We start from the raw sequence: 576,716 nt of genomic DNA, 5'->3' as shown, positions 1-576,716 counted from the left end.
GGAAAACTTCCCAATTCTTATAAAGGAACAGACATAGCTTTAATATATAAAACATTACAAAAAAAGAATAAAGCTGGAGAATAATTTTATCTATTAATGAAAAAATGAAAACCTAAATAAAATACTAGAAAAAGTAATACAACCAACTGAAGCTAATGTTACAAAAGTGAATTTGCTTCACCACAAGAGAAAAATCATAGAATCTTCTCCATTGACATGCAAAGGCATCTGAACATTTAATGTGCATGCTTAATAACAAATAAATAGGTAATTTCTTAATATACCACAACAAATATTCAATGATCAATATTGAAAAAAGTTTCTTTGAAATGAGCTAACAGAGAAGAATGTCTATCATAATCTCATTTAAAATTGTGAGGGCTATACTGGCAGACTTTACTAGAAAAGATGAAATGAAACTAGATTTCCACTTTCAACCAAGAAATATAATGAAAAATTGACCCTTGCTGTCTTGTGGAAGACATACGCTAGGATTATCCCAATGAGTCATGTCTTTGTATACTTTTCTTCACTCAAGTGCAGGCTTGAGATGTAATCTGCTTCTAGTCAAGAGAATATGACAAAGGTGAAGAGATTCTGTAGACAGAACAAAAGTCCCAAATCAGCTGATTCAAAGCTACTCAAAAAGGATCCTGTCCTGACTGGGCCTCACTCTAAAAATCTGCCCTAGACATAGTTGCCATTTTGTAAGGGGTGCAAGGAAATATAGGTGGCTTCTGATAACTGTGACAAGGCCCTGGGTAAGAGTTGACAAGAAAACGGAGACCTCAGACCTAGAGCCACAAGGAGCTTGAGTTCTGTTAAGAGACACAAGAGCTTAGAAGAGGACGCCAAGGCTCAGGAAAGAGTTCAGTTCCACCAACACTCTGATTTCAGGCTTACGAGACCCTGATGAGAGGACCCAATTATGCTACGCCTGGTCTTCTGATCTATGGAAACTGCAAGATAGTGTGTGTGTGTTGTTTTAAGCCACTTAGTTTGTGGCAATTTAATACACATGCAAGAAATGAATAAACAGAAACTTCCATTAAATAGGGTTGGAAGACCAGAAAGGGGAGCTCTCAGGCCCTGTGACAACAGCAGAGCCCGACAAGAAGAAGACTGCTCTTCTTTCCTGGTAAGGACTCAGCCAAGGAAAAGTCCTAGACTCTTTGTTTACTTCTGATAAAGCCTTAAAGCAAGGCTCAAAAGGTTTTTTTTTACCGGTTTTTATTAACATAACTGCGTCCCAAAACAAAATGCAAAATGATTTTAAGGCACACAACAAAAGTCAGCAATCAACAACAATAACAACAAAACCCACAACATCAAAAACACAATAACTGGTATCCAGTAAAAGAAAATTACCAGATAGGTAAAAGAAGAAAACGTAAAATATACTCCATAATTAGGAGAAAAAATATCAGTAATAGAAACCAGCTATGAAATAACAGAGATGGAAGATCAGGCACACAGACAGGCAGGTACTGAAACAGCTGTTGTACATATGCTGTGTTCGTTCAAGGAAGCAGAGGAAAACATGAGCACAATGAGTGAAATGAAAGATGTTTTAAGACACAATGCAATCTCTATAAATAAAAAATATGATCACTGAAATGCCTATACTGAATTAGGCAGTGCAGGAAATCCATATAATTTTTCAGGTCTAACCACAGGCCATTATGGAGACAAACCACATTGGGAAAACTGCCCTTCCCCCACCAGACTTGGGCATATTCGTTTCTGAACAGAGTTGAGGTCAAGGACTCAATTGGCTGGCCGTGCTGTTTGCATATCTCCATTCCTAGTCCAGGTACTTTCATTCTTAGATATCTTTATCTGGGGCCTTGAGCAGAGGTCTTCAAGTACTTCTGCTCAGTCCTCCTTTCAGGTCAGGGGAGAGATTGGGCCTTAAGGACAGAAGGAAACATGGAAGACATTTCACCCTTTACTCCAGTACCCAGTCCTTCTCCACCTCTAGCCCTTCCCCCTTGCCTTCTTTTCTACCCCAGTGAACACAAAATTGCCTAGGCCTTTTGTTGTCTGTGTTGCATGGGGAGGTGGGGGTGTAGGTCAACAGTGAGAAAACAAGTCTGCACTGATCCAATCCACTTTAACCTCCAAGAGGTGTATTCTATGGAAGATAATGAACAGAAATGGAAACTTTCTCTGGTTTATCCTCTTGCTTACACCATTACAGTAAGTGTTGAAGGCTTAACTCTTATTTTGGGCTAGTTGCTTTCATGAGCTACTCCAACACTTGTAGCTAAGATCAGCTCTCTTCCAGCTCAGCAGAGTTCCTAACAGCACAGAAATAAAAAAAACTGAAAAATAGTGAAAAATATCTATGACCTATGAAAAAATATCATACAGTTTAACACCATATAATTGGCAACCCAGAAAAAGGAGTAGAGGATGGCATGCAGGAAAAAAAAAAAACTAAACTAAAAATAATAGCCCAGGTTTTCTAAATTTTGAATAAAATTATAAATCCACAGATCCAAAAAGCTTGAGTCCCAAAAAATTTTGTAAAGGAAGATATAAATTATCATTTGTAAATAATATGATTTTATACTTAAACATTTGATGAAAATGTATTTTAACAACATAACCCAGTAACATTACAGTAATGTTACACAATTAAAAATTAATAGCCATATATTTGGAATAAAAAATTTTTTACAGTAGTAAAAAAAAATAACAAAAATATCTAGAAATAATACATGTAAGATTTTGCAAAACCTAACTTCTGAAAGTGAGGAAATAAATATTTATTTATTCTAAATATATACCTTATTATTCTACAGAATATTCTTGAATAAAAAAATCTCAATTATAAAGTAATGCCAATTTTCTCTAAATGAAGTCCAATGAAATACCAAAATAATTTTAAGTTGATAAGAGAAGATTACCAAATTTCAAAAAAGATATGGAACACATGGGGAAAAAGTAAGACTAGTTCTATTATTGCATAAAGCCATATGAATTAAAAAACAATTTCATATTGAGACATAAACATACAGTTAGAAATGGAGATTTTAAAAAATAGACATAAATAATTAGTATGTGGCAAATAAGGCATTTCCAGTCAGTGGAGCAAATATTGATCAATAAATGGTCTCAAGGCAGTGTAAAAACTCTTAAAGTTTGAGGGGAATGGCTATAAAATAAGCTGGATCTTTTCCATGTTCCTTCTTCCTGTGAGAATTCCAGAAGAGTCAAAGATTTAACTGGGAAAAAATATCTTCTAAAATTTTTTTAAAGATTAAAAAAATAATCTTGAGCATGAAGTTCTTTCTAAACATGACTGCAAACATTAGACTATGAAAGAATTAATTTGATCACCTAAAATTCTTAGTGCATGTATAAAATGAATATTATAAACATAAAACATGCCTCTGTGTTTTGTAAAATGCATGTATTCACAAAAAGAATGATAGAGTTTTATAATATATTAAAAAGTTCAAACATCAATAAAAATACTAGTAAACAATGGGAAATAAAGTACTTAAACAGGTACCATATTCCTTAAATTTATACATATATATGTATATATATCACCATATGCCTTAAATTTTTAAAAATATCTTTAAAAACTCTTTGTAAATTAGTAAATTTCAGATTAACAAAATTATTCAACAATAACCAGCACAATGGCTGAGAGTCATTCTTATAAAGTAATTTATTTTCTAAGTACAATAGAATTTTGTTTTTTGACAACTGAGTAACTATAGGTTTAAATATGAGTTATTTGGAAAGCCCACTATACATGTGATTTATAATCTGAAATTTTAGTTTGAATCAATTACACTGAGCCTAGCTATCTACACAGGATTTACAACTTTTATTTTGATTCATTGATTACTAATTTATTTAGCTTACGCAGTAACTTAATAGTGGGATAAAACTACATGAAATGTGTGTGTGTTTTTGTATAAGCTATTGCCAGTGATACAGAAGAAATCTAAGAAGCTACAACTGGGCAATTTGATTTTTAAAAATCAAGAAGAGGAATTTCTTTAGTTTTACTGCCTAAACAAACAGTATGTGAAAGGACAGAACTATCTGACCATTTTCCCCTGACTCCATATAAGGTCTTGGCTAAGAACTTTTCCATGTCCTTATGCTACACATAGCATTGTCTACTCAAATTTGGGGGATTCGCAAATGTTTTGAATTCATCTTTAGCACTTAATTTTTTGTCCCTCCTGTATCAGGCACTGTTTCACTTCTTGGTTCTCTGAAGTTTGTTCAGTGCTTTGTTCAGCTGCCTATAGAGTTCATGCCTGTGAGGAAAGCACCAGGCTTTTCCTTACATAGTTTGAGAATCATCCGATGGAAGCAACAGAGTATCTCCCTGGAATCAATTGTCTACAAGTTTAGATGTTCGATGAAAATACCAGTGCAGAAAGATTGCCAAACATGTGATTAAAAGACTTGCTATCTTAAGGCACTCTTTTATACATAACAATTTAGCAAGAACAAATTCGGAATGACCCAGTGCTGCCGTAGCTACAGTCCGGCGAGCTGTACCTACCAACCACTTTACTACGGCACTGTGATGACTTCAGCCCGAGCAGTGTGAAGAATGTAGCTGCGCAAGGTAAAATTATTTGATGCATGACAATAACATTACTGAGCATTTATGTACTGAGTAAAAATGAAAACAAGTTTATGAATAAAGGTACTCATGGTAGTATTACTTACACTATTTTTTTAAAAGCTAGAAATAATCTAAGGAGATGAGTCCATAATCATAGAACCTCAATATAACATTGTATAAGCCTCTTAACATAGAAATATTTATTTTGAAATATTAAAAAAGAAAAAGCATACATAATGGTATTGACCACAGCTCATTAAAAAACTGAGGCATCTCCAGGATCAAAATGTGTACTTAGCTTTACTCTCAGAGTAAATATATACGGCACCTCAATATATAAGAGTTGGTATATTAAGCAATACTTATTATGAAGAAAAATATCTTACAAATTGGATACAGATTAGACAGAAAGATATAGTCAACCTATTTTGTCTCCATTTTATTGCTGTGATTTAGTGCTTTGGAGAGGTACTACTGTTGAAGGTCTACCTTGGGGATGAAATACACTTCACTTACTTCTTACAGCTGTAAGAAGTAGACTGTAAGATTAGATAGCTTCACAGACCACTGATAACATAATTCCATCTTCACCTTCATATTAGTTTAAGTGCGCCAAGTAGCAAAAACAGTCTATACATATCACCTGAACTAACATTGTTACTGAATATGAAAATTGAAATCTGTATTCAGATAAATTTGGATCCAAATACGTTTTACCAAATAAATGATTTTTCACAAGGAATCCTCAGGTTTTCCTTAAAAGGCAAACAGCTAATGCGTTTATCATTAATTCATTGGGGGAAATTTGATTTAAACAAATTTTAAACTGAACTTTTACTCCATATGTTACAATATACCTGTGCCAGGAAGTAGTTTGAATTACTCCAAATCATGCAACTGGTCATTTTTCTGTTCAAGCTCAACAAGTTTATTAATAATTTCTTCTTAATAGTGTGTTTGCTCTTAGGCAACAAATAATGACAAGAATTCTGCGCTACTTCTTCAACAGGTATCCTCAGGGCTGAATCTGTGATTTACATTTTAGTCTTTATTCTCTGGCCTCTCAAGTATAATTTGCTCTTTAGAAGAAAAATTCTTCCTGTTCCTCATGGGCCAGTGTCTCATAAAACCCCGTATCAGAGGAAATCTGTGACCCACCACGGTCTGGCCTTAGATCAACCTCAACACACCTAACAGCTACTCTTTCACCTTCATCCTCACCAGAGCAGGGCTGCCACAGAGTCTCCCATGAGTGAGGCAGCAGAGAAATCCAGATCCGACTTTTTAGCTGGAAAATATGTGCCTCAGCCTCTTAGCTGCTTGTTACAGAGGCACAGATGCCACCCTGAAAGCTTAACAGAAGGTGGGAAACTTTATTTTAAAGCTTCATCTGTGCAGGAAAACAAAGAAAGAAGACACAACCCTTAGTTTATTAAGTTTGTTTATTAAACTAAGCAGAGTGGTGAAGGGCCGAGTTAAAAATCCTCCTAGAAGTTTGCATTGTATTCTATTTACCAATTATTTATAGGTTGTTCATTAAATGGACATGTCATTCAGTTGCTAAGTCGTGTCGGACCCTTCTGCAACCCCACGGATTGCAGCCCACCAGGTTCCTCCTTCATAGGATTCCCCCGGCAACAATATTGGAGTGGCTGCATTTCCTTCTCCAAAAGGAGCATGGACTCACAGATTTAGGAAAGATGGTCTCCATTTAACTTATTAGGTCTGAATTACCAATATAATAATATTTTATTACCTATCTTCTAGTAGAATAAATTCAATTTTTCTTATTTAACTCTACCTCCACTTTATATATATATATATATATATGTATATCAGCCATTGAATTATAGTCAAAAGGCTTGTGCAAACACTTTTTCACTGCTCTTCTGAAAATTATTAAATGTGTAGGTAAACTATACAGTAAATATTTGTTTTTGATGGAAAATGGTATGATGCTTATGCCTAATGATTATGAATTTTAATTTTTAGTGTAAACGTCACAATATTCTGCCTATATCAACATTTTTGTGTTTGACATTTTAGCAATGATGTGTATGGAATGAGTAGTTGGGTGAGAAGGGCATCTGCCTGGCCAGATGCGTCAGATAAACTCATTTTGGCCATAAATAAATGGAATAAAATTTTCACAACTGGATCATCTCACCTTTTAACCAGCTATGAAATCTCTAAAGTAATAATGTACAGGCTAGCATATTTATTCCATGTATTTTATTGAGTATCTGCTCTATGGTAGACACTGAATATGATCAAGATTTTGAAAGACCACATTCCTTTCCCAATGAAGCCAAGAGAGTCTAGTGGGTGGGCCTAAGAAAATCTGCCAAATAATCATGAAACTACAGTATCAATGGCAATGTGATAGAACTAGGTACAGTCTCCCAGAGGATTATAGTGAACAGTCATTCATTGCTTCAGATAAGTTAGGAACTTACCGTCCCCCCATGTCTATGATATTTGTTTCTGGATAATAAATAGAGATGCTTACATGTGACCTAAGGAGGAGATAAGTATTTCACAGAGGATACAATTTATGCAAAAGCAGAGAGACAAGAAGAGCCACATGTGGTCTGAATGTTCACAGTGGCCTGAGTGCAAAGTCCCTCTGTGGGTATGATGAGAGGTGAGGTTCTTTCACAAAAGGTTAATAATTATAGCCTTACACATCATATCCAGAGAAGGCAATGGCACCCCACCCCAGTACTCTTGCCTGGAAAATTTCATGGATGAAGGAGCCTGGTGGGCTGCAGTCCATGGGGTCGCTAAGAGTCAGACACAACTGAGCGGCTTCCTTTTCACTTTTCACTTTCATGCATTGGAGAAGGAAATGGCAACCCACTCCAGTGTTCTTGCCTGGAGAATCCCAGGGACGGGGGAGCCTGGTGGGCTGCCGTCTATGGGGTCGCACAGAGTCAGACACGACTGAAGTGACTTAGCAGCAGCACACATCATATCAAAGAAATTAAATTCATCTTGCAGAGGAATCTACAGGTTTGGAGAATCAATGAACAGACCCCTTTTCGAAATGTGTTCAGAAGACTGGAGAAAGAGTATGAGAGTGGGCTAACTCAGGAAATGAACCAAGAGTTAATACTTGTCAGGATTCCAACAAATGGCATACTCAACCTAGGATAAACCAGGAAGGGTGTGCACGAGGAATAACTTCAAAGGCATGGGCAGAGCATAGGGGCATCAGGAAGGATGATGCATGAAACAAGCACTTTGAGCAGAAGGATGAGGAGAATGAAAGGTTATAGGAACCTGGACAAAGAGTTATGCAAAGTGGCTGGTTTGAAAAGGAGCATTGACCTGTTGTCACAACACAGGCATCCTTAAAGACATGGAAGGAACCAGGAGATTCAAAACCCGCAATCTCATTCTTCCCCAACTCTAATCTCCTGCTAAGGCTTTCTATAGCCAAACCCAACTGAAACTAGGGGGCATAGCCTCCTTGGGCACAAGGCCAGTAGAGAAGGCAAGGAAGTGGCTCTTTGGACCACTTTGGCCACGAACAATATCCAATATTGTAGTGATACTAATTTAATAACATAAGCAAAAGTCATGGGAATAAAGAAGATGGTAGCATTTGAAAAATATACAAAAAGCATAGTAACCAGGATGTGACCTAATGGTACCAAGCAAAGACAAATAATAGTCAAATATGACTAAGACTTCTAGTTTGGATACCTGAGGAGATGTAAGTGATGGTGTTAGTGATGTAGTTCCACACACCTTGTTACTCCTGCTGATTTGGACTATTTCACTCCTAATTCTAGACTATTACTCTCCCATTTTCTTTAGGCTCATCCTCTTTTAAAATTCATACTAGTAATCCAACTATAACTCTTCTTGTTCTATAATGTAGTAATGCTAGTGACCTCCCAGTCACTCCTGTGGGTCACTGAACTCTGAGTTCTAGCCTGCACTTAAATCTGCATGGATTAGACTCATCAACAACTAAATCTAATATCAGCTATTCCATCTCTGGATGATACCTGGATCATGGAATCATCCTGTACTTTTGTAGTTTAAAAGTAAAGTAAAAGTTTGTAGAAATTAATTATATCCTCTTAATTACATCTAAGAAATATTGTACAGAGCTAACTGACAATCTCTTCCAGTCCTTTCCTTGTATATGTCTTACATATTTGTATAAATACATTAATTAAAGTATGTACATGATAACATTGGTATCTCAGAGGAAAGATAATTTTTTTCTTTTTTGCTTATCAAGGTTAGGCTTCACAAAGAATGTCAGTGTAATACATAACTCAAACACTGAAAGATTACAAGTCTGCTAGTTTCACAAAAAGCAAAAGGGTCTTCTATGAAGAGAACATTATGATCAATCATATAAAGGTATAAATACCATGTATAGTAGGAATTGGAAATAGTTCATTGCTAGATAGGATGATAAAGTGAGAGATGACAGAATCTTAAGGTAGAAACAGTGAGGAAATTTTATATTAGGTAAATACTACTTTATAAGGGATACCAGAATAGTATATCAGGAAAAATAACTTACATTATCAATTGAATGAATTCAATAATAGATTTTTAATAAGATCTGTAATTGCCATTAATATATAGAGAGCTGTATATAACAGTAGCGTTTAGGAACATGATCTTATCTACTGTATTTTTTCAGCTCATAGGCTGGGTGGTTTGAAAACTGAAATTTATTTTCTCAAAGTTCTGGAGATTGGAAAGTCCAAGAAAAAGGTTTTGGCAGGATTTGGCTCCTGGTGAGGGTCCTCTTCCTGGCTTGTAAATAGATAAACTTTGGGTGGCTTTTCCTCTGAGCATGAACAAAGACAGCAAGAGCGAACTCTCTAGTGTCTTTTCTTATAAGGACACTAATCCACTGGGATCAGGATCCCAGCTTTATTATCCTATTCAACCTTAATTATTTACTTGAAGCCACATTGGAAGTTAGGGCTTCAACGTTTGGATTTAGGAGGAACACATTCAGTCCATGACTTTTCACTCCAACCCCCAAATTGATGTTTTTCTCTCAAGCAAAAAAACCCATTCATTCCATCCCAACAGCCTTAAAAGTCTTATTCCTGCATCAACTGTAAAATCTAAGGTCCAAAGTGTCATCTAAATATCATCTATATCCAGTAGGGTGAGAGTCCCAATGTAATTTAACTTGAGGTGAATTGCCTTTCAGCTGTGAATCTGTAAAGACCAGGCAAGTTGTATGCTTCCAAGATACAATCACAGGACGGACAGGCACATGGTGGACAGTCTCATTCCAAAAGGGAAAGCTAAGGAAAAAAATGGGATGATAGATCCCAACCAAGTTGAAAACCTAGCTAAGGTGAATTCCATCAGATCTTAAGGCACCAGAATATTCCTCTGGCTTGATGTTCTGCTCTCCAGACCCACTGCGGGGGCCACATCACCCCCTTGGCCATGAAGCAGCTCTGCCCTAGTAACACTGGGCCAAGTCCTTGCCCTGAGGCACTCAATATAGCCCCACTACTTGAAATGAAGGACCCAGCCTTGTCCCCACGACCTGGAGGAAGTGGTGCGGGCAGTAGCCTTAAGATCTCTCAGTCCCCTTTGCATCATTCTTTTTCTTGAAGGATAAAGCATGTTTAAAGCTGAAGAGCTCTACAGTCTCAGCCAGTAGACTCAGTCTACAGCCTTTTCTTTGAGTATGTACAGAGAATGTGAGCTCTGATGTCTGTTTTTCAAAGGACACTGATCCTATCAGATCAGGCCCTATCTTTATGACCTCATTTATCTTCATTTCCTCACTCTAAATACAGCCAGACTGCAGGTAGGAGCTTCAACATTTGAATTTGGGGGATACGCAACCAGTCCATATGTCTTTCTATATCTAACCTATTGAAATAGTGAAGACAATCATTCTACAAAAACAACCAGCCACTTAATCGAATACATCAGCCAATCCTGTCAAATACTAAACCTGCCTGTCAGGTTTACTAAATGCAAAGTTTACTTTTTATTGTCTACAATCAAAGCATATAGAGTTGATTTTCAAATTTCTTGCATTCTTTTTTGCACAGTCAGTTGAATTGTAAATGCCTTTGTTATTTTAGTCAAAAAATTTCCTTAGCAGATGTCCACAACAGATTGTGTAAATTGAGACCACTGATAGGTGCCTGCTATTGAGCAGAGGAGTGCTGCTCTTCCTAAAGAATTTGCCAGACCAGACAGCCGCTGAATGAGTCCATTATGAACAGTTTAAACCTCTAAAGTGCTGAGCAACACTAACAGCCCTAAAACTTATAGCATATAGTCTTACAAATAATTAGAGTTTTATAAAATGCAAGAATAGTTTTCATTTCTTTGTACCAGAATCACTGAATTTCAAATCAGACACATAACATCACTACTACATTATCCTCATCTCATAGATTTAACTATGGAGTGCTGTGGGTTATTCATCTTGCATTTCTCACTATAAATTCACAAAACTTACTTGAATGAAAAATGTGTTGTCTACTACAGTCTAGTCATTCTGTCTTGCAAGCCAAGCATAGCATTTAATGCCAAATACGAAGCTCTGATTGGAGCTCAGTGTAGCTTCAACATCAGCTTCTAGTTTATCCAGATGGAGCTAGTTTCACCCAATGTGTCATTTTTACATTAAATGAACCATTTCACCATTAAGTGCCAAAGGAAAATGAACTTGCTTTTATTCCTTTGTGAATGAATTGATGCTCTCCATGATGCATTAAAAAAGTGTGTAGAAAAATTGAGGGGGATCAGGATCAAGATATCACTTTCCGAGAATATTCTAATGTGTCATTGTGGAGAATAATTTCTTACATTTTAGTTTTGTTTTTTTTTTTCCTATTTTTGTTTATCTAGTACAGTAACTTCCTGAAATTGACCATAAAACATCATGGTGGCTTTTTTTTTTTTTTTTTTAGTTAAATTAGAATAACTGAGCACAATTTCTCCTTTCAGGAGTTCACACAGTCTCTCCCCTGGTGGAGATTCTGGAGTTCAGAAGTGTGGGTTAGTGATTAATGATCATCCAGGAAGTACTTCTAATCACTGCTAATGAGGCCTCCATGCCTCTTTCGGAGCACCTTAATCACACCACTGTCAACTTTACACTTGTCTCACCATTAAATAAAGCTCTTCAGGGCAGGAATATGTCCTATACACCTTTACATTCCTAGATAGGGCCTAGGGTATTTATTAGAACATAGTGAAGAGCAAACATATTTAATTTTAAGAACCAGTATTTAAAACTGTTCAACAACACTTTCTTCCAAATTAAACAGACCTAGATTTGAGGAACAACCACCACTGGATAGCTGTGTGATCCTCGGCAAACGTAGGCAACATCTTTGTTTTCATTTCTGCCATGATTCCCCTTCTTTCTGTTGCGGAGCCCTAAGTTTTTCCCTCCTATGGGAGAAAAAGGATATTCATCAGGTGGTCTGACACCACCCCCGTGTGGGAAGATGGTCACAGACCCAGGCTAACTAACCTGTACTGGTATCCAAAACAGATGCATCATCCAGACTTTTCCAGTTAAGCCTGGGGCTTCTTAAAGCTATGGTGGAAGAGAGAGCCTCTTATCAAAAGACAAAACTAAAACAATTCAGTAACAAGATTGCTGTCCTTTATTCCAGGGAAAATGATCCATAGATTGGGAGTACAACACCTCACAAGCTGGAGAATTCTGTTCCCAAGGGATTTGGGGCAAGAGTGAGTGTCACCAAGAGTTAAACGAGGCAACATCGAAACAGGGCCTGGCTTGGCCAGGAGTTTGGGGATCTTCTTCTAAGGCAACAGGTCCTATTTTCTATAGCGAGGGAAGCTAAGCTAAATTAGAAGATTGTGTTTGGTGTATGTTAGGATTTCTTGACCACTGTTTCCCGTTAGTACAGGCTGACATTGGTTTAGAGCGGTGATATGGACCAGGCCACTGAGGCACCCTCCATTTTGTGGTCACAAGAACCAACTTGATCATTCTTTTCAGCAAGGAGTTAGCAGAAAGGGTGAGGCAGAGATAGCATATACAGCTGTCCCCCCCAAAGTAATGATATAGAAATAACACAGGTCTTGACACCATTATTTGAACTCCATAAATACAGACCTTGCCTGGATCTATCTCTAGAACTTTCAGCTATGCAAGTCAATAAAATCCATTTAAAAAAGAAAGCACTAGATCTGACATTTATAATTGAAAAAATCCTAATTCATCAAGTTTTTAAAACTCTTAAAGATACAGTGTCCACATGTATAAAAGGGGGGTAATACAAAATTTACACTTGGAGTAAGAAATCTTAATAATACAATATAAAATTATACATTATATATTCATAAACATAATAGCCAATACTTTTAAAGCTCTATTTTCCAGATGTGTCTGAAATGCTTTACACATATTAACACACTAATCCACTTGACAATCCTTTGAGTTAGGTCTTTTGCAGATGAAAAAATTTAAAGAACTGATTTACAGCCCTAGAGCTTTTAAATGGTAAGGGTGGGGATTTAAGCCTTAACAGAGTCTATGCTGTTAATCACTGTGCCACATTGTCCCTGGACAACATTTACAAAGCCCAGTGCTTTTCACAAAGTAAGGATTTCACAGGCTTATTACCGTTGCTCTATTTTGTAGGTGTCCAGTGAATACTTCATTTCTACAGCCACTGTTGCACCTTCCCACAGCTGATGTTACTTTAAAGCAATGCTTCTTAGTTAGAGCTTGGCATCCAAATCACCCTCAAAGCTTGTTGAAGCTCTGACTGCAGGACCTACCCGGAGAGCTTCTGATTCCAAGTAATTAGCAGTTTTAATCAATGTTATGTGTTGCTGCAGCAGCTGATCCACCCACCACCACCTATATCCTTTGAGACCCACTGCTGCAAAGTTTCCTTGCAGACTTTCGTGTTGATTGTTTCCAGGAAGAGGAGGGATTTGGGGAGATAGTTCCTCTCATAACTAAGGGGAACACATTTTAGTACTTGAAGGATTTAAGCAGGTTCCTAAAGTCTCCTAAATAACTGAATCCCAAAAGTTTCACAGGGAGCTGCAGTAAGCATGTGTGTATAAAATACCAAACATGAGGTCAGAGTTCATGCAATAAAAGAAGCAATATTATTCAATAGCAATTAAGGGTTTTGGGGGCATTTTTGTTTGCAGAACAGGACTCCAGTTCTTAAAAAAAAAAAAGAAAAAGACTTACTTATTTTTTTCCCACTAGGATATTCCTCTGGAAACAGTATAATGCACATAACTCATATAATCTAGCTAAGGACGTCTTAAAAACACATTCCATATCCTAGGAAATTCTCATTCCAAATTTCAATAAATGTATCAGAATTTATATCTGTATTTTATTTGATATCTGTGCTTTCTGAATTTCTCAGTTCCACTTTATATCCTCCAGTTTCGTTTTGGCTTTAACCCAAATGTGAGACTCAGTCTGTTTTCCTTAGATTGACCAAAACCAAACAGAAACAGTCACACAAATGTATGTATGGACCTGAGCAAAGACTGAAAGAGAAAACTCTGCATTTTAACCAAAGAATTTGTTTACCAGTTTCCCACTGACTATCAGACTCTCTTCAACACGACGAAATCAAATGTCCACTCTCATTACTTGTGTGTGTTAGTCTCTTAGTCATGGCCAACTCTTTGGGGCCCCAAGGACAGTAGCCCTCAGCTAGACTCCTCTGTCCACGGAATTCTCCAGGCAAGAATACTGGAGTGGGTTGCCATTTCCTTATCCAGGGGATCTTCCTGGCCCACAGATCAAACCTGGGTCTCCCGCACTGCAGGAAGATTCTTTACCATCTGAAGTGAAGTGAAGTCACTCAGTCCTGTCCGACTCTTTGTGACCCCATGGACTGTAGCCTACCGGGCTCCTCCGTCCATGGGATTTTCCAGGCAAGAGTACTGGAATGGGTTGCCATTTCCTTCTCCAGAGGATCTTCCCGACCCAGGGACTGAACCTGGGTCTCCTGCATTGTAGGCAGATGCTTTACCGTCTGAGCCTTACCATCTGAGCCACCAGGAAAGCCTGCTTTCATTACTTAAACAATTTCTATTTTCTTTTCTCCCATTCTGAGACAGAAACAGGCAAATTAAGAGAATGAAAAAGGATGAAGGAGGTGAAATAAGGGCAAATTCTCATTCTCTTATGCAGCTTTTTGGTACGACACTAAAACTTCTTTAATGGGAACTTCAACTTGAATTCCCAAATAATGGGTATTACTAACAGCACATCAGCTTAAATTCATGCAAAGATACAAATGACTACACCTGTATGCCCAGACTTTACAGCACTATAAACAGAAAAAATCTAGCCACATAAATAGCCCCAAATTCCTCTTTTGACACCACGCTGCACAGTAGGACCTCCCGTTCTACGAACTGCACAGTTTTGCAATGATTCACGAGACTTCCCCAAAGTGAAAATAATGTCCACGCCAAGAAAGAGCACCTTCTGAGAACTCTTTTTTTCCAACATTGCTGTCCCACACATCTCTCAAATACTCAGTTCTCGGAACATAAGGGGAGTCGAGGGGGCTCACGTAGAAGGCAGGTTCGCCTCTCATTAAACACTAAGCCAGCTGTTATCACCTGAGCACCAAAGTAACAGCGCTGTTCTCAGAAAGCCTCAGGGAAACAACGACCATATAGTCTGCCCTAATACTTCTTTTTTGTTTAAATTTATTTATTTTTAATTGGAGGACAACTGCTTGACAGTATTGTGTTGGTTTCTGCCATAGATAGGGTGGGAGGTGGAAAGGAAGTTAAAAAGGGAGGAGAAACACCTGTACCTGCAACTGATTCACGTTGATATATGCCCTAATACTTTATCTTACAGAGTGAGCCCCAGTGGGAAGAGAGAAGAAATGAGACACACTGCTCTAGGAAACTGCAAGCTGTACCCACACATCTCCTAACTCTGAGCAACAGAGCAGCTTCTGTGGGCAGCGTTACATTCCTCAGGAGTGCACCAGTGGGAAAAACCAACACCACTAGACTCCCTGCAGGACAGTGTTTCTCACACGTGTCTATAGAGTAAAGTTACCTGAAGGGCTTTTAGCAAATACTAGTGCCCTGAGAACAAGACCAATTAAATCAGAGTATCTGGAAGTGGGAGCAGGCCTGAGATTTTGTTGTTTGGCTTTTAAAATTTCTCTTAGCATCTGCATCCATGATCTCAGGATGCTATAACAAAACACCACGGTCAAACTAGCTTAAACAACAAAGCTTTCTTACCATTCAGGAGGTCGAGAAGTACGAGATAAACCTGCCAGCAAGGACGTTTCCTTCAGAAACGTCTCAGCTTGCGAGTGGCTGCCATCTTGCCTTGTGCACACGTGACCTCTCTGCACGCGGCGGGCAGGGAGGAGGCGCTCGGGTATCTCTCTTCAGGCGGGCGTGCCTGCGTGCTGCTCAGCTGCTAAGGCATGTCAGAGCCCTTTGCGATCCGACGGACTGTAGCCCACCAGGATCCTCTGTCCATGGAATTTTTCCAGCAAGAATACTGGAGAATAATGGTCTCCTGCTCTGGCAGGCGGACTCTTTACCATTAAGCCTCCACGGAAGCCCTTTCATGAGCACAGCTATCCAATTATGAGGGACCGGCCGTGGGACTTCATCTAACCCTAATTACCTCGCAAAGACTCAGCTCCGAATACCACCACATTTGAGAGAGAAAGCTTCAACATATGAATTTGGAAGGAAAACACCCATTCAGGTCGTCACAGCTTCCCAGGTGATTCCAATATGCTGCTAGAATAAAATGACTCTGGTAGGGATGTCAAGCCAACTATTGAATTGTTACATGTTTTTAAGTCTTCTTTGGCCCCTCAAAACATGCAATACAAAGATTCACCTGAGGAAGGTACTTCACACATATTTGCTAAATAAATGAATTGTGCCATATAAAGCAGAGGCCTTACAATATTCTTGGCATGGCTTTACTACTTAATGAAAATCACTAGCATAGAATTTTGACTCTTACTCTGGGCTTCTCTACTTTCACTACCTAATTTCCAAAAAGATAATTTTACATCACTATGACCATAAATAGAAACATCAAACAAAATTGTCAGCCTTGTAAAAGGCAAATTTAGTGTTTGGAGAAATCATGACATTTATACACAGGTCGACAGTTACATGATTCACAGATCAGTGAAAAACAAATTTCAAAATCATGCTCTCATTCTTGAGTGGTCCAAGAAATATCACATAAACATCACATAGACCACAATTGTTACATCAAGAGAGGAAAAGTATCCATAACCATTATTTCTCAAATGAGAATTTTTTTGATATATATAAAATTAGAGTTGGCTTTTAGTGTATCAGAGGTTTCTTGAATTGTTTCTAAACACCATGATTGAGTGATGATATATTTTAAATCCTGTCCACTAAGTAACTAGGGATGGCTTAGTGTGTCTCTCAGTCATATACGGGAGGCTCATAAGATGTCTGATACTCTTTCCTGAGTCTGGCAATGCTGTGGTGAAGTGACAGCAAAAGTCAGGTACTTTATAAACCCAGTATTTTGGTTCCTGGTTTTAAATAATTTCTGCTGCAAAATATTACCGTCCTCCAATTAAAAAAAAAAGAGAGAAAACTATTAAAAGCTTTGGATATGAATTTAAGCATTATTTTTAGCTTCCTAAAAGCTAATATATTGTTTTAATAAACTCTTCCTACTACTGAATGCCACTATAAAGAATTATCTGCCATTGTTCACTTGTTCAAAAGAATGTATTAACATTTATTACCACAGATGTCCTCATTAATATTTTATAGAATGGCTGGCACAGAAAGTGGCATTAAATCTCTGAGATGCTGCTGTCTTGTTTATTCTATGCCTTACTTGAATTTTGAAGCCACAGTACACGATCAAAGTTTGTAGGTGACTCCACTGAATTTTAGACAAATTCAGACAACAGTCACTTTTTAATTTATTGTTACCTTCCCCCTTCTAAATATAAAATATGTTAATCAGTAAGGAGATAACAATATTTGAGCTTCAGCAAAAATAGATAAGTAATTATTAATCTTTTAAAAGAACCCTTGCATACGGATCCTCCCTATGTTAAACCCTGTTGGCATTGTGGAAGTTTAGCAAAACTTCTTCCCCACTGTGTGTCTCTACTATAGAGCAACACTTTCCAAGAGAAAGTTCTGTGATGATGAAACGTCCTGTGTCTGCTGCACAGAGGGTTATGAGAGCCACTCTGCACATGTAGCTTGGAGCATTTGAAATCTGCCTACTGAGACTTTGGAGCTAAATTTTGAATTGTATTCTTTAACTATTTGCAGCAGTAAGACTGGTCCTAGAGATTATCATACTAAGTGAAGTAAGTCAGAAAGATAAGACAAATAGGACATCATACCCACTTATATGCAGAATCTTAAGAAAATGGTTCAAATAAACTTACTTAGAAAAGAGAAATGGACTGACAGACTTAGAAAACAAACTTGTGGTCACCTAAGGTGAAAGGTAGGGGGAGAGAGAAATCTGAAGAGTTTGGGATTAACATATACACACGACTATATATAAAATAGGTAACCAAAAAGGACTTACTGTAAAGCACAGGAAATTCTACTTAATATTCTGTAATAACACAAATAGGAAAAGGATTTGAAAAAGAATATATATATACATATATGATTCAATTATATATAACTGAATCATTTTACTTTATACCTGAAACACAACATTATAAATCAACTATAGCCCAATAAAAATAATTAATTTAAATCTACATTTAAATAATCACATGTGGCTTAGGGCTATAAAATGGGACAGGCTGGCTATAGAAGTTAAAAAACTAAGAATTCATTTTCTCTGTATCTCTTTACAGTTGAGTGTGGCCATGTGTCACAGTTATGATTAATGAGACTGTATCTCAGAGTGTAGTCATGAGAGCAGAACCATTTGACATATAATAACAGTAATGATATAATGATAATAATAATAAAATGATGATGATGATGATAATGGTGATACGCAATTGTTGGAAGGGCTGAGTATCCTAATTTACAAGCTAGGAATTTATTCTACAGCAAGAAACAGCTTTCAGGAAACCTATAAAGGAGGGCATTATTATCAATGGAATAGATCTGCCTTTGAAAAAATGACAATGATTCCTTCTGAATCTCAAATAGGAAGAATTCAAATAATGAAGAGATGAATCTTCCATTTCCAGAATCCTTTTCAATGACAATTTTCTGTTTCTATTTTGGACCTGCTTATGTTAGGTTTGTTGTTGTTGTTATTATTATTTCTCCTGCTGCTATTATCTTTCTCCCTGAAATACTACCTTAGTGCACCGTCACTGGCTACATTGTAACAGGAAGGAAATAACTAGCTAATGATATTCAATAAGTGAATTCTCTAGATTACTCTACTTTTAGGGTCATAACTAATCTCTCAAAGTAATAAATTCAATTAGAAAAGTTGAATGTTGGCTTATTAGAAGAACATAACATTCTTTGAGTTTGTTCTGAGAAATAAGACATTCAGACATAGCTGAACATCTTTAAATAATGTTTCAAGGGCATTAGGCTTTGAAAGAGGCAATAGGTATGGACAGTCAATGACCAAGTGGATAATTTAGGACATTGTCATTTTCCTGATTAGAAATGTTTGATGGTTGCCCTTTGACTAAAAAGATAAATCCTGAATTTCAAAACATGTGCATCAATATGTCCTTAAATTGTCCACAGCATCTCCTTTTCCTGTCTCTTCACCATTAAAAGAAAATGTCCCATGCTCCCATGTTTCCCTGCCTTACACTTCCTTTAGCTTGATTCTTTTTCTGCCCTTCTGTTTAGGGCAGAACTCTAAGAGGCTCCTTACTGTCCCCTATCTATTACCACTTCTATCTCAGTGTCTTATGTTTAATACCATTTTCCCCTTCTCTACCCCTGAAATCTATGTCCTAAGACAGCATGGAAAGTTTTGTTAATCTCTTCTATAAAATAATGTTTGGCATGTGATGCATGTTCAAGAAATGTTTGATCAATTACTTTGTCTATTACCTTACACCAGAATAGGCTCCAGTTAAAAACTAAAATAAAAAAAACTTAGCGGACTCATTCCTTCTAGACAACCAAAGCTTTATTCCTAGGTTAAGTTATATGCTTATCACAGGTCATGGTTCTGTTCCATGTCATTTTCATTCTGAGGGAACAGGTCCTAGGCTTAAGGAACAGCTTATCTGAGACATTGCTGATTTCAGGTGAGAGCCAGTGTAGAGAAACTAGACCCTCACAATGGTTCTTAAAACTTCTTCTAGAAAGCGGTTCTTTCACTCATAGTTCATTAGCCAAAGCAAGTCATACAGGAAATCCACAGGATGAAAATATAAAATGTTTTTATAGGAAAGGAAAAAACATTTTTAATCATAATACAGTTTAATACAATTACCCATAATAACCCCAAATTGTTAATCACTTAACATATATCAAGCATAGTGCTAAATATTGTACTTTATTATTGTACTATTACTCTTCAGAAGAAACTTGAGGCCCCCTAGAAGTCAAACACAACTTAGCAACTAAACAACAGCAACAACAAAAAGAGGTCAAGTAATTTGTCAGGTCACACAGCTATAAATGGCAGAGCCTAGTGGCAAAGATAGTTTAATCTGAAGACTAAACATTTGAGGCTTTGTATTGCTTCCCAGGTGGCTCAATGGCAAAGAATCCACTTGCCAATGCAGGAGCCACAGGAGACATGGGTTCGATCCCTGGGGCATGAAGATCCCCTGGAAGAGGAAATGGCAAACCACTCCAGTATTCTTGCCTGGAGAATCCCATAGACAGAGGAGCCTGGTGGGCTACAGTCCATGGAGTCTCAAAGAGTGGGAATGATTGCATTGCTTCCCCATAAAAATTAATAAATAAATATAATTCTCAAGAAAAAGAGCAGAACTAAGAGCAGCAGTCTGCCTGTTTAAATCATGGTTTTTATGACTAACTAGATGATAAATTAGGACTTCCCTGGTGACTCAGATGGTAAAGAATCTGCCTGCAATGCAGGTGAGCTCAGTTCGATCCCTGGGTTGGGAAGATCCCCTAGAGAAGGAAATGGCAACCTATTCTAGTATTCCTGCCTGGAGAACTCCATGGATAGAGGAAAATGGTGTGCTACAGTCCAAGGGGTCACAAAGAGTTGGACACAACTAAGTGACTAACACTTACATAGATGATAAAGCCCAGGTTCTGATACAGCTTTTCACACATTTTTATCCAGGGTAGTGGATCTCAGTCAGGGCTAATTTTGTCACTACTGGCAAGGGGTGGGCTGTTGCTACTGCCATCCACTGGGTAGAGGCTGGGGAATCTGGAAAACATTCTGCAATACACAGAACAGCCGCACAACCAAAACACCATTTGGCCCAAGATGTCAAGAGTGCCAAGGCTGAGAAACCTTGGTGTAGGGTACAGATAAAAATATGGGTCACCTTGGGATATGAAAAACTTTATTCTTCGAGTAAATAATTATAGAAAGTCATTTTCTGCCTTGATTAGAAGCTTATTAATTTGTCCTTCATATCAATGTAAACAACCCCTAAATTTTTGTGTTCACATTTTTCTATAAACTATCCGCGATTGAATTAGAAGCAATTCAAGCTCAGTACAAGTTCAAAACGAAGAGATCATTCAGCAGGAATGTGACATTTGGAGGAAAGGCTTAGAGTACCACAGAATGGGGTGGCCAGTCAAGCAGCAGACGAGGCAGAGCTGCTGAGAGGTCAGTTGGCTCCTGGAATTTAATCACTTTGGATATAGTCTAGTGACATTTTCCCTCTCCTGGTCTCACAAATTGCACTTTATGTTAATTGGCTAATGGCTCAAGTGTTTTAGTAACAAAAATTCAAATAAATAATCAGTTCCATCAATGTCCATTTGTCGTCCTCTTTTGAACAAGAGTAACTTAAATTTTCATAGCATTGGCAGTATTATTTCCTTATTACATTAGACTCATTTTCTTATTTATGATATACCACTTGGATATTTCTAAAATTTTTCACATTACTGCAAAGTTTAAAAGAGCGTTTTCTAAGGTATTTTATGGCACATCTAGGCCTTATAAATATCTTCACCAATTTTGCAATTTATATTCTGATCTTTCTCTCATTTATTTTTATTTACTCATCAAATGAGTCAAGGGGTATCGTTAGATAATGACAAAATTAAGAACAAGTTTTAAATAGTGCTGCAAGTGTTTTTACATGGTGACAGGAGTTGAAGAATCAAGTAGTCAATATTGAATCAATGTCCAAAATCCTTACCTGGCATGTTGTTCATACAAACAAAATTGATCTGTTTATGCAGGGCAGCTATAGTGAGGTATTGAGAAAACACACTAGTACAAGGGTTGTCAAGTTTTTTTCTATAGAGGACAGAATTTTTTTCAGACTTTTGGGTTTTATGCAGCTACTTAACTCAGCCATTGTAGCACAGAAGTAGTCATAGACACATGCAAATAAATGAGGCTAGCTGTGTTCCCATCAGTTCAGTTCAGCTGTTCAGTCCTGTCCAATCTTTGCAATGCCATGGACTGCAGCACACCAGGCCTCCTTGTCCGTCATCAACTCCCAGAGTTTACTCAAACTCATGTCCATCGAGTCAGTGATGCCCTCTAACCATCTCATCCTCTGATGTCGCCTTCTCCTCCCACCTTCAATCTTTCCCAGCATCAGGGTCTTTTCCAATGAGTCAGCTCTTCGCATCAGGTGGCCAAAATACTGAAGTTTCAGCTTCAGCATCAGTCCTTCCAATGAGTATTCAGGACTGATTTCCTTTACGATGGACTGGTTGGATCTCCTTGCAGTCCAATGGACTCTCAAGAGTCTTCTCCAACACCACAGTTCAAAAGCATCAATTCTCCAGCACTCAGCTTTCTTTATAGTCCAACTCTCACATCCATACATGACCACTGGAAAAACCATAGCCTTGACTAGATGGACCTTTGTTGGCAAAGTAATGTCTCTGCTTTTTAATATGGTGTCTCGGTTGGTCACAACTTTTCTTCCAAAGAGCAAGTGTCTTTTAGTTTCATGGCAGCAGTCACCATCTGCAATAATTTTAGAGCTCCCCAAAATAAAGTCTGTCACTGTTTCCATTGCTTCACCATGTATTTGCTGTGAAATGATGGGACTGGATGCCATGATGTTAGTTTTCTGAATGTTGAGTTTTAATCCAACTTTTTCACTCTCCTCTTTAAATTTCATCAAGAGCCTCCTTAGTTCCTCTTCACTTTCTGCCATAAGGATGGTGTCATCTGCCTATCTGAAGTTATCGATATTTCTCTCAGCAATCTTGATTCTACCTTGTGCTTCTTCCAGCCCAGCGTTTCTCATGATGTACTCTGCATACAAGTTAAATAAGCAGGGTGACAATATACAGCCTTGACGTACTCCTTTTCCTATTTGGAACCAGTCTGTTGTTCCATGTCCAGTTCTAACTGTTGCTTCTTGACCTGCATACAGATTTCTCAGGAGGCAGGTCAGGTGGTCTGGTATTCCCATCTCTGCAAGAATTTTCCACAATTTGTTGTGATCCACACAGTCAAAGGCTTTGGCATAGTCAACAAAGCAGAAGTAGATGTTTTTCTGGAACTCTCTTGCTTTTTCAATGATCCAACAGATGTTGGCAATTTGATCTCTGGATCCTCTGCCTTTTCTAAAACCAGCTTGAACATCTGGAAGTTCATGGTTCATGTACTGTTGAAGCCTGGCTTGGAGAATTTTGAGCATTACTTTGCTAGTGTGTGAGATGAGTACAGTTGTGCAGTAGTTTGAACATTTTTTGGCATCGTCTTTTTTTGGGATTGGAATGAACACTGACCTTTTCCAGTCCTGTGGCCACTGCTGAGTTTTTCAAATTTGCTGGCATATTGAGTGCAGCACTTTCACAGCATCATCTTTCAGGATTTGAAATAGCTTAAGTGGAATTCCATCACCTCCACTACCGTTGTTCGAAGTGATGCTTCCTAGGGCCCATTTGACTTTCCATTCCAGGATGTATGGCTCTAGATGAGTGATCACACCATCGTGGTTATCTGGGTCATGGAGATCTTTTTTGTATATTTCTGTGTATTGTTGCCACCTCTTCTTAGTATCTTCTGCTTCTGTTAGGTCCATACCGTTTCTGTCCTTTATTGTGCTCATCTTTGCATGAAATGTTCCCTTGGTATCTGTCATTTTCTTGAAGAGATCTCTAATCCTTCCAATCTATTGTTATCCTCTATTTCTTTGCATTGATCACTCAGGAAGGTTTTCTTATCTCTCCTTGCTATTCTTTGGAATTCTGCATTCAAGTGGGTATATCTTTCCTTTTCTCCTTGCCTTAAGCTTCTCTTCTTTTCATAGCTATTTGTAAGGCCTCCTCAGACAACCATTTTGCCTTTTGCAGTTCTTTTTCTTAAAACAAGAACCAAAAAACACTGGTTGGTAGAAATTGCTCTGTGAGAAATACTGAGAAACTTTCCTCTGATAAAATCATACATATAATACAAGCTCTCTAGGAAGGTAGTCAAATCTCTCTACTGTCTGACCCAAACTCTATTTTCAGTTTTTTCTTTCTCCTATGTCTCTTTGCATACCTCAGGTGCTAAGTCACTTTAGTTGTGTCCGACTCTTTGGGACCCCAGAGACTGTATGTAGCCCACCAGGCTCCTCTGTCCATGGGGTTTTCCAGACAATAATACTGCAGTGGGTTGCCATTTCCTTCTCCAGGTGATCTTCCCACCCCAGGGATGGAACCGTCATTTCATGTCTCCTGCATTGGCAGGTAGATTCTTTACCGCTAGCACCACCTGGGAAGCATACCTTATTAGCAACCTCAATAAACCATTCTCTGATCCCTATGAAATTTATTAATTTCATACCTGTTTTTCCTACCTCCCTTAATATTTATCATTATTCCATTGTAAAATCTTGCTGTCTAAGTGATGCTTAATACTGGAGGATGATCCTGTCATTGTTTGTCATTAACCCTGTCAAGTAGTTTTATGCATCTAACACTGGAGAGTCATGGAAAAAGAATGGAATTTGGGGCTGGACATATATAGGTTTGAATCTCAGCTTTGCCACTTATAAGTTTTATGACTTTGTGCAAAATACTTTTCCTTTTTGAAGTTAATTTTTTTCCGTCTGCAACACTGAATAATTAACGCCTGCATAGAAGTATGGTGGTTAGGAATAAATTAAATAATTCAATGTGGCAAATTGAACAATTCAATGAGATAGTGAATACAGGTGTTTAGGGAAAGTCAGGTGTACCCCCCTTCCTCCCACTTCTATGGTGGCATAATTATAAAATTAAATAAATAAATAAAATGTTTCTTAATAAACATTTACTTATGTTTATAGGAGAGTCACTCAATAAAATGTACCTATTCTTATTGAACATACTTAAGGTAGTAAGGTAGAGAAAATAAAAGGCCAGGGCAATGAAACAGAAAAGAGATTTTTTTTTAATATACAGACCTAAACACCTAGGGGAATTAGATAATTAGATTAATGGTAATTGTGGCATATCAGAATTTTAAGTACAGGGCTTCCGTGGTGACTCAGTGGTAAGAATCCACCTACCAATGCAGGAGACACAGGTTTAATCCCTGGTCGGGGATGATCACAAAAGCTGCAGGGTAATTAAGCCCATGCACCACAACTACTGAAGCCTGCATGCCCTACAGCCCGTGTTCCACACAAGAGAAGCCCCCTCAGTGAGAAGTCCACGTACTGCAACTCTAGACCCTACTAGTGGCAACTAGAGAAAAACCCACATAGCAAAAGACCCAGCACAGCCATAAATAAATAAATGTTTCAAAAATGTATCATTCAGTGAGTGGTGTGAAAACTACTGCAAATTGGAACAAACAATCAAAAAAGATGTTTCCAATAGCACAAGGGAGTAAACATTTAAAAAAATGAAGTTATAGGGATGAAGGATAAGGATAAGGGATAGTTAAGGAATTTGGAATGGACATGTACATGTTGCTATATTTAAAATGGATAGCCAAAAAGGACTTACTGTGGAACTCAGCTTAATGTTACATGGCAGCCTGGATGGGAGGGGAGTTTGGGAGTGAACATGCATATATTGTTGAGTCCCTTCACTGGTCACCTGAAACTATCACAACATTCTTTTTTTTTTTTTTTTTTCTTTTTTTTTTATCACAACATTCTTAATCAACTATATCCCAATATGAAATAAAATGCTTAAAAGATTTTAAAAAACTAACAAATAAAAGCTAGATTACTAGATACATAAGGTTATGCTTAAAAAGCTGCTTTACTCAAAATTATTATGAATATGTATTTCTGCTTATTATTCATAATAAAAATAGAAAAATTGGAAATTATAGGGGGAAATGAGGCTATTAAAATAAATGAAGAAAGTGTGAGTGAATCTAGTTACAATACTAGCACACAGAAAGGTTTTCTGAGTAGCTTTAACTAAAGGATTGAAAAATTTGATCTTATAAAATGAAAAACAAAATTTCTGGAAGATAATAGATTTCACAACCAAAATTGAAAAAATAATATTTAATAACAAAAATCATTTTATGTATATAACCAAATAAAATTTTCTTAACTTTTAAAGAACTTATGCAAATCAATAAGAAAAAATGAACAAACCAAGTTCTTAAAAAAGCAAGGCATTTTTTTCAAAAAATACAAATAACAATACATTGTATGTAAAAAATGCTCTATTTCAGTATCAATGGAAAAATGCAAATTATGAAAAAGTATTCGTTCCTTGGTGAAATCACTCAGTCGTGCCCAATTCTTTTTGACCCCATGGACTGTATAGTCCATGGAATTCTCCAGGCCAGAATACTGAAATGCATAGCCTTTCCCATCTCCAGCCTTTCCCAACCCAGGGATTGAACCCAGGTCTCCCACATTGCAGCAGATTCTTTACCAGCTGAGCCACAAGGGAAGCCCTTGTGAAAAAATATATTATTCTGCTATGACACTATCAAAATTTAAAATAGTTTGATTTTTCCAGTAGTGGCCAGGGTGTGGATAAATGGTCTGTCGCATACTTTGTTGTAGGGATATAAATTGCTCTATTGTTTCTGGAGGACAATTTCACAACATCTATCAAAGTTTAAAATACAAATACCTTTAGCCCATTGCTTGAAATTTAATCTATTAATATCCTTACAAAAGCCTGTCAAAATTTATGTACAAGGATATTCAGTACAGAAATTTTTGTAAGAGCCAAATGCCAAAAACAAACAAAATGCTGTTTATCAGAAGAGGACAGATTAATATATTACAGTGTATGTATATGATGGTACACTCTACCATATGATAAATAATAAAATATTGATATATGTTCTAGTGTAAACAGATCTCTAAGATGCATGTTAGTGGAAAAAAGAAAGATACAGAATTATATATTAAGATCATTTTTGTGAAAGTAAATTCAAAACTACTTATGTGTATGTGAATAAATATATATTTTGGTGAGGGAAAGGAATCATGTTGTTTTCGTTCAGTCACTAAGTCGTGAATGACTCTTTTTGTGACCCAATGGACTGTAGGCCACCAGGCTCCTCCATCCATGGATTTCTCAGGCAGGGATACCGGAGTGGGTTGCCATTTCCTCCTCCAGGGGATCTTCCCTACCCAGGGACTGAACGCTCACCTCCTGCATTGCAGGGGATTCTTTACTGCTGAACCACCAGGGAGCCCAAAGAAAGCATAAGAAGCTGTTAATAGTGGGTGTTTTGAGGTGAGGAACCTGTAGTAAGCGTTTTGCAGTTTCCTAAAGAACATAATTTTCTAACATAATTTTACATTACTTGTCATAGGAGTCAATAGGGTAAGGATATGGTACTTGAAAGTTACTGAGAGTAGATCTTAAGCATTCTCACCATCAAAAAAAAAAGTTAAGTTTGTGAGGTGTAGAATGTGTTCATTATATTAACCTTGGTAATCATTGCATAATATATATATATATGTGTATTAACTTATCACATTGTATACTTTTTGTCATTTATACCCAATTATTACCCAGTGATAAAAAATAAAATGGTAAGAATTTGGGCTCCTTTATATATTCTTCTGTAGTTTGAAAAAAAGACACACACACATGTTTTTAAAGATTAAGCTAGTCTCAAGAAAATTGTTTCCAAGGAGAGTATGTGGTTTGTATCAGAGTGTGTTAAATACAAGGTAGATAAAGAGAGAACAAGATGTCAAACTCCAAGAAAATGATCATTTAACAACTCACTTGATATTTTAGTTTTTTGGTCAGTTTTTCTCCTCTCAACAACCATTTCTTAAAATATTTATGAGCTCCTGAATGTATTTTGTTGAGGAATTACTAGTTCTACGTTCTCTCTATATTTTTTTTTCATTTTTGTTCAATTTTGTAGGACTCCATTGAAGAAATGTAGTCTTTTATTCTTTACATTTGCTTATTTATATTTATTCCATGTTTTCTCCCAGAAGCATTTAAGGCAAGATTCAAGTGTATACATGGTCAACACCATAATGGGAAGAGTAGAAATAACCTGTTCACTGATGTGTACAGTATATTTTAACCAATAAATGGTTTAGGTAGTTTAAACCATCAGGTCGGTACTGTGACTAGAGACAGAGTCCCAAAAGTGCATATTGCAAATCTAACTACATTTCATACATGTAATCAACACTGCTTTCAAAATATTTTTAAAAGGCCAGATGTATAGCTTGTTGTAATGTTGCAAGATGCTGGTGAAAATTATAGGGCAGATTCAGCCCTACTTATACTTTTCCTTGGTGCTGGTCCAAACTATTGTACCTCTCTTGTCACTTTTTTTTTCCCCACTTCCCACATCAGCTTTCCTAAAGGCCATTATATTTCTTAAAATCTTTATATTAACATCGGTTACATTTTTTCTCAGAAAATGGACAGTCTTCTATTAAGGGAACTTAAAATGGGGTAGAATGGGGAAGGATAGATGAAGTCTATGTGAAGTTTAAATTATTAATTAAAAATGTAACTTTGATTCAGTATGCTAGAAAAATCTTTTTGTAATAGAAATTATTTTCCAAGACTTCAAATTTTTTCTCTAACAGTTGTATCCCATTTCCAAATTTCCTTTAATCAAGAAAACTCCTTTCACTGTTATAAAAGTTTCACTCATGATTTCATTTTCTTTGTTGCACTTGAAAATTGAAAGTTATAAAGCTATAACCTTAAGATACATTGATGCTGTCAAACTGAAGGCCATGTAATTTATTCTCTGCATTCTTCCATGGTTTTTAGCATGTCAAGGATGACTAGTCACTTTCATTAAGCACTATGACTTGGGTATGAAAATCCAAAGATATTGCAGGGCTTGTCAAAATAGCTTAGCTCATTTAGCATCTTCTGCGCCATTTATTTTAAAGTTTAAGAAGTAGAAGTTCATTTCAGTTTAGTCGCTCAGTCATGTACAACTCTTTTTGCGACCCCATGGATTGCAGCATGCCAGGCCTCTCTGTCCATCACCAACTCCTGGAGCTTACTCAAACTCATGTCCACGAGCAGATGCATTCCACCATCTCATTCTCTGATGTCCCCTTCTCCTGCCTTCAATCTTTCCCAGCATCAGGGTCTTTTCCAAGGAGTCATCTATTCACATCAGATGGCCAAAGTATTCGAGTTTCAGCTTCAGCATCAGTCCTTCCAATGAGTATTCAGGATTGATTTCCTTTACGATGGACTGGTTGGATCTCCTTGCAGTCCAAGGGACTCTCAAGTGTCTCCTCCAACACAATAGCTCAAAAGCATCAATTCTTCAGCACTCAGCTTTCTTTATTGTCCAACTCTCACATCCATATATGACCACTGGAAAAACCATAGCCTTGACTAGATGGACCTTTGTTGGCAAAGTAATGTCTCTGCTTTTTAATATGGTGTCTATGTTGGTCATAACTATTCTTCCAAGGAGCAAGCGTCTTTTAGTTTTGTGGTTGCAATCACCATCTGCAGTGATTTTAGAGACCCTCAAAATAAAGTCTGTCACTGTTTCCATTGTTTCCCCATCTATTTGCCATGAAATGATGGGACCGGATGCCATGATATTAGTTTTCTGAATGTTGAGTTTTAATCCAACTTTTTCACTCTCCTCTTTAAATTTCAAGAGGCTCCTTAGTTCTTCTTCGCTTTCTGCCATAGGGTGGTATCATTTGCATATCTGAGGTTATTGATATTTCTCTCAGCAATCTTGATTCTACCTTGTGCTTCATCCAGCCCAGCATTTCACACAATGTACTCTGTATATAAGTTAAATAAGCAGGGTGACAATATATAGCCTTGACGTACTCCTTTTCCTATTTGGAACCAGTCTGTTGTTCCATGTCCAGTTCTAACTGTTGCTTCTTGACCTGCATACAGATTTCTCAGGAGGCAGGTCAGGTGGTCTGGTATTCCCATCTCTGCAAGAATTTTCCACAATTTGTTGTGATCCACACTATTAAAGGCTTTGGCATAGTCAACAAAGCAGAAGTAGATGTTTTTCTGGAACTCTCTTGCTTTTTCAATGATCCAACAGATGTTGGCAATTTGATCTCTGGATCCTCTGCCTTTTCTAAAACCAGCTTGAACATCTGGAAGTTCATGGTTCATGTATTGTTGAAGCCTGGCTTGGAGAATTTTGAGCATTACTTCGCTAGCATGTGAGATGAGTACAGTTGTGCAGTAGTTTGAACATTTTTTGGCATCGTCTTTTTTTGGGATTGGAATGAACACTGACCTTTTCCAGTCCTGTGGCCACTGCTGAGTTTTTCAAATTTGCTGGCATATTGAGTGCAGCACTTTCACAGCATCATCTTTCAGGATTTGAAATAGCTTAAGAGAATTCCATCACCTCCACTACCGTTGTTCGAAGTGATGCTTCCTAGGGCCCACTTGACTCTCCATTCCAGGATGTATGGCTCTAGGTGAGTGATCACACCATCGTGGTTATCTGGGTCATGGAGATCTTTTTTGTATGTTTCTTTTTTTTTTTAATTTTTTTTCTTTTTTGTATATTTCTGTGTATTGTTGCCACCTCTTCTTAATATCTTCTGCCTCTGTTAGGTCCATACCATTTCTGTCCTTTATTGTGCTCATCTTTGCATGAAATATTCCCTTGGTATCTGTCATTTTCTTGAAGAGATCTCTAGTCTTTCCTATTCTATTGTTTTCCTGTTTCTTTGCATTGATCACTGAGGAAGGCTTTCTTATCTCTCCTTGCTATTCTTTGGAACTCTGCATTCAAATGGGTATATCTTTCCTTTTCTCCTTGCCTTAAGCTTCTCTTCTTTTCATAGCTATTTGTAAAGCCTCCTCAGACAATCATTTTGCCTTTTTGCATTTCTTTTTCTTGGGGATGATCTTGATCACTGCCTCCTGTACAATGTCATGAACCTCCGTCCATGGTTCTTCAGGCACTCTGTCTATCATATCTAATCCCTTGAATCTATTTCTCACTTCCACTGTATAATCATAAGGGATTTGATTTAGGTCATACCTGAATGGGCTAGTGGGTGAATTTAACTCAGATGACCATTATATCTACTACTGTGGGCAAGAATCCCTTAGAAGAAATGGAGTAGCCCTCATAGTCAACAAAAGAGTACAACAAATGCAGTCCAAGTCTATGGCCCGACCAGTGATGCTGAAGAAGCTGAAGTTGAATGGTTCTGTAAGACCTGCAAGACCTTTTAGAACTAACACTACAAAAAGGTGTCCTTTTCATTATAAGAGTTCATCCCCACGATATGGTTTCCATACAATATATTTACATCAAGTTTCCAGGACTAAACATTTCTTTTCAGCCATATATGTAGTTAACTGCATATTTTTGTGAAAACAAATGGACTTTGACCAATGATTACTGTTTTCTTAACATTTATATTACTAGTTAAAAATCTAATTAATATTTCAGTCAGTCTTATTCAGTAAGTTAAAAAATGGTTGAGAGAATGCATAGTATGTGGGGTAAGAAAGTGCAGGTGGAGGAACGCCTTATTATTTTTTAAAATCAGGGATACTGGTGTCAGGGACATTACAAAAGCACTGGAAAGGTGAACATTCAAAGACAAAAGTTAATTTAATATACTAAGCAATCCATCACTGCAAATTGTTAAATGTAATTATCTGTTAGGTGAAGCAGGTTTTCATTAGTGTATCAAAGCAAGTTCATTTCTAAGGAATGGAACGCTAGTGATAAATAGAAAATACAAAGAGGAAATACAAAAGAGGAAATCTTTCACAATGTCCTGGATATAAATATACACTTCTGATTTTATACGTATGTGTGTTCTATATGGATGAATGACTTTCATATTCATCACCAATATAATAAAAAATGACATCAGGTTAATCACTAAGGCTACAGTCATACTTCCTGGCCTTACAGGTCAGCTTTACTATCTGTGGCTTGTGGACTTCAGTTTGTTACTTCACCTACCCCTCAGTTTCCCCAGATCATAAGGTTGTTACTGGGAAGATATAATAAGCACTTGCAGCTGGGAATGTAACATTGTAAGCACTCAATAAATATTAGTAAAGCATGTCTCAAAAAAGTGTATCATGATTGGCTGATGGACTGCTTCATTTCTTGATTCTCCAAATTTTTTATCTACTGAGGCAGATAAGTATTAGCTGAAGTAGGTTAGGTGATTGAGTGAAGTAGACTAAGTATTGGGTTTTAAAGCAAGAATGAGAGAAAGATGTCAGCTCTGCTGGAAGTGCTCAGTTGTTAGTAGAGGAAGTAGAAACATAAGTGTGCCAAAACTTTCCAAACAATGTGACTTACGTTAATAGAGAACTTTTACAAAATATTAAGGAATATACAAAAGCCTGCAAGAGTTAAAGAAAACTTAATACAGAGGTGATATTTTAAGCTGAGTGAGTCTTACAGGGAAGGCAGAAGTTTTCAATGGAGAAAAGAAAGGAATCCAGAGTGAAGGAAGAAGCAGCATGTGTACATTGTTTTCAAGGACGTGTTGACACTAGTTTTCAAGGACATGTTGACAGGAGTAGGAAAAGGAAAGCAGCTTTGACTCAGCGGGCAGCTGAGAAGCCTGGGTCATCTTGAGAGTCATCATGGTACTCTTGTGGATCAAATTAATTTGCATGCAAAACTCCAAACTTTTATACAGAGTTTCTTATGCACCAAACGCTAAGTATTTTGCTTTCAATCCCCACAACTCTATGAGGTTAGTACTGTTGTTGTCATTCCATTTTTACAAATAAGAACAACAAACATAATTATGTTCAATTACTGTTCTGACAACACACAAATATTGTAGTGAACAGTAGAGCTGGGTCCTGAGCTGGGTCACCTGACTCCATGCCTACAGTAATATGATGCTCATATAGTCGTACTTTCTCAACAAAAGCTTGGTTGGATATTTTAAAAACTTTATATCTTTGAAGATATTCATTTTTACATGTAAGGATATAGGAAAGAAAGTAATGGTTAGGTCATTTAAAAAAAAACATCAATTTTATAACTTCCATTTCAGAAAAACTAGTTATTTTCTAGAATTATTTATAATTCTGCATAATGACCTATATGATTGACTTGCTTACTTTTTATGCTGTTCTCATAAATATCTTGATATTTCACAAAAGAAGATGAGATTTCAGAAATTGTACCCAAAATTAATTATAATGATGAACTTATTATTAAGACTACCAATAATACATTTCATCACAAAATATTTAATAAAATGGGATTTATAGTCAGCAAAATACCAACACCACTGTGAAATGTCGTAAAATATTAGCAAGTGACATGGATATCTATCCTTTTCCTTTCTTAATATGAAGGACTTCACACAAGCAAAAGCAAATACCCAAAACAATCAAGTTAATTAAGCTTCACGTGCTAGACTCCACTTTTTTCTCTCTCCAAAATAAATACTAAAGTGGACTGACCACCTTAGTCTTCTCTTCTATAACAACTTCCTAAAAATTTTTCTGTCTTGGTAATAATTTAATTTCCCTGCTGTTCTCCCCCTATTCCAGATTGCTGGGCTTTAATAGAAAATATTAGAGAAGTAGGCAGGTAGGACTTCCCTGGTGGCTGAGTGGTAAAGAATCTGTCTGCCAATGCAAGAGACACGGGTTTGATCCCTCATCTGGGAAGATCCCACATACTCCAGAGCAACTCGGCCTGAGCGCCACAACTATTATCCTGTTCTCTAGAGCCTGGGAATTGCAACTACCGAAGCCATGTGCCGCAACTACTGAAGTCGCCCTAGAGCCTGTCCTCTGCGACATGAGAAGGCACTGCAATGAACAGCCCACTCAGGGCAGCTAGAGAGCAGCCCCTGCTTATGCAACTACGGAAAAGCCCAAGTAGGATCAAAGACCCAGCAGAGCCAAAAATCAAATAAAGAAAGAAAATTTATAAAGAAAAAAAGTATTCAGGTAGGGATCACTACAAATGGTGTGGGCTACAGCCTCTCCCGGAGCCTCTATGCAACACTGCCTGGTGAGTTTAGATTTTCCATCTTTTTTAAAGCTGTTTCTCACTGACGTTATTTTCTTCTCTTATTTCTTAAGTCCCACCATCTCTCCTCCCACCATCAGAATTCCTGACCAAGAAAATAAGAAGCAAGAAGCTTTGCAATTTCCAATCACTTACCTACAAATTCTCATTCATCCAAAGCCATCCCTGCCTCCGCGGGTGCAGCACTGGTCTCTGCCCCAGGGGTCCACGGACCATTTTCTCTGGCATGAGCAAGTTTCCTGCCCTGTTCTCCAGGCTCTGTGGTTCACCCTTCACTCTGCCTTCTGTGTCCACTTGTAATACCTGGGCACAATCCCCATGATGGTCCACTTCTCTTCATCATCAAAGAGGTGTGTGTGAATCAGATTTCTTTCCTTTCTTCTGCCCTGTGCATTTAGAATCTTTATCATCAGCATATAAAGGTGAATTCGAGGATAAGCTATTCTGTAAGAAAAGATCAGAGTAATCAGAAGAAATTATAAGAGAGGAAATTATGTCACATGTGACATCCCTCCCCCCATAATTTAAAGGGAAAGCATTTAAGAAATACAATTTTCTAAAGAAGATCCTAATTCAAATAGAAGCAATACAATTTTTATAGAAATCTAAAATTTGGAATTATGATTATGTGGGCATTGGAACAGAGTCATTTAAATGTCATCTCTGTAAGACAAGGATCTAGTTATATATTTATACTAAAGGATACCTACTCCTTTTTCACCCAAGGCTTGATTATAAAACTTTTCTTAATTTCTCTGGTACTTTGTGAGTACATTTTTAGTAAAAACTATGCAGTGAGTTTCATTTACTTACATTTGAAAGAGGCCTAACTACTAGCATGTGACGTGGACACAGAAGAAAAATTAGGGGCAAGGGAAAAACAGTAAGTACAAGAAAAGCTGCTCAGTATCATTAGTCATTAGGGAAATGCAAATTAAAACCAAAAAGAAATGTTATTATACACCCACTAGAATATCAAATATTTAAAAATTGGAAAATACTAAGTATTGGTAAGAATATGAAGTAATCGGAAATTTCCTATATTGCTTGTGGGAGCAGAAAATTGCACAGCCACTCTAGAAGATGGTTCTGCAATTTCTTGTAAAGTTAAACATACCCTTAGTGTGTAATTGAGCAATTTAACTCCTAACTACTTATCCGGGAGAAATGAAAGCACATGCACAACCAAAACCTGCACACTTGTATTCATAATAACCCCAAACTGCAGACAACTAAATGCCCATCAGTAGGTGAATACAATGAACTCCTGATATATGTAAAGAACAATAATGTGATATCGTCATGCTAGGCGAAAGAAGCCATATACAAAAGTATACATGCTGTATCATTTCACTTATTTGAAAGTTTAGAAAAGGCAAATTACCTCAGAAAGCAAGTGACCATTTGCACTAGAAAACAATGAATTAACTTCCAAAGATAAAAAAGTAACTTTCTATGGCAATGGAAATGTCCTATGTCTTGATTGTGATAGTGATTACATGACAATATATATTTGTCCAAAACTCACCAATCTGTCTACTTAGCTAGATTTTTTGCAGGTGACTTCTTCCTCAGTAAAGGAAAAAATAGGAAAAGAAAAATGGGAGCGCAATTAAGTTATGTCTTTGGATTAACTGCCTAAGATGTACTTGCTAGCTTTGCATCATTCCATCATGAAAATAATTAAAAGATTCACTTGTAGGTGTCTGTGGTTATGTCTTAGTACTTCCAACAACACTTAGTAAAGTCACATTAAACATTGTGATTATTAAATAAAAATCCCACAAATTAAGACTAAGATAATTTTTTTTCCTTTCAACTGGTACAGATAGATATCCTACCTTATGTTGTATTGATAAAACTGTTTATCAAGTTATTTGTTAACCAGAATTTTTTCTTTTTATTGATAATGTTCTAACTAGCTCATAAACTCTAAAAGGAGTTCTAAAGGGAATAACAAATCTACCTTTTGGTCTGCATCTGGGAAGGGTAATTTCACAGTTAAGTAGGGAATCCTGGAAAGTTATATGATTTTCATTGATCTCTACCCAATATGTTTATTTTTTTATTAATGAGAATTCTCATTATCAAACATAAAGAGAAACAAGTCTAGGTTTTTCAGTGAAACCCAAGTATTACCACCAGAATAAGATGACCAAATAATTGTCTCAAAGGCAGTTTAAATGAGATCAGAAGTTAATGCTTTTATGAATTGCATATTTGCCAAGATAATTTCAAAACGTTCCTATGATTTCTAAGCATTTTCCTTTAGAGAACATTCTTGGATGAAAATCTAGTTTTTCTGTAACTGAAATTGCTGAGTACCACCTGTAATATAAGACTTTATAAATATTCTATCCTGATTCCTCAAAAGATTTAGTTGAAATTTTACCTATGATGACAGATGGGATAAGGACGACAGGGCAACAGTCTACTCTGCGCATATTCTGAACAGAATGGATTTATGTTCCTATTTTCTACCAAGGACAGAAGATGCTAGGCTTCTATCATAAATCTATTTACATTTGCTGCTGAATGTCTGAGTAGATTTGAAAGAGTCATTCTGTTTCAAAATAGGAAAAACATGGGATGCTGAAAGAATGTTATCAGTGGTGTTTTAGCAGATGCTTAAAAGCCAACTCTCTGAAAAAAAGAAAGCAGAAACACAAAACCCAACCCTAATTTGTAGCATTTGCTGATATTCTTGATGTAAATACTCCTAACATTTGCAATTTCAAGTCACCAGTGTCATGTCAAATGGTTTACAAATTCCTAAAACACCAATGCTTGTGACAGCCACTACATGCTGACCTCAGAATATAAGTGAATTAAACATTGAAATTTATTTTTAGCAATGAGTTTTAAGTTCATCAATGACCTGCTCAAAGAAGAATGACAGTTCCCCTGTAAAGTGAAAGTAGAAAATGAGCTTTAGCCCTCACCATACCAAAGAGATGTTACTTTATTATTGCTTTAACATAGAAGAAAAAATACAAATAATCTTTGGGAAAATGGTGCAAAGTATCTCCTTTTTTATATGGTAGATTGTTTTGGGTATGGTCTTTCTGTAAGTACCTATTTACTTTGAGATCCACATTTAGAAAAATAAATCATGGAATTTAGGAAGTGGATGGAAACAGTCTTTAAGGTGATTGCAGTAGTACATGATTTCTCAGATTAACATCATAATAGTGTGCCAAGTGATCAGAATAATTCTTATCTACAGACAATGCCAGAAGTAAAAGGAAGTTAGTATTCAACTATATCTCTCAAAATGTACTCAATGCATATAAAATTACTATTTATAACACATTTTTAAAATTCCTGTAAATCAAAAGGAAAACACAAGATACCCATTGGAGAGAAAAAGTTCCAATCATATAATCAGAAAGTTTTCATAAGGCAAATCCTTATTATCATTATTTTACACATAGAAACTGAAATACAGAGAGGTTAAATGATCTGTCTAAGGTCACACAGTTGGTCAGTTGGTGGAGCCAGGACTCAATCCAAAGTCCATGCTTTTTGCCGTTAATGCCCATTTGACACAGCATCTGAACAAATGACGCTTTCAAATTGTGGTGCTAGAGAAGACTCTTGAGAGTCCCGTGGACAGCAAGAAGATCAAACCAGTCAATCCTAAAGGAAATCAACCCTGAATATTCATTGGAAGGACTGATGCTGAAGCTGAAGCTCCGATACTCTAGCCACCTGATATGAAAAGCTTACTCATTAGAAAAGAACCTGATGCTGGGGAAGATTGAAGGCCAGAGGAGAAGCGGGCAGCAGCGGATGAGATGGTTGGATAATATCACTGACTTAAAGGATACAAATTTGAGCAAACTCTAGGAGACAGTGGAGGACAGAGGAGCCTGGCATTTGCAGTCTTTGGGGTTGCAAATGGTCAAAACAACGTAGCAACTGAACGACAACAACTGAACAATATCCCTTTAACATTTATGATTTAGGATCAACTATGCATCAGTGGTTAGCAGAAGAGACTTGTTCACATTTCCTCAAGTAATCTGGGAATATTAAAAACGGAAACAGTATTTTGCAGCTAAATCTCATTGGGACCTAGAAAACACTACATACCCGATTTTCAGGGAAGAGACAAGAAGTGCTACAGCCACACCGCATCAGAAGCAAGACCATTCTGAATTAATGCAACTTTGACTTTCTCATGATCTTCTTGCCACGTCTCGAGAAAAAGCTCATTGATTTCTAAAACTGTATTCTAGAACCAGTTTGACCCCACTTGCACAAAATGCAGAAAAAGAAATTCTGCTGAAGCCAGTCATTAACATTGTCCCATATAAGCAGAGCTGTGGGCCAAGTTATCTTCGTAAAAGACACTGATTATTAAGGAGAGGGAGGGAGTGGGAGAAATTAGGGCTTCAAGGTTGGTAACTAGAGGGATGTGAGTGTCATTCACCACAAGAAAAAGTACAGGAGAATGATAGGATGATGATTTCAGTGTTGGGAGACCTGAGTTTTAGGGCCCACAAAATACACAGGAGGGGCTACTCATTAGCAAGACAAACTTAATGGCCCACAGGTCAGGTGAGTCCCTTAGACAGGGACTCATCAGTGTTCTTGTCATGGTTAAATTAGGACGTCTCTTAGTCATATGATAACTTAGTCTCAAATCCCTCCTTCTTATTTTCTTTTTAAAGCTGTGTTTTAATTAAATATTTAAATTCAATCCCAATGCATTTTGGGGGTGAAGTTTTAATTAAAAGTCAGTACACTGTGGTTTTCTCATGTAAATTTGTAGCTTGAAGCCTACCTGGCAAATAAAGAAAGGATAAAACAGAAAATGTCTTTGAGGTAAACTCAGCAGAACCATAGATGCAGTTCCTCTGAGTACTGCTGCATTGAAAATCCCTCCAGAGATAGGAAAAAAAAACCATTTCTGTCTGCAAAGCTGCACATTCCCTAAACTATAGTCTTTTGAAGCAATCATTAACATCTGCATCCTCAGTGTATAGTGTTTTATGGCCTCACTGTATGTGACAACATTAAACATCGTTAAAAAGGGTAATTAGAATAAAAATGGAAAGTTCTATATATCTTTTGAAATACATCAGATATAGTTTGTCCTTGAAGCAGAAAAAGGGCATAGTAATGAAGTTAGCTTTTCTCCCTTCTAAAATATGTACATGGATAGAATAAAGAAGTCTCTACATTGCTAAAACACACAATTAATAACTCACTTAAAAATGCTAAAAACATGAAAGGTCAGTGCTTTATAAAATCCTTAATTGAAAGAATTTTTTTTAAGTACTTTTATTTACTTATTAATTTATTTTTGGCTGCCCTGGGTCTTTGTGGCTGCGCGTGCTTTTCCCTTGCTGCAGAGAGCGAGGGCTCCTCTCTAGCTGCGGTGCCTGGACTTCTCATTGCGGTGGCTTCTCTTGTTGCAGAGCATGGGCTCTAGGGTGTGCGGGCTTCAGCAGCTGCAGAATATGGGATCAATAGTTGTGCCTTCTGGGCTCTAGAACACAGGGTCAATGGTTGTGGAGCTCAGGCTTAGCTGCTCTGTGGCATGTTCAATCTCCTTAGATCAGGGATCAAACCCATGTCTCCTGCAGTGGCAGATGGGATTCTTTACCACTGAGCTACCAGGGAAGCCCGAAAGAATGTTTTTAAGGTGATGATTACCTTAGCAAAAGAAAAGATACCCAATTCCATAGAGAGAATGATTGAAAATTATAAAGTCAAATATTTAGTAACAATTGTTTCACTATACATTCTCCTCCAGAACTATTAACTGGGAAGCAAATAATATTTTTTTTAATAGTTTAAAATAATAAATTCATTTTCTAAATGGTCTCTAGTAAATTTTCCTATCAAGTAACTAACTATATACTAAATAGTGTAAGAGTTTCATAGGGATATTGAATATGAAATATAAATTTTGGGGAAATGGTTATCACCTGTGACTCAACTGAATATAAAGTGATCCCTCTACTCCAGCAATGGGAGATGGAGGTTTAATTAAAAAGATCATTCTTATTTTGATCAGGATAAATGTATGCTTTAGCTTTGAGTTTAGGGAGAGCTTAACTGGTACATGTTGATTACGCTCGGGGCTTGATTTCAACTGCATGCTCTAAACAACCTCCACTAAAAAACTACTACACAGTTAAATGCATGCACTATTTATAAATAGCTTTTTATAAAATACTTAAAAATGTATTATAAAAATTAAATTTTAATTACTTTTAATTAAATTTTAATGCTTGTAAACATTAAAGATCCCATAAAAAAATTAAATATATTTCTGATAAATAGGCTAGTTATTGTGAGAAATACTGCCAAAATGGTTCAAATATGCACGTTAGAGACAATTTGGGGGCTTCCCTGGTGGCTCAGTGGTAAAGAATCTGCCTGCAATGCAGGAGATTTGGGTTTGATTCCTGGGTCAGGAAGATCCCCTGGAGAAGGAAATAGCAACCCATTCCAGTATCCTTGCCTGGGAAATCCCATGGACAGAGGAGTTTGCCAGGCTACAGTCCATGGGGTTACAAAAGAGTTGGACACAATTTAGCGCCTAAACAATAACAGAGATGACTAATTCTCTAAGGTATTTGGAGAGTCAAAGCCGTGATTTCCATTAAGAATTAATTTACATTCTGCTTCAGGAAACAAGATGTCTTTCACTTCTCCATCATTCAGTGTTAAGTACTTATTCACAATTTTAGCCCCAAGCCTCTATGGGGACTAAGGAGCAGGCACCAGAAAAGATTGACAAGGCTAAATTGAAAGATGGACAAAGTCCTGCCTTAGAAACTTTTTTTTTTAGCACCGAATTTAAATTTGTAACCAGCATCATATTTTTATATCAGTGAAATAAAATTTATATATTATGGCAAGACAAGAAACATTGGAACAAACTTTTCTCTGCCCCTTTGGGTCTCGTCTCTGCTCTCTAGTGTGTATTGTGTATTGTTTATTTGCATTAATCAGACCTCCTTAGGAGATAACAGTCCTTCTCAGTCTTGTAAAGATGTCCCACTACTGCCTTTGTGCAGATCTGGATTGTATTAACTATCACTATGTCATTGACAGCAACCCTATGTCTCAGAACTTATATATATATAACTGTGCTTTGACCTCAGAGCTTTCTTTAAAAAAAATTGTATTAAGATATAGATTTAGGTGTATAGCAAAGTAATTCAGTTATATATACACATATGTTATATATGTTAGGTTTGTATAGTATATTAGATTCTTCTCCATTAGATTATTACAAGATACTGAATATAGTCCCTTGTGCCATACAGTAGGTCCTTGTCTATTTATTTTATATATAATAGTGTATATCTGTTAATCCCAAAATCTGAATTTATCCATCCCACCTTTTTCCCTTTAGTAACTTTAGGTTTTTCTATGTCTGTGAGTCTATTTCTGCTTTGTAAATAAGTTCATTTGTATCTTTTTTTAGATTCCACATATAAGTGAAACCATATATTTGTCTTTCTCTGTCTGACTACCTCATTCAGTATGATAATCTCTTGGTCTATCCATATTGCTGCAAATGGCATTATCTTCCCTATGGCTGAATAATAGTCCACTTCATGTAAGTACCACATCTTTATCCATTCCTTTGTCAATGGACATTTATGTTGCTTCCATGTCTTGGCTAAGTATTTGTAAATAGTACTTCTACATACATTGAGGTACATATGCCTCTTCAAATTCTAGTTTTCTCCAGATATATACCCAGAAGTGGGATCTCTGGATCATATGGTAATTTCAGTTTTTTGTTTTTTTTTTAAGGAAACTATGAAAAAAGGTGAAAGTGTTAGTCACTCGGTCATGTCTGACTCTTTGTGATCTCATGGACTGTAATCTGCTAGGCTTCTCTGTCCATGGAATTCTTCAGGCAAGAATACTGGAGTGGATAGCCATTCCCTTCTCCAGGGGATCTTCCTGACCCAGGGATCGAACCCAGGTCTCCTGAATTGCAAGTGGATTCTTTACTGTCTGAGCCAGCAGGGAGCCCAGGGAACCTCTATACTGTTCACCATAGTGGCTGCAACAATTTGCATTCTCACCAACAGTGTAGAAAGGTGCCCTTTTTTCCATACCCTCTCCAGCATCTACTACTTGTAGACTTTTTGCTGATGGCCATTCTAAATGCTTTGAAGAGGTATCTCATTGTAGCTTTCACTTGCATTTCTCTAGTAATTAGTATGTTGAGGATCTTGCATGTTGCCTATAGGCCATCTGTATGTCTCCTTTGGGAAAATGTCTACTTAGGTCTTCTACTCACTTTTTGATTGGATTGTTTTTTTTTTTTATATTGAACTGTGTAAGTTGTTCATATATTTTGGAAATTAAGCCCCTGTTGGTTGTATCATTTGCAAGTATTTTCTCCCATTCTGTAAGTTGTCTTTTTGTTTTGTTCATTGTTTCTTTTGCTGTGCAAAACTTTTAAGTTTATTTCTATACACTAAAAATGAAATATCAGAAAGAAAGCTGAAGGAAACAATCCTATTTACTATTGCATGAAAAAGAATAAAATACCTAGAGCTAAACCTACCTAAGGAGGCAAAAGACCTGTACTCCAAAAACTAGAAGATGCTGATAATAGAAATTGAAGCCCACACACAGATGGAAAGATTAAACCATGTTCTTGAATAGGAAGAATCAATACTGTTAAAATGACCATATGATCCAAGGCAGTCTATAGATTCAATGCAATCCCTATCAAATTACCAAAACCATTTTTCACAGAACTAGAACAAATAACTTAAAAATTTGTATAGAAACATGAAAGACCCTGAATGATCTTGAGACAGAAAAATAGAGCTGGAGGAATTGGGCTCCTTGACTTCAGACTATACTACAAGGTTACAGTCATGAAAACAGTATGAAACTGGCACAAAAGCGAACACATAGATCAATGGAACAGAATAGAAAGCCCATAAATAAAACTACACACTTATGGTCAATTAATCTGTGACTAAGGAGGCTAGAATATGCAATGGAGAAAACTTATTGAAGTTCAATAAGTTGTGCTGGGAAAACTGGACAGCTACATGCAAAAAAATGAAAGTAGAATATTCTCTAACAGCATATACAAAAATAAACTAAAAACATATTAAAGACCTAAATGTGCCATGCCAAGTAGCTTCAGTCATTTCCAACTCTTTGCAACCCCATGGACTGTAGCTCATCAGGCTCCTCTGTCCGTGGGATTCTCCAGGCAAGAATACTGGAGTGGGTTACCATTTCCTTCTCCAGGGGTACTTCCCAATGCAGGGATTGAACACAATCTGCATTGCAGGCAGATTCTTTACCATCTGAGCCACCAAGAGATAACCCTCAAGTTGGCTTGAATAAAATTTTCCATTCCTTTCTTCAAACTACTGATTAAACTTTTTCATTGACAATATAAAAACCACCTTGAAGGTTAAAGAATAAAAAAGAAATTTAAATTTTAACATTCTTTCAGAAGAAGCCCTTAAACACACCTGCTTGATGCATGTTGGTACTATAGAAATCTTGGTTTCAATGAAGAAAATTTGCAAAGATCCTTAAAAGGCTTCCTTTTAGAAATCCAGATGGAGCCTAGCCATTTGGTTGATGATCGGGGGCTGCACTTCCTGGTATGATTTCATTGTTACTAATGAGTATCTCTGTCTTTGGTGTGCCTTTCAGACATTCCATGGAGACTTGTTTATTCAACATGTGGACCAAAGACCAATAGTTTTGAGAATCACTTAAAAACTTGTTAGAAATGCAAAATCTAAGGCCCCACTCAAGGCCTAATGGATAAGAATCTTCATATTTAACAAGATCTCTAGGTGATTTATTTGCACTGAGAGGCACTGTTTTAAGCTCTTGGGGGGCTCACCAGCTACCTCCTTCTCATTGCCCTTTCTCTTTGAAATCAACTATTTCTGAAAGTATCACTTCACTCCTCTACTAAAATTACTGAGTTCCAGTTTCCCTTCTGTGTGTGTGGGTTTTTTAAAATTATTTATTTTTTTGCTATTGCTACTCAATGGTTTTCTCTGGTTGTGGCAAGCGTGGGCTACTCATCACTGTGGTGTGTGTGCCTCTCACTGAAGTGGCTTCTCCTATTGTGGAGCACAAGCTCTAGAGAGTGGATTAAGTAGTTGTCTTGCATGGACGTGGTTGCCTCTTGGCATGTGGGAACTTCTTAGCCCAGGAAGTGGATTGGAAGGCAGATTCTTAACCACTGGACCACCAGGGAAGCCCCTTTCGGTGTTTTAAAATTCTCCTTCTAAGCTGCTGTGTTTAAGTTTCTTCTCCTGGGGAGTAGGAAGGATGATATCAAGGTACCTTGGAAGGGGGTAAAATGATCTTGGGTTCCTTGGACTCTCAAGTTCCAATTAATGTTTTTTCTCAAGTATCTATAATAGTAAACATATCTTGGACTTTGAGAATTATTTTCCTTCTGAAACCCCCAGCTTGTTTATATTAGACAGGATATTCCCATCTTGCACATAACTTAGACCCTATTTTACTAAAAGAGAATTTCCACCTGACCCTACCCCCAAAAATGTAAGAGACATGGGTTTGAATCCTGGGTCAGGAATATCCCTTGGAGGAGGGCATGGCAATCCACTCCAAAGAGGAGTCTTTGGAAGGAGTGGTTACTTACATGATGAGTTTCTTCAAATGCTTCCTTTTCTGGCATGTTTCTTCCAGTTTCGTCATGTTAAACTGTAGAAAAGTCCTCTTGAATACAGTAACCTGTAATTATGAAAACAAATTGAGTTTTAATGACTTACTGCCTAAGAGAAATCTGATACTGACCATTCAAAATGGCAGCTCATTAGGAGAATGAGAGCAAGTTTGTATTGCTTATTGCATACTTCAGTGTTCACTGAAGTTCTTAGGGCAGGATATCAGAAGCAGAGTGTGCCTTTGGATTGGCTAATTTCTTAAAAGGAGAATGTATGGAAGTGAGGTGAGATGCTAAGGGAAGAAAAATTGTCACGAGAGTCGTTAGACACTGTGCAGGTGTGATCTCAAAATTGATGAAGAGGTAATTCTCTCAGGAAGATGGAGAAGAAAGGCAATTAAACTAAAATGTTACATTTTTCACAGATTAAAATTTCTCTTTTGCAATTATTTTTTGTATGAATTATACTTCAACAAAACTTTCAAAAGCACAAGACAAAATACCAAATGAAAAGGCACCTTGCCCTCAACAACTAAAAGCTTTGTTAAATCAGTTCTATCCCTGTACTATGTGTTTGTGAAAACAACCTGTTTTCACATAGCTGAAATATTTCAGAATAGGAAGATAGCTATATAAATCCTTCATTTAATGGATATGAAAAAGAGAAATAAAGTTTCTATTGACTATTGTGAATCCATTTGTTTATTCTTTCCTTTGTACACCAATGACTACAAGTTAGTATTCATAATGCCCAGCTCTGAGTTTACCATGGTGTGCAGCAAAAACAGACGCAGCCTGTGTTTTCCTGTAACATCAATTCATGGGTGAGACACACACAAGTCAGATAGTCATACAACTGGATGTATAATCACAAACTGTGACAATGCTGCATTTTACTGGATCCCTGTGATACGGGAAAACAGCATTGGTTAAAGAAATCCTTGACTCCATCGTCTAGGAAACTGCTTACTGCAGAGAACCATACTTCCTCAGATGATTCTGGTAAGATTCACGGATGTACTCCAGTGTTTACCCACATCAAAGCCAACTATCAGTTAGTCAGATCAGTCGCTCAGTTGTGTCCGACTCTTTGCGATCCCATGGACCACAGCACGCCAGGCCTCCCTGCCCATTACCAACTTCTGGAGTCTACCCAAACCCATGTCCATCGAGTCGGTGATGCCATCCAACCATCCAATGCTCCAAATTCCTATTCTTTGCCTCAGAAATGATTAGCTGAACTGCTTGTCTCCACTGATGAGTGGGAACAAAGTGATTGTTAAACCTTGTTTCAGCTTCTCTTCTTCCTTCATGCACCTGAACTTTGACCCATTGTCAGCCTCATGCAGCATACGACATGTCTTAAGTATACATTGGCCTCAAGGCAAACATTCTTTGATGTGCTATCCAACCAAGTCACCTTTCCACTCTGCTTCCCCACACTGCTTCTTTCCAGCCTTGTCTCTTACAAGGGTGCTAAATTGCTTCAATTCACGTCCTACTCTTTGAGACCCTAAGGACTGTGGCCTGCCAGGCTCTTCTGTCCCTGGGGCTCTCCAGGCAAGAATACTGAAGTGGGTTGCCCTGCCCTCCTCCAAGGGATCTTCCCAACCCAGGGATCAAATCCACGTCTCTTATGTCTCCTGCAGGTGGGTTCTTTACCACTAGTGCCACCTGGGAAGCCCTGTTTCCTCTTCATTGTAAAACAAAGACCCTTTTGGCTTAACCCTGGAGAAGCTAGGCTTCAACAGTATGTGAACTGAGAACTTCCAGAGGTAGAAACTGGATTTAGAAAAGGCAGAGGAACCAGAGATCAAATTACCAACATCCGCTGGATCACAGAAGAAGGAAAGGAATTTCAGAAAAACATCTACTCTGCTTCACTGACTATGCTAAAGCCTTTGACTGCCTGAAAGTGAAAGTGCTAGTCCTTCAGTCAGGTCTGACTCTTCGTGACCCCATGGACTATAGCCCACCAGGCTCCTCTGTCCATGGAATTTTCCAGGCAAGGATACTGGAGTGGATTGCCATTCCCTTCTCCAGGGGATCTTCCTGACCCAGGGATTGAAACTGGGTCTCCTGCAATCCAGGTGAATTCTTTACCCTTTGAGCCACCAGTGACTGCGTGGATCACAACAAACACCTGTAGAAAATTCTTAAAAACATGGGAATACCAGATCATGCTACCTGCCTGCTGCAAAACCTGCATGCAGGTCAAGAAGCAATAGTTAGAATTGGACATGGAACAACAGACTGGTTCAAAATTGGAAAAGGAGTATGACAAGGCTGTATGCTGTCACCCTGTCTACTTAACTTCTATGTAGAGTACATAACGCAAAACGCTGGGCTGGATGAAGCACAAACTGGAATCAAGATTTCCAGAAGAAATATCAATAACCCCAGATATGCAGATGACACCACCCTTATGGCACAAAGTGAAGAAGAACTAAAGAGCCTCTTGATGAAAGTGAAAGAGGAGAGTGAAAAAGCCAGCTTAAAACTCACTATTAAAAAACTAAGATCATGGCATCCAGTCCCATCACTTCATGGCAAATAGCTAGAGAAAAAGTGGAAAAAGTGGAAACAGTGACAGATTTTATTTTCTAGGGCTTCAGAATCACTGCAAACAGTGACTGCAGCCATGAAATTAAAAGATGCTTACTCTTTGGAAGAAAAGCAAGGAGAAACCTGGACAGTGTATTAAAAAGTAAAAACAACACTTTGCCAACAAAGGTCCACACAGTCAAAGCTATTTCCAGTGGTACAGCTTTTCCCAGTAGTCATGTATGGATGTGAGAGTTGGACCATAAAGAAGGATGACTGTCAAAGAATAGATACTTTTAAACAATGGTGCTGGCAAAGACTCCTGAGAGTCCCTTGGACTGTAAGGAGATCCAACCAGTCAATCCTAAAGGAAATCTACCTTGAATATTTATTGCAAGGACTGATGCTGAAGCTGAAGCTCCGATACTCTGGCCACCTGATGTGAAGAACTGACTCACTGGAAAAGACCCTGATGCTGGGAATGATTGAGGGCAGTAGGAGAAGGGGATGACAGAGGATGAGATGGTTGGATGGCATCACCGACTCAATGGACATGAGTTTGAGCAAACTCAGGAGATAGTGAAGGACAGGAAAGCCTGGTGTGCTGCAGTCCATGGGGTTACAAAGAGTCGGACATGACTTAGTGACTGAACAACAACATGTTATATATTAGCCATTCATTGTTGAGTAAACTCCATTGTATTATTTTGGCACAGTCCAACTGAAATGTATCCAGTTTTTTGTTATGAATAAAGATGCTATGAACATTTTTTTCTTGGCCATGATGCATAGCTTGCACAGTCTTAGTTCCCAACCAGAGACTGAATTAAACCTGGATCACTGCAATAAAAGCAGAGTCTTAACCGCTAGACTGCCAGAGAATTCCCTGAACAGTTTTGCATAAGACTTTTTGTGAATGTCTTTGCTTGTGGGCTATAGGTTAAAACTAGGTTAATTACTATTACTATGTAAGAATTAGCCAGAGCATTTTTAAAGTAGCCATGACATGGATTATCACAATGGTGTTGTCACTCACCCAGAGCCAGACATTCTGGAGTATGAAGTCAAGTGGGCTTTGGGAAGCACTGCTGCCAATGAAGTTAGTGGAGGTGATGGAATTCCAGCAGAGCTATTTAAAAATCCTAAAAATTATGCTGTTAAAGTGCTGTACTCAATATGTCCACAAATTTGGGAAACCCAGCAGGTTGCCACAGGACTGGAAAATGTCAATCCTTATCCCAGTTCCCAAGAAGGGCAGTATTAAAACCATTGGATGTTTGCTTCTTGGCAGGAAAGCTATGACAAACCTAGACAGTGTGTTAAAAAGCAAAGACATCACTTTGCCAACAAAGGTCCATATAGTCAAGGCTGTGGTCTTCCCAGTGGCTGTGTACAGATGTGAGAGCTGGACCATAAAGAAAGCAAGCACTGAAGAATGAATGCTTTTGAACTGTGGTACTGGAGAAGACTCTTGAGAGTCCCTTGGACAGCAAGGAGATCCAACCAGTCAATCTCAAAGGAAATCAACCATGAATGTTCATTGGGAGGACTGATGCTGAAGCTGAAGCTCCAATACTTTGGCCACCTGATGTGAAGAGCCGACTCCTTGGAAAAGACCCTGATGCTCGGAAAGATTGAAGGCAGAGGGAGAAGAGGGTGACAGAGGATGAGATGGTTGGATGACATCACCAATTCAATGGATGTGAACTTGGGAAAACCCTGAGAGATGGTGAAGGACAGGGAAGCCTGGGATGCTATAGTGGATGGGGTCTCGAAGAGTTGGACACAACTTGGTAACTGAATGACAGCAAGAATAACACCATTTTAATACTCCCACCAATACTGAATGAGTTTGTGCTGTTCCACACCCTGTCAGCATTTGTTAAGTCACTTTTAAAAATTTTAGCCTCTCAAGTAGGTCCACCCATATTTAATTTAAACAAAAATTATACAAATTTACTTTTTCGTTTCCTATTTAATTTTTCCATTACTTACGTGTGCCTCTTATATTTCTATTTCTAAAATCTTCCTTAAGTAGGCTTGGAAATAATACCACCATGTATTAATATATAGGCAAAATGTACCTTATTTGTATAAAAATGAGACTTTGTAAATTACAGAAAACAACACTTCTGTATAGACACAACGGAATCTTCAATTTATCTCTTTGGAAAGGAAATTAGGATTCTTGCTCTCAACCAGAATCCTTTCCAAAGCAACACTGATAAGTAGGCATGTATATTTCACACCACCACCACCAAAACAAGATTACCTACTTTACATGGCAACCCATTCCATGTTTTGATGTTCATGTGTAGTTGTTGAACAACTCCAATGTGATTTTAAGCTTTTATGATCAAAGGTTGGTGGATGTAAGACTTTATATGTAAAGTAGTAATTTTTAAAATTTGTCATTGTTCAGTTGCTCAGTCATGTCCAACTCTTTGTGACCCCAGGGACTGCAGCATGCCAGGCTTCCCTCTCCTTCACTATCTTCTGAGTTAGCTCAAACTCATGTCCATCGAGTTGAGGATGCCATCCAAAGATCTTATCCTCTGTCACCCCCTTCTCTTTCTGCCCTCAATCTTCCCCAGGATCAGGGTCTTTTCCAATGAGCCAGCTCTTTGCATCAGGTGGCCAAATTATTGGCACTTCAGCTTCAGCATCAGTCCTTCCAATGAACACTCACAGTTGATTTTCTTTACGATTGACTAGTTTGATCTCCCTGTTGTCTAATGAACCCTCAAGAGTCCAGCACCACAGTTCAAAAGTATCAATTCTTTGGCATTCATCTTTCTTTATGGTCCAACTCTCACATCTGTGCATGACTGCTGGGAAAAAACCATAGCTTTGACTATATGGATCTTTGTCAGCAAAGTTTTAAAAATTTAACACTTTTTAAAATATTTACTATCATAGAATAACAATGTCCATTAAATAAGAAGAACATAATTTAGCTTTCTGAGACAAGAGTGTTATTTCCTAATATCCTTTTCTGTTTACCATGCCTAGCATGTTAAATATTTTTAAATTAAAAATAATTTAAATTATTTTTATATTTTAATTTTTTATAATTTTTTAAATATTTTTTTATAATTTTTATTTTATAATTTAAACTCCCACTAAAATGGGAGTGCCCTTCTAGTTGTTAGGTGACTTGCTGCCCAATTTTTGAATCTTTGAAAAAAAGCCAATTAGTTTTTCTGAAAAAAGAAGAAAATCCTGAAATGCCAGTGCCTTGCTTATTAATGTTGTACTCTTTGCAGATAAAAAGTATATTAAAATGCATTTGGTATGACTTGTCCTGTGTTCTGTCAACATATTTATAACAGCAGAGTTAAAGTCTTTTTCTGGGAAGTCTAACATCTGAGCTTCCTCAGGTATACCTTCTTTTGGCTGCTGTTTTTTGTGTGTCTTTTTTTCCTTCTGTTGTATGGACCACACTCTTCCGATTCTTTAGATATCTAAAGTTTTTGTGATACTGAAATAAAATAATGCTTCACATCTGGAAATTAGATCCCCCTGTCCCCGCTCAGGTTTGTCATTTTGCTATTTCTTCTTGTTGTCATTGTTTTTACTTTTCCTTAGAAAATGTCCAGTATTAATTCTTTAAAGTCTATATTCTTTGTCATGTATGGCCACTGAAATTTCCGTTATTAGCTTAGTGTTCAAGGAATGACTGAACAAGAGTCCCTTAAATGATTTGAATGAGTAAATCCCTCCAACATTTGTCAAGGGTGTGTGTGTGTGTGTGTGTGTAGGTATGTTTCTAATGCTTCAGCAAACAATTTACAACTGCTCCTTAGTCTTCACTTCCAGTCACGCAGAGCCCTCAAGGTCAGCCAGAGGGGAGAGACTAGACCCTTTTGGGTCTTTCTTGGTCATACACACAGCCCCAGCTGTGCATGTGGACAGAGAAATTTCCAGGAACAAGTCAGTCTTTCACAGCCCCTAGGCACTTCCAAGTTCTCAGTTTTTACTTAAAGATTTTTTGGTCAGTGTCTCATTAGCCCCAACCTGCAATGCTGCTTCAGGTAGTTCCAATGTTTAACAATTGCCACTGGTTGTTTTCTGCCAATGTCCTGGGGTTAGTGCTGTTCAGCAGAGGGATCTCAGAGTTGGCTCAAATGAAAACAAGCCCTGAAAACGGAGCTGTTTAGCAAGCCACCAGAGATGTCAACAGTGACAATTTTGAGGGAATTGGGGCTTTGAGACCTTCCCAACCTTATGGGTTTGCTTCTTCTAAGGCTTGTGAGGCCACTGATTTTCACAATTATTGTAGCTTTTCATTTTCAAGCTTACCACAGAGGAAGGGAGAAACGATGGGACTGGGCCACACTGAATGCTGTAAAACTCACCGTTCCTACTAAGTTTCAACTCTTTTTCTTGAATAAACAGTCCTCAGCTTGTTGCATAAATTTAATTAATTTCCAGAATTCTGATAATGTTTATTTTTGACAGTTTTGGCCAGTGTTCTCACTGTTCTGATGGAAGAGTAGATTTTTCTGGAGCTCTTAATTTGCCATTCCAGAAGATAACCCTCTCACTTGCAAATATCATGATTACAAGTTGAAAAATACTACCATCTCATGACATTAACAAATCAATTTACATTCTTCTGAATGATCTTCCAGTCCTCACTCATATGAATGCATTTACTTAAGTGTAATAATATCAAACTTTGGTCTTTAGAAAAAAAAAAAGTAGCAGTCATGAACATTCTGTGTTCTAAACTTGCATCCTGTATTATAGACATCTTAGAATTTCAACACTCCTTTACTTCTCAGATTGTCTCCAATTGCTTGATACTGGAAAAAAAAATCTGAGGTATTATTTTTGTGTATATAACATATTTCTTACTCTGGATATTTCTGCTATGAAAAATTCCCGGGAAGCTGAATCAGCAAATCAAGCGATTCTTCTTTAACTTTTTAAAATTACAACATATTGTACAAGTCAGGACTGTGTCAATAGTTATTTATTATTATATCTTTCCTATTTTAGTTTTTGCCTGGGTGCTTGTCATGTAAATATCTCTCATATCTTTTAATTTTATGAAGTTAAAAGACACATCAATTACAATTTCTTTGTTGTACATGTCATATGCATTCATACATCTTATCTATTTTTACTTTTTGTAACATTTAATAATATGACCACTAGGATTAAGCTAATTGAAATGTTTTACACTATTTAAACTAAAATAATGTTTACTAACATACATCTATATTAAAAACTTCACTCAGTAATTGTAATGTCCTTAAGACAATGTTTCTAAAACTTTATTTTAGTTATTGTTCAATTGAGAAATCTTGTTCAATTGCAGATTGTGAATCAGCAGATCTGGAGTAGAGCCAAGAGTCTGCTACTCTAATAAGTTCTGCAGGCTGTGGACCACGCTTTAAATAATAAGATGTTAGGATACTCGTCTGCATTTGTATTACAGACCAGACCTTTAAGAGGATGAATTTGGTCACGTCACTTGTTTTGGTCATGGTCTAATCTTGTCTTGGAAATCTTCACCTTTGTTGTGGAAATACACTGAAATTAGGACCCAAACAGGGAAGAGACATTAACAATGATTCCTGATGTGTCCTCGTGGATTAGATATCCTCACTACTCAGCTTCTTATACTGCTAAAGACAGCATTCTTTACTTTTTCCCATCTCTCTGCTCACCAGTAGCCTATTTTAGAAACCATCACAGTTGAAAGCTAGAAAAAAAAACTTTCCTGTTGTTCACTGATAGTTAAATTGTGTCAAGAATATAAACTGTTTCAAAGAATAATATATTTTAGTATTAGCATTTACTTTTCTGATTTTTAAACTTATAATTGAAACTGGGATCACAGCATGCTCCCAGGAGGTACTTGCCTCAGAACAGAAGATAGTGTTTACACTTCCAAAGCCTTTATATATGCTGATCACCTTCTATTCTTTTCTTAAAAAGGAATGCAGAGGTGGCTATTTATATTTAGTAAATGGATTAAAAACATAAAGTACATTTATCAGGATGTTAATTATCAATAGGATTTAGAATAATAGTTTATTCACTGTTTAATTTCTGAACCATTACATTAGAATTCTTTTTAATGGAACTAAATATTATTTGAATTAGATTAAATAATTTCATTTTTAGTTAAAAACTAATTAACTGCTTTGTATGGCTGAGTAATACAAAGTAAACATTGCAGTATTAAGTAGGTCACATAAATCCATTTCTAAATAAACCACAAGAACCTCATAACCACCACATTGGATACTGAAGGTCTAAAAAGAGAACATCCAGAAATAGGGTATTCTAAAGGTTAGACTAAACTAAGTATGGAACAGATAAGACAAAATTAGTCTCCTAAAATTTCCTAGGATGTCTCAAAATTTTGTGATCTTTATCTTAAAGTAGTCCTAAACTGATGACCTTCTACACATGGCAGAAGCAAATGAGGGAAGTTATCTTATTTACAATATTATAGGCTTCAAATGATTTCTATAAATAAATGTTTAGGTACAATGGGGCTTTCCTTGTAGCTCAGCTAGTAAAGAATCTGCCTGCAATCCGGGTTCAATTCCTGGGTCAGGAAGAACCGCTGGAGAAGAGAATGGCTAACCACTCCAGGATTCCGGCCTGGAGAATTCCATGGATTATGTAGTCCATGGGGTCACAAACAGTCAGATACGACTGAACGGATTTCACTTTAATTTTTCATTTTAGGTACAATACCAAAACAGAAAAAAAAAAAGAAAAATTCAAAGATAATTAGGCAGAAAAAAAATAAGTAGATCTCAGGAGTGAAAAACGGCAAAAAATAAAAATAGCAGCAGTACCACAAACAGCCCTTCAAATGCTCAAGATACTGGGATTATCATATTCAAATTAAACAATCATGTCAAATATATTTAAAGAAGCAACAGACAGGCTTGAAGATATCTGCTGGAGACAGGAAAGTAACCAAAGTGACACAGAATTATTTAAAATGAACCAGAAACTTATGGGAATAAAAATAAACAAATATTTTTGAATATTTTTTTAACTTTTTTTTTAAAATTTGAGGGAGGAGATCAAGACGGTAGAGTAGAAGGACATGGAACTCTCCTCCCACCACAAATACATTAAAAATACATCTACCTGTAAGATAATTCTCACTGAAAACTAACTGGCAACTAGCAGAAAGACTCTTGAACAAACAAGGCTGTAAGAAAGACCCCCAGAGACTCAGGCAGGAAGGGAGGAGAAGAGATGCAGCTGGGTCCTGAGTCCCGGCCGGCGATTCCCGCACGCTCCCGGTGCGGGTCGCACCCTGAGCCGTGAGCCCGCCTCAGCCCTGCCCGCTTCACAGCACCGTTCCTCGCCCAGGCGAGGGCGCCCGCGGCCGGGGAGAGCTCGTGGCCTGTTGGTGGATCCGTCTCTTAAGGTGAAAACAAAAACAAACTAGACAATGTTCATCACAGCACTGTTTATAATAGCCAGGACATGGAAGCAACCTAGATGCCCATCAGCAGATGAATGGATAAGGAAGCTGTGGTACATATACACCATGGAATATTACTCAGCCGTTAAAAAGAATTCATTTGAACCAGTCCTAATGAGATGGATGAAACTGGAGCCCCTTATACAGAGTGAAGTAAGCCAGAAAGATAAAGAACATTACAGCATACTAATGCATATATATGGAATTTAGAAAGATGGTAACGATAACCCTATATGCAAAACAGAAAAAGAGACACAGAAATACAGAACAGACTTTTGAACTCTGTGGGAGAATGTGAGGGTGGGATATTTCAAAAGAACAGCATGTATACTATCTATGGTGAAACAGATCCCCAGCCCAGGTGGGATGCATGAGACAAGTGCTCAGGCCTGGTGCACTGGGAAGACCCAGAGGAATCGGGTGGAGAGGGAGGTGGGAGGGGGGATCGGGATGGGGAATACGTGTAAATCTATGGCTGATTCATATCAATGTATGACAAAACCCACTGAAATGTTGTGAAGTAATTAGCCTCCAACTAATAAAAAATTAAAAAAAAAACAAAAACAAAAAACAAACTAGAAAACCAAGCAGGGCTTCCCTAGTGAGTCAGCGGTTAAGAGTCCACCGGCCAATGCAGGAAACGCGGGTTCAAGTCCTGGTCCAGGAAGATCTTGCTTCCGAGCAACTAAGCGCGTGCCACAATTACTGAGCGCGCACCGGACTGCTGAAGCCTGGGAGCTCTGCGGGCCACGTTCTGCAACGTGAGACACCACCTCAACCAGAAGCCTCCACTGGGCCACAGCTGGAGAACACACAGCCACGGCAACAAAGACACAGCACAGCTAAAGAAAATCTTTTTAATTGAAAAAAAGAAACAGAAGCAAAAATAAATAATTAAACTGAAAAGCTTTTACACGGCAATGAAACCATCAATTAAAAAAAAAAGATAACTTACTGAATAGGAGGAAATATTTGCAAATGATAAAACCAATTAGGGGTTAATATCCGAAATATATGAGAAGCTCATACATCTCTATGTTAAAGAAAACCTAATTATAAATTAGCTAAAGACATGAATAGATGTTTTTCCAAAGGAGATACAGAGATTGCCTACAGACACATGAAAGAATGCTCAACATCATTAACCATCCAAGAAATGCAAAAGAAAACCAGAAGAAAATATCATCTCACACCTGTCAAGACAGCTATCATCAAAAGACTACAAATAACAAATGTTCCAAAAATGTGGAGAAAGGGAACTCAAGTACACTCTTGTTGAGAATGCAAGTTGGTGCAGCCACTATGAAAAGCAGTGTAGAGTTTCCTCTGAATACTGAGACAAAAAAAAAAAAACCCCAAAAAACTACGACATGATTAAGCAATTCCATTTTTTATTATATACTGAAGAAAATAAAAACAAGAATTTGAAAAAAACACATGCCCAACAAAGATCATAGCGGCTTTATATACAACAGACAGTACATGGAAACAAATTAAGAATCCATCAAACGATGAACGGATAAAGAAGACGTTAGATACACACACATACACACACACAGAGGTATATTACAATTACATAAAAATGGATGAAATTTTCCCACTAAAAGAAACATAAATGACCTAGAGATAAACACAGTAAGTGAAGTAAGTCAACAACAGAAAGACAAATACCATATGATAGAACTGACATGTGAAAAATAAAAATTGATACAAATGAACTACCTTTGCAAAACAGAAAGAGACCCACAGATTTAGAAAACAGGCTTAGGGTGACCAACAGAGAAAGGGGGACAGGATATTAAGTACGGAGTTTGCAACTAACAAATACACATGAGTATACCTAACCTAGGTAATAAACAAGGACCTACTGTAAACCACTGGAAAAACCTATTCAATATAGGAATTCAATATAGGAATAAGCTACATGAAAAATAGTAGATGTGTGTCTCCTATAAATAAATCAAGCTGCTATACACCTAAAAAGAAAAAAAACCAAAACCAGACAAAAACCTAAAACGAATATAATCCAAAAAAAGTATACTCCAATATAATATAAAATTGAAGTTAACAATAAAATTAAAACAAACAAACAACAACATAAAGAATGCCTACAATAATTCTTCCTGCAGAGGAAACCCAGGCATTTCATATTCTGGAGACTAATCAGACTTGCTTCCCAAGGCAGGACTGCCATGGAGCTGAGGGACTGGGCAGGTCGTGCCATTTACAGGCTCCCCAGGACCTGCAGTGCCGGGTCCCCACTGAAAGGGCAACAATCACTCCAGGATGATTCAGGACCTACAGCAGTTAAACCAAGCATAATGCACCCAAAGGATGGTCACCTGGTCCCAAGGACTCCTGATGTTGGGGGTCCCATCTCCAGGCTCATCCTAAAACTCACTGAACCTGTGGTGGAAAGAAACTTCAGGACATCATTGGCAGGTCTCGGACTTGATAGAAGGGTGTACTTTAAGGGGGAAGAAGGAATGAGCCGAAAGATCTCGAGTGTCTGTTCTCTCACCCTTCACCCTCATTTAAAATCCTGGAGAACTGTCACCAAGGTTCAGATTACCCAACACCCTGAGTGGGTGAAGAAAGTCTGCCACCTAGTGGACATATTTGAGAACTACAACTTAGAAACCAGCGCCTAGGGGAATTTACTATTCCCAAACTCAGTTCAGTTCAGTTGCTCAGTCCTGTCCGACTCCTTGCGACCCCATGGACTGCAGCACACCAGGCCTCCCTGTCTTATCACCAACTCCCCGAGTTTACTCAAACTCATGTCCATTGAGTCGGTGATGCCATCCAACCATCACATTCTCTGTCGTCCCCTTCTCCTCCCGCCTTCCATCTTTCTCAGCATCAGGGTCTTTTCAAATGAGTCAGTTCTTTGCATCAGGTGGCCAAAGTATTGGAGCTTCAGCTTCAGCATCAGTCCTTCTAATGAATATTCAGGACTGATTTCTTTTAGGATTGACTGGTTGGATCTCCTTGCAGTCCAAGGGACTCTCAAGAGTCTTCTCCAACAGCAGAATTCAAAAGCATCAATTCTTCCACACTCAGCAGAGGGGATGCAAATGATACATGCCCTGAAGGAATGTTCTGTGAGTAGGTAATCCAAACAACATTGAGTAAATGGCACACATTAGGGAAGCCACCAGAAAAGGTAAACTTGACCAAAAAAAGTATAAAAAATAAAATAAAAAAGGATACACAGAAAGCAGTATCTCTTTCAAACAAAAACAGACTAATTGATTTCTAAAGCAAATTTTGGTGATCAGAAAAGAAATCTGCTTGACTGACAAGACAAATTACAAAATGAGAGTTCCAACAAGCTCAAATAGCTACAGCTGACAACAGGAAGAACCTCCTGTAAACCACAGGAAACTCTAGTCACTATGCTACTATTTAATATGGAGTAAAATCTGAAAGACATTCAGGTTGAATAAATATACCTGAATTCGGCTATTTTATGCCTAAAAGTAATGCAACACTTTTAATCACTGGAGAACAATATAATGTAAACGTTAGGTGAAAACAGACAAAAAAAGAGAGATTCCACCCAGAAAAGTTGGCCAAGAAAAAAGACCCTTTTCTGATTCCTGCAGAACTAGAAGTCTATTTTTCCTACACAAGACTGGCATGAGGCTCAGGAACCTGGCCAAGATATGCCCACATAAGGCCCCATGGCATCGACAGTGCCTGGTCCCCTCTGCATGTGGGACAACGTGCCCAGGAGCAGTGGGTCACGAACAACTCGAGACATACAAACATAAACAAAACCGTTCAGGAAGCCACCCCGAAAAGGGAACCTTCACACACTTGCTTACAATGAAAAAAAGAAAAAGGACACTCTGAAAGGTGTACCTCTTTTAAACAAAAGCAGACTTCCTGATGTATGCAGCAATTTCAAGGTAACCAGAAAAAAATCTGTTTGACTGTCAAGACCGCTTAAGTGGTGATATCGCCATACATACTCAAACAGCCACCACAGACTCAGGAAGGACCGCCTGTAAACCACAGGAAAGTTGAGTCTCTCTAGTACTATTCTAGGCGGAATCAAATCTGAAAGATACTCCAGGTTGACCACATATAACTGAATGTAGCTATGTTACACCTACAAGAAATAAAACAATTTAATCACTGGAGGACCGTATAATTGAAAAACGAGGTGAAAGCTCCGGGGCGGGGGGGGGGGGGGGGGGTGGCGGTGGAGAGGCATTTTCGCCTAAAAATTGGGCAAGGAAATCCAAGCCTTTGGGATCCCTGTAGGCTTAGAAGCCTATTTTTCCTAGACAGGACTGGCATGGCGTTGAGGATGCTGGTCAGGATATGCCCGCTTAAGGCCCCATGGCATCGACAGTGCCTGGTCCCCTCTGCGTGGGGGACAAAGGCCCAGCATCAGTGGGTCACCAACAAGTAGAGGCATGCAAATCTAAACAAAAACCAGGGTTTAACTGGCACTGATCAGAGAGGCCAGGTGAAATATGTCTACACTGAAGAATTCTCAGAGTGGAGTGGGAGAATGGGACACCTGAGTGGAGTTCAGGGCACTGGACTTGGGCCCGGCTTGTGAGACCACGACGGTTATTCTGTAGGAATCGAAACCGACTGGAACATAGGATCACTGCATACTAAGTTTGAAGAAAAATTCGGAATAAACCATAGTCGGAACAGACACACAGACTCCAGCCTTCTGTGCGGAAGCTATTCCAATTGTCGAAACCGGAAACCACCGGAATATCCACGGGGGGATGAAATTCGGGAAAAATCGTGCTATACATCAAGAATCTTGTGATCCATGGAAAGGAAAGGAATATTGATCCCAGCAGCCACTTGATTTCACTTGGACCAGGTCATATGAGAGGACATCAATCAGGCAGAGAAAGAAAGCAATACATGAAGTCATCACTGAGAGGCGGAACCTAACATTTGGTACACATAAAATACACCCTTCAAACAGAAACAGACCCACCGAGAGAGAAATCAAATTCGCGGTGACCACGGAGGACATCGGGTTGGGAATGAGGATAAATGAGGAGGCTGGGTGGACATGCACACGCCTGTACCCGAAGGACCGAATCCACAAACCTGTCAACCTTGGGGGCCTCTGCTCAGCACAGTACATGTCTGCGTGGGGAGAGAATCTAAAAAACACCAAAGATTCACCCATAGTACTGAATCAGGCTGCTGCACACCTAAACAAGCCGAAAATCGTGAAATAACTGGCGATCAATAGAATCCCAATAGTGGGTTAAAGGACAAAAAGAGAAAGAAAAAAGAAGAATGGAGACCGCCTGGATAAACCTGGCCCAAGGATATCCGAGATGATACCCATCCATGGGAAAGGGGCAGCCTTGTTTCGCTAGACAGAACTGGTCTGGGCCAGAGAATGTGCCACCTAAGAAGGTCCCAGGAGATGTGGAGGGCGGCTGGGCGGGTGACCTCTCCCCAGCCTTGGGGCGGAACTCAGGCAGCCACTAACGCTTATGGCACCCAGGGATCGCGGATGCTTAACGACCTAAGACCTGGAAGAGTCACCGGGTCTCGAGGACTTTTTCTCTTAGGGGTCCCACCTTGAGCCACCTACTTGAGCCTCAGTGAACTTAAGACCGAAAGAAACCCCTGGGCACTTTTGCCACGGCCGGGATTGATCGGTAGTGGTGCTTTTTTGACCCAAAACACACAGCGGCGCAGAGCACTTCAGGGGGCTGTCCTCCCACCATCCACTCTGATTTCCAACGCAGGAAGGCGACTGGCTCCGTGTCTGCATCTCCTGGGGTTGGCAGCGTGGTTGAAGAACTGCTGCCATCTTGTGGCCACTGTTGGGAACTACAACTTGGAAAGCCCTGTTGGGGCCATTCCCGAGTCCCAAAGTCTGTGAAGATTTAAATAATTATTTTTGTGTCCTGAAGTTTTGAGCTGCTGATATGTAGTCTAAAAAACATTCAGTAATCAAATCTGTTTGAGGAAGGCACCCTAAAATGGTAAACTTTACACACAGTCCTTTTCAAAAAAGAAAAAAATTAAGACAGAATTATGTATCTCTTTCAAACTAAAACAGACTGACAGATCTACAAATAAAATTCATGCTGACTAGAAAAGTCATCTACTTGAGTGCAAAGGCAGATAGGGGATTGGATTTCCATACACAGTCAAATAGCTACAATAGACAATCAAGAAGGACCACAGGAAACGCTAGTCACTATAGTACTTGTATATGGGTTAACCCATGTATAAGGCGTTAAGAATCTGAAAAATACTCCAGATTTACTACTTATAACTAAATCCAGCTATTTTAATGCCTAAGAGAAATACAACAAGTTGAAGTCATCGTGGACAATATCATTGAAAAACTAGATGAAAGAGGAGAAAAAAAAGAAATAAAGCAATTTTGCTATACTAAACCTTGGCTAAGGAAATCCATGCTTTTCTGATGGAGACCTGGAAGCTTAAGTGAGTCCTGTAGACTTAGAAGCCCATCTTTCTTAGACAAGAATGTCTTGGGTTTGGGGAAGCTGGGCACGATTATGCCTGCAAGTATATTCTCATGGGATGGACAGTGCATGGGGACAACATCCCCAGGATCAGTGCATCACTAACAAGTAAAAACATGCAAATCTAAACAAAATCCAGGTATTAATTGTCACCAATCAGAGAGGCCACAGGAAATCTGTCTATGATGAAGAATTCCAAGAGTGAGTGTGGGAAAATGTGAATTCTGACTCCGTGTTCAAGGCACTGGAAATTGGTCACAGTGTGTATGAGACCACTATGGGTATCCTGCAGGACACGAAATGGACAGGTACATATAGTCTGCGCATCCCAAGTGTGAGGCTATTTTTAGAGAAAACTACTGTTGGAAAAGGCATGAACTCCAACCTTTGCTGCAGCCTTAATTACACTCACTAAGACACACCAGACTGTCCATGGTGGGAAGTATTGAGGAAACGTTGTCAAGATAAAGAATCTTCTGGGCCGGGGAAGGAATGAAACAGTGACACTTGCAGCATGACCGCACGTGCAGATGGTCACACACAAGGCCTTACATCAGGCAGAGAAAAACAAATACCCAGGATGATCACTGATAAGTAGAAACTAAATATGGTACCAGTGAAGTACATCTTTCAGACGAGAGACTCACTGAATTAGAAACTAAATTCATGGTGAGCACAAAATAAATCCGGTTGGGTTCCGCACAAATTGTTGACATGCACACATATACCTGGAATACCTAACAAGAAGGACCTCCTGTAAACCACAGGAAACTCAACACAGTGCCATTTTAACTGGGAAAAAAAAATCTAAAAAATACTACCTGTTGTCTCCATATAAGTGAATGAAGCTGCTATATACCAAAAAAAAAAAAAAAAAAAAAAAGGTAAAAAATCCAAATTGCTGAGATAACTATAGTCCAGTATATAAAAAAAATGTTGCCATCCCTGGCAACTGAGCTGCCTTGTCTCCTTAGTCAGGACTCTCATGGGGTTGAGGGACCTTGGCAAGATATTTTATCAAAGAGATCCCATGGGACCCTTTGGGCCTGGAACCCTCCGGACAGGTGACAATCTCCGAGGGATCAATGGGAAAGTCTGGGAGCTAATAAAGCCTAGTGCACCCGAGGATTCTGGTTCCTCAATGCCCTAAGATCTCTGAAACGTCTTCTAGTCTTTAGGGCTTTTGGTGCTAAGTGACCCACCTCAGGCCTCCTCATTTGACTCACTGAACCTATGACTCAAAGAAACCACTGGACATCTTTTGCACACCTTGGCCTTACCAGTAGTATATTTTTAAAGGGAAAACACATAAAGGTCCAAAAGACTTCGGGGGGCTGTTCTCCATGGTCCACTCTTGTTTACAACGCAGGAAGGGGCTTGTCTGCAGGGCCTTGTCTCCCTGCAATAGGAGAGGAGGTTTTGGAAATGCTGCCCCCGTGTGGAAATATGTGGGAACTACAACTGGGAAACCAGTGTCTAGGTGCATTTCCCATTCAGAAAGGCTGTGAAAATGTAGTTTGTACCTGAGCTTTAAGAATGTCCTGCGGTATCTATCTATAATTGAAACAAAAGTCACTAAAGGGCACGGTTTTGAGAAGCCACCTACAAATCACAAGATTCACATACCGTTGTTTTTTTTTTTTTAAAAATGGACACAGAAATGTTCTTAAGGTTGCTTAGCAGCAAAAGGGAAAATGTTTGTTGCTCAGCTGTCCGACTCTTTGCTACCCCATGGACGGTAGCCCGCCAAGCTCCTCTGTCCATGGAATTCTCCAGGTAAGAATACTGGAGTGGGTAGCCTTTCCCTTCTCCAGAAGATCTTCCCGACCCAGGGTTTGAACTCAGGTCTTCTACATTTCATGCGGATTGTTTACTGTCTGAAAGTGAAAGTGAAGTCGCTCAGTTGTGTCCGACTCTTTGCGACCCCATGGGCTGTAGCCTACCATGCTCCTCCATCCATGGGATTTTCCAGGCAAGAGTACTGGAGTGGGTTGCCATTTATTGTCTGAACTACCAGAGAAATGCAAATCTAAACAAGAACCATGTATTCCTGGGCACTGATCAGAGAGGCCATGATAAAAATGCCTAGAAAGAAAATTACAGGAGAGGATGTGGACAAAAAAGGAATCCAAGCAAGCTATTTGGGGCACTGGGAATTGGTAGCACATACTATGAGAACACTATGGAGTTTCCTTAAAAAACTGAAAATAGAGCTATGTATGATCCAGACATCCTGCCTTTGGGTATATATTCAAATAAAACCATGGTTGGAAAAGTCACATGGGCGCCAGTCTTCACTGTGGCCCTATTTGTAATAGCCATAATAGGCAAGCAGCACAATATCCATGGCTGGATTCATTTTGGAGACATGTATATAAAGGGCATATTACTCAGCCACAAAAATAATGAAATAATGACATTTGCAGCCCTATGAATTCACTTGCTGATGATCATACTAATTGAAGTAGAGCAGTATAGAAAGATATAACGTAAGACATCAATGATAGGTGGAAACTAAAATTTGGTACAAATGAACTCCATTTTTCAAATAGATTTCAAAAAATGAATTTATGGTGATTAGAAAAGAAAGGTAGGTGGGTGTCTGGAGAAATTAGGAGTTTTGGATCAACATACATAGGCTATTATATATAATACATAATCAAGAATGCCCTATTGCAAACTATAGAAAACACAACTCAACACTGTAATAACCTGTAGGGGGAAAGAATCTGAAAAAAACAGTAGAAATATGTCTCCATATACCTGAATCAATCTTCTGTAATCCTAGAACAAACAAAACACCATAAAACAACTCTGCTGCTGCTAAGTCACCTTGGTTGTGTCCGACTCTGTGCGACCCCATAGACGGCAGCCCACCAGGCTCCTCTGTCCCTGGGATTCTCCAGGCAAGAATACTGGCGTGGGTTGCCATTTCCTTCTCCAATGCATGCATGCGTGCTAAGTCACTTCGGTCGTGTCTGACTCTGTGTGACCCCATGGACAGCAGCCCACCAGGCTCCTCTGTCCACGGAATTCTCTAGACAAGAATACTGGAGTGGGTTGCTATTTCCTTCTCCAAAACAACTCTAGTTGAATATAATTTTAAAATGAAGTTAAATTACATGAAAAAAAAAAGGAATGCCTACTCTATTCTTCTTGGGCCATAGAAACTCACGCTTGTTCACATCCTTGGAGCCTGAACAGCTTTATTTTCCAAGGCAGGACTGGTATGGTGCTGAGGGAGCAGGGCAGGATATGCCAGCAAATGAGCTCCCATTGGACCTGTAGGTGCCTATTCCCCTCTGGATCACTGACAGTCTCCAGGATCATTCGGGATCTCTGGCAGCAAAACCAAGCACAGTACACCCAAGGATGGTGGACCCTCTAGGCCCAGAGAGCTCTGAATAGTCACCTGGTGCCTATGACTCCTGGGACCCCCAGCTCCACCTCCATTAGACTCATTGTACCTATGGCCAAAAGCACCCTCAGGACATTGGCAGTCTTTGGACTTGTTGAGAGGGTGTCCTTTTATGGGTAAGAAGTAAAAAGACACAAGATCTGGGGTATATATTCTACCACAGTCCATTCTCCTTTACTAGCCAGGAACAGGACTTTCACAAAGGCTCTGGTTACCCCAGGGGTGGGAAGTGGGGTTGAAAAAATTCTTCCACTTTGTGGACATTTTCTGGAACTACAACTTGAAAACTAGTTCCTTGGACTATTTCCTATTTACAAGGCCTGTAGGGATGTAAAAGACACCTTAAATACCCTGGGAGTAGGTAGTTGAAACAGAATTCATTAAAGGGCACATTTTCAAGGAGCAACCTGCAAAAGGTAAAATTCACACACACTATTTAAAAAAATAAAAGACATTGAAAGATGCTTGGGGTCACTTAGCAGTAGAGAAATGCAAATTGAAACAATGACGTGTTACTTGTCACTAGCTGAAAGGCCACCATAAGAAAGCCTACAAAGGGTGGGAGGGGGGATCGGGATGGGGAATACGTGTGGATCTATGGCTGATTCGTGTCAATGTATGACAAGGCCCACTGAAATGTTGTGAAGTGATTGGCCTCCAACTAATAAAAAATTTAAAAAAAAAAAAAAAAAAAGAAAGCCTACAAAGAAAAACTGCAGGAGAGTATGTGGATAAAAAGAACCTTCACTTGATTTTTGTGGGACTGTGTATTGGTATACAGTATATTGGTATACTGGTAAGAGCCACTATAAGAACACTATGGAAGTTTCTTAAGAAAGTAAAAATAGAGCTACCATCTGATCCGGCCATCCCACTCTTGGGTGCATCCAGAGAAAACCACAGTTGGTTAAGACAAAGGACCCCAAGTTTCACTTTAGCACTGTTTACAATAGCCAAAACAGGGAAACACCAAACTGTCCATGGTCAGATGCAGAAATGGTACATATATAGAAGGGAACATTACTCTGCGATAAAAACAAATGAAATAATGTCATTTGCAACCACTGAAGTCCACTTGCAGATGAACATACCTCGTGAAGTAGATCAGGTAGAGAAAGACAGTGTCATAACAAATCACTGATATAAGGAAACTAAAAATTACTACAAATGAACTACATTTTTCAAACAGAAACAGACTCATAGATTTAGAAAATAAGCTCATCATGACTATAGAGGAAATGTTGGTGGGTGTTGGAATAATTTAGGAGGTTTGGATTAACATATACACAATCAGGTGTATAAAACAGATAATCAACAAGGACTTGCTATAAAGTATAGGAAACCCTACTCAACAGAGGAATAACAAATACGGGAAAATAATCTGAAAACTAATAGATATATATCTACATATAACTGAATCAATGTGCTGTTTGTGTAAAACGTACACAATGTCGTACCATAAATGAAGTATATTGTAATATACACTAAAGATTAAGTTTTTAAAATGCCTATCTATTTTCCTTCTGTCTTGGCTGTCGTCCCTGGAGCCTGAGTCTCCTCAGTTCCCAAGGCAGGACTCTTACGGGGCTGAGGGAGCTCGGAAGGAAGTGCCAGTAAATGAGCCGCCCTGGGACTCTGAGTGCCCGCTCCCCTCTGAAAGGGGGCTGCTAAGTTGCTTTAATCACGTCTGACTCTTTGTGACCCTGTGGACGGCAGCCCACCAGGCTTGCAATCTCCATATCCAGGCGAACCTCCAGTAGCTAACCCAAGCCTATGCACCCACAGGACGGTGGACTTTCTGGTCCTGAAGGGCTCTGAAAAGGAACCCGGCCTCCATGTTTCTCGGTGCTTGGGTTCCTTCCCCTACTTTGAGCTGCCCTACACAGGGACAACGTCGCCTTCAGAGAGCCGCAGAGGACAGAGACAACAGCAGAGGGACCCGCAGGAACCGTGATTTGCTCGGGATTAGGCGGTCAAGTGTCATGCAGAAGAAATGGGACAGAAGCCCTGGCGTATTTGTGTGGCGCTCCAGTCTCCTCACAGCTCAGGAACACGCCTTTCCCTGAGGCTGTTTGTCACAGTAAGCAGAGAGGGGCTGAAGAAATGCTGCCTCCTTGTGGCTGTTTCCCAAACTACAACTTTAAAACCAGGGCCTGTGAGTGTGTTCCGTTGCTTCACTCCTAGCCAACTCTTTGCGACCCTGTAGACTGTAGCCTGCTGGGCTCCTCTGTCCATGGGATCCTCCAGGCAAGAACACTAGAGTGGGTTCCCATGCCCTCCTCCAGGGTACCGTCCTAACACAGAGATCAAACCCCGGTCTTCTGCCTTATAGGCGGATTCTCTACCGCCGAGCCACCCCGGAAGCCCCTTAAAACCATTGCTAACAGGTAAATGACACCTGTTCTCAAGAAATGGCCTGGGGTAGGCAGTCGAATAAGAATTCAAAACAAGCTAGGTTTTCAAGAAGCCAATTTTAACAGGTAAATTTTACTTACACCTTTTTTTTTGAAAAGCACATGAAATGAGATTCAATATCACTCATTATTGTTGTTTTGGTTTAGTCGCTAAGTTGTGTCCAACTCTTTGTGACCCCATGAACTGCAGCATGCCAGGCTTTCCTGTCCTTCACTGTCTCCCACAATTTGCTCAAACTCATGTCCATTGAGTTGGTGATGCCATCCAAACATCTCATCCTCTGTCGCCCCCTTCTCCTCCTGCCCTTAATCTTTCCTGGCATCAGGGTCTTTTCCAATGAATCAGCTCTTCACATTAGGTGGCCAAAGTATTGGAGCTTCAGCACGAGTCTTTCCAGTGAATATTCAGGGTTGATTACATTTCGGATTGACATCTTCTTGCAGTCCAAGGGATTCTTAAGAGTCTTTTCCAGCACCATAATTCAAAAGCACCAATTGGTGCTCAGCCTTCTTTATGATCCAACTCTCACATCCCTACATGTTTACTCATTATTAGAGAAATGCAAATCAACACTACAATAAGGCACCACCTCTCATTCATCAGAATGACCATCAAAAGTCCACACACAAAAATGGTGGAAGGGGTGTGGAGAAAAGGGAAACCTCTCACATGACTGGTTGAATTGTAAATCGTTAAGAGTCACTGTGGAGAACAGCATAGAGGTTCTTTAAAAACCTAAAGGATCTAGTTTAAACCATATGATCTGGCAATCCCACTCCTGGGCATATACATGGAGAAAACAATAACTGGAAAACACACATGAACCCCAACATTGATTGCAGCACTACTGACAAAATCCAAGTAATGGAAACAACAATATCTGCCAACAGGTGAATGGATATAGATGATGTGGTACATATATACAATGGAATATTATTTAGGTATAAAACAGATAAAATTGTGCCACCTTCAGCAAAGCAGGTGATTCTAGAAGATATGCTGAGTCAAAGAAGTTAGCAGAGACACAACACTCTATGTTATCACTGATATATGGAATCTAAAAATAAAAGAAATGAATGTACCTAACAAAACAAACAGACTCACAGCTATAGAAAAGAAACTAGTGGTTACCAGTGGGAATACACAGATGAAACCACCCTTATGGCCCAAAGCGAAGAACTAAAGAGCCTCTTGATGAAAGTGACCGAGGAGAGTGAAAAAGTTGGCTTAAAGCTCAGCATTCAGAAAACTAAGATCATGGCATGTGGTCCTATCACTTCATGGCAAACAGATGGGGAAACAACGGAAACAGTGACAGACTTTATTGGGGGGGGGGCTCCAAAATCACTGCAGACAGTGACTGCAGCCATGAAATTAAAAGATGCTTGCTCCTTGGAAGAAGAGTTATGACCAACCTAGACAGCATATTAAAAAGCAGAAACATTACTTTACCAACAAACGTCTGTTTAGTCAAAGCTATGGTTTTTCCAGTAGTCATGTATGGATGTGAGAGTTGGACTATAAAGAAAGCTGAGTGCCGAAGAATTGATGCTTTTGTTTTTTGGTTTTTTCTTCTTTTTTTTGAATTGATGCTTTTGAACTGTGGTGTTGGAGAAGACTCTTGAGAGTCCCTTGGACTGCAAGGAGATCCAAGCAGTCCATCCTAAGGGAAATCAGTCCTGAATATTCTTTGAAAGGACCGATGCTGAAACTCCAATACTTTGGCCACCTGACGTGAAGAACTGACTCATTTGAAAAGACCCTGATGCTGGGAAAGATTGAAGGCAGAAGGAGAAGGGGACGACAGAGGGTGAGATGGTTGGGTGGCATCACTGACTTGATGGACATGAGTTTGAGTAATCTCCAGGAGGTGGTGATGGACAGGGAGGCCTGGTGTGCTGCGGTCCATGGGAGTCGCAGAGAGTTAGACATGACTGAGCGACTGAACTGAACTTAACTGAAACCTAAAATATTGAGTCTATGTTATGTACCTGAAAATAACACAATATTGTAAACCAACTATATTTCAGTTAAACAAACAAATAAGCAAAATTTCATACTTTTGTTTAATAACAGATCAGACATAGCTAAAGAGAAAATCAGTGAAATAAAATTTATATCAGAGTTAAATATTCAGAGTTTAGTACAGACACATGAGGGCCTCCCTGTGGCTCGGCTGGTAAAGAATCTGCCTGCAATGAGGGAGACCCGGGTTTGATTCCTGGGTTGGGAAGATCCGGAGGAGGGAAAGGCTACTCACTCCAATATTCTGGCCTGGAGAATTCCATGGACTGTTTAGTCCATTGGGTCACAAAGAGTCGGACACGACTGAGCGACTTTCACTTCACAGACACAAGAATGAAAATACAAAAAAGCAGGGAAGTGATATAGAGGATATAAGGAGAAAATATGCATTTAATTAGAGTCTCAGAAGGAAAAAACAATAGAATAGAATTAGTCAATATTTAAATTATAACAGCTGAGAGTTTTCCAGTACTGATGATAGACAAACTCACAATATCAAGTAGCAAAAAATTCCAAATCCAGGTAATGAAAGGAATTCTATATCTAGACACATCATGAAAAAATTGGAAAAAAAAATAGAAAATCCTTAAAGCTACTAGACTAGAAATGACAGATGACTTTCAAAGGAGCATCTGTTAAAGAGAAAGCGAAGCTATTTATGGAAAAAGAAATGAGATCTTGAACACATACAGAGCACCCAGTCTTTGAATGAAAGAACATGTATTCTGCTGTCTCAAAAAGAATAACATGGTCATAGTTGAAGGCATGTTTATAGATTCATGGGGGTGGTGAGAAAGTTCCCATCAATGAAGTATAAGTCAGAAAGTAGAAGACTAGAAAATACTTAGTAGGATTGTAAGCAGTAATGGGAAACTGTGGGAAAGTGGTGTATTAGATTACAACTATCACTTGAGTAAAGCAGATCCCTGGATTACAGAAGATTTGAGATATTCTTGCAGTGGAGTGGAGCAAATGACAGGAGGCAGGAAGCTGGTTGAACTGGTAAATGCCAATCTTGATGCATTTTGGAGTACGTTCATTTTCTTCAGCAACTTCCACAAATCCTTAGGGAGGGGAACCTCGTAAAATATCATGCTACTCACAATCAGAATTTCTGGAGCTCTGTTTCCAGAAAAACATTTAATTCATTTGTTATTTCACAGACTGGTTGAATACAAGATCTCTAGTTTACATGTGTAAGTAAATATATACACAGGAATGCAGGCTATATTCTCTGTACTCTCACTCATTAATTTCAGACCCCTGTCTATATGGACATAGATCTGCTCTATAACATTGTCTTTCCTATGCCTGAAGAAAGTCAGAAAGTTTTACCATGTTTCTTTTCAGATTCATCTTTACTGTAAAGTTGTGGAGAAGCTCAAAGGCTATGTGTCTGCATGTTAAGCTGCTTCCGTCATGTCCAACTCTTCGCAACCCTATGGACTGAGCCCGCCAGCTCCTCTGTCCGTGGGATTCTCCAAGCAAGAATACAGGAGAGGGTTGCCATGCCTTCCTCCAGGGGCTCTTTCCCACCCAGGGATCAAACCCGTGTCTCATGTCTCCTGCCTCGGCAGGCAGGTACTTTACCACTAGTGCCACTTGGGAAGCCCTTAAAGGCTATAAAAAAGGCTCAAAGGCCATTTCTTGGGCATCATTTTACTTACTTTCTTTTGTGAAAAGGCAAAAGTCAAACACATTAGAATATCTGAATTAATCTATTGATATTATCACTAGTTTGAAAAAATAAGTTTTTTATGAGCCTGTATTCTAATTACAGCTCGTATTTGAACAGCTGGGCAAACAGTTCTTAGCAGGATAAGAAAAAAGAGATAAAGGATAATTAATCACTGAAAAAATGGTATATAAATATGTCCAATGAAAGCAATGGTGGCAGTTTTTACATCCTAATGGAGGATGTAAAGCAAATGTAATGTTACTGTAATTAGCCTTGAGTTGCCAAGGAAGAGAACCTTTTGATATATGATGTAGTTCCAATCGGGGACTAGACTGAATTGTTACAAATCCAATAACCCTCAAGGTAAAATAGGGCTTCCCTAGTGACAGTAAAGAAGCTGCCTGCAATGCAGGAGACCTGGGTTCAATCCCTGGGTCAGGAAGATCCCCTGGAGAAGGGAATGGCAACCCATTCCAGTATTCTTGCCTGGAGGATCCCATGGACTGAGGAGCCTGGCGGGCTCCAGTCCAGTGGTTGCAGAGTTGGATGCAACTAACACTTTCAAGGTAAAATATCACTTAACGATCAGTAACCAAGTTTTCCCCAAGTTACTTTTTTTTTTATTATTGTGATATTTAGATTTTTGCTGAACATTCAGCTCATATACACATTTAGAGTTGTTCACAACTCCCTGGTGTCTTCCTATGGGTTGTAAAACAATATGTTTGTTACTCTGCACAGAGTAGCTCATCAATAATTAATACATTTCAGGGCTGGATGGAGTTATTATTTCAGTCTTTTATTCACTGTTGCATTTCCAGCATTTAGATCAGTGTCAGACCATTTAGACATGTAATAAATATTACTTGAATTAAATTATTATGTGCAGTTTAGTCATATAAAGAACTTAGAGACAAAGTTCGGAGCATAAAGATTTTAAAAGATCTTTACCTAAAATTGGAATAAAAATGACTGCTTTTTTCTATATTATTATTTGTATCTATGTAGTAGTATTCTCTCTACATAATCCCTATATTATACAGTTTAGTGTGGCTCGTAGGAAACCTTATTTGTCACTATGTCCAAGACTTGTCCTCAGTTTTTAAAGACTTTTAAAATTAAGTTTTGCCAGGTAATTAGATTTGGAGGTTGACGCATTGTAGCCAAATTCTCACAGAAGTGTGTGTGTGTATGTATGTGTCTGGGTGTGCACTGTATTTGATGTATCATTTACAATAAATATAACTGTTAAAAGGAGCTTCATAATTTTTGAATGGGGAATAAAGGTATTTTCATGTTGATTTCTGCTTGATGAGTATTGAATTTAAATTAGGGTGTCACTTTTGCTATGTTAATAGATAATTGTATCCAACCAAAGTATCTTGAGTCATCATTTCCTTTTAAAGGGAAAATAAAACAATTGTCTGAGCAACAGAAGCAAGAATAAGTCTAGAATAATTAGCTAATCTCTTTTGTTTCTAATTCCTGTTGGTCAGCAAATGATACTGATGCTGAAGCCCCAATACTTTGACCACCTGATGCGAAGAACTGACTCATTGGAAAGACCATGATTCTGGGAAAGACTGAGGGCAGGAGGAGAAGGGGATGACAGAGGATGAGATGGTTGGATGGCATCACCGACTGGATGGACATGACTTTGACCAAGCTCTGGAAGTTGGTGATGGACAGGGAGGCCTGGTGTGCTACAGTTCATGGGGTCACAAAGAGTCAGACATAACGGAGCAACTGCACTGAACTGAACTGATAGTGAGTTCAGTGAAATCAGGTCAGAAATAATACCTTATATTCACAAAACATGGTATATTTTACAAAGCGTTTATACAAACATTACCTCGATTTAGCTATTTGTCCAAATCTTCTTGACTAGGATTAACTCAGTTTTATACTTGTGTCACTGAGGCTGAGAGATTAGGTCATAGTTAGTAAAAAGAAAATGTGAAGAAGTCCCAGGGCTGTTGTTGATCATTTTCTGCATGTTAAGATGAATGCCATGGACAGTAAAGTTGAAAGACAATGTCTTTCACATAGAATTAGAATGCATTTATAATAAAGTAGGAGTTTAGAAAATTGCCCGACGTTAGTGGCTCAGACAGTGAGAATGGTATAAAGCAAAATTGCAATAGGAATGTAATGGAGATAAAAACTCAATCACTTTTCTAAAGATTGTTATTTTTGAAGCTACACAAAATGAACTTTAAAGTATCAAATTAAGCTTAAGGATAACAGTTCTTAAAAGTCATGTCATATATATATTTGTTCTTTGAACCTTAAAATGTCCTTTATCTATTTCAACTGAACTTAAATATTCTTTGATGCTGTAGCTGAATTAATGGGCATTCAAATTTTGCCACCTCCTTTTGTGATTTTTCTTACTCATATTCTAAACATAATTTTCTTTTGACCTTTTATTTATGAAATAAATATCCAGCATGAACTTTGGAAAATGAGTTTGGGTTCAATTCATATTCATCAACTAGATCATACTTTTATTGGTGCTAGGGATTTTTGTTTTTCTCACAATTTGTGAGTGAATGCTATCATAGAATATTATTCAAGACATTGACAAGAAGATGAAAATACTATGAGACTATTCAAGAGCATTTCAGAGCTAAGTATCATTGTTATAATTCAGATCTAAATTGTCCCAAATTCTGCCTCAGAAAAGTAATCATTCCCTAATGTTCTAAATGTAATAATTCCCCAAATAGGACATTAATTTATATGATAATTTTATAAATCTTTCATGAGGCAAGTCTTCCCTCTCAAAAAATAATTCCTGAATATGTTTCCAATTTGAGTAAAAGTTTCAAGTCTCTGTAAAAACACTTGAGTTGAAATCTAATAAAAGAATATTAATGCATCAGAGAGTTTCTGAATATTTTTTATTTCCCTTGATTCTGACTTATACTTCTAGTATAAATACTATGAATAATTCAAAGGGTTAGAATTTTTAATAGTATTTTATATCTCAGAATATAATTATCTATTATTAATAATTTGTTGCTTACCAAAGTCTATCTAGTCCAGTATTGTTTTATTTTAATTTCTTACATAAATTGACATAAGAATAATTATTACAGAATAAAGAATTTTACAGGCAACAACTGAAAGTGGACTTGGCCAAGGACTCTTGAGTACTGAACACCAGTCCCACTAGATCATTACTTATTAGTGAATAAAACCCTGGGAATAATTCAGTTCCCCACTAAAATAAATTGTCTATATCTATATATAGATACAGATTTAGATATAAAGAGGTATGGATATATGAATATGTATATCTCAAAAAGCTTATATCTCATAGATTTGTTGTAAAGACATCTGAGATAATATATCTGAAGCACCCAGAATATTCTAGGCAGTTAATAAATGCTTGTTTTAAAATAGCAAATATAATAGCTAATCTTTATTAGATGTTTAAAATGTGCCTGGCCCTAGAGACAGAGTGATGAAACAAACAGTCAAAATAGTTCACCTCTAGGAGTTTATATCTAGTAGGGAGTAGAATCACTCAGATCATCTATTTAAATCCTCTTTATTGTTTTACCTGGTTATTATCTGTCTAAGCTAAGCTAAGTCACTTCAGTCGTGTCCAACTCTGTGCAACCCCATAGACGGCAGCCCACCAGACTCCTCCGTCCCTGGGATTCTCTAGGCAAGAACACTGGAGTGGGTTGCCATTGCCTTCTCCAATGCATGAAAGTGAAAGTGAAAGTGAAGTAGCTCAGTCGTGTCCGAGATAATTGGAGAAGGCAATGGCACCCCACTCCAGTACTCTTGCCTGGAAAATCCCATGGATGGAGGAGCCTAGTAGGCTGCAGTCCATGGGGTCGCTAAGAGTCGGACACGACTGGGCAACTTCACTTTCAGTTTTCACTTTCCTTCATTGGAGAAGGAAATGGCAACCCACTCCAGTGTTCTTGCCTGGAGAGTCCCAGGGACAGGGGAGTCTGGTGGGCTGCCGTCTATGGGGTTGCACAGAGTCGGACACGACTGAAGTGACTTAGCTTAGCTTAGACAGATAATAACCAGGTAAAACAATAAAGAGGATTTAAATAGATGATCTGAGTGATTCTTCTATAACATATAGAAATGATGGAAGAAATGCTGATAGAAGAAATGCTGAAGACAGGCGAGAACTGAAAGCATTTCTAAGGAGATACCATTTGTCTAGAAACTGAAAAAGTAAAAAGTAGACTACACAAAGAGCTTGCATGAAGACCAAAATGTATTTAGCTAGCGTGAGTAACCAAAAGCCAGTTCGTTTAGTTGCTCAGTCATGTCTGACTCTTTGTGACCCCATGGACTGTAGCCCTCAAGGCTCCTCTGTCCACGGGATTTCCCAGGCAAGAATCCTGGAGTGGGTTGTCATTTTCTCCTCCAGTGGATCTTCCTGAGCCGGGGATCGAAACTGCATCTCCTGCATTGCAGGTGAATTCTTTACACTGAGCCACCGGGGAAGCCCCCCAAAGCCAGTTTGACTCAAGTGTTGCGAATAAGGGATTGTTTTACAAGATGAGATCTGAGGGAAAGGCAGGAGCCAAGTCACACATATTGTGGTAAATTATAATAAGGAAGCTGGGTTTTATTATTATTCTAGACTGTTTGGATGGAGAAGGTAATGGCACCCCACTCCAGTACTCTTGCCTGGAAAATCCCATGGATGGAGGAGCCTGGTAGGCTGTAGTCCATGGGGTCGCACAGAGTCGGACACGACTGAAGCGACTTAGCAGCAGCAGCAGCAGACTGTTTGGAAGCCACTGAGGGTTTCTAAGTAGGAGAGGTATTGTGATCAGAATTTGAGTTTACTCTGAGTGCTGTGTGAAGAACGAAATGTAAGGAGGTAAGAGGGGAAGCAGGAGATCAGCCTGGTATTATTTTAAGTTGTCCTGGTAAAATATGATGCTTGTTTGAATTAGAACACCGTCAGTAAAGACAGAATAACCAAATGGATTCCAGGTACATTTTGTTTTGTTTTTGTTCGTTGTTTTTGCAATGCTGTATTTATTTATTTTTAATTAATTAACTTATTTGGCTATGTCAGGTCTTAGCTGTACATGTGAGATCTAGTTCCCCCACCAGAGACTGAACTGCAGCCTCCCGAATACAAGCATGGGGTTTAGCCACTGGACCACCAGGGAAGTCCCTCCAGGTACATTTTGGCTATAGAGCAACACGAACTGCTGATAAATTAGCTGTCGGGGAGGGAGGTTGAGAAAAAGAGAGGAAACAAGAATGGCTTACATATTTGTGGCTTGCACCACTGCATGATTGATGGCTCCATTCCTTAAGATAGAGGGTCACTGGAGGAGAAGAGATGGGAGAATTTTAGAGCTTTTTTAGCATCAACTAAGTCTGAGATGTCCACAAAGGATTCAAATGGAGATGTCAAGGAAGACATGCCGTGTAGAGCGCGAGAGTCTGGGTTAAGAATTTAAATGTGCGATTCATTAACATGTAGATGTTATTTAAAGCAGCAGGACTAGATACATTTACCTAGAGAGAGACTAAAAAACTTTTTGTTACTGATATAATACAGTGTATTGTGATTTCATACAATACTGTAGTAATGTAAACTCAACTACTTCCAGAGCTTAACTGGGAGGGTGGGAGGTACTGGACAGAAAACAAAACATGAAATTATGAGAAGAAGTAGTTGCTGGTTGAACTAACAGAAAACAATTGGTTTGCCAAATAAGATTCACTAAAATTAAGTATCTTACTATTAAGCTTCATATAAACAATGAAGAAGAATGGGGAAAGCAGAATTTGTTCTGGTATCCAGAATATAGGTCCTCAGCTTCTTCCTTCATGTCAGATCTGCCTTTCAGCTGAGAGTAATAGGTGAGCAGTCTGAGCAAGTTGTACTGGTGACCTCACACAACAGGAAGCATGTAAGGCCATGAAATATACCCATTTGTGTAACTGCATGGTTATTTAGTTTATATAACATTCTCTAGGAAGCTATGCCTTACAAAGTCATAGACTGAAGCTTATTCTGCCAAAAGTCATCATTAGATAAGGATTTTATGTCTAGGATACAATACTGATTTGATCATTAGTCAAGTATTAGCATATTCACATTGACTTTAGACAAAACCATCTGAGATCTTTCTTTTCTGATAACATCTCCTACATACCCCCAGTAAAGAAAGATAAACAGACCATAGGCTAATGGCTCAACTCTTTCCTTCCCAGTGGTATCTTCAGGAAAGAAGGTACGACCATGGGAATGGATGATACAGGTGAGACAGAGGGCCGTGTTTTTGGGGAGAGGGCAAACATATGAAGGAATGAGGAGGATAGAGTGCTGGCTTTGTCATTCATGTGACTGAGGTCATGGGGAATTATGCGAGAAGCAGGATTAAAGTGAAAGAGTACAGTAAGGGTCTTTCATTAATAAAAGGATGACTGGCAGGTTGAAAAATGGTAAAATTAAGGAGGTTAAGGAAAATTTGGGAATGTAGATGATAGGGACAGATTATGAAGCAGAAGCATGGGTTGGAATATCTGGCTAGTTCTTCCTTGTCAGGAGGGTATTTAATACTCTTACATTTTGATAGGATTAGTCTTGAGATCCTCTTAAAAGGCCAGTGATCCATTTTGGTTTTGTCCCTAGATGGGGAAACAATGGAAACAGTGATAGAGTTTATTTTCTCGGGCTCCAAAATCACTGCAGATGGTGACTGCACTCATGAAATTAAAAGATGCTTGCTTCTTGGAAGAAAAGCTCTGACAAACCTAGACAGTGTACTAAAAAGCAGAGATGTTATTTTGCCAACAAAGGTCTGTATAGTCAAAGTCATGTTTTTTCCAGTAGTCACGTATGGGTGGGAGAATTGGACCATAAAGAAGGCTGAGCACCAAAGAATTGACACTTGAACTGTGGTGTTGGAGAAGACTCTTGAGAGGCCCTTGGACTCAAGGAGATCAAATCAGTCAATCCTGGAGGGAATCAACCCTGAATATTCATTGGAAGGACTGATGCTGAAGCTGAAGCTCCAGTACTTTGGCCACCTAATGCAAAAAGCCACCTCATTAGAAAAGAACTTGATGCTGGGAAAGAGTGAAGGTGGGAGGAGAAGGGGACAGCAGAGGATGAGATGGTTGGATGGTATCACTGACTCAATGGACATCAGTTTGGGCAAGCTCCAGGAGATGGTGAAGGACAGGGAAGCCTTGCATGCTGCTGGCCATCGGGTTGCAAATAGTCACACAGGACTGAGCAATTGAACAACAATAGCAACAACAAGGGCCTTGAGGCAACTTAACTCTGCTTCTACTACATTGAGTTTAAATAATGAGCTTAAGATAAAAGAAAACTACTATTTAACATTTCATGTGGGTTTGGTTTTTTGTTTGTTTCTTTTCATAACATTTGTGTTTACTCTAAAATCTCACTTAAAGGTGATGAATTTTTAGTTGTTTTCTAAAAAATATTTGTGAAGTTTCATTTACTAATTCAATTAACACAATGGGTCAAAAATTATAAAATACTCTTATAATACTTTGTTTAGAAATTACATTAGAGTTTGAAATGCATTCTTTTTAATTAGAAAGAACTCACTTATGAAAATATCAGAAGCTGAAAGCCAGTCAAAAATAAATCTGGTTAATAAAATATAAAATCAAAGTGAATGATACTGTTTATAAGGGGGAAAAATGTGACTGTATCAGGGACACTTTAAAAAGAGATGGTGAAGATAATTCAAAAAGATATACTTCAAAAATATTTTTAGAAATTATAATATTAAAATAAATGTTTGGCAAATTAAGGAGGAAAAAAGTTAAAGTGTTAGTTGCTTAGTTGTGTCCTACTCTTTGTGACCCCATGGTATGTAGCCCATCAGGTTTCTCTGTCCACAGAATTTTCCAGACAAGAATGCTGGAGTGGGTTGCCATTCTTTTCTCCAGGGGATCTTCCTGACCCAGGGATGCAACCTGGTCTCCTGAATTGCAGGTGGATTCTTTACCATCTGAGCCAATATGTATTTAAATAGAAAACTTCTAGAATTTGTTAAAACAAACATGGACATTAATTTAATGCATGAAGCATGAATGATGTCCCCAAATCTGTAATTATTTTTACAATCTCAAATTTTAATCTGGTTAACACTCAAGTGGTTCTTAGGAGCAGTGGGCTGGTCAGCTTACCACACTTCCATATATTTGTTTGGTAAGGATAAAACAAGCCCACATGGCTTCATACGTCCACTTTTAAGGACACAACAGGCAGCATAAACTTCTGCTCCCCTTGGTTCCCTTCTCAGTTCTCATCATCCCTTCCAGGCAATGCAGAGGTAGGCAAAGGTAGATTCTATCCTCATGGTAGACTGTGTGACAGGGAATAACCTTGAGACTTAGGAGGTCCTGATCTTGTGTAGGGGCTACCAGCAGACCTGCATCTGTCTCCTACTTTCTGAAGGGGGACATTATTTTCAATACACTGGATGGTCTCTAGGGAGGGAGACTTTTATCTTTGTTACCCAGAGATGTAAGCCAGCCTGGTGCCTGCTTTGGAGCAGTTTCCCAAACATCCCTGAAAGAAGCTGCCCATGCTTTCTGCTCAGCAAAGCTGCACAGAGACCAGAATCAGCTCCCACACACCTATGAGGAAGATTTTAAAAGAAGGCATAGCTGGTGCTTAAAATAGTCCAGGTTAGAGTAACCAGTACTCTTGCCTGGAAAATCCCATGGACGGAGGAGCCTGGTAGGCTGTGGCCCATGGGGTCTCGAAGAGTTGGACATGACTGAACGACTTCACTTTAACTTTTCACTTTCATGCATTGGAGAAGGAAATGGCAACCCACTCCAGTGTTCTAGCCTGGAGAATCCCAGGGATGGGGGAGCCTGGTGGGCTGCCGTCTATGGGATCACACAGAGTCAGACACGACTGAAGTGACTTAGCAGCAGCAGAGTATCTCAAACTACTTCAACTTTAAAATTTATTACACATCTAGTGCTGTTTAAAAACCATGTTCCAGTCCCAAATGAAAACAAATAAAACATGACAAAAACACTAGAATAAAAGGAGTGCTATTGCTTTAAATTATTGCTGGATATACAGTAATTTAATCTTTCTAACATTGTCAGAAAATGACTCATTCCCCTTCAGTGAGTTTTCCAAAAATTAAAAATGAATGCTTCAAGAATAAAATATTTCTAGACATTTCTCAAAATTTAGATTATTTTAGTTTCCTGTTCTCTTAATATTTAGCAAAACTGGGGCTTGAAGTTTCCCATAGTTTTAGGCTCATAAACTTCTAAGTGTATGAAAATAAATGAGGTAAGTTTCAGAGACCTTATAAGGCCTTTGTGCCATCTCCTTGGATGTTTAGAGTTTTTTTCCATAAATTCCTGGATTTGATAGTGGCTTACAGAGGGCTGAGTTTGCCTCTTTACCTGAATAGCTCTTGCCAGATGTCATATTCCCTTACTGTTTTTAAACACTAAGACTCATCAGTATCTACTTAAAAGACCCAAGAAGCTGTTTAATTCACGGAGAATGGCCAGCAGCCACACTGAATGCCCACAGAGAGCACCCAGAAGCTCAGAGATTAACGTAGAATTACTTATTCAGGAAGTTAGGTCTGCTGCAGACTAATCTGAGCAATACCACACCCTCTCACAGGTCTTTTAAGCTAGCCTCTACTATCACAGGCAATAGAAGACTTAAGATTACTTTGTTTTTTATTTTTAATTTTTAAAAATTCTTAAAAAAATTTTTTTTAAGTGGAGTATAATTACTTTACAATGCTATGTTAGTTTCTGCTGTAGAACAACATGAATCAACTATAAGTTCGTACATTCTCTCTCTCTTGAGCCTTCCTGCCACCCCCTCGTCCCACCTCTCTAGGCTAGCACAGAGCTGAGATCCCTGGGCTATATAGCAGCTTCCCACTAGTTACCTAGTTTACACATAGCAGTATACATATGTTGCTACTCCTCAATTCATCCCACCCTCTCCTTCCCGCTCTGTGTCCACAAGATCATCCTCTTCACCTGCATGTCTATTCATGCCCTGCAAATAGGTTCACCAGTACTGGTTTCTCTAGAATCCATATATATACATGCGTGCATGCCTGCTAAGTCTCTCCAGTCATGTCCGACTCTGTGAGACACCATGGACTGTAGCCCACCAGGCTCCTCTGTCCATGGGATTCTCCAGGTAAAAATACTGGAGTGGGTTGCCATGCCCTCCTTCAGGGGAGCTTTCCAACCCAGGCTTCAAATCCGCATCTCGTGCATTGCAGGCAGATTTTGGCCGCTGAGCCACTGATGAAGCATACATATGCAGTAATATACAATATTTGTTTTTCTCTTTCTGACTCACTTCACTCTGTATGACAGACTAGGTTCATCCACATTGCTACAAAGGACCCGATTTCATTTCATTCTATGGCTGAGTAACATTCCATTGTATATATGTACCACAACTTCTTTATCCATTCATCCTCAGTGGACCTCTAGGTTGCTTCCACACCCTACCTATTGTAGATAGTATTGCAATGAACATTGGGGTTTATGTGTCTTTTTGAATTATGGTTTTCTCAGGGTGTATACGCAGTAGTGGGATGGCTGGGTCAAACGGTAGTTTTATTCCTAGTTTCTTAAGGAACCTTCATACTGTTCTTCATAGTAGTTGTATCAATTTACATTTCCACCAACAGTGCAAGAGGGTTCCCTTTTCTCCACATTCTCTTTAGCATTTATTTACATATTTTTTCCTTTCATTTAATTTATAGATTTTTTTGATGATAGCCATTCTGATTGATATGAGGTTATGATTACTTTTAAAAATAACATCTATTATCTTTTTTCTTGTGTAAAGATGCATTGTAACAGATTTGAAAATTAAAAGAATAAGGAAAAAAATGAAATATCCACCCATAATCCTATTACCCATATAGCACCATTGTTCACATTTTGGCTTAGTTTCCACGATAGGGTTTCCTCTTTTTCTCTTTGTAAGTATCTGTGGATCTAACACTGTTGACATAAAGCTCATGTTTTGCATCCCATCTATCTCTTTTTTTCATTTATGATATCATTACCATTTTCCCGTGTCAACATTTTTAAGTCATTTTCGCTTCCTGAACTTTCTCTCCATTTCTGTTTTTAAATCCTTTTCTTTCCTGGTCATCCTCCTAACCCAGGTCGAATTGACAACCTCCTTGTGTTCCCCGGTCTCCTGCACACAGGAGAGTGTTTGGTCAGAGCACTCAGGACACTTCACTTTGCTATTTCTGATCTCTGCTGTTAGATGGTATACCTTCTGAAGTCAAGATCAAGGTCCTTCACTGTTATATCACACACATTTTACATGAAGGGAGTAGAAGATCACTGAAAGTTTGTTGAATGAATGTAGAATTGATAACCATTGTTTCAAAATCAGTTCAAATATCATCTTTTCACAATAATTGCCTCCATGGCAAAATACTGTCTCCCTTTTGGGGACTTCTGTATCATTTTTCTTTTCATGGTAACTGCTATTTATTTATGTATTTTTTTCTTATGAAAATAAAAGCTTCTTGAGGGTAGAGCTATCTTTAAGGTCACAGCTCTCTTTTCAGGGAAGGGTAGAAAATCTACATACAGGAAATTATCAAGTATTTGAAATGAATCAGGAGGACATGACCTATTGAATTAAATCCTGCCTATGAAAATCAGTAATTTGAACATATTAATTTCATTATAAATGAATATTTTCTCAAATGAGGATATCTAGAGGGGAAAAAAAGCCATAAAATAAACAGCACCATTTAAAATTTCTATATGAGAAGATTTTCATAAAGATTTCTGGTATAATACTTATATAATATATTCAAAACTTATATATCTAGAGAAAATATTGTTCCTTGCATGCATGCATGCTAAGTCGCTTCAGTTGTGTCCAACTCTGTGTGACCCCATAGATGGTAGCCCACCAGGCTCCTCCGTCCACAGGAATCTCCTTAGTATCTTATTTTGTCATTGCCAAACATGTCAACAATACATATTTTTTGTGAGTGATTGTGATGTCATGTCTGTTTATGTATTTTAAGAAACTCTAGATCATTCTTCAAAAATCACTTTTCCAAGACTCTTTCATGACTACTTAGGTTTCCTTTCTTTTTCTTTCTCTCTTCTTTTTAAAAAAATTATTTTTAATATTTATTATTTGGCTGCATTGGGTCTTCATTGCAGCGTGTGGGATCTATAGTTGCAGCATGTGGAATCTAGTTCCCTGACCAGGGATTGAACCCAGACTCCCTGCATGGGAAGTGCGGATCCTTAGCCACTGGACCACCAGGGAAGTCCTCTCCTTCTCTCTTTTTATATAGTCAAAGCAAAGGTATTATTTTTGCCAGATTTTTAGAATTTATCCACTTAAAGATAAGTGTAAGTTTATGCCAGATTGTGTGATTTTCTCTCTTGTTCTACAAATGCACATTTTTGAACCTGTAATATAAATATTATGATTCATAAAAACTGAAAAAATATGGCACTCTTTTGACCTGTTCTGCTCCTTTTTCTAAAAATAACTCATATTTATTACCTTTTCTTATTGAAATTTTAATATCTGGGTATTACAGTAGTAAAACTGTTCACTACATATGCAATGGGTGATATTGTTATGTTAACTGCCTACTTTATATTACAGTTATACATAATTTTGACATCCATAAAGGTGATTGAATATCATAATAATGTTTAAAGCAGTTATACCATTTTTCAGTTTTATTTCAGGTAACAGAATATTTTGTTTCAGGCATGTGATAACCATAGTATTTGAATATCTAGTTCTATATATGGCATTCAGGCTGTCCTCTGCCAATAAAAATGTCCTTGAACTAGAAATTGAGGTTTTTCAATCCAGTTTCACTATTACATCAGAAGGCATTTGAATGTAAGCAAGTTTTTATTCTAAATCCAGTTACTTTCTCTCTAATACTCCCCTCAAATACTCGATAACTATTTCCTGAACATCTGCTATATTCAAAACGCTGTGAACAAAGGGTTTAAAGTACAGACTCTAACAGAACAGCAGTGTCAAAGTATAATTTTCAAGAAGTTAAATATATAACTTTCATATGAACATAAAGTGAGCACATGTCAAATATTTAATTCACTAACGAATGATAGAACTTGCATGATGGTAAGGATAGTTCAAAAAGAATTAGAAAGAAGGAAGTATTCAGAGTAGCTAAAGAAAATGAATGCTTAAATAAGATTACTTATTTGGGTAGAAACCTGGTTAATGTCCTACAGGGCAATAAAACTGCATTGGTATAGGACAAGCATCATATAAGTCTACCAGTTATGACTATCCTTACAGAGTTGTAAATTATCTAAACCAACAGTAAAATAGCAAGTTCAACAAAGGCACATACTCTAAGAAATCAGATAATCCTTGGTTTGGCCAGATAATGCTCAGCAAAAACACCGAAAGAAAACACAGCAATTTCTTTACCTTATTTATAAGTTTTGGATAGCTTTCTTAGTCAGAGGAAAGAGAGATCAGTAACTCGGATTAAAATATGATCAGTATTCAGCACAGGCAGGAGTAAGTTACTATCAAATTACAGTAAAACAGTACCAACAAGGGACGGTAGGACGAGAGTAAAGGTATTTTCAAGGAAGATGCTGAAATGCTAAGAACAATTTTCTTGAGATCTGAAAAACAGGTAACAAGGCAGTAAAGGATCCTTCAGGAATAGAAACAGATTCATTGATATTCTGTCTTTGATTCTTGAATGGCTAATGTGTGTTGCATATGAGACGGAAAGAAAAAAAAAAACCAAACAGGTAAAAAAGAAACTATTCTGAGTAATGAGCATATGCAGGGGTGGGAAGCAGACTTTTTTTTTAATAGAAAGATTAATCCGACTCAGAAAGTCCGGAGCAAATAGAAAACAAAGAACAAAGCCTTCATATTAGGAGGAATGCTCCTAGTATCTTGGGAAAGACAATCGACTGGGGAACAATTTTGAACCTCATGACCACATATTACTTTGCCATTTTCATAAAGTAATAGTGCTGGTACTACTTATGATTAACTTCTCTTGTCATGGTTTCCCCACGGGAACAGCTATTACAGTTTGATGGCTTGACTGTAGATTCCACAGGGGCATTTTATCATATATACAAATGTGCTTGGTAACAGACCAACAAAAATTCATCATCTGACTCTACTGTAAGACAGGAGAATGCTTAACCCCATTTTACACTTTCCTTTTCAATCATAAACCCTGAAATAACCATTGACATCATTACATTTTTGTTTGATTATATTTAAATCACTATAATTTATGTTATTTTCAAATTCATATTTTTTTAAGCCTTTTTTCTAACGTAAGAAAAAAAACTTTGTTGAAATTCTTGCTATGCCAATTTTTGGCAAAAAACCCCTGATAATTAATAATGTAAAGTTCTTTGGTTTCAAATATCTCTCATTATCTTTTAGCCTAGGACTTTAGAAAACCAGGCAAAAAAAAATGTTAAAACATATATAGTCACATGATTGGATAAAACTATATACATTTATAATGGTAGCTTTTGTAAAATTATGCATAATCATCATACATTTTATATAACAGAGTCCTTAGAGATCATTTTCAAATCCATTTTGATTAAAGATGTGACTTTAATATTTAGTCTTGCCAAAAATGAACATATCTACAAAACAGAAACAGACACACAGACATAAAGAACAAATTTGTGGTTGCCAAGAAGCGGAGGAGGTAGGGGAGGGAAGGAGCTGGAATCTGGGATTAGAAGATGCAAACTAATATATATAGGATAGATAAACAACAAATCCTACTATATAGCACAAGGAACTATAGTCAGTATACTGTGATTCACCATAATGGAAAAGAATTTGTAAAAAGAATATATGCATGGATAACTGAAACACTTTGCTGTTCGGTGGAAATTAACACAACAGTTTAAATCAACTATACGTCAGTAAAATATAAAAATAAAAAATTAAAAAATAATTAGTCTTGCTTGTTTAGAAAATCATCTATGATCTTATTTGTGTATATTTTTCCTTCTCATTTGTTTTCCAAGCTTTGCTATCTATTATGATAGCTTTGCTCTCTCTCTATTATAGCTTATTTCTTATGAGAAAGAGAAACATGGCCTCTGACAGCTAGAAGCTGCTCTTGAACCATCAGTTAGACCTGGGTCTTGTTAGCTGCTGATCTCGTGTCTTGGTATTCTTCTGCTGATTATAAACAATTTTATAGGACGCCAATCAGACAATGACAAAGATGTCACTAACATATGTTACTATAATGGATGAACACAAAATAAGACCATTCCATACATATGTCTAAACACAGATAAAAACATGAACATAATCAAAAGGACAAAAATGAGCAAATATCCTCCTTTTCTGGGTAACATGAATAAGTGCTGCTTCTATACTGATCAGAATTTTAGCCACTTTCTACTCTTCTGTCATTCCAGATAAGATTCATTAAAATACCTATAGCAGACCCACTCCAAAATGGCCCAGTTATCCTACCTTCTAGTTCTTACCGTTATGTATTTCTTCTCTTGAATGTAGGCAGAATCCCTAACTTTTGTTTAGCCCATGTAATATGGTAAAGATATGAGATTTTATTTCCATGATTACATTTTAAAGATGGTAAAAATCCCCATCTTGCCAGCAGACTCTATTTACTACCTGTCTCTGCTGACTTTGATGAAGTAAGTCACCATATGGAGAAGCCTGCATTGCACAACTAAGGTGGCCTCCAGTTGACAACCAGTAAGGAACTGAGGCTCTCAAGTATCAGTCAATTCAGTCATTCAGCGTGTCCGACTCTTTGCGACCCCATGGACTGTAGCATGCCAGGCTTCCCTGTCCATCACCAACTCCTGGAGCTTGGGCAAACTCATGTCCATTGAGTCAGTGATGCCATCCAACCATTTCATCCTCTGTCACCCCCTTTCTCCTGCCTTCAATCTTTTCCAGTATCAGGGTCTTTTCTAATGAATCAGTTCTTAGCATCAGGTGCCCGAAGTATTGGAGTTTCAGCTTCAGCATCAGCCCTTCCAATAAGTATTCAGGACTGATTTCCCTTAGGATGGACTGGTTGGCTCTCCTTGCAGTCTAAGGGACTCTCAAGAGTCTTCTCCAACACCACAGTTCAAAAGCATCAATTCTTTCGCGCTCAGGTCTCTTTATAGTCCAACTCTCACATCCATACATGGCTACTGGAAAAACCATAGCTTTGACTAGACAGACCTTTGTTGGCAAAGTAATGTCACTGCTTTTTAATAGGCTGTCTAGGTTGGTCATAGGTTTTCTTTCAAGGAGTAAGTGTCTTTTAATTTCATGGCTTCAGTCACCATCTGCAATGATTTTGGAGCCAAGAAAATAAAGTCTGTCATTGTTTCCATTGGTACCCCATCTATTTGCCATGAAGTAATGGGACTAGATGCCATGATCTTTGTTTTCTGAATGTTGAGTTTTAAGCCAGCTTTTTAACTTGCCTCTTTCAACTTCATCAAGAGGCTCTTTAGTTCTTCTTCTCTTTCTTCCATAAGGATGGTGTCCTCTGTGTATCTGAGATTATTGATTTTTCTCCCAGCAATCTTGATTCGAACTTGTGCTTCATCCAGCCCAGCATTTTGCATGATGTACTCTGCATATAAGTTAAATAAGCAGGGTGACAATTATACAGCCTTAACACACTCCCTTCCCCGATTTGGAACAAGTCTGTTGTTCCATGTCCATGTTCTAACTGTTGCTTCTTGACCTGCATACAGATTTCTCAGGAGGCAGGTCAGGTGGTCTGGTATTCCCATCTCTTGAAAAATTTTGCACAATTTGTTGTGATCCACACAGTCAATGGCATTGGCATAGTCAGTAAAGCAGAGGTAGATGTTTTTCTGGAATTCTCTTGCTTTCTCTATCATCCAAAGGATGTTGGCAATGTCTGTGGCTAGAGCCCTGACTCACAGAATAATGAGACAAATGTGTGTTGTTTTCAGCTATTAAATTTGTAGCCATCTGTTATTCAGCATTAGCTAGCTAATACAATAGCCAGTTGTAGAACTGCCTCCAATTCATGACAACATTCAATCCATAGCAAAGATCCACTTCCTCCAAGCTGTCCTGAATCACCTAATATAAGCCCCAAGTTTGTAATTGGGGCTTGCATTCCAAACTCATTCTCACTGAAACATACCCACAATTCTCCCTAGTGTGCATTTTTCCCTGTTGCAAAGATTACCACCCTCCCCAAATTTGTTCAACCACAGATGTATTTGTGGTGGTCTTGGCCTATTGAGCACTGACACTGTCCTCTTTCTTTCACTATTGAGCTGTTTTTATCAGCGGACCATTAACCTGCCAAAGACCAACAGAGGCACTTACTGATTAAAATGAAACCAAGTTTATTTGTCCTACTGCAGAACCCCTGCTTGATAGAATCTTAGTACTATTGTAAAGTGAAAAATTTAGGGGAAGAAATTTATAAGGTTTTAGGGCCTTGGTTACGTGATTTTAAAGTGGCTCTTGCAAGATGAAGAACTTTTTGGGACTTGGTTGAGTTTATGGCATAGTAATTTTGGATTGATACATACAAAAAGACACAGCTCTTAAAATGAGCCTTGAACAAAGCTTTTTGTTTTGATAATTATGCCATTTTAATTTATCCTTTGTTATCTTTTAGGAGCAAATATTTCCAGGATCTAATATCTAAATTGCATTTACTTGTCCTCAGTATTATTCAGCACAGGGGCAAGGAATTAAATAGGTTTCAGATTTTCAAATCATTCTGTCATGATCCCTGCTGCTAGTTGAAGGTAATGATGCACTTAACAGGACTGTCAAATTTCACTTTTAACACAGATTCAATCTGTTCTCTTGCTAAAGAGGATTGACCTAACCCTAGTTACCCTGTATTTAACTTGTATTTACATCTCTTTCCACTTCTCTCATTTCCTACTTTTATCATAGGGTCCTACGAAAATGTAGCAGGTGAAAACACAAAGGAAAAGTTCTTAATCTGTTCTTTTTTTGGGCAGGATCTTGGTCTCAAGATCTTGGTCTCAAGATCTGAGTTGTGAGGACACTTCTCCCTGGGCAGAGCATGCATGTCCTGTTTCTTTTGAGGAATACTATTAAAAATCCTTCCCAGGGGTAGCATTTTAAAGAATTACCATTTAACAGCCTTACATCCTCTATCCTATGGTTATACTTAACATTTTCTCATATTGAAATAACAGCCTATTTGACAATGTGGGACATTTCCTACCAATTAAAATCTCCTTTTTAAAAAAATTCTAAACAAGACTAAAAATCTTTCAATATGCATTGTCTTGTGATAATGTGTCAAAGTTATGTCCTCTTAATAGCAAACCAGTGTGGCCTTCATTCAAGGCAAGATCTCTTCTTTCTGTTCTACAGCTTTCAGTTTTACCAAGGCCCTATCTGCCTCTCCTTTGGAACTTTTCTTTTCCACTTGTTGACCAAACATAGAAAGGCAGTTTCTTCCCTTCCTAGTCTAATCAGGAAAGTAAGTGCAAGCATATAAAGTGTAATCAATATATCTTGATTATGGGGACAATGCAAAATATCAAAGTAACTTGAGATTTATATTGACCATTGGTTTAAGGCACAGTAAATGCCAAGAACAGACACATGCAGCGTAAGTCACAAATTTGAAGCAATCCACTACTTTAATTCAATGCCAACCCAGCAATTAAACCCGCATCCTCTGTATTGCAGGTGGATTCCTTCCCTCTGAACCACTGGAGAATCATCATAGGTATACAATAAATAGTTGATTCATTTCAAGTCAACAAGTCAAGTAAATTCAAAAGATATGATTATGTGCCTATTACATGCCAGTCACTTTTATAGGTGCTTGTGATATATCAGTGGCGGGGGGAAGAGATCCGTGCCTCGTGGAGATTACATTTCTAATAGGTGGAGCTAGACCAAAAAAAATACATATAATAATAAAACATGTAGCTTGATAGAAGGCAATAAGAACTATTGTCAGAGAAAACAAGAGCTTGACAGTAGTTAAAACAGTAAAAACAGATTTTATTCAGAAACTATTGTAATTGAAGAAAAGAAAATCCCTCACTATAAATCCAGCTACAATTCCGAGTACTGCAAGGAAAGTGGGAATTTATAGCCAAGTAGTGGGGCGTAAGGGCCAGTGGATGGCAAATTACAAAAAGGAAATATCAGGGATAAAGGGGGATTTCTGGCTAAACCAACTTGACAGGATTCTTGCTGAAGGCAGGCCATGGATGTCAGATATAATCTGGGGGATGGTAGAAGATAAGGAATTTGATCAGATATTGAGGGTAATCAGTTATTGATGGTAGAGTATTCTTGCTAAACTGTCTTAGCAGGATTCTTGATAAAATTGGGCTCTTAAGGAAATAGGGCCTGGTTAAAAAAGGGCTCACGTGAGTCTGCTTTGTTTTCTTTTAGTTTTTGGCTGCATCACATGGCTTATAGGATCTTAGATCCCTGACTAGGGATTGAACCTGTGCTCCTTGCAGTGGAAGTATGAAGTCTCAACCAGTGGACTGCCAGGGAATTCCCTGGAAGAGCCTGTTTCAAGTTTCATCAAGGAGGGAGTCTTTGTCAGTATGTAAAACGAAGACCGTAGAGAAAGGTAAGAGGAAGGAGGTGCTGGGAGGGAACAGGAGGGAAGATGTTCCTGTATTAAAATGGCCAGCCATCTATAAGAAGATAGAATTCGCCAAACTGTATCTTCTGCTTTAGCTCCTCTCTGAAGCACCTAGATAACAGTATCTGCTGCACATTCCCTGGGTTATTTTATAGGTGTGAAACCCTGCTCCTCCCCCACCCCCCACCAGATGGAAGATGTGAACTATGTGATGACCATCAGCCCATAGCCCCTAGGCCTTTTGGTACCCAAGAATTGATAGTGTTAGCCCTTGAGACACTGCCTTGTTACCTCACCATCCATCAATCAGAGACTTGTGCACGAGCTGACCACGTCCTATGACACCTTTCCTTCACCTGGCTTTTTAAAATGCTTTACCGAAACCCTTCTAGGAAGTTGGGGGCAGGAGCCACCCATCTCCTTGTATGGTTCTGCAATAAATTTTTCCCTGGTCCCAGCTCCAATCTTTCAGTTTGTTTGATTTCACCGTGAGTTGGACACATGAACTTATGTTTGGTGACAAAGTCGTATCTCATAAGAGAGTTTTTTGTCAGAAGAAACAGCCAGAAAAATGTTTAAGGATAATTCCCAGCATGTTAGAAAACTTGCAAGGAAGCCAGTGTGGCTTCAGCAGAGGAGAGAGGAGAGGAAGCAGTAATAGAAGTGATTTCTTCACTTGTTTGCTTCTAGAGTTAATAACTTATCTGATCAAATTTTTCTATTTAAAAATTCACTTCCATGAATAACAATAGCCACATGAATATATGAATTATTTTGATATTTCTTATTCTTCATAGTAATGCTAAGATAAATGGCATTTATATTATCAAACATGTTATTCCATGATAAATGGATCTTATTAGGAGTTATAAAAGATAAACGGACAAGATCCAATTATATGCTGCTTATGAGAGACTCACTTCACTTTTAAGGACACACACAGACTGAAAGTGAAGGGATGAAAAAAGGTTCTCCACCCGAGAGACCAAACAAAAACTGAGGTAGTGTATTTATAAAAGAAAAGATAGACTTTAAGACGAAGACTAATAAGAGACAATGAAGGTCATTATATATTTAAAATGGCAAAAGGGTCAATCCAACAAGAGGATGTAACATTTGTAAATATTTATGTACCCTAAAAGGAGCAACTAAATATATAATATTAATGAACCAAAGGGGAAAAGGACAGCAATACATTAATAGTAGGGGACTTCAATACCACATTTTCATTAGCAGATAGATATATAATATCCAAACAGAAAATCAACAAGGAAACATTATACTTAAATAACATGTTAGACCAGATGGACTTAACATACATGTACACACTATTCCATCCAAAAACAACAGAATACTCATACTTCTAATTTACACATGGAACAGTCTCTAGTATAGATTATGTATTGGGCCACAAAACACATTTTAAAGAATTTAAGAAGGTTGAAATTGTATCAGGCATCTTTCCCAATAGTAATGATATGAAATTAGAAATCAACTACAAGAAGAGAACTGGAAAATTCACAAATATCACAAAACACATTTTAAAGAATTTAAGAAGGTTGAAATCGTTATCAGGCATCTTTCCTAATAGTAATGATATGAAACTAGAAATCAACTACAAAGAGAGAACTGGAAAATTCACAAATATGTGGAGACTAATGAGAATGGTACCGAACAACCAGTGAGTCAAAAAGAAATAAAAAAATATTTTGAGACAAGTGAAAGTGGAACTACAATATACCAAAAACTTACTGGAAGCAGCAGTAGCAGTTTAAGAGGGAAATTTATAAGGATAAACACCTACATGAAGAAAAAAGACAATCTCAAGCAAACAACCTAACTTTGCATCTCAAGGAACTTGAAAAAGGAGAAACTAAGACAAAAGTTAGTATAAGGAAGAAAATAACACAGATCAGATAGAAATAAATAAAACAGACTAAAAAGACAACAGAAAAGATCATTGAAACGAAGAGTTGGTTCTTTGAAAAGATAAGGAAAATAGACCTTTCACCAGACTCATGAGGAAGAAAGAGGATTCAAATAAATAACATCAGAAATGAAAGAGAAGATGTTACAATTGATGCTAAAGAGATACAAAGTCTTATAGGAGACTACTACAAAAATTATATGCCAACAAATTGGACAGTCTAGAAGAAATGGATAAATTCCTAGAAACTTACAACCTACTAAGACTGGTTGATGAATTAATAGAAAATCTGAGCAGACCAATTATTAGGAAGGAGATTGAATCAATAGTCAAACACCACTCCCAAAACAGAAGTCCACACCCAGATGGTTTCACTGGTGAATTCTACCAAATATTTAAAGAAAAATTAATACCAACCTTTCTCTTACCAAAAAGATGAGAGGAGACAACACTTCCAAACTCATTCTATGACACCAGGATTACTCTGATACTAAAGCCAGATAAGGACTCTAAAAGGAAAGAAATTTACAGGCCAACATCCCTGATGAATATGGATATATATATAAATGTTTCATATGGGGCCCTTATTTATTTACTTAAACACATTTTCTTTCTTTCTTCATTCATTCATTTATTTGGCTGCACGGGGTCTTGGCTGCAGCACAGGGAATCTTTGATCTTCCCTGCAGCATGTGGGATCTTTAGATGAGACAGGTGGGACCTCTAGTTGGGGCACTCTCTTAGTTGCAGCATGTGGGATCTAGTTCCCTGACCAGGGATGGAATCCTGGCCTCTTGCATTGGGAGTGCAATATCTTGGACACTGGACCACCAGAGAAATCCTGGGCACTTATGATGAAAGCTGCTACCAGTATTAAAAAAAAAGAAGAAATTAATTTTGAAAAATCCAGTTTCAGAGTAAACGTTAAATAGATAAATTACCAAGTTCTAAAAGTAAAGTTCAAGGCAATGAAAAACATCCTGAGACCCCATCCTACTGCTCCCATTATAGAATCTCCCTTAATGTTAGCTAGTTCCAGATTTAGGTAAAGTTTTTCTGGTGATTAGTGCCATCTAGTGGCATCTCTTGGTATAGCACACAAAAGTTTTAAAACTAGATGTATCATCTTAATATCATTTGTCAAACCAGTATAAAAGGAACAGAAATTACAGATGCATTGGCAACACATAATAATTAATTAAACCACTTAAAGCTTATTACAATATTCCAAAGATAATAGGATATTTTTCCTCTAAGCAATTTTAATCCAGGTAGGTTTTGGGACTGTCAAGGAATCTAAGAAGGTTATATCACCACCTTGAGGCAGAACAACTAGAGCAAAAAAAGTGTTTTGAAAAAATGCAAAAATGAAAATCCTGATATCTGACATCTAGGATGAGAGAGATCTGAATACACAGAGCACTATAAACATTTTAGCCATAAGGGAAAATATCCTGGTAGCTGTTGTCCCTAGACTTTAGTACTTTGGTAATGTTGAAGTTTCAGGGGGGTAAGTTGGTGAGGTGAAATATTACATGCTTTTAAAGAGTTGAGATCAGTTATTTTGTAAGCTATTTTATTATTACCATATAATGTTTGAATTGTTAATAATTTATATGTATCACTAACATATACAATAGAATTTTTAACACTTTAAAATTGATAAAGCATTTTATATCCATTTTACTATACTGTGTAGCATAAATTTCACTTGGATATTTCTGTAACAGAGCACAAAATAAATTCTCCACATATTTGTTTTTTTTAACAATAAAATGAAAAAAGCATTCACCTCTTTATCATCTGCCCAAATCCTCAAAATCATGGTGAAAGTAGTACTGAAGAACCTGAATGGACATTTTAATTTTAGAATCTTGATTTTAAAATCCTGAGGTAAAAGAGGCCGTGCTGAAAATAGGTGATTTTAAGCATCTTTATAAGCAGAGCAGTTAAACTATCAGTCAGTGGTTTTTAAACTTATTTAACAGTAAAAAAATCAAAAGAGACAATTTACTCAGTCCCCATTTTAGACTCATGGAATTAGAATTTTCAGGTTAGGACTCTGAAAAATTATTTTTTATAAAAATGTACTCCCTAGAGATTACTATCCTGCTACCCCATGAAACATAGCTGTAATTCAAGTATAAAACCTAATTAACATAAATCCACATATCTATGGACACCTTATCTTTGACAAAGGAGGCAAGGATATACAATGGAAAAAAGACAACCTCTTTAACAAGTGGTGCTGGGAAAACTGGTCAACCACTTGTAAAAGAATGAAACTAGAACACTCTCTAACACCATACACAAAAATAAACTCAAAATGGATTAAAGATCTAAATGTAAGACCAGAGACTATAAAACTCCTAGAGGAGAACATAGGCAAAACACTCTCTGACATAAATCACAGCAAGATCCTCTATGACCCACCTCCCAGAATATTGGAAATAAAAGCAAAACTAAACAAATGGGACCTAATGAAACTTAAAAGCTTTTGCACAACAAAGGAAACTATAAGCAAGGTGAAAAGACAGCCCTCAGACTGGGAGAAAATAATAGCAAATGAAGCAACAGACAAAGGATTAATCTCAAAAATATACAAGCAGCTCCTGTAGCTCAATTCCAGAAAAATAAATGACCCAATCAAAAAATGGGCCAAAGAACTAAACAGAGATTTTTCCAAAGAAGACATACAGATGGCTAACAAACACATGAAAAGATGCTCAACATCACTCATTATCAGAAAATGCAAATCAAAACCTCAATGAGGTACCATTACACGCCAGTCAGGATGGCTGCTACCCAAAAGTCTACAAGCAATAAATGCTGGAGAGGGTGTGGAGAAAAGGGAACCCTCTTACACTGTTGGTGGGAATGCAAACTAGTATAGCCACTATGGAAAACAGTGTGGAGATTTCTTAAAAAACTGGAAATAGAACTGCCATATGACCCAGCAATCCCACTTCTGGGCATATACACCGAGGAAACCAGAACTGAAAGAGACACGTGTACCCCAATGTTCATTGCAGCACTGTTTATAATAGCCAGGACATGGAAGCAACCTAGATGCCCATCAGCAGATGAATGGATAAGGAAGCTGTGGTACATATACACCGTGGAATATTACTCAGCCATTAAAAAGAATTCATTTGAATCAATTCTAATGAGATGGATGAAACTGGAGCCCATTATACAGAGTGAAGTAAGCCAGAAAGATAAACACCAATACAGTATACTAATGCATATATATGGAATTTAGAAAGATGGTAATGATAACCTTATATGCAAGACAGAAAAAGAGACACAGATGTATAGAACAGACTTTTGGACTCTATGGGAGAAGGCGAGGGTGGGATGTTTAGAGAGACCAGCATCGAAACATGTATATTATCAAGTGTGAAACAGATCGCCAGTCCAGGTTGGATGCATGAGACAAGTGCTCAGGGCTGGTGCACTGGGAAGACCCAGAGGGATGGGATGGGGAGGGAGGTGGGAGGGGGGGTTCAGGATGGGGAAGACATGTAAATCCATGGCTGATTCATGTCAATGTATGGCAAAAACCACTACAATATTGTAAAGTAATTAGCCTCCAACTAATAAAAATAATTGGGAAAAAACCCAATTAATATAAGACACAGCATTAAAAGATCAGATAAGTAAAAATCCCTGTTGATCTAAAGTGTTGGTTCTTGTATCTGCAGAGGATAACAGTAAGTGTATTTAAGCAATGACTAAGCCAAAGTCTTTCATTGTGTGGATCACAACAGACTGTGGAAAATTCTTCAAGAGATGGGAATACCAGACCACCTGACCTGTCTCCTGAGAAATCTGTATGCAGGTCAAGAAGCAACAGTTAGCACTGGACATGGAACAACAGACTGATTCCAAATAGGGAAAGGAGTACGTCAAGGCTATATATTGTCACCCAGCTTATTTAAGTTATGTGCAGAGTACATCATGAGAAATGCTGGACTGGATGAAGCACAAGCTGGAGTCAAGATTGCTGGGAGAAATATCAATAACTTCAGATGTGCAGATGATACCACACTTAATGGCAGAAAGCAAAGAAGAACTAAAGAGCCTCTTGATGAAAGTGAAAGGGGAGAGTGAACAAGTTGGCTTAAAGCTCAACATTTGGAAAACTAAGATCACGGCATCCGGTCCCATCACTTCATGGGAAATAGATGTGGAAACAATGGAAATAGTGACAGACTTCATTTTTGGGGCTACAAAATCACTGCAGATGGTGACTGAAGCCATGAAATTAAAAGAAGCTTGCTCCTTGCAAGAAAAGTTATGACCAACTTAGACAGCCTATTAATAAGCAGTGACATGACTTTGCCAACAAAGGTCTGTCTAGTCAAAGCTATGGTTTTTCTAGTAGTCATGTATGGATGTGAGAGTTGGACTATAAAGAAAGCTGAGTGCCGAAGAATTGATGCTTTTGAACTGTGGTGTTAGAAAAGACTCTTGAGATTCCCTTGGACAGCAAGGAGATCCAGCCAGTCCATCCTTAAGGAAATCAGTCCTGAATATTCATTGGAAGGGCTGATGCTGAAGCTGAAACTCCAATATTTTGGCCACCTGAGGTGAAGAACTGACTCATTTGAAAAGAGTGGGAAAGATTGAAGGTGAGAGGAGAAGGGGATGACAGAGGATGAGATGGTTGGATGTCATCACCAACTCAATAGACATGAGTTTGAGTAAGCTCCATGAGTTGGTGATGGACAGGGAAGCCTGGCATGCTGCAGTCCTTGGGGTCTCAGAGTCGGACATGAATGAATGACAGGACAGTGAGCATTGAGTCATTGTATGTAAAACACCTCACATGGTGCCTGGCACAAAATAAGGCCTTAGATAGTGTTAGCTGTTATAACTGCATTTTATCATCATTATCACAGAGTGATTTCTATTCTTATAATTTATGTATCATTTAAGACAATTCAAATAATAGTGAAGAAAGAGAAATTCATTCACAATAGATATCTAATTTCTACAGTTATTAGAGCTGTACAGAAATTAAACTGTGAAACAAAAATAAGCTGCACTCATACTTTTTATAAAGCTTGAACACTTGAATTTTTTTTTTTACTCCAAAGTGTTAGACTACCACCTTCTGGCAGAAGGACTGTATAGCAAACAACCGTTTACCAGCTCCTACCTTAGTCATCACGGAGTAAAAAATCATTTGTAAGAGTGAGGAAGCACGTGTAATTCTACAAATATTCCTCAATAAATGTAAGTATGTGAATGCATAAATGAACAAACAAGCAAACTCATCCTTAAACATAAAAGTAAAATTGAGAAACACAATTCTCACTTGAAAACTGCAAATCTTTTAGAGATAGGAAGCTGCCAACTTACTGTCTTGTCAGATGTTCAAGTCGTGCTGGACCCAGAGAGCGACGTGAAGAGCCAAAAATCGAGCTTTGAAGAGTCAGCGATGTCATGGCACTGGGTGTCCGGTCCAGGTTAGAGGCAGCTCCCGCCATATCTCAGATAACTCACTGTAGGTAGGACAGTCGGCAACTGTGTCAGCCAATTGATGCTCACCATAGCACGTCTGCAGATAGGTATGTTATACACAGAAGGGACATTCCTGAAACCCTAAGTATGTTTTTAAAATCCTCTTACAAAAATATTTCAGAGTAATTTGACATGGAATCCCATCTTTCTGGGGCTTCCCAGGTGGCACTAGTGGTAAAGAACCCACCTACAAATACAGGAGATGCGGGTTTGATCCCTGGGTCAAGAAGATTCCCTGGAGAAGGGCATGGCAACTCACTCCAGTATTCCTTCCTGGAGAACCCCATGGACAGAGGAGCCTGGCGGGCTACAGTCTATAGGGTCACATAGAATCAGACATGACTGAAGCGACTTAGCATGCATGCACACCTATCTTTCTACCTCCCTTTCCCATCTTGACCATTTTCAAAATGATGGGATGATTGATTTAGAATGTCAGCACAACTTTCGTAAGATTTTATTTATTTAGATTATTTCACTTTTGCTGTTTGAAATGAATGTTCAAAAAATCAAACATTTATCTAATCTTCCACAAATGTGAAACATATCACAATTTATTTCTCCTCTGACAATTTTTACCAGCTCAAGTGTAGCTTCTACTGCTTAGTGACTTTTTCTGACTAGATGAAATTAATTTTAAAAAGCCATTTTGTGTAAAATAAGCAATTGCTTGTAAGATCAGCATTTTCCTATTTTTTTCTTTAGTGAAAATTCTCTGAGCTCACCTTGACATTTCCTACTTAATTTTCACCCACTGTTATCCAATTATCACTCTGTTAACATATATACCCAATAATGGCTTCCTTAATTTACTTTAGCATGCTAATAATTAACTGAACATTACTAATGAATGTAGGGATGAGGAAGGGAACATTTGCTAATATAAATTTCTGAATTTAGAGACCCATGATAGTTCACAGAGTAACATAATTATAAAAAAGTTTTTCATTAAAAAATGCATCTTAAAAAGTAAAATACAAGAAGATTAAACCTAGTAAGAACATGGAAAAGGAAATACTGTATAGTATAGGGTATTATATTCAATATCTTATAATAACCTATAATGGAAAAGAATCTGAAAAAGAACATATGTATTATGTTCTTTTATAAATATATATAAAACAATATTAATATATGTATATATAAAACCAAACCATTCTGCTTTACACCTGAAACTAATACAACATTGTAAATTAACTATACTTCTATAAAAAATAGAAGTATATTACAGACATTAAAAATAACATGAAAGGCTCCTAGCTTTTATATTTGGTTATGTGATGATACAAGACTTCAGGGCTTCCCTGGTGGCTCAGTGGTACATAATTCACTTGCCAATGCAGGAGACGTGGGTGCAATTCCTGGGTTGGGAAGATCCCCTGGAAGAGGAAATGGCAACCCACTGCAGTATTCTTGCCTGGGAAATCCCGTGGACAGAAGAACCTGGTGGGCCACAGTCCATGGGGTCACAAAAGAGTCAGACAGGACTTAGCGACTCTTCATGACAACAACAAGGCTTCAACAAAGCTTATTACTCAGTAATAATGCGTAAGCCACCCACGTATATTGCTCAAGTTGTACCTTAGAAATGTGGTCTTTAGTGAGCTTCTCAGATAAGCAGCAGAAAAAAAAAAAATGTTATGGGATCAATTCAGTGCATAAGTAGCAACTGTGAGGAGATTTAGAGATAGGAGAGGTTACTTTTGAGAGTAGTATCACCGCCTGCTACTAACTCATCTCTTCTTGAGAATCACAACTTAACACAGTGTGACCCCTCTCATTGTCTAGAAATTCCCTCATTCTTGCCTGTATTGACAGCCTCTTACCTGGTTACTGTTAGTCACTCAGTCATGTCTGATTCTTTGTGACCCCATGGACTGTAGCCCACCAAGCTCCTCTGTCCATGGTGTTCTCCAGGCAAGAATACTGGAGTGTGTAACCATTCCCTTCTCCAGGGGATCTTCCTGACCCAGGGATCAAACTCAGGTCTCCTGCATTGTAGGCAGATTCTTTACCATTTGAGTCACAAAGGAAGCCTCTGCTTACTGAAATAGGGATGAAAAACTGTTGTTTCCTCTACCTTTGTAAGTTCTTGACTGAGACTCCTCTGACAAGAGACAGGTTGACAAGAGAAAAGCCTACAAATTGGGACTTCTCTAGTGGTCCAATGGTTAAGAATCCACTTACCAGTGCAGGGGATGTGGGTTCAATTCCTGGCTGGGGAACTGTGATCTTGTATGCAGTAGGGCCGCTAAGCCAGCACACCACAACTACCTAGCCCAAACGCCCCAGCTAGAGGGGAGCCCGCACACTGCAAGGAAGATCTCGCATGCCACCACTGAGACCTGACGCAGCCAAATAACTTTTTTTTTTAAAACAAACCTTAAAAAAAAAAGTATGCAAATTTGTCTATTGTAAGTTTCATGTGACTCTGGAAACGTCACAAGGAAATGAAAACCTGAAGAAGTAGTTAAACCTGAAAGTGTTTAGATGAAAACCTGAAAGTGTTTGGTTAGAAGTAGAGAGGAAAGTCTTGTAAAAATATGAGAGGACAAACAGGAGTATGAGTTGAACATGGTAAATTAGGGGAAAAAGCAAAGCCTGTTCAGTTTAATTTCTCTTGACATCCTGGAGACTAGAATGGACCTTTCCTCTAGGTATCGAAAGGGCACCCCCTCACATCAGGGTCTTATCATCTCCTTCAGGGGAAGGTCAGAGAGGCCCTTCTACACATGCTATTTCTCTGATTTCTTCAGCTTAAAATATTCGGTATGCCCTGGGGTCATATTTGGGGTTAGCTTGTGCTGAATCCCATCAATAGTTTCAGATAGTTTCATAACAAAATGGCATTTAATTGGCAGCTCTAATTTCCAAAAGTAAATTGTTCTCCACACTTCTTCAAGGACACTGAGGATGTGATTTGAGATGAAATCTACAGGGTGATTATTAGGCGGGCAAAGAGAAAAGCTTTGGCAAATGCTGTGTGGGTAACGTGGAGACAAGGGTGATCTGAGATACTGCAAAGTCAGCGTGGCTGCAGCAGAGAAAAGGAGGGGACAGTGATGAGAGAAGAGGTGAGGCAGGGACCCAGCTGCATCAGCCTTTGTACGGTCCTTCCTAAAAGCAATGGAAGCTCTGTTTTTATTATTTTTTCTAAGATTATTTTTTAATTAATTAATTTTTATTAAAGGATAATTGCTTTACAGAATTTTGTTGTTTCCTGTCAAACCTCAGCAGGAATCAGCCATAGGTATACACATATCCCCTCCCTTTTGAACCTCCCTCCCATCTCCCTCCCCACCGCCCCCCAGGTTTATACACAGCCCCGGTTTGAGTTTCCTGAGCCATGCAGCAAATTCCCGTTGGCTATCTATTTTACATATGGTAATGTAAGTTTCCATGTTACTCTTTCCATACCTCTCACCCTCTCCTCCCCACTCCCCACGTCCATAAGTCTATTCTCTATGTCTGTTTCTCCATTGTTGACCTGTAAGTAAATTCTTCAGTACCATTTTCTAGATTCTATATATATGTGTTAGAATACGGTATTTATCTTTCTCTTTCTGACTCACTTTACTCTGTATAATAGGTTCTAAGTTCATCCACCTCATTAGAACTGAGTCAAATGTGTTCCTTTTCTGAATAATATTCCATTGTGTATGTGTACCACAACTTCTTTTATCCATTCATCTGTCGATGGACATCTAGGTGGCTTCCATGTTCTAGCTATTCTAAATAGTGTTGCAGTGAACAATGGGATACTTGTGTCTCTTTCAATTTTGGTTTCCTCAGGGTATATACTTAGAAGTAGAATTGCCGGGTCATATGGTGGTTTTATTCCTAGTTTTTTAAGGAATCTCCATGCCATTTCCATAGTGGCTGTTTCAATTTACATCCCCACCAACAGTGCAAGAGTGTTCCCTTTTCTCCACACCCTCTCCAGCATTTATTGTTTGTAGACTTTTCGATGAGGGCCATTCTGACCAGTATAAGGTGATATATATTGTAGTTTTGATTTGCATTTCTCTAATAATGAGCAATGTTGAGTATCTTTTTATGTGTTTGTTGGTCATCTGTGTGTCTTCTTCAGAGAAATGTCTGTTTTGCTCTTTTTCCCACTTTTTGTTTCGGTTGCTTGTTTTTCTGGTATTGAGTTGTATGAGCCGCTTGTATATTTTGGAAATAAATCCTTTGGCAGTTGTTTCATTTGCTATTGTTTTCTCCCATTATGAGGGTTGTCTTTTCACCTTGCTTATAGTTTCCTTTGCTGTGCAAAAGCTTTTAAGTTTAATAAGGTCCCAATTGTTTACTTTCGTTTTTATTTCCATTACTCTAGGAGGTGGGTCATAGAGGATCTTGCTTTGATTTATGTCATCGAGTGTTCTGCCTATGTTTTCCTCTAAGAGTTTTATAGTTTCTGGTCCTACATTTAGGTCTTTAACCTATTTTGAGTTTATCTTTGTGTTTGGTGTACTTCCCTGGTGGCTCAGACAGTAAAGCATCTGCCGACAACGCAGGAGACCCGGGTTTGATCCCTGGGTTGGGATGATCTCCTGGAGAAGGAAATGGCAACCCACTTCAGTATTCTTGTCTGCAAAATCCAATGGACAGAGGAGCCTGGTAGGCTACAGTCCATGGCATCGCAAAGAGTTGGATATGACTGAGCGACTTCACTTTCACTTTTGTGTATGGCATTAGGAAGTGTTCTAATTTAATTCTTTTACATGTAGCTGTCCAGTTTTCCCAGCACCATTTATTGAAGAGGCTGTCTTTGCCCCATTGCATATTCTTGCCTCCTTTGTCAAAAATAAGGTACCCATAGGTGTATGGGTTTATTTCTGGGCTCTCGATCTTGTTCCATTGGTCTATATTTCTGTTTCTGTGCCAGTACCATACTGTTGTGATGATTGTAGCTTTGTAGTATAACCTGAAGTCAGGAAGCTTGATTCCTCCAGCTCCATTCTTCTTTCTCAAGACTGCTTGGGTATTCAGGGTCTTTTGTGTTTCCATATGAATTGTGAAATGTTTTGTTCTAGTTCTGTGAAAAATGCCATTGGTCATTTGATAGGGATTGCATTGAATCTGTAGATTGCATTTGGTAGTATAGTCCTTTTCACAATATTGACTCTTCCTACGCAGGAACATGGAATATCCCTCCATGTGTTTATGTTATCTTTGATTTCTTTCATTAGTGTCTTACAATTTTCTGTGTACAGATCTTTCATCTCCTTAGGTAAGTTTATTCCTAGGTACTTATTTCTTTTTGTTGCAATGGTGAATGGGATTGATTCCTTAATTGCTCTGATTTTTCATTGTTAGTATATAGAAATGCAAGTGATTTCTGTGTATTGATTTGGTATCCTGTGACTTTGCTAAATTCACTGATTAGCTTTAGTAATTTTCTGATACTATGTTTAGGATTTTCTATGTACAGTATCATGTCATCTGTGAACAATGAGAGCTTTACTTCTTTTCTGACCTGGATTCCTTTTATTTCTTTTCCTTCTCTGACTAGCTGTAGCTAGGACTTCCAAAACTATGTTGAATAATAGTGGTGAAAGTGGACACCTTTGTCTTGTTCCTGATCTTAGGGGGAATGCTTTCAGTTTTTCACCATTGAGAATAATGTTTGCTGTAGGCTTATCATCTATGGCCTTTACTGAGGTAGGTTCCTTCTATGCCCATTTTTTGAGGAGTCTTAATCATAAATAGGTGCTGAATTTTGTCAAATGCTTTTTCTGCATCTATTGAGATGATCATTTGGTTTCTATCTTTCAGTTTGTTAATATGGTGTATCACATTGATTGATTTCCATATATTGAAGAATCCCTGCATCCCTGGAATAAACCCAACTTGATCATGGTATATGAGCTTTTTTGATGTGTTGCTGAATTCTGTTTGCTAAAATTTTGTTGAGGATTTTTGCATCTATGTTCATCAGTGATATTGGCCTGTAGTTTTCTTTTTTTGTGTTGTCTTTGTCTGGTTTTGGTATCAGGGTAATGGTGGGCTCGTAGAATGAATTTGGAAGTGTTCCTTCCTCTGCAATTTTTTTGAAAGTTTTAGAATGATAGGCATTAGCTCTTCTCTAAATGTTTGATAGAATTCTCCTGTGAAGCTATCTGGTCCTGGGCTTTTGTTTTTTGGGAGATTTTTGATCACAGCTTCAATTTCAGTGCTTGTAATTGAGTTGATCATAATTTCTATTTCTTCCTGGTTCAGTCTTGGAAGATTGAACTTTTCTAAGAATCTGTCCATTTCTTCCAGGTTATATATTTTGTTGCATATAGTTGTTCATAATAGTCTCTTATAATCCTTTGTATTCCTGCATTGTCTGTTGTAACCTTTCCTCTTTCATTTCTAATTTTGTTGATTTGATTCTTCTCTCTTTTTTTCTTGATGAGTCTGGCTAAAGGCTTGTCAATTTTGTTTATCTTCTCAAAGAGCCAGCTTTTAGTTTTAGTAATCTTTACTATTGTTTCTTTCATTTCTTTTTCATCTATTTTTGCTCAGATCTTTATGATTTCTTTCCTTCTACTAATTTTGGTTTTTTTTTTCTTCTTCTTTTTCCAGTTGCTTTAGGTGTAAAGTTAGGTTGTCTATTCGATGTTTTTCTTATTTCTTGAGGTAGGACTGTATTGCAATAAGCGTCCCTCTTAGGATGGCTTTCACTGCATCCCATAGGTTTTGAGTTGTCATGTTTTCATTGTCGTTTGTTTCTAGAAATTTTTTTATTTCCATTTTGATTTCTTCAGTAACCTGTTGGTTATTTAGAAATGTGTTGTTTAATCTCCATGTATTTGTTCCTTACAGTTTTCTTCTTGTAATTGATATCTAGTCTCATAGTGTTGTGGTCAGAGAAGATGCTTGATATGATTTCAATTTTCTTAAATTTACTGAAGTTTGATTTGTGACCCAAGATGTGGTCTATCCTGAAGAATGCTCCATGTGCATTTGAAAAAAAGATGTATTTTTCTGCATGTGGATGGAATGTCCTGAAGATATCAATGAGATCCACCTCATTTAATGTATCACTTAAGACTTGTGTTTCCTTATTAATTTCCTGTTTTGATGATCTGTCCACTGGTGTGAGTGGGGTATTAAAGTCTCCTACTATTATTGTGTTATGGTCAATTCTAAGATTATTTTTTAATGTGGACTATTTTTAAAGTCTTTATTGAATTTTGTTACAATATTTCTTCTGTTTTATGGGTGTTTTTTTTTTTTTTTTTTGGCCATGAGGTATATGGGATCTTAGCTCCCCAACCAGGGGTTGGAATCACACCCCTGCTTCCCTTGTAGCTCAGTATGTAAAGAATCTGCCTGCAGTGCAGGAAACCTGGGTTCGATCCCTGGGTTGGGAAGATCCTCTGGAGAAGGAAATGGCAACCCACTCTGGCATTCTTGCCTGGAAAATCTCATGGACAGAGGAGCCTGGTGGGCTGCAGTCCCTGTGGTTGCAGAGTTGGGCAGGACTGGGCAACTAACACTTACTTACTGACTTAAATTAGTAGGCAAAGATTTTTGTTTGTTTTGGGGAACCTCCGTACTGTTTTCCACAGTGCCTATACAGATTTACATTCCTATCAACCCTCTAGTAGAGTTCCCTTGTAGAACTATGACAAACCTAGGCAGCATATTAAAAAGCAGAGACATTACTTTGCCAACAAAGGTCCATCTAGTCAAAGCTATGTTTTTTCCAGTAGTCATGTATGGATGTGTGAGTTGGACTATAAAGAAGGCTGAGCACTGAAGAATTGATGCTTTTGAACTGTGGTGTTGGAGAAGACTCTTGAGAGTGCCTTGGACTGCAGGGAGATCCAACCAGTCCATCCTAAAGGAGATCAGTCCTGGGTGTTCATTGGAAGGACTGATGCTGAAGCTGAAGCGTAAATACTTCAGCTACCTAATGTGAAGAACTGACTCATTGGAAAAGACCCTGACACTGGGAAAGACTGAGGGCAGGAGGAGAAGGGGACGACAGAGGATGAGATGGTTGGATGGCATCACTGACTCTGTGGACATGAGTTTGAGCAAGCTCTGGGAGTTGGTGATGGACAGGGAAGCCTGGCATGCTGCAGTCCATGGGATCACAAAGAGTAGGATATGACTGAGCAACTGAACTGAACTGAACTTAAGCTACCATATGATCCAGCAATCCCACTCCTGGACATATATCCAGAGAAAACTGTAATTCAAAAAGACACATGTATGCCAACCTTCAGTGCAGCACTATTTACAGTAGCCACAACAGGGAAGCAACTTAAATGTCTACTGACAGAGAAGACATGGCACATATATTCAATGGAATATTACTCGGCCATACAAAGAGCAAAATAATGCTATTTGTAGCACCATGAATGGACCTAGAGATTATTATATCATGTGATATCACATATGTTGAATCTAAAAAAAATGGTACATATGAGCTTATTTACAAAAGAGAGAGTCACGGATGTAGAAAACAATCTTATGGTTACCAGATAGCAAAGAGAGGGAGAGATACATTGGGAGATTGGGATTTACATATAAACAATACTGTGTATAAAATAGATAACTAATAAGGACCTACTGTATAGCACAGGGAACTCTACTCACTACTCTGTAATGACCTAAATGGGAAAAGGATCTAAAAAAGAATGGCTATAGGTATAAGCATAATTGATTCACTTCACAGCAGAAACTAATACAACATTGTATATCAACTATACTCCAATAAAAATTAAAAAAATAAACAATGGAAAATGATTGGATCTTAACTTTAGGGAGGAATTGATGAGAGTTTCCTTCCAGGTAAAAGTTTTTCTTCAGGTTGTTCCTTCAACTGCAGCCCATCCCCAGTTGTTTTTCCTCCAAAATTCATTGCTCAGAGGGAAGGTGACCAATGAACTGGGTGAATAGGCTTATTAGGATTAGCTAGACCAAACTGATTCACTTTTCTAAGAATTTAAACTAATTAAAAATAATATTCCAACTATTAGAATGGAATAGGAGAAGCTATCATGGTGGTTGAGGATCTATCCTGAGAAACCATTAATTAGTTATGAGATTCATAAAATTATTATAGATTTTTATTTGGAAATAAAATTAAGTAGTCTTATAATTTTTAAGTCATCTATAGGGATGGCCTCTTAAATTTATCAGCAGACATGCTACCGTTTTATTTAATATCTGAAGCCACAGATTTTTGTCTATTCTAAAACAGCAAAAATATTCAATATGAGTAAATACTTCTACTCTGTGAGGTTTGTACTCTTTTTTCCTTCCCCCCATACACTGACAAACTTCCTGCTCTAATAAACAAATGTGAATTTCAGGAACACAGTGAAGGATTTAGGTGTGTCAGATCTGTATTTTGGAAACTCACTATTTGGTATTCTGAACACTCCAGTTCTAATGAGTGGAGACAGGATGTTTCCCACCACCAAGCAGTTTTCTGAACGCCAACTGGGTGTCCTACACTTCAGCTCAATTCTGATACGACATACCTGGAAGTAGCACCAGATTCCACAGGCTATGGGGTCAGTTCAACCACACTGCATGGCCACCAACAGGCCCACACCTCATCTCTCGCTCTCTCTTGCTCTCTCTCTCACACACACACACACACACACACACTTCAGATGAATCACAAGCCCAGGTTATCATCTGTGCTTCTCACTGATTGGCCATAGATCAACAAACAATTTCAATGACCCCCTCCTTGGTTTGAGGTTAATTTGTTTTAGTGGTTCACAGAGCTCAGAGAAACTTTTTACTTATTCAGTTGTGAGTTGACTATAAAAGAGTATGATTCAGAAATAGCCAGATAAAAGAGAGTCCCAGGACAAGGTATGGGAAAGGGCATGGAGCTTCCCTGCCCTCTTTGGGTGAGACACTGTCCCCAGATCTCCACGTGTTCACCAACCTGAAAGCTCTTGGAAATTGTCCTTTCTGAGTTTTTATGGAGGCTTTGTGACATGATTGATTAAAGCACTAGCCACTGATGGCTGAACTCAATCACCAGTCCTATCCTTTCTCCTGACGTTGGAGGCTGAAGGGTGGAGGGAGGAAAGTGAAAGTTCCAACCTTCTAATCAGCCTTCATAAACACACAAACGATAACGTATTAAGGACATCACTCAGTTCAGTTCAGTTCAGTCGCTCAGTCGTGTCCGACTCTTTGTGACCCCATGAATCGCAGCACGCCAGGCCTCGCTGTCCATCACCAACTCCCGGAGTTTACTCAAACTCATGTGCATCGAGTCGGTGATGCCATCCAGCCATCTCATCCTCTGTTGTCCCCTTCTCCTTCTGCCCCCTATCCCTCCCAGCATCAGGGTCTTTTCTAACGAGTCAACTCTTCACATGAGGTGGCCAAAGTATTGGAGTTTCAGCTTCAGCATCAGTCCTTCCAATGAACACCCAGGACTGATCTCCTTTACAATGGACTGGTTGGATCTCCTTGCAGTCCAAGGGACTCTCAAGAGTCTTCTCCAACACCACAGTTCAAAAGCATCAATTTTTCGGCGCTCAGCTTTCTTCACAGTCCAACTCTCACATCCATACATGACTACTGGAAAAATCATAGCCTTGACCAGACGGACCTTTGTTGGCAAGGTATGGGAAAGGGCGTGGAGCTTCCCTGCCCTCTTTGGGTGAGACACTGTCCCTGCTTTTTAATATGATATCTAGGTTGGTGATAACTTTCCTTCCAAGGAGTAAGCGTCTTTTAATTTCATGGCTGCAATCACCATCTGCAGTGATTTTGGAGCCCCAAAAAATAAAGTCTGACACTGCTTCCACTGTTTCCCCATCTATTTCCCATGAGATGATAGGACCAGATGCCATGATCTTAGTTTTCTGAATGTTAAGCTTTAAGCCAATTTTTTCACTCTCCTCTTTCACTTTCATCAACAGGCTTTTTAGTTCCTCTTCATTAGAAAGACAAATTCCATTGAGATAAATTTTAACTGTTTGCCATCTCTGCCTCCTGGTAATCTTAGTGTCTTTTGCATAAACTGTGTTCAAGTGAGAGAATGCAATTTTAATAATAAATCACAGAATTGGATGGTGTTGGCAACCTGGGAAAAAAAAAAAAAAACAGTTTCCCCAAGAAGCAGCCAGAAGGGTTCCCTCCAAACAGGACACAAGAATCTTTGCTGGGGAATTTGAGCAGCCCCAGAGGAAAGCTCTAAATATGCCAACACCAGGATTTCCACTAGGAAATGTTCCAGCCAAATGTATAGGCCAAAGTTGAAGAGCCCAGCTCCCAGAGCTTCCATTTGGGTTCTTAATGTACCATTCTTAAATGTGAGCAAAAACATAAGCAAAAAAACAGGTAGGAAAAAAGAAAGAAAATGTGATTTAAGTAGAGAGAAGGAAAAAAAATCATTAAAATAGCATAAATATCATTGGAGCAAAAAGAAGTTATTGTGTTCATAAACTAAAATGAATGCTTTGAAAAAGTAACATTCAAAGACTTAAAGAGAGATTTTTACAATTGAAAATATAAGAGCAGAAATGAAAAATTGAAAACAAGACTTGGAATATAGTTAGCAATTCTCCCTTGTATGTGTGTTCTTAGTCACTCAGTCATGTCTGACTCTTTGCCACCCTATGATCTTCCTGACCCAAGAATTGAACTGGGGTCTCCAGCATTGCAGGCAGATTCTTTACTAGTTGAGCTACCAGGGAAACCCAGCAATTTTCTCATAAATTAGGGCTCAAAAGTCAATAAATTGGAAATGCGGGGCGGGGGTGGGGGAGCAGTTAAAGAGAGCTGAAAAAATTTTCCAAGAAGAAAAGTGCATAGAGAGGATAAAATCATGAATAAAACAATTTTCAAAAAATGAGCAAATCTAGAGAATATGAGTTCCCACTCAAAAGAGCTTCACACTTAGAGTGCCTAACATAATGGACAGAAACAGTCAATCAAAGTACATTCCTGGGAAATGAGAGGAATATTGACAAGGGGGAAGCTAGGTTTCAAAGACAAGATCAAGAATTTGAATGATTTTAGTCATTTCTGAGCCTAGAAGACAGTGGAGAAATATCTTAACAATTTTGAAAGGCACTATTTCTAATCTAGTATTCTATATGTTACCAAACTATTAAGTGCAAAGATGATAGAATAAGAGAATATTCACAGTGCAAATTCTCAAAAAAGGTTCCACATGCGAAGCTTTTTTAGCAATATGTCAGAAGATATACTCCCACCCAAGCAGGAGGCAAAGAAATAAACACTTTCTTCACCCCAAACAGAAGATGGGATCCAGGAGAAAGGAGATCCTACAAAAGAGAGGTAAAGGGAATTAATGTGATAGTGAAGAGTGTCCAGAACCAGAGGTGGTCATGGAGAGGAATCAGTTCAGATTGTAGCAAGTTGGAAGATCCCAGGAAAGTTATTTTTTAGTAAGAAGAGAAAAGAAGTTTATTATAAAACAGAAGGAGCAATTGGGGTTAAATTAGTGAAGACTATATAAATGAATAAATAGAACTCGAAAGAGATAAAATATTAGCTCAAAGTTAAAATGTACAAAAACAAAAAGTTACCCAAAGAGTCCGTCCACAATGCAGGAGACCTGGGTTTGATCCCTGGGTTGGGAAGATCCCCTAGAGAAGGGAAAGGCTACCCACTCCAGTATTCTTGCCTGGAGAATTCCATGGACAAAGGAGCCTGACATGCTAGAGTCCATGGGGTCATGAAGAGTTGGACACAACTAAGGAACTTTCATAGTATGCTGGATTCAGTCCTAAAAAACAAAACAAAATTTCACTTTTGCTAAATTGAAAGGATGTGTGTTTTTGTGTGTGTTAAGTGTAGAGAAAAGATATGTCCTTATCTTTCCAAAAAGGGACTCAACAGATAATTTCAGTGAGAAAATGTGGAAAGTAGAAACATGAATAAAACATGTTACATGGAGATGCAGAGGTATATTCCAAAATATCAAATTGAAAAATTCCAAGTGGTTGCCACTTGGAAGCAGAAAGTGGGATGGTTGAAGCTTATTGTGCCAATCTTTTTGTAAATAGCAATCTCAAATAAAGGTAGGAAAGGAAAAGGAAGTAAAAATAGAAGAATTGGAGACTATAACAGAACAAAATGCTGTGCCTTTTTCTATGGCTTGAATATGTAGAAACAAAGTTATATCATATTTGTAAATAGAAGACTTTAAAAATTCAATATATACATAAAGAAATAATGCAAGCCCCACTGGCCTAGCCAACCTAGGTGAAGCTTCACCTAGGTTAAGGAGCTAAGTATCCTCACCCAGCTATACTGAAGATACTAGTGGCAGCCTTTGGACAAGTGTTAGGAGGGAGACAAACCTTCCTGTTGCTTTAGATTCATCATTATAGGATCATACTTCTTTTCCTTTTACAAATATGCTAAAGATACAGGAATTTTCTCCTACTGCTGTAAATACTACTCTCCTCTTTTTGCCTTTCACATGACAGTGACATGTTTTCCAATGATCACAGTGATTTGTGTACTTGAATAGGTACTTTTACTTACTTGCCTGATTCTGTTCATGATGCTTCTTTTTAAAATTAGATTAGTTTTCTCATTTGAGGGGAATTTTCATATTCTCTACACTTCACTCTTTTGGGAATATCAAGTATCAGAAAATTACAGTCTTCCTATTTTATTGTAGACATGGGCTTTGGAACATGACTAGACAGATTGAAAATATTAGCTCTGCCATGCAGTAACTGTGCAACTCTGCTCAGATTTGTTGTCTTTCTGAGTTTCAGGTTCCTCATTCTAAAATGGCAATTATAATGCCTACATTGTAGGAGTTTTGCAAAGATAATAATTTGTATAGCATACTAAGTACTCAAATGATTACTATTGCTATTGCTTTAGGTTATCTGGGAAAGGAAAACAAATATATCTTATTATATCCAAATTTTCTAAAAGATATTTCAAATTGATGTAGGTTGTGTTCTTTTTTCTGACATAAGATACAGTGGAATAGTATTTGGGGTGTCCTTATTGAACTGCAAACAGCCTATTTCCTGTTTTCCATGGAACTCCTTTGGGGATGTTTTAGGACAGCCTGAGTGGCATATTGGTGATGTTAAAGGGTATGAAGTATTGATTTTGAATTACATTAAATGCAGTTTTCTTTAAATAGGGGACTTCCTGCCCCCATGCCTTCTAGGTACACTCCTTGCATAAAGACAAAAATCTCCACAAAATATTGAGAGATAGAAGTGGGGAAGGGTCCATTTGTAAGGGATGATTACATCTTTTACCTGTGTAACTACATGTAAATGAAGAGAAAACTAAAGCTCCTTAAATGTAGATTTTGCTATTAAGGATAAATGATGCAAGCAGAAAGCTGAAGACCCTAAGCTATCAGAAAAATCTAAGTCTCATTAGTCGTTTAAGAAATAAATCACAAATAGATCACAATAAAAAGGTTCTCATCTCTGAGAGACGAGCATACACAGTGAGCATGCACTTTGAGCATCTTCTCCATTAGCAAGAGCATCACTGATGAACAAGTTCTTGGTGCACTCAGTATAACCATTGATCATACATCCTTAACCGAGGCTGTGGGGCTCCAGCAGAGGGCATGATTCACAAAGCCTGCAGCAGGGGAAGTTTTCTCTGTTATATCTATTTATTCATTTGTCTATCTATCTACCCTTCGATATACTTGTCTATCCATCTAACAATCTATTGTCTATCCATCTATCTAGAGATGGGTCTGAAATTTCTAGCTCCCCTCCCTTTTGCAGTGAGTTCAGTCTGGCAGTTGGCAATGCAAGCAAATATCACATACTTCATGCTTTTTACCCTGGAAGATGGCAGGGAGAAACAGGATGCGGGCTTTCCACAGAGAGATTAATTATTGAATTAAGTGTTTTAAAATATTTACTGAAAAATGATTCTCTTGTTAAATTCTTTTTCTTTAAAATACTTGGATATGTTTCTTCCTTTATGGATATGAGCTGCCTTATTGAGTCCAGAATGTTTAGGGGGGGAAATCAATTTTTTTAATGCCAAATTAGCGATCTATCTTAGGAAGGAAAAGTGACTGCAGTGAGAAAGCACCCAGAGCTTGATAAGAGTTCTTAATAATGAATTCTAAACACCACTCACACACACACACACACACACAAACCCAATCACTGAATAATAATTAGCTTTGCTTCTCAGGCAAGTATCTTAAAATATATATGTTGTACTTTAAAAATATTCTCGATGTCAAAATAGTCAAGGAAGGTGAGGAAACTGGAGAAGGAATGGAGGGACTAATGTCCATCAGCAGGATTTCTTTATCTCCTCAAAATCTCCTGACCTCAGAGCAGTTTCCATACAAATGTCCCTCTGTGGGTGAGGTCAGCCCACCCCCTCTCCCCCACCGAACATCCAGGTTCAAGTGAGGCTAAATGTCATGATGACTGGAAGAAGAATGTCCCTGTTAGCTCTCTCTCACTTTCTGACTCAAGATCCCACCTTTTGGTTTTGCTGTTTCTGAAAAAGATGGGTTTGAGTTTTCGGCTTTACCTTTTATTTGGCCCTTAGCCCTGAATCAGTCCTGTTGTATTAATACATAGGAGGCTGCAGATATCAGCTCAGGTTGGATAACATATAACATATTGAAGGCAAATGATACTTTTAATAGTGAGTTTTGACAATGCTATTAATGATAGTGATGAAAAGCAACAGTGTGCAAACAGAAAAAGGAACAAAAATAAAGGAAAAATACATGAATAGAAAGGTCACTAGGCTAGATGTGTTTCAACTGAGGTCCTAGATCTTAATTTAAAAAAAAATCCATCTCAACTAATTTTGGGTTGCACCTCACAGGGCTGTAACTCCTGTACTTGCCCAGCTTTAAGACTGAAGAAAGAGCTCAGAGTTTGTAACAGAGACGTCTGTTACATCTACCTTTAAAGCAGCGGTCCCCAACCTTTTTGGCAGCAGGGACTGGTTTTGCAGAAGACAATTTTACCATGGAAGCGGGTCGGGGGATAGTTTCGAGATGACTCAAGCATACTGTATTTAATGTATACCTTGTTTCTCTTACTATTACATCAGCTCCTCCTCAGATCATCAGGCATTAGATCCTAGAGGTTGGGGACCTCTGGTTTAAGGGATGGGGGAGCTCATTAGTCTGAAACAGGGTCCGAGAGCTACATCCCACCATATGCAACCCAGGACATGGCGGCAGTGTTCTTCCCTGCAGGGGCAGGGGGAAGAGGAGAATGCCCGTCATAGGGGAGCTTAAGTCAGGAGGGCCCATTAGGGAAGGCAGCAGTGTGATAAGAAACTGCTGATTTGATAATCCTTACCACCTGTTGGAGAAGACTCTTGAGAGTCCCTTGGACTGCAAGGAGATCCAACCAGTCCATCCTAAAGGAGATCAGTCCTGGGTGTTCAGTGGAAGGACTGATGCTGAAGCTGAAACTCCAATACTTTGGCCACCTCATGCGAAGAGTTGACTCATTGGAAAAGACCCTGATGCCGGGAGGGATGGGGGCAGAAGGAGAAGGGGACGACAGAGGATGAGATGGCTGAACGGCATCACTGACTCGATGGGCATGAGTTTGAGGAAACTCCGGGAGTTGGTGGTGGACAGAGAGGCCTGGCGTGCTGCAATTCATGGGGTCGCAAAGAATCGGACACGACTGAGCGACTGAACTGAACTGAACCACCTGTTTGATAAGGGCAGTTGCTAGCTGGAGCCTGAGGCAAGCATGTAGAAGGTCAGGCTCCTGAGTAAGGTGTAGGGGAAGCAGGCACTGGTCAAACAGAGGGTACAGAGAGCTAGAGCACAGCTGTCTGTGTGGCCTGACCACAGTTATGTATCCGAATGAATCTAGGTCCTGGGACTTTACATTTACCTTGGCAGCAGATACGCCTTCACTTTCCATTTTATGAGAGTACCAAACAGTTGCAGAGGCAGTGACTCAGCATTCCTTTGAAGAGTGTACTACAGAGAAATTTTAAGCTCTGCTAAAAGTCTGCTGCACCATCATTAAAAGCCAGCATTAAAATTCAGGGACCAACAGCATGTTTACACCAGGCTCAAACATTCTTTTTCATTCCTTTAAAAGAACATCAAGGACTTCCCTGGTGGTGCACTAGAAAAGAATCTGCCTGACAGTGCAGGGGATGTGGTCTCTGCTTGTTTACTTAGCCTACCCTCAGCTGGTCCAAGATTCTCTCAGAACTGTTCTGTGGTCTAAGGCTCTCTTCCTTCCCCAGCCTTCCTTTTCTTCTCTGTCTTCATTATTGTCAGCCTTTCATCTCAACCTGAAGGCTTTCCCTGCCTGCTTCTCCTCCCTATTGCCTTATGCTTCACAGGAAACACCCCAAATCCCTGGCACATCTGGTCTTGCCCGAGGGTCTACACCAGATATCTTCTTCTTGGAAGACCCAAAGTGACACAAAGTGTACACAATGTGCTGTGAGGGCACAGTGGAGAGAGGTGGTTTGGGGTTGGCAAGTGAGACCTCATCTTGAGTGAAGTGCAAGGCAAAGAAGATATGAAAGTGTTAGTCGCTCAGTTGTATCCAAGTCTTTGCCACCCCATGAACTGTAGCACCTACCAGACTCCTCTGTCCCTGGGATTTTCTAAGCAAGAATACTGGAGTGGGTTGCCATTTCTTTCTCCAAGGGATCGAACTTGGATCTCCTGCATTGCAGGCAGATTCTCTACCATGCGAGCCACCACAGTCCTTGCAATCAAGTGGTAGCCAAACTGCTGATGACTTCATGAGTGGCGACCCAGGAAGATGTCCCTATGGAGAGGACTGTCCTTGCTGGTCTAATGATTAAGGCATTTTAAACAACTGTTTAGTACTAAATTAAACTGAGGCCTTATAGAAGGACAATGGTAAATTGAGGGCAGTTAACAAATAATTTAAGTGTGACAGTTGGAGGACTGCTAAGGTAGTCTATGTAGAAGCCTTTGTTTCTTGCTTTGGAAGGGCAGATGCAGTAGGAGAGTTGACCCAGATTTTGTATTTAGAACTGCAGAGCTCCAAGAGATGTTTAAAAGTGCAGCAGAGACAGTACTGATACCCTAAGGTCAGAGCAGTGGTTGGGAAAAGGTGAACCCTGGAAATGCGGACTGAGATGGCCTTAATGTTCCTCTCACCTTAATTAAGCTTTAGATAGACTTCTTCCTGTCTCTAAGCTCCTGAACTCTCTTTCTTTGGAACATTCACTTTAGAAAATGTGTAATTATACATTTTTTGCCCTTTTCAGATGTAAATCCTTTTAAAAACCTCTTGACTGCTTTACAATTCAGGAAGGTCTTTCTGGGATGACCTGGGAGCCATCCTTTTCAAATCTAATCATCAGGAAAGCTAGTACATCATTCCCCAGGCTCTGTGGGAGGGTAGGAACCGAAGCTCCAAAGGCACCAATTATACAGATGGCCTAATAACAGAGAAAAACACATGTGAAATCAGGAATAACTCAATGTGCTAGACACATCCTACTGGTCAACCTGTGCCCCTGACATCCTCCAGCATGCTTCCATAGCTCACCCTAGAGCTTGAAAACCCTCCTACCATTTGTTTCCATAGAGTTGATGTTAGACCGAGTTCTGGCCCCTCTTCTCTATTTCAATAGCCCTGAACAAAGTCTTCTTGTGCAACTTTTTGTTTTAACAACATCCCTGAGAAGAGTAGCTCTTCAGGTCCCTCTGACCCTGGGGACTGGCCAGGGGAAGGAGGCTTCCCCCCTTATTAAGGAGCTAGCACTTCTCCTGTAGGAAAAGGCTGCAAGACAATAGGTGCCCTTCTCCAGAGTTTCCTTCTCCCTATCCTGGCTACAAGGGTGCTGATTATGATTAAATTCTAGCACCATCTAATGAGAGACATGGTGAACTTGATAAGGAAGGAATGAGATTATGCACTGAGGAAGCTTTCAGTGGTAGCCAAGGGAATGCCCAGAGGGCAAGGTTTTGAGGGTGTTTGATCAGGGGCCAGAATTAAGAACTGAACAAAAGCAATATATTGACTTGGCAGCATTTTCCTGGAACATTTGATTTTACACCTGGGTAAGGGCCCCAGAAAAAGGAACACCACTAAGAGTAACTCTTAGAAGCTAAGAATAAGATGATTCACGCTGAACCAAGTGCAAATGCCTCTATTGCCTGACAGGTTGTAGAGGAAGAAGATGATGACTCAGGAATGTGGGCCTGATGGAATTTTTATGAGGTCAGAAGGCCCAATAGAGAATCCCAGCATTTAGAGGAATGCAGCATTCAGCAGGGCAGTCAGGAATGCATTGGTAGGGGTACAAGCATCCATGAGAAGTTCAGTGACAGCTCATCCCAGAGGGACAGAGCAGAAACTAGGAGGAGCGCTCACAGAGCTAGTCTGATCAGTAACCATGAGGATGACAAGCCCTGAAGTAACTGAGTCTAGGGGGCGATGCTTAACTGCCAGAAACAAGGGGTCCATAGAACTGGGGTCATAGACAAAAGGGACTGGACCTTCAGGGAGTTATGGAGATTGCCAGTAAAACATGACACCAGCAGACGCAAAATAGATAGCCAAGAAGTGTGCTGTTTGACATCTATGATCAGAAGCAGGATAGAATGGAGGAACAGGAAGCTGAGGCCTATTATCTCAATAAAAACACAATTCTCTGCTCAGTTCTCAAACCTAAAACAATCCTGAGATCCAGAACTTTCTGACCGAAGAGATGACCATGTGCAGAGGAGGAACAAGTCTGTGCCACCACAGAAGGTATACTCTGTTCTGAGTCCCTTAATCCTCCCCCAAAGAGACTTATAGTCATTTACTCATGTGATTTAATGTACTGGGGAGAGGGAAACAACCAGAGGACTCTACGACACAGAGTCTGAGTTGACACTGATACTAGGAGACTCAGTGTATCATCATGGTCCTCCAGTAACGGGAATCACAGGAGTCATGGACTAAATGGAATCCTGCTAAAGTCTGGTTCAGAGTGGATCCACGGTGACAACAGACATAACTGGCTGTCATTTCTCTGCCTCCAAATATATAACTGAGTTGCAAGTTGGAGGCTGGAGTGTTCTTCATTTTGAATCCTTGAATTTATTGGAAAGACCAAGTGGAAGACTCCAAAATTATTTCCTTCTCCCTCCTCCCAGCCAAGATAGTAAATCAAAGCATCCCTGGAGAATAGGAAGTGATAGTGGAAATTAGCATCACATTAGGGAGCTAAAGGATGCCTGACCCTAACTTCTTTATTCTGGCCCTCAGAGAAAATGAATGGATTGTGGAGAATGACTGTAGCCTACTGTAAACTGAGGCAAGTAACAGCTCTGGTCATGGTTGCTATGCTACATGTGGTATTATTGATAAATGCTGACCAATAAGGATTCAGGTGCATGGTACACAGACATGGGTTTTGCAAATGTACTTTAAAAAAATCTTTGTTTTGATCAGAAAAGATCAGAGAAAAGCTGCATTTGTGTGGAATAGACAAAAATATTTACTTATAGTTTTCCCCCAGGATTACATTAACTCTCCCACTTTGTCATAATATATTCAAAAGGAATCTAAATCATTTGGACATGTCACAGATTACCGCGTTATTGGATTGATGCAATTACATTGATGAAAAACTGGTAGCTAGTACATTGGAGGCCTTGTTAACACACATTTTTAAAGAACAGCTGTTTTTGTCAAGCATTCAGTGGTCTAGTGATCAGGGATATTTGTAATATCCCCTGAAGGGTAAAAGACAAAATTACTAATTCCTGTAGTAGAGAAGAAACCACAACACATGGTAGGACTCTGGGGGGTTTGGCTAGAAAACATTGTGCACATAGAAATACTGCTACAGCCCTTAAGTCCAGTGATATGGAAGGCTTCCAGTTTTTTGAATAAAGTCCCAGAGTAGAAAAGGGTTCTCAAGCAGAAGAAGGTTCTGCTGCAGGCTATGGTACCAGTGGTCCTACTACTTGGGCCGTATCATCTAACAGGTTCTATAGTGTTAGAAGTGTCAGTGGTGAGAAAAGATGGAATCCAAGTTTACAGCAAACCCTAGTGAGAGAATCCTAATGCCTACTACTGGGCTTCTGGAACAAGACCATGTCATCTGCAGTGGAGAATTCCACTTCATTAGAGAGTCATCTTCTGGCATGATACTTGGCCAAGGGGCACCAAGTGGGAATTGCCCATTATGAGTTGAGCTATTTTAGACCCACAACATCATAAAGCAGAAGGCTCAGCAGTGTCCATCTTAAGTCAGAAAAGATGCATTTGAGATTGAAATTAAGAGCATGGGCAAACTGCATGAGCGGGTGGCCTGGACTCTATGTCTTTCACTAGTGCCCCTTTGTAGATGAATTTTCTATGAGCAACTGGAAAAAGGAGGAAAAGGCCTAAGTTTGATTTCTGAATGGGTAGGCTCAGTAGAGGTATGCAAACTGAATCTGGATAAATGTGGGGATGGCAGTGTTTCTTGATAATAGTGGAGACAGAAAAATCTTCCCAGTGGGTGGAGGGGCAAATGGAGAATATGATCACCTGTTCTTTGTAGAAGTAGAACTGACCTTAAGGGAGAATACATGTTTATTTCTGTACATGTTTATTTCTGTACATGTATTCTGTATGGCCTAGTAGAACGGTCAGGGGTATGAAAGGAAAAGACCAGAAGATCAGAGACGAGAAGTTCTGGGATCGCTGTGAATGGATACATGGGAGTTGGCTGTTGCAAGTGTAATGTTTGAATATGTTAATGCCTAACAGAAAGCATCCACCAAAGAGGCACTGAACAATGAATTAGACAAATGATTTGGCCAACTGACAGTGGTCCCTTTGTCAGTGACCCGTCTAGAACTGGCTTTTAGGGCACATGAATGGAAGAGCCACAGTCCCCACACTGGTATTTCTTGATCATGAGCAGGGATTAAATAATGTTTATGCTCACTGCTTTGTCTTTTAATTGCCCTATTTTAATTTAATGTCTTTTAATTTGTCTTTCTATTGTGCTTAAAATCCAGAAACAAAGAATTATAATAATTATACAAACAAGTCATGAGGTTTACAAGGAAATTACCAATACCAAAATTATGTAGCAAGATAGGATTTGATGAGAAACACAGTAAATTCCACAGAGAGGGAGTTCTTACTTTACTAATTACACCTATTTAGATTCAGATATTGACTCAGACTGCATAAAAATCTTTTAAAATGTGGCTGCTGCTGCTGCTGCTGCTAAGTCACTTCAGTCGTGTCTGACTCTGTGCGACCCCATAGACGGCAGCCCATCAGGCTCCCCCTTCCCTGGGATTCTCCAGGCAAGAACACTGGAGTGGCTTGCCATTTTCTTCTCCAGTGCATGAAAGTGAAAAGTGAAAGTGAAGTCGCTCAGTGGTATCCAACTCTTAGCGACCCTGTGGACTGCAGCCTACAAGGCTCCTCTGTCCATGGGAGTTTCCTGGCAAGAGTACTGGAGTGGGCTGCCATTGCCTTCTCCGTAAAATGTGGCTAATAATAGTGATTTTGGGAGCGGGATTTACATAAAATGGGAGCAAGTGAATCAGCAGAAAGGTTTTGTTTAAAATGCAATTGTGTTCTCAATTTAGTTACATCCAAGGGGAACCTTGTGGATTATGTATCATTCAACCCTTTACTCAGGGAAAATAAGGCTTTGAGAAAGGATACAGTATCATGGCACCAATTAGTGATAAAACTATGGTTAGAATCCAGCTATTCTGAAAGTGCAGTGTTTTTCCACTAAGTCATATAGTCTCCTGTATTTAGAATAATGTTACTTGAAAATATTGTGGTTATGTACATAAAATTCATATTCCTTGAAATAACTGCTCTCTTAATCTGTCTTAATGAAGGCCCTGAGGAAGTCCTGCATTTGTTTCATTCAAAAGAAGAATTAAAAATACAGCTTGAGAAAATGGTGATAATACTTTGTACAAAAAGTAATAACAGGTTGAAAATTCTCCAAATTATGAACTTACCCCAGTTATTTTCTTACATATTTAATGCTAAACATTTTTTTCAAAATGTAAATAATGTATTCTACCCTTGAACACTCTTTTTTGATGATCATGCACCGTCTTGAGATTGTAGATTTTTCAATCCTAAACTTAATATTTCAGTTAAAATTTTAATTTGCTTTTGGTCAGTTTAATGACAATAGCTCACTTTCAGGATTATTTCCATTGCAGATTCTCAACTTCAGATTATTTCTGGAGCATTAGCCAATCAGCATTTTACATTGATTTTTTTAAAACTTTTTTTTTTTCTTTCTCAGATTCATCAATGCAAGTATTTTCATCACTGAGGTGATAATTGGAGATCACAGGGTGACAAAAGTTTATCTGAGAATAATTTTCTCCTTCTCTATTACAAATTCAATAGTTTTTTAAAACAGATTTTTTTATTATGCAAAACATATTTCGTGTAAGAGTGAGCATTTGTAAGAAAAAAGGTCTACTTGTCTAAGATTTGACTGAATGCTAGAACCAGAAAGTCTAACATAAAGCCAAGAAGATTTAAATGATTTTCTCCCTCTCCTATTCTTTAAAATACTGACATTCATGAAAGTCTTTTACTGTTATATCAACACCATCCTGGGTCAAAGTGCTTTCTCCTTCTTGCTTTCCGCACCACAACTTCTGACAAGCCATCCCCTCATTCCTAACCCTCCTCATTTTAAAGTCTGAGAGGGGCGTAGTTCTCTATCAGGGTTTCTCCTTCAGTCCACCTGGTATTTTTCTGTTCTCTTTCCAGAGAAAAGGAAAGCGTGTCTGAGTGTGTGTCTATGTGTGTTTCTGTGTATGTATGTGTGCCTGTGTGCATGTATGTGGCTGTGTGCCTGTGTGCATGTATCTCTGTGTGTCTATGTGTTTCTGTATGTCTGTGTGTGCCTATGTCTGTCTGTATGTCTGTTTGCATGTGTGTCTGTCTGTATGTGCACTTGCATGTATATCTGTGTGCAAGTGTGTGACTGTGTATATCTTTGTGTGTCTGTGTATATATATGTGCATGTGTATTTCTGTGTGTGTGTGTGTGTGTATAGGGTTTGGGGGGTGAGTGAGAAGTAAGTAGGTAACCAAAATGGCCTAAACATTTCATCCATCTCCATCTAGCTTTAGACAGGCTTCTTCTGTCTCTAACTTCCCTTGTAGCTCAGACGGTAAAGCATCTGCCTGCAATGTGAGAGACCTGGGTTCAATCCCTGGGTCAGGAAGATCCCCTTGAGAAGGAAATGGCAACCCACTCCAGTACTCTAGCCTGGAAAATTCCATGGACAGAGGAGCCTGGTAGGCTACAGTCCATGGGGTCTCCAAGAGTCAGACACCACGGAGCGACTTCACTTTCACCTTTCTGTCTCTAGGCCCCTGACTTCCCTTTCCTTAGAGCTTACTTTAATTTTAATTTCTTTTTTAAAAAAATTTTAATTTCTTAATATAATCTTGATATATAAAAATACATATTTAATGGATAAGATTCAATGAGTTTGGACATATACAAATATGGAAACCATCACAAAAATCAAAATAATAAACATAATTCATTGCCTCCAAAATTTCCTCATGTCTCCCTTTTCAGGAGATAATACCTAACATGAACTTTACCCACTCATATTTTCAAGTGCACAATTCAGTATCATTAAGTGTAGGTACTACACTGTACAGCAGATTTCTAGAATTTACTCATCTTGCACAACTGAAATTTTATACCAATAGAATAACAATTCCCTGTGCAAGTGGGGGAACCAGACAAAAAGTATTTGCCATAGTTCAAGTATGAGAGAGAACCAGAAAAACAACAGGATGAATTTTTTTCAATGACCTGATTTTGAGGGAAAGATAATAAGAAAAGATGCTGTCAAGGATGTTGTCCATTTTCTTGGTATGCTTTGGCAATAGGAACCACTGCAAAGTTTCAGAAGGGACATGTTACAGTCAGATACAGATTTTAGAAAGGTCTCAGATGACTGTGCAGGGATCCATTTGAAGGAGAGGAGGTGGAAAACTATAAAGATGCCGCGATGGGAATCCAAATAAGAGGTGATAGGGTTTAATGAGGCATAACTGCATTAAATATTCTAAGCAGCAATAATTCATTTAGTCTGCAAGTCACCTATTAAAAAGAAGTAACTCAGTAGTGTATGACTTTCCTTTAAATATATACAGCAGATATGAGTAGTCCCTTTAAGGGAATATTGGAACCACTCAAAAGCTCTAATCAATTGACAATAATAACTTCTTGAATTTCAGAGGTAGAATAGAAAATTAAATTCTCCAGTTCAAGAGAATAAAGCTGGCCCCCACATAGGCAACTTTTCTTCATTGAAAGCAGAAATGTCATCTGAACCTTATGAGGTCAGTTTGAGCTTGATAAAGTATTACACAGGGAATGAAGGAAAATTGGTCAATTTTGAAAGTAATCAGTTATTATCTCTGGTTCAGCTATATTTTAAAAAACTTTTATGTGCAATTCTGTATGTTTTGAATAAAATGGTAATCTCTTATTTTTGAAACATTCTTTGAAGTATAGAAACTAAAATATGTTTAGAAATATATTATTTGCAAAATTTTCAATTGATAAATAAAAGGCAGAATCAGATATTGCCCTGCTGGAATAATAATACTTATTTTAGAAGCATCATTATTACCAAATCAGAATTTATGGCAGCTCATGCAGTCTGATTCTGATACCATATAAATCTCTTTCCAGCTCTTTACAGATGTAAGCTATGCTTGGGAAATACAGTTTCTCAGTATTTTTGAAATAAGCAATGTGTTTTCACAATACTTGTTTACAATATTCCCTTAGCCTTAACACTTAGTCTCTCAGTTCAACTAGCAAATTCTATTCCCCTTCGAAGGCTTTACTCATGGGCCCCTAAGATTTCTCTTATTTTCCTAGGAAGAATTATTCTTAATTTTTTACATGTTTCTTTTCCCCAATCCAAATGTCTTTCATTTTTCTTCCCTCCTTAACAACTATACCTTCTAATGTCTGGCATTTCAAGTCAACTTGCCTGAGACCTGCAGTTCCTTGCACGTCTGTTTTTTGTCTAATTCATCTAATTAAATATACAGTGTCTATTCTCTTACAAATAAGCCAAGTCAAGGCTGAGGAAAGCTGTATGGCAAGGAAGTTTGGTGTCACTACGGGTTGTCACTAAGCTCAAAAGAACCCTCAATATAATACTTCTTCCTTCTCTCCCTGCCTACTTCCTCTATCACTCATTTCCAGGACTATATTAAACGTCATTTAATCTTCAAATATTTAACCTCTATTCCTTTCCTCTTCACTCTTAAGCAGATAACCTCATATCTTCACTGAGAAAAACACAGGCATCAGGAGGAAACGCCACCACTTCCTATCAAACTTTCAATCTGTCTACTTCTGTACTAATGATCTCTTTTGCTTTAGTTTCATTAGGGTAGTAGTTTTAAACTTTGGCTCCACATTGATAATAGCATCTGGGGAGTTTTCAGAAAATACTTCTGCCTAGGCTCAAACACCAGAGATGGTGGTTTAAATAGTCTGGGTTGGAGCTTGACTATGTTTTTGAAATCTCTTCAGATGATTCTAATGTAGTTAGGGTTGGGAACCAATCTCTAAAAATGTTTAGATTCTATCTTCTCGAATCTACTCTGAATATACTCTATCTTCTCTGAATATATACAAATTCATTCACTCCTTCTTTTCTATATGTAGAGGGAGTGTAGAGAATCACCCCCTTTCCTCTTAAAAATGAAACCAAATTGACCAGCTAACCAACCAAGCAACTTAAGAAAATTTCTCTGTCATACCTGTGGTGAGGAGTTTTCTGTATCAGCTTAGCTAGGCTGTGGCAGCCAGTTACATCCAAACATGACTGGGCACATTTCTGTGATGGCATTCTGTAGAGATAGTTAACATCTCTACACAGCTGACTCTAATTAATGTGATTATCTTCAATTACCTGAGTAAGCTGATTTCATCAGCTGAAAGTCTGAAAAACTTCTCAAAACCTTAGGCTCCAAAATGGAGAAATTCTACCTGTGGTCTGCAGTGTCCATTTTCATCCAAGAGTTTCCAGCCTACGCTTGATACAATCCAGAGGTCTAAAAAGAATTAAATATTAAAAAAAAAAAAAAACCAAACACACACACACACACAAACCACACCTAATTCAGGACTTCTCTGGTGGTCCAGGGGTTAAGAATTTGCTTGCCAATGCAGGGGACACAGGTTCAATCCCTGGTTTGGGAAGATTCCACGAGTTACAGAGCCACTAAGCCCAGTTGCCACAACCTGTGCCCTAGTGAGCACGTGCTCTAGAGTCTGTCCATGAGAGCTGCAGCTACTGAAGCCCGCGCTCCTAGAGCCCGCATTCTGTGATAGGAGAAGCCACTGAAATGAGAAGCCTGCAAATCACAACAAAAAGGAGCTCTCGCTCGCATCAGCTAGAGAAAGCCCATGCACAGCCACAAAGATCCAGGACAGCCATACATAAATAAACAAGCAAGCAAACAAACTGGTTCTGCCCCATCATTCCACTCAAATGGCCTACACATGTTGTAATTAACCTTGTTTTGCAAACACATTTTCCAAGTGGCTATTCAATTGACACATGCTTGGGAAGTTCAGGCTTTGTTTTTTACAGCTCTGCTTTGCCTACTGTCTTAGATATGAAGTGTCCATTCCTGCATGAGTAGCCTTGTCTCAGTATTATGTTCAGTTGTTGAATTTATAAATCCACATGTTGGATTCTATCAAATGTTTTCTACCATCTTATGATTTTACACTAATGTAACTCATTTTCCAATATGAAATAATCTTGCATAACTGGGATAATTGAACAAGGTCATGTCTATCACGTTTATACATTGCTAGACTGGGTTTGTTAAGTTTTGACTTTTGATACTGAAAGAGCCTCTTAATGTAAGTGAGACGTGAGTGAAAAAGTTGGCTTAAAACTCAGCATTCAGAAAATGAAGATCATGGCATCTGGTCCCATCACTTCATGGCAAATAGATGGGGAAACAATGGAAACAGTGAGAGACTTTATTTTGGGGGGGCTCCAAAATCACTGCAGATGGTGACTGCAGCCATGAAATTGAAAGATGCTTGCTCCTTGGAAGAAAAGCTATAACCATCCTAGACAGTACATTAAAAAGCAGAGACATTACTTTGCCAACAAAGGTCCACCTAGTCAAAGCTATGGTTTTTCCAGTGGTCATGTATGGATGTGAGAGTTGGACAATAAAGAAAGCTGAGTGCTGAAGAATTGATGCTTTTGAACTGTGGTATTGGAGAAGACTCTTGAGAGTCCCTTGGACTGCAAGGAGATCCAACCAGTCCATCCTAAAGGAGATCAGTCTTGAGTATTCGTTGGAAGAGGACTGATACTGAAGCTGAAACTCCAATACTTTGGCCACCTGATGTGAAGAACTGACTCATTAGAAAAGACCCTGATGCTAGGAAAGATTGAAGGCTGGAGGAGAAGGGGACAACAGAGGATGAGATGGTTGGATGGCATCACTAACTCGATGGATGAGTTTGAGTAAGTTTCAGGAGTTGGTGATGGACAAGGAGGCCTGGTATGCTGCAGTCCATGGGGTCGCAAAGAGTGGGACAGGACTGAACAACTGAACTGAACTGATTGGCATTTATGTTAATTTCTTGTACCTGAAAATGGCAATTTGGCTTTACATCTTTTTTTTTTTTTTACATCTCTTTTAATTGCCATAGGCTTGTTAATTTTGTTGATCTTTTCAAAGCATCAAATTGTTGGGAAGTCATTTTTTACTGTATAATTAACATAAATATTCCTTAATTTTTACAAATAAGATATAATATTAAATAAAATTTAAAATAAAATTAGAATAAAAGTTTATTTGGAGTTAGTTGAACAGAAAAATTTCAACATTTTTCAATTATAATTCTACTGTTACTTTTAATAGTGAACTATTTTAGCTGAATTTTCTACAAAATTTGTAGACTATAGATTTTCAGCTCTTAAAAGCCTAGATAATGAATAGTCAAAAAGTCAAACTCATTAACCATTTATCTAATTATAATCTTTTAGATTTGAAATTATTTTCAAAAAATGTTCCAAGATATATTTCATCCAAGAATACTCAAGTTTACCATAAACATATTATATACTACTCTTGATTTAGTGAAAGGTTGAGAAAGATAGCACATTAGATAAAAGTTGATCAATCAACTGGATGCATTCCAAAATTTAATTATTTTTATAGAGATAAATAGGAAGAAAAATAAAAGTAAAAATTCAAGTTCAGTAGATTTCCTATAATGTTTTAAGGTTAAAGAAATGATATAAAATGTCCTTGCCATAGAAAGAAAGTTATCAAATATGTAAGTCCACTCAAAGAAGGACCCACTGGCTCAAAAGGGCAAATTTAAAGCTTAATAAGAGTAATAAGTTCAATGAATTAAAATGTATCAAATATGTTAAAAGTTCAATTTCTTGATCTGGGTGGTTGTTTTAAGAGTGTCTGATATAGTAATTTATTAAGTTATATGTTTAATTCTGTTCCTGTATTTGTGCTGTTTAAAACTTACTTTTTAAACTGAGTGAATGTACTCATCATATAATTTTCAGAAAAAATATTCCAAAAAGTTCTACTTCTATGTTATGTATCAATTTATCAAATTGATAAACACAGGCAGCCAAAGTTGATATTTTCAATATTTATTAGTAAGGCTGAGGCCACAGCCTTTATACAGCACAGTTTGCATAAGTTATCAAGATACATCTTGTATACAATCACCAAACCAAGACATATTTTTACATAAAGTAAAACTCAAGACAGATTTACAAGCATTTCTATACAATTCTCATGTATTTCAGTTCAACTTATATAACCTTTAGCCCAAGAATTTTTGTTGGTTCATTAGATTTTTGAGAGATTGGGTAGAACAGAAAAAAGAACACATTAGCAAATCACCAACACGGCATGCAACATGTAGTTAGAAACAAGACGTATCTCCAAGTACTCTATTTTTTATTTTGAAACCAATTTTATTAGGTTTTTATCTTTTCAGACAAGAAACTTATTTCCTTTAACATCAGATGTGTTTTTGTTAGGATATCGGCACACACATTAATTGGTAGTGGGAGCACCTGAGCACATCACCAACAAATATACATACACAATCAAACGAGAATCATATTCACATGCTGAATGCCACAGGGAATTAATATTTCAACTTCGTCTAGTATACCAAATGGATAGTTATGTACAGGATAACGAATTAAGAAAATGCTCTCAATCTACCTATCAGAGAAGGAATCATTTGATTAAATGATTTTTATTTAAAGGGAGTCTTTAATAATAACAACAACATGGAACATACAGAAAACATCAATGTGTCATATTCAATGAGAATATCTGTTTCACTCATTCATTCTTGTGTCATGTCAAAGGCAAGTTATTATTAAAGAGACAGCTCATAATTATTCATTGAGCTTTCTTTTACTTCCAGCTCAAGCTCAAACAGAGGGAAAATCACTCTGTCACACATAGAGTTATAAACACATACATAGCTGTAGTTGGCTGCTTTTGGAATATTAGACATTGTAGCAATGAAAATAAGTTTTTAAAAATATTGTTAGTTATGATTTAAATAATAAAGTAAAAAAATACTATAAACATCTTTATGATATCTTAATGAAATGAAACACTGATCAAATCATTTCTAATAAATTGGGCACAATATAGTATATAATTTCATTTTACTTTACATCACCACCAACCTAGTTCACTACCTCTATCACCATGATCATCACAACCATTCCTATAATAAGAATCAGTATCAGCTGGTTACCAGCTATAATATTCCCACAGTATGACTATTTTAATGTGTGCGATCCACAAAATTAAATCCACTGATATGCTGAAAATATGCATTTATTAATGTGATTAATTACAATATAGGCAACATTAAGGAGCAAAGACAATCACTTCCCCTTAGTCTTGGATACTCTTCTTTTAAACTGAAATGATAAATAAAGAGTTCAGAGTCACCAAAAGTCTCCTTAACCTTAAGTAAAACAGGGAAACACAAACTTAGTATTATCTACGTCTGTAATGACCATTCTAGACATCCCTGTCTTGTGTGAAAATTCACTCTGTGCTTTTGCTTCACAGCTAAAGGTTTCTTGGGGACCAAATTTTAAACCAAGAAGCAACTTGTGTCTTATGACTTAATGAAATTGTGGGAAAAATTAAGATGCTCTTCAAGCTATAAGTGCTGTAACTGGACTGATCACATGTTATTTAGAGATTACAAACTTTGTCTCTATTAGGATAAAAAAAGCTAATCCCAATAAAATAAATGAAATAAAAAGTGGAAAATCATGTGCTGTGATATATACAAAAAAAGTAAAAAACACCGAGCCCTATTTGCAATTAAAAAAGAAACAGTTTTGTTGTAAGAAGGGTAATCAATATCAGAAGAAATGCATTTGTATAAGGTTCAGTGTTGCATAGAATAATTCCAGTACAATGTAGGTGTTTGGTCAGCTGCAAACTTGGCACACTTGGCAGGATCTTACACTCTCTGAAGAGGGATGCTGGTGCACAAAAAGAAGCCCTGTCATGAACTCTCCTGATTGGCCTGGCCACATCACCAGTTCTGGAATAGAGGGGCACCTGTCATGGTAAGACTCCTCCTCTCTCATGTCAAATAGCTACCAAGGTATGATCTTTGTTTTGGTGGCACCTCCTTTTGTGTATTTTAACAGAAATGGCAACTGTAATGAAGTGAGCTAACTGGTCATGAAGCTCTCACGCACACTTCTGGGTTAAGTGGCTGCAGGAGAGGACCCGTGGGAGCGAGAGTCTCCTTTGAAGGACGAACAATAGAGCCTTTTTATGTCAGAAGGAGATCTTCCTGAACCCTTTCCTTCCCCAATTATGTGATGACTATAAGCTCCCTAAAGTGCTAAATTCTGCTGGAAATATCCATGGCAACCATCAGCAGATCTACTTGTCTCTAAAAATAAAATTCTAGCAATATCAAATCCTTTGTGATCCTCTCACCACATGCTCATTTCATAGCAATAATCAATGATAAAATTGCATTGTCAGGGGAGGGAGATTACAAAGTAGGGGGAAGAAAAGTGACCGTTACCTTTTCTAGACTGGAAAGGAGTACATTTATATATCTCCATGAATATAATAAAGATATGTGACATGGGGTTTATTATAAATTACTTAATTTTTAATGTCTTAAATTTAATCAATTTCTCTCAGATTTCAAGTATGTTTTTCTTTAAAAATGAGAAAATCCAATATCTGACCAATATGTTTGCAGAAAATTTCTCTAATTCCACTAAAACCTCACCCTTGAATAAGAAGCAGCTTTTAAACTCAGAATTCACAGAGAATCAATTTATTTTTGTGGGTTTGGGAATAGGATAAGATCAGTATAATTTATTTCATTTATGATAACCCAATTTATAAATCATTTTTATTAAGTTTTTAACCTTTAAATTTTTTTTTAAACCTTTTTTGGTTAAATCAAAGTTTATATACGTTCATATTTTAAGAAAAAATTGGTTTTGGAGTTAATATACTGCTTTTATCCATGTCTTTGCTTGCTGTTGGTTTTGAAGATGCTTTTTCACATACAAAATTGGGGAAAAAACTGCATAATGCCTATTCCTCTCTTATGTGTATAAAACTATATTTGGAAATGTGCTTTCATCTTTTCTCATAGATCACTTAGTTTGATCATCCCAACATCCCATTAGGAAGGTTAGGAATATGTAATTATATTTTCCCACAAATAAGAAAACTGAGGAAAATTGAGTTTAAGTGACATGTGCACGGTGACAGTTAGTGGCAGAACCAAGGCCAGAGGCCAGGCTTTGAATCCCAGCTGAGTTCATCTCCTCCAAGTCCATGTAACTTCCTTGTTCATGTTGTTGGTTGATGGGGAAGAGGATGTTTCATTTTAATGACTTAGACATTGCTCATTTTATTCTATATTATTAAAGTAGCTCCAAGAACACTTTCACCTTAATATAACATTGATTTTTCACATATTTTCCCAACACTGTGATACTATCAATAAAGTAGGAAAATAGAGCACTAGAGAGAACTCGAATTTGGTGTCAGGGTTTTCATTTTACAATCAATTAACATAGTAAGGGAAAAAGAAACTGTGGAAGAGCAGGAAATGACACCAATTTAATTAATCAATGTCACAGATTAGTATGAGTTGTTTGCCAGAGGAAGAACTTTCTCTCTGTGCATTTATTACTTCAGAGAAAGAAAATATGTGGGATCGTACATTGATTTGCAACTTCACAAAGCACAAGTTATCATGCTTCCTAGAACATATCAATTTAATCTAGGTCCTTTGGTATGTAGATTGAAAATGTCTTGGATTAAGGGTTATTTATGGAGATTTTGATGTTTTCAACCAAGGTTCCAACAGTTTATGGGACAATATTCTTTTCCGTTAGCCGGTCATGGCTTTTACTTCTCGGTACATGTAATTCCATTTCTACTTAGTATTATTTTCAATATACATTATTTCAAATTATACAAATGTGCTTTTACAACAAGAATTCCAAAATTGGTGTTGTGCACCCTTGTAACATTTAGACACAGAGAAAACTTGTACAACATGATCTAAAAGCTATGATTTCTAAATCTCTGGTTCCCCTTTCCTTAAAAACACAACCTCCTTACTTCTAGTCTGGACACACACTGTAGGTATATCCTGTGTCAGCATCTCAAAACAGTTATCTGAGACGATGAAGAAGAAAGACTTTTGAAAACTGAGATTTGTTACATCACTTCCTTCCTTTCAACAAAGCTCTTCTACATAAAGGATTACTTTTGCCTGCGTTAGAAACCATATTAATCTTTAAGTCTCAGCCTTCAGTTAGCTATAGCTCAACTCTACTCAAAAATGTTTTGCATTAAGTAATCAAAATTTCTCTCACTGTTTTTCATGACAGCCACAAGAAATCCAAGGTTTCTGAACTCCTTTTTTTTTTTCTTGTCTTCAATATACGGACTTTTTCTTTTGAGTTTTTTTCTATGTTCCACAACCATACATTTGCAAAGGTTTGAGTATGCTTTTGCTTTTTGTTCCTCTTCTCACGATTACGCCTGAAAACATAGCTTAGAACCAATAGTATTCAACTATAGTCACGATTAAGATTATTTAAAGCACTTTCTATACCCTGAGCAGACACATTTCTTCAGTGGGTTTGAGTAGGACTGACCAAAAGTTTGTGCCAGTTGACTATTCTTTTTCTCAGATCCACTTTGTCAAGCCAGATACAGGCTTCGCCAATCAAGGTCTTTTTCATAAACTTCCCTCCATTGGAAAAAAGTAAAATCTAGAAAAAATAGTCAAAATTATATATCTATTTGTGTGTACATTTTCAACTTCTTTTATGGACATTTGCACATCAAAGAAGTAACACAGACAAGAAAGGGTGAGGGTGAGAGGAAGTACCAGACATCCTTGTGGGAGAACTAATAACTAAAATGACCTCAAAAGATCTGCATAATATTAAATTAATTCACATCAACATTTCCCAAAGGCAGAGACCTACCCTGAAGGACAGAATTCGAGATAAGATATGTATTATCAGCTAATTCTAACTCAGTTTATGCTTAAATTGATAGAAAGTTTCAGAAAAGAACTTTACTAGTTTATGAAAAACCAACTCGAATACAAAATTATTTGAGTGGTAAGTAAATAAGTAAGAGATAGATAGAACATAACACTGATTTTAAATGCCATTTAATTTTACTGGGGATTTGACTATAGTAAGCTCTTCTAAAGTGGTTTCTTGTTATATGTAGAATTTACATTAGTTGAAATTCCATGGGATCTCAAACTCAAGAATTTTTTTTTTTTTTTTCTTTTAGGGATCAGTTGAAAGAAAGGTAGAGACAAGGTGGAGACAGCCATTAATCCTCGACAATTCTCTTACGCTCTCTCTTTTTGGAATCTTCATATAATTCATCTTTATTCCTGCCAAAATTTACTTTCATGTTTCTGACTTCAAAATCTACTCTTCTATCTTTTCAAGCCTTTGATTTTGTGATTTCAAATTGCCTAATTATATATTTCATTTGGACCTGCCCTTATCAAATTTATCACATTTCAGACAAACTCATGATTTTTTTCTCCCTCCATCCCTTCTTTAACTACTCAGCCTCTGTGCCTGACACATCTGTTCACACAGACTTCAGAGTGTCTTTTTAATCTGATTATTCCCTTTAATTTCAGTTAATCCTCTCAAGGCAGTTTTTGCTTTGTAATATCTCTCACATTAGTCTCCAGCACAGGCCTTTATTTAAGTACCAGAACCATGGTCTTCTCTTCCCACGTTTTCACCATTACCCTCCCTCCTCTTTCTCCTTTCTCATTCCTTGTCTCCACATCTACCATAGGCATACCATGTATAAGCATTGTGCTAGGCTGCAGAACAGACAGCAATGAAAATCAAGCCTTGCACCAGCGAAGTGGATACTACAGAAACAGTGGCAGGTTAAGTACATAAATGGTTGCACAAAACTGGGAGTAATGGCCTAATAAGATAAGCAAAACATGTGAATAAGATGTGATGAATTATACCATGGTCATCAGTAAAGAGATGATTTTACATTGAAAGATGTGGAATATTGTAAGAGATGGAGAGAAAAGAAGAAGGGAGTACTGAAAGGGAGGAAAAATATAAGCAAACAACCCAAGAATTTGAAGATTCTGGTGTGACTGAAGTAAAGAGTGAGTGGAAAAGTATACAAAGAAATGAAATTAAATGAAATATAATTAAATTAAATAAATATAACTCACTTTAGAGGATTCTGAATGGGTCAGGATAACAGCGAATCATTGGAGGGTAATCTAGTCAGTGTTTTTAAAAGATATCTCTGCCAATAGTGTGATAAAATGAGTTAAAAGCATGATAGTGATGGCAAGTAGGCCAGGTATACTGCTGAAATGATTTGCATAATAAAGATGAAGACCCAAAGAGGATTAGTGGCAGTGAGTGTGAAAAAAAATCTGTATAAATGAAATGGAGTAGGTAGGATAGAGGCTAATTGGATGGGGTGAGTTGGTTGTGGAATTTTCAAGGGCCCCTGGAAAGTTACTTCTAAAAATTAACTTGTAAAATGTCACATACTATATGATTGGCATATAAATATTGAATAATTAAATAGGAAATAAGTACAGTATAGGTGAAAATTAAAAAATAGGAACTGTATGAGTTACCTGAAGAGAATGTCCAGCAGGACTTAGGCTGAATCTAAAAGTTTCATTGAATGAAGGCTCTCGATCATGTCTACATACTCTTGTTTTTTTCTTGATCACCTTTTTTTGGGTAGATATGTTCATCACATATAGTTTCACATATAAATCTGAAAATAAGAATTCAGCTTGTTATTGTCCATTAACAATACATTTTTCAATACAATTAGCATTATAATTGTATACTGAGAGCTTCCCTACATTTTACATAAAGCCAGTAGACTGTGAACAACTTGTTTCAGACAACATAGAGCAATTAAAATATACCTAATTAAAACACACCAATTTTCTTAGCAGTTTAAATGTTTACTTGTTGTATAATAAATATATCACTCTAAGTTTGTGTTGGAAAAAAATCTAATTTTTAACCAGTAAAATATCAATTTGCTCTATATAAGATAAATTAATTCTTATTTCATATTTTTTTCAGATATATTTGATACACAGCCCAAATTTTACTTAGCATTTTCTAGGGCATTTAGTTCATTCTCCTAAGGAGTTCTTAGCTACATTATATTGCTTATTATCATAAAATTAGATACCTGGTAAGTGATCAGGAGATTTAAATTTGTAGGTAATATTTCTACACTGTAGGATTTCAACTATTAGTTGTTCCCCATCTGTCTTCATTTCTTTCTTCAATGCAATCTTGATTTCTCCCATTACCTGAGTTTTAACTGGAACGATTTAATTAAAAAGTTAAGGAATATATCATGTCATTTTATTAACTGATTCATTCAATAATTTTTTTGTACATTCATTTATTGAGTGTTTATCAAGAGCTAAACACCTTATCATATCCTATGGATACACAGATGAACAGAATACAGTCCAAGCTCTTAAAGAGTGGAAAGTCTCACGGGAAAACTAATAAATTATAAACAAAATGAGGTTTGTTAAGTATAATGATAAGCTAGTAACATGAGAGATATGGAGGAAATGCAAGTAGGTGTCACTCAACTGTAGATTTTTAGGCCAAAAGAGGTAATAGATGAGACAATAGGAGACTGTAGAAAGACAGTCATACATGCAAATAATAGAATTCTAATTTATAGCAAACATTAAGTCAAGTGAAATACAAGAAACTGTCTGCCAACAGTTGCTCGCTACCTACAAGGCTTACAAAGGAACACTTGCTAACACAACTAAATGTTGTATATTATATCTGCTTCCATTCTATTTTCTGTGTAAGAGAAGTGGCCAACAAGAATATATAGTAATAAAAGTGCACTAGGGAAAAATACAAGTGATTTAAATGAGTTCAAAATATTCTTTTTCCAGTATTTATCTTGGATCTTTACATTATTGAAGAAGCAATTCATGCTAGGTCAAATTCTATGTTGATTTCAATGGATTTTCTCTCCTCTATTGATTCACACATTTATTCACTTACTCATTCACCAACAAATATTTCATTTCCCACTCTACTTTGTGATAAGCACTCTGTTAGGAAGAATGGATACAATGGTAAGCCAACATACACATGCTTACTGGTTTTATGGTTTTTCAGTCTATTGGGAAGAAATACTTCAGTGAAATAATTTCATCAGTAAACATACAATTAGAAAGAGAGATGTTCTGATGTATAAAAGCATGGTTACAAGAGAGTCTAGGAAAGGACTTTAAGAGCTGAAACCAGAAGAATAAGAAAGATTTAACTAGGTGATATGGATGGAGAAGAACATCTTAAAGAGAAGGAACAGTGTGTCCACAAAAGGCAGCATCACTGAACCAAGGAACTAAATAAATATTCATGGGATTATAATATACTGTTTAGTGGCAATATGTTTAGAATTTGCATTTTATCTTTAGAACAATTGAAATCTGGTGAAGGTCTTTAACATGGATCATTTGTTCTCGTAGGTTTCAATCTCAGGATTTCTTTATACTACAAAAAGGAAACACTAGTCCTCAAAGAACATTAAAGTTTCTAATTAAAAAGTAAAAGTATATATTTACAAATATTCATTCATTGCTTCCGTTAAAATAACAAGAATATACCTGTAAGTAGGGATTTTAATGAAAAATAACCATATTTTTCAAAAACAGTGAGGCATGCCGTTTTATATATTTTTTCAAATTTCATCAGTACTTGGCTTAATAGCAGATGGCTGAATTCTGATACTTGTTTCTACATTAAATCCAGTTAATATGTTGTGTTAGTTGAAATATACAAAGATCTTACATATATAGCTAGTTGAAAAGGAAGGAGTATTTTAGCATCCTTTTCAGATAACTGTGGACAATCTTTCATACTACCAAAACATGAAAAGTAGTGTTTCTTTTTTTTTAAAGATTAATGGAAATGTAGAATCTGAAACCATATCAACGAAATGTTTTTGTACCTTTACTTTAAAATACTATAGACTATGTTGCACCTTGAATGGATCATTTAACTACCTGAATTGGTAACATCATATACTATTTATTTTGTAAAACAATGGTCTACTGAGTTATGTAGGTCTTCAAAACTTTGACACAATTCATACAATATTAAAAACACTTTTGTTAATATCACCACCCATATCATTAAAAAAGTCTGAATTATGAAAAGCTGTCAAGCTCAGGGAGGCAGATAAAAGTTTTAGAAAATTTCATTTTTACTTAAAAGTTGCTTTTTGTCATTGACAACAACTACTGTCATTGTTTTCTTAAACTGACAAACTCACTTTGTTAATTTTTTAGAAAATGGTGCTGAATGTACCATGGACTTTGTCAAGTGAATGCTGCCAAAAAAATTTTTTTTCATTCAAACCTCAAGACAGAGAGCAATACCTCATCATTCAGCAACTTTATCTGTAAAACAGTTATATTTCTTTCCTCCAAACCCATAAGAAATCAGACAGAACTAATACTGCTCCATTCCTCAAACTGTAACTGAGATGGAGAGGAAAAAAGAGTATTCTAAGTGATAGGGAGGGAGTCAATGAAAACACCCCAACTATTTGAAGCTTATAGGAGTTGAAGTCAGAATTGATCACATCAATTAGCAGGATGAAAGGGAAAAAAATGAATTTTTCTGGAAAAAATTCACAGTTATAGGTGGTATTCCTCTTTTGTAGGTTCAGAAATTCCAACTTGCCAGGCATATAAAATTTGTTGTTGTTGTTTTCACTTTCTCACTTCTGAGGAAAGGTGAAATTAAAAACTTGTTAACTAACGTTCTCAAATCATCACGTTGCCTATTTTTTTCTTGGAAGGTTAAATTCACGTGCTTCACAGTGTGATACTTGTGAAGCTCTTGTTAAGTTTTTCCTACTCAAAGACTGTTCCAGCTTGTTCTTTACTGTTTCTACTAAAAGTAAAAAGAGACATGTCTACTGAGGTGGTCTCAAAGGATGCATGCATAATTATGAGCTATCACTATCAATCATGCTTATCCTTTTATAGTTACAAAATGCCTTTGTCATTGAAATCAAATGCATGGATGGTGACAAAAACCTCTGTGTCCACTGTCTCCACAAGTTGGGGGAGATTGGTGGATGGGAGGGAGAGTAACACCAGATCATCTTGAGCCTTTGAACCAAAGAAGACAACACACACATAGAGGACACGTGAGGGTGTTTTGTAATTTTGTTTGGAATAGAGAGCAAAGTAGCAGTAAGAATTGCTTTGACCAGCCTCCAGGCCTCTTAGTTTCCCAAAACTTATATTTTAGCTGTATTAATAGAATAAAAATTAATCCTACTCTAGAGAAGAAATTTATCCTACAACATGGCACATAGCTCTGATTAACAGAAAGAACACTGTCTTTTCTCCACTGTATATTCTTGGCTCCATTGTTGAAGATTAACTGACTGTAGGTGTGTGGGTTTATTTTGGGACTCTCTATTTGTTCCATTTACCGGAATATCTGTTTTGGAACCAATGCTATGCTTTTTTGACTACTGTAACTTTGTAGTATTGTCTGAAGTCTAGGAGGGTGCCTCTAACTTTGTTCTTTTTCCTCAGGACTGCTTTGGCAATCTGAGTGTTTTATGGTTCCATGGAAATTTGGGATTATTTGCTCTAGCTCTGTGAAAAATGTCATGGGTAATTTGATAGAGATCACATTAAATCAGGCAATTGCGTTGGGCAGCATTATCATTTTAACAATATTAATTCATCCAATCCAAGAGTATGGAATATTTTTCTGTTTCTTTGAATTATCTCCAATTTCCTTTATTACTGTTTTATAGTTCTTAGCATATAAGCCTTTAATCACCTTGAACAGGTTTATTCTACTTTAAAAGGGATTTTTTTCTTCAAAAGGGATTTTTTTTAACTTTCTCTTTCTGATATTCATTGCTAGTATAAACAAATGCAACAGATTTCTGTATGTTAATCTTGTATCTTGCTGAATTCATTTATCAGTTCTAAGAGTTTTTGTGTGGAGTGCTTGTGGGAAAGCTGGACAGCCACATGTAAATTGATGAGGTTGGAACATACCCTCACATCATACACAAAAATAAACTCAAAATACACCATACAACTCCTACAAAAGAACACAGGCAAAACATTTTCAGACATAAATAACGCTAATGTTTACTTAGGACAGTGTCCCAAGGCAATAGAAATAAAAGTAAAAATAAGCAAATGAGACCTAATCACACTTACAAGCTTTTGCACAGCAAATGAAACCATAAACAAAATTAAAAGACAATCTATGGACTGGGAGAAAATATTTGCAAATGATGCAACTGACAAAGGTTTAATTTCCAAAATATACAAATAGCTCATACAACTCAATAACAACAACAACAACAAAAGCCCAAAACAGCCCAATAAAAAAGTGAGTAGAAGACATAAGTAGACATTTCTCCAAAGAAGACATACAGATGGCCAACAGACACATTTGCCAAAGTAAAAACAACACCCAGCTGTGGATGTGACTGGTGATGGAAGTAAGTCCAATGCTATAAAGAACAATATTGCATAGGAACCTGAAATATTAGGTCCATGAATCAAGGCAAATTGGAAGTGGTCAAACAGGAGATGGCAAGAGTGAACGTAGACATTTTAGGAATCAGTGAACTAAAATGGACTGGAATGGGTGAATTTAAATAGATGACCATTATATCTACTACTATGGGTAAGAATCCCTTAGAAGAAATGGAGTAGCCCTCATAGTCAACAAGAGTCTGAAATGCAGTACTTGGGTGCAATCTCAAAAACAACAGAATGATTTCTGCTCGTTTTCAAGGCAAACCATCCAATATCACAGTAATCCAAGTCTATGCCCCAACAAGTAATGCTAAAGAAGCTGAAGGTGAACAGTTCTATGAGGAGCTACAAGACCTTCTAGAACTAACAACCAAAAAAGATGTCCTTTTCATTATAGGAGACTGGAAAGCAAAAGTAGGAAGTCAAGAAACACCTGGAGTAACCTGCAAGTTTGGCCTTGGAGTACGGAATGAAGCAGGGCAAAGGCTAACAGAGTTTTGCCAAGAGAATACACTGGTCATAGCAAACACTCTCTTCCAACAACACAAGAGATGACTCTATACGTGGACATCACCAGATGGTCAATACCAAAATCAGACTGATTATATTCTTTGCAGCCAAAGATGAAGAAGCTCTATACAGTCAGCAAAAACAAGACCAGGAGCTGACTGTGGCTCAGATCATGAACTCCTTATTGCAAATTCAGACTTAAATTGAAGAAACTAGGGAAAACTACTAGACCATTCAGGTATGACCTAAATCAAATCCCTTACGATTATATAGTGTAAGTGACAAATAAATTTAAGGAGTTAGATCTGATAGATAGAGTGCCTGAAGAACTATGGGTGGAATTTCGTGACATTGTACAGAAGGCAGTGATCAAGACCATACCCAGGAAAAAGAAAGGCAAAAAGGCAAAATGGTTGTCTGAGGAGGCCTTACAAATAGCTGAGAAAAGAGAAGTGAAAAGCAAAGGAGATAAGGTGTCCATAGGTTCGTGGATTTATCTCTGGGCTTTCTATTCTGTTCCATTGATCTATATTTCTGTCTTTGTGCCAGTACCATACTGTCTTGATGACTGTGGCTTTGTAGTAGAGTCTGAAGTCAGGCAGGTTGATTCCTCCAGTTCCATTCTTCTTTCTCAAGATTACTTTGGCTATTCGAGGTTTTTTGTATTTCCATACAAATTGTGAAATTCTTTGGTCTAGTTCTGTGAAAAATACCGTTGGTAGCTTGATAGGGATTGCATTGAATCTATAGATTGCTTTGGGTAGAATAGCCATTTTGACAATATTGATTCTTCCAATCCATGAACACGGTATGTTTCTCCATCTGTTTGTGTCCTCTTTGATTTCTTTCATCAGTGTTTTATAGTTTTCTATGTATAGGTCTTTTGTTTCTTTAGGTAGATATACTCCTAAGTATTTTATTCTTTTTGTTGCAATGGTGAATGGTATTGTTTCCTTAATTTCTCTTTCTGTTTTTTCATTGTTAGTATATAGGAATGCAAGGGATTTCTGTGTGTTAATTTTATATCCTGCAACTTTACTATATTCATTGATTAGTTCTAGTAATTTTCTGGTAGAGTCTTTAGGGTTTTCTATGTAGAGGATCATGTCATCTGCAAACAGTGAGAGTTTCACTTCTTCTTTTCCTATCTGGATTCCTTTTACTTCTTTTTCTGCTCTGATTGCTGTGGCCAAAACTTCCAACACTATGTTGAACAGTAGTGGTGACAGTGGGCACCCTTGTCTTGTTCCTGATTTCAGGGGGAATGCTTTCAATTTTTCACCATTGAGGGTGATGCTTGCTGTGGGTTTGTCATATATGGCTTTTATAATGTTGAGGTATGTTCCTTCTATTCCTGCTTTTTGGAGAGATTTAATCATAAATGAGTGTTGAATTTTGTCAAAGGCTTTCTCTGCATCTATTGAGATAATCATATGGTTTTTATCTTTCAATTTGTTAATGTGGTGTATTACGTTGATTGATTTGCGGATATTGAAGAATCCTTTCATTCCTGGGATAAAGCCCACTTGGTCGTGGTGTATGATTTTTTTAATATGTTGTTGGATTCTGTTTGCTAGAATTTTGTTAAGGATTTTTGCATCTATGTTCATCAGTGATATTGGCCTGTAGTTTTCTTTTTTTGTGGCATCTTTGTCTGGTTTTGGAATTAGGGTGATGGTGGCCTCATAGAATGAGTTTGGAAGTTTACCTTCTTCTGCAATTTTCTGGAAGAGTTTGAGTAAGGTAGGTGTTAGCTCTTCTCTAAATTTTTGGTAGAATTCAGCTGTGAAGCCATCTGGTCCTGGGCTTTTGTTTGCTGGAAGATTTTTGATTACACTTTCGATTTCCTTGCCTGTGATGGGTCTGTTAAGATCTTCTATTTCTTCCTGGTTCAGTTTTGGAAAGTTATACTTTTCTAAGAATTTGTCCATTTCATCCAAGTTGTCCATTTTATTGGCATAGAGCTGCTGGTAGTAGTCTCTTATGATCCTTTGTATTTCAGTGTTGTCTGTTGTGATCTCTCCATTTTCATTTCTAATTTTGTTAATTTGGTTCTTCTCTCTTTGCTTCTTAATGAGTCTTGCTAATGGTTTGTCAATTTTGTTTATTTTTTCAAAAAACCAGCTTTTAGCTTTGTTGATTTTTAACAAGTGGTGCTGGGAAAACTGGTCAACCACTTGTAAAAGAATGAAACTAGAACACTTTCTAACACCATACACAAAAATAAACTCAAAATGGTTTAAAGATCTAAATGTAAGACCAGAAACTATAAAACTCCTAGAGGAGAACATAGGCAAAACACTCTCTGACATAAATCACAGCAAGATCCTCTATGACCCACCTCCCAGAATATTGGAAATAAAAGCAAAACTAAACAAATGGGATCTAATGAAACTTAAAAGCTTTTGCACTACAAAGGAAACTATAAGTAAGGTGAAAAGACAGCCGTCAGATTGGGAGAAAATAATAGCAAATGAAGAAACAGACAAAGGATTAATCTCAAAAATATACAAGCAGCTCCTGTAGCTCAATTCCAGAAAAATAAATGACCCAATCAAAAAATGGGCCAAAGAACTAAACAGACATTTCTCCAAAGAAGACATACAGATGGCTAACAAACACATGAAAAGGTGCTCAACATCACTCATTATTAGAGAAATGCAAATCAAAACCACAATGAGGTACCATTACACGCCAGTCAGGATGGCTGCTATCCAAAAGACTACAAGCAATAAATGCTGGAGAGGGTGTGGAGAAAAGGGAACCCTCTTACACTGTTGGTGGGAATGCAAACTAGTACAGCCACTATGGAAAACAGTGTGGAGATTCCTTAAAAAACTGGAAATAGAACTGCCATATGACCCAGCAATCCCACTTTTGGGCATACACACTGAGGAAACCAGATCTGAAAGAGACACGTGCACCCCAATGTTCATTGCAGCACTGTTTATAATAGCCAGGACATGGAAGCAACCTAGATGCCCATCAGCAGATGAATGGATAAGGAAGCTGTGGTACATATACACCATGGAATATTACTCAGCTGTCAAAAAGAATTCATTTGAATCAGTCCTAATGAGATGGATGAAACTGGAGCCCATTATACAGAGTGAAGTAAGCCAGAAAGATAAAGAACATTACAGCATACTAACACATATATATGGAATTTAGAAAGATGGTAATGATAACCCTATATGCAAAACAGAAAAAGAGACACAGAAATACAGAACAGACTTTTGAACTCTGTGGGAGAATGTGAGGGTGGGATGTTTCAAAAGAACAGCATGTATACTCTCTATGGTGAAACAGATCACCAGCCCAGGTGGGATGCATGAGACAAGTGCTCGGGCCTGGTGCACTGGGAAGACCCAGAGGAGTCGGGTGAAGAGGGAGGTGGGAGGGGGGATCGGGATGGGGAATAAGTGTAAATCTATGGCTGATTCATATCAATGTATGACAAAACCCACTGAAATGTTGTGAAGTAATTAGCCTCCAACTAATAAAAAAATTAAAAAAAAGAAAAAAAAAAAAAAAAAAGCAAAGGAGAAAAGGAAAGATATTCCCATTTGAATGCAGAGTTCCAAAGGCTAGCAAGGAGAGATAAGCAATCCTTCCTCAGTGATCAATGCAAAGAAAGAGAGGAAAATAATAGAATAGGAATGACTAGAGATCACTTCAAGAAAATTAGAGATACCAAGGGAACATTTCATGCAAAGATGGGCTCAATAAAGGACAGAAATGGTATGGACCTAACAGAAGCAGAAGATACTAACAAGTGGCAACAATACATAGAAGAACTGTACAAAAAAGATCTTCATGACCCAGATAACCATGATGCTGTGATCACTCACTTAGAGCCAGAAATCTTGGAATGTGAAGTCAAGTGGGCCTTAGGAAGCATCCCTACGAACAAATCTAGTGGAGGTGATGGAATTCCAGTTGAGCTATTTCGAATCCTGAAAGATGATGCTATGAAAGTGCTGCACTCAGTATGCCAGCAAATTTGGAAAAGTCAACAGTGGCCACAGGACTGGAAAAGGTCAGTTTTCATTCCAATCCCAAAGAAAGGCAAAGCCAAAAAATGTTCAAACTACTGCACAGTTGCACTCATCTCACATGCTTGCAAAGTAGTGCTCAAAATTCTCCAAGACAGGCTTCAACAGAATGTGAACTGTGAACTTCCAGAAGTTCAAGCTGGTTTCAGAAAAGCCAGAGGAAGCAGAGATCAAACTTTCAACATCTGTTGGATCATTGAAAAAGCAAGAGAGGTCCAGAAAAACATCAACTTCTGCTTTATTGACTATGCCAAAGCCTTTGATTGTGTGGATCACAACAAACTGTGGAAAATTCTTCAAGAGATGGGAATACCAGATTACCTGACCTACCGCCTGAGAAATCTGTATGCAGGTCAAGAAGATACAGTTAGAACTGGACATGGAACCTCAGACTGTTTCCAAATCAGGAAAGGAGTACATCAAGGCTGTTTATTGTCACCTTGCTTATTTAACTTCTATGCAGGGTACATCATGCAAAATGCCAGGCTGGATGAAGCACAAGCTGGAATCAAGATTACTGGGAGAAATATCAATACCCTCAGATATGCTGATGACACCTCCCTTATGGCAGAAAGTGAAGAAGAACTAAAGAGCCACTTGATGAAAGTGAAAGAGGAGAGTGAAAAAGTTGTCTTAAAACTCAACATTCAGAAAACTAAGATCATGGCATCTGGTCCCATCACTTCATGGCAAATAGATGGGGAAACAATGGAAACAGTGACAGACTTTATTTTTGAGGGGCTCCAAAATCACTGCAGATGGTGACCGAAGCCATGAAATTAAAAGACGTTTGCTCCTTAGAAGAAAAGCTATGGCCAACCTAGACAATCATAAAAAGCAGAGATATTACTCTGCCAACAAAGGTCCATCTAGTCAAAGCTATGGTTTTCCCAGTAGTCATATATGGATGTGAGAGTTGGACTATAAAGAAAGCTGAGTGCTGAAGAATTGATGCTTTTGAACTGTGGTGTTGGAGAAGACTCCTGAGAGTCCCTTGGACTGCAAGGATGTCAAACCAGTCAATCCTAAAGGAAATCAGTCCTGAATACTCATTGGAGGGGTTGATGCTGAAGCTAAAATTCCAATACTTTGGCCACCTGATGTGAAGAACTTATTCACTGGAAAAGACCCTGATGCTGGGAAAGACTGAAGGCAGGAGGAGAAGGGGACGACAGAGGATGAGATGGATGGATGGCATCACCGACTCGATGGACATTAGTTTGAGTAAGCTCTGGGAGTTGGTGATGGACAGGGAAGCCTGGCGTGCTGCAGTCCATGGGGTTGCAAAGAGTAGGACAGGACTGAGTAACTGAACTTAACTGAGTAGACACAGGAAAAGATGCTCAACACTGCTTGCCAATTATTTAAGAAATGCAAATCAAAAGTACACTGAACAGAGAGGCCACTATTAAAATGTCAACAAATAACAAATACTGGAGAAAGTGCAAAGAAAAGAAACCCTTCTACACTGTTGGTAGGAATGTAAACTGGTACAGCTACTATGAAAGCAGTACAGAGGTTCCTCCTAAAACTAAAAAGAGAGTTACTGTATAATATGGTAATCCCATTCCTGGGCATGTTTGTGGACAAAACTACAATTCAAAAAGATACATATAACCCAATGTTCATATCAGTAGTATTTACAATATTCTAAAGACGTGGAAACAACTTAAATGTCCATGGACAGATGAATAGATAAAGAAGATGTGATCAATATATATATAAAGGACTATTACTCAGTCATAAAAAGAATGAAATAATGCCCTTTGCAGCAACACAATGGTCCTAGAGATTATTTTTTTTTCCCACAATGGTCCTAGAGATTATTATATGAAATAAAGTCAGAATGAGAAAGGCAATTACATATGATATCACTTATTTGCAGAACTTAAAATATGACACAAATGAGCTTATTTATGAAACAGAAACAGACTCATAGACATAGAGAAATGACTTGTGGTCACCAAAGGGGACAGGAATGGATTGGGATTAGCAGATGTACCCTAGTATATATGAAAGAATAAACAAGGTCCTCCCGTATAGCTTAAGGAACTATACTCAATAACCTGTAATAAAACATAAGGGCTTCCCGGGTAACTCAGTGGTAAAGAATCTGCCTGCCAAGCAGGAGACCTCTTGAGGTAAAATGCAAATAATCCCATTTAAAAGCTATTAACACATTAGACACATCCTAGAAACAAAACGAAATAAGATAAAAATCAATCCTAGTGACAAACAGTGAAGAAAGGCTTAGGATGATACAGAGAAAAATAAAGAGTAAAGAAGCTTCAGAATAATGATAGATATGTTAGAACCAAAAAATATGATCTGTTATAATTAATTGCTCCAGAAAAAAGTAAAAACTAAACTCAAGAGAACAGAAAATAAGATCTATTTAAAATATAAATGTATTTACCTGAAATAACACAAGAGTGAACATCTGGGTCAAAAGACTATTGTGTATTCCTGGAGATCATAAGTTCATATACTAATATGTCCAACTTAAGCTACTTCAAGTATACAGAAAGCATTCTTTAAAAATCCAGGGGAAAAACTAAGTTCCCCAAAAAAGAAACAGGCTGCTTTCCTAAAATATTTCAAAGACTGTGTAAAGGATATAGAACCTGTAATAATGAGTGAAAGAAAAAGAGATGAAAGACAGAGGAAGAAAGGGAATGAATGGAAAATTTGAAGATGAAACCCAGGAGACCAATAAATAATGGAAAAGGAAAGTGGAAGAAAGTATAAGAGTATTGATCTTCTTTATGCAGAGAGTTAATACAATTAAAATTTGAAATGTAGTATTAAAATATATAATTACTTTCTCTCTTAATATTTTCAACTTTGTTTATTAAACTTAGTGAGACTGTTTATAGACTATGTCTCAAATATTTATTGAAACATTTTACATGACTAAAATACTTATTGGAATTAAACTAGTCTTGTTTTTACTAAATTACTTTTATTAGATTAAAAAACAATATAATCATTTTTTACAAAGAACAAGAATAATTTAATTCCATTTTAACAAAATTGTGTGTGTGTCCCTTTATCTCTTTAGTTAACTGAAGTGCTCCAAGTAAGTGTAACTGTAAAATTGATTTATTTTTATCTTCCACAGCTTTCTTCTTTTTCATACTCTCTTGTGCTTTATTCTCCTTTAAGATATGCAGTGTTCTTTCAACTTTTCTGTTTTCTTAAAAAAGAGTTTACATATATTTTATCTTTGTAAGGCAGTGTTTTTGCATCTGTATGGAAGATTTATATACATACTTATATCTAGATTTCCAACTAACTTGTATTTTTAGTAAAGTATATTTTAAGAAAACATTGCAATTAACAAAATACAATTATTATTTCACAACAAGAAATAAGGTTGATGTAATCCCCATTTTATAGATGAGAAAACAGTGACTTGAGGGTTTTAAGTAACTTGCCAAATTTAAAGTGCTAGGCAGAACTTGAAACTTCTGGTTTTAAGCACAGGTCTCTATTCTCTCATGAACACCTTATGTTTTCTTATGAATAATACTTTTAAAAACATTGGCTCATTTATTGAGATATTCATATAAAATATTTAAAAAAATATTATCAGAATGAAAGAATTTTCAGTTCTTTTGCTATTTTATCTTACCTGGACATAGGACTTTAGAAAGAAAAGAGGCATAGCAAACAATTATTTTAGTTGGTTAAACATTAGCTGGAGGCTATAGTCTACCTTTACCCACTAGATTATTGATATGAAAGGACAAAGAAGCAGTAAATACTTCCAGCAATATTCATTAATTATATGAGATTCTATATGTAACTGGCTTAAAAATACAAAGTAATTTAGAATAAGTAAATTCATTAAGAAAATATTTTTTTAGCTATGTTATTCATATTTTTAACACTTAACTGGATAGAGTGCACTCAGAGGTTTACTCTCTCCCAGAATTGTAAGCATTATATTGCAATCTGAGCACCTTTTGCCAACAGGAGACCGTTTTAGGCAACAATCTCTTTAGAGGCAATGTTTGCATTTGCAAATTTTCATTAGTAAATACCACACAACAATGCGTCACGTTACTGGTGTCAGTTAATGCAGTGTGAATTGGTGTTAGGCAAAATTCACATTTAGCTCTGACTGTCTAACACCTCATAATTTGTTTCTTAGCTCCTATCACTCATTCCAAACCTAAGAAAAGTTTAATATGGAATTAAGATGGATTTTAAATACTAGGAATTCTGGCTTCTATCCCTATGAGATGGCAGGCCAGTTATCAAATATCTCTGCTTTGTATTTCTTCATATTGTAAAGTAGAGTATGTAATAAGCTTACTTACAGACTATTTATAATATCACTTTGCACTTTATAGAATAATATGTTTTAGACATTTTCTGATGTCATCTAAAGATTACTTAGTCCTAGCCCTCTTCTACCTGGAGAATCCTAGGGACGGGAGCCTGGTGGGCTGGCATCTATGGGGTCGCATAGAGTCGGACACGACTGACATGACTTAGCAGCAGCAGCAGCCCTCTTCTAAACATCTTCCATTCTAGATGTTTGTCTGTTTACTCGGAGATTCTAAACCTACTCATTATAGAAAGTCTTGATAATGTGCTAATACCTGTCAATAGCCAAAGTAGTGGTGCATATTACCTCATGTAAAATTACATTGTTTTGCATTTCACTTATTTTTACCCTATCAGTTTCAAATCTAAATGATGAGCTAAAAAAATGTTACCACAACAAAGGTAAGTTAGCATAATACCTAAAATGGTAATTATTCAATAAGTATTAATTCTTATTTCTCAACATTTAATGCAAAGGAAGACCAGTTCTGGAAGTAATTGACAGTTTAGACCTAGCATGTGTTATCTATATCACTAGGCCAACTGCTCAATCTATTCAAAGCAAGCAAACAAAACAAAGCAAAACAAAATGTGTCTTGACATAGTCATATAAATCAATACTTTGTAAAAGGAAATTTCTTTAAAAAGAGGTCTTCTACTTCACTGAGCCTGTTAGAGAGAGAAGTAAGCTAACTATAATTTGTTCTATTCAACAGTCCTCTATAATTTCCAACCATGTATATCAACCCTACCCTCGAGTCTATAATAAATTTTACCTTCGATGCTGAAATTATACCTCTCTCTTCCAAAAGTTCAAATGGTACTCACTAATTTAACGGTGGTACCCAATAATTATCTAAAATTGGCACTTCCTTTTTCTTTACACCTTTTCCTTGAGTAGCAAGGAAAAGCTACAGATCTTTTAACAAGTCTGGTAATCTTATCTGTAATGAATTTTATCTCCTAGTAAATTACTATTTTCTAGATGCTGTATTCAAGCCATTCATATGTTTTAAACTTAGTTCTCAGAAACATGTTTTCTGGACAAAGGCATAGAACATTTTATATGTAGGACTGAACAGAAGGAGTGAAGAATTATAGTTTTAAAGGCTTATTCTAGTAATTTAATGTTTGAAAGGGGAAGAAGCAAAATGGAACTAATTTCTTCCTTCTGTAGTACATTAAATTCTATTTCAAGTACCCTCATGAAGCTGACTCTCCATAAATCAGCTTGCTCATACAATGAAAATGATACTACATAGCAGCTTCATTATCTGACTCCTTTTCTACCTCTGTATAATAACAGATGACCCTAAATTCTTGGATCCAGTACTTTTTACAAAAACATACCATTAATAAGGTGTTAGAGAATTTCCAAGACAGGATTTGTAAATGCTTCATGAAAAGATATAAATAATTTCTTTATAAAGAAATTCAATATATTTGGTTTTCCAAACAAAATGAATTCTCATCCTAAATATATTTTAAGAAATATAATTTTCTACTCTGTCACAGTTTAAGTATACACTCATTTATAACCAAGTGAATAAATACTACTATGATATTTTAGATGACAATATAAAATGAATAATTTTAAAATGATGTATATAAAATTTAGTCACATTATCTCATTTGTCCTAAACCATTTGAAGTAGACAGAGGCATCACTAACTTCACTTTAAAGAAAGGAGACTGTAAAGTTTAGGTTGACTAATTTGCAAAAATCACATAGCTAAAAAAGATGTTTCCAACAAGACACGCCAAGGTTACTGCCAAAATCCTGATTACCTATTATGTGAGTGATGATGTGCCTAATTCACGTGTATACTTGTGACTATGTATATGTTGAGGGGAGGAAAGTTTGGATTTTTTTTTGGGGGGGTGGCTCAAGATTTGTGGGGAAGTTGTACTGGAAAGACCAGGTACAGACAGGATGAGCATTTGCTCACCCATTTCCTTTCCAAAGTATTAATTTGTGACTCATATACTTCTCAATTTGTTACATGTAGGGATTTACAATTTACTTGAATGGTATCAACAATGTATTCAATTTATTAAACAACTCTCCTATTTCAGGCATATTAAATCTGTAGACTACTGCCACCTTTAAAGTGTATAGACTGTGCCTTATTTACCCTTGTCTTTTTAGCCTAGAAAAGACACCTAGAATATATTGGATGTTTAATGGATGAATCTGTAAAATTTTTTCTAATCTTTTCAGCAAACCTACAAAACATGTATCATTTTCATTTAGCTCTTTGGAAAGTGACTTAACAGGCTTGAGGTAAAACCCATGCTCTTCCCATTAAATTAAGCTGAGGTCATAGATATGGAGATTCTTTCGGGGTTTTTTTCAAACTTATGGTTTCTCCTCAAATAAATGCTTTTTGTCAATGTATTAACTGCATTCTCTGTTTATATGCATATACAAGCCTCTGTTACTCCAAGTCATGGAGAGACATCCTAGTACATGGTCATGTCTCAAGGCTGAGTGCAGCTGAAAGAGGCATTTTGTTATGCTTTCATTAAATGTTTTTTTCAGAGCATAAGAGTTCTGTAAGCTTTCATTAAGGGCTTTATTTGAAATAACCCAGATTCAAGGAGATATTTTATACAAGGCAGGCATTTGGGCCTAATGTGATTTAAGAGTTTTGTGAAAGTAGGACAGGACTGCACATTCTTTCCGTCTTCTTACATAAAGAAAGCCTTTCTTTCTGAGACAAAGCCAGAAAGAACATCATTTTAGAAAGAAAAACATAGATTCTTCTGATTGATCTCCAGTGTTTTGGCATTTTTTTTGTCCCTGTGGTACATGCTCCTTAGCATCCATTTTACTGTGACCGAAAATAACCAGAGTTCTTTAAAAAAACAAAATAACTTTTGATTAAAACCTCCCATCCATTATCTTGTATAAGACCAAAAAAACAAACAAACCAAACTAAAACAACAACAAAGAACAGTAGCTGTTAGAGAATAGAAATTGAAAACCTAAAAGGACATTACATTTTAAATATTTGCAGTTATAAAACACCTCTCAAATGCATCAGGAAAACAAATCCTAAAAGGAATGAAATAGGAGAGCTGGTATGATTAGTGTTAGTCGCTCAGTTGTGTCTGACTCTGCAACCCCATGAACCATAGCCCACCAGGCTCCTCTGTCCATGGGATTCTCCAGGCAAAAATACTGGAGTGAGTTGCCATTTCCTTCTTCAATGTTCTTTACTCATTGGAAAAGACCCTGATGCTGGGAAAGATTCAAGGCAGGAGGAGAAGGGGACGACAGAGGATAAGATGGTTGGATGGCATCCTGGACTCGATGGACATGAGTTTGAGCAAGTTCCAGGAGTTGGTGATGGGCAGGGAAGCCTGGCGTACTGCAGTCCATGGGGTCACAAAGAGTTGGACACAACTGAGCAACTGAACTGAACTGACTGTTCTTTTCTAGAGATGCATCAAGTTTAAGAAGACAGGCATTGTTTAGATTTCCCATCTAAACTTCTCTTGACCTTTGATCTAAAACCAGGAAGATTACCCACATAGGAGAAGTGGGTATATTCTCTATTTACAGAAAAATCTTAACATCATCATGTAATGATTTTAGAAAATAAAATCAGATAATAGCATAATGTTAGGGACACTAGAAGGTCCTATGAGAAAAACAGTTTGTCTTGGTAAGAGTGAAGCTGCCATCCCATTGTAGAATAATCTCCAGTTTCTCATAGGAATGGATGGTGATCAGGCAGTCAAGTAACCTCTGCAAAAACCTGAGAAAACCACCTAAATGACAGCTGATTATGAGAGTCATATGCTTACATTGGCCCACTAGGTTATTTATATCATTTTGCTTTCTTTGTGCTTAGATTAATTCTGCCACTATTAACACACAGTAATTTTTATCCTCCTGTCAGTTTCAACTGATTCCCCACTTTATTTTATTTAACTAATGTTCCTTTCTATAAAACCATTTCTCATTCAGTTTTTGCAATTAAGCACTTTGTCTCCCTTGTCCTTAAGTGGCATGCTAAGCAAAAGAATATACGATAATTCTACCTCAACTTTGAATTCTCAACCTACTTGTACTGTATGTGTATATATTTGCTGCTCCCATTCCCCTTTTCATCAGTCTTACCTTGCTTTGCCCAAGAACCCTTGTGAACTTCATCACCTAATTCAGAGTATTGTGTAAAACTCAAAATCAATATTGTGATTCAGTTACACATATAAACATAGTTTTCAGATTATTTTCCATTATAGGTTATTACAAGATATTGGATATAGTTCCCTATTGTACAGTAAATCCCTTCTGTTTATCTATTTTATATAATAGTGTGTGTATGTTAATCCCAACCTCTTAATTTTTCCTTTTCCCACTTGCCTTTCTCCTTTGATAACCATAAATAGTTTTCTGTGCCTGATTTTATTTCTGTTCTGTATAGAGATTCATTTGTATTATTTTTTAGATTACACATTTAAGTGATATCATATGATATTTGTCTTTGTCTGAATTACTTCATTTAGTATGATAATTTCTAGGTCTTCACTTAAGCAAAAAAGAGAAAGGGAGAGATTAGCCCTTGTCATAAGGGCTTGGGGATAGTTCACAGAGTCAGAGGAAAAAGCTTTTAGGGGTGCTGATGGAACAAAAAGAAGACTTCCCTAACAGAGTCAAGTGGAGTTTGCTCCATGGATAGCTTCTTAGAAAAGTCAAGGTGAAGAGTGAGCCTCAAAGGATGAATATATGTTTTCCAAGATAAAGCCATTTGAGAAGGGGTGATCATACTAAGTAAACAGCATGAGCAAATATAAGCAATTTTGGTATTACAGGATATAAATATGGTATGTGTGCATGCTAAGTCACCTCAGTCATGTCTGACTCTTTGCAATGCCATGGACTGTAGCCCACCAGTCTCCTCTGTCCATGGGATTCTCCAGGCAAGGATATTGGAGTAGATTGCTGTGCATTCCTCCAAGGGATCTTCCTGACCAAGGGATTGAACCTGCCTCTCTTATGCTTCCTGCATTGGCAGGCAGGTTCTTTACCACGCGTGCTACATGGGAAGCCAAAATACAGGTATAACAGGATGTAAATATAAAGGATGTAATATATCCAATCAAACACTAGAACATACCCAGAGATAAACTGGAGAAGTTGAAGGAGGGGATCATTGTATTATTATTTTGTTGTGTTAATAGACTCTTTCTAGAGTCAGGTGGCTCTGTGGTAAAGAATCCACCAGCCAATGCAGGAAACACAGGTTTGATCCTTCGTTGGTTTGGGAAGATCCCCTCGTGGGGTGCAGTTCATAGAGGTGAAAAGAGTTGGACACAACTGAGCACACATGAGCAATGAGAGTCAGGTAGACAATAGGGGTCCACAGAAATGCTTCACAGTGGAGAGTGGAAAAGCCATGTTAGTGCTATCAAAGATGATTTTGAAGATGATGATACTGTAGGTGAGGAGAACAGTTAGGAGAAGAGAAAGCTCTCTGGGTGAGATGTGATGAAAACCTAAAATTGGGCAGTCACTGGAATGGAAAAGATGGAAGACATTTTAAAAATAATTAAGAGGTAAAATCTTCAAGAATTTGGCAATTGCCCAAATGAGGAAATGAGACAGCAACTGGAAGAATAAAGTGACCAAATTTAAAATATACAATATAGGAAGCACAGTAAAGGACAGAAATGGTATGGACCTAACAGAAGCAGAAGATATTAATAAGAGGTGGCAACAATACCCAGAAGAACTACACAAAAAATATCTTCATGACACAGATAACCATGATGGTGTGATCACTCACCTAGAGGCAGACATCGTGGACTGTGAAGTCAAGTGGGCCTTATGAACCATCACTGCCAACAAAGCTAGTAGAGGTGATGGAATTCCAGCTGAACTATTAAAATCGTAAAAGATGATGCTGTGAAAGTGCTGCACTCAATATGCCAGCAAATTTGGAAAAGTCAACAGTGGCCACAGGACTGGAAAAGGTCAGTTTTCATTCCAATCCCAAAGAAAGGCAAAGCCAAAAAATGTTCAAACTACTGCACAGTTGCACTCATCTCACATTCTAGCAAAGTAGTGCTCAAAATTCTCCAAGCCAGGCTTCAACAGTACGTGAACCGTGAACTTCCAGATGTTCACGCTGGTTTCAGAAAAGTCAGAGGAACCAGAGATCAAAGTGCCAACATCTGTTGGATCACTGAAAAAGCAAGAGAGGTCCAGAAAAACATCAACTTCTGCTTTATTGACTATGCCAAAGCCTTTGACTGTGTGGATCACAACAAACTGTGGAAAATTCTTCAAGAGGTGGGAATACCAGATCACCTTACCTACCTCCTGAGAAATCTGTATGCAGGTCAAGAAGACACAGTTAGAACTGGACATGGAACCTCAGACTGTTTCCAAATTGGGAAAGGAGTACGTCAAGGCTGTATATTGTCATCTTGCTTATTTAACTTCTATGCAGAGTACATCATGCAAAATGCCAGGCTGGATGAAGCATAAGCTGGAATCAAGATTGCCAAGAGAAGTATCACTAACTTCAGATATGCAGATGATACCACCCTTATGGCAGAAAGTGAAGAAGAACTAAAGAGCCACTTGATGAAACTGAAAGAGGAGAGTGAAAAAGCTGACTTAAAACTCAACAGTCAGAAAACTAAGATCATGGCATCTGGTCCCATCACTTCATGGCAGATAGATGGGGAAACAATGGAAACAGTGACAGACTTTATTTTGGGGGGGCTCTAAAATCACTGCAGATGGTGACTGATGCCATTGCTCCTTAGAAGAAAAGCTATGGCCAACCTAGACAGCATATTAAAAAGCAGAGACATTACTTTGCTGACTAATGTCCATCTAGTCAAAGCTATGGTTTCTCCAGTAGTCATGTATAGATGTTAGAGTTGGACTCTAAAAAAACCTGAGTACTGAAGAATTGATGCTTTTGAACTGTGGTGTAGGAGAAGACTCGTGAGAGTCCCTTGGACTGCAAGGAGATCCAACCAGTCCATCCTGAAGGAGATCAGTCCTGAATATTCATTGGAAGGAATGATGCTGAAGCTGAAACTCCCATACTTCGGCCACCTCATGCGAAGAACTGACTCATTTTAAAAGACCCTGATCCTGGGAAAGATTGAAGGCAGGAGGAGAAGGGGACAACAGAGGATGAGATGGTTGGATGGCATCAGACTCAATGGACATGAGTTTAAGTAAACTCGGGGAGTTGGTAATGGACAGGGAGGCCTGGCATGCTGCAGTCCATGGGGTCGCAAAGAGTCGGACATGACTGAGCGACTTAACTGAACTGATAATTACTTTCCTCCTTAGTGTATGCCCTGCACACACACTCACATACTCATCAGGATGCAGAAGGATCTGATTCATCAAGCTTTCCACATTTGGAACAAGAGACCAATGTCACTATATATAGACAATGTTAAGTGAGTAAAATTTGTGTTCTCCTTCATTCAAACTCCATTTTACTCTTTAATTCATCTTTAAAATGTACTCTGAAGTGCTTACCAGATGGCCCTTTAAAGCATAGCCAATTTCTTTCTTTAAAATTCTGTGGAACGTAGGTTTGCATTTTATTATTTCCCTTCATCACTTTTTACACTGTCCTCTGTTAACACTTTCTCAGCTTCCTCATTTTAAATCATAATTATGTTTAACTACTGATCACTTACAGTGATCATCACTGTATCATTTTAGCTGTAAGATGCTAGTGCCCAGAGATGTTTTATTTGCACTTTGAGTTTGAATCATTTTTTGAACCAAGCCCTCCATTTCTATTTGTCTTTTTAGAGAGATCTGAGTTGTCTACCCCCCTTTTTTTCCTACTGCTGACTTTGCCTGGATTCTAGTCCTTATCCTTTCTTACTTGGACCACTGAATTGTCTCCTAACTGGTCCCCTGACTGCAGACATGATCCCTTGGAATCCATCCTTCAGAGCAGCAAATCTGATCATGGAATTTTCCTTTGCTTCCAATTGCCTGTCTGCAGCATAGAGTCTAAATCCCTCCTGACAGTGTCTGATACTTGTCAAATTATGTGAGCTGTGATTACCTTTCAAGCCTTGTCTCTCCAACACATAGCTCTGCTATAGTCACACAGAAGTTCCCACAGGTTCACCAAGAATTCACAGTCTCTCATGTTACAGAGGTTTGAACGGCAAGTTCCCTCTTATTAAAAACCTTGCTAGTCCTCCTCCCATTAGATTACTCACTACTTTCATTTCAAGAAGAATCTAAAAAAAAAAAAAAAAGTATTCCCTGCCAGGGAAGCTTTCCTTATCCAACCTAAAGCAGAGTGACAATATTGACATACATCTACCTCTGTCATAACTCATCCCAGTTGTACACGAATATACCTGTCTGCTGCAGGGCACTGGTTCTTTCTAGGGGGGACTCAGCACTAATCATCTTCTGTAGAGTCAATGGGGCTTTGTGAAAAAAGCACAACCAATAAAAATGAGGAGTTACTATACTTTCAAGTAGATAATCTAGTTTTTAATTGAAGCAATATCAGTTTTTTGGGTCCAGGGTAGTAAACTCCTTCAAAACTTGTCCATCAACATACAGGGCTAACATTACTTTTTAAGACATTTGGGTATAGCAGGTATATTAAAAGAATCTTAAGTTTTAAGATATTTTGTATAAATATCAGCTTCAATTTAATAAGTGTATTACTAGGTTTGATTTATCCTTCAGTCTCTCAGAGTTTTAATGTCTTGACTCAAAAATATTTATTTTGTAGGTATTTTGTATAAGTCTCTGTGCTAGACATTGGCAATATCATAAACATTATAAGATTTATTTTAGAGGGTTATTATGAAAATAGGGCCACCAGATTTTTAAAGATCCCAGCAAAACCTTTAGCAAATAAATGTCAGTTGTAATGTTGCTCTGGTTATTGCTGTTATGGAGAATGTGCTGGGGTTTTTGAGGATAAGTCATCAAGTAGAATGGATATATATATATAATTCAATAGCAAGGATGTCATAATAAAATGTGTAAGGCAAAGCCATGTTACTTTGTTACTGCTAGTTAGTATTTCATACACCAATGACAGTTGTCTGGGCTTTAGAGAGCAAAGCAAATTACAGAAATCACAATGGTGTATTATTTAGTGGATAAGAAAGCATCTGCTTTTGATGATAACAGTAAAATTTCATTTGCTTGATACAGGAAAATACTCAAATGCAGAAGATGACTTGGGTAGATAGCAAAGCATTTTTTTTAAATAAAAGATTTAAACAAGCAAATGCTTCTTTCCTATAATTGTACTGTTGCCAAGCAAATAATAGAATATGTGATGTTTTTAGAGACTAACAGTCAAACAGTAAGGAAGCAGTGTGCACTTTCCTCAGAACATATTATCTCATGTCTGTGTTATTTTTTTAATCTTTAAAATTGGTTTATTTTGGGAAAGTGCCACTTGGTTGAGCAAGGGCTACTTATATGATATGTCGGTCTTTTTTTTTGGTCAGTTCTACTATTTTTTTTAACTCAAATATAGGTGCTTTTTTTTCTATAGAAAGTTACATAAATTTTCAAATGACTCTCTGGATCAAATAAATCAGAATGTTTCAGTTAGAGAAAGTAACTAATAATCTAAATGGTGGAAAAGTGAATTATCATCAATGAATTTTGCATTTTCCAAAACTCTGAAATTTTCTTTTTGCTGGCTAAATGAATAAAATGCTAAAACTACTTGGTAGTTTGAATTCTGCAGCATTTTTGTCTGCAGAGATTTTGTATTTTATTGCTATCAGTTAAAGTTAGGTGTTTTAAATGTGAAAAAGCTTGCTCTATATAGCATTGGTGCTATGAGAATATATTTAGTGAGTACGTAAAATACTTAATTGTAGTAACTATTACTAAAAGCTTTCAAGAGAATGGATATTCATTACTATTTAGGGTAGTTTGTGCTAGGTTGCTTTAGTCATGTCTGATTCTTTGTGATCCCATAGACTGTAGTCCACTCCATGGATTCTAGCCCACCCCATGGACTGTAGCCCACCAAGCTCATCTGTCGATGGGATTTTGCAGTCAAGAATACTTTATTTGGGGATTCCCTGGTGGTACAGATGACAAAAAATCTGTCTGCAATGCAGGAAACTTGGGTTGGATCTCTGAGGTCACAAAGAGTGAGACATGACTGAGCATCTAACACTTCAAATCACTTCAGGAAGTTATTTATTGTAAACAATGCCATTTTTCCCCTCATACTTATAAATATGGTTTGATCACCATCCCTAATTTTTATTTCCTCATATATCAAAAGATTGAATCATTTTACATAATTTTATGACTTCTTCATAAAAAATCAATTCTCCTATGGCCCAACTCTTTTTACTTTGACCCAACTTCTCATTTCCCCTAACCCTTAATAACCCTGGAGAAGGAAATGGCAACCCACTCCAGTATTCTTGCTTGGAGAATTCCAGGGGCAGAGAAAGCCTGGCAGGCTACAGTCCATGGGATGGCAAAGAGTCAGACATGACTGAGCAACTAACACAACCCTTAATAAAGTTACAGAGGAGAATCTACTGTCAAGTCTTTATATCTGTTTCTTTGGTTCTTTCACATTCTTATTTCTCAAAGTAATTTTGTGTTGCCTTTATAATTTATTTATATTTAAATTTTGGTATGTCAAGATCTAGTCTTCCTTATCCTTGCAATATAGTTATGCCACAATCATGATTAAACTAATATTTGACATGCACATTAATGTGACTAATATTGCTCACTTCTGAGACCAGTGCATATTTCATGGAGTTCTTAAATAATTTTTCCCCCTAAAATTATTAATTACTTTTACAATTTGCTTAGCTTTCTATGTACCTATTCCTAAGTGTTCCCAAAATTTCCACGTGTATTAACCCCTCTGAAGGCCATTTTTCACTTAGCTAGATATTAACTCCGGTCAATTCCCTTCCCCTTCCACACTAACATCCACTAACTTCCCCTTCCTCACTCATCATCCACCTGTAGTTAGAACTCTCAGTATTTGACCAGCTTTTTCCACATATTCTCTCTGCCCACTGCATAACTACTGTCTTTAGAGTCTCATCATTTCATCATTGATATCCCCACCATTCTTTTCTCTACCCTTCTTGTCTCTTGGTTCCCAAGTTGTATATGTTTGTGCATGTAGGGTGGTCAGCGTATGCGTGAGTGTGCTTTATTCTCTATGTTGGTGGAACATATCCTCAAGTAACTTCCAGATAGGTAGCATGGAGACCTAAAATTTTTTGAGAACTAGACATCCCAAACTGATTTTATTCAACACTTATACTTAATGGGTAGTTTATGGATAGAATTTGAGTTTATATTCTCTTCCATTTGGAATTTCAAGGGCATTACCCATGACTCTCTTTTAAGTGTCTATTACTGCTGTTGAGACACTATATGAATTCTTATCCTTCCTCTTTTGTATGTAATATATTTTAACTATGTAAAATATATAGTTATATATTTTAATGTATTATGTAATGTAATTTAAACAACTATAAACTAGTTGTTTATAGAAACATTTGGAACCTTCTTTGTATCTCCTGCTGTTTTACGTACAGTAACTTTGTGGAAATTTTTAAAATCAGATAGAATAAGATTTAAAGTTGTTTTATAAGCTGCATAATGCCTATAATGTAATTGATATTAATCTTAGTTAACAGGCCATAATCAGCAACAATGTTGATTATTTTCCTTTCCAATAATTGCAGACAGTTTCATAAATTTAAAATATTTTTCATGCAAAAGTGCTCTAACCATTTAATATTAAAAAAGGATGGAAAGTACAATGGGCAAAAGTCAGGAGATACTAGATTATATATCAGTAGATTTTAACCTTTGCCATTTAATTAGTTGACTCTGGGTGAATGGTTTCATTGTTCTGGGCCTCTGTTTCTATAACTTTAAAGTGGAAATCATTATTCTATATTTACATCCCCTACTGTTTCATGAAAATGAATCAGAAAATGCATTTATGTTTTAAAGGAATTTAGAACAAAGTAAAACTATGTATCTGTAGTATTTATATGTCTTTTTTGTTAATTTTCCACATCTATGCTAAGAGAATATTCTTGGTTTATATTCATTCACTACCCTGTACTATGTTTTAAAGTCCTTATTTTGATTCAAATGCCTCTCTCTCATAAATAAATCAGAGCGCTAACTCCCAATGCAAGTGTTTAAGGGACTTCTAGGCAATGAAGACATTTCCAGAAAATATTAAAAACTGCCATTCCAGATATTAATTTCAGAAAGTCTAAAATGTTCTGGGCTTACATTTAGCAATTGCCAATTCTTTAATTTGTGCTTATGACTAAGAAATGGTCAAGATATATTAAAGAAATTTAATTCATTTCTAGTGGTCAGTTAATAACCTCCAGTGATGAATCTGTCTCAGGTAAAGACCCTGAATTATTTTTTATTTCAATAATAGACTGCTTTTAGAATATGCTTTCTATGTTAAATTCCCAGTGAGTAATTGAGGACTAGAAATCATTACCACTGAATTTTAAACTCAGGCGATTTAGGAAAGCATAATAAGGTCTAGGAAAGCCATCCTTCATGGAGAGGAGGCATTACTATACAAGGGATCCCATGAGAATTATTCTGGGAAGAAATGTGGTTTGAAACACTGTAATAAATATATATATAATCTTTTCAAAACAAACTGGAAAATGTAGGACCCTGAAAACATCTTTTCTGTTGGAATGCCAAAGGGAAAAAAAGAGAAACCATTTTAGAAAACATGAGTTTAAAAGTCTTGGGAAAAAGCAGGCCAGGAGTAATCACTTACATGATACAGGCGATGATAGGGAACACTGTAGGCGGACTCTTTACCACCTGAGCTACCAGAGAAGCCCCAGGGACAATGGTAGCTAGCATACATTGAGTATGAGCCAGTCACAGTACCAAGTACCTTACACTATTTCCATCACTCCTTGCAACACCCACTCATGGTAGATACTATTGTTATTCTTACTTTTGTAGACTAGGAACCAGAGACTTGGAAAATTTGAGTAAATTGTCTAATACCATACATATAAAAATAGTTACATTCACATTGACATTTAAAAATATACACCATGTCCATGAGTAAGAAAATATTATATGTAAAGGTGTCAAATTCCTCAAAACAGTATTAGAATTGTAGTATAATTTCAACAAATATTCATGTGGAACCTCCTTTGCTTCTCAACAAAGAGTTTTTTAAAAAAATTGAAAAATGGCTAAAAGCAGTCTAATTTAGAAAAACCAAAAATAAAACAAGAATAACAATGAGACAGGCACTGACAGATACAAATAGAATGAAAGGTCAACAAAATGTTCCATTAAGGCCATTACCAGACATGAATGTTCTTAAAAACTCTGAATATGATTGATATGGTATTTCATACTAGTTAGGAAAGGAAAGCTTATTACCTTATCACCTTGAATAAAAAAATTTACTTAATTCAATATTACCTTTCACACCACAAAAAAGCTAGAAGAAAACAGAAATAATTATGTACCTAGTATCCTCCATGTGGAAAAAGAATATTCAAGCAAATGATTAAGGAAGAAATAAATAAAATTATAAATTTGACCTCACATATTTTGGAATGTAAGTTTAGGAATAAAAGTCAGGGATTTAAATTTCCATTTTAAAGGGCTTGGACACAACCCTTTGTTCACATTTACGTTACTCATACCCATGGATTGAACAACCAGGGATTGTGCTACAATCTAAGCTTCATCCCCAGTGCTTACCCTGGTGCCATTAACAACAGTATTTGCTGAGGGACTCCTTGGATGTCCTAATAACATCTGCTACTCTGTTCTAGTTTGGGGTCTTTCAGAATGATTTTGTATTTTTGTCTCTGCAAGCTAATTTTTAAACAACCCAGTTGGACAAGGAAATTAAATTAAATGAAAATTTTACATAGAGCACTTGTATATTCTAATCTACAAACCCCTAGAGAGATAACTATCATTTACTCCATTTTCTTTTTCCTATTAGAGAAAATATTTGGAGAAAATTAAACAAAACAAAACAAAACACTTTTTTTGGTGTGTTTATGAAAACAAGACAAGACAGAGGACTCCAGTCCTGAGACCTAGATTTTTTTCTTCGTCAGGAAGTCATTTCTGTCCTACACTTGCCTCGTAGACTTTGCAAAATATGTTCATACACCTAAGAAGGACTCATATTAATCACTGTTACAGTTACATGTATAGAAAGAGATACCTATATAAAATAGATGAGATACCAGTTAAAATGAGATTTGCGTTATTTCTATATAAACCCTTATGCTTAATAAAATTTCCAATATTAAATCAAAACTTGTTCTCCTTCCTACACCCCTGCCCTCCCCCACCACCACATCCTTAGGTGATGTGCTTTCACATACTTAATTATCTGAAAATACTTGTGAGTAGAGTTTAGCATATTACTAAAAAAGTAGAAGTTTATTTGTTCTGGCCCATTGAAAAGGAAGATTGAGTGATCAAATTCAGGCTTCCAAAGATACTTAAGAGAATAAGTGATTTATTAGGGTTATTTGTTCTTTAAATGCACACAGCCAGGCAAAGGAAGCCTCATACAGAGTTGAGATCCTAACGCCTCCTGCTAAAGCTTGTGAACATCTGGTTTAGGAGAATAAATGGGTCATGTCAGTCATTATATGTAATGTACATGGATACCCACCAGCAAAGAATAACATAATTAGAAATTTAAGAAATGTGGCAAAGGGCCAAATTATCTATTTTGAGTGTATTAGAAGTTTTTAAGGTAAACTGGGGAAATACCAGTACAATTGGAAAGTCTAATTGATTTGATCTAAATCTTTAAAGTGGTCTTGCATAAGCTCTCCCAAGAAGTGCATATTTTATCTTGATGTATATCACTCTTTTGGATTGGATCTAAATGTCTTTGTCTTATATCCACTTCTAATTTAATAATAGCTACAATTTAAAGAATATTAATCATGTGCCATACATGGTGCTTATTTGCTCTTTACATTGTGCACTTACTTAAACTATGGGCATTCAATCATTCATAGCAGAAATATTTCACAAAAATTACTATTTTCCACTACAACTTAGATGAGAATTTCAGAACCTTTGATTGATCTTATATTCTGACACTGAATTAATCTCCTGCTAGGATTAAAATTTATGAGTCCGTGCTGTACAGAAGATGAAACATTATTAGAAAAAATGACTAAGAGGAAAACAGATTTTTAAAAAATCAGAACTCATAATAAGTTGACTTGTTTAATAAGTAGTACTTAGAAGTCAACATTAATATTAAAACAAAAACATACAAACAAACAAATCTGTATAGCATACAGATTCAACCAAAATCCAGGATAGTAAATTTTAACTTACCTTCAGTGTCTGCTAGTCCTATGCCTACTCCTGTCTGTTTTATAGGCTCTTGCCCATTCTGTCCCATCTTTCCTCTGTTTAGAAAGGAAATAAAAGTTTATATACTTCAATTATGATCTTAAATGCAAATGTGAAGTCTAAGTTTGAAAAAATAGAATGTGACATTATATATTCAAACCTGCAACAAATTACTTGAATGGCATATATAAACATAATAAATTGATTACTATCATGTTAATTTTAAAGTGGATATTTGCTCATTATTCCTATTTAGGCTAAACATTGTACCTCAAAATTCAGTTTTCTATTCATGGACTCATTTAACAAAGACCAGACCATCATGAAATCTTCTAATTTTGTTTTGGAATGGGGATTTTTTTTTTTTTAACCATTTTTAACTCAAGAAGGAGGAGGGTTTTTTAGATCTACACTTTGTTATGATGAGTTGTATAGATCTTTTGGTGAGAAGGGAAATTTTGAATTGAATAACTTAAAATAATATTGAGATACTATGGATGTTTATTTCTTTCAGATCCTTCCTGTGCGTAGCTTATTGGCTTTTGAAGTCACCCTGCTTGGTCTCTACTTCTGACTCTATTACTTTATGCTGTCATTGAAAGTAAATCTACTTCTGGTGAAGACTATTTCTTCTTTTGTAATTTAAGGATAGTAACACGAGTTACCCTTTGGTTATGAGAAAATCACATGGAAAATGTATATAAGTGCTTAGCACAGTGACTGAAACAGCATAATATTCAATATATATAAAGGTCTGATAGGTAGTTGCATACATAATGGCTTCAGAATTCAGCCAAAGGCTGCAAACCATTTTTAGGTTTGGCCTTCAACTGCTTTTGGAAGGCCAAATAGATGAAGAACTCAGGATACTTTGAGCCCTGTGAGTTCAGAATATTGATAATGTAACAGCCAAAAGAATATAGGCACTTCTTATTTCTTCAGAGAAAAAGTTACATGGCATACAAAAGATTCTGAAGTTGCCCTTATATGTAGTTATATAAGATGTTCTAAAAAGATGGGCTAAAAAGGTTTAAGCGTTTTTAAAAAAGGTGCTTGATCAAAGAAATGTCTTGATATTATACTTTCCAGACAATAATTCTAACATGGCAGTATTTACTAACAATTCATTTTTATTCTCACAAAAATATTTAATTTGCCCAACGAGAGAAAATGTAACCATACTTATTTCTTAAGAATCCAATTATATCTTACTTGAAAATGGCCCTAAAGATCCTCTTATCATTTTACTGAAATGGTTCTGCACATAATGAAAGAGGAACTGATGTAAATTCAAAAATTATTTTACCTTGAAAGCCATTACCTTGTTCCAATATAACAATCCTAGGTCAAAGTTTTAAGCACATATTTTTATTTATTGATATCGTGAAGGATAAAGGTAGAAATGTTAGAAATATATATATATATAGTCTGCATCTGAATATGTACAAAAAAGTCTTGATTAAGCAATGCACAAAACTTCAACTTATGTAATTACTTCAGTGAGATTTACGACAAAGAGTTGATAAGTTAAAAAAATTAACTTTGCTGTATCTGCTACTATTACACAGGGAGAAAGCATAATAGTAGCAATCTTCCCTTTAGCAGTACCCTATATTAGTAGGGCTAGCCAAAACACAACCTGTTATGGAGCCATACTCAGTTGAAAGTGAGAAACATTTTAGCAGTGCTGATCTAGTAGATCAGAGTGCTAAAAAATCACTATTCTATTCTGTGCCAGAGTTTAACAAAATAAATATAATTTTTAGTAATTGTAACAAGAATTTTTTGGATAATTTTTTATTTGGTCTTGAGGTTTAGATTTAATATTTTAATGATGCTATTCAGCTGCAGTACTTGCTTCTATTGAAAACTGATTTTAACATTTGGTATTTAGACAAAATGTATATTAGGTGCATTTTAAGATCATACAGAAAACTTGCAGCACTGTGAAAGCTAAATGAAGTACAAAGGAAATATAACTGTGGGTCATATAAAGGATGCAATTTTTTTTGAATTCCCAATAAATAACCTTCAGCTCAGAACATTCGGACTGCACAAATGATAATGTTTATTTGTTAAACAATCACCAAGTAGTTATTGAACATTTATGCTAGCCCAAGCAATAATTGTGTTAGATACAAAGGGAGATAAAAGAACCACCAAATACTGCTTCTTACATATCTCCTGTAATGCTTTAGAAAAGAACTTTCTTTGTGCTCATATGGCAAAACAATAGCTTCCTAGGTAGTTTGAAAAGCTTTTGATTTACAAAAGAAACAAGAAAATGCGAAAAAACCAAAATTGAAATGTGGTCTGTAGATAAAAAAAAAATCCACTTTAGACATTCAGATATTGAGGAAATAATGTACTTTATGCTCTGGAAGTTATAATTTGTCATCAGTGTTAAATTATATATCTTGAAAGGTACAGATAAACTGGAAGGTACAGATAAATTGGAAGTGATGTGTGGTGCAAAACCTTTATTGACATACGATATTCACAGCTTGGAGACAGGAATGCAATGACTTTGTGGAAATTCTCTTCTGTTAAATTGGATCATCAATGTGTGGACCTACGAGATCGTATCCCTTTTAGAAATCATTGCCAATAAAAATGAACTGATTAAATACAAGTAGGTCCATTGAATCCACAACCTACATCTTAAAAAAGTAGATGGAGAGAGAATCCAATACTGAGTCAAGTAGGAAAAACATATCCTGAAAATCACAAAATAAACAAATTTTTCACTGTACAAATCTATTTTACCCTATTATTTTGCTTTTATAAACTTGAGCCATCATCTAAATATTAGAGCTCTTCTGGGGATCAAAAGGAAAGATTTGAAAAAAAAAAACCTTGACATTAAAACAAAGAGAAGTAAAAGTTCCACTCCCAGAGAAGATTTCACTCAACAAAGAAAATGAAAAAGACCCTTTGACAAGGGCCCAGGCCAGTGGTTCACAAACTCACTCTGTAAAAGGCCAGACAATGAAGGATTTGAATGGTCTCTGCTGTAATCACACAATTCTGCCCCTAGAGCACACACAATATTAGGTAACACATAAGCAAGCTGGTGGGGCCGTATTCCAATAAAACTTAACATATGGACACAAATTTCAAATTCACACAATTATCATGTATCACAGAATGCTATTCTTCTGGGCTTTTGGGAAACATTTAAAAATGCAAAAGCCATTTTTAGTTTTTCCCAGACCTTACAAAACCAGGCAGTGGGCTGGATTCACCCTGGCCTAGATCCTGGAGCTGTGGCCCAATGGCATTTTTGAAAACTTAACAACTAGTTACTGGAGAAAGTCAGGAAGTTTAGATTTTTATATTGGAACATAGATAACATATTTATCTTGGATTTATCTTGGATGCTACTAAATTTTGCCACCAATATGACTAAAACCATTCTAACACATTCTAAACACAATCTGCCTTAGTTTTGCATTTTATTTGCAATATGATTTTCTTGAGGCTTAACATATTATAAATGAACTTTATTCCAAGAGTATCTATTTGGGAACCTATATATAGCTTATTACTTGTTCTAGAAAATATGGTTCCACTTCAAAATATTCTATTTCAACGGTAGAAGAATTTATAGTTGTAAAGTTATTAGTAGTCCAATGTGTCTTCTATTTCAAATATGATATATGAGCTCTTTATATATATTTAAATGTCTCCTGATTCAAAATAAATTAATCTATACATTATATGATTAAAGCGTCCACATACTACTGCTGCTGAACTTCCTTCAGCATCAGTTCAGTCCAGTTCAGTCGCTCAGTTGTGTCCGATTCTTTGCAACCCCATGGACACATAAGTTATTATTTTAGCAGTTATTATTGAGTATTATTAAATATTGAATATTGATAATATTCAATACTGAATGTACTGATTAAGTAGTCCTGGTAGTGACCAGCATTCATCCTTAGACTTCACTAAATTAATCCAATCTACCTGAATAGTCTATTTTTCTGTTGACGCAGAGAGTGGAAGTGCTTCAGAGACACTGACTCAAACTTGGATAATTATCTATTTATTTCCTTTTCATTGGTAAGAAAAGCTTACTCATGATGCTGTTAACTTTGTAGTGGGAAAAAAAGAGAGCCACTTACATCCTTGGAATGGGAAATAGATTAGTCTCCCCTGCAGTGCTGCTGCTTCCTTCACTGTCCACGCTATACCCACTGCCAAAGCTGCTGCCCGAGGAGCCAGTGGACACGGAGCTTTCTGCAGGCCGCTGACTGGTGGGCTTGGCTGCATGGTGTGGGAAGAGTCAACGCCACAGTCAATCAATGACACTCCAACTGATCTCCAAATGCAACTTAAACGTTTTTTCTTCATTTACATTATAAAGAAACAGCTCTGGACCAATAACTTTCAGTGGCAACACTAAAGCCCTTGATTGTTTTTGTTGGACAAAAGAGAAAAACAAAATCACTTCTAGGGATAAATCATCTGATTTTTAGACTGAGTTAAATATTATTATTATCTGTTGTGATTTATTTTTACTGTATTACAATAATAATATGGCAAGCAAATAAGAATTGTGGCTATTTCATAGAGAAAAGGCTTTAGGAAGACTTGGGTAGATAGAAGTGACAGAATATGTGAAAATTGCTTCAATATTTTCCATATTAATAACCAGTAATTTAAGAAGCCAAGGTGCAAAATAGATCATTTTAGGAAATGATTAATAATTCTGGGCTTGTTTGTATGTAGCTCTACCAACTGCCTCCAGCAGGTTTTAAAATTTGAAGATATTTATTTCCCCTTAGTCATATCCTAGTTTATGAGTGGGAGTTGTTTTAAATAACTCATGAGTTTGATTTTTGAACATAAGAATTCATATTCCCATAGAAGAATTATGAATTTGTATTATAAATTATGCAATAAGTGAATGGTAATGTTAGCAGAGTTCTAGATTAGAGATTTGGGAGGAAATTTTGATGCCAAAGAAATGAAGAGAAACAAAGAGTTTCCTATTTTTTGTGGGGGTTGGGGAGATGCTCTAGGCAGATTTTTGAAACTATCATTTTTCTTCTGCTGTGTGGTCAGAGTTTTAAGAGTGTGAGCTTTGATCTCACAGAATATGGTTTTGAATCCCCAGTCCTGCTGAAGTAACTCTAGGAAGTCTGTTTCCTCATTTGACAATAATGGAGTCAATAAAGCCTCCTTCATAAGATGATGATAATGAGGAGGGAGATAAAGCTGGAATACAGTAACCCACACTTCTTTGTATTGTGATTTTCTTTGCTATACCCATCAGACCTCTTCTTAAGGGCTTTATCATTGATGGCTGTTTCCCAGTCTTTGAGAGTATCTGGTCCCTGACAGTGAATTCACCTTGATTCTCTTCTAGTTTTAGATGTACTCTAAGCTGCAAAACTACTTAGCTTCTCTCTCCTCCATAAATACTCTTCTACTGTTTAGTTAGGAGTTTCTTAAGCAGTTGGATGGATCCACACCACTTGGTAAAGAGTTAATAATCTTTTAATGATCTTATATTATCAACATTTTTCTTAAGGAAATGTATAAAAGCACAATGGCAATCTGGCCGTGCTTTAAGCAGTATACCCAAATAAAATAGAAAACATAGAAACTGTGAAGGAAATCATTTGAGGGCAGGAAACTCTATCAGATTAGCTAGGATCAAGTCTTTCAAAGGTTTTAAGTTTTTTCTCACTTCTTCCCTTCCATTTCTGAACAAGCAGTTTCTCTAAAGCCACCAGAAATTTTCATACCATCTATTTCAGTGATAGTAGGATTCTTTTTCCAGAATATAGAAGGAAAAGATATTTGATAATTAGTCAGTTATATGTCAGGTGTGTATTAAATTGGGAATAGCTAGTTAGAAAAGTGCCTGAATCTTCTTAAGTAACCAGTCACCAGTGAATTAAGAGTAACACATAAGACTAGATTTCCAGAAAAAGAATAATAATCATAATGCTTGTTTAATATTCTCTTTGACTTATGTAGAAGAAACCTGGCTGATGTGTTAAGGACTTTTTAAAAGATAAAGTTATGAAATGCAAGGGTAATATGACATAAAATTATGAACACACTAAAGTAGATTAAACTGTATAGTCAACTGCATAGTGAGTCAGACAAGTCAACGGATTGTAAACAAGGAAAAGCTATCACACTTTTTGATTGTCAATAGATAATTCAACTAACTATATTGTTAATATTTTTAGTATGATACTGAATGTAAGAAAGTGATTTCATTAACTGAAAATCTCAATATATTATTTTCAAAGACCAACCTTAATTAATAGACATTATTTTAAATTCAGTTTACTAACTTAAAACTTTATTTTTTTAAATCCCTAGCAATCTCACAAATCTCACAATACATCAAAATATACAATGATGTCTTATTATTTACATTTCAAAATATCTAATCTTTTCTTTGGCAAACTTTGATTTTTACCTGATGCAGTTTCTAGCTCTAGTCCTCTTCTGGGATATTTGAGAAATGTGAACAGAATGTAAAACAAAATAATCATAGGAAAGGAAAAAGGCTAGAAATAAATTTAAGGAAACAGTTTTTTCATATTGCCTAGGTGAATGGAAATTTCATGTGTAAAACCACTTAAAGTGTTGCCAATATTTTTAATTCAAACCAGTAATATTTAAACAAAGAAAACTAAATACAGGGAACATATACAAATTTCAGAATAAATTTCAGAACAAATTTCAGAAAAATAAATAAGTCCACCTTTGTAAAATGAAATAACATGTAAAGTTAAATCTAAAGAAATTTTGGGTATTTAGCTGAATAACTCAAATGAATCTATATGTTTGGTATTATTTGAGTAAAACGTCTGTGCATGACTGCATTTTTTTCGCAACCTGACGTAAATATAGAGACAGCTTGACATTTAGTTTCTGAAAATGAATTCAATTATAATGCAGAATATATCTTCCCTGTACAGGGCTATATCTATGTTGCATAAAATGAGGTTAAAAATATAGAAATGCAGTTTTGATGAGCTGGTGCTAAGAGTCCAAATATTTTAATAGTTCCTTTTCAGTTACTTGAAACAACACATCTATTTACTAATTTTCTTTAACTGAATCAGCTCCCACATAAAAAACCATCAATTATATTAAACTAAATCTGTATTTCTGCAAACCTCCAATAGTAAGTTCTAAAAGCAAAGAATAAAGTGCTTTAAGGAATTTCTATTAGAGGCCAGATTGTAATTTCAAGACATCTTATGATTTCAGTCAAATTCTTGTTTGCTTTATCAAATCTGTTTCGTTTACCTTATCATCTGTTGTTTTCCACATGTACCTCTTATAATTTTCCTTTGTATACTCTTCATTGAAGCCCATTCAGACCACTCACTTTGAATCTCTATGATTTGGTTTTTCTTCTCCTGAGCTCTAGCCAAGTCTCTTTCCAATTTTGTTATACCTTCCTCTGACCCTGTCATTTTCTCTATCTAAATGATACTCATCTGGAAAGGCTCAGTTCAGAGAGAACCTGTTTCATACATTTCCCTCATCTTCAAAATCAGAAGTGAACTCTCCTACATCTAGACTCTCATAGTACATAACTTGTATACATTTTACAGCAATAATCACTTTCTATATTTATTTGTAGTTGTTAGAGTCATGTGGTTATTGGAAGCATAACCTACCTATGTTTGTTCCATGGTAGCCTTCTTAAAAGCTTAAACCTGGAACTATGCTGAAGCAATATTTAATAAATTGATAGTAAAAAATTATAATAATGATAATTATACTAATAATTCTTTCCTTTAACCAAACAGCTTAAAATATCTTAGTGATATAGAAGATTTCTCAATTTTTAAAAATCCAGTTAATCCCATGGACGGAGAAGCCTGGTAGGCTACAGTCCATGGGGTTGCAAAGAGTCTGAGTGACTTCACTTCACTCTGTGTTGATACAAATCAAAAATATCTCATCAGAAACACCACAGTTGTTTTTTTTTTAACCCCATGTTCTTTGTCAATGAAACTCTGGGTGATCTAGTTTTTTGGTTAACATTTAAAATCAGAGATTCAACTTTAATCTGTCATACTGCATAGAAAAATATGATCATTGACCAGATGTATTGTCATACCAAATACCCCAAACTGGTTTGACTGAAAGAAATATTTAATGATAACACGCAAAACAGGGGAGAGCATAGCCTTGTGAATTCATAACAGACCATGAATATTATATATATACACACACATATATATATTTCTAAACTGGAGTGACAGAATAATACATATGATAACATTCCATGGGAGGTACTAGAGGTGCCAACACAGATATTGGCACTTAAGCTGACTGTAACTCTTGGTGTACAGATAGGAGGTAAGCTCTGGCTTATATTTCAGTAAAATGTCTCTCTACATTTCTTGTAGAAAATAATACTTGAAAACAGTAAAACTAAATATGACTTTTTATAATTTTAAGATTTCAAAATTAACAATTTAAAAAAAATCTCTTCATTCTTCCAAATCTTTAACAGAATTTCAGAAATCATGTATTATGCACCTGTGTATTACATATGAAAATATTTATTTTACATCAGATTTGTGACTTTTTAAATAATGAAAAACATTTTTGGAGCCATTTTCTTAATGAATTGCATTTTGGGAAGCCTATTTTCTTTTTGAATTTTCACTTGTATTTTCAAGAACCAACTAGAAAAAAGAATGTATCAAATAAATATGTGATGGTATAAGTCTACTTCTAGAGAGAGCGTTCCTATATACAACTAGAAGAATAAATACTAGCATGCTGAATCATTTTGGGACTCATTTATTGAAGGGGCATTTCAGGTAAATTAATTTTATCTTCTGTGAGGCAATTCAATCTGTTTTGAATTATTCTCTGACCTCTTCATTTTCTGTGGCTGCTAGATGGTTAGACACCATTTTGTTTGATTACTCCTCTGTGGCTAACCTTTATTAAATAGGGCAATGTCTCTTTGACTGCCCATCTGTCTTCAATTAGCTTGCTTTGTTGATTTTCCCCTGTACTATACATACATCTTTAAAAAATGCAGAACGATCCCTGTACCTACCACATGATGGCAGCACAGTGTTCAAAGTGTCAGACCGACATTGTGGATGACTGTAACTGCACAATCATGGACTCTAAAATTAACTAGTTCCAGAACCATCAGCTTGTTTATAGAAAAACTAAGCCCCTCTCCTTTGTTTTTTTAAAAAAAAGTTTAAAGTTTAAGTGACTTTTTCCAGGTCACACATTCATTAATGAAAGAGAATCAAGACTAATCAAAATTAATGAAAGTGCTCATCCAGTTTTCTATAATATTGAATTGTCTCAAATTAAGGGTTGTCTCTTATAGAATTCAGTGTTTGGAATGTATGAAGCTTGTGCTATTCTTTCACTGGTTTTATGTCTCTGGTCTAGCTCAAAGGTGTTTCCAAATATTTCAGGAGTAATTTATTATGTAGGTAAGCCTATAATTTCCTATTATATATATTATTATTATATTCCTATATGCAGTATTAATATTATCTTCATAGATACAGTGTATAGGACTTTACAATCAATTGTTTGGAATTAAGATAAATCAATCAATAATTCTTTTATTTCAATAGTATAATGATGGAACTGAAATAACTGCCTATTGCTGAAATTATACTTATAGCATGCATTTTCATTGTTGTTCTTTAGCTAGTATTATATTTACATTAGTGACCTTTTCTACTTTACCTTTCACCCTATTTTCTATCTATTATCATTGTTGCTTTTGTGTTATTTTTACCAAAGAGATCTTGCAGCTTTATCTCATTTGCTGATTGGATTTGGATGGAGACCAAATGTCAGATTTTAATTTCCACTGTTACCAGAATTATTGGTAGGTTTTCCCTTGAATTATGTCTGGCAACATTTTTAGGTTTTCTACTACCATCCAGGAGTATTAAGAAGAGATATTGCATCTTATAAGGACTTTAGAAATTTATATACTTTTTTATGATTTACTTCAATATATTCAGTATCTAATTAGGAAAAATTTAAAAGAAGACACTAGAAAAATGGTCTAGGTGGCTTCAATATAATTATCTGTATTTGTAACCTCCAGGTTGTAATTATTTACATTTGTTACCTCCAAATTGTAAGTCTTCACAAATAAAAGTTTAAAATAGACACCTCTAATTTCTGTATTGGTCATTTGTAAACTCTTGGATGAGGGCAGTGGAAGGATGTCACTACAATATTTTCTAAATGAAAAATTATTGGTGATTTTATTACTTCTCTCCCGGGGTTGCTGAAGACAAAATTAACACTGGGCTTGGTCCGTCAGAAATGTATATGTATGCATATATCAGAAAGTTATAACAAACTTATAAAAATAAAAATACTTCCCTTAAAATATTCCGTATTATTCACACAGTAGCTTCTTTGAGACAGGGAGATGATGTGATGCCTCTATGTTCTGTCTTCAGAAAGATACTAAAGCCTTTATTCCTGCTTGCACTCTTCCCTTTTGGTAAGGTTCAGTGTACTATTGTTCTGTATTTGTGCTACAATGTTGCCTTTTAGTGAGTCTTACTTTCTAAAGGTGTGTTTGGTTAAGAACATGTTTTGGAAGAAACTGCTTAAAGATTAAATGTGGATCAAAATTTCAGATTAAATAATGGATAAATGTTTGAATAAAACGTCATTAAAGTTAATCCATTTTATCTTAAATAAATTTAGTTTATAATTCCAGCTGTGTCCAAACAAATAAAATGAACAAAGAATTTATCAAGGACCAAGTTTTTGTGCTAAAAAATGCTAACACAATTAAGATCTTTAACCTTAAATGACACAATAAAAATCTTTAAAAGATTCATAGTAAGGAGAATCCTATTTGAAAGAAAAAATACTCAAGGGCATCAATTTTTCAAGGGCAACTCTATTTTACAATATTCTCTTTTGAAACTTAAATATCCTCTCTCTTGCAGTTTGCTTGCAAGAGTAATTATATAGTCACTTTTGAAAAATGTTCTTCATAATCCTGAAACTGATTACTAAGATCATGAATACTTGGATAACAAGGATGTTATTCTTAAATGGAATCCAAATATTTTGACTTATATAAAAATCCTGCCCAAAGGAGACATTTCCAGTACAAACAAATAGAAATTAATAATAGCATACTGATTTATATGGCTAATGCTACAACAAACACTCAGCATTATTTTTCATTATCATTCAAATATAGTCAGTGGCCATAAAGAGGAATCTGGACAATTATCTGATAAATACATGTCCAGTCCCATGGAATCTAGTCTTTAATTAACTTCATTAATATCCCTACCTTCTCCAAATAGATTATTTCCTCTCTTCCTATAGTTGGTTGTGTGTTAAGTTGTTTCAGTCATGCCTGACTTTTTGTGACCCCATGGACTATAGCCTGCCAGGCTCCTCTGTCCATGGGATTCTCCAGGCAAGAATACTGGAGTAGGTTGCCATTTCCTCCTCCAGGGGATCTTCCTGACTGAGGGATCAAACCTGTGTCTCTTACGTCTCCTGCATTGGCAGATGGGTTCTTTACCACTAGTGCCACCTGGGAAGCCAGTAAACTGTAAAGATTATGAGAGAAAACCAGACCAGAACAAAACAATATTCTATTTTCAGATATTTGTTTCTACACATACTGTTGTCTGGTTACATATAAACTTAAATCGACTAACTGCATTGTTCTTCAATTTCAGTTTAAGACAGAGAAAACTCAAGCTTTTGTCATTCTTAAAATTCTCCCACATATCTTTAATTGGTTATTCAATAAATATTACTCCAATGGGAGATTCATGGGACAGTGATTTTTGCCTATTGCGTTCACTGCAAAATCACTAACACTTTGAAGAGTTTCTGAAACATGCTGTTCATTTAAAATATGTGTGTATGAATAAATGATGAGCAACTAATCTGAGTAACTAGCAACTAATCTGAGTAACCCAGATAATATTTTCTATAAATGATAAATATATATTTTCAGAATTCCCTTTTTAGATTTAATTATTTTAAAAAATACTGAATTATATCCTTAACGATTAAAGATTAGGTAAGGGTTGAAAAACTCAAGTTTTACTTAAATTTGAATCAAAGTGATGATCTTCAATGTTTCTATTGTCATTTAATGCCAAAAATTAATTTTCAATGTGTAGGACTACTAATATAGATGATACAATAGAAGATAAAAGAAACAATTTATAAATGAATTTTTTCCAATAAGTTTATCAAAATAATGACACAAAATAAAATGTATTTACCTTTATAATGCTCTCACTCTACCTTAGGCTAGAAATAACTTGATTAAAGTTGATAGACAACTTATCAGTCAAACTTCAAAATTATATGGGCATATAATCATAATTTAATCTAAATCATGCTCAGTAAATTAATTAAGATAAAATAAAAATAGTCAATCTTAAATTATTAATTACCATTAATGAGCAAGGAAAGTAAGGGTTCTGAAATGCATTACAAGAGATATAAGGCATAGAAAACTTAGAGACAAATATGATAATTATATCTTGTGAGAAACTTCTAATTATCCAACTTTCTTGACCATTGGAAAAATTATGATTATGCTCATGTGTAGAGCAGTGGCTCTTAAACATTTTGGTCTCAAGATCACTTTTACATTCTTAAACATTACTGAATTCCTCAAAGAACTCTGTTTTATGTGAGTTATATCTACCAATATTTATCATATTCAAAATTAAGAAAAATTTAACATGAACAGTTGAGAAATACATTTTCCATTAGCCATCAAAGCAGTGATATTGTGCCATGTCATGGAAATGTAGGAAAAGTTCATGCATACTACAAAAGAATGAGAGTGAAAAAGGCAAATAACATCATAATAGTCAAGGTTTTTTGATCTTGTAGAGTCCTGAAAAGATCTCTGGAATGCCTAGTGATCTATGGACACACTTTGAGAATCACTGGTCTAGATCTACAGTGATGCACGTGAAGTATGAACTGTGAAAATGAAAGAAACACAGCAGTTAACACCAGCCTTTTTCGACAATCATCTTAAACCAGTATCCACATGACAATCATTCTATGGTGACTTTTAATTTTATTTTCTATACTAAAAACAATCAAGTTGTATCACCTTATTTGAAAAGATTTATTATTATTGATTTTATCATCCTTTAATTTCTCTAAACTTCTGTAGAATTTGTTCACTCAGAACTTCACAGCTTTAGAGGAGTAAGGTCTGAGTTAAATATTATGTGTGTCATAAAAATTTGCTTGTCTCTCCTAGTTTTGCTTTTTTTTTAAAAAAAACACCTACTTTATGTTACACAGAAACCCAGAGTAAATAATGAAATTTGGCAGGCATAAAATCATGCAAATTCTTCCCCAGATGGATTTTCTCTACATAAAGTCTCTTCAGTTTTCTTGTACATTAATAGTTGGATGGAGCCAAAGTAGCTATTTAAGAAACATCAGTAGCAATGACAATGCTTCAGAACAATTGAAAAGTATAGAAAGAATATATATATTGCCATACAGAAAGAAATTTGACTTGTTCAGTATTAAAAAATACACTTTCTCTCTCGCTTTAGATTCCAAGCTCATTTCACATAGTCAGATATGACCTGTGTATGTAACTGAATAACTTTGCTGTATACCAGAAACTAATATAACATTGTAAATTAATTATACTTCAAAATTTTTTAAATAAAAATAAAGGTTATAAGAACTCTGAAAAAAAATTATGTGACCTGCAGGAACTTAAAAAAATGCAGTTTTTAGTTTGGAGTGTCTCAATGAGAAAAAGTTGACTTTGCCTCTGTGTTGAGAATAAAGCAAAATTTATTCTATTGTCTTTCTCACGTTTAAAAATAGACACCTACCTCCTAACTTTCATCAAGCGTTTTCTTAAAAGTTTATCTGTTCTTGATTGGTTCATAATATTATTTTGATTTGTTTCTGTTCAAATTATCAATAACTTTTATTTTTCAGTATTTTAAAACACATTGAGGTATAAAGCTATGGTTATATCTACATTATTCCTAATTAGGCATATAAAAACCTCAATACCCCAAACAAATATTGCTGATATGTTTTCATTTAATATCCAAAAGTTTATTTGGTACCTCAATAACTGAAATATATATTTACACATTCAACAAAATAAGAAAATAAAAAAGGCTACTGTTCACAGTCTGACTCATTATATGTAAAGATTCCTTCACCCTATCCCATCCTCATGTCCCCCTTCTCCCCAAAGATTATCCTGCACAACAAGAATGGGTGGAATACCATGTTTTATATAATATAACATACTAAGATGAAAAGTGGAAAAAAATCAAGTAATTCATGGATAGATATCTGGAATTAGGCAATATTGGTAAGTAGCTACCGAGTGCCTTTGGCATTCCTCTGCATCTCCCCTGGTTCCACGACCCCTCCTACCTGCCCGGGTGACAATGTTCCCAGCCCCAAGCTCAGATTGGACCCTCTGTTCAGGAGGGTGCACTGTGTTCCCATCAGCCTTCTCATGCTCCATGCTTCTCATTTCTTTCCTCCATCAGCATTTACTTGCCTGTCTCATTTCCTCAGGGTCCTGCTCTCTGCTGGTAATTTGATAAATTACCTTTTTGAAAATAAATTTGCTCAAACATAAAGTAAAGTAATTTACATTTTAAAAACTGAGGTTAACTTTGTTAAAAGACATGTCATAAATAGCATTTAAGGGACTTTGGCATGTTAAGAATTAGGCCTTTCTCTTCTTGGATCACATGTTAATAGTCCTGCTCAATCAAACAGGCCCATAGCTAGATCATGTGACAAAGGCACAGCAATGCTGAAGCCAAGTTTGATACCTAGGCCAGTTGGTCTTACTGTTCATGTCAGATGAAATGAACATGTAAGTCCTCAGTATGAACCAGTAATTCTTTACATGGACGGCTTGATGAACTCATGGCTGTTACCAGAAAAAAGCAAAAGTATCCGATGACGACAGGTCAGTGAATTCACGTTTGGGAAGGAAGGTCCGTCCACAAGAGGCAGCGTCATATGATCAGAGCTATGTATTTACTGTCTGTGACTCTGCATGTACAGCAGAGATACTTCTGGCAATAAATGTTAAATGATCACAGAGTTTTGAAAATGCATAATCAATCATTCTAAGAAAATACAGAAAACTCTTAAAAAACACAAAGCTTTAGAAGAACATTTTGATTTTTTTAAACAATAACAAAAGAAAACCCTTGCCCCAAGAGAAATAGGCTAAAAAATTTGAAAGCTGAAATCCAATTTGATTCTCTTAGATTTCTATTGGCTACTTACTTGCTGTGTTCATATTAGTACAGTTTGTTTTCATTTAAACTATCCCAAGTTTTATTTTTAAAGCTTTTCTCTTCTGCCTTTCTTTCTTATTTTTGCACAAACACAGTAAACTGAAGAATATAAAGTCTATTTTTATTAACCTCTTGCATACATTCCAGATGATTTCACCTCCAAATGATCTCATTCTGATTTCTTTTCTGATCTTCACTTTCCTTTTGGACCCTTTCCTTTCCAGAAACAGAGAATGCCAAATTCCTTCTGACCAAAGTGACCATCCACTTCTGGCCAGAACCAAATGGACCACTGGTCGGCTGCTGCCCTTGTAACCAACACTTCCCTCCACTCCCAGTGCCCTCCCTGTTTCCCAACCCAACCACCCCCTACCACTCGCCCAAGACAGCAGGTCTCAAAAAGAGATGGCTTAGTCAGAGTTCACCGTGGCAACAAGGATAGGAAACTCTTCTTTGACAGGTACTGCAAATGAGTCTTATGGAAAGTGGAGTTTCCAGCAGCCGTCTATGGAAGTAGCTTCAGGCTTTTCTCCTGAATTCAGCCACAGCAAGGGACCCTCAATCATAGTTCCCTCATACAACTCAATCAATGATTTCTCTTCTCAGCTAGCCTCTCCAAGCTGTCCCAACAGTTCTTACTGCCCAGGGCGGAGGGATATTTCTACCCATCCTTTATCAGTGTTTCTAAACTTCAAGCTCACTTAAAAATCTCAGCATCAAACAAAAATAGCTCAGGAATTAGAAATGTCCCTAAAATGCAATATATTCAATAGCAACTAAAGTTAATTTCCAAGGTTTTAAGAATTTTTGTTTTAGTTTTGGTATGGTTTTAAAAAACAACCTATTTCAGGCTGGTGTTACCATCTAAAATGGCCAGGCCTGTATTCAACCAAACCAACTGGCTTGGAAAAAAAACATCTCCAGGGATTTCTAAATACAAACAGAGAGTTGTTTAGGTATCAGGATGAGCTGGCACAATCTGTCTAGTCCTTCCTTTTAGGTTTCCTAGCATGCAACTAAACCCCGGAGGGAGAGAAAAAGTTCCTTCTGGCTCACTCTGTAGTTCATACTTGACCCATATTTTATGCTACTTCAAGCAGAAATCTGCTGAGAAGCTCACAAAAAATACATGAAAAGCTCTTTAGGGACAATTTCACCACCCTTGATAGAAATGACTACAGATGTGCACACAGCCTCCTCTGCAGAGACTGCTTACTGCTGCACTAGACTTGTGCAGTTGGAAGGTTTTATTTCCTTAGTTGGTGGCAGCTTAATTATCAGCCTTCAGAAAAGAGGATCAAGTAGGTAAGCAAGTCTAAATTGTATGCCGCCATCATTTCTAGCAACCTCTAATCACTGGTAAGGACTTGAGTGTAAATAGCAAATAAGCAAATGACCATGGTTTTTAGTGAAATCAAGGAGAGCTGTATTTCAAAGGAGCCAATGTATTTAAAAGGCAAAAGCTTAGGCACTGTTATAAGACCAGGGTTAGATTGCCGATTCTGACAATTCCCAGCCAAGTGTTCTTTATCAGTTATGCCACCCCCTGACTCTCCAACGGCTCATTCAGAAAACAGAAATGAGAATATCTGCAATGAATCCCTCATCCACTAGGCGTGATAAAATGAGAAAATGGGTGATGAAGCACTTTTTAAGTGAAGAACTACTGCAAATGTATGAGAATATTCATTTGAGCAACTATTCAAAGAAAGAGAATTAAACATGTTTTGCTAAAAGTTTTAAAACCCATATCTAAAAAAAAAAACTCAGACAAAATATCATATAGAAATACTTAGATCAAGATAATTAAAACAGAGTGAAATAAGGGAAGCATTTGACTATGGTGACATTTGTAATTATGGAATATTTGCAGTAAGAAAATGAAGTAAGAAATCAATTGAACTTATTTATTTGATGAAGAAAAGGTGAGAGGTGGAATTATAAGTACTCTTGGAAGGTACTAGTAAGGCTAACTAGAAAAGGAAAATTGTCCTTTGGTGATAATCTATAAACTGGGTTGAATAAATGTATATTCAGAATTATCTTTTAATATTTAAGCTGTTTCCTTAATTCCCTGCTAATTCAAGAAAATCACAGTTCATGTCTTTTGTATTGCTTCACAAATCTTCCACTGCTCCTAAATATCTGATTAGTTGGGACAAAGGCATATATAATTTTTAAGTTTTCTGAGAATAAAAAGAAATGCAGAAAGAAAAGCATGAGGCCTAATTTTAGTTTTGTGGAAGGTACAGAATAATAAAATCAAGTGTTTTAGGGCTGGAAGGGACTTAAGGACAGCTGACTTATTTTGCTGACTTATTGTTTTTAAACCTTTCTTTGATATATGTTTTTGAATTACAATTAAATTTAAATTTGAATTACAATGAACATCATTTAATAATCACCCTGGTTTGATCCCTATCACTGTCAGTGAGTGGCATTCTTTCTTGGGGAAAATCTTACAAATGTTGAGGTCAAGTTAGGAATTGATATTAACTTGTTTTCCTTCCTAACAGAGCCCTGGAATCAAGTCAAGGTGCCTGCCCAAAGCAAGGCTTATCAGATTTGTCTTCCTCTATCCAGAAAGCTGAGCAGATTGTGAAGTTAATCAGACGTGGGAGAAAGGAAGAGTGGAAGCATTGACTAGAATAGCCCAACCCCATCATTTATTTACATGTTTATGTAAGCTCTGGTATGTTCATTTGGTAACAATTTCCCATCTATCTTATAATGTTTCTGACACGAAACTTTGTCCTGCAACCCAATATACTATCATTATAGCTCTCACTAGCAATGAAGCAGAAACTCTGAATTCTCTATTGCAAGGAATCAAATAAGAAAGCAAAAACTGACACACTCATTTTAAACTGTATCATATAACAATCGCTCAGAACCCAGCAGGTTATGAATGAAATAAATATACTTTATTTATTACACAGGCACTTGTATATTCACATGCCCAACACAACTGATACACTTAACAACTACGGAAACATGAATGGAAAATGTGTTTGCAGGATCAAGAGAGAACTTTTACCACGTAAAGGTGAATGAGTGCATTAACATTTTTCCTTTACTTTCCTCTAGGAATTTCCAAAATTCACTGAATTTTTAAAAAAAGTTACACTTAAAATAATATTCAACAAAAACTTATCTACATTCCAACTGGTATGCTAATTCAAATTGTGAGTGGTTTAAATTTTTATCACAATGCAACATATTTGTAGTCATGCTTGAACAGATTAGGTTAGTAGCATGCATTCCATTCTGCAATATGAATACTGTTAATCTATTTCCCAACAAAAGTCAAAAGATGCTCAGTGCATAGAAAAATACAAATCACTATAATCAATATATTATGAAACTGATCTTGGGACTTACACGGTGATGATGAAGTCCTGAAATGCCATGCCCACAAAAGCACATTAAAAAGTGGAGAAACATACTTTATCAGACAATTTCTAAAAATTAAAAGATGAGGGCCTTAAATTTGGGGGATGTTCTCGCTGTGTACTTTGAATAGCGCCTTTCTGCTCACCTCCTTCTGGCTTGACTGGTCCATCAGACATCACCTTCCTGAGGGCTAGCTGGCTTTGGTCTTGGTTGCCATTGGCTGGTGGAGGCAGATTATCAGACTGAGTTCTTTGAATGGGGAAGACTCCTGCTATGCTGTGTCTGTGCTGCTTCCTGGCATGATTAGACTGACCGCTTTTATGTGCTGCTGTGGCAGTGTGGGTGAAATGGAAACCCAGAGTATGTATCCTCAGATGGAACCAGCTTGAATGTCATTCATGCAAACATAAGTGATGTTTTGCTCTACTGAAATTAAGTTGTGTTTTCAAATGCCGAAATGACATCACATGCGCAGCACTAAAGGGGGTTAAAACTGGCTGTTTCTTTGGAAATGATGATTTTGGGAGACGGGGAGAACATTCATTTATCTCCGTTGTTCGGCTGATGCCTCTTGGAAGTAACTGTGCCCCAGCATTTTCAAAGTCTCTGTACTTGCTAAGTTCTTATATCATTGTTATCAACTGAAATTACAGCAGTTAAAATGGGTGATTTGTTATGCTTTAGTTGATATCTTGACTTTAAAGGATTTCCAATGGTTAAAGAAAGAATAACCCTATAAATTTTCTGGAATCATAAACAAAGTGTGACCCAACTGAATGGGCCCAACTGTGCTACTTAATGAGGCGACGACACAGTCTCATCACATATGCTTGTACATATATTAATACTATGTACTTTTGAGAATATAAGAAACATGATTTTCTTCACAGCTTTTTTTCCAAAAGTCTAGAAAGTTTCTCACACAGAAATCTTCATCATTTCACATGCACAATTTATTAAACTTTTAAAGATTGATATGTCTTTTCCATTTCTCCTAGGTTCTAGAAGTTGACTGTTGGTCACATTACTCTTCTGTCTAAAATTGTTTAGTGTTTTTCAGAGGCGAGAATCTCATTGCTAGTCTGCTCCAAACAGTTGTGTGTGCGTGCTTTTTTTTTTTTTTTTTTTTTTGGTGTAATGCCTGGAAAATTGGCAGCCACTTGTGCTTATAATTTCTGTATTCTAAAGGCTATTTAGGCGCACACACAAAGGATACACAACATGGCTTTGCCTGCAAACATCACAGACACAGCTCCCAAATACAATGAGCCAGGTTGGACGGATGGTAGAGACAAAGGAGAAACAGCCAGTTTTATTTTTGGTCTATGTAAACTAAAAAGAAAAAAAAAACTAAATAAGAAAGAGCATATTTATGTATTGATACTGTTCCTACACAGACAAGGGGACAGAGAACAGAGGGAGAAGGGAAAGCCAAACACAAAGCGAATGGGGGAAGACAGCGGAAAGGAAAGGCAACAGATGAACATTAAGCTGCCATGCTGAGGAATTTATTTGCGTCTTTTACTTGGTTGAAGGCGGAGTTGTTGCACAGCGGCTTCGGCAGCGGCTATAGCAGCCCCTGCGTCTTCCAGGTGGGTCTGAGTGACGCTGGTTTTGCTTTGACTGCGAGATGGTCCATGAGAGCGGAGATGGCCTTCGGATGAGGATTTCGAGCTACCGGGACTACTATGGGATTTCTCAATGGTGGGAACCTGCATGTCTGGTTACAAAAAGGCAAAACACGAGTTAAAGTTGCTCCAGAGTTCCTCTTGTCAAGCTTGGCTCACACAATTTGAAACCGTCTAAGATTGATGATAATTCTGTTTGGTTTTTGGCTCATTTGTGCAACTGCTCACCATATAGCAATGTGATTCACCATTTGGGAGACAGTTTTTGGGAAGAAAGACAAGAGGACGATAATCTTGAGAAGAGAGGTTTGAGAAGAGGAATGCATTTGAAGTAGTCTCATGTAAATGAATATATTGACTTATAATTTTACCAAGGAACTCTACTAATTCTAGTGGAGATCAGGGGAGAAACGACAGGCTGACACTGCCGTAGGAGGAGTTTTAAGTAAAAAAGATAGTTAATTCCTGGAGGAAGGGTTGTGAGTCACTGGGATACTTGGAAGTGGAGATGGTATTATCATCATCTCAGGTGATTTTAAAGAATGTACATATAAGATCACACATTTACTATGGCAGCTATACAGGGAGAGAGGTCTTTATACTGATCATCTTTCAGAATGGCAATCAGGGCAGAGTTAACCTGGCTACATGGAATCCAGAAATGATATATAAAATTCATAAGTAATCTATAGCACATATTGTAATCAGTGGTTTATCATATTAACTCAGTGGCCTTTGGACATAATCTCAGTTTTCCATCTTGTAGAACATTTGTATTTCTGACCCAAATTGCAAAAAACCACTTTTCAATTATGCTGTACTTCCTGAAAAGAGGCAAAAAAGGAAGGAATACTCAGATCCAATATAAAACTTTTTATTTAATATTTATAAAATGCTCAGCATATCCTGGAAAGATACTCCATGGTTATCTCATACAGGCAGTAAATCAGTTTATGATAAGGATTAATGCTGTGTTGTAGGATAACTGGTTACTGAACCTCCCAATGGAAAAGTTCTTTCAAATGAGAAAACTGTGCATACTGCCAAACCCAGTGTATGATGCTGCAATTTAAAAAATAATAGTTAAAAAAATTATAGAATTAGTTTGAATCCACTATTTAGGAAAGATTTAAGTATTTTTCAGCATACCAATTGTTTTGATAACCTAAGGAAAACATTTTTGATATAATTAAAAAGCAAAATGCAAAGTTGTATGTGTCCATATATTACATTTATAATGAATAAGAATGTATGTATGAAAAATAGGGATATAAGCAATTAGAAGAAATATGTAAGAATTATAATGATGATTACATCTAGTCAATGTACTGTTGAGTCTTTTCATGTTTTCTTTATGAAATATCCCAATACATTTTATAAAATCATATTGTCTTGGATCTTGAGAGCTGGAAAAGACTCAATAGCTCATATAATGCAACCTTCTCCATTTTACAGATTCAAAAACAGAGAACCAGAGTGGTGAAGATCACAAAGGCATCAACTTAATTATGGGCTGATCTGAGACTAAAGTCCATTTCTCCAGATTCCATATCCATCACTCTTTGCATGATATTGTATTAAATATTTCCCAGTAGAACCCAACCTTTCAAAAAATACTAAATATACAGACACTTATATTCAGAAAGATACTGAGTGAGCAAATAGACAAAGTTTTGCTACTTGAAATATTTCCTACCCTTGGATGGGTCAGGGAAGATACCATGGCTTCTGCTTTTGATGACAGATGGCTTTGGGGACTGCTGGCTGCTCTGACTGGAATGGGACTTGCCATGATCAATGCTTTCAGTCTGTTCTTTGAGCGGATACCACCTAGGCGTGTTATCAAGGTGAGATGTGCTAGATAAATCAATCAGTACCTGAAAAAAAATGCAGTAAGTGAATGAAATTTATGGATTAATCTATAACTCATTTGTTAATTTTTTCTGTGATCTGAAATTTATTCAAGGACATAAAAGGATATAGTATATCTTTTAGGATGATGAGGCTGTCTTCCTCATTTTTCTTCATTCATAATATTGGGAACAATGTCTTGTGCATATTAAATTCTTCATAAATGTTTGGTTAAATTGAACTGTATTACATCTCTGACTATTAATTAAATTATTTGGAGATGATGCAAAAAGAGAGATTACAAGTCAATTTCTTTATGAAATAAAGTTTTCTTTTGTTAAATGGACATGTTCTAGTCCTAGACTTGGCTAGCAATTTTTTGAAGATTGTTTAATTTTAGTTACCAGAGGGACAAAATGAAAAGAATGGTTAATTTTAAATTATTAACTTATTCCATCTATTTTAAAATATATCAGTTCACATTTGGAACAGGGATATGACCAACAATTTATGAAAAGAAAGCACTGCATCATGGTTTAATTGGCAACGTTTTCTTTTTCTTAGTGGTACATCAACAATGGTGCATTTTACAGTAGTTAGCATCTTAAATTTGATCAATATAAAAAACTGAAAACCAGCACAATGGATATATGCCTTAGGTTTATGTGAACAATAAATTATCAGGACTTCAGTAAATCAGCTTTTTGAAATAGGATCATAAATCAGATATAACAGTACACTCTAGAGTAGTCCTATCTAAAACCAAGATTAGTCCAAGTGGCTATTCCACATGAAGCCTGCAGGTGAAATTCAAATGGGAAAGAGGTACAGATGTAGGAACAAAACAAGACTTCGTGTCACTTAAGACTATGCAACTGTTTTCTATTGTTTCTATCAAAAGGATATCAAATTTTCTAGGTATTACATATTTTTGGAGAGGATTTATTTTTCAATGATAATTCATAACTTCTGCTTTAAGCAAAGATCACTAAACAAAAATATGTATTTTTATTTTCAAAACATTATAGATGAAAAAAAATCACAAGATCTAACCATCCTGCCAGATTTCATAATTGGGTTACATTCCTTGTGATTTACAAAAAATTTGTTTTTATTGTTTTCTTTTACTTCTAGTTTTGCTTCTTAAAATATTTTGAGATTTTTCTGTGAGACACTTGAAAAAAATAAGAATATAAAATGTCACATCAAGTCATTCATACATGGAATGAGGGACAGCCGTTAAATAAACTGAAAATGCATTTGAAAAAATTCAGCTCATTTTATAATAAATTTATCTCAAATCTTTAACATAGTCATTTGGATTCACAACATGATTATATAACTTTCTATGAAACAATTAATATTTCACCTTGAAAATTAATTATAATGTACTTTAAGTGGTAAAGTGAAAAATTTCTCCAAATATTCATCTATTCAGAGTCAGTTTGAAAATAAATTCTATTCACCAAAGAATTTTATCCAGAAATAGTTATTTTATACATTTAAGAAATTTCCTTTCCATCAAGCTTTAAATAAAGACTTATAATGAAGCAAATGAAAAATAAAAGAAACCATTGGCTCACCTCACCAAGAAAGTCATTGGAAGAAAATCTATCATAATCCCAGACTGTCACCTCCAGTGTTTTCTTCTTGAGCTACAGTTCAAATCAAAATGTTATTAACCTCATTCTCATCATAAATTTTTATTATACTCATATAACAGAGCTTTTATTTTTACTCCTTGTACTCTGTCCATTTATGTAAAAATAGTTTTAATTTTATCTAAAACTGTATACTTACATTAAATATTATGTAAACTGTCAATCATTTTGCGGTCCAACCGAGTGTTTGATCATAAGGTACCTCACTGTTTTGCAAACAAAAGGGTGATTTTTACTTATTTCCTGTTATTCTGCCCCCTCCCATTATTAAAAGTACAAAGCAGAATCTATATATACTCTTTAACACATGAAATTCATAGGTCATAAAAAATGTCTAGGTTATTTAGATAAAGTATTTGGATTTCAGTTTGTTGTCTCAGTAAATTGCCAAAACACATTAATAGCATTATCTTATTTTTGCAGGTGAATTTAACTTATTTTCAACTCAAGAACCCAGATTATAATTTATATCTGGCTTCAATTTCATGGTCAAATTAGAAATCTTCCAGAGGATAAATTAGAAATCTCACTCTGAAAGACAACTCATTTGTAAACTGCTTCCATGAATGTCTTCTTTCTATTTTATTTGTATTTTCTTCTCTCTTAATTCATCCTTATAAACCATCAGTTATTTTCTGTAAATCATGCATTGTTATGAAGATTTTCACAAACATATTGATGCAGTTTTGCCTAGAGTCATTCTGTTTCTGGTGGTAACCCTTTACATTAGTTTTCTTCATGCTTTCTTCTGTACAATTCAGTTCCACAATGCCAGATCCTTATTAAGTCTCAATTTAGAGAAAAGACGATCCCCAAAATGTTGCCTGATGGGATAATTCATTTCAGTGTATCCAATTCTTTTGTATCTCTATACTGTTTCTAAATGTCATGACATGCCTAGCTGGAAATATTTTCCTTCAAAATATAATAGAGCCCAGTCTACTTAACTATTTCATTTTGAAATAATCAATGGAAAATGTTCTACCAATCTTATTTATTGTGTTTATTTTTTAGCTGTTTTGCCAAAATGTGCACATTTTCTTTCACCATGTCTTTGAACTGCACCCAGTTCCTTTTATGGCTACATTTCTTAGAAATGTACTTTACCTATTTTTTTTTTGTTTTGTTTATATAGTAAAATTGATATAAATCACAATCTCTCAACAATTTTATCATCACTGTTTTTATAAAAGCCTAAATCTGTCATATAGAAAATAATAGCTGCATACCTGTTCCATGGAGATACTTTTATAAATCACTGTTTGATTCCACTCAGGATTAAGACTTTTCTGAACGTATTTAGTCCTTCTCTTATACTCAGCACTGAATTAGAAGAAAAGAAAAAGTTATCTTGATTATTCACCTTGACTGGTGACTTCATAGTCAACCTGAAGGGCATGCAGACTTTTAAAGGTACTTTGTTGTGAATCACTATGTAATCATCTCATCATACTGATGTCTTAAACCGTATCTTAAGTTGAATGCACAATAACAATTTAAAAATATCTTGGAATACTTTAGTTTTATTTTCCCTAAGCTAATTTTTTTTTAAAAGAAAAGCTTTTGGTGTTTTAACTGTAATACAGTTTTAGAAATCTTAATCTCTCCTGAATGTGTGAGATAATTACATGAACTATACAGTAAAGTCAATATATTCTTATCCCATAAATAATAATTTGGTATTTAATTTTCCAATAGTTTTGCAACTGATCATGTCAGTAAAGCTAAATGGTTTTTCAATTTTTTTCCATAAAAGACTATAATAACTGTATTGACTGAGGAAAGGATGAAAAATGGCTGTTACTATAGCTGAGATCTCATGAATATTTATCTTATATTTATAGTATATTCTGACACTTTTAGTAAAACAGTAATATAGTTATGAGACAATCCTAATTAAATATAAATTCTTGGTTTCTGTCAATACCTTGTTATAAATGATAAACCAAATCAAAACTTTTCTTTATTCATTATAACTTGGGCCATTTGAGTTTGTCCTTGACTCTTCCATGCCCTCTGATCAACAGTTAGAAGCTTATATTTTACATGTTTAAGAATGAGTATTTTTAAAACTTATTTTAATTAAGTTTGACAAAACATCTATACTGACCATCAATCAATGGAGTTGGAATTACTACTATTTGCTATGAGCCAATGGCACCCACACAGGCCAAACCTTTCTCTAACATTCACTGGCTTTTCCCTAATTTTTTGCCTGGAAAACAAACCTTTTAGGTTGGTGCAAATGTAATTATGGCTTTCGACTATGAATTCTAAATAATTATTAGTAGGCTCAAACACCTCTTTATTAATCAAAATAGGAACCATTACAATCAACACACTTTTGCCACCGAGAAGTTTGTTTATTCCTGTAGCATAAAAATCCATGCTTTGGGATTTGATGAATGTAAATGTAAAAAAATGTAAAACATTTTCTGCCTCCTGCTGGTTGTGGAAGCATTTCCCCTGCAAAAACTTGACAAGATGCTTGAGAAGTGGTAGTCAGTTGGTGAGAGGTCAGGCGAATATGGAGTATGAGGCAAAACTTTGTAGCTCAATTTGTTTAATTTTTGAAATGTTGGTTGTGCAACATGCTGTTGGGCATCGTTGCAGAGAATTGGGCCCTTTCTGTTGACCAATGTTGGCTGCAGGCATTGCAGCTTTTGGTGCACCTTATGGATTTGCTGAGCATACTTCTCAGATGTATTGGTTTTATTGGGGTTCAGAAAGGGGCAGTCGATCAGCAGCAGACCACCAAACAGTGACCATGACCTTTGTTTGGTGCAAATTTGACTTTGGGAAGTGTTTTGGAGCTTCTTGGTCCAGTCACTAAGCTGGTCATTGACGACTGTCATATACAATCCACTTTTTGTTGCACATCACAATCCAATCAAGAAATGGTTCATTGTATAGAATAAGAGAAGATGACATTTCTATTTATAATATATGTGCTCCTGAAATGAGCACAAGAGAAGATGACACTTCAAAATGGTGATTTTTTTATTTCTGGCCAGCTCATGAGGGACCCACTTATCAAGCTTTTTCATCTTTCCAATTTGCTTCAAATACTGAATGACCATAGAATGGTTGACCCTGAGATCTTTGGCAACTTCCTGTGTAGTAGTAAGAAGATCAGCTTTGATGATGCTCTCAATTGGTCAATGTCAACTTCTGATGGCTGGCCACTATGCTCATCTTCAAGGCTCTCGTCTCCTTACAAAACTTCTTGGACCACCACTGTTCACTAGCAGTTCCTGGGCCAAATGCATTGGTGATTTCGTGTTGTCTTTGCTAATTTATGACCCATTTTGAACTCAAATAAGAAAATTGCTTGAATTTGCTTTTTGTCTAACATCATTTCCATGGTCTAAAATGAATATAGACAGCAAGTAATAAGTCATTAGCAAAAAACATTAAGTGAGAAATGTGCATTAAAATGATGTATAACAATCACATTTATTTAGAATGTATTCCAATATCAGAAAGCAAATTTCAACAATACAAAAACTGCAATTACTTTTGCACCAACCTAATACTTGTCTGGGGTCCTTTCCTGTGCCTGGAATTCATAAATTGCCTTTCCCTGAAAGTAGTGGATCTTCACCCTAGATCTACAGTTCTATTCCCAACAATGGACAACAGACTAACTCTTGTTATATTAATGGCCTCAAGCCTTGCTAAATTCTGGAATACCTACTATTGTCCCCCAGACACTAGTTTATTCATTCTAGATAAAAATATTGAGAGTCAAGTTCCATTTCACCACTCACTTTTAGAGATATATCTACAGCCAAATATCTTTTTTCTCCCTCTGGCTTTATTCTCTTTCTTATCGCATATACAAGGGCAATAATCTCCAACACTGGTTGCCTGTTAGAATCACTCTGGGATCTGTGTTCCAACTGTGGGGGATGGTGCAAACAGTATGCATCCACATCTCCCTTCCCTTTTCTCCTTATGAGAGTCTTATTTAATAGTCCTGGGGTGAGGCTTGAGCATCAGAATTTTTAAAATGACATGAGTAAACCTAAAGTGTTGTCAAGATTGAGAACCGACTAGTTAATGTCTCCAAAGACTTCACGTTTCAGCTACTGTGAACTGAATTCACTTTAAGAAATGAAGCAGCACTGTTCTCATTTTTAACCAACCTATTTGAATGTACAAAAATAAGAACACGATGTGACAATTTTGTCATTCAGCACAAAGTGCAAAGAATTCTGGGGAAATGAATAGGCAATGATTCCAAGATAAAACAACTTTCATAGACTGTGGACAGAACGTATATATTTTTATGTATATGTTTTAGAAAAATCTGTCTAGTGAAGTTTATATACCCAAGTACTCAGAAAGTTCCACTTTGACTTATTACAATTTTACTCTGGAGAACTCTCCCACATGTATCTAAAGTTTTGTTCAAGAACATTCACTGCAATATTGTTTCTAATAGTATAAGATAAGTATAGAATAAGATAAGAAATACAGGCATTATAATATATTCATTCAATGAAATTGGGGCTTCCCTTGTAGGTCAGTTGGTAAAGAATCTGCCTACAATGCAGGAGACCTGGGTTCGATTCCCGGGTCGGGAAGATCCCCTGAAGAAGGAAATGGCAACCCACTCCAGTATTCTTGCCTGGAGAATCCCGTGGACAGAGGAGCCTGGCAGGCTACAGTCCATGGGGTCGTAAGAGTCGGACACGACTCTTGAATGAAAACACCTTATATATCAAGGTGGATAAATATTAAAAAAAATCTTTAGCAAGTAATTTTCAGAAGAAAACCTAGAGTAGGTTATCAAGATATAAATTGAAATCACATGAAATAATACTGTAAATTATTTATGTCTACTTGTATATATGTATGACAAACATGTTAATATCATAAGACAGCGTGGCATTTATAGATGTTATACTCTATTTAATGGTTATCTCAGATAAACAGGGGAATGGTTTCAGAGGGCTTCAGAGGTAGCTATAACATATTTTTTATTAAAAAAAAAAAACTGAAGCCAGTATAGCAAAATATTTAGATTTGATAAAATTGGATATCAAGAAAATAAGTACTTGTGGCAGTATTTACTATAATATTCAGTAGGTTTAAAAAATTTTATAACAAAAATTAAAAATTATTTTAGCAAATTACATCCTTTTATATTTTATGATTTTCCTTTTTAAATTCATGATGATATAAGAATGAGTATGATCACTTTTAAGTTAATAGTCAACTTTGGTTGCTACTTTATAATTCATGGCTATTTCTCTAGTAGAATTTAAAAAAAGCACATTGTAGTATGAGTTTTAAAGTTTCTATTTTGGACTTAATTATCAAAGTGTGAGATCATGGGAAAAAATATATTAGGGATAAGATTCATAATGCAGTGAACAGTGGTAAAAATGTTATTTTTTTCAAATTCTGAAAAACTGAAAGCATACAATTTTAAAATAAGATTGAAGATGGAAATTAATGTCAAATGCAAACTCATGTATTTTTACTAAAATTCTAGATATGCCAATATATATTTAAATAGCCAAAACTATTGAAATGTCTTCAAAAGATGTATTAATCACCATTTTCCCTTTATTTATAAATATTAACAATTGTAATAACATTTCACATGTATATTTTAGTCATTCTTTCACCTATATCTAGCAAAATTATTGAGTGCCAATTTTGTGTCAGGAACTATGCTCTATAAAAATGTACAGCTGCAAAACTTTTAATTGTATTGACACACCATTATGTCATGAGAAGCACTTTGTAAAGTCAGCATATTAAAATAATAACAGCTAACATTAATGAAAGGCTTTTTCACAGGCAGAGTCTAAGTGCTTTTCATGTGTTAAATTACTTAATCCTCAACGCAACTCTGTGAGTCAAGTATTATTTATTATCTTATTTTATAGCTGATAAGAACTGAAGCTCAGAGGAATTAAGGCAAGCAGGTAAGGCTGCAGTTATTAATTCATAGGACAAGGTTTCAAACAAGAATACTGATTTCTTGCTCTTGAACATGGGCTATATGAACTCAGTTAATTAGGCCCATCATAAAATGTGACTAATCTATCACTTAATTTTTAATTAGCTGAAGTGTCTAGTTTGTCTTATTTTAAAATATAAAATTATACACCTCAAATTAAATATATATTTATACATATACAACATAAATTATTTACAGCATGTATATATATATATATATATATATATATACACACACACATACTGAAAATCAGGACAGTTATAGAGTTGCTTAGGAAAATACTGAATGGTATGTTGTCAGACAGTGTTGTGGAACTAAGGATAATTAGTATAAATACTAACTTCTGTCCAGATACAATCAGATATAACCCCAATTAGTTGGGAAAAAATTAGATGTTCAATTTACTAGATAATATAAGTTCGACTCTCCAGTCTGTATCCTTTGCCTTTAGGGTTAATGAAGGCAAGCACACCTTACTCCTGATCTTGCCTCTACCAGCCCAGGTTCACTTGTGTAAATGCAAATGAAATCCTTTGCAATCTTTTCACACTTGAATTTCCTGACTTGCAGAGAAGGCCACAAAGGCCACAAAGCTTTGCTTTCATTTACCCTTGTCTTACAGCTACCATGTACTGACTATATTGGGCAAGATGCCAATGGACTATGTTCTGACTTTACACAATTGGAAACTCCACATTTCTCAGCACCATATCAAAATCTGTGGATTTACAAGTTGAAGGTGGCCAGGTAAGCAGAATTCTTGAATGTGAGCAGAAATCCAGGTGAAGAAAAAGTGGAGCTCATTTTTCTTTCCTACCCTGTCTAATAAACACACTGCGGTCTCTCATGGGAAGGCTGAAATAATATTATTTTAGGATAAGTAAGTTATATCTAATAATCAGAGACTTTTTTTAATAAGTGAAAATAAAAAGTCAATTAATCAAGATGGGACGTGGTGCTTATCAAAAAAGCTAAACCTTTATTTCCTTGAAGTTTTGACTAATTTCTTTTTTCTTTGATTTTTATTGTTATGGTCACTTTTTCATAAGTAGATATGATTTTAAGGCTGACAGGAAAGATACTTAAAATTCAGTTATTTTCTCTAAAACCAGCAGAATAAAACAGTTCTCTGAGTTTCTCTTTAATTAAAAAAAAATTGAGAAAGAAGAATGGAATATAATGGCTTATTTATATTTAACCCTCATAGAATTATATAAAATATTGAAGGTCTTCATTTATTTGCTTTCTCTCGATTGGAAAAATACATACATATTTCTTTATTGAAAAATATATAATGAGTCATATATATACATATACATACATAAATACACACATACACACACACATATAGTGAAGTGAAACTTGCTCAGTCAGGACTATGGTGCTGCTCTTGCTAAGACGCTTCAGTTGTGTCCGACTCTGTGCGACCCCATAGACGGCAGCCCAGCAGGCTCCGCCATCCCTGGGATTCTCCAGACAAGAACACTGGAGTGGGTTGCCATTTCCTTGTCCAATGCATGAAAGTGAAAAATGAAAGTGAAGTCGCTCAGTCGTGTCCGACTCTTTGTGACCCCATGGACTGCAGCCTACCAGGCTCATCCGTCCATGGGATTTTCCAGGCAAGAGTACTGGAGTGGGGTGCCATTGCCTTCTCCGCCATGGACTATACAGTCCATGAAATTCTCCAGGCCAGAATACTGGAGTGGGTACCCTTTCCCTTCTCCAGGGGATCTTCTCAACCCAGGGATCGAACCCAGGTCTCCAGCATTGCAGGCAGATTCTTTACCAGCTGAGCCACAAGGGAAGCCCAAGAATACGGGAGTAGATAGCCTAGCCCTTCTCCAGCAGGTCTTTTTGACCCAGGAATTGAACTGGGATCTCCTGCATTGCAGGCAGATTCTTTACCAGCCAAGTTTTCTTCAAAATTATTCCTCTAAGGATATTGCCTTTAATTTAGAAAGAAGCACAGAGCATGTCCCATTTTATAAGCTTTGTTTCTCTGTGTGAAAGAATGCATATATGGCTTGTCACTTGATTGTGCTCCTTGAGGTCTGAGACTATGGCTGTATTCTCAATTCCAATCCCAGCAAAGAGTTTGGAGTAGTTTCTGCTAAATAAATGTTTATTGAATGGATCCTTAAAGCATGTTTGTACTTCTTTTTTTTCTTTAAAATCTACTGAAATACATTAAGTTTTGGCCTTCAAATTGTAAATATATACAACATGTATACCTGTGTTACATTCATTCCAGAGGAAATAGTTTGAGGTGCTAACAAGGGTATTTAGAGAAAGTCCAGCCAGGAACTGGGCTTCCAGGTACCAGAATAGAGAAAATAAGCTTCAACTATAGCAAAATCTCATTAGTGGGAAAAAAAAATTCTGCACTTTGTCTAGCAGTGTAATGAAAGAAAAGCAGAATGAAATCCTTCAGATATGCTCATTTTCATTTCTTAATTATCTAGGGACAAGTATTGAGTTAATGGACTCTTTAGTCTATTGTCTTTCTTTCACCTCATCTTGGCTGATATCTGGGCTATGAGAGCTTATGAACATCTTGATCAAAGGATGGGAAGAGGAAATAAAAGGGGACAAGAAAACCAGACCAGTGAAATTCTTTTAGTTAAGCAAGACATTAAATTTTTTTTTTTAAGCACTTAGGATGTATTATAGTCATTACTGAAGAAAAGTTGCTTGATTTTCTATATAGTGTTGTTAAATAATTTAGTATAATTCAGTAGCCAAAGCATTCTATATCTCTTTTCTGTTGCAGAGTTAAGTGACCACTGGCAACATGAAATTTATTATACATATCTCTGTAAATAATAGCAACTGCCATTTATTGAGAGCTTATTATGTGCCTGACTTATGCTTATCATTTTTGGTGCATTCTTCATGTGTTTCACAAAAATCCTGGTAGGGGGCTATTAAGATTCCTAGGTAGAAGAGGACATAGTTTTCGAGAAACCTCACAACTTCTAAGTGGTAGGGCTGAAATTCAAACTCAAGCTCTTAAGGACTTTACTCATTGGCCTCTTCAGTCTAACTTACAAAGTCAATACTTTATCAGCATAATTCCTTTTCATACTGACAGTTCTAGAAGACATGATGAAAATAACTTCAATATGAAAGATATGACTAAGTGACTTCTAGATCTTCTGTAATGTAATCCAGCACATCTCAGATTGACTATTGACATTTACAAAAAACATGTTCTCTTCTAAATTAAATATAGACAAGCACTGTCATTCTGACAATTTCCCCCTAGTTTCTCCTGATAAAAGAGAGAAAGCTTCTGAATAAAGGGACTGATAATGTCTGTTCTGAAGTGACATGATCACTTTGAAACAAAACTCATTTTGCCTATCAGTCTGAGAGGTCTGGATGATGCCTGAGAAGAGAAAGCCAGTCATAACAAGTGACCTTTCTCAGTTTCAAATTTTCTGGTAGCCATAATTATGTGACTGCAAGGAAACAGTTTCTGGGCACCAGAAAGGTTATAATGGCTAATACTATTCTTTAAAATATTTAAATATTTAAACTCTTACAAATCAGAAACTGCCTGTTTTGCTCAATAGTTTGTCAGGTTTAGTAAAGATGTTGAATTATATTATCAAAGACGAAAATCCTGTACCATTAATATTCTGGGTGGGATTAAAGTTCCCATCACTGTGTTGCTACAGATGGTACAAGATTCACGTCCCCAGCTAAATAACACATTCAATTTGTATGCAATGAGGTGTGCAAAAAGTGCTTTTGGCTATATATTAAGAAAAACCCTTAACTGACAATATACTGATTTAACACCCTCTAGCAGAAAATAGACAAAGGAGGTTGTTCTCGTGCTGGAACAGGCAGATTATGGCATCCTAAATTGCACAGCAATAATTTTGTGGTACATAAGGTCTAAAGGCATGGAAGTGTTTCAACGTTAGGTCTAAGTGAGGGTAAAAGATGAGACAACTCTCATGTTTAAGATAGGATATATATGTAGTACTGGTCATTCAGAAGGCCAATTAATTTCTTCTGAAAAATGACTATATTTTTTTAATTTGTCATATAAGACTCAGAAGGACCTAAGCCATGATTACTGCATGAGAAGCTAAATGAATTTTAGCAGACAAATTATAAACAAAAACTTTAGGTATATCTAATTTCAGAGTGATATTTCTTCATCATACTTTTCTAGGTTTTTGCTATTTTCTACTTTTCTATCCTCTTCTGCACATATCTGCTAAACATATTTAGTAATGTTGTGATCAGAACAGTCTATTAGCCTAATTCAATTGATACAAACATGAAGAAAAATAAAAATTATAGCCCAAGTTGAACTACAGGTAAATGTACACAAAAGGCAAAAAAAAAAAAAAAAACACAAAAAACCACACACAAAAAAACAACAAAACTCTAGACATTTCAGCAAAGTTTCACATTGAAAGAGAACCAACTCTACCTTGCATTCTGGACAACCATGACTTGACTGCATTGATTCCAAGATCGAGAATGAAGGATATAGCAGGAAAGTAGGAAAGACAGGAAGAAAAGAGTTAGGAACAGAAGTAAGGAAGAAAATGTGAGAATAAAGACTAAAGGAGCTATACCATAATACACAAACAACATGAGGGAGAAAATAATCTTTGAACTAAGGTGAAAATAATGCTTCACAAGTGTAATACATTCCAAGGTCTTGGTCACTAATAGTAACTAGGAGTAATTTAAAGAAAGGGCTAGGAATTGAGTAAGAATGGCATACTACATGCTTTTTGGTCAAATCCCATCTAGAAGGCATATTTTGTTTGACAAATTGCATGGGGATAGCTTTAGGTAGGAACCTCACTCTTCATTTCATTCTAGTTCCCACCCTTCTTTCTGTTACCCACTCCGGAATGGACTGCCATATTCATGACATCTGTCTGATCTTTCTGGTTATTGAAGTTTGCAATAGGATTGCAATAGGATTAAAACATATCCTGTAACAAATAAAAGATGACCACGCTCTTATAGTATAAAAAGTGACACTCTAGGGTATTAAAGAAGATAGAAAATTAAAAGAGTGTTTATTTTCACTCATTAGCAAATGCTGATTAGAGATATATCCTTGGCAGTGATTTCCTCTTATACTGTCATTAAATAACACTAACAGTCAAATGACCCAAATAAAAGGAAGAATGCAGTTATCAGTTTGTTGTTATATTCATGCTAAAAAAATAAAGTACTCAAGGAGAAGGGATAAATTAGAAGTTTGAGATTAGCAGTTACAGATTACTACATATAAAACGGATACACAGCAAATTCTACTGTATAGCACAGAAACTATATTCTGTATCTTGAATTGAATCAGTTTGCTGTATACCAGAAACAAATGCAACATTGTAAATCAACTATATTTCAGAAGAGTAGAAACATTGCAGTTATACTACTACATAAAGATATAAACTAACATAGAAATTCCCCTTTCTTGTTCTTTAGGGCTAGTTGAAAATGTCTATCAATTAAAACTAGAGTAACAATACCAGCAATTCTAAGTTTCTAAATAAAATTGTTGGGTAGAATGAAATTAAAGGCTGTATACTGAATTAGATATATCACTTGGCAATTTTCAAATTATTTTCTGAGTATTATCTAATCTGATTTTCCTGAGCAACTGAAAATTATGGCTCTCTCTACCATGGCTCTTTCAATATCAACAAGGAAAGTGAGTCTCTAAGAATTGATGATTTGACAGTTGTGACAACTGGTAAGCAGCATTCAAATGCAGTGTATAACTCTAATTTAGATCCTGTTCAAACAAACCAACTATAGTTATAGAACATACTTTGTATGATTTTAGTGTTTATAAATTTGTTGAGCTTTGTTTTATGGCCCACAACATAGTTTATGTTGGTTAATGTTCCATGTGCACTTGAAAAGTATATATATACATATATACACACACATATTCTGCTGTTGATGGGCAGAATATTTTATATATATCAACTAGGTCATCAAACTGACTAGGAAAATATTAGGAGGCAATTGGGAGAAAAAGAGATTTAAAAATTAAAAATTATTATGGCTATGTGTGGTATTATAATTATTAAAAAAATTTTTTTTAGAAATATATACTATTAAGTTACAATAGTTGAGATCTATTTTAAAATAATCTGCATGGAGGGAATGTACAAGGGTAAAAGTGAAACTTGATTGGCTAGAAAGTGGTAATTGTTGAAGCTGAGTAATGGGTGCAAGATGGATCATTATACTATTCTTTCTACTTATACTTCCAATGACTGAAAATTTCCCAGTAAAAAGTTATATTAAAATGTTGCTCTTCAAATTAAATGAAAACACAGCAAAAATGAAACCAGAGTCTTCAATAACTGTCCTCTAATTTTTTTCAACTATACCTCCAATTGTAGATTACTTACGGCTCCATCATACTAATTTGGCTAGTATAAATTCTTCATAAAAGGAAATGATCTGTTGGGTCCAAACTACTGGTTTGAAGCCATCCCTGAACTATGATTTACATATGACGACAGCAATTTGCATTTATTATGTGAAAATTAAACATCTCTAAAGAGTACTTGCTTTATACAAACAGTTTCTATATTACACAAGAGATGTAAAGAGATCTTTTTCATTTATCTACCAAAGTTGACATTTCAAATATTATTCTTATTTTTTTATTTTATAATTTTAGAACAGTGATTTGAAAATATGCATGTAAATAATGATGCATCAAGTCATTTAATGAGCATTTAATGTATTAAATAATACACATGTCCTATAAGATAAAAGAGTAACTGATGAGTCCTTGAACATTGGTTTCACAAATACATTTTGAAAGGTAAACTAATTCTTTAAATCTGCCACAAACAATTCCTGAAATGATTTCACAGTCTACTTGATTGGTCATAGCACAAGAAGTTTCTAGAACTGAAATACTAATACGTTCTTATTCAAGCAGCTTTTGTTATGATCATGAATCTCCAAAAATCCAGTAAGGCTTAATTATAAATTTTTAATTCCACCTTGCTTACTAATTGGGAATAAAAAAGTATGACATGTATTATAGATAAAACTAAGAAAAAGATATTAAGCTCTTTAGAGATCAGAAGACATTAATCACTATTTTTTTTTTAAAATCACATGGGAATACTTATGATACTTTGAAGACATCACTTCTTTACTTACCCTCTCCCTGGAAGAAGGTACACTTTAACAAAGGGGTCTGAATAACCATTGTTGTCTCGAGGGACTAGGTTTCTTGCTTGGAGAATATGTATTATGAGATTTCCAAGGTCATAGTTGATTTGAAGCTTAAAGGAACAGCAAATATTCCATGAATATTATTTTGTTTTTTAAAAAGCATATAATACATTACCGTTCAATATTTTGCCAGTATTAAAAAAAAATTCTCATAAGAAGCATTAACTGTCACTTTCATTTTATTTGAAACTGAACAGACCAGTTAATGTCTAATTTAATTGGGAGCTCCCAGGCACACATTAATTACTAGTAAATGTGCTGTTCATTCTTTCCACTGTGAAAGTTCTGGCCTGTCTAAAATTCATTTAGAAGGAAAATAACACAGTGAATGCTAGTTACATTTTTAAACAAAATTTCCACTGTTAGCAAAATCAGAAATGTTAATGTTCATAAATACAATGGCCAGAATTTTGAAAATAAATTAACTAACAGATAAATGTATTAGAAAATCTCTTTTGCATTTCATCAAATAGTTAATAGTGGGTAGAATCATTATTTAAACACAAATGTTAGTACTGAATTGTCAGGATATTTAAGAATGTTCAATTTGATCTCTTTCTATAGTACAGTAGCTGATAAACCTGTAGCTTTTCTTTTTGTGCCTGCTTCCTTAACAGAGTGAGGTTAAGATAATAAAATACAACTGTTCTTTAATCTCAGAAACTGAAAAGAGGCATTGTCTCATGGATGTCTAACGGCTGTTGTAAAGTTGTCATTGAATAGTAAAAGAATTACCATTCAAACTAAATTTTAAGAAGCCAGCATGATTCAAAATAATTGAATTAACCAATTTTTCTCCTTCAAAAATGAAAAATTCCTTTGGCATCATTTAGATTAGGACAATTCTGTTTGATGCTGCTTCAAATTATCAAATAACAGAAAGGAAAGTGAAAGTGTTAGCAGCTGTCGTATCCGACTCTTTGTGACCCCATGGACTGTGCAGACCCTATGGACTGTCGTCCGCCAGGCTCCTCTGTCCATGGGATTTCCCAGGAAAGAATATTGGAGAGGGTAGCCATTCCCTTCTCCAGGGATCTAGCTGACCCAGGGCTCGAACCCAGGCCTCCTGAATTGCAGGTCGATTCTTTACTGCCTGAACCACCAAGGGAGCCCTAACAGAAAGGAAGAAATCTATACTTTGAAAAGGAAAAACCATAAATAAAAATGAATGTACTTTTATAATCATGCAAAACAGATATGCTATATTTATGTTGAAAATGGAATAACTTAGATGAGTCAGCCTTCATTTAAAATTTAATATTAAAACGATTTACTGATTTCAGCATAATTTTGATCTGGTTATGTTTTGTGGCAGAAAAGGAATCTTTGTTCACTTTTCTCAGTACAGAAAGCTCCAGAGTCTCACTGACCACCATGAAAGCAATATGAAACATGAAACAAAGAGCCATGAAGGAACAGGAGAAATAAGAAGTCTAAGACTGCAGTAACTGTGTTTTCATGGAGTACTAAAATACAGGAATTATTCTGCAGTTAATTTCACTGAGGTTTAGAACAGCTTCCAAATCTTTAAGGAGAAAATTTCCCTCATTTTTTTCCTTTCTCTGATAGTCTAAAAGTCCACTTTTAACTGGTGAGGCAGCAAAATCATTTCTTATTGAAATAGAAATTTGTAGGATACACTAAGAGAGTACTTCTCAAAGTGTACTCTGTAAATCTGGCGCCTTAGAGAACACTTAGAGTTGCTCAGATGTTACATGTGAGAGAAAATGAGATGCCTCCAGTAACCCTTAACCAGACCTATTACATTCTGGCAATTCACTGGGTGTTTACACAAGGTTTCATCTGGAATGAGGCTTTGCTAAAAAGACAAGCAGAAGATAAAATATAAACAAAATGAAATCACTGTCATAAGAAAGTATCTCTCCTCGCCACTCCCCCTTAAAAAAAAAAAAAAAAGGAAAAGAAAGCAAAGCAAATATCCTGGGAGTTGAAAATATTAGAGCAAATCTCTACTATAAAATTAAATATTACCACTGAAGTGAAAAGAAAATAAGAACAAAGCAAATGAATTTACTTACAAAACAGAAACAGACTCACAGACGGACAATGAACTTATAGTTGTTGGTGGGGGGCGGGGGGGGGGGGAAGGATGAAGGAGAAGGGATAGTTAGGGAATTGGTGATGGACATGTACACACTGCTATATTTAAAATGGGTAACCAACCACGACACACTTGTACAACACATGGAACTCTGCTCAATGTCACGTGGCAGCCTGGATGGGAGGGGATTTAGGGGGAGAATGGATATATATGTATGTATGTATGCATATATATATATATGGCTGAGTGCCTTCGCTGTTCATCTGAAACTATCACAATATTGTTTGTTAATCAGCTATACCCCAATTCAAAATAAAAAGGTTTTAGAAAATAAGCCTTTCAGTAAAAAACAAATTATAACAAGCCAAAAAGAAACACAGCACATGTTGGCCCTTGAGCAAGAAGGTAAAAAAATGAGACAGAGAAAGACATATTATGAATTAGAATATCTAGCATTTTCTTTGCTGCATGTGAAATGAAAAGTGATCACCTTTGGCTTTCTAGAAGTGAGAAATAGCAGTGAGACAGCAAGATTGAGAACCCACTGGTGATTTCAGGCCCATCCTGCTGGGTCCTTCTTATTAAGGAGCCCATGTTCTGTGCTTTTTCTTCATTTCCACTCTCACTCTCCACTCTGCTTCCATCAGGGTATGCCCAGATGACAACTGGTTTCTTTGTCTTTGTGTCCTCCTCTTTATAACACTTCTTAGAGGCTGTGGCTCTATGAATTTCTATGACATATTTGTTTCAGTTAGCCTCACCCTCACTCTAAAATATTTCCTGATCACTCTATTATGTTGTGGCTAACATCCTTCGGCTTCTGTTCAAGGTTCTTTTAATTTAGTCTTAACTTATCTCTACAGGAACATTTTCCTGCAGCAGAACAGATCTGCTCTTTCATTACCCTCTGGCAGCAGAATTGTTCCTTGTACCATTTCTTCTTCCAGGAAAACACTTCTCCTTTTTTTATGCTTATCCTCAAATTACTTCAAATCTCTGTTCCTCTTTGTGAAAATGTACTGTAGTGCAACTAAGACTCACTGTTCTTTCCTCTTATCGAAAACGTACTATCTCCAAATAGCTATTATTTTCTATTTTGTTAATTGTTTTCACATGACATTTCTTATCTACCTTAAATTACTTTTTGGTATCATCTAAAGTATCATTTTTCTAACTTTTCTGAATCTGCCCATTTATGATGCAATATATAAACACAGAAACATGCACACAGAACTAAAAAAAAAATAATGATTTAAACTATTTTCTTCTATCTTCCTTGTCAAAATCATCTCTATTAATTTGATAAATTACAGATTGGTCATGACCTCCAGTATGAAAAACACTGCTTTAGAAGAACTGTTCAGCAATTATTTAGCAATTGTTGACCAGAGGAAGAAAAGAGGACAGCATTAGACTCATGAAACTCTCAATGAGAACTTCAAATTTCCAGGAGAATCTGTCATGTTTGAAACAAATTCAACAACTATAAAGTAAATGAGACTTAATACATTGATACTGTTAAGGTATTAGGTCAAAGTACAGAATTCCAGAGGTATAATTAGATTTAATAAAACATATATTGTATTAAAATACTTATACCTATATAAGTCATATAATAGGTAAGGTTCTAATAGTGCTTACAATCTCAATAGACCAACGGGAAAAAGAGCCACAGAAGATGGTGTAATAATGATCTTTCAGAAGCATTCATACCTGAATTTCCCCCGTAATTGGATGAGAGACCACCTTTGCTGCATCAGGCGGCTGCAATATTAAGACATATTAGATTAATGGATAAACCCTTCACAGGATTTACCATTTAAACTTCCCTCTGAGTTAATTTCTGTTTGGTCAGAGCACACTGCCTGGAAAGTACATTTTGTCCATTTGGTTGCTTTAGATTATGGTGTCTCCTTACATTTCTCAATACATGTTTAATTTTATAGATACATAAATCTCTTTTTCATTGTGAGAAGCCTGTTTTGAAGCTATAATTTTATACCTGAAGTAATGTACATTCAATTACTTAAGAAATGAAACACTTTTGGTTGAAAGTATTCAATTTAAATATTAATGGATTTAAATGTCTATAAGAAAATGAAAAAGATATTGTTTTTACTTGACTGCCTAGGAGGCCAAAGTTATAAAAGTCCACCTTATATTCCTTTGCTTGGTTCTCAATCCAGTCCTACTCTCTTCTAGAGTGGGACACCCAGGTAACCAATTCTTAGCATTTCATACCCCTTTAATTAAAAGTCCATAACATTCTATCTAAGTTCACATTTCCTTAATAATTTTCTTATGTCAGGAAAGCCTTAAAAACCATTCAGAATGTGATCTGATAAAGTGATTCATTCTGCTGATTAAACGACTGATTACTGATCTGTTACCTTTCAGTAGAATGTACAAATTTGTACCAAAGAAGGAATGATGTCCCTGACTCTAGATCTATAACAGAATTTCAGGCAATGTGGCATCACTGTAGGGAGACATTTACTAAAATGGAGGCAAGCTTACTACCGACAAAAAAGGCCCTGTCTCCCTGTATACACATCATATTGGCCTTATATTAAAAATTAACTGGAAAAGGAAAATCATAATATTTAGGTGTGTTTCTGCTACTTTTTTTAATTAATTTATGCTAGAAATGAGAGCAATCAAAGAAGACAGCTATCTTCCAGGTCTTGTTCTGAGCAATATTTAAAATAATATGTAATCATTGGTAAAGTTATAGAGAAGGGGTTAAATTTTCTAAGCCATGTATCCTTTATTAGTAAAGTTCATTTACATGAATGGCCATTTAGTAACACTGAAACTGTGCTCTGGCTGCAAAGGATAAACTGCTAGTTATTGAACAATTATGTTTACTTAATTCTTTTACTGTTTAAGTTTTAAGGAAAGCAAAGGAGTCGAGAAAAATAAGGACTACACAATTTCCTGAAACTCTAACTCAATTAAAGATGGGAAGTTTCCTAAAACTAGATATCCATGAATCTGAATGAGCAAGGCTGAGGGATAACGAGAGATAAAAAGTCAAAAATAATATTAAAAAATCCCAAGTAATGATTGATAATGTATTTTGTTTTGATTTCATTTTGATGGTTGTAACTCATTTGAAATATGATCATGCAGACATAACTAGATTCAATGCAGAGAATAAACTTATGGACAAATTTTAAATGTTCTGGGGTGGGGCAATGAACTCATAAAGGCACACAAGGATACAATAATATCTGTGTACAGTGGGCAACCTACCAGCTCCAGGTAGTTATGGTTTAAGATTAGAGACAAGTATTTCTTTTCAGTGATGTCATGCCTTTGTGAAGCTGGTTTTTGATGACTGTGGTGATAAAAAAAAATGTATTAAAAGAAATTAGTGTGATCAGTGTGGAAGAGGAAATGAGAGTGTCAGTGTCCAAACCGATTCTATCTTCTGAATAGCTGTGCAGTGCCTGTCAGACACACATATCCCACTGATAAGTAATTTTAGTGTACAACTATGAAACAGATACATTATTTTATTTCATTTTATGTATTATTTTTCCAATGGTTACTAAGATGTTAGGACATAAATACTAGTTAAATTGTTGGGACATAAATACATAATAAATGTTAATTGTTTTAGGTATTTCTTTTGGTATAAGGGCAGTATGAAAAAATTACTGAGCTGTTGTGTGCTGTGATAGAAAAGTCTGGGAGAGCAAGGACCTATTTCATTAGAACACTTAAAATTAGTAAGCATTTTAGTTGACATTTATTTATACTATGACGGGAGAAATTATTCAGATATTAAAGATAATATGAAGAAAATCTGATTAGATTTCAGAAATAAAACAGCTTGAGGCAGTAAAATAAAAATTTTGGAGGCAAAAATTCATATTGAATTAGTAAACAAAATAATTTAAAATGGTCATATGTATATATAACATGATTTAAACCTACATCTAAATACTTTAGATTCACCTTTTACTTATATTTACTCAGAAGCAATCACTTAAACTGGAACATTATTAATAGATTAATAATTATTTATGAATAATTACTCAAAACATTTAATAGACGGTGTTCTAAATATTCATAATTAATGTATAATTATGCTATGGTTTAAATATTTTTGTTTTAATGTATTCCATAATATTAATGTTTTATAATTTACTATATAGTTAGCCTCATAGCTAATAAAAACAAAAGGATGTTAAAATTATAATTTTCTAAATTAACTGAAGAACATATGCTATATTTGAACATATTGCCTGACTCAGAAACATGTAAGCTTCAGACCATTGCTCAGTATTTCTCTAATCTCTCGATGTCAATATTTTAACATTGCAGGATTTGTAGAACAAATAAAAATAAGTATTGCCTTATGCATACTATAAATATCATTAAGTTTATTTATTTTAAGAAACTCGGTACCAGCTAAAAGTTGATGATAAACCCTCCAAAAGATGAATAGGTAATAGTCCCTTTTTTCAAGAGTGTTAACATCTATTCAGTATACATTTCTATCAGTATATATAAAATCTCACTAATAACCAGGTTTGATTACTGTTATTACTACTAATAAGAATTAAAAAGCAATCTATATACCATCAGGTCAAGTAGACTATAATGTGAGCCACATAGGTTATTTCAAATACTCTATTAGTCACCTTAAAAATGTAAAAGTAAATGGTAAAATTAATTTTAAAAAATATATTTTGTTTATTTGGCTGTACCAGGTCTTAGCTGCACCCCACCGGTAGCATGAGGATGTTTTAGTTGGGTATGTTGGATCTTAGTTGTGGCATGTGGGGTCTAGTTCCCTGACATGGGGTCAAACCTGGGCCCCCTGCATTGGGAGCATTGAGTTTTAGCCACTGGACCATCAGGAAAGTCTTGTGCAATTAATTTCTACTGACATATTTTATTTGATGCAATTTATTAAAAATAACATCATTTTATTATGAAATCAATATAAAACTGTAATGAGCTATTTTACATTTTTTTATACTGTCTTTAAAATCTGTTGTATAATTCACATATACAGCATATCTCAATTAGGACTAGCACATTTGAAGTGTTTAATTGCCACAGGTGGCTAGCAGCCACTGTCATGGACAGTGAAGCTCTATAGCTGTTTCAGCAAAACCTCTGTAAAACTACACAGGTCACATTCTTGGCACAGAAAAGAATTACCACATATCATAAAATGTGTCAGTATCATTTCCTTGATGTTTGTCCTATGATACCTGTGTTCATCTTGCAATCATTGCCAAAAAAGTTCACATAACAAAAAAACTATATTTTTTACTCCCATAATATTATAAAGACTCACAGGTGCCACTGATGTTTTCATTTAATTTTAATTTATTTTGTTATGGTCAATGCAAGCTACTCTACTACATGCTTAGGGAGCTATAAAGAAAATAAGAAATGGCTTTTGATTCTTAATGAGTGTACAGCCCACTTAGGAGGATAAAATAAGCAAACAAGTAACCATAATTAAGATACAAATTGTTTTAATAGATACATAAAGCATCTGGCACTTTGGAGGGAGGGAAGGGGGAGAGAAGGATAACTCTAACTTTAAGGAAGAATTAGAATATGGAAAGGCTTAGTAGAGGAAGGGTTTCTGTTATTTTTGTTTATCATTGGCTCTTCATTTTCTGCAGATTGTAGAGTAAAAGCAAGGCATGGCATATAATGTCTTTCAATTTACAATTATCTAGGCTTCTCCTCTATTTATTATCCCTATATCTTTTGTATGCCATGACTTAAGCATACAATTTTCTGTTTCTCATTTTTTTTTTTTTTCATGATGCATTCTCTTCAATGTTGGTTCCTTTTTCCCCTTTACCAAACTGTTTCATTAGCTAAATGCCAACTTTCCTAACCCCACTGTCCTAGTGCCCTCTGCGGTTTTTAATGACCACCAACATTATAGCTTTACTGAATTTGTTTATACGTCATTTTTCACCTATACTTAGATCAGCACTTCTTAAACTTCAAGGGGTCAACTTGGAGAACTTATTAAAACTCAGGTTACTTGGTCTTATCCATGGAGTTTCTGATTTAGAAGGTGTAAGGGTACGATCAAAAATTTGCATTTTTAATAATTCCTGCCTGATGCTGGTGCTACTGGACTGAGCAGGCTTTAAGAACCACTGGTCTACATAGTATACAGGGATGGATTTTATCCCTCTTTGTATCTTGCATACAAATTATGATTCATGGTACTGAAGGTGGCATCTAGAAATATCTTTGGGAAGTAGAATGAGTTGAGCCTCTTTTTTGGGGGGGGTGGGGTGGGGGGATGGGAGTAAAATGAGTTTGATAACCATAATAAATACAGTACTTAGTAGCGAGGCTACTGTAAAATCTGACAACATTAAGCTTACTGTGGTAATCTTTCAAGGAACATCCCGCTTCCCCAGGTAGAGACAGGGAAGCTGACATTCCAGGTAGCAGGGATGAATTTTAAACAGGATAGGGACCTAATCCTATCACTGTCACAGATCCATAGTTGGAGGGTAGATGAAGAGGAAGGAAGAGAGACTGGTGAGTGGAGTGGCTAGTAGTAAGTGCAATACTGCAGGTAAAAAAGAATAATGCTTTACTAAACGAAATTGGCAAGTTCAGAAAAGATGGAAAATTATTAGAGAATTATCAAAAAACTAGAGTTCACAGCACTAGGATTCAATGAGTAAACAAAAAGATGAGACAATGGTGCTTTTATATTTCGACTTAATTTTCTGGGAGGATGATGATGTCAAATGCTGAAATAAGAAAAATATCTGGATGACAGACTTATAGAATTTATTGTGTCTGGTGTGGAAACTTTGTTAGCAGAGCTTGTCATGTCTTTAGGTCATGTGTGTGGAGATACTGAGAAATCTGAAATGGTATCAGCCTGTAACTTTGGAGACAGGGCACCTCCATGAGGTAATTCATCAAAATTAATACATAATTGCATGTGGTAAAATACAGTTGTGTTAAAATTTATTTTGAAATTGAGTCTATCTTTGAACTTATTCCTCATGAAACCATAAAAAACTTTATTTTCTGAAGTCCAGACAACTTATCCAACCATATCCTTCCTATATATATTTCACCACATAAAGAAAAACCTTTATCTTTAAACAAACAAACAAACAAACCCTTTTAAATGTATTTGTCAATCATGAAGAGAGTTTTTCTATTAATAATCAATCTATGGGGGGAAAATTACAAATTGTCTATATTATCACCTGATTTTATTAAGTTAAAATTAATTTATGTTTTCTTTTAATTCCCCAGTAACTCTAAAATAATACTGCTAGAAACATTTATTCTAACTGAAGAACTGCATGAAGAGAAAGTTTATTAGTATGGAATTAGGGATACATTTCAAAATAGCAATATTGTATTACTGGCTTTCTTTGTTTCTTGTTGTCCTAAATTATCCTCATTTCATGGTCTTTTTTACTATTTATTTAAATTACAAAATATAATGTAATGTATATCTTGTGTTTCTAAGAAGATACAATGACTATATTTGATACACAAAAAGATTCATATTTATGTGACAACAACAAAGAAAAAGAACAGGAAGCATCAGATACATTTTTTTCAAGTCCCTCATAATAATTGCCACAATATTTTAAGAAAGAAACACATCATTTTGATACATCTTGTTCAGTTTTATACTGAGATATGGAAACCTTTTTTGTTTGTTTCAGCAGATCAGTAGGAAAGGAGAAATTACATGAGAAACACCTTTAGGAAATGATACTATATTTCCTGTCTCCTAATTTGAATAAGGAGCTAGAAAATAAGGAATCTCGAGGTTGCATTGGGCATGTCTCACCTTGCTGCTGCTGTGCTTCTTTTTGCTCACTGAGGGTGACCCTGGCTGCCCAGGACTGGGAACGGAACTGGATCCTGCTGATGCAGGACCTGAATGAACGTGAGATCCCTTTTCAACAACAGATGACAGAACCAGTGGTGACTGCTGTAGTGAGACCTTCTGGAGCTCTGCTGCCAGCTGCTTGGGATCAACCCCTGGGGATTTCGCTTTATCCACTGCAACAAAACCAAATGGCTTCACATATTCTCGGTTTCATAGGTACTTAATACCATGGAACTTAGATATCTGAGTTCTAGACGACAAAGTCAAAATGTTATATAAAACAATTTAAATTAAAAAGAAAATCATGCAAGTGTACCTTTATAAGTCTATTTCTAAGGAAGTCTAGAAGGTTCAGAGAAAAATTAAAGACTACTGAATTACAGAGGAAATGTGAGGTTCCTATTATATCATCAGAAAAATGCTTGTAAATGTTTTATACAGAGAACTGAATGCATGACAAAATATTTTATTCACTGGAATTTAATTTCTATGATTGGTTGTTTTTATTCCCTGAAATCTTATATATCTATTTTTCTAAGGGGAAATTTCAAAGAATATATTTACATTTACAGTTGCATGAAAATTTCTACAGGTTTTGATCTTCTCTGTTTAGTGCCATAACCCAGACTCTTAGAGATATTGGCTATAGCATAGGAAGTGCTTGGTAAATATTTATTGAACATGGAACAACAATATATTTAATCTTATAAATGAACTAAATTTATAGACTATATATTCTATCTAAGAAAGAGTTAAATCTACTTCACTGTGTACTTATATATTATATTGATTTTTATTTATTATAAAAGGCAATCAAAAGTTTTAGCAGTGTTCCAGAACTCAGCTATGCTAAAAAGAATCTAGTATCATCCAAAAATTATATAGGACCCAAAATAAATGACTCCATGGATTACTTTCATGTGATGAATTTAATTTTAAAGAATTCAAAATGTATATTCACACAGCAAGAATTTCATGTGAATTTCTTTAATGGCTCTAACATGTATACGTGTGCTTCCCTAGAATACTAAAATGAAACTACAATGCTTCCAATTTTCTTACTATCACATAAATATATAAACATCCATAAGCCTATGCATTTATTTTTGCCTATATCTGTGTTTGTGTCTATATCTTCATCTCTAGCTCCATCTGCCTCTACAACTGCTTCTCCATCTCCATCTTCACCACACTTGGAAGCAGACTGCTTTCACCTACCAGCTTTTGGTGGTTCATGGAGCTCTAGGTGCTGGGGATTTTCAGAATCTGACAGCATATTGAGGTCCCTAAAAATTAAAACAAAAAAAAAAATTAAGAAAGCAATTAAGGAAGTCTGAAACAAAAGGCCCCTTTTCCCAACTACGCTGAGTATTTTTTTCAGTAGGTAAATGAGAAGTGGTTAATGATATAAAGCAATTTCAAAGCATGCTCACCCTTCTAACCAAATATATATTTGCAATGCTGTTAAAAGTCAGCTGATAAAAATGATTATTTAAGGTGAAATCTTTATGGATTAAATATAAGTTCATTTTGAAATACTGTACAAATCCATGAAATCTAAATGGGTTTAGGCTTTCATTTATATGATGCATGTTTCAAGAAAATCATGAAAGGGGACATAATCAGAAACAAAATTAGCTGAATTCTTTCTGTGTGTTAGACTTTGATTCTGAACACAAGACATCTATAAACTTGCATTCACTTTATTTTCTAATTACAAGATATCTTGCTAACTGGCAAAGGTTCCACCTTAACAATTTTAAATTAAAAGAGCCATGAATAGCCAAAAAAATGGAAACAAAAAGATGGGGAAAAACTCACAGTCTTACACATATTTCTGCTTCCCCATTTTGCTGACTAATGATACTCTGCACTTCTTCATATGTTTTAGAAGTTAAAGGAATTCCATTCCACTCCAATACTTGCATGCCTAAAAAGAAAAATTCAAGTATAAAATAAAAAAAAAGGTATGCTATGTCTCATCTGGGTCCAAAGGGCACAGAAGACATTGCTATGCATTTAAAAACCACTTCAGCAGCCATTCAACTGAGCACACCATTTCAGAGAACATCAGTTCAGAGCTCTCTGGAACATAAATACCAAAACCACATGTAGTCTGATTTCATCAACTTACCTGAACATATAACATGTATCTAAGACAACATGCAAAATGTTGCTCTTGAAAAACTATTAAATATTATCAAACCCATGCATTTTGTTCACACTGTTATGAAGAAAACATTCTTGACTACAATTAAACCAATTTTTTATGGGGAAGAAATAATTGTAAACACCAATATATTGCTTTCTATGTGCAGCAAGCAACTAGAAGAGTGTAAACTCCCATTATATTATGGAATGGGAGTGGTAGAAAAAATCGTTATTATTTTGTTGTGAAGCTTCTTTTAAGAAATTGTTATAGCTTCAACTCTGCTCAGATAAAAAAGCTTTCCATTAAGTGTCTTTTACTTCACTACATGCATGACAGTCCTAAGGAGAAGAAACAGATGTTATGTAGAGGGCAGCATCATGGGTGTGTGTATGCTCTATGCTAAGAAGGGCCCCATACTCGGTTTAATCTTTGCTGCTGCCATCTTGAAATTCTTAACACTGTTTGAACAAAGAGCCCTACATTTTCACTTTGCTCTGGGTCCCGTAAATTATGTTGCTGGACTGGTTACAGAGCATTTTGTGTTTCCTCTTTTTCTAGAAAGATAATTTTCACAGAAAAAAGTAGCAGTATAATTAGTATTTCAATATTTTACATTTAGGTTTTTTGGTCCCTTTTATATGAGCTGTCAAATAATTTAGGGTGAGTATTTGGCACAAATCACAGGGTCATATTACGTAGCTATGTGAGCTAGATATAAATTTGATGAAATCACCCAAGTTATAGTGCCAGATATTTGTGAACACTACCAGCTTTACCTGAGGAAAAATACCAGCCATGGCTAGAACATCATTTAAAAAGAAATACTTGTTGAGCAATTAGGTTTTCACTGAGCTTCATAGATGCCAGTGTGAAAGCCCCTATTGTTCACTATTGGCTTCCATGGGAAATTCTAAACATGGCATGACTGAGTCTAAAAGTTTTAATGATTTTGATATACATTGATAACAAGTAAGGGAAGTTCTTTTACCATTGAGAAATGGTAAAAGAAGTCCATAAAAATGCCTACAATAACACAAACAAGAGTGTTTTCTATAACTTACTCCAAGGAAACTTTATCTTCAGATGGGCCTTAGGTTATTTCAACAATCCCAGGCTGTTGTACACATAAAATGAGAAAAATTACATAAAAGAGTGTGATAATACCTCTAAAGAAAAATTCAGCATTGAAAGAGGTAAAGCACACTGAAAAACACTTCTTTTAGTCACAAGGAAGAGTACATTTATAACCAGAGGATTCTGAATTGAAACAAATTAATGGTGTCATAATCCAGAAATTGCATTGCCACTTTTCTGCAGGAACAAATTCTATTAAAGGAAATAGCTGCGCAACCTTCTTGCTTCCTGTTTTGAATTTACCTGTTAGTTTTTCACATTTTAAAGGGGAAAATTTATACAATGTAATTATTCAGTGAAATGAAAAATGCTTCTAATTGTAAAAAAGAAGATCTGTTTAGATTCATTAATAAAACTGATGAAAAAATACAGAGATAACTAGCATGTTACCGAGATATATACCCAAGATCATGAACTACATGATTTTCTGTCTCAAGATATACCAGTTGAACCTTCTTTCCCCCAATAGTTTCCCACTAGCACCAGTGCAGTACTGCAGTTCAAAAGATTTTGCCAATTCTTTTATTTTTGGTTTCATGGTGAGTATGAAATCTATAGGGAATGTGACTACTTGAACATAGTTACTTAATAACAACTTCCCTTTCCTCTGTCTCTCCAACTTCCTACAAATACTACAAGAATCACAGTAAAATAAAAGAGTATACAAATCACTCCTTTTAAATTCATAAGATGATTTTAGTAGTTATAAGAACTAAGTATAGTTAAGTATGTGTCTTCAAATATATAATAGTTTTGAAAATTATTTTTTTTAGCTGTGCAACCCAGCATGCAGGATCCTAGTTCTCTGACCAGGGATCGAACCTGTATCCCCTACAATGGAAGTGTGAGGTCTTAACCACTGGACTGCAAAGCCTCTTGAAAATACTTTAATTGTAAGGTCCTAGAAACTATTTTAAAATGCATGCAAAAATTATTTGATCATACTACACAGAAGTTCACTAAAACAGTATTTTATCACATTTGATTTGAATGTTGGCATACTCAATGTTAAGGAAACTTTTTACTCTGACTTTGGTTTAGAAATAATTCCTAGAAGATAGTGAACACAAGAATGGTTTTATCCACTGTTTAGCATTGTGAGCAAACACATTTTCTTTAAATTATATCAACGTGTATGCAAACCAGTTATTCAAGTTTGATATTGTATGGATGGTACTTCAATTATATCCACTGAAAGTGCCTATTCTAATAACTTCTAATAGGAATGCTAGGATAATCTGATTTTTGATTTGTATGAGTAATGAGAAAATTAACTTCTTAAAATCTTACACTTTGGTAATTAAAACCCCCAAAATATAATAATAAGAAATTTTTGAATTAAAAAAAGCAGTCACCATAAAACACTCAATATTTATCACTATTTCTATCTGCTATTTCTATCAATATTTATCACTACTTCAAAAACATATTCTGAACTAAAATTATTATATTACCTATCAAAATTTGATAGATTAAGGTATATCAAAATATATATCACACAAAAGCTCATGATTTTTATTTATCTATTCCATAAATATTTAAGTGGCAGGCACTACACAATTTATCACCTTTGTATCTACTGTTTTATGCTGTTATAAAAATTAATAAAAATGATACTCTAGTAGAAAAAAACAGAAATATCTTGGCAATTAGCAAGATGAAGATGAGTCACAGAGAAGGAAATTCAAAAGCATTTTAAGTACATAAAGAAAAACTTAGACTCATGAGAGATTAGAAAGTATAAATGAAAGCAATAGTGATGTATTACTTAACTTGTACTATCCTGAAAAACGTTTGAAAGCCAGAGAATACAGCGTGTTGGCCAGGATATGGGATGAGGGGATCATGACATAGTACGTGCTTGTTTAGCTTTATCACCACTGTATGATGTGAGAATACTATGACTATTTCTGGATGAAAAATACAACTGCTTGTTTACAATTTACAAGCATGTAATTATTTTATTGGGAATGCAGATAAATGCAACCACTCTAGGGTACAATGTGGCACAATGTTGTTAAATAAAGCACATGTACACCCCAGGACCCAAAAAACTTCTTGAGTCTCTATTTATGGGGAGGTGGTAGCATCAGGAAAAATGGACAAAGAGAATGCATTAAATATTTACAATGGAAACACTTAGTAGTCTTAAGAAAGAAATCATACCAGTTGTTCCAAAAGATGGATCCATCTTAAAAGCATCTGACAAGTAAAAACATGTGAGGAACAGGATCTGATCTAAGGGCAATGACATTTACATTCATTAAAATGATATCCCACACAAACTCACATTATACATTATACAAATAAAAAACAGACATTACATAAATTATAATGGTTGCTCATGGAGGTAAGAACAGATAGGTAAAGAAAAGGAGATTAAACAAAAGATTTAATAAATGAATAGACAAATAAACACTCCCCCTACACACAAACATGGTAGGTGTGGACCTAATGAGAAACCAGTGGGGTTGGGGTTGATGTGCTACGAAATAAGAATTTGATATAGCTGAGTAAAACAAAAAAACAGAAAAAAACCCCCAAACTTAATTATTCAAAATTTGTAGATATTATTCCCCTTTTCCACTGATATTATTAACTATAACTCTAGATCATTTTCCTAAATTTGGACATCTGTGCTCATGAATTCTCGATAGTAGCAGCAGGAGAAACTCAGCTAAACTGGTTATTTGTCTTGGCTTTCTAAATAGCAAAGAAACCATGCAAGTGAGTTTCAGGAGTCCAGTAAGTTATCCCCATCAGTTACACTAGTTACTTAAGCATTTTCAAGTTAGGCCATGTTAATATAAGTGAAATGCATAGGTAGGTGTATTCTATTACTTTCAAAATTACATTTAACATTTTTGGCCTATTTATATATTAACATTGGCTAAAGTCCATTGAGCTGCAAAAGAGTTGGACACGACTTACGACAAAACATATGTTAACATAAATGTTAACATAAAGAATGAAAGAAAGGTGGAAAAATGGAAAAAAGAGGAAAGGGAAGAAAGAATGAAGGGAGGTAAAGGTAAAAAAAAATTGAGTATAGTTTCCTGAATATACAGGCCAAAGGAGATGCCCAAATCTATGACAAGATGTTCAATACTGTACACCTGAACACAAAAAATCAGCAAAGTATGGCTTTCATACAAAAGTTCTCAAATGAACTTAAATTATACATTACAAAATTGTCACATTTTGAATATGAAAAGTTATCTAAGAAATATCAAAGACTAGTGTTAAACTGAGTTTACTCACATTATTTTTTTTTCCTATTTCTGAGTCTACTGAAAGTATTGTGAATTAATGACTTCTACACGTATAGGTGTAAAACAGATTCAGCTCCATTCATACAAAATTTTTAAAGAAAACAGATTATCACCTCCTTTGCAGTATTACTGGTCAATTTATTATTGACTAGGGACACTGAAAGAGGATTGCATGAATAAAATGTGTTGTAAAAACATGTCACAACTATTTCATAGACTCATTAGAAAGCAAGCAAAATCCTGTTAGATACAGTAGTTTTAGTTTTTTGTACAACAGAGAAGTAAAACATGAAGTGACATGACTTTTCTAACACCACATATTTAGTTAATGGTAATGCAGAAATAGGAACTCTGTTTAAATGTCTCTCAGGCCAATGCGGGTATCAGTAAATAAGAAAACTCATTCAAATTATGCTAACTAAAACTATGTCATAGCCCACCTGAATATAAACAATGTTCAAATATGTAAAACTGTGCACAAAGAACACATATATTATCTATAATGTTTTTTTTAATCACAATAAAGACAGATAATGTATTGACAGAAATTGTTTATCTACATGACAGTATTATTCCAAGGTGGACATGCAAAAATTGAAGATCTTATTGAACAGACAAATTGTAGGACATATCATTTTATGGTGGGTAAACGATGACCGTTAGGAGGGAAAAAAAGCTGACTGGCTTATTATCTTTTTTCTCAACTCCACTCCCAGAAAAGGAACCAATATTTATGGAAAACAGTATGAAGTTTCTTAAAAGTTAAAAAGAGAATTACCACATGATTTAGCAATCCTACTGCTGGGGATTTATTCAAAAGAATTGAAATTATGATCTTAAAGAGATATCAGCATTCCCACATTTTCTGCAATGCTATACACAATAGCTCAAATGTGGAAATAATCCAAATATCCATTAGCAGATAAATCAATAAAGAAAAACACGGTTTACAAATACTAAAGAATATTATTTGGCCTTTATTGCTCCTGAATTCAGGAAATTTGTAATATGAGGCATGGATAAACCTTGACAATAGTATGCTAAATGAATTAAACCCAGTCACAGGAGGACAAATACTGCATGATTCCATCTGGATGATGTATCTAAAACAGTCAAACTCATAGGAACAAAGAACAGAATGGAAATGGGGAATTTCTAATTAACTTGTATGAAAGCTCAGTTTTGCAAGACAAATAAGCTTTAGATATCTGATAAATAACATTGTGCCTTCAGATATCAATACTGTACTGTTATCTAAATGTTATGTTAAAAACCATGAAGAGGTTAGGCCTCATGTTAAAAGTAGTAAGCGCAATTTTAAAAAGGGGAAAAAAAGAATGCAGGATGAATAAAAAGAATGGGAAGTAAAGAGTTCTAGGGAGAAGATCTCCCCTAACAGTGGTGGTTGAAGGTTGCAAAGGCAGTAGGGAGCAGCATCCTATTTGCTTATATCATCCAGGGAAGATGGCATTACTTCAAAGAGAAATTTCTATGTGGTGCCTTTAGAAAAGCTGACCTTAGATTTGGTGGCTCAGATTAGACAGAATTACTCTCATGAAAATTTGGTCATAGTATAAGGGCACCACCCACTCAAGGAAGTGGGCTGGCTAGATCACCACTCTCTCTGTGGTGCAGGTCAATGTACAGGGACCCAACCTTCATTTTTCTAGAATGTTTAAGACCCTCACTGGGAATTTCTCCAGTGCTCATGGGGAGAGAAATATCAAATAATAAGTGTGACTCAATTTTTCAACAGCAGATGAAAGAAAGATTGGAATTGATTACATTTGATTTACAGAAAATGTAATGTGTTTATTATACACCAGAATGGTGTTGTAAACTCATGCTTTTTAGACAGAACTAAGGTAAAAAGGGAAATGTATTTAGTCATGATTTGTGGGTTCACCTTGAAGAAGGTTATCATTCTAGGATTGTGTTTCTAATCACTATGACTATTAACATAATCTATTTTTCCAGCTCAGTATTTCCTGGAAGGATTGGTATGGATGTCAAAGTTACTCTGTGGCTACAGTTTAAGGTGTTTAGAATTAGATATGTCACTTCAAATAGACTGAAATAGAATGTGGCTGAATAAGGCAGGAAACAGCTTATGGGTACTGAAATTTGATAAATCCCCTCCAAAATAATATAACATATGGAGATATCCAATGATAGGTACATGATGCTAACATCTCATTTAAATCAGGTTGCAGTTCATAAAGTTAAAAACTTTTCTCCATTTAATTTCCCAATTAATTTTGTCAAAATACTCAGCATAGATGTTTTCTATTTACTTTCTAATTAAATGGCATGAACAGATTAATATCATCAAATACCATGACCAGCTAACAGTAGCAGATTAATCCAAAATGCATACATGATTATATAGAGACACAGAGTTGGGTTAAATGGATATAGGAAACTAGGTTAAATCACACAATTGTGCATGAGAGATGTTTGTCTTAACTGGTGCCTCCTCTGTTTTAAGTATCCCTAGTGAAACATCATGGAGAAGGCAATGGCACCCCACTCCAGTACTATTGCCTGGAAAATCCCATGGATGGAGGAGCCTGGTAGGCTGCGGTCCATGGGGTCGCTAAGAGTCGGACATGACTAGGAGACTTCCCTTTCAATTTTCACTTTCACGCATTGGAGAAGGAAATGGCAACCCACTCCAGTGTTCTAGCTTGGAGAATCCCAGGGACGGGGGAGCCTGGTGGGCTGCAGTCTATGGGGTCGCACAGAGTCGGACATGACTGAAGTGACTTAGCAGCAGCAGTGAAACATCAAGGATTTTTAACTTTATGTTCTTAATCTTTTTTGGTATTCATGTATTCTGCATCATTCCATTTATAAAGTTATTTAAATATATCCAACTACTCAGAGAATTGAGTTTAACACAAAATATCATCAATTTATATTTGGAAAAGTGTTTCCTAATAAACACAAGAAATATTTAAACCAGTGGCAAAAAAATCATCTCTACCAAGAATACATATATATATTAGATACGGACTCTATTTCATAACATTATTTGATAGATAAAATATGCAGAACTTTGATTTCTAAGTTATAACTTTAAATTATGTGCAAAATCAGACAGAAATAAAATTATATTTTGAAAATTAAAGTTAGAAAATGAAATCCCCTAATCAAAATTTAAGAGCAAAAGAGATTCCAATATACTTATTATAGAGTATAAAAAAATACTTTTTTTTTACAGAAGGAATTTAAAAAAATCATAACCTAAGTACTCATCACTAGAAATATTATCACATGATCAATTTTTGTGCATATGAATGTTGCTTTCATATTTTTCTTATTTTGAGCCAAAGATACTACATAATTATTATGAATGGGATAATCAAAACCTAAAAAGTGAACTTTAAATTACATAAGTTCTGTCGTCATTTAAAGAGTTAAAGGATAGAAATAAAACAGAGGAGTCATTTCAAACAATAATAACCATTTTATCATCCTGAGAGAAACTTTAAAAAAAGAAAATGAATTATGTGTTACTTCATAAGAAATGTCAATATTTTATTATTTATATCATGAAGAAGAATTAGCAAATAATTCACTTTGGCTTGATGGATGTTCAATACATAACATTCAATGGTAGAATTCTATTCAAAAAGTTCTCAGTCACTTTTAGTAAACAGAATGCAATTTTAATATATATAATTAATATATAAAATATATCACAATAATTGATTTTTCCACTAATGAACCAAAGTTGTCTAAGAAGACGACACTGTAACAGCAAAATCTGCCAAAAGATAGAGAACAAAACTCAATTATTTCCCTTCAGTTCTTTAAAATTCACATAGAGAAATTACTTCCCCTAAGTCAGAAGTAAACATGATAACGGTAATATATTTTAGATAAATATAATGGCAATATATTTTAGATAAATTAAACAAAACTTTTTTGTTTAAAAGGAATAAAGAAGTTTTTTTTTTATTAAAAGGAATAAAATTAGACTTATTTCACTTAAGTTAATCACACCAACATGGGATTTTTTTTAAAGTTATTTTGACCACCTATCCTCATTTATTCTTTACAGTTATTCAGCAAAATATGTAGGATAAATGTAACTATCCCTATTTTCACAGATCTAAGATCTCTTTTAGAAATTACATTGAGTGGTAGTTCAAAAAGGCAAGACTTCTGATTCTTCATCTGAGCCCAAGAATATTAGTAGCATTTTTGTTTAAAACATACAGAATATCTACTTATAACATTTTGGCTATTTTTATAGCTATAACCATAGATTTACGTGCATAATCAATATGAATAAATACACTTATTTATGATAAAAGTACTGTATGTGTCAAAGACAGGACTAGACAGATGCTGGGTCATATCATTAATCATGATTTCTAACATGATTTCTCCTATTTAGAAGTAGGGGCATCATGAACACATGCTCATAAAAGTAAACAAGATTACAGCTCCAGTCTTAAGCTGAGAAATGAGACAGGTGATGTATAAAAATAAATTATAATGGATTGGAGTAAGTTATGAAAGGCCTGGTAGATTACATTAAACTCAGGCTAATAGAAGACATAAGAAAAATTCATCATAATCAAATTCTCTTTTCAATAACTGTCCACAATTTGGATGTTAATGTCAGTCTCTTTCATGTTTTCTCTTGTATATATTTCTCTTGTTATACTCAAAACACTTTATTTTACATTATGCATTTGTGTAATTGTCTCCACTGCTGTCCTGTGAATTTGTACATCTGTACATATGTTTATTGAGTGAATGAATGAATGAATGAAGGCAGAGACAGACTGGAAATTGGGAAAGTGCTGAAGAAGATAAGAATTCAAAACTGCAGCATAAGACAGGATTATACATTTTTACATTTAACATAATCATCAGAAAATACTTTCATGAGGAAAACATGGAATTGCTGAGAATCAGTTATTCAAGTATAGTATTTAAATCCATTTTTCACAATTCATTAATATAAACTATTTAAGTTCAATAAAAGACTGAGAGATTTTATTCATTTTTGTTCCTCTCCAACACCTAGGTAGATATTGACAGACATACAATTTTCATATATAAAAATGGATTACAGAATGATTTTTCATCATAAACATTAAAAACTGTGGCTCCCAGTGAGATACAATTTGAAAGTGATAGGAATAAAAAACATTAGAAATGCCATCTATAGAACTACACAAATATACATTTTAAGTTGTATGATGTCTATTAAAGAATGTATACTTATTGTATTAATTAAAATAAGATTAAGACTTGAATGTTACATGCTTTGTAGGTTTCTTACATTATGTAGGGATTTAAGTTTTTTTTAAAAAAACTTCACTTTAAAAAAACTTTGGCTTATAGTACCTTTTGCCTTGTGAAATTTGAATACTATGTATGGGAAAAAATGAATAAACATATTGAGGTCATTTTCACTGAGCTGAAATTTAATATACATGTTGTATTAGTATTTATAGATACATGATATAGCATCATTTATCCCCAAGTCCTCTGTTCCCATCTTGGTCTGAACAGCCACATTTCATGCCTGGATTATTTCTGTAGCTTCCTAACTGCTCTCTTTCCTAGTCTTTACTCCTTCAAACTATTATCCTTATAGCAGTCAGAATGATTTATTTAAACGTCATTCAGCTTGTGTCGGCCCAGTGCCTGCTCATGTGACATTAATAGAAGCCGAGGTCCTCACACTGACCTGTAGGATTCTACCTCTGCTACTTCTGATACTCTGTTACCGCCATACTTTTCTGCTCTCTTCTCTCACATCCTCACCCAGTGCCGGCCATGCTGACCTCAATGTGGTCTCCGTGTCCCTGGCACATCCCAGGTAAGCTCTTGCTCTGAGCCTTTGCCCTTTTCTTTCCTCTGCCTGTGAGACCAATAACTGTAAGCTGCCTCCTTCCTCTCCGTGGGGGCTTTCCTCAGTTTTTGACTTCTTGGTGAGCCCTTCCCTGACCATTCCATCTGAAATCGCAACCCCACCCTATGGTGTATGCACCCTCCTGGTTATCTTTTTCTCCTCAGCACTTATTACCACTTATCATGTGATACTTATGAATAGGCTTGTTGCTTTCAGTCTCACTGACTAAAACGTATGGTCTGTATTTTCTTCATTTACATCTCACAGGACCAAGAGAGGTTGCTCTACAGAGCATATATTTAAACACACACACATATAATTATATATTAAATTTATACACACATATACATATATGCTAGAACTTAGAAAACTCAAGCACCATATCTGACAGTAATGGGATCTAGTAAAAACCAGAGAGTAAAAGCAAACAAAAGTAGTCTAAGAGAAAGTAAAAGCAATTCAATTTTCTTCCACCATTCTCACTGTAACTCAGTGTGTGTGTGTGTGTATATATATTTATATATATATAAAATCTTTAGTCTGAGATGAAAACCTGCATTCCCACAGAATATTCTTTCTGCTCCAGCTCATCACTATATTTGGAACATAGCAGTACTCCATCACAGCAAATAGATAAAATATGAACTACTTAAAAAATTAAACAATGAAAGAGATAAAAGCTTAAAAAGATCTATTTCAGTTCCTGGACAGTTTGTTGCCCTCAAGAGCTTACAGTCTGTTCTTAGACATTCCCTGAAAGTTACTTGGAATTCCTTGGGATGGGAGGAGGCATATCTGTAAGTTACACTTAGTTATGGTACTTGTTTTGATAGAAGTATGCAGAATTAACCAATGTATTTTGCACTTCTATATTTCTCTCATTGAAACTAGGAGAAAAGAAAATACAAATTGTCAAAAAAGTCAGTAAATAATGGGTTTTCTTTCCATAAAGGCATCTTTCTCTTAGTTCTTCAGTTATTTTATATTTGTTGCTCATTCAGATCTTGACCAAACTTTTCCTCCACAATGAGTATACTCTATTCACTGCCTTTCTAGGCTGTAAGCATCTTGAAAGCAAGGTGGAATTCTGTCATTCTACATTATTCTAGGATATACCGGTAGAGTAAAGAATAAATATTTTGATCCACTTTGTTAAGTATTTCCTATATTCCTAATAGCCTCACCTCTACTCCTTCATAACAACTTTCTTTCTAAACTCCTTTTTATCACCTCCATCTACCTTGTCAGTATATATTACTGCATACAAATAGGTTCTTACAATTCAGCAGTAAGTACCTCAGTGTTCTTCGCCAATAAGAAATAACATCTCACGCAGGGATGAATTCACATTATTATCAGGTCTGAAGCTTATGGAATTTAAAGAAAAAAAAAGAAAATTATGAACACAAAATTGAAATAAGTGAACATTTGTTAAAAGAACAAAAGAAATCACATCAAATTACAAGTGTTAAAAAGCTGAAAAATGCCACAAACATCACACATGTTTTTTAACCTCAAGGAGACTTGCAAAGGGCCTGTACAAGTGAGGAAGGAGCCCTGAGACTTAAGGGTCATGATTTGTCAATTCTGATCTCACTTTCCTTCGTTTATCCTATGTAACTAGTCTCACACTCTTAATTCTAGTGCTCACATTTCCATTTTATGTAACATATACAACTCACCATGGCACACATACTACTGCTTTGCTTCCTCTTTCTGTAGCTTGGACTATATGATTCTTCTCAAGCTTCAATATCTTACCCACATCTCTTCAAAAGAAAAGTGTCTCAAAAGTATGCACTAGAGAAGGGTCTTGTGGAGGATCTCTTTACACTTCTTGCTATAGACCCAGCGAGTTTCTGTGACTTACCAACAGTCATACACAAAAGCAGCTGATGAGAAAGATCAGTGCACACACTGGGAGCCAGACACCTGACATCTAACACACCATGATTCTATTCACTAACAAAAGACATGTTTTTCGTGATTAACAGGCCATGAGCAATACATAAACAGATATTCATTGTATGTATGTCCATTGACTTTAATCAGACATGAGATTAACGCATTGTTGATAAGAAGAAAAACTTAGAAGCTTTTTTAAAAGACTAGCCAAAACTATTGTTTTATAGTTAGGAGGTAATATTAATATATTTACATGCTGCTGCTGCTGCTAAGTCACTTCAGTCATGTCCGACTCTGTGCGACCCCATAGATAGCAGCCCAACAGGCTCCGCTGTCCCTGGGATTCTCCAGGCAAGAACAGTGGGGTGGGTTGCCATTTCTTTCTCCAATGCATGAAAGTGAAAAGCAAAAGTGAAGTCGCTCAGCTGTGTCCGACTCTTCACAACCCCATGGACTGCAGCCCACCAGGCTCCTCCATCCATGGGATTTTCCAGGCAAGAGTACTAGAGTGGGTTGCCATTGCCTTCTCTGATATTTACATGAGACATGAGTTAATCACTTCAGGCATTAAATTTTTAAACAATTATTTACACTGGATACCTAAAATGAGCTTCCATTATAGCAGATACCTCTAGCAGATCAATGTTCCCTCAGGAAGCCTGAACTTTGTATGATTAACTGTCATCTATGAAAAGATTTTTGTCTACCTTCAACAAAATAGCTTCTTCAGCTAGTCTCGTTATTTATAGTTAACAAAGCACTCGCTTAAGCACAAAAAACATATCAGCTCCTTTTATACTTTCAGTTAACCTGGTGAGATAGGTCGTGAAGCCTCCTAGTTGAAATATCAACCCATACAGATGAGATAAAAGGAGATTCAAAGAACATAAGCAACTTGCCTAGCAACATGAGGATGGTGTTAATTCAGTCTTCTGACTTCAAGTCTGTGCTTTGTCTATTAGAAGTATTCTAAATCCTTGCAATTCAGAGCTCAGACCGGAACATGGTCAATTATCTATGCATATACAGATAGAGGGGATAGAGTGCAAGTTTAATAGCACAGGCTCCTCTTACCATCAAAGATTTTCAAAGTAAGTACTACTACTTCTGTGAAACACTGTGATAAACACTATATTAAACATTTCTGATATATTATTTTTGCTGATAACAATTTGGCAGACACTATTATTATGCCAATTTCCCAACTGAGAATACCAAGGTACTAAAAGTTAAACAAATTTTCCAGGCAGTAAGTACTAGAGCTCAATCTAAATCCTGATGTCTCTGACTCTAAAAACATTCTCTTTATGTAATGAAGATGCTAAAGCATTGGCTGTCTGAAGGTGTGGTATAGGTATTAAGCAGAGTTCAGCACTCTTACTTCCAAAATAACCACTCCAAATTCAAACACACAGAAAATGTAATCAATTATGATATACTGATTAGACAAATCCAGAAATTTAAGAACAGACACAACTGTTCATGGTTAAACAGTGTCACTTGAACACACATATGCATTTCAAGGCATACCACTCATTGATAAACCAATCAAATTAGGATATGGAGTATTGTACACACCAAAAAATGTGAAAAGGGGCAATTATTTCATTTTCTTGGTGTCCGTATCAGAAATATTGACTCAAACACAATTCTTTCTGATTAATTTCCAAATAAATGGATAAAGAAGAGAAATGCCTTTCTTTATCTAGTCAATATAGCTAATCATTATTATGTAAGTATGATATCACTGCATCTTAAAAATAGTATATTATAACCTACCCATCCAGGTATCCACAATTTATGTTTTTTCTTCCCAGAAGATAGTTTCCTAATTTTTAACTTTTTTTAAGAAAAGCCTTTGAATCAACAAGCCATGTGATCTTGTGCGTGTGTACCTGACACACTATCTTGCAGGAATTCTGAGAAGTCTCATGCTAACGACCAATCCGTACCTGGTAATCCCCCTGGAACAAGTACAAGGAAGCTCACTCATCTGTGTGGTGTGTTTCTTGTTCTCCAACCTTGATCACTGCCATGCCATCTGTAACATACGCCAAAAAAGCATAAGCAGAAATAGAGACTTTCTTGCCTCGGAACATTCTCCTTTAAGTCACACCGGAGAGTGTCCTCTACTGAAACTAGTTCTTCTACCACAGACTTCTTCAGCACAGGAATTCCAGAGGCCAACTTATAAAATCAAAACCACCTGCCAAAGACAGCTAGCATCATCTCCACTCCAGTGACTAATTCTCAATCATACACCCAACAACAGCTAGCATCATCTCCACTCCAGTGACTAGTCCTCAATCATACACCCAACAACAGCTAGCATCATCTCCACTCCAATGACTAATTCTCAATCATACACCCAACACATTTTATTTTTTGCCAGAAACCATGCTGATTTACCTTTAAAAGGAGCTAGCTAGATGAATCAAATCCCCTTCACTGAGACAACTAGAAACTGAGAATTTGTAAATATCCATGAATTACAATTTATGCCACAGGTACATTTCCTCACAGAATAGCATATGAACAAACTGAGATAAACTCATTTCTTTACAGGCCTAGCGGCCTGCAGAAGCTAATTTTCCATATATCTCTGGCTAAATCCCTAAGCAAACATTGAATATTATTGGTTTTAAATTTTTGCTCTCCTAGTCTATATCTCTACTGACTCATTAAGAAGTTTCTTTAAGCTACATTTAGAACTTAACACTATCTTCCTACTTAACATATATTCCTATCTTAGCTTCAAACAGCATTCTCTAAACAAATATGATTTTATTATCAATAATAAAGATACAATTTATCTTCAAAATATTTCAATTAATTTTTAGTTGGACAATCTATCAATATAAACAAATAACTGCTTTTGATTCAATGGCTAAAAGATGTTTAGTTCTTATAGATTTACTATTCTCTTATGAAAACTGTTGAAATATGAAAAGTATTACACAGGTAATGTATTTCACAGTTATGATGTTATGATACACAATACTATGGGAAAAATCATTTGGAGAATAAGATCAGAAGTCCAGTGATTAAATAAAACTTAGAACCAACAACATGCATATAAAGGGTTAGGTCTGTCCCATTATACTTCCTAAACAAATTTTAATTTGTATTATTTACTCTTTTTCTGGAGACACAATATTGTAATAGGTTAATATAAAATGATACAACTTTTCAATAAGTTTAACAATTGCTATGTATTAATTTCTTTAAATGTCCTAACTTAGTTTATTGCATTGATTCAAAACACAATGATTAAACTCTAAGAAGAGCAAAGGTCCCGTATTGAGAACCCATGGAAGACTCAAATACATAAGACTCAATATGAAATTTTTTTCTACATTAATTTATATCTTCAATATAATTACTGTCAAATTTCAACAGAGATCTTCCTGGAAACTAACAAGCCAGTTCTAGAATGTATATGCAAGATGATCAAAGTTCAAGAACTTTCCCAAGTTGATTTTGAATAGCAATATGGTAGATTACCTATCATATGTCAGGACTTAAAATAAAGGCATCATAATTAAAACAGTGTGACACTGATGTAGGGATAGACAAATAGATCAATATCTCATAGAACAAAGATCTTATAAAAGACCCACCATGTATAAAAAAATCAGTATATGACAGATGAGGTGTTGTAGATCAGTGGAACGATGCTACATTAGTCAATGAATTGTGCACTTGAAACTGATTATCCTTACTGATGGGGGAGAAAACTAAAATTTCTCAGACCACAGATAGATTCAAAACAACTGAATTCTACATCGATAAGGGCATTATATAAAAAGTGAGATTTTAAAAGTTTTAGAAAAAAATACAGGCTAATATTTAAGGGTTTCAGAACAAGGAGAATTTCCCAAATAATATAGAACATTTATACTACTAAAGAGAAACAAAATGATAAGCCGACTATATTTCAATTTCAACTTAAACAAAAGACAGACACTAAAGAAACAAAAGAAACAAGCCACATACTCGGCTACCTACCTGACAGATGCTTATAACCAGAATATGTAAAGATTCTCTGACATTCAATTAAAAATACACACACAATTCAATAACGAATAAGCCAAAGAAACAAGCAAATCACAGATGAGGAAAACCCAAAAGCTAACAAGATCGATAAAATACTATCACATTCAATATTACTGAAGGCAGACAAATGAAGAACACAGTGGGCTATCATTTTACATTATATTTGAAAAAGAAAATTCAGAGTAAAAGGAACAAGAATATAAAGGAATAAGAACACTAATTTACTACAGATGAATGTAAAAATGGTATAACACTTTGGAGAACAATTTAGAAAAATCAACTACAGTTGAAGAAACCACATAATATTCTCTTACATTATTTAACAGTATGAGTTATTATCACCCAGAAAATGAACCTGTAGAAGAAACTTCTGCATATGTGCAAAAGGAAAAGGAAAGCATTTCAGAAAATGAATTACAGCATTGTTTGAAATATATACAAAAAACCAAAAACCTCACATGTAATATAAATAACCGGAAATACTTAAACGTTGTTGAGCCATACAGTAATAGAATTCTGCCCTGTACTACAAGTGAACATATCTACAAAACAGAAATAGAGTTACTGAGGTAGATAATAAACTTATGGCTATCAGAGGGTAGGGGGTGAATAAACTGGAAGATTGGGACTGACACATACATACTACTATATATATAAAATATGTAACTAATAAGGACCTACTGTGTAGCACAGGGAACTCTGCTCACTACTCTGTAATGGCCTTTATATGAAAAGAATCTAAAAAAGAGTAGATAATGTATAAGAGATTCATTTTGCCGCACACCTGAAATGAACACAACATTGTAAACTAACTACACCCAAGAAAGTTTTTTAAAAATAATAAAAATGAATTTTTCTTTCTTTAAAAAAATTCTGCCCTGCAGTTAAACAACTACAGCTACACGTACCACTTTAGATAAATCTCCTAAACGTTAGGACTAAAAAACGTGGCAAAAATGCATGTACAGTAAGCTATCATTTCTATAAAATTTCATAAACAAGCAAATGAATCCTTATAAACTTTATGAATGCATACATAAACATAAATTAAAGCAAGTGAAGGGTATTCTCATACTGTCTGGTGATATATTTTGGGTTAGTAAGAGGTTTGGAAGAGGACAGGTGACTACAGGAGGCTCTCATTGATTTATAGATATTTATTTCTCCTAAAAATATGAAGCAAATAGGCAAAACACTGAGCCTTAAAACAGTCTGATGAATACATGGGTGTTTACTATACTACTTACTCTCTATAGCTTTTTTGTATGCTCAAACACTTGCAACAAAAATTGCAGGTTGGTACCCAATTAAGTGTTATATTGCATACATCAAACCAGAATGTGAAGAAGCTTCCCCTACCCCATTCCCATGAGGGAAGGCAGAACAAAAGATGTGGGATGTTGAGCTGTGTACCCCACTACATGAGGAATCTTAAAAGGCAAATCTATTAAAGCAATTTTCCTGATTGTGGAGGAGGCTCAGACTAAGGAAAATCACATTCATTTTCAATGAATTAGTAAACATCAAACTCTGACTTTCTGTTTTCACCATGTAACAGAGAAATGCAACCATTGAGTTGCTTCAGTAAAATTTTCCAGGATTGAAAGCTCACCATTTAAGTGCACTCACAATTTAAGTGCAAATAAATCAGAAAGAGATGTGTCAGGCAGCAAATACTTCTACGTAGGACTTGTTATTTTGAGTTAAGATTTTAACTTTGAATTTAAAACTCATCTGTTTTGTGCCCTTCACCCTCTCTCCATCAGAGGGCCAACATGATAATTGGGAGATTCTGGACTGGAGAAGAACCCACCAGAGGGAAAGGGTGCTGCATTTTCCAGATTGGGAGAGGTTTCTATCAGGAACCATCCAATTTCCCACTCCCACTCCAGAGACCTGAATTGAAATTCAGGGCAAAGAAAAACTAAGAGAAAAAAAAGAGAGCAAACATATATAAATTTATGAGCACCTAAGTCCATGGTTATAAGAACATGTGCCCAGAGGAAACTATCTATTTTGAACTTCCTTTCTTAAAAGATAATCAAAAGTTGTGTTAAATATAGATGCTGTTTTAAATGTACATGATTCTTTACCAGTAGTAAGAGTGTAAGTACACGTACTGGGTTGGTCAAAATGTTCATTTTCTGTAACATCTTTCGGGAAAACCTGGATGAACATTTTGGCCAACTCAATATAATTTTTTTTTTGCTTCACATAACCTTGTATGGAGTGATATATTAGTGAGCACCAAATTTTGTAATTAAAAATGAATTCTTCATTACTCATTTCTACATATATTGCTTGAAATATTTTATGAGGCACCTGTGTTGAGCACTGGGTATGGAGAAAGAAGAACTCCATGTCAAAGGACAAAAGAAATAAGAGGCACAAATGGTACTGAACCCAAAGAACTGAATTTGGTCTTTATCAGATAAAAAATGAACAAAGTCTGTGCCCGTTCATAAAATACTGACAATTGTGTTATAGACTCCTCAGATTTGGAGATGGTTGGAACTTTGATCTGTGAAGAATACATAAAGTTGTTTTTATTGTTCAGTTGCTAATTCATGTCCAACTTTTTGTGACCCTATGGCCAGCAGCACATCAGGTTTCCCTGTCCTTTCACTGTCACCTAGAGTTTGCTCCAACTCACGTCCTTGAGTTGGTGATGCCATTCAACCATTTCATCCTCTGTTGCCCCTTCTCTTTTTGCCCTCAATCTTTCCTATAATCAGGTTCTTTTCCAATCAGTTGGCATTTTGCATCAGAAGGCCAAAGTATTAGGGCTTCAGCTTCAGCATCTTCCCACCCAATTATTATTCATGGTTGAGTTCCTTTATGATTGACTGGTTTGATTTCCTTGCTGTCCAAGTGACTATCAATAGTCTTCTCCAGCACTACAGTTAGAAAGCATTAATTCTTCGATGCTCCACCTTCTTTACGTCCAACTCTCAAACATCCGTACACGACTACTGGAAAAACCATAACTTTGACTATATGGACCTTTGTCAGCAAATGATGTCTCTGCTTTTTTATTTATTTATTTAAAAAATCTTTTTCCATTTATTTTTATTAGTTGGAGGCTAATTACTTTACAATATTGTAGTGGTTTTTGTCATACATTGACATGAATCAGCCATGGATTTACATGTGTTCCCCATCCTGTTCCCCCCTCCCACCTCCCTCTCCACCCGATCCCTCTGGGTCTTCCCAGTGCACCAGGCCCGAGCACTTGTCTCATGCATCCAACCTGGGCTGATGATCTGTTTCACCCTAGATAATATACATGTTTCGATGCTGGTCTCTCTAAACATCCCACCCTCGCCTTCTCCCACAGAGTCCAAAAGTCTGTTCTGTACATCTGTGTCTCTTTTTCTCTTTTGCATATAGGGTTATCATTACCATGTTTCTAAATTCCATATATATGTGTTAGTATACTGTATTGGTCTTTATCTTTCTGGCTTACTTCACTCTGTATAATGGGCTCCAGTTTCATCCATCTCATTAGCACTGATTCAAATGAATTCTTTTTAATGGCTGAGTAATATTCCATGGTGTATATGTACCACAGCTTCCTTATCCATTAGTCTGCTGATGGGCATCTAGGTTGCTTCCTTGTCCTGGCTATTATAAACAGTGCTGCGATGAACATTGGGGTGCACGTGTCTCTTTCAGATCTGGTTTCCTCAGTGTGTATGCCCAGAAGTGGGATTGCTAGGTCATATGGCAGTTCTAGTTCCAGTTTTTTTAAGAAATCTCCACACTGTTCTCCATAATGGCTGTACTAGTTTGCATTCCCACCAACAGTGTAAGAGGTTTTTCTTACACACCCTCTCCACACCCTCTCTAGCATTTATTGCTTGCAGACTTTTGGAAAGCAGCCATCCTGACTGGCGTGTAATGGTACCTCATTGCGGTTTTGATTTGCATTTCTCTGATAATGAGTGACGTTGAGCATCTTTTCATGTGTTTGTTAGCCATTTGTATGACTTCTTTGGAGAAATGTCTGTTTAGTTCTTTGGCCCATTTTTTGATTGGGTCATTTATTTTTCTGGAATTGAGCTGCAGGAGATGCTTGTATATTTTTGAGATTAATCCTTTTTTAATACGCTATGTTTGTTATAGCTTTTTCATCCAAAGAGCAAGCGTCTTTTAATTTAGTGGCTATAGTCACAATCTGTAGTGATTCTGGAGCCCAAGAAAATTAAATCTGTCACTGTTTCCAGTGTTTCCCCATCTATTTGCCATGATGTTATGGGAACCATGATCTTAGGTTTTTTTAACACTGAGTTTTAAGCCAGCTTTTTCTCTCTCCTCTTTCACCCTCATCAAGAGGCTCTTTAGTTCCTCTTTGCTTTCTGTTTATTAGAGTAGTATCATCTGATTATCTGAGGTTGATGGTATTTCTCCCAAGCTTGATTCCAGCTTGTGAGTCTTGCATTCTGCACAAAAGTCAAACAAGCAGGGTGACAGTATACAGCCTTGACGTACTCCTTTCCCAATGTGGAACCAGTCCATTGTTCCATGTCTGGTTCTAACTGTTGCTTGACCTGCATACAGGTTTCTTAACAGGCAAGTAAGGTGGTCTGGTATTCCCATCTCTTTTAGAATTTTCCACAGTTTGTTGTTACCTACACAGTCAAAGGCTTTAGCACAGTTAATATAGCAGAAGTAGACATTTTTTGGAATTTTCTTGCTTTTCTATGATCCAGCAGATGATTGCAATTTGATCTCTGGTTCCTCTGCCTTCTCTAAATCCAGCTTGTATATCTGGAAGTTCTTAGTTCATGTACTATTGAAGCAAAGCCTAGCTTGAAAGAGTTTGAGCATTACTTTGCTAGCAATATGAAGTAAGTCCAACTGCAAGGTAGTTTGAACATTCTTTGGCATTGTCTTTCCTTGGGATTGGAATGAAAACTGAACTTTTAAAGTCCTGTGGCTATTGCTGAGTTTTCCATATTTACTGGCACATTGAGTGTAGCACATTAACAGCATCATCTTATAGGATATGAAGTAGCTCAACTGGAATTCCATCACATCTGCTAGCTTTATTCATAGTGATGCTTCCTAAGGCCCACTTGACTTCACACTCCAGATGTCTGGCTCTAGGTGAGTTATCTAGGTTATCTAGGTGAGATAACACCATCACAGTTATCTGGGTCATTAAGAACTTTTGGGTATAGTTCTGTGTATTCTTGCTACCTCTCTTAATCTCCTCTGTTTCTGTTAGGTCCTTGCCATGTCTGTCCTTTATTGTGCTCATCTTTGCATGAAATGTTCCCTTGGTATCTCCAATTTTCTTGAAGAGAGCTCTAGTCTTTCCCAGTCTATTGTTTCCCTCTACTTTTTGCATTGTTCACTTAAGAAGGCTTTCTTATTTCTCCTTGCTATTCTCTAAGAGTTATTTTTAAAGAAAATGTTATTTTTAAATCATGCCATGAGTTCGAAACTTCCTAAAATTGCAATGATATGTAGGTTTCAATAGGTAAAAGAGCCTACAGAAAAGTAAGTTTATTACTGAAGAAGCCTCTAATTCTTTGAGCCTGTTAATCATAGTGTTGATTATACAGAACTTTGTATAGTTATTTAATATACATAAGGTTTATAATCATTTGCCTAAGGATAGAGATTTAACATGGAAGTGGCAACTTATAAACATACTTTCAAAGTCCATATATTTAGTATACTTTTAAGTGCTCAAATGAATTAAAAAAGAAGCAATATCATGAGTCTATACGCAGGGAAGGAAAGGAGATGCAGATGAAGAGAATGAACTTGTAGACACAGCAGGGAGCCTTTCCCTTCCCCAGGGGGTCTTCCCAGTCCAGGGATTGAACCCAGGTCTCCAGCATTGCAGGTGGATTCTTTACCAGCTGAGCCACATGGGAAGCCCAGGAAAAGGAGAGGGCAGGACAGAGAAAGTGGCGTTGACATATATACTCTATTGTGTGTAAAACAGGTAACTAGTGGGAAGCTGCTATATAACACATGGAGCCCAGCCTAGTGTCTTGCGATGACCTGGAGGGTGGGAAAGGAGGGAGAGACAGGTAGGAAGGACCAGGGAGGACAGCTCAATAGGGAGGGTGTGTGTGTGTGTGTGTGTGTGTGTGTGTGTGTGTACCCCAGGGAGGACAGCTCAATAGGGAGGGGGTGTGTGTGTGTGTCTGTGTGTGTGTGTGTGGACCCCAGGGAGGACAGCTCAATAGGGAGGGGATGTGTGAGTGTGTGTGTGTGTGTGTGTGTGTGTGTGGACCCCAGGGAGGACAGCTCAATAGGGAGGGGATATATGTGTGCGTATGTGTGTGTGTGTGTGTGCGTGCACCTGTGTGCGCCTGAATTATGACTCATTCTCACTGTTTTACTGCAGAAACCAGCATATTTATCCTCCAATTAAAAAAAAAAAAAAGACCAAAATCAGACTTCCCTGGTGGCTCAGACGGTAAAGAGTCTGCCTACAATGTGGGAGATCCGGGTTTGATCCCTGGGTTGGGAAGATCCCCTGGAGAAGGAAATGGCAACCCACTCCAGTATTCTTGCCTGGAAAATCCCATGGACGGAGGAGCCTGGTAGGCTACAGTCCAAGGGGCCCCAAAGAGTCAGACATGACTGAGCAACTTCACTTTCACTTTCAAAACCCCAATACTGGTGAGCATTTCATGGCTCCAACATTGTTGATCTAAAACTGTTAGCATTTTAATCTTAAAGCAAATAGCAAAAACTGGCACTCTAGAAACTTAGATTTGTGACTTAATCTGCTGGATATTTTGTCTTCATTTTCTCAACAAAGACTGAACTTATGTGTGAAAAAACAGGATAATAGGCAGGAGCAGATCATTCTTTGTCTATTAGTTGTTTAAGAATGTTTACTAAATGTTTCTGGGAGATAAATTTTAAGATTTTGAATGATTAGGATCTGTGAAGTACCTGACTGCCTGAGTTCTTTGAGAAAACCACTGTAGACTAAAATATTGGTTCAGGAAATTTTAATTAAAGGAATATTTTCTATTGCATTGATTCAGGAAATATACTGGGGTCATTTTTTTCTCTTTCATTTAATAATTTAGTTACATAAGTGGGCACTTTCAGAAATATGAACATCAAGAAATCTACATCATTGATCAGTATGTTTTAAATGCGTAAGTTCAGAGAATAAAGTAGAGGAGATTTGAAAAATCAACACAGAGTCCATGCCACAGAGTGTTGTTAACATGTCAAACCATGAAAAGTCTGAAAAACTTATGATAGGAAAAATGACCAAATTTAGAAAAAACAGTAGACAGTTAAACTGAACAGTAGCTTTGTATTTTGGAGTGGTAAAAAATACAGTCTAAAAATTCTATAGTCAGTCAATTGTCATTCACATTTTAAATCAACTGGAAGACAATTTTTAGTCATAAAGACTGTGTATACACTTCTGTATACAGAATGTAGAAAGAGAGACATATCAGGAAGAGATTAAATCAATTCCTGTGTCTACCTGGAATTCATTATAAAAATGGAGAAACTAAATTACATAAACACAAAAACACATTTCATCCATCTATTTATGCACTCACACTCACACACACATATACACATATAACATTCCTTAGGAAAGAATTAACTTCATACTGTGGCAAATTAGCCAAATTCAATCTCTTCAATGAATAAATTTTTAAAAATTAACATTCATGAACACAATTTTAAAAATTAAAAAAAAATCCAAAACTCCAGTGATAGAGAATTGGTATTATTATAATATTTCACATCAGGTATAAAAATCAGAGTTCTGTTTCAATGAATCTACTGCTCTGAAATTTTTTGATCATCTATTCCAGGTTGAGGCTCAGTTCCCTAAGGATATCATGTATGAATGAAACATAATTATAGACAAAACAAAATATAGAGGCATCCCAGGTGGCACTGGTAGTAATTTGCCTGCCAATGCAGAAGATGCACGAGATGCAGGTTCAATCCCTGGATTGGAAAGATTCCTTGGAGACAGAAATGCCAGCCCACTCTAGTATTCTTGCCTGGAAAGTCTCAAGAACAGAGGAGGCTGGTGGGCTGCAGTCCATGGGGTCAGAAAGAATCAGATGGGACTGAGCACCTGCACACATAATAAAGTCAGAAAATATACTGGTCTCAACAAAGTAAGTTTTAGATACTAACTTGGATTGATAGCCTTCTAGTCAGTTCATTTGTAGACTAAAAAAAAAAATAATGAATCTTTATCATTTTAGCCTGGTAGCATAGAACACAGGTATAGCTTTATGGATAGGAGAAAGTAAATGATTTATCCTATGTCAGAAGTGAAAGTGTTAGTCACTCAGTCATATCAGACTCTTTGTGACCCCATAGACTATAGCCCACTATGCTCCTCTGTCCATGGAATTCTCCAGGTAAGAATACTGGAGTGGGTAGCCATTCCCTTCTCCAGGGGATCTTCCCAACCCAGGGACTGAAGCCAGCTCTCCTGCATTGCAGGCAGATTCTTTACCATCTGAGCCACCAGGGAAGCCCTTCACATGTCAAAATCACTCCTCAAAATATTTAATGTTTCAAATACAGGATCTATTTTGACAGTTAAGATATTAGGTTGGCCAGAAAGTTCATTTATTTTCCCATAACATTTAATGGAAAAACAAACTTTTTGGCCAATCCAATATCATCATGAATCTAATAGAAATACTACCAAGAACTGTATTAAAGATTTATGTTTTATGAGAAAATAAAGTAAATTTGGAAGTCATAAGTAGCAAATTATGGCTATGAGTTATGCAAACACTGAACTCTAGTCAGAGGATTTATACTCAAAAAGGCCTGGCTTGGCACCTTGGCAAAACTTTGGGGGAATTAACAAATAATACAATTAATAAAAGTAAAATCTTAAGTGACAGGGGATCTTCCTGACCCAGGGATCAAATCTGGGTCTCTTGCCTTGCAGGTAGATTCTTTTCTGAGCCACTAGGGAATCCCACGGAGAAGGCAATGGCAACCCACTCCTGTATTCTTGCCTGGAAAATCCCATGGGCAGAAGAGCCTGGTGGGCTGCAGTCCATGGGGTTGTGAAGAGTCGGACACGACTGAGCGACTTCCCTTTCACTTTTCACTTTCATGCATTGGAGAAGGAAATGGCAACCCACTCCAGTGTTCTTGCCTGGAGAATCCCAGGGACGGGGGAGCCTGGTGGGCTGCCGTCTATGGGGTTGCACAGAGTCGGACACGACTGAAGTGACTTAGCAGCAGCAGCAGCAGCAGCAGGGAATCCCAAGTCATATGCACATAGCTTTTAATGAGTTCCCACTTAAACCAATGAAACAAACTGCAAAACACTCAGTTCCAAAAAAAGATGAGGACTTTAATGGCAGTCTCTGAGTTGTAAAATCACAAATGTAATTTTAGGTTCATTTCAGTTTTCTTTCTTGAATGAGTTTGCATTACATCTATTTTTAATTTAGGTGCATGAATTTAAAAATACCCACATAAGCTACCAAATACAAAGAGAATCACTTCATCACAGAGTGCTTCATTGAAACTGTACTTAAAAAATCATCCTGATTTGTAGCATTTGGTGATTTTCATGTTGTAAAGATAGAGAAGGTTATGAAATTTTATTTTTAAATTATTCAAGTATTTTTGTCAAACTATATTAGGCAAAGTTACTAAGTTGCAAATTTTATTCTAAAAGAAAAACAGCACATTCATTTCTTTCTGAAGTATGCTATCTGAAAGTAAACATATAATGCCCAAACATACAAATGGGCCTCAATCTTTGTATCTTACCTAGACTGTAATACCAAGAGAGTAGTATTAGGCATGATAGAATTATAGTCATTGAAAATTCATACAGATCCAGTGTTTGTTCACAATGGTTATGTTTTGATTCATATAGTCTTCTCTTTCATTTAGCTAGCCCTCCCAATTTTTCCTGTTGTATGAATATAATTAGAATATTTTTAATAATATGCTTTCAGCTATATATTTGGCAATATCCTGGTAAACTAGCTTTCTAAAAATCAACAAGCAACTAAATGAACAAAAAGTTCTGATTTATAGCATTTTTGTCTATTTTCATGTTTAAATAATCTCACCATGGCCTATTTAAGCTATCAAAATGATGACACTCAAAGTGAAGCTAGGAAGAGATGCGCAAAGCTTCTCACAGTGAGTTAGTCAAGCTGGTTTCAGCAGAACACTGTGATAAATAAATACTGACTCAAGTCTGTCAAAATATCCAGGGACTTTTTGGTAGGTTCCAATATATTTAAGACCATGGCAGTGAATAATTTTAACATGATTAAGCTTTAAACAACAGCAGGCAACATTTAACTATGAAGTGACAGCAAAACACTTCCTAAATAAGCATCTAATTTAGGATAAAATCAAAAAATGATTTACAATAAAACTTGTTTTTTGATAAAAATATTCATGACAAATAATATCACTGAAATCTTGTAAGCTATCTCTATGTTGGCTTTTTGAAAATGTAAATGACCACATCATCTTGAGAAGCAAGGTAACATTTTACTGAAATTGAATGGCCCACTATATTCTTGTAAAGTTCATTATTTTAATACTTATGATGTAATAAGTTGAATAGAATAGTACCTATCATAGGATTTGACAATTATTTTTTCTCTAAAGGATCAAAGAGAATATATTTAGGCTTTGCAAATCATATAACTTGTTGTGAATGCAGTACTGTTTGTGCAGTGGGAAATACTCATGTTCAACATGTAAATTAACAATCCTGGCCATGTTCCAATAAAACGATTCTTACAGAAACAAGCAGCAGATGGATTTCGCCTGTGGGTCACCCACAGTTTGTTGACCTGACTTTAGCAGCTATCAAATCATCTGATGTTTTTATGGCATTGATTTCAATACGATTTTTCTTGGTGTTTATGAATCACTAGTCCCTTTAATCGAAGAACTTTTTAAAAGTATAATATTGCCCCAGTCAGTAAAAAAATCTTGACTAATTACTGTTTCTTAAACAAGATGCTCCCTCAGCAATGCAAATGCCAAAAGGACAATGCAATTGAAAATAAAATGAATACAATGGTGGACATATCTTCCTTTACTATACCACAACGTCACCTTTAATCACAAGGAGAGGTTTTCCTAGATAGTAAAAGAAGAGAAAATTTTCAGATCAAATTAAGATATGTTTAATATGAGCACATTTTTAAAAATTTACTCTGAAATCCTTATTCTTACCTTCCACAAGTTTCCCTGTCTGTTCGGCACTTCCTCCAGGAAGAATCTTGGCAATATAGGCTCCAATTTCTCCGCTATGTCCAGGGATTTCTTTACCACCCACAATTCTAATTCCTAATCCGTTACCTGTATTAAACAGTTAGCAAATTATTAGCAATAAGTTAAGAAAGGACAACAGTTATCACAAGTGATAAGGTGCAAGAAAAATGGGTTCTGATAGGTAGAGGTTAACCCCAAATGAATACTGGAACTGGACACTGATAACAAAAGAACAATATTACAATTTCATAATAGTTGATAGGGAAGAGAATTATCTGAGATCTTGGTAGGATCTATAATGATTAATCTGACATTAACAAATCATTTTTATTTTTTATTTCAGCCATATTCAATAATATAATAAAGTTTTGTCCATTTTGATCATATATGTTGCAAGAATTTTATATGAAGATGTTCCCAGTATAAATAATTTCAGAGTAAAAAATTCATTTATGAAATTGATGAGCATTTAACTTACAAAAAGGAAGTAATGGCTATCATAAATTGAGAAGACATAAATGACTACAACTGATAAAGTGAAAACATGATCATAATTTATGAATTATTATTCACATTTCAGCCTTAATTCATAAACTAACTAATACTGTTTGTGCATTAATATGGCACTTAATACAGGGGTAATAAAAGCATTCTTTACTGATGAGCAACTTGGTAAACTGTTCCTTATTCCACAGAACAGATTTTTCTATAATTAGCCATGCAGATGAAAGATGGAGAAAGATTATTATGAGAAATCTACATACTATACTTGATCTTAGCCAAAAGGCCGAGAAGCGATGATTATTATGAGATCTAATTGAATCACATAAACTGTTGACATTTTATCTTTTCAAAACAGTAAGCTCAGATGTACAGAACAGACTTTTGGACTCTGTGGGAGAAGGCAAGGATGGGATGGTTCGAGAGAACAGCATGTATATTATCTATGGTGAAACAGATCACCAGCCCAGGTGGGATGCATGAGACAAGTGCTCGGGCCTGGTGCACTGGGAAGACCCAGAGGAATCGGGTGGAGAGGGAGGTGGGAGGGGGGATCGGGATGGGGAATACATGTAACTCCATGGCTGATTCATGTCAATGTATGACAAAACCCACTGCAATGTTGTGAAGTAATTAGCCTCCAACTAATAAAAATAAATGAAAAAAAAAAGAAAAAAAAAAAGAGTAAGCTAAAAAACAGCTAGTGTATACAGCTCCACATATATTTTTGCTACAAATGTCAAGAAGATTTTAAAATGAAAGCACTAAATGAAAGCAGAATTCTCGTCTACTGAAGACACAATTAATTAAACATTTCATTCAGTGATTAAAGTACCATACCAACTCTTTCAAAATCTCTAAAACTAAAAGCCAGGTCTCTTCCAAATCCTGTTCCTTTCCTACTTAACTCCTCAAAAAGAATCCCTCTAGTTAGCATCAACACAATTCAAACATTCAACAAGCAGTAGCTGAATTATGGACTGCTTCTTCATTTATCTAGTAGGGGTGTATTTTGGTAAAACACTGGTTATTTTCAGGTGACATGATACTTCCAAATGAATTTACTCCTTCCTTTTCTTCCTTCCTCCTTCCTCCCTTTCATCCTTCCTTCCTTGTTTCCCCCCTCTATTCTCCGTCTTTTCCCCTAGTACCCCCACTCCCCACTCTCATCCGGAGACCTGCTTTTACACCAGAGCAAGTGTTCTGAAGATTTAGCCTCCAAACAAAAACAAAACAAATTAACGGCATGTTTTTACAAAGGGTTGCCAAGGGTCAGAGTTAAATAAGATACTTGCTCTCTGTGGCCCCACTTGTGGAGCTTTTCTGTCACAAGTTTCTTAGCTCAGTGTTCCTGTTCTTAGAGATTAATTGATGATCCAAACTGAACATAACTGGATCAGTGAAGGCTAGGATTTACTATATGACATAGAGCATGTATTATATATGACTTTCAGTCTCAACTAAAGTTGATTTCTTAGATATTAGCATTTAAAGATTCACCAGGACTGATTCTACAATAAGACATTAGATAGATACTAATAAAGAGTAGAAGATGAAGAAAAGTTATTAGCCACTATTTATGCAATTATTTTATATATATGTGTGTATATATATAGTGTTAAGCCATTTTAGAAATTACAAAATGAGAATTTAAAAATAGCTGGTCATATTTAAAGGATTTTCCCATGGGATTTGTCCAGAAAAAATAAAAATAGATTCTTAATTTAAGATTTGGCTTTATTTTTCATGGTTGAATCACTCACAAGTTGCAATTCATCACTTATTAAATATTTCATAGAACAGATACATATACTGAATTTCTAATGTGGTCAATATATCCATATCAATTTTAAGACATGGTCAATCTGGGATCCCAAAAGATGATTGATGAGATTTCTTTAGTGTAAAGGCATATTTTCAAGACCAAGTTTTATATCAACATTTATGCTAGATGATAGCAGAGCATAGTAGGGTGTAGTAAAGTGCTCATGGCACAAGTAACACTTCTAGAGTTTCTCCTACTTTGCATTTTTAAATCATCTCTATAACTTTTCATGTTAGGCATTGTCCATCCCATTTTAGGACAAAGCAGCTGAGACTATGGGAGGTTAGAAACTTGGCTAGGTTGGCTAGCAAGTAAAACAACCAAGATTAGAGCCCACTTTTCTTCCTGAGTCCCACATTCTTGTTCTTTGCTCATCACTCTAATTGTCAAAAAAATATTCTAGAAGATAATTTTAGAAAATATTCTAGAAGTCTTTTCTCTTTTAATTGAATCTCATTTCTTATTATCCATTTTCCAAGACAAATCAAATACTATATATATATATATATATATCTCTAAATATATCCTTATATTTAATATTAACATCACCAAATTACCCTCCTTAACCTGTAGGTTAAACATCTTGAATGTCTTTACCCTTTCCTTATAGAATCAACCATTAATTCCTCTAATTTTAATTTATTAAGAAAAACAGAAAAATGTGTTCATCCATCCCCAGTTCAAAGTACAGCCTATAATGTCACTTAATGGCAGGAACACATTTCTACAAGCAATATTTATCTTGACAGATGTCAGAAAAAGTGATGATGTGAATGAGGAGCTAGTATCAACAGTAAATACTGTTTAGCAACCGAGGAATGGTGGATATAGATGATTAAATATTTACAAACATAATAAAATTAATTAAACTTATGCTTATAAAGAACTTTTGATGTAACAGGAAAATGTTTTTGTTAGGTAATTTATCCCTATATACAAAATATGTACGTAAACTACTTTAGAATATATTCCTAACATTTACTGGGTGTGTACCTGGGTATAAAGAAGAAAGGAAAGAAAGAGAGTATAAATTGTCAGATTATGACAGTTCTCATTTTTATCTTATAGTTTTCACTACTACCATAATTTACTGAGGATCTATCTATTCATCCAGTCGGCCAGCCAGCTACCTATATATACACGACACACACATACTCATTTCACATACACATACAAAAAAGAGAGTTGAAATGATACAAATATTTAGAAGACTAGATGGGAGGTTTGCTTTTTAGATTTCTAAAGAGGAAAGAGAAATGAAAATCTTCATGAGAAAATGGTGAAAGATATATTCTCTATCTCCCATTAATAAATTCTTTGAACAAATGAAGATATGCAGGACAAAAATTGTATGTGTAATACACGTACCCATGGTTTGTGACTTATTTAACTTTTAGTAGACAATCTAATGTATTCAATGTTTGCTGTGGATTAGCTCTACTTCTTCAGATATCTTGCAAATTCTTGGAAGTAGAATTGTTACCACAGGCTTTTTGCATGTCTACCTCATATCTAGGCTGAGGTTCAGTTTTCATTCAACATGAACTATTTACTTTTACAGTGGGAAAGTGAAAGATTTGTTTATTTTAATTCTACTTTCTGTAATCCTATATTATTTGGAAAAATTTTCAAGCAAATTTAACAGTTATAAAAGGTAGCTAAATTTTTGTTCCAGTATTTTTACTGACTATGGAATATATTCCACGGAACATGGGGGCATTTTTCTAAACTAATCTGCTGATTATAATATGATATCTTCAAGAAATACTAAACAAGATACTTATAGAACTATTATTACCATCTAGAAGGTTCCATCTAGAGTCTGAATGTAACTATCTAAATAACCTCTACTTTAAATTTGTGGGTTTTCATTGTAAACACTCATTAGTAAGAAAGAAAAAGAAGAATGGTGTCTGTATTTGGTGGAATTGGTTATACTTTCAAAATATTTTAGAAGGAAAGGAAAAATACGCAAGTGTACAGTGAACAACTGTACAACAACATGTAACTATGTTCATATCTTTCAAACTTATCTGAGATTTTAATTTCCATTCTTAGGATTTTACATGCATAATTTCTTTGGTTGCATGTTGGTACAATATAATGACCCTAACCCTAACCTATGTAAATAAGGTTATTGTCACAAATGTAACCATTTCCATTAAAAAATCATTGAAATATAAACCAGAGTGAGTATGAGGGTTTATTTTCTGAGTACATATATATATATGTATGCACGCATGTAAACTCTTTATCCCCTTTCAAATAGGAAAACATAATTAATTCAATACCTCTTCATATTGCCAGGATTTGAGAGTTCCATTGGTGAAGAGAAGAAAGTGCAAAGTCTGATCAGATACTGTTTGCTTTAAAAGCTGTTCTTAAATACTTCTGCTCATCTTTCTAAAATTTTAGGCCAATAAAAATCTTTCCAATGAGTTTTAGAGGGGAAGAGATGAAGGGATTTTATAATAGGCTTAGGGTAGAATCCCTGCATCACTGTCACAACTAGTCACTGACATTCTTCAGGAACAAAGCAGGGATGTCTCCTCTCACTACTCTGCTCAGTATTGTACCACAAGTTTTAGAAAGTGCAATAAGGACAAGAAATTTATACAAACTTATCCCCATTGGAGTGGAAGAAGTAAAGCTGTCTTTATTTGTAGACAACATAATCTTGCTTGTAGAAAACCCTAAGGATTCCACAAAAACCCTATTAGAACTAAAAACACTAGTAAGACTATAAACTAAAAGGTTAGTGTACAAAAATCAAATGCATTTTTATAAAATGGCAGTGAATAATCCCAAATTGAAATTAAGAAAGCAATTCCATTCTTGGATACCTGTGTATGTATGGCCGAGTCCTTTTGCTGTCCACCTGAAACTATCACTACATTGTTAATTGGCTATACTACAATATAAAATAAAAAGCTTAAAAAAGGCAAAAAAAAATCATTGAATCTTACACTCACCATGAGTGAAACTCATAAGATGGAAATTATATCTAATAAAGCTGTTAAAAAAAATTCCACTTTCAATTCTTCCGAGAAGAACAGAATAATTAGGATGACATTAAACAAAGAAATTCTAGTTTTGCACTGAAAACTATAAAACTGTACTGAAAAATTAAAGGATAGCTCAGTAAAGGAAGAGATATTACACATACATGAATTAGAAGATTCAATGTTGGTAAGATAGCAATTATTTTCAAATTGATCTATAGTTTCAATGTGACCCCTATCATAATCCCAGTAAGTAGATACTAAAAAATATGGAAATTAAAAGAATCTAGAGTAGCCAAAACAATGAAAAAAAAAGTTGGAGAAATTACATTATTAGATATCAAAACTTGATATGAAGCTACAGAGTAAGCAAAATAGTGTAACAGTTAGGCATATAATCAAACAGAACAGAATTGAGATTCCAGAAATAAATTCTTGTATTAATGGTAGATTGATTTTTGATAAAGACACCAAGGCAATTCAATGGGAGATTTGTTTCTTTAACAAAAGGTCCTTGTACAATTAAATATTCATTAGTGGTTCAAAAAAATGAACTTGGATGTCAGCATCATACCATATACACAAATAGGTACAAAATAGGTAACTGACCTGAATGTTTAAAGTATATAAACATAAGAGAAATTTTCTGGTATAAAACCTCTCGAAGAAAATCTTTTTGACCTCATAATAGTTCTTAATACACTATTAGCAGCATGGTTCACAAACTAAAAATAATAATAAATTGAATTCTATTAAAATGTAAAGTTTTTCTTTAAAATACACCTTTAAGAAATAAAAAGACAAGACAAAAACTAGAAGGAAATAGATGCACTCCATGTAACTTATAAGAGACCCATTCAAAATATATAAAGAACTTTACAACTCTATATAAAGACAAAGAACTCAAATGAATAATGGGAAAAAAATTCTTAATGAATATTTTACCAAAGAATATGTATGCTTTGACTTTAACCACCTAAAAATATGCTCCTAGTTCAGTTGGTAAAGAATCGCCTGCAATGAAGGAGAACCTGGTTTGATTCCTGGGTTGGGAAGCTCCCCTGGAGAAGGGAAAGGCTGCCTGCCCACTCCAGTATTCTGGTTGGAGAATTCCCTGGACTGTTGGACACAACTGAGCAACTGTCACTTTCACTCTCATCATAGGTCATTAGGAAAATTCAAGTTAAAACAACACACTATCATCCACACTCTCCCCAAAAGACAGACATTACGAAGTGCTGGCAAACTCATGCAGAAAGTAGAATCCTTAGACATTGCTGGTAAGAATGGAATATGGTAACTTCACTTTGGAAAACCTATCTGGCAACTCTTAAATAGCTAAAAAGAAACTTACCATGTAACTGAGCAACTCCATTTCTAGGACATCATACAAAAATATCATATGTCCAAAGTAAAACTTGTGTGCAAATTTTAAGTGAAACCACGAAAAATCCAATGGATAGATAAGTATAGAGAATTCAAAAAATGAAGTACGTCTTAACAATAAATAGAATAAACATCTGATACACGCCACAACATAGATAAACCTAAAAAGTCCTGGTAATTGAAAGGAGTCAGACATCAAAACTGAAACCACACAATTTAATTTATATGAAGAACCCAAAAGGGGGAGTCTCAGAGACAGAAAGTAAACTTCCTGCCTGTGGCTGGGAGAGGAACGCTGGAAGTGGCAATTGCTATCAGACTCAAGAGAATTTTTTGTAGTGTTTGAAATGTTCCAAAACAAGATTGTTATGACAGTCACACAACTCCACAAACTTATAAAAGTCATTTATAACATGCACATTCATGATATGTTACATCACAATAAAGTTGTTAAAATAATAATTTTAAAAGGGCTATTCACCTTTGGTATTCCTACCAACTCAGATCCAGTGAGATCTGTTACATTTGTCTCTTGTTTCTAAAAGTTCATGAAAGATGGTGGAATAAAGAGGTACAGAAAATGAGCCACTATATCCAGCGAAGACACTGCTATCTTTTGAAACTAACCATTCTTAATGCTCTTCACTATTACACTTTCTAATCCATCGTTCTAACCTTGCAGTGGAGCTAGCTAGTCCAGTATGGAACTTTAACATAAGCAAATATCTTTTTTAAATCCAGAAGAATTTCTCTGACTTGTTTTGAACAGCTGTGTTTCTCAAGATGTTAAGATGGAGCTCTAAATAAAAAAGAAAGAGACTCACTTCCTGAGTATTACATTTTATCTTTTTTTCTGATAATTTCTAAGAGAAAATAACATTCTTTTGATTGTACACTAAGGATAAGATTTTGTGTCAGGTTCACTTGCAATTGGGCTTTATGTGAGATATAGAGAGCTGATTTTATTTTAAGGATGAGTGTACTCATTCTCAAAATTTAAATAAGTGATAGAGCTGAACTCCAATTCAGGACTTTCTGATTCTAAAACTCATGCCCTATTTTCTCCATTTCACTACTTTGTGCTTGGGTGACTAAAGGTTTTCAGAACCATTGTACAGTTGTTGATCAGCACCTATAAGTATATCTTTGAAGCTTCCAGTCAAAATTAAATGATCTATTTGCTTAAACTTATTGACCACTTAACAGAAGACAGTATGCATGTATTTCCCTCTGCAAACATCATAAAATAGTATAAATAATGGTACACATGTGTATGTGTGCACACTCCTATACATATATACAGATGTCTACGAACAATAAAGTTTTATAAATTCCCTGACTTTGTCTCAGTTGTTCCTTAGGTTTTACTATAGTAATTATTCACATTTCAGATTCTCCTATTAAAGTGTGAATAATCTGTAGATCAAGGTCTTTGCTGGATTCATTCTAGCAACCCAGCAATGTAAATCACACTACAGGTGTTCTATGAATAAGTATTAATGAATAAAAATTTAAAATGTATTCAATATAAGTTTAAAAGCAGTTATAAAATATAAGTTATTTGAATAAGTTTTTGTATAGGAAGAAAAAAAAGCTTAGAATTTTTTTCACTTACTCTATAAAGATTCTTAGAGAAGTACTTCACAAACATTTTGGTTTCAAGGAGCCATTTATATTTTTAACATTATTCAGGACCTCAATGAGCTTTCATTTATGTGGGTTATAATTTTGTATATTTTCTATACTATAGATTAAAACTGATAACTTATTTATTAATGAATTTAAAGTATTAATAAACTCGTTCCATGTTAACATAAGTCATTTTTTAAAAAATGTATTTTTAAAACAAAACATTTATGAGAAAGGTGGCATTGTTTTACATTACTGCAAAAATATTTGATGCTGAATTAAATAGAAGACAGCTGAATTCTCTTATCTGCTCTATATACAATCTGTTGAGATGTCATACATCATGTAGTCTCTGAAAAACTCTACTGTATATTCACAGAAAAATGAGAGTGCAAAAGGTAAATGTTACCTTTAGCATTGCTATGAAAATAATTTTGACCTTGAAAACCCCCAGAAACAATCTTGAGAACCATGAGGGTTCTTGGCTTAACATTCTGACAGCCATACAGTAGAAAGAATTGAAAAAAAAAAACACTTTCTATTTCTGTCTGCTACTAATATTATGAAATTATTTTGCTTTCAATAAGTATAAATAGAAATATATTTTTTTCTGTGAAGTCTACGTTTCATATAATTCTTATAAAATAATTTAAGGCTAGACACAGAATGGTCTATTAAAATATTATAAAAGATATATTTTAATTCTCCTTTCAATGTGCTTCTATAATGAAAATCAAAGTTTGCTAATGACATTTCCCCCTTTGTTTGAGAGAGCAGAAATATTACATGTTACTCTTTTCTCCTTCCTTGATTATATCCTCATCTTGTTTTACAAAGGCAGTTAAATTATTAGCTTAGATAGTCTTTTCCCTATTGATGAAGCCACTGGGCACTGCTGTCTTTCTCTAAACATGACAAACAGGAATTTAATTGTTAGGTAGTTAGAACAGGAAAAAGGAGTCCTGATTGCTGGTGGCTAAAAGACAAGGAAGGGAAAAGCCTGCAAAAATAGAACAAAGGAAGGTCTGAAGACCAGAGTGAGGACCCCAGGTAAAACAAACAGCGCTCCTGGCTAGTCCAATTTGCATAGGTCAGACCCAGGAGAGGAGAAAAAAACTTGTAAAAAGAGGAGCCAAAATTGAGCCAGGGGACTGTCTTCTCTTTGAGTCTTTTGGGTTGCCATGCCCTCACACCTCGAGGATGCATTTTCCTTTACTTTATAAACAAAACAGCTGTAACATGAAGCTGTAACACTGATCCTTCTGAGGGCTGTTGGGGGAGTTTGTAATTTCCTCAGTTCTGTCTTGTCACAACAAAAATTTGAAGTGACAGACGGACCAGTGTTACAGCTCAGTTTTATTTAGAAAGTAAAGTAAATACATCCTCGAGGCATGAGGGTATGCCGACCCAAAAGACACGAAAAGAAGAGAGGCCCTCAGCCCAATTTTGTCTCCTCTTTTTATATGTTTTTTTCCCCTCCCCCTGGGTCTGCCCTATGTAAATTGGGCTAGCCAGGAGTGATGTTTGTTTTACCTGAGGTCCTCACTCTGGTCCTTGAATCTTCCTTTGTTCTATTTTCACGAGCTTTTCCTTTCCTTGTCTTTTAGCCACCACCATTCTGGACTCCTTTTTCCTTTTTACTTAACATAACTATTTTCTATTATCCAAAGTTTCATACATATAAAAAAGTAGTGACAAGGCTGTAATAAAACCCAGTGTAGTTAATCTTTCAGCTCCAAATTAATCAAATTATGTCAATTCTGTTCCATCTATTTCTTCACCACTTTCTGCACAGCTAATTGTGAAGCAAACTCTACACAAGACATTGCTTCATCTATAAATATTTGAGTATGCATCTCTAAAAGATATACTCAATTTTTTCATGAAAATATTAACATAAAAATGACATGATAGCTAGAAAACCAGTAAAATCTTAGGATCATCAAATATTTAGTCACTCAAACTAAGCTTTTGGTAGACCAGCAAATAACAGAGATTAGCCAGGAGTGTAAATGCTCTATGCCAGGGTTTGTCTGCCACTAACTTCAAATTGCTAGATACTGTTTGGAAAAAATTGCCATTCCTTACTCTAGTCTTGCATATAAATTTTTTTGTGTGTGAAACTGTTAGTGGCTCAGTCATATCAGACTCTGCGACCCCAAGGACTATAGCCCACCAGGAACCTCTGTCCATTGAATTCTCTAGGCAAGAATACTGGAGTGGATAGCAATTCCCTTCTTCAGGGCATCTTCCTGACCTGGGGATTGAACCTGGGTCTCCTGCATTTTAGGTAGATTCTTTACCATGTGCGCTACCAGGGCAGCCCATATACATGTATTTAAATCCCTTTGAGGTACTTAAGACTTATTTGAAGACAATACAAATTGTTTTAAAATATTTAGTTTAGAATGAGATCAGGCTACTATGGTATACAAAGAAAATACATTCAGTAGTAATGCAGGATAAATATAACAAGTATTTTTATTATTATTTTAGACAAATATTAAAAAGGAGCATGCATAGAGATAATATATTACTAGTATATAATTTAAAACTATAATCCTCTTTTCTCATTTAGCAAAATCTATATATAGAGGAAACAAATTTTCAGACTAGAATAATTATAACAAATCAATAGTTCTGATTTCTATTATTCTTATATTTTAAAATAAAAATTATAATTTTTTCTTAATTGCAGTAAAAGAAAACAAACTTCTTCCCTAATGGTAGCAAAAGAAAACATTAAAATAAGTTGCAAAAGAAAAATGATAAGGTTGAAGGGATAATTACTTTGACACAGTATATTAATACAAATAGAAAAACATATTGATATAGAGTCCTGGTGATTTAGTAAAAATGGTTTGAAGATTTTTGCTGAAAAAAATAATTTTGGCATTGCTAGAAAGTATTATGTTGTTTTGCTTTATGAGCTGGAGGGAACTGAAATAGTTTGCAGCAAGTAGTTATTTCTACAAAGAGTCCCTGGATTTTAAGACTCACCCCTGGAATGTTCATCAGTGCTTAAAATACAGTTTGCATGTAATACAACTATGAAAGTTTGAAATATCTATCTCTGGCAGAAGAAAAATTATCCTATCTTAAAAGGAAAACATTACATTCCTAATCAATTCATTCTCTATGAAAATAAAAGGAAAAAAATTGCTCAAATCAAAACCTGTTCCAAAACCGTAGGGTCTAAAATCTGCAAAGAACAACAGCAAGTACACTGAAGAAATACCACTTTTTGTCCTCTGTTGTATCAGTCCTTAAAGAAAAATAAACATCTAACATATATGCTATGTTAGATATACCACTGACATATATTTATATGTATTGATGAATAGTTTCTGTTGATATACATTAACTACTTAACACAGAAAATGTACTTGAGTGAGAATACAGGTAATATTCATACTTTGAAAATTTATTAACTTTGATAAAATTTATACTTCTACCTCACAGATATAAACAAGAGAAATTTTAATAATCTAAATGCAATCTGAGATTTGGATTAGATCCTCAGAAAAAAAATCAGTGGGTCAGTGGGGAAACTCAAAATTTGGATAAGGTTTGTAGATATTTAAATACCATCATATTAATGCTGATTTCTGGTTTTGATCACTTTTTGTGGTTAGATGCTAACATTAGTGAAACTGGGTAAAGAGTGGGCAAAAGAACTGATCATTCTATTTTCTGAGGATCCGAAGTTTTTTCAAAATAACAAGTTTAAATTTTCTGTCATATGGTTAATTTAAAGAAGAACACAAACATATAAACAAAACTGAGCAAAACTGATAATGTTCAAATTTATAAGGTATAGGGGAATTTATTCCTTAGTAAAATTTAAGTTAGTTTCTGTGTAAGAATGTTTTATGGTCCTATGACCATATTACTCAACAGTGCAATAATTATGTAGCATTTACTATTATGCACATCAAAAATGAAGATATAGAATGATCTAAATATAAACCATTTAGTAATGTATCATATTAATAATTACAGCATTATTTTTTTATATTTAAATACATAGCCTGATTATTTTTTGAAATTTTCCAATAGTTTTTGACAGAAAAATGCATTTTCTTAAATTTAATGTCACCTAAACAAATTCAAATACATATCTCAACCTGACATTAAAGTAAAAAGAACTAGATTATTTGATTTCTTTTACCTGAAACTGTGTGATCCTTAGAGTCTCTTGTTATTTTTATCCTTGCATGTGGAAAGATGTAGTGCACAGTTTTCCCATCCATCTGTATAATCTAAGACATACATAAGATATGGTGAAAAATCAATGTTAAAGACATTTAAAGGGCAATATATATAATTATCTTTTTTCAAACTACAGTGATTCAACCAATGAAAACAGAAGATTCTCAAATGATGACACTTTTAAGCACTGAATACTACATAATGATAACTATTGTTTTCTGAGTTTATTATAGTCTTCACATTTACAATCAGTTTCTCTTGCAAACTGATTTGTTGGGTTTGGAAAATCAATAAGCATATGTTAACATATAAGGATATCTATTACTATGGTAATACATAGAGACTGTATATGGAAAATTGACCTCTGCTGATTTTGTTTTTGGACAGCCTAGAAATAGAGAGGCACTTTTAATTTTCAGCCATCAAGCTTAAAGGGAGAAAAGACAAAGATCCTCCAACTCTGCATCTCTATCACTTTACCAGGAATGCATATGTTATGTTATGTTGGTATCATTGTAGAATTTTGCTTCTGCTGAGCACATTAGTCAGAAGTTTTAGGATACTCCTGATGCCGAGACTAATTCTGCATAAATAAATAAAATCTTTGCTCATTTTAATATTTTCTGAAGCCGTCTTTGTATGCAAAGGCATTATTTCTCATTTAATTCTGACACTCCTTCAGTGAGAAGAAACAACATTTAATGCCTTTGTTACAAGTCCGTGATTTCAATTCTCGTTACTGAGACTTGAACATGAGAATACCGTAGACTGTGTTATCACTGTTTCCATCTGACAAAATGAGATTTCTGAAATGAAATTAGCAAATGCAAACTTCTGCTGTGTATTTTATGGAATTTGGCTTTCAAAAGAGATTTGTGAAATAATGAAAGACAGAAATACTAAAATCTTTATAAAACTATATTAATAGGATTTTAATAGTATGAAATCTTGTATCCATCACTTCTGGAGAATTTTTGACTGGAATTAGATAAAACAAAGTTTAGTAAAGAGACATTTAATACTACCCACTTCAGAATGTGTTTAGGTAGTGTTTGGGGTTACTAAGATAAAACATTAACTAGAATTGACGATTAAAAGGGTGTTCTTTTTGTGAAGAAAAATTCTTTGGAATATTCATGTTATTTTAATATGCCTCCAAAAATTCATCTTTAAAATGGCTAGAATTCTGGATTTTAAAAGAAAAATGCACTGAAAAATGCAAACAATGCCAGCCTTTAGGTTTTATTCTCTTTAGGAAAGAATAAGCTTAATCAGGCCTCTGATGAACAAAATATTCTCCCCAGACAACAGCATAATCCTGTCAAGTCCAAAAATCTTATATGAATTCTTCAAAGTAGAACTAAAATCTCATTTGTATGATTATAAAAATATCATGGTCCATATAATCAATCTAGATAATTCATACTATTAATAACAATAGCTTTGTAAACCATTGTGAATCTTGTATATGTTCATGACAAAAGAGTGTGCATTTTCCTTTTTCTTCCTTACTCTTCTGTCCCACTCTCTTTTACTTTTCTCTCTCTCTTTTACTTTCTCTCCTGGACTCCTTACTTTCCCTCCCTTCATCTTTTCTCCTTCTTCTGCTGTCCCTCATCCTCTCCTTCCTTCCTCTTCGATCTGCATTAAAGATCTTCATTTAAACTATGTGAACTGAAAATCTTAAAACTATCAGATATAACTCAAATTTGCTTTGTTACTATAGATAATTCATTAACATTATGTATATTATGGTGCAATCTCAAAATCAATAGAATGATCTTGGTTCGTTTCCAAGGCAAACCATTCAGCATCTCAGTAATCTAAGTCTATGCCCCAACCACTAATGCTGAAGAAGCTGAAGTCAAATGGTTCTGTTAAGACCTATAAGAACTTCTAGAACTAACACCCAAAAAAGATGTCCTTTTCATCATGGGGGATTGGAATGCAAAAGCAGGAAGTCGAGAGATACCTGGAGTAGCAGGCAAGTTTGGTCTTGGAGTACAAAAATGAAGCAGGGCAAAGGCTAACAGAGTTTTGCCAAGAGAACACACTGGTCATAGCAAACACCCTCTTCCAACAACACAAGAGACGACTCTAAACATGGACATCACCAGATGGTCAATACCGAAATCAGACTGATTACATTCTTTGCAGCCAAAGATGGAGAAGTTCTATACAGTCAGCAAAAATAAGACCTGGAGCTGACTGTAGCTCAGATCATGAGCTTATTGAAAAACTCAGACTGAAATTGAAGAAATTAGGGAAAGCCATTAGACCATTCAGATATGACCTAAATCAAATCCCTTATGATCATACAGTAGAGGTGATAGAGAGATTCAGAGGATTAGATCTGGTAGACAGAGTGCCTGAAGAATTATGGACGGAGGTTCATAACACACTACAGGAGGTGGTGACCAAATCCATCCCCAAGAAAAAGAAATGCAAGAAGGCAAAGAGGTTGTCTGAAGAGGACTTATAGCTGAGAAATGAGAAGTGAAAGGCAAAGGAGAAAGGGAAAGATGTACCCAACTTACAAGTATTTCAAAAGAAATTATGTTCATGAACTGGCCCTTTATATTTATGAAACAGTAACTCTTGTGTTAACATATCTTTTATTTATACAGACATTCATCCTTTCCCTTATTTAAATACCTTGTATGCCAGATGTAGCAGACAGAGTATCAAGCCCTGTGTTAGGCACAGAATAGACACCATGGTGGATGGTATAGGGAGCGCTTGCTCTCTAAAAGTTCACAGCCCAAGACACAATGCATGGAGTGCTACTGTAGCGCAAAGTAGGAACATTTATGGGGAGACGGTGGTGGAATGTCAGAAGGCTTTTTGCAAGATGAGGTATGCACATGGAGCCCTGAGTGATGAACAGCGTTAAGTCAAGAGAAAAGAGGAGGAAGAATGTTCAGGAAGAGGAAACAAGACATCCAAAGCCCAGAATAAAGACAGAGTGACTATTTCAAAGGTGCCCAATGTACCTCAGTATAGTGGTCACATGGGAAGTGCACAAGGCTCGGGCATTAGTGCAGAATGAACGCATTTTGTACTAGTAGAGAAATTTTGACCTTTGCAACAATGCTGTGAATGGTACTAGTTCTATTTATTGATGGAGTGACTGAGGAAAAAAAAGAAAGAGGTCAGGTGATCTCTTCAATTCACAAAGCAGAGTTGAATTTCTACTGAATAGTGTGAAGGTTAAACATACAAAAGGAAACACATAGAGATTTGCAGATTTGGCTTTATAATTCATATGATTTTGAGTCTAAAGTCAGATATATTCTGCTCTCTAACGTATGTTTTACGTTAAATAATTTTTAAAGCAGATACATTAGTGTTTATATGTTTTATCTGACATGTAAGCAAACAAAAACTATGCAATACTCAAAACTGAAAAATATGCAGAATTATAAACCAATAAACAGCCACATAATCACCACACAAAGAAAGAAAGGGAGCATTCATAATTTCTTGTGAAATATTTGTAAACAGAGAAGAACCCTTTTTCTGGACAGCATACAAGTGATAGTTCTGTCAATGGAGAATTAGCCAAAGACTATGATGTCAGAAACCTTGCTCTTGGGGAGAGGAATAGGGCGATTAATTGACATCAGTCCTACCCTCGGGCCTTGTCCCTATTTTTGTCTGGCAGAAACAACAGACCCTAATAAATGACTAAAACAAGAATGATACTTTGCATTCTTTCCATACCAAAATATAATTTTGATACGAAGAGAGTATTTGAAGATAAATATTAACACAAAAAAGCATGAACTTCATTTAAATGTAATCAAAACATATCATCTCCTATGTAGCTTTCACATAGAGAAATTTATAAAGAAAAATAAAGAAATTACTGACACAAAAGTCAGTATACTCACTACTTGTTTGAGAGAGGTTGAAAATTACAATTTGGAAAGAGCACTTATAGATTTCAAGGGGAAGAAAACACTCCCTTTCTTTGTGTGGTGGTTATATGGCTGTTTGTTTTATAATTAATTTATAATTCTACATGTTTTTAAGTTTTGAGTATTGCATAGTTTTTTGTTTATATGTTAAAAGGGCTTCCCTGATAGCTCAGTTGGTAAAGAATGCTCCTGCAACCCAGGAGACCCTGATTTAATTCCTGGGTTGGGAAGATCCCCTGTAGAAGGGATAGGCTATTGATTCCAGTATTCCTGGGCTTCCCTTGTGGCTTTCTAGTAAAAAATCTGCCTGCAATGCGGGAGACCTGGGTTTGATTGCTGGGTTGGAAAGATCCCCTGGAGAAGGGAAAGGTTACCCACTCCAGTATTCTGGCCTGGAGAATTACATGGAATATATAGTCCACTGGGTCACATAGAGTTGGATATGACTGAGCAACTTTCACTTCACAGCTTAGATAACAAAATACAAATGTGAAAATAATTTTCAGCAATGAAATACACATTATTAAATTTACAAGGAGTCTTACATTTCCTATGTTATTAAACAAAGAGAAATTCATTAAATCATTCTCAAATATAGCCTCTCTGCTTAATTTTGGCATTATATTGCTCTATACTTATAATTCAAATATAATGTGTTATGTCTTCAGTGAATCAAATCATAAATTCTGTAGATGTTAGTAACAGATAATTATGAACAAAAAACTCATTAGGAATATTTATGTTTCATTTACATACAGTTTCTAGAATATAATTTTGGGGGATGGACACTGATTATTTTAAAATATATCCTGTAGAATATTAGTTGGATTAATTAGGTGGACAAGACTACTCTGATTGCATACTCAGAAGTGTTGGGAAATAACTGTATGAAAGTTATTATGTTTTTAGCTCTTCAGTTTTTATATTTCGTCTTATCAGGATTCCTTGAAAGGATCTGTATTTTCATTATCTTGATCTTGGTTTGTGGAAAATACTAAACTTCAGAGAAACAAACAAGATGAGTAAGGCACAACAAGTAAGTCATTACAGAGAGATTCCTATAATAAAAAAATAATTCAGTTGACAAATTGACTATAATTGTGAATAAGAGATAAACTAATATTTTTAAACACATTCAGAAAGATTCTAATTTTTAAATTTTCTCATTTACAATAAACAGAGGATAATAGATTTCAATAAAGCGTGAGAACGTCTAGAAGAGCAAAATAAAATTGAGAAAATATTTTATCAGTTAGAAATTTGTCTGTGAAAACTGAAATTGCTTAGGAAAAAATCAAATCTAAGACCATAGATCCTATCTTTTAGACAGCATTTTTACATGCAAAAGTCTTTTTTTCTTTTATACCTTAACATGACAAGTACTGAATTATAGTAAATTCATATGGTTCTTTTTTGTTGTTTGAAATATAGTTGTCAGTTTATCAATGAATCATTAATCAGACAGGATGATAAAGGAGTTAATGTACATGGTATAAGTAACTATCTCTTTTGTGAGTATCTTAATGATCATAATGAATACAAATACCTACAAATACCTGATCTGTTAAGGCAACTGATTTAAGGCCATGTGACCTACCAGAGGAACCTCCCTTAGGTTATCCAACTGTTAATCTCCCAAGTATCTATCGAAGTTCAATTTAAACATCATTTCTTTTGTTCTAAAGTGAATAAGATCACAAGTTATGGTATTATATTTATGTAATAGTTAATAGCATCCCTAAGTTTTTTTTAACCTATAGATATTAACTAATAAAATCTACTTTATGAAAGTTGTTCTGAATATAAAATCCAATAATGAACATAAAACACTTCCATATAACACTTCCATATAACATCAGTTCCCTTACTCCCAGGTGAAGCTTTCTCTGTTCCCAGCTGCTTGGTTTGGTCATCTTCTTATTTGCTACTTCTTGACAACTGGGCATATTCTAATGGAAGGCCCTGATATTACCCAAGTCTATTTTACCCTATATTCTGTAAGCCCTTTAGGAGTTTCATGTATTTTCTTTGCATGGCAGTGTTGGGTATGCTGTACGGCTTAATTGTCAGTTAGAAGCAAAAAAATCACTTAAATTGCCTGGTAAGAAGCATCACAGCTATGCTTCAATGTCAATCAGTCATGGCTGATGAGGTAAGGGAATTACCATCTTAAGATACTGAAAAAAAAATCATTTGTGAACTTGATTGATCAAAGTCCTGTGCATTTCGGGATAACTGAGACCATTCTACAGTGAAATGAGTCTTTTTTTTGAGAAATCTAAAAGACATTGCTCAATATAGCACTTACTTGCTCTTGGTGTTGACTTAGTGGTCTAGAGTGGACCAATCTTTCTGGTAGTTTTCGATCTAGACCATGTCCATTGTCCAAACGAGACTCCCTGGGTTTGTCAAACCAATCTGTTTCTTCACGACGGAGGTGATAGGCTTTGGAGATCAAGCAAATATCAAACATTGCAACTCCAACTAATACAGATGACAGAGGGCAGTAGATGATCTGCAGTACCAACATGCTTTTAGGCTTATTAACCGATCATGCATTTCAAACACAATTCCCAGTGGGATCAGAAATATTATTTCCTGCATTATGTTAAAAATTCTGTATGAGGGAATAACGTAGGAAAAAACAAAACATGTGCCACTTGTCAACTTTTCAGAGCAAAGTTATACAAAATTAACATTTAATCAGGTGAAAAAATAAATTTAGATAGTGATTGAATAAATCAATGAACAAATGAATATTTCTCAAAAGTCATTCTATTCAACCTCAGTCCATCAGTTCTACCTCCTCACTTCTCCCCACTATGTGTCACTAAAATCTAAGAAAAACACATTTCTTGAATACAGAAGATTCAATTATTTTTCCACTATCATATCAACCCAGTACCAATATGTGGCTGCTAGATTTGGACATCAATTGAGCATCTTTTGAAAACATGACACATCTATGACATTCATAACTAAATGAAAACATTTATTTTTAGGAGGATCCTAGGTATCAGTGCTAGGAACATGTGTGCCATAATCATCTGGTAGCCTAATTTTTTTTTTTTCTGACCTCACAATCTGGTTTTATTTATTTATTTTTTTAGTCCTGTCATTTTTTTTTTCATTTATTTTTATTAGTTGGAGGATAATTGCTTTACAATATTGTAGTGGTTTTTGTCATACATTGACATGAATCAGCCATGGATTTACACGTATTCCCCATCCCGATCCCCCCTCCCACCTCCCTCTCCACCTGATTCCTCTGGGTCTTCCCAGTGCACCAGGCCCGAGCACTTGTCACATGCATCCAGCCTGGGCTGGTGATCTGTTAAAAATTAAAGTTATTTTCCGTGGGATCACAGATCTAGGAATTAAAGAGTTGGTAGGCTGCTTTCTGTACTTACAATGTGTCAAAGCTTAACATCTTAAAATACTTTTTTGAAGATATAACTATATTTGAGTATATAACTATTATTTAAAATTTTTCATCCCATTAAGTGTTTAGTACTTTCGAAGACATTTTAAAGTTCTTATTTAGTGATCCCAAATCATTATTTACCTATTACATAGAATTTGACTTCATAGAAAGTTTTATGCATTGTAAAAGGATCCCTAATTAATAGTCTCTGGAAGTACACTGTTACTTCCTAAATGGCAGATGGAGCACCTCTTCTCAAGTATTATCCTGAAAGATCTGTAGAGGATGCTATCAGTCTACGCCTTTTTGAAACTCTGGTTTCAACAATGCCATACTCCTGAGTATTCCTCTCTATCTCATTACAGTTCTCTTTCTGTCTGCATCACTGACTTCTCTTCCACTACTTTCTCTGAAGACTTTTTCCCAAGCAATTTCCATTAGTTCTTTACTGGCAGGGCTGGCAAAACCACAGCATATACAGCATTACTCACCTCTACACCTCCTGTGATCTTGGTGAATGCCACTGATTAACCACAGAACTTCCTCTCAGTAAACACAGAATGATAGACAATGTGTCATAATTTAGTCAGTCTTAGATTTGAGGCAATACAATGGTACATACCTGGTTTGTGGTTGTATATGTACTTGTCTGATCACCCCTATTAAGACTCTAAGCTGCTTGAAGGTAAGCCTCATGTCTTCTGTTATTTTGTTCTCCCTCAATACTAAAAACAATGCCTTGCAAATGCCACAATATTCATAAAGTATTTGGGAAATGAATGAGACATAGGAAAATTAGTCATCAACTAAAGAAAGTTAAATATCCTAATTATGATAAGCACAGTTTAAAATAAATACTTGTCAAATGAACCTCATTAACAGTTACACAGTCTTTTCTCACAATCTATTCAGTATTTACTATGTTTTTTCATAGTTTTCACTTGACACCAAGTGACTACATTTATGAAAGAAATATTTAATATAAATTTGATAAGTAAACAAAACAAATCCATTATTTAATCACTAGTCTCTAAAATGTATCAGATTATCACCAAACACACTAATATTTTATATTACTTTTTATATATTTTAATAACATTTCTCATAAAAATAGTCTATACTGATTTTAATAAATGATTACCTTGGATACTGTACCTGATATCACTTGAATATATACTTTGCTAATTGCACTTAAAATAAGAATCTTTTAAAATGTTTCCTTGGCTGTGTCTATACAAATAAGGCAGAATTTCAACTGGATATACATTTTGTCAATTTATTTCCAATTTTGATGACATACTTTGTTATGTTTATAATAACTCTGCATGTAAATAAGTTAGGATAGCTACCATGCTTTGTATAGGAATTTATCAATCAAGAAAAACAAGATTAAATAAGGCTTCTCTTAAATCGAATTCTATATTCACCGTTTACAGCAAGTTGGTGTGTGCTAGGTTGCTTCAGTCATGTCTGACTCTTTGCAACCCTACGGATCATAGCCTGCCAGGCTCCTCTGTCCACGGGACTATCCAGGCAAGAATACTGGAGTGGGGTTCCATGCCCCTCTCCAGGGAATTTTCCCATCCCAGGGATTGAACCCAAGTCTCTTCCATCTCCTGAATTGACAGATGAGTTCTTTACCACTAGGGTCACCTGGGAAGCCCAACAGCAAGTTGGACATAAATGCTAAATGTTTGTAATTGCAATTGTCTGATCTGCCACGGGAGATCCCAACTTTAAAAACGAAATTTTATAATAATAACAATTTCCAGATTAAATAATTCACTGAAAATTAGCATCCCCTTGTTTTAGGCTATTTATATTTTCTTCTCTTAAATGTAAAATGCAAGTAAGCTGTTTTGGGGTCCAATTCTATTCTGTATAAAATATTCATTGGAATTTTTTTAAGACTGTATGTACTGATGCATTTTTTTTAACATGAGTATATTTTAAAAGAATGTTTTCAACAAATTATTTGTGGTTGCAGAAATATAACTTGATTGTTTCAAGTTTAGTTTTTCTCCAATCTAGTCTTCCTGTTCTGTTCTTAACCAGGAATGAATATTAAGTTGTAGAGTTTAGGCTGATGGTCATAACTATTAAGCAACATAAATTGTGCCTACCTCAAATCATTCTGCTTTAAAAGCTGTAACAAATACAGATGAATTAAGAAGAAAAAAAAATATATCTACCTAGATTTTACCTCAAATGAGGTATTTCAAAATTACCTGGAGTCATATAGAATACACCTGAAATACATCTGGTTGTCTATAACCAAGAGTTTAACTGAATTCAAAGAAAGCACACAATAAATTTGAATAAATCTGAACTCAGTTAAATTTTCTCTGTTTACATGATACTAAGTAGCCTGTTGGAATGTTACATATTTCAAAGTTGTTTTAGTATCACTCAAACTTAGATATAGTATATACGTGACAAACTTTTATTTAAAAAGTCTCTAATTCTTCATGAATTTATAATGTCATAAGTTATGTGACTGGGAAAAATATTTTTTACTTTTCTTCTTAATTACTCACGTAATCCAACATTAAGAAAAAAAAGCAGATCACTGTTCACCAGAAGAAAAAGTAATACGTTTATGAGATACAAACACAAAGAAAATACAGAACATTTAAAAACACATCACTACAATTCACTCAGATAATATTACATATATAATTCAGTTTGTTATAGTTTTTCTTTGTATAATTTTACACCAACATGATTTTTTATGACTACATTTCTTATCTGCTTAATTTAAAAATAACATTTTTAACTCAATTTAATTTCATGTAAATTTCATTTTGTTTCCTTCTCTGGGGTCATCTTTCAATTTCTTAATTTTGGGTGCTGTATGATGTCTCATCCAAATTAGTTTAAATAATTTGCTGGAGATTAACATGCATTTTTTAATCTGATCTTTCCAAATACTTAACAAATTGTTTTTGATAAGTATTTTTTAATGTGTTTTGATATTTTATCAAAACAATTTTCTCATAGTCTTTGGTGACTATGAGTACATATCGTCAAAAAATATAAATGAGAAAAATTTGGTTACTTTTACATGGTTGTATGTAAATAACTGCCATATTTCAGAATATCTAGAAATATCTGTATGTCTGGCACCATGGTGGCAACATCTATGATGAATAAATGAATTTGTCAAATTATCTCCAGATAAATGTACATCATGCACACAAAGCCTTTGGTGTTTAGTTATATGATTGACCTTTTAATTTTTGTTTTATTTTGCTATTTTACAGATGTTACTATTGATGAGCCTTTCTATTCTGTAGAAGTCATTACATATATATATATATATATTCATATACATATATAGCGTGTGTTAAATGTGGACGGTGAAAAAAAGAAAAAAAGAAGAATTTCCATGTAACTCTTACTTAACTATGATGGTTGATTCAAACAACTGGCTAAAGTAAAAAAAATAGTGTTTTATTTAACTGGCTAATTATCAATAAAAAATGGTCAATCCAACAGCTTATAGAGAAAAAAACAAATCAGAAAGTAACTGGTCTATTGGAATTTCACTAGGAAAAGCAGTCTCTTCTCCTTCAGATCCAGTGATTACTTTTATCCTGATCTAACCTACACTTAAACTTCTAATATCATCTTGGTGTCGAGATCCAGAAGAAAGAAAATCCTTCTTGTGAAAATACACTTTCCTGCAAGCCCCCAGGGAAAATGTTAGATTTAAAAGAGGAGATGTTCATGTTAGCTTAGAGCTTTTCCATCTCCAAAGTTATGAATTAATATATTTTTATTGGATGAGAAATATTTTATTTTTAGGACTCAAGCTACACTTATATTCAAATGTAAACCACAGAGGGAGAAAAAAAAAAAAAAAAAGAACCAAGAGTAATAAGTCCTCTTGGCATGGGCAAAATGTCACATTTCTGTACCTCTTCAACCTTGTCCTCTAAGTAAGACTTGGTCAGGTCATTTTCTAAAATCCTTATGGTTCTATTGATTTAATAAAAAATCACCATAAAGTTTTTAGTTAAATATGTTCTTGCCATAAATCACTTGTTCTATATGAAAAACTAGTAAAACAATTTAGTGCAAAAAAAAAAAAATGAAACAATGCAAAAAGGAAACCCATGGAAAAGTCTAACTGACACACAAAGAAAGCTTCAGCTCAAATACCTAAATTCACAAAAGCAATGTACAAATTTCGAGTTTTAAGATCTAACCAGTGCTTCATACATATTGACCAGCATATGGATAATACTGTTGTTTTCTGTCAATATCATATTAGGTACTAAGTTTTTAGTATGTAATACAAAATGTACAATGTTACAATGCTTGTCAACTATGGCATTCACAATGAGAGAGAAATTAAAATACAAGCCTTTTATTTAAGTAGAATTATAAAACTGTACATTATGCTAACATTAGGGACTCACCTGAACGTTCTCAAGAACATTCTCTGAATTAACAAACACTGATCTCACAAATGATAAATAATTTTCTACTACAAAGTCTAGCGGAATAGTCAATGGCTTAAAACCTTAATCATTTAACAAACTGAAAGAAACTAGTAACTTTAAAAATGACTTTTGAAAACAAAAGAAACATACAAGAAAAAACTTTCCAACTATAGATTTAAAGGATGACCATATTTTATTGACACAATTATTTGATAATGGTTTTGGAAAAGTAGACACCACACAAATCAAACAAGAAACAACGATAAAAGGATAAACTAAAAAGAAATAAAGAGCATGCTATGAAGTCTATACACAAGATAGAATTTCCATTTACAAGAAATAAAACTGAAGTAAACATGCAAAAGACACACCAAGAAAAACAGCACACATCCTTGGAGAAGGAAAATTAAACATGCAGAAAAATAAGAGTTTGAGTTTTGAGAGTAGCAAGGTAGTTTGAGGCCCAATTTACCTTCACTGTCTGACATGGCATGTTGGAAGTCATCCATGATGAATGCTATGTCACGATCGTAGCCTCGAGTCCGTGATTCTTCTCTCATGTGTTGCTGAACTTCAGGCAAAGAGTGACTGGATCCAAACTGGTCCCTGGTGTCTGCAGATATTGGTGGTAGGGGTCCAGCAGCAGCCCTGGCCATCCCCATTGGCTGTCCAACAGGACTGAGTGGACTTTCCTCTTCAGAATTCTGGGCCACAATTGGTATCCTTCCTCTACTCTGGCTAATAGGCAAACTGGTAGGCTTAGTTCTCCCAGAAGGTGATGCATGACTAAAGGAAACATCTAGAGCTTCAGCCTCTTGAGCTTTCAGTCTTAGAGAAGAACTGGAAGAATCTCTTTTAATTGATAAATCGAGCCCGTAGACAGAGGAAGGTCTGGAAGAAGGTCTGGACCTGCTGCCACTGCTATATGGCTTATCCGCTTCATCCTGCAGAGCTGACCGTATGGTATTTCCTAAGGTGCCCAGTCCTGCGCCAAGAGATGATCCCATAAATTTTTGCTGGTCTGTAATATTTTTTCTGAGGCCAAAAGTAATATCATCTTGAAGAAGCCTTGCCCTGGAAGAAATGCCACCAATAGATGAAGTGCTTGCAGTCATATAGCTCGAATAATCAGGTTCAAGGTCTCTACTTTCTTGAATAGGTGAGAATTTTGACATTTTAGGGTCAATTAGTGATTTCTTATGCTTTGACTGCTTTTGATAAAGTATGGCAGCTGGTAATTGTTTTGCTGCTTGTTTTTCAAGTGTGAGTCTACTAATGCTGTACTTCTCAGATTTTGGAAAATGTCTGTAACTAGTATCGGCATGGTAATAATGAGAAAGACCAGCAAGGTGATCTAAGCTCTCTGCTCCTCTCCGGAATTCTTGTTTAATCTGTTGTTTCAGAAGCTTTAACTCATAAGGATCCTCCATTGGGTCCTCCTCTGCTTTCACGTAACTATGCAATCTGGACGAAGTCTGCAGAGGTGCTAGGAAATCTGTCACTTCTTGAGACCTACGTGTCTCAGTGGTTCGGAGGAGGCGATCTGTTTTTGACAGATCTTTTTCGTGAAGGCTAAATGCAGTGCTTAAAGCTGCTGTTCCTTTGGTAATCTCACCAATGTCATCAATTAAGACATAATTTCGTGAAGTATGATGGTCAATATCTGCATAGAAAGAATCTGCGGATATGCTTGATATTGGACTGCTTGCCATGCTACTTCTTTCTTCCAATCCTATTCTCAAATCTAAGCTGTTGTACTTACTACCAAGATGGGAAACAGCATATGTATTATCAGTAGAAACAGGTGCTATCATCAGGGGTTGGTTGCGAATCACCTCATAGTTGGACGTTATCTTGGGCTCCAAATATAATGCAGTTTGCCGTGGCTTTTGTTGTATCACCATCATCTGTGATGGTAACTGATAAGAGGGTTGTGGGGTTGGTGTAGGTTGAGCCTGAGGTGTGAAGGACATCGTTGCCACAGCTTGGAAGGTTGGCTGAGTCTGATAAGGTGAAACTTCCTGATGGTACAGAGTCTGTTGCTGAAAGTGGGATTGTTGGGTGTATGGGGTGGGTGCTTGAGTAGGAAGAGCAGGCGAAGAGTATTGGTACTGGGTATATGGACTCGTAGGAGGGACTAGCTGAGATTCTGCTTGGGTTTGTGGTGGAATAAACTGGTTGAATTCAGCTTGGGGAGCAGTTCTTGGTCGCTCGATGCCATGCTGACTTTCAATTCGGGTTGGTCTGGTGCTGCTGACCTCACTGTCGGACATGTAATCACGATCCTCAGCCACTCCCTGGAGATAGGCTCTCTCTCTCTTTTCTCGCTCCTTTAACAAGGCCTCTTTCCTCCTGTTAATCCCCATTTCGAGGTACCGTAACTTAGCATCAATCTCCTTTTCTTCCTCATCAAGTTCTGCTTGTTTCTTCCTAAGCTTGGCGGATTCCCTCTCCACAAGATCAAGCTCTCTGTCTATATCCTGGAGAATCTTGGCTCGGGCCATCGTGTTGGTTCTGCAGATCCTTCTCCTGGAGACTGTGCCCACTGTGCTGTAGGCTGACTGAATTCCTGTGGAGGTCTCTTCAGGTGGTGGGTTTGGCAGAGTTCTCTTCACTTTTTTCTGAGTGCCAGAGGTTGTTGCGGTTTGAGAACCTTTCGCCTGAAATTAAGTAAATAAAATACAATACTTTACTGTCAAGGAAAAAAAGTTAAAGGTCAAAACCCCCATAATTTACCTTTAAATAAAGATGATTTCATATATGTTTTAGCTATGAGTATGTAATAAAATTGTACCTGTAATTTCAAGTATCAGTCACGAACAGTTAACTGAGAAATAATTTTCCCCTTCTTAGTAAATTGTTACATATTATTACAACTTATGTAACTTTAGAAATGGGTCTTGAAATCCGGCACAAATTGCATTGCTAGGCAGGCTTATATTTTAGTTAGACTCTTGGAAGAACTCTAAAAACTAATTTTCATCATATTTAATATACATATTACTACTTACTGAAGGTATGCCCAGAGTATTTGTGTTAACTATCTAAATTTAAGTTATATTAGTTGAAGATACTCATCGTCAAGAGAATTGTTTACTTCTGTCTCACCACTCCTCTTTCACCCCCACGAAGGGTTGTCAGTCCTAAACCAATCATGAAATGTTTTGAAATGAAATCCCCTCATTCACTACTATCTTTTTTCCCCCCAAAAGAGTTACCTGAACTAATTTCCTATTTACTCTTTCAATATTTTTGTAACAAGGTGAATCTCCTATTTTTTTTTCAATGTTGCTATTCTTTGGTGATTTTAGCTTCTTATTAATACACTTTAGTAACTACCACATGAAGCAAAAGGAAGTGACCACAAATAGTTCAAAAATTCATTGAGGGTTTTCTGGGTGGCTCAATGGTAAAGAATGTGCCTGCCAATGCAGGAGACATGGGTTCAATCCCTGGTCTGGGAAGACCCCACATGCCACAGAGTAACTAAGCCCATGTGCTACAACTACTGAGACTGTGTTCTGAACCCAGGACGGCAACTACTGAGCCCTTGCGCCCTAGTGCTCATGCTCTACAATAAGAGAAACTGCCTAAATGAGAAAATTGCACATGACAACTAGAGAAAAGCCTGAGCAGCAACAAAGATCCAGCATAGCTGATAAATGAATGAATAAAATTATTTAAAAAAAAAGCTGAAATCTTTAAAAATATCAGAGAAAGCATATAGGTAAACTGTCAGATATTTTCCATTTTATTTGGTTAATTTGTCATAACTTGCATTCTAAGAATCACTGGTCTTGAGAATCATTTAATTTCAGAATATCGGAAGACATGAGATCATTTTGACCATAATTAAAATAAACTGATACACTCATAGCTACCCAAGCATTTAGTAACATATTCCCTAACTAGATCTCAGGTTTTCTGCCTTCTAGTTGCATATTCTTTACAAAATTCTTCTTTTTTTCCTTTTTCTTACTAATAATCCGAAGACCTTAATTCTTCCCTTACATCCAATCACCAAGTATCAAAAACCAAAAAAATACATATTCATTCAAGACCTGTACTTCTATTGTCTTTTTACTATTTCCAAATTTATTTCCTTAAGTGTTTTAAAATCTGTTCTCTGTTGTCATTTTTTTCTTCCCCACTTATCTACACTCATTGTTTAACAGAAATAATATTCAGAAGCAATACCATAAAGGTCAAGTAAGGTTTAAATGTATTTCTGAAATTTTAAATATTTGAATGAAATTCACAATTAACAAACATCATAAGTCTCTTAAGTATGGTTTTTGAAACTGTAGCTTATTTCTCAGAGATCTTGAGGAATATGGGGCATTGGAACCTCAAAAGCAGCTGTTTGGTATGTTATTTATTCTCTCTTATCCTTATTTCTTTTAATTTTACTTATTACAATCAAGTCATAGAGCTGTCATGAACAGTAAATGAGACCTCTGTGCAAAATGTTTGGTACATACTGTAGTTGTTAAGTCATGACCAACTCTTTTGCGACCCCCATGGACTGTAGCCCACCAGGCTCCCCTGTCCATGGAATTTTTTCTGCAAAAAAAACTGGAGTGGATTGCCATTTCCTACTCCAGGGGATCATCCCGACCTAGGGATCAAATGCATTGGCAGGCAGACTCCTTACCACTGAGCCACGTGCAATTCTGGACATACTATAGGCATCCATTTCATATCATTTCCTTGCAAAATCCTCTCATTTCTACAGAAGACCATGGATTTTTTTTATAAACTCACATTCTAAATATTTAAAAAAACTGTTTCTTTGCAAAAAAAAAAATGAGTGTGCTGACCATAATAGTAAATAAATAAATAATTATTTAATACTTTTCCAAATACTAACATATATATGTTTTCTATTTTTTAAAAAAGTTTTTTCACAATAATCTTTCTGGTTCTTTTAATATCATGGAGTTCAATAGGAGACTGAAATTAATGACCATTTCTTTTCCTTGAGTTGCATTTAGTAGATCTGGTATATGGATAAGAATTTTCAAGTTTAAAATGTTCATCTGTACTACATGACTGTGGTTGTGAAATGGTTTGAAAAAAAATGTTTCACTGTGTTACTCTGAAACTGTAATAGCATAGCAAAAGATAAAGACATTTCAAAGTAAGGATTTCCCACCAAAGGTTAAAAATATCCACCAATTAATGTAACATGAAAAGCTGATCCTGGCAGAGAGAAAGTACACAGAACAGAGAAGGTAACAATGCAACAGAACAAACAGAGAGAATGAAAGAAATTTCTGAGGTAAACATACACACTTTGAAAATTAATTTTTAAAACTTCTGGAGGCACCCATTAAATGGGTGCATATATATATACACACACAAACACTAAATGAAAGAATAAATGAAAAGATAAAACAAGAACCTGTTCAATTACTTTTAAAAACTCTGAATCAAGAAATGAATTTCCCAGAATTCACTATGTGGGATAAGTATATGAAATCACCAGAAAGATAAAAGTACGAGGAATTGCAAAAAAGACAACTGTGTTAAGAGTAATGGTTATAATGAACTAAACTAGAAACTGATATTAGTTCTTACTGCCGATTGCTCATACATGTATATAATTTATCTTAATTTATGTTTAACAGTTTATAGTTCTCACTTGACAGAGTAAGCTTAGTCAAGCTCAGTCTTTGGTTATTTTCGAAGTTTATCATGATTAATGATGATACAGTTGGAGGTCATGATTAGAGACGATGATAACAATCTAGAAAAAGCTTCGTGTTTAATAAGATTTTCTTTCCTTGATGACTAGCCTGGTCAAAGTTTTCAAACAGATCTGGTGCCCTTAATCTGAAAAATAATTGTACTAAAAACAAATAGTTAAAAATACTTGTGCAAATAATAGACCACGGGAAAGGAAAGGAAGTCCTAAGAATAGAATGGAGGTTGAAAAAGACTTGAAGAAAAGTTAATTTCAATCTCAATAGTGATAGGAAGCAAACAAACTCCAGTGTAAGTTTTGCTGTCTGAAGATATTTTAAACAACAGTTCTTGGAGGAGTCCATTGATACCATGCATCTTGTATGATAGACGAAATGCACTTCAGCCTGGTGATGCATTAGTTTCTGTGAGATGGAAATACATACAGAGAGTGGTTGAATGCAAACAGAAAGAGGAAAAATGGAGAAGCAAATAATATATGTATATATACACACAAATGAAAGCGAGTCACTCAGTTGTGTCCTACTCTTTGAGACCCCGTGGACTGTAGCCTGCCAGGCTCTACTGTCCATGGAATTCTCCAGGCCAGAATACTGGAGTGGTTAGCCATTTCCTTCTCCAGGGGATCTTCCCAACCCAGGGATCAATCCCATGTCTTCTGCATTGCAGGCAGATTCTTTACCATCTGAGCCACCAGGGAAGCCCATGTATACATATATATATGTACATATGTGCATATATATATATATATATATATATATATATAAAGAGAGAATATAATTCATAGGTAATACATAATATAAATGCTATATATATGTATTTTATATGTGTGTGTATATATATAATATATAAAACCCTTGAAAATTTATCTATATTAAAGTCTCCACTCATCCATTTCCTTTTTTCTTACAGGTGGAAAAGGCAACCCTGGTTACTACATACTGGTCAAATTAACTCTAATATGTTAACTACCAGGACAAACCATCAATCTCTAAATGGGCAATCACTGTTGATGACTTGCAATGCAGTGTACCAGGCAGCAAGCACCATAGCTCTGCTAAAGAGAAAATTGTAACAGCCCAATTTAATTTCTTCCAATCAGAAGAAACAGAAGAAACAATCTCACAGGACTTCAGCAAAGCATTTTACATTGTCCTTTGACATAGTTGCCAACTTTTGGATGTAACAATAAAAATTGGTCATGCAATTTGTTAGGGATCTGCATGCAGACTATGACTACTCATGGTCCAGCATCAATGTAAGTAATTAATCTTTCTTAACCTTGGCACTACTGACATTTCTTTCTAGATGATTGATTCTATATTGGGAGTGTGAGGACTGTTTTGTGAACTGTAGAATGTTTAGCGGAAGCTCTGGCTTCTACCCACTCAGCACATCCTATTCCAGTCCTGTCAATCAAAAATGCCACTATACAATGTCGAATATCTCTAGGGGAACACAGAGGCAAGACAGTCACTGGTTGAAAAATCATAGATGTCACAGGACATACAAGATGGTATCTTCAGAACGAGATCGCTAATCTATTGTTAATTAGCTTATAGAGAATGCTGGTATTTGTACGTTTTAGTGTCTCTGTCTGAATGGAAAAAGCAGAAACTTGGATGACACCTTGAAAAAGAGAGCTCCTGGGATAAACGGTGAAAGAAAAAGAGTCTAGGCTATGGTAACAATCTAAGCAAATTAATAAGGAGAGGAACATATTAGATTTTGCCTTGTTATCAATTATGATCCTAAAATCAATCCCTTTTTTAGATAGGATGATTTGCACCTTTTGGATTTATACGAATAAATACTCAGAAGATATTCAACCAAGATTTAAAAAACAGAGTTTTATTAGAGAACAGGGAGAAAAAAAATAGATGCTTATAACTTTTAATGAGAATGTCTCTTTCAGTTCAGAAGATTAATTTTTCTAGCTTAACCCCATAAAAATCTTGGGAAATTTTCCACAGGTGCAATAACTGAGGAGAAATCAGAGGATAAGGAATTTCTAGTCTGAATGAAAAATTATGTAAATGCTAGATCTTTGTTAAAAGTTGCTTGCTACTTTGAGGTCAAAAGAAGATCAATGGTGTAATTAAAAAGGGATTACAAACTTTAGAGGAAACAACAGTTATCTAGTTTGAGAAATTAATTACCAGAATCACTAAGGGAAATCAACTGGATAACTAACCTCAACTTTAAAATCGAGAAATCCTTTCCATCTTAAAAATAATTTAAGAAAACAAGAATCAAGACAGCAACAACAAAAACCAGAAACACGTATCTGATGGCTGACTGGAAAAAACTAAGGACATGTTTATTGTTCACTGTACTGCCTGAGATTCTGAGTAAGACTGCCCTTCAACTGTGCAGTATAATATACAGAACCGGAAGATAGAAATTGCTCTCAGAGTCATTTGTCCCACCTTATTGGAATTCTCACTCAGGGCCTGTATTTACTTGATTACAAGAGAAGTCTTTGTCTTTGGAAGAAGAACACTACTTATACATATTATAAGTTCTCTGGTATTTTTACTTCTGCTCTGTACCTGGTCATTCTTTCTCATTAGGGTATAAATATCTTTTTATAAATGTTTATGCCTTTTAAGTATTAGGAAGGTAGATGAAATGTCTAGGATATTTGTCCCTTCAAAAAAGATAGCTCTTTAAAATATATGAATATCCATGTAAATGGACTAGAAGCAGAGTTTCACCCTCTGAAATGTCAATGAAAGCATTAATTCACTGTTAAAAGGTCTCTCTCTACCCCACTATCTATAGTTTCCAGTTTGGAGACAAAATAGCAGTTGAATATAAAATATTCAGCATTCTATTCAATGCATTGTATCATTAATAATGTATTCCCAAAATAGACTCATTTTTAACATTCCACCCCCACCCCTACACAGAGCTAAAATAGATTCTAAATGTTGAGTGCAAGGGCTCAGTTATTTATATTGCTTTAAGATATACAAGAAAAATTAAAAATAACACGGAGTGACCTGTGAAAAATGAAATTCTAAATGATACCATTCTGGAAAAATACTTTAAACACTGATAAAACATCTAAAACCCACTAGTCATTGCAATATGGCACAATGCCTGGCACATAAAACAAAGCCATCAAATTTCTTCAACTAAAGTAGTGTGGAACAATTTAATAACTATTTCTATGAATCAAACTCTAAATGAGCAGTATCATCATTGGTATGAAAATATCACTGAATGATTGAAAAAAATATAGACACCTTTAACAATAAACAGTCTTGACTCTCTATGGCCATTGGAGAGAATTTACCATTTGTGAATATACTTGAAATTATTTTTTAAATGTACTTCTTCCTTAATTGTTGTAATATTCTAGTAACATCAAAAAAGCAAGAAACTAAATCACAAGAACTTAACAGTCAGAAAATAAAAACAAAGTAAATGAATATATTTAAAAGTCACACACAAGTTATTTCTTAAAGTCTAGTAGTAAAGACAAATATGTTCTCCAATTAATACTGTGAAAGTGGCACTCAATATATCATGAGACATCTTCTGCTTTGCCTTAATGCACCTCTTGTCCCAGTTTGTCTTGTTTTCTTGCTGAAAGTCATTGCTCTTGGGCTGGGCAGCCAAGCAGAAAACTAGTTTCTAGCTCACTGGACAGAAGCATTAGAGATGTCAGTCTGCGCAACACGTATTGTTTCTATTTTCTGGAATGTCCCAAACAGATTAATTTCTTTTCTCCTAAAATCTGTATAAGGTGTTCTAGAAAGCCCTCTTAGCAGATTTTAAGGTGATCATTTTTTAGACATATATATGTGCAAGTATTTCTCCCTCCTCATTTCTACCCTCTATCCCTCCCATTTATCTATCTTTGTCATTTCTAGATTTTATATTTTCATTGGAAAAACACACTGCTGTGTGCTACAGATATATTTCTAAACTAGTTTTTTTTGCTTCATTCAAAATTGTATTTTCTTGATCATTTTCCTAGGAGAAAAGAAAATGCTTAAAGGTACTAATGACCTCCTTTTTTTTCCTTTTAATCTCTCAACATCCAGTTAATACTAGGCTTAAAATCTCTCTTCTTGTAGTTACTTCTTCAAAAATTTATTGGGGCAGCAAAACATATTTTGCCTATATGTTCTTAGCTAAGCAGAAAGAAGGTGTGGTAACCAGTGAGCATAAAGAGAAACAAAGAAGTAGTTTAACAGTATTTGTTTAACCTAAAGGTTATGAAAACGTGATAGCATAAGAATTGAAATCTGATCAGATCACTGGAAAATAAACACAGATGCCTCTTATCTTCTCATTTCTATACCTAGTCCTGCTGGACTAGGATATGGAATGCTATGAAAAACTATCTAACATCGATTACTTCTTCAAAGGTAGAATCACTTACAGTTCTAATATGCTATCGAGAGATAATGACTACATCCCTTTACCAGAAAATGTGTTAATTGTTTATGTGAGCAATCTGAAGTAGAATAATCAAGTTAATACAAATTTCCAAGAATTAACATGGAAACATCCTAAAACATATTAATAAATATATATTAAAAAGTAAGACACATCTCTTCCTCCCTTCATTCAGATGCTAAATATAATATTGTCTGCCCATGAATTATTTCATTTTGAGAACAAATTGTTGATCCACAAAGAGGGACTGGAGTGATTCCAACACTTCTATAAAATACCTCCTCATTTGACTCTCTCATTGGCAACCTCTCATCATAACAAAATTAACTGTATTTCAAATGCTTTAAAATGTAAATCTCTAATTACACTACATTCTGTACACGGAGTATTAAAATGAAGATTGATTACTACTATATGCTTCCAGAGCTTCAGATCACTAGCAATTTGAGGAATGATTCAATAACTACTTATCTAAAGCCATGTGAAATATAATGATCCTTTTAATAGTGGCACAGTCTTTACTAAATTATTTTGAGATAATAAAGATATTTTATGTTTAGACTCTTGAAATACCTAACCACAAAATCACAGAAATCACTATTATTGTTTTTTATTCCTCTCTCATGGATTGATTATCCTTGGCCTAGAAAACCATGGAACATGATATTAAAACAGTTCAGAGTTGCTTTTATCTAAACATACTCACAGTAAATAAAAACAGATCCTCTTCATAAAGCTATGTCACATAAATAGCTTCCTTCAAATTAAATGAAATTAACAAAATTTCCCTGGAAAGTAGGACCATGGTCCTTCTGTATAAACTGTAGAAGTGTTTGGTTCTTTAGAAAATGCTATTAAGAACTAACTGATAAAGGATGGCAATTGAATTAAGTAAGTGTCAAGAAACATACAGTCATTTAAGATGATAAATCTCATGAATGGACTTTCATATATACAATATTTTTACTGTTATAATTTTATGAGGTTAACTTTTCATTCTATAAATTAAATTATTTGAGAATAGAGGCATACTTTGATGGTGATTAGCTGATTTTCCAAATGGATTATTAAGAAAACCTGAGGTTACTGATATGCATTTGGGTGAGCATTTATAGGCATCAGCTCATGCCATAAATGGGAGAACTGGTTGAAAGCAAAGCAAACAAACTTTTTCTAAACACAATATTATTTTATTAGAAACATTTCTATCATTTTAATTTGTTTCACACTGAATAAATTAATGCACATTTATTTTGTCAAAAGGAAAACTAATGTTGTGATGTGGGTCTTTTATGAATTATGAAACTCTCTACAATTAGATATATAAGTACTTTAAATCTTGACTTTAGTTGGACCTTCTAAAAAGTAAATTAATGACTAACCCTTTAAAAGTAGCCTCTATGCCTGGACACTGAGTTATGTGATTAGTGCTGACTTTTATTAAAAAACAAAACAAAACAGTGGGGACTTGCCTTCTCCCTGTCATGTCAAAATACACCACTTACTAGATTATAAATTAAAATTCAGTCCAACTTATTAAGAGTGACTTATTTTAGTCTATATTTTTTTTCTTTCACTTGAGGAAAGAGGAGGAGAATGATGAGCATAATCCCTTTTAGCTTCAACTCTTCTACCGTCACTGACTCCTCCCTCATAAGGGTATTTACTGTTCTTTAGGAAGCTAAGCTTTTATTTGCCATCTCATAAAATTTTTTCAACCAAAAAAACAGAGACAGCAGTTCTATAAGTTAGCTCTAGGGTTTCTTACATTGCGTTCAACTATAACTTTTCTTGACTGTTTTAATTTGAATCTCCAGCAAACTGTTCTTAAGGAGAAAATAAAACACATAAAAATTCCTTTTATTGTTTATAGCTTTAGACTAAGCTACCTCAGTTAACTAAACAGTTCATTTAAGTCTCAATTTACCTCACTCTGCTGGGTCTGCTGTTTTCTTAATTCAAACTCTATGCACCATTCAAGATAGAGGATCAAAAAGAAAACCCTGTTAAATAGAAGAAAATTCATTTGCTACAAATGAAATTAATGTTGGGTGGATATGGACAGGTTCAAAGAATATTGACCTAACTTCAGATTTATCATTTTTAAAATATGGAATAAAATAAACATAAAATTTACAGAAATAAATGGTTTGAATTTGTGCCAGGCAACTGCATGTGAAAATATTTTGATAGTTATACAAAGGTATAAAAGTATTAACTAATTTATGCATATATGTATATGTATGTAGGCATATATTCCTATTATGAACATGTATTTTATGTTGAATATAATGCTAAGAAAAGTCAAGTTAACTATTACATTTTGATGTCACTATGTACATTATACCTCAAAACTTTTCCAAATTTTTACATTATGCTTTAGTTCCTTGTTTTTTATTTCAGTTAGCACATATGGCAGATTAAAGGATCCTAAATAAGTAGCAATTTTAAAAAACATAAACAAATATACGAAAGTGCATACCTGTTCACTGGGAGGGGATATATTTTTGATAATATGCATGTAGCTTTATGTAGTCAGTTATAAACTGCACAACTATCCAAAATAAGTAGCCTACTGAATTAATATTATGATAAAATACTTAGGAAGCTAATAACTGTTAAATGATGCTCTGTGATCTTTAACTGGGTCAGTAATAATCAATGTTCTATTAATCCAGAACTTCCCTGTATTAAACCAATATATCCTAATATTTAGGGCTAATTTTCAGCCAATGTCTTTTACTGAACATTAAGAACATATATATGTATCTTACAATTATGCTTATTTACATATTTTGAAATGTAGATGTTAAGAAACTATAACACAAATAATATGATTTTTTTCACCCTTCAGTCTGAAAAGATTTGTTTTGAAGTTAATCCTAATATATTAATCACAGTGAAATAGCGAAGGTAAAATACTAAACACCAAATTGATGAGATCAATTAAAAAAATTTCTGGTTTTCACAGACATTTGTCTACATGTCTGAAGTCATTTTGATTTTTTCCAAACACTAATTAATTACTGTATTATCTTACTGCTATTTTTTGAAAAATACTTTAATATTATTTCCTATTTTGTAATAATATAACATAATAACATATAATAATAATTCAAGATTTTAATCATAGAGAAAAACTATGACAAGAAAAGTATACTAGCAATGAAGCGTAAGAGCTATAGAGAAAAATGAGGCCTCCACTATTTAGAATTTAACTCAGATGAGAATTATATCTACTTCTATGGGCAAGAATCCCTTACAAGAAATGCAGTAGCCATCACAGTTAACAAAAGAGCTGAAATGCAGTACGTGGATGCAATCTCAAAAATCACAGAATGATCTCGGCTTGTTTCCAAGGCAAGCCATTCAATATCACAGTAATCCAAGTCTATGCCCTGACCAGTAATGCTGAAGAAGCTGAAGTTGAACGGTTCTGTGAAGATCTACAAGACCTTCTAGAACTAACACCCAAAAAACATGTCCTTTTCATTATAGGGGACTGGAATGCAAAAGTAGGAAGTCAAGAAACACCTGGAGTAACAGGCAAATTTGGCCTTGGAGTACAGAATGAAACAAGGTAAAGGCTATTCAGTTTTGCCAAGAGAATGCAATGGTCAGAGCAAACACCCTCTTCCAACAACACAAGAGAAGACTCTATTCATGGACATCTCCAGATGGTCAACAATGAAATCAGATTGATTATATTCTTTGCAGCCAAAGATGGAGAAGCTCTATACAGTCAGCAAAAACAAGACCAGGAGCTGACGGTGGCTCAGATCATGGACTACTTATTGCCAAATTCAGACTTAAATTGAAGAAAGTAAGGAAAACCACTAGGCCATTCAGGTATGACCTAAATCAAATCCCTTACGATTATACAGCAGAAGTGACAAACAGCTTCAAGGGATTAGATCTGATAGATAGAGTGCCTGAAGAACTATGGACGGAGGTTCATGACATTGACAGGAGGCAGTGATCAAGACCTTCCCCAAGAAAAAGCATTGCAAAAAGGCAAAATGGTTGTCTGAAGAGGCTTTACAAATAGCTGTGAAAAGAAGAGAAATGAAAGGCAAAGGAGAAAAGGAAAGATATACCCATTTGAATGCAGAGTTTCAAAGAACAGCAAGGAGAGATAAGCAATCCTTCCTCAGTGATGAATGTAAAGAAATAGAGGAAAACAATAGAATGGGAACGATTAAAGATTTCTTCAAGAAAATGACAGATACCAATGGAACACTTCATGGAAAGATAGGCAGAAATGGTATGGTCCTAACACAAGCAGAAGATATTAAGAAGTGGTGGTAAGAATACACAGAAAAACTATGCAAAAAAGACCTTCATACCCATATAATCACAATGGTGTGATCATTCACCTAGAGCCAGACGTCCTGGAATGTGAAGTCAAGTGAGCCTTAGGAAGCATCACTATAAACAAAGCTAGTGGAGGTGATAGAATTCCAGTTGAGCTAGTTCAAATTCTAAAAGACGATGCTGTGAAAGTGCTGCACTCAATATGCCAGCAAATTTGGAAAACTCAGCAGCAGCCACATGACTGGAAAAGGTCATTGTTCATTCCAATCCCAAAGAAAGGCAATGCCAAAGAATGCTCAAACTACCACACAATTGCACTCATCTCACATGCTGGCAAAGTAATGCTAAAAATTCTCCAAGCCAGGCTTCAACAGTACATAAACCACAAGCTTCCAGATGTTCAAGCTGGCTTTAGAAAGGCAGAGGAACCAGAGATCAAATTGCCAACATTTGGTGGATCACTGAAAAAGTGAGATAGTTCCAGAAAAACATATACTTCTGCTTTATTGACTACACCAAAGCCTTGACTGTGTGGATCACAACAAACTGTGGAAAATTCTTAAAAAGATGGAAATACCAGACCACCTTACTTGCCTCCTGAGAAATCTGTATGCAGGTCAAAACGCAAGAGTTAGAATTAGACATGGAACAACAAACTGGTTCCAAATAGGGAAAGGAGTACATCAAGGCTGTATATTGTCACCCTGCTTATATAATTTATGCAGATTACATCATGAGAAGTGCTGGACTGAATGAAGCACAAGCTGGAATCAAGATTGCCGGGAGAAATATCAATAACCTCAGATATGCAGATGACACCACCCTTATTGCTGAAAGTGAAGAAGAACTAAAAAGCCTCTTGATGAAAGTGAAAGAGGAGAGTGGAAAAGCTGGCTTGAAACTGAACATTCAGAAAACTAAGATCATGGCATCTGGTCCCATCACTTCACTGCAAATTGATTGGGAAACAATGGAAACAGTGACAGACTTTATTTTCTTGGGCTCCAAAATCACTGCAGATGGTGACTGCAGCCATGAAATTAAAAGACGTTTGCTCCTTGGAAGAAAAACTATGACTAATCTAGACAGTATATTAAAAAGCAGAGACATTACTTTGCCAACAAAGGTCCATCTAGTCAAAGCTATGGTTTTTCCAGTAGTCATGTATGGATGTGAGAGTTGGATCATAAAGAAACCTGAGCACTGGAGAATTGATGCTTTTTGACCTATAGCGTTGGAGAAGACTCTTGAGAGTGCCTTGGACTGCAAGGAGATTCAACCAGTCCATCCTAAACGAAATCAGTCTTGAATATTTATTGGAAGGACTAATGCTGAAGCTGAAGCTCCAAAGTTTGGCCTCCTGATGTGAAGAACTGACTCACCTGAAAGACCCTGATGCCGGAAAAGATTGAAGGTGGGAGGAGAAGGGGATGAGAGAGTATGAGATAGTTGGATGGCATCACAGACTCAATGGACATGAGTTTGTGTAAGCTCTGTCTGGGAGTTGGTGATGGATAGGGAAGCCTGGAAGGAAGCCTGGTGTGCGGCAGTCCGTGGGATTGCAAAGAGTCGGACACGACTGAGTGACTGAACTGAATTGAATTACTAATTAGAAAGCCTGTCTTTAATAAATGAGTACTTTTTCTCTCATGTATGTAGATAGTATCATTATAAAATAGCTTATTTCATCAAACTCAGTTTTAATAGACTGATTTCTTATGTTGCTTTCCAAAGAGAATAATGAAAAACCCCAAAAAGTATTATTCTTCAAATCACATTTGGCCATCACAGTCGTTATTTCTTAAATCTGTACATTCTGATAGAAATAAAATTGACAGAAATAAAATTTCTCAATTTAGGTTATGGAAATTACTCTCAGAAATAGACACGAAAGGGTTCCAAAAATCTTAAAAATAGCTATCAAAACAGCAATCAGTGAAGCAAAACATATTCTTGTAAAAATCAGCTCATGAATACCATCTGCTTTGCAATAGGATCCTGGCTTAAACTCTGGAACAAAAATATTTTAATAAGGAATCTGTCTATTACCAAAAAAGTTCCAAAATTGTTCAACAAGTCTAAGAGTAGGAAAAATCAGCTGTAACACTTGGCAGTTTATGTATTTTTAAGACCCAATAGAGGTGATAACATTTTAAATGTAGCTTATTTTAGTGCAAAAAGTTGCATGTATCACTATTGATAAAACATGTGCTATTTCTGAAATGTATTTCTTTTTTGATAGAAAAATCTTTTTTTAAGACAGATAAATCGTAAAGGATTTGTCTAGCTCTGAAAAAATTCTTTGAATGTACACTGCTAGTTCTTTCAATGGCTGTTACTTTCTCTCCTGATTTTGCAGAGAACGTTCTACATTTTCTTTTTTGATGTTCTTGATCATTTGGGGTCATGATGTAAAAAGTCTCACTGTGTAAAAGAACTATGCCAAAGCCATTGACTGTGTAGATCAGAACAAACTGTAGAAAATTCTTAAAAAGACGGGAATACCAGACTATCTTACCTTCCTCCTGAGAAATCTGTATGCAGGTCAAGAAGCAACAGTTAGAACTGAACAAGGAACAACAGACTGGTTTCAAATAGGGAAAGGAGTATCAAGGATGTATACTGTCACCTTGCTTGAAAGTGAAAGGAAAAGTTGCTCAGTCATGTTCAATTCTTTGCGACCCCATGGACTATACAGTCCATAGAATTCTCCAGGCCAGAATACTAGAGTGGGTAGCCTTTCCCTTCTCCAGAAAATCTTCCGAACCCAGGGATTGAACCCAGGTCTCCTGCATTGCAGGCGGATTCCTTACCAGCTGAGCCACAAGGGAAGCAGAGTACATTATGTGAAATGCCAGGGTGGATGAAGTACAAGCTGGAATCAAGAGTGCTGGGAGAAATATCAATAATCGCATACTTAATGACACCACCCTTATGGCAGAAGAACTAAAGAGCCTCTTGATAAAAGTGAAAGAGGAGAGTGGAAAATCTGGGTTGAAACCGGACATTCAGAAAATTAAGATCATGGCATCTGGTCCCATCACTTTATGGCAAACTGATGGGGAAACAATGGAAACAGTGACAGACTACTTTCTTGGGCTCCAAAATCACTGCAAATGATGACTGCAGCCATGAAAATAAAAGACGCTTGCTCCTTGGAAGAAAAGCTATGACCAACCTAGACAGCATATTAAAAAGCAGAGACATTACTTTGCCAACAAAGGTCCATCTAGTCAAAGCTATGGTTTTTCTAGTAGTCATGTATGGATGTGAGAGTTGGACTATAAAGAAAGCTGAGTGCTGAAGAATTGACGCTTTTGAACTGTGGTGTTGGAGAAGACTCTTGAGATTCCTTTGGACTGCAAGGAGATCCAACCAGTTCATCCTTAAGGAAATATTCACTGGAAGGACTGATGCTGAAGCTGAAACTGCAATACTTTGGCCACCTGATGTGAAGAACTGACTCATTTGAAAAAACCCTGATGCTGGGAAAGACTGAAGGCAGGAGGAGAAGGGGACGACAGAGGATGAGATGGTTGGATGGTATCAGTGACTTGAAGGATATGTGTCTGAGCAAGCTTTGGGATTAGTGATGAACAGGGAAGCCTTGCGTGCTGCAGCGCATGGGGTCATAAAGTGTCAGACACGACTGACAGACTGAACTGAGCTGTGTAAAAGAAAAAGGGCATGAAGAACACATTTTGGTGCTCTGGTTTATGAAAATTTCATAGATGTGATGCTAGAGATAACCTCCCCCTCCCACACACACAAATGCTGGATTGACATATATTTTAGAAAGTATACTGTCCTTCTTTTATCAAAAGAAGAAAAACGTAGAAGGAGAAAGCAGAAGAAAAAACTCAACTCCACAAAAGGTACAGTGAAAGAATGAATCAAATCTCATTTATTTGTTTTGTTTTCTTTTTTTTTTTTTTTTGGTGTTGTTTTAAGTGGGAGTGAGGAATTGGTGAATTCACCTAAATTAAAAGCAGTTTGATGGAAAAAGTGGCCTGTTCATTCATTGATTCATCATATTAATTTATTGCTATAGAGAACCTACTGTGAGCCAGGCATTTTTCTGTGTACATAATAAACATAAAAATGTGATCATGTAAAACAAAAATCCCCACCCATAAATTCTGGTTGGGGAAGCAAAGACAATAAATGAAATGATAAAGGAAAAGACACTGTACTTTTGACAATATGTGATAAGGAGAAAAACCACAAAGGGCATGAGGATCAGAGTGTTAGAAAGGTAGGTGGTTTTCAACTAGTCAGTCAAGAATGGCCTCAATACCCAAAAGGAATAAATTTCAAATGGTTATAAAGAATAGGAATCTAAAATTCTTAGAGTAGCACCATTATATATGCCATAGACTAGGAAAGACAAACAGTTACTACGAGATTTGAGAATTTTTCTTCTACTATCCCATAAAGTAAAGGTCGTTAGTAAGTTTTTGCTGAGAAAATAGAGAAATAGCCAAATGTACCTCCATGAGGAAAGGGAATCAAGGTTACTGGATATCTGCAATTGCCAGACAGGATGGGAAGGTTGTTTTACTTTCAATCATTATAGATGATTTGATCACTCTATACTAGTGTCCACTCATTTTTAACGGTTTGGCTCCCATAAAACATTTTAACTGAAGAATTCCACTGATAAAAATTAGAAATAAATCTTTGTGTGCATACTATCTTTCATCAAAAAGCTTATTTCTTTTTGTGCTTTTTCTAAATCAGAATGAAAATACATTATTTTCAAGTGGTATCTAAATAGCGAGCTCAACCCCATGAGAAGGAGTACATTTCTGAATATTTTAGTTGTATCTTTTGGGAATTTTTCTGGGGAGCAAACAGAAAAACTCAAGGAAAAAGGTGGCAATTTTTTTTTTCATCTTTACTCAGAGTTAAAATTGTATATTTGTAAAAGGAAGAAGACTACATGATAAAAGTGTTTGGTTATATAAAGTTGCCAAAAATAGAATTTAGCTTGGGGGCTGTGACTTTGATATCAAAATGACAAAGTCTGGAAAAGAGATATAGTTCACCTCTTGCAGACATAAGGGAATATTACATAACTCATTAAAAAGATATCAGATAACTCCCTGCACCAGTTAGTTAGGCCCACTGTGTACTATTTTATGATTTTATGTTAATTATTGCTAATTTAAACAATTAAATGTATAAGATACCTTAGGGTTAAGCGTGAACTCAAAGTGCCAGTGAAACGCTAACCAGATGATACAGGCTCCTTGCTTGGAATTTCTGTGTCAAAAGTGTAACTATAATTCCATGATGGAAAACTCTATCAGTTAAAGGATCTCAGATGGTTGGATTCCTACAGAGTGGGAAAGGAATAAATTTAAATCTCTGATGTTCCAAATTTCAGAATTAAGACAAATGTTTGGAAACTCCAGGAAAAGAGATTTTATTCATATGGAAGAATTTTGTAATAATGAAAGCTCTCCCATAAGCTTGTGAGATAGCTGCTAAGAAAAAATAACTGCATATGGAAAGAGGACCAAAAGCAAACAAACCACAAAACAGACCACATTTGCCTATGAACAAACAAAATGGGCAATATAGTGCTTTGATGTGTCTTATTAGTTAAAAAAACAAAACAAAAAAACCAAGCTTTGTTGGAGTGCTGATCCTTAGTACCTCAGAATGTGAAACCACTCAGACACAAGATATTTACAGGTAATCAAGTTAAAACAGGTCTTTAGCGCTGACCTAATCAATAAGACCAGTGTCTGATAAAGAGGGGAAATTTGGACGTAGAGACAGCCACACAGAGAGGGAAGACAATGTAAAGAGACACAGGGAGACCATCTTCTGAAAGACAGGACTGCTGGAGGCTAGTAGAAGCTAGGAGAGAGGCCTGCAACAGAAAGAATGAACCCTGCTCACACCATAATTTTGGACCTTTAGTCTCTAGAACTGTGTCAGTACATTTTTGTGGCTTAGCTTACCGAGTTTGTGGTACTTTGTTACGAGAGCCCTAGCAAATGAATACAAGAGTGGGGCAAGAAGAACAAAATGATCGCAGTGGTGGGAGGTCAAGCATGAACTCTGCCTTATCCTGTATGTTTATAGAGTTTACAACAGTGTTTAAAAAAAAACCAGTGGATGGATGAATGTGATAATGAGAGAATGCAAGCAAGCTAAAGAATGAATAAACCTCATTGACGGGTTTAAATTAGAATTTTGGAGAAAACAGAGGAAATGACAAGATAAAAAGACAGACACAAAGCATGGTACTGAATTAGAAAAAAAAAAAAATCAGAAAATGTTCCATAAGCCTCAGAAGAGACAAATAGAGAATAACTGTAAAGTGCCAAGTTTAGCATTCTAACTGACCAGGTTACAGGTGCATTAAGGAATCATGGTAAAGGCACTAGCTACTCTGGGCTTGTTGCTCATCTGTAAGGCACCTGGACTGTCTAATATTAAATACTGTTTAACTTGCGCTCAGTGGTGCAAATATCTATATAAAAACAAAGTGGAACTAACACTTTAAGTATAGGAAGTATCAGCACAGATTATTAGAAGGACTTAATAGAATGGGTCTAGGCTGTGGCAATGAAAAGGTAACCAGCTGGAGTCTTTTAATGCATGTCTTAACCCACTGCTTCCACGCAATCCTTCCTCTAATACATTTATTCAGTAAACATTGAAGGCCTGCTTTGTGTCGGGTGCTGTTCTAGGCTCTTGTATTATAGCAAAAGTTCCTGCTTTTGCAGAGGTTATATTCTACAGGGTAAAGTAGATGATATTTGATTAAATATGTACTAACACATTAATATACATGTTTGGAGGGTGCAGGAATTCAAGGTGATAGGTTTATTTTGAGACTGAAGTAAGGAGAGCTTCTCTGTGGAAGTGAAATTTAACCAGAAATCTGTACACAGGAGTGAGTCAGACAACCATCTGGGGAGAGAGAGCTCCGAACAGGCTCCCTGGGTGGGGATGAGGCACACCCAAAGACCAGCAAGGTCAGTGGTTGGAGCAGAGTGAGAAGGAGGGGTAAATGTGGAGAGTGACCGATGAGGTTGTGAGACAGGCAAAGACCAGATCACAAGGGTCCTTGCTAAGAAATCTCTAATACACCCTGACGAATTTCTGAGAATCTACTTGAGAGTGTGTGACATAATCTTATGTACATTTTAGAAAATCAGTTTAGAGGTGCAGTTTAGAGAATAGACGGTAAAGAAGGCAAGAGTGGAGGAGTCCAGGGCCTAGGGCATAGTATAAATAAAAAATGATGGTGGCTTGGGTAAGGCTTCCCACAGGCAAGGGAAGCAAAGCCAAACCTGAATTCAGCAAATTAGATCCTCTGGGACCTATCCCTTCCTTATCTTTCATTTATAGTAAATTCTTTTCTCCTCCTCTTTGTTTTCTGTCTGTTCATCAGTCTGAACCCTTGTATGTCTGTATCCTCTAGAATGACTTCCATTTTGCTCTTCATGGTCCAACAGAGATCTCACCTTCCTGTTTGAGAACTTTCTCCCTTGAAACATTTCCTGGTACTTCCAGGAAGAGAACTTACTACAGAATTTCATACAGTATAAAACTGATCTTTCACTCTGAATTATATGAGTTACTATGTTGTCTCAATGTTGATTGGATGGTGTAATGTTTTTTCAATTTTATTGGTTTGAGAAAATTAACAATATGGAAATTACTGAGCTAAATAAACTTGCATCACCATGAATATCACTTAGATTATTCTTTTCAGTACAACTAATATTTAGTAATTCATGTTTATAATTGAGAGACTGGTTTTAGTTTAAAATGAACACAAGGAATGTTTAGAAATTTTCCAAGAAATAAATTATAAAATTCCCATCTTAAATCAGAGTATCTAAAGTGCTAAGAACATTGCCTGTATATAAAATGGTCTACCTTATGCATGCAATAAAACAGTATTTTTGAGTTTGTATACAATTATTTCATATTAAAGCCTGCACTGAGTGTGACCACTTAGAAAAAGGAGCTACCTGATTGTGTTCCAAAGCTCAATACATTTAGGATTTTTCAGGCTCAGAGTATTATTTGGTAATTCTATCCAACTTCTAGGATTAAATAGTTAAACAATATCACCATTACAATTAATAACACAATATATACAAACCCATTGTATCTTTCATTTCATACTTCTAAAACCCAAGAGAATACTGTGAGGAAAAATATTGACACCTTGAATCTCTTCTATACCTGAGTTCATCTGAATTAACAGTATAAGGTGAAATGTTAAATTAGTGGTCAATACACCACGTGGGTAAGGCTGTTCTCTCTGTGACAGAAGTCTTGAGTTTAACTTTAAAATACTGCTAAAAAATGTATTTTCAAAAATTTCTAGATAACTCTTTAGGTGAATTCATAGGTCGCTGCAGTAAAAATAAATACCTATACATTACAACTAAGTTAAAAATATTTCTCACAATATATATAATCCTAGAAACAAAGCCATACACAAAAACTGAATGAAATCGAAATGTAGCAGTGTTTCCCTGACTTACAAGTTATGATAAATTAAAAAAAAAAAGTTATGACCTCTATCCCCCACGTGAAGACAGTTTATACACTCTTTTTGAGAAAGTACATAATAACAAAATGCCCCTATGAAACTGGAACACTTAAATAAGGATTTTAATTTATTAGTATGACTATTAATATGCCTATATACCTAAAAATTGGCTTACATTTACATATAATGGCACGTTTTTCAGCCCACAGCCAGTGTTTAACATATTTGGGTCAGTCGCAATAGAGTAATTTCTCAGAAAAACCTATTTAAAAGCTTCAGGGTTTTAAGATCTACAGTTCAGAAATCAGTGTAATTAGGGGAACTTTTAATATAAACATAAATCTTGTTTTAAATAGAACTATTAATTTACTAATAACCTTCTAATGATATATATTAGGTTTTCTTGAAGTAGATAACCTGCTTCTTTACCTGATTATTAACATTCCTTATTCCCCGGTATAGAGATCTTCACAAATATGTCCAACATTCCTATATATGTTCCTTTCACTTTGAAGCATATTTTAAATAAACTCAAATAATTAAACTTAAAATAATTAACAATTAAACCTATTTGAAGAAATATAAAAACATTAATTTTTCTTCTGTAGGCACTAAGATCAAGGCTTACCTGACATTAGATTCAGGAAACTGCCAGAAACAAAATAAGCATGGATGAACTATGAAGATTAAATTATACTTTATGCCCTAGAAATGCTTTATTTTGAGCAGCAAAGATTAACATTCTGGCAGAAGGAAGAATAGGTTGATTAAATGATCTTCAAGGATCCTCCCACTAAGAATTCCAGTATCCAGGGGTTTAAATTTTTGGTCATCCTTTGCCTTATCTATTTATGTTCAATACTTATTCTACCATATGTGACTATTAGTTATATTCACTGAAATCAGCCTACAGTTGACACTTGGGAGATTTAAAGATTAGAACAAAATGTTCAATCTCATTAATCATAAAATAATACACACTTTTCTCATTTTGTCTTTTTTTTCCTTTGTATTTCTACATGGAGGTACACTTTTCTGCTTCCTGCCCCCACCCCCCCCGCCCCCGCCAAATTTTCTAATGAAATAGTCCTCATTGAAATTTAGGATTAGGCACCAGGAGTGTCATGGCCTCCTAAAGTCTGCAAACACACAGTTAACATCAACTCAGCCATCGTCTTCTAACTGAAAAGAAGCACTCTTACCGTGTAGCCCTCGGTATACTGAAAAGGAGCCCTGGGACTTTCGTCTGCTGTTGGACTCAGAGGCTTGGGGTCAGACATGGAGCGCTGCATCATCTTGGCTGTCTTAGGACTTGCTGGGGGAACTTTAGCCATATCTGGATGCAGTACTTTCTGTGGACTTATATCATCAGGGAGGGGTTTCTCGTAAGGTACAAAGGCTGATTCTAAGGCTTTGCCTGGTGAAAGTGGTGAGATGGGAGAATAAAGGACTTTTGGAGATTTGGGTGGGGAAGGAGCCAGCTGTAGTGTGGAATCTGCCCGGAGGTGAGATGAATAACCAATTTCTAAAGGTGTTGGGCGTTTCTTGTCTTTGGGTGGAGAGGTGGCACTCAGATATTGAGGACTTTGTGTGTCTGAATCTGCTTCTGTTTGACATCCTAAACTGCCCCCTTTGTAAGTCTTTTCAGGTGCTGAAATGTGTTTAATTATTTCTACCTTGGCATCCACGCGTGCCCGTATCGAAGGTGTTCTTATGGTTCCGACTGGTTCAGTTTGCACAGATATCTCTGCTACTGTTTGAACGGCTATGCTGGAGACTTTGGAAGGGGGTTTGGCCTTGTCCGCCTCTGCAGGGCTGTCGCCGTATTTCCCTACGCGAGCCTTCCTCCTAGATCTAGTAGGCATGTCCCATTCATCCTGATCTTCGTCATCCGTTTGGACACTTGTATCGACACTCTTTTTAGTTCTCCTTCTCCTACTCACGTAACTCCGATCTGCTGAATCTTCATCGTCAGTCTGTACCCCACTGTCCACTATCTTTTTAAAGCAGCGGGGGTCATCTGCCAGATTTTCCCCCATCTCGTCGTACTGGCCACGGACTTTAGCTCCAGAACTTCTCTTCTTGGGTTGTTTCTCCTCTTTGACAATTACATCTGTCAGAGGTATTTCTGAAACAGTACTCAGAATGCCAGGTGGGGCAATGTACTGAGTCACCCCATCAGACTGAACCGTGTACCATCCCTGGCTCTGTGGTATTTCAATCGCCACCACAGCTGAGGCTGTGGTGGTTGCATCTTCGGTTGCCCAGAACTGACCACCTTCTGGGGCAACATACTGACCTTCCAGGATGGCCTGCTCTGCAGTGGTCTGTGGAGAGGCAGTTCCGGAAGGGTCATAGTTATACTGGTAGACCTGGCGGATCTTCTGCTCCTCCAGCTGCTGGTGAAGCTGTTGCTGCAGCTGCTGGATCTGTTCCAGCTGCAACTGTTGTTGCGCTAACGTCTCCTGCCTCATCATGAACTGGGCTTGCCGCTCCTCTTCTTGCTGATAGAGGAGGTGCTGCTTCATTGACTGCAGCTCCTCCAGCTTCTTTTGAACCATGATCTTTTCCTGTTCTCGGAACCTTTGAATCTCTTGCCGTTCCCACTCCAACTCCTCAGCAAAACGCTGTTGCTTGATCTTTTCCAGTTCCAAGAGCTCACGCTCCAAATCTAGCTGCTGTTGTTGCTTATCTTCCTCGGGGATGATCAAAAGCGCACTTTCCTCTCCCACCACTTCAGGAAATACTTCAGACGCTGTGGTCAGGGTCGGAACCGAGTCCATTGTCTCAGCCGTGAGAGTCTCCATAGTGATAGTCTGCAAACTGGCACTGATATCAATACCAGTGACTTCAATGTCTGTTTCGGATGCACCAGTTGTTAGGAAATAGGATCTAGGCATGGGCTGACTTTGGTGCAGGGCGGATAAGGAAGTCACGGCGTCATTTGTGTGCACACCAGACAAATCCCTCATGGTGGTGCTGAAAATGGAGCCAGGCTGTGTGGTGATAGCAAACGTGGAAGGAATTGGAGTTGCTACTGAAGAATAGACAACCCCATTAGATGACCTCAAAACGCTCCCCACACCATACTGGGGTCCTGGAGGTGGAGTCATTCTTGCTGTGGAATACTGCGGGGTACTAATCCCAACTCCTGAAATGACTTGTCGAGTTTCTGGATATGGACCTGTAGTCTTGCTTGAATAATCCATTACCTCACCTGAAATACAGGGGAGAGTTATAGTCCAGTTCCTAGAATGAATGATGCTTTTGGGGTTGGAAAGCCCTCTCAGTCTTGAAGAACATAATGAACAGGACTGCATGCAAATCCACAGGTTATTAACCTACTCAGGTGCAGAATAAAAGCAATGTTGAACATGCAGGCACATGCAGGCGACTTTGGGTGGAACAAACTTTTTTAAAAAAATGGAGAAACAAAAGTGCACATGTACTCCAAAATATATTGCCAAAACATCCAAAGAAAGATAAAAAAATAACAAAATTGAAAATAAGACCACATTGTCATCCTGAAATGAGATGAGGAACACCATGATATTTCAAGGAAAGGTCTGTTGCTACATCATACTGACCTGTAGTAACTCTCCCTGAAGTAAGATCTACTGCTGCATCAGTTCCTCCAGAATAATCAAAAGCGTTCTTACTTTTATAGAAAAAATGTCCAGCTTCTGCTAAATTAGTGTCAGACATGGAAGGCTTCATTCCCCCAATCCCTCTATAACCATATGGCCCTGATCGATCATATTGATAGTGATCATCCCTGTAACCAAAACGATCCTCAGGAAGAGTGGTTGCAGGCTGCCGTGCCGTGCAGCTTCTTCCGAAGGGCAACTTATAAACCATGTCACAGCACACGGCTCTGCTTCCCGCAGTCAGATCAACAGGTTTTTCATCATCTTCTATTATCTTAGTCACCACATTTGAAGAAGCGTCATCCATGGTTACAACAGTTCTATGAGCTTTGGATGTACTGAGATCCACCACTTCCCCGTCAGTGATGCTCTGGGATGTGGAGCTATCCGTCCATCCATTTGTGACACCAACAGGAGGTGCAGTAACAGGTTTTGTAGGAGCTGATGTCACGGCATGTGCAGAAGTACTTAAATTTATTGGTGCTTCCTCCCTCATTGTAGGAAAGATCTGGCCACTTGGCACTCTGTATGGTGGCTCCACATGCTTTGATGTAGTAAGCTGGAGTGGTGCTGCTGTTGCAAGTTCTAGACCCGCTAGGCTTTCTGTGCCTGTGGTGTGACCTGCAGTAGCTGTGCATGTGGCAACAGTCACTGTCTCGGTGACCAGGGGTATAGGAGTCACTCCTGATGAAGTTGCGCTGAGATTTATAATTGAGGGCTGGACAGCACTAATTTGTCTCCCATACATTTCACTTGTTGTGGTCTGCCTCTTCACATCCGCTGCAGAGGCAGAAAGATCCATACATTTTTCAGTTACTTTAACATCTACTTTGGGTACCGTACGCAGATCAATGGCATCACCAACAAGTTGCAACTGGACATCTTCTTTATGCTGCTGCTTCTCTAAACGGAGGTGATCTAGAGCAAGAGGCTCTGGAGGAAAGGATATAGAGACACTGCTGAGACCAACACTAGGGACTGTACTTCTTGCTGTTGGAACCTCAGCCTTGGAAACTTCAGTTGGGTGAAACTGTGTAACTGAAGCTGAAGTTGCTTGAAATGAAGACAGTGTTGTGACTGGGATAGCAGCAAATGTCTCCAAAGCTCTGGAGATGTACAGGCTCTGTTGTGAAGAAGTTGATATTTCTGCAGCTGTCATAGGAGGAACTACAGAAAATACTGGTTCGATGGAAATCAGATCTTTGGGGGGTGATCCCAATGGCCAACTGGTAATAGCTTGACTAGGTGAAGAATCTGTTGGAGTGCCAGGTTCAGATGGCAATGTGATAACCACATAAGTTTCCATAAGAGACTTGGAAAATCTTGGCGAGGACTTGTTAGAGTGAGGGGAAAGTGGAGAGGTAGGGGAAGGCAATTTATAGTCTGCTGATGTCACTAAATTTAATGTCATACTTGTAGTTAAAGGTAGACCTGTTGGTTTGGGGTATGTATCTGTTGGTTTTGGGGTAGTGACTGGAGGTTGAGGAACTGCTGGTTTAGGAGCAAGTGGAGGTTTGCTTGGCTCGGGTCTATGTGTAAATACAAGTCCAGATGGAATTAAAGATGGCTTAGGAGGAACAGGAGGAGGTGCAGTGGTATATATTTTTGTCATAGGTAACCCATTACTTCTGGGAGCAGATGTGGTCTCCACTGCAGGAACAGAATCTACTAGAGATGTAGCTGCAGTAGCTGCAGTCACTGGAGCTGTAACCGCTAACTTTTTTTTAGGATGAATAGTTGGTTTAGGTGAGGTAGGAGGAGGAAGAGGTGGGGGGGGAGGCGGAGGGGGAGGAGGTGGAGGAGGGGGAGGGGGCGGGGGCGGGGGCGGGGGCTGGGCTGATGTGTCCAAAGAAGAACTTCGAAGGAATGGACGAGTTTTAGTTGGAAGAGAGAAAATGGGAGGAGTGCCAGATGGTAGCTGAGATGTGGGTTTTGCTTGACCCAAAACCTCTTCAGGTAAAAAGCATGTCGTTGAAACCTGCTCCTTCATTTGAAGGGTTTTTACGGAAGAAGGTGTCTGATCAAACACAGTGTCAGGTAAGCTAATTTCTGTCAGTTCAGCCTCAGACTCCTTCCTAGTATCTCTATAAGCTTCCAAAACTTCCAGAATAAGTCCATCCCCTGTTTCCTTTCTGGCCTTCTTTGCTGCATCTTTTTCAGATATAGATAAGTCAGTAGAAACAGTGTCAGCAATTAGCCCCTCGAGTTTAGTTCCTACAGATTCTATGAGAGAAGGTTTTATATCAGATAAGGAAAGCACAATGTGATCTGTACTAGTTCTACCATCCTGTATGGTTGTCTGATCTAAAGGTATACTTATGTCTTCTGGATAGTCTATAACGCTGCCTGGGAAATATGTTGATGAAGAAATTTCCTCAGCATCTTCAAATTTAGCTACAATGTCCACTGGCTCCGTATAAACTGTGGTCATGCTATCCAGGGTAGTAATGGGTGAGGAGCTATCTGTGGTACAAACTGAAGAAACAGATGATGTGAGAGAGGGTGTGTCAGAGGGTGGGACTGATGTAGCACTTTCTGAAGGTTCAGAATAGGTCAAAATCAGTGATTCATGAGCAATTATCTCTTGAATTTCTCTTGTATAATCAGTCACATATTCATCCTCAATTTCTTCTGTTGAAAAATGTTGGGTTATTTTAACATCTGGGATGGAGAGTGTTGTGCTGCTGGTTGAATCTGTAAGAGATGCTCCCGAGAGAACACTTGATGTCAAAGATGCATCAGGCACCCTATCAAAGTCCACAGTGGACTCTGTCATATCGTCTCTGATGAGGGGCTGGGTTGGACTAGATCCAGGTGTTAACTGCATCTGTTGCCTTTTCATGAGTTCTTCATAGGCAGCATCAGCATCTAATAATTTTTTTTCCTCACTGGTAGAAGTCACCATACTACCCAGATCAACAATCTCATGGCTTTCTGGGATGATAAAAGAACTTGAAACGATGTCTTCTTGAGGCAAAACAGCATGTAAATTTTCTAACTCATAAAACTCTTTCTGGAGGTCTGTAATTTTCTGCATGGGATCTTCATAAATCTGTTCTGGAAGTCTCATTTTTTGCTCTCTCCCTCTCTGCTGCAAAAATCCATTTTCTTCTTCTTGCCTCGTGAGCAGACTGCTGTCGACTGAACCATTGTATGTGTCTTCTACTAAAGATTCATAAATATAATCTTCTATTAGCATCCCCCCATACAAAGGCTCTTTTTCAAACATTTCGTCTCGTTCATTTGCAGCTGGAAAAGCTTTATATTTCTGGGTTTTATGCATCATTTCTTCATACATCTCCTCAGCACTTTTTAACGCCTTTTGGCCACCTTCTTTCTGCATAAGAGATTGCTCATCTGTCGGTGAGTATAAAGACACAGCTGTGGGCAATTTATAAACTTTTTGTACTTCGATTATTTTTTCTGGGCTTATTTCAAAGCCTTCTGGGTCTGACTCTATGCTAGGTGAATATTCAGAACACGAAGATCGATGGAGCTCCTCCATTTCTGCAGCCTGGCGTAATTCTTCTGTTGGAGATGCGTCTTCGATGGGAGAGAGATTACTGGGTGGTGTCTTTGGTCTTTCCCTCCTTCTCTGAGCTCGAAGTTCATCTTTGTCTTTCTTTGATTTCTTACTAGAACTCTTTCTTTGCTGCTGTTCTAATTCCCGTTGCTTTTCTTGCTCCTTCAATAATTCTTCTTCTTCTCTTAATTCTTCTTCCTCTGAAGAATCTTCAATGGTAGGTAAAAGAGGGCCATGTGATCTATGTCGAGCTTTGCGTTGCTGTTTGCTCTCTCCTTTTTTGTGACTTGGACTACTATCACTGTCTTCGTCCAGAGAAGAAACGGATGTAGGGGATGTGCCAGGAGTGAAGCTGGACGCATGAAGACTAGAAGATCCTTCCCCCCTTGATCGATCTTCCGGAGAGTCTGTCAGGCTTTCCATTTCTAATTCTGGCTCGTCATCAAAATACAAAGCTGTTTTTTTCTGTGATGACTCTGTAGAATATTTATCTGCTATCGTGCTGTTGAGTTCAATTGTTTTAAATCGACGGAGTCCTCCTCCTCCGGCAACTACAAGTTCTTCACTCTCCTGACTTTTAGTTTCTCTGTATTTAAGCTCAGGACTTTCATCAAAGGTCTCATCATCTTCATCATGCCAGGAATGGCGTCTTCCTGCATCGTCATCAAAGCTTGCACTACTTTTTCGCGTCAGTCGCCTGTGTTTCCCTCCTGGTCCTTTCCCCTTCCCTCTGGTTTCTTCCTTCTTCTGGCTCTCTATACTACTGCTAATCTCTTTCAGCTGGTTCCTAATGAACTCATCGTCTTCAGAATCTGAAGCGTCTTCATCAGCACTCATTTCTATGATCTGCTTTCGAATGAAGTCCTCCTCTTCCCCTGATCCTTGGCTGTCTTCCTGTTTATACTCATCACTGCTCGAAGAACCAACACTGGCCCTCCCTTTTCTCTGTGGAACAGGTGAGTTTTCGCTTTCACTACTGTCTTCAATTGAATCATAAGGCTGTCTCCTTGTAGCCAACTCGTCAACAAATTCAGGCTTTTCTTGGTCCTTTCTGGAAGGAAGGTCTTGTTGGCTCTCTTTTTTAAAAGTGTCTCCTTCTTGACTCTCTTTGAGCTCCTCTTCTGGAACTGTAGATTCCAGTTTTTCCTCTAAACTCTGAGTTTTCTGCTGGTCCTTAGGCTGCTCAGGAGAAACATCATGGGGCTGTGTTTTCTTTTCTGACTTTTCTTCAACAAGTGTACTTGCCTGAGCTTCTAAAATAGATAGGACTGTACTTTCTAACTTAGCCAAATCTGAGGGGCTGGAAGGGCTGCTTTCTTGTGAAAAGGAATCCTTTTTGAGTCCCTTGAGCAAATCCTTTTCATCACCAGGAATAAGACTTGGAATTTCACCAAGTGAACTTGATATTCCATCAGAAGAATATCCTGTGTCACTAAGACCTTGTGGGCTTTTCGGTTGCTGAGAACTTGAAGTTTCTGATTTGTCTTCTTCCTTTTCCTAGCAGGGAGGAAAAGATACAGGAAAACTTAACATGGGTAAACTGGTAACACAGCCTCCCCATTACTCTCAAATAACTATTACTGAGGAGAAATTATAGGAATTTTTCAACTATATAATAGTATTTTAAAAAATATATCAGCATAAAAAATAAAAATAGTTGATATATATTAAGATTAGTTTTCATTTAATTAAGTTTAATCAAATGTCAGTTCTCAAGCACAACTGATTTTATTTCATTGATGTATCATTTTATATCTAAAAACCATTTTCCTTCAAAAATATGATTATCTTTCTCAGTACATTTACTTTGGGTAAGAAGTCAAATGGTCAAAGAAAATCTTTAGTAAGTTTCTCTTAACATTATTAATACTTTTGGATTATTAGGATAGGCAAACAAAGAATCAGAGAATGGCCTTTGTACTTGGCTATAAACTGTATGGGAAAATAGGCAGGTAACATGACCATAATAATATTCATCTCACCTACTGCAAAGGATTCTTTTTTTTTTTTTGAGAGAGAGAGGTCAAACAAGGCATTGCCTTTTAAAGACACTCTGAAAGACGTAAAATGCTATATTTCACTTAGTATGATTGTTAATCTCTATATCACTATTGCTAATCTCTATATCACAATTGTTAAGCTCTGTATCACTTGAAATGAATGTTTAGAAATTGTAAAATTTGAAAAAGCTATGTGATCATTGGTCTCACTGAAAGCTTCAGCTAAAGAGAAGTATCTAGCTGTTATTTTTCTAGAGTTATTAGATCACGTCTTCAGCATCCCATCTCAAAGAAATTTAATAAATATCATTTATAAATATCTACAGACTTGAAAATACTTGAAATTTTACCTTCCTTCGCCTTACCCTACTCATTTTACATTCATTTCCATTTCAATATCTGTCTTTATGGATAAAGATGTATCTTGAGCACATTATAGGGTAAAATATTTTTGAAGAATTTAAAACATGACGATTAAAAAAGACAGTCTGATACATTCTTCACAACATGTAAGCAAAAAACAATGCCTGCCCTTTGGATTACTACAAATTAACTTCCCTGGACCATTTTTTATGTCTTTCTAGAAAAAGAATACTTATCTGCCATTGTGAGATCATAGTAGTTGGGCTGACAAGCACCCAACTACCTGGTTCATTTCTCTTAAGAGCTATAAATTGAAGAGGTAATCACAGGTGAAGCAGTGTTCTCAGAAACTTTCTAGATGGTTTTTCTAGGGATCTCCACTGTGACTGCTCACATCTCACACAATACCAGAGCACAACATTTTGAGTCCAGTATGCTTTCTACATCTTTACTTTCCTATATTTCCACCTTTCACTAAATACCATAACCACAGGGGTGGGGACCTAAGCTCCTTGTGAAAAAAAAGTTAAGAAAATGATCCTTCATAATAAAATTTTGATGGTGTAATTTGTGTTCTTTATTGTGAGTCTGCACATATTACAATACATAACAATGTAATAAAAGTATACATATAAGGAGGAAATGCAACTATGGTTATATATAACAATTTATTGAGTATAATGAATAAATTTTAATTTTATACAATGAATTCTGAAGGCTCTATTGGCATTTTACAAAAATAAGATTTGGATCAGACATACACAACATAACAAAGGAAATTAAGATACACAGACAGAAGACTCAAATGCATAAATATCAAAATCCCTACCCTACAATCCCCCTTATATGCTCTTCTGGATGTGTTCATGCTTTCCTTTTTTTTCTCAGTGTTATGTTCTAAACTTCTCCCTCCTGGTTTCTTTCCTCTATACTCCTCATGAGATTCAATCATCATTTACCTATGATGATGCGATGATGATTTTTCACCTAAATGACTTCCTCTCCATATTATAAGGTGGAACAGGTCTGCAAAGATGTTGTTCTACAGGACTGTGGGTCTAAGATAAAGTGTCTGGAGTGTTTAATAAGGAAATCAAGTTAACTGATCAAAGGGCATTTGGCTGAATTGTTTAGCAGGAACAATTGGTCATGTACTTATACCATCATCACTGAAAAAACTCACAGTGTCAATTTCTCTCATACGACTAGCGTAAGTGTAAACTCCCTGGCAGCGGTGAGTGACCTTCTGCTCCATTACTATTAGTGGACTATCAGATCACACACCAACTAACCCCTTTGCCTCTTTAAGAAACCTGTACATTCCTCTTTTCATCTGGGCTACTAAAACAATAAAAAAGTTGTTCTTCACATACAGAGATCAGCATAATGAGGTGCTTATCTCTCTATCCACTTATCCTTTCTGTGGCTATTCACTCTTGTTTGTGAGATATCTGGGTTAAAGTTCTAGTGCAATTTGTATCCATGCAGGTTAACCGGTCAATTATAGATTTAACACCACAAACTCTTGCTTTATGAGTATATTTCTTAAGGAGGGAATAATTTGATCAAAAAAGAAAGAGTATCCAGTACTAAGAGAAGAATATACAGCATAGTGTGTAAGTTTGGTCTGATTTTCTCTAACTATTTAAACTTCAAATTAATATTTGAAGTACTGTAACTCCAGAAGACTGTGATGAAAGGAGTCATGCAATGGAGGCTTATTTTCTTTCAAAGTTCTAATTCCCTAGGACTAAAAAATTGGGAGTTTTCCTTTAGTTGCTTCAAACACGTGTGGCTGTATACTTTCTACTGAGAAGAACATTAAGCTATTTAGTAACATATTAAGATTTAATAAAATAAATAGATTCAAATGATTCTAAAGTATATGCATAGGTTACATATATAACACATATATACATATGTGTTTAAATATCACTGAGTTCTCTTATTTACTCATTATTTTTGTCACTTGAATTGATAGGAGTTGGAATTATGCATTTAATTTATTACATGCAATGCAAACACAATCCAGAATGACCTCTAAAATTATTACATAAGAATAAAATTCCAGGTATAGTCCCTTTAAAGTCCTCAATCTTAGATTGAGGAAGTGAGTGGGAAGTTAAGTGTTCATAATTTCAGCACACTTGTTAAAAGAAAATTGCAATGTTATTTTTCAGTTCCCTGAGGAACACATTTTCACTGTATTTTTCTAAGTACATTTAGCATTAGACTCTATTTCACTGACTTTTATTTTTTTGTATATGTTGCACTTTTTCTCCATTTATAGAATTCTGTACTTTATAGTCTTTGTATGTGAAACAACTATTCAAAATTTTAAGAAATGAAGATTCATATTTTCTTACTAACCCAAAGCAGAAAGTGCAGAATACTTTTCCTTTCAATATTCCATTGCCCTTTATTGACTTGAAGACTGGTCAGAGAGAGGCAGTGATGAATTAAGAATCACTTGAAACCTTCCCATGCCATCCTATCTTGAGGCCTTCTCTAGTATCAAGATATTTTTGTACTGCCAAACTTAGTTCTGCCTTTTTCAGAGATGTTAAACTCTAAGGCTTCCATGTTGAAGGCAAATGGAAGGTTTAAAAAAAAAAAAAACTTACTGGAGTTATGAACTGAATTCTTGGTTAAATATAAGACTGTACAAAGAAAGGAAGCAATATTAAGTTTTTGCTTAATGTCCTCCAAGTTATTTAAGTTTAACTGGCCAAAGGAAAACAACAGATGAATAACCTTTAATCAGTTATACAATGTTTGGTCAAAATGGATTTCTAGTCTGAATATTCTGAACAGTGTAAACAGATTAACTCCACAAATTTACTGGACTTGGAGAGAAAATTGGATAGTCCCACATACATGGGAATCCTTTTCACTGCAGAAAACCTCATCATTTTCTCTCCTATACAATTATGCTGAATTTATATACCATGGCTATACATAAATACTAACTACTGTGTCATTTTAACTAGAAATAAAAGTTTATGCTAAAGGATGTTCAAATTTTGTCTTTTTTTAAATCAAGAGAGTGGTAAGTTTTCAATGTAATATATCAAATGCAGACAAGCAGTATTCTGTTTCAGTGTAACATATAATTTTTAAATATTAAACTAAAAAAACAAAGAAGAATGCACCTTTAAAGGTATTTATTATATTTCAGGATACATTTTAATTCCATTTGACTGACACATTTTAAAAGACAGGAATGAGTGGAGAGACAAAATGATGTGGCAATAAAGAAATGCAAACAACGTACTATAACAACATGAATGACGCACATGACAAATGAATAAATAAAATAATGTCAACATATCAACAAAGTAAAAAAATATACAAAGTGCCTGGGATTAGAGTGGGAATTGCTAAGGGAGTTGAATAATTATATTAATGAAAAGGCAGTGTGCTAGAAGTGTCATGGGGAGGCAGCATTATGTATAGTATTTAGGAGCCCAGCCTTTATAAGCAGAAGTGGACTATAATCTTAGCTTTGCTGCTTCTCAGCCTTGTGATCTTGGGCATAACAAATTTAGTTTCCTCCTCTTTAAAACAGATAAAATATTTAACTCATCAATAGTTATGTGCTCTAAGTGATAAGGCACCTAACACAGTGCTCAGAACATAGTGAGGGATAAATTGACTATTATTATGATTTAAAATAAAAAGCAATTTAAAAGTAATCATTATAGAGTGTTTGAACAGTAGAAGTGACTGCCATAAGGGAGAGGTCCGGGTGGGATTTTTCTGATAGGAAAACAGCACTAGCACACAGAGATAAACTGAATTCAGGTTCAGAAGGAAGATGGCACAAGCCACCTTTGGGATTCACACAAAGGCATTCTTGGCTGGTTTTCTACCTCTCATTAATGGGGGAATACTAGGTTGCTTGCAAGTTATCGTGAAGCCATAGTCCAGAGGGCTGGGAAAGCCAACTTAAGTATTTAGGGAGAAGTTCTCAGTCGAGGCCAGGTATGCAAAATGTAAATACTTTTAGGAAATAAATATGTAGAATTTTTAGTGTCTTTTTAAATCCCAAATAGAAATCAAATTTTACAGATTTTAATAAATAGATTGACACCAGCATCCTTTGATTTCTCATATGTTCTCTGAAGAATCCTGGGAGAAAACTGGGAGTTATACTGTAAAAATTCATAGCAAGGCAGTTACTTTATTTGCTCACCTTTAAATTGAAGCTTATGGTTCAGTTGTGGTTTCTATTACCTAATTTCAAGCAAACCAACGTTCCTGTAATAGGTAAGTGGTAGACAAGATATTCTCACAAAAAATCATGTGTTAAAGATAATGTTAATAACGTTAGAAACACACAAGCATATTTATGAAGAAGCTGACACTCTTCATAATGTTATCAGTTTTTCATCAGCAACATGTCAAGGTAAAAGCTGTGATGATCAAGTTAAATCAGACCTGACACACAGTTAGTAAAAAATGTGCCATAACTAGGAAAACTATTTGATATCTATATTGCATATGTTATTGCTATTAACAAACCTTGCTTGAACACATCATGTGCTGGCTAATTATAGCAAGAGATACTATAACACTATCACAGACTTCTAGTATTTTTGGCAGATAAACATTCCAGTACTTAACAAATACTCAACAAGTTGAAATAAACACTTAAGATCTCCTTTTGAGCTGCTGTCTTATTGAATAAGAAAAGACAAAAAAAAATCATGTAACACTTGGGGAAACTTGGTTTTTCTGCCATGGAAATATGGCTGAAGTAATACGTAGAAAATAATATGGTGACAAATCAAACTGCATTTCTTTGTTAACCAGTATCATTGCAAAGGAGAAAGAAATAACTGTGTGTGGAAGGTTTGGGGAAAATCATTAGGACAAAGTAAATAGCAAAGGGTTTGGCAGTAAAATCAAAGTGCAGATGTTTCTAACATGCTCAGTTTATAATGTTCATTATTTTTGTTTCAATAGTAAAATATTACTACTGTGAGTTACTAAGAGGTTCAATACTGAGTGATTCGTTTTAAAAGGTGTATCTATATTAATGAAAAAACTGTATGTCAAATTCTGAGGCGTGGTTCTTTTGATTGGAGTTATTATTATTATTAATTTATTTTAATTGGAGGATAATTGCTTTACAACGTTGTGTTGGTTTCTGCCATAAATCAACATGAGTCAGCCATAGCTATACACATGTCCTCTCTATCTTGAACTCCCCTCTCACCTCCCACTCCATCCCAGCCCTCTAGGTTGTCACAGAGAACTGGGTTGTCACATAGCAAATTTCCACCGGTTATCTATTTTACACATAGTAATGTATGTTTCAATGCTACTCTAGAATTATTTTTAAGTTCAGGATAGGGGACACATGTACACCCATGGCTGATTCATGTGAATGTATGGCAAAAACCACTACAATACTGTAAAGTAATTAGCCTCCAATTAAAATAAATAAATAAATTTACAAAAAAAAAAGGATAAGGTTACAGAGAGAGCAGTACATACAAAATTCATTTACTGCATCTTTTACAAGTAAGACAGTATTGCAGAGTACCTCAGGATTTTACAGATGTGGACATATTGTAATGAGACCTTTATATTTTGAATAATATCTTTAATATTTTGTACTTAGATAAAGAATAACTAAGAATTTATTTTATCCATAGAGGTTTGCTGATTACCTCATGAGAAATTAATTTAAAAAGTTGTAGATTGTGAAGATTTAATTTTTTTTTTTTTTTTACAAAAGTAGAAGAACCCCATAGTGGTTGAACGTTTTGGTGATGACAAATGGTGATTAGTAATATGCTACATATTATATATTTAGGAATAAAGTAAACTCTGATTATCAGTATGATAACTAGAAAGTATATGGGGGAAAAAAATAAACACAAGCTGTCTCTTCAAGAGAATTATGATGTGTACACAATCCTTTGAAGATAGATAACTGGAAAACATCATGTGATTATGCTAGATAAAATGACATATCATTTGCCTTTTCAAACAAACTTTAGACAGAATAATTTAATCTGTTTAAAACTTTGAAGATAAAGAACTCCAGTGGGTTTTCTACCCGTTTGCTAAAAAAAAAATTTTAAAACACCACATTTTGTGATAACAGGAATCAATGACTGGTATCAAGTTAAGTTAACATTTATTTATGGAAATTCCAGAACTTTAAAAAGTAGTTTTCAATTCCAAACCTAGAAAACAGGTAGCAAGATTTGGAAAGTACTGTCTTTAATACATTTCTTTCACTTCTGATATATTCTGTGGACTATCTTTTTTATTTTAGAGAGTCATTAAGACTAAATGTCAAAATATCAAAATAAACAATTAGAAGCTGAATTTCAAAGAACTCTTATTAAAACATTTTACAAGATTTTCAAAGATCAAAGCACAGTCAACATTCTCTAAAATATTATTATTAATTATACTTCACTATGATCAAGTGTATCTATATTTAAATAAACATAATAAAAATGTTGATTTAGCTTATTTCACTGATTTTTTATATTTTTGTGAATATCTATATTGAAAATATAGTGCACAGGTTTAATTTAGAAATAAGTATACACAAACTGAGGTTGTTAAAGAAAGGTAGAGATGATTAAAAGTGATAAATTTGTAAAATAAAAAGTAGCATCAACAAAATATTTGCATAATTCTTATTTAAATTAAAACCAAATAGAGAATCATTAGAAATGTCTGAGTGACAGAGTTATACTGTCTGAACTCTGGAAAATAATTATTTGATAATTATATACTAGAGAAAGGAAAAATAGAAGGCCTATTGACTAGTAATTATATTCCTCAAATCACTGATAGAAGATTATGAAGGCCATAAGTAGGATATTGTCCTTAGGAATAGGAGCTAAAAGACAGAAGCATGATGTGGAGAGCCCAGTGTGTAAGAAGAAACCTCAGACTACGCTAAAGATTCGCGACTGGGAGACTAAAGACATGATGAATGATGAAGCCATTATCAGAAACAGAAACTGCTTCTACAGAGAGTTGGATGTGATTTGAACACACTCAGTTCCACTTTACAATGAGTTTCTGAAGTGAAATGATTTACTCAGCACTTGAAAATGCAGGCCCAACACTCAAGAGAGACAGATGGTACACAACAAGATTTAGGGGATAGGAAATAAATGTTCATGTGGCTCCCCTGAGAGGAAAGACAGAATTCAAAAAAAACCTCCTCACATAGAGATGGGAAAAGAGAAAGTCAGAGAGATAGTCAAAGTAGAACTCATAAAGCGTGATCAGAAAGACAAAAAGAGAACAAAAAGGGAAGAGTCATGAAAGCCAAGGACAGCTTCACAAAAAAAGAAACAGTATAAAGAATCTATTTCTGCAAAGAAGTTAGCTAGGAGAAGCAGTGGGTGAGGGTGGGGGGAGTTTGATCTAGCCATTGGAATGAGAATACACAGGCATCTGTTTTCTCTAGCTCTGATAAACTTATGAATTAATAACAAGGGAAGACCAGGATTTATTTTATGAGTGATGTCATATACCAGAGATGAATGAGTAACCATGTGTTAAAACTATAAACAAAACAACAACTAAACTGGGTTAGGATGGACTATTAACCCTTAAAAGTTTCCATTAAAGAAAACAAAAAAGAATATATAAAGAATAATACATATTCCAGATTATGCTTGGATTATAAATAAACCTTCAATATTAAACAAACTGAATAAAACTCTGAACAAAATACATTATATTGCATTCACACAATACTAAAATAACTTCAAAAGTTTCTTCTGAATTTTGGCTGTACTTTTAAAAAAAAAAATCACAATTATTTAATCATTTTATGGTTGAACACATCTTAAAAGATTTTCAAGTGAGAAGAAATTTGTTGAGTCTTGCTTAACCAAGTGGCTAAGTAAATAAAAATTTCAAAACAAACATTATTTCATGTAAAAGGGGGATACTGATTTCATGTTACTATTTTTTTCTGAATAGTACTGACTCCTTTTGAAAAACGCTACTAATTGAAAGCTTTTACTTACAAAATTACCATTAAGCATTTGGTATACACTTAGGTAGACATTAGTAAATTACAGGTGTAAAACTGCAAAATGAGGTAAGAAACATAACTTACTGTTTTTTCCTTTCCAGATTCCATCTGATCAGGCTTTGCCGTGCATGGTGCCTGGGGCTGTACTTTTATTTTTTGAGTCATCCCATCATCTTCTTTAGGCAAACGCCGAGGTGCGCTGGCTGGTAAATCTTCCGTCTCCATTGGCGGTTGTTTCTTTTCTTCCCCTGCCTCTGGAGGCACTCTGCCTTCAGGTTTTACTTCAGCAATTTGTACTTGAGCTTTAAGTAAGTCCTGTTTCTGTTCTTCCTCTAGAACCAATGATTTTGCTCCTGGGGCTAACTTTTTGTCTTCAAGAGCCGGCTTTTTGTCTTTAAGGGTTGGTTTTTTTTCTTCCAGAGGTGGCTTTTTTTCTTCAGGGCGTGGCTTTTTGTCTTCAGAAGGTGGCTTTTTGTCTTCAGGGGGTGACTTTTTTTCTTGAGGGGCTGAAGTTTTGTCTTTCTCTCCTTTCCTCTCCTCTCGGATTTGAGCTATGGTTTCCTTAGGGGGAATTTTTTCACCTGAAGGTGTTTCTTTTACCTTTTCTGAAATGGATTTTTCAGCTTCAGGTTTTTCTTCTTGTTCCTTCTTTTTCACTTTTCCTGGGGCAGGCATTGCCATTTCCTGAAATGGCTGTTCTGTAGGGGCAGGCATAGGAGAGGCTTTTGGTCCTGCCTGTGTTGGTGGCATTTTGCCCATGTCTCCCAGCTGTCCTGATATTGCTCTCTGGGTTTGGCAATTTAAACAAAGCCATTCCTGAATCTGTAAATAAAGTAAAATTAAAAGATTAACTGTATTATAATACATCTGTTTCAGTACCTTTACCAAGATGAGCACTTCACAATTTCTGGCTGCTTTTTTTATATACGGAGAAGGTAGGTCATTGTTTTTTGGATCAATAGAACTGACTTTTAAAAGAACATTGCAAAAAGACTGCCTGAAATCTAAATAGGAGGAATCCTTAGGGATTAGCATCTAATTGGCCTCATCATAAGAAGAAAATAAAAAATGTATCAAAGGTGTTTAGTTGCTAAGTCCTAACTGACTTTTTTGCAAGTCCATGGACTGTAGCCTTCTAGGCTCCATGGGATTTCCCAGGCAAGAATACTGGAGTGGAGTGCCATTTCCTTCTCCAGGGGATCTTCCCAACCCAGGGATCAAACCCAGGTCTCTTGCATTGCAGGCTGATTCTTTACCACTGAACCAGGGAAGCCCGCATCAAAGACAGATTGGGAAATGTCAATTTTTTGGTTAAAAAAAAAAAAAATCTGCGTTTGTTCTAAATACAAATATTTTTAAACCTCATACCTTCAAAATTAGTGTTCCTATCATAAATTTATTCAAAAACTATTAAATTACAGTAGTTTTCTTTTCACAGCCAATTAATAGTAAGTTTTTAAAGACTTAGCCTATAATCGCCCATCTTTTGTTTTGGATCAAATGTAACTCTATCTACCGGAGCAGAAGATGACAAGGCACATGTAGAAGTTTCACAAATCCCTTGAATATAATTCTCCATTTGATTTAAGATTAAAAAATAATGTTATTTTTTAATAATAATCACATTTGTTATGCAACTGTGTCAAGAAGCATTCACAAATTAAAACGGTTTGATACCTTTCCCCCAGTTTTCTCAATTGCTGACTAACAGTTCTTTACACTACTTCTGTTCCTAAGTGGAATCCATGGGCCACCTGAGCCAAATCTCCTGAAGTCCTTACTCATACAAATTTTAGTAACTATACCAGTATAATTTTAGCAGAAACCTGGGATAGGAGAAGGAGAATCCGCCTTTTAAATAACCTCTTGGTGAATTCTTTTGCAAACTAAAGACTGAGAACTATCCTCTAATAACACACATAAATGATCACATGGGAGAGAGATTGTTAGACCAATAATGTTGCAGAATTTCCTCCTTATTGATATATGGTGTGCTTTTTCTTACATTATACCTATTAAAAGGTAAGAAATTAAGGTGATACATGTAGCTTCTAACTGTTACCATTTAATGAATGCCTATCCTTTAAAGTACACAGTTGGGGAGTCATGCAAACAATATTGTGATTGTATGTTGTACTGTTTTCTGAGAGGCAATTTCAAATTGCTCTTCATATTGGATCATTCTTTCCAGTAGCATAACTTCAATTATTTAGAGACAAAAATCACTTATTGTCCTAGAATATTGTTAGACAACTAAGATTCATTTCTTCAGCTTTCAATTTCTTTAAAGAAACAAAAATGTTGCTTAATAATAATGGCTGTTTTGCAACTTGTAAGCCATTATAATCCTTACTTGATTATCTAAAACAGTAAGGACCTGAGTCAGTTATTTAATTTTAGACAAAATGCTTTCTATAGAACATTAGTATGTATTATGGGTCACTCTGTGTGTTATGATCATCCAGTACCAATTCTTTTCTTAATTTCAAGTCTAAGCAGCAATAAAGTGAGTTGTGGCTTCTCTATATAGTAACTTTATACAAAGTCTTAGGAAAGAAACTGATTTGATCCTTATGTCCAATTCTAAAAGTTCCAGCTATTGTCTTGAAGAGTTCCTAGAGGAGGTACTTCCATAACGTCAACAGAAAATCAATCTTAATCGGTGTTGTGGTTTTAAAAACCACTCCTTGGTGCGGTCACATCTTACAATACTTTCATTCAGAAACTTACATATTAAAAAACAAAAGCAGACACAAATAGCTGTGCCATTGTGCTGTTTTGTCATACGGATTCTAAAAGCCAAATGCAGGCGTGTGCTATGCATTCTTATCAGGGCAGGTCCAAATATAAATAAGTTAGTAAGTTTTTAACATTCCAGAAATAAATGTTTGGAAACTCTTATCAATGTTATAAAAGCACGACAACTTTATCTTAGTTTTAGGGACAAATTATTCTTACAAAGTTGACATCTCTTGCCAGTTATGTTAACAGCATGTGATACCAAAATGGTACACAGCTCTCATTAAAAGGAAAATCTGTTGAGAAAATAGAGTGATTATTTCAAGGTAGTATACTCATTATTTTCAAACATTTGAAAATTTAGGTAAGAGGATAAAGGGTTTCATCTATTTAATCTACTATGTCACATAAAACACTTCATTTTCCTGATTTAAAATGTTTGATAAACCTACAAGTAGTGATAACCCACCCCTACTAAAATCAAAGGCAAAGAGAAGGCAGTAGTACTAGTCTAAGAGAAAAATGACCTATGTCGAGAGCCTCATTGGCTGGTTCAAATCTCTGTTTTGCTCAAATTCCCATCCTGATTCAGTTAAACCTAGTATCTTTTTTGTTTTTTGGCCTGTTCGTGCAGCTTGTGAGGTCTTGTTCCCTGCCCAAGGCTTGAACTTGGGCCTTCTGCAGTGAAAGCACGGAATGCTAACCACTAGACTGTAAGGGAATTCCCTAAACCCAGTATCTTTAGTTGTTACTGTCTGTAATTAATTTTAACATGATATTGCTACACTTGGTCTCTTGGTTACATGATTGATTTGCATTTTGAAGAATATCATAAGGCCAAGCTCGTGTTTGTTTAACTTACACTTTGTCACCAAAATTAATTCAGAAACTGATGCTAGTATTATGTCAAATAATTATGACAACAGTATTCACTTACATATCTATTCTGTAGATATCCAGCCTATTTTTATCTATGGAGTACATATACCCTGGGGAAATTATATGTGCAAGGCTTATTCAATCATGAACTCACACTCAAGTAGAAGAAAGAAGATATGGATTAAATATAAGTATAATATGCAGGGGAAAAAACTAAGGAAGATGGAAAGGATACTATGGTTTAAAAGGATTATCTGATGAATTCATTTACAACATAAGGAATTTGATAAATTATAAATCACACAGAGTAATTTTTCACCAATTAGAAATGTTGAACATGTATGTCTCTTCTTTTTGCAGCCCTAGAACTCAGATTGTTTAGTTGCTAAGTTGTGTCACTCTTTGCGACCCCATGGACTATAGCTCACCAGGCTTCTCTATCCATGGGATTTCCCAGGCACGAATACTGGAGTGAGTTGCGATTTCCTTCTCCAGGTTGGGATCTTCCCAACCTGGGGATTGAACCCGTGTCTCCTGCAGTGGCAGGCGGATTCTTTACCTCTGAGCCACCAGGGAAGCCCTTAGAACCCAAATTAGAATAACAAAAAATTCAGCAAGCAGAGGAAGTTATAAATTCAATAAACGATTGAAAAGGAAAAAAAACACTATTAGTTGCATCAAAAATTATATATTTCTTTAAACATGTAAATTTAAATTTTGTTTATTAAAAGAAAAGATAGGAAAAGGCAGAGATTAGGGTAAAATCCAAACTAGAAATGAGAAAAGCAAAAGTGATCAAATTATGACAAAGAAGAAAATGAGTAAAAACTAATTTTCACAAGAAAATTCATTTAGGACAATACAGGTCATCATTATTCACATCATCATCAAATATAAACACAATTACTAGAAAATTTTTCTATAAAAAAAATTTGGAAAAATACAACCACATAAGGAATTGCAAAAATCTGTTTTTCACAATTATTATTTGTTTAGCTTTTTTTATCACAAATAATCCCAAAGACTTCTTTTAAATCATTGTATTCAGGAACCTAATTAATAAGTATTAATTTTCTGGGTTCAAAAATACATACCTACAATCTTAGTTTCTCAATAGCCACACATTATTAGACACAACATTATTTAATACTCATAATATTTCTAGTTCAATAGCAATCTGAAGAATTAAGCAAGATTTCTAAAATTATATTAAAATTCATAATATATCACTGCCACATATGACTTTCAATAGCTGAAAAGATTTTGCCAGACATAGAATTAACTCTTTCTATAACAGTTACAGTTCTGACACACATGACTAAATCATATTTTGCCTTAAGGTTAAATAATATTATGGTTTTATCTCTGAGCTATTTCCTTATAAAGACAGTGAGACAACCAGAAAATGTATATTATATATAATATGATGTATTGTATATTATATATGTGTATAAATTGAAGGTATTTTCTATTATATGACTGAGTTTATTAAATAGAAAAATGGAACAAATAGATCCTATGGAGGCTTTTTAAAAATATACTAGTCATTGTTATGGATGCTCTCAGACGATTTCCATTTGGAGTCCTGTGTTTTAAAAATATATTTTATTTTCAGTATACTGTAAGTATCTTCTAATGGCATAAATATAATGAAAGTTTATATTTCATCTATATTAGTATTAAATGTATTAGATCAGAAGAATGTATTTATATATATATCATTTATATATATTTATACTATGAAACCAATCACATTTTTTTAGTGCCTTAATGTTAATATCCAGGATATCAAAATTCACATCCAAATAGGAAGAATTCTGATATAAGTATATAAAAAATAGCTCCATGTTGATCACAATCTATTAAAATATATCCTTTTTGCCAACTAGTACACATTAATAAAATACATGTATTTTAACATCAAATCATCAGGGCTTCAAAACAACACTCTAAAAAACCATTTAATCTTAAGAGGAGAGTAGGAAATGAAGGCAGTTTTACCCAAAAAGGGGATGCTGCTGTGCTACTCAGCATTTTTCTATCAATAAGCAATTTGCTTTATATAACATTTCAGCTGTAACTATAGCAACAATACCATTAAGGAAAATCTCAGAACTTCAGGCTTGCCTATTTATTTTTCTAAGTATTTTTTCTGAAGCATGATAATAAGACCTGCAGCAGGTTGAAAGTCTGATGTTAGACTTTAAATGGTAGAGAAGTGATGGTCCCAAAATCTACATGAGCAATCATATTTGTGTCAGAGAAATCTTAATATTATCTTAATATGAATTTTTCATTAAAGAATCAACTAGATTGATTCAGAAACTCATAAACTTTTGTCAGTAGAAGTGTTTAAGTAGATCCTGGGTGACCCCACTTAAAATTCTGTAAAGGAAAACCAAGTAATCAAGGGGATTGCTACTATGATGCCATTGAGTTTCCTAGCTACCATGAAGCTTCTGAGTCAACAACAAAAGATTTACACATATTTTTGCTGGTCTGCTTATCTGCTTGTCATACAGAATGTTTTTTTTTTAAAAGCTGAGAAATAATTACACTGATAATTTGTTTAGAAGTCACTATTTTACTTACTGATAAATCGACAAATTGGTGAACAATGTCACCTGCAACTTGTCACTTTTTCTATGCCCCCTACAGTCTTGGCATTAGGGTGTTTTATCTATCCAAGGCCCACACACTCTTCAACTTGACATTCTAAAAATCAGACTTTTTGCTTATTAAATCTCTAATTTAGTTACTTTTGTTACTTTTAAAAGGGAAAATGATTGAGTTCATGGCGGATTCACTTTTTTTCCTTCAGCTTACACAATAAATTGTTCAGACTACAAAGTCAGGATATTAAAAACTTGTAATCATTTATAAGACTACATTTGCAAAAAAAAAAAAAAAGACTACATTTGCAAGTGTGTGCAATAATGTGTTTGTGATATTTCTATTACCTTGTCCCTCCAAAAAATGAATGGGATTACTTTTGTTCCTTTTATAATCATTGAAATAAGAGTAACTCATAGCCAATATATATAACTGACTGGCTGAGGCTCTTCCTCACTTACTTTATATGTAGATATAAGAATTTTCTCAGAATATATTAGAATATTAATATTGACATGAAAACTAAGAAAAAACCAAGTAGGTGATTTAAATATCAATTTTGAATGGAATTACTGATATGTAAGGTAGAAAATCAATAATGAAACCTAGTAGAATATTTGTACTATTAGGAACCTATATAAGGGTTAGCATTCTTAGGTCTAAATTGATCAGTGGTCATGTCCTTATCCATCTCTTCTTTTATGCTTATATCTGTAAGATCTGCCCCCCAATCCCATATCTAAACACATGAAGTCAATTTTACTCTTTTGCTGTAAATTTCTATATAATGTACATGTTTGTATAATGTAAAACTATATTAACAAACATTTCCATAAATAGCAAGATGCCAACTAAAATCATGTATACTATACCAGGGTTTAAAATTATAAAACAAAATTAGTGGGATTATAATTGCACACTTTGATTGACATTTTTCTGTGTCCATTTTTCTTTGAATAAAGCAGGACCATTTTTCTAGTCACCTTCTCACTACAATTAATAAGTATTTTCCTAAACTAAGAAAGTAATCTCTGAGTGTTTGTTTTAAATACCATTACATAAATAATATGTAAATGCACATGCATTAATTAAAATACTACTGAATAATTACAGTAACACAATGTTGACAGAACTTGTTGAGGGAAATCAGGGGCTTAGTTTCCTTTCAGAATATATGAAAATAAATATGTATTTTATACTAAATATAAAAGAACTAAACAGGGTTAATTTCCTTACAATGTTTTCCTTCCTTCTTTTTCTTTTCTATCCTTTTCTACCTCCCTCCCTTTCTTCCTCTCTTTTTTTCTAACTGGAGAGAGAGACAGAGAGAGAGAGAGAGTGACCTCACTAAAACTGTTTTTGACTAAGTTCGTTACCTGATTTGGGTTCAATCAGAAACATTAGTATACCTGATCACCTTCCAGTGTGATCAAGTATCCTAATAAAAGTGTATAAAAGACAACTCTAAGTACACAGCTGATTTCTCACTGGTAACCAATAATAAACTGAAGTTAAGAGTAATTATACATATTATGTTGATTTTAGCTAATTCAGCTCTAGAAAAAATGGAAGTCTCAAAGGTAAGACTTATCTGCAGATTCATGGCATTTCTATTTGTGATTCTAGTGTACTATACTTTAGGTTGATATTTATATGTTTAACATAGAAAATAAGCAATAGTTTAAATATTTATCATTTATATGGACACAAAATTTAGGTTTTTAATCAGTTCTTATCCCTCTGCTTTTATAGTTTATTTTATTATTTCCTATTACAAGAGGTGTTTTATTTACTTTGTATGTGTGAATAATTGCATCAAAGAAAAAATTACTTTTTAGTCTAACTTAGTCACTAGTCAGCCCTTCAGGAAATGTGTGACTGAATTTCAAAATAAGATTTATTTTGAAGATTTTTAATACACCTTGACACAGTCATTTTATGTCTGTTAAAATTACAAAGTTACACACATTTGGAAGACAGGTTATTTAAAGCATACGGTAGCTGAATAAAGGGAGGAGCCTGGTGGGCTGCAGTCTATGGGGTCACAGGGAGCCGGATGTGACAGTGACTTAGCACAGCTGAATAAAAATTTTCAAACATTTTACAGGATAAATAAAAAACCAACCCCAATTTTAAACATAAGCATCACTGTGAATATAATATTCAAAGACAGAGTAATCTCACAGACTAGGGAGCCTGAAATGGACAGGAATAGGTAGGACTTGTACCGGGGATAACAGAATGAATACAAGGTGATGGGTGTGAAACCCTCATTCGATACAATGCAGCAGAACAGGTGCAGTACTGGAAGTTCTTTGTGCAGGGAAGAATCAATGTGTTGATTCTGCAAGATGCCAACTTTTCTAAGCTGAACTGTGCTTCCCAGGATTCTCTTCCCTTAAGTACATTATAATATAAACTCAAATAGAACACCTCATGCAGTCAAGTGATGTAATTAAGGTAAGATGATAAAATGAGGATTAGGAAGGTAGCAAACTAAACGGAGTAGAATTTACCGTGGCCTACGACAGGCCAGGTAGATGTGGAAAACAGGAAAATGGATCAAATCTTTAAGGACAGTACAAACACAATTCACACCTGGATGATAATTATCTGTTACCGTGTAGGCTGAAATTAGTAGGCACAAATAAAAAACATCAAAATCAAGCAAACATTTAAGAAGGACTTAGTTCCTCAATATGGCAGTGACCAGAAGCAAGTCATTTAAGTTGTTCTTTGAAATAAGAACAATATGACCCAGCAATTCCACTCCTAGGCATATACCCCGAGGAAACCAAAATTGAAAGACACATATGTATCCCATTGTTTACTGCAGCACTGTTTACAATGGCTAGAACATGGAAGCAACCTAGATGTCCATCAACAGATGAATGGATAAAGAAGTTGTGGTACATATACACAATGGAATATTACTCAGCCATAAAAAGAAATGCATTTGAGTCAGTCCCATAGCCACTCATAGACTTTAAGACTGAAGTCTAATATGTTGAACCTGAAATCCATTTATATTAAAAAAAAACACACATAAATATATACATATACATCTTTCTTTTATATAGGAATGCCTGCCTGTCCATGAGAAATTTTTGAATGGTTTGAAACAATCGTTGATTATTAAATATTCTTATTTTATTCTTTTTATTTTTTATTGAAGGATAATTACTTTATAGAATTTTGTTGTTTTCTGTCAAACCTCAACATGAATCAGCCATAGGTATACATATATACCCTCCCTTTTGAACCTCCCTTCTATCTCCCTCCCCATCTCATCCCTCTAGGTTGATACAGAGCCCATGTGTGAGTTTCCTGAGCCAGACAGCAAATTCCTGTTGGCTATCTATTTTACATATGGTAATGTACATTTCCATGTTACTCTTTCCATACATCTCACCCTCTCCTCCCCTCTCCCCATGCCCATAAGTCTATTCCCTATGTCTGTTTCTTCATTGCTGACCTGTAAATAAGTTCTTCAGTACCTTTCTTCTAGATTTTGTATATATGTGTTAGAATACAGTATTTATCTTTCTCTTTGTGACTCACTTCATGCTGTATAATAGGTTCTTGGTTCATCCACCTCTTCAGAACTGACTCAAATGCATTTCTTTTTATGGCTGAGTAATATTCCATTGTGTATATGTACTACAACTTCTTTATCCATTCATCTGTTGATGGACATCTAGGTTGCTTCCATGTTCTAGCTATTGTAAACAGTGCTGCAATAAACAATGGGATACATGTGTGTCTTTCAATTTTGGTTTCCTCAGGGTATATGCCTAGGAGTGGAATTGCTGGGTCATATGGTGGTTTTATTTCTAGTTTTTTAAGGCATCTGCTTACCATCTTTCATAGTGGCTGTTATCAATTTACATGCCCACCAACAGTGCAAGAGCATTCCCCTTTCTCCACACCCTCTCCAGCATTTATTGTTTGTAGACTTTTTGATGATGGCCATTCTGACCAGAGTGAGGTGATATCTCATTGTAGTTTTGATTTGCATTTCTCTAATAATGAGTGACGTTGAGTATCTTTTCATGTGTTTGTTGGCAATCTGTATGTCTTTTTTGGAGAAATGTCTGTTTATGTATTTTTCCCATTTTTTCCTTGGGTTGTTTGTTTTTCTGGCACTGAATTGTATGAGCTGCTTGTATATTTTGGAAATTAATCCTTTGTCAGTTGTTTCATTTGCTATTGTTTTCTCCCATTCTGAGAGTTATCTTTTCATTTTGCTTACAGTTTCCTTTGTTGTGCAAAAGCTTTTAAGCATTATTAGGTCCAACTTGTTTACTTCTGTTTTTATTTCCATTACTCTAGGAGGTGGGTCATAGAGGGTCTTGCTTGGATATATGTCATCAAGTGTTCTGTCTGTGTTTTCCTCTAATAGTTTTATAGCTTCTGGTCTTACATTTAGGTCTTTAATCCATTTTGATTTTATCATTGTGCATGGTGTTAGGAAGTGTTCTAATTTCATTCTTTCACATGTAGCTGTCCAGTTTTTCCAGCACCATATATTGAAGAGGCTGTCTTTGCCCCATTGCATATTCTTGCCCCCTTTGTCAAAAATAAGGTACCCATAGGTGTATGGGCTTATTTCTGGGCTTTGGATCTTGTTTCATTGGTTTATATTTCTGTTTTTGTGCCAGTACCATACTCTCTTGATGACTGTAGCTTTGTAGTATAATCTGAAGTCAGAAAGATTGATTCCTCAGATCCATTCTTCTTTCTCAAGAATGCTTTGGCTATTTGGGGTCTTTTGTGTTTCCATATGAATTGTGAAAATTTTTGATCCAGTTCTATGAAATATGTCATTGGTCATTTGATAGGGATTGCACTGAATCTGTAGATTGCATTTGGTGGTATAGTCCTTTTCACAATATTGATTCTTCCTACCCAGGAACATGGAATATCCCTTCATCTGTTTATGTCATCTTTGATTTCTTTCATTCAGTCAGTCAGTTCAGTTGTTCAGTTGTGTCCGACTCTTTGTGACCCCATGAATCACAGCACACCAGGCCTCCCTGTCCATCACCAACTCCCGGATTTTACTCAAACTCATGTCCATCGAGTCGGTGATGCCATCCAGCCATCTCATCCTCTGTCGTCCCCTTCTCCTCCTGCCCCCAATCCCTCCCAGCATCAGGGTCTTTTCCAACGAGTCAACTCTTTGCATGAGGTGGCCAAAGTATTGGAGTTTCAGCTTCAGCATCAGTCCTACCAATGAACACCCAGGACTGATCTCCTTTAGGATGGACTGGTTGGATCTCTTTGCAGTCCAAGGGACTCTCAAGAGTCTTCTCCAACACCATAGTTCAAAAGCATAAATTTTTCGGTGCTCAGCTTTCTTCACAGTCCAACTCTCACATCCACTGGAAAAACCCTAGTGTCTTATAATTTTCTGTGTACAGTTCTTTCATCTCCTTAGGTAAGTTTATTCCTAGATATTTAATACTTTTTGTTGCAGTGGTATATAGGATTGATTCCTTAATTGCTCGTTCTTATTTTCATTGTTAGTATGTAGAAATGCAAGTGATTTTGATGTATTCATTTTTTATCCTGCAACTTTGCTAAATTCACTGATTAGCTCTCGTAATTTTCTGATACTATCTTTAGCACTTTCTATGTATCGTATCATGTCATCTGCAAATAGTGAGAGCTTTACTTCTTCTTTTCTGATCTGGATTCCTTTTATTTCTTTTTCTTCTCTGATTGCTTGTAGCTAGGACTTCCAAAACTATGTTGAATAACAGTGGTGAAAGTGGACACCTTTGTCTTGTTCCTGCTCTTAGAGGGAATGCTTTCAGTTTTTCACCATTGAGAATAATGTTTGCTGTAGGTTTATCATATATGGCCTTTACTATGTTGAGGAAGGTTCCCCCTATACTCATTTTCTAAGAGTTTTAATCATAAATGGGTGCTGAATTTTGTCAAAGGCTTTTTTCTGCATCTATTGAGATTATCACATGATTTTTATCTTTCAACTTGTTAACATGGTGTATCACATTGATTGATTTGTGTATATTGAAGAATACTTGCATCCCTGGAATAAACCCAACTTGATCATGGTGTATGAGCTTTTTGATATGTTGCTGAATTCTGTTTGCTAAAATTTTGTTGAGGATTTTTGCATCTATGTTCATCAGTGATACTGGCCCGTAGTTTTCTTTTTTTGTGTTGTCTTTGTCTGGTTTTGGTATCAGGGTGATGGTGGCCTCATGGAATGAGTTTGGAAGTGGTCCTTCCTCTGAAATTTTTTGAAAGAGTTTTAGAAGGATAGACATTAGCTCTTCTCTAAGTGTTTGACAGAATTCTCCTGTGAAGCCATCTGGTCCTGGGCTTTTGCCTTTTGGGAGATTTTGGATCACAGCTTCAATTTCGGTGCTTGTAACTGGGTTGTTCATAATTTCTATTTCTTCTCTGTTCAGTGTTGGTAGATTTAACTTTTCTAAGGATCTGTCCATTTCTTCCAGATTATCCATTTTATTGCCATATAGTTGTTCATCATAGTCTCTTTAATCCTTTGTATTTCTGCATTGTCTATTGTAACTTCTCCTTTTTCATTTCTAATTTTGTTGATTTGATTCTTCTTCTTTTTTTTTTTTCTTAGTGAGTCTGGCTAAAGGTTTGTCAATTTTGTTTATCTTCTCAAAGAACCAACTTTTAGTTTTAGTAATCTTTACCATTGTTTCTTTCATTTCTTTTTCATTTATTTCTGCTCGGATCTTTATGATTTCTTTGCTTCTACTAATTTTGGGGTTTTTTCTTATTCTTCTTTTTGCAGTTGTTTTAGCTGTAAAGTTAGGTTGTCTATTTCATGTTTTTCTTGTTTCTTGAGGTGTGACTCTATTGTTATAAACTTCCATCTTAGAACTGGTTTTTCTGCATTGCATAGGTTTTGAATTGTTGTGTTCTCATTGTCATTTGTTTCTAGAAATTTATTGATTTCCTTTTTGATTTCTTCAGTAACCTGTTGGTTATTTAGAAATGTGTTGTTTAATATCCATGTGTGTGTGTTTCTTACAGTTTTTTTCTTGTAATTGATATCTAATCTCATAGTGTTGTGGTTGGAGAAGATGCTTGATACAATTTCAATTTTCTTAAGTTTACTGAGGTTTGATTTGTGACCCAAGATGTGGTCTAACCTGGAGAACGTTCCATGTGCTCTTGAGAATAAGGTGTATTCTTCTGCATTTGGATGGAATGTCCTGAAGAATCAATGATATCCATCTCATCTAATGTATCATTTAAGACTTGTGTTTCCTTATTAATTTTCTACTTTGAAGATCTGTCCATTGGTGTGAGTGGGGTGTTAAAGTCTCCTACTATTATTGTGTTACTGTCAATTTCTCCTTTTATGTCTGCTAGTGTCTGTCTTATGTATTGAGGTACTCCTATGTTGGGTGCATAGACATTTACAATTGTTATGTCTTCCTCTTGGATTGATCCCTTGATCATTATGTAATGTCCTTCCTTCCTTTATTTTAAGGTCTGTTTTGTCTGATATGAGGACTGCTATTCCAGCTTTCTTTTGCTTCCTATTTGCATGTAATATATTTTTCCATCCTCTCACTTTCAGTTTATATGTATCTTTAGGCCTGATGTGGGTTTCTTGTAGACAGAATATATATGGGTCTTGTTTTTGTATGCATTCACCCACTCTGTGTCTTTGGGTTGGAGTAGTTAGTCCATTTACATTTAAAGTAATTATTGATATATATGTTCCTATTGCCATTTTCTTAGTTGTTTGGGGTTGATTTTGTAGATATTTTTTCTTTTCTTGTATTTCTTGACTATATAAGCCCCTTTAACATTTGTTGTAAAGCTAGTTTAGTGGTACTGAATTCTCTTAACTTTTGCTTATCTGAAAAGCTTTTGATTTCTCAATCAGTTTTGAAAGAGATCCTTGCCAGGTACAGAAATCTTGGTTGTAGATTTTTCCCTTTCAGTACTTTAAGTACATCCTGCCATTCCTTTCTGGCCTGCAGAGTTTCTGCTGAAAGATCGGTCATTAAGTGTATGGGGTTTCCCTTGTGTGTTACTTGTTGCTCTTCCCATGCTACTTTTAATATTCTTTCCTTGTGTTCAGCCTTTGTTAGCTTGATTAGCATGTGTCTTAGCATGTTTCTCTTTGAGTTTAACCTGTATGGGACTCTTTGTTCCTCTTGGATTTGATTGACTATTTCCTTTTCCATGTTGGGGAATTTTCAATTATAATCTCTTCAAAAATTTTCTCATACCCTTTCTTTTTCTTCTTCCGGGACCCCTATAATTCAAATGTTTGTGCATTTGATCTTGTCCCAGAGGTCTCTGAGACTATCCTCAGTTCTTTTCATTCTCTTTACTTTATTCTGCTCTTCAGAAGTTATTTCCACCATTTTATCTTCAGCTCACTGATTCATTTTCTGCTTCAGACATTCTGCTACTGATTCCTTCTAAGTATTTTTAATTTCAAAAATTGTGTTTTGTATGTTTACTCTTTAATTCTTCTAGGTCTTTGTTAATTCATTATTGCATTTCCTCCATTTTGTTTTCAAGGTTTTTGATCACCTTTACTATCATTATTGTGAATTACTTTTCAGGTAGTTTGCCTATTTCCTCTTCATGTACTTAGACTTCTGTGTTATCAGTGTGTTCCTTCATTTGTTTTAGTATTTCTCTGCCTTTCATTATTTTTTTAACTTATTGTGTTTGAGATATCGTTTTCCCAGGCTTCAAGGTTGCCTTCTTTCTTCCTTTTGGTTTTTGGCTCTCTTGAGGTTGGTCAGGTGGTTTGTGTAGGGTGAGATTTGTGCTGAGTTTAGGTTTGTTTGTGTGATTTTGGTTTTTGTTTGTTTGTTTGTTTTTGGTGTCTGTGTTGTTTGCTTTTCCTCTGATGGGCAAGGCAGAGTGAGGTGGTAATCCTGTCTGCTGATGATTTGGTATGTATTTTTGTTTTGTATTGTTGTTTAGATGAGAAGTCCTGCACAAGGTGCTACTGGTGGTTGGGTGATACTGGGTCTTATATTTAAGTGGTTTCCTTTGTGTGAGTTCTCACTATTTAATATAGAGGAGCCTGGTAGGCTACAGTCCATGGGGTCACAAAGAGTCAGACACGACTGAGCAACTTCACTAGGGTAGTTCTCTGGTAGTCTAGGGTCTTGGAGTCAGTGCTCCCACTCCAAAGGCTCAGGGCTTGATCTGTGGTCAGGAATGAAGATTCCTCAAGTGGTTTTTTATGGCATTAAGTGAGATTAAAACAAATATCCAAAAACAAGAAACCAAAGATGAACCCCAGACAACTGGCAGTTACAAAATCAGGGAAATAATAATTACAATAATGGAATATGCACATATACATATATACCCATGAGCAAAGTCAGAACAGTCCAAAAAAAATAAAGTACAGTACATTGACCTGGCAAACAAAGGAAATCAAAAACTATATTTACCAGTTAAGAACAAAACTAACTAAAGCACAAGCTGGAAAACAAAACTATAGCAAAATGCCAAGTGGGGAATAAAGCAATGAAAATAAAACTAACAAATATGTTGAAAGGAAAGGAAAGAAAGAAAGAATAGATGCAAAGTTAAAATAGAGATAGATAAAGAAGATTTATATACATTAAAGATTAACCGCAAGGGGAAAAGAACAGTAGGAAATGCAAACAAAGGAAAAATGTAGAAAAAAATATAATAGTTTTTAACAATTAAAATTATAAAAAAAATAAGAATTAAAAAAGGAAGAATAAAAAAGAACAACACCAAAAAAAAAAAAAAAAAAAAAAACCAAAACAACACCAAAAAAAAAAACCAAAAAAAACCACCAAAAAACAAAAAGGAAACGCCACAGAACTGCAAAAGCCCCACATAGAGGCAGAGGTTTATAACAATAAAAAGTGTGACTGAATATACACATATACATATACACCCATAAGCAAAATCAAAACAGTCCAACAAAAATAAAGTACAAAAGACTGACCCTGTGAACAAAGGAAACCAAAAATTATACCTACCAGAACAAAACTAACTAAAGCACAAATAGGAAAACAAAATTAAAGCAAGGTGCCAACTGGGGAATAAAGCAATGAAAATAAAACTAAGAAATGTGTTAAGAGGAAAGGAAAGAAAGAATAGATATGCAAAGTTTAATAGAGATAGATAAGATTTATATACATTAAAGATGAACTGCAAGGGGAAAAGAAAAGTAGGGAAAGCAAACAAAGGAATAAATGTAGAAGAAATAGTAAGTTTAAAAAATTAAAAATTTAAATTTAAAAAGAAAAACTCCACAGAACTGCAAAAGCCCAATGCAGAGGCAGAGGCTTATAACAACTATAAAAAATGTGACTGAAAAAAAAAAAGTTCAAAAGCTAAATTAGATTTCACAGCGTCAATAAAATTAACTACAACAGACCAGGGCGGGAGGGGGGAGGGGAAGGGGGGGTGGTAGAGGGCATAAAAAAAGAAAAAAATCCAAAAGAATCTACAGAACAAGTCAAAACACAAAAATAAATGTTTTTCTTGGGTTACTGCTGTCAGAGTCCTTTCCCTCGCTGGGAGTCACAGTCCACCTCACCTCCCTAGGATGCCCTCCAATACTATGCTGATTTCTGGACCTGCTGTGGGAGCAGCTCAGATTATAATCTGGTCCTTCTCCTGTCTGCTTTTGCCTCCAATGTCCACAACAATCATTTTGTTTTCTTTGTGGGAGCTCTCAAATGATCTTTTATATATTCCATAGACACAGTGTCTGCCTAGTCGATCATGTGGATTTAATCTATAGCTTTTACAGCTGGTGGGAAGGTTTTCAGTCTTCTTTCTTAGCGACACTGCCCCTGGGTTTCAATTGTGAATTTATTTCCATTGTTTCCCCATCTATTTGCCATGAAGTGATGGGACTGGATGCCGTGATCTTAGTTTTCCGAATGTTGAGCTTTAAGCCAACTTTTCCACTTTCCTCTTTGACTTTCATCAAGAGGCTCTTGAGTTCTTCTTCGCCTTCTGCCATAAATGTGGTGTCATCTGTATATCTGAGGTTATTGATATTTCTCCCAGCAATCTTGATTCGTTTGTGCTTCCTCCAGCCCAGCATTTCTCATGATGTACTCTGCATATAAGTTAAATAAGCAGGGTGACAATATACAGCCTTGAAGTACTCCTTTCCCTATTTTGAACCAGTCTGTTGCTCCATGTCCCGTTCTAACTTTTGCTTCCTGACCCGCATGCAGATTTCTCAGAAGGCAGGTCAGGTGGTGTAGAAAGGTCTGGCAACCAGTATTGGCCCATAAGCTCCAGTATTCTTGCCTGGAAAACCCCCGTCCCCGACAGAGAAGCCTGGCAGGCCACAGTCTACAGGGGCGCAAAGAGTTGGACACTACCGAAACGACCCCGCGTGCACAGCCACAAGACTTTTTTTCCCTGTGGCAGTATTTTTTTGCCCCAGTGAGAGTTAAGAGTGAAGGTGGTGCAGCTGCTTGGCTTGCGGGGACGCTGTTAGCACCAAGTGTTAGCCTCCGCCACAGGAGTTACGGACCTATGAGAGTCTTTTCTCGAGCATTTTGTAGCTGGGGATCAGAAGGCCTCTTTGGCCTGTCTTTCTCCATAGCTCTGCCCGTTCAGGCACTCAAAGGGCTCCCTTGCCTGGGACCCTTCTCTGTGGTTCGGCGCATCAGGCACATAGAGGGGCCCCCCTGGCAGGGATCCTACTCTGTAGTTCAGTGCTTCAGGTGTTTGATGGACCAGCTCAGCTCTCTATTGCTCAGCTGCTGATGCTGGCATGTGGGGAAAGAGAGGCTATGGTGATGGCTCCACCCCCTAGGCGTGACTCAGCAGTATCACCTTGTTTCCATGGCTGCCTGACTTTCATCCACAGGCATTTACCACCACAAACTCCTCCCTAACATCCCCTCAATCCATCTCTCTGCAGTCAACAGCAGTCGTTGCCCTGGGATTGCTCCACAATCCCTAAACTCCAGCTCCCAGCTGTTGCACCTTGCAGGGGACTTGCATCCCTATCCGGGGTATGTACGGCTGCAGCAAGGACTATCTGATTCTCTTTGCATTTAGGCTGCCACAGATCAGCTGTTTCACTCTCAGCTTTAAATGTTTCTCCTCTGACTCAAACAATTGCTCCGATGTGGGGATTGGACCCCTGCTTCAATTCCCCCTCCAGCCAAGGGCAGGTCCAGTCCTACTAACACTCCTGTTTTTCCCCCTGGTTCCTTTGTCCTACCGGGTTTTGTGTAGTTCTATATATTCTTTTCCACTGGTCAGGTCCTCCTGTTCGCTCTCAGTTGGTGTTCTGTGTCTGAAGGTGTACTCCTCATGTATCCATGGAGAGAGACGTACTCCACATCCACCTACTCGTCTGCCATCTTGTTCTCCTCCTGATTTTATTGAATATTTTTAAGGATGTATTTTATTTAATGATCCCTCTACTAGAAAAATATTTTAAATACAGCAATGCAAATATAAATCAGAATGTCAATGGAAGGAAGCAGAGAGTGGTTTAGTTTCTCTAATTCGTTTTGTAAAATATTACTCATCTGCTTTAGAATCATGTACTCAACAATATGCCAATAATGTGTATTATACATTCAGACATTCATACTTCAGTCTTGCTCAGCATTATCTTGCTGCCAGCAAACAGGCAGATGGGCTCATCTACATCTGAAGACTCATTATAGTTACTCATGGGACCTAGGGAAGAAAAGATGTTTCAGGTATGTTTAACTTTCACATGTGCTTGTCTCTGGTGCTAGAGCTAGTAAGGATGATATGTGGTGGTGAGGGATTGAGATTGGGATACTAGATAGTATGTAAAGTCAGATTGGCAAAGATATCGATATTACTAAATATTAGGCATCAAAAACATTACCATTATCCTGTTCATTCATGCAATGCAAACACCAGCAATTGTAGAACTACACTAGAATTTAACCGATATATAATAACAGAAAGTGAATACCAGCTTTTAAATAAAGATTATAAATACAATTGTTCTTGTTTTTTACACTGCTAAAGAACAAGAGAATTTACTAATGGACCCTACAAGATTCCAGGTTGCAGCCTCACAAGCAGCATTGACTAGCAGGACCATTGACCCACCTGGGGACCTCCCCAGTCTTATACCTTAGCCACCTTGAGAAGCCCATGACACCTCAGTCAGTCCCTGTTGCCTAGAATCTCATGTTCATCTCATCAAGTCTGCTCAGTGTTTCTCAGGCAGTAAGAATGTGACATCAGGGGTGAGCCGAGGTGAAGGGAGGAACAGAGAAAGAAAAATGGAAAAAGTCTGGCCAGATACACATGCGATGTTATTTTCACACCTGCTCATATTGCTGCCAGGATCAATGTTGCAGTAGTGAGGCCAGGATCACAAGGTGTTCTAAGGCCTTTTGAACACAGCAGAGGCAGAACTGCTATACGGGGAAGTTAGCCATAAGCCTCACTGCCTAACACGCTCAGCTGAATCAAATGAATATTTCTGAGTCAAAAGTGGCATGATTGAATATGTCATCTTGCAAAGAATCTAAAAATCTATGCTGAAAAAAAAACCCTGCTTTCTGTGTTTTTAAGTGTGTATAGTGCACTTCGGCTGAAAAACAGAACTATAATACAGAATTCCCATTTTTAACAGATAACTGATTTCCATTTAGCATGTAACTTCCTCCCTAGGCTATTTGTATTTATTTGAAGAGGACAAGTTGCCCTGGAGGAATTCCAGCGCAATGCAGAGGTTACAAGCCTGCACAGATGACTAGGGTGGCGACGGAAGCAACTGGATGAGAGAATTGATGTAGTTAAGAAAAACTAATCTACAAGTATACTCACGTTTTAAAAATGGAGGGAAAACAGGTCGGGGAGAAAGTGAATACACATATTTCATTTAATCCCTGTAACTCTTGTGAACTATTAGTTGATCAGTCATGTCTGACTTTGCAACCCCATTGTCTGTCCATGGGATTCTCAAGGGAAGAATATTGGGGTGGATTGCCATTCCCTTCTCCAGGGGATCTTCCCTACCCAGGTCTCCTGCATTGTAGACAAATTCTCTACCATCTGAGCTATCTATAATTATGTTCATTATACAGATATATAGAAACTATATATAGAAACATATATATATGTAGAAACAGATATATAGAAACTAAGAAGAAACATGGTACTCGGTATCTAAAGTTAGAAGTAGCAGATCTCAGATCTAAATCTCAGCTGTAGATTTAGGTCTTTAGAATATAAAGAATACTTAAACAATAGTTATAGGGCTTCCCTGGTGGCTCAGATGGTAGAAAATATCCCTGCAATGTGGGAGACCTGGGTTCAACCCCTGGGTAGGGAAGATCCCTTGGAGAAGGAAATGGCAACCAGTATTGCCATTTCTGTCACTGCCAAACAGCACTCCAGTATTCTTGCCTGGGAAATCCCATAGACAGAAGAGCCTGGTGGGCTGTCATCCAAGGGGTCACAAGAGTTGGATACAACTTAGTGACTAAACCACCACCAAACCAGGGTTAGAAGTGCTATTTCCTAGGGATGATATGGAGAAGAGGAAAATGGAGGGCAGATTCTTGAAGAAGAGCTCCATTGAGACTGGAAGAAAAACCAGCAAAGTACACTAAAAAGCATCATATATGAAAGTTGCAGTTTTATTAAACTCAAGGGGAGAAAGGTAAGAACTTCAAGGACGTGATAGGTAACACTGGCAAATATTGCACTGAGGTTAAATAACATAGATTGCAAAATGCTGACAGACATGTTTTTTATCTTTTTCCTTTTTTTCATAATTGAACCAAGTACTCTCTATATATCCTTCTTGTTTGCTGTGTTCCTCTCATTTTTGCAATAATTGTTTAGATTTTTCTAAAGTGGTCTGCATAACTAGTTGTGAACAATTGTTTCACCAGCGATTAAATATATACTTCTACTGAAAACAAAAGAGTTATGATATATACTACATTGTTTCATGTTTATGTGATAAGCACAAGACTTTAAAAACACAAATGAACAAACCTCTAGAATTAAATTCAAATTCCGTGTTTGAATATTTCTTTGAAAATTATATTGTGAAGTATAAATTTATTTGTGGGTATCATTTTTTCCTTATAGAGTACTAAATAATTAGACTTGATGTGAACTACTTCCCATAGAATAAAATTAAATACTTCATCCTTTCTTCTCTCTCAGTTTTTAAAATGGAAAAATCAGTTAATATGTAAATATGAGAATATTCTATATGCTTTTAATATTAATGCATATATTAAAAATACTATAATAAGCTTTATTTCTAGCAAAGCTACTGAGATATCATACTGTATAATTTTCTTCTCATACTTAATAATTCACTCATTCATTCAATTAATTTCTCATTTGACATATTTTTACCGTATACTGTTAGACTTGGTTAAGACAGAGATTAAACACACAGTTCTTATTTTGACAAGCCCCAGATTTGGGAAAAAAAAGAAAAGCATAGTCTTACTATCCTTTTGATAACAGTTAGTAGAAAGTGCTTTAGAAGCACATAAAATGCAACTAATGTAAAGAGAAGACAGCAAGAGTCAGGGAAAGTTTCTCAGAAGTGACAACTGGCAGGACTGTGAAGAACTAGTGTTAATCAGACAAAGGAGAGCATGCTAGGCCAGGCGCAAGTTGGACAGGGAGTCATGGCCAAAGGGATATGGCATGAAAAACAGAGTGACTAAAATATGGAAGATAATCAATAAATGGAAATTTTGCTCTCCTGCATTTCCATAAGTTGTCTTATACCCATATTATATGTGTCCTAAAATAGTTCCTTTACTCTGGAGATCAAGCTAAAAAGGTATTTCAAACATCAGATATTAAAGCATCATTGATTTTAAAAAGAAAAGCAAAACATAAATTTGATATTTAGCTTAAAATGTATATTATATATTATAAAAGTAGACTGGCTATTTAGCATTGAGACACATATTTATAGAATTGCTGCTGCTAAGTCACTTCAGTTGTGTCCGACTCTGTGTGACCCCATGGACAGCAGCCCACCAGGCTCCTCTGTCCACAGGATTCTCCAGACAAGAATACTGGAGTGGGTTGCCATTTCCTTCTCCAATTTATAGAATTAATATTAACCAATATACAGCTTCTCATAAATTAAGGCATGCAACATTTTGGCTGTATTTTACCACTACTAATTTCTGATACAATCCATGCATTTAAAACAGAATTTCAAAATATTTAATTGACTGAACTGTTACAAGTTCAGGATCCACAACTGACCTCTAGCCTCCACACTGCCATTTATAGTGATACATAGGAGATCTAAATACAAATTTTAACAAAATAATAAAATTTAAAATGTACCTTTATAACATATGAGATTTTTAAAACCTAATCTTTATATATTTTAATTTTCTTTCTGCAAAACAATCATACTCATACCTATGCTATTTACCAACAATTTCCTGATTTACCCTTGAAAATAGTGAGGTAAAAGTTACTTGGTAATGTGCCTGAGGGCCGTGGGCAGGTTTCCTTGCAATAGAAAATCCCCAGTGGAACAAGAAATGTATACCCAAATGGGAAAAGAAAAAAGCTACTTGGTAATCTGTAAGCTGTCTATAAACTTTTAATTGTCCTAAAATTACTTTTGTGGTTATTTAAAAAATATGCTCTTAATGGAATTATATATATTCTCTATTCACATCAGTCTCAGAGAATCTCTTGACTTTAATAAAGAAAATATTATAATATTTGTTAATCATAATGTAATGTTATATACATTTTATACGGTGAAGTTTTAAGGAAATCCTAAAACTACTCTTTGATTTTTTTGGCTTAACACACACGCAGACACACATACACATCTAAATACACACACACACACATATATATATTATTAAGAGTTGATCTAGGTTTTAAAAATATCTTTGTATAACAATCAACAAAAGTATAGGATTTAAAAAAGATATCTCTATATATTCTCTCTGGTTTTACTGAGTTAAATATACTTCATATCAATAATATTCTACTTCATATTTAGCTTATTAAAATGCTTTCTTCACATTCTTTTGATTCCCTATTTGATTTATTAGAAATTAGGAAAAATAAATACTATATATTAATATTTTTCTAAATAATATATTAATATAGCATGGCATAAATACTACAGATCTAACTGAAAGCTAAATTTCAGTACATAGTTCCAAACTTTTAAATATATATGTTTATATTAGCATATATATATATATATATATAATTATTTAAGACAATTACAGTTAATAAAATGTATCATCACATTGCAGGTATGAATGAGATCTTGGGCAAAAGAGTGAAATGAAGGAAACAGTACTGCTAAAGATGCAATCAGTTCTTATTTCAGAAGAATCATTTTTCCAAATGCACTTGGGTGATAAGTTCTGTTTGTTTCTGCATAAACGTCAAGGTAATTTTACCACATCAGTTATAAAACAACTGATGATTTTATCCTCCTAGACTGAATGAAAAAGTGTTAGTTGTTCAGTTGTGTCTGACACTTTGTGACCCCATGGACTGTAGACCGCCAGACTCATCTGTCCATGGAATTCTCCAGGTAAGGACACTGTGGTGGGTAGATATTCCCTTCTCCAGAGGATCTTCCTGACCCTGGGATTAAACTCAGGTTTCCTGGATTGCAGGCAAATTCTTTACCATCTGAACTACCAGGGAAGACCCTAGACTGAATAGTAAGACCTCTCCTATGAACTTAAACATGATTATTTATTGTGTTTTCCCAACCTGCTACCAAAGTTCCTGCTCACTTAGCTACATTTAAGCCCATATATATATATATATGGGCTTATATATATATAAGCCCATATATTTTTTCTCTTTGTGAGCAGAACGTATTTTTGGACCTGTCATCCCTGAAAAAACTGTAAAGTCTGTGCATGCCTCTTGATACATTTTAAGCTGTTCTGGAACAGGTGTTATTTTAAATGATAAATTTAATTATATTTTAATTTGAAAAACATGCTTGAGCACACATGTATTAAATTGACATCATCATAGCATGTTGTGTAAAATCAAGTATGAAGCTGAAAATACTTTTTACTGATAAAGTTGCAAGAATATTACAATGATTAACTGTTACTACCTCTCCTTTCCTAAACCTGGAGCTTCTCCCTATGATAACTGACTGAAACTATATAAGTCCAGCTAATGTTGCAGGAGACCAGAAATGGATCCTCACAATGAGCATGCACTGACCCACTACATAACCATATGTCCAAAAATGTCCTCAATAAATGCTGATGGTATAGTGACAAAAGTTCAGTTTAGGAAAAACAATTATAATTGTTATGATAACAACTGCCTGTAGGTAGAAAGGCAAGATTATACTGTCCAGGGAGATGACTTTCTGATGTTGTTTCAGTTCTAGAGTCTATTTAAGAGGAGCAGGAAGAGTATTAGATTGACATTTCTTTAAGCAACTTCAATGCTATTTATTTTGGAAAAGTTTTAGAAAAATCTGACCTGAGGCTAACACAGGATTATACTGTGTTAAGCCCCTGTAGTGTAGTTATTTAATATGCTCAGCTGTTGGGGAGAGGTGTGTTTTAGTATTTGGCCAAACAGGGGTTTTGTGTGATGTACCAATATTATCCTGTGACTGCTAATTAGCTGAACAAGGGCATATGTTCAGCAGACAGGGCTGCCTGTCTCTTTGGACTTGCTTTCTGTAGTCTTCACTATCACAGATTCATAAAACATCTTAAGCAAATATTTGATTAAAATTGTCAATGTATGTGGCAATAAACTAACATGAACCCCAAAGTGCACATATTATCAAGAACTATAATAAAAATATTGTAAACAAAATACAGGAGAAATAAAACTGTCCTTCATTTTAAGAATGGATGATAGAAGAAAGTTGATGACTTTTACTTATTAAATACAGAATATGCCCAGTACAGTTACTTAAAAAATCATTCTGCATTTTAACCAGGTGCTTAAAAACTAAAGATAGTAATACTGTTGTCTATCTATTTTCCAGTGTACTTTTTACATTTTTGTATGTCTGAATAAAGTCTATTAAGGTTAGAAAAGCATATTCATTTTGTGTTATCTTTGAAAGAAACAGTATCAAATACTTAACCAATGTCTTCTTATTACTCACTTACTTTTTCATATCCTGATTACCAATACACCATAAATTCAGGGCAAGTGATTATGATGAGACTACATTTTTCTTACTTAATGGTTACTTAATAAAGTCACACATTATGTTATGACTATATTTGAGAAGGATGAAGGAGAAAAAAAAGAACTCTACAAGTGAGAGGATTACTGGAATCAGAAAAATAGATTATAGGTTGTTTATGCTTTTAAATCTGTCATCAAATTCCATAATAACTTACAAAGGTTTCTGCATGCACTCTCTGCAAATGGATTCATTCATATGTGATTTGTAATAGCTTTCTTCTCAAATATGTATTTAAATATATGAAAATAATTAGGAATATGCTCTGTCACAATTAACAAGATGTGGCATTATTTTCTAAGTCCAAATATAATTGCTCTAAAATAAAAAGCAACTTTTTTCCCCTCATATATTGCACAATATTTTAGTGAACAGAGCTTCACTGGCACACAGAGGAATGATTCTTTTAACTTTACTGTATTTTAATTGCTAATGTAAGATTCCTATTCTAATTTATCTGATTTTCCATTTTACTATCAGTATTAAAATATAGATCTAAACCAGGTGTTGTTCTTTAAACAAATGTATAACACAAAATGCTGAATAAAATCCATTCAAATAAGTTAAATTATTTTAGAACCAAGATTTAAAGTACATTCAACTTAAAGTTCAATTTTCTTACATGTAAAGTGGGACCAGGTTGGTGAAAAACTATGTGTTATTTTTCAAATTAAAATTTGAATAAACTTCTACTAACAAATGATTTTGGCCTTTCATACAGTTCATGAATATAAATGAACATGAACTTGGGCAGACTCCAGGAGATGGTGACAGACAGGGAGGCCTGGCGTGCTGTAGGCCAAGGGGGTCACAAAGAGTCAGACACAACTGGGTGACTGAACAATAGCACATGATTTAAAGAAACTAATATGGGGCATATTCCATCAAATTATTGCAATTATCATTTGTGATCACTTGAGAATTTCATTAGCTCTAGAAATTTACTCCCTTAAATAAGCCTGTGATGTTTCATAGAGGCAAATGGAAATTGGCAAGGGCAGAGCAAGAGGTCAACAGTAAAAATATTCTTACTTTTATATAATATATATGAGCTATCTATATGCATATATATTACACCAAAAGAGGTAAGCATACAAAAAACCCCAGAAAAGTGTACTCCATTTAAATTAAACATATCCTATAACTGATGATTCATAATACATAGTAATTTGTGGCCCAGTTTAAAATATCAATCAACTTTAGTAGATGAGAATTTTGAGGAATTTTGACTGGGATTTACAGATAGAATTAGGAGAGATATTACACAAAGTAAAATTTTTGTTTTTTTACAATACTACTAACTTGATTTTGGAGAAATAGTCAACTCAGTTTCTTCATTTTTGAAGTAGAAATAACAGTACCTATAACACGAGTCTTTGTGGTTAAAAGAGGTAATACACGTATAGTCTTTTCAAAACAACTGGCAATAACACGCCAGACATATTGGTGTGTGTAGAAAAAAAAGAGCAAAAACTTAGGGTTGAAATATTGGCCTTATATTATTAAGTCTATTATTAAATGTTAAGTATTGAACAGAACTCTGCCTAGTCAGGTAATACTTTATCAGGTAGTAGCAAATGAAGTACAATTTTAAATAATGCTGACGTAGGCTAGAATATGCTAGAATTTCATAGGGAAAAATTCCTAATACAAAGAAGGTTGCAGAAATGTGTTTCACATCCACTATATTGAAATCTATTAGTTTCAACCAATAAGCAGCATTGTTGTATACATTTATATGTTTTTAATGCTTAAAAATGAAATTTAAAAAGAGGATATTAACCTGCCAATTCCTTCCCATGGCTTTTCTTCCCACTCACAGACAGTTATTCTTCTTCGATATGAAAGGCGGGTGTTAAAAGGAGAAAAATAAAACGAGAGTAAACTCATTCACATGTTATGTGCTAATGGTAGATGACATGTAATAGTTTTAAAAAACTTGGAGATAGTACATTATCAATTACTTGAAAATTAAATTTAGTAGGTAATATATCTATACAAAATGAATGGTTACACACACACACATGCACAGTCACATACACACACTATTTACACAATTTTTTCTTTTTACTAAATAATTTATACAACATTTAGTTTATCCTGGTCTCTTATCTTACTACACCTTTGTTTCTAAGAAGTTTGATGGTTTATCTTAATTATTAACAATTCTGACAGAAGACTAAAGAACTAGCACAAATGTCTGTTGATATTTTAAAGACAGTAAGCAAGGTTTATCAAAAATTTAGAAGGAAGATTAAAAAAATCAAATGTAATTTGTTATATTTCATTCCAATATACTTTTCTATTTCAATCATTTTTTGTTTTATTACAATATTTTCTGCTTTAATACAGTTGACCTCATACATTACTCATTTACTTTATCTGTATCTATCAATCAACTATGTTGAAGGAGTTATATACTCACTTGCTGCATAGTTTTTCCTATTACTTTCATTTAACCTCATAATATAAGCACACACAAGGCTATTAATATCTTTGCTTACATCATTAAATATAGCAATATAGTATTTTACTATGAAAATAAACATAACCATTTTCAATTATTATATACTGAAAATATTTCCAGGTTTCACTAAGGAAGCTCTTAAATTGTGTTTTTAGGGTCATCACAAATCCATGTGTAATACTGAGTGGGATGAGTTAGGGTTTTCTTATTAAAGAAGGTATTTCTCAAGGGGCTGAACTTCTAAATTACATATAGATCCTCCTAAATGAAAAAATAAAAAAACAGGATTACTGTTAGATGCTATCTGGAGTAGTTTTTTCTTCTTTGTAGAAAGGCAAAAACTTTTAAGGCAAAAAGCAAACCAATGAGGTACAGAAACTCAAAAGAGAATGCTTGGATTTCCTGATCAATTACCTCTATTCAAAGCTTCTACCATTTTCTTTAATGGCACACAAATAATATACTGAAATCAAATTTATTTCAAAATACATTGGAGAACTTAAAATTATTTGCATATACTCCTAGATCCTTATGAGGATATCATTTATTCAAATCACAATATAGCATTCTTAATAAAAGAAGAAAAAACTAATGCTTTTAACTGTTATCTATACATTTTACATATAATTTTAAACAAATAAAATTTAAATATATTTAGTTTCTTAAGCCAATCTTAAATCCACTAATGCCAACATGTTAAGGTAAAACGTTTATAAAAATGACCAGATATATATTCTCTGTAGATAAAATGTTGTTATTTTTGAAATACCTTTTTTCTCATGGAATTTCCCCTTTTATTTCCATCAGATGGTTTAATCATGTACTGAGTGCCATGGGGAAGAGGTAGGACATATTTAAGAAAATTAGTTTCCTAGTAGTCTCTGGATTGGTTTTTCCCTAAACTTCAACCTATAAAGGAGAATATGTTTGGTGTGTGCAGCATCATATAGGGAGTACATCAGATAGGAAAACATTAAAACTTAAGAATTTCTTTGTGACTATGAAAAGATTTCTTAGCATCAGATGATAAGAAAGTTTAAAAGAATTTTATGAAGAAGAGTGAAAGGAGATGGGGAGAGAAGGGCCCTAAGTTATGCTTTCTAGGAAAATGCCTAAATAGGTAGTCATGAAGAAATCCTTCCTCAGAGAAGCTGTGGGAGTTAAGTGCAAGACCCAGAGTTGATGGATTCTTTCTGTAGAAATACAGGACCTCTGAGAATTTGTCAGAACTTAATATGATTCAGAATAACACCAAAGCACAACACGAAAAAATACTGTATAATCAACACAGGACAAAAAAAAAAAAAATGAAACAGTGAAAGGTGAGGGGAGAGGAAAGGAAAACAATAAACTCGAGTGGAGTCACAGGCGTTAAGCTTAAATCATTTGCCTGAGATTTCTAGAAGTCAAGGCAGAAAAAATGGCTTGTTAAAGTATTAGGAAGAAAACAAACAAAAAAAATTAGCTGATATGTATGAAATACTGTAATCACATTTAGTGTAAATAATTCACATGTATTAAGTTATTCAATAATCATAAATAATTCCTTTTTGCATATGAGGAAGTTAAGGTTCAAAGAATTTGAATGATTGGCTCAAAAGACCATACTCTCAGTCACATAGAGGTCTTCAAGAAAACAGCCAATGAGAACCAACAGAATATGACTCTGTGTGTGTGTATGTGTGTGTGCGCGTGTGTGTGAGTGTGTGTGTATTAGATATTAGAGAGTAAGAGGGAGAGGAAGGGAAAGGAAGAATGAGGAGAGGCAGGAGAAGGGGAGGGAGACGGAGAGAGAGAGACAGAGAGAGAGAGAGAGATTGATTTACCTTAAAGAATTGGTTCACACTATTAAAGAAGATGGCAGGCCTGAAATCTGCCAGGCAAGCCAGCAGACTGGAGTCCCAGGGAAGAGGTGATGCTTGAGTTCCAAAGTAGCCTAAAGGCAGAGTATGCTCTTCCTTAGGAGACTTTAGTCTTCTCTGATTGGATGAGGACTACTAACATTATACAGACTAAGCTGGTTTCCTCAGAGTCTACTGCTATTAATGTACTGCTGTTCATTTGCTAAGTCTTGTCTGACTCTTTGAGACCTCATGGGCTTGTAATCTGCCAAGATCCTCTGTCCATGGGATTTCCCAGGCAAGGACACTGGGTTGCCATTTCCTCTCCAGGGGATCTTTCCTGACCCAAGGATTGAACCTCTCTCTCCTGCACTAGCAGGTATATTCTTTACTGCTGAGCCACCAGGGAAGTCTGCTATTAATGTTAATCTCATCTAAAAACACTTTCATATTAACATCCAGGATGGTGAAAAATGAAATGTCTCACTACTGTGGCTTAGTCAAGCTAACATATAAAATTAACCATCACATATGGTTAATATGATTGTAAAGCGCATAGAACTTCTAGTGTCCCACGCTATAAAATATCATTTTATTATCTTTCCAAAAGCATGTGCAAGTCATTCACCAATATAATGAGGCAGGATTAAATAGGTTAATTTCTCAGATGAGTGATTCACACACACATACACATATTCAGTGGAATGCATTTGCATTCAGTAGAAGAGACAGTAGAGCAAATTTGGTAAGGACATAGTTACTGGATTCAGATAGCTCTTGATTTCAAATTCCAGGCTCTACCACATTCTAAGTGAGTGTAAGCAACTTGTTAACTTCCCTAAACCACAGTTTCTTCATCTGTAAAATAGAACATAATACCTAATTTATGGAATTGTTCTAGGAGTAAATATAGTGATCATCAGGCTCCTAATATAGAGCTATAACAATAAATACAAGTTATTTTCCTTAACAACAGCAATTCTGATTTGATAATGATGGTGATGACAGTTAACAGAATAACAGGAAGGTTTTACCTCTGAAGCAGTTGGGCAAACACATAACTTGTCTTGACTTTCTATTAGTTATAAGAGAAAACCAGCCAAGTAATGATGCTTTTAATAAGCAGAGAAAAATAAGGAAAAACAAAGGAAACAGAAGGATCAAACCAACAAAACAGTGTTGAAGAGCTATCAATTCACTGGTCCATGGCTTACTGTCAACTCATTACCAATTTTTAACCTGTTTCTGGTATAATGAAAACAAAATTTTAAAGTTATTAATTTTTCATAAAGCCAAACTTTTCAACTAGAGGATACTATTTTGAGATTATGTCCTTCCTACATTTTTGATGTTAACAATATTCATACCTTTTAAAATAATGATAGCATTTAGTAAGGTTTTTTCTTTTCCTTTTTTCTATGACTGTAGGTGACAAAATAAAAAAAAAACTGATAGATTTACTTCAGACACACTATCTTCTCTTTAATTTTAATATTTTGTGATTTGAAAAGCCTGGAAACCATGGTCCTACTGTACATTAGTGGAGTTTTAGGTAAGAAGATTCTGAGATGTGTGATTGCACAAAGTGAAATAATCAGAAGGCAATGGCGGCCCACTCCAGTACTCTTGCCTGGAAAATCCCATGGACGGAGGAGCCTGGTAGGCTGCAGTCCATGGGGTCGCTGAGAGTTGGACACGACTGAGCGATTTCACTTTCACTTTTCACTTTCATGCATTGGAGAAGAAAATGGCAACCCACTCCAGTGTTCTTGCCTTGAGAACCCCAGAGACAGGGGAGCCTGGTGGGCTGCCGTCTGTGGGGTTGCACAGAGTTGGACACAACTGAAGTGACTTAGCAGCAGCAGCAGATATTCCTGCCATGGTAAAGAATACCAATTATCAGAAGGAATATCTAGGCATATTCGGAAGGCATATTATAATGAAAAAATAATCACTAGCATACACATAAAATTCATCATGACTAATTCATACTCTGTGTTATATAACTAAATGCAGAGGGAGGAGCTAAGTAGGCAGAGGAATAGGACAGGGAGACCCCTTTCTCCCCTACAAATTCATCGAAAGAACATCTGAACGCTGAGCAAACTTCACAAAACCACTTCTGACCACCAGCAGAAGACATCAGGCGCCCAGAAAAGCAGCCCATCATCTTCGAAAGGAGGTAGGACAAAATATAAAAGATAAAAAGAGAGACAAAAGAGCTAGGGACAGAAACCCGTCCCAGGAAGGGAGTCGTAACAGAGGAAGTTTCCAAACACCAGGAAACCCTCGCACTGAGGGAAGTTTTCGAATCTCAGAGGGCAACCTAACGGGGAGGAAAAATAAATAAAACCCACAGATTACATGCCTAAAAGCAACTCCCAACAGAAAAGTACCCCAGACGCCCGCATCAGCCACCAGCAAGTGGGGGCTGAACGCAGAGGAGAGGGAGGCATTGCTTAGGGTAAGGACCAGGCCTGAATGCCCTGACGGCAATCGGAGGGAGCTAAGGTGAGATAGCAACTTAAACTGTGGGATAGCAAGAGAGAGAAAATTAACCGGCCGAACACACTGCTGACCATTCGCAGAACAAAGGGAGGACTGAGCAATTCCAGAGAAGAGCTAGCCGGCTGTGGACCGGCCCATTCCCACGGAGGCAGGAGGCAGGTGGGATGGGAAAGGGGCAAACTCGGCCCCAGATATGGCATCCCCTACCAAACTGCAAACAGGCTCCCAGCTTCTAACCAAAGACTTCCTGAGATTCTGGATGGTTGACATCCGCGGGGAGGGTCGCGGCTAGAGGCCAGCTCCAGAGAACAGACACAAGGCGCACGCAGAAACTGAGGCTGGGACCGCGGAGGGGATAAGGCGCGCCGCACCCGGGGGAGAGTGCGCCCGTCAAGCTTCTGGCGGCCTGAGCTGCTCGGCCGGGGAAGGCACAAAACGCAGGCCCAAGCGAGTCCGCGCTTTTGTGGACTACCCGAAAACTGGAACTGCATGCAACACTGAGCAGTGTAGACGGGGGAAGCACCCGTGAGCAGGGGCAAACCCAGTGTGGCCGGAACACTGTGAGTGCTCCCCACACACAGCGATATCTGTCTGCAGTGCCCCTCCCTCCCCGCAGAGCAACGGAACTAGTGAACGTGAACAAGAGACCACCTCCACCCGCCTGTGTCAGGGTGGAAATTAGACACTGAAGAGACCAGCAAACAGAAGCCAAATAAACAAAGGGAACCACTTCAGAAGGGACGGGTGCAACAGATTAAAATCCCTGTAGGTAACACCGACTACACCGGAAGGGGCCTATAGATATCGAGAAGTGTAAGCTGGAACGAGGAGCTATCTGAAACTGAACCAAGTCCACACTGACTGCAACTGCTCCAGAGAAATTCCTAGATATATTTTTACTTTTTTTTTTTAATTAAAAAAATTTTTTTCTTTTCTTTTTTTAATTTTTTCTCTTTTATTTTCTTTTAAAATTCCATATTACTCCTCCATTACTCCTTAACTTTCATTTTCATTTCTCTATAACCTTGCAAAAAAAAAAAAAAAGAAGAGGTCCTATTTTTAAACAACTTCATATATATTTCTAAAATTTTTTGTGTTTTTATTTTTAATATTGTATTTTTAGGAGTCGAACCTCTACTCGAGACTTTTAATCTTTGCTTTTCAATATTGGACAATATTGAAAAATTTCAATATTGTGAAATATTTCAATTTCAATATTGATATCAATATTGGACAATTAAGAATCCAATATTCAGTACCCATTTTTACTCAGAAGTGTGTTGATTACTCTCTCCCACTTTTGACTCTCCGTTTTCTCCCTCAGATCACCTCTATTTCCTCCCTCCCCCTTATCTTCCAAATCCAATTCTGTAAATCTCTGTGGGTGTCTGGGCTATGGAGAACACTTTGGGAACAGAGAAGTGCGTAGATCTGTCTCTCTCCTCTTGAGTCCCCCTTTTTCTCCTCCTGCTCATCTCTTTCTCCCTACTCCCTCTCCTCTTCTTCATATAACTCTGTGAACCTCTCTGGGTGTCCCTCATGGTGGAGAATCTTTTCACCATTAACCTAGAAGTTTTATTATCAGTGCTGTATAGTTGGAGAAGTCTTGAGACTACTGGAAGAATAAGTCTGAAATCCAGAGGCAGGAGACTTAAGCCCAAAACCTGAGAACACCAGAAAACTCCTGACTACATGGAACATTAAGTAATAAGAGACCATTCAAAAGCCTCCATATTTACACTGAAACAAACCACCACCCAAGAGCCAATAAGAGCAAGACATACCACACGAATTCTCCAGCAACACAGGAACATAGCCCTGAGCGTCAACATACAGGCTACCCAAAGTCACACCTAACACATAGACCCACCTCAAAACTCACTATTGGACACTCCATTGCACTCCAGAGAGAAGAAATCCAGTTGCACACACCAGAACACCGACGCAAGCTTCCCTAACCAGGAAACCTTGACAAGCCAATCGTCCAACCCCACCCACTGGGTGAAACATCCACAAGAAAAAGGAACCACAGATCTCCAGAATACAGAAAGCCCACTCCAGACACAGCAATCTAAACAAGATGAAAAGGCAGAGAAATACCCAACAGGTAAGGGAACATGAAAAATGCCCACCAAGTCAAACAAAAGAGGAGATAGGGAATTTACCTGAAAAAGAATTTAGAATAATGATAATAAAAATGATCCAAAATCTTGAAAACAAAATGGAGTTACAGATAAAAAAAGCCTGGAGACAAAGATTGAGAAGATGCAAGAAATGTTTAATAAGGACCTAGAAGAAATTAAAGAGTCAATTAAAAATGAATAATGCAATAAAGGAGATCAAAAACACTCTGGAGGGAACCAAGAGTAGAATAACAGAGACAGAAGATAAGGTAAGTGAGACAGAAGATAAAATGGTGGAAATAAATGAAGCAGAGAGGAAAAAAGAATCAAAAGAAATGAGGACAACCTCAAGGACCTCTGGGATAATGTGAAACGCCCCAACATTCGAATCATAGGAGTCCCAGAAGAAGAAGACAAAAAGAAAGGCCATGAGAAAATACTCAAGGAGATAATAGCTGAAAACTTCCCCAAAATGGGGAAGGAAATAATCACATAAGTCCAAGAAACCCAGAGAGCCCCAAACCCAAGGCGAAACACCCCAAGACACATATTAATCAAATTAACAAAGATCAAACACAAAGAACAAATATTAAAAGCAGCAAGGGAGAAACAACAAATAACACACAAGGGGATTCCCATAAGGATAACAGCTGATCTATCAATAGAAACCCTCCAGGCCAGAAGGGAATGGCAGGACATACTTAAAGTAATGAAAGAGAATAACCTACAACCTAGATTACTGTACCCAGCAAGGATCTCATTCAGATATGAAGGAGAATTCAAAAGCTTTACAGAGAAGCAGAAGCTGAGAGAATTCAGCACCACCAAACCAGCTCTTCAACAAATGCTAAAGGATCTTCTCTAGACAGAAAACACAGAAAGGCTGTTTAAACATGAACCCAAAACAACAAAGTAAATGGCAATGGGACCATACCTATCAATAATTACCTCAAATGTAAATGGGTTGAATGCCCCAACCAAAAGACAAAGATTGGCTGAATGGATAAAAAAACAAGACCCCTATATATGCTGTCTATAAGAGACCCACCTCAAAACAAGGGACACATACAGACTGAAAGTGAAGGGCTGGAAAAAAATATTTCACGCAAATGGAGACCAAAAGAAAGCAGGAGTCGCAATACTCATATCAGATAAAATAGACTTTCAAATAAAGGCTGTGAAAAGAGACAAAGAAGGACACTGCATAATGATCAAAGGATCAATCCAAGAAGAAGATATAACAATTATAAATATATATGCACCCAACATAGGAGCACCGCAATATGTAAGGCAAACGCTAACGAGTATGAAAGAGGAAATTAATAGTAACACAATAATAGTGGGAGACTTTAATACCCCACTCACAACTATGGATAGATCCACTAAACAGAAAATCAATAAGGAAACACAAACTTTAAATGACACAATGGACCAGCTAGACGTAATTGATATCTATAGGACATTTCACCCCAAAACAATCAACTTCACCTTTTTCTCAAGCGCACACGGAACCTTCTCCAGAATAGATCACATCCTGGGCCATAATTCTAGCCCTGGGAAATTCAAAAAAATTGAAATCATTCCAGTCATCTTTTCTGACCACAGTGCAGTAAGATTAGATCTCAATTACAGGAAAAAAATTGTTAAAACTTCAAACATATGGAGGCTAAATAACACGCTTCTGAATAACCAACAAATCATAGAAGAAATCAAAAAAGAAATAAAAATATGCATAGAAATGAATGAAAATGAAAACACAACCACCCAAAACCTATGGGACACTGTAAAAGCAGTGCTAAGGGGAAGGTTCATAGCAGTACAGGCTTACATCAAGAAACAAGAAAAAAGTCAAATAAATAACCTAACTCTACACCTAAAGCAACTAGAGAAGGAAGAAATGAAGAACCCCAGGGTTAGTAGAAGGAAAGAAATCTTAAAAATTAGGGCAGAAATAAATGCAAAAGAAACTAAAGAGACCATAGCAAAAATCAACAAACTAAAAGCTGGTTTTTTGAAAAAATAAACAAAATTGACAAACCGTTAGCAAGACTCATTAAGAAACAAAGGGAGAAGAACAAAATTAACAAAATTAGAAATGAAAATGGAGAGATCACATCAGACAACACTGAAATACAAAGGATCATAAGAGACTACTACCAGCAGCTCTATGCCAATAAAATGGACAACTTGGAAAAAATGGACAAATTGTTAGAAAAGTATAACTTTCCAAAACTGAATCAGAAAGAAATAGAAGATCTTAACAGACCCATCACAAGCAAGGAAATCGAAACTGTATCCAGAAATCTTCCAGCAAACAACAGCCCAGGGCCAGATGGCTTCACAGCTGAATTCTACCAAAAATTTAGAGAAGAGCTAACACCTATCTTACTCAATCTCTTCCAGAAAATTGCAGAAGAAGGTCAACTTCCAAACTCATTCTATGAAGCCAACATCACTCTAATTCCAAAACCAGACAAGGATGCCACAGAAAAAGAAAACTACAGGCCAATATCACTGATGAACATAGATGCAAAAATCCTTAACAAAATTCTAGCAAACAGAATCCAACAACATATTTAAAAAAATCATACATCATGACCAAGTGGGCAAGGATTCTTTAATATCCGCAAATCAATCAATGTAATACACCACATTAACAAATTGAAAGATAAAAACCATATGATTATCTCAATAGATGCAGGAAAAGCCTTTGACAAAATTCAACATCTATTTATGATTAAAACTCTCCAGAAAGCAGGAATAGAAGGAACATACCTCAACATAATAAAAGCTATATATGACAAACCCACAGCAAACATTATCCTCAATGGTGAAAAATTGAAAGCATTTCCCCTAAAATCAGGAACAAGACAAGGGTGCCCACTCTCCCCACTACTATTTAACATAGTTTTGGAAGTTTTGGCCACAGCAATCAGAGAAGAAAAAGAAGTAAAAGGAATCCAAATAGGAAAAGAAGAATTGAAACTCTCTCTGTTTGCAGATGACATGATCCTCTACCTAGAAAACCCTAAAGACTCGTATCAGAAAATTACTAGAGCTAATCAACGAATGTAGTAAAGTTGCAGGATATAAAATTAACACACAGAAATCCCTTGCATTCCTATACACTAACAATGAGAAAACAGAAAGAGAAATTAAGGAAACAATACCACACTGATGAAAGAAATCAAAGAGGACACAAACAGATGGAGAAACATACTGTGTTCATGGACTGGAAGAATCAATATTGTCAAAGTGATTATACTACCCAAAGCAATCTATAGTTTCAATGCAATCCCTATCAAGCTACCAATGGTATTTTTCACAGAACTAGAACAAATAATTTCACAATTTGTATGGAAATACAAAAAACCTCAAATAGCCAAAGCAATCTTGAGAAAGAAGAATGGAACTGGAGGAATCAACCTGCCTGACTTCAGGCTCTACTACAAAGCCACAGTCATCAAGACAGTATGGTACTGGCACAAAGACAGAAATATAGATCAATGGAACAGAATAGAGAGTCCAGAGATAAATCCACGTACCTACGGACACCATATCTTCGACAAAGGAGGCAAGAATATACAATGGAAAAAAGAACCTCTTTAACAAGTGGTGCTGGGAAAACAGGTCAACCACTTGTAAAAGAATGAAACTAGAACACTTTCTAACACCATACACAAAAATAAACTCAAAATGGATTAAAGATCTAAATGTAAGACCAGAAACTATAAAATTCCTAGAGGAGAGCATAGGCAAAACACTCTCTGACATAAATCACAGCAAGATCCTCTATGACCCACCTCCCAGAATATTGGAAATAAAAGCAAAACTAAACAAATGGGACCTAATGAAACTTAAAAGCTTTTGCACAACAAAGGAAACTATAAGCAAGGTGAAAAGACAGCCCTCAGATTGGGAGAAAATAATAGCAAATGAAGCAAGAGACAAAGGATTAATCTGAAAAATATACAAGCAACTCCTGAAGCTCAATTCCAGAAAAATAAATGATCTAATAAAAAATGGGCCAAAGAACTAAACAGACATTTCTCCAAAGAAGACATACAGATGGCTAACAAACACATGAAAAGATGCTCAACATCACTCATTATCAGAGAAATGCAAATCAAAACCACAATGAGGTACCATTACACGCCAGTCAGGATGGCTGCTATCCAAAAGTCTACAAGCAATAAATGCTGGAGAGGGTGTGGAGAAAAGGGAACCCTCTTACACTGTTGGTGGGAATGCAAACTAGTACAGCCACTATGGAGAACAGTGTGGAGATTCCTTAAAAAACTGGAAATAAAACTGTCATATGACCCAGCAATCCCACTCCTGGGCATACACACCGAGGAAACCAGATCTGAAAGAGACACATGCACCCCAATGTTCATCGTTGCACTGTTTATAATAGCCAGGACATGGAAGCAACCTAGATGCCCATCAGCAGACGAATGGATAAGGAAGCTGTGGTACATATACACAATGGAATATTACTCAGCCATTAAAAAGAATTCATTTTGATCAGTTCTAATGAGATGGATGAAACTGGAGCCCATTATACAGAGTGAAGTAAGCCGGAAAGATAAAGACCAATACAGTATACTAATGCATATATATGTAATTTAGAAAGATGGTAGTGATAACCCTATATGCAAAACCGAAAAAGAGACACAGATGTACAGTACAGACTTTTGGACTCTGTGGGAGACAGCGAGGGTGGGATGTTTAGAGAGAACAGTATCGAAACATGTATATTATCAAGAGTGAAACACATCATTAGCCCAGGTTGGATGCACGAGACAAGTGCTCAGGGCTGGTGCGCTGGGAAGACCCAGAGGGATGGGGTGGGGAGGGAGGTGGGAGGGGGGATCGGTATGGAGAATACATGTAAATCCATGGCTGATTCATGTCAATGTATGGCAAAAACCACTACAATACTGTAAAGTATTTAGCCTCCAACTAATAAAAATAAATGGAAAAAAAATAACTAAATGCAGATAGGTGTGTCTGATTTAAAAACAAATAAGATCAAGCCTGTTTAACTCTCGATAACATGCATACTCAAAATAAAATGCATAGAAAGAATGGGATAGAAAAAATCTGCATCAAGCATCAAATGAACAAATGCCTGTGATGCTATAACAATAGAGACCTTAACAATAATCTCATTCTATACCAGTGCCAAGAGAAAGCTTTTCATGAAGAAATAACAATTTTGAATTTACATGCAACATATAACAGAGACTCAAAATACACACAGCAAAACCTTAAAATATTAAGGCACATGAAAAGATGCTCAAGATTGTTATTTAAAAGAGAAATGAAAATAAAAACAATGATTTACCAATCATTTACTAATGAGATACCATCTCACATCTGTCAGAATATCAATCATCAAAAAGTTTACAACTGCTGGTAAGGATATGGAGAAAAGTGAATCCTTAGATGCTAGTGGTGGGAATGTAAATTGGTGCAAACACTATGGAAACAGTACGGTGGTTCTTCAAAAACTAAAAATAGAATCACCATTACAATACAGCAATTCCATTCCTGGGTATATATCTGAAGAAAAATGGAAAAAAAATTCAAAAAAGTATAAGTATCTCAATGTTCATAGCAGCTCCACTTACAATGGCCAAGGTACAGAAACAAGCCAAGTATCCATCAACAGACAAATGGACAAAGATGTGGTATATATGTACAATGGAATATTAGTCATAAAAGGAATGAAATTCTACCATTTGCAGCAACATCAATGGGCCTAGAGAATATTATGCTGAGTTAAATAAGCTAGTCAGAGAGAGACAAATACTGTTTATCACTTTTATGTGAAATCAAAAAATAAAACATGTATATAACAAAACAGAAGTAGAGTCACAGATGTAGCAAACAAACTAGTGGTTACAGGGTGGGGAAAGGAGGGAAGTGCAAGATAGGGCAATGGGATTAAGAGATACAAATCACCATGTATAAAAACAGATAAGCAACAAGGATATATTGTACAGTACAGATGATTATCATATTAATAGCTATTATTTTGTAATAGCTTTCAATGGAGAATATATAAAAATATTGAAATTACTGCTATGCATGCCTGAACTAAAAAAATGTTGTAAGCCAATGGCATACTGGCTTACAATAAAAAAGGAGAAAAGATGGGAAAATTCACAATCATGGGGTAGAAATTTTAACTATCTTCTTAGTTGCTGATAGCTCAAGCTGACCAAAAAATTAGTAAAACTGAACAAGTGTGATCTGATGATGAGATGCATGATCCATAGTCAAAAATAAGAAAATTAATAATTTTTAAAAGCAGAATTGGTTATTTATAAAAAGTGACTAGCCGTCAAGATACAAGGCAAATATCAGTAAACAGCAAGCAACCAACATCATGCAAATGATGTCATTTGACCACAATACAATAAAATCCAACATTAATAAAACTCATGAGTCCATATGTAAGTAATTTATAACAGACATACATACACACACACATATACATAGGATTTACCTCAATAGATATGTAACATTTTATTCTATGTGTGACTCATATTTGAAGGTATAGCAAAATTCTAATATCTGTCTAATTTTAGTAGCGTTTCTAACATTATATAAATTTGAAAGTTTTACTAGAGGATACTATCATTTTATATATTAAAAGAGAGGGGAAGGAAAGAAATAAAAAAGGATCTAATTCTTTTAAAAGGAGGTAAGAAAAATGGCCCCCTAAAAGTATATATGCAATGATTAATATAAATGTAGAACGTGACCTTAAAAAATAGCTTGTCACTTGGAACTATTCAATCAGAACCTAGATGGCTACTCATCTGTTATATAAAACAGGTTCCTACATTAAGTGAAAGCATTAGGTAGCATTTTAAATTCTTAAGATTTTTATATTTCAAAAACTGATTTTGGGGGAGTCCAGACTACAATTTCCTGAGATATTTATACAAAGGTTAAGACAAAAATTCATATCTATAACAATTTCTATATCCAGAAATATCCCATACAGAAAAAAAGTCACCTTTATACAATCATTTTAACTTATCTTAAAATAGCATTTTCAGTGGGTATTGTAAAAGATATTTTAAAATTTCTAAATATAATGTCTACAGGTTCCTTCTTGCCTCCATTCTTAGCTCCTGGACCAGCAACTAATGGATCAACCACAGACTTAGAATATTATGTAATATCTGAACATTTTCGGGGATAAATAGTTTCACTACCAGCAAATAAACTCAATGGCACAATGTTTAGTATAAAGATAGAAAATAATCATTTGAACAAGTCATTTTAGTACTGTGAAATTAACACTAGAGAAGGACAACAGCTCAAAGTCGGCATGTTTTCTCTGTTATCTGTGGGCAGGTTATTTATCCCATCTGTGACAAAAATTTCCAATTTCTATTTAATTAGTTAATTTCTGAATTTCAATTTCTATTTAATTATAAATTCTACAAACTTCAGATAAATGGTTTAAGTGTAATAGAAAAGAGGTAATAGCTTTCTTTTCAAAGACATTTTTCATTCTATGACCTGAAAGCACATTATAAAATCCTTTTCCAACTTTATACTATTTTGAGAGATTACTACAACATTTGATAATGTAAAAAGAATATAAAGTTTCTATCAAATCAAATGGCTTCTCAGTATAAGCAACTACCTGGAGCTGAAATAATATAGACTGAAAACAAATGTTAATTTCTAAAGTAAAAATTCAGATTACTTTAAAAATTTATGTAAGAGCTGATTGACATGCAATTATAGAAAAATGGAAAATATCATTTATTAAGTACCAATACTATTTGGGAGAAGGAAATGGCAACCCACTGCAATATTCTTGCTTGGGAAATTCTGTGGACAGAGGAGCCTGGCGGGCTACAATCCACGGGGTGGTAGAGTCAGACATGATTTAGTGGCTAGACAAACATTAATATTTTGTCCATCTAAAATGATAATTCTGCTTCCTAAATGTTGATTTACTTGTACCCCCACCACCATTCTTTCTTACTTCTTCACTTGTCTCCCTACACCCACTTAATCACTCATCTGCAGCTCAAACCACCTACCCTTCATACAGTACCTCAGTGATATTTTCAAAGCAATAATATTATCATGTTACTCTCCTCCCACAATGCATGAACATGCTTCTACCATGTAAAGAATAAATCCCCAAATATTTGGTCCAATAAATCCTTCAATCATTTGCCCTACATCTTATCCAACCTTCTCGCTTACCACCCTCTCTCACTTCACACTCCACTTTAGACCTACACAAATACTTGCCATACTTCAAAATTATTATATTCTCTCTTTACAGTTTCAGCTCTACACACTCTTCTTTCGGGCTTAATACCCTCAGCCTATGCATCTGGGAGCCTCAGCATAAACATGATCTTCTTTGAAACTATCCCTGATGCTCGCCTTACCTCCACATAGTGAATTGGGATCCCTTTTGATCACAAATATCTTGAGCATAATTCTAACACTTGTCTTGTAAAACTGCTGTTATGGTATATTCTATTTGCTTTTTCAGGGGTGAGGAATTTTATCCTGGAAGAATTTATCCAGTGAAGAATTTACAGTTAGGTCTTATTTCTCAGCTCCTAGGACAGGACCTAACATACTCTGGCTTCAGAATATAAAAATACAAGAATAAAAATATAAAGATTAGTATGTCCATATATTTAAATACTTTAAATAAGAAAAGTAAACCATATTGTCTCTTTAAATCTACAACAAAGTTTAAATCTTTAAGTTTTTCCTGCTATATCTCAATTTATATTTTTGACTATATTGTTTTTTTATCTTTAATTTTCTGTCATTAATATCTAACTCCTAATAGACTAATTTGCTTTATCACTTTTATGCTTATCTTTTATTCATCTTATCTTTCCCATTTCACCATGTAAAATGTATCCAATTTAAAAGAAACATCTTTAACTTATAAAAATTAATTTGATATGTTTTATATGCAGATGTATATTAGCTAAATTTTATATTATTTTCCTAAATATCTATAGCTCTTATATTCCTGTTTCTATATGACTTTTTGTATAACATTTTTGTAATTATTTTATTTGTTTAATCTGGCATTTGTTAGACACTTGGATAAATTCTATACTGGGAATAGATTAGAGAGTATTTTTATTCTCTACCAATCTTATTTTATGTTTTTATTTTGAGGAACTTACTAAATAACAGAGAACAAGGCAAAAAAATTCACTGAACAATGTAAAAGTATGACACAATATTAAAGCTGAAAAAACAAAGTTCAAGAGAATTTAAGATACATCTTTCAAATTTAGTTTTAAACTACTGATTCACCTCTTCTAAACTTGACTTCTTAAAACCCAAACATGACTAAATTTTTGTCTCACTTTAAACCAGATTAAAAAACCAAACAACCACAAATCGATAGTGGTTGATACCACTTTAAAGATCCCTAGATTAGTTTCTCTACCCCTAGATTAGAGGATAGCATTGAAAATTACAATAGGAGTTCATTAATGCATTCACTCAACAAACATTGAGAATCTCTTGAGTTACAGACTCTTCCAGGCACTGAGAATCAGAGAAAAGCACGTCAGTCACAATATTCAAAAACTCACACTTAACAAGTTATGGTTTGCAAATTCAAAGAATCCAAGTGTCCAGGCAGAAAACATAAGCAAGTAAAGCAAATCAGGCACAGAAAAAAACACGTCAGCATAATGAAGTTTTATGGATATGTGTAGGGATATAACAGGAAGTGGTATGGACTCTTGTGAACTAGAAAATATGGGTTCTTAATAAGGAGGGAAATAACTGCTGAGAGTTTACCAACTGTTACCTTAAGGAAATAGCCCAGAGCTGCCTGAAACACACTGTAAAGAGAATCCAGAAATCCTGATTTCTATATGAAACTCTTTGCAGTCCAAATATTCATAATTACAACCACTCTAAAAACAAACAAACAATATAGTACAACTCCAGAAAAATAAAGCAAAACAACACCCTATTGACTGGTTCTGGTCGATTGGCCACTAGATCCCACCTCGAGGTTAAACTCTAGCTTTATATAAAATATAATCTATTCACTTATGGATATTTCCTTTCAACATCCCACCAAAATGAGTTTTATGATTACAAGATCATATTGGAGTTTAGCCAAGGCAGAGAAGGAAAGTCATTTTTCCACACTGTCCCACTACTAGAGAAAGGCTGAAGGCTATCAAATTAGCTATGAATTCAATGCTCATCCTTCATCCCATGCTTCCTCCTCTTAGTGTTGTAGCTTGCTGGTCAGTCTTCTTATAGCTCTGTCTTCAGTTTGTATATATTTTCCAGATAGGAAGTACAAATAAACATGAACATGCCATTTATGAGAATAAAAATTTAGTCACATGTGAAATATTCTATGATGATAGGAGAGTACATTTTCTGAAGGGGTCTGATATAAGTTGAGAACTCAAAACACACAAGTAATCTGTTTTATCTCACCACTCGACAGTATGTATATAAATGAAGTATTTCAGGATTTAACAATACATTTTTCTTGCTAAACTATAGTATATTGTGGTATGATGCCTCATGAAATCAATATGCCTTCTAATACATTATGGTTTTGAGGCAAATAATTTAGAAACAGTTTTCTCTTCCTCCTTGATAATGTTCACTCCGCGTCTTGTCTCTTTATAATAAACCAGCCTGGGGGGAAAACTCTCATACCATTTAAAATATCATTTCTCAAGTACAAATATTTTATATATGTGTGTGTGTGTGTGTGTGTGTGCGCATGTATATGTATCTTATACTAGTGTGAAAGTGAAAGTGTTAGTCGCTCAATTGTGTCTGACTCTTTGTGACCCCATGGACTGTAGCCTGCTAGGTGCCTCTGTCCATGGAATTCTCCAGGCAAGAATACAGGAGCGGGCGGCCATTCCCTTCTCCAGGGGGTCTGCCTGACCCAGGGAGAGAAACCAGGTCTCCTGCATTGCAGACATATTCTTTATCATCTGAGCCACCAGGGAATCCCCATCTTTTATTAAAATGTGAATATAGTAGAGAGAAGGAATTTTGGTAACATACAAGTCCTCATCGCTTGAATAGCTCCTCATATTCCTGGATTTTTTTTCTGCTTACTAGCCTCTTAACAGTTATAAATCACAAAAAGATGTGAAATTCAGTACAGCGTTGGGAGACATAACTGGGTTGATAAGAGGTAGTGCAGTGGTAAAGAATCCGCCTGCCAATGCAGCAGACACAAGAGAAAAGGGTTTGATCTCGAGGTTGGGAAGATCGCCTGGAGCAGGAAATGGCCACCCACTCCAGTAATCCTGCCTGGAAAATTCAATGGAGAGAGGAGCCCAGTGGGCTACAGTCTATGCAGTTGCAGAGTAGGACAAAACTGAGTATGCATGCGCACACTTCCACACACATACACACACACACACTGCATTAGACACTTAAAGGTGAACCAGAGGCAGAAACAGAATGCAGTAGAAAAAGACAGTTTTAAAATTTTCAAAATAAAAGCTGCTAAAATCATTCTCATAGAGATGTAAAGTGAACACTTATCAAAGATTTTAATTAGCTTGTTAATGAATGACTTAATTAACAGATGTTAAAACTGGTTCAAAAGAGAACTCAGAGTACCATATATTTATAGTCAGAAAGAATATGCTGAAATGAGTTTACTAATGGATACAAAACTGCTGATCATTATCTACATTGAGATAAACAACTGAGAGGAAACAACTTTTTTCTATTGACAGGAATTAGGAGTTATTTATATTACTATCAGGTTTCAACAACTTATAGCTCTGTGAAGATATAAAATAGCCCAATCAAAGGCAAGCAAAGGTGAAGAGAACTCAGAGGATGAACCAGTTGGATTCTACTAAAATACAGTCTTCACAACTTTTCCTTATAATATTAAGGAACATTTGCTTATTTCAGAATTAGCCCAAACACTAGACCTAAACAAATATTAACACTGAAAAACCAATGTCTGACATTACCTCAAGCACATTCTCAACTTGACGGAGTGACCAGATTGAGAATAAAATTTTACTTATATAACTTCAAATTCTTGATTCAGTGAAAACTCATGATCTCAGAAAGAATTTAAAAGTAATGGAATTTCTAACAAGAGACAGAATCAGTCTTCACTAATTAATGTAGATATTTTATGCTTTTAAATAGATGAAGTAGAAGTGAATTAATCAGATATCTAAAAATTTTATTCCAGTAGATAAGAAAAATGGCAAAGATAAACTTAAGCACTGAAATAAAACAATAACAAAAATCAGGTTAGAATATTTGCTCTGGAATGTATTCTCTATGTGATCAGTTCAGTTCAGTTCAGTCACTCAGTCATGTCCAACTCTTTGCGACCCCATGGACTGCAGCATGCCAGGCCTCCCTGTCTATCACCAACTCCCAGAGTTTACTCAAACTCATGTCCACTGAGTCAGTGATGACATCCAACCATCTCATCCTCTGTTGACCCCTTCTCCTCCTGCCTTCAATCTTTCCCAGCATCAGGGTCTTTTCCAATGAGTCAGTTCTTCACATCAGGTGGCCAAAGTATTGGAGTTTCAGCTTCAGCATCGGTCCTCCCCATGAATATTCAAGACTTATTTCCTTTAGGATGGACTGGTTGGATCTCCTTGCGGTCCAAGGGACTCTCAAGAGTCTTCTCCAACACCACAGTTCAAAAGCATCAGTTCTTCGGTGTTCAGCTTTCTATATAGTCCTACTTTCACATCCATACATGACTACTGGAAAAACCATAGCTTTGACTAGATGGACCTTTGTTGGCAAAGTAATGTCTCTGCTTTTTAATATGCTGTCTATGTTGGTCATAACTTTTCTTCCAAGGAGCAAGCATCTTTTAATTTCATGGCTGCAATCACCATCTGCAGTGATTTTGGAGCCCCCCAAAATAAAGTTTATCACTTTTTCCATTGTTTCCCCATCTGTTTTCCATGAAGTGATGGGACCAGATGCCATGATCCAATGCTGTATAGAGAAATATTGCATAAGAACCTGAAATGTTAGGTCCATGAATCAAGGTAAATTGGAAGTGGTCAAATAGGAGATGGCAAGAGTGAACATTGACATTTTAGGAATCAGCAAGCTAAAATGGACTGGAATGGGTGAATTTAACTCAGATGACCATTATATTTACTACTGTGGGCAAAAATCCCTTAGGAGAAATGTGATAGTCATCACAGAGCCAACAGAAGAGTCCGAAATGCAGTACTTGGATGCAATCTCAAAAACAACAAAATGATCTCTGCTTGTTTCCAAGGCAAACCATTCAATATTACAGTAATTCAAGTCTATGCCCCAACCAGTAATGCTGAAGAAGCTGAAATTTAACAGTTCTATGAAGATCTACAAGACCTTCTAGAACACCTCAAAAAGATATCCTTTTCATTACAGGGGACTGGAATGCAAAAGTAGGAAGTCAAATACCTGGAGTAAAAGGCAAATTTGGCCTTGGAGTACAGAATGAAGCAGGGCAAAGGCTAATCAAGTTTTGCCAAGAGAATACACTGGTCATAGCAAACACCGTCTATGTGATCAGGAGCAGTTTAATCTTTTAACTGTTATATGCCCGAGGCTCTTCAAAGTGGTGAGACTGTGGCTGTCTTGTGGTTGTCATGAGAATAAAATTAAAAGCACATGCACAGAAGCCTAGCACAGTGTATACCACAAGATGTATCTGTTGTTCAGTTGCCCAGTCGTGTCCGACTCTTTGCAACCCCAATGGACTGCAGCATGCCAGGCCTCTCTGTTCCTCACCATCTCCCGAAGTTTGCCCAAGTTCATGTCCATTGTATCATTGATGCCAACCAGCCATCTCATCCTCTGATGCCCTCTTTTCCTTCTGCCCTCAATCTTTCTCAGCATCAGGGTCTTTTCCAGTGAGTCAGCTCTTTGTATCTGGAGGCCAAAGTACTGGCTTCAGCATCAGTCCTTCCAATGGGTATTCAGGGTTGATTTCCATTTAAGATTGAGTGGTTTGATCTCCTTGTAGTCCAGGGGACTTTCAGGAGTCTTCTCCAGCACTACAGTTCGAAGGCATCAATTCTTCAGCGTTCTGCCTTCATTACGGTCCAGCTCTCACAATCGTACGTGACATGCGGTGTATCTGTTTGCTGCTGCTGCTAAGTCACTTCAGTCGTGTCTGACTCTGTGCGACCCCATCCCTGAGATTCTCCAGGCAAGAATACTGGAGTGGGTTGCCATTTCCTTCTCCAATGCATAAAAGTGAAAAGTGAAAGTGAAGTCGCTCAGTCATGTCTGACTCTTTGTGACCCCATGGACTGCAGCCTACCAGGCTCCTCCGTCCATGGGATTTTCCAGGCAAGAGTACTGGAGTGGGGTGCCATTGCCTTCTCTGGTGTATCTGTTTACTACTAGGTAAATGACATTTATGGAAACTTTTCAGATCAGAAGCTGGAACCCTGATGCCAGAGATGTCAACCTCAGTGTTGGGCTGAACCCCACAGACCTACAGTGCCTGTACTTGTCCAGCTTTAAGGATAGTAGAAAGAACCCAGAGTCAACAACAGCCTCATCAATGGTTTAATCAATGTGGGGGATCACATGTCTGAAGCAAGTTTCCTGAGTGACATCCCATTGCGTGCAACAGACACATGAGGGACATGATGGCAGTCTTTGCTCCTGGAGGTAAGGGGTGCCGTGGGGGAGAGATCACCAGTTACAGGTGAACTGATACAAGGTGGGCTCACTAGTTACCAGAGAAACCGATAAAGGGGCACACCCCTCACTGGCCTCTTTGGTAGGAACAATCATGAGCTGGGGCCTGGGGCAAGTATGTAGGAAGGTCAGTCAAGATCCACAGGTGAAGCAGGCCCTGGTGGGCCAGGGGATATACAGAGAATAAGAGAATAGTCATCTTGAGTGGCTTGACCATATACTCAGTAAGGTACATCCTTACTCCAGAAGATTTTACAGTGGGGACCCTGATATTTTTTCTGGGTTCTAACCAATCCAAATTAAAAAAAAAAAAAGTTTTCAAACTTTCTACATGAAGAACAATAGATAGAAATGAAACTTCAGAGACTATATTTCTAGAGTCTTATAATGGATTTAAAATGGAACACTGGTAACAATAAACAAATTCACAATTCACTTAATGCTTTTGGAAAACATCAGGGTAATAATTACTATAAAAGAATTCTTTTGAAATATATATTAGATAGTCTTGGTATGATATTAAACATAACATGTTATAAGTTTTGTTGCTGTTTGTTCTTGTATCCTTTGTAGTATAGCTATTCTTATGTCAGCTTTGACATACCATACCACCCGTACCTGCAGAGCAGGAGGAAACAATCCACAGTTTCATGGAGAACAATCAAATACTTATTAAACATTGACTCTGTGTCTAGCTTTATGCCTGGCACTGTGAAGAAAGGCATTAGTATTAAACAGTCTCTTAAGAAATTTACTATCTTCCTAGAAAGGAAGAGATACATATGAGATAAAAAACAAAACAAATGAGCAATAAAAAAAAGAAAAAAAAATGCCAGAATGGGTTATACAATGAGAAGTCAAGTCATGCCTGGAAAGGTCTTCAATTAAAACTCTAACTTGATTTACTATAAAATTCAACAGAAGTAATTATGAGTTTCCAGGAATTTACAAAAATGATTAACTATGCACTTATATTGGACTGAATAGAGAATGTGGGATGACAAAAATAACCTCTCCTCAAGAACTTGGGAGTTGATATGGAAGCAATCTAAGTGTCAATTAACAGACAAATGGATAAAGAAGATGTGGAATCTATATATTCAATGGAATATTACTCAGTCGCAAAGAGAAGAAAATTTTCCCATTTGCAACAACACAGATGGACTTGGAGGGCATTAAGCTAAGTGAAATAAGTCAGAGAAAGACTTGTCACCTATATGTGAAATCTTAAAAATACAACGAACTAGTGAATATAACAAGAAATATATTCACAGATTTAGAGAACAAACTAGTGGATACCAGTTGGCAGAGAGAAGAGAGGAGGGGCAACAGAGGGGCAGGAGATGAAGAGACACAAACTATCATACAAAACAAACAAAACGGATATATTGTACAACACAGGGAATATAGCCAATATTCTATAATAACTATAAATGGACTGTAATCTTCAAAAATATTGTGAATCACTGTGTTGTACACCTGTACAGAGAAGGCAATGGCAACCCACTCCAGTACTCTTGCCTGGAGAATCCCATGGACAGAGGAGCCTGGTGGGCTGCAATCCATGGGGTCGCAAAGAGTCGGACACAACTGAGCGACTTCACTTTCACTTTTCACTTTCATGCATTAGACAAGGCAATGGCAACCCACTCCAGTACTCTTGCCTGGAGAATCCCAGGGACGGAGGAGCCTGGTGGGCTGCCGTCTACGGGGTCACACAGAGTCGGACATGACTGAAGTTACAGCAGCAGCAGTATACCTGTAACTTATATAATACTGCACATCAACTACACTTCAAATAAAAAAAGAACTTGGAAATAAGTACAGTTCCCACCTGCTAAGGTTTAACTATAAAATCAGTACCTAATGAATTAATGAATACCATTCTTTCTTTGTGAAGCTCTTAGAGCAAAATTTCCTGAAAGTATCATAAATATAAAAAGAATGCGTGAGTCATAGGGGAAGGGAGGGAATGGCTGTTTAGTACTGGAAACAGAAAAAGGAGAATAGCAAAGGCTCAAAATTAACAGTACTCATCTCAGGACCAACTGGGAAGAATCCTGACCCATAGACTGACCAACTCTGGTTCCCTGAGGCTAAACTACACCCTTTGTAAAGGTGAATATATCAGGCTTATTGTTGTTTAGTCGCTAAGTTGTGTCTGACTCTTCCTGACCCCATGCACTGTAGCCCATCAGGCTCCTCTCTCCATGGGATTTCCCAGGCAGGAATACTGCAGTGGGTTGCCATTTCCTTCTCTAGGGGATATACCAGGTTACCTCTTCCTACTAAATGCACAAGATGGTCAAATTCTGCAACTAACATCTTTGTCCTAATCTCTTGCTTAAAACAGCAAAGGCTGGATTGCCTTAACAGCTTTTCTGGTAGCTTCCCACATGAAAGCAAGGGAAAAATGCCAGAAAAAGGATGCAACTATACTTTTTAGTTGCATTTCTCACAGTAAATGATTATAGTAGGGAACATATTTTAAGCAATTACTATGTGTCAGACACTATCCTAAATGTTTTACCTGAATTAACTCTTTAAACCATCACAACAATCCTATGAACTATGCCCAGATACTATCCTCATTTTGCAGAAGAGGAAACTGAGGCACAGAGGGGTAATGATTATTGCTTGAGATTACACAGTCAATAAGCCACAGAGACAAGATTCAGAGCCAGGCAAACTGACTCCTTCAGTCTTTGATCTTTCTTAAGTACTGTACTATACTGCTTCTCATAGGATCTTATTAATTGACACTGTAATTTCTGTGAGTTTGGTGGGCATACATCAGTATCTCTAAATCCCCTACCAGTTCTAAACCCCATGAATATTAAATTTCTGGGCTCCCAATCTAAATTAAAAAATCACACTCTTGGGTGGGCAGTTAACTTCTGCCTCATGAAAACCGACCTCAACAGGAGTTTCTTTCTCATATTCATCTGTACAAATACTCTCCAAAGAGCCACACATTCTCATCTATTTCTATATAAAATATACATAAAACATAACACTTTGTATCTCTGAAACAAGACTATATTTTCGAAATAAACAGATTCAGTATTAACAATAGTGAGATTTGTAAATTAGATACTGCTTCCTGATATAAACAGATGGTATAGGCAATGGTCTAAAACAAATTATCATCTTAATTTTTTATGGTGAAAATCAGGAAAGATAAAAATAGTGTTACCCATAAATGCACCATTTTTAAGTAATTAAATGACGCATAGTTATTATCTTTCCATTTCCTTAGCACTGAAATATATTATAATTTTCTGCCACATTATGAATCAGTTCCTTTTTTTAAAGATTGTTTTCATCGCACAACAGTGCAGGTATTTAGAAATGATTCTAGAATATAACTCTTTTATTTTACCCTAAAGAACATATGCTTTTGTGCATGGCCAAAAGCCAAGGTTAAGAAACCTTTCCTTCACACAATTGTTCACCGCAGACGCTTCTTAATTTTTTAAATGTCACACGTTCTTATGCCTATTTCCTTAAAAAAATGCAGCAAATTGGCAGTACCCAAGCACCAGCTCCTGCTTTGTTTTCATGACGGTGCAGAGCCTGGGTGAAAATCAGACATGGGGAGGAGGGGGGTGCTCTTCCCACCAGCTCAGCGAGTTCCTCCTGCAGAAAGGACATGACACAAGGCTGGACACCCACTAACAGAGGCCCAACAACAGATGGCCTGACTAAGAAGTAGCACTGCTGCCAAAACCTGGAAATGTCACAATACAATAAAATAAAACACATAGGTTGAGGAAAAAGAGAAAAAAATAAGTGTGAAAATGGGAACCTGAAATTAGAATCAATGTTGAAGGAAGCAAGATTAAAAACGTGATTTCAATTGCTCTAAGAACTCAGTGCAGGTGTAGACGTTTTAAAAGAAGGAATAAAGGAGGCTGCTTATTTTTTGATAGTTTTAAATGATGGTTTAATTTTTATTTCTGTTTATCTAGGAAGTTTATGCTAAGAAGCAAATACAGAAGTCTGGGCCATTACAGAATGGGACTTCTGATGCTGGCTTCAAAGAAAAGTTATTTTTTGGACAATTCATGGAATTGAGAGAAGGTAATAATGTTGAGTTAGGTGTATTATGGAGGGTCCTGCAAGCTGGGTTCATGAAGTCATCCATAAATAAGACAGGAATCACTGCAGGATTCTGAGCAGAAAAATGTAAAGCATGATATAAGAAAATGCATCTAAGTGTTACACAGGGTAGACAGAATGAGAAGAATTCAGGTGGACAGTAGCTTAGCTGAAAAGTACTTTAGATACTGGAAGGCTGAGAGAAATCAGATCAACTTTCCTTTCAGGCTGCGAGAAGGATTTAACCAGCAATCCCATGGTAGAGAGCAGAGGCCAGAGCAATTCAAGTGCTTTACTTGTTGGCTCACACCATGTTAGGAATAAATAGTACTCTTTGAAGGTGGGCTTAAAGTAGAAATAAAGTGCGACACATAGTCTAGTCCCTTTAGGAAGAACCTTTGACTCTGTGAAGAGGAGAATAAGAAAGGTGAAAATCTTTCTGATGACTTGGAAGAAAAATAGGTATCTAAAAATAATTTACAAAGACTCAGAAAAAATAATTAGAAAACAAGTTAGCCATTTTAATATAATGTTAAAATGCCTTTTCTGAATAAGAGGGGGGATTTAGAAATAAAAGTGTATCTTCTATAAGGTTGTGGGAATGGATAAGTGAAGAACTAAAGATAAATAATATACTCATAAAATTAAACTCTATTTTGCTATTAGAAAAGAAGACTATAAACATCAAGAAAAATGTGGAGAACTTTACTTGAATGTAATGGAATAGGAGAAAGAAAGAAAAATGAAGACAGACAATGAAAAGACATGAAAGAATTGGAAGTTCTCTAGATAATAAAACCAAATAACAACTGGACACATTTGCCAATATGTTTCCAGAGCAGAAAAAGGACTAGATTATGAAGATGGGTTCACTAAATTTCAAGAGAAATCAGTGCAAAGGGGTATACCTAGATTTCTTATTTTTTAATTATTATTATAGTATAATTTCCTTGAGGCATTAATAAAGCACATATTACATTTACAGCACAAAATCAGATTACTCTTTTGCATCACTAAATTTAAAAAACTTACACATTTTCAAAGAAAAGAGACATTACAAAAGCAGACTATAAACGACTCAGTTATAATTTCTACATGATGACATGGAAATACACTATGCAATATATGAAGAATTATGATCTAGTGTTAACTATTAGACTTTCATGGGAAAAAATACTTGACAACCTATTTCAGAAGGCTAAGAAATAAATCTGAAATAGCACTCTCAAATGGGGATGTTGTATTAGAAATGAATTTACTCTCCATTTACAAGAATCTTTCCTAATGAAATGCCTCAAAATGCATAAAATTTATAGCAGTATTACTTATAAAAATGCTAAGTTGGAAGCAAGCTGAGGTCTCCATGAACTGTCACATATTAATATAAAATTTATGCTTCAAAATGTTTACAAAGTATTTTTGGTACCATAGAAAATGTTTACCATACAACTCTGTTAAGTGAAAAAGATAAAATGTAAAAGTTGTAAATGTGTAGAGAGTAAATCTGTACAGAATGTCAGAATAACTGTGAGGAATAAAGAAAATAAGTAATGTTAAGACTAGTTTCATCATCAGGGGAAACAGTTATGATATACTGTCTGATTTTGTTCCATTAGATAATTTTATGTACTTTCTAAATTTTCTAAAATTTTCTATTTTAACCAGAAAAAAATAGTAAGCATAAAAAAATGTTAAACTGTGATAATATGTTAAAAGAGTTTGTGGATTTTGGCATTTGAGCTGTAATATATGTGACAGAATTACCTAGTTTAGAATGTGCCTAATATGGTACATATAAAGAATATTATAAACCCTATTTTAGGTAGGGGTCTAAAAATCATCCTGCAAGTATATACATATTAAATATTAATGGGTATTTTAAGAATAGTACTAATTTCCCTTTCATTTTAGAAACTCAGGTTGGAAGTCTATACACCAGGGGATAACTGGAGTGTACTTAGTGAAGTATTCTACAACTTCAAACAATGGATGGCAACATTGAAAGTATTCTACATTTTAAACATTATTTTCTTCAGAATTCTATTAGAATGCATATTAGAGGGAAACTCCTTTTTGAAAGTTTGAGTTAGGAAGAAAAGACAACTTTGGAAGGTGAAATAAAGGAGATGGAAAGAATGAAAAGGGCTGGCACACAGTAAGGGAGGCGAAAGCTCCTGCTTACTCTTATTTGATAACACCTACAATGGAACATGGGGTTTCCCTGGTGGCTCAGCGATAAAAGAATCTGCCTGCCAACGCAGGAGACTTGGGTTTGAACTCTGGTCAGTAAGAACCCCTGGAGAAGGAAATGCCAACCCACTCCAGTATTCTTGCCTGGAATATAATTCCAATAAATGTTCCTGGAATCAATTATCTATATATGAATGAATATACAAACAAATAAATGGACCAAAGTATCTATGTAAATTGTTAAAAAATCTTAAGTTTTTACTTACCTCAACATATGTGTTATACTGCTTTGCTTATAAACAGTATAGCTATTTTAGCTTAAGCAGACTACATGAATTTTAAATCTTTTAGGGCAGAGTGAGACAGGAAGTGGAGCAGAAATAAAGAACTAACTTCTTTTGTTTTGATTTTAAACCTATTTAGGAAAAATAAGTAAATTCTACATTTTATAATCTAATATATTACATTTAATCTATTGTAATCAGTTGTCTTTAAATCATGAATATTTAATATCATGACTTAATTGTAAGAGAAATACAAATTAATGTAAAGCTATACATGGAATATCAAGCTTCCCAGGTGGCTCAGTGGTAAAGATTTTGCCCGCTAATGCAAGAGACGCAAGAGATGCAGGTTGGATTCCTGGGTTTGGAAGATGCCCTGGAATAGAATATGACAACCTACTCCAATACTCTTGCCTGAAAAATCCCACAGACAGAGAAGCCTGGTAGGCTACAGTCTATATTTGCAAAAAGTCTGACCTGACTGAGCATGTGTGCATACATGGAATATCACTGATTGGCACATTCTTGGTAAGCACATCTATCTTCCCAGAAGAGCTCAAAGGACAAGTGTTCCTCATTAATCACTCTTTGAAGTGAACAGAAAAAACCATATAAAAACCTGATGAAGGAACAAGACAAGGGTGCCCACTCTCACCATTACTATTCAACATAGTTTTGGAAGTTTTGGCCACAGCAATCAGAGCAGAAAAAGAACTAAAAGGAATCCAGATAGGAAAAGAAGAAGTGAAACTCTCACTGTTTGCAGATGACATGATCCTCTACATAGAAAACCCTAAAGACTCTACCAGAAAATTACTAGAGCTAATCAATGAATATAGTAAAGTTGCAGGATATAAAATTAACACACAGAAATCCCTTGCATTCCTATACACTAACAATGAGAAAACAGAAAGAGAAATTAAGGAAACAATACCATTCACCATTGCAACAAAAAGAAGAAAATACTTAGGAGTATATCTACCTAAAGAAATGAAAGACCTATATGTAGAAAACTATAAAACACTGATGAAAGAAATCAAAGAGGACACAAACAGATGGAGATATATACCGTGTTAATGGATTGGAAGAATCAATATTGTGAAAATGAATATACTACCCAAAGCAATCTATAGATTCAATGCAATCCCTATCAAGCTACCAACGGTATTTTTAACAGAACTAGAACAAATACTTTCACAATTTGTATGGAAATACAAAAAATCTTGAATAGCCAAAGCAATCTTGAGAATGGAACTGGAGGAATCAACCTGCCTGACTTCAGGCTCTACTACAAAGCCACAGTCATCCAGACAGTATGGTACTGGCACAAAGACAGAAATATAGATCAATGGAACAGAATAGAAAGCCCAGAGATAAATCCACGAACCTATGGACACCGTATCTTCGACAAAGGAGGCAAGGATATACAATGGAAAAAAAGACAACCTCTTTAACAAGTGGTGCTGGGAAAACAGATCAACCACTTGTAAAAGAATGAAACTAGAACACTTTCTGACACCATACACAAAAATAAACTCAAAATGGATTAAAGATCTAAATGTAAGACCAGAAACTATAAAACTCCTAGAGGAGAGCATAGGCAAAACACTCTCCGACATAAATCACAGCAGGATCCTCTATGACCCACCTCCCAGAATATTGGAAATAAAAGCAAAAATAAACAAATGGGACCTAATGAAACTTAAAAGCTTTTGCACAACAAAGGAAACTATAAGCAAGGTGAAAAGACAGCCCTCAGATTGGGAGAAAATAATAGCAAACGAAGCAACAGACAAAGGATTAATCTCAAAAATATACAAGCAACTCCTGAAGCTCAATTCCAGAAAAATAAATGACCCAATAAAAAAATGGGCCAAAGAACTAAACAGACATACAGATGGCTAACAAACACATGAAAAGATGCTCAATGTCACTCATTATCAGAGAAATGCAAATCAAACCCATAATGAGGTGCCATTACACGCCAGTCAGGATGGCTGCTATCCAAAAGTCTACAAGCAATAAATGCTGGAGAGGGTGTGGAGAAAAGGGAACCCTCTTACACTGCTGGTGGGAATGCAAACTAGTACAGCCACTATGGAGAACAGTGTGGAGATTCCTTAAAAAACTGGTAATAGAACTGCCATATGACCCAGCAATCCCACTTCTGGACATATACACTGAGGAAACCAGATCTGAAAGAGACATGTGCACCCCAATGTTCATTGCAGCACTGTTTATAATAGCCAGGACATGGAAGCAACCTAGATGCCCATCAGGAGACAAATGGATAAGGAAGCTGTGGTACATATACAACATGGAATATTACTCAGTCATTAAAAAGAATTCATTTTGATCAGTTCTAATGAGATGGATGAAACTGGAGCCCATTATACAGAGTGAAGTAAGCCAGAAAGATAAACACCAATGCATTATACTAATGCATATATATGGAATTTAGAAAGATGGTCGCGATAACCCTATATGCAAAACAGAAAAAGAGACAGAGATGTAAAGAATAGACTTTTGGACTCTGTGAGAGATGGTGAGGGTGGGATGTTTTGAGAGACCAGCATCGAAACATGTATATTATCAAGGGTGAAACAGATCACCAGCCCAGGTTGGATGCATGAGACAAGTGCTCGGGGCTGGTGCACTGGGAAGACCAGAGGGATAGGGTGGGGAGGGAGGTGGGAGGGGGGATTGGGATGGGGAATACGTGTAAATCCATCCTGATTCATGTCAATGTCAGGGAAAAACCAGTACAATATTGTAAAGTAATTAGGCTCCAACTATTAAAAATAAATTGAAAAAAAAAAAAAACCTGATGAACTATAGACATATACAAAGCTATCATGTGGGAGAGCCAACATCACATATTTGCTGTATAAAAATAATTCTAAACACTAGGCACTGTGTATGCTAAATCACTTCAGTTGTGTCAAACCCATGGACTATAGCCTGCCAGGCTCCTCCGTTTATGAGATTCTCCAGCAGAATACTGGAGTGGGTTGCCATGCCTTTTTCCAGGGGATCTTCGTGACCCAGGGATTGAACCCAGGTCTCCTGCATTGTAGGCAGAGTCTTTACTGTCTGAGCCCTAAGGAAGCCCTTAGACACTAGGTACTATGTGGCCCTTATTACTCTCTACGTCTAAGAAGCCGGGTGTTTTTTTTCCTTACATATATCCCAAATCACTATTTCTATACAATATATCATAGCTAGAAAATCATTCAGATTGGGAAAAGACTGATGCATCAGTAAAAACACTTAAATACCAGAAAGATGCAGTATCTTATTTTAAAAGAGGCAGAGAAAGGAAGTACTTTAGAATGACTCTTAGGGTGTTTCAAAGTCACCATCAGTTAAAAACACTTAGGAGATGAGTAGCTCTCAGAAGTAAACGAGAAAGAACCTAAAAGAGGAAGGGTAATATGATAATCTCAGTTTCAAATCTTCTTAGATGAATTAGAACTTTTAAATCAGATCACTTAAACTAACCTGGGTAATGCATCTTATTTAATTATTCACAACCTGGAAAGCATTAGCATAGTCCTTCACAGAAAAATTATTAAATAAATGGCATACAACCAAAGAAGACCTTTAATCACTCAGATCCAGTTTGATCCCCAAGTGCTTATGTGATTGATTTCTTTGAAAGAAGTAAGCATTTAAAAAGAAATTCATGTTTCCTGTACTGCTGCATTCTGTTACATTTCATATTTCATAGAGGTGGAGAATTTGCTGACAGTGTATAACAGTTCCTAGGGAATGTCATGTTGAGTGTGACAATGAGAAGACAGCAGAGCCAGAAACCACTGGTCAGAGTCCTGGATCTAAACTGATAGCATCATTTACGGGCAATGTGATCCTGGAGAAGTTATGTACAGTTTATCGTCTTCAGTTTCTTCATCTATATAACAGAGATAAAAACACTGCTTAAATCAATATTGAGAATAAAATGAGTAAACATACTGGAAAAACCAAACACAATATAATTCAATAGATACCTACTCCCTCTCTTTCCCCTCCCTGCTTTCCTCTCCCTTCTTTTCCTCCCCTCTTCAACATGCATTTCCTGATATAATTATCACACTATAGAAATAAAAACACAATTTTGCATATTTGAAACAAGATTAACATGCAATAAAACAAAATAAAATAATATTATGACTAAGAACAGGTATCTTAATTTTATGGTGCTTCATTTTAAGTGCTTTGACATATTTTATTTAATTTTCCTAGTAATTTAATATATAAAAGGTAAAAATCATAATCTCTATCACCAGATAAGAAAAATAAAATATATTTATAAGGATCTCTTAAACTTCAAAGAATTATAGTGTGTGCAGTATAGAGTTGTTTATATGGACCTGTAGGCAGTCTAGCAAAATAAAATTATATAAACTAAAATTTTAAAATTTTGTATATAACATAATTGTCAATCATATATGCAATGATTTACTTTAAAAAGCAAAGTGATTTCTGAAAAGGTAGCTGAAAAAAAAAATGGCAGTGTTACAAAAGATCAAAATGTACCACAATCTTATTCTTCAGGATCAATCAAGAGTCTTTACTGGAAGCCCATAGGATTATTGTAAGAATCACCATCAATATTGTTGGAAAATCCTATGTTCCATAAATATGTAATATATATATAGTGGGTAAACAATAAATATCTGTTGTATGAATCAAAACAAATCATCCATGTTTTATACACTTCTTATTGTAAGATTCCACATTTTCTTTCAAAAGAGAAATATCCATCTTTTAAACTTTACTTTAGCTGTAGGTCTTTTTTAAGCCTGCACAGAACAGATTCTTTCAACTGGAAAAGGTTATAGCACATTTATTTGCCTTATGTAAGAAACACACACTAGCTCCTAAGTGCCACTGGCATGAATGAACTGAAAAACTTGAATATATGGCTATATATCTTGTATCTTATTTGTAAGATAAAGGTATTTTTAAGAAAAGCATTTCTTATTTGTTTCCTCAAACTTTTATGAACAAATGTTGAAAGCTAGAAAGCTAATTTGACATGTGGCCCTATTTTTATTATTTGGTTTGAAGTAAATATCCCATTTATATACCAAGTCACAAAATCATTTTCAAAAACTGCTGCTGTTGCTGCTAAGATGCTTCAGTCGTGTCTGACTCTGTGCGACCCCATAGACGGCAGCCTACCAGGCTCCTCTGTCCCTGGGGTTCTCCAGGCAAGAATACTGGAGTGGGTTGCCATTTCCTTCTCCAATGTGTGAAAGTGAAAAGTCAAAGTGAAGTCGCTCAGTCATGTCTGACTCTTTGCAACCCCATGTACTACAGCCTACCAGGCTCCTCCATCTATGGGACTTTCCAGGCAAGAGTACTGAAGTGGGTTGCCATTGTCTTCTCCGAAACTGTAACTGCTAGCTATTTTGACCTACAGAATTTACTATCATAAGCCATGTCAATTTTTAAACATGAATCATTGATGGCATATAAAAAGCTGATCTTAGTAAATGGCCAAGTTAACTTATAATTTCCAAATCTATTCATGTATTGGTTTTGCAGATTATAATGTAAAAATTAATGTAAGAGCAAAATTTAAAAGTTATTATTCTTAAAAATTAAAATATTATAGAGCTATTTATGGCATTATGACTGACACCATGATAATCCAGAAGCAATTTGAAATGAACAAGAAGGCAAGGTGGTTAAAACATATTTAGAATTCTATTACATATTCTATTGGTTTGCTTGATACACCTTCCCACCTGAAACCCTACTCACACAGCCTATTCATAAGCCAGATTCTGACTGGAAGTTCAAGTTATAGGGCATATCTTTGACTCTGAAACTGATCACTACATAAAAGTACTAAGTATTAGTTCCTAAGTGTTTTAGCACAAAAGATTGTGCCCCTGAGTAACAAGACAAATGATTAAAGTTTCAGCAGCAATGCTTTCACTTGGAAAAAAGAAAAAGAGATATATCTTAGTTTCCAGATTAAGGAAAGCTTAATACTGCTTGTGACCAAGTTTTTAACAAGTTAGCATAATTTGTGCCAGAGTGGGACAGGTATGGAGTGCAATGAATAACTCTCTAACTTCTTTACACTACTGATAAAGAATCAATGGTGCCTAAGAATATTATGGTTTACCAATCTTAACATTTTAGTAAGCATTCCTGGAAACTTTATTTTCTGGAATGCATATCAAACTAAAGGGAAAAGTTGCCTGTGGAGTAATCCCTGACAGTTGACTCACCATAACCATTCTGCCACTCCATGATCATTATTGCTCACTAGCGGTGGGCCAGTCATCATGTGAAATGTTAATGATAAAAAGGCTCAGCTCAGCTTTAAGAGCCTCACAATTGATGGCATGAGACTGATATTAAAAACTCTACTACAGTCTGATAAGCCCAACAGTTGGGATCTGTACAGGGATCTGTGTATATAGCAGAGAGTTACTAATAATTAATCTTGTCTGATTATGAAAAAGCTCTACAGAGGATGTACCTTTGATCTGGGACTTGAAAAAAATGCTAGGATTTCATCAAAGTGAGAGGAAAAAAGCTATGGCAGTTATATAAAATGTCACTAGCAAAGGCATTGATGCTTTCACACTGTGGTACTGAAGAAGACTCGAGAGTCCCTTGGACTGAAAGGTGATCAAACCAGTCAATCCTAAAGGAAATCAACCCTGAGTATTCACTCAGGAAGGACTGATTCTGAGGCTGAAACTCCCAATACTTTGCCACCTGATGGGAAAAGCTGACTCACTGGAAAAGACCCTGATGCTGGGAAAGACTGAAGGCAGGAGAAGAGGGGATGACAGAGGATGAGATGGTTGGATGGCATCACCCACTTGATGGACATGAGTTTGAGCAAGCTCCCAGAGTTGCTGATGGATAGGGAAGCCTGGCAGAGAAGGCAATGGCAACCCACTCTGGTACTCTTGCCTGGAAAATCCCATGGACGGAGGAGCCTGGTGGGCTGCAGTCCATGGGGTCGCGAAGAGTCCGACATGACTGAGCGACTTCACTTTCACTTTTCACTTTCATGCATTGGAGAAGGAAATGGCAACCCACTCCAGTGTTCTTGCCTAGAGAATCCCAGGGACGGGGGAGCCTGGTGGGCTGCCATCTGTGGGGTCACACAGAGTTGGACGTGACTGAGGCGATTCAGCAGCAGCAGTGGCAGTGAGGCCTGGTGTGCTGCAGTCCATGGGGTTGCAAAGCATCAGACACAACTGAGCGACTGAACAACACAGGCATGGACACGTGAGACCACCTGGAACGGTCTCTGAAATGTTAGCTATCTCCTAAAACAACAGTGTTATCAGTCTTTTGCCCTTGATTTATTCTGCCTCTGTTTCTTTGGACCTTTTGCTTTCATGCCATTTACACTGCAAAGAAGCTGAAAGGAAAGAACACTGCTGCAGGGCTGCGATTACAGTGAGGTAAGTGCAGAATACACTGGAGGTCAGAGGGGCCTGGAAAAGCCCAAAACTCATGTGATACCTTTACAAATCAAAAGTGGTGCAAAAAACTCTATGATGAATAAAATATAAAAACATTAAAGACCTTGTTGTTTATGACCTATCCTGTTTATGACCTTGCATTATTGTTCAGTGGGAGTGGGGGTGGTTCCTATCAGCCCAAGGGATCCAGGTCTGCAACAGGCCACTCAGGTCTACTTCTGACCTTACAAAGGATGGGTTTATGAAAACATAATGGTATGCAAACCCAATGGGCAGTGCCGGGCTTTACATAGACATTCACTTTTTTTTTTTTTCTTTTTGGTTTATTTTTTATTTTTTTACACTTTGTTCAAAAAACTAGAAGACATTTAAATAAGTGTATGTGAAGTGAAAGTATTAGTTTCAGTCATGTCCAACTTTTTGCAACCCCATGGAATGTATAGGGGCACATTTTTTTTTCCTCCCTCAGGCTTCCATATGGCTCCAGAAGACACTGCCCTGCAGGAATCCATTCCCAGCCCTGCTTGACTGGCTGTGGGATCTGAGTTCCCCCAGCTGCAGTGTTCATACTGACTCAAACAGGGACAAGGGCGACTGCTCTAATGATGGAGCTACAGTGAGGAAGGTACTGTGAAAGGGCTTCGTAAATCAAATTTACAGCTCATACTATTATGAATTTAGCAACGTCTGATCACCTGAAATTCAGACATATATCACATGCATGTTCCAAACATCTATTTCATATCACACAATTAGAAACAGGCAACTATAATCTTCCCTCAGCAGTCTGGGGCACGGAGCATGACAAGGGTGTTTTACCACTAGACTGAAAGGATCTAAGGGCCTTTTACTTAAGAATCTCTAAGCAGTTAGATCAAAGATCTTAGAAACTTTTTTTTAAAAATTAATTAATCCTTTATTTAGAATGTAATAGTAAGTACAAAACATATGGTAAAACTGTACTTGTGCAGATTAAATTGAGAAATTATTATTATTGACATAGTATATACTAGAAACTTTTAAACTTCAGCGCAAAAGCTACCATTTTAAATTTTGTTCCAGGTATCCTCCTTTGTTAGTGTCTAACATCCCAGATGCCATGTGGGCACCATGTCACAGCCTCACTAACAACATACCAAATTACAAGGAGAAAGGAAATCGTAAATTTAAGACAGAATCTTTGAACAAATGCAAAGGCATTCTGAACAGTCATCAGAATCACATTCCAAACACACCTGTAGTCCTTTTTTTTTTTTTTAAGAATCATCTAACAGCTATATAAGGGATAAAAAACTACACCACGGAATGAGACTTCGAGACAAACTCTTTCTTTGTCACAGGCACAAACACAAATGCTGGCTCCTATGTCAGATCCACTAGAAAAAGTAGGTTTCCCCTTAAAGATAACCACCAACACTAAGCAGGCTTTTTATCACATTTATACAAACTCTCAACCATTCCTCCTTTACTTATATCCTTCACAGGGCTATGCCTGATACGTCACTCTTCTTTGCTGCACTACCAGGCGTTTTCTTATTTAGTTAGCTGCTTGCTTCATTTCAGTGGCAGGGTTTATTATGTGGTTGTTTAAACAGTATGAGGTCTTTACCTTGATTTTTCCTACCTACTAAAATCAAAGCATCAACTTAAGACATGCACTATAACTGTTTTACCTTCTTCACTCATGCCCCTTGCATCCACTTGTCTACCAGCCATCCACTCCTATTCCTCTTTCAATATGCTTTTATTTTTGCTGCACAGCTCTGACTAGTGTCTTGAGTCTTTGTCAGTATCTCAATCAACAAATTCATTTATCTTCCAAGTACTGGACGTTTCCCCATTACTCCTTCTTCAAACTCTCTTTTCCTCTCTTTCTATTGAAAAAAACCACAAGGCTCCCCAGGCCCTCTTATCTTCACTCTCTATTGGCTTCTCTTCTATTTTTAACATTAATGTTCTCCAGGATTTTGTTCTCTTATTACTTTTTCCCTCTCTATCTTGAGCTCAGACCTCTCCTTAACACCAGAGACAAATCCTTTTCTAATCTGATATAACTTCTTGCATGTCTACTAGTAACTTTTGACCATGCCCATATGAAAAATCTTTTCATTAACAGTGCTACCATTTTCCAAATCACCCAGGCATGAAACAATGGCATCTATTTAGACTACATTTTTTTTTTGTTAGTTTTAAGCCCTATATCCAATAATCTAGAGTCAAATCATGAAATTTTAACATCTGTAACACTACAGATGCCTTAGATGCAGCTGAGCGAGGATGAAGCACGGGGTTAAAGCCAATCAGAATGACTCTAAGAATACCAGTCCAACTCCCCACAAGCTATCTGATTTTGGCTCCACTGCTTACTTATCCAAAGATGACAGTTAAGGTTTTACCTAATAGCTGAAGATGAAACAAAATAGCATTTGGAAAGTTGGACACAATATGACACCACTAAACAAATGGTATCAGTATTATTATGCCTTTTCTGCATATGTAACCTATTCTTCAAGCATTATCTAAATGTCCCTATCTATGTATAGAGGCACTGGTTTCTTCTTACACCTTGAATTTCCTCCATCACCTACCACTTAGAGTCTATGTATCACTCAATGCCCAACTTAAACAGTCCTTCCTTCATGAAGCCTTTGTTGGTGAACTACCATTCCAAATTAGTACAACCTTTCTTGTTTTGAAAACACACCACGCTTTGCACTTCACTTTAGCCACTTTTTACCCTTTATTTTTCAATTTTTGTTTCCTCTGTTCATAGGCATATCTCTTTCCACTATATTTTCAAATTCCTCAAAATATTCCTGCTGTAATGCCATTGCTCACCTGGACTATTTTTTATTTTATCACTTTCTTTTCCCCTTTATTTAAAGTCACATTTGGTTCATTCTCAGATAAAATGATAAATTCCTTGAAAAAACAGTATATTTTCTTGTTTTCATTGCATAGCATACAGCCTTATTCAAGTTGCTCAATAAACATTTGTTAAATGAGTTCAATCTGAACACTTATAAATTGAAACTGAGTCCAAAAGAGGTAAGAAAAAAGTCAAAAGTATATCTTAGTTTCACTTGTTGTTTCATTCCATGACAGAAAATCAGAAAACATTTAAAATAAAATACATTTTCTTATATTTTTTCCCAAACACTCCAAAACACTTTCGAGAAAAGAGAAAAATCAGATATAACTTTCCCATAAAGATGCAGAACATTTATACAAGCAAACTGCCACTCACCTCCTAATTTAAGTAGTGTTTCTCCTTAGCTAAGTCTCTCACATACCACACTTATCTGTCTAATCTTTGTGTATATGCCGTAGTAAAATCACTGTTCAAAGTAAACTATATATACTGGTGACTTAATTATATAAATGGACTACCATACTTAAGCAGCACCCACAAGTATTTCTAGGTAATACAGGATAAGAATTAAAAGGCTCTTGCTGAGGATTTTGTCTCAAATTGCTCATTCTATTTGTAGAAAAATGCACTGAATGCTATACCACCATAATATCCTTATTTATCTTATATCTTTGGCTACAGTTTTACTTGGAATAAGTAAATGCTTCATACACCTGAGGATAATGTTCTAGCTGGTTTCTTGACTAGTTGTAATGAAAATATTTTTCAAATTAAGGGTGTATTTCTCTTCATAATGTATATATTTTTAGAGGCTGTAATGTTCACTCAGACTCTCTGGCCACAAGAGTCTGTAACATTCAGAGTTATTTTGTTATTGTTTTACCACTATCTGTGGACCCAGGATTTAGAAGTACTGCCATATCACTTTTGCTCCTGCTTCTGCCTCATTCCTGTAAATCAATTCCAATAGCTTGGCTTTTGCACTCTTTCTGTGAGACATCCATCAATAAAAATTATTCCAGAATTGGAAAATAGGTAAAATCAATTACTGCATGTTCTTTCCGAGTAGTGTGGAGGTACGTCTTTGTATATCAAAGACTCTCTACTGATAGACCCTTTTATAATTTTGTAGGTCTAGAGGTTATCTTGCAGAAAATTGGTATCAATTCAAATGATCCTTTTGTGAGAGTAATGCAAATGATTCAGGTCTATAATAATGTAAATAAATATTGTCCAGGAGAGATGCAATTGGTTTTAGTCTGTCAAAAATGATAACTCCAAACATTACAATATATTGCTCTGTAGGATATCATCCAGTTTTACATCTATTAGAAACATTTCAGCATTCTTGACAGATTATATAAACTGCATCCTTCAAAACCTCTTTTGAACTCAATTTTGACATTTTACCTGTTACTTCATTAATGAATTAAAAAAAAATCTTTGGCACATGTTTATTTTATATTACACAAGAACCATGTTTTTAGCCTTTAGAAAATTATAATTTAGGAATCCCAAACCCCTGGTTTGCGAAAATCCCCTGAAAAAGGAATGGCTACCCACTCCAGTATTCTGGCCTGGAGAATTCCATGGACAGAGGAACCTGGCAGGCTACCGTCCATGTGGTCATAAAGAGTTGATGCGACTGAGCAACTTCACTTTCAATTCTTACATCAGTTTAAATAATAGAAAAATCATGATGTGAGTCAACATCGATTCCACTCTTACTATGTGACAGACATTCTGGGTTTGGTCTCTAACTCAGTTAATATTCATAGCAACTCTACAAGGCTATCACTATTATTATTAAACTGATTTTGAGATGACAAAAGTGATGCATAAGGAGTCTAGCTTGTTAAAGGTTATATCTCTCTATCTGAAGTCTGAAAATGTTAATTTCGCTCTGTATACTGCATTTATAACTATGTATTTTTTGAAATGCATGCCTTCCTACCCAATATGCTGTTTTTTGGGGGGGACTGAGGTTAAGTCCTAACTCCTTTCCTTCTGAGACTCCCTGCCAACTGCTGTCATATCCCACTGCTTCCAAAATTATGTTTAATATCCAATCTGTGAGGTGGATATTACAAACCTTACAAAACCTCTTACAGTGATTCGCCAACTTTACTATTCATCAGAACGGCCTGGAACACTTGATAAAATACAAATTACTGAGTGCTATCCCACAAATTTCTGATTCAGTATGTCTCCAGAGGAGGGGATTTACAATTCTAAAAAGTTCCCAAGAAATGCTGACAAGCCCTGTCTGGAGGCCCCACTTAGAAAACCACTGTCTTTGCATATGTTGCTAAATCCCCTGAAGGATGACTGCCAAGTAATCTGGGTTAGACAATCGTCTATTTCTTGACCAGGACACTTGTATTGTCCACCTGCTCTTCTTGGATGGGTTTCACCTCCCCCCACCTCCTTTTGTTACTACATAGCACTAGTTCTCATATGCAGCACTGTTGCAATATATAATGATCTGAAATGTATTGGGAGGATGACTTGAAACATAGTGACTGATTCTCCTAAAGGCTCCAGCGCGCAGCCCTATTTGTCACGGCTGCCTTAATATGAATATAGGACAGTTAACATTTTGCTGGGGGGTGAGGGTATATGAAGTTCTCTGAGATACCAACTCTCCATTGTCATATGCCTGCAAATTACTACCCTTGAAACAGATGCTAATTACATTGTTCCTACTGTCATTACTACTGTAATTGCTTCCAACCTGTCCCCTACTGCTTCCTAGCTCCAAGGCTGCTTTTTCATGGCCAGATAACTTTATGGGCCCGGTGTCCTTTTTCCAAAGTTACCTCCTAGTCTGGCATTGATGATTCATGGGGTCAATGCAATATTGGTTAAACAGTAATAAGAAATGAAAAGTAACAGATTTGACATTCAACTCTGGTGCTATTCCAGGAGGGTTGAAGAAAACTAAATGGAAAAGAAAAATTTCTTTTAAAAAAAAAAGGAAACACAAAAGTGAAAAAATATTGATTATTTATTGACAAATCAAATTGTTTTTTTGACAATTCAGCAAGCCTGTCTGTGATCAAACTACAACAGGTTGCCAGGCCACATGAAGCCTATGTCAATAATGCATGTTATTGACAGCAGCCTGGCTTGGAAATATCCTTTTAAAACAGCTTTTTTTTCTATATCATTTTCTTATTAGGAGATTTTCCAATATCTATCCAACCTATTACCATATCATAAGATCAAAGTATGTGTTGCTGTTAAGTGTTGATATATTTAGATAGAAGCTGGTTTGAAAGGCTGGACAGATTCTTACTGAAATATAATTTTCTTTTAGATTTTGTGAGCTAGAGAACCAAGCTTAATGGTCATCAGAAGTAGCTCTATACTTGTTTCTGATGGCTAGCAAGAAGGATTAACAAGAGGCTTTGGTCAGGAATAGACCAAAGGGAAAGAAGCAGTTACTTTTAAAATCATACTTCTAATTCATAAATAGGATGTTTTAACTTTTATAAATAGGATGTCAATTCTGACTTGTGTCATGGCAAAGAAAAACAAAAAAGCATATCCTGAGGCCCTAGTTTCCTCTGACTTCTTTCATGATATTCTCTCAAAATGAATCATCCAGAAAAATCTAAAGTGAGTCGCACCTATCAAAATGATGTCATACTCTTTATTTCTATTTAAAAACTACCTTAGAACCACCATATGAACCAGTACTTCCACTCTTGTGCATATACCCAGAAAGAACCATAATTTGAAAAGATGCATGTATCCCAATGTTCACTGCAGTAGTATTTACAATAGCCAAGACATGGAAACAACCTAAATGTCCATCAACAGAGGAATGGATAAAGAAGATGTGGTACATATATACGACAGAATATTATACAGCCATAGAAAAGAATGAAATAATGCCATTTGCAGCAACATGGGGGGACACGGAGATTATCATACTAAGTGAAATAAGTCAGACAGAGAAAGTCAAATATAGAATATCACTGATATATGGAATCTAATTTTTAAAGTGACATAAGTGAACTTATTTAGGAAAAAGTAACAAACTTACAGTTAAAACAAACTTATGGTAACCAAAAGGGAAATGTGGGTGGTAGGGACAAGTTAGGAGCATGGGATTAATACACATACACTACTATATATAAAATAGATAACTAAGAAAAAAGTACTGTATAACACAGGAAATACTCAATATTCTGTAATAACCAATATGGGGAAAGAATCTGAAAAAGAATATCGATATATGTATAACTGAATTTGTACACCTGAAACTAACACAACATTGTCAATCAACTATATACTCCAATATTTTTTAAAATCCCCCAAAATAAATAAAAGCTACCCAACTTATAATTCACTATCTATATTAAAATATAAATATTTTTTAACCCATAAACTGTCTTATGTTAATTATTGGTATTATTGGCACCATGGACCAGCATCATTCTTTATGCTAAAGATTGCTTTAGCTATTTGGGGGTCTTGGTGGTTTCATGCAAATTTCAGGATTTCTTTTTTCTATTTCTGTAAAAAATGTCCTTGGGATTTTGATAGAGATTGCATTTGAAACTGTAGATTTTTTTGGGTGGAATGAACATTTTAACAATACTAATTCTTCTAATCTGTGAAAACATGATATAAGATATTTATTTGTGTCTTTGATTACATTCATCAATGTTTTGTAGTTTTCAGTTTATAGATCTTTCACCTCTTTGATTTAATTTATTCTAAATATTTTGTCCTTTTTGTTGCTATTGGATATGAGATTATTTTCTTCATGTCTTTTTTCAAATAGTTCACTGCTAGTGTATGGAAATGTGACTGATGTGAATCACATTGGTATCTCTGCACTGATGAATATATATTAGGCACAACTATAACTTTAAAATGATTATAAATTGAATAACTTAAATGAGGTTTTAAAATAACCCCCATGTCTTTCCCTCTCAAAATATGAGAAAAATAGAGATGAATTTTGCAAGATTTAAAGACTTAGGGCTCTTGATATATAATATAATCAAAATATTCACTTCATCAATAGGGGAACTAGGCAAGAGAAGGGAAATGACTTGTTTAAGATGACTGAGCACTCAAAGCAGAACAGATGACAGAACTGGAAATAATTGTCTATGTCATACTCCGTCCTTTCAAGTTACTTATTTCCTTAAAACAGGTAAACTCAATCCTATTGATATTTTGGGTTGCAGGATTGTTGTAGAGGGGCTGTTCTCTGCATTGTAGGATGCTGAGTGCTATCCCCGACCTCTACTCACTAGGTTCAGTAGCATCTCTTACCCAGTTGTGACAATGAAAAATGTCTCCAGACAGTGTCAAATAGCCCCTGGGGATGGTGGAGCAAATTCTGCCCCAACTTACACCAACTTTCTTATAATTAATGAAGTTGAAGTTCTGGAGAAAACCTTAAGAGAGTCACAGAAGTCAAGGAAGTTAAAACATACACATATGCAATCTGATTTCCAGTCCTTTCCATTTTTTTTGACCTTCAGTATATATATGTGCTCCTTGAATGCAGAATTATACTTGATTGAGTTTTGTTCCTTTATAGCTCTTGCATCCTGAAGAGATACACAATAAATAAGCTGGTATGAAATGACATTATTTCAAAATTGTCAGCAGGAAAAATGTACTGAATATTTGATTCTGTGTGCCCTACTGCATTCTAAAAAGGCATAAAAATTGCCAAAAGATTACATTTAAAAGTCATATGGCAACTTCTTATATAAGTTTTGGAAATGAGAAATTAACAGAGAACTGAAGTGGGACTTGTGTCTCTCTCATGCACCATTTGAACTGCCCTCAATTTTCATTTACATCCCACACATCAGACTACCTGCATCTATGGAGCCCCCAAAGCTTCTAACAGCAACTTAAAGATTCAGACTGTGACTGGTGTGAACAGAAGCCTGGCACAGCAAAAACAGCTGCAAATCCTCACTGCATACAAATCCATTTTTAGCTAAAGGTTTTATTTCCAATTCCAGAAGAGAAACTGAAACCTTGATTTTCCTCACATGAAGCAAAAAAGATAGCCTTAAGTCAACTTTATTATTTCATCTTCTAACCTTATATCTTTATATCATGAATATACCTAAAGTGTGTGCAAGTATAAGTATTTTGAGTAAATAACATAGTTATTTCAAATTGAAGAGTTTTGATAACTATAAAATAGAAAACTAAGTAGTTAAATACCTAGTACTTTTTATACAGCAGATGATCAGTACAGTATTAACTGATTGCTTGAATGCTTAATAATTTAACAAGAATTATTAAGCCAAAGTAAATTAGAAATGTGTATCTTACCACCAAAATTAAAACAACCCCTAAACATCTTTTTTGTATAATGTATGACATGAACCTGCTGTATGATTATATAATAAAGAAAAACAAATAAAGACCAGTCTCTATAAAATGGGAGAAGTATAAAAACTATTTTACTGATTGATAATTGGGAACATAAAATTGCACAGGTTACATGTATGAAAACAATAAGAAGTGGTCAAATATTGATATTGCTTCAGTGTCTAAAAAATAAGAAGCTTCACAACATTGTATGGACTCTAATTTCTTGCCTAAAATGGTGGGGTTTAGATGGAGAGGATGACTGAAACTCTAAGTTTTGGCCTGTGTTTCTTTTGTCACTTAACATGGCTCCAGCTAAAAGCAACAATGATGGAACAAAAACAATCTTCCTAACCACAGTGCACAACAAAAATATTTGTAAAACCACATATACTCCTAGGATTTACTTCCTTATAACTGATGGTAGCTTTCAAATCTAACAGCAAAGCAGTTATTTAACACAAGCAGGGCCTGATGATTCTGAAGCAAAGCTATGCGTGATGCAATTCAACTGTAATTGCATCATTTAGCCTCCTGTTGAGCTAATATACTAGCCCAATAGCTCTTAGATGGCTGAACCATCTACTTTCTTCTCAAGTCCAATCTATATCCTTTAGTAGAGAAAACTCAGTACGTAAGAAAAGGGAAATAACAGTAAAAGGGTTATGCTGTTACATTAGGGATGGAGAGAAAAGTGAGACTGGTTTTTCCATGAATTAATTTCAGTGCATAAGTGAGTTGCTTATGCAACGTTAATGCATAAAATGTGATTTACTCTTAAAAACCCTCTGTCAAAAATTCTACTCCTCCTCTACAATTCAGCTAAAATGCCCATGGCTCCAAGGAGGAGACTTCTTTAATCTGCCCTCTGGAACAGATAGTACAAATGACTAAGGGTCTTCTTTTCCTCAGAACTTTCTATATCTGCATGGACCTTTATTACTGCATGGAGTACAGGTTTATTATATTGTAGCTATTTGTCTTTACAGCTTATCACCACCACTAGCTTGTATGTTCTTTAGGTACATCACTGACTATCATTATATCCTCCAGACTGTCGAACACAAAAATAATTCAGTAAATTACAGTTTAATATATTTTTTCTTCCACCGACTCCATGGGCAATGAATCTCCTAGAAGTCTAGAGTGATGATGACCTCAAGAAATATGTTCTTTGACTCTTTCATGGAAATGATGGTTTATTATAACTGTCAAATATTCCAATAGAGGCAGACCTTTCTCAGGAGGAATACTACCAACTGGGGATTCTAAGAACGAAAATACTAACACTATGATACATAGATATCTATCGGTATTAGGTTCCTAGGGCTGCTGTAACAAAATAACCTAGACTTGGTGGCTTAAACAACAGAAGCTTATTCGGTCACAATTATGGAGGCTAGAAGTTCAAGACCAAGGGGATGACAGGCTGGTTTCTTCTGAGGCCTCCCTCTTTGATCTGCTGATGCCGCCTTCTTGCTGTGTCCTCACTCAGCCCCTCCTCAGTTTGTGTTTTCCTAACATCTTCTTATAAGGACACCAGTCATTTGACCCCATTCTAACCTAATTATCTTTGAAAAGTCTTATCTCTTAATACAGTCACCCTCTAGGGTACTAGAGGCTTGGATTTCAACATATGAATTTGAGGGTAGCAGGGGGCACAACTCAGTCAAGATAGTGCCTATCTGAATTTCTAAATTTCTAAGTATACCATTGTTACCTTCTTAATATTTCCCATGTTAAACTCCATAAATTAATACAGATGCATACCTTGAATGTTCTCTGTATACTTACTATGCTGCTTTGCATTATATAAATAGGTAAAGGAATGCTAATTTTTAAGTAAGAAACAGCATCTTCCAAGGAATGATAATAATTCTAGTTCTCAAAAACTTTTCCAAATAGGAGAGTCTAAAAGCATTTCATAAACACTATTATCTAAATAACTTTTAAAATTCTTGAATAATTTTTTTGTTTTTATATATTAATATTGAACATGTCCAGATTTGAAATATAAATCACAGACTATGAATGCACACCCATATTTCCCAATTTCTTATTTCATTCTTAGTAATTCTGTCTAAAAATACTCCTTTTCAGAAAGGAATATACACGGCGCCAGACATAAGTGTGTGTTTATAACTGAGGTTTTTGATTCTGTGACTGAGACATCAATTTTTAAGCATGAGTGCATTAGCTACCTTTGGCATTTGTTATACTCTATGCTTTAACACAGAGTAAAATCATAGAGTTGGATCTCTATGCAAGGAGATCCAACCAGTCCATCCTAAAGGCAATCAATCCTGAATGTTCATTGGAAGGACTGATGTTGAAGCTGAAACTCCAATACTTTGGCCCCCTGATGTGAAGAGCTGACTCATTTGAAAAGACCCTGATGCTGGGAAAGACTGAAGGCAGGAGGAGAAGGGGATGACAGAGGATTAGATGCTTAGATGGCATCACTGACTCAATGGATATGGGTTTGAGTAAACTCCGGGAGCTGGTGATGGACAGGGAGGCCTGGCGTGCTACAGTCTATGGGGTCGCAAAGAGTCAGACACGACTGAACGACTGAACTGAACTGAACTGAACTGATGCTTTAACATGTTGACAAATATGGAACAGCAAGAGGATGGCTGTATTTTTCTCAGGAGCAATTATTTTAAAAATAAGAAGAAAAATCAATGTGAGACAGTAAACTTGTCCAAGCAGCACTAAAGCAATAAAAATAACTAGTTATTTACTTAAAAGCTGCTCCAGCCAGGTACATGCTTTTTCATCTCGAAAGTGAAAGTTGCTCAGTTGTGTCTGACTCTTGTGTGAACCCGTGGACTATCTAGTCCATGGAATTCTCCAGGCCAGAATGCTGGAGGGGGTAGCTTTTCCCTTCTCCAGGGATTGAACCCTGGTCTCTTGTATTGTGGGCAGATACTTTACCAGCTGAGCCAGAAGGGAAAACCAAGGATACTGGAGTGGGTAGCCTATGTCTTCTCCAGGAGATCTTCCTGATCCAGGAATCAAACCCAGGTCTCCTTCATTGCAGGCGGATTCTTTACCAACTGAACTATAAGGGGAGCCCACGCTCTCATCTTGGGAGCTACCAAAACTTCACTCTGAGTACTAAGCAAAAGCAAAAATAGGAAATGGTTCAAACTCTAAATATAGGGTTTATATATAAAATACATAAACCAAATCAGAAAAGCAGGACAAAGAAACCTCCTATTACATAAACCACATTTGTTTACTTTTTTTGTCAGATAACATGATGATAATCTTCAGAAAGAATGATAATGAGCTATGTGACTGCATTTTCAACATGAAAGAGATTATGAAAGAATTGCTTATTATCTACAAAGAAAGAATGCATATGTAGAGAAATGACATTTGTGAACATCAGAAAATATATATGATTAAATTTCCAAAGAAGCACTATATACAGTTCCCACCTTAAGTTAAATATAACACATTATTAGAAATTAAGATATTGATGAGCTGCTTTAGTTTTATAAGGTCCAGTTAATATTTGCTGATTTTGAAGATGCGGAAAATATTTTACATTATACAGAGTCAACTTGACTTGCAAATTGAGTTCAAAATCCATTAGCCTTGGTGTTTATATTAGTTATGATAGATCACTAATGAAGAATCCATAACACATATAAACAATTGCTATCTTGAACTTTTTTAGCACAAACACTAGCAATTCCCATTTATTAGGGATTTACTATTTTCTAGGTACTATGTTAAATACTTAAACATCACCATACCTAATAAAAAAAGCCTTTGAAGAAATCTTTCACTCCTTATAGGAGAAAATGAGAGTTAGAGAACTTAATTTCTCAGTCACATGTGAAAAACTAGCTGTTTCATATTAAACCAAGTTTGCCTGACTTCCACTCATCTCCCCAAAACACACACATACACATACACCCCTCAGTGAACACACACACAAAAGAACTGTGGCAAGAATTAAATTGAATTCTTTTAGGTAATAACAAGAATTGAAGCAACATATTTTAAGAGAGGAGCAGGCCACCCAACCAAATATCGTTCGAGTCCAGGGTCCACATCATGTTCCACGGGATGTCTTCCTTTTCCGAACATTGATAGTTTTTTATGATCTAAACCACATATTTTAGCACTGAATCACACATTGCCTCATTACTTTGATGTTTTGGATGTATCTATATTGTGTTCCTACCTTTATTTCAAATCTAAATTTTAGATTGCTTTAAGATTATAAGCAACGTGGTATTTAGCATTGTTATAACACTATATCCATGTCGTCTGTCCATAAGATTCATAAAAGAAAACTGTATATAACTTGTTCCTTAATATGTTGCTGGTTTGCTTGAGTTGTTGATCCATAGTGCAGATAGTACCTACAAGGAAAGATCAGTTTCGATTCCCCAGAATAAGTTATCTTGCTACCTGGAATAGAAAGAGGAATCTATTGTTGAATTAGACCCTTTCTTTAAAGGACTGTCTGCTCCAAAACAATGTCAGGTACTTCCAAGTTTAGTTGGGGTTTTCATCTGCCCCCAGGTCACCCAGAAAGCAAACCATTCCTGGAACTATGAGATAACCAAAATATGTTCATCTTCCCCCTCCCCCATTTCACACTATAACTGCAGGCAAATTTATTTAATAGCAAAGCAGTACTTCCCAAAGAAGACAGTTAAGTAGTTGAATTGCAGAGTATTCTTAGATGTACAATTATGAGCTTGTAAAACATTCTGAGATTCTTACAATCTCCTTTGTTTATGATAGCTTTTACATTCTCAATACCCTTCATTCTCACCCTATTTATGGCTTAAAGAATGCAGTATTGCAGAACTGACATATTTCGGTCTGCTTTTTCCAATGACAGCTGAGAAAACCATTCTGAAATGACTGTAATTCACTTAGTTGACTATCTAACACGTACTTCACTAACATTTTAATCATAACACATTTCTGACCTTGAACTTTAACACAGTTGAGGAACTTAAGCATTTTGCATATGGACGCTCTTAGAACAGGTGGCACAGTCATGGTTGACTGTCCTCCCAAATGACAATAAAGTACCCTTCGGTATTTTGATGAAGCTGACTTAGCTACCTGCTGCTGACTTCTCACTATCTTAATTTCACTTGGAGTCATCAAGTTCACATCTTTAGGAACAGGAAAAATTGAGAAACTTCTAGTTTTCTCTGTCACTCTATAACATTTGATGGAATCTGGCAGTGACAACATGAATGATGAAATGTATAAAAGAAAAATCCTGACCTCACAGAATGCAATACAAAGGCATTTTAGGGTCTGATAATATGATGCAAGAAGTGTTATATTAATTCAGAAAGAATAGTCTTTTCAATAACTTGTGCTAAAGCAGGTGAATATCTGCATGTAAGAAATGAACCTAGATCCTGACCTTATAGCTTTCACAAAAATTAACTTAAAGTAGTTCATTGGAAGAACTGATGCTGAAGCAGAACCTCCAATACTTTGGCCACTTGATGCAAAGAACTGACTCATTAGAAAAGACCCTGATGCTGGAAGAGATTGAGGGCAGGAGGAGAAGGGAACGAAGAGGATGAGATGGGTGGATGACATCACTGAGTTAGTGGATGTGAGTTTAAGCAAGCTCTGGGAGTTGGTGATGGATAGCGAAGCCTGGCCTGCTGCAGTCCATGGGGTCACAGAGTCGGACACGACTGACTGAACTGACTGGGATCAAGGACCTAAATGTAAAACCCAAAATGATAAAACTCCTAGATAATAACACAGGAAATAATAAGGTAATCTTTAATTTGGAGATCATCTTTTAGATACAACACCCAGATTAAGATTCATGAAAGAAAAACAATGTATCAGCACTGATATATGAATTGTTAACAAATATACCACAATAATGTAAGACATTGATAGGGGAAACCTGGGGCAAGGGCAAGGTAGGGAAACTGAGATAGGGAATATGGGAACTCTATGTACTTTCAGATAATTTTTTAAAATTTAAAACTGCTCTAAAAATAAAGTCTATTTATTTAAAAAACAACAAAATTCAAAACAATGACAAGACCAAATGCTGGTGAGGATGTAAAGCAATAGGAACTTTTATTGTTAGTGGGAATGCAGAATGGTACAGCCACTTTGGAAGACATTTTCGTGTTTTCTTACAAAACTAAATATACTCGTACTATATAATCCAGCAACTGCACTCCTTGGTATTTACCCAAAGGAGCTGAAAACGTATGTCCACACAAAAACCTGCACACAGACATTTATAGCAGCTTTATTCATAACTGCCCAAACTTAGAAGCAACCAAGATATCATTCAGTAGATGAATGGATAAATAAGCAGTGGCATAGCCACACATGAAATATATATTACCCAGTGCCAAAGAGAAGTAAGCCATCAAATCATGAAAAGACAGGAGAAACCTTAAATCTATATTACTAAGTGAAAGAAGTCAATGCGAAAAGGCTACAATTATATGATTCCAATGTAATTCCAACTATACAATTCCAACTGGAAAATACAAAACTATGGACACAGTAATTCTTGGGCTCCAAAATCACTGCAGATGGTGACTGCAGCCATGAAATTAAAAGACACTTGCTCCTTGGAAGAAAAGTTATGACCAACCTAGACAGCATATTAAAACGCAGAGACATTACTTTGCCGACAAAGGTCCATCTAGTCAAAGCTATGGTTTTTCCAGTTGCCATGTACAGATGTGAGAGTCGGGCTATCAAGAAAGCTAAGTGCCGAAGAACTGATGCTTTTGCACTGTGGTGTCGGAGAAGACTCTTGAGAGCCCCTTGGACTGCAAGGAGATCCAACCAGTCCATCCTAAAGGAGATCAGTCCTGGGTGTTCATTGGAAGGACTGATGCTGAAGCTGAACCTCCAATACTTTGGCCACCTGATGTGAAGAACAGACTCATTTGAAAAGACCTTGATGCTGGGAAAGATTGAAGGCGGGAGGAGAAGGGGATGACAGAGAATGAAATGGCATCACCGACTTGATGAACATGAGTTTGAGCAAGCTCCAGGAGTTGGTGCTGGACAGGGAATCCTGGCGTGCACAGTCCATGGGATTGCAAAAAGTAAGACACGACTGAGTGGCGGAACTGAACTGAACTGAACCAAACTGATGGAGACAGTAAAATGGTAAGTGGCTGCCTGGAGGTGGTTTTATGAAGGGTAAATGAGTAGAGCTCAGAAGAGTTTTACAGTAATGGAGATTCTCTTTATGACACCACGATAACTGACACATGTCATTATGGAAGTGCTGATTGCTCAGTCTTGTCAGACTCTATGAGACCCCATGAACCCTAGCCCCACCAGGCTCCTCTGTGCATGGAATTCTTCAGGCATGAATACTGGAGTGGGTTGCCATTCCCTTCTCCAGGGGATCTTTCCACCCCAGGGATTGAACCAAGATTTCCTGCATTGCAGACAGATTCTTTACCACCTGAGCCAAAAGGGAAGCCCATTTTTCAAACCCACAGAAAGTACAATACCAAGAGTAAACTATAATTCAAACTAAGGGCTTTAAGTAACTATAATATTTTGTGTCAAGGTAGATTTGATTGTAACAAATGTAGCTCTCTGGTGGGGAATACTCAAAATGGGGGATGCTGTGCATGGATTAGGGCAGAGAATATAAGGAAAATCTCAGTACCTTCTCAAATTTTCTGTGGACCTTAAAATCTTCTATAAAAAGAAAATCTTAAAAAACAAAACAACAAATAATCAAAAAACACACAGGCTCCAGAGTTAGAAACGTTGAAATTCAACACTATCTCCACTACTTTCTAGAAAACTGAACTCAGGTATTACTTAACCTCTCTAAGACTACCAATGTGTCTGTAAAATAAGGGAACACCGATAAGTCCTGGGTGTTCACTGGAAGGACTGATGCTAAGGCTGAAACTCCAATACTTTGGCCACCTCATGTGAAGAGCTGACTCGTTGGAAAAGACCCTGATGCTGGGAGGGATTGGGGGCAGGAGAAGAAGAGGACAACAGAGGATGAGATGGCTGGATGGCATCACTGACTTGATGGGCATGAGTTTGAGGAAACTCTGGGAGTTGGTGATGGACAGGGAGGCCTGGCGTGCTGCCATTCATGGGGTCGCAAAGAGTCGGACACGACTGAGCGACTGAACTGAACTGACTGACAGTCTGACTTAGAATAATATTGATATTTAAATGATACTATACGTGCTACATGTTTGGTATATTGTCTCTAACTCATATTTGCAAAATACTTACTGGATGTCCCAGAGGGATTAAAAAATTACCATGACTCCAAACGAATGTAAAATCATTTCACTGAGTTCAATTGCTCTGCCTCTTATGCCTCTATCTTGTTGAATGTTAGACAGCCTTGAGTACAATTATACCAGCTACAAACAGGAATGGTCTTGACTCCTTCCTCTCAACTGGACTCCACATAGATCAGTGGTCATCAGGTCTTTTCAACTGTATCATGTAATTAGCTTTACAGTTAACCATCCTCTTCGCTATTTACTTTTCTGTATTAATCATATGTCATCTAATCTATTATATCATCCTCCAGTTTGGAGTCTCAGACTTCAGTTTAACCCTTATACTTCTTATTATTTCTCCCTGCTGCTGCCTGAGTCATTTTTTCAAAGGCAAATAATGTCCTAGAAATAATGCTCAAAAAGGATGCACGCTGCTATACAGAAAAAGTTCTGGATGGCATTTTCCCCAGGAAAATGTATAGGGCCCTTCATGATCTGGTCTTATTACCTCTTTGGCCTCTATTGCCAGCATTACTAATTTACATTCAATATTCAGTCCTCTTACCCTGCTTAGTTTTCTGTCCATTCCCTATTCTTCGATGCCATTTCCTCTTCCTATGGCACACTGCATCTTTTTTTTTTCTCTAAATTTTTTTCTTGTCCTTTCAGATCCTGATTAATCTTCATCAAATCATTTCCCTTCTCACCCTACTCTGACAAATAATATACCTTCCTCTATATAACACTCCTGTAAAATATTACATGACATTTTTCTATCTGTCTTGCAAAAATCAATATAAGCATCTTGACATCAAGGATTATACTGAGCTCAAAATTATATCTTAACCAGTAGCAAGTCATTAGAATGCAAAATATTTGTGAATATTGACAAAGAATGGAGAAATGAATGAATGAAGAGAAGGATGGAAGGTAAGAGGGTAAGTAAGAAGTAATGAGAGGAAGAAGAAATAGAAGATTAATTATGGCTGATATTATTCTGGTAAGATCATTTACAGAAGGAGAAAATAAAAGATTAGTGAGTTTCATAGAAAATAAGAAATTGAGCTAAGTTTTAGAGTTTTCTGAATATGTATTTAAGTTTCGGAATTCCTTTTAAACCTACCTAGCCATTTTGAGTTTTCAGTAACTCTGTTCTTTTCAATATAATAAGCATTCCCTAAACTGTAATATCACTGTAATGTTTTATTTCATTGAATCTAAAATGGCATCTATATTAAAACTATACTACTTCACGTATAGGGCTTCCCTGGTGGCTCAGTGGTAAAGAATCCGCCTGCCAATGCAGGAAACGTATGTTTAATCCCTGGTCTGGAAAGATCTCCTGGAGAAGGAAATGGCAAGTCACTCCAGTATTCTTGTCTGAAAAATTCCATGGACAGAGGAGCCTAGTGGGCTCCAGTCCACAGAGTCGCAAAGAGTTAAATGTGACTTAGCAACTAAACAACAATAACAACTTAATATATCCCAGAGAAAGAAAAGGAAGTGTCAAATAAATTCTAACCAAATTATAAAATATATCTCCATTTCAGAAATGTTAAAATGTGAAAAACATGTAGTATAGAATCTATGCTGCTGCAGCTGCTAAGTTGCTTCAGTCATGTCTGACTCTGTGCGACCCCATAGACGGTAGCCCACCAGGCTCCCCCGTCCCTGGGATTCTCCAGGCAAGAACACTGGAGTGGGTTCTCCAATGCATGAAAATGAAAAGTGAAAGTGAAGTCGCTCAGTCGTGTCCGATCTTAGCGACCCCACGGACTGCAGCCTACAAGGCTCCTCCATCCATGGGATTTGCCAGGCAAGAGTACTTAGGTAGATATAAAATGAACACAATTTTCATGGACCCATTCACTATGCATCCTAAAAGGAAGAGAAACATTAAGCCATTGCTTGTAACCCAGCAGGTCTGCGAATATCATTAGAGGATCACAGGATAACCTTAATTTTGGCTCTAGAATTTTCAACTGTTACTATCAAGAGGAAACCATGACATTTTACATGATTCAGAATGTCTATAAAAATATTTGCAAGTTCAGGGATTACAAATTATTCTAAGCTACTGAGACAAGAGAAGACCTTCCCTGGTGGCTCAGATGGTAGACAATCCGCCTGCAATGCAGGAGACCTGGGTTCAGTTCCTGGGCTGGGAAGATCCCCTGAAGAAGGGAATGGTAACCCACTCCAGTATTCTTGCCTGGAGAATTTCATGGAGAGAGGAGCCCAGTAGGCTACAGTCCATGCGGGAACAAAGAGTCAGACATGACTGAGTGATGAACTTTTCACTTTAAGAAAACTTCCTACCATAGGTAAGATCCATTTTTAGGAGATCTATGCAAAAAGGAAAGCTGCAAAGCCAAGTCCTGGATATGCGTCTATACAATAAAGTTCATACTAATATTGCAAATCCAACCAAGCTCCTAAAGATAAAAGTTTCCTCCCCACCCCTCAAGTTTTCCTTTTCAAGGAATGACATAAGACATATAGGCCCCAAAATAATCAAATCTTTCACAAGTATTTTTCTTCAATTATAGCATTCTTTGAAATGTTTAATAAATTTGACAGACATTATTTTAAAACAAATTAAAATAAAAATGATATTAGTTCTAAGGTAGGACTCCAGGAATCAACTCAAGCATTAAACCAGATACAAAAGAACCAAATGGCTGAGCAAAAACCTCTCCCTTGTGGCCAGGAAGCAACATCAAGGTTAAAATTTACATAATAGCTCATCCACATAAAATCAAAGGTCAATTGGCTCAAAACTGAGTACCAAATTCTCATACAAATAATTGGCAGGCAAGTATGCACTAACATAGAAGAATTGCCAGTGAGGAGGGATTTCATGCTTGGGAATTAAATCTTGTTGAAACAGTCGACCAGCTTCACAACTACGTACATTACCTCAAAGGGAATTTAATTGTTGCAGCCAAAGCACAGTAATGAAAGTGCAAATTGACAAATCTGAACATTTTTAATTGTTTCCAACTGCACTTCCACTCAGAGAAGGCAATGGCAACCCACTCCAGTATTCTTGCCTGGAGAATCCCAGGGACAGAGGAGCCTGGTGGGCTGCCGTCTATGGGGTCGCACAGAGTCGGACACGACTGAAGGGACTTAGCAGCAGCAGCAGCAGCACTTCCACATTTGATTTTTTAAACACAGTCCCCTATTTTTATTTGCTGAAAAAGCCACCTATAACTATCATAGCTGTAAATGCAATACCCCCAAACCTAAAAATCTCCTGAAGATTTCAGCATTTATTGCATGATCATCATAGTTTCATAAACACAGTAAAGAGTGTTTCTTGGCTAATAAAAATGTTGACCTTTTTTTGAACACTATTTCCCCCAAATAACACAAATAATCCCCAAATACATTCAAACCCTAAAGAGGGCCACAAAAATTTGGGATAAATGGGATGACTTCCTACCCATTGGGTAGTCAGGGAATATGGAGAAGAAAGGGCTTAGAGAAGAATTTTAGAATGAGATCCTTAATGGTCTGTGACATTCTGTCACAATTATTTATTGATTTCAGTTGAGGAGACTCACTATAGCCTTTCTGAAAACATTTTAAAAAAAGATAAGTCTTTTATTTGGGGGAACTAAGGGAGCCTCTGAAAAATCTTATTGTAATCTTAATTCATGAGCATAAAATTATTTAGTTGATATATTTCTCCCAACATTGTATTTCCATTGTGTATCTGGACTTTTTATGATTACCTCCATCAGATAGCCACTGTTGGGTTTGTTTTTGAAAGGCAGGCATTTGCAAAGCTGTCAAAGTCAATTATTTGAAGGCATGAAGGGTGAAAAAGGCTGTCAGCAGATATAAATGCTTTTATAAATTTGTGAATTTTCTGGAAAACAATAACAGTATTGTTGGATATTTAAAAGAAACGTGGGGTTTAAAAGTACTCTGTAACATATTTTGTTTTACTTAGCTTTGATTCTACACAACAAGGAAAAATTGATAGTAACACATAAAGATAATTCAAAGTGAATAAAGTTTTTGACCATCTGAAGAATTACATTTTTTTCCATTTATTTTTATTAGTTGGAGGCTAAATACTTTACAATATTGTAGTGGTTTTTGCCATACATTGACATGAATCAGCCATGGATTTACATGTGTTCCCCATCCCGATCCCCCCTCCCACCTCCCTCCCCATCCCATCCCTCTGGGTCTTCCCAGTGCATTCAGGCTTCCCTGGTGGCTCAGATGGTAAAGCAACTGTCTGCAAGGTAGGAGATCTGGGTTTGATTCTTGGATTGGGAAAATCCCCTGGAGAAGGGAATGGGTACCCACTCCAGTATTAATTCTTGCCTTGAGAATTCCATGGACAGAGGAGCCTGGCAGGACACAGTCCATTGAATGGCAAAAAGCTGGACACAACTGAGTAACTAACATGCACACATACAAATGCTATTATATGTTTTTAGAAGTCAAGTCACTGAAATGCTTCAAGTCATGTGTGAGAAAGCTTGTAGTTTCTCTTGGGTAGGTGTTGCAATTGGCATACATGTATTGTAATATAATAGTTTATAGGCAGTGAATTTGAAACCAGGGAGCAATCTAAATTTGTATTCTTCATCTAGGGCAGTTTAACAGTATTTTTTCAGAGTATGGGCTTCTAAATCAGAATCACTTAGATTGTTAATTAAAAATGTAACTTTCAATCAATAAATGGGCAGAAGACCTAAACAGACATTTCTCCAAAGAAGAGAAACACATGACTAATAGGCACATGAAAAGACATTCATTATCGCCAATTATTCAGTTCAGTTCAGTTGCTCAGTTGTGTCGGACTGCGACCCCATAAATCGCAGCACGCCAGACCTGCCTGTCCATCACCAACTCCCGGAGTTTATTCAAACTCATGTCCATTGAGTCAGTAATGCCATCCAGCCATCTCATCCTCTGTCATCCCCTTCTCCTCCTGGCCTCAATCCCTCCCAGTATCAGGGTCTTTTCCAATGAGTCAACTCTTTGCAAGAGATGGCCAAAGTACTGGAGTTTCAGCCTCATCATCAGTCTTTCCAATGAACAGCCAGGACTGATCTCCTTTAGGATGGACTGCTTGGATCTACTTGCAGTCCAAGGAACTCTCAAGAGTCTTCTCCAACACTACAGTTCAAAAGCATCAATTTTTCGGCACTCAGCTTTCTTCACAGTCCAACTCTCAGATCCATACATGACCACTGGAAAAACCATAGCCGTGACTAGACGGACCTTTGTTGGCAAAGTAGTGTCTCTGCTTTTTAATATGCTGTCTAGGTTGGTCATAACTTTCCTTCTAAGGAGTAAGTGTCTTTTAATTTCATGGCTGCAGTCACCATCTGCAGTGATTTTGGAGCCCAAAAAAATAAAGTCTGAACTCCTAGAGGAGAACATAGGCAAAACACTCTCCGACATAAATCACAGCAAGATCCTCTATGACCCACCTCCCAGAATATTGGAAATTAAAGCAAAACTAAACAAATGGGATCTAATGAAACTTAAAAGCTTTTGCACTACAAAAGAAACTATAAGTAAGGTGAAAAGACAGCCGTCAGATTGGGAGAAAATAATAGCAAATGAAGAAACAGACAAAGGATTAATCTCAAAAATATACAAGCAACTCCTGAAGCTCAATTCCAGAAAAATAAATGACCCAATCAAAAAATGGGCCAGAGAACTAAACAGACATTTCTCCAAAGAAGACATACAGATGGCTAACAAACACATGAAAAGGTGCTCAACATCACTCATTATTAGAGAAATGCAAATCAAAACCACAATGAGGTACCATTACACACCAGTCAGGATGGCTGCTATCCAAAAGTCTACAAGCAATAAATGCTGGAGAGGCTGTGGAGAAAAGGGAACCCTCTTACACTGTTGGTGGGAATGCAAACTAGTACAGCCACTATGGAAAACAGTGTGGAGATTCCTTAAAAAACTGGAAATAGAACTGCCATATGACCCAGGAATCCCACTCCTGGGCATACACACCGAGGAAACCAGATCTGAAAGAGACACGTGCACCCCAATGTTCATCGCAGCACTGTTTATAATAGCCAGGACATGGAAGCAACCTAGATGCCCATCAGCAGATGAATGGATAAGGAAGCTGTGGTACATATACACCATGGAATTTTACTCAGCCGTCAAAAAGAATTCATTTGAACCAGTCCTAATGAGATGGATGAAACTGGAGCCCCTTATACAGAGTGAAGTAAGCCAGAAAGATAAAGAACATTACAGCATACTAACACACATATATGGAATTTAGAAAGATGGTAACGATAACCCTATATGCAAAACGGAAAAAGAGACACAGAAATACAGAACAGACTTTTGAACTCTGTGGGAGAAGGTGAGGGTGGGATGTTTCAAAAGAACAGCATGTATACTATCTATGGTGAAACAGATCACCAGCCCAGGTGGGATGCATGAGACAAGTGCTCCGGCCTGGTGCACTGGGAAGACCCAGAGGAATCGGGTGGAGAGGGAGATGGGAGGGGGGATCGGGATGGGGAATAAGTGTAAATCTATGGCTGATTCATATCAATGTATGACAAAACCCACTGAAATGTTGTGAAGTAATTAGCCTCCAACTAATAAAAAAATTAAAAAAAAAAAATAAAGTCTGACATTGCTTCCAATGTTTCCCCATCTATTTCCCATGAAGTGATGAGACTGGATGCCATGATCTTGGTTTTCTGAATGTTGAGCTTTAAGCCAACTTTTTCACTTTCCTCTTTCACTTTCATAAAGAGGCTTTTTAGTTCCTCTACACTTTCTGCCATAAGGGTGGTGTCATCTGCATATCTGAGGTTATTGATATTTCTTTCGGCAATCTTGATTCCAGCTTGTGCTTCCTCCAGCCCAGCATTTCTCATAATGTACTCTGCATATAAATTAAATAAGCAGGGTGACAATATAGAGCCTTGACGTACTCCTTTTCCTATTTGGAACCAGTCTGTTGGTCCATGTCCAGTTCTAACTGTTGCTTCCTGACCTACATATAGGTTTCTAAAGAGATGGGTCAGGTGGTCTGGTATTCCCATCTCTTTCAGAATTTTCCACAGTTTATTGTGATCCACACTGTCAAATGCTTTGGCATAGTCAATAAAGCAGAAGTTGATGTTTTTCTGGACCTCTCTTGCTTTTTTGATGATCCAGTGGATGTTGGCAATTTGATCTCTGGTTCCTCTGCCTTTTCTAAAACCAGCTTGAACATCTGGAAGTTCACGGTTCACGTATTGCTCAAGCCTGGGTTGGAGAATTTTGAGCATTACTTTACTAGCGTGTGAGATGAGTGCAATTGTGCGGTAGTTTGAGCATTCTTTGGGATTGCCTTTCTTTGGGATTGGAATGAAAACTGACCTTTTCCAGTCCTGTGGCCACTGCTGAGTTTTCCAAATTTGCTGGCATACTGAGTGCAGCACTTTCACAGCATCATCTTTTAGGATTTGAAATAGCTCAACTGAAATTCCATCACTCCACTAGCTTTGTTTGTAGCAATGCCTTCTAAGGCCCACCTGACTTCACATTCCAGGATGTCTGGCTCTAGGTGAGTGATCACTCTATCGTGGTTATCTGGGTTGTGAAGATCTTTTTTGTGCAGTTCTTCTATGCATTCTTGCCACCTCTTCTTAATATCTTCTGCTTCTGTTAGGTCCATACCATTTCTGTCCTTTAGCGAACCCATCTTTGCATGAAATGTTCTCTTGGTAGCTCTAATTTTCTTGAAGAGATCTCTAGTCTTTCCCATTTTGTTGTTTTCCTCTATTTCTTTGCATTGATCACTGAGAAAGGCTTTCTTTCTCTCCTTGCTATTCTTTGGAACTCTGCATTCAAATGGGAATATCTTTCCTTTTCTTCTTTGCTTTTCACTTCTCTTCTTTTCACAGCTATTTGTAAGTCCTCCTCAGACAACCATTTTGCCTTTTTGCATTTCTTTTCCATGGGGATGGTCTTGATCCCTGTCTCCTGTACAGTGTCATGAACCTCTGTCAATAGTTCATCAGGCACTCTGTCTATCAGATCTAGTCCCTGAAATCTATTTCTCACTTCCACTTTATAGTCATAAGGGATTAGATTTAGGTCATATCTGAATGTTCTAGTGGTTTTCCCTACTTTCTTCAATTTAGGTCTGAATTTGGCAATAAGGAGTTCATGATCTGAGCCACAGTCAGCTCCTGGTCTTGTCTTTGCTGACTGTATAGAGCTTCTCCATCTTTGGCTGCAAAGAATATAATCAATCTGATTTTGGTGTTGACCATCTGGTGATGTCCTTGTGTAGAGTCTTCTCTTGTGTTGTTGGAAGAGGGTGTTTGCTATGACCAGTGTGTTCTCTTGGCAAACCTCTATTAGCCTTTGACCTGCTTCATTCCGTACTCCAAGGCCAAATTTGTCTGTTGCTCCAGGTGTTTCTTGACTTCCTACTTTTGCATTTCAGTCCCCTATAATGAAAAGGATGTCTTTTTTGGGTGTTAATTCTAAAAGGTCTTGCAGGTCTTCATAGTTCAACTTCAGCTTCTTCAGCGCCAATTATTAGAGAAATGCAAATCAAAACTACAATGAGGTATCACTTTACACTGGTCATCATCAAAAAATCTACAAATAATAAATGCTGGATAGAGTATGGAGAAGAGAGACCACTTCTACATTATTGGTGGAAATGTAAACTGGTGCAACCACTATGGAAATAATATGGACATTTCTTAAAAATCAAAAATAGAGCTACCCTATGATCCTGAATATATATCTGAAGAAAATTCTAATAATAAAAAATATTGCACCCAATGTTCATAGCAGCACTATTTACAATAGCTAAGACACAGAAGTAACCTAAGTGTACATCAACAGATGACTGGATAAAGAAGATGTACATAAACACACACACATACATACACACAAACACACAGGAATATTACTTGGCCATAATAGGAATGAAATACTGCCATTTACAGGCACATGGATGGACCTAGAAATTACCATAATGAGTGAAGCCAGATAGAGAAGTACAAATATTATATGATATCACTTATGAAATATTACAAATGAACTTTTTTCTAAAACAGCAACAGACTCACAGACATAAAAAACAAACTTATGGATGCAAAAGGGAAAAGGAAATGAAGTATGGAATCAACAGACACATATAACATAAAGTAGATAAATAACAAGGATTTAATGCATAAAACAAGGAACTGTGTTTAGTAATCTTATAATAATTTATAATGGAAAAGAATCAGAAGTATATGTACATATATAAATAACTAAATCACTTTTCGGTATGCCTGAAATTAACAAAATATTGCAAATCAACTATATTTTAATTTAAAAAGAAAGAATACAAAAATATAGTTTTCTGAGACTTACACCCCAGATTGAATCTCAGAATCATTTTGAATGATTAGATAGTCATAATTTTATTACTCTTGCATTTCACAATCTAACACTGAGATCTTTATTCAAATGAAATTTGAGAGTGACTGCATTAAAACAGTGTGTGCTCCATGAAAGGCTTCCTCCACATTTCACAAGGAAAAAAGATCTGTTATTTCTATAACTGAAGGACAAATATGAAATTAGAATTCTCAAATATTGGGTTTAAGTTGTACTCAAATGTTTTTAGGAAAAAAATACATATTTTTATATAGAATTGTGCAAAGTCAAGTATTAAGTATTCAGATTAGTCAATAATTATTTACATAGAATGAGAATGAGAAAAGAACCTATCCTTATAGAGCTGCTCAGTTCTGAGTGCTTAGAAATAACTATAAGCCCACTATTACCTTGGGACTTAACCAGAGAAAACACCTCCTACCTACATTTTTATGCATATTCTGAGGCTGTTCTCAGCCTTAAAACAGCATTATAATCCCCAAACTATACAAACTACAAACTCAAGCTAAATGGAGGGGAAGCCTTCAGAACTACAGAGATTAGGACTGAAAGAAAGCTCAGGAGTCACTACACTAGTCCAGTCACCTCATTTTACAAAGCTCAGCAAAAATGTTAATATAAGGGTGAGAAAATAGCCAGAAATTTTGATATTAAGTCCATTGCTTTTTACTGCTGTCCAGATCATACAACTTTCTTACAGTGCTGTCCTATAATTTCTTAAATAATAAAAGTTCTCTTTCAACACCTTTTAACTACTTCTTTGGGCTACTATGAATATTCTTTTAACATGCATTCCAAACTGTTTATCCCATAAACTGACGATAGATTCAGAGATGTTATGTGCATCAACACCTCACCAATGTTTATATCATTAAGCCATACAACCTTAATCATTAAGGTTTTAAAATTTTTTCTTGGAATCCCATACCTATACAACTTCAATCAACATATTTGACTTGAAAGACAAAATTAGATCTGGAACTTACTAAGGATTGTAATAGAAAGTTACAACTTGAATGTTTTATGATTTCACATAATTAAACTCAAAGTATGATGTACAAATCGCTGAAACAGGAAAGACTTGAAAATTATCTTACACTGAAAAGAATACAGATAGTGTTATTCTAAATTTTTTGAATAAAATATTAGCTAATTTGATTTTATAAAAATATGAGAAACCAAAAATCTGGATCCTGAATCTATTGCCATTTTCAAATAGAATGAATTACTGTCTTGAGGAAACAGAAAGCAAGCAGTTAAGCTTCTGAGGCTTAACTAGAGAAGTTCACTTTAATGAAATGAATGGTGGAGCTTGGTAAAAGTCTTCTCATATATTTAAGGTTCAGGTCTATTTCACACAGCTCTAGAATTTAGAACTCTGAATGAAGCACCAAGAATATAGACTTGCATTCATTATTTGGAAGAACTTTCTCACAATCAAAGTTGTTTGAAATCAGAACAGTTTGCCTCTTATGTTCCACTGAGGATTTAGGAATCTACTGTTGGTTGTTTTTCTGTGATTTGCCTAAGGTAACCTCCAAGGAAACAGCAGTCTTTGCAATGCAAACTCAAAGTGCAGTATATTCTGAACCATGATCACGTGACTTAGATTTGACAATTTTTCAAAAAGTATTAATCCTTTTGGAAGATAAAAACCGTAACAGAATCTGAGGCACTCCCCTTATAGACAGTCTATCAGCATAGCATTAAACTACAGATAAAACTAAAACTCTATTGTTTATTTTGTGGTTTATATTCTCTAGGGGAAGTGTGAAATTCATAAAGTATATGAATATGTGTCAATTATATATAAGCTAAAATTATCAAACACTTAATATGTGTCAGGAGCTATTCTAAGAACATTACATGAAATAATTTATTTAAGCCTCATGAGTGTTTTATTATCATTTTCTATTTACAAGTAAAGAAATGAGAGATGGGGAGAGTTATGTTATATGCCCCGGTTTGTATCATCAGCAAGGGATGGAGTCAAAACTTGACTTCAAGATAAGCCTGCCCTCTTAACAACTCTCCAAATGTCACATTTGTGTAGGCAGTGAGGGGTTTACCTGGATATTATATGCTAGGAATAGTGAAATGTTAGCATTTATAAAACGAACATGATCAAGCAAGAACAATGACAATACTCATATAAGCAAAATTACCATTTCCATCTTAAGAAATAGACTTCTTCCTGTCTCTAAAAGGATGTAAATTATAAATAACCTCTGGTTAGAAAGATCTAAAAATTACTTCCATTCCATTATAAGCATAATTATCAATAGTTTTATAAGATAGAGCATCTTTTAAATTATGAAAATATTAGTATGTATATATGTGGATAGATGTAGTAAGTAACTATGTAGTAAAGGGCATATAATTTAAGTAATTATATGTTTAATTAATATTTTAAATATAATATTATAATTTTAAAAGAAGGGATCAATCAATAAAGGACTGGTTTGGTTAACATACTTTGATCTGCATGGAATTCCAGCTTTAAAAGGCAGATATGAATAGATCACAAAAATAAAAAAACGTGAGAAACTTTCATGCTAGCATTAACAGGAGGAACTATTGATTGACTTTTTTAAATTAAAAAAATGAGAGGCCTAAAATACATTCTTGACAGAAATACATCCAATCAATCTTTCATGCATGTTTGATAAGCAATTGGGCTTCCCAGGGCTTCCCCTGATGGCTCAGTCGGTAAAGAGTCTGCCTGCAAAGCGGGAGACTCAGGTTCAATTCCTGAGTCAGGAAGATGCCCTGGAGAAGGAAATGGCAACCCACTCCAGTATTCTTGCCTGGACAATTCCATGGACAGAGGAGCCTGGTGGGCTACAGTCCACGGGGTCACAAGAGTCAGACATGTCTGAGTGACTCACACACCCTGGGTTTCCCCGGTGACACCAGCAGCACAGAACCCGCCCACCACCGCAGGAGACCTAGACAGCTGGGCTCAATCCCTGGGTCAGGAAGGTACCCTGCAGGAGGTCGTGGCAATCCACGCCAGTTTTCTTGCCTGGAAAATACCACGAGTGGAGGAGCCAGGAGGGCTCTGGTCCACTGGGTCGCAAAGAGTCGGACTTAACTGAAGCGACTTAGTGCATGCATGCACTGGAAAAAAGAGATGGATCTGAGATAAGCACTGAATCATGGGATTGATTCAAATCAATAGTTAGGAAGTGAAGAACCATCTGAAAGGAGTATCAAGATGGAAATCTTGAAAAGAAGTCAGAGAAGTCAGTGAAGGAAACAGCAATCAAGTTTCCACCATTAAATGGAAAGTGGAAAAGGCAGCAGAATACTAAGAGATACAAAAATCTATGTAATAACATAAAATAAATAAAGGAATATGTAGACCTTTAGAAATGTGCTGAGTCTAAAGTAGTATGAGAGGGGAGGTTCAGAAGATGATAGTAGCACTGTTCTCTTGGCTTTGGGATAACATGAATAGAAGTAAAAGTGACCCAGTGATTTCTACAGCTTCTAGAAAGTTGCAGTTAAAATTTGTTTTCTGTGGCTTAAACCATCTGCACTATGATTTAAGTCCTCTTCACTATGGCAAGAAAAGAACTGCATGGAAACAAAAAACATCTGAATAAAGTGTCCTGATAAAATTACCTTGTAACTAGTACAGTCCAGTGCCTCTATACTGCAAAGATAGCAGGTTTACAAACACCACCTTAAAAATCCAAACCCAAACTTGGATAGCCTTCATTGGTGAACCAGTTGGACCTCAGTCCCCTTTAAAGCTACTCTCTCCATAACCCCAACACACAATCTGTGGCCCTACCCATGAAGAAGTGCCCCACATGCTCCTAGAAATAAAATCAGGATGCTGCTCCTGCTTGGCTCTGGCTGGTGCTGAAGCTGCTGTTTGTGACTGTGCTCCAAGTAATTGCCAGTTGCTCTGCCAGAAACGCCGCCTGACCTGCTGCTCATTACTGCATGCTCGCTCCTACAGCTTCCAGCAGTTAAGGGCTGGAAACATGCCCCAGACTGCTGCTCACAGCCTGCCCTGCTCCTGCCTGCCACTGCTCAGCCCTTCCCTCATCCTGATGACATCATCATTCTACCCTCCAACACAACATTCTCTCTTTTCTGATCTCAACAAGCAACTCACCCCGTCCTCTAAGTTCGACTTCTTGGATGGCCCGTCTGGGGAATGAGGTGGACAGAGTCACACAATTCTTCCGATTTTACCAAGGTCAGTGTTTCTCCTAGGTGCACAAAAGTCATCTATGGCAGGATGGTGGGTACAGGGTATATTGAATCACTATTTTTTTTGTTCCTTTGGTCAAGGTTGCTGAGTCCAGCTCCACAACAATGCTATCACCATAAAGTATTTTTTTAATGAAAGTGAAAGTGTTAGTCGCTCAGTTGTGTCCTGCTCTGTGACCCCATAGACCTCGCCAGTCTCCTCTGTGCATGGAATTCTCCACGCAAGAACACTGGAGTGGGTTGCCATTCCCTTCTCCAAGGGATCTTCCCAACCTAGGGATCGAACCTGGGTTTCCTGCATTGTAGGCAGATTCTTTACCATCTGAGCCACCAAGGAAGCCCTTTATAAGTTTATTTTTTTAATGAGCAATACAGTTATTGCTGCCAACCACAAACTGCTGGTCCACAGTATATTATATCTGAATATGTCTAAAGTTCAACTTTGGAAAGTTTTCATTTATTTCCCCAAAGTTTTTTCTGATTTACTAATTTTGGATTAAATGAGAATATAAATTACTGATAAAATGAGAATAATATGGGCCATATAGCATAATACAATCAAGGGAGTGGGAACCCATCTTATTCACAAGTCCAGCTGCACTCAAGGGAACAAGATTATATAAGGCATGTGCACCGGGGGTAGAGACTTTAGCGACCATCTGAAAACTCTTCCTCCCACAGGTGAATTGGCATTCTAACTACACATGCTAACCAAACACATAACTTCCAGTTTCTCTGGAAGTTGGGTGTACATTTTTATTTCCCTGCTGAAAATAAGACCCTTTCCTGGGATGTTTCAAGAGAAGAGCATCGAAACATGTATATTATCTAGGGTGAAACAGATCACCAGCCCAGGTTGGATGCATGAGACAAATGCTCAGGCCTGGTGCACTGGGAAGACCCAGAGGGATCGGGTAGAGAGGGAGGTGGGAGGGGGGATCGGGATGGGGAACACATGTAAATCCATGGCTGATTCATGTCAATGTATGACAAAAACCACTACAATATTGTAAAGTAATTAGCCTCCAACTAATAAAAATAAATGGAAAAAAAAAAATGAGCACCGATCTTAGAAATAAAAAAAAAAAGACCCTCTCTGTCTCCACAGCTAGGCTGTGAATTGTATCACCCCACACGCCCCGTCAACTGACTCTAGGTCGACTTTGAATACCTACAAAATGACTTAATCCAATCCTACTCTTGAGAACTTGAGGCTATTCTGGCATCAAGGTCACATATTTTAAACATTTGGAATTTTTGATTTGACAGTGAAGAGAAGGCAGAGGACTTTGCCATGACCTTACTCAAGTTATCAGAATCTATATGACATTTGGTGACTAAGTACCAAATGGCATAAGGTCTATGGTTAGCAAAGAAATGTGCACAAGCTTTAAGAAGGATGTGTTTGAATATGTCAAATATATATTTGATTTCACATGCAATTCATCACAGGCCATCTTGAAGACTGTCTTAATGACACCCTTATAAAACACAAACAGTTGGTCTACCTGCAACTGGATCTGATTCTAAAGTTCTCAGAGAACTGGGGCCATTTTAGAATTATGGAGAACTAATGTTCCTGATAAAAAATATAATTTGTCTTTACCAATATGCTACATCATGGGTGAAATAAAAACACTGTGAAATATAACACTCAGTGTCTCTCTGGGTACAAGGAAATTGTATTTAAGCTCACATTAAAGGGATAGATGATAGTCATTAGAAACTGAACAAATAGTCTGGGTTGAAGGGAAGTGCTGAAGTGAGAAAATAATCAGTTTATTTACATTTCTTTCATTTTCTTTCATGATAGGATCTCTAAATTGTGTATAAAAAACAATTGCGTGTGATCAGCATCATCCTTATTTAAATAAAAGCAAAAACAGTTCCACCAATACCCAGGGGAAGGTGGAACACCCCACTAGTCCTGCCCATCAACAGCAGACATTCATTGAGAGTCCTGTGAGTGTGAGGCTACATCAGATTTAATACCATACTACATGGCATCAACTATCTTAAATCCAACTTCCATTTCTCTCTGTTTCAACCAGTGCTACGATCCTGGTTTTCTTGTTCAAGCTCAAAACTTTGTATTTTCCTTGATACCTCAGGTCACCCCTGTTCACCATACCAACCTTGTTGACAGTTTTACTATAATACTCACCATACAAATCCCTCAATTTTCATTCTCCCTTAATGGTGGTATTTGTTTATCTTTAGTTTTCATACACAATCCTGTATGATTACATTAGCTTTCTCACACTGAACTAGATTCCCTGCCTAATATCACTACTCTTTCCAAACTGGAACTTATAAACCTCTAGGCTAATACTCCCAAATACCTAATGGAAGCTAATGGTCTCTGCATATTGGAGTGCTATTTGTCAGATTTTCTTCTAATATGCATTTTATAACTTCAACCTTGCAACAATATAATTTGAACTCTTTTTATCTCCATTTTGCAGAAAAAGACCCTTAATAAAAGAAATACCAAGGAAATCTCCTAAGGCAGACTTAAGTATCTGATTCCAAAGCTACTTATAATCATCCCCTATTGCCTTCCTATGTAAATTAATAACTTGGACCGATGCCCAGTACCCAAGAAGCTAAGTATGAATGCTGTGTGAAGACTTTAATCTAGAACTCAAATCTGCTCTCTTTAATCCCTGAATATAAATGGGTCACTCCTACCACTGACTTTTACTGTCGTTTGGAACACCATCTTTCCCCATCTATTCAGATGTGATTTACTTTTTTAAACTGATCTCAAGTTCAGCCCTTTCAGTGAGGTCATTTCAGATCACCCAGGGTATCGTGATGAGTCCTCTCCTTTGAATTTCTTGAACATCTATTTCATTCTTGCACTTATAAAATGTCTTTTGGAGATATTCAACTTATGTGGTTGTTTTATGACATCTGACTTACTGAGAGAACATAATATATTTAGGGATATGGATTCTGCCTTATACTCTCTCTTGCCTTCATAGCATATAGAATAATATCTTACATTAGGAAAGTGCTTTGCAGATAGCGGATATCCCATTCAGCGAAAACTTATTAAGAGGTTTCCATGAGCAAGCACCTACAATGGGAATGGTAAGGTACACAAAAGTAAATAACATGTTCCATGAAAGAATGTCCTTGCTAAGAAGTAATTTCTAGTCCAATTTATGGAATAAACACATTATTATTTGTTGTATATTTGCATACATAATAACCACAGCAAGAGAGATACTGGCAGGTACCATAAGAGAGACTCAGGAAAGGCTCAGGCAAGTCACGATATTTTGGGTGGTATGCCATATCACAGACAGAACAAATATGAGTAGGGAAGTACGTTTATACACTTTGTTGTTAGTGTTAGCCGCTCAGTCCTGCCCAACTTCTTTGCGATGCTATGGACTGCAGCCCACCAGACTCCCCTGTCCATGGGATTTTCCAGGCAAGGATACCGGAATGGTTTGCCATTTCTTACTCCAGAGGATCTTCCCGAGGAAGGGATTGAACCCAGGTCTCCTGCACTGCAGGAAGATTCATTTCTGACTGAGCTACCAGGGACGAGGAAATAGACTTATCTGACAAAAATACAAAAGGAAATGAAATAGTTGAAATTAATAAAACAATAAATGGAACAAAACAGGAAGCACCCTGAATGACATGCTATGGATTCTGGATTTTCTTTGAACTGTTGCCTGGTTTTGAGCTGAAAACCAGAGTCCATTATGAGCTATGCTCATAATGAGCATAGTACACTGTCACACAGAGTTGCTGCTAATGATTAAAGTAGATCGTGTTTGTAAAACACCTAGTGTGGGGCCTGCAAAATCACAGGTGTCCATCAAAGGATGCCTTGTCATTGTTCACTGTCAGAGTTTTGCTTGATACAGAAAAATCTGCCAAGACTCCATAGGATGCGGACAAAAGGAATCAATGAAAGCAAACTGTCAAGTGATGTGTCCCTGAAAGGAGAGAGAAGCTCTGAGGCCAGAAGCATTCCATAAACATTTGTAGGAGCAGTTAGAAAAGCATAAGTTGATTTGTCTTTCCTTGAATGCCATGGATATTCATGATCTCTCAGAGAGATGTTAAAAGGAAAAAGAATCAAAATGATTAATAGAATTTCCTTTTAAACTCACTCTCTTCCCCTCTTCCCCCAAAGTGAAGAAGAAACTTCAGAAGGTGGGAAATGGATCCTTTTGGCAACACAGAATACAACTGCCTTGCCCTTTCCAGAATCTTCGGCATTTCATTTCCTTCACTAGAATCATTTTTCATCAATTACTTCCTGCCAATCATCTTTACAATTGCTTGGCTCCTAGAAAGAAACTAGGTGGAAACCAACCATTGTGAGCCATTTGGTCTCCATTTCCCAGAGGCCAACACTTAAGCACTTGAAGACGTTGACTGCTTTCTCCTTCCTGGCCAAAAAAGCTTCCTGTAGCAACAATCATCTCACTACTCACTCTCTTCTGTATTGTACTTAATTTTTGTACTTAGCTGTACTTAAATTATTTTCTATGTAGTTCTCTTGCTATAGTTATTCTCCTGCTATTAATATATTCTTGTGGTTTGTTCTCTAAATAATTAACAAAATCAAAACTTTCTTAAAACGTCCCAATATTCAAATACATAATTTGTGGAGTTCTTTTAAACTTTATTTTACTCAAGAGAGCAAAGAAGTAAGGCTATTAATCCTTAAGTTATTTTGCTGTTGAAGATGTTTGTTTCCACTTAGTTCAAGGGTTCTTAAGAAAAGATTTTTCTGAAATGTAGCTAAAAATAAGCAAAAATGGTGACTATTCCCCAGACTTTAACTGTACACTGGGGAGTCAAAAAAGAGAACTCCTGTCCCATGCAATACCATTTTATTATCAACTATATTTTACTGTGAAAGTATATTATTTTTAGATAAATATGAAGATAAAATGAAGACAGAGATAAATTTAGCTAGAAGTAAATAATAATTGTTACTTATGATTGTAATTATTATACAATAGCTGTAATTATTTCATTATACAACAGAGAGAAAAATAAAAGTAGGAACACTATCACTTGCTTTTCCTGTGTTCCAGATAAATGAACAAATACACGAAAATCAGAACATTAATAGTTATAGGTGAATTACATTGAAAATGGGTCATAGTTACATGAAATTTGGTCATGAGAAGCTATCTCTAACAATGGTGAAAAAGGGTGACTTTAATAATCTCCTTGTGTCTGTTCTGCCATCATACCTTCAGCAGACTATGATGAAGTTTCTATTTCCTTAAACGTATCCAGCCTGCCTTACTCATGTTTCTGAGACAGAACTAATCAGGAGAATGTTGCTTTTGCACTTATATTTTCTACTGAAGATTTCTGTCTCCTGCATTAGTTTCACTTCTTGGGAATAAGTACAAGGTTCTAGTTGGTACAACTTCTCTTCTACGAAAAGTTGTTGCTAACCCAATGACTTCTAGCTCTATAGATGAAAGAATAAATTGCTGAAACTTTTAAAACTTTTCAAGAGTCACAACTCAAACTTTATTAATATTAGTCTGATTTGTCAAACTTTATGATTCTTATATTGATTATATTGCATTCTAGCCCTCACATCTACATTTTATCTGCTATGTCTACCATACAATTTCTCCATTTTTAAGGTCATTTCGTTTTTCCAACTCCTAATAGAAGGTAAACACTTGCTCATTGAAGAAATGATTATACTCTCATATGGACACCTATGGACACACACAAATTTGAAACACAAGTTGAATAAAAAGTCTCAGTACCAAAGACACTAGACCCTTGTTCATTTGTGTTTTCACATTCCATTTTATTTATACTTCCAAACAGTTAAATTTAAGATTATCTTTATACTCTTTTAACATATCAATACCTGAATTTTAGAATCTTAGGTTTCTAGTGGATTTATATGATTGAAATATCTGTTGAATTCCTTGAACTTGGATTATGCTTGATAAATAACCAAATATACCTCCCTACCTTTTCAGTTATACAACATGTGTTCTCTCAAATGCTACACTAAACTCAGCTCTGAGGCATGTTTGATGAGGGAGCAGGGAAAATGGAGATATTCTGGACCTTAACTATGAAATTCGGTTTGAATCACTGCTCTTCATATATGGGCTAAACAAGTATTCTGTACTTCAGCTTTCTAATATGCAAAATAACAATGCTATTAAACACTTCTTTGAGTTGATGTAAGATTAATGAGATTACTTGTGAAAAGATAACTGAAAGGCTTTCCTAGTTGGAGCTTCTTTCCCTTGGATTCTCACCCTTAATTGTATTCAGATTTTAGAAACTTTCTCTGAAGCAACTGGTTGCTTGAGACATTCCTCAAAATAAATTTTAAAGCAGGGAGTTATTTATTTTTTTCTTTTTCAGCAGGTTTTGTTTTGTTTTCATTTTTCTTGTGTCTGTCCACAATGTGGAGAGTTGGACAGGCACCTTGTGTATGTCCACAGGCTCACATTGTGAAGTAGCTATTGAAATATAGAGAAACAGAAGAGGAGCAAGAGGATTTGCTTTAATCTGAATCCCCTAGCTGAAGCCAGAGAGAATCTCTCACAGCAGGGAGGCTCCCTCCTGATCAGCGGAGCATTGTCAGGTCGAGAGGCCTGACTCCACAGCACCCCTTCTGTTGAGCCACCAACTTTGTGTTGGTTACTGAAGATCTGTACCTTCCCTTGTTTGACATGTTTTGTTATATTGTGTTTTCTTCTCCAAGTAAGATGTGCCATCTTTGTATCTTTCCTTCAGCTCTAAGACGATTCAGTAGGAAGTTGGTCTATCACATTGAGATTAAAGATTCATACGACAAATCCCTCCTGTGCGAGGAAAGGTCAAAGGAACCAATATGCAAGATTTATAAGGAACCCTTCTGGGGTACATCTTACAGACTCTGTGTGCATATCTGAAACTAAGGAGCATTTCCCCTCTATGTTTTAATGAAATTAATTTTTGTTTACTTTTGCTAAGTTTAACAGGTAATATAGTAAGAGATAATATTCTAAAGAGATATTTATATAAAAGCTACTAAGAATTCTCCTTGCAGCAATGTTAGATAATATATGACTGCAGATTTTTTTCAGTTAAAACTAAAATTTAGCTAATTTTCCAGATACTATCCACATTCAACCAAGTAAGAATTTCTTCCTAAAACTAGGCCCTTTGAGATGAAGAAAATGGCCTGACATCCAAGAGCTGTAGATAACAAGTTAGCAAGAAAGGAAAGATACTGAAGAGAGCCTGCGTATCTCAAACTATCACAGTTTGATCACAGTTAAAGGGTAAGTGAAGAAAATCAGCTTTTTAAAATTGGAATATGTATTACTTAAGAATTACAAGTTTAAAATCAGTACTAACTTTGTAAAATCAGTATTAACTCTGTAAAATATATATATTTACCTATATACATATATATTTTTAAATCACACAGAATGAGTTTGGATTCTAAAACTGCCACTTACAATTTATTCAACTTAAAACAAGTCACTTAACTTCTGGGCTTTAGTTTATCTAAAATAAGAGTACTAATATCTATTTTATAGGATTGTTGGGAAATTAAGAAAATGCTTAGTTCTTAAGTGCCTAGTTCAGTGACTATGACAGAAAGCTTTTAATGAATATATAAATATTCATGGTCACCATCATCACTGTCCCCATTACTTACATCCTTAGTTACTCAACAAGTACTGTAAAGATTTTAATACACACACACACATGCATACACATACAGATAGAAGATATGAAGCAACCAGTGAAGGAAAGAGATACCTAAAGAAGAGGAAATGGAGAAGTATATTCTCAAGCGCTGTGGTGGTTTTGAAGTCTGTCTACTGATATGTGGTATATTTGTTGATATACCCTGCTCACTGACCCAAGAGGTGAGGCTTAATTCCCATCCCCTGAGTGTGGGCTGCATTTAGTGATTCACTTCTAAAAACAGGAGACAGAGGAGTATCCTGTCACTTCTAAGATTAGATCATGAAAACAGCATGGCTTCCATCTCGGGTGTTCTTTCTGTTGCTCTCTCTTTGATCCCTCTTTTTAGGGAAAGCCATATTGGGAGAAGCCCCAGGGAGGATCCTAAGAGTAAGGAACTAAAGTCTCCTGCTGGTAGTAACATAAGTGAGCCTGGAACTTCAAGCCCTGGTCAATAGCTTGAAAGCATCTCATTAGAGGTCTTGAGCAAGAACCACCTCATTCCTATATTCTTGACTCTCAGCAACTATGTGAAATATATACTTATTGTTCTCAGCTGTAAATTTAAAAGTTATTATGGAGAAATAGATAATATACATCTTAAATAATGAAAGAAACTGATTCAAGGAAACAATGATAAAATCGTATCAGAAAACAGGTATTCAGGAGTTGTGTTAGACTCAGCCATTTCATCATGGAGCATAGCTTCCTGGCTCCTTACTCGTGAATTACTCAACCCCAGCTTCCTATTAAATTTTAATAATGTCTGTTATCATCCTACACATCTCTTGGATTATTCAACTGTACAAAGGCAAGTATCACTATTGGTAATATCTATATTTTAACTGGATTTTACATAAAATTTAAATCGTTTAAAAATATTTCTAAAATGTGACAATAGTTACATCTTTTTGTGCTTGGAATTATTTTCTTTAAGGACAGTTAAATCTAGAGACTTTTTGAACATTTAAAAAAGAAGTATTTCTTGCACCTGAAACCATACATCAACTTCAGCAAAGGAAGATTTGGCAACTGTTTCTAAGTTGATCACTCTTCCAGTAATAAAAAAAATGGCACATTTCCCAGACTGAAATAATTATTTTAATCTCAATCAATTATTCTTTCCTTCACTCATTCCCCACCCTCTCTCTCTCTCTCTCTCTCTCTTTGGAGGGTTGTATGGGACAAAAAGTTTCTTAACTGAATAACAATCAAGAGATATCACTAATTAATACATCAGGAATCTATTGCTTCCCACGGGTGAGAGTGAGAAAGAATAAAAGTTACAGCTATATATATTTTGTCCACTTTAATTTCCAAAGAAATACTTCAAGGCTATAACAGTTGTTTGTTACTGGAAAAGGAATGAGTAAAGAAAACACTTTAAAAGATTATTCACAATAATTGCATACACCTGCATTTAGAATACAATCCTGCAATTGGTTGCCAAGACCTATTGGAACATAAGAGGAAACCTATTAAATACTGTACATTTTTTACATGGAGAATTATCCATTTGTAATTTTTAAAAAATTATTTTAAATTCTTTAATTTTGTCAATTTTTGTGAATTAAAATAACAGCTTAATATGCAAGTGGAGGACAACCTTTCTCAAAAAGAAAACAGTCAATAACTTACCATGGTTCTCTAGACTCACGTAACTCCATTATAAAGGTTATGTTGTGATTTTTTTTGTTATGGTTTTCATCAAAACGGCTTCTTATGAGAAACATATGATAAAATTCAAATCCATTAGAGAATTTCAATTATGTAAAGCACTTCAACACTTTATGAAGAATACATATTTCACAGTTACTTGAAAGTCGATTTCATAAAAGTGCCAGAGTCTATTAAGTTAGGATAAAGTCCCCTTCTTTCCTAATTTTTAAAAAAACATCATCCCACATTTCTAGTAGTCCCTTTTCTCTCTTTCACACCTAAAATAGCCTTCTGGACTCTCTTTTCACTGTACTTCTCACCAAAAATGTGGTATTTGTTCCTACACATATTTTCAATTACAGGTAAGAAAGGGAGACAATGTATTGAGAAAAGAGATGAGGATTACAGTCTTCACTTTGACAGTATCTCTGGGACCTTGGCCATATTACTTCTTTCTCCTTAGATTCATTTTCTTCAGCTACCAAATTAAGCTTTGTTCCAGTTCTTGTTCAGCTACAACATTTTATAACTGTCAAATCTGATATCCAAATCTTACCACATCTCCTTAGTTGCAAATTTTCTGGTATTTCTCCTGTTCTGTACATTTTTCCACTTGCTGTTGCTTCAAATTCAAATTCCCTTAAACTAATGACAAAGGTCTGCCTACATAGCCATTCATTGTTTCCCCTGGTAAGGACGCCAATATTTCCACTACCCAGACTTGGAAATCCATTCTTGTCTGAACCTTCCCTTCTTCAACATTAAACGAGTTGCCAAATTCACTTGAGATTTTCATCTCTATCTTTTCAATCTAGTATCTTTCCATTTGCATCACACTATTTCTGATTTTTATTGCTACTCACCTAGACAACTACTAAGGTTCCAACTTAATTTCCCTGCCTACAGAGTCCCCACCACCCAGTGACAGACTGTAAACATCACTGGGAAGCAGGGACACTGTCATTCCAACTTCTGAGCCACACGGTATATGGGGCAATATTTTAGAATTAAAGATGGTTTCAATTAACCCAAACTTTTGAGTATCTCACAAACTGGTTTAAATTATATTTATATTAAAAGTATCACAGAAGTATATTAAAAGTCATCACAAAATGACACAAAGCAAATATTTTCCCAGTCCTGAGTCATGGCTCACTCCAATAAGAATTTGTTGAGCATATTTCATGTAGCAGACATTATGCTAGATATTAAGTAAATTGAGATTACTATTTTCTGCATTGGAGAATTCACTACTTGGTACAGAGCAGACAGAACTGTAAACAAAAATAAATTACAATATAAACAGAACAAAAGCCCATATTGCAGAAGAAATACACTTTATGCCTTGCATTTAGCTTTTCCTCCATTCAACTACCAAGGAAGAACACTTTTAATGCAAACAAAGTTGCCACCCTGTATTTATCCAGTTACTTTGCTGCAAGAATTTAATGAAACATATTAATTCTAAAATACTCAAGAAGCACACGGTAACACTGGAATGCAACTACAGACCCTGTGATTTTGTAACTTTGAAAGCTGAAATTGAGTTTTATTGTTAAATATAGTCTTTAAAAATAATTCAATAACAAATATTTATTGAAATTATGATCATGAAATCAAACTAGATGTGGAGATGACAAATAAAAGGAACTCAATTAATACTTAAAACAAATCCCATTTAGATATTTGTTTCTAAACTTTCCACTATTAAATCTCAATACAATCCTGGAAGCACTAGATATAGAGAATTAAATCTAGAATATTATTAAATACAAATGAAACACATACAAATGAAACACATAATTCTGGATAAATGACCTACGTTTCCTCAATATGTCTAGTTTTCTTGCAATTATAAAGAGATAAATGTCTAGGTTAGCTCTTTAAAATTGCAAGAAAACTAGATGGAATTTCAAAATAATTCATTAGTTTTATAATGTTCCTATTATATCCACATAACATTTCTATGAATACATGAATGTATTCTATGACTACATCCAACACATTCATTACTTTTATTTTAGAGTTCATTCAGAGGAGGCAAGAGGGAGGGAGGGAGAGAAAGTGTGAAATATCTCTAGTAGGTATTTTAACACCAAGAATTGTCAACATTTCTAGAGAACTTCACAAGTAAAACTAACCTTCTGTACACACAAAATTTAGTACATCCTAGAATCATATGTGGAAAGAAGTTTTGTGAACCAAGAAGTGATCAGATAGACACCCATCGGATGCATTATTATTGAACTAACTTTAATGAGATGAAATTACCTCTGATAGAAATCTTGTAAGAATAGGGATGAATTACATGCAAATAGGCCCACAAAAGATGCTGGGATAAGCTGTGTGAATACCTCCAAGACCTAGAATGATGGTCAAAGAACACAACACAGTGACCACCGATCTGAGTCACATAGCAGTTAAAAAATTCTATAAGAGACTTTACCATGGGGAAACTTTATGTAGCAATAATTTACCAATTTCTTGTTGCTTAAGTCCTTAATGGTATAGGCCACTGTGGAAAAATTAGATGAACTGTCAGTAGGTATCTGAAAATCATAAAACTAACAAAAGATGATGCTTCTGAAAGAAGCAGCACCACCTAAGGGGGAAAAAAAAACTTGATTAATCTACTGCCTGAAACACACACTTCCTCTCATTTTGACATCTGCTACTAGTGTATTCACAGGTAAAAGACAAGGAACATGCACATGTAATGAAAGAATAATACATTCATATTTTGCAGCCTTAAATATAACCAGATATCTAGTGAGCTACTTTAATAAGGTGGTGATCACAGAATATTCCCTGAAGAAAGACAAAAATCTAAGTGCTCCCAAGCAGAAAGATAGAATCAATCCAATAAACAGCTGAACAGGCTGCATCTGAAACGGCTCACTGCTCATGTCACCAAGTTGGTATTTTGAACCCATCAGAGATCCTTACCATAATTACAGGTATTTAACAAAGCATACTTAGAAAAGAGATTATTAAAAAATCAATATAACATTCATTTTTCCATTAAAACTAAAATATACTTCAAAAAGACAAGTAAAAATTGAAAGATATCTCCAAGAGTGAATGTGAAATAGTATCAAGGGCTTTTCTGGACTAAGAGCCAGACTTTTAATGCCTCCACTTCTTGCTGTCTGTTATTAACTTCATTGATTTGGAAGAGAAGTCAGTCAGCTTCCTAGGCTGTTGGTCCATTTGTGAGCCTTGATACCAGTTCTCCTTTCAATTATAACAGGTTCCACCTAGTTGACCTAACCTTTTGTTCCACCAGAGAAACCTCAGCTCTAAAGTACATTCCACACATTTTTAATATAAAATGACTGCAGAAAATATAATAAACAGCAAAATAAAAAGCAAGATTCTAAAACATAACAAATGCTGTTTCCATCAAGAGTAAATTAAAAGATATTAAGAGTTGATAGAATCCAAGTGGTATATTACTTTGAAATAATCATTAGATTTTAACACATTTTTAAACCCTGTATGTCAAAATAGTAAGATACCATGATTTTCTCTCTGTAAGTTAAAATCTGGTCTATCAAGAGAGTATTGGGAAATCATTCTAATGCATATGTATGTATGTATATATGCATATATACACTCCTGTTAAATCAGAAAACTGTAATGCACATAAATGTTAACACAAGTCTAATTTATGCCCTGTAAATAAACACATATGATATATCCAAGGGATTGTTTTTTGATGTGTCTTTTACAATTCACAGTGAAATAAGAGTTAGAAGTGAAAACAGATAGGAAAAGTTGGTTGAAATTTTTTGAATAGAAAACTATTTTTAAATTTCAGATATAATTTTGAATGTATTATAACCATAGTTTTGCTATAAACATTAAAATATTTATAGATTCTGAATTAAAAAATATTAATATCTAGCATAAGATATCACTAAGATTGCATTATTTCACTGTGACTCTGCAGACACTTCTAGACTTTTTCAAACTTTTATAAAACTCATAATTTTCATGAGTCTCTTATACAAGTTCATACTGAAATATCTACAGATCCTTTTACCCTTCCAATTTACCCCTGCCATGCAATTGGTTTATCCAAGGAATAATCCTTCAAAAGTAAATGGTTGAGAAATTAATTTTGTAGAAACTTCATGTAAAATATTTGTGTCCTATTCAATGTTATTTTCCTCTGGCCAAAGAATAAAACAAAGCCAAATACACAAAAAAGTAAAAACAAAACAAAACAAAAAACTCTCTAATATTTCACTCCTCTGTTCATCAATGAATAAAACTGGGGAATCCATTAACTTCTTATTGCTAATGAGCTATTTAATAATCAGCTCTTGAATCTGTGTCTAGTCTAGATAAAATATAGTAAAGAGCAGTTACTCTCAACGTGTTTTTATGTACTGTTTCTATATCTAGAACATGATACATACTTTAAACAACTTAAAAGTACAATAAAATCCTAGAGGAGAATATAGGCAAAACACTCTCTGACATAAATCACAGCAGGATCCTCTATGACCCACCTCCCAGAATATTGGAAATAAAAGCAAAAATAAACAAATGGGACCTAATGAAACTTAAAAGCTTTTGCACAACAAAGGAAACTATAAGCAAGGTGAAAAGACAGCCCTCAGAATGGGAGAAAATAACAGCAAATGAAGCAACAGACAAAGGATTAATCTCAAAAATATACAAGCAACTCCTGAAGCTCAATTCCAGAAAAATAAATGACCCAATAAAAAAATGGGCCAAAGAACTAAACGGACATTTCTCCAAAGAAGACATACAGATGGCTAACAAACACATGAAAAGATGCTCAACATCACTCATTATCAGAGAAATGCAAATCAAAACCACAATGAGGTACCATTACACGCCAGTCAGGATGGCTGCTATCCAAAAGTCTACAAGCAATAAATGCTGGAGAGGGTGTGGAGAAAAGGGAACCCTCTTACACTGTTGGTGGAAATGCAAACTTGTATAGCCGCTATGGAGAACATTGTGGAGATTTCTTAAAAAACTGGAAATAGAAATGCCATATGACCCAGCAATTCCATTCTGGGCATACACACCGAGGAAACCAGATCTGAAAGAGACACGTGCACCCCAATGTTCATCGCAACACTGTTTATAATAGCCAGGACATGGAAGCAACCTAGATGCCCATCAGCAGACGAATGGATAAGGAAGCTGTGGTACATATACAACATGGAATATTACTCAGTCATTAAAAAGAATTCATTTGAATCAGTTCTAATGAGATGGATGAAACTGGAGCCCATTATACAGAGTGAAGTAAGCCAGAAAGATAAAGACCAATACAGTATACTAACACACATATATGGAATTTTAAAAGATGGTAATGATAACCCTATATGCAAAAGAGAAAAAGAGACACAGATGTACAGAACAGACTTTTGGACTCTGTGGGAGAAGGCGAGGGTGGGATGTTTGGAGAGAACAGCATCAAAACATGTACATTATCAAGGGTGAAACAGATCACCAGCCCAGGTTGGATGCATGAGATAAGTGCTTGGGCCTGGTGCACTGGGAAGACCCAGAGGGATCGGGTGGAGAGGGAGGTGGGAGGGGGGATCGGGATGGGGAATACATGTAAATCCACGGCTGATTCATGTCAATGTATGGCAAAAACCACTACAATATTGTAAAGTAATTAGCCTCCAACTAATAAAAATAAATGGAAAAAAAAGTAAAAGTATACCAATTGGTGTGCATACATGTATGTGTGTGTCATACGACTAACAGTTTAAAATATCTAATATTCCTCCCTTTGGACTAAACTATGATTATATTCTGCACACAGGAGACCACTTTACAGAATCTCATATATAGAATATAACAAGGAAGTGGCATTTATTTTTACATTATAGAGTCCCGCTACCTTTTAATAACAGATGCAACCTCTCACCAATTGTGCTACTCTGTTGTTATAATTTCTCTTGTCCAGCTTGTGTGACTGCAAAGGATCAGTGACAGAATAGGAAAAGGCTATCTTTTAGTCATGTACAACAGCATTTAATTTCAAAAGGGCCAGCATAAATTCATAAATGTTCCCTAACTCTTCCTTTTAGAATCAGTGATCTCTTTCCCTGATCTTATTTTTGACTTCTAGCTGTTATTGTTGGGCGTTTTGAGTGTCTGTATCATCAAAAAAATAGAAATGTAGATGCTGGAACCAGGTCCTATCAGACTCAATGCCAAGTTATAAAACACAAAAACAATAGATAACACTAATTACAGATAAAAATGCATAAGGATGAGGGTTGGGGGAGAGCACTGGGAGTTTGGGATTAGCAGATGAAAACTATTATATAGAGAATGTATAAACAACAAGATCCTACTGTATTGCACAGGGAACTCTATACGACATGCTGCGATAAACCACAATGAAAAAGAATATGAAGAAGAATTACCTTGATATATAGCAGAAATAGAATCACTTTATTATGTAGCAGAAAATCAACAAACACTGTAAATCAATTATACTTCAAGAAAATTTAAAAAAGAGGATGGGGAACACACGTACACCCATGGCTGATTCATGTCAATGTATGGCAAAAACCACTACAATAATGTAAAGTAATTAGCCTCCAATTAAAATAAATACATTTAAAAAAAACAGACAAATACTCATTAGCACTGCCCATGAAAAAATGCATAAGGAATAGATGCATTTTTTATCAAAAAAGACAATCAAGCCTAGACAAAGTTTCAACCAGATAAAATCACTTATTTGTTAGCACCAGGAGAAATTTTTCGTTTTTGTTCTGATTATGGTAGATTCCAGTTCACAAGGAATTAAACTGCACTTTGATCAATCTGTCTTCCAAATGGATTACTAGTTTTCATATGAAGCCAACATCTGATAAAAAGATTTATCTGAAGGAGATGATAACACAGCTCATGAGATCCATCAGGTGGAAATGTTTGAGGTAGAGCAGTTAAACCAAAGAGCACAATAGATTTCAAAAAACATAGCGGAAGAGATCCAAATTACCTCAGCAGTTAAAAAAAAAAAGAAGACAGGGCAGTCAGAGGTCAAGATGGGTAATGGATTTTACAGCCATTCCGAGCACTCAGAATCAGGCAAAGTTCTGCCCTGCCCTCTGAGCTCTCAAATCTCACATGCCTCCTAATAATGGCGACAAAGAGAAATAAATCTTTAATTTCTCAAATATAATCAGATAAGTGGACACTGAACCTATCATTGTTATCCTATAATCAGCAAACATACATTATTAAAACATCAAAATGATGACATTTAGCTAAGAGATTTGCAAGATACAAAAAGCACTCAAGCCTTTACTTTCAAGGAGTTGTCAAATAGAATTTTAGGTTGGTACCTCTGAGCCAATTCTTATATATTCCCAAAATAGCCTAAGTTAACCTTTACTGCCCTATTTTTTTAAATAGAAATTGTGAAGATGCTCCCCCGAAAAGAGAACTTCATTCAATGACACAAGAAAGTAGACTTTATCTTGTAGTTTGTGTAAAACTACAAGACATTCTGTCTGTCCAAATAATTGTCAAACAATACTCCATATGTTGTTAGCATTCATTGTTAATGCAAACCTATTTAGTAGAAGTTGGCATTTATAAGTTAGTACCAGCAAAGTAAAAGATAAAATCTTACTAATAAGGCTGACTTAAAACCATGACTGCTGTTAAACAATACATAGGAGATGATCAGAAAAAGCAAATTTTTGAAAGATTTTCATCAGAATTCTCTAAATTCAAGCCAAATAGTGGAGGCAAAGTTAATATACAGATATAAACCACACTAAATGCCAAATATTATTATTTTGCATTGCCATTTGATATACTGCTAATATAGCCCTATATACAGGAAAATAGCAAAATAATTAGGGAAACAATAAAAATGTATTTCTGAATTTCAATGAAGCAACATCATAAAAATACTGACAAAAGCTACAGCAATATATTCATCAAAATTGTTAACCAGTGCTAACTTAAACCTAACGTGAAAACTGCAGAATGGCTCATAATAATAAGCCAGAAATTATTTTTATTCTTATCTCTAAACCAGGTCAACTGAAATAAAAATAGGACTGGTGATGAATAATCTGCTCCCATCTTACCATGCTGCTATTCAGAAGACAGAAATAACTCTGATAGACCCATTGATGAAGAAGAAGAAGAAGAAAAACAAACTTCTCTTTCAGCACTTCTCCCCAGTTTTCAAGTTTTTCTAACATAGTTGAGTTTGAAGGTAAAATAACTAGCTAATCTCTGGAGGTCTTACACATGCTTACACACATTTTTTTGTTAGTGGCTGCAGCTGTTTTCTCACTTTATATAATATCCTCTTTAGTACATACTCAGGCTAAATAAAACTATATGACTGGGAGAGGATTTAACAAGTTTTTTACATGTGATGACTAATGCAGTGCTTAATTTTTCCTCAAAATATAGTAATATACCTACAGATGAACTCAAAACTGTTAGTCATAAAAGCTAATTTAGAAATCTATTTTGCTAAGTAATTTGAATGATCTCCCTAATATCATGAGTGCTAGCTTCTTAATTCATCCTTATATCATATTCATTCTTACCTCTGTACCAGTTATATTTTTAATAAGGATAATATTAAGTATTAGTTAACATATTTTTAAATGCTTTTCTGGATATCCTTAGAAATATATGCAGGCTTAAAATATTGCATTATTTTGATTTTTGCTTTGAGGATTTAAAGAGCGAATTTGACAAAAGAGAAAACTGATCAATTTCCACATTTTGCAATGTTGTATTCTTTTCTTTCAACAAAAACCATACATACACACACAAATAAGCTTTGGACTACAAACCCAGGATTCATAATAAATCAATGTTTTCAAACTACTTTGATGGACAAATGTGGATTTTATAATTAGTGAGAGGTAAATTATTTGGTATATGTATTCCATACAGGAATTTAACAATGTATTTGGCAATGTAAAGATGAATGTAATGACTGAGTGAGCTTAGACAATCTACACAGTAGATCCTAAAAAGCCTGAGAATCATATCACCGTGTTGTCATATCATTTGAATGAAAATGGAAAATAGCAAGACCTATATTCAAATATTTGAAAATGAGTAATATAAAAATATGAAAAAATTTAAATTGATACCTTTAAATTCACATACTATGCAAAATTTTGTTAAATAAATCCAACAGTATTCTATTCACAGTATATATATTCTATACTTTATATACTATGTTGTTGCTGTTCAGTCGCTAAGTCATCTCCGACTCTTTGCAACTCCATGGACTGTAGCACACCAGGCTTCCCTACCCTTCACTATCTCACTATCTCCTGGAGTTGGCTTAGATTCCATGTCCACTAAGTTGGTGATGCTATTTGACCATCTCATTCTCTGCCGCGCTCTTCTCCTCCTGCCTCAATCTTTCCCAGCATCAAGGTCTTATCTGATGAGTTGGCTCTTCACATCAGGTAGCCAAAGTATTGGACTTTCAGCTTCAGCATCAGTCCTTCCAGTGAATATTCAGGACTGATTCCTTCAGGATTGACAGGCTGGATCTCCTTGCAGTCCAAGGGACTCTCAGGAGTCTTCTCTAACACCCCAGTTCAACAGCATCAAATCTTCGGCACTCAGCCTTCTTCATGGTCCAACTCTCACATCCATACATGACTACTGGAAAAACAATAGCTTTGATTATATGGACCTTTGTCAGCAAAGTGATGTCTTGCTTTTTAATGTGATGTCTAGCTTGGTCACAGCTTTCTTTCCAAGGAGCAAGCGTCTTTTAATTTCATGGCTTCAGACACCGTCCATAGTGATTTTGGAGCCCAAGAAAATAAAATCTGTCACTGCTTCCACTTTTTCCCATCTGTTGCTATGAAGTGACAGGGAAAATACATTAACTTAGATTTATAATTTTTCATGTGATATTGTGATAGGCTTACAATTACAGATCATTTAGAGCTACTAAAGAGTTCAGTTCAGTTCAGTCACTCAGTCGTGTCCAACTTTTTGCGACCCCATAGACTACAGCATGCCAGGATTCCCTGTCCATCACCAACTCCTGGAGCTTGCTCAAACTCATGTCCATAGAGTCGGTGATGCCATCCAACCATCTCATCCTCTGTTGTCCCCTCTCCCGCCTTCAGTCTTTTCCAGCATCAGGGTCTTTTAAAAGGAATCAGTTAAAAAAATAAATAAATAAAAGGAATCAGTTCTTCGCATCAGGTGGCCAAAGTACTGGAGTATTCAGCTTTAGCATCAGTCCTTCCAATGAATATTCAGGACTGATTTCCTTTAGGATGGACTGGTTTGATCTCCTTGCTGTCCAACGGACTCTCAAGAGTCTTCTTCAACACCACAGCTCAATTCTTTGGCACTCAGCTTTCTTTATAGTCCAACTCTCACATCCATACATGACTACTGGATAAACCACAGCTTTGACAAGACAGATCTTTGTGAGTATCTAAATATTTGAACTAGCCATAGTTTAGTTAATATATTAATTTTTAATTTAATTTATTGTTTCCTAAAACCTATACTAAACATGAATAACAGAGTCAAACATATCAAAAAGAACAAAATAGAATATTGAGAAAAAAATAAAAAAGTCTGATGTATTTTCAAGTATGATAAAGGATTTTCATAAATCATTTGGGTAAAAAAATGCTATCTTAAAATGAATACAGATGCAATCAACTATTTGAAAAAGCCACTATAATTTCATTTTATATTCTATACACAAATAAATCATATAATTAATGTAGTCAATGTTAAAAATCTTAGAAACAATTTTTAATTGAGAAATATGTTTATTTTATATTAGAAGCAGTTTAAATAAATAAAAATCGTATATTTATTATAATGTGAAGTATGCTACAACTAAATAATATGACAAATAACTATCATGCTTAAAAACTTTATTAACATAGAAATACTTGAATGTTTTAAAAGCAACACACAAAATCAAATATAATCTCAATTTCACTAAACAATATGTATCGAAAGTGAGCAAAGTTCAACAAAAATGTTAATCATCTGTGGATATGAAATGTTAGCATTTTTGTGTTTTGAGGGTTTCTCTTTACATTGAGCAAAAAGAATTAAATATTATGAGGTCTTCTATACCACAGAACATACACAAAATTAATCTGGACAATCTGTTTTCCCTAGCTCTTTGTTAACCTGTACTTCTGTGTGGTCTCTGATTATTCCCAGGTTGACAGAGAAATTTGCATGGATAAATTATAATCACCTTTGTGACAGCTGGATCTTACCATTTTAAGCAGATGGAAAATCATTCCATCTGTTTCTTACTTGTGAATAGGTTAAAGTAGATGATAAAAAGAAAAAGTATGTGCTCTAAGTCTACATGTGGAGAAGGCAGAAATTCAGTTCCATGTCACGATTTCACACAGTGCTAGTGATGTTCCTACCTCCTCAAAAGTATTTCCAGCAACTGGAACAGATTCTTTAAATTCCACCAATAGAGATGTGCTTCTTTGATTACAAATCTCTTCTCTTTAAAAAAGAAAAGATCTTTAGAAGTAAGGAGCACATTTAACTTTCATCAGTCACTTGTAAGAATATGAATGCTGCTGCTGCTGCTAAATCGCTTTAGTCATGTCCGACTCTGTGCGACCACATAGATGGCAGCCCACCAGGCTCCTCCTTCCCAGTGAAAATAATTTTCAAATTCTTCCTGAGAACACGTTGTAAAGAGGAGTAGGGCAGGGTTAACATGAGAACCTCCTCTATGGGAAGAACAGAAGTCAGAGCAGCCTGGTTAAGGGGAAAGATGAAGGCTGGAGGAAGAGATTAGAATAATTAAGATACTCTCTTCCAAATATTCAACTTTGTGAACTGCAGATCCTGAAAAGGCATGGCACCAAACTTTCAATGACAGGAATCCATGCATAATGACATTCTTGCTACTAGGGTGAATTTGGGGCTTCTGTGGTAGCTCAGCTGATAGATAATCCACCTGTAATGCAGGAGACCCCGATTAAATTCCTGGGTTAGGGCACACTCATGGAGTGGAGAAGAGATAGGCTACCTACTCCAGTATTCATGGGCTTCCCTGGTGGCTCAGACAGTAAAGAACCCACCTGCAGTGCAGGAGACCTGGGTTCAATCCCTGGGGTGGGAAGATCCCCTAGACGAGGGCATGGCAACCCACTCCAATATTTTTGCCTGGAGAATCCACATGGACAGAGGAGCCTGGCCAGCTACAGTTCATGGGGTCACAAAGAGTTGGACACAACTAAGCATAGCACAATGTGAATTTTATAAGTTTGGTATCAAATATACTCATGAATTTGGGAGCCTGAATTGGAGGTAGTGTGAAAGCACCCTAGAAGAAGACCAGAAGAATAGCTATACTATTATATTATGTATATTACAAATATTAACTATATAAAATTAGTATTATGAAATACCTGTTTTAAAACTCCATGGTTCAGACAGTCTTTGAGGCCCTGTAGCAGAAAAATGGGGGAATCTTTCCAAATACATACTAATGAAATAGTTCATTAAAACTCACAACTGCCTTACATTTTATTACTTTAAATTCGCATCCCAACTTAAAAGTACCATGTCTCATTCTGCATATATTATGGTTAAGGTATGCTGGTACCAAATTAATATCAAATAATAACTAAAGTCTACATTCTATAGCATCCCAGAATTAAACTATATTTTTCCAAAGACCAGAAGCCCCATAAATGCCGTTATGTTGTTAACTATGACAAGAAAATACTGTCAATTTCAACGTAACCCCTGAGTTATTGTTACATTTGTGTTTATTCTTGTTTTCCAGAATATTTTCTCTCTCACACACATCACTTTAAAGATAGCTGAGGAGATTTTAAGGTATTTACTCATGTGCTCCTCTTAGCCAATTTTGCACATACTGGCACATCTCCTCCAATTAACACCAGGAATAAGGTTTGGGCTGGCTTTAACCTGTGTGTAATTTCACTTGGGTTGACAACACATGGAGGTATACCTATTTACCTATCAAAACCACAGCAACAAAGCACAATAAAAGGATTTGAGAGACCAAAGCAGACATTCTGCCTGGAAATGGATTCATTACAACTTTTTTATAACATACTGGGGAAATCGTCTAGAATAACTTGGCCCAAGAAGAGGAAAGAAAACTCATTTTTCTCCCTTGCATGCCCACCACAGTTGGCTTAAAGATCCTAAAATTATACACTAATAATGATGTACAGTTCATGCACGCCCCAGTTCAACAATTTACATGAACCAATCTGCTACATGACTCTCCTTACAAGAGTACTCTCCTGAGGTCACTGAGGCTGAACCTGGTGTGCCAGGGTCCCCCTGCACATCAGTCATCTACCCTGACTTGCCTCAATGCCCCCTAGCCATCTAAATCACCTACCTCGCTTTGTCAGGATCAGAGTATCGGGACTTTACTCTGACTTCAGTAGTTCTTTCAGCTCATGAATATTCAGTAGTTTGTGTTCATGTAAACCATGCAACTAACTTACCCAAATTAACAGAGAAAGTAAAACCATAGACACTACTATGCAAACTAATGCAGATTTATTGGTTGGTATGTGCTGAAGACATAAAGATTTTTAAATCCATATAGTTAGAAAATCCAGGAAGCAGGAAAAGTTAAAAGGTGTCATTTATTTGATGCTTTTGAACTGTGATGTTGGAGAAGACTCTTGTGAATCCCTTGGACTGCAAGGAGCTCTAACCAGTCCATCCTAATGGGAATCAGTCCTGAATATTCATTGGAAGGACTGATGCTGAAGCTGAAACTCCAATACCTGATGCAAAGAACTGACTCATTGGAAAAGACCCTGATGCTGGGAAAGATTGGAGGTGGGAGGAGAAGGGGACGACAGAGGGTGAGATGGTTCGATGTCATCACCGACTCCACGGACATGAGTTTGAGTAGGCTCTGGGAGTTGGTGATGGACAGGGAGGCCTAGCATATGCTGTATGTAGTCCATGGGGTTGCAAAGAGTTGGACACGCCTGAGCAACTGAACTAAACTGAACTGATCTTTTGACCCCCCAAACAATATAAATTTAATTCCCCTGAAACAGTTCATCAATTAGGAAACCACTAGCAAGACTACATTCCAAAAAGTCTTCCACCAACAATAAACATTCTGCATTCACACAAAATATCATCAACTTCAAATCAGGAGTTCTGAATAATCTGTGTGAACCAGGCATGCTATTTAAACTCTTGTGAGTCTCGGCTTCCTCAATATTAAAGGAACTTGCTTTTCATTAAGGTTCTTTTCCAGATATAAAATCTCATAATTTAATAACACACAGCCCTGTGATGGGTACAAAGGAAAGACATGCATTTCCGGAGGAACCAAGACAGCCTACAAACAGACAATTATTTTCATTTTAAGACTAAAGTATCTTGAAAGCTATTTTAAAAACTTGCACATTTTCTGATAAACTTGGAACTGGAACATTTAGTTATGCTTTCAGGAAAATAGCTTTTTTATCCAAGTAAATAAATAATAGTTGTATTAACCCTATACTACATGCAAAATATTTTACCCTCCTATCATTGTCACCTGTCTTTCACAGGAATGGGGTCACAGACAGTTCGATTTTAGTTTCTGAGAAATAAATTTATGCACACAGTATGTTTTTGTAACCAATTAGAGAAACAATCTGTATATAATGTAAGTCACTTGCTTAAATGGTGTTTAATGAGCAATGAAATAGGCTGATTCAAGTAATTCAGTTTTAGTTCCCCAGAAAATATATTTTTTTAAAAATATAGAATCTTGACTCTGAAAAGAGTTTAAATATACATGTATATACATGTAGTCCTCACCACTAAACAATGAAGAATGAAGAGATTTTAAAAAGAAAAAAAGTTCTTCTTTTTAATGCCAATTCGTGTCTGAAAGCTAGAAAATAATTTGCCAACTGAATATCTGAATGGAAAACAACACTCATTTCAAAGTATCAAAAGAATGATGAGACAAAAATAGTCATGGAAAATAGAATCATTCTCTCTAGCCAATTGAAGAAAATGGACTTTTCCCCCTAGTACTTTGCCACTATTATGAGGGCTTAGGAGGAATAAAACTCTGATTTTGAGAATTATGGAATAAGAATGGTATAATCTCACAAGTAAGGACTGAAGTGATTGCAAGACCTAAAACCTCTAATCAGCTGACAATTTGCTTGGGAAGAAATTGCTCCAAAATTTCTTCTCTTCATTTTTGCTCCTCAGCTACTAATATAGATCTTGGATTTGCTTATAACAAATATTCAACTGATTTTGCATTTTGAAAAAACAAGGCCAGAGCGTGAAGAAAAAATGTGTTTCAATAATATAAAAAGTAAAGCCATTCAATTGTACTACCAAGTCCTGTAAAAACATCTGGAAGATTTTAACCATATGACATATTAAAACAAATGCTTTTGGTTCAATGAAGAAAACAACTTCAGAAAATGTACTTAAATTGACAGAAGTTTCTACATGCTATAATAAAAAATCACTCTGAAGTTACCACTTGAATTGTAGTAATATGTGTCATCACTTTCAATTTTCTTTTCTTATTTGCTTGTTAAAACTGTTTCTGCTCCCCACCTGAATTTAATATGATTATTGAAGATTACCTTTGAATGTGGAAATAAAGCAATGCATTTATTAAAAAAAATTAACTTAGAAAGCTCTGATGCAACATGGGAAAGGTACTAGGTCAGGAATAATTTAGGATACCCCAGAGTTGGCAGCTGCACCTCTAACATGATTTTTGAGTCACCATGAAGGCCTCCTGAACAAAATGCCTGCTTCATTATCTGCCATTAGAATCCTAAAGCTTTTCAGTCTTGAGTTCTCAACCAAACTTGAACATACTGGAAGATAAAACACCATAAGCAATTATCTCTAATTCACACAGATCTCAGAGTTGGCAACCACTTGAGAGCCAAGATCCACAGGGTTGGGGAAAAAAGAGACAATCGGAACCAGGATAAGGAGAAGCTCAGGAAAAGGGAGATGGAGTGGCATCAAACATAGAATTTATCTATTTTACCACTTAGTCTGGGGTCAGCCTCCAAATTTAATTCCAAAATCCACTGACAGCATTTAAACAGAGCCCAGGGCACATTCTCAGGCTAGTTCAGGACATTCAAATCCGAGCAAAAGAGGATCTGTTATCCATTTCTGTAATCTGGCATTTCAAGAATGTTATATGAATGGAATTGTATAGTATGGAACATTTTGAGTTGTTTTGCATAATTCTCTGGAGATGTATTCAGGCGGTTTGTACCAAATTTGGGATTTTGGTATTCATGTTTTCTGAATATTCAATGGTATGAGTGTATCATGGTTTGTTGAGCCATTTATCCACTGAAGGACATTTGGGTTGTTTCCCATTTGGGGTTATGAAAAAAATGCTATAAATATTTGTGTACAGATAGTTGTATGAGCATAAATTTTCATTTTTCTGTACTAAGGGCCCAAGAGTGCAACTATTGGGTTAAACAGTAATTACATGTTTACTTATTTTAAGAAACTGCCAAACTTTTTCCAGATGGTATAATTTCTATTTATGTATTGCTGAATTATTTTTGCTAATATATTTTTAAGGATTTCAGTGTCTACACTGGGGACGCTGATGAGGTATATTGGTCTGTCATTTATTTTCTTGTATTTTGTTTTGATGTAGGGTAAAACTAACTTCACAAAATGAATTGGCAAGCACTCCCTTATTTAATATTTTCTGAAAAAGACTGTGTAGAACTGGTGCTAATTCTTGTTCAAGTTCTCAGAGAAACCATCTGGACTTGGAAATTTCCTTTCTGAAAGTTTCAAAATTGCAAAATTCATTTTCCTTAATAGTTACACAGCTATTCAAATTATCTATTTTATTGAATGAGTTATGGTAGGTTGTATTTGTCAATGAATTCATTTATTCTGTCAGTGTTATCAAATTTATACGTGTGAAGTTGTATCAATCCTTTATTGTCTTTTTTGATATCTGCATGATTTGTATCGATATCCCCTGTTTCATTACTTTTATCAGCAATATGTGTCTTCTGTCTTTTGTCAATCTTGCTAAAGGTTTGTCAATCTTGATGAAGTTACTTTAAAAGTAACAATTCTTGGTTTCATTTGCTCTATTTTCAGTCTCATGGATTTCTGTTCTTTTTTTTTTTCTTCTTGTTTTGGGTTTATTTTGTTCTATTATTCTTGATTCTTGAGGTGCAAGCTTAGGTTATTGATCTGATCTGATCTAAGATCAACTCTGACTTTTTCCCCTAATGTATGCATTCAGTGTTACAACAGTTCTACAAACACTGATACGCTATATTTTCATATTCATTCAGTACTATGTGTTTTAAAAATTTCCCTTGAGGCTTCCACTTTGACACACGAATTACTTATATGTGCATTGTTTAATTTCAAAATGTTTGGCGATTTTTCTGTTATCATTTTGATACTAATTGTTAGTTTCTTTTCACATGGTTGGAGAACACACTCTATATTATTTATTTTTCCTGAATTTGTTGACGTTTGTTTTATGACCCATGATATGGCATATTTCAGAATATGTTTTATCATCTCTTGGAAAAAAAAGTAGATTCTGATGTTGCTGAACAGAATTTATCAGATTCTGGTAATAAAATCCCCAAATAAATCTGCTCTCCATCAACAATGCACACCCTTAAATGGCAGGGGCCCTACATCACTTCCCTCCCAGATACATTTGTTTAAAAAAAAATTAATGGTATTGAATATATCTTAAACTTCTAACTCTATCCTCTCCAACTTCATACATTATTAATTTGTGAAAAGACTAACACACTTTACAAGTTTTAGAGTGCTTTCCTATATAGTACTTAACACGATCCTCACACCATCTCTCTGGAATGTTTGCTGGATATGACTGACATCTTTTTTTTTGTTGATGATTAAGCTGATGCAACTAATGCAAAACCAATATAGGCAATCACAGGTTCACATTCTGCACTGCAACAATGTAGTTGCTGTCTGAGTTAGTATAGGAGAGAGGTTGGATTTGAACTCTGACTCTGATAAGTACTAGTTGAGTGACTCGGGCTAGTTAGCTAATCCTTTAAATCAGTTTCCTTATCTTTAAAATGGGAATGGTGGCACTATGTACTTCAACGGGTTCTGTAAGTGTTGAAAGAGTTAATACTAGTGGCAAGCTTGTGTATCAGGGCCTGGGACAGGATATATGTGCTATGTGTGCTGGCTATGACTGCATATTGCCTATGATGGGGAAAAAAAGGGAAAACAGTCAATGAAATTCAGCAGATAAATATCATCGAATTTGACTTACATTGTCAAAGGTAACAAAAGTAAAACAGTAAGATAAATAAACTTAAAAAGGTAAATTCAAAGGCCTGGTTAGCTTTGGTATTAAAAAAAATTTTTTTTCCATAGTCTAAAGTGCTTATCCCTCTGTTTTTTCACCATCATGCTTTATAAACTGTGACCCAGAATAACACAGCTAAATGGACTTGGGTCTAAATAACACATTTCATATTTCAACATTGCAAACTCCTTAAACTGCTTTAGAAAACTGTGGAACAGAGCAGTTTGTTCTTATTAAACAAATATGCTTCAGTTCAGTTGCACAGTTGTGTCCAACTCTTTGCAACCCAATGGACTGCAGCATGCCAGGCCTCCTTGTCCATTACCAACTCCCAGAACTTATTCAAACTCATGTCCATAGAGTTGGTGATGCCATCCAACCATCTCATCCACTGTCATCCCCTTCTCCTCCTGCCTTCAATCTTTTCCAGAATCAGGTTCTTTTCAAATGAGTTAGTTCTTTGCATCAGCGGCCAAAGTATTGGAGTTTCAGCTTCAGCATCAGTCCTTCCAATGAATATTCAGGACTGATTTCCTTTAGGATGGACTGCTTGGATCTCCTTGCAGTCCAAGGGACTCTCAAGAGTCTCCTCTAACTTCATAGTTCAAAACAGTACATTCTTCAGCGATCAGCTTTTTTTATATTCCAACTCTCACATCCATACACGACTACTGGAAAAACCACAGCTTTGACTAGATAGTACTTTGTTGGCAAAGTAACGACTCTTCTTTTTAATATGCTGTCTAGGTTGGTCATAACTTTTCTTCCAAGGAGCAAGTGTCTTTTAATTCCACAGCTGTAGTCACCATGTGCAGTGATTTTGGAGCCCCCTAAAACTAAGTCTGCCACTGTTTCCATTGTTTCCCCATCTATTTGCCATGAAGTGATGAGACTGGATGCCATGATCTTAGTTTTCTGAATGTTGAGTTTTAAGCCAACTTTATCACTCTCCTCTTTCACTTTTATCAAGAAGCTCTTTAGTTCTTCTTCACTTTCTGCCGTAAATGTGGTGTCATCTGCATATGTCAGGTTATTGATATTTCTCCCGGAAATCTTGATTCCAGCTTGTGCTTCTTCCAGCCCAGCATTTCTCATGATGTACTCTGCATATAAGTTAAATAAGCAGGGTGACAATATACAGCCTTGACGTACTCCTTTCCCGATTTGGAACCAGTTGGTTCCATGTCCAGTTCACACTGTTGCTTCCTGACCTGCATACAGATTTCTCAAGAGGCAGTTCAGGTGGTTTGGTATTCCCATCTCTTTCAGAATTTTCCACAGTTTATTGTGATCCACACAGTCAAAGGCTTTGTCACAGTCAGTAAAACAGAAGTAGATGCTTTTCTGGAACTCTCTTGGTTTTTTGATGATCCAATGGATGTTGGCAATTTGATCTCTGGTTCCTCTGCTTTTTCTAAAACCAGCTTGAACATCTGGAAGTTCATATTTCACATATTGTTGAAGCCTGGCTTATAGAATTTTGAGCATTACTTTGCTAGCGTGTAAGATGAGTGCAATTGTGTGGTAATTTGAGCATTCTTTGGCATTGCGTTTCTTAGGGATTGGAATGAAAACTGACCTTTTCCAGTCCTGTGGCCACAGATAAGTTTTCCAAGTTTGCTGGCATATTGAGTGCAGCACTTTCACAGCATCATCTTTTAGGATTTGAACTAGCTCAACTGAATTCCATTACTTCCACTAGCTTTGTTTGTAATGATGCTTCCTAAGGCCCACTTGACTTCACATTCCAGGATGTCTGGTTCTAGGTGTTTATCTGGGTTATGAAGACCTTTTTTGTATAATCCTTCTGTGTATTCTGGCCACCTCTTCTTGATATCTTCTGCTTCTGTTAGGTCCATACCATTTCTGTTTTTTTATTGTGCCCAACTCTGCATGAAATGTTCCCTTGGTAACTGTCATTTTCTTGAAGAGATCTCTAATCTTTCCCATTCTAATGTTTTCCTCTATTTTTTTGCACTGATCACTGAGGAAGACTTTCTTTTTTTTTTTTTTTTTTAATTTTATTTATTTATTTTTTTCCAGTGGGTTTTGTCATACATTGATATGAATCAGCCATGGATTTACATGTATTCCCAATCCCGATCCCCCCTCCCACCTCCCTCTCCACCCGATTCCTCTGGGTCTTCCCAGTGCACCAGGCCGGAGCACTTGTCTCATGCATCCCACCTGGGCTGGTGATCTGTTTCACCATAGATAGTGTACATGCTGTTCTTTTGAAATATCCCACCCTCACATTCTCCCACAGAGTTCAAAAGTCTGTTCTGTATTTCTGTGTCTCTTTTTCTGTTTTGCATATAGGGTTATCGTTATCACCTTTCTAAATTCCATATATATGTGTTAGTATGCTGTAATGTTCTTTATCTTTCTGGCTTACTTCACTCTGTATAATGGGCTCCAGCTTCATCCATCTCATTAGGACTGGTTCAAATGAATTCTTTTTAATGGCTGAGTAAAATTCCATGGTGTATATGTACCACAGCTTCCTTATCCATTCATCTGCTGATGGGCATCTAGGTTGCTTCCATGTCCTGGCTATTATAAACAGTGCTGCGATGAACATTGGGGTGCACGTGTCTCTTTCAGATCTGGTTTCCTCAGTGTGTATGCCCAGGAGTGGGATTGCTGGGTCATATGGCAGTTCTATTTCCAGTTTTTTAAGGAATCTCCACACTGTTTTCCATAGTGGCTGTACTAGTTTGCATTCCCACCAACAGTGTAAGAGAGTTCCCTTTTCTCCACACCCTCTCCAGCATTTATTGCTTGTAGACTTTTGGATAGCAGCCATCCTGACTGGTGTGTAATGGTACCTCATTGTGGTTTTGATTTGCATTTCTCTGATGATGAGTGATGTTGAGCATCTTTTCATGTCTTTGTTAGCCATCTGTATGTCTTCTTTGGAGAAATGTCTGTTTAGTTCTTTGGCCCATTTTTTGATTGGGTCATTTATTTTTCTGGAATTGAGCTTCAGGAGTTGCTTGTATATTTTTGAGATTAATCCTTTGTCTGTTGCTTCATTTGCTATTATTTTCTCCCAATCTGAGGGCTGTCTTAAAATGGATTAAAGATCTAAATGTAAGACCAGAAACTATAAAACTCCTAGAGGAGAACATAGGCAAAACACTCTCCGACATAAATCACAGCAAGATCCTCTATGACCCACCTCCCAGAATATTGGAAATAAAAGCAAAACTAAACAAATGGGACCTAATGAAACTTAAAAGCTTTTGCACTACAGAGGAAGACTTTCTTATCTCTCCTTGCTATTCTTTGGAACTCTGCATTCAAATAGGTATATCTTTCCTTTTCTCTTTTGACTTTCATTTCTGTTCTTTTCACAGCTATTTGTAAGGCCTCCTCAGACAACCATTTTGCTTTTTTGCATTTCTTTTTCTTGGGGAGGGTCTTGATCACTGCCTCCTGTATAATGTCATAAACCTCTATCCATAGTTCTTCAGGCACTCTTTCTGTCAGATTGAATCCCTTAAATCTATTTGTAACTTCCACTGTATAATCATAAGGGATTTGATTTAGGTCATATCTGAATGGTCTAGCGGCTTTCTCTACTTCCTTCAATTTAAGTCTGAATTTGGTAATAAGGAGTTCGTGATTTCAACAAACGACAGAATTTCAAGAGCATGATCATGTTTTGAAAACCGGTCAGGTATAACATGAAAAATTCAGCATCTTTACTATACATACTATGCTCCATGAGATGTAGAAAAGTTATTCTTTATTTAACAAACAAAAATTTCTCCAAGGCTCTATTTGGTGCTTGATAAGTATGTTTTCCCCCACACTCAGTATTTGTAATAAATGACACAGATTAATAGTTTGCTGATAAAATAATACAAAAAAAAACAAATAAATACTAAAAAGAGCTTATTTAGATTGCCTCATATTTCTACATTGTTATTAAAGAAATGAATGAAGGTATTTGTAAAAGTAAATGCAAGCTAGACAGATTAGGTTTATTGAGCTAAGGGAAATGTCTCTCCACATATTGCATATGAATGTAAATACAATCCTTCTAATTTCAAGGGGGGTTAGGAACATGTCATGACCTAAATTGTTTGGAGAATCAAAGTTTCTCTGGATGTTTACTAATTTAATAACTAAAAATAATCAGAATAAAGATAATTCATATCCACACTTGAAAGTAATTTATTTACAAGTAGATTTCTAATTTGGGGAAGAAATACTATCCTTTTTGATAAATATTGCAGAGTGAGCATAAAAGGTACCCTCTTTCAAGTACATCACATACATCCATATAAATTGTGTTGTTCATAATCAAATCACTAAAATAGAAATTAGTTAAGCATGTGCTACACACAAAGCCTTTTGCCAGACAGCAAGTGAAAGCTAAATTCTTGCCCTCCAAGTTTATAGTCTAACAAAAGTGACAACCACAGGTCATAACCGTGAATCCTACATTTTATGAATCCGTCAGACATTTTGAATATTAGAACTTTGGATGGCATAAAGGAAATAAAAAACAGTCCCAAGCAATTGTCCCTATGATTTGCCTTAGCATGTGCCCATAAAAGCATCAGTATGTCCTATGCTCTTCCCATGATCATCTTTCCACATTCTTCTAATGAGACAGTTATCCCGACAAAGTTGTCATTCATTCTCTGGAGAAACCATTCTCCCAGGTTCCAGTAAATATGTCACCTTACTTTGTTGCTGACTTGATATAATGCAATGTCTCTTAGGTGACATGGATTTTAGGAGACCATCACAGGAAAAGGCAATGATGAGCTGTACTAGTCAGCAATTATTGCATAGAAGAGGGATTCAAGCTGGGTCTTGAAGGATATAGAGAAGAATTTAAAACATCAAGAGGAGTGTGAACAAAGGCCTACAGGTGGGAAAGCACAAGACACATCTGAAGGCCAATGAAGTACACCCCACAGTCCACGGGGTCACAAAAAGTCAGACATGACTGAGCGACTTTAACATTCACATTCACATACAACACACAGTAGACTAAAATCTACTACACTTACTATATTAAATACAATTGTTTATTTTATGGTTTTACATATATATATACACACATACATACAGGCTTCCCTGGTGACTCAGCAGTAAGGATCCACCTGTAATGCAGGAGCTGCAAGAGACGCAGGTTTGATCCCTGGGTTGGGAAGATCCCCTGGAGGAGGATGTGGCAACCCACTCCAGGATTCTTGCCCTGAGAACCCCATGGACAGAGGAGCCTGATGGGCTACAGTACATAGGGTATGCAAAGAGTTGGACATGACTGAAGTGACTGCATGCACACACACATGCATGTATACACACACACACACATGTATACACACACACACACATATGTAAATACATGGTATTTAGAAACTATGAATTTCTCATATATAATATAACCTTTATATCAACAGACTATATGCTTTAGTTGCTTCATACATTTTAAATATTAAAACTAGTCTAAAACAACAAGACAACACATATACATAAAAATATATAAATTTTAGTCACCACATTTTATAATAGTTTTGAATTCTTTTAACTAAAAGTAAAATGTCTGGTTAACTTTTTGAAGATAATATTTTGTCTTAGGGGCATTAACAAGCAGGCATTTTAGCATTGCTTTATAGCTATTTTTTTTTACTTTATTAAACAATAAAAATAGATTTTTCCAGTTACTAAAATTAATTTATGTAATACCTCTTTTTATTTCTTGGTTATTCCTTTCATTGTCAGTGATTTACCTAGTCAGTAATTCTACTTAGTTGGATATTCACCATTAATGGAAAAAGAAAGAACAAAACTAGATAGAATATGATTGATAGAATAAAAATTATTTTCACAAAACTGGCTCTATTTTGCTAAAATTACTTTTCTTGGACTTCATTTTTTTTTGGCATAGCTTTAAAATTACTATTATCTGTTTTTATGCCTCAAGGAAGGACTGAGGCAAAGACTCTCTTCAGTTATTGAGACAAAGGCTGGAAGATTCTGGTATTTTTTTTCCTGATATAACAGGAAGTGGTATAAAATAGAACAGCCATGGAAGAATGTGACAACTGGATTCTGAACATAAAGAGAGCATGTATTCTTTCTACTAGTATATCTCCTAAGACCACAGACGTTATGCTATGAGTTTTTCCCTTTGTACTATATTTAACACTGACTTGGGCATGCCCCATGCCTTTGTAACCCTAGCTTTGAGGTTTGCTGCTGCTGCTGCTAAGTCGCTTCAGTCGTGTCCGACTCTGTGCAACCCCACAGACAGCAGCCTACCAGGCTCCTCTGTCTGGGATTCTCCAGGCAAGAACACTGGAGTGGGTTGCCATTTCCTTCTCCAATGCGTGAAAGTGAAAAGTGAAAGTGAAGTTGCTCAGTCATGCCCAACTCTTAGCGACTCCAAGGACTGCAGCCTACCAGGCTCCTCCGAAGTAACACAGGCAGATCATTAAATAGGTATCACAGTTTGAGCTCAGTTAAGATAATCTTGAGATAAAGGTAGGACCTTCTTCATTTCTGACCCTCTACACTCTTCAGATTTCCACTCTGAAGAAGCAAGGAGCACAATAACAGAAGGAAATACTAAATGGATGGATCAGTCGATCTATGTCCCTCTATTTCTTAATATTAGGATTTTTATGACCAAGATCACTCAATAACAACTATGTTGACATTTCACTATCCAACAATTAATAACTATCTTAACTCTGACCTGTTGATAAGAAATAGTAAATAGTTGGAAGTTTTTTAACAGTGACTAGATTATTCTGAGACATTTTTCTTTGACTATATAACTAAAATTAACACAATTACATTAGTTAAGAAGTTCTTTTGCCAAAAATGAGGGGAAACTCCAGCTTTTATTCTAATTTATCCCTCCACCTCTTCCTTTGTTTCTACTTGACTGTCCTATACATCACACACACATATTTTCTGTGGCATGGAGGCTGAAGAATATTTGACCAGTGTTTATAGTACTGGGCATCCAAAGCAGGTCCCTGAAGTTCAGTGCAACTGAACGCAGAAGGCGAGGGGTGAGGACAGAGGAGTTGTGTTCATACATACTGACACCACGGGGCCAAACACAACAGCTGTGGCTCAACAAAGCCCTAGGGTTGTTTTCTAAACTTTGGTGACATGCACAGATTTCACTTTGGTTTATTTCAACACCAGGAACAGTGTCTATTCTTCAAAAAAGAGATCTACTCTTGTTCTGTCCAGGATTAAAAAAAAGGAAAGGATATTAAGGCTCTTCTCCCTACTGAATTTATATTCTGGTAGGGGAGAGGGCTATTGTATGGCAGCATGTAAGAATGTCACTGAAGCAGTATTTAGAAGACAAAAATGTCAGTCAGGTGTGGTTACAGACACACAGTAAGGTGATGATGAAGTTATATTTAGACTTTAATGCTAGATCCAGAAGTGATTTGAGAAATCCTTCTCTCTTCTACTCCACAAGAAGGGCACACACAGTATCATGTTTAACATTCTATTACCATTTATTTTAAGTAATAAACTATCTTTCCTAGAGTACTGTGATTTGTGCTTGGTTGTGCAGCCAAGAAAAGTAGGAGGAGATGTGTTCTTCCCTCTTTTATGTAACTGTCAGTGTCTGAGGGAATTAACAGCCTCCTGAACATTGCTATGAAAATCATAAAGTTCCATAGAAAGTGTCAGACTCTTTTCAAAAATCAGTGATAAGCAAAATTCCCATCTGGACCAAAAAAATTGTTTTTATTAAGAAACCATCATTGCTTCATTTCTGAGCTGAATGGAATCTCTGTTCTAGACTTGAGCAGAATTCTACAACAGAGGAAATATATAAGGTGTGAGGGTACCTCAGAGATTACATTTGTGTACGTTGTCAAGGACGGATTGAGACCTTCAAGTGATAGATTTAGATATGCTTCTGAAGTAAATACTAAAGAACCACTCTTGAAAATGTAACCAAGTCTTTGATGTGGCAAAGACAGCACTTTCTGAGAGCTCAGAAGAGAGAAAAGCTCATATCTGGGCTGGTCCAGATGTCACTTTCAAAAAGGAACCTGCAAGTCATCTGTCTCATCTCTGGCATTAGCCTCATGGTAAATTCTATTACCACACAAGACCATTAGTGTTATTTTTTTCTTAATACAAGGCTATAAATTTATGCTCCTATTGACAATGATTATATATATACAATGAGTCCACATTTGGGGCATCATAATGTTCAAGAATTTGCTCTAGAGTTAAGAATGAATTTTCTTTTAAAAATTTTGCCAGATAAATACATACCAAACTCACATTCTACTTTGCTTAGCACTCAAGAAATAAAGGCTAGTTTTATGTAGCAATATGTATGTATCTATTACTGATGTCTTGACTTTTATGTGAAATAGTCTATCTAAAATCTATACATGAAATTCACACAGGACTGAAATATAATCTTATGAATTAAAGTACAGTAGAATGTGAACTTTGGAGAAGGAAATGGCAACCCACTCCAGTGTTCTTGCCTAGAGAATCCTGTGGACAGAGGAGCCTGGTGGGCTGCTGTCCATAGGGTCGCACAGAGTCAGACACGACTGAAGCGACTTAGCAGCAGCAGCAGCAGAGTGTGAACTTAGCAGCTCCTTTTTAAGGTCTCAGAAAAAATAAAAAACTATAATCACCTTGCTAGTATATCGGATCTGTAAAACAACAAATGACACTTTTCATTCTTACTTCTTTGAACTGTGAAATATAAATCAGACAGTAAAAGAACATATCTTACGTAAGCTAAAGCTCAACGGATTTCAGCATGAAACGAAGCAGAAAAACATACAATAACAATAAATAAATGTAATAAATAAGTAAATAAACCTATTTAGCAGATATTACCTATGAAACAGATATAGCTCTTAGCTATGATGATTACAGATCCCAAAATGCTTTTAGGATAGGACTTGTCAACCACTGGAATTATTTACATATTTTACTTTGAACTAAAAGGAGGCATATGTTTATCAAAATCTAGGACTTCCATGGTGGCTCAGACGGTAAACCGTCTGCCTACAATATGGGTTCAATTCCTGGGTTGGGAAGATCCTCTGGAGAAGGAAATGGCAACCCACTCCAGTACTCTTGCTTGGAAAATCCCATGGATGGAGTAGCGTGGTAGGCTACAGTCCATGGGGTCACAAAGAGTTGGACACAACTGAGAGACTTCACTAAAAGGAGGCATATATTTATCAATATCTACATAACTGAAAAAATCATAACTGTATAAAAACTTTTTAATATTCCAAATTACACACAGTGATCTGGCTCCAGTCAATCCCCTGCCCCTTTGCCCCACCCTGCAAACACACAAACTGAGCACTCAAAGGAAACAATATAAGACTCTGGAGTTAGGAAGATTTGGGTTTGAATTCTACTTTTACCACTTTGTGATATCAAGCAAGTTATTTAAAAATCTTTGACATTCTACAATTGAAACGGCAATACTCATAATGATATTTTAAACTACACTTAAGGTAATTGTTCTAAAGTAAGCACAAAATCAACATACATTGAATACATCTCTTACTGAAACTTATATTGATTTATTACTTATAAAACTCAGAAGATTTTTAATCTCTAGCTAAATATTACTTTTGCTTTCATAAATTTAAATAATTTCATACTTTTCAGCTCTCTTTTGACAGATTCGGTTTAGTTTAAATTACATCCACTGACAAATCTTTCCTCATCTTAATAGTTTATTTCCTTGATGATGATTCTTATCTTGCTCCACATAAAATGGTAAATTGTTCATGAGTGTTATGTAATGTTAAGCTAAATACCCTACTTAAATTTCCTTTAGAACTCTGAATCACAAGACAGAATATATCTGTATGCAAATATAACTTTAAATTGAAAACATAATTATCAACACAAAGACTACTAATTGGCACACTGTTGATGGGTGTTAGTTATCTAATACATGTGGAAATAAAGGATAATTTGAATGATACATGGCTTACTTTTGGCACAAGAAACTGTGACATTTCAATGCAGCAATGGCTGAAATCTGTTGCTTCTAAGAATAAATCTTCTAAAATTAACTTTGCCAATCACGAGGCAATCCTACCTCATATTCAAAAAATTTCAAGTTTATTTATTTAGGGATCATCCTTCCTAGAACTATCCTGAAATCTTACATTTCTTAGCAGACATTTAAGTGCTTCACTTAAATGAAAACTCAAATGAACCCACACTTTATTTTCTGAGAAGATAATGTCACCAGTTTTTGTGACTCAGAACTAAAAGAACAATGATTTTAATCAAGCAAATGAGTAGACCTGAAACAGTTCTAAGAAGTGCATTTGGTACTTTAAGAACTGGAGGGGGAAGATTTTGTTAGAAATGAAGTATTCTTATGTGTCTTGTAAATTCAGCCTCACAAAGTTTATTATGATTTTTCTAATCACATAGAATAATTATTTACTGCTGATTGTGCACTGTATAGCAGCTTCTTAATCCATCTAAGTGATGAGTGTGGTGCTTCTCATAGAAGAAAAGATACAAACTACTATTTCAATAAAACTCATATATTTTATTAATTCATATATCAAAAAGGCATTTTTCATTTTATTAAGCAACTAAATACCTTATAAATATAATCATATAGTATTTATAAATTGAATATGCCTATTAAAATATAGCATCTGAAATCTTTATTATATTGAAAATTTTTAAAGGTGATAATTAGGAATATTGGTTGGCTAGCCTCAGAAAAACACACCACCATTGTCTTTGTAAAAATTAGAGGTCTATAAAACACAGTTATACTTTTTCTTCAGTTCAGTTCAGTTCAGTCACTCAGTTGTATCTGACTCTTTGTGACCCCATGGACTGCAGCACGCTAGGCTTACCTGTCCATCACAAACTCCTGGAGCTTACTCAAACTCATGTCCATTGAGTCAGTCATGTCATCCAACCATCTCATCCTCTGTCACCCCCTTCTCCCACCTTAAATCTTTCCCAGCATCAGGGTCTTTTCAAATGGGTCAGTTCTTCGCATCAGGTGGCCAAAGTATTGGAGTTTCAGTTTCAGCATCAGTCATTCGAATGAATATTCAGAACTGTTTCCTTTAAGATGGACTGGTTGTGTCTCCTTGCAGTCCAAGGGACTCTCAAGAGTCTTTTCCAACACCACAGTTCAAAAGCATCAATTCCTCGGTGCTCAGTTTTCTTTATACTCCATCTCTAACATCCATACACAACTACTGAAAAAACCATAGCTTTGATTAGACGGATCTTTGTTGGCAAAGTAATGTCTTTGCTTTTTAAAGTGCTGTCCAGGCTGGTCATAACTTTTCTTCCAAGGAGCAAGCATCTTTTAAAACCATGGTTGCAGTCACCATCTGCAGTGATTTTGGAGCCCCCAAAAATAAAGTCTGCCACTGTTTCCACTGTTTCCCCATCTATTTGCCATGCACAGATGGGACTGGAAGCCATGATCTTAGTTTTCTGAATGTTGAGCTTTAAGCCAACTTTTTCACTCTCCTCTTTCACTTTCATCAAGAGGCTCTTTAGTTCTTCTTCACTTACTGGCATAAGTGTGGTGTCATCTGCATATCTGAGATATTGATATTTCTCCCGGCAGTCTTGATTCCAGCTTGTGCTTCATCCAGCTCAGCGTTTCTCACGAATTACTCTGCATATAAGTTAAATAAGCAAGGTGACATTATACAGCCTTGACATACTCTGTTCCCTGTTTGGAATCAGTCTGTTGTTCCATGTCCAGTTCTAACTGTTGCTTCCTGACCTGCATACAAATTTCTTAGGAGGCAGATAAGGTGGTCTGGTATCTGCATCTCTTTCAGAATTTTCCACAGTTTGTTGTGATCCACACAGTGAAAGCCTTTGGCATAGTCAATAAAGCAGAAATAGATGTTTTTCTGGAATTCTCTTGCTTTTTCAATGATCCAGCGGATGTTGGCAATTTGATCTCTGGTTCCTCTGCCTTTTCTAAAACCAGCTTGAACATCTGGAAGTTCACGGTTCACGTATTGCTGAAGCCTGGCTTGGAGAATTTTGAGCATTACTTTACTAGCGTGTGAGATGAGTGCAATTGTGCAGTAGGTTGAGCATTCTTTGGCATTGCCTTTCTTTGGGATGGGAAGGAAAACTGACCTTTTCCAGTCCTATGGCCACCGCTAAATTTTCCAAATTTGCTGGCATATTGAGTGCAGCGCTTTCACAGCATCATCTTTTAGGATTTGAAATAGCTCAACTGAAATTCCATCACCTCCATTAGCTTTGTTCATAATGATGCTTCCTAAGGCCCACCTGACTTCATATTCCAGGATGTCTGGCTCTAGGTGAGTGATCACACCATCGTGATTATCTGGGTCATGAAGATATTTTTTGTATAGTTCTTCTGTATATTCTTGCCACCTATTCTTAATATCTTCTGCTACTGTTAGAATTTAACCAAGAGTACACACTGGTCATAGCAAACACCTTCTTCCAACAGCACAAAAGAAGATTCTATACATGGATATCAACAGATGGTCAATACCGAAATCAGACTGATTATATTCTTTGCAGCCAGAGATGGATAAGCTCTATACAGTCAGCAAAAACAAGCCCGGGAGCTGACTGTGGCTCAAATCATGAACTCCTTATTGCCAAATTCAGACTTAAATTGAGGAAAGTAGGGAAAACCACTAGACAATTCAGGTATTCTTTTTCTTACCATCGTTATAAAAAAAATTATTAATTTTGAGAAGATATACTATGTATAATCTAGTCTAGTCAATTTTAATAATAAAATAAAAATGAGGAGGAGGGAACTAAGATGGCAGAGGAATAGGACGGGGAGACCACTTTCTCCCCCACAAATTCATCAAAAGATCATTTGAATGCTGAGCAAACTCCCCAAAACAACTTCTGATTGCTAGCAGAGGACAACAGACACCCAGAAAAGCAGCCCATTGTCTTTGAAAGGAGTCCTCTATTACTCCTCTATTACTCCCGAATTTTCGTTTTTATAACCCACTATAACCTGGAAAAAAAAAAAAAAGGATCCTATTTTTAAAGCGAACTTCATATATATTTCTTAAATTTTTTGTGTTTTTGTGGTTTTTTACTATTGTATTTTTAAGAGTCTAACCTCTACTGTAGATTTTTAATCTTTGTTTTTCAGTATTTGGTATCAATTTTGGACATTTAAGAATCCAACCTTCAGTACCCATTTTTACTCAAAAGTGACATTACTGGTTTGATCACTCTCTCCCCCTTTTGACTCTCCTTTTTCTCCCCCAGATCACCTCTATCTCCTCCCTCCCCCTCTCTTCTCAATCCAATTCTGTGAATCTCTGTGGGTGTTCTGGGCTGTGGAGAACACTTAGGGAACAGAGTACAACCTAGATCTATCTCTCCTCTCTTGAATCCCCCTTTTTCTCCTCCTGCTCACCTCTATCTCCTTCCTCGCTCTCCTCTTCTTCATGTAACTCTGTGAACCTCTCTTGGCGTCCCTCACTGTGGAGAATCCTTTTCACCATTAACCTAGAAGTTTTATTATCAGTGCTGTATGGAGGGAGAAGTCTTGAGGCTACTGAAAGAATAGACTGAAATCCAGAGGCAAGAGGCTTAAGACCAAAACCTAAGAACACCAGAGAACTCCTGACTACATGGAACAATAATTAATCAGAGATCACCCAAAAGCCTCCATACCTACACTGAAACCAACCACCAGCCAAGAGCCAATAAGTTCCAGAGCAAGACATACCACGCAAATTCTCCAGCAACACAGGAACATAGTCCTGAGAGTCAATATACAGGCTGCCCAAAGTCACACCAAACCCATAGACCCATCTCAAAACTCACTACTGGACACTCCATTGCACTCCAGAGAGAAGAAATCCAGCTCCACCCACCAGAACACTAACACAAGCTTCTCTAACCAGAAAACTTCGACAAGCCAAACATCCAGCCCCACCCACTGGGAGAAACCTCCACAATAAAAAGGAACCACAGACTACCAGAATACAAAAGGCCACCCCAAACCCAGCAATCTAAATAAGATGAAAAGGCAGAGAAATACCCAGCAGGTAAAGGAACATGAAAAATGCCCCCCAAGCCAAACAAATAGGAGGAGATAGGGAATCTACCTGAAAAAGAATTTAGAATGATGATAATAAAAATGATCCAAAATCTTGAAAACAAAATGGAGTTACAGATAAATAGCCTGGAGACAGGGATTGAGAAGATGCAAGAAATGTTTAACAAGGACCTAGAAGAAATAAAAGAGAGTCAATTAAAAATGAATAATGCAATAAATGAGATCAAAAACACTCTGGAGGGAACCAACAGTAGAATAACGGAGGCAGAAGATAGGATAAGTGAGGTAGAAGATAAAATGGTGGAAATAAATGAAGCAGAGAGGAAAAAAGAAAAAAGAATTAAAAGAAATGAGGACAACCTCAGGGACCTCTGGGACAATGCGAAACGCCTCAACATTTGAATCATAGGAGTCCCAGAAGAAGAAGACAAAAAGAAAGGCCATGAGAAGATACTCGAGGAGATAATAGCTGAAAACTTCCCCAAAATGGGGAAGGGAATAGCCACCCAAGTCCAAGAAACCCAGAGAGTCCCAACAGGATAAACCCAAGGCGAAACACCCTAAGACACATATTAGTCAAATTAACAAAGATCAAACACAAAGAAATATTAAAAGCAGCAAGGGAGAAACAACAAATAACACACAAAGGGATTCCCATAAGGATAACAGCTGATCTTTCAATAGAAACTCTTCAGGCCAGAAGGGAATGGCAGGACATACTTAAAGTAGTGAAAGAGAATAACCTACAACCCAGATTACTGTACCCAGCAAGGATCTCATTTAGATATGAAGGAGAATTTAAAAGCTTTACAGACAAGGAAAAGCTGAGAAAATTCAGCACCACCAAACCAGCTCTTCAACAAATGCTAAAAGATCTTCTCTAGACAGGAAACACAGAAAGGTTGTATGAACGTGAACGCAAAACAACAAACCAAATATCAATGGGACCATTCTCATCAATAATTACCTTAAATGTAAATGGGTTGAATGCCCCAACCAAAAGACAAAGACTGGCTGAATGGATACAAAAGCAAGACCCCTTTATATGTTGTCTATAAGAGACCCACCTCAAAACAAGGGACACATACAGACTGAAAGTGAAGGGCTGGAAAAAAATATTTCACACCAACGGAGACCAAAAGAAAGCAGGAGTCGCAATACTTACATCAGATAAATAGACTTCAAAATAAAGGCTGTGAAAAGATACAAAGAAGGACACTACATAATGATCAAAGGATCAATCCAAGAAGATATAACAATTATAAATATATATGCACCCAACATAGGAGCACCGCAATATGTAAGGCAAATGCTAACAAGAATGAAGGGGGAAATTAACAATAACACAATACTAGTGGGAGACTTTAATACCCCACTCACACCTATGGACAAATTAACTAAACAGAAAATTAACAAGAGAAACACAAACTTTAATGACACAGTGACACAATGGTCCAGCTAGACCTAATTAATATCTATAGGACATTTCACCCCAAAGCAATCAATTTCACCTTTTTCTCAAGTGCACACGGAACCTTCTCCAGAATAGATCACATCCTAGGCCATAAATCTAGCCTTGGTAAATTCAAAAAAAATGAAATCATTCCAATCATCTTTTCTGACCACAATGCAGTAAGAGTAGATCTCAATTACAGGAAAAAAACTATTAAAAATTCCATCATATGGAGGCTAAATAACATGCTTCTGAATAACCAACAAATCATAGAAGAAATCAAAAAAGAAATCAAAATATGCATAGAAATGAATGAAAATGACAACACAACCACTCAAAACCTATGGGACACTGTAAAAGCAGTGCTAAGGGGAAGGTTCATAGCAATACAGGCTTACCTCAAGAAACAAGAAAAAAGTCAAATAAATAACCTAACTCTACACCTAAAGCAACTAGAGAAGGAAGAAATGAAGAACCCCAGGGTTAGTAGAAGGAAAGAAATCTTAAAAATTAGGGCAGAAATAAATGCAAAAGAAACTAAAGGGACCATAGCAAAAATCAACAAAGCTAAAAGTTGGTTTTTTGAAAAGGTAAATAAAATTGACAAACCATTAGCCAGACTCATCAAGAAACAAAGGGAGAAGAACCAAATCAACAAAATTAGAAATGAAAATGGAGAGATCACAACAGACAACACTGAAATACAAAGGATCATAAGAGACTACTACCAGCAGCTCTATGCCAATTAAATGGACAACTTGGAAGAAATGGACAAATTGCTAGAAAAGTATAACTTTCCAAAACTGAACCAGGAAGAAATAGATCTTAACAGACCCATCACAAGCAAGGAAATCGAAACTGTAATCAGAAAACTTCCAGCAAACAAAAGCCCAGGACCAGATGGTTTCACAGCTAAATTCTACCAAAAATTTAGAGAAGAGCTAACACCTATCTTACTCAAACTCTTCCAGAAAATTGCAGAAGAAGGCAAACTTCCAAACTCATTCTATGAGGCCACCATCACCCTAATACCAAAACCAGACAAGGATGCCACAAAAAAAGAAAGCTACAGGCCAATATCACTGATGAACATAGATGCAAAAATCCTTAACAAAATTCTAGCAAACAGAATCCAGCAACATATTAAAAAGATCATACATCATGACCAAGTGGGCTTTATCCCAGGAATGCAAGGATTCTTTAATATCTGCAAACCAATCAATGTAATACACCACATTAACAAATTGAAAGATAAAAACCATATGTATGACAAAACCCACTGAAAAAATAAATAAATAAATAAATAAATAAAGGAGAAAGTGAAAAAAATAAAATAAAATAAAATAATATGACCTAAAAAAAAAAAAAAAAAAAAAAAAAACCATATGATTATCTCAATAGATGCGGGAAAAGCCTTTGACAAAATTCAACATCCATTTATGATAAAAAACTCTCCAGAAAGCAGGCATAGAAGGAACATACCTCAACATAATAAAAGCTATATATGACAAACCTACAGCAAGAATTCCCCTCAATGGTGAAAAATTGAAAGCATTTCCCTTAAAATCAGGAACAAGACAAGGGTGTCCACTGTTACCACTACTATTCGACATAGTTTTGGTAGTGTTGGCCACAGCAATCAAAGCAGAAAAAGAAGTAAAAGGAATCCAGATAGGAAAAGAAGAAGTAAAACTCTCAGAGTTTGCATACAACATGATCCTCTACATAGAAAACGCTAAAGACTCTACCAGAAAATTACTAGAGCTAATCAATGAATACAGTAATGTTGCAGGATATAAAACTAACACACAGAAATCCCCTGCATTCCTATACACTAACAATGAGAAAACAGAAAGAGAAATTAAGGAAACAATACCATTCACCACTGCAACAAAAAGAAGAAAATACTTAGGAGTATATCTACCTAAAGAAATGAAAGACCTATATGTAGAAAACTATAAAACACTGATGAAAGAAATCAAAGAGGACACAAACAGATGGAGAAACATACCGTGTTCATGGATTGGAAGAATCAATATTGTCAAAATGGCTATACTACCCAAAGCAATCTATAGATACAATGCAATCCCTATCAAGCTACCAATGGTATTTTTCACAGAACTAGAACAAATAATTTCACAATTTGTATGGAAACACAAAAAAACCTCGAATAGCCAAAGCAATCTTGAGAAAGAAGAATGGAACTGGAGGAATCAACCTGCCTGACTTCAGGCTCTACTACAAAGCCACAGTCATCAAGACAGTATGGTAATGGCACAAAGACAGAAATACAGATCAATGGAACAGAATAGAAAGCCCAGAGATAAATCCACAAACCTATGGACACCTTATCTTCAACAAAGGAGGCAAGGATATACAATGGAAAAAAGACAACCTTTTAACAAGTGGTGCTGGGAAAACTGGTCAACCACTTGTAAAAGAATGAAACTAGAACACTTTCTGACGCCATACACAAAAATAAACTCAAAATGGATTAAAGATCTAAATGTAAGACCAGAAACTATAAAACTCCTAGAGGAGAACATAGGCAAAACATTCTCTGACATAAATCACAGCAGGATCCTCTATGACCCACCTCCCAGAATATTGGAAATAAAAGCAAAAATAAACAAATGGGACCTAATGAAACTTAAAAGCTTTTGCACAACAAAGGAAACTATAAGCAAGGTGAAAAGACAGCCCTCAGAATGGGAGAAAATAACAGCAAATGAAGCAACAGACAAAGGATTAATCTCAAAAATATACAAGCAACTCCTGCAGCTCCATTCCAGAAAAATAAATGACCCAATAAAAAAATGGGCCAAAGAACTAAACAGACATTTCTCCAAAGAAGACATACAGATGGCTAACAAACACATGAAAAGATGCTCAACATCACTCATTATCAGAGAAATGCAAATCAAAACCACAATGAGGTACCATTACATGCCAGTCAGGATGGCTGCTATCCAAAAGTCTACAAGCAATAAATGCTGGAGAGGGTGTGGAGAAAAGGGAACCCTCTTACACTCTTGGTGGGAATGCAAACTAGTACAGCCGCTATGGAGAACAGTGTGGAGATTCCTTAAAAAACTGGAAATAGAACTGCCATATGACCCAGCAATCCCACTCCTGGGCATACACACCAAGGAAACCAGATCTGAAAGAGACACGTGCACCCCCAATGTTCATCGTTGCACTGTTTATAATAGCCAGGACATGGAAGCAACCTAGATGCCCATCAGCAGACGAATGGATAAGGAAGCTGTGGTACATATACACCATGGAATATTACTCAGCCATTAAAAAGGATTCATTTGAATCAGTTCTAATGAGATGGATGAAACTGGAGCCCATTATACAGAGTGAAGTAAGCCAGAAAGATAAACACCAATACAGTATACTAACACATATAGATGGAATTTTAAAAGATGGTAATGATAACCCTATATGCAAAAGAGAAAAAGAGACACAGATGTACAGAACAGACTTTTGGACTCTGTGGGAGAAGGTGAGGGTGGGATGTTCTGAGAGAATAGCATTGAAACAAGTATATTATCAAGGGTGAAACAGATCACCAGCCCAGATTGGATGCATGAGACAAGTGCTCAGGGCTGGTGCACTGGGAAGACCCAGAGGGATGGGATGGGGAGGGAGGTGGGAGGGGGGATCGGGATGGGGAACACATGTAAATTCATGGCTGATTCATGTCAATGTATGGCGAAAACCACTACAATATTGTAAAGTAATTAGCCTTCAACTAATAAAAATAAATGAAAAAAAAAAGAAGGAAAAATAAATAAATAATAAATATTAAAAAAATAAAATAGAAATGAATTCAAAATAAAATTAAGAGATATTTCTATGTTTGCCTACAAGGTTAAGTTATCATCAGAAAAATAATTTTTTAAAAAGAAGAGACTCTAAAATCTTGAAGAGAAGAAATAATGAAGTAAGAGGAAAATAAACCAATGGACAAAGATAGAGGTTAAGAGAAAATTCAACTTGAAAACAAGGTAAATGTTTTCATCATGAAGAGAATGTATACATTGTATGAAATATACAAAAAACATCCATACAATATAAGCCAGCCAACAGTTAAGATGAATGAGCCAGAGATACATGTATCCTCATGGAATAAAGTGCAAAAAAATACTTTATGTTGCTTAAGATCACATATATATACAATGAAATCATAAAATCCTATTTGAGGTAAAAAAAAAAAAGGCAAACACAGGATTGTAGTTTTCTCTGAGAAGTGAGGGTTCATAATGGAATCAAAGAGGAGTACACGGGGTGCTTTGTGTATAGCAAATAAGGCTGCACATTAAGGTTAGACAAGATTGGATGGGGTGTTCATTAGGTATTTCTCTTTTTAACTGAAATATTACCTAATTTGAAAATTGTTTTAAAATCATTCATTTCAAGGACTATGACAGACTTAGCACAAGCAAGCATTGCAATGTGAAGGAATATCTATTTTGTATTGAGATGTCTGAGGAGCTCAAGATAGGAGATTTAAGAATCACAATCCCATCAAAAAATAAGTTCTTAATGTATTTCTACCTGAAAACGTGTGAGAAGTGATATTCACCTTCATGCTTCCATGGACACTATAGAAACTACTGTGGTTTAAAAAAAAAAAAGAATTACAATAATTCACAATTGCCACACACATGAACGGGAAAGAAATCACCCTTTGCTCACTAGAAATGAGAGGGAGCAAATTTAGTGTAACTTCTGCTATTCTAGTTAATAACTCTATCTCTATTTTTACTCACAAAAGGAGTATATCAGAAAACATTTAAGGAGGTTAATCTGGGGGAAACTTTAATTTGCATTAATTTACTTATTTATGAAAGTCCTCTACAAATATTAGCCCTCTATGGTCTGGAGGGTGCCATCTCATGACACTTCCTTCTGGTTCTGTCTGTTCGACATCACTATCTAGCACTTCTGAGATCCCAGCCTTTACAGGGGCCATCTCCTCTGCTTGAATTGCCCTGCATGCCCCTACCCCATTCCCTTGACAAGTTTCACTTTACTGGTCTCAGCTAAAACAATCCAACCTCAAAAAAGCCTTCAGGGAACCACTCTGTTTTAGGTGTGTTCATTTATTCACTTGTATCCATATTTCTCATAGACTGGAACTGCCATGGCAACACGGTGTTTGTCTACTTTACTCGCTAAGTTAGAAGCTGATGGCTGATTACATTGGAAACTCATATTTTCAAATGTATTAATTTTGTATTGTCTCACAAGTAATTACAAAACCTAGAGTGGTGGGAAGTCCTATTGTAAAACATTAGTAATTTAATATGTTACTAAAAATCTTTATTTTTATGACTTACAGAGCCAGTAATACTTAATGAGTAGATAAAGTGCTTATAACAATGCCCAGAATATAAGAAGCACAATATAAAATTTTCACTAGAAAGACCTTCAAAGATCATCTCCTGGCTCCCTCTAGTAGCCACTTCTATTTTTTTTAAGGAAAAAATAAAGCTATTTATGTACAAATCATTAGGTATTCTTAATGTTTTAATGAGATTTGTCTTAATACCATAGAACAGAAAGCCTGGAAATTTTTTTTCAACATTGGAATCCCAACTAAATTCAAGTCAGTTTCTGACTCTGCCAAACCATAACAAATATTTCATTTTTGTGTTCTTTCTTGTCAAACTGTAACAGAAAAAAAAAAAGGATGATCCTAAAGTTTCAAAATAATAGTAATTATGCTGTCATACAAAAGTCAAGTAAAGACTAAACCACAAGATATTAAGCAACACCAAATGCAAGAAATTCTTCCTCACCATCATTTTTTATCATAAAGTCACAAAACAGTTCATTGTCTTAAGCTAATTCTTCATGGGTCTTCCCAAAGAGAATCTCATTTTCTCCAAATAAGGAGATTTGCCTATATTTAGTAAAAGTAAAATTACAGCCTCAGGATTATCAATATGTTTAAGTACTGATGGATGCCAGAAACTCATCTAAGGGATAGTGCCCTTTGAGCCAAGAATATTTTTTTTTTGAAGTTAGTTATCATTTACTTCACTGAGTGGTACATTTGGAGTCTCAATTTCAAAGCCTTTTGTTCACTCAAACACACAGTCTAAGAAAATTCAGTAACAGCACAGGAAATCCGAAAAAGAAACCACACATTTTAGTTTCCATTTATCTGGAAATGTCTTGTTAAGTGTTAGTTATAGGAAGATAAAAGGAGACAAGAAAGAATAAGAATTAGTTTTAATCATATTATATATACACTACAGAAATGTGTGTGTATACTTGAATACATAAGTAACTTCAAAAGGCTTATTTGGCCTTATACCTAATTGTGTTTTAAAGGAAAATATCTTCAGGAGGAATAAGCAAAACAAAAATATTATTTTGGCAAAGTTGTTAATATACACATATATTTCACCTACTGTTTATTTTCTCTTACATGAATCCATGAACCAGATTCTTCACTAAGATATAAATATCACTCAAGCTCCACCTAGTTTTACCTAAGATAGCTTTCATTTATAGTCATAACACTATAATGAAGCACCCAAACAAAATCATACCATAGCTGAAAAATTTTTTCACCTGACTACAGAAGTTACATAACCCTAATTATTAATATTTTCATAAGCAATCAAAAGATGCTGACTTTATCCTGAAAATAACATCCACTTCTTTTCTGAATTTAGAGTTGGATATCCAAGAGTTCACAGCAAAACAGTAAAAATTCTTATGACTTCCAGATTATTTATCAACTTCTTAATATTTTATTAAACTATACATTTTTATTATTTTAATATCAAGGAAAGAATGACATAACTAATAGCACAGGTCAAAACACAGACCTGGACAAAGGCTTCTAAGTCTTGGGCATTGCATATAACCTTCTCAGTAATATGAAAAATTCTGAAAGGTACTCAATAAATACCTGTCAGCTGAATAAGTGAATGAGCAAATGAAATGTCAAGAAACAAAATTCAAGACCAGTCTTCAGTAGCTCCTATTACAGCACAAATCTTATCAGTGTAAACCATCACCTTTATATATCAATTTTCAACTCAAATAGAAGTTCAAAGTAAGCAAACATACACCAAGTAGAGGATAGGTTCTGTGGTATGAAGTATGATGAAGATAAGAATGTAGTCCTTACATTTAGGGAATCCATGGCCTAGAACTACTTGAAAGCAAAAGATCAATTACAAAAAACATATCAATATGTATGGAATGTACAAACTCCTTATCCAGACAATTACCACCTCTGAACAATTTTTATCAGAAGACCTTCCATTTTCATAGTCTTGGTTATAAAAATACACCCTCCCTAGTCTAGGTGTTATGATCAGTATAACTTAAGGACATAAGGATTTGGGTTCAATTCCCTGTCTCTTAGCGATTTATACATCCTTAGTCAAATTAATTAAGGGGCTTCCCTGATAGCTCAGTTGGTAATGCAGGAGACCCCAGTTCAATTCCTGGGTTGGTAAGATCCGCTGGAGAAGGGATAGACTACCCACTCCAGTATTCTTGGGCTTCCCTTGTGGCTCAGCTGGTAAAGAATCTGCCTGCAATGTGGGAGACCTGGGTTCGATCCCTGCATTCGGAAGATCCCCTGGAGAAGGGAAAGGCTACCCACTCCAGTATTCTGGCCTGGAGAATTCCATGGACTAACAGTCCCTGGGGTCCCAAAGAGTTGGGCACAACTGAATGACTTTCACTTTTAGTCAAATTAATTAACTTTAGTGAGCTTCAGTTTTTCTACCTGCAAATCCCTTAGGAATATTTTAAGAGTAAAGTGAGAAACATGCATTAGAAAAAAAGCGAAATATCAAGAATCTTTTAGACCCATGTTTCCCAAATGTGTGTTAAGGCACTCTGGCAAGCTATGATGAAGTCAAAGGGCAATAAAAGTATTTTAAATTTTCATGAGAATCACAGCAACAGTCATCTTACACCACATGAACTTATTATATTCTTTGAAAATAATTTCTTAACAAAAGAAACTGTTAGATACTTTGTTTGGCCTAGGGGTCCTGTGAAAAAAATTACTGAGAATTAAAGATACCATGAACCAAGACAGTTTGGAATTCTCTGTTTACACTAATGATTTCCTGCCATCTACCTGCCTCCCTGGTTCCACAAAGCCCTACGTACATAGAGTATTTGCGTCTTTGTCTTTGCAGAACTTGTACCACAAAATACAATATAAAACTTTTCTTGCAAATTCAACTTTTAAAGTTGAATTAGTAGGGGTTTGCAAGTAACAAACATCTGACAAACAGGAAAAAAAAACCAAAAGTTTTACGTGGAATAATATGTTTCAGTTTACAAAATCAGCAGGACACTGGAGAAACGGTCTAAAATCACAAAATGAGGAGATGAGGCAACAGAAGCCAGAATCAAAGTCAAGATGCAGACGCAGCCAGGTAAGAACGCCACACTGGCATTGCCACCAACCATAACTCTACCACTGTAATGGCTGACCTCCACCCCCAAAGCCAAGTGTGAATTCTACATTGGCACATCTTAGCATTCCTCCAGGTGCCAAGTCACTGGAGAGAGTCCAATAGATAAGCCTTAGCTTGCATGGAGTAGGAAGAAGGATAATCTGGCCTTCCTCATCTTAGCAACATTTCCCACCAACATCAAGGCAACATTTCCCACCAAATTAATCAAAAAGCATGATCTGGAACTGAAAGGAAGTTCAGATTATGGCAAACCAAAATAACACAGCAAATATCATCACAAAAATATTGCCCAGTTTCAAAGACAGCTCAAATTCCACTCTGGCAAAGACAATGCTTTGATCTGCTCATCAAAACCACCATTGCTGTACATTTTTTACAACCTCTCTTTTTTTCTTCATACTCCTACTGTAGCTATTTCAAGGGTCTTTTATGTAGGTTTTCCAATTTCACTGAATTATTTTTGAGGCTAGATACTATGTCCTACTTTTTTTTCTAAAATCTTTCAAAGCATTTAAAATTTCAACTTCATTTTATATGAAATAGTAAAATATCCAAGTAGAAAGGAAAATATAGATGTTTAATTTGCAATGTTATTCAATTTTAATATACTATGATAAACGTAACTAGGTCAATATTTTTCTAAAAGTATGTCTCAAATAACATGCAGAAATCCCCATAGTCAAGAAAGTATGAGAAAAGCATTAACATCCCTTTATTGTATTACCCTATCACATTAAAAATTCTGAGTATCCTCTATTGTAAGGAAAATATTTAACTTTGTTTTAACCAAGATGATCTAATCTATTACACATATGTGCTATTATTAGTGTGATTTATGACTTTACCTAGCTTTTTAGAATCAATTAAAAATCATCTGTTAGCCTGAGGATTTTTACCAGCCTCTCTCATACCTGATGAACTAAACAAATGTTAGTAAATATATATATATATACACATATACATATATATATATATTTATATATATGTATATACATATATATGGCATGCATCAAACAGAGACACATTGCATTTTAAAAGACAAAAGGAGTGGTCAGTATGTACATACATTGATTTAAGTGTTCAAAGTGATTTTTTTCTTTCTGTTAACTCTCACAGATCATATTAATGTATATAGTCATTTGCTGCAGTACTGTGGAATTCTACCTATAACTAGGTGAAGAAACAACAATCTAATATCAACTGGAGCCTAGTTTTATTCTTTCAATCTAAGTCAATATTTAAAATTCTTCTTTGGGCATTTAGATTCCATCCTGAGTGAATATTACCTGCTATACCTCTATTAGCCAGTAATTAAAACAAATAGAAGTTACCGAGTACTAAAAGTTATGAGGAACTAAAAGTTCACAGATCAAATTCTTAGTCATTACTCTCTTTAGAAGTCCATACTTTTTCAAAAAATTTCACTAACTTATTTTATCATCATTTTATCATCTGTATATATTCATGACATTGAATATTGTTCTACCTTACCTGCCTCCTGAGAAATCTGTACGCAGGTCAAAAAGCAACTGTTAGAACTGGACAAAGAACAACAGACTGGTTCCAAACTGCGAAAGGAGTATGTCAAGGATGTTTATTGTCACCCTGCTTATTTCACTTATATGCAGAGTACATCAGGAGAAACGCTGGGCTGGATGAAGCACAAGCTGGAATCAAGATTGCTGGGAAAAATATAAACAACCTCAGATATGCAGATGACATCACCCTTATGGCAGAAAGTGAAGAAGAACTAAAGAGCCTCTTGATGAAAGTGAAAGAGGAGAGTGAAAAAGTTGGTTTAAAACTCAATATTTGGAAAACTAAAATTATGGCATCTGATCCCATCACTTCATGGCAAATAGATGGGGAAACAATGGAAACAGTGTCAGACTTTATTTTTGGGGGCTCCAAAATCACTGCAAATGGTGACTGCAGCCATGAAATTAAAAGATGCTTGCTCCTTGGAAGAAAAGCTATGACCAACCTAGACAGCATGTTAAAACGCAGAGACATTACTTTGCCAACAAAGGTCCATCTAGTCAAGGCTATGGTTTTTCCAGTAGTCATGTTTGGATGTGAGAGTTGGAGTATAAAGAAAGCTGAGTGCCAAAGAATTGATGCTTTTGAACTGTGGTGTTAGAGAAGACTCTTGAGAGTGCCTCGAACTGCAAGGAGATCCAACCAGTCCATCCTAAAGGAAATCAGTTCTGAATATTCATTGGAAGGACTGATGCAGAAGCTGAAACTCCAATACTTTGGCCATCTAATGCAAGCAACTGACTCCTTGGAAAAGACTCTGATGCTGGGAAAGACTGAAGGCGGGAGGAGAAGGGGGAGACGGAGGATGAGATGGCTGGATGGTATCAATGGACATGAGTTTGAGTAAGCTCTGGGAGTTGGTAATGGACAGGGAAGTCTGACCTGCTGCAGTCCATGGGGTTGCAAAGAGTCGGACACGACTGAGTGACTGAACTGAACTGATGACACTGAAATTCAGTTAAATGTATTTCTTGCCAAAAGCCATCCCACTTTGAAGAAAAGAAATAATACAAGCAATATTTAAAAGAAAGAAATTTACTATCTATCAATTGCAAGTGCATGTTGATGTTTGCTGGAATTACTAAAGAAGCTGTACTATCATCAGCCAGGCAATTACGCACCTATGACTTATGTCAGTGACCAAGGGAACAGGAAGAAAACACAGCTAGACATGAGTAGTTTCACATTGCCACAGTCATGCCTGGACGAATTTCATTTAGCATGTGCTGGAGGTTAGTGTTGTGAAGCACAAAATTTAATATTCAGTCAAGACTAACATGAATTCATTTCACCCAAGTCTACTATTCTGTCATTTGTCAAATACACAAAATACAATAATGCTCCCTTTATTTAGGCCTTAAGTGAGGTTTAATTAACTTAAATTAAAATTAACTCTAACTAAATTGTCTATTAAAAAGTCAATCCTAATCATATTTAAAATTAATAACTTTCAGTTTTAATGAGTTTTTCAAGTATATGGATATATCCAGTTAAATTCATTAGAAATGTTATTCATTGGAAGACAAAAATAACTTGCAAATTAATAAAATGATCCATAAATTATATATATGTGTATTATATATATTAAATTATATGTACTATACATATAATATATATACACAGAAATAACTAAAGTTTCAAATTATAATAGATTTCAGATATTCTTTGATAAATTAAAAGTAATACAAGTTATGTAAAATAGTATCTGTGCATGTAGGTATGTATAGTAAGAGGGAGAGAAAAAACTCATTTCTAAAAAAACAGTCACTAATTCTAAAGAAGCAGCAAAAATCACTATTAGTAGAGAAAGTTGTAAATTTTAGTTTCCTTTGCTCTTCTTTGTACATTAGAACCTAAGTCCATAACTATTTTGGAGAAGGCAATGGCAACCCACTCCAGCACTCTTGCCTGGAAAATTCCATGCACGGGGGAGCCTGGTGGGCTGCCGTCCATGGGGTCATGAACAGTCGGACACGACTGAGCGACTTCACTTTCACTTTTCACTTTCATGCATTGGAGAAGGAAATGGCAACCCACTCCAGTATTCTTGCCTGGAGAATCCCAGGGACGGGGGAGCCTGGTGGGCTGCCGTCCATGGGGTCACACAGAGTCGGACACGACTAAAGCGACTTAGCAGCAGCAGCAGCCATAACTATTTGATCATTTTTCATATCACATATGATAACCTAGCCTATACACTATCTTTCTACCTTTTAATCTATCTATCATTCTATCCATCATAACACATTTATCAGAGAAATAGAAATACCTTCATAGGAAAGTTTAACATGAAACTATCATTTTAAAAGTTTAATTTACCACTATATGTGCTGTAAAAAATCAAATACAATTTCATACCTGAATTTTACCTTTTAAAAATTCTACCCAAATTATATGTAAAATGTTTTATGAATACTTACTCAAGTACATAATTCTGAAACAGACTCTACTCATCCATAGTCCTTTAATAAATAAAGAAAGAAAGGGATAAATGTTCAATACTTTTTAGGTAGAGTTATGCTGTTTTTATTTTGCAAAATATATTCTTCTTCTTCAGTTTTTTACATGGGGAGAATTGATTATTATATATGTTATTAGCCAACCTCCTTCATTAATTTTTCCCTGAATCAGGGTTGTATCGGCTAAATGTATTGTACCCAGAACAACTGTGGTTACTTGAAATGGCTCTACTATAATTATTGTAACTACTGTGAAAGTTTGTTCTTAGTACTCAGAACTTCTTTTCATCCCCCCACTTCTTTGTGTTTGTAAATAATAATCATAGATCTCACTACCTGCCACAACTCTCAAACTCACATATTCATATCTATATAAAGACCTTAACCTTATACCTCACCCAATTGACTAGACAGGTGTCTGCAGTTCTCACAGACTTTAAATTTGCCCCCAAGTAAACCATGTTTTAATCCTATAACTTTTCCCTCTATTTTTCTTTTTAATTGCCAGCGTTTCCATAATTATACATTTTTCTTAGACAGATTCCCAAAAATATCCCCATGGGAGTGTGATGGTGTCAGGGGTGTGTGTGTGTGTGCGCGTGTGTTGGTTGCTTAGTCATGTCCCCCTCTGTGCGACCCCATGGACTGTAGCCCATCAGGCTCCTCTGTCCAAGGAATTCTCCAGGCAAGAATACTGGAGTGAACTGCCATTTCCTTTTCCAGGGGATTTTCTCGACCGAGGGATCAAACCCAGGTCTCCTGCATTGCAGGCAGATTCTCTGCTATCTAAGTTATAGGGAAGTCCCAAGTTGTATATTTTGTACTCTCCATTGCTACTTTCGAACCACTATTCACTCCCTAACAAACTACTCTCATCTTTTGAAACTTTTTATTATTCAGTAGTCCGGTATGGATGTGAGAGTTGGAGTATAAAGAAAGCTGAGCACCGAAGAATTGATGCTCTTGAGCTGTGGTGTTGGAGAAGACTCTTGAGAGTCCCTTGGACTGCAAGGAGATCCAACCAGTCCATCCTAAAGGAAATCAGTCTTGAATATTCATTGGAAGGACTGATGCTGAAGCTGAAACTCAAATACTTTGGACACCTGATGTGAAGAACTGACTCACTGGAAAAGACCCTGATGCTGGGAAAGACTGAAGGCGGATGGAGAAGGGAGCAGCAGAGGATGAGATGGTTGGATGGCATCACTGATTCAGTGGGCATGAGTTTGAGTAAACTCCGGGAGTCGGTGATAGACAGGGAAGCCTGGCGTGCTGCAGTCCATGGGGTCGCAAAAAGTCGGATACAACTGACCAACTGAACTGACCTGATTATTCAGTTATCTTGCCAATGGATCAAACTAATTTCCACAGGCCTCCAACATCTTCTCAATAGCTCTAACCCTAACTTACAGCTCCTTTTCCTCTCTATTTTCTGTGGTCTTGATATTAATGTAATTTATCTTTCTAGCTGTCTGGATTCATAATGAATAAATTGTATCAGCAAAATTAAAAAAAAATAAAACTAACTGGAGCATAATTGCTTTACAATGTTGTGTTGCTTTCTGCCATACCTCAACATGAATCCGTCATAGGTATACATATGTCTGGGCTTCCCAGGTAGCACAAGTGGTAAAGAACTCGCCTGTCAATGCAGGAGTCATAAGCAATGAGAGTCTGACTCCTGGATTGAGAAGAGCCCCTGGAGGAGAGTATGACAATTCACTCCAGAATTCTTGCCTAGAGAATCACCAGGGACAGAAGAGCCTGGTGAGCTGTAGCCCATAGCGTTGCAGAGTTGGACATGACTGAAGTAACTTAGCACGCATACATATGTATGCCCCCTCCATCTTGAACCTCCCTCCCACTTCCCACCCCTCCAGGTTGTCACAAAGCTCTGCATTGAGCTCCCTGCATCATACAGCAAATTCCCACTATTTTACATATGGTAATATATTTGTTTCCATACTACTCTCTTAATTCACCCCACCCTCTCCTTCCCCTACTGTGTCCACAACTGTTGTCTATGACTGCATCTCTGTTGCTGCCCTACAAATAAGTCCATTAATAGCATTTTTCTGGATTCCATATATATGCATTAATATATGATATTTGTTTTTCTCTTTCTGACTTACTTCACTCTGGGTAACAGGCTCTAGGTTCATCCACCTCACTAGAACTGACTCAGATTTGTTCCTTTTTATGGCTGAATAATATTCTATTGTATATATGTACCACAACTTCTTTATCCATTCATATATCAATGGACATCTAGGTTCCCTCCATGTCCTGGCTATTGTAAATAGTGCTGCAATGAACATTGGGGTGCCTGTGTCTTTTTTAACTGTGGTTTTCTCAGGGTACATGCCTAGTTCTGGGATTGCTAGGTCATATGTTACTTTTATTCCTGGTAAATCTACCATTCGAATTCACCTATTTTCACATAATGGTCCTTACAGTCTTATAAATGATTACAATAAAAAAGCAAAAGCATATTTTAATTAATATCATAAATACATGGTTTCTCCAAATAGCACTCAGTTATTATGTCAATGGTTTCACAGCATTCCATCAATTTTGAAAGACAGTCTTGCAGCTGAATTCAGATTTCCTAATTTGGAACTAATTTGCCTCCTTTACTCCTTTGCCACAAAATTTGCCTTTCCTAGCGCTCAGCCCTCTATGTCTGCCTTTCTGTCTTCTTTTCTTCAACATTACAAAACAATTTCATGATTTTGACATCATATCTCCTCTGATGATATCCAGTACAAGGTAACTACCTCTTAAATGTCTTCTGAGATCTAAAATTGACTAACCTAATTACCTTCTGAAATCAGCATTCTGGTAATTGAACATTACATATTTACTTGATTTTACAATCGCTGCCTCAACATCCCAGAATGAAAATCATAGAGTCATGTTTACCTTCTACTTCCACACAGCCAGCTAGGTGCTAAGCCCTGTAGTCCATCTCCTTCCCTAGAAGCAATTCTATCGTCTTATTTTCTATGTAATCTGGCTCACTTAATAAGTTAATGATAAGATTACAAAATAAGGTCAAGCATTAAACTGCAAATTAATAAAAACCTCTTGTTACTATCCCAAATAGATTAATGCATTTCTACTTTTTTTTTTTTTGGCCACACCACGTAGCATGCACCACGCAGCACTTAGTTCCTGACGAGCAATAAGACCTGTACTTCCTGCAGTGCAAGTGCAGAGTCTGAACCACTGGACTGCCAAGAAAAAGTCTGATGCATTACTATTTTCATGCATGCATGCTTAGTCGCTCAGTCGTGTACAAATCTTTGCGACCCCATGGACTGTAGCCTGCCAGGCTCCTCTGTCCATGGGATTCTCCAGGCAAGAATACTGGAGTGGGTTGCCATGCTCTCCTCCAGGGGATCTTTCCAACCGAGGGATCAAACCCAGGCCTCCCGCACTGCAGGCGAATTCTTTACCATCTGAGCCACCAAGAAAGCCCCACTATTTTCATGGGGGGAGGCTTTAAAGGGGAGCTGATACCATAAAAATTACTTCTGAAACTGCTCTAACTCACTCTCCTTCCTGCAATGGGATTTGAGATAAATTAATTCTGCTTTAGGGTTTCCCTGGTGATTCAGAGGTAAATAATCCACCTGCCAATGCAAGAGACATGGGTTTAATCTCTGGTCTGGGAAGATCCCCTGGAGAAGAAAATGACAACCCACTCCAGTACCTTTGACTGGACAGGGGAGCCTGGTGGGCTACAGTCCATGGGGTCACAGTGAGTTGGACATGACTTGGTGACTGAACAACAACAACAATAAACACAATTCTGCTTTACATTCAGGTATCACTTAAGTACCCATGTACAATTAAGTAGCCATGCTCCATGACAAAAATCAAATAAATAGGTGTGTTCTTTACAAAACATTCTACCTTTAGTAAGTCCAATAACTCAGTTGCTTTGCTACACAGAATTCTAAGATGGATCTCTTAAGGCTTCTGCTCTCTGGTTTGCACATCTTATTTAATCCCCTCCCCTTTAGTATAGGTGGAAATGGTACATATGATGGAGCATCTCTCAATGATTAGGTTACTAATCAATTGACTTTTGGGTAAATCTAATGAGATGATACCCAGTCAGGCTCAATTCAACCAGGTGATCTTTTGGGAAAGCCTGGGTCCTTCAAGCAAAAAACAAAGTGTGAGATGAATTCCACATGAATGAAATTCTTTGTTACTGGCTTTGAAGGTGGAGAAGCTCTAAGACAAGAAAGGCCATCAACCTGCAAGAACTAACAGTGGCCCGAGGGGATAGTTGATAGGGAAACAGAGACATCATCCTGCAACCACAAAGAACTGAATTCTGCAACCAACCTGAATAAATTTCAAAGTAGGTTCTCTGGCAGAGCCCCACATAAGAACACAGGCCTTCCAACATCTTAATTTAGCCTTTTAAGATCTGCTCTGAGAAGCCAACTATGCCATACCAAACTTCTGAGCTACAAAACTGTAAGCTAACCCATGAGTATTGTTTTAAGCTGCAAAGTTTGTGGCAACTTGTTACAAAGCAATAGAAAACTAAAACCCACACACAGAAATCCCTTGCATTCCTATACACTAACAATGAGAAAACAGAAAGAGAAATTAAGGAAACAATACCATTCACCACTGCAACAAAAAGAAGAAAATACTTAGGAGTACAACTACCTAAAGAAACAAAAGACCTATACATAGAAAACTATAAAACACTGATGAAAGAAATCAAAGAGGACACAAATAGACGGAGAAACATACCGTGTTCATGGATTGGAAGAATCAATATTGTGAAAATGAATATACTACCCAAAGCAACCTATAGATTAAAAAATGCAATCCCTATCAAGCTACCAACGGTATTTTTCACAGAACTAGAACAAATAATTTCACAATGTGTATGGAAATACAAAAAACCTCGAATAGCCAAAGTAATCTTGAGAAAGAAGAATGGAACTGGAGGAATCAACCTGCCTGACTTCAGGCTCTACTACAAAGCCACGATCAATGGAACAGAATAGAAAGCCCAGAGATAAATGCACGTACCTACGGACACCTTATCTTTGAAAAAGAAGGCAAGAATATACAATGGAAAAAAGACAACCTCTTTAACAAGTGGTGCTGGGAAAACTGGTCAACCACTTGTAAAAGAATGAAACTAGAACACTTTCTAACACCATACACAAAAATAAACTCAAAATGGATTAAAGATCTAAATGTAAGACCAGAAACTATAAAACTCCTAGAGGAGAACATAGGCAAAACACTCTCTGACATAAATCACAGCAAGATCCTCTATGACCCACCTCCCAGAATATTGGAAATAAAAGCAAAAGTAAACAAATGGGACCTAATGAAACTTAAAAGCTTTTGCACTACAAAGCAAACTATAAGCAAGGTGAAAAGACAGCCCTCAGAGTGGGAGAAAATAATAGCAAATGAAGCAACAGACAAAGGATTAATCTCAAAAATATACAAGGAACTCCTGCAGCTCAATTCCAGAAAAATAAATGACCCAATCAAAAAATGGGCCAAAGAACTAAACAGACATTTCTCCAAAGAAGACATACAGATGGCTAACAAACACATGAAAAGATGCTCAACATCACTCATCATCAGAGAAATGCAAATCAAAACCACAATAAGGTACCATTACACGCCAGTCAGAATGGCTGCTCTCCAAAAGTCTACAAGCAATAAATGCTGGAGAGGGTGTGGAGAAAAGGGAACCCTCTTACACTGTTGGTGGGAATGCAAACTAGTATAGCCACTATGGAGAACAGTGTGGAGATTCCTTAAAAAACTGGAAATAGAACTGCCATATGACCCAGGAATCCCACTCCTGGGCATACACACCAAGGAAACCAGATCTGAAAGAGACACATGTACCCCAATGTTCACTGCAGCACTGTTTATAATTGCCAGGACATGGAAGCAACCTAGATGCCCATCAGCAGACGAATGGATAAGGAAGCTGTGGTACATATACACCATGGAATATTACTCAGCCATTAAAAAGAATTCATTTGAATCAGTTCTAATGAGATGGATGAAACTGGAGCCCATTATACAGAGTGAAGTAAGCCAGAAAGATAAACACCAATACAGTATACTAACACATATATATGGAATTTTAAAAGATGGTAACGATAACCCTATATGCAAAACAGAAAAAGAGACACAGAGGTACAGAACAGACTTTTGGACTCTGTGGGAGAAGGCGAGGGTGGGATGTTCTGAGAGAATAGCATTGAAACAAGTATACTATCAAGGGTGAAACAGATCACCAGCCCAGGTTGGATGCATGAGACAAGTGCTCAGGGCTGGTGCGCTGGGAAGACCCAGAGGGATGGGATGGGGAGGGAGGTGGGAGGGGGGATCAGGATGGGGAACACATGTAAATCCATGGCTGATTCATGTCAATATATGGCAAAAACCACTACAATATTGTAAAGTAATTAGCCTCCAACTAATAAAAATAAATGGAAAAAAAAAAGAAATTAAAACCCATGCAGGAAAAAACAAAATAGTCTTTACTGTTTGACTTTAGATTAATGTCACCTTTAAATCGACTCTATATTTAGATTTCCTTTCAATGTTACATAATTTTTAAAAAAATAGAGTATATAACATCATTTTATAACTACAAATTATATGATTGCTTATTTCTGTGTAACAAATAACAATCTATCGGTCATAAAGTATATTTATAATTTCCCTGAGGGTGACAGAGTATTTTATTCAGGAAATACACATTTGTTTTTTATGAACTAAGATAAATCAATATAACAATTCTGGATACTGGGTTTAATTTAGTAAAAAATCGTCTGATATAAAGCCTTCATTTAATTCAAATTCTTTATAAATACATAAATGTGAACTCATTTAAATATCAGGAAAGAAAATACATCTCAGCCACAGTTGACATGAATTAAGCCATTTAGTCATAATTTTCAGTAAGCATTTCTCATGTTAAGATATTCTTGTTGGTAATATACTTATCAGCAATTTTCTAAGGCTTTACAAATATACTCATTTTAAGAAAATTCATGCTATAGCTTCTCCAAATGAAAATATTTTAAAAAATCTTAGATACTTTGCTTCTTTTCATATGTAAAGAATGAATTCATATTAATACACCACAATCACAGGTAATTCTCACTAAATAAGTAAAAAAGTAAAAATAAAAGCACTGTTGACAACAAATAAAAGAACACAGCAATGCATGTGTTTCCTTTTAGTCAGGGTCCATTATTTTTCACCAAGTAATATAAACAACTTGAAATAATCTTTCAAGCTTGCAGTAAAGGCCCACAAATGCTATTTAGCATAAAAACATATTTCATCAAGCAGCTTAACTCTTCTTAGAAGAGAAGTTTCATTTAAAAGGAATCATTTTTATCTTGTCTATTCAGCAAAAAGGATATCTTGATATAACAGTCCTTCTAGATTGGCCAACTGTGGGAACAAAACTATTATTTATTGAGCTTTACCAAGTGCAGCATCATGAACTGTTGCTAGCTTAACAGACATCCACTCTTCTAATCTTCACAACAGCCCCATGAGGTAGTTCCTGTCATCATCATTGCCATTTTAGAGGTGAGGAAACCAAGTCACTAGGAAGTGGCATAAGTGCCATCTTGACAACCTGGCTATGCTGCCTCTCTATGGATCACCAAATTCATTATCTTTTCCATGAAGCTCAGTTTTATTCACTTATCTTCAGCCATAACAGAGGATACACTATCCCTTATGAACTTAATTTGATAATGAGACTTTATATGCAGAAAGTTTTCCAAATATGTGGTATATCTGTCTTCTTCTCACATTTTGAAATGAGGCATAGTGGGAAAACATGAGGTAAGAAAGTCACTAAAAATATTTGCACCCAACCAGATATGAGGTTGACTAGATCTCAGCATTGTGAACCAATATCCAAGTAATGGATATTGTATCAGATAATGCATCTGTAGTAACCATATATATAGGACTAACACATTCATTGTATAAAGATTTAATGAGAGTCTACTATATGCCAGTCACCTGGATTTGCGAGTCTGCTGTATGCCAAAGACCTGGCACTCACAGAACTTGTACTTAGTAAGGCAAAGGGATAATTTTCAAAAAACATAATAAATTAGTAAAAGAACTACTATGTAACAAGGTAGGAAGTGCTATGGACAGAAGAAAGAGTAGGGCAAGGAATTTTTGCATTATGGAGGTAGGAGGCAGGTTACAGTATTAAATAGAGTGGTCTAGGTTAACTTCACTGAGGTACTATTTAAATAAATAATTTTAAGATAGAAATTTCTTATTTTTTCATGCAGAAAAAAGCTCATCTTCTAATACTTCTGTACTTTAAGAATATATGCAAAGATATATATATATATGTATATTGATATGTAAGATTTTTTAAGAGAGCTTTAAAAATACTTGCAGCCAATATAGAACTAAATAACAAAATTTCACACTATTTTTAACTATAATTATGATGCTATTAACACAAAGCATGCCTTTTACTCTGTGTGTCCTTTCCCTAAATTCTGTGTTTCCTTCACTGAACAAACATGTATTGATTACCTACCACCTCCTGGTATTTTGATAGCACTGATGGTGCTCCAGGGGTCACAATCCTGTGGGATGACAGGAACAGACAACTGCAAACTATTTAAGAGGGCTGATTGGAGTATTATAACAGGAAGTAGGAATCAAGAGGAAAGGATATCTGAGATGAATCTCAAAGAACAGATAGGTGAGAAAGATGTGGGAAAGTGGAGAATACTGGGGCAAATGCAAAGGGCATATGCATAGTACTGAGGCACAAAGAGGATTCCAAGTATACACTTTGTTTGTGGCATTTAGTCCTACATGAGAGAAGTCTAAGAGATTCAGCAGAACATGGTAAAAAAGGAAACTGCACAAACATACAGAAAATTGTAGGAGAATGAAATTCAAAAAACTGAGTTTCCCCAAATAAAATATTCAGGGCCTATTGCATTAGCAGAGATGACAAATGAGCTCAAACAAAACTCTCATGGTGAGGCTAAGAAGAAGATAAGAGAACAGTGATCCTTTTAGCAAGTATTAATAAAACTGACAATAGTTGAAAGCTACCATTCTGGGTGAGTGATAGACAAGGAAAAGCTGAAATGACTCTCTGGATTTGTGATGCCTTACAGTCTGACAGGGAATACATGAAGAAGTTCAATTCAGTTAAGTCGCTCAGTCGTGTCCGACTCTTTGTGACCCCATGAGCCCCAGCATGCCAGGCCTCCCTGTCCATCACCAACTCCCAGAGTCCATCCAAAACCATGCCCATTGAGTTGGTGATGCCATCCAACCATCTCATCCACCGTCGTCCCCTTCTCCTCCTGCCCTCAATCTTTCCCAGCATCAGGGTCTTTTCAAATGAGTCAGCTCTTTGCATCAGGTGGCCAAAGTATTGGAGTTTCAGCTTCAACATAAATCCTTCCAATGAACCCCCAGGACTGATCTCCTTTAGGATGGACGGGTTGGATCTCCTTGCAGTCCCAGGGACTCTCTCAAGAGTCTTCTCTAACACCACAGGTCAAAAGCATCAGTTCTTCGGCGCTCAGCTTTCTCTGTAGTCCAACTCTCACATCCATACACGACTACTGGAAAAACAATAGCCTTGACCAGATGGGCCTTTGTTGGCAAAGTAATGTCTCTGGTTTTTAACATGTTGTCTAGGTTGGTCATAACTTTCCTTCCAAGGAGTAAGCGTCTTTTAATTTCATGGGTGCAATCACCATCTGTAGTGATTTTGGAGCCCAGAAAAATAAAGTCAGACACTGTTTCCCCATCTAAGAACACGGTGTAAAAAACAATGACTCCAACATGGGGCATGTTGAATGTGAAGGGAGTGTCACACACCTTGTTGGAAAATTTCCCTAGACAGAGTCATTTATGTCTCTGGAAGCAAAAGAAAGAATTCTAGGAATATGAAAATGAAGGTATTAATTAAACTCTATTTAAAATACTATTTCTTGAGCAATGTGTGTCATTTAGAATACTAGCTCTGCCCAATAAGTAAAAAGACCATGTGGCAATTTTTCTAAATACTTGGTTAAACAAGGTTCTTTATTAAAAAAGGCTTGTCATAGAAGCAATATATGAAATTCATATCTTTAAAAGAGATTAAATATGAAGCATTTGCATATTTTCTGGAGGGATATGTTTTTAGTGTAGCATCTATGGGACTCACATTAAATGCATTTTTGCAAAAGAAAAAAAACTCATCAAAGATAATCCAAACAGGTGTATTACCGGAATGTGTCAGGTGCATCATTTAGTTTACATCTTTACATTACATTACAATGCCTTGGGAACACTGACACTAGGTCATCTAGAACTTCATAAATGAGCGAGGTTTTTAAATAGAGGATAATTCTTTTTATGAAAGTCACAAAGCATTCAATCTTTTGTTTTTAAGGCTCAGCTGACACTTCACCTCTATTTAAGGCTCTAAGTCTATTATTAAGATTTTCATATACTTAGATAATACTTACATAATAATTCTGTATGAATACGAGTTTTTCTTTTTAAAGTGGAGAGTATTTACTTTTCCATTGGTTACTTATGTATTGCAGTATGTCGATAAATTAAGCAAGAATGTAAGAATAAATACATGACATTTAATAGATGCCAGAAGTCCACAGTTTCAAGAAAACTGAGTAAATAGCAAAAGAAATTGACAGACATTCTTGCATACCATTTATTCAATGAAAAGGTATATTGTTTACTGAGTGCTTTAATTAGCTTTGCTTCAGAACTGTGGCTCAGGTAGAGAGGTTCTATTTTTAGCAGATGCAAAATAAAACTGCCTGTGATGGTATTCTGAGCTGGTGAAAGCAGTGACAATTTGTGGTATGTTGAAAAAAAATTATTCTATTTAATAAGTTATGGAATAGTAAGATAAACTGGGTGAAATGCAATAATTTAATTATTGTGACAAGCTTAAATGGTAATCTAAGTAAATACAAATCTAATTTAAATATTTAAAACCAATTAAGATAAACTAATAACCATCTTTCCTGTGATCTTTAATAGCTGTTATAAAACCCTTCTCATGGTCATATTAAAAAAAAAACCTGAAAATGCTTTAAATGAGTATCCCTTCTTTCTGTGGCTTACCAAATTGATAAGTTAAAATGACATATCTTCCAACAGTTGATTGTTCATCTTTTTCTCATGGAATTTTAAAAAATACAAAAGAGAAGCAAAAAGTATTTAAATCTAAGTTTAGGCATTCCACACACAGATATATGAGGTTATTTTTATTCCAATGGTTAATTCTATGTGCAAGGCATATTTTTTATTTCTTCTGATTATATTTCTACCTGACATTATACATTTTCAAACTTGGTAGATGTAATCCACAGTTCTACATGTTAATACACAAATCTTCATGTATGTTATCTCCCAAAATTAAACCCCATAGTATTTTAAGTCCTAATTTCTTCCCAGGGAAATTTCTAATTTTAGATCTAAAATATATACACATGCATATGTATAAAGGCTTCGTTGGTGGCTCAGTGGTAAGGAAATCCACCTGCAATGCAGAAGATGTGGATTTGATCACTGAGGGGTTCAACCCCTGGATCTGGAAGATTCCCTGGAGAAGGAAATGGCAATCCACTTCAACATTCTTGCCTGGAAAATCCCACAACAAAGGAGCCTGGTGGGCTACAGTCTATGGGGTCACAGAAGAGTCAGACATGACTTAGCAACTAAAAACAACATATGTGTATATATATATTAACATTATTATATTAACATTATTAATATTAACATTAAAACAAAAGTTTCAATTATTTGTATGAATACCTATAATTAATTTTTCTCATAGAGTAAGGTGGACCTACAATAAGTTCTATAAAAAGACCAGATAAATTACATTATCAGTAGTACAGACTGTCAGAATTATTTTGAATCTGATTAGGTTGATTTTTATAATTTAATCAAACAGTCATCTCAGTCAGGTCCACAACTCTGTGTAGTAGAAATGCCATTGAATTTATTTTTAAATCATAGTAACACTACTATTAATATGGGGGTTATGTAACCTACATATAATATGGCAAGAAAATGTTAATATAAATTAAATAATGGAGTGTGTATTTTCTTCCAGAGCAATTCTTGTTTGAATATAAAATTGAGTTGTTTGTTTTAGGAAGTTTTCCCATTTCTTTTGTTCACAAAGTTTAAGAAAAGGAAAGAAGTTTTGAAAGGAGATGCAGAAGACAAACAATGAAAAGGGTATTTTTATTTAGTACCACAAGCACTACTATCTGATCCCAACTGTAAGCATAAAACTTCAGTTACCTGAGTCTAATTTGCTTCATTTTTAAAGTATGAGGTTTGAGAAGCAGCTTTTTTTCATGAGAGCTTCATGGAACTAGATCAGAGGCAGGTCCAAGAATAAGACAGGCAGCCAAATGAGCAGCTTCCAGCCCTCAGTTGAGCAGATGAAGCTGGCCTCAACCAGCATACTTCCACTTTTATCTACACTTCCCCTTTTCTTCTACACATGGTCTCTATGTGTGTGTGTGTGTGTTAGTTGCTCAGTCACATTAGACTCTTTGCGACCCCATGGACTGTAGTCTGCCAGGCTTCTCTGTCCATGAATTTCTCCAGGCAAGAATACTGAAGTGGGTTGCCATTTCCTTCTACAGAGGATTTTCCTGACTCATGGATAGAACCCAGGTCTCCTGCATTGCATGGTTTCTACATTTAATGTTATTTGAAGGAGGAGTTCACAATATTTTAAGCTTTAAAACCATTGGTTTATTAATCCCTTTGGGAAAGACAATCCTCAATGGGACTCCCCTACACCTTCATCCATTAAAGGCTTTGCCAACAATACAAGACCCCAGCTGCTCTTCACCTTGGCCATTCTTCAACTTCTGTGTGCAACAGGCAACGTTAGGGATGAGTTAAAAACTCCACAGGACAAAGAGCAAACTGGCCTACTGCTTGTTATAAAAGAGGTGGATTCCACAAGCTCAGTGCTCCTCACCTGTGATTCACACCTGCATGTGTAATGTCAATCTAGGTCCATATCTCATGAGATCCCCCAAGAGAGGGGGACAAGCGGAATTGATGCAAATATGCTGACATTCACGCTGCCTCCTGTGGTATGAGTATTAACGTTCTTTGTCTCCGACCTAGGAGTGTCATGTCTACTACCGGCACCTATGAAACTGTAACAAGTTAATTTATTAGCTTATAAGTAGAATAGTAGTATTTTGTAAGTAGTAAAGTCAAATCCTGGCCAGGACAATGCCATATTACTAGACTCTTGCTGAGGTTTTCATGCATATTTAATATTTTTAAATATTAAAACTATACTAATAAAAATAATAAAGCACTAGTATTCTAACTTAGATATATAACTAACAGTACAAATGAAAGAATCTAGAAAAGCAAACTGTGTCTTAATGGAAATTTATTATGTGAAACATGACACTAAAAACCAGAGTGAAAATGATGAATTGCTGCTTAATAAATAACATGGAGGCAAGTGGCTATACATTTTGAACATACAAAATTAGGCACTTCACCTCATATGGTACCAAAAAAAATGAATTACAGATAAATATGTGATTAGAAGTAAAAAATAAAACTACAGATGTTTAGGAATAAATGTAGAAGGCTATTTTTATAATAAAAATGTGAAAAGGCCTTCTTTAGCAAAATAAGCAATCAAGGGAAAATTAAAAGATTTGATTGCATAAAAGTTTTTTTAAAAAATTTCATGTACAGAAGAAAATTTCATAAAGTTTTTTTGCATAAAAAAACCAAGTGATCAACATGGAAAGTCATTTCAAGATAAGATGACAAAGAATTCAATAATTTAAACTATTTTAAGAAATACATAGACATAGACACATGAAACTATGACCAATGGGTATAAATGGGCAACTTCAAAAAGGAAAAAGACAAGTAGTTGATAAGCTTATGATGTTCACATTTACAATGTTTATTCTCAAAATAGGCATGAAAATTTAACATTACACAACAATACTGCTTAGTTTCTGACTCTTGAAACCAATAATTATAGAACTACTAGTCTATAGTAGTGGAAACTAGAGACAGTGTGGAAACTAGAGACACTAATAGTTTGTTGGCAAGACTATGATTACTACTCTTTTAAACAAGGTAATATGGAAACTCTGTCAAACATCACTTGTCTTAACTTTGCCCACCCGTATCAAGGAATTTATCTAATATATCAAGATATAATGGGAAAATGTATGTGTAGATGTTTTACTGTAGCCTTGTTTGCACATTAATAGAAACTCGAAACATCTTCAATTTCTCAGTTTTCATGAATAGAATGTGCACCAATATTGAGATTCTCCAGAGTTATTTCCCTCATAAATATAATTAGGCAAGTCAATGAGAGATCACTTGAAAGAATGTCAAATGTACAAAATTTTGTGAAAAAGAAACTCAATGAAAATAAGTATAGTAAGAACACATGTTCATTTCAAAATAAATACATTATTTCTGAAAACACAAGCTTATAAAACTTTTTTCAAAGATCTGAAATCTGTCTACATTTCACTGTTTGTATAACCATTATATAAATAAACAAAAAGCAAAAAAAACAAGGCTAAAGAGATACTAAAGCGTTAACATGACGTACAAGGGGAAGAGGAAGCTTTTCATGCTTCTTTAGATACTTTAGTACTCCGTGGATTGTTATAAGGAATAACGCTTTTATAATACAAATTATTGGAATAGAGTTTTAAAAGAGAATGAATGGCCATGAAGAAACGGAAGGAAGGAAAAAACAGAACATTCAAATTCTAACATAATATATTGCTGAGTCTTCTAGAAGCAATTGACCTCAAAATGTATGATTTTTCACCCAAAGCCACAGGAAGAATATAAACAGGCTCAAGAGTTCTGAAAAAAAAAAAAAGAATAGAGGAAATATTTGGAAAAATAGAATAGAGGAAACCAGAAGAGTCAGTAGAAGAGATATCTTGACCTAAAGGTTGGTAGGACCACAGTACACTTATCAATAGTACTGAGATCTCATACTGATGATTAGCAGGACCTAGAACAGAGATCATCAGGCTGGGCTGGGCCAGGCTAGGTATCAGTAGTTTATCTCCTGATGATAAGAGCCCCAAGAACTATTTGCTCAGTAGAGCACAGAAAGAGAACCAGATATGCTGTATAATAGGAGGAAATTAAGCTCTGGAAGAGAAAATAAGCTCTGGAAGCAATAAATATAGTAATAGTGTTTTTCTTGTATAAAAAGAAAAACATATATCCTACACAGAAGTATACTGTAGTGCAGGCATACACAACCACAAAGTGACATGTGAAAAGGCAGCCATAGCAGCAATATTTAAGGATAAGTCTTACACAATAGTAACCAAATTAAAATTATCAGTGAGCTATTTTACAGTTTCCATACTAAAGTTTCAAAATCTAATGTGGTTTTTGCACTTTCAATAATCTTAATTTGACCCATGGTGCTCATTAGCCATGTTGTCCAGTGACTATCCTATCAGGCAATGCATCTTTAGAACAACAGCAGCATGTATGCAAAGTTAATCAAACTAAAAATAGATAAAAGTATGGTGGAGAACCAGTTTAAGATATATATACATGGCAATGGCAATCCACTCCAGGAGTCTTGCCTGGAGAATTCCATGGACAGAGGAGCCTGGAGGGCTTTAGTCCGTGGGGTTGCAAACAATCAGACACGATTAAGTGACTAACACATGCAGATATATATAAAACCCATGCTCCAACAATCCCACTCCTGGGAATGGAACAAAGGAGGCTATACAAAAATGTTGGTAGAAGCAAAGATTAACCACCACCACTATCACCAATGGAACACTTACATTATTTTCATGGAGTAAAGTATCTGCATGCATTGACAGGAATATAATAACGACAGTATTTCTTACAGTTGGAGCAACTATGTTTTCTGTCCTCATGTGTGCTATACATGAAAGCAGGGACATCATTTCATCATTCAGTCATATGCGTCCACCTAAATAAAAGCTGACCAGTTGAAAGGCTTATCCAGAAAGAAAAGGATGATGCTACCCTCTATGCTTCTGAAGCTCTCAATCTGCATATGCTTCTAAATTCAGCCATATAAAACACAACCACCATTATTCTGTGGGCCCCAAATGTTACCTGGTTTGATGCACATTTTAGCAAATTTGTTGATATCAAAGCTTTAGTAATTACCAACTGACACAACACAAGCACAGAAGAAGTGACGTTTGTTATCCAGTTCCCCAGGGACAGAGGAGCCTGGCAGGCTACAGTCCATGAGGTCGTAAGAGTCGGACATGACTTAGCAACTAAACCACCACCATCTCCCTCCCCAGGTTACTTAAACATGGTCTAGGGGATCAAGCATTTGTTCAGCCTCTGAATGATACCTCTGTGGCTTGGTAACTACCTCTCTGATCTGCATTCTCCTGATCTCCAAAGCAGCTCTAAAATCTACTCCACAGGGCTGTTGTAAAAAAATGCCTGATACAATGTGTTTCACATTTTGTTGTTGTTTAGTCACTAAGTCATATCTGGCTCTTTGTGATCCATGGACTATAGCCCGCCAGGCTCCTCTGTCCATGGGAATACTAGAGTGGGTTGCCATTTCCTTCTCCAGGGGCTCTTCCCAACCAAGGGATCGAACCTGCATCTCCTGCATTGGCAGGAGGATTCTTTACCACTGTGCCACCTGGGAAGGGCGTCACATAGACTTAGTCAAATACCAGTTTACTTTTTCCTACAATGTCTGCACAATGTTATGCCTGAATTGTAATTAGAACCATCTATATACATTTAATATCTAAATAAAAGTTCTGGTAATCCAAGAAATACAAATCAAAGGAATCATATGATAGCACTTTTAAACTTCCAAATTAACCAATTTTATTATAAATGATAGTATTCAAATTTGGAGAGGCTGCATTAAGAAAGGCATCACAGATGCTAGTGGTAATGTCAACTGCTATCATATCTCCAAAAAAAAAAATTGATAACTTCAGGGTTCTTATTCTTTGATTTAGTAACCTTAGTACCACTTAAGCTTTCTCTGAGAAACAGGTAAAAATGCAAATATTTATACCCCAAAAGATTCATTTTATTTATAGTAAAAAATGAAATAACCTAAGTCCTTAATACCAGGAGAATGTGTATGAAAAAAAACAACAACAAATAACCATAGAATTGGATAATATGTAACCATTTATGTAATATTTAAGAAGTGTTTAATCACATTAAAAATGGACTATCTTAATATCAGGATATAGAACTATCACATAGAGCATAATGCTAAATACTTAAAAATGCATAGATAAAAAGACTAACGAAGAATCTACTTTTATGTTTCAATTTCTTTAAACAAAATACCTCTATTTTAAACCCATTTTTGGATTTTTCTTCAACTGAATATCACTTAATAAAAAGGTAATATCAAATTCCTTCTAAAGATTATTAAGTAAAAATTTTATTTCTACAAACTTATCAGTTCTCTCATGTTAGTCAAAAAGTACAACAGATGTCCCTCTTTTCTTGGGATGCCAGAAATTTTTACACAGAATGTGTATTTATCTCTGTCGTGGAATTCTTTAAAAACTGATTATTGGTAGAATTATTTTCCCCTTATTGAGTTCTGATCATTCTTTTAGTTTTTAATTGTTCATATGTGTATGTGTGTATATATCTATTTTAGTAATAGATATTATTATAAAATCATAATATTTTAGTAATAGATAGATTTTTTTAAACTTTAAGCAATGGTCTTTAAAGTTAAACCAAGATATTACCTGTTTACTAAACTAAGAGCTGAAGCAAACCCCCACCAGACCTTCTGAGAGAGAAGGGTCCAAGAGAGGGTCTGAGAGAGAATGCAGAAGTCACCTTGGCTACAGAGCAAAGATCTGAAGAGAACTCAGTTACACTACTGGATCTTAATCGGCTCAAAAGGCCCATTTGTTGCCTGGTAACAAATATATGCTGGCTATTTCAAATCATTCAAGCCGTGCATAACTCTTACTAAGGAAGCAGAAATATGACTCTAGGACTTCTTGAAGCATGTGGAAACAAATTTAAGCTGTATTTTCATAGTAAGAATTTCCTTTCCAAAAGAGCAATACAAACAATAAAATAGCCAGTATGAGTAACTTTGACTTCTTTCTGCACTTAAATTGAGCCGGAATAATTAAAATTCACTAGGTAAATTTATTGCCAATTTACGCTGTTTTTCTCAACATGCTTCCACATTCTATAGGACTAGCTCTTTCAGAAAGCCTTGCTGCCTCATAAAACTCCTTCAAAGACAAAATATTTCCTGATCTGGCAGAAATTAAAGCCTAAAAAACCATTCCTTACTATCAGAGGTTAATGGATGATAGTACTATGTGTACATACTGGGCACAAAGCAGTTAAACCATAAGGCTTAGGCTGAAGCCTGGCAACAGCCCAGGGCCCTGCAGGCAGCCTGGCGCTCTTCGGGTGCTGTGGGAGATGCCGAGTAGGACATACAGGAAACAGCCTTAGAGACAGGTGTGTTTGATGAATGGATGGGGAAGGCAGAGATAGTGTTCATAGTTCCCAACCCACGAAAAACTAGGACCAGCTCTTCTCACCACTAGAACAGAACACAAAAAGAGGAGGGCAGAGAGGCATCAGGGGGACAAGACATCCTGTCTCATAGAGAAGAGAGGAGGAGAAGCAGAGGCTTCATACAGTGTTACATGTGCTTTATTAGAAAAATAAATGGAAATATGTAGTTGAATTCTTTCTTGAGGAGTACCATTTCTCTGCATTGTAGGCTTAAAGTCTGAGTATTTTCAGTATGTGCTCTCTCAAAGTAGAATCAAAGTACAGTGCCAGCCCAGCAGAAAATATTGGATCACGAGAAAATTATCACAAGCAGAACAAAGAAATCCTAGAAACAAAGCAAGTAAACACGGATTAAGGATGAGATATTTCTAACTACTCACAATGAGGAGAGATTAGTTAATAATAGAAACACTGGGACAGCACAACAAATAAAGTGTATACATTGAATTTACAATTTCCTGAATATACAAGTACATGTACACATACACACACACACATGCAAACACAGGGTGTCTTTTTCAACCAGCTTCTTCTGCCAGTGCTCTGAAGTCTTCTAGGTAAAAGAGCAGGAGCTACAACAACACGGATTAACTCCAGTAACCCTCATTCACTCCCTTGATGTCAGGGTAGCTAATGGAGTTTACCTAAAGATCAGACAGCATTAAGGTCTCAGACCAGCTAAAAACTTCCCTCAGATTAACACGGTCAAGTGGAGCCAAGAACATGAGTCAAAACTGCTTTTGTTACATCATATGTTTCTCTCCTCTGAAATATGATCTTCCACATTCAAAGAAATGGCCAAAGAAAAAAACAATCTGAACAAGGACAGATTAAATTCCACTGATGTATTTAAAATAGGAGTTCTCATGCACCATTTGAAAACTTAAAACCACTTATATTTTCTAACTATTGAAATTCCACACACATCCTAGATAATAATTCTCCGCTTGATTCAAGAAATCTCCTTTCAAAATTACCACTTCTGAAATACAATTTGCCAACACAGAAAATCAAAGATTTTCCTGAGAGATTTATTGTCCCTCTTCTCAAGAACTCTCACTTCACACCTCCAAACACTGAACAGAATTCTAATAATCACTATGACCCAAATGCATACATACATATAGGTGTTTACACACACACACATGTTATAGCCCTTTCTTCAGTGTCTACAAAATACACTTTCTCCGGGTATTTTAGTTTTTAGTGTTGCAGTTTGTTTTATAACTATTTAAATACTGATATCATAAAACTCTTCATTAAAAGGTATAATTTCTCAAATGTATGAAATTAATACAATTGTCCTGGAAAAACTGAAATTCCCCTCTTCATAAATACACAATGAAAAACAATTCTTCTAAAAATATGGAAGAAATTTAAAGTTGTTTTGCTCTTGCACCGAATTCCAAATACTGTAAGTAATAATTACACTTGTGACCACTCAAGAAGTGCTGAGAGAAACCATATTTTTTTTTTTAACCTTTAAAACAGATCCTGGTTAACATTATTCATCACAGTTAAAGAGGATAAAAATCAGCTTAAGTGTATAGGGACAATCCTTTCATATGGTGTTAAACATGTCAAAGCAACCAAATACTTTCAAAAGTAAAAAAAAAAAGTTTTATAACTTATTCTTTTAAAAAATTTAACTCAAAAACAATCTCTAAAATCTCTTTTGTACAGTTGTTAAATCCAACTAAAACAATTTTTTTTTTTTTTGCGTGTCAATGAATTACAAAATCAAGGAGGGGAAATAAAATAATCCTTAAGTATTACTGATTTGCATAAAAATAATGAACAATGATTTAAGTTTAATCCCAAAATGTTTACTAAAATATCACTGTTACTTAGCTAGGCAGCAATCATTCAACCCCTCAGTCTCCTAAAATCCAAATACTCTAACAGCCTTAACACAGTCTTAATGCTTATTGATTTTTCTGTAACTATATTAGGTAGAAAATTGTTATCTGCTTTTTACACTGTGGAAGAAGTGTTTTGGTCTACCCATTTAAAAAAAAAATCTTGACATTAGTCACTGAAATCCATATAACTCCTTTTTCTTTCCACAGTTCCTAATAAAGTGCTCTATTATATTTATGCCAGATAACAGCTTAAACAGGATTATAAAAAGTCTTATTATATATTTGAACCAATATTTTCTAGCAGACAATATTATTAACTTACATTAAGCTCTTAACTTTTGTAAAATAACAGATTTCACGTAGCTTATGGATTTGCAATCAATCAAGCTTCTCTTTTTAATGTATGAAAGAGACTGGAAGGATGAGAGACAGTGGGAACAGTAAATTACAATTCTTATTCTGTGTTTTCAGGTGAAAACCATAGGATGTTAATTCATAAAAGAATGGGATAATCATTATTTTAAGTTATCAGCTCATTTCATCTTCTTACTTTTTGGTACATTAAGCCAGAAAAGTATAAATTACATGAATGTTTAATAAGGAAGCACAAGCCTAATAAGAAATTAAAGCTCTTTCAAAGATAACAACATCAGTTTTTATTTACTCAGAAATGTATTTTTTGCTAGGAAAACTGACTACCAAAACACTTCTGAATTAACACCATATACTCACATTCACATGTGACACCACTATTGCTTACCTCAGTCAAGTGTGGCGTAGGATTAAATCCACAGAGATTACACACTTGTTTCTTGCATGCAGTGCAAGTGTTGAAGTTAGCAGGATCCTTAGAACTTATGTTGAGTTCAGTTTTGCAGAGAGGACAGGCTGAGTCTGGTTTGGGGGTTTCTTCCAGTTTGGGGGGAAGAACAACCTTTTGAGGTTCAGCCGTGGAAGGTTTGCTGTCCTTAGTAGGCAGGGGCTTCTTTTCTGTTTCTGTTCTTTTTACTGTTGAAACTTGTTCAGCTTTGGGCTCTAGTTTTTCAACGACTGGAGCTTTGGTTTCCTTTTTCACAGGTAGAACCTTTGCAGGTGCTGGCGGTGCCGTGGATTTGGGTGGCCCTTGAGAAGCAGGTGGTTGTGAAGGAGGAGGAACTTGTTTTGCTGGGGCCGCTGGCCCACCCTGTGAATGAGACCCAGGCTGGCCTGCTGTGGAGATCAGATTTGATGCCTGGCTAAAGATGGATGCTCCAAACCCAAAGAGTTTCCCAGTCACTGTTTCTTGAGGAGTTGTGGGCTGTGATTTAGGGGCATCAGTAATACTTCCCAGATTTAAGCTAAAACGTCTCGACTGCTCCTGAGGCTTTGGGGGCTGTGGAGATAGAGGGGCAGTTTGTCCAGTGGGGGGTCGTGGACCCTGGGGTGTCGGTGACCCTTTTGGCATCGGCTTGGTGTCTGGCTTAGGACTCATTTTGGTTTGTGCTTTCTTGGGTTCGTCCTTCTTCTGAATTGGATCAACTTGTTTTTGATCTTTGCCCTCTGGGGTAGGTCCGGGATGTGAAATAATTTTTGTATCTGATGCAGGTCGAGGTATGACTTTAGAATCTACTGGGGTAACTTTTTCTCCTGTTGGTGGAAAACTTTGAGAAGGTTTGGCAGAGTCTGGTTTTAGAGGAGGAGTTGTTTTCTCTTGATCCTGTGATGGTATTTTGGAGCCTGGAATATCCGGTCTTGTAGCTGTTGATGAAGACACAATGTCTGTGGCGGGCTTTCCTGTCTGGGGCTGCTCTGGTTTATCATCAGCCATGGAGACTTTGGCCGGTTCAGACGGGACAGAAGGCTCTTTGGGAGGGGCTGGCTTGGGTGAGGACTCTGCCTCAGGAGGCTGCTGGGATGTGACTGGGTGGGGACTGTGAAGGGTTGGTTGTTTCACTAGTGGTGGGGGCTTTTTAGACTCAGCTACCTTCGAGACATCCTGTTTGGGTGTAGTATCTTTCTTTGGAGAAACCTGCTGTGATGGCGTGTGTGGCTTGCTCACTGCTGATGCAGGAACAGGGGCAGTCTTCGGTTTGGGCTGGGGTGATGATGGAATTGGAGCCAGGTTACCTCCTAGAGCTCTCTGCATCTGACAGTTTAAACAGAGCCACTCTTTCATCTAGAAGTAACATAAAATAACAGTCAGCAAGGCAATAACAAGGTAGAAACAAAAGCATTTTTAAAACTGCATTGGTAGCTTTTGTAATTATGTCTCTTATCATGTAAAACATAAAATCTAGATCAAATAATTTTAATTCATATATTTATATATTATTTATATATTTATACATAATTAAATATACTAAAATATAACTAATGAACCTCAGAGATGTAAGCACTATATTTTAAGCAATATAAAATTATAAATCAACACAGAAAATTTTCTTCTAACATTAGCTTTATTCTTCACCTTTGATTTACTCAAAGTTTGATTACTCCTAGAAATAGAAAACCATGTATGATAAAAGGAAATGATTATTAATACAACATATTAGATTTCAAAATCAGTTATGTTGGATATTTTCTCTGTTGATGGCTCAAAAACAGGTTTCAGTTATATAACCCAGAGTATGCTTGTCAAAATTATTAACACATTGCTAATTTCTTAACTTAGCAAGAGAATCACTTCTCCCCTCCAAGGCAACACAATCAAATGTGAGAAAATCATAACTATTAACCACTGTGGGCTAGAAAGAAAACATTCTCTCTTAAGAAAGTAAAGAAAAAATAATGGCACCCCCTGAAATTATTATAGATATAGCATGATCAAAAAGAGAAAAGTTACTTCCTTATAATTTTTATAAATGGAAAGAGCAATATATGTATACAATATACTTATCTGACTGGTGAGATATGTATATATGTGAGACATACATTGTGTGTGTATATATATATATATGTATATATTTATGTGTGTGTGTGTATATATATATATATCACGTATAGGTATAAATGCATTTCTTCTTTTCCATCACATTTATTGTTAAAAGGAGAAGGTGAAATTAGTACTAATATATTTTAGAAGATAATTTTTAAAAATGTATATTCAACATTTACCTATTTTATTCTAAAATAATATATGCTCATTATACAAAATTTTAAATATTACCAAAGTAATTTAGAAGGGTAAATTCTACACGACCTAATCTTTAACTCCCAAAGTAATCAATGTTACCAGTTTAGCACTGAAGTTCTTTGTTCAAAATTCTACACAATGGAAAACTAAATATATGGTGCCTAAGTACCAAAAAAGTTCTCTAGAATACAAAATTGTAAAGTATTAGTTGGGCAAACAACATACTCTTACTTGAAACAATTGCCTTTTGTAAAAAAACTGAACTAAGCACTCCTAACTTTTAAAAACTATTTTTTCCACTTGACAGTTTACACTGTTAATATTTAATTAAAAATAAAAAAAAACTCCTGTGTCTTTTTCTTAATCATTAAAATGATTTAAAATTTAAAGAAAGGATATTGAAATTATTTAAACTCAGGTACCAGTATGTATGTCTGCTAAGTTGCTTCAGTCTTGTCTGACTCTTTGTGACCCTATGGACCATAGCCTGCCAGGCTCCTGTGTCCATGGGATTCTCCAGGCAAGAATACTGTAGTGGGTTGCCGTGTCCTCCTCTAGGGGATCTTCCTGACCCAGGGGTTGAACCTGCATCTCTTATGTCTCCTGCATTTGCAGGTGAGTTCTTTACCACTAGCACCACGTGGGAAGCCCAAAGCACCAGCATAACAAGGCTCATTTTACAATCTCATGGAAAGCAAACTTTTGTTTGGAGAAGGTAGAAGGAGATTTTCAACTCTGACAAGTTATATTTGTTTAAAAATCTGAATCAAAAAGCAAAATTAAAACATTTATTACCTACAGGTAAGAGGCACTTGGGTTTTTATTACATTCATTTTCAATATGAGTATTAAGTACTTATGTTTACCTTTTTCTATGTTTGAGGCATTTCACAAGATAAATAATTTTTTAAACATACAGATATTTGAATCCCAAAACATAATCAACCCACTGTTACTAATGTAAGTTGTGTGACTAAAGGGTTAGCTTGAATGTAAGGAAATCCACTCCATTATGTCCCCTTCTTGATGGAAGGAAATTTCTCCATAAACATGCATCTATCCACTCAACCATCTCTCCTAATGCCAATGTCAATTCTGCTGTTCTACTATTTACTTTTTCTCATTTGTTTTCAAGCTTAAATGATACCATGTCACCTTATAATCATGCAGTCAGACAAGATGAAAGAAGAAAATACAATTAAAATGATAATTCTTTACTTATGAAATAAGTATCTGATGATGGTACTGTCATAAGTCCTCTTTTCCTTTCCTCTGCAAGTTCTCTCTCAACCCTCATCCTTCCAATTTCTTTGGATGCATTTGGTTTTATCAGTAAAATTTTGAGTCTGTTTGCCATGTGAACATTGGAGCTTTATGCATAGCTGGCCGGTAGGCTTTCACTCCGTCTCTGAACCACTGCGAAATTAGAACCCTAACATGGCATATCTAATGTATGATTTATATCAACACTGGGACACACGTTCTGTACTGTCCTCATTCCAAAAGCAAATGTTTCCTTGTAGTTTATAAACATATGTGACCGTCTCTAAATATGTAGACAAGGAGGGGCTTAGGTAAAGAGGGGTGGAAAACTCAGGTCATTGCTTTATCATAGGGACATAATTCTGCTTTTCTCTTGACACACTGTGTTTTTGAACAGACTGCACTGGCCCAACTTTTGTCCTTTTCATGACCTCATTTTCTTTACTTTGATAAACAACACATAAAAGACATCTGATCCCTCAATGTTCCTCCTCACTGTGAAAATACAGGCTAAAATCATTGTCTATAGCTTTCACAATGTGAAAAGCTTTTTATCCTCTTAGGGTTTTTCAGAAAGAGCCTCTTTTTAATTCTACTGGCCAAATCTGTTGAAAATAGAAATGGGCTTTATCTCCGAGCCTAATCTACTACTGAACACAGCAGTGTTTCCAATTGCCCGATTCAGTTGAAAACAACAACAACAAAAATCTTTCTTATTACACTGAGAAAATGACAAAGTCCACAACCCACCCCACATTAACATCACGAATCACCATCTAATATTCCACAATGCTCCGAGAGAGAGTTACAAGTAGTAATAGCACCTTTGCCCTCTCAGTCATCTGAGTTAAAAATCCTGTAATATCTTTACTGCATACTCAGTTACTCTTCAAGAAGGTCTGGGTTGCTTGTGAAGTTAATTTCCCACTTGTTCATGTTTCCAAAGCCACTGTCCCTCATTTGGCCCTTGTCATTTCCAAAATATTTTGTACCTCCACAAATTTAACCTGTTTAAAACAAACCACCACAGAAGAGGTTGACTCTATCTCCCATCAAAACTCAATACTCTCCAATAGCTGTGACTAGTTAATTTTTTAATTAAAATCTATAGTTTTGTTACTGTCCTTACATTAGCTAATTACCTAATTCTGATACCTCCAGCTCTGTATCTCCCCAAAGACTGTCAGCAACAATTATAAACACTACGTGTATGGTCTAACCTTTTAATCATCATAGATGCTCACAAATAGTTTTTGAGGTTGTCAGAATTAAATAAATAAAGATGCCCACGCTCTTCAAGATATAGTATTTCTGTGTTTACTCCGTTAATACCCACTGTCAATCTAGCCTGAATGACAAGCTTCTGCCTTCATTTTCTGGTGGCATGCCATTCTCCCTATGCTATACCTTTGCCATGGACCATATATTCCCATTTTGATTCAAACTAAAGGAATCTCCCATAACTAACTTACCTGCTAACCATACATATTTTCAGGGCTTGGAGATAATTACTGTTTTGTTTAACTTCTAAAATTATATTTTTATCTGTAACTATGAGCAGAGACAAACCGGAATTTACTACCATTGTTGCCTCAAACCTCTGATGCCCATTCCACTTGGTACCCATATCTAAAATACAGCTAGTTCCCCGAGTTCTGCATCATTGGGCCTTCATTCCACTGCAACCATGAATGTGGATCTTATAAGACTTTAATCTTTATCCCTCTTCCCTATGCTAAAGAAGTCAGACAATATCCAAGGACAAGCATAACTGAGAAGAAGCCTTTCACCAACATTTCATAAATGACTTCCCAGTTCCCTGACATGCATAGTACCTACTCTCTCTAATCACCCACATCCATTCAACAAATGGGAGAAAGTCAATAAATAATATCAGGGGAACCTTCTACTGTATCAGTATTTCCAAAGCCACTGTCTCTGATCTGGCCTTTCATGAATCCTTTTTTTCCTTTTCTTTCTTCAAGTTTCCCCTCAACCTGCCCTCAACCAATTTCTTTGGATGCACTGGTTTTATCAGTAAATTTTTAAGTCTCTTTGCAATGTGAACATTTGAGCTTACCTTCAATATACAGGCACCAAAATGAAAGTATTTGTGTTAGATAAGTATGCCATGCTTTAACTATTCTTAAATTCTAGATTTTATATGACAAATGATAACAAAAATAGTCATTTCTTCCTTTCCCCACATTGCTTACAGCAAGTGAATAAATGGAATTCAAGAACTGGAGACACAACTGTTTAATGAACTACTCTAATTCAATTAGCTCTATGGAAAGGAACAAAAAAGGCATAAAATTGTTCATTCAGTCTTCTGACTTAATATGCTACATAAATAGGGGTAAGAAAGGACTCAACCAGGACTTCTGCTGAGGTCACTGTGTATTCTAATGTGAATGCTGATAATTATTAACATACCTCCCTGTTAAATCCAATCTCCCAGGGTTCCCTTTTTCTGAGCCTTTTGGTGAGTTATGTATCAGAGCTGAGTCATGTGAAATATAGTAATACAACTTCACTGACTAAGGCTTTTGCTGGATAATCATAAAAATATTATTAAATGTTTCAAGAGGTACCACTTGAAAGTTTAATTGTGAATTTCACATAAATCTTCAGTTATTGGTGCCACTATCAAAAAAGTACTGAAAAATAGATTTTGATTTTTAAGGGTATGTCTTTAATAATAATTCAAGATAGTTAACACAAGACATCTAACAAATAAGGTAAGTTGGCAAATGTTGGGGTTCCAGAATTAAAGCATATTCCTACTTGGAACAATTATTAATCTATTTAGCTTCAAAAGAGAATGAAAGTTTCTCAAAAGAGAAAAAAAAAAGTTTCCAGAAGTCATAGTGACTAACATCCACCTTTCAATGTGCCCCGAACTGGAAATTTTAAAAACAAAATCTATTTTCTTCACTCATTCATTCATCCTGCCCTTCTACTAAAATCTGTTAGGTCCTTACTTCTTGATGCATCACAACTAAACTTTTCTGCAAACCGTTAAGATCTAAATGTACCATTTACTCCATCAAGGCAGTGTTCTCATTCTCTCTTACCTGAGTTATGATTCAAAATTTGTACTCCTCCTCCTCCTCTTACCTAAATGCTTCCTAACCTTTATGGTCCACGATGACTTCTCTGCCTCATAACTTAGTATTCCATTCTCCATTATAAGGTCTGCCCCTTCTCAACTATCCCAACTATAGTTTGAACCACAGCATTGAGACTCACATATTGCTTTTCTTTTCCAATTAATTCCTCTTTTCTCCTATCCTCACGCACTCTTAAAAAAAGTAACCACTTCTTATGATGACTTTTACCTCTGTATTAGATAGCAAGTAAAGTTTAGATATTATTTAATAATGAATTATTATAAATGCTTCCTACCTCTCAAATTCTTTAAAATATCTGTTATTCATATGACTTTGAATGCCATAGAATAATTAAATAATATAATTATTAGATAATAATGTGTAATATTATAAAGAGCAACCCAAGCTGAAGTTGGATAACAGATGATGTTTCTGCTATTCAAGCAATGCCCAACCCACATGATCCCCTCAATGGAGGCAGCTACCTCCTGACAGCAGTTTGACTATAGATGGCTCACTGCAGTTGACTTCTTTAGCTGTGCATATTCATGAACAATATACTTTGATTAAAAACTAGATACTAGCATTCCTTGATAACATGCTCAGCAACTTGGAGAAACAGTTTTATTTAAGACAATCCATCCAGAACTTGAATGGATACCTTCTAAAACTGTGTAGATAACAATTTCTGCAGCATTTCTGTTCTTCACAAAACAGGATAAAATGATAAAAGTATATTTGAATATATATGTCACTGCACTCCAAAACAAAAATAATTGTCACTTTAACCAAAGTACAATTTACAAAATAATTACAGAGCACAGACTTGAAAATACATTTGTACTATACTCAGTGACACAAAGAGGATCCTGAATCAGTAAACTGAACTACATATATTATATATTAACACTTCTGACTGCCACTCACATGGTGAACTCAAACTTTTATATCTCAAATGATTAACATAACTTGAGCTATCACACTGTTTTGCAGCCTGTGATCCAAGAATTCCAAGTAGGCAAAATTTGTGCAATTATTTAAATAGCTTACTGATTACCCCATTATTTCACTTAAAAATGAAAAAAAGTTACGTTAGTGAAAAAAATCAAAGGTCTTGTAAACTTTGTGAACTCATATGTATGCTGAAAGTTACATATCTTTAATTCACACAGATGGTAACTGGAATTAAGAAAATCACTCATATGTTAACTTGGAAAGGAAAGAAGTACTTTTAAAAATACATATATGAAATATAAAAATATATTAAAATGTGTAAAAATACAAAGTTTCATAAGGGATTTTAGCCTCTTTCAGCTTTCTGTGAATGGAAGTCCCTTTTAATTTATTTAAATTTTATATAATTGTATGTATATGTGCATTTTCAAGAATGTATTTAAGGAGAACATGACTATAAAATTACACTTCATCAGCTTTACCTTCATCTTTTTTTCATAGAGCCTTTACACATTTCTCATTACATTTATTTCTTCCTGACCATTTCAATCCTTCCTCTTTCAAGTTAAAAAACACATAAATCTATGTATTAAAATTTTTCCCAACAAACACAACTATAGAATTTCTAGCTATATGTTCACATGATGAAGCCTGTCACTGACTTCTTCAAATTGTTTTATGTAAGTAGAAATCTAATCCTAGCGTTTATTTTATGAATTCAACTGAAGTCTTACTTCTCTGAACAAATGACAGAAATGTCATATTTGTTTTGCAAATGATTTAAAAATCTTTGATTAGAGAGGAAGAATGAAAAGGTGGTGTTATTGTTCTATATTCAAGTGAAAACAGACCTCATCTATATGCTCTTTATCATATTCTATTTTACAAACAAGATTTAATCTGAATTTTCTAAATTACTGACTCTCCTTATAAACTGATTTCTATTCTAACAGTGAGCAAAGTTATCAACTTTATCTCTATTTTCAAAACCAAACAGAGTGGCTGGCTCAGAAGAACAAAAACTCAGCAATATAAAGCTCTGGTTTGAATGAAGCTGAGCAAAAAGGGATAAAATAAGGACCTCAATTTTTTTACACTAAATTTCAAAAATAACTGCTGCCAAAAAGATTAATGTCTTTTACTTACTGAAGTATAGTTGATTTACCATGTTGTGTTAGTTTCAGATGTACAGCAAAGTGATTCATATATATAGATATACACACATATATATTCTTTTCACAGATTCTTTCATTATAGATTATTATAGATATTGAATATAGTTCCCTGTATACAGTGCTATACAGTAGGTCCTTGTTGTTTTTCTATTTTATATATATCTGTTAATCTCAAATCCTCAATTTATACCTCTACCCCACTTTCCCTTCTGGTAACCGTAAGTTTCTTCTCTGTGTCTGTCAGTCTCAACAAGATTGATTTTTTCTTACTTTAAGAATATGTAAAATTCCCCCTCTCTCTCTCTCTTTCACTCCCCCACTCCATTCATGTGTGTGTGTACACACACACACACACACACACACACACACACTCCTTCTGTAACCTAGAAATCTATTTTAAAAGAATGTGCTCTCCTATTTAAAAAAGACACTAAATTCAGATCTAGCTTCTTGTATGAGATCATTGCCAAGTAACTCTGTGACCTTGCAAGTCACTTAAATTCTTAACCTCAGTTTCTCAGTGAGAAGCAAAGTTAACAATGATGGGACTATCCATACTTATTAGAATTTTTATAAACAATAATAGCAATAGTAATAATAATAAATCCAAATAATTTATTCATTTCAATTTCAAAGCACTTCCACTTATATGGCCAAATGTGATATTTAGTATATGACAAGCCCTATAAATAAGGAAACCAAACACTCAGAAAAATTACAATGACCTGACTGAATATCAGTAACAATAAAGTAAGAAAAAGGCTTCTTTACCATAGGTAACTAGGACTACTATTAACTCAACTCATAATATCAGCAAGAGTACAGATGTGTAAAGGGCAGAGCTAGGACTACAACCCAGATCTATTGATGCTTTACTGATATTTTTGATATTGGCATTACTTCAAGGAAGAACATTATAAACCTCTAATAGATTATTTACATCTTTGCCTTCAATACAGTCCTTTTGAAATGTGTGTAAGGGTCCGTTTTTATCTAAGTTAATTAAGATACGGTAATAGGGGAGACAGAGTGTTAGGTATGTGTGATTTCTCAAGGGATCTGAACAATGAACAAGTTAACCCATCACTGTATTAAGTTTACTGAGCCAATAAACGATTCTGTTAGTTGTGGGTATCCGCTTTCATGGCAGAACATCTGTTTTTACTAAGCTATACAGATCATCATACTAGTTGTGATATGTAGCAATTGACTTAGTGGATATAAAAGCTGGACATGCAGAAAGACACTGAAACATCTCCCAATTTAAAAGCTCCAAGTGAAAAAAAGGCTTTGGTGCTAAAGATTAAACTTACAGGTAGAGCGCGAGGAATACATATTTATTTTACATGAGGAACACCCAAGTCATGAGGAAAACGCTGTACACTGGACCTCACGGAAAATGAGAGCTAAACAAACATGGCATTTGTGAACACATTTAAGTAATATAGATTTTTAAATTATTATTTCTATTCCTCTAAATTCATGAGAAAATTAGTTTAGATAGAGAAATTAAGTTTGTTATAGTCAGGGTATTTTTGTATTAAATGTATGAAATATATGTATGAAATGTATGAAATAAATGTATGAAAGATAACCATAAGCATTATTAGAGAGTAGCAAAAAAAACAAAATGTTCTTTATCTTCTATTAAATAAAAATTTTATGCTTAGAATCAAGGGACTTGTATTTATCTTTATTGGGTTCAAATAAAAATGGTGCCCATTTTTGCTTGTCATGGCTGTGACAAGCAAAGAACAAATGAAAAAAATGGACCAAATTTGGCATGACAGGCATAAGGCATTTCAAATCATCACTGTTATTTAGAACTAAAAATTCTTGTCAGTTCACCAAGTAGATGCCAAGGCTAAAGATGTGAAAATTGAGAATCTAATTTACCCTTTCCTTCACCTCATATAAACTGTTTAACCAATTATGTGATAAATGAGAAAATTTTAAGTTACTGAAGTGTTAATTATAAGATGGATTTATAAGGCTAAAAAATAGCACAAAAAGATATGACATTAAAAGTAAAAGCCTGTCTCTCGGCCACCAAGTCTTACTCTTCAGAATTAATCAGTGTCAACTTTTGCTTTGATGTTTTCTTGTGGCTGCCATTATAATATCAAATAATAAGTTGTGGTTTACAAATTTAAGGTGTATATTTTCTCCTTTAAAAGCTACATTTTTTCAAAAAACAACCTTATTTATATTACCACCTATTTTAGGACTGTCTTTAGCAATGACAGAGCTTCCCTGATAGCTCAGTTGGTAAAGAATTTGCCTGCAAAGCAGGAGACACAGGTTTGATTCCTGGGTCAGGAAGATCCACTGGAGAAGGGATAGGTTACCCACTCCAGTATTCTCGGGCTTCCCTGTTGGCTCAGCTGGTAAAGAATCTGCCTGCAATGTGGGAGACCTGAGTTCAATCCCTGGGTTGGGAAGATCCCCTGGAGAAGGGAAAGGCTACCCACTCCAGTATTCTGGCCTGGAGAATTCCATGGACTGTATAATCCTTGGGGTCGCAAAGAGTCAGACACAGCTAAGCGACTTTCACTTCACTAAGTAACGTCCAAAGAAATATAATTGATATATTAATTAAATATTTTAACACACAGTTAAATAATGCATAACTTTTTACTTTGATTTGAATACCATCTAATATCATCTCACATTCCACTACTATTACACAATTACATTTTGGAAAAAATGATAATGTCTTTCTAGTTTTCTTCATTTCTGGGGTCAACTACTCCATCCCACTCTCCATTTTCCATTTTAATAGAAGAACTCCAGTGATTGTGATATATACATATGTGCACCTGTGTACACATGTATGGTGGTTTAGTCGTTAAGTTGTGTCTGACTCTTTCGATTCCATGGACTGTAGCCCGCCAGACTCCTCTGTCTATGGGATTCTCCTGGCAAGAACACTGGAGTGAGTTGCCATTTCCTTCTCCAGGGGATCTTCCCAACCCAGGGTTCAAACCCGGGTCTCCTGTATCGCAGGTAGATGATTTACCAACTGAGCTATGAGGGAAGTATACATCTACTTATATAAACTGCTAATGATTTTTATGGACTTTTAAATATGAAAAAAATTCTTAAGCTGCTCGCACACTCCCTCTTGATTGCTTACTTAGAAAATTCATCATATCACAATCTCTAGAAATGCAAAGAAATTGTTCCCTCTCTGCTGTCTTCTGTGTTGATAATGACTATTATACAGATGCCTGATTTTTCATCTTTTTGTAGATGATACTTTTTTTCTCTGTAGAAGTCTTTCAAATGTTCTCCTTATCCTTGGAAATCACATCATTTTACCAGGATATATTTATCAGGCATTTTGTTAATCATGCTTGACTACTGGTGGATCAAAATCTGGACTTCCTTTTTTCTAGAGCTTGACTCCATAGCCTTGATTCTTTCTTTCTGAAACTCTCAGATATAATTTCTTAGAAATAATAAGCTGGAACTCTCAGAAATAATAAGCTCTTAGATATAATTTCCATAATTTTAAAATATTTTTCTTAGAGCCCCAGAGCTCTCAGAATCCCAAGGGAACCTCAGAATTTCAGATAACCACCTCCTCAAAATGTCTACAATTTCATGGGCAGGCACTTAGAAAGAGCTCCCTATACTGGAGATAAAAGGCTTACTCCCAGCCTCCACAACACCACAGGGAAGAGTAAAGAGGGGGATCTCAGAACTCTAAACATTCCTGGGTACATTCCCACCCTTTCCTTATTTAGCCCCCTTCAAACCCTCAGCCTCAGTTAGAACTATACACATAAATTAGACCTTTAGTCACCACTAAAAATTCCAGATTCCTGAGTCATCCATCAACTCCCACATGCTAATCCCCGAATGACAGGGAATGAAGAGACCTCACCACTATATCACCAACCCCTTCCCTTGGTTTGTGCTATAACCTTCTCCTACTTCATTTTTCTCCATAACACTTACTACCATCTGTCCCACTATACGTTTTATTTGCCACTCTGACCAATACACACTTTTTGGCTATTTCGTTCACTCTTACATCTAAGACAGTCCAGAAAGTGCCTGAAACATAGTAGGTCCTCAATTAAGTAGCTAGATAATTTGATGGGAAAATTCTGGGGGTCTCATTTCCAAAACATCAACTGGGCCCATTTTTATCTTCAGGTCAGCACACTGAAATTGGAGTATACTAATTATTGATGAAATACGCATCATACGAATTTTACGAGTTCTCTTTATTTTCTGAGTAGATGCTCTCCTTTGAGGTCAGGTGTTTTGTTTTGTTTTTCACTAGTTCCTCTATATCCTTCATGTGGTGGTATTGCTAAAATGTCAAGTGAATCTCTCCAAACCACTCATTTACAATGAACGTCTCCACCATTCAGAATGGGTAATCAGCAGAGTTTTTTCTGTATTTATTTCTGTTCCGCGTCTCCATTGAATAAGAGAAAATAGGATGGCAGAGGGTCAGTGTCCAAATTAAGGACAGCTTTACTAGGAGGGTAAGAGATTCAGTGCATTTGACTCCTGGTTGAGAAATCTTTTATTTGTTTTCTCCTTTATATCACTCTGTGGTAGGAGAGGAGTGCTATTTCTTTTCATTTCCTTTTGAAAATTAAAGTTAAAATGAAATGTTTTAACACTGTAGATCAAATGGCTCTTGATTGTTATCACAGAATCCAACAATTCATGATATTGTATCTGTAGAAAATAATTTGAGGGTAAACTTTCAAAGCCAACTCTGTTTAAAATATCAGATTATCCATGGCAGATAATATTAAAACTTCAAAAGAACTTCATATATTGAAAAAATACCTTCTCATACAAATTTAGTTAATCCTAACAATTCACTGTGTTCAGCAGAGAACATATTGTTTCCATTGTTTATATGGTATTACTGATAGAGAAAGTGTAAATGATTTGCCCACACTCATCTCATTAATAATGGGGATGCTTTTTTTAAAGCCACTGAGATCTTCTACCTGCCCCCACGTATGTCCAAGTGTGTCCAAGTTATCATTCTTCACATTCCCAGGTCAAATACTTGTATTCCCATGAAGAGAGCTGTGATACTGTTACAGACAGTCATGGTTACTTCATTTGATCTCAAAGCCCTTTCTTTCTTCTTACCATGAGTAAATGGATTTGGAATCAGAACATTTAGTTTGGGTTCTAGTTATTTGCTATCAGGTTGATCCTAACAAGTAAAGTAACCATAAAAACCACTTGAACACCAGTTTTCTCTATAATTAAGAAAATATAACAGAGAAAACAGAATATATAACCACAGAATTACTTGGAAATTTAATTTTGATAAAACAAATAAGAAAGAACTATGTGGACTGTAAAGCTCGACATTTAGTTTTCTTATATATTTGTTTATCCCCTTTCTTATCTACAATTTTTATTTCCTCTATTTTCTGGTTGAAGGAAAATACCATATCTAACAAATACTTGATTCTACCAAAGTACTTGTCAGTGTTTCACAACTAGGCATTTGATACACATTGTAGAATTAATGAAGGATTGGTAATATGACATAAATTAAGGTAAGTTTCAAAAAGCAGAATGCTCACTGCTACTGATGTGGAATGCCAAAATCTGCATTCAACTTCTGTCCAATCTAATTGCTCATTTCCTCCCCATCACTTCAGCCAACCTAGAGTTATGCCAATTTTCTAAATACACTTTGCATTATTCTGGCTCTAGGTCTTAGACCGAATCATTACTCCCTTTCACGTCCTTTATCTGTTGAAATACTATCCATCTTTACATACCTAGCACAAATGCCATTTTCTACACGAAGCTCTCCTTAATCTCACCCACTGGAAATGACACTTCCTACCCTACAGTCCATAATGTTTGCTCATGTGTTTCATAGCTTTCATTATTTGACCACATGTTATATTTCCTTGTGCTTGTGTTATCTATCCTAGTGAACCTGAATCATGTAGAGATCAATATCATGTTTTACTTATCTTTATATCCTACCACACATATAGTAAAATACCTTCCACTTTGTAGGTACTCAAATAATTATTTAGCTTGAAGGACCAAGTAAATGTTTCTGTCTTACAAATTGCCACAAAGTCATGACTAACATTTTATAAAATGATCATCTACTGTTTGAAGTCATTATTACTACACATTCCTAAGAAGATGGTATACTATGGGCAGAAACACATCTTCATCAAAATTTATAAATACATACACACACACATATATACAATGGAATACTACTCAGCTAGAAGAAAGAATAAAATTTTGCCATTTGCAGCAATCTGGATGGACTTGGAGAACATTAAGTGAAATAAGTCTGATAGAGAAAGACAAATACTGTATGATATCACTTATACACAGAATCTAAGAAATACAACTAATGATTATAACAAAAAAGAAGCAGACACACAGATATAGAGAACAAACTAGGGGTTACTAGTGGGCAGAAGAAAAGGGGTAGGGGCAGCTTGGGGGTAAAGGATTAAGAGGTATAAAACTATTATATATGAAATCAGCCATATGAATATATTGTACAACATGGAGAATACAGCAAACATTTTATTAACCTTTAAACTTGTAAATCAATATGCTGTACACTTGTAACAATTTTATACATCAGCTATACTTTAATAAATTTTTTTAAAAAATAAGAAAAGAATGCAGAAAAGTTTAAGGTATGGAAAAAAGCTACAAATATATAAACAAACTACTTATAATCTGATCTCCTCCACAACATAAATGTTCTTGTTATTTCCAATTTTACCATTAAAGAATCCCTTATCTAAAATGTTAAAGTACTCAATATGACTTCTGGTAAAAAGAGTAAAAATACATTGGCAAAAAATCACAGGTTGACATACTTTAAATGGACATCATTATCATCTTTCATCACAGTAAGTATCCAAATGAACTTAACAGCTACCAATAATTATCACTGTTGTTTTTAGCAGAAAAGGGATTTCAGTTAGAATGAGGGTACATGAGTCTCCACTCTTGGAGATATTTAAATCACACAATCCTTCAATGACTGCTGCCTCCATTCCTTCTTGGGCTGTTCGCAGACATCATGCACACACAGCCCACTAACAGCTGTTTCCCAGATGGACTAAATGGTTTCTGTGCCTCCTCATTGGGTAGGGACTATTGCATTTCTTTTAAAAACATCTTCTTTTGGATCCTAACCCCTCTTATTCTCACTTAGTTTATATTATTATATCATCTTCACTGTATTATTTCTTAACTCCAGAGAATTTCTAAGTTCTTCTGCAGCTTTATGTTTTTTGTCCCTTCCCCGAAAAGGTCCGCAAATCTCTACCTATTAAAATGCCACTTTATCCAGGGCCTTTAAGTGCTAAGTTAACATTAACTGGCTTGCTGAGAATCACTTTTCTAACCTGAATCAGATTAAACAATCTAAAACTCATTTGTGTCACAACTGGCCCATTCATGACTGAGTCTGTCAGGAACGCTTACCCAAAGACCTGGAATTACAAACTGTGATCTTTCTATGTAAATACCCATCAGTGTTGAACCCGCTCTAATGACTTCATTTTATGAAGTGATTTATACTTTTATGAATGACTCTAACTAAAGAAGGAAGTATGCTCTCATAGATTATGGCAAAATCACTGGCAGGAAAAGGGATGTGTAGTTTGAAAAAATGTATTGTTTTATATTAAAATTGTATTTAGAATCTGAAAACCTTGTCTGCTTTTTCCCCCAGCATAAACAGGATCCCGTATAAAAATATCATATCAAGCGTATTACATGATAGGTTGGTAGGAGCATGAATTTAAAAGTTAATGTAGCATATTAATGTAATATAGTAATAGTGTGGACTTTACATCCAGAATGCAATGAGTAAATACTCTGCATTTTTCAATGAATTCATACTTCCTTTATGTGTCAAATTTCTCAGAAATTATAGTAATGTTTTAGAGAAATATTATTACTGGAGGAAACATTGAAAAAACTCTAATTTACATTTGGCAGAGAAGAAAAAGAAGAAAGCAGGAAAGGAGGAGGAAAAGAAGAAAAGAAACATAGAAAAACAATGCCATCCTGTCATATCAGTGATGAACTAAACACTGTTTGTGGAAGACAGTGATATGTTTTAAGAGCATGAACGTCATGAAGAAATTGAACTTACCTCAGTTAAATGAGGATTGGGATTAAAACCACAGAGGCTACAGACAGTGGTCTGACACTCGGTGCACGTGTTAAAATTGGCCTTTTCTGGAACATGCAACAGAAGTTCAGTGGTATTGCAAAGAGGGCAGATGGTTTTAGGGAGGCCGTGTACTGGAGTCTGTGCTGCAGATGGAAACGTTGGTGGCTGCAGAGGTTTCCCAGCTCCTGTTTGGCTTACTGGTTTTGTAGACTGCTGAGCTGAGGGCTTTGCAGGTCCTGCCTGTTGAGGAGGGGGCTTCGTTGGGCCTGGCTGTTGAGGAGGGGGCTTCGCTGGACCAGGCTGTTGAGGAGGGGGCTTCGCTGAACCTGGCTGTTGAGGAGGGGGCTTCGTTGGGCCTGGCTGTTGAGGAGGGGGCTTCGCTGGACCAGGCTGTTGAGGAGGGGGCTTCGTTGGGCCTGGCTGTTGAGGAGGGGGCTTCGCTGGACCAGGCTGTTGAGGAGGGGGCTTCACTGGACCAGGCTGTTGAGGAGAGGGCTTTGCTGGGCCCGGCTGTTGAGGAGGGGGCTTCACTGGGCCTGGCTGTTGAGGAGGGGGCTTCACTGGGCCCGGCTGCTGAGGTGGGGGCTTCACTGGGCCCGGCTGCTGAGGAGGGGGCTTCACTGGGCCTGGCTGCTGAGGTGGAGTCTTGCCTGGCCCGGACGACTGGACCTGAGGCTTGGTCGTCCCAAGCTGCTGAGCTGGAGCCTTTGCTGGCCCCGGCGGCTGAGCTGGAGACTGCGGCCCGGGTTGGTGAGACAGGGGTTTTGCTGTCCCTGGCTGCTGGGCGAGGGGCTTTGCTGGCCCAGGAGGCTGAGCTCCAGGCTTTGTGGGCCCTGGAGCTTGGGCCAGGGGCTTTGCTGTTCCCAGCTGTGGAGCTAGGGGCTTTGCAGGCCCAGGAGGCTGAGCTCCAGGCTTTGTGGGCCCTGGAGCTTGGGCCAGGGGCTTTGCTGTTCCCAGCTGTGGAGCTAGGGGCTTTGCAGGCCCAGGCGGTGGTACGGTACGTTTTTCAGCTGCAGGCTGCTGGGCTGGAGATTTTCCAGGACTTCCTTGCTGACTAGGTGGCTTAGAGGGGCTCTGCAGTGAGGGTTTAGCCGACTCACCCCTTCCTGGCTCTGTCTGTTTAGTCTGAGGCCTGGATGCATCTCTCTGAAGTGGCAATTTTACCTGGTCTGTCTGAGGAGCCTGGGGGAAGCCCTGAGCTGGCTTTCCTGTTTCTGGAGGTTGTGATTTACTTTTTTCTGGCGGCTGAGAGGATCCAGATTTTGGAGAACCTTCCTGCTGAAGCGGAGCCCTCACAGGTCCTGGCTGCTTAGGAACTGTCTTGGGAGACTGCTGTTGTGATGGAGGCTTTGTGACTCCCTCGGGTTTTCCTTGTTCCTTCTGAGCTATTTTTTGTTTCTTGGAGGCTTCTTCCTGGGAGGCATCAGGGTCTGATATCAAATCAAAAGGATTGAATTTATTTACAACAGAGGAGACAGCACTTAAAGGATTAACCTCTGAGAGGAAGCCAGGCATCATACTAGACTTGTGCTCGTCCTTAAAATCAGTTCTGGATTTCGATTCTTTCAAGCTAATAGTGGAAGGACTCCTTCCAGGCAATTTCTGCTCTGACCTTAGAGTGTCTGTAGTTCTACTCTTACTGAGACCAGGCTGGATTGGACGCCCAGGGTCTGGCGGTTTTCCTGGTTGCTTTGGAGGTTGACTACTATCCAACTCTTGTTTCCTAGAAGAATGAAACAAACAGAAGTAAAAATAGTGGAAATTATACCAACTCAAAATTATATGAAAAAGCTGCTACTTTCTTACATCTTCAAAATTTTGATCATATAAATATAACTAAAATCCATTTTTACATCATCCTGTAAGTAATATAAGATCTTTAATGTCTGTTATTTTCTTTACATGGGTTCAGATTTTCAACATGGAGGTGAAGCAAAGGGGGAAAGATCCAATACTTGCTACTATAAGTTATGAACTATTAAAATATCTAGTTAGAAACTACTTATAACAAAAAACAATTCACATTTACACTTAATAGTTAAGAATAGAATCTGGTCATATTTAAAGTCTGTTTAATATATTAACTCAACAAAACAATGCAAAGACATGTTCCAGTACATTCACACATTCATGTTCACAGGATACCTTTTTAAGCAAAGGTTATGGTCAAAAAATGTTAGTCTCCCAAACACTAGCATACCAAGAGGTGAAAACATTCATTTTTAAAAACAACTGTTTTCTTTATTTAATATTAGAATTTACATTAGCTACATAAGACATACAATATGACATCAAAGGATCTGGTAAAGGAGGTTTTTAGGTGCTCTTGGAAACTTGATCATCTACTCAATTTTACCCTATTTTGTCAAAAATGTAATATCCATCAAATATTATCCATATTAAACTTGTAGAATAAGTATTCCTACTTTAATTAGAAAATTTTGAGAAACAATTCTTTCTTGTGGAAAAATAGCATGACATCACTCAATTACTTTTCCAATAGCATTCTAAATCTGAGATCCCTTAATGTAACAATAAGATGTTTAAAGCATCCTGAGACACAGCTTGATATACAAAGAGCAACAAGCTGGTTGTTATCCCACTTTTGAAAAGTGTTGTTACTTTACTCAGAGGAAGAAAAGAAATAAAGATCTCTTTACTTAATGTCTTCTATAACATTTACTATTACCACTATTAGGTACTATTATTGACAATGACTTAAAAACTAACAAGTAATTTGCAAAAATTCTTTTAACTCATAGACAAATATACAAGATGGATTTTTTTTTTTTAATTTGGACACATCAATTCTAAATGACTGGTTAAATAATTAAAATACTTGTTTCTCATATACACATTTATCAAGTATTTTAGTCTCTAAATAAGCTATTTACTGATAAAGTTGCAAGTAATAAGAACATGCTGCATCAGAACTAAGGGATAAATCAAGCTGTATTTTGATAGATGTAAACTGCTAATTTTCAAAAAGATTTCTTTTTAATTAAAAGAAAATGAGATAAACAGATTGATTCAGTAGCACTTAAAATATGAGATGATCACAACATTATATAGGTTTTAACTTGTTTTGTCAAAAATTTACCTGCCAATAGACCAGACTATAACTTTTTCATTTCAGGTCATCTGGTACTTAATATGAATTACATTTTTTAATTTCCCCTAATGGCACAGAAATCTGATGATAGATCAAGATGTAAGACATACAACTGAGATCTGCCTCCTGTTAGCTACGACCAGGATGACAGAGAATAACATTCATTTGGTAGTGACTTATAGGAACATCATTGACTGATCATGACTTCAAGAACAAAGGATTTGACACCAAGAAGTCTGCAGCAACTAACCATGTCCTTCCCTACCTTTCTTATAAAAGGGCTTTGTAGAAAGCTTTTAGTAACTTTGGGGTCCTTAAGGCATAAGCCACCCATCTCTTTGCATGACCCTGTAATAAAAATTTCTCTGTTCAAAAAGAAAAAATGTAAGGCACAGTAGGAAGCAACACAGACGTATTACTTCTAGACAGCAACAAGTCAGAAGAAAATAAACTATAAATGGCAATGTATGCCACAAAGTTATTTTCTAATAAAAGATTAATAAACAGAACTCTTAGTTCTGGAAATTTCCTCCAGGGAAAAAAGTTATAAAAACTTGTCTCTGAAGCCTGTACTTAAAAAAGGAACTAAAATTATCCATTTGCTCCATTCCATATGAAGGCAGAGTGCTAACTGCTCAGTTGTGTCCAACTCCTTGTGACCCCATGGACTGTAGCCTGCCAGGCTCCTCTGTCCATGGGATTCTCCAGGCAAGAACACTGGAGTGGGTTTGGCTGAAGAGCCGTGGTAAACAATCCAAAATAGATTATATTTTAAAAGTTCCACTGTTTATACTTTCACATTATTCTAGGACTTATTCAATTAATAAAGTTTACCACTCCCTTGTAGGGCACAAACTTAAGAGATTATCCTATAAAGAATTATTTAGGCATTTTATTGAAGAAATCCATAGTTAAACAGAGTATTTAAAAATCTATTCTTAACTATACTATGCAGAGGGGGTTGCCATTTCCTACTCCAGGGGATCTTCCCAACCTAGGGTTCAAATGCAGGTCTCACGCATTGTAGGCAGACACTTTACCATCTGATCCACGAGGGAAACCCTGAAAATACTATTAAACATAATCATTGTTTCCGTGATGTTTCTTCACTTAGTTGATTTATACAAAACAAAATTAAATGTTGTTGAGTACCAAATATCTGTGATAACAATAAATACCAAAAGGTAAAGCAAGCTGCCTGCATTAGAAATTATAACTGCATGTGTGTCCTATAAATATTAAGTTGTATTATGTTATAGAAGCCCCCTGTAAGAGAATATCTATACAGGTAGACAAACTAAATTTAGTTTTAGTTGCTATAATAATATATATAAAACATGGATGTCTGAAAGTGAGAAACAGATAATAATTAAGAGAAGATACAGGCTTAATACTGAGCAAAAAAAAAAAAAGATGTCTTAGCTAACTATTGTCTTTTGATGAATTTTTGTTGGGTATAATAGTCGTGTTAAAAACAAGAATGAAAAAAATTTTTTTTTAATAAAATAAAATAAAAACAAGAATGATTAAAATGCAATCTGTTTCTTGTGTACTAGATCATGAGCTCCAAGGGAGAGAAAGTGTTTTACTCATCTTTGCATCACTAGAACCAAAGCTCGTAACTAGTCGATGAGTATCAATGTTTGATGAATCAATGAATGAATAACAGTGAAAGAACAAATGAATGAACATATCAGGTTTTTGTTTCCCTGTTGATTACTGTTTCTTGAATCTTTTTCACTTTAAATTTTTCTACTGGTCTTCTGAGATATAAATGGAAACATTCCATTTTCATTTTAGTTTGCTGCTCTAGAAAGACAAACAGTTGTGGAGGTGTCTACCCAGTAGGGGAGGCCTCAAGGAATGCTAAGGAAAATAATCAATTCAGTCAGAATTGTCACATTCTACTAATAGGAAGTATTTTTCAGGAAAGTTTGTCTATATGACACATCTGTAGGTATAAATAGAATGAGTAGAAGAAGTAATAAAATTGCATTTCCCTGGATCAACAATGAATAAAAAAATCCAGGACTATTTCATTTGTAAGCTCTAACTTCTAGCTTTTAACTCTTCAAGTTTTATACAACCTCTCTTTTTCATTTTACTATTGCCATCCTCATATTAGAATTTTGCTTTCACATATTAACAGAAAAAAATGTTTCAGCTACAAACGAGAAAAAAAATGCATTCAAGAGCCAGACTATAAAAGCAGTTGGAATACTAAAAGATTTTGAAATGTAACACAAAATGCAATGACACTTGATAGTGTTGAGTCATAAAATTTTATAATAATATAAGCTACTTTAGGAATCTCTATTCATTTTTACATGATAGAGGATAGTAGGATTTAAGAGGCAAAGATATTAATTCAAGGTTATAAAACTAGTTAGTCACAGAAATCTGGAGTCCTAAGACCCAGCAGGTAGGATGGGGGACAGGATTTCCAGTACACTGCACTGACTTCTCTGTATGTAAAAGAATATAGATATATTATAGATATATCAAAATAACTCATAATAATGAATAATTTAACCAACAACTTGTCTGCAGCCATCACTGCCAGTGCCTTTCACTGCTGATAGCAATATTACTACTTTTTATATGTATAGGGTTACTTCAAATTAAAATCCAAGCAGAAATGGTCCTGTCAATTTTTAACTGACCCTTACAATGGCTCTACAAGATAAATAAGTATTATTGTCTTATTTAGAGGCAAGGAAACTTAGGCATATATGACTGAGAAGCATATATAATTTGCTATGAGTCAGTTAAAAATAATAAGATAAGGTCTTTGGGCTGTCAACCTTTATTTCTTAAAAAAAAAAAAAAGTAAAAACCCACCATGTCTAATTCACATCATGTAACCTCCTAAAATGTGAAATGATTTGGATATAATTTCTTATATATACCTGAATTAATATGTTTCTAAAAATCTAAATCATAAGCCAAGTATTTATTTGGTTGTCACATATGGGAATAATAACTTTCCAAAATTATAGATTTTTATAGAAATCTTTCAGTAACATGTAAACAGTTTGCCAAAATCATGCACATATTGTTTATATATTTGAACGAAGCTTTTGTCATTAACTGTTTAGACTACAGAAATCTATTGCTAAGAATTCTATGGTAAAAAAACTATCAGTAGAGAGCTTTAAAATTACGCTACCTGATACAAATAATGCATAAAACACTATACTTTCATAGGCTGAAATATTATTTTTTAGCCACCCACTAAATAGAAGTAAGGAATTTAGAAATCAAAGTTCTCACTTTTCCTGGTATCTGTAACCAGCATGCTAAACCTGTTGCTTGTGGCTCTTAGGAAAAAATTGCAGCAGAGCTGGCATACATTTTTTAAAAGGTTAGTAAAAGTACTGTACCTCATTATTATCCTAAAAAATCTACTATATGAACATTCGAACTTTTTTCTAAGTCAAGTTTTAATTAGTAGAGAAAAACAGTACATATCATAAACTGTATTCTTAAGGGAACGTATAAGAAAGACTTCATGCCAAAGGAATAGCCCAATATATCACTAATTAAAAAAACACAGAAAAACATATTCAATAAGAAAAAGCCAGTTTTTACCAGTAGTATTGGGTTTCCCTTCAAGAAAATAGGGTTTTTACCTGATATAGTTTATGCATTTAAGATTTTATGTGAAAAATATTATCATCCATAAAACATTTTACAGTTATCCTAAATTTAGTTACTTGACAAAATTATATGTATATACTTATAGCTCCTAAGTTAAAGTGCATTTATTTTATGAAGTAGAGGATAAAAGCCTACACCTACATCAAGATTTTTTATATTTCCAGTATCTTTAATGAAAATTGTTAGGTTACCATAAAGCAGGAGTGGTTTCAGGACCACGGTCAGAGAACTGTTCTGAAGGGAAGGGTGTGAAGTTAAAGGGTTTGTTTACAGAATAAAGGCAGGGCAGGCACAATGATTATACCCTCTAAGTACTCTAATTAGAAAACAACCAGTTTATTGGGATGTAGGAAAATAGAGAGCTAGTGGGGGAAATGCATACATTAATATTACAAATCAGCTCTTAATTTCCTATGCAAGATGTTATTTGCTCCGTGCTTAAAAGTATGTACTGGAAACTAATTTTAAGATAACACAAATTCACACATTCTTCCATAAACTGTAATACCCTTTTCCACATAAAATAGCAGTGGTTTAGAAAATAGCATATGCCAATTCATAAATACATGTACAGCACCTGCACAGTTGTGACCAAATCATCTGTTTAACGCCACAACATAATTTAGGGTTCCTCGTTGAATATAAAAGGTGTATTCATTCTATGCCTTCTACCTAAACAGCTCATGTTCTCCTCTGGGGGTGGGGTGTGAAGGAAAGACAAATCACCTCTAAGGAGATTAAAGGTATTACTACAAAAATAATATTTAAATATTATTCAAAGAGAAAAAGACCCCAAAATGACTGAGGAGGTTTAAACAGAGACAGGTAAACACCCAGCTCTATCCATTTCCTAACACGTCCGTTCTGTATTAATGGAAGACTTCCAGATTAGTAAAACACTGGAGGGCGTCTCTCCACGCCACCCTAGAGGGAAAAGGTTCCAAAAGGCCAGAAATCACAACCTAAAATCACAGTTCCAAGAATGCAACCCTTGACTATCCCACTAGAAACTCCGGAATGCAACATTTTTCTTCTACCCAACAGAAGGCTTATGTTCTCTTTATAGCCACCCCATTAGGAAGAATAAAATGAACGGAAGCGACATATATGTACTGCCGTGATGGCACATATGGGCTGGCACATATGTGCACGAGAAGCTGTACATATATGCCCGAACATATACATCATGCTGTGCATGCCTGTGCATGGAAGGCGGCTCCGCAGCGGCCGGGGTAAGGCTTCCTTTGGGCAGCCCCTGCGCCCTTGACATGACAGCAGCGATCTGTCTCCTCTCCTCTTCGCTCAGTTGGCTCAGATCCGCTTCCATGCCGGCCGGGATCACGGTGTGCAAGGGGCTCCCCGGCCCGCCAGCCCCTCCTCCGGCTGCTGCCGCTGCCGCCGCCGCCAGCCCTTCGGGGAGCCCTTCCCCTTCCAAGCTCGCCTCGTTGCCCATGGCTTAAGGAAACCCGGAGCCGCCGCGCTCCCTCCTTGCGCTGCGTCCCCGCCGGGAAACCCGCCGCCGGAGGAGCAACCAGAGCAGGGGTCTGGCTCAGGGCGTGCAGGCGGAGTCCCTGGGCTCGGGAACTCCGGCACCGCTGCCCTGAACGCCAGGCGGAGATTAGTCCCTCTTGCAGGTGATGCCCGAGGCCAGTGCCTCCTCCATGTTGGACAACGCCAGGCAACCTTTGCAGAAGGCAACTCCCGACGCCGCCTCAGCGCCCCAAGCCGGGCAGAAGCAGATCTGAGTGGTGCCAGCCAGGCGCCGTCGGCCCCTCCCACCGCGCCCCGCCCCCTCGTCCGCGCCCTCACAGTGCGCATGCCCCTTCCAGAACAGGTGATGCTCACACCCGCGCCCATCCCGCCCTGCGTAGCTCCTTTTCCTTCCTCATTCTCAGCACCGATTTAAAGGAGCCAAGCTAGAGCACAGATTAAAAACCGGGATGAAACAGCAGGCGTTTCTCTCAGGCATATTTCAGGATGCCTCAACCTGAGTTTTAGCAGACTACATTCTAGGGAACCGGGAAGGGTTTGGAGGGGAGGTGTCCGTTTCTAATCCGTCTTTGACTCATGGGATTTGTAGTTTTGGTTTTTGTGGGTTTTTTTGTTTTTTTTAAGCGAGGTATTAAAAGCTCCTAGAAATGTTTTGAGGTAGCTGGAGATTAACTGGAGAAATGTTTTCAGGTAGCTGGAGATTAACTAGAGAAACCTCTGATACCTTTGGGGCAAATTTCCCCAATGGAGCTAAAACTGGCCCTTTTCATTTAGAACTTTCCCAGAACAATTATTTTAGAATTTTAGATACAGTGTTAGTAAGAAGGTAATGTTTTTGAGAATACTGTGTTGTTACCTAAAGGGACTACACAGAAGTAAAGATTTGGGGAAATTGTGGTTAGGATACTGTAGTTAAGAACCACATTGTCGAATATCAAAATGTTACAGGAGTGTGAATTTTGGGGACATGAGTTCAGTTCCTTTTTTCTATAACTGTAGGCCCAGATAGAAAAAATAATTTGTATAAAGTCACACAGCTGGTTAGCAGCAGAGGTATAACTAACACTCTTTCAGACCCACCCCCAACATACTCTTTTTTTCTTGCTATTATTAATACATTCTTTAGACAGGACTGTTTGAGTTCAGCCCTGGATCTGCAGCCCCAATTTTGCTATCCACGTTTCCTAACAAAGGGGACTTAATGTCCCAGTTGTTGAGAATAAAGTCAAAAGCTAACAGCTGGGAATAAATGTACAAACAAGCAAATAAGCTGCCCAGAAAGTTTCCAAGGTTTTGTAATAATCATAATAGTTTGTTACTGTGCATTCCACCTTTGTTAAAACTAAGTAATGGCACAGTTGTAACTGCTTGTACTAAAATTTACTGCTTTGAAAGATGACTAGTCATCAGATTAGATATTATTGATTGAGTTCCTACCAAAACTTAACATACTAAGAAGTGACTTCTAAAGTCAAAACTGCAGAGAGTATAATTCATTTAAATAAAGAAGAGAATGCTCACACTTAATATAAACAAATCAAGCTGAGGCAACCTGACATTCTAGTGGCTACATTTGGGGGTAAATACACCCTGTCATACCTCCTGGGAAGGAGTTTGCTTCAATAAAGGAGATAATTAAGTATACAATACTGAATCCTAATGCCTCCTCTGACAACTGCGTAACTGCTTCACAGCCCAGGCTGCCCTAGGAATCAGTAACACTCTAGATGGAGGAAAGGAAGGAGATGATTCACATGCTGACTATTTTCTCATAATATGCTCAAGTTTTGTGAGAATAAAATGTATTCAGACTCACAAACCACAGGCTTAAACTGGTAAGATAAATACCCCTTCAAACTCTGCATGCTCAGTTGTGACCAACTCTGTGACCCCATGGACTACAGGCTCCTCTGTCCATGGGATTTTGTAGGCAAGAATACTAGAGTGGGTTCTCATTCTCTACCCTAGGGGATCTTCCCAACCCAGGGATGTAACCTGCGTCTTCTGTGTCTTATGCATTGGCAGGTAGATTCTTTACCACTGAGCCACCTGGGAAGCCTCAGAATAATATCTAAACTAAGGAAATGTATTGTTAACTTCATGTTATCTGCCAATTTAGATGAAATGGATTTTATAAACTAATAAATCAAAATTGATAATCAATATACAAAGTAATGTTGATAGGCAGTAATTTGTAAGATGGGAATGTTATAACCCATTGAGCAAATATATGCATTGACTTTCTCTTTCCTCTCTGTCTCCCAGGAGCAAATATCATCAGAAAATGTGAAAGTGGAACATATGGTGAGACCAGTAAACGGACTATGAAAATAAGAGATATGATGGTGACACTGAGAAGCTTTTTGGCCGTTGACTTTTTCAAGTGATTTTGCATTTGGAACCTTTATAACTGTTGAGTTTCAAATAACATTTCTTTTTTCAGTCTTTTATTTGGACTGAGTTGCTTGTATCAATACTTGAGAGGTGTTTCTGATTTAAAGAGAAATGCCGGAGCAGAATCCAGATGCATTCCTGTTGTGTGAATCCTCAGAATTCTAAGGGGATGAGGATGACAAGTAAAAAAAAGTCTGTTGGGTAACTTATGGAGTTTCTCTTTGTTGACTCAGAAAGCTATCATAATTACTTTCATTCTGCAAAGTAACTAATGGTGGTTGGCCATGTAGTTGCTAAGTTGTGTCCAACTCTTGTGATTCCATGAACTCTAGCCCCTCAGGCTCCTCTGTCCACAGAGGAGCTTCCTGTTGATTATTGCATCCTGTTGATTATATAGTTACTCTAATGCTTATTGCATCCTACTGATTGTAGAGTTACTCTAATGATCATTTATTCAAATCTGAATTTAATTTAACAAGTGATAGTTCAGCACCCATTCACTCAACCTGATAGGCAGGTCATGAAATGAATCAGTTTCTGACAACTTCCATTGTTATATACCACTATAATATCTTTCTAAAATGATTTCTCAGCTCCAGAAAGTGAGATATTTTTTAATTTTTTGTCTCAGTTTCCCAGGTAGTTTCTATTTCAATAGATTAAAATCAATCTACACGTGGAAGTTAACAACTGAACATCAGTAGGTCATGATTCCTTGGAACGGAGTGGCCCAGTCTACCCAAGTCCTTATAGATATCATTCAACAGGGATGAAATAAAATAGATCTAAATTGTACCTATATGTGCAATACTCAAGTTAAGAGACTCAAGAATTGAAGTTAGAATAATCTTCATCAAATATAGTAGAACATGTAGTCTCACTAGTTTATAAAAACTTATTATACAATTAAGAGTCATATAATTTTAACAAAACCTATTTTAAAAGTGTATGTTTATTAAATTCTAGCAAGCATAATCTGAGTATTGGATTATTTATTATATGCCCATTATTTCCCTATTAAGACCTTTATAATAATGCTAGTGAGTGTTTTGTAAGCTAAATTTGAGTGTAAAAATAGATTCAACCTTTCTGGAAAATAATTTGGCAGTACTTATCAAGAACCTTAAAAAGATTCTTAATCTGTAATACACTTTTGGAAACCAGTCCTAAAGGGATCATTTGAGTTATAAATATGATTTTGTGAAAAAAAAGTTCACTGTAGTATTATTCACATAGCAATAAAGTAAAAAGCAGAGACATCACTTTGCCAACAAAGGTCTGCATAGTCAAAGTTATGTTTTTCCAGTAGTCATGTATGGATGTGAGAGTTGGAACATAAAGAAGGCTGAGTGTCAAAAAACTGATGCCTTCGAACTGTGGTGCTGGAGAAGACTCTTGAAGAATCCCCTGGACAGCAAGGAGATTAAACCAATCAGTCCTAAAGGAAGTCAACCCTGAATATTCATTGGAAGGACTGATGCTGAAGCTGAAGTTCCAATACTCTGGCCACGTGATAGGAAGAGCTGACTCACTGGAAAAGACCCGGATGCTGGGAAAGACTGGAGAGGAGAAGGAGGTGACAGAGGATGAGATGGTTGAATGGTATCATCAATTCAATGGACATGAGTTTGAGTAAATTCTGGGAAATAGTGAAGGACAGGGAAGCCTGGTATGCTGCAGTCAATAGGGTTGCAGAGTCAGACACGACTGAGCAACTGAACAACAACAATGGAAAGTAAACCAGTCATTACTCCTTGATATAGAAAAACAGAGAAGTAAAATCTGGTACAGCTAGATGATAGTATTTTATGAAGATACTTACTTAAAATAATGCTTTTAAATAGCTCAGTATAACATGGAAAATTTCTCAAAATATACATGGGTTAAATTTTAATAAAGTTACATACTCAAATGTGCAAAAAATGAAACCGTTAAAATGCATAGAAATAATAGGGAACAAGCCAGTGAACACAACCCATATACATTTAATGGCAAGACCATAGGTAATCTTACTTTTTCTTTAGAATTTTCTATATTTTCCAGATTTTCCAAAGTATAGGGTTTTTATGGTGTAAGAGCACTGGTAATTATTACTAATCACTTTTTTAAACAAAAATAACACAACCTGTTAAGTTAGGGAACCAAAATATGAATGTCTTTTGTAACAAATGCCTCAAAGAAGCTGAAAAAAAAAAATGTGGTATAAATCCTAACAGTGATTTCATGTGACATGATGAGTGCTAAAACTCAATTCTGTTACTTTCTGTATTTTAAAGTCTATGCATTCCTAGTGTATGTGTGGATGTATGTATTTATGTTTGTGTAAGTATAGAAAATAAGACATTTTTATATAGACACACACACACACACATAACATAACACTATGTTAATGTTCCCTCTATAATAGAAGGCAAGAGAGGATTGTGTTAATTTAGTGGATTGGTTAAGGTACAACCTTATTTTTGCATTGGCTTAAGGTACAACCTTATTTTTTGTTATGGTTGAGTTCTTTCTCAACTGCTGTGCTCAGTCATTTTTGTGAGCTCTGCTTTAAAATGAGATTTGTAGCTAGAGTGATAGAAATTCAAGTGAGATTACAGTTGATTATGACTTGGTTTCCCAATTTTGAGAGAAAAAAACATGAGAAGTATTTTAGAGAAAAGTTTGATAAATAAATATATTTTTGAATTCTGACATCTGGAATATCAGGCAGTTTCCTTCCTTTTATACTTCTTTCCAAAGTAAATCCATAATTTAGACGAGAAGGTTGCTTGTATTTAATATATGTTCCTATAGGTTCGGGGAAAAGGGAATCCTCTTACACTGTTGGTGGGAATGTAAATTGTTGTAACCACTATGGAGACCAGTATGGAGATTCCTTAAATACTCAAAACAGAACTAATATGTGATCCAGCAATCCCATTCCTGGGCATCTATCCAGAGAAAGCCATAATCTGAAAGGATATATGCACCTGTGTTCACTGAAGCACTGCTTACAAAAAAGCCAAGACATGGAAGTAACTTAAATGTCCATCAACAGAGGAATGGATGAAGAAGATGTGGTACATATATACAAATGGAATATTACTCAGCCATAAAAAAGAACAAAATAATGTCATCTGTAGCAACATGGATGGAACTAGAGATTGTCATACTGAGTGAAATAAATCAGACAGAGAAAGACAAATATATGATATTGCTTATATGTGGAATCTGAAAAAGGGCTACAAATGAACTTATCTATGAAACGGAAATAGACCTCAGATGTAAAAAACAAACTAATGGTTACAGAGTGGTATATGGGAGAGGAGGAATAAATTGGAAATGTATAGACAAACACAATTTGGAAATATATACATTTCCAAATAAATACAATTTGGAAATATATACAATTTGTATATAAAATGGAAATGTATATACAAATACACACAACTATATATAAAATAGATAACTAATAAGGCCTGGATGTATAGTTCAGGGAACTCTACTCAATACTCTGACTTATATGGGAAAACAATCTTTAAAAAAGTGAATATATGTATTTGTATAACAGATTCACTTGTTGGATACCCTAAACTAACTCAAAATTGTAAATTAACTATATTCCAATAAACATTTTTAAAAATAAATCTTTCTGAAAAAAATGTTCTCATAGAATGTGTAAAATATTAAGAATAAAATTAGTTTCTATGTCACTTTACAGTATTACTTTGTAAACTGAAAATTAGTAATAAGTCATGAGGTTATAACAGATTATTCAGTATTACTTATTCACCAATGTAATAAATAGGCTTTAAAATTCAGAACCTACTCTTTGAAAGATCCTGATGAGTATACATGTCTTTACTTTATGATTTTTGGATTGGCCATGTCTGACTTTAAATCCTTGTTCTGCTATCTTACACTTACTTTGGGGTTAGTAAATCATTGACTTTTTCCAGAACTTGAGGTTCGTCAACTGTAAAAATAGAGAAGATAATATTCTACCTCTCAGGGTCTTTGTGAAAAGATATGAGAAAAGATGTGAATGCACTTGTAAATGAAGAAGCATATTAGCACAACTATTGTAGATTGTTACAACACTCAGTTCAGTTCAGTTCAGTCGCTCAGTCCTGTCCGACTCTTCACGACCCCGTGAATCACAGCACACCAGGCCTCCCTGTCCATCACCAGCTCCCAGAGTTTACTCAAACTCATGTCCATCGAGTCAGTGATGCCATCCAGCCATCTCATCCTCTGTCGTCCCCTTCTCCTCCTGCCCCCAATCCCTCCCAGCATCAGGGTCTTTTCAAATGAGTCAACTCTTTGCAGGAGGTGGCCAAAGTATTGGAGTTTCAGCTTCAGCATCAGTCCTTCCAATGAACACCCAGGACTGATCTCCTTTAGAATGGACTGCTTGGATCTCCTTGCAGTCCAAGGGACTCTTAAGAGTCTTCTCCAATACCATAGTTCAAAAGCATCAATTCTTTGGCGCTCAGCTTTCCTCACTGTCCAACTCTCACATCCATACATGACCACTGGAAAAACCATAGCCTTGACTAGATGGACCTTTGTTGGCAAAGTAATGTCTCTGCTTTTTAATATGCTATCTAGGTTGGTCATAACTTTCCTTCCAAGGAGTCAGCGTCTTTCAATTTCATGGCTGCAGTCACCATCTGCAGTGATTCTGGAGCCCAAAAAAATAAAGTCTGACACTGTTTCCACTGTCTCCCCATTTATTTCCCATGAAGTGATGGGACCAGACGCCATGATTTTAGTTTTCTGAATGTTGAGCTTTAAGCCAACTTTTTCACTCTCCTCTTTCACTTTCATCAAGAGGCTTTTTAGTTCCTCTTCACTTCCTGCCATAAGGGTGGTGTCATCTGCATATAGTCCTCAATAAATCACATCTCCATGTGTCCACGGACCTTTACAGTGGGATTGCCATATGTCCTATCAAAGGTAGGGTCTGTTTCCTCACCCGTTGAGTAGAAATGAACCCCTGCCTTATTTTTACCAAAAGAATGCAGTAGGAGTGGCGTGTAACTTCCCAGACTAGCCTTCCAGTCTGGCCCTTATCATAACCAGGAGACCTTCATGCTTGGAACAGGCCCAGAAGGTATAGACTCCATAATAGAGAGAAGCCCAGCTGCCCAGGCCTCCAGCCATCTGAACTAAGGTTTTAGGAGTCTTTGGGAGCACTTTGCCAGCAAGAGTCACCCCATTGAACCAAGTGAAACTGGAAGAACTGCCCAATCAACCTAAGCATCATGAGACAAAATGATAGTTATTATAATCATTATTATCTTAAGTCATTAAGTTTTGGGGATTGTAGTTAAACTACTTAATTGATCATCTAGTTTTTATACATTAGCATTATGTATAATGTCTCAGTTTCCTTTACACTCTTTAAATGCTACTGACTGTTAGACCATTTAACTGTCCAGTTGAACTTGAGTTGTTTGTTAAAAATTCCCAAACTCTACCCTTCTAAACTATAGAACAGCCCTGCTGTATGCTGCGCTTAGTCACTCAGTCGTGTCCGACTCTTTGCAATCTCATGGACTGTAGCCCGCCAGGCTCCTCTGCTCCATGGGGATTCTCCAGGCAAGAATACCGGAGTGGGTTGTTATGCTCTCCTGCAGGGGAGCTTCCCAACCCAGAGATCGAACCCAAGTCTCCCACATTGCAGCAGATTCTTTACTGTCTGAGCCACCTGATAAACCCTAAAACAGCCCTGCATGCTTGCGAAGTGAAACGCTCAAACAAGAAAATATGTGGGAAGATGATTTTTTAACTAGGTAATGCTACCCTAATGTAAAGTTATATGAAAAGATGGAAAACCTATTCATGAGAATATCTGGAGGAAGATCAATGTATTTATTTGAGAAATTGCCAGGAGTGGAGGACACTCAAGGTCCCATTCAAGATGGTGGCTAGATTACAGAAGTGCAGATTCTTGAATTAAACACTTGGGATCAGAGGTTCAAAGTTATTTTTAGGATTTTATAGAGTTAATATAATACATAAACTATCCATTATATAATCGTGCCTTTAATATATATCCAGGAAGACCTGTTAACATTCACATTAACTTCTAGAGGAGTCGGGATCACATCAACTAGAGGATACTTATTTTTATCTAGCCTACTGGAGTTCAGACATTTTGGAAGACAAGCTAGGGTTTATGTGAATTACTCTGCAGAATAAAGAGAGAGCAATTTGAATTGGTTGAGGAGCATGGATTAGAAGACACAAGTAGAGAAACATGTAAGGGAAGGAGGGGACTTGATGCCACTTATTTTATGGAAAGGAGAAATGGAAATGTTCTCACTGTACTAGCTTTGTTTCTCACGTGCAATTCCAGGAAAGTCCATGTTTCTAATGCATTTGTATGTGGATTCTTTGAGAGGTGAGAGATGGCACAGAAAAAGATGCAAAGCTTTATATCCAAGCTGATAAACACTAAAAATATAGGCACTATGCAACAGCTATTGTGTAATTTTTTTCAAATCCATGTAGAGTGACTTGACACTTTTATTTAGAAATGTCTTTCAATTAGTGGAATATGATACATAAATAGGTGAATCAAGTTAGTATACACACGAAGGTTCATTATTTTTCCAGGAATAACTCCTAGACTAAATATAACAAGAATAAGGAAGTTGAATATTCTTTATTACATACTTAAGGACATTATTCATTACTGATTTGGATACATTTGTAAAACCTGAGTAATGCACCTCTGGTGAAGGCTTGCTAAGCTGTCTAAAACTTCTAAATAAAACATTACTGTCTCTAACTATATACATATATATATACACACCCATATATCTGCAATAAGATATCATTTGCATTCACAGAAGCTGAAGGACAAAGGACATATGATATCTGTGTTTCAGTCAGTATTATCATACATGCTGAAGTGCAAGGTTTATGATGGTTTGTAGAGTCCCATAATTCCCATGTGATCATTCCAAACTAACGGAAGAAAACTGGAAAGTTTTGCCCTTGTCGGTATACAAGCAGAAAAAGAAGAGGGAAATTCAATAGCAATATGTAAAGTCTAACTGGAAAAATTACTCTTACAACAATGGTTCACAGCCCTAAAAGGATCTTACATAGACATTTTGAGAAAGATCAATAGCTAGATCTCATCTTAAACAAATTAAAGCAGAATGTTGAGGAAGGGGTTGCATTCATACTTTTTAAAGCTCCCCAGATGATTGTAGTATACAACCTGAGTTGAGAACTAGTGCTTTGAGAGGATAATGGATTTTAGTATCAGAATTACAAGACTGAAGATAAGAAAGAGGCACTTGGGGATCAATGTAAACTTTCCTTTGAAGCTGCAGCCAAAGGCATCCACAGCATAGTTGCCATTGTCAGAAATAAATTTTGAAGAAAAAGGTAAAAGATACAGCTTTACTCAGTTCAAAAAAGTATCTGCATCTGGAATATAGATGTGATATACAGTTCTGGCCACTGCATTTTTCAAAATGTGTAGTAGAGTTAGAAAGGTACAGCAAATTAAAGGAAAAGCAATATTAATCACTTCAATCTACAAATTTGAATGGGGGAATCTAGTAAGAGTGAAGCCTCTTACTGAAGAATATGAATTTGAAATATTCACCAAAATCTGGTAAACTAAGAGGCTTTTTGTATACATAGCAAAGTCATGCTTAAGGGGGGAAAGAACAGGATATAATTTATTTATGGGTTTTATTTACATCTCAAATTAGGATGATGAATGTTTTTTCCCCTTTGGGGCAATATCCTTTTTTTCCCCTTTGGGGCAAGTAGCTAAGCCACAGTTGCCAACGTCTCTTGCAGCTGCACCTAATGAAAATGTGCTCCTCCCAGGCCTAGCCCAAAGCAATTCTGGTGTTCTCCCTCCTGTGGCTGGTGGGGATGGAGACAACAAGTCTACTCTAGCAGGTTCTTGGGTTGAAGATTACAGAGCCATCAGGTAGGCTCCAGGAGGGATTCCTGATGACCATGTGTGGCATTTTGCCTTCCACTACTAACTACAGTTTCCTTGGACAGTTTTGTAAATGAGGAGACAATACATATATTATATTTGAACCATAGTACATTTTTCATTTTGGGTCTTAAAGTAGTCAGCATTATCTTAACTAAACCACGATAGCAAGATGTAATTCTACACAGGAGAAACTAACGTTAATAAAATACACCCCCCTCTTATCCATTCCACATCAGTGATCATGGTTCCATTTTTCTTTTGAAACAGCAGGATGGGTAAATCTGGGTGCCTCACTGACCCCGGAAAACGCTCTGCTCGCCTCTTCTCCAGTTTTTGTTCTTTTTTAATCTGGCAAAATTGTCCTCCCACCTCTGTACATGAATGCATTTCTCAAGGCCAAGCTCAAGGGTCACTTATCATGATAAGATCTTTTCCTATTGTGAAGCTGCTATTGTTCTCAATTATTATTTGAAAATCTTATTATCTATTTGACATTTATTTACATAAGTTTTTCCTTTATTTGGTTAACTGTTTCAGAACTGAGGTCTTCAAATGATGCAACAATGTTTTTGTTTCTTTTACAATCCTATCAGTAAAGTGCACACAGTGAATGCTCAAACCAACAGACATTAAATACATTAATTAGCAAGGAGTCTTCAGGTTAAAAACGTGAATAATTCAAAAAATGCAATAGGTTATTTTGCAGAGGATATCTACAAGGCAGGGGGTAAAGAAATGCTTTCATTGAGATAAAGGTATCCTCATCTGTAATGGTACAGTTTTTAACCTATAAATAATATATTTAGTATATTACCAAGGTACTCTCTTAGGTATTTTATCTATTTTTATCTCAGTTCACTCTTTTCATAGTCTTGTCATTTAACTACAGTGTTGTCCATTTTATAAGTGAAAAATAGAAATTCAAGAAAGTTATTTAAATTTCTTAAGGTCAGTTAACCAATAAATAACGAGAACATTCAAACCTAACTCAATCTGAATCTTGTAACTACTGCTTTCTTCACTTAAATTAAAATATCATCCATTTCTATGCAGAAAAGCCAGTCACTGCTAAAGAGTCTATATGATATGGTGTGTCTTGTGGCCACTTTTGGAGCTTGGCTAATGCATTAAGTATATTAGAAGTATATATATACTTTAATAAAAAGTATAATAATTAAAAAATTACATGTAGAATTAATTGTAAAAGAAATATCCCATATTCCATAGCCAAGGATAGGGAAAAATATATTTAAAAGAAGTAATAAAACTTTCTCATTTTGCTTTTCTAGGATAACTTAATTTTAAAATTTGTCTTTATCATTATCAATTTATCATGTTTTATTTGGCATTTAATGCTAGATGTCTTTGCCACAAATAATGGTAAGAATTTTATTGTTCGCCATTTCAGGAGCCATTTAGGGAACATTTAATTTTATTCCAACCAAGCTCTAGATTGGCCAGGTTAATTATTGATGAGCAAGCAGAGGGTGGAAAGGATTTTATACAGTTCTGCCTGAGGCTTCCCATGTCTTCCTCCATTTGACTTCATACTAATATATATTTTTTTAAAAATCAGTGTCTACTTTTGGCAGATGGTCCATAATCTGCCAGGAATAGTAGTGAGTTCATGTTTCCTAATGGCCTTCACTGCAGGGATCTCCAATTTTTGAAATCTAACAGCCATCCATACTGCAATAAGCATCACAGGTCTGTTTTATAAGTGGTTAAACTGCAGAAATGAATCAATGAGCCAGTTTCCAGCTTAACTCTTGAGTTATTTACACATGCCACTAGAGAAGTTTAATTTTTCACACATTTTATTATCAGCATCCATCTCATAAGACCAAAGACACACCAATCACAAATTCAAAATCTGATCTCTTCAAAGAAAAAAGCTAATTTTATCAATCTAATAAATGACACTCCAAGATAGATAATCATGGTCTTTTATTGATTTCTTTGCCATTCTTGGCAGGAAATGGTGTCTATTTTTAATCACAGATAGTAGACTCAAATAGAAGCTGCTAGAGAGATTTTCCACAAAGAAAGGCTCCTTCTGAAGAGAACAGTATAGTTTCTTTCTAGTCATTTTGTAGGTATCATTTCATCCTCAAATGCATCCTGAAAAAAGATGATGTGGCACCAGAAACAAGGTCATCCCTCACAACCCACCAATTTGCTTTACATGGCCAAGAAGCTCAGCTTGGAATCATTTCTTTCCTGATTGCCTGCCTTACTGGCTAGTGATGACCTCCTGGCTTTGCTCAGTGGGGCGGACTTCCTTTATTCAGCAACCAGTCTGATAAGCTACTATGTGTTGATGCTAGAAATACAGTGTGATACAAAGGATTCAAGCAGGTTCCCTAGTTCCTGTGCCTAAAGAGTGTATCATGTAGTGGGGAGAGACAGGTATTTTTCAAAGTGATTATAAGAGTGCTTATTTTATTTTCAAAAATGGCAAACTAGATTATCTAGATAAGTCCTCTTGTTGAAAAAAAAATAAGTTGGTCAAAAATACATTTAGAAGAATATTAAAATTCACTACAGATCTGAAAATATGGTGAAGTATTACCAGGCCCATACTGAAGGGACAGGGGAACCTGCAAGCTGCTTTAGGGCTGAGAGCATTTGCTGATTCAGAAAAATTTCAACTTTCCTTTCAGCATCCTTGTACAGTGAGAAGGACTGAAATACAAGCCCAGAGTTTACATATGGTGAAGGGTCTGACATAAGAGCCTCCCAATCATAAGCTGGAACACCAAAGGGCTTTAGGGCAAGGGTGAACTAGAAGGGGATCATTTCTCTCTTTTGATTCCCCAAGCTACATAGGAAAACTTAAGCCTCAAATTTTATGTTTTCAATGTTAAAGTGGCCTGTAAGGATCATTATGTGGAAGGTAAAAGCATATAAATGTCTTATCTGGAGGAAGGGATTTTCACCCTAGACCTCTAAAAATTTCTACTCTTCCTGGGAGAGAGGAAGTCTGATTTTGAGATTGTTTCAGGGTAGCTGGTGAAATCTAGCTCAAGACTGGAGTAGCTTATGAGAAGAAAGGGAAAGGAAACTAAAAAGGGTATAACTAAACAAAACAAAACACTGAGTAGTAAGAGATGCCCAACTGATCCTTGAGCCAGAGATTGTAACAGCTGTCTGTGATATTTCTGGTCAACATGTTGTCCTGGGACCTTCCACATCAGTACCATCTAAAAGCCTGTAGAAAGACAGACTCTCGAGCCTGACTTCTGAGCTGCTGAATCAGGATCTGTACTTGAACAAAGTCCCTAGGTGATTTATATGCACATTAAAAATAATGAAGTGGCAACTCTGTCAGAGAAAGAAGAAAATTGATGGGAATGTGGATGCTACATATTTTGATTTTAGAGCCCATGTAGTTTTTAACGTAAGCACTTGGAAAGATGGTGTTTCAACATGTTTTCAAATCCTGTGGCATAAAGTTAATCCGGGAAAGGAAGTTGTATTACAAAATTTGTTTTCCCCCCGCACTTAATGCTTTGGCTTAGAGAGTGTGAGCATTTAGACAGAACACCTATTTGATTATAGTATGGGTGTAATTGGAACTCAGTATCTTGAGCCCAGAACAAGTAACCATTCTACTGAGCATAATGTTGGACAGAATCTTCAAGGCATGACAAGCAAAGCTAAATATGAAAAAGATTCCCGAGAGACTGTTGTGGTCAGCCAGCCCCTGTTCAACGGCAGCCATGTAAGATTGAAAATCATAATCAAAAGGGCAGATATGTCAGATTTCTCTACTCAGCTGTTGGGGAAGCACAGCAGAGAGGACGTTGTGACCCACAGAGAGTTTGACAAGTAGTACAACCCTACTTAGCACTGCAGCTGAGGAGGAAATTTGGTAGTTATGAAATCAAACACTTCATTTCTCCCTGGGCCAAGTGGCCATTCACCTGTTCAAATCTGGCTTAAAACATGGACTGTGCCATGCACACCATAATTCATCCAAAAACCAGGACTTCAGCCTCAATTCCAGATGCCAGAGCCTGGAATCTTCAGCCTTGCTATGGGAGTACCTTGATCTTTGGACCTATTTTCTGTTGCTTTGTACCGAGAATGGTTTGCAGTAGTTGATTGTGGTCATAAAATAAATGACAAAACAAAACAAAAAATAATTTAACTATGTTTTTAAGATCAGAAACTTTTATACTATCTTGATAAACTCTAATGTTAAGCATAAAGTATGTGTTAGTCACTCAGTCATGTCCAACTCTTTGTGATGACATGGACTGTAACCCGCCAGCCTCGTCTGTCCATGGAATTCTCCAGGCAAGAATACTGGAGTGGGTTGCCATTCCCTTCTCCAGGGGATTATCCCAGTCCAGGGATCAAACCCGGGTCCCCTGCACTGCAGGTGGATTCTTTAATGTCTGCGCCACCAAGGAAGCCTCTGTGCATGAAGATGTGCTATTAAAATCTTTCACAATTTTTTTTAAATCATCTATTCTTTCTTTGACAACACTATTATAATTTGCTCATAAAACATTTACTGTCATGGCAGAGCCAGTATGAAAACAAATTAAGTGAAAGCAAACAAAAAATAGGAAGTGAACAAATCCTTACATTCATCTTGAGAACTGGGTTTTTGGCAAGAACCTTTGGGAAGCTTCAGGAACCCTTATCCAGACATAGGTCAGGATAAAATGGTGACCGCACACCATTTCCTCTACCAATAGTGGCTATGATGACAAGCCAATTACTAGAGGACCGAGTGTAGCCCACAGACGTTTTATCTTCCTCACACAGTGATTTTTTTATGCATTTTTTTTTTTTAATTGAGAGGTTTCCTGTTTAAAAGTTCAGATTTCTTGCTTCCAGGTAAAAATGAAACTGACAGCACTGAACCCAGTCTTATTTGGCAACAATCGACTGTGATGGGCAGGCTGTTTCTCCTTCAGACTTGCTCCCATCTGACTTTTTGGTTGATATTCCATGCCTGCCTCTTATAGAAATTTTGTATTTGACCATTCCACAGTTTCTACTTCTTACTAAGAGAGGAAGTCATCTTTCCACCAATTAGAGTTAACTAGCTGGGGCTTATGAAATTCCTAATTGATTTTAAGCCTGTCAAGTGAACTACAGTTTTAAAAGACAAGGAACGAGACCTGCATTACATTATAGACCTCAACCACATTTTCTCCTTTGCATTTCCACTGATTCCGCCATTGATTTTTCTTCGACCACATTTGTTTGTGTGCTTGAATTACAAGTAGTGACAGATTGAACTTCCCATATACCTGCATGTGTCAGATTTGCAATTAATGATCATTTAGGTAGAAAAGCAGTGATGGCAATATAAGAGAGAAATGTCAGCCTCCTAACTTAGTGTCTGGAGGTATTTTTTTTTTTTTTTGTAATGAATCTCTTCCTTTTGCTACACAGAACATTTCCCTCCAAAAATAATAAATGTCAGACATGAATTTGCTTTCCATGTAAATCTTATTTCTAAAACTCTGTTTGAGGTGAAAACTTAACACTGACTGTCTTTTTTTATGAACCCTAGTCTCTGGAGTTCATAATTCTGCAGGACTTACTAACTTTGGGGAGAAGTTAGCAATATTTTAAATCTCTTATAGATAATTTGAAAAATTAACATGTCATATACCTGGACATAAATTGATATTAAAATAAAATTCTAGTTAACCTTTAAATCCCATAACACATTTTTAACTTATTTCAGAAAAAAATCTGACCCAAGTAAGAAATATGTGAGTCACTTGAGACACCTTCCTTTCCTGAAGGTTGTTAAATTATATACTGCAAAATCTCTAGAACAAATACACTCTTACCAACTTATTTTCTCTTTGTCTCCTACATGAACACTTTCCCTTCCAAGATGTCTCATATTACCTCTTTTCTTCACTGATGCTCAGGCATGCCCTGATCTTGTGTTCTTATTCCCATGCAAGTCTATCCAAATCCTACCCAAATTTCATGGACCTTCTCAAATGCATAGCCTTCATGAAAGCAACCCTGCTTACTGTATTACTTTCTGAAACAATCATCTGGTATATATCATGTTCCAGATTGAAATGTTATTCACCTTATGAGGTTCAGTTCAGTTCAGTCACTCAGTGGTGTCCGGCTCTTTACAACCCCATGAACTGCGGCACGCCAGTCTTCCCTGTTCATCATCAACTCCTGGAGCCTACTCAAACTCATATCCACTGCTTTGGTGATGTCATTCAACCATCTCCTCCTCTGTCATCCCCTTCTCCTCCTGCCTTCAATACCAGTTAACTTCTGACCAGTTAGCAATCAGGGAATGACAGTGATCCCAAGCCTGAAGAGAAACTAGGGTTAGCCATGGGCATTAGACTGCTGTCACAATCTACTGTGAAAGATTCTGACAGTATCTGCTGGACATCAGGCAGTATAGATGTATACTTGGGAGATTTCCACTTTAGTGGTAACGTGACATCAGTCAGTTCACTTCAGTGGCTCTGTTGTGTCCGACTCTTTGAGATCCCATGGACTGCAGCATGGCTTCCCTGCCCATCACCAACTCCCAGAGCTTGCACAAACTCATATTCATTGAGTCAGTGATGCCATCCAACCACCTCATCCTCTGTTGTCCCCTTCTCCTCCTGCCCTCAATCTTTCCCAGCATCAGGATCTTTTCCAATGAGTTAGTTCTTTGCACCAGGTGGCCAAAGTATTGGAGCTTCAGTCAGCATCAGTCCTTCCAATGAATATTCAGGAGTGATTTCCTTTAGGATTGACTGGTTGGATCTCCTTGCAGTCCAAGGGAGTCTCAAGAATCTTCTCCAACACCACAGTTCAAAAGCATCAATTCTTCAGCACACAGATTTCTTTATGGCCCAACTCTCACATCTATACATGACTACTGGAAAAACCATAGCTTTGACTAGATGGGCCTTTGTTGGCAAACTAATGTCTCTGCTTTTTAATATGCTGTCTAGGTTGGTCATTCTTAAGCAAGGTACAAATTGTCAAAGTTCCTTTTCATGTTAAATAAACCATGTTTCAGATTTCACTTCTTTCTCAAAACTGGTTTTACTAGTTTCAATTTGTAAATAGAGTTGCATGCTTATTAATGGCATTAAGATTTTTTTTTATTGGAAACTCAAAGGCAGACATATCTCTCATTACCAGGTTTCCTGATTACGTTGACTTTGTGTGATCATGAACAAATATCAAACCTTCAGGAGGTAGGATTGCAAAAATGGCTTTCTGTGTCAAGAGTGCTGGTCAGTTATTTTTCAGACTCTCCTCAATTTTAGTTTGACATTTTCTCATGAGCACATTTGGGCTATACATTTTTGGTAAAAACACAGTAGAAATGATGTGATTCTTTCAATGTCCTTTGTTCTGAGATCCAGACTGCATAGAAAATTCCAAAAAAAATCTTATCATTTTAGTGGCTAAAAGACTTTTCTTGTTTTTCTTGCTTAATGAGTTTTTTTTTTCTCTATAAAATCTAGATACCAACTATGCTTTCCATATATAGTTACTGTGGTGATTAAGCAGTGATATTTATAAAATATATAGGACAGTACATAGAGTAAGCTATCAATAAATAGTATGTGATATCAATATTAGTTGATAAAATACAAATAGTTAACATTATTTTGAATCTACTATGCTTTTATTATTTAACCTATTTAAACCACTGAACAACTCTATCAATCATAAATTTACCACTTAAGTACTACAGCAATGATGCAGGCAAGATCTATCAATGGATGCTAAATTTGGTGGATAAAAGTTTAAGAAGAAACAGGATATTTTCTTAGTCTCAATATATTTCCTTCCCAATATTTATTAACCACAAGGAGGAACAACAGTGACTTTACAATGGAGAAACCCAGCAGATACTACATGATCGAAGTTAACATGCCATAGCCTATCAACATCATGTACTGCCTAACATGTTGTAGTGATGAGAACAATCACTTGTGGCACTCTTACCCAAAACGGATAACCTAAAACCAGTTATGAGAAAACACCAGGTATCAATCCATATTGACTGACATACTGCAAAGTATCTGGCCAATGATCTTCAAAAGTATCAAAGTCAAAAAAGATAATGAAAGACTGAAAAGCTGTTACAGATAGGAAGAAATTCGGGAAATGTGAAAACCAAATGCAGCGTGGCATCCTAGTTAGATACTGAACCAGAAAATGAACAATACTGGAAAAAACTGGTAAATCTGTATAAAATCTACAGTCTACTTAATAGTATTGCACCAATGTTAATATTTTAGTTTCAATATATACGGTGGTCTTGTAAGACAAACATCAGAAACTCAGTGAAGAATATATAAGAATTCTCTATTTTTTACTTATCTGTAAGTCTAAAATTATTTCAAAATAAAAAAGATTGAAAAGAAAAAATCCAGTAGATACCACCACAATGAGGGATGAAATATGAGGATGAAGGTATGAAGGTAAGTTAATGAAGTAAAGTATGTTGAGTTCACGTGGCTAGCAAGTTTAAGAGATGACATGGCAATCCAGTCATCTGGACTATAAAGTATGTACCTTTAAACTATTATATACCACCTCTCAGTAACATAGATATACACTGATACATAATGATAACTTGGGGAGATTTTAACCTCCCACCCCAGGGTCTAACTCAATGGTTGAAAAAGAAATGTTTACGTTTATAATTTATTATTTTTATTATGCTAGTAACGCATATTGGCATAACAGGTCTAGCTCAAAGACATCTAACTATGTAAAATTGCACCCTTTACCTCCACTTTTTTCTCCCCACTTTTTTTTCCTCTTAAAACTCAACTGAAATACATTCAATACACTCAATGCACACACACATACCTATTCATTAATTTCATTTTGCTTCATCTCCATGCTTTAGAATATTAGCTCTATGAATGCAGGAATTTTTGTCTACTTTTCCCCTAGTTTCTTGCACATAGTAAGCAATCAATTTCCCAAATAAATGAATGAATGAAAGAAGGATCTCCACTTTCACAGGAAAGGATGGATTCCAACAGGGATAGCCAGGGAGAACTTCACCCAGGAGAAGGTATTTAAGCAAAGAGCTGAAGGAAGTCAGGGAGCAAGCCATGCATGTAACTGGAGAAAGAGAATCTGAATCAGGAACAGCAAATTTAAAAATCCTGTGTCAGCAGGCTGCCTTGCTTGTTCCAGAGCAGCACGGAGGCTACAGCAGTTAGGGCAGACGAAGAAGGCGGGAGAGGCAGTGAGAGATGCAGGGAGAAAAACAATGGGAGCCGCAGACACACAGGAGCTGCTGGATTGAGAAGAGTACTATGGATGAGATGGAAAGCCAGTGGAGGACTGTGAGCAAAGGAGTGACATTATCTGACTTAAATTTGAACAAGATCACTTTGCCCGCTGTGTATAAATTCCAGGGAGCAAAACGGAAGCAGGGAGACCAATTAGAAGCTGGTTCAAAAAACTGGGTAAAACATTGTGGTGCATGGACCAGTTTGGAAACAGCAGTTGTAAGAAGTGGTGTCGATATGTATGTATCTACACAGTTTCCATGAATAGTTAGTGTTCAATAATCTGCAACAGTTTTCTACCGTGTCCCATAGAAAAATTCTGAATTTCAAGGAAGTCTGGAATCTCTTTTTACTGACTCTATCCTAAAATATGTGCTTCTCTGGTGGTTCAGACAGTAAAGAATTTGCCTGCAGCGCAGGAGACCCGGGCCTGATCCCTGGGTTGGGAAGATCCCCTGGAGAAGGCAATGGCTACTCACTTCAGTATTCTTCCCTGGAGAATTCCATGACAGAGGAGTCTGGCAGGCTACAGTCCATGGGGTTGCTAAGAGTTGGACATGACTGAGTGACTAACAAATTCACTTTTTCATCCTAGAATATGCCTTCTGCAGATTTCTTCTTTAAGCAGTCGTGAAATTCTCACCTTCTCAAGCAGATTCTGCAACAACAGTCTGGATTTGTGTGTACCTAATAGTGTTACTCAAACATCATTTAAAATATAAACCACAGGATTGTTGCAGGAAGGGGGACCCCTTCCAGGGCCAGTGTTAGCTCTTGTCTAACACTCGGAAATGAATTGTCTGAGGAGACACATGCTGACAAAGCAAGAGATTTTATTGGGAAAGGGCACGCGGGTGGAGAGCAGTAGGTAAGGGAACCCAGGAGAACTGCTCTGCCGCGTGGCTCTCAGTCTTGGGTTTTATGGTGATGGGATTCATTTCCGGGTAGTCTTTGGCCAATCATTCTAATTCAGAGTCTTTCCTGGTGGCGCATGCATCACTCAGCCAAGATGGATGCTAGCAAGAGGGATTCTGGGAAGTGGATAGACACGCCGTGTTTCCTTTTGACCTTTCCCGAACTCTTCCGGTTGGTGGTGGCTTATTAGTTCCATATTCCTTATCAGGATCTCCTGTCATAAAACAACTCATGCAAATGGTTACTATGGTGCCTGGCCAGGGTGGGCAGTTTCAATCAGTGTGCTTCCCCTAACAGGATGGCATCATTCTTACCTTTCCCTATGGGGCTCAGATTTTAAAGCACAGTAGAAAACCAAATTTCTCCTGTATGAGAATGAAACTGGGAAGGAAATAAGGATGCAGGGCATCAGCTGTCTTATTTCTTAATATAAATCAATCAATAATTTAGTGACTTTTGACCAGGAAGTACAGTTTGCCTTTTATAAAGGTTATATAGGAATGACTGCATCGAAATATCCTGCTTCACTGAGCCTCACCTGGGACAACTGTTTTGTTTTGAATTAGCTTTTGGAAAATTGCTAAATTTCAAACATATTTTAGGAAGCATATTTTCAAACTAATGGTTGTGAGACTTGTACTCTTTACCCTGAGAAATTAGTCATCTTCCTTGAAAAATTATAGTCAAAGGACCAAAGAATACCTTCCTAGGAGAGTTTAGAAGCTGCCCTGTTGGGAGATTTAGAACTTTTTGACTTCTTTTACTTGAAAATTCTTTCAGAGTTTAAACGTTAAAGAAAATCTGATGAAATGTTACAGTTGAACCCTGCCTCCATCTTTTTTTCTTATATTATAGGGAAGCATTATGACTATTTTTTGATATAAGTCACAGCCAGTCCTACTAGTCAACAGGAAAGAAGGGGGCTGTTTGTATGGAGACAATTTGAGGGACATTTTTCAAGGTCCCCTTCTACCTAAACTTTATTCCCCAACAGTTTTCATTTCAGTTGCATCTTAATACAACTCGTTTGTGTGTGTGTGTGTGTGTGTGAACTGCTACCAATAAAATGTCTAAATCTCGACTAAGCTGGAGAAGCATGCTTATATTAGGTTAGCCAAAGATCTTATTGAAAAACCCAAATGAATTCTTTGGCCAACCCAATATATTAGCAGTTATTAACAGCTTTAATTAATCAATTATAAGTATAAAGTTGAGGGCTATGTAAGGGAAGAAAGATACCAGGAGTAGATGAAAATGTAAGAAAAAATTGGACAAGGAGGGGTGAACGTCCAGGACTCATGAAGAACATGGTGATCCAGGGAGCAGTAGAATAAATTAGAATTATGGAGAGCAAAGTGAGTGAAATCATCATAGAGAAATTTTGGTAACACTCTAGGATAGTCCTCTATCACTTCCTTTAGAGCAGCTGAATCATTGTACTCTTAAGAGTTTTAGGAAATGGGAGCTTATCTGTTCATCCTTCCCACATGTCATTGAAACTGTTTTTTATCCTCTTTATGCCCAGCTACTATGCAACATTCATAGAGTACCCTAGAAAAGACCTTGAGGAAAAAAGGACAGTTTTTGAAGGTTAACTAAAAAAATGTATGCCAATGGCTCAGTTGCTCATGTTAGAATTTATTGCTAAAAATAACATCAAGGGTTATGCTAAGAGTAAAAAATAAAATATAATATTATTTATCTCTGAAATTGAATATTAACAAATAAAATAGACAAATAAGTTAAACAACTCTTAATTTCTATAATAAAAACTTTTCTGACTGGTTAATAACTAAATTAGTGATTCAGTGAAAATTTTGAGCTTATTGTGATTTTTCAATGTAACTTTTTCATTATTGACTAACCATTACAAAAGCTTTATAATTCTCTGAATACATATAAGTAGAAATTTTACATTAGGAATACATAGCTCTTCAGTTCAGTTCAGTGGCTCAGTAATGTCTGAGTTTTTGTGACCTCATTGACTTCAGCACGCCATGCCTCTCTGTCCATCACTGACGCCCAGAGTTTACCCAACCTCATGTCAATTGTGTCGGTGATGCCATCCAGCCATCTCATCATCTGTCATCCCCTTCTCCTTCTGCCTTCTATCTTTTCCAGCATCAGGGTCTTTTTGCATCAGGTGGTTAAAGTATTGGAGTCTCAGCTACATCAGTCCTTCCAATGAACACTCAGGACTGATCTCCTTTAGGATGGACTGGGTGGATCTCCTTGCAGTCCAAGGGACTCTCAAGAGTCTTCTCCAACACCACAGTTCAAAAGCATCAATTCTTCAGCACTCAGCTTTCTTTATAGTCCAACTCTCACATCCATACATGATCACTGGAAAAACCATAGCCTTAACTAGATGGACCTTATTTGGCAAAGTAATGTCTCTGCTTTTTAATTTGCTGTCTAGGTTGGTCATAACTTTTCCTCCAAGGAGCAAGTGTCTTTTAATTTCATGGCTGCAATCACCATCTGGAGTAATTTTGGAGCCCCCCAAAAGTAAAGTCTGCCACTGTTTCTGCTGTTTCCCTGCTATTTGCCATGAAGTGATGGGACTGGATGCCATGATTTTAGTTTTCTGAATGTTGAGCTTTAAGCCAAATTTTTCACTCTCCGCTTTCACTTTCATCAAGAGGCTCTTAGTTCTTCTTTACTTTCTCCCATGAGGGTGGTGTCATCTGCATATCTGAGATTATTGATATTTCTCCCAGCAATCTTGATTCCAGCTTGTGCTTCATCCAGCCCATTTCTCAGGATGTACTCTACATATAAGTTAAATAAGCAGGGTGACAATATACAGCCTTGAAATACTCCTTTTCCTATTTGGAACCAATCTGTTGTTCCATGCCCAGTTCTAACTGTTGCGTTCTGACCTGCATACAGATTTCTCAAGAGGCGGGTCAGGTGGTCTGGTATTTACATCTCTTTCAGAATTTTCCACAGTTTGTTGTGATCCACACTGTCAAAGGCTTTGGCATAGTCAATAAAGCAGAAATAAATGTTTTTCTGGAACTCTCTTGCTTTTTTGACGATTCAGGGGATGTTGGCAATTTGATCTCTGGTTCCTCTGCCTTTTCTAAAACCAGCTTGAACATCTGGAAGTTCATAGTTCATGTATTGCTGAAGCCTGGCTTGGAGAATTTTGAGCATTGCTTTGCTAGCATGTGAGATGAGTGCAATTGTGCGGAAGTTGAGCATTGTTTGGGATTGCCTTTCTTTGGGATTGGAATGAAAACTGACCTTTTCCAGTCCTGTGGCCACTGAGTTTTCCAAATTTGCTGGCATATTGAGTGAAGCACTTTTACAGCATCGTCTTTTAGGATTTGAACTAGCTCAACTGGAATTCCATCACTTCCACTAGCTTTGTTTGTAGCGATGCTTCCTAAGGCCCACTTGACTTCACATTCCAGCATGTCTGGCTCTAGGTGAGTGATCACACCATCGTGATTATCTGGGTCATGAAGATCTTTTTTGTACAGTTCTATGTATTTTTGCCACCTCTTCTTAATGTCTTCTGCTTCTGTTAGGTCCATACAATTTCTGTCCTTTATTGAGCCTATCTTTGCATGAAATGTTCCCTTGGTGTCTCTAATTTTCTTGAAGAGATCTCTAGTCTTTCCCATTCTATTGTTTTCCTCTATTTCTTGGCACTGATTGCTGAGGAAGGCTCTCTTATCTCTCCTTGCTATTCTTTGGAACTCTGCATTCAAATGGGTATATTTTCCCTTTTCTCCTTTGCTTTTCACTTCCCTTCTTTTCACAGCTATCTGTAAGGTCTCTTCAGACAGCCATTTTGCTTTTTTGCTTTTCTTTTTCTTGGGGATGGTGTTGTTCCCTGTCTCCTGCACAATGTCAGGAACCTCGGTCCATAGTTCTTCAGGCGCTCTGTCTATCACATCTAGCCCCTTAAATCTATTTCTCACTTCCACTGTATAATCATAAGGGATTAATATTTAGGTCATACCTGAATGGTCTAGTGGTTTCCCCCACTTTCTTCAATTTAAGTCTTGATTTGGCAATAAGGAGTTCATGATCTGAGCCAAAGTCAGCTCCTGGTCTTGTTTTTACAGTAAGTTATAGTAAGTAACTGTACTTCCTACTAATTCCTCCTACATTTAGAGCATGAAAAACCATTAGCACAATTAAAAAAGGCCTTTGTGATGTCAGTAGCATTTTTCTATACCTAAGATTTAGTTACTAAGTCTCTTAATACTAGGTATGTGGGATTCCTAATCTTGCCTTTTAAAAGTCTTTCTATTTAGATGTGATATTTTAACAAGCAGAAAAAATGTCATATGATTAATTCCTGTGGTTTCACACATTAAAAACTGTTTTATTTTCCTTAGTGAAACTTTTTAAAGAGGATTGGATGGATAATTATTCTTCTCATGACATATGCTCAGTATAAGCAGGTAAAACAGACATTAGTCTAGCAAGTCTCCCTACATTCTCCCTGGAACAAATTAATACATTCTCTCTCTTAATACTGTATATGGATTGTGAAATAAGTAATCCTTAATGTAAAATACATGTTTATTTTATTCAAATAAAATTTCTCTACAACAATTTATAAAATGAACTTAATACATGATTACTCTTCCATTTATTATTTGTAAAGAAATCCACTCAATGAATAATCATATAATTAATTATAAAGTTCATACATATCCCATCATATCACATTCAGTCAGTACCAGTACAGTATAATTAACCTGTTAAATGTATTTTTTTCTAAAAGCATATGGTTACTTAAACATGGCTATGTCAGAAATATTCATTATCCTTTTACTTAAGTATATAATAGAAATGCAGTTATAGTAGACTGAAAAATGAACAAGGATGTCATCAGATCACTTGCCTTTTTTTAATGGGTTGTAAGAAGATAGCAGACATACTTTTTAGAACTGTATTTTGCAATATCAAATTTAGAAGCCTGATTTTCTGATTGTTCACAGTCATATTTCAAACCAGTTTAAATATAGCTCTAGATTAAATGACTGTGCTTTATTTTTTGGACTTTGGTAACGGCTGTGCTATTTGCATCTTGTTTCCCTTGCCCAGAATTTATAGGCATTTTCAATATTTTTATGTCATACATTTATTTACAAGCAGATAAAACAATTAAAAGAAGAAAAGTGAACCTACATACAAAACAAATACACCCACAGACATAGAAAACAAACCAGTGATTACCAAAGGGGAAAGGGCGGGGATGGGATAAATTAGGAGTCTGGGATTAACATATGCACACTACCTACATATAAAATAAATAACAAGAACATACTGTATAGCACAGGAACTCTACTTAATATTTCATAACAACCTACAAGGAAAAAGAATCTGAAAAAGAATATGTATATACATGGATAACAGAATGCATATCTGAAACTAACAAACATTGTAAATTAACTATACTTCAGTAAAAAATGGTTAATAAATATATTTCAAGAAAAAAATGGTTAATATATAAAAGAAAAAATAAAAATAGAAGGGTCACAGTTTTATGTGACCATCAGATCCTGAGCTCTTCTAATAAGGAAACTGGGATTCAATCTGTACTCAGAAACCCACTCCTCAAATGTCTGGGGATACATAATTTTGTTGGGAATCTTGGGACAAGGGGGATGGAAATAGCAGTAACAGAGAAGCCCAATCAATCTCAGGCTTCAACACAAAGGTTCAAAACCTAGTTCTGCTCTGTAACCTGTGCAAATCACTGAGGAGGAGAAATAGCCAACCAACCTAGGGCACTAATGTAGGATTCCCGCATTCGAACCATTATATCATTTAAACTTCACTAGAGACTTACTTTATGGATTAGGAAATTGAGGTTACTTTGCTTCTCCATGTCCACTCAAGTAGTTGAGTTGAGACTAATCTCAGGTCATTCACATCCAGAGCCCACACTCTTAACCACAAATCTCTACCTTTAAATCTCAGTTTGTTGTTCTGTCACTAAGTCATGTCCAGTTGTTTTGTGATCCCATGGACTGTAGCCCTCCAGGCAGCTCTGTCCATGGGATTTCCCAGGCACGAATACTAGAGTGGATTGCCATTTCTTCTCCTCGGTTTACACTTGTACAAAATGATGCTGTGTTTGAGTATACTATACACTCTGCTTACTGTCATAATAAATTCAAGTATGGTTCAAGGATGTCAAAAACCTTTCACATAATAAATTTAGGTAAGTGTTGACATTTGCTAAGCTGGTGACAGAGTAGCTACTGTATAGTGTCTGGAATCATAAAATGAAGTTTTAGAGATTATCTTTTTTTTTTTATTAAATTCAGATTTCTGAATCAAATCTGACATTTTCTTGAAAGGGAAGATACCTTCTAGGATCTTGACTATGTGAAAGTAAGTGAACTAATTTTGAAATATCAACTCTATTTGGTAATACAAAGAATTTTAACTTTTGAAAAAAACTTAAGGAATACTTAGCATGCAATTAAGTTTTCAAAAAAATATTCATTCAAATTAGCAAATTTAAAAAAATAATTTTAGATTCCAATCCACATTGACAATAATGCTCTAGAGCAGAATTTATGTGGTTGATAGCCTGGTAGTCCCCTAGTGCTGTTGAGCTCCTATCTTCTTGACTCATATATAATATTGGCAACTGTTTAACTGTCAAGACTTCCACACTAGAGGACAGCTTGGTGAGACACAGAGGGCAGTGATCCTAGAGTTATTTGTTTCACATAGTTTGCACACCTTTGGATAAGTCCCTAACCCTTGCTGAACCTCTATATTAACAGGTATAAAATGTTTTCTTTAAAGAAAGAGGCTGTTAGCATCTTGATATTCCAAGAACTACACAAGGCAGCCTTGGTTTGGGTCCTTAATGCATTGCTAAGGAGCTCACACATATATAGGTGGTGAGGGGTAGCTGGGGAAGGAAGGAATAGCAATGAACCAGGTGTCAATGAACTGATTCTATGTATAAAAACAGTGATTGTGCATGACATTATATTTTTAAATCAACAGATGATATTTTGTTGTCCAAGATCTAGAACTGAATGATACCTGAATTGAATGATCTTCAGATCTTTGATTAAGATATTTACACAAATGTTTCCATGTTGTGCAGCTTTGTGAATTCTCTGTATTTTCTCATTACTTCCCCAAATCACTCTTTCTTTGTAAAACTGCTGTTACTTATACTAAATTTTCTTTGCATATGAATAATCTCCATAGAGAGCAGCCATATCTAGAAAACACTGTACTAATCAAAGAGAAAATATAGCTTTTCCAAGTTGTATTAATTTGCTTGCCTCTCAAGAGCTGCTTTGAAAAATGACATAAGACTGCCATGACTTAAATTGCATATAGGATTCAGATATACTACATATAATTTCCTTGAACTTGATTAAAAGTATAATTTGTTAAGCAAGTAGTATTCATTTATTGCTTTCAAGTACCTTGTTACTTTCAGTGAGAATCCTGAAAGTAATTCATGGGAAAGAAAACAAAGAGGCAAAGATTTTCTAAAGAAAATTCAAATAAAATAATTTGGTTATGAAAAATAAAATTAGTTATTAAAAAAATTTCCATGCTTTAGAAAAAGTCACACATATACCTCCAAATCTAGATAATTAGGATAATTATTCACCCACTAGAAATCATTTTTTCAGTCAGTTTCCAGATTGTTGCCCTTCATTTATTTAATAGCTCCCCACTATGTCAGTGCTACTGCTCTTTCGAGTGTGGTGAGCCAGATGTTGGTTGAGTTATGGCACCACAACAGCCTTTAATAAACAGAAGCACATCCTAGATTAACACAAACATTTGCTTTTAATTTACAGATATATAAGACTTTCAAATAAAATAAACAGCTCTGATTATCAACAAATAGGCTGAATTTTAAAGATACAATAGCTAATGTAACTAGATTATTGAACTAGTTTTCTCAGGTGTGTTTATCTACTAATAGAACATCCACATGCCTTGAATAATTTACTATTAAATATTTCATCAGCTAAACCAACCATAAAATTGCTCCTATACTTACTATCAAATGACAACATTGATTTATAAAGACATATGAATTCAACTGTGGAGATAATTACTCCTAGGAATAAATATACTTTGACCTGCATGAGCAAAATAAAATTTTAAATTTAAAAAGAAAAATATTTTTATTTTACCATATTAACTTTCCATTGTGAAGCCTTATCTAGCTAGAAAGTGTCCTATGTATAATGGTTTCAAGCTTGTGTAGAAAAATAATTTTGGAAGAGGACAGATAAATGCATACTAACTCATATAAATTTTACTTATTGTCTTTACCTTTCAATTTTTAGTAAGATTTATAAAAATATCTTATGTAATTCTGGCAGACAGTTCAGATCCAGGGCTAGTTTCATGCGCATGTATCTGTACTGTCACAGAGGACTCTGTGTTTAGACACTGGCTTAGTCAATGCTTCCTTGCCATCCATCTTGAAATTCTTTTAACATCTCAACAAGATGCCTCATGTTTTCTGCTTGCACTGGGCCATTCAAATTAGGTAGCTGGTATTGATCTGATATTCATTGCATCTGTGATTATAATATTGCCTGGATTAGTAAAAGAATTGCAATCAATCGAAATACTGTGAAAAACCACCTATTAGGTGTTTTGTGAGTCCCTTTTCTGGAAGAACTGCCCATTGAAGACTGGGTGCTATAAATCACACTGCTACTTTGCAACCGTGACCAAAGCTAGTAGTTCTCTCCTCTCATTTTCCTAGATTTGACTCTTTCAGATCTTCCTGGGATTAGATGTGATATCTCAGGAACAGTCTAATTAATTCTCTTTTACCTTAACCAACCCCATGCAGATGTCAGTTACATTCAACCAAATGAGATTTAAACAATATATCATTAAATAGGAATTTGATTAAAATAAATCATGAAAACTCATTAAACACAATATCATGCAAAACTGAGAATGAGAGTGAGTTATGAATAATGTCAGAAAAGACACAATGTATCAGGAAATTTTTTAAACAATTTGCAAAATAATATGTTGTGCAACATCTCCTTTCATTGTTGGATTTAAAAAAATACTTTAAATGTGAATAGATTTTAGAAGATATACTTTCAAGCTGTTAGCAGAAATGGTTACAGGAGGTGGAGATATATATATATAAAATAGGGACTGGCTATAGAAGAATTCCTAAATCTACTGGACAAATATTTGTTTACCCCAAATTATTTAAATAGTCTTACCAAAATCTTTCTTTTTTAATTAGAGAAAATTTAAGAATGACATTCCTAACAAAATAAATGCTTACATTCATATGACTTCTCTTGTTGAGAGTTAATTCACATTTTGAAAAATATTTGGTCATTTTTCCAAATAGATATTTTAAATTGTGATTTAGTAGAGTTAGTGAACTATTGCAATCATCTAAACAAACGTTTCTCTAGACCATTTTAATTACCTAGTTATTTCATATTTATAAATATTAATTCATATGTTTGACATTATTAAAATACAGACTCTTTAAGGTTATACATATGCCAAGAAAATCAGTTAAGTAAATTTATTCTGTGATTAAATATAAAACTTAGTCCTCGCCTTCAAAAAACTTACAGTTTAGTGAACCAGACAGCAAGAAGGACATCATATTTTAACTCACATTATAAAATAGATGAAAAACCTACTGGAAACTTGTAAGTTAGATGGCAGAGTCAATTCCCTGTTTTTATCTCTTCATGCCTCTAAATGAAAATTACTTCTAACAGTTTCATGTAAATGATTGACTGACCAGGAAGCAAAATAAAGAAAGAAGTCTGTAGTAGGGGTATATTTAGAGAAATTTTTTGTTAATCTCAAAGTTAATTTGTTTATCTCAAAATAAAATGATGGTCTAACAAATAAGATTCATGAATTCTGCCATTCAAAATGATCTTGTAGTAATAAGTTAACTATTTACCTAATAAATTATCATTAGTGGTAAAGGTACTGCCCATATCAGCATGCACATTTTGTTGTGAAAGCTGAAGTCTTAGTCATTTAGTTGTGTCTGACTCTTTGCGAGTCCGTGAACTGTAGCCCACCAGGCTCCTCTGTCCATGGAATTCTCTAAGTAAGAATACTGCAGTGGGTAGAGCATTTTGTTATACTGTAAACATTTTGACTAATTTGTCCATAAAATGGCAACTGCCCCAAATTTTAGAGTATTATCATCATCATTTGGAAAAAGACCCTGATGCTGGGAAAGATTAAGGGCAGGAGGAAAACGGGGCAACAGAGAGAGAATTATGGGCTACACCTCGTTGGATATAGTATTGATGAAGACGTAAGACCTAAATACTAGATGAGTGAACATATTTTTCTCAAAAAATTCACACCATTTGCCAAGAAAGCAAAGAGATATCCTCTGTGATGATATCCTTTTCACATGGGCATAGCACAAGTTTCTGAATCACTTGTCCAGAAATGATCATACTTCTAATTCATTTTTATGTCTAACAATTAAAATACTCCAAGAACCTGCAAAAATGTTCCTGTGTTTCAATATTTTTATGTAGTTTTTCTCAGATCTCAGAGCTAACTTCTTATTGGACCAAAAAACAGTTGTTGATTCTTTCTCCATGATTAAAAATAGAATCATCCCAAGTTATTTAAATGGGTATTTTAACATTCATAGGCTTTTCTGTTAAGGTCCATCAAGATTTTTCATTGTCCTTAGTTGAGAGCTCGCATGTCATAAATCCTTTCATAATGAATAGTTTCTTTTACATAAAATTAAAGCCCCTACAACAACCTTCAGCAATTCTACCAAAGAGATATTCCTTAGTAGTCCTTCATAAAGTTTTTCAATTATAAATCTCATTACAACCATCTATCAAATTATACCATGTGTTATTAAGTGAAAGAATTTAAGGCTTAATCAAGGTAAAAGAATTATTTCAACTTCATGGCTGAGGTTGTTTTCAACGAATTTTCTGTAATTATGGGGGCTAAGGGAACTCAACCACAGTCAGTCCCCATTTACCTCCTACTTATGTGTGGTAATAAATTCCCATGTTAAGAAGAAGCATTTCTATCCAGGCATGGGAAACAAAGGTTTGAAAATCAATCACATTTTTCACATTAAAATAGCCACCAAATTGCCAAAGTTAAATGAGTCAGAAGTCTAAAACATCACTTCCATTAAATCCCCCTTTTGGCTGGGTGCTACAGTATATTATGTTGTCAGCAATGAACCAAAAGACGTCACAGGTTATAAATATTCAGCCAGATAAATACAAAGAGAAAATATTTCCTATTGACTGGTACTTATACAAAATAAGTATAAGAGAGAAAAAAGACATGAAAAGAGCAGGTGAGAAAAAAAGATGCGTAGTTATGGTCACATGACTCAGAACTCTCTTCAAAAGAATGTGTGCAAGGTGGCTACCTGCTGACAGGACAGCCTCCAGCAGCTATTTTCTCACTTTCATCAGCTCACACTGCCAAGGCCACATGTACACTGGATGGTTCCTGGCCACTAACTGGGAACAACGCTGGTATAGAGCAGGCCCATTTCTACCTGTACCCAGGACTTCTCTACTGGGCAACCAGTGCTCAAAGACAGGCCTGACCAATACTTTCTTAGGCTCCACCGCAGCAGAAAGCTCCTCCTTCCCAATTCGTCCTTCTCTTCCTCCTGTCATGAGTGTCCAGTGTCAGGCATCAGTGACATATCCATCTGAGGGGTCTCCCATTGCTCCCTCCCCTCTTCATCTTTTACATTCATTTCTCCCATAAATCATTTGCATATCTAGACCCAAATTGGTATCTGCTTTTCAGATGCCCGAAGGTGACAAAGAAAGTAAGGTCAATGAAAGAAAATATCCAGTTTTCTCCTTGAAGAAAAATAAGTATCTACTTTAACTATTTTTACTCCTTGCCACTTAAGGATAATAAGCAAGATCTATAATTTGAAGAAACATTTTACTTTAATGAATAAATTAAAGAACAATTTTTTGGCGTTTCTTCCCTGCACCCTCCTTTCCTCCTTCCTTTCTTTCAGTTTTTAGACAACTACTGAAAAGGAAAACTTGGCAAGGAAATTTTATACAAAAATTTTATTCTCCTTATTGTAGATTTTAAAACTTGCAAATACTTTTCTGTAGTGTTCTTTGTAATGTCACTCATAGTGATAAGATTTTTTTAAAATTAATTAATTTCTGTATTTTAATTGAAGGCTAAGTACTTTATAATATTGTGGTGGATTTTTACCATACATTGACATGAATCAGCTATGGGTGTACATGTGTTCCCCATTCCAAACCCCCCTCCCACCTTCCTCTCCATCCCATTCCACTGGGTTGTCCCAGTGCACTGGCTTTGAATGCCCTGTTTTGTGCATCGAACTTGGATTGATCATCTGTTTCACATATGGTAATACACATGTTTCAGTGTTATTCTCTCAAATCATCTCACCCTCACCTTCTCCCACAGAGTCCAAAAGTCTGTTCTTTATATCTTTGTCTCTTTTGCTGTCTCGTGTATAGGGTCATCATTACTATCTTTCTAAATTTCGTATATATGCGTTAATATACCATATTGGTATTTTTCTTTCTGACTTTCTTCACTCTGTATAATAGGCTCCAGTTTCATCCACCTCATTAGAATTGATTCAAATGCATTCTTTTAACAGCTGAGTAATATTTCATTGTGTATATGCACCATAGCTTTCTTATCCATTTGTCTGCTGATTGACATCTAGGTTGCTTCCATGTTCTAGTTATTGTAAAGTGAAAGTGAAGTCGCTCGGTCGTGTCCGACTCTTTGCGACCCCATGGACTGTAGCCTACCAGGCTCCTCCATCCATGGGATTTTCCAGGTAAGGGTCCTGGAGTGGGTTGCCATTTCCTTCTCCAGGGGATCTTCCTGAGGAACCTGAGTCTCCCACATTGCAGGCAGGCACTTTACCCTCTAAGCCACCAGGGAAATCAGCTATTGTAAACAGGGCTGCAATGATCATTGGGGTACACATGTCTCTTTTAATTCTTGTTTCCTCAGTGTGTATGCCCAGTAGTGGAATTGCTGGGTTGTATGGCAGTTCTATTTTCAGTTTTTTAAGGAATCTCCACACTGTCCGCCATAGTGGCTGTACTAGTTTGCATTCCCACCAACAGTGTAAGAGGGCTCCCTTTTCTCCACACCCTCTCCAGCATTTATTGTTTGTAGACTTTTGGATAGCAGCCATTCTGACCTGCATGAAATGATACCTCACTGTGGTTTTGATTTGCATTTCTCTGATAATGAGTGATGTTGAGCATCTTTTCAAGTGTTTGTTAGCCATCTGTATGTCTTCTTTGGAGAAATGTCTGTTTAGTTCTTTGACCCATTTTTTGATTGGGTCATTTATTTTTCTAGTATTGAGCTGCATGAGCTGTTTTGTTTATTTTTGAGACTAATTCTTTGTCAGTTGCTTCATTTGCTATTATTTTCTCCCACTCTGAAGACTCTCTTTTCACCTTGTTTACAGTTTCCTTCATTGTGCAAAAGCTTTTAAGTTTAATTCGGTCCTATTTGTTTATTTTTGCTTTTATTTCCATTATTCTTGGAGGTGGGTCATAGAGAATCTTGCTGTGATTTATGTCGAAGAGTGTTTTGCCTATGTTCTCCTCTAGGAGTTTTATAGTTTCTGGTCTTATGTTTAGATCTTTAATTCATTTTGAGTTTATTTTTGTGTATGGTGTTAGAAAGTGTTCTAGTTTCATTCTTTTGCAGGTGGTAGACCAGTTCTCCCAGCACCAGTTGGTAAAGAGATTGTCTTTTCTCCATTGTATATTTTTGCCTCCTTTGTCAAAGATAAGGTGTCCATAGGTGCATGGATTTATCTCTTGGTTTTCAATTTTGTTCCAATGATCTATATTTATGTCTTTGTGCCAGTACCATACTGTTTTGATGACTGTTGCTTTGTAGTATAGTCTGAAGGCAGGCAGGTTGATTCCTCTAGGTCCATTCTTCTTTCTCAAGATTGCTTTGGCTATTCGAGGTTTTTTTGTATTTCCATACAAATTGTGAAATTATTTGTTCTGCTGCTGCTGCTGCTAAGTCGCTTCAGTCGTTTGTTCTAGTTCTGTGAAAAATACCATTGGTAGCTCAATAGGGATTGCATTGAATCTATAGATTGCTTGGGTAGTACACTCATTTTCACTATATTGATTCTTCCAATCCATGAACATGGTATATTTTTCCATCTATTTGTGTCATCTTTGATTTCTTTCATCAGTATTTTGTAGTTTTCTATATATAGGTCTTTTGTTTCTTTAGGTAGACTTATACATAAGTATTTTATTCTTTTCATTGCACTGGTGAATGGGATTGTTTCCTTAATTTCTCTTTCTGTTTTCTCATTAGTGTATAGGAATGCAAGGGATTTCTGTGTATTGATTTTATATCCTGCAACCTTACTATATTCATTGTTTAGCTATAGAAATTTTCTGGTGGTGTCTTTAGGGTTTTCTATGTAGAGGATCATGTCATCTGCAAACAGTGAGAGTTTTACTTATTCTTTTCCAATCTGGATTCCTCTTATTTCTTTTTCTTCTCTGATTGCTGTGGCTAAAACTTCCAAAACTATGTTGAACAGTAGTGGTGATAGTAGGCACCCTTGTCTTGTTCCTGACTTTAGGGGAAATGCTTTCAATTTTTCACCATAGAGGATAATGTTTACTGTGAGTTTATCATATATGGCTTTTATTATGTTGAGGTATGTTGTTTCTATGCCTGCTTTCTGGAAAGTTTTTATCATAAATGGGTGTTGAATTTTGTCAAAGGCTTTCTCTGCATCTATTGAGATAATCATATGGTTTTTATCTTTCAATTTGTTAATGTAGTGTATCACATTGATTGATTTGTGAGTATTGAAGAATCCTTGCATTCCTGTGATAAAGCCCATTTGGTCATGATGTATGATCTTTTTAATATGTTGTCAGATTCTGTTTGCTAGGATTTTGTTGAGGATTTTTGCATCTATGTTCATCAGTGATATTGACCTGTAGTTTTCTTTTTTCTGGCATCTTTGTCTGGTTTTGGTATTACAGTGATGGTGGCCTCATACAATGAGTTTGGGGGTTTCCCTTCCTCTGCAATTTTCTGGAAGAGTTTGAGTAGGACAGGTGTTAGCTCTTCTCTAAATTTTTGGTAGAATTCACTTGTGAAGCCATCTGGTTCCTGGGCTTTTGTCTGTTGGAAGATTTTTGATTACAGTTTTGATTTCTGTGCTTGTGATGGGCCTTTAAGATTTTCTATTTCTTCCAGGTTCAGTTTTGGAAGGTTATACTTTTCTAAGAATTTGTCCATTTCTTCCAAGTTGTCCATTTTATTGGTGTATAGTTTCTGATAGTAATCTCTTATGATCCTTGGTATTTCTGTGTTTTCTGTTGTGATTTCTCCATTTTTATTGCTAATGTTGTTGATTTGATTCTTCTCCCTTTTTTTCTTGATGAGTCTGGCTAATGTTTGTCTATTTTGTTTATCTTCTCAAAGAACCAGATTTTTGTTTTGTTGAATTTTTATAGTCTTATTTGTTTCCCTTTCATTTATTTCTGCCCTAATTTTTATGATTTCTTTCCTTCTACTAACCCTGGGGTTCTTCATTTCTTCTTTTTCTAGTTGCTTGAGGTGTAAAATTAGGTTATTTATTTCATTTTTCTCTTGTTTCTTGAGGTAAGCTTGTACTGCTATGAGCTTTCCGCTTAACACTGTTTTTACTGAATCCCATAGGTTTTGGGTTGTCATGTTTTCATTTTCATTTGTTTCTAAGCATATTTTGGTTTCCTTTGTGATTTCTTCCATGATTTGTTGGTTATTCAGAAGCGTGTTGTTTAGCTTCCATGTGTTTGTATTTTAATAGCCTTTTTCCTGTAGTTGACATCTATTCTTATCGCACTGTGATCAGAAAAGATGAAATGATTTCAATTTTTTTGAATTTACCAAGGCTAGATTTATGGCCCAAGATGGGATGTATCCTGGAGAATGTTCTGTGTGCACTTGAGAAAAAGGTGAAATTCATTGTTTGGGGGTGAAATGTCCTAAAGATATCAATTAGGTATAACTGGTCCATTGTATCTTTTAAAGTTTGTGTTTCCTTGCTAATTTTCTGTTTGGTTGATCTACCCATAGGTGTGAGTGGGGTATTAAAGTCTCCCACTATTATTGTGTTGTTGTTAATTTCCCCTTTCATACTTGTTAGCATTTGCCTTACATATTGAGGTGCTCCTATGTTCAGTGCATGTATATTTATAATTGTTATATCTTCTCTTGTACTGACCCTTTGATCATTATGTAGTGTCCTTCTTTATCTCTCTTCACGGCCTTTATTTCAAAGTCTATTTTATCTGATATGAGTATTGATACTCCTGTTTTCTTTTGATCTCCATTTGCATGAAATATTTTTTTATTTTCCAACCTTTTGCCTTCAGTCTGTATGTGTCCCTTTGTTTGAGGTGGGTCTCTTGTAGACAGCATATATAGGGATCTTGCTTTTGTATCCATTCAGCCAATCTTTGTCTTTTGCTTGGGGCATTCAACCCATTCACATTTATGGTAATTATTGATAACTATGATCCTGTTGCCTGTTGCCATTTACTTTGTTGTTTTGGGTTCGTGTTTATACAACCTTTCTGTGTTTCCTGTCTAGAGAAGAACCTTTAGCATTTGTTGAGGAGCTGGTTTGGTGTTGCTGAATTCTCTCAGCTTTTGCTTGTCTGCAAAGCTTTTTATTTCTCTTGCATATTTGCATGAGATCCTTGCTGGGTATAGTAATCTGTGTTGTAGGTTTTCCTCTTTCATCACTCTAAGTATATCCTGCCATTCCCTTCTGGCCTGAAGAGTTTCTATTGAAAGGTCAGCTGTTATCCTTATGGGGGTCCCCTTGTATGTTATTTGTTGCTTTTCCCTTGCTGCTTTTAATATTTGCTCTTTGTGTTTGATCTTCATTAGTTTGATTAATATGTGTCTTGGGGTGTTTCATCCTGAGTTTATCCTGTTTGGGACTCTCTGGGTTTCTTGGACTTGGGTGACTATTTCCTTCCCCATTTTAGGGAAGTTTTCAACTATTATCTCAAGTATTTTCTCATGCCCTTTCTTTCTGTCTTCTTCTGGAATTTCTATGATTCAAATGTTTGGGTGTTTAAAATTGTCCCAGAGGTCTCTGAAGTTGTTTTAATTCTTTTAAAACATTTCTTTTAATTCTTTTTTCTTTCTTCCTCTCTGCTTTATTTATTTCCACTCTTCTATCTTCCAGCTCACTTATCCTATCTTCTGCCTCAGTTTTTCTACTGTTGGTTCCCTCCAGAATGCTTTTCATCACAATTATTACATTATCCATTATTGACTGACTCTTCTTTATCTCTTCTAGGTCCTTGTTAAACATTTCTTGCATCTCTCAATCCTTGTCTCCAGGCTATTTACCTGTAACTCCATTTTGTTTTTAAGATTTTGGATCATCTTTACTATCACTATTCTGAATTCTTTTTTAGGTAGACTCCCTATCTCCTCCTTTTTTGGTTGGTTTGGTGGGCATTTATCATATTCCTTTACCTGCTGATTATTTCTCTGCCTTTCATTTTGTTTAGATTGCTGTGTTTGGTGTGCCCTTTCTGTAGGCTGGAAGTTTGTGGTTTGTCTTTATTGTGGAGCCTACTCCCTGTGGGTGGGGTTGGGCTATTCTGGCTTGCCAAAGTTTCCTGGTTAGGGGAGACTGTGTATGTTTTCTGGTGGATGTAGCTGGATCTCTTCTCTCTGGAGTGCAATGACGTGTCCAGTAGTGAGTTTTGGGGTATCTATGGGTTTTGTGTGACTTTGGGCAGCCTGTCTTTTAATGCTCAGAGCTGAGTTCCTGCTTTGTTGGAGAATTAGCATGGTATGTCTTGCGCTGGAACTTGTTGGCTCTTGGGCGGAGCTTGGTTTCAGTGTAGGTATGGAAGCTTTTGGATGAGCTCTTGTCTATTAATATTTCCTAGAATCAGGAGTTCTCTGGTGTTCTCAAGTTTTGGAGTTAAGCCTTCTGCAGCTGGCTTTCAGTCCTACTCTTACAGTAGCCTCAAGACTTCTCCATCCATACAGCACAGGTGATAAAACATCTAGGTTAATGGTGAAACAATTCTCCACAACGAGGGACAGCCAGAGAGGTTCACAGAGTTACATGGAGAGGAGAAGAATGAGGAAAGAGATAGAGACCAGGAGGAGAAGATGGGAAGTCATAAGGGGAGAGAGCAATCTAGGCAGTAATCAATTCTCTATGTGCTCTCCACAGTCTGGAACACCCAGAGAGATTCACAGAGTGACATAGAGAAGAGAAGAGCAAGGAGGGAGAGAGAGACCAGGAGAAGAGGACGGAGTCAAAAGGGGAGAGACCAATCTAGCCTGTAGTCGGTTCCCTAAGTGCTCGCCACAGCCTGAAACACCCAGAGAGATTCACAGAGTTAAGCAGAGAAGGGAAGGGGGAGGGAAGAAATAGAGGTGACCTGGGGGAGAAAAGGGAGAGCCAAAAGGGAAGAGAGAAATTAAGCCAGTAATCACACCCCTAAGTGAAAATGGATACTGAAAATTAGGTTCTGAAAGGTACAAAATTGATAACAAATACCAAAAAGCAGATTAAAAAGTCTATAGCAGAGGTTAGACTCTCTCTCTCTCTCTCTCTCTATATATATATATATATATATATATATATATAAAATACAAAATCAATCACAAAAATTATAAAAAATATAGATATGAAATTTGCTCTAAAAATAGGGTCTTGTTTTGCAAGGTAATAGTAGCTTATAAAATTGAAAATTAAAGGAGTAATAAATAATTTAAATCTAAAAAAATTTAAAAGTGATAATAGTAAAAATATACCTAGGAATTCATCTGAAGCTCTTGTGGGCAGTGTGGGGTCAGTTCAGTTTCAGATAGTTCCTTGTTCCAGCTTGTACTTGTTCTCAAGGTCTATAGGCCCTCTCCAGTGCTTAATGTTAACTACAGGGTTTTAATCTGTTGTACCTGCCACTTCCAGAGCGGTTCCCTCTTGTTTATTTTGGCTTCCTCTGTTTGCAGGTTTCTCCAGTGTCTAATTTCTGCCCTGACACAAGGGGGTGATGGTGGTCACTAATTTAGGTTCACTTGTTCAGTTGTGTTGTGGGGAGGAAGGAACATTGCAAACAAATATGGCTGGTGTGTGTGGGGAGTGCTCACAGTGAATGGACCACACTGGGTTTCCCCCAGCTCACAGCAGCATGTGCTTTCCGCGTCTACACTGCTCAGGCTCCAGGGTGCTCTGCAGGGGCACTGTCCACAGCAGGCCCTGTGTTTCACACACTTCCCAGGTCTAAGCCACTCACATCCATGTTCATGGGTACTCTACAAGGGCACAGGCTTGGTTGGGCATGCGTTTTTTGCCCTTCCCAGGTCCTAGCAGCTCAGGCGACCATGTGCTTGGCAAGTGCACTGTCCCAGGTGGACCCTGCATCTTAATCACCTCCCCAGTCCTGGCCACTTGTTTTCACAGGTGCGCCGGGAGAGCACCGCCTCAGGTGTGCCACATGTCTCCTCTGGGGAGTTGATCTCAGGCTGCGAGCCCCCTTGCAGATGTCAGCTGTCCAGGATCCCAGGAAGATGTGGTTAGCAACTGAGAGCCTGCTCACATTTTGGTGAAGGATGCCAGTCTCTGGGGCTGAGACTGGAGCAGCACCTTGCCTTCCAGCTCTGGCTGTCACACACCTGCCTCGCTGTCCCCGACAGCGGGGAGGGGCCTGTAGGCAGCAGACCAGCTCTCCTTTGGTATTCGCTCAATCCTTTGTTCTGTGACCAGGTTGTGAATTAGAGCCTTTCATTGGAAAGTTTTTTTTTTTTTTTTCCTCTCTGGTGATCCCACAGTTTGGGTTGCTATCTCATGTTAGCTCCCTCAGATTGTCCTCAGGGTATTCAGGCCTGGTCCTTACCCTAAGGACTGATCCTGTAGCCTGCGCCTCCCTATCCAGCCCCCACTTGCTGGTGGCGGATGGGAGCATCTGGGCTACTTCTCCACTGGCAGTTGTGGTTAGGTGCCTACTCTGTGGGGGGTTTTTTGTTTGTTTTTTGTTTTCCTCCCAGTTATGTTGCTCTCTGAGATTCCAAAATTCCCCACAGACCTGCCTGTGAGAGGGTTTCCTACTGTTTGGAAACTTCTCCTCCTTCACGACTCCCTCCCCAGGATGGGTCTCCATCCCTAACTCTTTTGTCTCTCTTTCTGTCTTTTATATTTTGTCCTACCTCCTTTTGAAGAGAATGGGCTGCCTTTCTGGGTGCCTGGTGTCCTCTGCCAGCATTCAGAAGTTGTTTTGTGGAAGTTGTTCAGCATTCAAATGATCTTTTGATGAATTGGTGGGGGAGAAAGTGGTCTCCCCGTCCTATTACCCTGCCACCTTGGGACCACCCCTTCATGGTGTTAAGTTTGATGGACTATTTATAAGTAGGCCCACAACCAAACAAAGTAAGGTTGCTACTACTAATGTAATCTAATGAAACCCATCACTACTGGGTAATGACGAAGATGCAATCATTCTTAAAGACATCTTTAGGAAATTTCCACTCATGGCTTTCTATTGGTATGATAGTACATGGTAACAAAAAGCTACTCAAGGTAACATTATTATTTATCAGGGTCCCATACACATATTCTTCATATAGGTAAGACCACATGCCAGCTTAAGTATGTTATTAAAATTCTGTCTTGTATTTGTATATCTGCTCTATTATTTTAAATTAATAGAAACAATATATAATATTAATGATTAGCATGTTCACAATAAGCCATAGCATTACTTGATTTATTCTATGGAGGCATAGAAAATTCCACTATCTACCTATCTTAATTGTATGTGTGACTTTCAGACTATAGTCAGATCACCACAACGATAAAATAATTGCATGTCAGAACAAAAACATTTAATATAGAGAGTACTGATTAGCTTAATTGTAATTGTATTCTTTTCTGACCAGAAAGCAAAATCCATGAAGACTGGTAACTTGGTAAAATTTTGAGATTATTTTAACACCTTTTAGTAACAAAATAAAATCAACATTATTATCCATGCAAATTATCATTAATATATGAGGAAACTAAGTGTATGTTTAGATGTCTAAGGATGCTGATGTTGTGCCTACCATGTTCAGGTGGTGGTAGGGATGTGGTTTAGTTTAGGAAGTTTCTAGACTTCCTAATGTTGATAAAATCAACATTTGATATGTTCACTATTTGTTCATTTTAATTTCAATGTCCAGAATCCTCTAATTCTTACAGACATTTCCATTCTAATCTCCAAATGTTCTCCAACACTGCTTCAAGTGTGGCCGCTCCATTTGTTACACTCCAAACCATGTCCTCTGTTCAGAGGCCTGGAAACCTATTGAAATTCATCTACCTTTCATGTCTTGAGCAATCTAACTTTCTGATAATCACAGATGAAAGACATGAGCCTCCCCAGTTAACATGATCACTTTCATTTTGGAAAGTTCTGTCTTCCTAAACTCTTTAGATATGCAGATGACACCACCCTTATGGCAGAAAGTGAAGAGGAACTAAAAAGCCTCTTGATGAAAGTGAAAGAGGAGAGTGAAAAAGTTGGCTTAAAGCTCAACATTCAGAAAACTAAGATCATGGCATCTGGTCCCATCACTTCATGGAAAATAGATGGGGAAACAGTGGAAACAGTGATAGACTTTATTTTGGGGGGCTCCAAAATCACTGCAGATGGTGACTGCAGCCATGAAATTAAAAGACACTTACTCCTTGGAAGGAAAGTTATGACCAACCTAGATAGCATATTAAAAAGCAGAGACATTATTTTGCCAACAAAGTTCCGTTTAGTCAAGGCTATGGTTTTTCCAGTGGTCATGTATGGATGTGAGAGTTGGACTGGGAAGAAAGCTGAGCGCTGAAAAATTGATGCTTTTGAACTGTGGTGCTGGAGAAGGCTCTTGGGAGTCCCTTGGACTGCAAGGAGATCCAAGCAGTCCATCCTAAAGGAGATCAGTCTTGGGTGTTCATTGGAAAGACTTATGCTGAAGCTGAAACTCCAATACTTTGTCCAGCTCATGCGGAGTTGACTCATTTGAAAAGACCCTGATGCTGGGAGGGATTAGGGGCAGGAGGAGAAGGGGACGACAGAGGATGAGATGGCTGGATGGCATCACCGACTCAATGGACATGAGTTTGAGTAAACGCTGGGAGTTTGTGATGGACAGTGAGGCCTGGCGTGCTGCGATTCAAGGGGTTGCAAAGAGTTGGACACAACTGAGCGACTGAACTGAACTGACTGAAACTCTTTAGACAGAGCAAAGGGTAAGTTTCCTTAATAATCACTCTCTTTTCTAATCACTGATTATTCACAATTATGTTATCTCCATTGTTGGACTTACTGTTTGGCATACAGTACTACCCACTTGAGCAAATTTTTAAGATTTGAGAAGGTCTGAACATGGTGGGCTTCCCAGGTAGCTCAGTGGTAAAGAATCACCAGCCAAGTAGGAGATGCAGGTTCAGTCCCTGGGTCGGGAAGATCCCTTGGAGAAGGAAATGGCCACCCACTCTGGTATTCTTGCCTAGGAAATTCCATGGACAGAGGAGCCTGGCAGGTGATAGTATGTGGGGCTGCAAAGAGTTGGACACGACTTAGCGACTAAACCACGTCACCACCACCACCTGAACATGGTAGGCACAACATCAGCATTCTTAGACATCTTAAAATATACTTATTTTCCTCATATATTAATGACAATTTGCATGGATAATAAATTCTAGTTTCTCCCTCACCTGTTTTTGGGATTTTGAAAACAGACTTCATTTTTCTCCTTGTACCCACTGTTAAAGATGAACTGTCCAAAGTCCACTTGTTCTTTTATCCCCATAAAAATGAAAAATTGTAGATGACTTTCTATATTCTTGGGGTTGTAACACTTTCCAAGGGCCCATATAAGTGCTAGTCTTTTCTCAGTCATGTTGCTCATTTCAGAGATCCTTTCAATATGAAAACACATGCTTTTCTTCAAGGAAAGAAAAGTTTTCTTATTTCTTTGATTTTTCCCTACTTCTATCTTTTGTTCTGTTTCCATCTGTAACTCTTTAGGAAGGTGTGGAAAGGTTTCATTCTCTTTAGAAAGGTAGGCAGCATTTTTTGACTCTACCTACCAGATTATTCAATTGGTCTATAGTCATTTAACTTCTAATAGCTAGACCTTTAATGGATTTTTTAAAACTTTTTGATCTATTTTTAATATTCCCCAAACTTTTGCTTCTTCTCTGGTTGTTCCTTTTTTCAGAAGCCTGGTCTTGTTTTCAGAATCAGCATCCTCTATAATCCCTCTGAGAACACTAATCAAAATTTCTTTCCTTTGTTCCCTAAATTATCTGTTCTCTTCTATGTCATTTGTTCTGATTGTCTATATTTGGTCTTTCTATTTCATGCTGTTAATTTTCCAAATTGTGCTGATCCTTGGTTTCCTATACATACTATTAGATAGACAGCAAAGGTTCCCCTGCAACTGTGTAGTCTTCCTGTCTCACATAAAAGCATCTTTCTCAGTGGGAGGGCAATGAAACTCAAATATGTTACTTTCAGACTTTGCTCTTTCTGTGCAGCACAAACCCTCCCAAATTCTCGCTGGACATTTCCCAGGATAGGCCTAACCAGTTCCTGTGTGACTCCATCTGTAAGTACAGTGAAGATTAATTCATTTGTACATGCTTTCTCTTTCTAATGCTATACACAAAAAGCTCTTAAATACTTGATTAAATCCCCACTATGTTCTTCTCTGTCTTCATTTTATAATCATCAAATACAAACACTTACATTTTTCTTCTTATTTTCTCGATTTCCCCCCAATGCTTTGCTCACCAATCTGTACCCACTCTCCCGAACTCATTGCCTACCTACATTCTGTTTCTCTGCACTAACTGATTTTCTCATCCTTCAAACGTTAGATTTCACCCAGCACTAGTAATCAACTCTGATCACTCATCAACCTTCACTATCTGCTCTCTGTGTTTTTATGTTGTTTACTGTGATGATGGATCAAGTATCTGCCATTGATCAAAGGTGGAGGAAGAGACCACCTGTTAAGTGTGTAAATAGATCTCTGGTCTAGATGGAGGATCTATTCCCCTGGATCATCTACCTACAACCTGGGGTATCCTACTTGAGTAGCCATTTCTTATACACCTCACATCCCTCCAACAAACTTTTCTCCATGTCTTCATTCACCACTTTCCTTAGCTTCTCTATCAGCTTTGTTTGCATCTTGAATATCTTTTTGAATTCCAATCTATAATGGGAGCCAAGCACCATTTTCTGCTGCTGTGTATTTTAGGCAGCAGATTTGTGGAGAAGAGCAGAAGGGAAACAAGAGAAGGTGGGAGGACGTTTTTGATTCTCAGCAACAGAGGCAATAATTTGCAAGTATTAAAACACTGATTTTGTTTTGCCCTGAAAGCATGTTCCCTTTCAACCTTCCAAAGGCAAGTTCTAATCATATAGTGTATTATTTAAAAAGGAACAGATAGGGACCACCTAGAACAAAAAGGTCATTGGTCAGTTTTGAGTTCTGAGGCTGAATTTCTCTACAGCTTTAGTTTGGTAGTGGCTAGCAATGCCAAAAAATACTTATAGATAAGTCTCTAAATTACTTTAATATTAAAAATGTTATATTCAAGCCTGGAGAATTCAGATTATGGGTTTTATTCCATAGTGCTGCAAGATGGCTATGACTTATGTGATGGCTGATCCAGGAGGTCTAGCTTCTAGGACACTAGCAGGATATCACACAAAGGAAATTAAAAACAAACAAACAAACAACCTCCTTCCCTCTTGAGGGGCTCATGAAGAAGAAGAGTCGAGTAGGAAAAATAAGGAATTATAGATTGGGATTTTCAAGTTGAGATCAAATTAACCACAAGAAAACCTAGACACATCTATAATAATTAATGGTGTGTTTCTTTGAGAGAAGAGTCAGAGGTCTGCAGAACCCCCACCACAGCCCCTGACTTCCTGCATATTTTCAGCTTTAGTAATCATGCCATGTGCAAAAAGGCATGGGAGAAACAGCCAAAAGAAAGTCTTTAAAAGCCAAATATAATTACATTGAGGCAGTGCTTTTGGACTTCTGTGATGTGTACAAGGAAACTAGGAGTTCCAACATGGAACTCTGTGAAGAAATTTGTGAGGACCAATGGGTAAGCATGGGCCTGAATGGACTGTGAACAAAGAAGCCAATTTATTTAAGGACATTATAGAAGAAGGCAAACAGTTAGGACTATAGCTGTCAATATCTGATGCTAGGACACTGAAACTTGAGATCGCTCCTACTTTAACTGCAGCAGACACCTCAGTAGATTCAAAAGACCCCAACATTAATTCAGTAACCTCCTTCACTCCCCTTCATTAGATGGTTACATTAACTCCTGCCATATATTCATTGGCATCATCTAGAAAGGAGCACAGGACAGTTTAAATACTGAGCACACACCTGGGAAATTCAAGTAGAGGGTGAATTACCTGAAGAGTTCATTTAAATTAATAAATATATATTATCATGCATTTATTTAACACATGTATTGGGAACCTGCCGTGTATTCAGTAAGTATATTAGACCCAGCAATGGAACCCGGGTCTCCTGCACTGCAGGCAGATCCTTTACTGTCTGAGCTACCACGGAAGCCCAAATAAGAAATAGATTGAGCCGGGGGGTGGGTGGGAATTCTCCATTCTTACAAAGCTTTCATTCTTCTGAAATTATTGGTTCACACTAACTTTGCCAAGATTAAACCAAACATATTTTCCCTGAGAACTGTAGTATTTTTTTTTCCCCCATTGTAAGTTCTTCAGTAGTTTCCTGACTCCCTCGGCACTTTTGTGCACTTTGTAGGTCTCAAGGACAATTTGTGTGTGTGCATGCTCACTCACTGAATCATATCTGACTCTTTGTAACTCCGTGGACTGTAGCCTGCCAGGCTCCTCTGTCCTTGGGACTTCCCAGGTAAGAATACTAGAGTGGGTAGCTATTTCATTCTCCAGGGGATCTTCTTGACCCAGGGACTGAACTCATGTCTCCTGCATTGCAAGGAGATTCTTTACCACTGAGCCACTTGGGAAGCCCCCCCCAAAGGCAATGTAGGGCCCTGTATATGTGAGCTAATACAAAGACCAGGTTGTCAAATCCAGCTGACACAAGAGTCAGATATTTTATCCACTGTCAAGTTTTACTAATAATGTCAGGAATACAAGTAATCAAGACCAGATGAAGAAGGGAGAAGTCTGGACACACTAGGTCACAGGTGCCTTCATCACACATCAGTCACACAACTGGGCTCTGTGGCCCAGAATAACACATGAGGTCTTTAATAAGATGCACATGTCTACCTCTCATATGATGTCCCTTACATGCATCATAGGTTATCAAACAGCTCCATTTTAAACCCAGATATTTTCACAGCTTACAGGACACCATTTGAAGTCACATTTCAAAAATCCATAGATTCTATATTTGTTTACCATAAGCAATCCTAAACCAAGGAACACCTGCTAATAGAATTCAATAGATAAAATTCTACTCCTGGTAAATACTGGTTTATTTTCTAGCAGGTGTACTATTAGTATGTTTACAAGAAGATTAGGCCGGGTACCTGCTTGTTTTCTTTGCCAGGAGCATCCCCAGCCTCCACTCCTAAAGGCTAGAAAGGGATCCCAGGCCATGGATTTAACTCCATTCTTTTCAATATGTCAAATAAGCTTTGAGGAACCATTGCCACAGCCTCAGGCTCATCTCGTTACCCACTTTCTTCTGCCACTTTCATGTCCATACTGATGGGACATTTTGATGTGGCTGAAGTGAAGAGTAGATATTTCCTAAGGACCGATGACTCCCTAACACTGTGCTCCCTCAGTTAAATTTGGTCACCTCTACACCACCCAACTGGAGGTGTATAGGAGGCAGAGGATGAGGAAGGATGGGAGCTTTGACTTCTGATATCCTTGCTCTTCCTCACTCTCTCTTTTAAATCCCAATATCACACCAAAACTTAAGACCAACTTTCCTCTCTTTATCCTTTATGTAAAAATTGATGCTTTCAGTTCAGTTCAGCCGCTCAGTCATGTCCAACTCTTTGCAACCCCATGAACCGCAGCACACCAGGCCTCCCTGTCCATCACCAACTCCCGAAGTCCACCCAAACCTATGTCCATTGAGTCGGTGATGCCATCCAACCATCTCATCCTCTGTCATCCCCTTCTCCTCCTGCCCTCAATCTTTCACAGCATCAGGGTCTTTTCAAATGAGTCAGCTCTTTGCATCAGGTGGCCAAAGTATTGGAGGTTCAGCTTCAGCATAAGTCCTTCCAATGAACACCCAAGACTGATCTCCTTTAGGATGGACTGCTTGGATCTCCTTGCAGTCCAAGGGACTCCCAAGAGTCTTCTCCAACACCACAGTTCAAAAGCATCAATTTTTGGGCTCAGCTTTCTTTATAGTCCAACTCTCACATCCATACATGACTACTGGAAAAACCATAGCCTTGACTAGATGGACCTTTGTTGACAAAGTAATGACTGCTTTTTAATATGCTGTCTAGGTTGGTCATAACTTTCCTTCCAAGGAGTAAGCGTCTTTTCATTTCATGGCTGCAATCACCATCTGCAGTGATTTTGGAGCCCTGAAAAATAAAGTCAGACACTGTGTCCACTGTTTTGCCATCTATCTGCCATGAAGTGATGGGACTGGATGCCATGATCTAATGTATTCTAAACACATTAAAACAGAGATAAAGGGATTTATTGATTTTTAAAATTTCATGACAAAACACGGTTTTCCTATATTCCTTAAGAGTCAAGAAATTCATCCTATGATTAAAATTTAATTCAATGCCTGGTTTAGCAACTCAGTGATGTAAGGATCACTATACTAAGACTCTCTAACTTTGCTCTCTTTTCCTTCTCCTCATAGCCAATGGATGAATGCTTGAGCTCCAGATAGCACATTGGGGCTCCAGGCATAAACAATGACAAAAAGAGACACGCCAATCCTATTTTCCCATTTCACAAGAAAGGGAGCAGGACGCTGCTTCTATCTCATAAACCTGAAATATGTTATACAGTAAAGACAAGCAAGAAAAATAAGCATTTTGCCTGGAATAAGAAATAGTGTTTCTCTGAACAAAATGATACTTCAGTAAGTAAACAAGACAGAGGAAACAATATTTCTTAAAATTTACTTTGCCACAGACCTAAAATATTCATTTCTACTACATCACGCATGCACACATATGCATATATACTAACACAATTTCTCATAAGTGAGCTACAGTCTTTGCATTTATATAATTTAGATTTATTTAAATATCATTATACTGCTCTGTATAAGTCATGTAGGTTATTCCTCTGAATTTTTCTCTCATAAATTATAATCATGCATCTCACAACTTTTTTTTTTGCAAGTTGAGTTCACCAGAAAACAAATTCTGAGAAAGAACTGAGCATGTTGGATGTTTATTACAGGTGGCTCAGACAGCAAAGAATTCGTTGTAATGCAGGAGACCCAGATTTGATCTCTGGGTTGGGAAGATCCCCTGGAGAAGAGAGTGGATACCCACTCCAGTATTCTTTCCTGAGAAATCCCATGAACAGAGGAGCCTGGTGGCTACAGTCCATGGGGTTGCAAAGAGTCGGACAAGACTGAGCGACTAGTCACATTGGGATCAACATCTGTTGAAGAAAGGGGAGAGAAGCAGGGCTCAGCGGCTACAGCCGTAGTGGATCCCTCAGGGAAGGGGAGCTGGTGTTGGAATGGGCCTCCCAAGTTGTACTGAGTTCAGGGAAGATGCCTGGCCCTTTGAACCATCATATTCACAATTCACTGACTGAGTGATGTGGTGTTCAGCGGCCAGAATCCAGAAGGGCTGACAGTTGAAAGGTGCCTATTGATACTCACAGCAGGAAGGACAACAAGTCTTCCTCAGCTGCACTAAAGGGAAATCTGAGTGGTGCATTTTCTCTCTGGGATTTTAGTCAGACATGCTTTTCTAGAATACAGATACCAAAGAGGTATACACATGTATGCTTAGTTGTTCAGTCATGTCTGGCTCTTTGCAACCCCATGGACTGTAGCCCACCAGGCTCCTTTGTCCATGGGGATTCTCCAGGCAAGAATATTGGAGTGGTTTGCCATGCCCTCCTCCAGAGGATCTTCCCAAACCAGGAATCGAACCGAGGTCTCCCACATTGCAGGCAGACTTTTTTTACCATCTGAGCCACCAGGGAATCCCACCAAAGAGGTAGAAGTGTGTATTTAGTAATATTTTAACTACTTGAATAGTTAAATTCGATTAGTTGAATAGATTTGAGTAGTTAAATTACTACTAAATACACATATTTAAAATGATCCCTGAAATAATCATTGTACTATTGAAATCTGTGAAGGACTTAATTCACTACAATAGGCTACTTTTGTGCTTTAAACTCTGAAGCTTTAACTGTGCCTGTACATCCAAAAGCTGAATATGATGCCTTTAAATAAGTGGTCTATTTATCTATCTTAATACACATGGTCATAAAATGCTGTCAGCCATTCAAAGAAAAATTCTGTGTTTTTACACTTAATAATGAACAAGGAATGTGTTTAGAATAAGTTATATTTACATTCATGGCATCCTCTATATGGAGTGGCTTGCTAAGTTATGACTCATTGGCACTGTCAAAAAATGATAAATGGAAAGAGAAGCTTTTCTTTATGTAACAAATATGCTTCTGGGTTGATACTATTATCATATCACTTATTTCTCTATGGAATTTCAGGTAATGTACTAATATTCTTATACTGTGCTTTTGAAGGATTCAATACTAATCTGTATAGTTTTCATGCCAACTTCATTTAGACAGCTCTACATGCATGTAAAAGCAAAGTCATGTTTCATTACCTAAGAGGAGCACTAGAAAAACTTTGTTGTTCTTAATGAAAACTTTATTGATTCAATTTGATATTTTGATTAAGAACAAAGGTCAAGATGATCATTATTCTCCCTAGGAAATACTTGGAAAAAAATACAAAATGTTTCACTTATTATTAAAAAATTACAGGTAAGAACACAAAAAGACAATCAAATATTTGAATGTTCAAGTTGGATACTGGTGTTACCAAAAAAAAAAATCTAAAATATAAGTGGTTTCTTTTGGGGATGGCAGTATGGATCAAGGAAGAACCAGAGTAGGGGGATTTCCTAACCCTTATGACTTGTGGTCCCTCTACAGGCTGCTATCAAGAAGCCCCCTTCTACACTACAGGCTGACATCCAGATAAGCAGCAGTGGAAACTGCTAAAGGAACTCTCACATATTACATTGAATGACCGATAATAATAATAAAAAAATCCTTCTTATTTCTTCTCAAAAGGCATAATATTAACTTCTAAACTAAGGAAAGGCACTAAATTATCTCTTATTTTTAATTTAAGGAAGCCTAAAATATTGAACTATATTTGATGCTATATTACAAACATCTTAAGAAGAAATGAATTGTGGTACAAATAATAAATGTAGATTACATGACTGGGAAACTTCATTTCCAAAATCATCTCTGAGAAAGAAACTGCTTTATATTTAAGCCCTATACAGCCTCTCACTGTAGAAGAATTTTTCATATATCTATATTATTACTTTAAAGTACTGCTTGAGAATGATACATTAGCCTGCAATGACTTTTTGTTGTTTTTAGTCACTAAGTCATGTCCAATTATTTTGTGTCCCCATGGACTGTAGCCCGCTAGGCTCCTCTGTCTATGGGATTTCCCAGGCAAGAATATCAGAGTGGGTTGCAGTCACCTTCCTTAGGGGATCTCTCAGAACCAGGGTTCGAACCTACTTCTCCCGCGTTGAAGTTGAATTCTTTACTGCTGAGTCACCAGGGAAGCTGCGAAGACCTTAGCTGATGTATTTTGAATGCTTATTGAGGACATCTGGTGGATTAAGAGAAAGAGAGTCAAGTAGAGATTTTATCACAGATCAAGTAATTTTAAGCATTATGATCTCACATTACAAGTGATGGATATTAAAAAGTCCTTTTAAAGATCCTTTCTAAAGCTATGTCTCAAGTAATATGTTCTAGAAGTTTCAATACATACTCGCAGGAAACAATGTTAAAACCAAAACCCAAGATACCCTAAAGTTATATGAATAAGTAATTGGGTTGGTACAAAATTTCCAATAATTATAATTCTATGCTGATTCAAAAAGTGCTCAATTTAAACAATTTAGGCAGCCAGAAGTACGGGCAGTAGTTTTTCAGAAATTGTTAGATGAGTTCAAAAGTGATTCTAGTTATTATCAAAGGTATCAGTGTCAAAGCTGTGTGTGAAGACTTTAGTTTCATAAAGAACGGAAATAGAAATAATGTCATTTGAAGAGTGTTACACATATAAATAGGATTTTAAATGTATTTGTAAAAGTGAAAAATAATTTTATCTAGATCCACAAGAATTTATAACATAACATTTTGGGGGGTTGTCTAATTAGAAAAATGTGGCATTAACTTATATCTCGTATCATCTTATAAATGAACACAATATTCAAAATTAGTTGAGGACACCCCTGATGCAGTGCAGTCATTAAGAATCCAGCTGCCAATGCAGGGGACATGGGTTGATCCCTGCTCCAGGAAAGCAGCACATGCCTCAGGACAACTAAGCCTGTGTAGATAACTACTGAAGCTCAAGCCCTAGAGCCCACGCTCTGCAACAAGAGAGGCCACCACAACATAAAGCCGGCTCACCACACTAAAGAGTAGCCCGGGCTTGCCACAACTAGAAAAAGGCCGTGCAGCAACAAAGATCCAGTGCAACCTAAAATAAACAGACTGAATAATTTAATTTAAAATAAAATAAAGTTAGTTGAACAAAACTCATAGGCAAGTCCTTTTTAAAGATTTTTAACTTTGAATTTCAACTACACTTTCCCTTGAGGTAAAACAGCACATATACATAGCCATATTTCTCTATGAAAAAAACTTACTCTGTATCAATGACAAATTGCCTTTAAAGCTTGTATTTAATTTTAGCAAATTACTCCATTCTTGAGTACAAAAATAAATTTGTATCATAAAACTGATTAAGAGGATTTTTGTTAAAAAATAAAAGTTTACTTTAAAAAATAGCTTTTTTTTAAAGTAAAGGAAGAGATACAATTTATGATCATAACATGACCTGCATCTTTAAGCTAAGACATTCAAATATCCAGATACAAGCCCTTTTTTGATTGTTTTGAGTCATAACATCTCGGTGGACTTCTAAAAATGATATGAGCAATTTTTTTCAGGTAGTAATTACAAATGAGCTATCATATAACTCCATGCTATTGTTAACTTTGAAAAATCAGATAATTCAGAACATGGAGCACAACCTGCTGAATCATACTTTATCTCTTTGAAATCAGTCCTTAGAAAATAGACTCTCAGCATAGAGTATTTCTGGGAATGAGATCAGAGAGCACTTAGCTGGCAGAAATTCTGAATTTTTTTTGAGCCTGAAGAATTATTTTTATATGTCCCTCTCTTAAATCAGGGGTTGATTTCGATGCCTGAAGATATTTCAGAGACTATAAAGTATGTGAAGTGTTATGATTATTACCGAGGAGACACTGGCTTAGAGAATCTCATCATATAGTATATAAGAAATGTCAAGAAACACTGCTTTTTATTCAAACTGTTTCAGAATACTTGCTTCTTAAAAAAGGTGGATTACTGGGTACCATTTCAGACCAAAAACTAGAGGTAGATATGGAATTTTAAAAGCTGCTGGAGTAATCCTTATGTATTCTGATGTATGAACACCATCAGTCCAAAGAATGACATAGTGACCTAATTTATATAGGAGTCCTGAATAATAGATAAACCTATGCTGATCTCTGTGGAGGAGTATGAAATGGGTCATTGTGAAACAAGACATCTAGATAGATATGCTATGTGTCACTTTATTTTGGAGTGAGCTGTTTAAAAATGAAAGGTATACTTTAGCATTCTGATTAGGCAAAAGGAAGGAAAATCTAGCAGATGACTGCAGCAGTGGAACACATAATATCAGTTAGGCTTTATTACCAGAAGGAAAAGGCTGACTATGAGAAAAAATACTGAAATCATTTACAAGACCTGGTAGATGATACCTTGGATACCAAGGACCTAAGGGAAGTGTCTTGGAAAGTGCACAAGATCTGACGTGACAGTCCCAGACACTTCTGGGAGAGAAAGCATCTTGGAAGACACCGTATTTCATGGAAATGTATTGGTGAAGGGGCAAAAAGAAGTTGAATGTAAAGAAAGTTCTCAAACAAATAATACAAAAAAATCAGAAGAGAAAAAATCATTAAATGCACCATTTTAAAGAAAATATCCTATTCTATAAAAATAGAAGAAAATGAATCCAGCAACTATGTAAGTTGCAAAGTCTGTCACAACCCCTTGCCCATAGGATGACCAAATGTTACTGTACAGAAAAACAGTACACAATTCAAACAAACAGGAAACTACTTCAATAGCATTCATTCCAAGTAGCTGCTAAAAATATATATAAAATATTTACTGTCTATTATATAATTTTATATTTTATGATGCTATTTATAAATTATATTTGTGTATAATGTTATATAATTATATATATATATAATCCAAATTTTTCAGCAGATGAAAACACACAAATACACATACACAGACAAACTTATATGACAATACATAGGATCTAGAATAAATATCGAAGGCCATCAGTAAGAACAAAGTCAAGGAATTTTACTACCTGAGATCAAGGCATATACATAATGCAGTTTCTCTAAGGAGAAATAGATCAATGAAACAGGATAGAGTTCAGAAAGAAATGTATACATGTGTTATCTTCTGATCTATAACATTACCATTGAAACACTTGGTGAAAAGATGGTCTTTTCAATAAAAGGAACTGATATCTGAATGGGGAAAAAAAATCAATCTTGACTCCTACCTTACACAGTAACCAAAAAAATAAATAAATAAGCAAATAAATCACATAGCTTACATGTGGAGGGAAAAGACATTAATGATTTCAAGAAAAAAACAGAGAATATGTGCATGATTTTAGGGAAAAGAAAGATGTTCCAAGGAGGAGACAGAAAGCACAAACCATAAAAAGACTGATAAACTGAACCTCACAAATATTAAGAAATTTTGTTACCAGAAACATTATCAAGAGAGTGAAAACCTTCCAAATACCTCTATCTGACAAGGGTTCATATTCAGATTTAAAGAATTCCTACAAATGAGTGAGAAAATAAGTAACCCACCATCAACAACAGTAATAAACAGTTAAAAGACATGAATAGTCACTTCACAAAAGATAATTCTCTGAATGGTCAATAAGCACATAGAGTATTATTCATTCTTGTTTGGTTGCTGCTAAGTTGTGCCTGACTCTTTAGGACCCATGGACTGTATCCTGCCAGGCTCCTCTGTCCATGGAATTCTTCAGGCAAGAATATTGGAGTGAGTAGCCATTTCATTCTCCAGGGGATCTTCCTGACCCAGGGATTGAACCCACATATCCTGCTTGGCAGGTGGATTTTTCACCACTGAGCCACCTGGGAAGCCCTCTAAGCCACAGTGTGATGCCACCAAGCATTGAACAGGGTGGCTGAATTAGAATAGAAACATTTATATGAATGTTCATAGAAGTACTGTTTTTGTTTTTGTTTTAATTATTTATTTGGCTGTGCCAGGCCTAAGTTGCAACACATGGGATCTCTGATCTTTGCTGTGTCATGTAGGTAGGATCTTTTTAAACTGTGGCAGGCGAACTCCTAGTTGCGGCATGTAGGCTCTATTTCCCTGACCAGGGATGGAACCTGGGACCCCTGCAGTGGGAGCAAGAAGTCCCAATCACTGGACCACCAGGGAAGCCCAGAAGCACTGTTTCTAACTGTAAAAAGTACTTTAAAAAATGAACTGTTCTCCAGGAGAACAGGAAAAACTATATTCATTCAATAGATTATTATAAGGCAATTATAATAACTGAAGTAGTTCTACATGTATCAACATGTACACATTATATCTGGTGGTAATGGTGGAAACCCAGTGGCAAAATTTTGTATACTACTTGAAATTCTATATCTGTTGCATGATTACACTCATGTGGTAGCATACAAAAAATATATATTAGAATTATAGAAAAAACTTTGGGGAAAGCAAAAAGGGGAAATGATGGGAGGAGAGACTTTAGCTACATCTATAGGATGGCATCACCGACTCGATGGGCATGAGTTTGAATAAACTCCAGGAGTTGGTGATTGACAGAGAGGCCTGGCGTGCTGCGATTCATGGGGTCGCAAAGAATCGGACACGACTGAGCGACTGAACTGAGCTGACTGATAGTATCTTACTTCTGAGAGGGTAACAGGCAGGAAGGCCAGGGGTCTCCAAATAGAGAAAATAGGCTGCAAGTGTCAAACATTTTTTTTTTTAAATCTCTCTCTTAAGTGGCAGGAGGAAACCAACTAATGATATATTTTTTTCCCCTTCTCTATGTTTCCCTGGTCGCTCAGACGGTAAAGCGTCTACCTACAATGTGGGAGACCCAGGTTCAATCCCTGGGTAGGAAGTTCTCCTGGGGAAGGAAATGGCATCCCACTCCAGTACTCTTGCCTGGAAAATCCCATGGATGGAGGAACCTGGTAGGCTACAGTCTGTGGTGTCACAAAGAGTCAGACATGACTGAGCGACATCACTTTCACTTTCACTTTTCTATACAAATTTAAAAAGAGGTTTCTCTTAAAATACTGTGTTGCCTTAAAGATACCTGGTTCCACCTGAACTTAACTTTTTCTCAAATCTTGAGTTAACCAATGCATTTTTCTTATGGAGATGTTTGTCTTAAGCTGTGTTAATGTACTACTATGCATTTACCCCAGACTCTGCTTCAAGTTGGTTCTGCCTAATGGCTCAGAACCTACTTGACAAACCAGTATGTTATACTCAGACATCGGTCCCCTAATCTATGTAAACAAAATTATTTGTATGGTAATCTGCCTTTCTACAAGATTCAAGTCAGTTGTTTTATGGCCCAGGATGACTTGTCTGGTGTCAAGATTATCCCAAAATACATCTTATGGATGTGGGGCCTGGTGCCATTCTCTGAGTTTTAAGACATTCCTTTCTTTCATTAATAGACTGCTAGTAACTACAAAACATCCAGCTAAAAACTAGCAGGTGGGTATTCTTTCTGCCCCCTTCTGATGTCTATGTCAGAAGCCTTCTTTATCTCCTTTATACTTTAATAAAACTTTATTACACAAAAGCTCTGAGCGATCAAGCCTCGTCTCTGGCCCCGGAGACAAGGGCCAGAGACGTCTCCTGGCCATTCTTCTCCTTTGGAGGCCACGAATCCCAGCATCTTTTCGTGGTTCAGCAACAACCTTTCACTTCCATAAAAGAAATTAAACAAGAAAACAATAAATAAAACATTGAAAAAAAGTAATAGCTTAATTTTAGAGGTTGGTGCATCAATGCATTGTTTACATTGTTTTATGTACTCATTTGCATTATTTTATGTATTTGATTTTTTCACAACAGTTAACTGTCAAACCAAGAAATAATCATTGACAGAAAAACAGTTAAAAAATGGACTGTCAACTTTATGTTACGAAATATCTGAAATTTAGCTGACAAATTTCAGCTAACAAATAAGATTTAACAAAAATGAAGTAAATTACAGTGAAAAATATGGTTAATTATGGTGAAGAGCCACACACTCAGTAAGCGCCCAAGATAAGAACACATTTTAAAAGCCAATGTTCTGGAGAGAATAAAATACCAGTTGGAAGGGAACTGTATGTTCTGGATAAGACAGTGAGACATCACAAAGAGACAAACCCCCAAATATTACATCAACATTCATCATATGAACAGGATGATTGAAAATGGCCAGATTCCTGAAGCTAGTCCAGAGATGTTCATATTAAGCCAAAATCTGGTGTGATCATTTTGAAATTTCACTATTTTAAGTTTCAAAAACCAAGCAGCATTTTAAGAGAAAATTGAATTTCTAGTCCTAAGTATTCATGCCTGACAACTGCAAGGGACATTATTTCCACTATATCATATGAAAATATTGCATGTATTATACGCACATGTGGTGATCTTATAGTTCTGCTGTAATCCATTTTGAGGTAGTCATTTTTCTTTAAGAAAACCTCCCACTATGAAATGATCTCTTAACACAGCTGACATCTTTGGTTCTTAATACTGGCTGCACAGTTGAATTTCCTGAGGAAACATGAATATATATATATATACATATATATTTCATTTTCATAATATTTACAATTTTTACAATTTAGATAATTTTCATAATGCCCCCACACCCACCACACACCTGCATGAACTACATATACTCAGTACACACATACCCACTGCAAATATACAACCAGCACACACATCCTCCCAAAGAATTGTAGCATAATTTTGGCTAAATGTGTATCTAGCATTTATATTATTATGAAAATAAATGTTCTTATTTGACAAGTTATTGCTTCTAAATTATTATTTTTTATTTGGGTGTATACTCACATAGGTAAGTTTCTAAAATGTTTAATGACTTTTGGCTGCCTACTTATATAATTAAGAGTTTTACTTTAGAATATGGAGTGGAAGCTTTGTATGCACGGACAGATTTGTCAAACATGGCTTCACTGTAGAAAATAACTGGATTATATTGGAGAATACCACAATAACAGTATCTTTAAATATTTTCTGTTACACTTCTTTTAGAATAATTCTCACATCTCCTGTTGAGAGGGTAAAAACTTAGCTTCTGAGGCTCTGGGATCCAATAAATGGATAGAGTTGGTAAACTGATCAGCAGAAGAAAGCTATTCAATTTCATTACTCATCAGGGGAAAGAAAATTAAAATTATGATGTGATATGACCATATGTATCAGATAATAGCATATGTTGGTGAAGATGAGAAACAACTGAAATTCTCATGAATACTGATGGGAGTATGAATTTACACAACCACATTAGAGAGAGGTTTAGCAACATCTACTAAAGTGGAATATATGCATACTCTATGATTCGACAATCCCACTCAAAAGCATCTATACTTTCATACATATTTCAGTTAAGATTAAATGTAAATGAATCTTACAAACCTAATGTTCTGGGGGGAAAAAAAAACAGGACCAGACAAACCTAATGTTCTGCAAAAAAAAAAAAGACCAGAAAATATATATACTAATTTCATTTATGTAAAGTACAAAAGTGGGCAAAGCTAATCTGTGATGTTAGAAGTCAGAATACTAGCTTTTTTTAAGAGAGGAAGAGAAACTGGATGAGAGCACAAGGTGGAGTTTCTGAGGAGCTAGTCATGCTATCAATTTTTTTGTTTTGTTTTATATTTCAGCGCTATCTACTTAAGTGTATCCAATGACAAACAGAAGTTCTCACTCTCCCAGGTAACAACTGACTGTCCAATAGCAGTGGGATCATATAACCACCAAAAATGGTTTGAAACTTGTTGATTATAAATTCCACACAGAGCAGATCACCATCTGCTCTGATCAGAGACACTGCATCCGACTAGTATATTTGTCCTTCATAAAAACAATCAATAAATTAAACAATGTTTTTATTTTAGATATTGAGTGGTGGTCTTGTTTGTTTAGATACTGAGTGGTGGTCTTTGATTCTGTAACAATAGAGATTACAATACAATAATTTTTAAAATTCAAGAGGTCATCTACTTCTGACCAAGATGAAGGGATAGGGACTAGGTTTATGCTATTGTCTTAAATAACCAAAAAGCAGAAAAAAATATACAAGTCACTAGGTGTCAAGATGTTAGACATTAGACAGTGAAAGACAGACAACATTTAGAAGAGGAAAACAAACAGATCCCTAGGATAGACTTCCCTAGCTTACTGCTTTAAGAGAGTTTCCAGATCATGAGAAAGAAAAGAAAAACCCAGGGAGATGGTGATTTGAGGAGATGGAGCAAATGATCTCCATGTTTTAGAAGCACCCAACTGTCCTATAAAAATTGTTAAGGACAGGTCAGGATGTTTAAGAATAAATGAATTAATAGGTATACAACATACAAAATGCAGCCTGATTAATAAAATTTTTCAGCACAAGCTCTTACTATCAGTACTTCTTCAGTTCAGTTCAGCCGCTCAGTCATGTTTGACTCTTTGCGACCCCATGGACTGCAGCACTCCCGGCCTCCCCATCCATCACAGATTCCCAGAGCTTACTCAAACTCATGTCCATTGAGTCAGTGATGCTATCCATCCATCTCATTCTCTGTTGTCCCCTTCTCCTCCTGCCTTCAATACCAGTTAACTGCTTACCAGTTAGCAATCAGGGAATGACAGTGATCCCAAGTCTGAAGAGAAACCAGGGTTAGCCATGGGCATTAGACTGCTGTCACAATCCACTGTGAAAGATTCTTACAGCATCTGATGGACATCAGGCAGTATAGATGTATACTTGGGAGATTTCCACTTTAGTGGTAACGTGACATCAGTCAGTTCACTTCAGTTGCTCTGTTGTGTCTGACTCTGAGATCCCATGGACTGCAGCATGCCAGGCTTCCCTGTCCATCACCAACTCCCAGAGCTTGTGCAAATTCATGTTCATTGAGTCAGTGATGCCATCCAACCATCTCATCCTCTGTCATCCCCTTCTCCTCCTGCCTTAAATCTTTCCCAGCATCAGGGTCTTTCCCAATGCGTCAGTTCTTTGCATCAAGTGGTCAAAGTATTGGAGCTTCAGCTTCAGCATCAGTCCTTCCAATGAATATTCAGGAGTGATTTCCTTTAGGATGGACTGGTTGGATCTCCTTGCAGTCCAAAAGACTCTCAAGAGTCTTCTCCAACACTACAGTTCAAAAGCATCAATTCTTCAGTGCTCGGCTTTCTGTATAGTCCAACTCTCACATCCATACATGGCTACTGGAAAAACCACAGCTTTGACTAGATGGATCTTTGTCAGCAAAGTAATCTCTGCTTTTTAATATGGCTGTCTAGGCTTCTTGCAGCTTTTCTTCCAAGGAGCAAGTGTCTTTTAATTTCATGGCTGCAATCACCATCTGCAGTGATTTTGGACCCCAAGAAAATAGAGTCTGGCACTGTTTCCATTGTTTCTCCATCTGTTTGCCATGATCTTCATTTTTTGAATATTGAGTTTTAAGCCAGCTTTTCACTCTCCTCTTTCACTTTTATCAAGAAGCTCTTTAGTTCCTCTTCACTTTCTGACATATGGGTGGTGTCATCTTCATTTCTGAGGTTATTGATATTTCTCCAAGCAATTTTGATTCCAGCTTGTCCTTCATCCAGTCTAGCATTTTGAATGATATAATCTGCATATAAGTTAAATAAGCAGGGTGACAATATACCACCTTGACATACTCCTTTCTCAATTTGGAATCAGTCTGTTGTTCCATGTCCGGTTCTAACTGTTGCTTCTTGACCTGCATACAGATTTCTCAGGAGGCAGGTAAGGTGATCTGGTATTCCCACCTCTTTAAGGATTGTCCACAGTTTGTTGTGATCCACACAATCAAAGGATCTAGCATAGTCAATGAAGCAGAAGTAGATGTTTTCAGGGAAAATTCTTGCTTACTCTGTGACAAACAAATGTTGGCAATTTGATCTCTGGTTCCTCTGCCTTTTCTAAATCCAGCTTGAACATCTGGAAGTTCTCCGTTCACATAGTGTTGAAGTCTAACTTTGAGAATTTTGAGCATTACTTTACTAGCATGTGAGATGAGTGAAATTGTGAGGTAGTTTGAACATTCTTTGGCATTACCTTTCTTTGGGATTGGAATGAATATTGATCTTTTCCAGTCCTGTGGCCACTGCTGAGTTTTCCAAATTTGCTGGCATATTGACTGCACCATTTTCACGGCATCATCTTTTAGGATTTGAAATAGCTTAGCTGGAATTCCATCACCTCCACTAGCTTTGTTGGTCGTGATACTTCCTAAGGCCCACTTGACTTTGCAATCCAGCATATCTGGCTCTACTTGAGTGATCATAACATCATAGCTATCTGGGTCATTAAGATCTTTTTTGTATAGTTCTTCTGTGTATTCTTGCCACCTCTTCTTAATAGCTTTGCTCTTGTTAGGTCCATACCATTTCTGTCCTTTATTGTGCCCATCTTTGCATGAAATATTCTCTTGGTATCTCTAATTTTCTTGAAGAGATCTCTAGTCTTTCCCACTCTATTGATTTCCTCTATTTCTTTGCATTGATCACTGACGAAATTTTCTTATGTCTCCTTTCTATTCTTTGGAACTCTGCATTCAGATGGATATGTCTTTCCTTTTCTCTTTTGCCTTTCACTAAGTCATGGCATAGTGACTTGCTAAATGTGTTCTGTACAAACTCAGATTATCTATGATTTACTGTCAAAAATCTTCATGGAAACAATATTAGTGAATTATTAAAGTGTAACATATCTTCAATAGCCTGACACTATTTAGAAGACAAAATACTTGCCAGTGTTCAGAAGAAAACATTTCTTTTTTTAATGATAATGGATGCCAGTTCCTTTCCTGCTTTCTTTTGTCTTAACAAAAGAACTGGGAAAAATCGTGTGGAAATCACTTAGCTGCATTACATAGCCATACAGAAACATGCTTCTATCTAGAAACACTGGAACCTTTTGAACGTCATCCTGAAAACTTGCTGGACAGAATGGGTTAGTTGGCAGAGAAAACCCAAATATTATACTTATTTTGGCATCTAAAGGTTTTGCTGGTTATTTTAATATAATTTCAAACTGTAAGCGGAGTTAAATGCTTTTGACAAGAAATCTTTATCATTAGATTTCTCAGGATTCAAGATAGAGTACTTATTAATGTAAAGAACAGAACCAAGCATGGAGCCAAGACAGACTTTAATGTTCATCTCTCCCCAGGAGATGACCAGATGGCTGTTTAATACTTTAGCCTGGCACTGCTACCACTTATCAACTGTTTAGATTTTTAATTTCAAGCTGAATGGTAATTCCCTGCTTCAACATAAGGAGTTATTTTTTATAATTACACTCATATATAATCTTCAGTTTTCCTATGTCTAAAAGTTACCAGAAGATTCTCATGAAATGGTTTTTGTGAAAGTTAAGAAATTTTAAAGATAATAATGCAACAATCACAGGAAAAGTATAAAAGGTGTGTATCTTCATATTTATATTTTTGCAGGTAAAATTATATTTAAAACGAATTCATGTGAAGTGTATATTTTTTGTTTGCTGGAGCTATTACCATGTCCTGGAGTGTGGCTCCTTTTAACTGTTTTAATAAATGCAACTAATAAAAAATAGTCCTGAAGACCAGATACAATCTCAGAAGTGCTCATCCTAAAACACAGTAAGTCTATTTAAAGAAAATGCTGGTCTTTTGATTCAATACAGATGTTTGCTAAATGCACTTGTATTTGGGGTCACAGGGGGAAATGGAGTAAAGTCATTGAGAGTAAGGGAGGAGCAGGGTCACTGAAAGAAAAGTGAAAGTGAAAGTCACTCAGTCATGTCCGACTATGCGACTCCATGGACTATAGTCCATGGAATTCTCCAGGCCAGGATACTGCAGTGACTAGCCTTTCCCTTGAGAGAAAGGGAGAAGCAAAGCCAAAAATGTCAGAACCATGAGGAATTAGTTCATTTATACTAATTGGAGAGAGGTCCCTGCTTAATGGAATTATAAGCATTTATCTTTTCATTTCTTTTCTACTCACCTCTTCCTCTAATCATGTAACTGGCTTCAGACTCAGTCACTCTAATTAAATTTTTGTCACATAGTCGCTGATGGTCTCCCTATTGCTAAGTTAAACAGCTTTTATTTATAATCTGTCTCAGCATTATTTGTGCCATGTGCAATCTGCCTCTCAGGATGGCCTCTTCTTTGTAACACATGACCCTATATTGTTTCAGCAAATTTCATTTTATTATTCCTTCTATTTCACTGACAAGTCTTTGCCTTCTAGATCCTTTTCTCCACCTACGTACACCATACAGTTCCACTTCAGAAGTTCCTTAAGTCTAACACTGCTTGAAAGAGTGAAGTCTGATTTGCTGCTCCAATTCTATTCCCAACATTTCAAACATCTTATATTCAAATCCATTCCTAATACTCTCTACTGAAAAAAGTTTTCTATTAATTTTCCTACCATTCATCCAAAAGTACAAACTAATTTTAACTCATCATTTACATTTTCCTTAATATTTATTCAACCAAGTCTTGCAAGTTTTCTGTAAAATATGCTTCTAATATCTACTTCACCCTCTTCATCCCCACTGGAGTGATCTGTATCTAGATAATATTGTAGAAACGTAAATGTTAAGCACATTCCTAACTAGATACCTATTGGTCGACTCCCTTGGAACCAGTCTTTGTTAGGAAAACAGTTCTCCATGAGTAATTTCCATATTCTGTGCAATCTGGGCTTTCTGAGCAGACTACTGACAGCATGGGTGAAAGGATAATTGAATAGTAAACAAGTCTTGGAAGTTAAAGATAAGGAATTGCTCTGGAAAGACGTTAAGGCCTATCTCATAAAGCTGTCTGCTTACATTGAGATGCCTTTTTCCTCTCCCTCAAAGGTTTTTGCTCACTTCCAGGGCAGTTGTGGCCTCCTATTTCCTGCAGAGGATTTGTCATGTTATACCTTTAGAGCAGGAGTCCCCAGTTCCCTCCGCAGACCAGTACTGGTCTTGGCCTCATAGTAGGAGGTAAACAGCAGGTCAGGAGCAAAGCTTCATCTGCCATCACTCACATTACTGCCTGAGCCATCCCCGCTGTGCCCCCAATTTATGGAAAAATTGTCTTCAGTGAAACTGGTCCCTGGTCCTAAAAGGTTGGGGGATGCTGCTTTATAGAGAGAAAAAGCCTCTCTTACCTTCTCTACTCTCTCTCTCTTCCCCTCCTCCTTTCCTGTTCCCTTTTCTCTTTCTGTCTGTCTCCCTTACTCCCTCACTCTGTCTCTCTCTCAGTCTTCTTACAAAAGGGCCAAGTCTCAGAAATTTGAGGTGATGCAAGCCACACTGCAGGCACAAATGCCATCAGACTTGCATTGCACTGTGTATGGGGAGCTGGGGGTGTGACACTGGGAAGATGCTCTATGAGTACATGTTATGCTTTCTGATCAATAGATCTGATGTTTCCTATTAGGACTGGTTCATAAATTAAACAAACAACAAACTTACTTAACATCTTGAACAATCTTACAAAATGGATATTGCTTAAGCCGATTATTTCTCTGCACAAAATATTTGGGGGATAAACTCTGCTTCATGTTTTTGGGTTTTTTTTTTTTTTTTTGCCACTGGGCTTTCAAAATCCTCATTCCTCAGTATGATAATATACTCTGTACTCTAGTCTTTCACAAACAAATCACATTTATTCCTGCTTCTTGAGAGTACAGAACTTTTCCTTTAATAAAAGTGGTATTCTAGTAATAAAATGGCTTTATAGGGAAAAAGAGATTTGGATCCAAAACTCACGTGATACACCAAGACAAAGAGATGAGAGAATTTGAAGTTTGCCTGCTAACTCAAACATCTGTGCCATCTTGGATTCGGTTTTTATTGACTGGTTCTTGTTTTCCTCATATGTCCACTGATAACTGATTGAAAAATTTGGATAGTGTGGATAACACACTGTAAAGACTCTGATGCAATATTAGTAGGAATTTCACTTACAGTGGATCACTTGAACTTGAAAAGGCTTGGTTTTATGACTTTTTGAAACTGAATCTGTGAAAAGTCCAAGTCCCTCTGACTTGATGGGTCTCAACTTTCAAACTCTCTCTTGTGAATTTTATGAAGGACTTTTTCTAAGGCTTTATTGTGGTGGGTCTAACATAGGCATAGGCCTTGTTTTCAGGCCTGTGTTTCATGAACAACTCCATTAAAATCCATTATCTTGGCCTCCAAGAATACTCACATTCTCTCAAAGAAGACAATGTGTATTCTTTACTTTTAAGTTTCTGGCTTAGCACTTTGTCATTGCTCACTTTTCATTATATGCTTTACTTTTCTTCTCTCTCAGCCATGCTTTTAAAATTATCCTTTTGATATTTATCCAGCATATTTAGATGTTCTATACCAGGAGTTTGTCTCCAGATATCTAATCTATTTTCAGAGAAAGAAGTCTTGCAGTTTTTTTGCTTTCTGAAAATGGTGGTTCCTACCAGTGAGCAGTTAAGGACTTCATGCAGATACAGAGCTTTCAAAGCATAGTGTGTGCTCAAAAATAATAGAATTGGAAGACGTTAAATGAACTTGGAGTGGAACATCCTTGAGATAAGTAAAGCAGCAGACAGAAATGCTGCAAGGGCACAGAAGGGCTGGAGTTAGGCTGACACATCATCTCTAGGTGAGGAATTGCATACAGAACGAACATAGTAAAAGACCAAAAGGAGAGCTAAGGACCTAGGAATTATTGTGGCTAATCTGTCTGGAAGCATTTGCAATATATTGTAAAAAAAAAAAAAAGTTAATAAACAGAAACCCCAATTAAATGGAATTGAGAGACCAAAGAGAGGAGCTCTCATACCTATTTTTTTCTGGCAAGGACTTGGCCAATGAAAAGCCATAGACTCTTTACTTTATTCACTATAGCTCTTCCAATTTCCTTCTCCCTTTTACAGACGTATCCTTCCCATGCTGTGCAGTGACTTGCATGTGGCTTGCCCAAGTGTCAGACCATGATTGCTATTCTCTACTGATCCTGAATATGTCCATCTTTGCTGGAGAAATATCTGCCAGTCTATTTACTTCAGGTCAACACTTTGGTGGCCCATAATGGAACCAGAAGAGACTCCCTTCAGCTCCAAGGCTGGTGAGTGAACATGTGCAGAACTCACAAATTCAGTCTATTGTCGCTCACTGCTTTCCTTGCTGACCCTAGAGACTGAAAGTAAGTCTTTCCCCTGGATCTGAGTCTGTGCCCTGTTTGTGTTTGAGGCTCTCCAGGTTTTATCTTCCCTTGTGGCTCAGCTGGTAAAGAATCCACCTGCAATGCGGGAAACCTGGGTTCGACCCCTGGGTTGGGAAGATCCCCTGGAGAAGGGAAAGGCTACCCATTCCAGTATTCTGGCCTAGGGAATTCCATGGACTCTGTAGTCCATGGGGTCACAAAGAGTCAGACACAACGGAGCAACTTTCACTTCACTGCATTTCAGATTTTATTTGAGATCTATTTAAAGGTTTCATCTTCTAGTTAAGTACTGTAGATGAACACTTATTTGGTACTTTGGTCTAATCTTGAGATCAGATTATTTCAATGGAAGCTGGCTGAAAATGCCCTTGACCCAATTTCTTTGGGGAAGGGCTGCTTCAGATGAAAGTGTGCTGATCTAGCCATTGGCCTACTCGTTTGGAAAGGGCTGGTCTCTAGAAACTGGCTACAAAACCCTTTGACCCAGCTTTTCTGGGATGAAGCTGTTTCCTTTCAACTGGCTGGTATACAGGCTTGCAGGCTGTTTGAATCACACCATTTGTGCTGTAGGTTGTTTAAGCTGTTTGAAAATTGTTCTTTAGAGGAAAAATTGTTTTTTACTCTAGGAAATGAGATCCTAGCTATCTTAATGGTGATCCTAGTTGACCACCAGCGGGACTCTGGCTGATTTTGTGTTTTAATACTCCAGCCATTCCCTATGTGCACTTTTTACAAATTTATTAATTTTTTAAAAAAATTTTTGGCTGTGCTGGGTCTTCATTGCTATGTGGGCTTTTCTCTAGTTGCAGTGAGTGGGGCCTACTCTCTAGATGTGGTGCGTGGGCTTCTCGTTGTGGTGGTTTCTCTTGCTGTGGGGCACAGGCTCTAGGGCAAGAGGGCTTCGCAGTTGTGGCTTCTGGGCTCTAGAGCACAGGCTCAGTAGTTGTGTTGCACAGGCTTGGTTGCTTTACGTCATGTGGGATCTTCCCGGATCAGGGATGGAACCCATGTCTCCTGCACTGGCGGGCTGATCCTTTACCAGTGAGCCACCAGAGAACCCCCACTATGTGCATTTCTAACTAAATGGAACCACAACAAAGTGACCAAAGGCAGCTTTGACTATCAATGGCCAATATGGGGAAACTTTTGAAATCCTTATCTTAAAGTCAAATTAGAATAGCTCAAAAATTTCTACAACTGAGTGGAAGCTTGTTTTCATTGGTATTTTGAGGCTTTCCAACATTATCAGAAGTGTAAGGTTGCCTCTCTGCAAAATAAGATTTTAAGGCTAAGGCAAACAAATGATTAAAGATATGTAAAATGCCCCCAAAGCCTCAAGTTCTTCTTCTTTGGCTTCTTTATCTCAGGCTCTGTCTTAAGGGCCATCCTGTCTCTCCCTCAGCTCTTTGTGGCCCAGTGCCACCTCCCACTCCATCTTCCTCCTTTCCTTCGATGCTACCCATGCCTCCTCCTCTATATCCACAAGTCACCCATACTAATTCTCTCATCAAACTTTTCCTTTTCTCTGAAATTCTTCCCACTCCCTTTTCTTTTGAGCTTGTCAGAACCTACTTTTTTTTAATTAAATCTTCTGAGAACCTACAGGCTTAATTTCTTATACTCCCTGGATTAAAACTCAACTGTTAGCAATGGTCAAAGATGTTTCCAAAGTAACTGAAGATGTCCACAGATTGACTGAAGAATTCGATATAGACATTTAAACTTAATAACCTAGTTCCTCTGACTTATATCAGCTAGTTCATATACTTGTTGGTCAAGGTCAGAACCAGCAATGACATTAATTGGGAAAGTCCTGAAAGAACTCTAGAATTATAACCAGGAAATCAGTCTAACTTTTATGATCAGGTGCAGGCAATCACTATGAGACTTTATCCAGAAATTCTTGAGATTTTCTAAAGACTGTTATTGGAATAACATTCAGACTTGCACACAAAAATCTGACAAACCTGTTCAGGAATATCACCCTCAGATTGTTTTTAAAGAAAATTCTGGTCTTGCTTCAGATGTTGAGTCAACCTAGGTAGTTTTTAACCCTCTGTTTAAAAAGAGACTGAACCAGGACCTTTCCCATCCAGCCAAAAAAAGAAAAGAAAAGAAAATGAAAAAAACAGAATGGAATGGGGAACTGTTCACTCCAAATTTAGTTAACCTGGCAAATCAGTTCTCCATACTCTAGATGTGACCTTTAAGAAAGGCAGACAAAAGTTTTAGCTTTCAGCTCCAGCAAATGGAAATCCCTGAATAAAACCAAAACCACCTACTTACTGCTGTTATTAAAAATATCCAGGATGTTGAAAATGAGATTGTTACAAATTTAAATGCTTTCAACACTTTCGGTCATATCTTTCCAACACTTTCCCAATTCTTAAAGATGAGCTCTGAGTAACTATAGGGCTCTTCCCAATTTTCCCCTTTAATCATCTTGGAGAAACATTTTTCCAGCTTGGGGGTGAATCGCTTCCAGTCCTACCTGACAGTAGTGTCACATTCTTGGTTCTCAACCCCACTATGATAACACCCCACCCCTACCCTGTATTAGAGTACTAAAACAGTTCAAATAATGGGAATCTCTAATGAACTTTAAGAGATTCCTGTCTCTGAATATATTCCCTTTTGTTTAGACCTTTTGAGAGCTCCCTACCTCTTTTCTCCTTATTTTTTTTTCTGCCCCTACCTATTTTTTAGGCTGAGAGTTCTTAGAAAAGAACTATGACAGAATTTCTTTCTCCCAAAAGGGGGAAATAATTCTAGAAATTGATAGTAATCATCAAAGTAACTCACCAGGTGAATTAAATGAACCTTTGACATATTATATAATGTTTATTTGGTCTCTGATGGTATTAACAGATTCTAAAAACAGTGATCATTTTGTCTCTATTGAATCAGTCACCACATTGCTTATGGGCAAAATCACCAACTAATGTTGGCAAAATTCACAGCACACCTCCCATTAAAATTCACATAGATCCCTCAAAACATATTCCTGGAATTAATCAATATCCTATGAGTAAAGAAACCCTTCAAGGTATAAAGCCCATAATAGAAGATTACAGGGCTCAAGGCACCATATTCTTGATACTAGCCTCAAAAGCACTCCCATTTTATTGGTGAGAAAACAGAGTATAGAGGTCTCTCCAGGACCTCTGAACAATAAACAGCATTATTATCCCTAGACATTCTGTCATCCCTAACCCTCATAGGTTACTAACATTCATTCCCACAGAAAACAAATTCTTAATTATAATTGATTTATGCAGTGCATTCTTTAGTATTCCAGTTGATGAAGCTAGCCAATATCTTTTTGCCTTCACTTGGGGGGAAAAAAACCAAAGCAAAACAAACCAATTTATCTGAACAGTAATGCCTGAGGGTTTCACTGAGAGTCCTTATTTTTCAAAATTCTGAAGGATAATCTGGATGATATAATTTTGCTTGAGGTTCTACTTTGTTGCAATATATGGATACTTTACTTCCTTGCGCTCTTTCTCAAGCCTTCTCACAGGAAGACAGGATCCATGTTCATCTACATGACAAGGGAGAGACAGGACAATTGCTCTTCTTTGGATATAAATGACGTCCCCTTGTCTTAACCCATCCCAGTAAACTGGGAGCATCTCTGTGACCATTACAATTGTAATGAAATGTAATGTAACCAGGACCATTACAATTTTGACCACTGATTTTCAGTAGGTAAAGATTTTTCCCCATACCATGAAGCAATTCTCTGATACCAGCTGGTTATCCTACAACTCAATTCTGACATCATCTATGAGAAGATAACATCAGATTCCATAGGTTTAGTCCTACAAGTTTTTCCTCACTAATCCCACCTTCAGGTATCAATTGTAAGTTCAGGCCATCACCTGTGCTTCTGACCTACCAGCTGTAGGTCAGAGGTTCCATGACCCTAAGTTTGGGTTTGAGTTTGATTAATTTCCTAGAGGAGATCAGAGAACTCAGAGAAACATTTTACTTACCAGACTGATTTATTATACAAAGACATAGCTCAGGAACAGTGATACGGAAGAGATGCATAGGGCAAGGGAGGGAGAAGATACACAGAGTAAGCTTTCTCAAAGCATGCCACTCTTTCCAAATCTCCAGGTGTTCACCAATCCAGATGCTTTCCAAACCCTGTCCTTTTGGGTTTGTTAGGTAGTTAGAATAGGGAAAAGGAGTCCAAAATGGCGGTGGCTAAAAGACAAAGAAAGGAAAAAGCCTGCGAAAATGGAACAAAAGAAAATCCTAGAACCAGAGTGAGAACCTCAGGTGAAACAAACAGCCCTCCTGGCTACCCCAATCTACACAGGGCAGGCTCAGGAGGAGGAGACAAACATATAAAAAGAGGAGCCAAGATTGGGCCTCTCCTTTTGGGTCAGCCCGCCCTCATGCCTCGAGGGGTAATATCCTTTGCTTGCCAGATAAAACTGAGCTGTAACAGAGCTGTAACACTGGTCCACCATTTCAAATCTTTGCTGTGGTGAGACAGAACCGAGGAAATTACACACTCCCCCGACATATCTCGCGCCTTGTCTCAGATTTAACCTGGCTGAAACAGCCTCAGCTCAGCCCCAGTGACGCAGAGACCAAGCACTGCAGAAGCCCGACTTAGCGAAAGCTCACGTGGCAGAAGCTGAAGGTGAAGGTAACCCAGCAGAGCTGAAGTGACAAGAAGCCTAGTGCGCTGAAAGCCAGGACAGCAGAGAGCTCACAAGGCTCAGCCTCAGATTCCAGAAGACCTGTGGTTAAGGGCGGAGGTCCTCCCTCCCATGGCTGGAAGGACATATGGCTAAAAAATCTTAATTCCTTTATAATCTCTCGCTTGTTGTTTCCTCAAACCCCCTGCAAACAGGCGAGTGGCAGTGGGTGCAACTGAGGGACTCTGGCAGGAGCTACTCCCCAGGGTGTCCCAAAGGCTCCACTATCTGCTGCACCTCAGTAGCTGTTGCCAAGTGGGTGAGGGTTCTTCTGTCCTTAATCTTGTTTGTGCCAAGGTTCAGGCCAATGAAAACTGTGAGCACAGGTCAGGTTTATAGCAGATTTCCTGGCAGGTTATGAAGGGGATTCCTTGACACGTTTTTCCCACTGCTTTTTCCTCCTGTCCTTCAGCTCCTCTCTTCCTTTATGCCACTGTTTGGTTGGGCAGGTCATCAGCTTTCCATTTCTGAAAGTTGTGTTTGAAACCGTTTACCTAAGATTGGGACTCACACCCACGTGGCAGGGACTCTATTCTATGCTTAGTCGCTCAGTCATGTCCAACTGGGACTTGAGCCCTGCCAAAATCCTTAGTGCCTGGTTTCAGGACCTAATGAAGCTCAGGTTCTTCATGTCTCATTGCAAAAAGAATTCAGTGAGAGACACAGAGATAGGTAAGAGGAAGATTTATTCAGATTCAGAGAGAAGCACAGTCCACAGAGTGTGTGCCATCAAAAAGGGTGAACGTGGCGGCCATGAAATGTGTGGTTAGTTTTTGTGAGCTGGGTGATTTCATATGTTAATGAGCAGGACGGTCATTCCACAATTGGCGAACCACTCACTCCTTCCTTGGTCTTTTGATAGTGCCTTGGAACTGTGTTGTTTGGCTTGCAGATTGAGGATCAAGGTTTGGTTAGATCTGGTTTATCTGCCATCTTGGACCCATTTGGTTTTGATCAGTTTGTGCTGTGCCCTTGGGCTATGTCACTCTTTCAAAAGTTGTGCCCTGCCCCCTTCCCTCCTGTTTCATCCTCTTCCTGAGCCCAGTCTGGGCCCACCATGTTGCCTCTACAATCTTCTGGAGGGACAACCAAAAAATAGCTGGCCTTTGGGAGGGAAATACTGTATAATATCCAATCCCTCTAGATATTCAGGCCTTCATCTGCCATGTTTCCCACAACACGTGCAACAACATCTCTCAGAGAACCCGCTAAGGTGGGTGACAAGCACACAATGCCTGCTAGAACTCTGTCTGTTGGTGGCATCCCTTCAAGGGCAGTTGGGCTTCCAGGGGTAATGTTTGCCATTTTTGGAGTTAGCCCTGCAGGCCGTTTGGGCCCAAACCCTTACCACTCTTCTCCTAAAGTTACAAACATACCCATGGATCAAACCTCCACTCCACTTTTATGGAACATCTGGTCTGTTGCCTCTTATCAATTTGTTCTTAAGCCACTTACTAACTCACACAACTAGGACCCTGCCCCCATGTACACAACATCACTCCACCCTGCTTATCATTAAAATACTCTTAAAGCCCCTAACAGGACCAGATAACCCACTACTTTGTCATTGCTTCTATTATTACCTAAAGTGGGCCTATGACAATGCAATGTTCACTATTGGAAATACCCTAAACTCAGGAGTCCAATGAGAACACCGTTGTCTTTTTGGAAAGTCTAAAAGAGGCCCTCCAAAAGCTTACCAATCTGGACTTAGACTCTTACAAGGGATAGGTGACTTTAAAGGATAAATTCCTGTCCCAATGTGTACCAGATATCAGGATAAAGTTACAATAGCTACAGCAATTGGACCCTGCTGCCTCTTTAAGTGAGATGGTCCAGGCAGCCACCAATGCCTTTTATAACAGAGAATAGGAGAGGGAGGCCAAGGCTCAGGAAAGGGAGAGAAGGAAAGAGACAATTCATGCCCAGATGTTGGCCACCCTCCAGGGAAGCCCTATGGCACACCCAGAGTCCTTGAAGGACAAGGTATGAGGTAAACACTTAATCTGTAGACAGGTGGGACACTGGGCCAAAGAGTGTCCAAACCATGACAAGTCTCCTAAAATGGCTTGCTACAAATGCCATCAATTGGGTCAGTGGGCATCACTCTGGCCTTGGGACCCAAGAGCCTCAAGGTGAAGCGTCAAGCCTCCCCTCATTCAACAGGACTGAAGTGGCCTGCTCCACCTAGCCTGCCTGTCACAGATAACCATACAGGGCTGGAGCCAAGAATGCAACTGGAAGTGGCAAGTAGGTCCAAGAATTTCTTGGTTGACACAGGGGCTACCTACTCTGTCCTGACCTCCTACTCCAGAGCCTTCTTCTCCCAAACATGTACCATTTTGGGTGCTACAGGAAAAACAATTACAGAAAGATTCACCTGAGCACTTTTTTGTTGCTGGGATGGATGAATACTTTCCCACCAGTTTCTGGTGGTCCCTGAGTGTCCTACTTCCTTATTGGGAAGAGATCTCTCCCTGCCTTCAAAATCTTGTAGCTATTTCAGTCCTGACAGAAGATGCTTTAAAATTCTCTCTTGGGGGCAAACTATTTTTACCAGCCACCAGGTGAAACAACTCCTGAGTGGGAGAGGCCATTTATAGATGTCTGATCAAAGGATCCTCAGATATCAAGTAGTGCTAATGGAAAATCCAGGCCTGACTATATCCGCTTGTGAGGTTCTTAAGCCAGCCACCCTCCTGCTTACCTCCAAGGGCTCACTCCCCTTTCACTCTTGCCTAGAGACTTTGGACCACTGGACAAAACACTGAAAAGGATTGTCAGAAGATCCTCTGACCAATCCTGAGAAAATCTCGTACACTGATGGAAGCAGCTTTGTCTTAGATGGAAAAGGAAGAGCCAGACATGAGTAGTCTCCAATTTTGAGACTATGGAGGCTAAGCTTTTGCTGCCAGGTACTTCAGCCCAATTGGCTGAGCTCATAGCTCTGACTCGAGCTTTAGAGCTGGGAAAAGGAAAAAGAGAAGCCATTTACACGGACTCTAATGCCTTTCTGGTGCTACATGCATATGCTGCTATTTGGAAAGAAAGAGGCCACTTGATCACCCGAGGGTCCCCAATCAAGTATGGTGATTAAATCTTTAGGCTCTTGGAGGCAGTCCATCTGCCCGCTGAGGTTTCAGTCTCCCACTGTAAAGGACACCAAAAAGGGAGCACGGAAGTGGCATGAGGGAACCAAGCAGCTGATCAGACAGCTAAGAGAGCATTACAGAACCATGACCTAATAGGGGTTCCACTTTAGTTCCACAGACTAATTGCCAGAAATTCCTTCATATAATGAAGGTGAGACTCTTAAACCTAAGAGTGAGGACTTTCAAGAAGATCATATGGGGTGGTTCCAAAAGGAGGGACTCCTTTTTCTGCCTGGGAACTCCAATAGAAGTTGGTTAACTCCTTACATGCAACCACGCATTTAGGGGAAAAGGCCCTCCAAAGATGACTTGAAAGATCCTTCAGAGGAAGAGACCTCCAAATGACTATAAGGTAAGTGGTCTCCTCTTGTCCCACTTTCCAGTTAAACAACCCCAAGGAGCTCGAAGACCCTAGCTGACCCAGCCTGTCCAATGGCATGGGACCTACTCAGGAGAGGACTGGCAGATGGACTTCACCCAGATGCCAGTTTCTCAAGGGTATAAATACCTATTAGTCATGATAGATACATTCACAAGATGGATTGAAGGCTTTCCCACCCAGATTGAGAAGGCTGAGGAGGTAGGAAATAAACTGCTCCATGAAATCATTCCAAGATTTGGTTTGCCCAGGTCATTACAAAGTAACAATGGGACATCATTTACTTCTAAGGTCACCCAAGGGGTCTCTAAAGTATTGGGCATTACTCATTACCTTCATTGTGCCTGGGGCCTCAGTCTTCAGGAAAAGTAGAAAGAGCCAACCAATTCTTAAAATCAGTGATAAAAAAGATAACCCAGGAGACCTCTCTCAGAAGGAAGGAGGCTTTACCAATAGCTCTCCTCTGC

The 576,716-nt window shown here is 36.3% G+C and overlaps 1 protein-coding gene, 1 long non-coding RNA gene and 1 pseudogene across 2 annotated transcripts; all 3 read right to left on the bottom strand.

Annotated features, from left to right (window-relative positions):
* Positions 1-112,958: 112,958 nt before the first annotated feature.
* On the bottom strand, positions 112,959-125,927 carry LOC122674827. Its single transcript, XR_006335053.1, has 3 exons — positions 125,784-125,927; positions 122,168-122,175; positions 112,959-112,971 (listed from the first exon to the last, which is right to left on the bottom strand). It is a non-coding gene; the product is annotated as an uncharacterized LOC122674827 (long non-coding RNA).
* A 1,634-nt stretch (positions 125,928-127,561) lies between these two features.
* PCLO (piccolo presynaptic cytomatrix protein) lies at positions 127,562-501,714 on the bottom strand. Its single transcript, XM_043873094.1, has 25 exons — positions 501,204-501,714; positions 493,212-494,955; positions 476,207-477,601; positions 304,992-305,729; positions 290,936-296,015; positions 288,551-290,565; positions 264,858-267,045; positions 258,822-258,958; positions 252,553-252,643; positions 240,000-240,125; positions 212,222-212,330; positions 211,619-211,686; positions 210,359-210,573; positions 204,244-204,294; positions 200,394-200,518; positions 197,671-197,697; positions 188,473-188,566; positions 187,166-187,237; positions 185,428-185,608; positions 183,629-183,823; positions 167,521-167,662; positions 163,379-163,452; positions 134,716-134,850; positions 134,138-134,283; positions 127,562-132,248 (listed from the first exon to the last, which is right to left on the bottom strand). The coding sequence occupies exons 1-25, from the start codon at positions 501,455-501,457 to the stop codon at positions 132,108-132,110; spliced, it is 15,543 nt and encodes a 5,180-aa protein (XP_043729029.1). The 5' UTR covers positions 501,458-501,714; the 3' UTR covers positions 127,562-132,107.
* LOC122675045 lies at positions 240,706-240,837 on the bottom strand (annotated as a pseudogene).
* Positions 501,715-576,716: the final 75,002 nt, after the last annotated feature.

This window comes from Cervus elaphus, chromosome 18, assembly GCF_910594005.1.
Source record: "Cervus elaphus chromosome 18, mCerEla1.1, whole genome shotgun sequence".
In the NCBI taxonomy this organism is placed as follows: domain Eukaryota; kingdom Metazoa; phylum Chordata; class Mammalia; order Artiodactyla; family Cervidae; genus Cervus; species Cervus elaphus.
This window is presented reverse-complemented; position numbering and strand designations above follow the sequence as displayed.

What these genes read in the sequence shown, in the direction of transcription:
- PCLO (XM_043873094.1), bottom strand. Translation starts at nt 501,457, where the DNA reads ATGGGCAACGAGGCGAGCTTGGAAGGGGAAGGGCTCCCCGAAGGGCTG. An exon ending in AGAAGCACAGCAGCAGCAAG is followed by an intron (nt 204,295 to 210,358) that starts GTGAGACATGCC and finishes TTAATATTGCAG; the next exon opens with CCGCCTGATGCAGCAAAGGT. An exon ending in TACCTTCTTCCAGGGAGAGG is followed by an intron (nt 197,698 to 200,393) that starts GTAAGTAAAGAA and finishes GAATCAATGCAG; the next exon opens with TCAAGTCATGGTTGTCCAGA.